The sequence below is a fragment of the Macaca nemestrina genome, chromosome 9 (genome assembly GCF_043159975.1).
Source record: "Macaca nemestrina isolate mMacNem1 chromosome 9, mMacNem.hap1, whole genome shotgun sequence".
In the NCBI taxonomy this organism is placed as follows: Eukaryota; Metazoa; Chordata; class Mammalia; order Primates; family Cercopithecidae; genus Macaca; species Macaca nemestrina.
In genome coordinates this window covers 68,679,838-69,099,726 of record NC_092133.1, presented here as the reverse complement: position 1 = coordinate 69,099,726, position 419,889 = coordinate 68,679,838, and the positions used below count along the sequence as shown (strand labels likewise).

Here is a 419,889-nt window from a genome sequence, read left to right as displayed (position 1 = left end):
AAGAAAGCATAAAAGGAATCTGCCCAGAGATCTAGGGGCTGCATTTCATTGCTTACTGATAATATGAATTATTATTCAAGTGAAATCAGCAGTATTTAACAGGAAAAGGTATACAAAGAGGAAAGCCAAAAGGAAAGGGTTTCGCCTTCCAATATTTATTACGAACCACAGCCTAGACCTGTTTGCTGGCTATGCTTTACTGTTTTTCCAGATGTTTTTATTCCCATTTCTCCTCGTATATCCACCTGCAGTCAACTCTTCATCACTACCACGCCTGTTCCCATGATTTCCTAGTTTCTGTGATGATTCCTGTCTTTTTTCTGTCAGCTCCTCTGGATCATAAATATTTCTAGTCAGCGTAGTTGAGAAGGTTTCTACTCTTAAACTGCAGGACATATCTTTTCCTGTCTATATCTATATCTATTCTCACTTCACACACACACACACACACACACACACACACACACACAACTTTTCCTTCCTCATTTTTGTTTCTCTTTTTTCTTCTTCCAACACTCCCATTTCTCATACTCTAATATAGATTTCAACCCTAGTCTAAATCAGAGATACCAGCCTGGGCAACATGGCAAGACCCTAGCTCTACAAAAAAATTAGCTACTGAGGAGGCTGAGGTGAGAGGATCCCTTAAACCCCGGAGTTAGAGGCTTCAGTAAGCTATGATAGGGCCACTGCACTCCAGCCTGGATGACAGAGTAAGACTCTGTCTCAAAAAAATGAATAAATAAAAATAATAAGTCAGAGATAGATTTATATAATCCCTGTAAAATGTTTTGTGTGGAAGGAGGCTCATGTCCTGGTCTCCAAAGGATGACAGACTCCACATTCATTTTATAACTTGTGGCCTTATAATCTAACATTCTTTTAGGTCAGGAACATCCAATCTGCAAGTTTTTCTGTTGAGAGCAGAACTCCAGGAAAGCACTGAGTTGGGAAGGGCAGGGCTTGTTCAAATAGGATTATCTTTGTTCATGTTTCTCGGAAATTGAGAGGTTGGCAGCAAACTTTAAAGCTGTCCTTTTTGTGTTCCATTGACATGTGGCCTCCTGTAATCTTCTGCTTACTAGACTTCTTGATATAGGAAGTCTTTTGTCTCTATCGGAAGTGATTCAAAGGGTGGGACACTAATTTTACACTTAAATAAACCACACCTCCTAAGTGCATAAGAATTCAGCTCACGTTCTTACGGAACCCAACACCATCCATTCCAGAGCATTCAAAAGTGCCAAAAGATCATAACTTTCTTTTTTTTTTTTTTTTTTTTTTTTTGAGACGGAGTCTCACTCTGTAGCCCAGGCTGGAGTGCAGTGGCCGGATCTCAGCTCACTGCAAGCTCCGCCTCCCGGGTTCACGCCATTCTCCGGCCTCAGCCTCCCGAGTAGCTGGGACTACAGGCGCCTGCCACCTCGCCCGGCTAGTTTTTTGTATTTCTTAGTAGAGACGGGGTTTCACCGTGTTAGCCAGGATGGTCTCGATCTCCTGACCTCGTGATCCGCCCGTCTCGGCCTCCCAAAGTGCTGGGATTACAGGCTTGAGCCACCGCGCCCGGCCAAGATCATAACTTTCTCTAATAGGGTTCAACTACAAAAAAAATCCCAAATTAGTAAAGCGACTCCTCTCTCAGCAATTCCCGGCCTGGATAACTTTTTTTTTTTTTTTTGCGGTGGAGTCACTCTATAGTCCAGGCTGGAGTACAGTGGCGCGATCCCGACTCACTGCAATCTCCGCCTCCTGGGTTCAAGTGATTCTCCTGCCTCAGCCTCCCAAGTAGCTGGTATTACAGGCATGTGCCACCACGCCCGGCTAATTTTGTATTTTTAGTAGAGACAGGGCTTCTCCATGTTGGCCAAGCTGGTCTTAAACTCCTGACCTCAGGTGATCCACCTGCCAGCCTCCCAAAGTGCTGGCATTATAGGCATGACCCACCACGCCCAGCCTCCTGCCCAGACATCTACTCTCCATACCCTGAATATGCCCTGACACTTCCAACCTCCACTCTTTGCTCCTACTCTCCCTGTAGCCACCTGTCCTACTGTTCTTTTGATTACCAGCTTGGTCTCATCTGAGGGTAAATGTCCCAGTAAAATTAAACTCTCCCTCTTGCATCTTCTCATAATTTGTTGTTTGACTTTCTATCTCAGTATCTTGGTCCTGGATCTGAGCTTATCTGACTGGGAGGTCTGTCATAGGCCTTGATTATCACATCTATTTAATTAGGCTATTTTGGTTGGTTGGGCCACAGTTCCCTTCTCCCACCATTCTATGTATATTTCATATCAAAATTGTTTATGTTACTATCTTTCTCCTACAGAGCTCTTCCAGGTTAGAGGTGCCAATCTGGTAAATTAATTGAAGCTAACTTTAGATGATATCAGTTACTCCTTAGATTGCCTCTTTTATACAACACTTATATTTATAGGAGTTTCAATGCTGATATCTAAAAGAATTTCACAAAGTGTGGCAAGTCTAAAAAAATTATTTTGGTCCCTTAAAAGTCTTCAAAAATTCATCAAATACTGAGCCATATTAGTCTGCCTTCTTCAAGGTCAGATACATCTTTATATCATGCTGGGTTTTGCCCAAATTTCAGCTCCTCTTAAACTAAACTAATGTATTGTCAAAATGCTATATTTGGGGCTGGATGCAGTGGATCACACCTGTAATCCCAGCATATTGGGAGGCTGAGCTGGGAGGATCACTTGAGCCCAGGAGTTTGAGACCAGCCTGGGAGCAACATAGTGAGACCCTCTCTCTACAAAAAAATTTTAAAATTCGCCTGGTGTGGTGGCACATGTCTGTAGTCCCAGCTGCTTGGGAGGCTGAAGTGGGAGAATCACTTGAATCCAGGAGGCTGAGGCTGTAGTGAGCCATGATCATACCACCGTATTCCAGCCTGGGCAACACAGGAAGACTCCATCCCTGAAAAACAAAAGAAAAAGAAAAGAAAAGAAAAAAGCTATATTCGTTCTCAATTTTGATATAATGTATATAATCTTCATCAGTACTTATTTACACATGAACACATAGAATCTAGGCTATGGGTTGTACTTGGTGGGAGGCAGGGCGTGGAAGAAACTGTAGGCGTGAGATTGGTCATTGCCGGTTAACAACAGGTGCAAACACTGCTCTTTAAATTTAGCCATGGCACTTGGCGTCTTGTCTCTCAGCCGTCACTTATGGCAACTGCTACTGATTTGGAAAGGATCAAGGAAAGGATGACAGAAAGGGTCACATTTATTAAAAGGCAGAGAGAAAAAAGTTTTGTTCTCTTTTATTTAATAAAAACTAACCTAAGGAATGAAAAATAGTAAAAGACTTAGAGGGTATAAAGACAGCTTAAAAGAATAGAAGAGGGAGGCCAGGCGTGGTGGCTCATTCCTGTAATCCCAGCACTTTGGGAGGCTGAGGCGGGTGGATCACCTGAGGTCAGGAGTTTGAGACCAGCCTGGCCAACATGGAGAAACCTCCTTTCTATTAAAAATACAAAAAATTAGTTGGCATGGTGGTGCACATCTATAATCCCAGCTACTCTGGAGACTGAGGCAGGAGAATTGCTTGAATCTGGGAGGTGGAGGTTGCAGTGAGCCAAGATCATACCATTGCACTCCAGCTTGGGCAACAGGAGCGAAACTCTTTCTAAAAAAAAAAAAAAAAAAAAAAAAATAGGAGAAGGAAATTATTAGGAAATTATTCAAAGATAATTATTAACAAATTGTTCTTAATTAGGGACTTTAAAAGCCATTCCAGCTGCCAAAACATGGGAGCAAAAGCATCTAAAAGCATTGGTTGAAGCTCAGAAAATAATTATTATTAATTCAGAGAAGGGGACAAGACCTGGATTAATATAATTTACTAATTCATTCATTGTCAGTCAGTCAAGAAAAATATATTGAATAGTAGGTGCGAGGCAATATATGTGAGGAGAAATTTTCCAAAATCTGCATTCCCTATATTGTGTATTTCTTTTTCTGAAATATTCATCTAACCACCATAACCCTGACCTTGAAATGGAATAAATCCTTCCCATAACTTTGTAGTCAAACATTTACATATCACTCCAAAGAATGAAAGATCCCTTGAGCAATCTCAGAGCATTAACATAATATGAATTTAAAACATACCACCAATGTAACAATCACCCCACTCAATGACTTTATTAAGAAAACATGAAAAGGCTGGGCATAGTGGCTCACACCTGTAATGCCAGCACTTTGGGAGGCCAAGGTGGGTGGATCATCTGAGGTCAGGAGTTCTAGACCAGTCTGACCAATATGGCGAAACCCCACCTCTACTAAAAATACAAAAATTAGCCAGGTGTGATGGCATGCTCCTGTAGTCCCAGTTACTCAGGAGGCTGAGACAGGAGAATTGTTTGAACCAAGGAGGCAGAGGTTACAGTGAGCCGAGATCCCGCCACTGCACTCCAGCCTGGGTGACAGAGCGAGACTCCGGAAAAAAAAAAAAAAAAAGAAGACATGAGGAATAGCCATGTGCAGTGGCACTCCTATAATCCCAGCCACTGGGGAAGCTGAAGCTGAGGCAGGAGGATCACTGGAGCCCAGAAGTTCGAGACTAGCCTGGGCATCATAGTGAGGCCCTGCCTCCATTAAAAAAAAAAAAAAAAAAAAAGACACTAAGAGATTGTAATTTTTTTCCTGTCAATGTGTAGTAGAGTACAATTCTATTTAAATGGTTTTAAACTACTTCATTGCCTAGGGTATAAACTAAATTTCAGTCTCAGAGAATTATAAGACAACATGGTATTACTTTCTTCATGCCTTGCTTTGCTAAGATATATATATTAGGCTGAAACAGGGCCCTTTGGGTTACTCACTATCAGGGGAAATAACTAAACTAATAAGCTTGTTAAAATTTAAGCTGAGTTTTCAGCACCTATAAATGCTACTACTTTAAGGCCCTGAAGCAATTATGCCTATTATCTGTTTGATCAAAACATTTTGTTTATTGCCAAGAGAAAATTTTCACATAATACCACTAGACGATTAACCCAAGATGGCGCGTGAAAGATTCTTACTCAGAATTTTGATTTAATTTGGAAATATCTTTATTATTACCTCCCACAATATGGATTTGATATCAAAGAGGATTTAATAAAGATTGTAAAGATTTAATGGTTCTTTTAAAATCCATCTTCGCTGCTTTGCTGCTTTCTTACCAATTTTGCCTTTTGGAAGGTGAAAAAATATGAAAAGACAAATAACTTCTTGTTTGCCAACCAGGTCCTTCTCCCAGAAATAGTCCTGGGACAGGCTAAGTGCAGTGGCTCATGCCTGTAATCCCAGCACTTTGGGAGGTTGAGGCGGGAAGACTGCTTGAGCTCAGGAGTTTGAGACCATCCTGGACAACACAATGAGACCAGCCTGGCCAAGATGATAAAACCCCGTCTCTACTAAAACTACAAAAATAAACAAAATTAGCCAGGCATGGTGGCACATGCTTGTGGTCCCAGCTACTCAGTAGGCTAAGGTGATAAGATCGCTTGAGCCCGGAAGGATAAGGCTGCAGTGAGCTGAGATCACATGCCTGCACTCCAGCCTTAGCAACAGAGCAAGACCCCATCTCTTAAAAAACAAAAGAATTGCTTGCCAGGTGTGGTGGTTCCCCGCCTCTACTAAAAAATACAAAAAATTAGCCAGGCATGGTGACACGCGCCTGTAGTCCCAGCTACTCGAGAGGCTAAGGCAGGAGAATCGCTTGAACCTGGGAGGTGGAGGTTGCAGTGAGTTGAGATCACGCCACTGCACTCCAGCCTGGTCGACTGAGCAAGACGCTGTCTCGAAAAAAAGAAAAAAGAAAAAAAAAAAAGTCCTGGGACATAAATGAATCTTTTAGAATTAAATTTTACATATAAGCTAATACTAAGCAGGCCAATTTTGAGAATTAAAACCCTAATCATTTCTAGAATGTATCCTTTAAGATGGAATTCTCAATTTTTGTTTCATCTTGACAGATACACTTTTAATACATGCTCATCACAAACAATAGTTCCTAAAAGCATCTGAATAAATAAGATGAACTTTGGCTTTATACTCTTCCAAATGTGTTAGCTGTAACTACACTGTGTCCAGACATCTCCCAGTTAAAAGGATCTGAAAGGCCGGGCGCGGTGGCTCAAGCCTGTAATCCCAGCACTTTGGGAGGCCAAGACGGGCGGATCACGAGGTCAGGAGATCGAGACCATCCTGGCTAACACGGTGAAACCCCGTCTCTGCTAAAAAGTATAAAAAACTAGCTGGGCGCGGTGGCGGGCGCCTGTAGTCCCAACTACTCGGGAGGCTGAGGCAGGAGAATGGTGTGAACCCGGGAGGCGGAGCTTGCAGTGAGCTGAGATCCGGCCACTGCACTCCAGCCTGGGCGGCAGAGCCAGACTCTGTCTCAAAAAAAAAAAAAAAAAAAAAAAAGGATCTGAAATACTTCTTAAATTTAATAAAACAAATTCTGCAACTGCAGTAATGGCTATCACTGAGGTTCAAGAAATTAACTCTTTATTTCAACAAATAATACTTGGTTAAGTTACTACAGCCAACAAAATGAAGGCTCTGGCCTAACAAAGCTTACCATATAATAAAAATAAGGAAAGCAGGGGAGGATTGTAGGAGGTCATTCACCCAGATTTGAGGATCTGAGAAGGCACTTCTAGGGAAGCAATATTGGGTGAGGTCTGAAAGATCAGTAGGAGTAAATGCCAGAGGGAGAGTAGCGACATTTGATATCAGAGAGGCAATAAGAGCAGGTGACAAAGTATCTCATGAAAAAGATTAAGGAATTCGTATTAAGAATTTTTATTGCCAGGCCTGGTGACTCACTCCTGTAATCCCAGCACTTTGGGAGGCCGAGGCGGGTAGATCATGAGGTCTAGAACTCAAGACCAGCCTGACCAAGATGGTAAAATCCCGTCTCTACTAAAATTACAAAAATTAGCTGGGCATGGTGGCAGGCGCCTATAATCCCAGCTACTTGGGAGGCTGAGGCAGGAGAATCACTTGAACCTGGGTGGCAAAGATTGTGGTGAGCTGAGATCGTGCCTGGGCAACAGAGTGAGACTCCATCTCAAAAAAAACAAAAAAAAAAGAATTTGTATTAAGGAATCTGTATTAAACAATTTAGTATTCCTCTTTTATAAATGAAGAAATTGAGGCTAAGAATTTGCCCAAATTCAGGCCGGGTACAGTGGCTCATGCCTGTAATCCCAGCACTTTGGGAGGCCAAGGTGAGCAGATCACTTGAGGTCAGGAGTTCAAGACCAGCCTGGCCAACATGGTGAAACCCCATCTCTACTAAAAATACAAAAATTAGCTGGACACCGTGGCTCACACCCGTAAATGCCAGCACTTTGGGAGCCTGAGGCAGGCGGATCACCTGAGGTCGGGAGTTCGAGACCAGCCTGACCAACATGGAGAAACCCTGTCTCTACTAAAGATACAAAATTACCCGGGCATGGTGGCACATGGCTGTAATCCCAGCTACTCGGGAGGCTGAGGCAGGAGAATCACTTGAACCTGGGAGGCCAAGGTTGAGGTGAGCCACGATTGTGCCATTGCACTCCAGCCTGGGCAACAAGAGTAACACTCTGTCTCAAAACAATAATAAAAATTTTTTTTAAAAAATTTTTTACTAGCCGGGCGTGGTGGCGGGCGCCTGTAGTCTCAGCTACTTGGGAGGCTGAGGCGGGAGAATGGCGTGAACCCGGGAGGCGGAGCTTGCAGTGAGCCGAGATCACGCCACTGCACTCCAGCCTGGGAGACACAGCGAGACTCCGTCTCAAAAAAAAAAAAAAAAAAAAAAAAAAAATTTTTTTGATACAAAAATTAGCCAGGCGAGGTGGTGGGCTCCTGTAATCCCAGCTGCTTAGGAGGCCAAGGCGGAAGAATTGCTTGAACCTAGGAGACAGAGGTTGCAGTGTGCTGAGATTGTGCCACTGTGCTCTGCAGTCTAGCCTGGGTGACAGAGCCAGAGCCCATCTCAAAAAAAAAAAAAAAAAAGAATTGGCTTAAATTCAGTTCCCAAATTCAGGAATGAGAATCGGCTTAAATTCAGTTCCCAAATTCAGGAATGAGGGACTCCAGCACCTATACTCTTAACTATTAATGTAATCTGCCTCTCCAGTAACCAGCACTCTTGATGTGCAGTCCAATATAGTTCTCTTAAAGCTATAATTCAGCATTGCTTTTATATCTCCCAGGCCATTCACTTTGCAATGGAAAAAAAAGCAGTATAGAAGGTTAGAGCTGAAAAAGACTTGAAAGGGTCTCTAATTCAGTCTCTTAGTCCACAATGGAGCCACTGAGGTCTAAGCATGTAACTGACTTTCCCAAAACCACAAAGCTATTTGGTGGTAAAGGCAAGATTATAATCCAAGTTTCCAAACTCTCAAAGCAGTTCTCTTTTCACTATACCACAAAATCTGCCCCTCCTACATTCTCTTCCTTTGGGGATAGGTATTAGTATAGGATCCAAAGTTCTTGTTGACTCTTTGAATGGACTGGCTGACACAGTTAGGAAGGATTGGCAATTACACCTTTGCAGCTTCTACTTCCTGGTCTATATGCAATGCCACCTTCAATTCTACACATTAGCAGAGTGAGCAGGTAGGATGTGCTGTGCGAAAAAAAAATCTTGTTTTCTTTTTTGTTGTTGTTTTTGAATCAGAGTCTTGCTCTGTCACCAGGCTGGAGTGCAGTGGCGTGATCTCGGTTCACTGCAACCTCTGCCTCCCGGTTCAAGCAATTCTGTCTCAGCCTCTGGAGTAGCTAGGACTACAGGTGCACACCACCATGCCCAGCTAATTTTTGTGTTTTTAGTAGAGACGGGGGTTTCACCATATTGGCCATGTTGGTCTTAAACTCCTGACCTCATGATCTGTGATCCGCTCCCCTTGGCCTCCCAAAGTGCTGGGATTACAGGTGCGAGCCACGGCGCCCAGCCAAAAAATTGTGCTTTCAAACTGCTTTGCTACATTAGCTTTGTCTTAATACCTCAAACCCTCACATTATTTGCTCCTTTGGGTTAGAGCACTGGACACCTCTGTGAAAATGCCAATGGACAGTATAACTAAAGAAAGATCTTGTCAACACCTTAGCTGAAATTTATTTATGCAATTAGCACTTGCCTCTTGGAAGAATCCTGAAGGAGTAGGACTCCGGAAAGATTAGGATTTTCGTGCAGAATCAAATGGTACAGGATGGCCTAATATGTATGAAGTAGGTTAGAGTGGGAACTGCAGTGAGGGGTCATGGCATATAAAGTCATTGAGCTCCTAGGGAAAGTGGGAAGGACATTGAGGCAGAAACAAGCATAGAGAATGGAGCACTTTTGTACAAATTAGAAAAAGAGGCCCTGGCCAGGCGCCGTGGCTCATGCCTGTAATCCCAGCACTTTGGGAGGCCAAGGTGGGTGGATCACCTGAGGTCAAGAGTTCAAGACCAGCCTGGCCAACATGGTGAAACCCCATCTCTACTGAAAAATATAAAAATTAGCCGGGCGTGGTGGCGCCTGCCTGTAATCCCAGACACTCGAGAGGCTGAGGCAGGAGAATCGCTTGAACCTGGGAGGCGGAGGTTGCAGTGAGCCAAGATCACGCCATTGCACTCCAGCCTGGGTGACAGAGCAACTCTGTCTCAAAAAAAAAAAAAAAAAAAAAAAAAAAAAAAAGACCCCTTTTGCACATCCTGGAACACAGACTGGATTTCCACCCACAGTGGTCCCCTTGTAGATTCTAGAATAACATTGTTTCACCCAATGTTGTTTTGTTACAATGTTGATAAGGGGGGTAAAAAAGGAATCAATTCCTGGCTGGGGCCACTGGCTGGGCAGAGTTTGCACATTCCCCCTGTCCCATGTCTGCATGGGCTTTCTCTAGGTAGTCCGGTTTCCTCCCGCATCCCAAAGATGTGTACATTAGGTTCATTGGCGTGTCTACATTGTCCTAGTCTGAGTGAGTGTGTGTGCATGTGTGTGCACATGTGCATATGTGTGCCCTATGATGGGATAGTGTCCTACCCAGGGCTGGTTCCCACCTTGTTCCCTAAGCTGTCAGGATAGGCTCTGGCCACTCAGGACCCTGAACTGGAATAAACAAGTCAGAAAATGAATGAATGAATATAAATTATTGTAAAATAAAAATTCATAAAGTAGATGATAATCAACCCTCACCACACAATAAACAATGAGGTATGAAAGCACTCGGGGAGCCTGCCTCGTTTACGCTGTGTGGTGAGGGGAGTTGCTCCTTAAAATTTTCACTCTGCACACATTTATTCCTTGGTTTCACCCACCACCAGTATGACCACTGTTACTCACTGATTCACCAAAAATACGTAAATAATTATCTTACTTGTTATCTTACTTGTTTTTATTAATTTCTTTTCTTTTCTTTTCTTTTTTTCTTTTTCTTATCTTTTTTTTTTTTTTTGAGGGAGGCCTTGGTCTGTCTCCCAGACTAGAATGCAATGGCATAATCTCAGCTCACTGCAACCTCCACCTCCCAGGTTCAAGTGATCCTTCCACCACCTCAGCCTCCTAAGTAGCTGGGACCACAGGTGCACACCACCATGCCCAGCTAATTTTTGTATTTTTTGTGTATCTACACACCTCGGCCTCCCAAAATGCTGGGATTATAGGCATGAGCTACCTCGCCTTGCCTAATCTTTCTTAAATGCATATATAGCTCACATTTATTTCAATATTTAATACTGGAAATGTTTTGAGTCTTTTTTTTTTTTTTTTTGAGACTGCATCTTGCTCTGGTGCCCAGGCTGGCATCTGCAGTGGCATGATCTCAGCTCACCACAACCTCCACCTCCTGGGTTCAAGTGATTGTCCTGCCTCTGCCTCAGCCTCCAGAGCGGCTGGGATTACAGGCACACATCACCACGCCCAGTTAATTTTTGTGTTTTTAGTAGAGACAGGGTTTCACTATGTTGGCCAGGCTGATCTTGAACTCCTGACCTCAGGTAATCTGCCCACCTTGGCCTCCCAAAGTGTTGGAATTACAGGCTTAAGCCACTACGCCCAGGCTGAGTCTTTATTAACAAGTTCGATGATGTTTTTGTGACCAGGAATATGCCATGGGAACTTAACTGTTGTTTATAACAATTAGCCTGTGATAAAATTGATTTTATAGTCAGTTCACCTAAAGTCATGGTTTCCAAGAATCTATCAACAGCATTAAGTGAAAACTTACTGTGCACTGAACAATTTGTGACCAACTTGTATCAAGCACATACATCATAATGTTGCTTAGGGCCTGCTCTGCCTGCACTCCCACTGTTGTTACTCTTTTCCCAAGATAGCGCTAGAAAATGAGAAAGGAACTAATATTCACAGTGCCTAGTTGCAGCCCTCACTGATCTACTGATCCCCTACTCTGTGCAGTTACTGTGATCACAAAAAACTCCGTGAATTGTATATTCTCATCCCAGTTTTACAGATGAGAAAAATAATGGTCCAAAGAGCTTAAGTAGTTTCCCTCAGGCACATAACTAAGAAATCATTCAAAGAGGTTAAGTATTATGTGCTGAGCTGAGTCAAATTGAGGTCTTCTGACTCATGCTTTTCTTGTCTCATTCTACCACGCCCTGTCACCAATAATTGCTTCCTTGAGTTTGTGCAGTTGCACATTCTCAGTTATGTGAACCCCATTTACTCCACCGCATTGACCTTCAATGGGCTGATTTATCACAGGTGAGCTGTTGACTTCTCATTTGTAAGTGGGCCATCTGGCAAGCAGCATATGGAAGCAGACCCTTTAACAAGGTCATAACAAGGTTAATTGACTCTAGATTTTAGACTATTTTTCTAAAATCTGAAAGAAAGAAATACTGTTTGATGTTGAGTACCAGCTGTTAGTGAGGTGTTGTGCTGGGTGCTGTATAGATATTACATTATAACTTCTTGTTTAATCCTCACAATATCCCCGTGAGGAAAATACTACACTAGCCTCCATTTTTCCAATGAAAAACAAATGTGACATTGAGAAGTAACTTGCTAAAGATCTCTTGAGCACAAGAATTTGAGGCCAGCCTAGGTAACATGGTAAGACTTCGTTTTTACAAAAAAATATTTTCAAAAAAATTAGTCAGGTGTGGTGGTAGCTCCCCTCTAGTCCCAGCTACTTGGGAGGCTGAGGTGGAAGGATTGCTTGAGCCCAAGAGGTTGAAGCTGCAGTGAGCTGAGAATCACACCACTGCACTCCAGCCTAGGCAACAGAACAAGACCCTGTCTCAAAAAAAAAAAAAAAAAAAAAAAAGGTTTGTAGCTCAGTTAATTCACTAGTGTCCTTCTCCAGCTTGTTTAGAAAGCATAGGAAATCATTTATAGCAAGTCAATTCACAGTTCTAACTTTAGGATTCTACCTGCAACTATCATGTTCAACTTATAGTACCCTTGGTAAAACCCTAAACAAATAGGCATATAGTACCCAGACACATTTAAAGAAATGCATTTCTACCTTATTGAAAAAAAAAAAAAAAAACAGACTCACAATCAATGTCTAATGGTCTAATATCTATACATTGCTAATACAATGAAAAAAAGATGCAGCCGGGTGCGGTGGCTCACGTCTGTAATCCCAACGCTTTGGGAGGCCAAGATGGGCGTATCACGAGGTCAGGAGATCGAGACCATCCTGGCTAACACAGTGAAACCTCGTCTCTACTAAAAATACAAAAAAAAAAAAAAATTAGCCGGGTGTGGTGGTGGGCGCCTGTAGTCCCAGCTACTTGGGAGGCTGAGGCAGGAGAATGGCGGGAACCTGGGAGGCGGAGCTTGCAGTGAACCGAGATCACGCCACTGCACTCCAGCCTGGGTGACAGAGCAAGACTCTGTCTCAACCAAAAAAAAAAAAAAAGAAAGAAAAGAAAAAAAAGATGCAAAATAAATATTTTTGCATCCATTTCTCAAAAAAACTATAGAGTAGCTTAAAGTTTATCTAGAAATCGCCTCAAGCAGAGTGCAGTGTCTCATGCCTTTAATCACAACACTTTGAGAGGCTGAGGCAGGAGGATGTCTTAAGCCCAGAAGTTGGAAACGAACTTGGGCAACATGGCGAAATCCTGTCTCTCCAAAAAGTACAAAAATTAGCTGCGCATGGTGGCATTCTTTCTCCTGTGGTCCCAGCTACTCAGGAGGCTGAGACGGGAGGATCACTTGTGCCCAGGAGTTCGAAGTTGCCATGAACCGTGATCATGATACTATACCCCCAGCCTGGATGACAGAGCAAGACCCTATCTAAACAAAAAAAAAAAAAAAAAGGAAAATAAATTGCCTCAAAGGTAAAAATCAAAATATTGCCAAAGCCTTTTAGGAAAAGATAGTAGAGACGGGCGGATCACAAGGTCAGGAGATCGAGACCATCCTGGCTAACACGGTGAAACCCGTCTCTACTAAAAAATACAAAAACCTAGCCGGGCGAGGTGGCGGGCGTCTGTAGTCCCAGCTACTCGGGAGGCTGAGGCAGGAGAATGGCGGGAACCCGGGAGGTGGAGCTTGCAGTGAGCTGAGATCCGGCCACTGCACTCCAGTCTGGGCGACAAAGCGAGACTCTGTCTCAACAACAACAACAACAACAAAAAAAAAAAAAAAAAAAAAAAAAAAGATAGTAGAAAGAATGTTGAAAGTGGTTTTGGAGACCTAGATTCTGCATCTAGATCTACTACCACGCAATCCGTGTGACCTTTGCCCAAACTGCTCCTCAATTTCTGCTTCCCAACCTGTAAAATGAGAATACTCAATTCTCTAGGTTGTTGTAAAGATGTAAAAGAGAGAAAAGAAAAAGAAAAAGATTACGTACATAAAGCTACATGACAGCCTAACAAATGTCAGTTTAATTAAAACCAGGAGTGTTACACTAAAGATGTTCTGCATCTTCTAATTTATTGTTTAAAAAAAACAAAAAAACAAAAAACTAAGAGAGAATTATGAAGAAATAACGTCTTTGTTCATTTGGCTCCTACCTTTCTGGAATTCTGATTTATATGAAAAGTTTCACTGTTGAGGAAGTCTATATGAGCTTTATATCTCTTTAAGCAGTGCAAATGCCTGTGCCCTTGAAAATACATGTATGTCTGAGGAGGGGACCAAGTGTCAGCTTATATAATGAGAACTCATCTCACTGGCCAGGCATGGTGGCTTATTCCTGTAATTCCAGCACTTTGGAAGGCCAATGTGGGAGGTATTACTCATAGCCAGGAGTTCGAGACTGGCCTGGGCAACAAAGCAAGACCCCATCTCTACCAAAAAAAATTTTTTTAGTTAAAAAAAAAAGAACTCATCTCACTGATTCTCTTATAATCTTTTTCAAATTAGGTAAAAAGCCTCATGATTTCTGACTGGTGTCATTTATCCATATGTGTAAGGTTAAGTAACAGATGTTTTAAATGTAGGACAAAAGCTGGCCCCCCTCCGTCTCTTCTATTTTCTCCTCTTCTTCCTTGGTCTATTCTCAGAGCTTGAAATGGACCACATTACCTTTCAGACTGACACAATAGACTAGCCAACGCACTGAAAAACTGAGCTCTCCAGCTTGCTGATTCACACCTTCTTTAAGCAAAGAGATGATTGTTTTTAACTCATAATGTCTTTATTATTTCCTGACTCCTAACAAGCTTCAGTCAACCGAGATCCTTTTGTATCACACAAGTAAATACTGAAATAGAAAAAAACAACAATGTCCAAAAAGAATTTCCATTTTAGATTTTTTTTCCCTTAGGTAAGCTAAAAAATGAATTATTCTGCTCATCTAAAATGAAAAATATTAATGCTGGTTAGCCCTTCATAGCGTTAGGGTAACACTTTTTGATGAAATTCAGTAATTTAGTCTTGCAGCTTAATGGCAGGATCAATGAGCAAGGAGTTAGAAGGCTTGGACTCTATTTTCAGTTCTCTCTCTGGCTCATTACCACCACTCTGCCCTGACCATCTCCTATTATTACTGGGAATCTCAATTATGTTAGCAATGAAATTCGGAAAAAACACTCTGTAAGCTAACAAATAAGAGGATGCCGCAATCTTATTTCTTCAGTTGATGTACCATTACGGTCTCAGGCAAGAATTTGGCCAATTTGGTACCCCAGTTTCTTTATCTATGAAAAAAAATGATAAAGCATTTGCTCATCTTCCTTCCGCCTCCTTCACACAAATGTAGTAATTACCAGGGAATTGGTATCAATGCTATAAAAATTCTTGGATCTCGCTAGAACATTTCTATATAAAGAGGAGTGTCCTTTCAATTATTTCCACTGGTATTTTTAGGTACTTAGTACTCTCTGAGTTTGAGCCAGATCAATTCTATTTGGAAAAGATTACTATTTATACTGTCCTTCTTTGCAGAACATTTGCAGAAATAGAATAGGTTACAGAGAACAGGCTTTAAGAAAACAAAATTATTCCACAAGATTGTTGGCAATTAAAAATTTTTCTGATTCACATTATTATCCCTAACCAAGAAGCAGCTTATTAATTCAGAGCTGTCTATAGCCATGTTGTCTAGGTAACAAATACCAGCTATCAAATGAGGATACTACTCAGTTGATCCTAGCTATTCTAGGATTTTTGCAAAGTGCTTCAGAAAGGTGTGTTGGTAGTGAGGGATCTTAGAATCTAACAATGGTTGACAGAGAGCTTAAAATCTGTTTAGTTTTGTGTATGTGTGTTAAACCTAGGAAACGTAAAGGGGTATTCACCAGTCTCATGTAAATATCAGAAGGGTGGACGATAATAAGTAATATCCTATGAGTAAAAGGATTATTATCCTTACAATATCCTTTTTAATTTTTGAAGATGGTGATGATTATGTATTTTGTTATACAATTACGTGGTCACATTAATGAGTACTACTAAATGCAAAGCTCAAATGGTGAAGGGAAATATTCTCGGATCAAGATGTGAAGCACTATTAATTAAAAGATGAGTCTGAAACAGAAAGATCAATTTATGGGGTAAAAGGAATAGAGGAATATAAGTACCAAAAAATCCCAACCAAATAAGACCCAAGATATAGGGTTAGGCTGGTAACTGACAGAGCTCTTTGTAGGCAGATCAGAAGGATAGATGCCCGGCAACTAGTATTGGAAATTAATCACTAGGAAACTGGAGTTAAAAGGTAGAAAATCCAGTAACTTTGCTTACAACAGGTACCCATAGAAAACCTATAAACTGGCCTGGTGCGGTCGCTCATACCTGTAACCCCAGTGCTTCGGGAGGTCAAGGCGGGTGGGTCACCTGAGGACAGGAATTTGAGACCAGCCTGGCCAACATGGTAAAACCCTGTCTCTACTAAAAATACAAAAATTAGCTGGGCGTGGTGGTGCACATCTGTACTTCAAGCTACTCGGGAGGCTGAGGCAGGAGAATCACTTGGACCCAAGAGGCGCAGGTGGCAGTGAGCCGAGATCGTGCCACTGCACTCCAGCCTGGGTGATAGAGCAAGACTCTGTCTCAAAACATAAATAAATAAATAACATTTAAAAAAAGAAAACCTATAAACTGCTTGAGGATGGCTCTTCATTCATTCACTTAATGAAGATATATTAAACACCTCTATATGCCAGACAATATTCTAGACCCTGGGGAATCAGCTGTGGTCAGCATCAACATGGGGAAGATTGTGGGAGCAAATAAAGGTCACCAATTTGCACCATTTATATTCAAGTTGGAGGGACAGACAATAAACAAATAAATAAGTAAAAGGTATAGTATGTCAGGAATAAAGTCTATGGAGAAAACTTAAGTGGGGAATGCTGGGGGTGAAAAATGGGGTTGCAATTTTATTTATTTATTTATTTATTTATTTATTTATTTATTTATTTATTTTGAGACAGAGTCTTGCTTTGTCGCCCAGGCTGAAATACAGTGACATGATCTCACCTCACTACAACCTCTGCCTCCTAGGTTCAAGATTCTTCTGCCTCAGCCTCCCAAGTAGCTGGGATTACAGGTGTGCACCACCATGCCCAGCTAACTTTTGTTGTTTTCAGTAGAGATGGGGTTTCGCCATGTTCGCCAGGCTGGTCTTGAACTCCTGACCTCAGGTAATCCACATGTCTTGGCCTCCCAAAGTGCTGGGATTACAGGCGTGAGCCATCATGCTCAGTGCAATTTTATTTTATTTTATTTTATGTTTTGCAGAAGGAGTTTCGCTCTTGTTGCCCAGGCTGAAGTGCCATGGCGCAATCTGGGCTCACTGCAACCTCTGCCTCCCGGGTTAAAGCAATTCTCCTGCCTCAGCCCCTGGAGTAGCTGGGATAACAGGTGCCCGCCACCACACTCAGCTAATTTTTTGTATTTTCAGTAGAGTCAGGGTTTCACTGTGTTGGCCAGGCTGGTCTCAAGGTCCTGACGTCAGGTGATCCACCCGCCTCAGCCTCCCAAAGTGCCGGGATTACAGGCGTGAGCCACTACACCTGGCCTGGGGTTGCAATTTTAAACAAGGTGGTTAGGGAAGGCTTATCTGAGAAGCAAAGACTTGAATGAGACAAGGAGGAGGGAGACAGTCATGAAGATATCTGGGGAAGAGTGTTCTAGGCAGAGAACACATCAGATGCAAAGACTTTGAGGCAAGATCTTGCTCAGCACTTCTGAAAAATAGTAAGAAAGCCAGATATTTGGGGCACAGTGCGGAAAGTGGAAGAGTAATAGATGATGTCAGAGAAGTAAGCAGACACGCCAATAATGTTGGGTCCTATAGACCATTTTAAGGACTCTGGCTATTACTTTTCAGTGAGAAGAGAAACTATCAGAGAGTATTGAATAGAGGAAAAGCAAAATATGACTTAGAGTTTAAAAGGATCAGTCTGATTTTTGGTTTGAGACTAGGCCATTTAGGATAGTATTCCAATAACCCACGTATGTAAGAATGGTAACACACAGACTGGTAGTGGTGGAAGAGTCAGAAGGGGCTGGGGCCAGCTCAATGGCTCACACTTGTAATCCCAGCACATTGGGAGGCTGAGACGGACAGATCACTTGAGCCCACAAATTCAAGACCAGCCTGGCCAACATGGCGAAACTTCATCTCTACTAAACATACAAAAATTAGCAGGGCGTGGTGGCTCACCCTGAAATGCCAGCTACTTGGGAGGCTGAGGCATGAGAACTGCTTGAACCCAGAAGGCAGAGTTTGCAGTGAACCAAGATTGTGCCACTACACTCCAGCCTGGGCGACAGAGAGATTCTTCTGAAGAGAGAGAGAGAGAGAAAGAGAGAAAGAAAGAAAGAGAGAAAGAAAGAAAGAAAGAAAGAGAGAGAGAAAGAAAGAAAGAAAGAGAGAAAGAAGAAAGAAAAAGAAAGAAAGAAAGAAAGAAAGAAAGAAAGAAAGAAAGAAAGAAAGAAAGAAAGAAAGAAGAAAGAAAGAAAGGAAGAAAAAGAAGAAAGAGAGAAAGTGAGCAGTGGCTGGAATCTGGAAATATTTTGAAGGTAGAGCCATCAGGATGAGCTAATAGACTTGAAACAGTATATGAGAGAAAAAGAGGAGTCAAGATGACACTAAGACTTTCGGCCTGAAAACCTGGAAAAATGGAGATGCTGTCTATTGACATGGGGAAGACTGTGGAAGGAATCCTAATTTGCATTCTTATAGGCTAGCACAATGCCAGACACATTGGAATGTTCAGTGAATACTGATAATCTTATCTGAATCTAGTTTCTGTATATGTGGGATCAGAGTTGCTCTAGATACAAGATTGACTTGTTAGAGTTACTAAACTAGGATTTCGTTCTAGATTCTGAGACAGGGTTAAAACCAGGGGTATGCTGGAGCTGACTCATGCAAGAGCCAAACTGCTAAATTTTCAGGATGTTGCAAGCCGAGTATTAAACACAACCTTTATTTCAAACTAAATTATAAGGTCAGTCGCAGTGGCTCACACCTGTAATCCCAGCACTTTGGGAGGCTGAGGCTGGCAGATCACGAGGTCAGGAGTTCGAGACCAGCCTAGCCAACATAGTGAAACCCTGTCTCTACTAAAAATACAACAATCAGCTGGGCGTGGTGGCACACGCCTGTAATCCCAGCTACTCGGGGGACTGAGGCAGGAGAATCACTTGAACCCAGGATGGGGAGGTTGCAGTGAGCCAAGATCACTGCACTCCAGCCACTGCACTCCAGCCTGGACAATAGAGCGAGACTCTGTCTCAAAACAAAACAAAACAAAAACTAAATTACATAGGTTTACAGCTGATACATTGTAAAAACAAAGATAAAAATACCTAAAACACCTTACTTCCTAATAATTTCACTATATTTTACTATTGTCTAGGTTTTTGAGATACCTATGTATATTGTATGGTATGGTAGAAATGCTATACAATGATGTGCTACCATGCCTCTCGTCTCAATTCTGTGTTCACTGATGTATCAGTAGCTTTAAATTGGCCATGGTGTGAATATTTACAATACAGAAATTGGCAAATGTTGGCAAATGTTGCTAATGAGGGCTTCCTATGCTGGTTAAGCTTGTAAATGGAAATTTAGTCGTCTCTGATTTGAAGGCAATGATAGGGGAGGAGCAAACTGTTACGTATTTCGTAAACATACATTTGTACAAGCACTGCACACACAGTATGATAGTATGGTTATAGAGGAGGTCTTCTCTGTTCAGATGAGGGAGGGTTGGGAGCTGGGGAAATAATAAGACAGAGGCCAGGCACCGTGGCTCACGCCTGTAATCCCAATACTTTGGGAGGCCAAAGGGGAAGGATCACTTGAGCTCAGCCTGGGCAATGTGGTGAGACCCCATCTCTAAAAAAATGGCCGGGTGCGGTGGCTCAGGCCTGTAATCCCAGCACTTTGGGAGGCCGAGGCAGGTGGATCACCTGAGGTCAGAAGTTTGAGACCAGCCTGACCAACATAATGAAGCCCTGTCTCTACTAAAAACACAAAATTAGCCGGGTGGTGCTGCATGCCTGTAATCCCAACTACTTGGGAGGCTGAGGCAGGAGAATTGCTTGAACTCAGAGGTAGAGATTGCATTGAGCTGAGATCGCGCCATTGCACCCCAGCCTGGGCAAGAAGAGCAAAATGCCATCTCAAAACAAACAACCAACAACAAAAGTGGCCAGGCGTGGTGGTCCTAGCTACTCCGGAGTGTGTGGTGGGAGGATCACTTGAGCCCAGGAGATTGTATTACTGCACTCTAGCCTTGGCAACAGAGTGAGACGCTGTTTGAAAAAGAAAAAAAGAACAAAGTAATAGTAGGAGAGAGACATACAAGGAATTCCATGCAGTAGAAGAGCAGTCTTAAATATTGACCAACCTAGAGATTGCTAAGAGAGATGAGTATCTACATTCAATCAATGACTTAATAGAATTAAACCTGTACCAAATTACAAGCTGTTAACAAGGGAGATTAGCAGCTTTGGACTGCTTATATGTATATTTGACATTGTAGGGGATGAGGAGAAAACAAGGACTAGTCAATATCATGAACAGTGACTGCATATTTGTGAGACTTTCCCGCTAGGCCTATTTAAAAAAGAAACATCAAAGATATTAAAGACACTGTCAAATTATTCCTGTGAGATAGTTAGTTAGAAAAACAGTACAATTTAGTTTTATTGTTTTTATCTTACCAAGAAGGAAGCTGGAATCCAAGAAATACTAATGAGTTGTTGAGGAAGACAGAATGAGTGAGTCAATGGTAGAATTGGTGGGGAGAAAGATCCTGGTCATTATAAGATGGACAACAGTGAAAAAGGACAGCAATTCAGTGATTTTTTTGTCAAGGGAAGCAGGGTTGAAAATATGGATATTAATTACAAACATGGCAACAAAAATTAAAAGTTGAAAATGATAAAGGACACTGAAACCACATTTGCAAAATTATGACTGAGACAGTGAAAGAGATCTAACTTAACTGACTCTGTCTTGCTTCTAACCTTCAAGCTGTCCTTGTTCATTCCTGAGCGTAGGCTGAACTAGCTTTGGGAGAAACTTAGTTGATAGTTAATAGTTTAAACAACTATCTTGATGAATCGGCTCTGTCTAGGCAGCAGGCAAGGTGAACCCCTTGGGTGGTTACAACGCTATGACAAAAAGTACATCTTTAGTTCCCAGTTTTCCCCAAATATCTCCACGTAACTGACTCTGAATGTTTCCAAAATTGCACTGTTTTTCTTTTTCTTAGTTGTATTCATTCTCCATCTCCCATCCTCCCTCACTGACTTTCTGTTTCAAAGCTTTAATGTTTCTTACGTACAATTTTTTCACAGTTGTTTTCTATAATTCCTAAAACCTCATATTTAGCAGAATCACTTGGTTTGAGCATTAGTTTTATTTCCCCAGACATATTTATGGATATGGGGATCTGGAATTACGGGGCCAATGGGCAGAGGTTTATCAAGACTCAAGCAATGCATGACAGAACCTGTTTATAATACCCTCGCTTGTTCGATATGATAGTTTAAAATATTTACTAAGTTCTTAAGTGAAAACTGATATATTATTATTTAGTTTGCATTTCCTTGGTTTCTAATGAAACGGAACATTTTTCTTATATGTTTTTACACTAATATTATGTCATTTGCCTATCCATTTCCTTGAGGCCTAGTGTAATTTTATCAATTCGTATGAACTCAAGATCTTGGCTCACTGCAAGCTCCGCCTCCCAGGCTCACGCCATTCTCCTGCCTCAGCCTCCCGAGTAGCTGGGACTACAGGCACCCGCCACTATGCCCGGCTAATTTTTTGTATTTTTAGTAGAGACGGGGTTTCACCATGTTAGCCAGGATGGTCTTGATCTCCTGACCTCATGATCCACCCGCCTTGGCCTCCCAAACTGCTAGGATTACAGGTGTGAGCCACCGTGCCCGGCCCGTATGAACTCTTTATATAAAGATATTAGCTATTTATGCTTAGTAGCTTTGCAGATATTTTCCCTTTCTGTTGTTGCCTATTCATTTTGGCTAATTTTTAAAACTCTGTTCATATTTTCTGTTGATTTTTTTACTTACTATTTTTTTTGTTTCTCCTCCTCCTCCTCCTTCCTCTTTTCTTCCCCTTCCCCCGTCCCCTCCCCTCCCCCCTCCCCCTCCCCTCCCCCTCCCCTCCCCCCTCCCCCTCCCCTCCCCCTCCCCCCTCCCCTCCCCTCCCCCTTCCCCTCCCCTCCCCCCTCCCCCTCCCCCCTCCCCCCCCTCCCCTCCCCCCTCCCCCTCCCCCTTCCCCTCCCCTCCCCCCTCCCCCTCCCCCTTCCCCTCCCCTCCCCCCTCCCCCTCCCCCCTCCCCCCCCTCCCCCTCCCCCCTCCCCCCCTCCCCTCCCCCTCCCCCCCCTCCCCTCCCCCTCCCCCCCTCCCCCCCTCCCCTCCCCCTCCCCTTCCCCTCCCCTCCCCCTCCCCTTCCCCTCTCCTCCCCCTCCCCTTCCCCTCTCCTCCCCCTCCCCTTCCCCTCCCCCTCCCCTTACTCTTCCCCTCCCCTCTCCCTTCCCCATCTCCCCCACTCCTCTATCTCCTCTCTCCCTCCCTCTCCCTGTCTCTCTCCTTCTTCTTCTTCTTCCTCTTTTAGAGATAGGGTCTCACTCTGTAACCCAGGCTGGAGTGCAGTGGCATGATCATAGTTCTCTGCAACCTCAAACTCCTAGGCTTAAGCAATCCTCCTGCCTCAGTATCCCAAGTACCGAGGATCACCATGCCTGGCTAATTATTGCTTCCAAATATATATATTTAAATATCATGCTCCAGAGGCTTATTACATATTCAGTGCTATTTTCTTCTGATTTTTTCCATTCAATATTTATACCTGCTTTTTAATTCATCTGGAATTTATTTTGATATATAATACGAAAGAATAATCTAAACATATTTTTCCAAATTTATAAGCATTTCAGAATGGTCCTTCCTTTGCTTACTATATGACACATTAAGTTCATATATAATGGAACTATTTCTGCACTATGCATTTTTAAACTTGTATTTCTTGGGTTTTTTTGTTTTTTTTTTTTTGCTTTTCTTTTTTTTTTTTGTTTTTTGAGACAGTCTCACTCTGTCACTCAAGCTGGAGTGCAGTGGCATGATCTTGGCTCACTGCAACCTCTGCCTCCCGGGTTCAAGTAATTCTCCCATCTCAGTCTCCCGACTAGGTGGGACTACAGGAGCCCACCACCATGCCTGGCTAATTTTTGTATTTTTAGTAAAGACAGGGTTTCACCATATTGGTCAGGCTGGTCTCGAACTCCTGATCCGCCTGCCTTGGTTTCCCAAAATGCTGGAATTACAGGCGTGAGCTGGCCTAAACTTGTATTTCTGTTTTAACGTAATAGTTTTGATATATTATCATATTCAATTGGTTTAGTTCTTTTTCATAATTAGAAAGCTTTTTCTCCCCTATTATTTATACTCTTATTCTCCCAGATCAAGTTTTAGAATCATTATAGATAGTACAAAGATTTTGATAGTAACAATGGTCCTTTGTTCTTCGATAGAACAATAGTTATTTCTCCAATACTACTAATTATATTAACAATTAACAACTAGGTTAACAATAAGAAAAGAAGTATATAAAGTTGATTGATTCATGCTATTGAATTCTTTTTTTTTGGAAACGGAGTTTTGCTCTTGTTGCCCAGGCTGGAGTGCAATGGCACGATCTTGGCTCACTGCAACCTCCGCCTTTCGGGTTCAAGCGATTCTCCTGCCTCAGTCTCCCAAGTAGCTGGGATTACAGGCATGCCACTATGCCTTGCTAATTTTTTGTATTTTTAGTAGAGACGGGGCTTCCCCATGTTGGCCAGGCTGGTCTCAAACTCCTGACCTCAGGTGATCCACCCACCTCGGCCTCCCAGACTGCTAGGATTACAGGCGTGAGCCACTGCGCCTGATCTTTTTTCTTTTCTTTTTTTTTTTTCTTTTTTTTTTTTTTGAGATGCAGTCTCACTCTGTCGACTAGGCTGGAGTGCAGTGGCACAATCTCGGCCCACTGCAACTTCTGCTTCCCAGGTTCAAGCTATTCTCCCACCTCAGCCTCCTGAGTAGCTGGGATTATAGGCACTAGCCATGATACCTGGCTAATTTTTGTGTTTTTGTAGAGATGGAATTTCACCATGTTGGCCAGGCTGGTTTTGAACTCCTGACCTCAGATGATCTGCCCACTTTGGCCTCCAAAAGTGCTGGGATTACAGGCGTGAGCTACTGTACCAGGCCTAGAGCCTCTTAAAGGTTAAAAAAAAAAAAAAAAAAGGTTTTCTTTCTCAAATTTATTTTTTCTTCAAAAACGATCAAATTCTTAGAGAACATATAGAAATTGAGAGCTTCTATAGTCTATGGCAAATATTTCTTAAACTTAAAAAAGTGAAAATAGACCAGGCACAGTGGCTCACACCTGTCATCCCAGTGCTTTGGGAGGCCAAGGTGAGGATTACTTGAGGTCAGGAATTTGAGACCAACCCGGGTAACATAGCCAGATCCCATCTCTAACAACAAAAAAATTAGTTGGATATGGTGGTGTACACTTATAGTCCTAGCTACTCAGGAGGCTGAGGTGAGACGATCATTTGAGCCCAGAAGTTTGAGGTTACAGAGAGCTATGATCATGCTACTGCACTCCAGCCTAGGTGTCAGAGCAAGACCCTATTTCAAAAAAGTAAGAGGAAGGAGAAGAAGAAGGAGGAGGAGAAGAGGAAGAAGAGACAACTAAGAAGCAGGAGAGATGAAGAAAGAAAGAGGAGGAGTAGGAGGAGGAGAAAGAGGAAATTAAATTCCATTGTCATGGAACAAATTACTAAATTTTTGGCCAGGCTTGGTGGCTCACACCTGTAATCCCAGCACTTTGGGAGGCCAAAGTGGGTGGATCACCTGAGGTCAGGAGTTCGAGAACAGTCATGGCCAACATGGTGAAACCTCATCTCTACTAAAAATACAAAAATTATCTGGTTGTGGTGGCAGGTGCCTGTAATCCCAGCTACTCCAGAGGCTGAGGCAGGAGAATAGCTTGAACCTGGGAGGCAGACATTGTAGTGACCAGAGACTGTGCCATTGGACTCCAGCCTGGGTGATACAATAAAATTCCATCTCAAAAAAAAAAAGGAAAAAAATTACTAAGCTTTCACACTTTTAGATGGGGCTCTACAGGGCCTCATTGCCATTTTCTCTTTAATACCTCAGATAAAAGGTCAGCAGAAATGTTCAATTTGAAGTATTTTCCTGTAATTCTATGGCAATGATTTAGAGTCTCATCTACAGTTGTTCCTAACAATGTCTTTACTCCTAACAAGTTTCCTTATTATGGGACAAAGTGTTAGCTCTCCAAAACTAACCAGGAAACAGGACAATAAAAAGAGAGCTGTTGCTTGTAAATGGGAAGCGTAAAGGGTGAGTGGCAACTCACAGAGAACAGCTTCCTGCTCCCTACATCTCTTTTTGAAAATGATTCTGTCAAAGATATTTCATTATAGTAATGTAATGGTTTCTATTATAATTGGCTCCCATTTCTTTTTTTTGGATTACAGGCACGAGCCACCGTGCCAGGCAATTGGCTCCCATTTCAAAAGAAGCCTACCACGTTGGAAAAGAATGTCAAGAGTATCCAAAAGTTATTCATTTATATGTTCTTGTTTGTAATTTATAAAGACTTTCAAGATATGATTTCATTTTACCATCTTGCTTTTATAACCTGTACTATAGTTTGAATATTTTTCCCCTTTAAAAATTCTATTGAAATTTAACCTTTGGGCCAGGCGTGGTGGCTCATGCCTGTAATCCCAGAACTTTAGGAGGTCAAGGCGGGTGGATCACATGAGTTCGAGACCAGCCTGGCCAACATGGTGAAACCCCTGTCTCTACTAAAAATACAAAAAGTTAGCTGGGCGTGGTGGCGGGTGCCTGTAATCCCAGCTACTCAGGAGGCTGAGGCAGGAGAATCGCTTGAACCCAGGAGGCAGAGTTTGCAGTGAGCCGGGATCGCACCATTGTACTCCAGCCTGGGCGACAAGAGAGAAACTCTGTCTCAAAAAAAAAAAAAGGAATATAATCTTCAATGTGGCAATATTAAGAGGTGGAGCCTTTAAGAGGTGAGTGGACCATGAAAATTCTGCCCTCATTAATGGATTAATACATTCATATATTGATAAACTAATGAGTTAATGGATAATGGGTCCTCAGGGGATGCAACTGGTGGCTTTAAAGAAGAGGAGGGGAAACCTGAGCTAGCATTCTCAACCCCTTGCCAATTTATGCTTGCACTGCCTATGGACTCTGTTAGAGAGTCCCCACCAGCAGGAAGGCTCTCACCAGATGTAACCCCTTGACTTTGGATTTCTCAGCCTCTATAACTACAAGAAGTAAATTCCTTTACTTTATAAAATACCCAATTTCAGGTATCCTCTTATAAGCAACAGAAAATGGACAACTGCCCTCTTACAGATAAAATGTCTATCTTCTGCTTTTGATTATGTTTCTTTAAACTAAATATACATTTTCTTTTTTTCTTTTCTTTTTTTTTTTTTTTTTTTGAGACAGGGTCTCACTGTGTCACCCAGGCTGGAATGCAGTGGTGTGGTCTGGGCTCACTATAACCTCCACCTCCCGGGTTCAAGCCTCAACCTCCTGAGTAGCTGGAATTTCAGGTGCCCACCACCATGCCCAGCTAATCTCTGTATTTTTAGTACAGATGGGGTTTCACCATGTTGGCCAGGCTGGTCTAAACTCCTGACCTCGAATGATCTGCCCCCCTTGGCCTCACAAAGTGCTGGGATTAAAGGCATGAGCCACCACACCCAGCAATTTATACATTTTCTAGATGTCTGTTATTGCTTCATTTCCTGTTGCTGAGCCTTGCTTTGTTATTTTAATAAAGCATAAATAATACCTCCAGTGGAACTGGGTTTACTCTTATGACTGATTAACCACACCCTCCTAATTAGAGATTTACTAGTCATTCAGAGAGTAGTATAGTCAGCATCAAAATATTGTGCCACAGGCATATATATAAACACTTTTTAAAATAAATCTACTTTAGGAGGCCAAGGCGGGTGGATCACAAGGTTAGGAGTTCGAGACCAGCCTGGCCAACATGGTGAAACCCTATCTCTACGAAAAATACAAAAAATTAGCCAGGCATTGTGGCACACACCTGTAGTCCCAGCTACTCAGGAGGCAGAGGCAGATGAATCGCTTAAACCTGGGAGGCGGAGGTTGCAGTGAGCCGAGATTGTGCCGCTATACTCTAGCCTGGGTGACAGAGTGAGACTCCATCTCAAAAAAAAAAAAAAAAAAAAAAAAAAAAAAATCTGAAAAAATAGCCAAGAAATTTACCAATCACGATGTCTACTTTTCATCTCTATGAGATTAATACACTTATTATTTAGTAAGAAAGTCCTCATAGTTACAAACGTACTATTTTCTGTTTTCACCAGCTCACAAAAGTCTTCTTCCTCCTCCCCTACCCAACCAATAACCTTCAAATATTCGAATTATGCAAGGAAAATTTAGAATGAAAGGATTCTCAGAGGAAAGATTTATTGTTTTTCAGAAAACAGTCAAGAGCTTTTAAGAGCCATCTGCAACAACAGGGATGGTTAAGTAAACTATAGTGAATATATCCAATGGAATACTATATAGTTTTTGTTTTATATTTTTTCTAGAATACTATATCATTTTTAAAAATAATGACATAGGGTGGGTGCAGTGGCTCATGCCTGTAATCCCAGGCATGGGATTTGGGAGGCTGAGGCGGGTGTATCACCTGAAGTCAGGAGTTTGAGACCAGCCTGGCCAATATAGTGAAACCCCGTCTCTACAAAAAATACAAAAATTAGCTGGGCATGGTGGCACCTGCCTGTAATCTCAGCTACTCGGGAGGCTGAGACCAGAGAATCTCTTGAACCCAGGAGGCGGAGGTTGCAGTAAGCTGAGATTGTGCCACTGCACTCCAACCTGGGCAACAGAACAAGATTCCGTCACAGAAGAAAAAAAAAAAAAAGACATAAATCTATCTTCACTGATGTGAAAAGATATTTATGATACATAAACTGATAAAAGGAGGTTATAAAAACATTTTTTGTTTAACATAAGAAAAAAAAAGGCTAGGTGCAGTGGCTCACGTCTGTAATCCCAGCACTCTGGGAGGCCGAGGTAGGTGGATCACAAGGTCAGGAGCTCAAGACCAGCCTGGCCAACATGGTGAAACCCCATCTCTATTCAAAATACAAAACTTAGCTAGGCGTGGTGGCGGGTGCCTGTAATCCCAGCTATTTGGGTGGCTGAGGCAGGAGAATGGCTTGAACCGGGGAGGTGGAGGTTGCGGTGAGCCGAGATTGTGCCACTGCACTCCAGCCTGGGTGATAGAGCGAGACTCTGTCTCAAAAGCATAATAAAAAATAAAAATATAAAATAAAATAAGAAAAGAAAGACAGCGTCTTGGTGTTGAACTCAAAATAACTAATTTTCTTCATTTTTAAAAATTTTGATATTTTAACAATTAGCATTTTTTATTTTCATAGACAAAACAAAAAGTATATTCCTATTTTTAAAAAATAAATATGAGTTGTTTGGTGATGAGAAAACAGTGTCCCTCTCTCTTTCTCTCCCTCCTTCCCTCTCTACCTTTCAATTCTTCTTGCTTCTGATTGGCTTGCTACTACATACAGGTTCTAACCCCAAGGTGGGAAAGATGGCTGCCCCCAGCTCCAGACTCCAAAAGTATACCCACAATTAACTGCAGCAGATAGAGATGATTTTCTTTATTAGCTCTAGCAGAAAAGTCACAGTGCAGACTATCTTGACTTGCATCAGGAACCAACAATGTGGTGGGAAGTGAGCAGGGGTAGCTAGGGAATGTAATTTTCTGATGGGACAAGTCTTGGTCACAAGGTATCTCCTATAGCCAGGGAGGAGAGGGAGTGAGTCCACACTGAGTTCCTTCCCAGTAGGACAGACTAGTTTTATCATCCTGAAGGAAAGAGGAAGGGTTGCTGAAAAGACTGAAAGAATAGATACATATTACAATATTTATTCTAGACTCTCATATTAATAATAAATTTTAAAAGGAGGCCGGGCGCGGTGGCTCAAGCCTGTAATCCCAGCACTTTGGGAGGCCGAGACGGGCGGATCACGAGGTCAGCAGATCGAGACCATGCTGGCTAACACGGTGAAACCCCATCTCTACTAAAAAAATACAAAAAACTAGCCGGCCGAGGTGGCCGGCGCCTGTAGTCCTCAGAAGGACTGAGGCAGGAGAATGGCGTAAACCTGGGAGGCGGAGCTTGCAGTGAGCTGAGATCCGGCCACTGCACTCCAGCCTGGGCGACAGAGCCAGACTCTGTCTCAAAACACAAAAAAACAAAACAAAACAAAAAAATTTTAAAAGGAATTTCACACTGGGTTTTTCAGTGTTTGAGAAGTGGAAGGCACCATTCAATATCAAAACCACAATACTTATTCATTCAATAAATATTCATCAAGTATCTACTATGTGCCCAGTAGCGTATATGCTACTGGGATGGGAAGTAAGCAAAAAGCAAACAAGTAAAATATCCCTACTCTCATGGATCATACATGTTCAGACATCAGCAACAACTCTGAAAAATGAGTCTGGAATTGTCCTCTGGCTGGAAATTTTATTGCAGTAGTTGAGATGAAAGAAAACGCACTTTGAGCCGGGCGCGGTGGCTCAAGCCTGTAATCCCAGCACTTTGGGAGGCCGAGACGGGCGGATCACGAGGTCAGGAGTTCGAGACCATCCTGGCTAACACGGTGAAACCCCGTCTCTACTAAAAAATACAAAAAACTAGCCGGGCGAGGTGGCGGGCGCCTGTAGTCCCGGCTACTCGGGAGGCTGAGGCAGGAGAATGGCGTAAAAACCCGGGAGGCAGAGCTTGCAGTGAGCTGAGATCCGGCCACTGCACTCCAGCCTGGGTGACACAGCGAGACTCCGTCTCAAAAAAAAAAAAAAAAAAAAAAAGAAAACGCACTTTGACTTTCATGTAATTATTTTTTCACTTGTCTGTGAATACCATAATAAGATTCTATTCTTAAAAGAAACTAAGCTAAGTCATGAGATTTACAGGCAAGTGAGAGGAGTACTGGCTTTTGTGCCTTGATATTAATGGAAAATTGCATTATCTAGACACACCCCAAGGTGTTCTGCAGCATTCTTGACTTTTAAACTTTGTTACTTAACCTGCCCTTACAGTGACACTGGGCAAACCAATCTTGGGTTGCATATTTAATTTCAAGCAAAAATTCTTTTTTTTTTTTTTCTTTTTGAGACGGAGTCTCACGCTGTTGCCCAGGCTGGAGTGCAGTGGCGCGATCTCGGCTCACTGCAAGCTCCGCCTCCCGGGTTCCCGCCATTCTCCTGCCTCAGCCTCCTGAGTAGCTGGGACTACAGGCGCCCGCCACCGCGCCCGGCTAATTTTTTGTATTTTTAGTAGAGACGGGGTTTCACTGTGGTCTCGATCTCCTGACCTTGTGATCCGCCCGTCTCGGCCTCCCAAAGTGCTGGGATTACAGGCTTGAGCCACCGCGCCCGGCCGCAAAAATTCTTTTACAGTTGACTCAGCAAAGAACAAAATTCTTTTTACAGGCCAGTAGGTTAAGGTACATGGATCAGAACAAGATATTCATCTTGTTTCTTGTTAGTGTTTACTCTTGGCATAGCGAACACCTAACACTGAGTTCAAAAAGCTTTGGAAGGAGAATCGAAAGCAAGTTTTAGCTAACATATTTTTATGCTTTAAAAAAAAAAAAGTGTTAAGAATGGCTGGGAACAGTGGCACATGCCTGTAATCCCAGCACTTTGGGAGGACGAGGCAGGTAGATCACGAGGTCAGGAGATTGAGACCATCTTGGCCAACATGGTGAAACCCTGTCTCTACTAAAATACAAATTAATTAGCTGAGCATGGTGGCATGTGCCTGTAATCCCAGCTACTTGGGAGGCTGAGGCAGGGGAATCGCTCGAACCAGGGAGGTGGAGGTTGCAGTGAGCTGAGATTGTGCCATTGCACTACAGCCTGGCGACAGAGCAAGACGCCATCTCAAAAAAAAAAAAAAAAACCTGTTAAGAACATAGCAATTGTAATTCCCTACCATAGTGACTCTCAACTTCAGCTACACGTAAGAATCACCTTTTGAAAACTACTGGAATAGGGGTGGAGCTGGGTGCCGTGGCTCACACCTGTAATCCCAACACTTTGGGAAGGGGAGGTGGGTGGATCACCTGAGGTCAGGAGTTCGAGACCAGCCTGGCCAACATGGAGAAACCCCGACTCTACTAAAAATGCAAAAAATTAGCTGGACATGGTGGTGCATGCCCGTAATCTCAGCTACTCTGGGGACTGAGACAGGAGAATCACTTGAACCTGGGAGGCAGAGGCTGCAGTAAGCCAAGATCCTGCCACCGCACTCCAGTCTGGGCAACAGAGCCATACTCTGTCTCAAAACAAACAAACAAGTAAATAAATAATTAAACTACTGGGATGGGGTTGAAGGGTGGGGATTAGACATTGATATCCTTTAAAAAGAGCAGTGTAGGCCGGGCATGGTGACTTATGCCTGTAATCCCAGCACTTTGGAAAGCCAAGATGGGCAGAGGTTAGGAGTTCAAGACCAGCCTGACCAAGATGGTGAAACCCTGTCTCTACTAAAAATACAAAAAATTAGACGGGAGTGGTGGTGCACGCCTGTAATCCCAACTACTCAGGAGGCTGAGGCAGGAAAATTGCTTGAACCTAGGAGGTGGAGGTTACAGTGAGCCGAGATTGTGCCATTACACTCCAACCGGGGCGACAGAGTGAGACTCCGTCTCAAAAAAAAAAAAAAAAGGAGCAGTGTAGGTGATTTTAATACGCAGCTACAGTTGAGAACTGCCTAAAGAATAAGACAGACCCAGGCTGGGAGCGGTGGCTCAAGCCTGTAATCCCAGCACTTTGGGAGGCTGAGATGGGCGGATCACGAGGTCAGGAGATCGAGACCATCCTGGCTAACATGGTGAAACCCCATCTCTACTAAAAAAAATACAAAAAAAACTAGCCGGGGGAGGTGGCGGGCGCCTGTAGTCCCAGCTACTCAGGAGGCTGAGGCAGGAGAATGGGGTAAACCTGGGAGGCGGACCTTGCAGTGAGCTGAGATCGCGCCACTGCACTCCAGCCTGGGCGACAGAGCGAGACTCCATCTCAAAAAAAAAAAAAAAAAAAAAGAATAAGACAAACTCAATAGAGGAGAGAAAATGGTGGACATTTTGAGTCTAGACACACCTTAGTTTCTTTAAAGAATAGGCTCTTTTTTTTTTTTTTTTTTTTTTTTTTTTTGAGACGGAGTCTCACGCTGTTGCCCAGGCTGGAGTGCAGTGGCGCGATCTCGGCTCACTGCAAGCGCCGCCTCCTGGGTTTACGCCATTCTCCTGCCTCAGCCTCCTGAGCAGCTGGGACTACAGGCGCCCGCCACCGCGCCCGGCTAATTTTTTGTATTTTTAGTAGAGACGGGGTTTCACTGTGGTCTCGATCTCCTGACCTTGTGATCCGCCCACCTCGGCCTCCCAAAGTGCTGGGATTACAGGCTTGAGCCACCGCGCCCGGCCTAAAGAATAGGCTCTTAAAAGACAGTGGAAAAATAATTACATGAAGGCCAAAAGTGCATTTTCTTTCATCTCCGCTACTGCAATAAAATTTCTAGCCAGAGAACAATTCCAGGCTCACTTTTTGGAGTTGTTTCTGATGTCTGAATATGTATGAGCCATGAGGATAGGGATATTTTGCTTGTTTGCTTTTTTTTTTTTTTTTTTTTTGAGGCAGAGTCTTGCCCTGTTGCCCAGGCTGGAGTGCAGTGGCACAATCTCGGCTGACTGCAATCTCTGCCTCCCCGGTTCAAGTGATTTTCGTGCCTCAGCCTCCCTAGTAACTGGGACTACAGGCGCCTGTCACCATCACGCCAAGCTAACTTTTGTATTTTTAGTAAAGACAGGGTATCTCCATGTTGGCCAGTCTGGTCTCGAATTCCTGGCCTCAAGCAATCCCCCCATGTCGGCCTCCCAAAGTGCTGGGATTACAGGTGTGAGCCCCTGCACCCAACCTGCTTTTTGATTACTGCCCACCCCAGATTCCATTGCTGGCCTGATTGTCATCAGTAGATCACTTTAACTCTTACCGTGTGTATACTTTCATTTTATTATTATTATTATTATTTTTGAGACAGAGTCTCCCTCTGTTGCCCAGGCTGGAGTGCAGTGGCATGATCTCGGCTTACTGCAACCTCTGCCTCCCAGGTTCAAGTGATTCCCCCGCCTCAGCCTCCTGAGTAGCTGGGACTACAGGTGCCCACCACCACGCCCAGCTAATTTTTGTATTTTTAGTAGAGATGGGGTTTCACTGTATTAGCCAGAATGGTCTCAATCTCCTGACCATGTGATCCGCCCACCTCGGTCTCCCAAAGTGCTGGGATTACAGGCATGAGCCACCATGCCTGGCCGCCTACTTTTAAAAGAAAGGTAAATAATTCTACATTCATTCATTCATCTTCTCTCCTTTCATTCTTTTTCTTTCTCCCTCTTTTCTTTCTTATCCATTAATTCAACCACTCATTCATTAAACAAGCATTTAATGAGGGCAAGTACTATCCTAAGTAATAAGGATACAGACATAGAATTCATACGTTCATTCAAGTATTACAGCATTAATAAGGTAGCACATATAAATTAGTCATCTGGAGATTTTCGAGTAAAGTTCAATTTTTAAAAAGATAGCTGCAAAAAAAATACACCAATTTTCCCTCTTTCTGTAAAAAATTGTGTTTAAGTTTGGGTTGTTGTATTAAGCAAACATCAATGTTCCTGACCTATTGTGCTGTTAATGAGTCACATAGTAAGTATCCGTCACAGTAATTTTTCATTTCTCATATATTGAATGCAAGAATGTAAACACCTATAATTCATTAGGTCTCACATAAGAAGAGATTCAAAGACACTACCTACTTTAATTAGGAGTTATCCAAAGTTAAGATTCTCCAGACGTCTTTGAGTATTTTGTCAAGTTCTGTTACTTCCGATATACTGAATCTCGCCCAGGGAGGCGAGCAGTATAGTTTGATCTTTAGCTACTATAAAATTCCCGAATCAGGTTACTGTGTAGGTAAAGGCAGAACAGAAGATGGCTTGAAAGTAAGCAGACACTTTACTCTTTTTTTTTTTTTTTAAAATGAGACTGGGTCTCGCTCTGTTACTCAGGAAATGGAGTGCATTGGCGCGATCATGACTCACTGCAGCCTTAACATCCTGGGCTCAAGCGATCCTCCCACCTCAACCTCCTGAGCAGCTGGGATTTTTTTTTTTTTTTTCTTTTTTGGTATAGATGGAGTTTTGCTATATTGCCCAGGCTGTTTTTCAAATTCCTGGGCTCAAGCGATCCTCCCACCTTGGTCTCCCAAAGTGCTGAGCCACCATGCCTGGCCAACATGTTCATGCTGTTTTCTCCCCTTTTTACGCTTCAGGTTGCAGCTTAGCAGCTGGTCAAAAACCTACTTCAACGACCAACTCCAAGACTATGGCTGTTAAATCCTCCTGGGGAGTTGGGCATTATCATAGCATAGAAGTAGTTATTGATAATTTTTTTTTTTTTTTAGACGGAGTCTGTCTCTGTCACCGAGGCTGGAGTGCAGTGGTGCAATCTCGGCTCACTGCAACCTCCGCTTCCCGGGTTCAAGCTATTCTCCTGTCTCAGCCTCCCAAGTAGCTGGGACTACAAGCGCCCGCCACCAGGCCCGGCTAAGTTTTGTATTTTTAGTAGAGACAGGGTTTCACCGTGTTAGTCAGGATGGTCTCGATCTCCTGACCTCGTGATCCCCCCACCTTGACCTCCCAAAGTGCTGGGATTACAGGCGCCCGGCCGTTATTGACAAATTTAAAGCTAAGAACAAACAGGCTCACCTCACCCACAGAAGCACCACAGTCATTTTTATGCAGTAGTGTATCCACCTAAAACCAGAGGACAAAAAAGAAATATTTTGAAGTAAAACCAACAACAGAAGGAAAACAGCAGGAGGGTAGGAAGAGAGAATAATCTTTCTGTTAAGAACAGATTCAAAGCTAACGGGTTCCAAGAGGGCAAGCCATTTCCATAGCATAAAGCTCCTGGCAACCAATAATTTTTATATTGCTATCACCACATAATTGTGTTTGTAATGAAGAGTGAGTTTGCTTACAAAAAGAAAAATACATTCGAAGGAGAATCAACATGAAGAGAATAAAGTATAGCAGGTTCTCAAATAATGTCATTTTGTTCAGTGTTGTTTCCTTAGAATGAGGACAGAAAAAATTTGATTCCCAGCCAGGGCCACCGACTGTGTGGAGTTTGCATATTCTCCACATGTCTGCATGGGTTTTTTCCAGGTATTTCAGTTTCTTCCCATGTCCCAAAGATGTGCACGTTAGGTTCAGTGGTGTGTCCACATCGGCTCAGTCTGATTGCTGGTGTATATGTGAGTGCACCCTGATGGAATGGCATTTTGTCCAGGGCTAGTTCCTGCCTTGCACCAGTGCTGCCCAGATAGATTCTGGCCACTCTAATTGGGAACATAATTATCTTACTTGGCCGAGTGTGGTGGCAGGCACCTGTGGTCCCAGCTACTTGGGAGGTTGAGGCAGGAGGATCACTTGGGCCTGGGAAGTTGAGGCTTCAGTGAGCTGACATCATACCACTGCACTCCAGCCTGGGCAACAGAGCAAGACCTTGTCTCAAAAAAAAAAAAAAAAACCAAAAAACCTCACAAAATTACTTGTTTTTATCAATCTTTCTTAAATGTATGTGTAGCTCACATTTATTTCAATGTTTAACATTGGAAGTGTTTTAATCTTTATAAGTTTGGTTGACATTGTTGTGACATCAATTAGCTTATGGTAAAATTGGTTTCATAGTATGTTGAAGTTTTCAAGAACCTGTTGATGATAAGTAAGGACTTACTGTAATTCTAGGTCTAGGGATGCTTATGGTCTGAATGTTTGTGTCCTCCCCAAATTCTTACGTTACTACTATATCTTCCCATTGTGATGGTATTAGGAGGTGGTGCATTTGGGAGGTAATTAAGGTAGATGAAGTTATGAGGATAGAGCCCTCATGAATGGGATTAGTGCCCTTGTAAGAGTCCTGGGAGGCCAGGTGAGGTGGTTCACACCTGTAATCCCAGCAGTTTGGGAGGCCGAGGCAGGTGGATCACCTGAGTTTGGGAGTTCAAGACCAGCCTGACCAACATGGAGAAACCTCATCTCTACTAAAAATACAAAATTAGCTTGGCGTGGTGGCACATGCCTGTAATCCAAGTTACTTGGGAGGCTGAGGCAGGAGAATTGCTTGAACCCGGAAGGTAGAGGTTTTGGTGAGCCGAGATCGTACCATTGCACTCCAGCCTGGGCAATGAGTGAGAAACTCCTTCTCAAAAAAAGAAATTCACCACCCATAACCTTGGGTCGAACATATTTCAATGATATTTAATTTCCATGCATATATTGAAAGGTTAAAAAAAAATCACTGAATCAGAAGGAGGAAAAGAATTTTTGATAATAAGCTTTAGGAGATACAAATATGCAGATATGTAATTTGCTCTGGTAACCTCCAGAAGTGTATATACACAGGCATTTCTAACAAATATAGACAAATTTTTTACTCACTGTTATGGGCTGCATACCCTGGAGTGGCCATGATGTCAGAAAATCCATGGTCATATCCCCAAAGTCGATATTGCTGCCTGGTTTCCCAGTTGTAGTTGCAGCATGGTGATACAGCAATATTACAGCTTAACAGAGGCCTCTAGCAACAGCAAGTGATCTGGTGCAGAGTTTCTCACACTTTATGGTACACAAGAACCATCTTATGTACACCACAAAGTGTGCATAAGATGGCTTTGGTGTGGTGGCTCATGCCTGTAATCCTAGCACTTTGGGAGGCTGAGGAGGGTGGATTGCTTGAGCCCCGGAGTTTAAGACCAGTCTGGACAACATAGTAAGACTCCCTCCATCTGTACTAAGAATACAAATTAGCTGGGCATGGTGGTGCACGTTTGTAGTCCTAGCTACTTGGGAGGCCGAGGTGGGAGGATCACTTGAGCTTGGGAAGTTGAGGCTATAGTGAGCCACGATCACGCCAAGACACCTTTTTTTTTTTTTTGAGACAGAGTTTTGCTCTTATTGCCCAGGCTGGAGTGCAGTGGCACAATCTCAGCTCACTGCAACCTCCGCCTTCCAGTTTCAAGCGATTCTCTTGCCTCAGTCTCCCAAGTCGCTGGGATTACAGGCTCCCGCCACTAAGCCCAGCTAATTTTGTTTTTGTATTTTTAGTAGAGATGGGGTTTCACCATGTTGGTCAGGCTGGTCTCGAACTGCTGACCTTGTGATCCACCCGCCTCGACCTCCCAAAGTGCTGGGATTACATGCGTGAGCCACTGTGCCCGGCCTTTTTTATTTTTATTTTTTTCAAGACAGAGCTCTGTCGGCTAGGCTGGAGTGCAGTGGCACGATCTTGGCTCACTGCAACTTCTGCCTCCCGGGCTCAAGCCTCAATTCTCCTGGCCCAGCCTCCCAAGTAGCTGGGATTACAGGCATGTGCCACCATGCTTGGCTAATTTTTGTATTTTTAGTAGAGCCGGGGTTTCACCATGTTGGCCAGGCTGGTCTCAAACTCCTGACCTCGTGATCTGCCTGCCTCGACCTCCCAAAGTGCTGGGATTACAGGCTTGAGCCACTGTGCCTGGCTTTTTTTTTTTTTTTTAGACTGAGCTTCCCTCTTTCACTCAGGCTGGAGTAAAGTGGTGCAATCTCATTTCACTGCAACCTCCGCCCCCCGGGTTCAAGCGATTCTCCTGCCTCAGCCTCTCGAGTAGCTGGGACTATAGGTGCCTGCCACCACGCCTAGCTAATTTTTGTATTTTTGGTAGAAATGGGGTTTCGCCATTGTGGCCAGGCTGGTCTCGAACTCCTGACCTCAGGTGATCTACCCACCTTGGCCTTCCAAAGTGCTAGGATTACAGGTGTGAGCCACTGCTCCCAGCCCCAACACACTTTGTTTTTGGTTTTTGGTTTTCTTTTTTTAGACAGAGTCTTACTCTGTCACCCAAGCTGGAGTACAGTGGTGTGATCTCAGCTTACTGGAAACTTCGCCTCCTGGGTTCAAGCAGTTCTCCTGCCTCAGCTTCCTAAGTAGCTGGGATTATAGGCGCGTACCACCACACCCAGCTAATTTTTGTATTTTTAGTACAGACAAGGTTTCACCATGTTGGTGAGGCTGATCTCGAACTCCTGACCTTGTGATCCGCCCGCCTCAGCCTCCCAAAGTGCTGGGATTACAGGCGTGAGCCACCATGCCCAGCTAAACCACACTTGGAGTAGCACTAAACTAAAAGTATTTGTAAATTTAAAGGCTCACAAATTCTGAACTTTTATCACATTCTTATCTGAGCCCATCTGATGGTTGCAGAAGATAAACTCTGGAGAAAATAGAAACTGGCAAAAGATACATATCCTGTGGCTAGATAGACCCATGATTCTTAGAATAGTGAAAATCGATAAATGTTCAATAGAGCTCCTCTTTGAAACAACTAAGTCTCATTCATTCTATGACGATGCTGGGATAATGTATACAGAAATTAATGGGAGTGTTTGATGAATGGGTTTACAGAAGTTAGAGAAATAATTCAGCTTGAAGCAAATATCGTAAGTCCTTCACAGTAGTAATTTGATGTCTCTAGACCAGTGGTTGCTAGACCAGCAGCATCAGCATCACCTAGCAACATGTTAGAACTGAAATCCTTGGGCCCTATCCCAGACCAACTGAATTAGAAATTATGGGGGTGAAGCCCAGCAACCTGTGTTTTAACAAGCCTTCCAGGTGATTATAATGCATGCTAATATTTGAGATCACTGCCAGACTAGTGGTTCTCAAATTTAGTATGCATCAAAATCAGAATTACCTGGGAGAATTAGTTTAGTTTAGTTTTGTGTTTTGAGATAGTTTCACTCTGTTGCCCGGGCTGGAGTGCAGTGGTGTGATCTTGGCTCACTGCAACCTCCACCTCCTGGGTCCAAGCAATTATCTTGCCTCAGCTTCCCGAGCAGCTGGGATTACAGGCGTGCACCACCGCACCCAGCTAATTTTTGTATTATTAGGAGAGATGGGGTTTCGCCATGTTGGCCAGGCTGGTCTCAATCTCCTGACCTCAAGTGATCTGCCCGCCTTGGCCTCCCAAAGTGCTGGGATTATAGGCATGAGCCACTGCACCGGCCGATAATTAGTTTAAAATACAAATTCCTGTTCCTTCCTCACCATAGGCCAAACTTTTAAATACTTTTGGGAATTCCAATGTAGGCAACATTTTGAGAAACACTACCTGAAACCAGAGGTCTTCGAACTTTTTTGACCAGGACCAACATTTTACATCAAGACTCACAAAATATAAACATATTTATAATTAAAACAAGAGTTTCACAAAACAATTGTTACTCATATACATGCAATGTACTCTGTTGTTTTCTGATCTATTTCATGTAAACAATGCTGGTGGCAGAACCACTAAATTGATTTCATGACCCACTAATGGGTTGCAACTGCAACTTGAAAAACACACCCCGGATCAGTGCTTCTCAAATTTTCCAACACATTTGAGTGACCTGGAGATCTTGTTACACTACAAATTCTAATTCAGTAAGACTGGGGTGGGGCTTGACATTCTGCATTTCTAAAGAGCTTCCAAGTGTTACTAATGCCATGTAGTACATATATTACACTTCTAATATTAATAGCAAGGCCTGGACCATAAAGAATGCAAAGAGGTGGCAGCAAATTTGATGTCTCTCTCTGTCATGAAACTACCTCCCTTTGTGATAGTGAGCTTTAGAAGAAACTGCAACTAGACTAGTGGCATTATTCTGCCCAGATGTAGTAGACCATGAGCTGTTCTTTAAGATCATTGCCACAGCCTGGCATGGCGGCTCATACCTGTAATCCCAGCACTTTGGGAGGCTTAAGGGGACAGGTTGCTTGAGTTCAGGAGTTCAAGACCAGCCTGGCCAACATGGTGAAACCCCATCTCTACAAAAAATTAGCCGGGTATGGTGGTTTGTGCCTATAGTCCCAGCTACTTCAGACGCTAATGGCTTGAGCCCAGGAGGCAAAGGTTGCAGTGTGGCCAGGCGCAGTGGCTCACACCTGTAATCCCAGCACTTTGGGCGGCCAAGGCGGGCAAATCACGAGGTCAGGAGATCAAGACCATCCTGGCTAACACGGTGAAACCCCGTCTCTACTAAAAATACAAAAAATTAGCCGGGCCTGGTGGTGGGTGCCTATAGTCCCAGCTACTTGGGAGGCTGAGGCAGGAGAATGGCATGAACCCAGGAGGCAGAGCTTGCAGTGAGCCAAGATCGCGCCACTGCACTCCAGCCTAGATGATAGAGCAAGACTCCGTCTCAAAAAAAAAAAAAAAAAAAAAAGTTACAGTGTGCTGAGATCATGCCATGCACTCTAACCTGGATGACAAAGCCAGACCCCATCTCAAAAAATAAATAAATAAATAAAAATGAAAAAAGATCATGGCTGCTATTTATGCAATTCTAACTCTCAATCTACATGGGTATAAGTAGATGGTGATTCTCAGCAGATCATGTCAGATTAGTGCATTCATGAGAACCCAAAACATTTTTGTCTTTATCATCTACCTAATTCAAACCCAGAGTAGGGCTGCCTTGCTCACTCTTGGTGAAATACCAGAATGGAAAAAAATAAAACTCTAGGATCATGTGGTTCTAGCACAATAATATGTGTGTCTTATGTCACATTATTAAAATATTCCTTCATATGTAGGTGAGAAAGGTCAAAGAAGATAGAGAGGTCAGGGTATTGCCAAATCAAAGTTGGCTGACTGACCTTGCAGGTGGGTGCTACTTGGGTGAATTCACAGGCTAAGATCTGGCCCTCAGTCTTGCAGGCTTGGAGGCTTCATATGTCACCCACAGAATGGTGCCAAGTCTCTCAGAGGGCTGACTGACATTAACCTAGCTCACAGACATTAATCTATAAATATGAATGCTGGATTGTTTACTTTACAATGAGAAATGTAACTGCCAAGAGGACTGACACTTGTGTCCTTACATTTGTGTCCTTCCTCTTCTTGTAGGAGGTTTGACATGGAAAGGCAAATTAAATGACAAGGTTGCTGGATGAGCATAGAATCAGGGAAAGAGAAGTTTGTTTAATATTTCAAAGGTTTATGTATCATCTCCATAATAGAGAATTTACCTGCTAAAGGGCACCTTTTCCCTTTAGATAGGCTCCAGCAGTGTCTGTCTCTGAGAGCATATTTTCTAGACTTCTGCAGCTGAGTGATCCGCATTCTGATTGAACCATATGAGTACATGTCAGTGCATTAAGGATTTTCGGCCAGGGGAGGTGACTCATGCCTGTAATCTCAGCACTGTGGGAGGCTGAAGTGGGAAGATTGTTGGACTCCAGGTGTTTGAGGCCAGCCTAGGCAAAAATAGGGAGACCCTACCCCACTCCCCTACCTGTCTCTACAAAAAATAAAAAAATTAGCTGAGGGTGGTAGCAGTACTGTAGTCCCAGCTACTAGGAAGCTGAAGTTGGAGGATCACTTGACCCCAGGAGGTGGAGGCTACAGTGTGCAGTGAGAGTGAGACTCTGTCTCAAAGCAAAAACAAATGAAAAAAAAGGATTTTGAGTTTTTGCATATCTCTGATCTAATTATGTGCTACCTGTGTGGTCTCTCAGAGGGCAATTTATTTATTTATTTATTTATTTTTATTATTTATTTATTTATTTTATTATACTTTAAGTTTAGGGTACATGCAATTTGTTTATTTTTATTTTTGAGATGATCTCACTCTGTCACCCAGGCTGGAGTACAGTGGCACCATCACTGCTCACTGCACACTGCAGCCTCGATCACACAGGGCTCAAGTGATCCTCCAGCCTCAGCCTCCTGAGTAGTTAGGACCACAGGCACACGCCACAATGCCCAGCTTAATTTTTAATTATTTTTGTAGAGACAGGGTCTCCCTATGTTGCCCAGGCTGTTCTCAAACTCGTAGGCTCAGGTGATCTACCCGTCATGGTCTCCCAAAGTGCTGGAATTATAGGCATGAGCCACCGCACCTGGCTGGCAATTTTTTTTTCTTTTTTTTTTTTTTTTGAGATGGAGTCTCACTCTGTCACCCAGGTTGTAGGGCAATGATGTGATCTCAGCTCACCGCAACCTCCGCCTCCCAGGTTCAAGCGATTATCCTGCCTTAGCCTCCTGAGTAGGTGGGATTACAGGCACCCACCACCACGCCTGGCTAATTTTTGTATTTTCAGTTAGAGACGGGGTTTTGCCATGTTAGCCAGGCTGGTCTCAAACTCCTGGCCTCAGGTGATCCGCCCACCTTGGCCTCCCAAAGTGTTGGGATTACAGGGGTGAGTCACCACGCCCAGCCAATTATTATCTTATTTGCCCCCTTTTATGGTATGAACTACTTAACTATGGGTTATTAGGGTTAAGGAAATATAATTACCTCCCTATTTCAGTCTAAATATTTTCCATTTTTTAAAAAATGTAATTTCTATTAAATATATACGTTAAATAGATTTTTTTTTTTTTTTTTTTTTTTTTTTTTGAGATGGAGTCTCACCCTGTTGCCCAAGCTGGAGTGCAGTGGCACAATCTCGGCTCACTGCAACCTCCGGCTCTCAGGTTCAAGTGATTCTTGTGCTTCAGCCTCCTGAGTAGCTGGGATTACAGGTGCATGCCACCACGCCTGGCTAATTTTTGTATTTTTAGTAGAGCCGGAGTTTCACCATGTTGGTCAGGATAGTCTCGAACTCCTGACCTAGTGATCTGCCCATCTCAGCCTCCCAAAGTGCTGGGATTACAGGCGTGAGCCACCATGCCCGGCCAATGCTAAAACATTGTAATAAAAAATATGCAATGCTGCTCCTTCTCTCCCAAACCTATCCCTGCAACCAGCTACCCAGAGGCAGCCATTTTCAGTATTTAAAAACTGTTTCTATTGGTGCTTACCTCTATCTGTGTTTCTAAAGAATATCTTTATGCTGTTATTTCTTTAGTTTTCCATTTTAGACATTATTTACTGACTTCCTTCTACAGAAAATAAAGAATTAGAAATCCTATCGTTTGCATCCACACATTTACTTGTCCTTCTAAACTGCCAATTTAATTGTAGCACAGCATTTTATTAGGTCAATAATTAGTGTTTACAGCATTAGGATTATATAAATATTATTCATTGCTTAGCCTTAAGGTATACTATGAGAGGATTCCCTTTTTTGCACAATTTATTGGTTTTCCTGGAGTTTATGATTGCCTTCCCCCATCCCAACTCCCAGTTAGCTTTTTTTTTTTAAGACGGAGTCTCACTCTGTCACCCAGGTTGGAGTGCAGTGATGCAATCTCAGCTCACTGCAACCTCCACCTCCTGGGTTCAAGCGATTCTCCTGCCTCAGCCTCCCAAGTAACTGGGATTACAGGCATGCGCCACCAAGTCCAGCTAATTTTTGTATTTTTAGTAGAGACGGGATTTCACCATGTTGGCCAAGCTGGCCTCGAACTCCTGACCTCAGGTGATCCACCCACCTTGGCCTCCCAAAGTGCTGGGATTACAGGCATGAGCCACCATGCCCAGCCAGCTCTTTTTAAAACACACACACAGCCGGGCGCAGTGGCTCAAGCCTGTAATCCCAGCACTTTGGGAGGCTGAGACGGTCGGATCACAAGGTCAGGAGATCGAGACCATCCTGGCTAACACGGTGAAACCCCGTCTCTACTAAAAAATACAAAAAATTAGCCGGGCGCGGTGGTGGGCGCCTGTAGTCCCAGCTACTCGGGAGGCTGAGGCAGGAGAATGGCGTGAACCCGGGAGGCGGAGCTTGCAGTGAGCTGAGATCCGGCCACTGCACTCCAGCCCGGGCGACAGAGCGAGACTCTGTCTCAAAAAAAAAAAAAAAAAAAAAACAAAAACCTAGCCGGGCGAGGTGGCGGGCGCCTGTGGTCCCAGCTACTCCGGAGGCTGAGGCAGGAGAATGGCGTAAACCCGGGAGGCGGAGCTTGCAGTGAGCTGAGATCCGGCCACTGCACTCCAGCCTGGGCGACAGAGCCAGACTCAGTCTCAAAAATAAATAAATAAATAAATAAAACACACACACACACACACACACACACACACACACACACACACGAAACAAAAAAAAAAAACACTTGAAACAGTTTTAGATTCACAGAAAAATTGTGAAAATAGTACAGAGAGTTCTCATACACGCCATGCCCAGTTTCTTCTATTATTAACATCTTGCACTGGTATGATACATTTGTTGTAATTAATGAACCAATATTGGTATGTTATTTTTCACAAAAGTTCATACTTTATTCAGATTTCCTTAGTTTTTACCTACTCTTCTTTTTTTCTTTTCTTTTCTTTTTTTTTTTTTTTTTTGAGATGGAATCTCGCTCTGTCGCCCAGCACCTAGGCTGGAGTGCAGTGTCACGATCTCAGCTCACTGCAACCTCTGACTCCCAGGTTCAAGCAATTCTCCTGCTTCAGCCTCCTGAGTAGCTGGGACACAGGCGCCACCACCAAGCATGGCTAATTTTTGTATTTTTAGTAGAAATGGGGTTTCACCATGTTGGACAGACTGGTCTCAAACTCCTGCCCTCAGGTGGTCCACTCGCCTCAGCCTCTCAAAGTGCTGGATTACAGGCATGAACCACCTCGCCTGGCCCTACTCTTCTTTTTTTTATTCCAGTATCCTCATCCACATTCTATTTAGTAGCCATGTCTTCTTAGTTTCCTCTTTGCTGTCAGACTTCCTCAGACTTCCCTATACGTTGATATTTTGAAGAGTGTGCGTTGGGTATTTTGTAGAATATCCCTCAATTGAGATTTGTCTAATATTCTTCTGATGATAGATTGGGGTTATATGTTTTTTTGGGGGAAGACCATGGAGATAAAGTGCTATTTTCATCGCCTTTCTATATGGTCACTGTATCTGTTTTTTTAAAAATTTCCCTCCTGGAGGCATTTCTTCTAGAGCCCTCTGCACTGCTTCAATTTGGATGTGATTTTTCTCTCCAGCCCTGCCAACTGTCATTCTGAGATTTGCCTTCACAATTTTCTTTAAGATTTTCTTTACCTACCTTCTGCATTAGATTTCCTATTTCCTGGATCTCTTTTCTTCTTTTTTGGTTTAGTTTTTCATTTGGGTGGAATATATCCTCCAGTAGACATCTGAGAAAGGGTATTTAGGAGATAAATTTTTTCAGTCCTTGTAGTCTGAAATGACATTATTCTGTTACATTTGATTGATAGTTTTGATGATTTTGTTGTCTTATTCGATAATTTCTTCCACTCCATTTTTTCTGTTCTCTCACAGTCATATGTTAGGCCTCCTGTATTGGTACTTTAATTTTTTTATCTTATCTGTGTTACCTTTTAGGAAATTCCCTTAAATACTTAATTTTATCATATGTTTAATTTACCAGAGTTATTATTCTTTATATGTTCTTTTAAAAAAAGATTTTATTTCTAGTTCATGAATGAAATATCTTCTTTTCTCTAAAGACACTAATGTTTAAAGGATGTGAAGCTGGGCATCGTGGCTTGCACCTGCAATGTAGCTTGCACATGTAGCTACCATGCCCAGCTTCACACCCTTTAAACATTAGTGTCTTTAGAGAGAAGACTACATGTACAAATAGTCCTAGCTACTCGGACAGCTGAGGCAGGAGGATTGCTTGAACCCAGAAGTTCAAGGCTGCAGTGAGCTACCATCATGCCACTGCACCGTAGCCTAGGTGAGAGAGCAAGACCTTGTCTCTAAAAAAAAAAAAATTTTTTTTTTTTAAAACAGAGTTTCACTCTTGTTACCCAGGTTGGAGTGCAATGGCGTGATCTCAGTTCACGCAACCTCCACCTCCCGGGTTCAAGCAATTCTCCTGCCTCAGCCTCCCAAGTAGCTGGGATTACAGGCATGCGCCATCATGGCTGGCTAATTTTTTGTACTTAATAGAGACAGAATTTCAACATGTTGGTCAGACTGGTCTCAAACTCCTGACCTCAGGTGATCCACCCACTTTGGCCTCCCAAAGTGCTGGGATTACAGGCATGAGACACGGTGCCCATCCTTTTCTGATGATTCTTTATTGTCCTTTCATAGTTATGAGTAAGGGTTGAAAAACCTGAATGCAAATTTATTGTGTATGGGTGAGGCTTGTTGCCTGGTGGGAATTCCTATAAAGGGAGAAGCTGGTGACAGGCTTCTACTTGGGGCCCATTTGATTGGCTGCCAACATTCTAGGAGCTAAATAAGAAACCATCAATGAGGGTGTCTTACTTCTTTTATGTTGCTCTAAAGAAATACCTGAGGCTGGGTAATTTGTAAAGGAAAGAGGTATCTTTGGCTCTTGGTTCTGTAGGCTATACAAGGAGCATGGCACCAACATTTGCTTCTGATGAGGGCCTCAAGCTGCTCGCACTCATGGAAGAAGGCAAAGAGAAGCCAGTGTGTGCAGAGATCACATGGTGAGAGAGGCAATGGCAGGGGTGGGGGTCAGGAGTTGGGGAGTGCCAGGCTATTTTTAACTATCAACTTTCATGGGAACGGCCGTGTGGGGTGGCTCACGCCTGTAATCCCATCACTTTGGGAGGTCAAGGTGGGCATATCACTTGAGGCCAAGAGTTCAAGACTAGCCTGGCCAACATAGTGAAACCCTGTCTCTACTAAAAATCAAAAAATTAGCCAGGCATGGTGGTGTGTGCCTGTAGTCCCAGTTACTGGGGAGGCTGAAGCACAAGAATCTCTTGAACTCGGGAGGCAGAGGTTGCAGCGAGCCAAGATCACACCACTGCACCCCAGTCTGGGCGACAGAGTAAAGCTCTGTCTCAGAAAACAAAACAAAACAACAATAACAACAACAAACTCTCATGGGAACCAAAAGAGCAAGAACTCGCTCATTGCTGCAAGGACAGCACCAAGCCATTCATGAGGGATCTGCCCCATGACCCAAACACCTCCCATTAGTCCCCGTCTCTGACATTTGGATCAAATTTCAACATGAAATTCACAGGGAAAAATCCAATCCTATACCAAGGGTCAGTTTCAGGATTGAGGAAACTTTCGGTTAATGCCCTTTTGACATTTTAAACCTTATCCTTGCCCTCTGCCTTGCCTAGCTTGAGTAGGAGAGAATCAGCCAGCAGAGTAGAGGGGATCTGTGGTTCTCACACTTTTTGTACATATCAACTATTAACATACTCACCTGTTTTCAGCTCACTCCACAGCTTCAGATGCACCTAATAGGATCTCCAGTTACCAAAATATTTTGGCTTCTGCAGCATTATCATCTTGCTTCTTGTGCTTCTTCTTTGGCAAGACAGATTTCAGTTGCTCTCTCTCTGTTTCACCAAGTTGACTACTCTTCCATCCATCTATTTGCATCAACTTCGTATCCTCCCTTTCCATCTTTATCCATATCTAATAGAGTATCAGAACCTTTTTTATTCCACCTCCTAAATATCAATGAAATTCACTCCCCCTTGGCCAGGCCCAGTGGCCCACGCCTGTAATCCCAGCACTTTGGGAGGCCGAGGCGGGTGAATCACCCGAGTTTGAGACCAGATTGGCCAACATGGTCAAACCCTGTCTCTACTAAAAATACAAAAATTAGCTGCACATGGTGGCGTGTGTCTGTAATCCCAGCTACTAGACAGACTGAGGCAGGAGAATTGCTTGAACCTGGGAACTGGAGGTTACAGTGAGCCGAGATCGCGCCATTGCACTCCAACCTGGGTGACAAAGGTGAGACTCCATCTTAAAAAAAAAAAAAAGGCCGAGCACGCTGGCTCACACCTGTTATCCCAGTATTTTGGGAGGCCGAGGCAGGTGTATCACCTGAGATAAGGAGTTTGAGACCACCACGGCTAACATGGTGAAACCCCATCTCTACTAAAAATACAAAAATTAGCTGGGCATGGTGGCACGTGCCTGTAATCCCAGCTACTCAGGAGGCTGAGGCAGGAGAATCACTTGAACCCAGGAGAACCCAGGAGGTTGCAGTGGGCCGAGATCGCTCCACTGCACTCCAGCCTGGCAACAGAGGGAGACTCTGTCTCCCAAAAAAAAAAAAAAAAATTCACTCCCCCTGCCCCATCATTCCCATTGTCATTTCTTTAGTTTAGGCTCTTATCATTTCTCCTCTACAAGTTTGCAACAAAAACCTACTACTTTCCTGTTTTAAATCTTTATCCATTTCCACTGCTTTACCCCCTCCATCTCCCAAAATTTTCTTTCTAAAACATAGTGTTAATTTTTTTCCACTTATGCTTAAAATTCTTTGAAGGGTTTCTTACTATTTAGTAGAATAAATTCCAAACTCTTCGTACGTGACCCCCCCCTTCAAAATCTGAATCCTGCCTGCCCTTTCCAGTCTCATTCCTTGCTACCATCTGCAATGTGGTACTCTAGTTACAAAGAAAATTAAACCACTTGTCATTTTCCAACATATTTTTTGGATATTTTGTAACTCCTTTCCTCTTCCTAAATGTCCTTTCCTTTTCCACTTTCTGGCAAAGTATTTTTCATCTGTCCAAGCTCAGGTCAAACATTACCTCCAATAAGCCTTTCCCAGTTCCCAAAATGAGTTAGTCATTCCCTCCTCTGTACTCCCATAGTCTTCTCACAAACATCTATCATAAACATTTTATATTTGTGCAGTGATTGTTTAAGAGTTTATTTCTCACAGAACTTGTTCTACTCATCATTGAACCCACCCTTTCTCTACCCGCCTCTTACCCCTCAGTATATAGTAGGATGCCTGGAACACAGTAACAGGCAGCTAACATCTATTGAGCACTCAGGCACTTAATAAATATTTGTTGAATAAATGAAGGCAACACATGAGAGATTTGAGAAAGTCTAAGGTTTCCTACCCTTAGAATTTCCTGAAATCCTAATTATAGGGATTTATATAAAACATTCTTGCAAGCATGGGTGTGCATCTCCTTTATTGTGTTTCATGACAAGAAAGGCATACAAACTTCAGACAGGCAAGGATATAACTACACAGACCTGTCTACAAGGCATTCTGAAACTGGCTATAATGTAGTCACCAGAAAGTGGGAACTTTTAAGTCTTTGGGTTTTGTTTGTTTGTTTGTTTTTAAGATGGAGTTTCCTTCTTGTCGCCCAGGCTGGAGTGCAACGGCATGATCTCGGGTCACCGCAATCTCCACTTTCTGGGTTCAAGCGATTCTTCCTGCCTCAGTCTCCCGAGTAGCTGGGATTACAGGCATGCGCCCCCACACCCAGCTAATTTTGTACTTTTAGTTGAGATGGGGTTTCTCCGTGTTGGTCAGGCTGGTCTCAAACTCCCGACCTCAGGTGATCCACCTGCCTTGGCCTCCCAAAGTGCTGGGATTACAGGCATGAGTCACCGTGCCTGGCCTGTCTTTGTTTACCATTGTATCCTCAGTACCTGGTACATAGTAAGTGCTTGCATTAGTCAGGGTACCAACAGGAGACAGATGACACACTCAAAATAGGATAATTTGAGGAGAGACCATTTAGAAAGGTATAGGTGGGGTGGAGACGTACCACAAATTATAGCAAAGTAACCTGGGACTTGTAATAGTAAAAAGCTGTTATCACCACCCTAGGTCTAAAGGGAGAGGTTATGTAGAGTGGGCTGCCCTGCCTTGAGAAGAACAATGACCATCAGTCAGACACTTGACTGCCAGGATAGACACTCCCATGAGGGTAACCTCAGTTCGAATTACAATGTTCAAAAAGATATAAGAAAACTCAGGCTTAAATTACTGACTTTATAATGTGTAAGGAATCTAATCTAGCATGGGGATCAAGCAGCAGCAGTCTCTAAGCAAAGGTTGGCAAATGTGTAGTATACATGCCTCCATTTATCCCTTCCACATTCCCCAACCTGGCCTCCAAGGCAGATTTTTTTTTTTTTTTTTTTTTTTTTGAAACAGGGTCTTGCTCTGCTCCCTGGGATGGAGTGCAGTGCCATAGTCATGGCTCACTGCAGACTTGAACTCCTGGGCTCAAGCAATTCTCCTGCCTCAGCCTCCTGAGTAGCTGGGACTAAGGGTGTGTACCACCATGCCTGGCTAATTTTTCATTGTCTTGTAGAGATGGGGTTTCACTAGGCATAGGAATCATGTCTTTTTTACTAATCACCTGATGGTACGGCTGAGCAGATGCTAATACAGCCCAGGCTGGTCTTGAACTCTTGGGCTCAAGTAATATACCTGCCTTGGCCTCCTGAAGTTCTGGGATCACAGATGTGAGCCACCACGCCCCACCTCCCCAAGGCAGACTTAAAAAAAAAAAAAATCGGATAGGGTCCTCTTTCCTAGTTCACCCAGAAAAGTCCTTACAATACTTCTCAAAACAGTGCTTCAACCAGTAGCTACAAGTAAACTACTGTTACCTGGTATAAAATCTATTTGCCAAACTGGTTCTAATCAAATAAGGATACTAATAGGGTTGCTAGGATCCTTCCAGTTTGAAGTAGGCCCCTAGGATCAGCTGGGGATACAAAGTTTGGGTCAGGTCCCATGGAGAAGGAACTGCCAAGTGCTAGATCGAGTGGATTTGTTTTAGACCCAAACAGCCAGGCTAGGGTTCAAGTTAGGATTCTGGGTCCAAGAAAGAAAATAAAAATGCAAATTAGCAATCAAAGTAAAAATTCTACAGAATTTACCAGTAAATTCTACAGTAATTTACCGGTAAAAATTCTGGTTAAAAAAAAAAAGAGAATTGAAGGAAAGGCATATAGGAGGCATATTGGATATGTTTAACAGAGCAAGATTGACTTAAGGCTCGTGCTGATGGAAATGATGTTTCTAATATACTATTAGACATGGTGTGGATTGCCTCAGAAATTTGGGGACTGAATTCACAAGTCAGATCTTACGTACCTGCAGCTAAGCAGAGCAAGACAGGAAAAGGAGTCATAAGCTGCTTTTCTTTTCTTTTTCTCCCGTTTATTTTGACTTCTAAATTAAGCCAAAAGGTTTTGCTGTGCATACTTAACTAAGATAATCATACACAATCATAATAACTACATTTACTCAGTATCTACTATGTATTATACTTTAGGTTTGTTCTCATTAATCTACATAATATCTCCATGAGGTAGTTATAATTATACTTTACAGATGAGGAAACAGAAGTTTAGAATAATAAAGCAAGTAAGTTGTAGCTCTAGGGTTTCAAGCCAAGCTTATTTGGCTCTAAAAGCTGTATTATTTCTTTTTTTTCTTTCTTTTTTTTTTTTTTGAGACTGAGTCTCACTCTGTCACCCAGGCTGGAGTGCAGTGGTGCGATCTGGGCTCACTGCAACCTCTGCCTTCTGGGTACAAGCGATTCTCCTGCCTCAGCCTCCCAAATAGCTGGGACTACAGGCGCATGCCACCATGCCCAGCTAATTTTTTTTTTTTTTTTTTTTTTTTTTTTTTGAGACAGTGTCTCACTCTGTTGCCTAGGCTGGAGTGCAATGGCATGATCTCGGCTCACTGCAATCTCTGCCTCCTGGATTCAAGCAGTTCTCCTGCCTCAGCCTCCTGAGTAAGCTGGGATTATGGGCATGCACCATCACGCCCAGCTAACTTTTGTATTTTTAGTAGAGAGGGGATTTCACCATGTTGGTCAGGCTGGTCTTGAACTCCTGACCTTGTGATCCACCTGCCTCGGCCTCCCAAAGTGCTGGGATTACAGGCGTGAGCCACTGCATCAGGCCTAGTTTTTGTGTTTTTCATAGAGATGGAGTTTTGCCATGTTGGCCAGGCTGGTCTCAAACTCCTGACCTCAAGTGATCTGCCCACCTCGGCCTCCCAAAGTGTTAGGACTACAGGTGTGAGCCACTGAAATCTGTATTATTTCTGAAACATTAACTGCCTATGCTATCCTGTTGAGATAATGATTTCATCCAAACTCAAGTTTTGTATTCTTCAGAGTCCTCATACATGATGACAACAAGCAACCTTAAGCAGTACTACCTTATTGCCTTACTGGGATTACAGGTGTGAGCCACCGTGCCTGGCCTGAAACATTGTGTGTTTTTTTTTTTTGAGACGGAGTCTTGGTCTGTCACCAGGCTGAAGTGTAATGGCGCGATCTCAGCTCACTGCAACCTCTGCTTCCCAGGTTCAAGCGATTCTCCTGCCTCAGCCTCTCGAGTAGCTGGGACTACAGGCACACACCACCACCCAGGGGTTAAGTTTTGCTTTTTTGTTTGTTTGTTTTTGTTTTTGTTTTTGCTAGAGACAGGGTTTCACCATGTTGCCCAGGTGGTCTTGAACTCCAGGGCTCAAGCAATCCACCTACCTAGGCCTCCAAAATGCTGGGATTACAGGTATGAGCCACCATGCCTAGCAAGCTGTGAGATTAAAAAAAAAAAAAAAGATTAAAAACATATAGCTGGGCACGGTGTCACACACCCGCAGTCCCAGCTATTCAGGCGGCTGAGGTGGGAGGATCTTGAGCCCCATGAGTTCAAGGCTATAGTGCACTGTGACCATGCCTGAGAATAGCCTGAGCTGGTACTCCAGCCTCAGCAACACAGTGAGATCTTGTCTCTTATAAAAGGGGGGATGAGGCTGGGCATGTGAGGCTGGCTCACATCTGTAATCCCAGCACTTTGGGACGCCAAGGTGGGTGGATCACCTGAGGTCAGGAGTTCGAGACCAGCCTGGCCAACATGTAGAAACCCCGTCTCTAGTAAAAATACAAAAATTAGCTGGGTGTGGTGGCGGGTGCCTGTAATCCCAGCTACTCAGGAGGCTAAGGCAGGAGAATCGCTTGAATCCAGGAGGCAGAGGTTGCAGTGAGTCTGGATCGCGTCATTGCTCTCTTGCCTAGGCAACAAGAGCAAAACTCTGTCTCGAAAAAAAGGGGGATGGTCCAAAGATAGTGAGTTATCTCAACTGATTGTTCACGTAAGTTACAGATCAAACTCCTTGTTCTGCCCTTTCCTCTCTTCTCACTACTGCCCTTGACTAGTCCAAAAAAAAAAAAAAAAGGATATAACTCAGGGTCCTAACAAGAAACAAATGGCATATGCAAACTAGGATAAATTGAGGAGGGTTTATCTACAAAGGAACTAACTACAAATGTGTGGGCAGGGTGTAGGAAAACCACAAAGATAGTGGAGGAAGGTGGTCTAGGCATCCTAGACTTTTAGGGAGGAGGCAAGGGAGAGGTTGGAAGGGGAACGCCATGTAGAGTGAGTTATCTTGAGAGGAGCAATGGCCTTCGGTTGAAGGATACAGCTGCTTAACATGACCTTCCAGGGAGTGAGCCAGGAGAATAAATATACTGACCTCATTCCATTGATATAATTCATACAGACCAGGCTTCCAGGAAAGCAAGCACTGTAGAAAAGGGCAAAGAGTGGATGTGTAGGGGTAGACTGAAGATATTCTGGGCATGGCAAAATAAAAAGAAATAAAACAATGAGTAGAAGGAGGACAATAGACGTGTGGAGAGGAAAAAAGATGCTTTGCAAGAGAAAGAGAACACGCTGCCTACAACAGAGATTGAAAGAGTAGCTCATTTCTAGAGTTGCCTCAGATCCTGATGACTTTCCAGTCTGAGATCCTGTTCCAGTTATGGTCTCAGTGTAGCTTTACAATAGACCCTCTGCTTTTAAAATAGTCTCTGAGTAATTCTGTTTCTTGCAACTCTAAAAGCCTAATAAAATGCTGGGTACAATGAGAATAATTTATTCCTCTTAAAAATCTTGCAAACAAGGCTGGGTGCGGTGGCTGACACCTGTAGCCCCAGCACTTTGGGAGGCCAAGACAGGTGGATCGCCTTAGGTCAGGAGTACGAAACCAGCCTGGCCAACAGGGTGAAACCTCATCTCCATTTAAAAAAAAAAAAAAAAAAAAAAAGTCCGGGCTGGTGGTTCATGCCTGTAATCCCAGCACTTTGGGAGGCCGAGGTGGGTGGATCACGAGGTCAGGAGATCGAGACCATCCTGGCTAACACAGTGAAACCTCATCTCTACTAAAAAATACAAAAAAATTAGCCGGGCGTGGTGGCAGGCGCCTGTAGTCCCAGCTACTCAGGAGGCTGAGGCAGGAGAATGGCGTGAACCCAGGAGGCGGAGCTTGCAGTGAGCCGAGACGGTGCCACTGCACTCCAGCCTGGTCGACAGAGCGAGACTCCGTCTCAAAAAAAAAAAAAAAAAAAATTCTGCAAACAAAGACATTTGAGACAGGTAAGCCTCTTACTGAGAAAGAATTATAACACTCTCCACAGCTTTTTGTAAAGTGTCCAAATTTAAAAATAAAGGTGCCAGTGTCATGAAAACCACCTACTGCCAAAATTCCAAAATTATAAAACTGACCTAATTAAATGGGCTCTCTTGGATTATGGAAAACACAGGTCACTCTTTGAAGAAATCACAGACTATTCTACAGGAAATTAAGACGACAGTGCATTTTTTTCTTTAATTGCCTTCTCCTCCCACCCCCCAGCTTTGATTTATTAACATACATATTTAATGTATGTGTACCTTTTGATCAGTTCTGACATATGTATCCATCACTACAATCAAAATAACATTTCCATCTGCTATAAAAGTTTATTCTTACCTTTGTAATCCCTGCCTCTGTCTACTCACATCCCCAGGCAACCACTAATCCACTTTTATCACTAGAGATTAGTTTAAATTTTCTAGAATTTTATATAAATGGATCAAACAGTATATATTCTTTTTTCTTTTCTTTTCTTTTTTTTTTAAGATGGAGTCTCGCTCTGTCACCCAGGCTGGAGTGTAGTGGCATGATCTGGGCTCACCGCAACCTCCGCCTTCTGGGTTCAAGCAATTCTCTTGCCTCAGCCTCCCAAGTAGCTGGGATTACAGATGTGCACCACCACACCTGGCTAATTTTTATATTTTTCGTAGAGACAGGGTTTCTACATGTTGGCCAGGCTGGTCTTGAACCCCGACCTAAGGTCATCTGCCCGCCTTGGCCTCCCAAAGCACTGGGATTACAGGAGTGAGCCACCGCACCTAGCCAAAGTATATATTCTTTTTTGCCTGTTTTTCACTCAGCATAATTTTTCCGAGATTAATCTATGATGTTGTGTATATACATAGTTCTCTTTTTTATTGTTGAGTACTATTCCTTGAACGAATTATCTCAGTTTGTTTGTTCATTCATATTTAATGGACTTTTGGGTTGTTTCTAGTTTTGTCTATTACTCAACTGTCAATTTTAAGGTAGGAAAAATATTTTTCTGGATGGCCAAAAGATGTTAGGAGTTGCTTCAGTACATAGAAATTCAAAGTACTACAGCTGGACTCAGAAGATCTGCATTGGTGTCATTTACTTGCTGTGGGACTGGGGCCAAAAACTGTAAACTTGTTCAGCCCAGACTCCTCATCTGAGTATTATTAATCAAGTATTATTGATCAAGAAGATCAATAATAATCAGTATTATTCATCAAGAAGATTAATAATACTTGCCTCCTAAAATTGTTGAGATGATTAAATAAGACAATTCATACATTTAACCTTTTATTCAAATGTTAGCTATTACCACTATGGAAGTAGAGGGGATAGAATAGGGAAGTTAGGAAAGAGCCTGTCTTAGGCAACTTGGGCTGCGATAACAAAATACCATTGACTGGGTGGCTTAAACAACAGAAAAGTATTTCTCACAGCTTTGGAGGCAAGTTCAAGAACAGAGTACAAACATGGTCAGGTTTTAGTGAGGGCTGTCTTCCTGGTTTGCAGATGGATGCCTTCTCACTGTATCCTCACATGGCAGGAAGAGGGATTTGCAACCTTGCTTTCTGGTGTTTCTTTTCCTCCTCCTCCTCCTCCCTCCCTTCCCTCCCCCGATTCTCCTGCCATCCTCCTCTTCCTCCTCCTCCTTATTTTATTTTATTTTATTTTTATTTATTTATTTTTGTTGAGATAGAGTCTCACTCTTGCTCAGCCTGGAGTGCAGTGGCACGATCTTGGCTCACTGCAACCTCTGCCTCCCCGGTTCAAGCAATTCTCCTGCCTCAGCCTCCCGAGTAGCTGGAATTACAGGTGTGCACCACCATGCCTGGCTAATTTTTGTATTTTTACTTGAGACAGGATTTCACCATGTTGGCCAGGCTGGTCTTGAACTCCTGACCTTAGGCAATTCACCAGTCTTGGCTTCCCAAAGTGCTGGGATTACAGGTGTGTACCACTGTGCCCGGCCCTTCTTCTTTTTGTTTTTTTGAGACAGGGTCTCACTCTGTAACCAAGGATGGAATGCAGTGGTGCCATCACAGCTCACTGCAACCTTGACCTCTTGGGCTCAAGCAATCCTGCTTCAGCCTCCCAGGTAGCTGGGACTACAGGAATGTACCACCATGCCTGGCTAAGTTTTGTATTTTTTATAGAGACAGGGTCTCACCGTGTTGCCCAGGCTGGTCTCAAACTCCCGAAATCAAGCAATCATCTTGCCTTGGTCTCCCAAAATGCTGGGATTACTGGCATAAACCACCATACCGGGCCTGGTGTCTAGTCTAATTTTTTTTTTTTTAATTTTTTTTTTGTTTTTTTTTTAGACCGAATCTTGCTCCGTCGCCCAGGCTGGATTGCAGTGGCGAGATCTCGGCTCACTGCAACCTCCGTCTCGTGGGTTCAAGCGATTCTCCTGCCTCAGCCTCCTGAATAGCTGGGACTATGGGGGCATGCCACCATGCCCAGCTAATTTTTTTGTATTTTTAATGGAGATGGGGTTTCACTATGTTGGCCAGGATGCTCTTGATCTCTTGACCTCATGATCTGCCTGCCTCAGCCTCCCAAAGTGCTGGGATTACAAGCATGAGCCACCACGCCCAGCCATTTTTTTTTTTTTTTAAGATGGAGTCTCACTCTGTTGCCCTTTTTGGAACGCAGTGGTGTGATCTCAGCTCACTACAATCTCTGCCTCACGGGTTCAAGTGATTCTCATGCCTCAGTCTCCCGAGTAGCTGGGACTACAGGAATGTGCCACCATGCCTTGCTAATTTTTGTATTTTTAGTAAGATGGGGTTTCACCACGTTGGCCAGGCTTGTCTTGAACTCCTGACCTCATGATCTGCCCACCTCAGCCTCCCAAAGTGCTGGGATTACAGGCGTGAGCCACTGTGCCCAGCTCCAGTGTCTCTTCTTATAACGGCACAAACCCCATCATGAGGGCCCCACCCTCAAGGCCTCACCTAAATCTCATTACCTCCCAAAAGCCTCACCTCCAAATACCATCTCACTGGGGGTTAGGGCTTCAACATATGGATGGTGGGTGGGGGGAAGGATCCAATCCATAGCTGAACTCTTAATTTGTCTAGGTCTCCTTACGGGCCTGTATAATGAGGCCCAAAAGACATTGTCAAATATCATGGCTATGAACAAAAAGATAAAAATATGTTAGTCAATGTCTCTTTATTTTGAGGGCAAGCTCCATTTCTTTTTCTCTCCTTTCACATTGTTTAATATATTATTCTTTTCTTTTTTTTTTTTTTTTTTGAGACGGAGTTTTGCTCTGTCGCCCAGGCTGGAGTGCAGTGGCCGGATCTCAGCTCACTGCAAGCTCCGCCTCCCGGGTTCACGCCATTCTCCTGCCTCAGCCTCCCGAGTAGCTGGGACTACAGGCGCCCGCCACCGCGCCCGGCTAGTTTTTTTGTATTTTTTAGTAGAGACGGGGGTTTCACCATGTTAGCCAGGATGGTCTCGATCTCCTGACCTCGTGAAATATGTTATTCTTATATCAGGAACCCTATGAATATTTATTAAGGTAATAATAAGTACTTGTATAGTACTCTATAGGTTACAATGTATTTTCAGATACCTTATCTCATTCTGATCCACAAAGTTCCCCAAGGAACTAGAGATAGCTGATAATATTAGCTTCATTATCACATGGGGGAAACTAAGGCTCGCAGAGGTTAAAAACTGAGAGAATAACCCAGCTCTTCAAATGCCAGCTCAGTCTCCTACTTTCGCACCCTGCCTACTATTATTCTTGACGGGATTCAAGTGAATGCTTTAGCCTCCAGTTAATGCTAATATATAGCATCTTTGCAGGATAAAAGACCAAATTTTATTCTTAGAGAACTAACAGTTTGTGGCACTTTGATACTTAGACTGCAATACATGCTTTTATTTTTAATTACTTTTTTTTTTTTTTTTTTTTGAGACAGGGTCTTGTTCTGTTGCCCAGGCTGGAACACAGTGACATAATCATAGCTTACTGCAGCCTGAAACTCCAGTTCTCGAGTGATCCTCTTGCCTCGACCTCCCAGAGTGCCGAGACTACAAGCATGAGCTGCCATGCCTGGCCAATATATGCTTTTACAGAAAACCACAAGAAATCTGAATTTTTCAGGATATAGTATTAGGACAGTAATTATTTGCAAAATGAAATATCTAGCCAGGCGTGGTGGCTTACGCCTGTAATCCCAGCACTTTGGGAGACCAAGGTGGGCCGATCATGAGGTCAGGAGTTCAAGACCAGCCTGGGCAGCATAGTGAAACCCCATCTCTACTAAAATTCAAAAATTAGCCGGCTGTGATGGCACATGCCTATAATCCCAGTTACTCAGGAGGCTGAGGCAGGAGAATTGCTTGAACCTTGGAGGCAGAGGCTGCAGTGAGCCAAGACTGTGCCATTGAACTCCAGCCTGGGCGACAGAGTGAGAATCCTCAAAAAAAAAAAAAAAGAAAAGAAACAAAGAAACAAAGAAATAGATAAAACTTTTACTTTCCTTCCTCCAAAATGCAATTCTGAGGAAAAAAATTAAATGCACTACAAATACTCTATACTAGTTACAAATAATTTCTTTATTACATATTGTTTCTGATTTAATCAGCACACTAAATATCACCAGTGGATTAATTATTTCCCACTTTTCTCTTTTTCTAATTTTACTTAAAACAGTTTTTGGACCTACTGTAAATGTGTAATGATAAACAGTACATAGTATACCTATTTTGCATTTTTATTGGTGTAGAAAGCTCTGGGTTTTTTTTGTTTTCTTTGTTTTCATTTTCTTTTGGGGTAATCTTCCCTTCCTTTGCTTCCTGCTGGAAGAGAAGACTTTTTTTCTGTAGATAAAAGAATAAGAAATAGCTGGTGACTCTTCTAGGATAATCACTCTTATTACAATTACTTGGTCTTAAATTAGATGTTATCTCATAGGATCTAAATTGGTACTTTTTATGGCTAGCGCATGACAAAGGGCTTAGCAAATGCTCCTGGATATGGGATAAGCTGCACTGTGTACTCTTCATAATTAAAGCTCTGGATATTATGATTACAAGTTCTGATTTTGAAAATATAACAGCTATTTATTTATAAATAGGAACTTTATCTGCATTATAATAATTCCAACTCCTCTGATAAAAATGAATTATTAAAGAAATCATTAGAAGGCCATAAAGATTTTGTTATTTTTCTATTTATTTTCATATAAATGAGATTTCATATTTCATGGAGTCTCATGAAATGGGACTTTGTAACAAGATTTGTAATATTTTAGGTTTTTCTGAAAATCTAGAAATGTTATAAACCTAAATGTTAATTTTTGAGTAGTTCAATACTAAATTTTTCATTAATTAAAGATTGCTAGGCCAGGTGCAGTGGCTCACGCCTGTAATCCCAGCACTTTGGGAGGCCGAGGCAGGTGGATCAACTGAGGTCAGGAGTTCGAGATCAGCCTGGCCAACATGGCTAAACCCTGTTTCTAATAAAAATACAAAAATTAGGCAGGCATGGTGGCATGTGCCTGTAATCCCAGCTACTAGAGGGGCTGAGGCAGGAGGATCGCTTGAACCTGGGAGGTAGAAGTTGCAATGAGCCCAGATCCTGCCACTGCACTCCAGCTTGGGCAACAGAACAAGACTCTGTCTCAAAAAAAAAAAAAAAAAGAATGCGAATAGTATTCAACTCCATAGAATTATGGTAGTATTTTAAATGCACTAAATAGTGCACCTGTCTTGTTCTACAGATTGATAACATTCCTGCGATAGTGTAGCCTGGTGACATTTAAAATGTATCAAGCTATAATTGGTAGATTAAGAGAGGCCCAAGTATATAATTAATCTAATTAAGTAATTAGTTTGAGATGGGGTCTTGTTCTGTTGCCCAAGCTATAGTGCAGTGGCATGATCATGGCTCACTACAGCCTTAACCTCCCAGGCCCAAGTGATTTCACCTCAGCCTCCCAAGTAGCTTGGACCACAGGCGAACATCACCACACTGGCTAGTTTATTTTATTTATTTATTTATTTATTTATTTATTTTGAGACAGAGTTTTGCTCTTTTTGCCCAGGCTGGAGTGCAATGGCACCATCTCGGCTCACTGCAACCTCCACCTCCTGGGTTCAAGTGATTCTCCTGACCTTGGCCTCCCAAGTATCTGGGATTACTGCCTCAGTCCTCCTAGTAGCTGGGATTACACGTGCCCGCCATCATGCCAGGCTAATTTTGTATTTTTAGTAGAGACCTGGTTTCACCATGTTGGCCAGGCTGGTTTTGAACTCCTCATCTTAGGTGATCCTCCCGCCTTGGCCTCCCAAAGTGCTGGGATTACAGGCATGAGCCACTGTGCCCAGCGCTATTTTTATTTTTTGTAGAAACAGGCTAAGTATATAATTTAAAGTTAACAAAGGTGACCACTAGAATAACAAAACAAGAAAAACTGAAGGGAAGAGGTGATAAGGAAAAGTGAGAAGTAATTTAAGAGTGCCAAGTGTCATATCTTTTACAAGTAGCTATCAATAATATTGTTGAAAGTTGATAAATTAAGAAATAGAGATACTTTATTTTATACCTTGTAATATTATTTTAAAATGTTAGCCATATGCATATATTTTTATATTAAAACTTAAAAAATTAAAACATATCATAGTACTGTAACATCTTAGCCTTATTGTTTTTAAATGAGATTTAGCTGGAGCAGGCGTTTTGAGCTCCAATTCTCCATCCTTTAACTGATTCAGGAGGCAGGAAGGCATCTTCCCAGGGGAGATGGCTGTACTTTAATTGCTACTGAGAATAAAGCATTATCCAGGCTGTGGAGTTATATTCATTACTCCTCACTGGGAAACTAGAGCAAGTGGACTCATCATGTCTTATGCTGGTAAGCAGAGGAACAAATGGAGGTGATTTGCCAGCCCCGGTCAAGTAGTCCTATTCTATTGGAAAATAAATATTTAATGCTCTCGTGAAGAAATAGGGCATGCAAGGGTTGGGATCTGTATGTGTATGTAGTTAGTATTGTAACTAAATCCTTTAGTATAGAAATAAACCAAGTTTTGAAGAGGCTAGAGCCCTAGTAAAATATTTTGCAGATAATGAGCACTTAGTAATTTTCTATTAAATTGAGAGGAATGCATAATAATACACAATGATACTGATACTAACCCAATGAATCCAAAATCATGTGAATTGAGAAGCCCAAAAATAAAAGGAGCAGAGGAGAAGCTACAAAACTAGCACCTAATGCTTGTTATTTCTTTTTATTTATTTATTTATTTATTTTATTTTTTCCCTCCAAACAGATGTATTGAATATAGCAAAATTCTATATACAAAGTGACCTGGACCTGCTGCTTCAAAACATGATCCTTTCTTACTAATATCTTGATAGTCGGTCCACAGAGTGTTAAAAAGCAATTTAAATAAATAGAAAAGTGTCCAATGCACATTAAATAAATGGCCTAACTACTGGAACTTTAGTAGTTGTATAAGGTAATTAACATAGGTAGGATTGAGTTCCTGTGATAGGCTGCTGAAGAACAGATACGAGATGTCAAGGGGCCATTTTGTGCACTGCCACTATGCCATCATGTTTCTGGATCATAATGTTCCCATTATCTGATTCTAGACATACCACAGGAATATCAGTGGGGTCAGAGGTTAGCTTAGCTGCTTGCTGGGGTAGAACAGATATCACTCTATTATGCTCATCTGACAGGGTCCCATGGCAACCCAGATTAAGTCCTTATGAATCTGTGCACAGGACTCCAACAATGGAGAGATTCTTCATTGTGTCTTCCAAGTGCTGCTCCAAGGTTACCTCCATCCCACCCACCGTCCACCCCGGCCCAGTTTCTTTTATTTTTAATAAAACTTCATTCTGATATGGTCTGACCAGCATTCCGGCTATCCTGTAAAGACATTTCCCAAACGTCTGAAAGGGAGCTCAAGACTCAAGACTAGTGAAGTATGACAGATCCATAAGCTGTGTCATAATACCATGTCCACCTTTGATCCTAGAGTTATTACTGTAACATCTTGTTGGTATGTGTTCTTATATGTAAATCTGAGGAGCCCATCATGATTAAACATCTCATACTTATGAATAAAGGGGTTGAGTTGAGGTGAGGATGCCCTACTACTTAATTGCCATCATTTGGGTTCCCCTATAAGCAAACCTGGAGACAAAGTTTGCTTTGCTTTCTTGTTTATCCAAGTTTGTTGAGTGAGATGCACAACCATTCAGTTTACCATCCTATATTTGATACTTGTTACTGTGCTAGACCATTTGTGATCCTGGATCACCTTTCAGGGTCATCCTACCATGGCAAGCAGATTTATGGGAAAATATTAGTGTGTGTGTTCTTTTTTAACTTTTGCTTTGGGCATTCCTTACTACTATTATTTTTTGCATGATAAAATATATCAAGTATACAGAAAATAATATAACTGACATCTAGATATTCACCATGTAGATTTTATTTGCTTTAGTATTTTTTAATAAATAAAAAGTTCTAGATAAATTAAAGTGCTGGCCCTTCATCCTTTTTCCTCTTTCTCGTTCTCATGATAATTTCTTTTTTTTTTTTTTTTTTTTTTTTGAGACGGAGTCTCGCTCTGCCGCCCAGGCTGGAGTGCAGTGGCCGGATCTCAGCTCATTGCAAGCTCCGCCTCCCGGGTTTACGCCATTCTCCGGCCTCAGCCTCCCGAGTAGCTGGGACTACAGGCACCCGCCACCACGCCCGGCTAGTTTTTTTTGTATTTTTGTAGAGACGGGGTTTCACTGTGTTAGCCAGGATGGTCTCGATCTCCTGACCTCGTGATCCGCCCGTCTCGGCCTCCCAAAGTGCTGGGATTACAGGCTTGAGCCACCGCGCCCGGCCCTCATGATAATTTCTAACTTCAAGCTGGTATGTATTCTTTCCACATTTGTTTTTCTACTTCTACTTTTTGTGTATCTATCAATAAAATAGTATATATTTTTTGTTTTTAAAGTTTATTTAACTGGCATAACATACATTTTGAAATTTACTTTTTAAAACACATGTTTTAGTAGAGACTTCTCTATATTGTTACATTTAGTGCTTTATAGATTTCTGTTGTATGAATAAATCACAGTCGCTGTATTCTACTGGTGCATCAGTTGTTCCCAATTTTTTTTTTTTTTTTTTTGAGACAAGATCTCATTCTGTCACCCAGGCTACAGTGCAGTGGCATGATCACTATAACCTCAACTTCCTGGGCTCAGGCAATCCTCCTACCTCAACCTCCCAAGTTCAGGTACACACCATCATGCTCAGTGAATTTTAAAATTTTTTTGTAGAGAAGGGGCCTTGCTTGTTGCCCAGGCTAGCCTCAAACTCCTGGCCTCAAGCAGTCCTCCTGCCTCAGCTTCCCAAAGCACTGGGATTACAGGCGTGAGTCATCATGTCTGGCCTTCAATTTTTGATATTATAAAAAGTGCTGCAATGCACATATGCTAAGTTTTCTCGAGGGTATTGTTTTAGTCCATTTTGTGTTGCATAACAAAAAATATCACAGGCTAGGCAATTTTTTTTTTTTTTTTTTTTTTTTAAGACAAAGTCTCACTGTCACCCAGGCTGAAGTGCAGTGGTGCCATTTAGGCTCACTGCAACCTCCGCCTCCTGAGCTCAGGAGATTCTTGTGCCTCAGCCTCCTGAGTAGCTAGGACTACAGGCGTGTGCCACCATGCCCAGCCAATTTTTTGTATTTTTAGTAGAGAAGGGGTTTCACCATGTTGGCCAGGCTGGTCTCAAACTCTTGGCTTCAAGTGATCTGCCTGCCTCAGCCTGTCAATTTATTAAAACAAAACAAAACAAAAAAAAATTTCTCACAGTTCTGGAGGCTGGAAAGTTCAATATAAAGGTGCCCGCATCTGGCCAGGGCCTTTTCACTGAGTGAATGCCGAGGTTCCACAAGCATCGCTCTAGAAACCTTGCCTCAGGGTCCTAGGATGCCTCTGAGGTCTGCAAAATACCTTTGGGATCATTCTCCCATTGTCTTGATGAATGGAAGTTTGTTTCCTTCTATCCATATTAATCTCTTTAGCAAAAGGTCACACCCCTTAGCACTCTCTCCCTAACACACTTTTCCATGCCAGGATGAAATTTTTCAAATTTTTAACTATTTATTCCCCTTTTAATTATAGATTCCATCTTTTTTTTTTTTTTTTTGAGACGGAGTCTCACTCTGTCACCCAGGCTGGAGTGCAGTAGCGCCATCTCGGCTCACTGCAAGCTCCCCCTCTTGGGTTCATGCCATTCTCCTGTCTCAGCCTCCCAAGTAGCTGGGACTACACGCACCCGCCGCCACGCCCGGCTAATTTTTGTATTTTTAGTAGAGACAGGTTTCACCATGTTAGCCAGGATGGTCTTGATCTCCTGACCTCATGATCTGCCCACCTCAGCCTCCCAAAGTGCTAGGATTATAGGCGTGAGCCATTGCACCCGGCCAGATTCCATCTTTAAATCATTTTTCTCTTCTCTCATTTTACTAGAAGCAGCCAAAAGAAGCTATGTGGCACTTTGACCGCTTTGCTGCTTAGATATGTCTTCTGCCAGATGTCCTAGTTCATTGCTCGTAAGTTCTGCTTTCCATGAAGTCCCAGGACGTGGACACCATTCTGCTAAATTCTTTGCAATTGTATATCAAAAATGACCTTTACTCCAGTTTTCAATACTTTTTTCTTCATTTCCATCTGAGACATCATCAAAATGGTCTTTATTGTCCATATTTCTACAAATATTTTGATCGTGATCACTTAAGTAACCTCTAAGAAGTTTCACACTTTCTCTACATTTCTTATTGTTCCCAGACCAAACTAAGGGTTGGGCTGCTATTTTTGTGGCCCAATAACAAGATGCAAATGAACTGGGAGGAAGAGAATTTTTATTTCTGTAACTGGGTACAGGGAGAAGACCTGGAAATGATCACCAGACCAACTCAAAATTACAAACTTTTTTTTTTTTTTTTTTTTTTTTTTGAGATGGAGTTTCACTCTTGTCACACAGGCTGGAATGCAACGGCGTGATCTCGGCTCACTGCAACCTCCACCTCCCGGGTTCAAGTGATTCTCCTGCCTCAGCCTCCCAGGTAGCTGGGATTACAGGCGCCCGCCACCATGCCCGGCCATTTTTTTTGTATTTTTAGTAGAGATGGGGTTTCGCCATGTTGGCCAGGTTGGTCTCCAACTCCTGGCCTCAAGTGATCCGCCCGCCTCAGCCTCCCAAAGTGCTAGGATTACAAGCATGAGAAACCACGCCCGGCCAAAATTACAAAGTTTTTTAGAGCTTATATAGAGCCTCTAAGCTATATTTCTATGCACAAGTGTGCATTCCTCTAAAAAGATAAGTAATTTATTTCTTTCTATGCATAAGTGTGCATTCATCTAAAAAGATAAGTAATTTCTTTCTTTTTCTTCTTTTTTTTTTGAGGCAGAGTTTCGCTATTGTTGTCCAGACTGGAGTGCAATGGCACAATTTTGCCTCACCGCAACCTCCGCCTCCCGGGTTCAACTGATTCTCCTGCCTCAGCCTCCCAAGCAGCTGGGATTACAGGCGCATGCTACCACACCTAGCTAATTTTGTATTTTTAGTACAGACGGGGTTTCGCCATGTTGGTCAGGCTGGTTTCGAATTCTTGACCTCAGGTGATTCACCCGCCTTGGCCTCCCAAAGTTCTGGGATTACAGGTGTAAGCCACTGTGCCTGGCCTAACAACTTCCTTTAATCTATAACTAAGATCTGAATCCTGAAGACCTTCTGGAGCCTCAGTAAATTTACTTAATCTAAATGGGTCTAGGTGCTGGGGTGATTACCCTTATCTTGTCTTCTGCTAAATTACGAAGGTTTGGGGAGTTCCATCAGACCTCCAATAAACTTGTTTGTGGCCAGGCATGGTGGCTCACGCCTGTAATCCCAATGCTTTGGGAGGTGGAGGCGGGCAGATCAGTTGAGGCCAGGAGTTTGAGACCATCCTGGCTAACATGGTGAAACCCCGTCTCTAGTAAAATCACAAAAAATTAGCTGGGCGTGGTAGCACGTGCCTGTAACCCCAGCTACTCAGGAGTCTGAGGCAGGAGAATTACTTGGACCCGGGAGCAGAGGTTGCAGTGAGCCCGAGATCGTGCCACTGCACTCCAGCCTGGGCAACAGAGTGACACTCCGTCTCAAAAAAAAAACCACAAACAAACAAACAAAAAACTTGTTTGTGGAGGCCTAGGGAGTTTCTTCAGATTCCTAATAAAACTTGTTTAATCCTAAATGGGTCCTGTTAAAAACTCCTTCATTATTTTGTCATGCTTTAAGGCCCAGGAAAAGCCTAGGCAAAACTCTTGGTGGGCTTTTGTTACATTCTAGCCTTTGTATAAGGGCACTAGCTTTTTTTTAGCTAAGGAAAGTGTTATGGAGGCCTGTGTTAGTGAGACCTGGCCTGCCACATTATTTTCTTGTGAGTCCTCACTAGAATTGCCCTTAACACTCCATTCACAGCAATCCAGGCTTTTTCTATTCTGGTTCTCCACCTTCTTCCAGCTTCTACCCATTATGTAGTTCCAAAGTCACTTCTATATTTTCAGGTATTTGTTACAGCCACAACTCCACTCTCAGTACCAATTTTCTAGTCCATTTCATGTTGCTATAACAATATGACAGACTGGGTAATTTATAAAGAAATTTATTGCTTGGCCGGGCACGGTGGCTCAAGCCTGTAATCCCAGCACTTTGGGAGGCCGAGACGGGCGGATCACGAGGTCAGGAGATCGAGACCAGCCTGGCTAACACGGTGAAACCCCGTCTCTACTAAAAATACAAAAAACTAGCCGGGCGAGGTGGCGGGCGCCTGTAGTCCCAGCTATTTGGGAGGCTGAGGCAGGAGAATGGTGTAAACCTGGGAGGCAGAGCTTGTAGTGAGCTGAGATCCGGCCACTGCACTCCAGCCTGGGTGACAGAGCGAGACTCTGTCTCAAAAAAAAAAAAAAAAAAAAAAAAAAAGAAATTTATTTCTCACAGTTCTGGAGACTGGGAAGTCCAATAACAAGGTGCCTATATCTGGTGAGGACCTTCTCACTGAGCTATTCCATGGTGGAAGGCAGAAGGGCAAGACAGCATACCCACGAGAGAGAGAGCAAGAGATCAAATTCAAAGCCTCAGGCCCATCTATTATTGGCATTAAGCCATCTGTGAGGATGGAGCCCTCATGACATAAACTCTTCCCATTAGGCCCTATTGCCCAACACTGTGGCATCAGGATTAAATTTCCAACATATGCTTTGTAGGAGACACATTCAAACCATAGCAAGTGTCTACATAGAAATGGTTTGTCCATTCGTGTAGTTTATTTTATTTTATTATTTTATTATTTTATTTTTTTGAGATGGAGTCTCACTCTGTCACCCAGGCTGGGGTGCAATGGCACAATCTTGGCTCACTGCAGCCTCCACCTCCCGGGTTCAAGCGATTCTCCTGACTCAGCCTCCCAAGTAGCTGGGATTACAGGTGTGCACCACACCGCCCGGCTAATTCTTTTTTAAATTTTTAATAGAGACAGGGTTTCACCATGTTGCCCAGGGTAATCTCAAACTCCTGACCTCAAGAGATCTATCTGCCTCGGCCTCCCAAAGTGCTGGGATTACAGGCGTGAGTCACTGTGCCCGGCTCATTCATGTAGTTTATAATAACTTCTTCAGGGTAGAAGTTTTTATTTATGTCTTTAACATATGTAGGATTTATTGTTGTGTATACTATGAGACAGGGGTCTAATTTTCTCTTTTTATGTATGGAAAAATATGAACAATTTCTTTTCTACTTTCAATACTTCAGATATGTGTCTAACCAATAAAGTCTTTTTAAAAACCATAACCATGGCTAGGCGTGCTGGCTCACGCCTGTAACCCCAACACTTTGGGAGGTCGAAGCAGGTGAACTCCCTGATGAGGTCAGGAGTTCGAGACCAGCCTGGCCAACATAGTGAAACCCTGTCTCTACTAAAAATACAAAAATTGGCTGGGCGTGGTGGTGTGCACCTGTAATCCCAGCTACTCAGGAGGCTGAGGCAGGAGAATCACTTGAACCTGGGAGGCAGAGGTTGCAGTGAGCCAAGATCACGCTACTGCACTCCAGGCTGAGCGACAGAGTGAGACTCTGTCTCAAACAAAAGAAAACAAATCAAAACAAAACAAAACCCACAATGGCATTATCACACCTAAAAATTAACATTAATTAATATTATTATTGTTTTTAGAGACAGGGTGTCACTCTGTTGTCCAGGCTAAAGTGCAGTGGCATAATCATAGCTCACTATGAGTTTGCATTCCTGGTCTCAAGTGATCCTCCTGCCTCAACCTCCCAAAGCATTGGAATTATAGGTATGAACCACCATGCCTAGCTCAATTCTTTTATATTATTTAATCCCTTGTCTGCGTTCTAACTTTCCCAGGTATCTTTTTGCAGTTTCTTTCTTTCTTCTTTAAAAACTATTTATTTCATAGAGATCAGGTCTTGCTATGTTGTCCAGGCTAGTCTTGAACTCCTGGGCTCAAGTGATCCTCCTCCTTGGCCTCCTAAAGTGCTTGGATTACAGGCATGAACCACTGCACTCAGCCCTGGTTGATTTCTTTAAATCAGGATTCAGGCAAGATTAACACATTGCATTAGATTGATACATCTCTTAAGCTCTTACAGCTCCTCTCCTCCTAATTTTTTCATGCCATTTATTTATTTAGGAGACTGGGTCATTTGTAAAACTCCTGCATTCTGGATTTGCTTAATTGCATTCTTGAGGTATTGTTGAACACAGTCATCTATCCACATTTCCTTTATTTATTTATTTATTTATTTTATTTATTTTGAGGCTGAGTTTCACTCTTGTCACCCAGGCTGGAGTGCAATGACTTGATCTCGGCTCACTGCAACCTCCGCCTCCTGGGTTCAAGGGATTCTCCTGACTTGACCTCCCGAGCAGCTGGGATTACAGGCGCCTGCCACCATACCCAAATTATTGTACTTTTAGTAGAGATGGGGTTTCTCCATGTTGGTCAGGCTGGTCTCGAAGTCCTGACCTCAGGTGATCCACCCTCCTCGGCCTCCCGAAGTGCTGGGATTACAGGTGTGAGCCACTGCGCCCGGCCCACATTTCCTTTAAACTAGTCATTTGATCTAGATGCTAGATTAGATTAAGGGTCAATCTTTTTGACAGGAATACTTTCTATGTGACTCTATGTGCTTCCTATTTCATTAGGAACATAATGTCTAGTTTTCTAACTTTTTTTAAATTAATATTTAATTTTTAGAGTAATTTTAGATTTACAGGAAAACTGAGTGGATAATACAGAATTCCTGTATTACCCTCCACCCCTACTCGATTATTAACATTTTGCATTAGTGTGCACATTTGTTATAATTAATGAACCAACAGTGATACATTATAATTAATTAAAGTCTACAGTTTATTCAGATTTCCTTCAATTTTACTTAATGTCCTTTTACTGTTCCAGGGTCTTAACTGGGATACCAGGACTGTCTTATTTCTAATGATGTTAGTTTTCAGTAGTGGGTTCAGGTGGATAGGTCCATTATAAAGTTCCCCATTCAGGGGCACAGCGGATGTGCCTATAATCACAGCTACCTGGGAGGCTGAGCTAGAAGGATTGCTTGAGTCTAGGAGTCCAAGGCCAGCCTGGACAACATAATGAGACCCTTGTCTCTAAAAAAAAAAAAAAAAAAAAAAAATCCATTCAAACTGTCTCTTAATGTTTTCAGCATTTATTGATAATCACTGTCTAGATCTATTATTTCATTAGGAGTTGCAAAATCATGATTTTAAAAATTCCATTATTTATTCAGCGATTATTAGCTAGAATTATTCTACAAAGAAGAACTTCGCCTTTTCAGCTATTTGGTTACTTTGATATATTGTACAATTTATCTTGCATATGTTTTAATGATTCTAATTGTTAATGATTATACTTATGTAGTGTCTGTGTGAAATTCTAATTACTTTTAGGTTTTGAAATTATTTTCACAATAGTATAAAGAAAATTAAGGCCCGGTGCAGTGGCTCATGCCTGTAATTCCAACACTTTGGGAGGCCGAAGTAGGTGGATCACTTGAGATCAGGGGTTCGACCTCAACTCTCTACTCTCCACAAAAAATACAAAAATTAGCTGGGAATGGTGGTGCATGCCTGTAGTCCCAGCTACTTGGGAGGCTGAGACAGGAGAATCACTTGAACCTGGAGGCAGAGGTTGCAGTGAGCTGAGATTCTGCCATTGCACTCAAGCCTGGGTGACAATGTATGACTTCGTCTCAAAAAAATAAAAAAAAAAAAAAAAGAAGAAGAAGAAGAAAGAAAATTTAAAAAAAAATTACCCAGTCTGGTCTGATTAAAACAATGTTTTATGTTGCTAGTCAAAAGTTGTGGCTTTCAGGCATGGTGGCATGTGCCTGCAGTCCCAGCTACTCAGGACCTGAGACATTAGAATCGCTTGAACTTGGGAGGCAGAGGTTGTGGTGAGCCAAAGTTGCGCCACTGCACTCCAGCCCAGGAGACAGAGCAAGATTTTGTCCCCACTGCCCCCCCCCCCAAAAAAAAAAGTTGTGGCTTTCATTTATTTCCCTCTAAGTGATTTCAGCCATTTATGCAGACTGCCCAAAGATACGTTGAAAGGCTATTTTTTCTTCTTTTTTTTTGAGACAGGGTATCGCTTTGTCACCCAGGCTAGAGTGCAGTGGTGCAAACACAATTCACTGTAGCCTCAACCTTCTGGGTTCAAGGAATCCTCTAGCCTCAGCCTCCTGAGTAGCTGAGTCTACAGGTGCATGCCACTATGCCTGGCTAATTTTTACATTCTCTGTAGAGACAAAGTCTTGCCATGTTACCCAGGCTGGTCTTGAACTTCTGGGTTCAAGGGATTCTCCTACTGCACCACCCCAAAGTGCTGGGATTAAAGGTGTGAGCCATGACACCTGGCCAAAGCTAACTGTTACATTCTTTTTTTTTTTTTTTTGGAGACAGAGTCTCCCTCTGTCACCCAGGTTGGAGTGCAGTGGAGCGATCTCAGCTCACTACCACCTCTACTGCCTGGGTTCAAGCGATTCTCCTGCCTCAGCTTCCCGAGCTGGGATTACAGGCACCTGTCACCACACCTGGCTAAATTTTGTATTTTTAGTAGAAACGGAGCAGTGGGGGGGTTTCTCCATGTTGTCCAGGCTGGTCTCGAACTCCTGACCTCAAGTGATCCTCCTGCCTCAGCCTCCCAAAGTGCTGGGATTACAGGGATTACACTGCACCCGGCCTTAACTGTTACATTCTTTACCAAAAAAAGCCTGTCCAGACGCAGTGGCATGTGCCTACAGAAAACAGAAAAACAAAAAAGGAAGATATTACACCATGTTTGCGTGAATCAAAAAATTCCAAGCACTCAACTGACATTAACAGTTAGTCCCTTCTGGGCACGGTGGCTCATGCCTATAAATCCCAGCACTTTGAGAGAACCAGGTGGGCAGATCACTTCAGTCCAGGAGTTTGAAACCAGCCTGGACAACATGGCGAGAGACCTTGTCTCTATAAATTAAACAAACAAACAAACAAACAAAAAAACAATTTGTCCTCATAGATTTTAAAAACTTAGTCACAATAAATAATATTTGTTTAATTTATGACATAATAGTTTGTAATTGTGTAATTAAGGAACTGAGATCCAGAAGTTGAAGTAAGTGGCCTGAGGGAACTCAGTAATTTAAATACACAGGCCTATTAAACAAAATTAGTAATAAGAATATAAGAACCCCTTTTACAAAAGTATGGCAAGTCAGTTGTTTCCCTTCTGAATACAATCGACTTGTGTAAAGCAGCTTAATTTCCTCTTTTTTAAACTTTTTTTTTTTTTTCCAGATGGAGTCTTGCTCTGTCACCCAGGCTGGAGTGCGGTGGCACGATCTCCGCTCACTGCAAGCTCCGTCGCCTCCCGGGTTCACGCCATTCTCCTGCCTCAGCCTCCTGAGAAGCTGGGACTACAGGCGCCTGCCACCACGCCCGGCTAATTTTTTTTTGGATTTTTAGTAGAGACGGGGTTTCACTGTGTTTGCCAGGATGGTCTCGATCTCCTGACCTCGTGATCTGCCCGCCTTGGCCTCCCAAAGTGCTGAGATTACAGGTGTGAGCCACCGCGCCTAGCCCTCTTTTTTAAATTTTATTTTATTTTATTTTTTATTTTTTGAGACAGCGTCTCACCCTGTTGCCCAGGCTGGAGTGCAATGGCTTGCTTTCGGCTCACTGCAACCTCCGCCTCCCAGGTTCAAGTGATTCTCCTGCCTCAGCCTCCCTAGTAGCTGGGATTTACAGGCGTGCATTATCACACCCAGCTAATTTTTGTACTTTTAGTAGAGATAGGGTTTCACCATGTTGGCCAGTCTGGAACTCCTGACCTCAGGGGATCTGCCCAACTCGGCCTCCCAAAGTACTGGGATTACAGGCATGAGTCACCGTGCCCAGCGAGCAGCTTAATTTTCTAATAGTGAAAAAATTTATTAGAACCATAGAAAAAAGTAAGTATCTAGTAATCAGTCAAAAATTCTTTCCAATACAGTAGCCTCTTAGGATCTAGTCAACAAAATATTCCCAGATTCACTATAGTCATTTTGCTCAAAAATATTAAAACCACAATTGTTTAGAAATTAAGAGAGCATGATCCAAAATTTTTAAATAGACATGTAAGATAAGGTCCTTGGCTAGTCCTAGTCCTGGAAGGAATATTTCACATTGTCTTCCTCATGGACATATTATTAGAAAGCATGTCCCTAATATTGGGGCACATACTCAGTTGAACATGCTAGACTTAATCTGATTCATGATGATGACTGGCAGAGGTAACAGCTGAGGGTGAGGGAAACTTGGAATGCATAGTGAAGGAGGGAAATGGTGAGTACCGGTTATTGCCTGAGACAAACTACAGTATTGGAAAGCTATAGTTCATCCCACTCTTCTCCAAGTTTCCCCTTAGGAAAAGGAGCCCACAGAAGCCATGAAAAAATCTGCTTCCAGAACATATGTGGGGACATTGATAAGTGCAGAAAGAAGAGGTGGACTGTGGAAGCCATCGAGGTGCCCTCCACTCAGATCCCCTTTTAGGATAACCCACTACTGGGAGCATAGCTTATTGACAATAGTTTCCGGTTTATTAGTATTTTTCTTCTTATGAGCAGTAATACTATAACGTTAGTGTGCTTTCTTTCTCTTGCAAGCAAAGATAAATGGAAACATCAAACCTTGGGTCTTGCCGAAGCCAACTGATAACTAGACCTAATTCAAATATCATTCTATACTAAGATGAGAAGGCTCTGGATTCCTTGAGTGGTTTTGTTTTGATTTTCTTTTCTTCTTTTCTTTTTTTTTTTTTTTTTCTGAGGGGGGTTCTCGCTCTGTCACCCAGGCTGGAGTGCAGTGGTGTGATCTTGGCTCACTGCAACCCCCGCCTCCCGGGTTTAAGTAATTCTCTGCCTCAGCCTCCTGAGTAGCTGGGATTACAGGCACGTGCCACCACACCCAGCTAATTTTTGTATTTTTAGTAGAGACGGGGTTTCACCATCTTGGCCAGGCTGGTCTTGAACTTCTGACCTCGTGATCCATCTGCCTCAGCCTCCCAAAGTGCTGGGATTATAGTCGTGAGCCACCATGCCCGTCCTGTTTTGATTTTCTAAAGGGAAAAGAGAGTCATTTTCACTGTGTTTTGAACAAAGAAAGTGGGATTTGGGAAAAAAGGAACAATATCATATTTTGGGGCATATTTTATCAAAAATAAAATCAGATCAAATTAAAAATTTAGGTTTACTGTGCATAAAAAAAGACAGTTTATGAATTTCAAACCAAAAGTGGTAAGAAGCTTGGCTCACAGCAATTACAGTACAGCTTATAAAGCATAAATGAGGGAGTGTGTTGATCTTTATTGTGAATGATTATTGACAAAGACTCTCTCCTTTGACCAAAACTTTAGTCAGGTTTCTGTGAGTCCTGTGCTTAATTCGGCCAGATCTTGAGTTTACCTCTCTGTCCTTGTAGAATCCAGTTTGAGCAAAAATCCTGCTAAGTCAGTTTAGGGAAAATTCTCCATGCTTGGTATCTGACTACCCTTGATATCTTATCACCCTGGCCTGCCTTCAGCAACAATCCTATCAAGTCAGATTAGCCAAAAATCCCTTATCCTTGATGTTTCCTCTGAATAATTTTCCATCCACTGGTTCCCACCCTGCTCCTTTATTTTATTTATTTATTTATTTACATATTGATTTAGTAGAGACAGGTTCTCTTTATGTTGCTCTGGCTGTGCTCAAGTGATCCTCCTCCCATCTCAGCCCCCCAGAGTGCTGGTATGACAGGCATGGGCCACTGTGCCCAGCCAGCTCCATGGTTTTACATCTCCACTTGTCATTGTTGGAGTTGGAGTTGAGTCCAATCTCTCTTCCCCCACTGTGAGACTCCACTGCAGTGGTCCCTATACATATCACCATGGCTCTCCTTGAATAAAGTCTGTCTTACCATCTTCAGCATGTGTTTAGGTAATTTTTCAGACATTATTATAAACTTTCATTCTTTTTATGGCAAGAAAAGCTGTATAAACTTGTTTGCCTGTAGCTGATTGGTTCTATTTTATTAAATCATGCTGACAAGAAAGAATGGCTTAAATTTCCTTTATGTTTAGAGCTGGCATTTCAAGGGAAATTGAATTTCTGTCATGTGGCTATGGGCTTAGGGGTATATCCAAACTGTAGCCTCCATTTGAATTTTCTTTAGTAATTCCCCCCTTTTGGTCATTCTTTCAGTTGGATTCAGAGTGAGGCCAGCTATTTAGGATTACTCTTGGTCACCCCATGTTGTTTTTCCTTCTATAGACATGTGTAGGTTGCAAACTAGAATGATTCCTCTGATGATTCTTGTTCATGTAGTTTTTGAGGTTCAGTCTTCATGAAGATCATCTGCTGAGTCAGGGGCTCAAGCATTTAAGACTCTTGGGAGAATATAAGTTCAAGGAATATTATGAATATGACTAATAGGAGGATAACACCTCCTACTTGAGTTTTGAAAAATATCCCAAAGCCAAACTCCCCAAGAGCCAAGATTTAACCAATTAAATGCATCAACTGATTGTGCCTCTCCAAAATGGTGTAATATTTGGGTCTGATCTAAAAAATCAAGATCTCCAAGATTTTGGGCTATAATTCCTGACTTATTCATGGAGAAACAACATTTTTTTTTCTCTCCGATAAGAGCACAAGCTCCTCCTTGAGCAGTTAGGGTATCACAGACTCCTATTCTAGAGTGCAGCTGAAGCTAAACTACTCACGGATTCCATCACTTGAAAGTAAATTAAGATATCATTAAAACTCTTTTTGAGAGTTATAGCAATATTGATAAGTGATTTTTCTAGTTCAGAGACTCCCAGTTGAAGGAAGAGTACTCTAACAAAAGGATGAAATCCAGATCTCATGTGTGTAACTGGATTTCAAGGCTCATAAAAATTTTTTTTAGTGGGAGGTTACTTTATGTACAAATGATCCCAAGTTAATTACTTGACTAGTATTTAAAAAGTCAGCCGGGCGCCGTGGCTCATGCCTGTAATCCCAGTGCTTTGGGAGGCCGAGGTGGGTGGATCACAAGGTCAGGAGTTTGAGATCAGGCTGGCCAATATGGTGAAACCCGGTCTCTACTAAAAAAATACAAAAATTAAATAGGATGGTCAAGGTAGACCTCATTGTGAAGTAACATTTAAGCCAAGACCTGAGGGAAGTTAGGCATTTAGTCATGTGGATATGTGGCAGAACTTTCTAGGAATAGGGAACTGCCAGTAAGGGCGAAGAAGTGTAAGAGGTAGAGATGCAGGAGCAAGAGAAACGAGGTACAGGGTAGGGGGGATATGTCAGATCCTGTGGGCCTTATAGATGACTGTAATAACTTGCTTTGCTTCTGAGGAAAATGGAGAGCTGTAATAGAAGTGAAACAATTAGCATACATTTTTACAAGGTTCACTCTTGCTTCCATTTGAGAATGGACTATTGGCAGACAAGGGTAGAAACAGAGATAATAAAGAAGCAACTGGATTGCCTAATAAGGAAGCAATTATCCCAATAATTCAGGCAAAAGATGTTGGTAGCACAGACTGCAGTGATACATCTGTTAAAGAGTTGAAGGAAGAATTAGTGATAGAGACAGAGAAAACTAAGCAAAGTAAGGAATCAATTATTAACTGTAGAGAAACCAGGAAGTGGCATAAAGAAAGGTAATTAGAGCAGTCCACATGAATCAGTTGTGAATAACATTTACCTAGTGCTATGGTTTGGATATGCTTTGTTTGTCCCTAGAAAACTCATATGGAAATTTAATCCCCAACTTGACAGTGCTGGGTGGTGGAGCCTGGTAGGAGGCATTTACATTGTGGGAGCAGATCCTTCATGAATGACTTGGTGCTATTCGGTCAGGCAGTGAATTTTTGCTCTTGAGAAACTGTATTAATTCTCTCAAGAATGGATTAATTCCTGAGAGAATGGGTTGTTATAAAGCCAGGATGCCCTCAGGTTTCCCCCTCTTCACATGCGTCTACTTCCCCTTTAACCGTCTCCACCATGTTGTGAGAAAACCCTTGACAAGGCCGGGAGTGGTGGCTCATGCCTGTAATTCCAGCACTTTGGGAGACCGAGGTGGGTGGATCACCTGAGGTCAGGGGTTCAAGGCCAGCCTGACCCACATGGTGAAACCCCGTCTCTACTAAAAATATAAAAATAGCCAAGCGTGGTGGCACCCACTTGTAGTCCCAGCGACTCGGGAGGCTGAGGCAGGAGAATCACTTGAACCCAGGAGGCAGAGGTTGCAGTGAGCTGAGACCGCATCATTGCACTCCAACCTGGCAACAAGAGTGAAACTCCATCTCAAAAAAAAAAAAAGGAAAATTAATACCTCATGGAGATGTCACATTTTTACCTAACCAGATTGGCAAATATACAGAATTTTTATAATACATTATATTGGGGAGGATAATGGGTAAACAGACATTCTCATACATTGCTTGTGGAGTATAACTTGTTATGTACTTGACTGGGCGCAGTGGCTCACGCCTGTAATCCCAGCACTTTGGGAGGCCGAGGCAGGATGATCACAACGTTAGGAGTTTGAGACCAGACTGGCCAATACGGTGAAGCCCCGTCTCTACTAAAAAAAAAACACAAAAATTAGCTGAGCGTGGTGGTGGGCACCTGTAGTGCCAGCTACTCTGGAGACTGAGGCAGGAGAATTGTTTGAACCCGGGAGGCAGAGGTTGCAGGGAGCCGAGATGGCGCCACTATACTCCAGCCTGGGCGACAGAGCAAGACTCCATCTCAAAATAAATAAATAAACAAACATAAATAAATAATAACTTGTCATGTCAATTTGGTAAAATCATAAAAATTACAAAATGTAGATACCCCTTTCCAGAAAGATCTTGTTGCCCCAGTTGCTAGGAATTCTGTCAGCAGTCAGTCTTCATTTGTCAGCCCCTTCAATTTTTGCCTCAGCAGCAAAGAGCTGTCTCACCCAAAGATATGCTTTTCTGTGGCAGCCCACATCCAATGACTGATATAAAGGCCTTGCCACTTCCGCCCAGTGCAGGATAACTCTGCTGAGTCATTTCAGCTCCACAGCTTTCCTATGGGGTTATCTTAGGCTGCATGAGTGCATCACAGGTCAGCTTCTGCTTCTGCCAAGTTCCTTCTTCCTTTTCCCTTTCATAGCTGTTGAACCCAGGGATACCTCCTAATAAATGTCTGGAACTCTAAATTTCTGTCCCAAAGTCTGCTTCTAAGAGAAATCAGTCTGTGAAACTCATGGCTCCACAACTTCATTTCCAGGAGTTCGCATAGAGTCACACATAGACAAAAATGGTGTATATTTAAGGTTATTGGCTGCAAAAAAATTTTTTTGACATAGGATCTTATTCTGTAGCCCAGGCAGAGTACAGTAGCATGATCATAACTCACTGCAGCCTCCAATTCTTGACTCCAGTGATCCTCCCACCTCAGCATCCCAAGTAGCTGGGACCAAAGGTGTGTGCCACTATGCTTGACTAATTTATTTTTATTTTTTGTAGAAATGGGGTCTCTCTGTTGCCCAGGCTGGTCTTGAACTCCTGGCCTCAAGCAATCCTCCTGCCTCAGCCTCCCAAAGCGCTGAGATTACAGGTGTGAGCCATGCACATGACTTATTGCAGATTATTTGTAACAGCAAAAATTGGAAATAAGTGTTTGATTACATAAATAAGGTGATTCAATAAAGGCATATGTATACAATGAAATATCATGTCACAATATAAAAAGCAGATAGCTGTTTATATAATGATAGGAAAAGATCTTCAAAGTGGAGCAGTGTGAAGAAGAGGCGAGAATGACCCCCAGTTGACCAAAGCCCATGCGCTCTGCATCCCTGCAACCAGTGCCGATGTCATGCCACCATGGTCACTAAGCCCAAGAGAAGGGTTGAAGGGGATGTTAAAGGAGATAAAGCCAAGGTGAAGGACAAACCTCAGAGAAGATCTGGAAGGTTGTCTGCTAAACCTGCTACTCCAAAGCCAGAGCCCAAGCCTAAAAATGCCGTGTAAAGAAGGGAGAGAAGGTACCCAAAGGGAAAAAGGGAAAGGCTGATGCTGGCAAGGAGAGGAATAACCCTGAAGAAAATGGAGATGCCCAAACAGACCAGGCACAGAAAGCTGAAGGCACTGGAGATGCCAAGTGAAGTGTCTGCAGTTTTTTTTTTTTGTTTGTTTGTTTTTTAAGACATAGTCTCACTCTGTCACCCAGTCTGGGATTCAGTGGTGTGATCTCGGCTCACTGCAACCTCCGCCTCTCAGGTTCAAGCGATTATCCTGCTTCAGCCTCCCAAGTGGCTGGGATTACAGGCACATGCCACCACGCCCAGCTAATTTTTGTATTTTTAGTAGAGAAGGGGTTTTACCATGTTGGCCAGGCTGGTCTTGAACTCATGGCCTCAGGTGATCCACCCAACTTTGGACTCACAAAGTGCCGGGATTACAGGAATGAGCGTTTGCCTCTGGCCTGCTTTTTTTTTTTTTGAGTCTCGCTCTGTAGTCCAGGCTGGAGTGCAGTGGCGCAATCATGGCTCACTGCAAGCTTCACCTCCCGGGTTCATGCCATTCTCCTGCCTCAGCCTCCCGAGTAGCCAGGACTACAGGCGCCCGCCACCATGCCCAGCTAATTTTTTTTTGTATTTTTTTTTTAGTAGAGACGGGGTTTCACCATGTTAGCCAGGATGGTCTTAATCTCCTGACCTCGTGATCCGCCCACCTCGGCCTCCCAAAGTGCTGGGATTACAGGCATGAGCCACCACGCCCGGCATGGCCTGCATTTTTTATAACTGTGTACTTCTGGTGGCTATACAGTTTGAAATACTATTTTTAAGGCCGGGTACGGTGGCTCAAGCCTATAATCCCAACACTTTGGGAGGCTGAGGTGGGAGAATCGCTTGAGCCCTGGAGTTCAAGACCAGCCAGGGCAACATGGTAAAACCCTGTCTCTACAAAAAAAACAAAAACAAAAACAAAAACATATATATATGCTGTGTGTGTCTGTGTGGTGGCACATGCCTGTACTCTCAGCTACTCAGAAGGCTGAGGGAGGAGGATTGCCTGAGCCCAGGAGTTTGAGGGTGCAGTAACCTGTGATTGCACAACTATACTTCAGCCTGGGCAACAGGGTGAGAGACCCCATCTCTTTTTTCTTTTTTTTTTTTTTGAGGTGGAGTCTTGCTTTGTCTCCCAGGCTGGAGTGCAGTGGCGCAATCTCGGCTGCAAGCTCCGCCCCCCGGGTTCACGCCATTCCCCAGCCTCAGCCTCCCAAGTAGCTGGGATTACAGACTTGAGCCACCACGCCCCGCTGATTTTTTGTATTTTTAGTAGAGACGGGGTTTCGTTAGCCAGGATGGTCTCGATCTCCTGACCTCGTGATCCGCCCGCCTCGGCCTCCCAAAGTGCTGGGATTACAAGCGTGAGCCACGGCGCTTGGCCGACCCCATCTCTTAAAAGAAAAAAAATTGTGCGTGTGTATATAAATGAAGGATGCATTAAAACCATAATTGGTTGCCTATGAGTAGATTTGGGTGTCTCAGGAACAAAGGTGCAAGGCCTGCCTGCCTGCCTGCCCGCCCACCCGCCCTCCTTCCTTCTCTTTTTTTTCTTGAAGTCTTGCTCTGTTGCCCAGGCTGGAGTGCAATGGTGTGATCTCCGCTCACTGCAACCTCTGCCTCCCAGGTTCAAGCGATTCTCTCTGCCTCAGCCTCCTAAGCAGCTGGGATTACAGGCGCCTGCCACCATGCCCAGCTAATTTTTGTATTTTTAGTAGAGACGGATTTTTGCCATGTTGGCCAGGCTAGTCTCGAACTCCTGACCTCAGGTGATCCGTCCGCCTCGGCCACCCAAAGTGCTAGGATTACAGGCATGAGCCCCCCGTGCCGTGCTGAGATTTTTCATAGTATACATATTTGCGGTTTTTTTCTGAATGTGTTACATAATCCTTAGAAAAAATTTTTGCTTGAATTATCTGACTTTTAAGACTACATATAAAAACTACGTATGCACAGCTTTGATAAAATATAAATGAAGTAAACAAAGACTTATCTGTTAAAAATTAAACAAAAGAACATATTGTAGACCAGGTATGGTGGCTCACACCTGTAATCCGAGTACTTTGGGAGGCAGAGGCTGGCAGGTCACCTGAGGTCAGGAGTTCAAGACCAGCCTGGTCAACATGGTGAAACTCTATCTCTACTAAAAATACAAAAATTAGCCAGGCATGGTGGTAGGTGCCTCTAATCCCAGCTACTCAGGAGGCTGAGGCAGGAGAATCGCTTGAACCTGGAAGGCGGAGGTTGCAGTGAGGCAAGATTGAGTCATTACACTCCAGTCTGGGCAACAACAGCGAGACTCCATCTCAAAAAAAAAGAACATATTGTATAGAATGAGGGTCAGGCATGGTAGCTCCCGCCTATAATCTCACACTTTGGGAGGCAGAGGCGGGAGGATTGCTTGAGGCCGGGAATTGAGACTAGCAACATAGTGAGACCGTATCTGTATATAAAAAAAAATTAGCCAGCCAGGTGTTATGGCATGTGCTACTTGGCAGGAGAATCGTTTGAGCCCAGGAGTTCAAGGCTGAAGTGAGCTATAATCTCACCACTGCACTCTCTAGCCTGGGCAGCGGAGTGAGACTCTATCTCTAAAATAAAAATAAAAATAATGAAAAAGAACCTATTGTACAGAAGTATTCCCATTTTTTAAAAAACTGTGTAAATAAACAAATACATACATTGATATAAGCACAAAGTTTAGAAGAATACAAAAACTTAATAGTAGTTATCTCTGTGGGTAACAGAGTGGAGAGGAGGGCTTACTTTTTATTTATAATGCTCCTTAATTTGTTTGAATTTAAGCGTCTGCATACCTTTGTAATAAAAAAAGTTTAAATTTTAAGAGACAAAATTTAAAAATAGGGGAAAAATCAATTTAGCAATTATTTTAGAGGAAATTTTAGACGATGCTTACAGGAAGCTAAAAACTAATTGCCTAAAATAAGAAAACTGGAACAAGTGTACTAACTTTGCTTTTTCTCCCTTGTTTAACCTTAATTATTCTGGGTAATTGGCTCAACTAATCACATTTCTTAAAACATCTAGAATTAAATTTTAGTTGCGAATAAGAAAAGTTCCCGTAAGAGGGATTGGGAAATGTTTTCGTCTTTTGTAAATTCAGCAGGTTTTCTTTTTTTTTTTTTTGAGGCGGAGTCTCGCTCTGTCACCCAGGCTGGAGTGCAGTGGCGTGATCTCGGCTCACTGCAAGCTCCGCCTCTCGGGTTCACGCCATTCTCCTGCCTCAACCTCCCAAGTAGCTGGGACTACAGGCGCCCGCCACCAAGCTGGGCTAATTTTTTTTTTTTTTTTTGAGATGTGAGTACCACTCTGTTTCCCAGGCTGGAGTGCAGTGGCACGATCTCAGCTCACTGCAACCTCTGCCTCCAGGGTTCCAGCGATTCTCCCACCTCAGCCTCCAGAGTAGCTAGGATTACAGGCGCTCCCCACCATGCCCAGCTAATTTTTTGTATTTTTAGTAGAGATGGGGTTTCACCATGTTATCCAGGCTGGTCTCGAACCTCTGATCTGAAGTGTTCCGCCCACCTCAGCCTCCCAAAGTGCCAGGATTACAGGTGTGAGCCCTGTATTTTGTATAGAATGAGGGTTAGGCATGGTATACATGCCTATACAAAAATTCTATACAATAATTTTTTTTTGTGTGTGTATTTTTAGTAGAGAAGGGGTTTCACTGTGTTAGCCAGGATGGTGATGGTCTCAATCTCCTGACCTCATGATCTGCCCATCACGGCCTCCCAAAGTGCTGGGATTACAGGCGTGAGCCACCGCACCGGGCCCAGGTTTTCTTCTTATTGGCAGTATATAATCAACTAAAATCATAAAAGATGACTACCACATGACTCTACTAATAAAAGTGGAAATAAAATAACTAAAGTCAATTAAAGAGTTGATGATGAATGTTCTGTCTCACTCTGGAATGATGTCTAAGAGAGCAATTATTTTAGAGGAAAGTTTACATGATGCTTACAGGAAGCTGGGGAGACGTTAACTTATTTATTTTTTTTTTTTCTGAGATGGAGTTTCGCTCTTGTTGCCTAGGCTGGAGTGCAATGGCGCAATCTTGGCTCACTGCAACCTCCGCCTCCCAGGTTCAAGTGATTCTCCTGCCTCAGCCTCCCGAGTAGCTGTGATTACAGGCACGCACCACCATGCCGGGCTAATTTTGCATTTTTATTAGAGACAGGTTTTCCCCATGTTGGTCAGGCTGGTCTCAAACTCCCAACCTCGGGTGATCTGCCTACCTAGGCCTGCCGAAGTGCTGGGATTATAGGTGTGAGCCACCGTGCCTGGCCTAACTTTTCTTTACAAAAACGATTTAAATTTATAGAAAAAAGTGCAATAGTAGAGAACTCCTGAATATCATTTCTTTACATTTACTAATTTTAAACATTTTCTTCCATTTGCTTAATCATTTTCTCCCTCTAGATATTTTGATTTTTTCTGACCCATTTGAGAATAGCTTGCTTACATCATGCCCCTTTCCTCTTCGTACTTTAGTGTATACTTACTAAGAAAAAATATATCCTTTTTAATAATCACCACAGTTGTCAAATGTAGGAACTACTTTTATCTAATCTGTGGTCCACATTCCAATTTTGTCAATTGTTCCAACAGATCTTTTATGGCATCTGCCCCCTCTGGTATAAGTTCCAATTTTGGTTCATGTATTGACTTTTTTTGGTCAAGTCTCCTTAGTCTCTTTTAATATGGAATAGTTCCTCTGCCTTTTTTTTCCTTTCATGATGGTTATTTCATAGAACGCTTCTCAATATGGGTTTTGTTGATATTTCCTCATGATTAGATTCAAGTAATATTGTGTCCTTCTCAGAGTATTATATCATAGGGATCAAAGTGTTGCATAGTTTCTTTATTATATAGTTACCATTTCCTTTTGTAAAAAATATACAATCTGTGGGGAGATGCTTTGAAATGTAAAAATACCCTGCTTCTCATAAAACTCCCTGCCCAACCCCTGCGTGATTTAATTGATAATATTTGCCCAAACCAATCTTTACCATGATAGTTGCAAAATGGTGGTTTTCCCAACTCCACCACCTTCTTTGGATTTATCAGCAAGAAGTCTACTTTAAGGAAAGCCACTGTCCCATTTCCCCATTTCTCTTTCTCTCAGTAATATAGATTCTTGGATTCTTATTTTATTCAGCGGCTATAACTTACTAGTGTTCTTTCTTTTCTTTTGAGATAGTCTCGCTCTGTTGCCAGGCTGGAGTGTAGTGGTGTGATCTCGGCTCACTGCAACCTCTGCCTCCTGGGTTCAAGCGGTTCTCCTGCCTCAGCCTCCCGAGTAGCTGGGACTACAGCTGCGCACCACCACGCTCAGCTAATTTTTGTATTTTTTTAGTAGAGGTGGGGTTTCGCCATGTTGGCCAGGACGGTCTCGATCTCTTAACCTTGTGATCTGCCCACCTCGGCCTCCCAAAGTGCTGGGATTAGAGGCGTGAGCCATCCTGCCCAGTCACTTGTTACTGTTCTTATGTTGGTACTCCAATTATCCCAGATTTGGCCAGTGAGGGGCCTTCAAGCTGGCTCCCTTTGATGTGTCCTCATTTCATTTTCTGAGTGCTTCCTTACTTTCAGACACAAGATGTTCCAGGTCATCTTGTACCTTCCTGCTGTAGCCCAGAAACCAGCCCTGTTTTCAAGAAGGCTTGGTTCCTTTTTGTGGAGAAACGTATTTCAGAAATCAAGATTTGGGCAGAGATTCTTTAATTTTGAAGTTAGTTTCAATCATAAAATCAAGGAGAATATGCTTCAATTTTTATAAATCATCATATTCATGCCATCCTCCCAGTTCTTTGTGGTAAAAAGTCAGGACACATTTAAGCTTTTTAAAAAAAGTTTTCATATTTACTTGAACATAATTAATTCTGGCTGTAATTATTAGAGAAGAATACTCACTGCAAGAACAACTGTGGGTCATAAGTTTCTTTTTTTTTTTTTTTTTTTTTTTTTTTGAGACGGAGTCTTGCTCTGTCGCCCGGGCTGGAGTGCAGTGGCCGAATCTCAGCTCACTGCAAGCTCCGCCTCCTGGGTTTACACCATTCTCCTGCCTCAGCCTCCCGAGTAGCTGGGACTACAGGCGCCCCACCTCGCCTGGCTAGTTTTTTGTATTTTTTAGTAGAGACGGGGTTTCACCGTGTTAGCCAGGATGTTCTCGATCTCCTGACCTCGTGATCCGCCCGTCTCGGCCTCCCAAAGTGCTGGGATTACAGGCTTGAGCCACCGCGCCCGGCCAGGTCATAAGTTTCTAGATAGCTACTCAAGTATAATATAACTTCAAAAAGGCTGGACGTGGTGGCTCACACCTGTAATCTTAGCACTCTGGGAGGCCGAGACCGGTGGATCTCTTGAGCCAAGGAGTTGGAGACCAGCCTGGGCAACATAGTGATAAGCTCTCTCTACAAAAAGTAAAAAAAATTAGCCAGGCATGGTGGTTCGCACCTGTAGTCTCAGCTACTCAGGAGGCTGAGGTGGGAAGATCACTTGAGCCTGGGAGGTTGAGGCTGCCGTGAGCTGAGACGGTGCACTGCATTCCAGCCTGGGTGACAGAGTAAGTCTCCAAGACTCTCCGTCTCTTTGTTTCTGTGTCTCTGTCTCTGATACACATCTCAAAAGGAGTTTGTGATGGAAGACTGCATAGGTTTTGAGATACCATAATCTATGGAACCCTGAAGATAAGTGTAATAAAACAAAGACCATCTCATTGAACTAATTTTAAAGAAACTGAATCAAAGCTTTAGAAAATAAACTTTTTGTAGTCTGATATTTGTTGCAAAAGATGTTTTGTTTTTTTACAGTGGTGTGATATGTTGGAGACTGCTGTGGTAACACATATTATTTTAATGTGATAAAAGTAGATGAACTATAAAATGTTTGACATAAGGACACCAATTTCTATTTTTAGTGAATGAAATTAAATACTGTCCCTTGGTAACACAGATCTTTCAACACAGCACACTTTTGAAATACTGAAGATGAAATAAACATTATATTATACATGTGATAGTATGATAGTACTGGGGGCAAAGATCAAATCTATTTATTTGTCAAGTATACAGGACTTAGTATTCATTCCCAATCCTACATTGCAGGGGAATCACCTGGGACTTTTAAAAAATCCAGATTCCAGAGCATCACCGGGGTTCACTGAAACAGTGTGTCTCATGATCCAAGAATCTGTATTTTAAAAATCTCCTCAGATAATTCCCAGGCATTTGATCACCGGACTGGTTTGGGAACTACCGAACTTGTTAAAAGATACATTTTTACAGTGGTGCAAGTCTCATTATAGATACAAGTTGCCCAAGGGCAGGAATCGAGCTTATATGTATTTTACAAGCCCAGCACTAGTTATGAGCATTACATATATTAATAGTGGACATTCAATATATGTCTGTGAAAGAATTTTGACTTCAAATTTGATTGGTTACCAGAGGAGTCTTATTATTAGTTTGTACAGGAGATATAAACCTTCATTAGTGATATCATACATTTATGTGACTAGGAACATGTTGCATAGCATCCTGAAAAACCATATTGAATTGATGGACAGATTTCTAATGTAGAATATAGCTGTGTTTGTGATGACCTTGAATTCTGCTAACTTACTCTATACTTGGAAATGAAGAAAGAGCTAGATGCGGTGGCTCACGCCTGTAATCCAAGCACTGTGGGAGGCTGAGGCGGGTGGATCACGAGGTCAGGAGTTCGAGACCAGCCTGGCCAAAATGGTGAAACCCTGTCTCTAAAAAAAAAAAAAATACAAAAATTAGCCGGGAGTGGTGGCAGGCACCTGTAATCCCAGCTACTCAGGAGGCTGAAGCAGGAGAATCACTTGAACCTGGGAGGTGGAGGTTGCAGTCAGCTGAGATTGTGCCACTGTACTCTAGCCTGGGTGACAGAGCGAGACTTCTTTTCCTGACCCCTTCCTTCTGAAGGCAGTTGGGAGCTATTCTTGTTTATGCCTCACTATTGGCAGAAAAGACCCCATTTAAAACCCAGAGAACACTGGAGGGGGATGCTCTAGTTGCTTCTGTGTCTATTTTCCTCTGTGCCAAAGACAGACAGACAGGCTGAGAGAAGCTGTTCCTGAATCAAAGCAATAGCCAGCTTTTGACACATACCTGGCTGTCTGAGGAGGAAGGCCTCCTGGAAACTGAGAGGTAAGGGCAAGGCCCTTCCCTTCAGAGGCTCCTGGGGGACTAGGGTATGGTGTCTGCCAAGCCAAGGGGTAGGGAGCTGAGAAATTGGTCCGCTGGCTCCTGGTTGCACTTTGGGGAACGAGAGGAAGTTTGGGGCTCCAGGTAGCTCCCTGTTGTGGGACTGCTCTTGGTCCCCTACCCCTACTGCAGAGATAGTACCACCGAGTTCCCTTCAGGCCTGGCAGACCGGCAGTGAGGAGGGGCCTCAGTTAACTCTCAAGGGTGCCTTCCCATCCTCCCACCCCAGACATACTGTCTGCCAAATTGAGAACCAGCAGTGCTAGTAACTACCTCATAGAGACCCAGAGGGCCTGTTTGAGCCTTCTTGCTCCACAGGAGAAGCTGGTGCCTCTAGGCAACCCCTTCCTCCCACCTCTCATCAGGGGTGGAGGTTCTCCTTTCTTTCCCCTGAAGTGTTTATGGGGAGATCCTAGTGGCTTTGCCATTCAAACCACTGGACTGTTTGCCTGTTTCTTGAAAACCAATAGAAGGGAAACAGTACAGCCTGTCACAGTAATTGCAGGAAAATTGAAGACAAATCCTCATCAATGCCAGGGGACATAAAAACCATTTCCCTTCCAAATACTCAATAATTTAGATGCAGAACATTTCTCTGTATTCAGACTTAGAGTAACACCAGCTGAAAACTTCAGTTTCTTTCCTTTGGATACATAAGGCTTCTCTATCCGGGTCTGGGACAGGGAGGAGGCCTCGTGTCTGAAGGGGGATTTAGGGGTGAGAGCCCCAACCCTGACCCTTGGTCCCGTACACCACTTTGGGGCACAGTCTGATGACGCCTTTGCTGGTGCCTTAGTATGGTTGACTTCGGATGGACAAAAGAAAAAAAAATTTTTTTCTTGAATGAAATAGCAGGAAGCTCCTCAGGAGCATGTGTTTTGATTAACCGCAGGTAATGGACGCTACGAGTATAAATGGATTAACTACCTCAATCCTTACAGTAAGATTGGAACTAAGGGCAGAGACTCGTGCATAAGGGTATGAATCCCAGCCAGGACAAGTGAGTTGAGGCTTGTGCCACAAAAGGTTTGTCCTTGGGGAACAGGCAGGCCTGCCAGGATCCCCTCCATATCAACTGGGCTGGGAGGGCTGGCCGTGAGGTCCCCACTTTCTGCCTTCTTTGCCCATGTATCACCCCTTTGGCCTCCAGCTTCTCCCTCTCTCACTTTCTATAGCTTTGTTGGACCAGATGGTGAGGAAGGGAATGGCCTCCTACCTTTTAGAGGGGGCTGGATGGAGTGAGACCTGGGGCTTGGCCTGGAACCCACCACACAGCCCCAAAATCAGGAAACATTTGTACGGTTTAAAACAGTGGTTCTCAAAGTGTGGTCGAAGACTACTGGGGGTTTCCTGAAACCCTTTCTAGTAATCTGTAAGGTCAAGACTGTTTTCTCACTAACACACTGTTATTTGCCTTATCACTCTAATTCTTTGTTAAGCATATAGTAGTGTTTGCCAGGGGCGACATAATGTGTAAGAGTGCAAATATTTAATGCAGAAAAGATACGAGAATCTGTCTTCTCTTAAGCCAGACATTAAAGCAATTTGCAGCCAGGCACAGTGGCTCATGCCTGTAATCCCAGCACTTTGGGAGGCAGAGGTGGACGGATCACAAGGTCAGGGGTTCAAGACCAGCCTGATCAATATGGTGAAACCCCGTTTCTACTAAAAATACAAAAAAATTAGCCAAGCGTAGTGGCACGCGCCTGTAATCCCAGATACTCAGGAGGCCAAGGCAGGAGAATTGCTTGAACCCAGAAAGCAGAGGTTGCAGTGAGCCAAGATCGTGCCACCGTACTCCAGCCTGGGCGACAAAGTGAGACTCTGTCTCAAAAAAAAAAAAAGGAGGGAAATTTGCAATAATGTAAAACCATGCTACTCCGTTTTTTTGAAGTTGTTTTTCGTTTTTCTTTTTTTTTTTTTTTTTTTGAGACCGAGTCTTGCTCTGTCACTTGCCTGGGCTGGAGTGCAGTGGCCGGATCTCAGCTCACTGCAAGCTCCGCCTCCCGGGTTTACGCCATTTTCTTAAGAATATATTTATGTCAACATATAATGGATCTATTATTTTTAAATGACTAAGTACATATTAAAATAATTTCAATTTTAATTTTCTTTCTTTTCTTTTTTTTTTTTTTTGAGACCGAGTCTTGCTCTGTCACTTAGGCCCAGGCTGGACTGCAGTGGTGCGATCCTGGTTCACTGCAACCTCTGTCTCCCAGATTCAGGCGATTCTTCTGCCTCAGCCTCCTGAGTAGCTGGGATTACAGGCTTGCGCCACCATGCCCAGCTAATTTTTGTATTTTTAGTAGAGACAGGGTTTCACCATATTTGCCAAGATAGTCTCGAACTCATGACCTCAGGTGATCTATCCGCCTCACCCTCCCAAAGTGCTGGGATTACAGGCGTGAGCCACTGTGCCCAGCCTCAATTTTAATTCCTCATATGCTAAATTAAAAAAAGTTTATAGAGACAGGTTCTTGCTCTGTTGTGCAGGCTGGAGTGCAGTGGCATGATCATAGCTCACTGTAGCCTCAAAGTCCTGGCCTCATGTGATCCTCCCATCTCAGCCTCTCAAAGTGCTGAGATTATAGGTATTAGCCTCTGCCTGGCTGAATATGGTAAATATCGATAGGTATAACACACATAAATAAAAGTTCTTTTGAGTCCTCAATAATTTTTAAGTGTATAGGGGTCCTAAGACCAAAAAGTTTGAGAAATATTGATTTATGTTTTTAAATGTTATTTAATAGTTTGACTGATTAGTTTTATATAGACAAATGTTGCCTAAAATTAGAATTGAATTTCAGCAAATCTTTTTTTTTTTTTTGAGACGGAGTTTCGCTCTGTCGCCCAGGCTGGAGTGCAGTGGCGCCATCTCAGCTCACTGCAAGCTACGCCTCCCGGGTTCACGCCATTCTCCTGCCTCAGTCTCCCGAGTAGCTGGGACTACAGGGGCCCACCACCACGCCTGGCTAATTTTTTGTATTTTGTTTAGTAGAGACAGGGTTTCACTGTATTAGCCAGGATGGTCTCGATCTCCTGACCTCGTGATCTGCCTGCCTCGGCCTCCCAAAGTGCTGGGATTACAGGCATGAGCCACCACGCCTAGCCCTTTTTTTTTTTTTTTTTTTGAGATGGAGTCTCGCTCTGTTTGCCCAAGCTGGAGTGCAGTGGCACAATCTTGGCTCACTGCAACCTCTGCCTCCCAGTTTCAAGCAAAGCGATCCTGCTGCCTCAGTCCTGGGATTACAGGGATGTGCCACCATGCCCGGCTAATTTTTGTATTTTTAGTAGAAACGGGGTTTCACCATGTTGGCCAGGTTGGTCTTGAACTCCTGACCTCAGGTGATTCACCTGCCTTGGCCTCCCAAAGTGCTGCGATTATAGGTGTGAGCCACAGCACCTGGCCTGAATTTCAGCAATTTTTTTTTTTTTTTTTTGATACGGAGTTTCGCTCTTGTTGCCCAGGCTGGAGTGCAATGGCATGATTTCAGCTCACCGCAACCTCTGCCTCCCGGGTTCAAGCGATTCTTCTGTCTCAGCCTCCCGAGTAGCTGGAATTACAGGCATGCGCCATCATGCCTGGTTAATTTTGTATTTTTAGTGGAGATGGGGTTTCCCCATGTGGGTCAGGCTGGTCTCGAACTCCCGACCTCAGGTGATCTGCCTGCCTCAGCCTACCAAAGTGCTGGGATTATAGGCATGAGCCACTGTGCCCCACCAGCAATTCTTAAAAATTGATTTTTGTTTAATGTGTATGGATGATTTAACTTTCCTTTTTCCTTGTTCTGAGAAACAGTTGACTTAGCTGCTATTCAAGCTCTATAGTATGAACCTCCAAAGTATCCATAGTAATTTATGACACAACTTGAAATTCTCATCATCAGAGATAATGGATATGCTGCTTGAGAAGGATATCAAGCTAAGTTCCTATTAATATTTAAGGAAGACTGGGCGCAGTAGCTCACACCTGTAATCTCAGCACTTTGGGAGCCTAAGGTGGGAAAATTGCGAACAACCTGGGCAATACAGCAAGACCCTATCTCTACAAAAATTTAAAAATTAGCCAGGCATGGTAGTGCCCACCTGTAGTGCCAGGAGGCTGAGGTGGGAGAATCGCTTGAACCCAGGAGGCAGAGGCTGCAGTGAGCTCAGATCACTCCACCTGCACTCCAGCCCGGGTGACAGAGACCTCGTTTCAAAAAAACAAAAAACATAAAACAAAAAAACGGGGGGCGGGGGGAATAATTTCTTTATCAGATTTCTCACTTAACAGAGAACAGTGTCTAAATGGGAAGAGACACGACAGAAAAGGTACATTTTGATAGCTTGGCAAGCAAATTAGCAATAATTCCTAACTCCTGTGGCAAGGCAGGTCAGAGGACAGTGGACTAAAGCACATTTTTTTTTTTTTTTTTTTTTGAGACAGAATCTTGCTCTGTCACCCAGGCTGGAGTGCAGTGGTACGATCTTGGCTCACTGCAACCTCGGTCTCCTGGGTTCAAGCGAGTCTCCTGCCTCAGTCTCCTGAGTAGCTAGGACTGCAGGCGCCCGCCACCACACCCGGCTTATTTTTTATATTTTTAGTAGAGACAGGGTTTCACCGTGTCAGCCAGGATGGTCTGGATCTCGTGACCTCGTGATCCATCCGCCTCCGCCTTCCAAAGTGCTGGGATTACAGGCGAGAGCCCCCGCACCGGGCCTGAATTACATCATTTAAGAGTGGAAGCCTCACAGGCCCTCAGGTCAGGTCTATGTCCTGCTACTGCATGTACTGCATTACCTAGGGGTGTCAGCTGGGTTCCCTACCTGCAAATGAATAAAACAGTATCCATCCTAGAGTGGTTGTAGACAAACACTGGGTTGTATGTAAAGCTCCAGCACAGCGCCATGAACACAATCATTTATTGTACTTTGGTTAGTTGGGTCTGAGAAGAAATGGAGAATAGAGTTGATACTGCTTACTTCACAATTTACCCCAGGGATGGTTTTGTTGGCTTTGTTTCTATAAATTGCCTTTTCCACAGCTCTGCTACGTTAATTCTTGGGAAAAAAAAATATTGTTTGAAAGTTCTCTGGGACTGGCGTGGTGGGCTCACACTGGTAATCCCAGCACTTTGGGAAGCCGAGACGCAAGGATCGCCTGAGGTCAGGAGTTCAAGACCAGCCTGGCCAATATGGTGAAACCCCGTCTCTACTAAAAATACAAAAATTAGCCGGGCGTGGCGGGGCGCGCCTGTAATCCCAGCTACTCGGGAGGCTGAGGCAGAAGAATCACTTGAACCTGGGAGGAGGAGGTTGCAGTGAGCTGAGATCGCATCACTGCACTCCAGCCTGGGCCACAGTGCAAGACTCCGTCTCAAAACAAACGAACAACCAACCAATCAACCCCCTACCCCCTCCCCCCAAAAAACACACACTCTCTGGTATTATAGTCCTATTTCCATTCTATTTCCACAGCAGGGGCGAGAATCCTTTCCCATCCCATTTTTCTGATAAAAACACCTTCTTCAGCCGGGCGCAGTGGCTCACGCCTGTAATCCTCGCACTTTGGGAGGCTGAGGTGGGCGGATCACCTGAGGTCGGGCGTTCGAGACCACCGTGACCAACATGGAGAAACCCCGTCTCTACTAAAAATACAAATTAGCTGGGCGTGGTGGCGCAAGCCTGTAATCCCAGCTACTCAGCAGGCTGAGGCAGGAGAATCACTTGAACCCGGGAGGCGGAGGCTGCGGTGAGCCGAGATCGCTCCATTGCACTCCAGCCTGGGCATCAAAAGTGAAACTCTATCTCAAAAACAAAAACAAAAACCTTCTTCAAGGGAAAACATGTTTTTTTAGTGGCTTAGAGACTATAAACTCTGCAGTAATATTAGTCTGCAAATAAAACACCTGAAAAACCCATCCAGCAGAGGAAGTGGTGAGGGTTTCTAAATCCAAAAAAGGCTCAAGGTTATGAAACAGGAACATTTAACTCTGATAAAATTTTATCTCTGATAAAACGAAACGGAGTTGGAAAGAAACAATTTCCAACTCACTGTGGTCCAGTTTTCTTTTCACGAACTCCTTTTTGCTTAGCCAACACGAAAACGGGTACCGAGGAGGTGTCATGAGCCACAATAAATTTCTCAACAGATTCCTATGACCCTTGTGGAGGGGAAAAAAACCAGAAGAAATGCCCGACAACTTCTGGGAGGTCTCCAGCTTTCCCGCCTAAACGCGAGACGGGTAAGGGGGAGTGACCGGGCTAGGGCGGGGTCCGAGGCTGGGGCGTGGTGCGTTGATTTCCCCGCCCCTCCCCATTCCTTTTCGTCTGTGCCCCTCCCACACGCCTGTCGCCAAGATCCCGACAGGCCCAGCGGCTAGGAGAGTCACGTGAGGGTGGGCGGAGGAGGTGGAGGTTTGTCTCCGCTGTTTCATCTCTATGGCTGTCAGAGGTGGGCGGCTTTGACCGAGGAGCTGCTGGAGCTCGTGCTTGGACGCGTGAGTCTCGGACTCTGGAGGGTATGAGGAGACAGCAATTTAGGGAAGGCGAAGGGGAAGGGGGTTGGCGAGACAGCCTTAGGGAACTGGGCTCCGAGGCTGGCCGTTTGTCCGTCCCGGGCATCCGGCTACTTCTCGGGTCTGGCGGGATACCTGTCTCTCCCTGATGCGCTCAGTTTTGGTGCTGAGAGGAGTCCGTAGTCATGCTTGCCTCCCGTCCTCCACTTTTCTTCACCCCAACCCGTCCCTTCTCCCGTCCCGGGATAACTTCTCCCAGTGCCGGCTTCCCAACTTGGCGCCGACGCCCCCCTCCTCACGGGCGAGTGGGACACTCTAGTAGCCTTGACCGGCTGTCTTGGAATTTGTGAATGTGGTTGGAAGTGGGTGCGGGAGTTCACAGATGGATTTCTAATACGGAGAAATATTAACCACTGAATCGAAGTAAGTGGAAAATCAGTGAGGACTCAAAGGAGCAATGCAAAGTGCAGGTTACTCGGACTGTTCAGTTTTTATCTTTTCCAGCGCCTTCCCATTTTCATTACGTTCTCCCTGTTTTCTTTTCACCGCCCCATTCTGGCCGGCCATAGGCTGTTTTGAGAAAGAGCTAGATTTTATTGACTCTATGTGAATGTTAGGAGAAGAGTTGAAAACAAACTGTTCTTTAAGTTGACTTCTCTGTAATCTTATGGTTGATGGTTTCTTTACCTTCTCTTTACCATGCCTTAAAAAATACAGTGGCCATTAGTAAATATAAATAGAATAAATATCTTATAGCTAAGGGACTAGAGTAAAATATTTTATTCTCCCTGTGGTACCTTAGAAACGCCAATTTTCTTCCTATTTATCAGTAAATGTTTCTGTCGCACTTGTTTGGGTGGCTTTTTTGATATGCCTTTGTTTATATTAAAACATCCCTTTTGGGCATGTGGGGAAGTGATCTAGTAGTATTAAGAAAGGAGTTTGCATTTCATTAGGTGAAACAAGTTCGGTGTTGATAGCTGTAGGAGAGTTTAGGTTTCATTGGACCATATGACAATAATAAACGTCAGCATCTTGAGACAAAGGTGTTGGCCAGAATGACCCACCTACTGTGTTTCTGGTGTGGACAAGGTAAGGAGCTTTTTGAATGTTGCCTTATCCTAAAAACTTTAGAACCCATTGCCACTTTTCTGTAAGAAGGTGGCTTTTGCCTCCAGCTACTCTTTGTCCCCACCGTTGGTATGTCTCTGATTGTCTCTTCTACTTAAGAGCATCACTCTGGCTACCTAATGTATCAAGCAAGTGTCCCTGACATCTTCTAAGTGTCCTTACTGAGAGTCGTAAAACATAATATTAACAAAAAGTGAATATTCTGGAGTGGCTTGTGTGCCTGGGGAGAAAGGGAAAGAATGATAGAAACTAATAAAAGCTAATAAATGGAAGAGAACAAAAGTGTTTATTGCTCTCTTCCTTTATATTTACTATATTCAGTAGATTGTTTACATTCCTAAGAAGTGAATCTCCAGACTAACTTTCCTGTATTTAAGAATAAAACAGGCTGGGTGTGGTGTCTCAGGCCCATAATCCCAGGACTTTGGGAGGCCACGTGGATCCCTTGAATCCAGGAGTTTGAGACTAGGCTGGGCAACATGGCAAGACCGTCTCTACAAAAAAATTAACTGGGTGCACTGTAGTCCTGGCTACTTGGGAGGCTGAGACAGGAGGATGACTTGAGTCCTCGAGGTTGAGGCTGCAGTGAGCAGTGATCGTACCATTGTATTCCAGCTTGGGCAACAGAGCGATACCCTGTCTCTCAAAACAGCAACAACAAAAGAATAAAACGATATGAAATTTCTCCATAATGCAGTATTATGCAAAATAATTATAATTGAAATATTTAACTGACCAACTCCTTCAGATCTTATGCTATTCAGAGTTATAGGACTAATATAATTGATAAAGCTTTTTTAAACCCAATTTTGCCACTTTCAATCTTTAAAGTTAGCTTTATCTCTTGAGCCATTTTTACAATGGCTGCAGCACGTGCTGAACATTAACCATTTTTTCCATATACAATTGTTAAATGTATCCCTTTTAAAATGATAACCAGTTTTTAATTAATTAATTAAATAGAGATGGGGTTCAGCCATTTTGCCAAGGCTGGTCCTTTTGTTGGGGAGTGGGAAAGAAGTCTCACACTGTTGCCCAGGCTGGAGTGCAGTGGTGTGATCTCGGCTCACTGCAACCTCCGCCTCCCGGGTTCAAGCAATTCTCCTGCCTCAGCCTCCCAAGTAGCTGGGACTGCAGGCGAGGCACCACATTTGGCTAATTTTTTGTATTTTTAGTAGAGATGGAGTTTTATATGATGGCCAGGCTAGTCTCGAACTCCTGACCTCAGGTGATCCACCTGCCTCGGCCTCCCAAACTGCTGGGATTACAGGCCTGAGCCACCACACCTGGCCTGCCCAGGCTAGTCTTGGACTCCCAGACTCAAGTGATCCTCCCGCCTTGGCCTCGCAAAGTGCTGGGATTATACGTACAAGCCACTATGCCTAGCCACAAGAACCAGTTTTTTAAAAAAAGGTTTACTCAAACTGTTTTTTCCACTCATATTTTCCTTTTCTTTTCTTTTCTTTTTTCCTTTTCTTTTCTTTCTTTTCTTTTTCTCCCTTCCTCCCTTCCCCTTCCCTTTTCTTTTCTTGTCTTTTTTTTTTTTGAGATGGAGTCTCGCTCTGTCTTTCTTGTCTTTTCTTTTTTTTGAGACGGAGTCTCTCTCTGTCGCCCAGGCTGGAGTGCAGTGGCCGGATCTCAGCTCACTGCAAGCTCCGTCTCCCAGGTTTACGCCATTCTCCTGCCTCAGCCTCCCGAGTCACTGGGACTACAGGCGCCTGCCACCTCGCCCGGCTAGTTTTTTTGTATTTTTTTTAGTAGAGATGGGGTTTCACCGTGTTAGCCAGGATGGTCTCGATCTCCTGACCTCGTGATCCTCCCGTCTCGGCCTCCCAAAGTACTGGGATTACAGGCTTGAGCCACCGCGCCCGGCCCTTTCTTGTCTTTTTGACAGAGTTTCACTCTTGTTGCCCAGGCTACAATGCAGTGGTGTGATTTTGGCTCACTGCAACCTCTGCCTCCTGGGTTCAAGCGATTCTCCTGCCTCAGCCTCCCGAGTAGCTGGGATTACAGGAGTGCACCACCACACCTGGTTCAGTTTTGTATTTTTAGTAGATGGGGTTTTACTATGTTGGCTAGGCTGATCTCGAACCCATGAACTCAAGTGATCCGCCTGCCTCAGCCTTGCCAAGTGCTGGGGTTAGAGGTGTGAGCCACTGTACCTGGCCTCCCACTCATAATTTAAAAATGAAAATATTGTAATAGCTTTATTTTGTGCCAGAAGAAGAAGGTGATTGTTTTTAGATAGATATTCTATGTGCTTTGGTAAGTTATGAGAAAATTGTTAATACTTTTGAGATATTGAAATATGAATATCTGAGCATATTTGAGAAGAAAACATGGACAATATTTTTAAATGTTTTAAATTTCCTATTATAAAAGTAATATGCTTATTTTTGAAAAATGGAAACATTATGGAAAATACAATATTGAAAGTCAAAGTCCTAATTTATCTTTTCTCTTACTACCAGGTAACCCCTAGTTCCCTTTGCATATTTGGGATTCAGTGTGGAAAAGTAATTAAGGTTCTGGAGTCTGATTCCCTGGGAAAGATTGTAATACCAGCACTAGGCTTACTTCCTTCAACCTCAGAAACCCAAGAAGAAAGAGAACTTCCCTTTCTCTGCAGTTCCAGCACACCACTGTATGGTAGTTTCATTGACCTGACTTGGGTCTTTGCCCATCTTAGAGAGGCAGTCCCTGTGGCCAGAGTGATGGAATGCTTTGTGTGGCTAGGCTTGGAATTTGTCCCTATCCTGGAGTGGGAAGGAGAGGGATATAAGTTTGAAACCATTTGAATTAAGGGTGGGTGACAGATCCTAAAGAAAAATTGAGGTGATACTTTCTGGAGAAGAGAGTTTGGTTGCTGGATAGGCAAAAACAACAGATGTTCACTAAAATAATTTTCGTGGGTTTTTTTTTTTTTTTTTAAATTAAGAGAACTTGGGGCCGGGCGCGGTGGCTCATTCCTGTAATCCCAGCACTTTGGGAGGCCGAGGTGGGCAGATCACGAGGTCAGGAGATCGAGACCGTCCTGACTAACATGGTGAAACCCCATCTCTACTAAAAAAAAAAAAAAAAAAAAAAATTCAAAAAATTTAGCTGGGCGTCATGGCGGGCGCCTGTAGTCCCAGCTACTCCAGGGAGGCTGAGGCAGGAGAATGGCCTGAACCCAGGAGGCGGAGCTTGCAGTGAGCAGAGATCATGCCACTGCACTCCAGCCTGGGCGACAGAGCAAGACTCTGGCTCAAAAAATAAATAAATAAATAAAGAGAACTTGGCTTCCTTTTGCAATATAAAAAATTGTATTTACAGTTTACGTGTTGATTTTTTTCTGTTTTTAATGCTTATTATTATAATAACTTGGCCGGGCGCGGTGGCTCAAGCCTGTAATCCCAGCACTTTGGGAGGCCGAGATGGGCGGATCACAAGGTCAGGAGATCGAGACCATCCTGGCTAACACAGTGAAACCCCGTCTCTACTAAAAAATACAAAAAGCTAGCCGGGCGAGGTGGCGGGCGCCTGTAGCCCCAGCTACTCAGGAGGCTGAGGCAGGAGAATGGCGTAAATCTGGGAGGCGGAGCTTGCAGTGAGCCGAGATCCGGCCACTGCACTCCAGCCTGGGCGACAGAGCGAGACTCCGCCTCAAAAAAAAAAAAAAAAAAAAAAAAAAACTTAAAGAATTTGAAAAAATTTAAACTCTTCCAGTGTGTGTATCTGTACTGTTATTACATGTTTAGTACCTTTGGTCTGGAATATTCAGGTTTTATAACTTTAAATATATTATGTATTGGCCAGCTTGTTAAAATAAATTCTTGATATTTTTATTTCTGTGGGTGGGTGAACTTGATTAGTAACTGCAGTTAATACATAGTAAATAAAAATGTTTTAAATATTTAAATACATGTTGTGGATATGATTAAATGCTTGGTTCTTTTCATTATTTTATGTTTAAACTGTTAGTATAGAAACCACTTAATTTTTAAAAAATTATTATTATTTTTTGAGGTGGAGTTTTACACTTGTCGCCTAGGCTGAAGTGCAATGGCGCGTTCTTGGCTCACTGCAACCTCTGCATCTTGGGTTCAAGCAATTCTCCTGCCTTAGCCTCCCGAGTAGCTGGGATTACAGGTGCCTGCCACCACAGCCGGCTATTCTTTTTTTTTGTATTTTAAGTAGAGATGGGGTTTCACCATATTGGCCAGGCTGGTCTGAAATTCCTGACCTCAGGTGATCTGCCAGCCAAAGTGCTGGGATTACAGGTGTGAGCCACTGCACCAATCCAAAACCACTTTATTTTGAACATGGTATGTAAAATAAATTACCATAATTATAACTAATTGCTGTTACTGGGTGTTAACTTTAAAACTACAGTTAACATTAGTTTTGTATCTTTATGCCTTATTCTGATGGTTCATCGTTAAAACAATTTTTTTCTGTAGAAACGGGGTCTCACTATGTTGCCCAGGCTGGTCTCAATCTCCTGGGCTCAAGCATTCCGCCTGCCTTGGCCTCCCAAAATATGGGGATTACAGACATGAGCCACCATACCTGGCCAGTCTTGCTTTAAGAGCACGATAGAGTGGATACCTGTAAATAAGATACCTGTGGGTAGGCCGGGCGCGGTGGCTCAAGCCTGTAATCCCAGCACTTTGGAAGGCCGAGGCGGGCGGATCACAAGGTCAGGAGATCGAGACCACAGTGAAACCCCGTCTCTACTAAAAATACAAAAAAATTAGCCGGGCGCGGTGGCGGGCGCCTGTAGTCCCAGCTACTCAGGAGGCTGAGGCAGGAGAATGGCGGGAACCCGGGAGGCGGAGCTTGCAGTGAGCCGAGATCGCGCCACTGCACTCCAGCCTGGGCAACAGCGTGAGACTCTGTCTCAAAAAAAAAAAAAAAAAAATAAGATACCTGTGGGTAAAACAGATAACAGAATGTTAGTTGAAAAAATAAAAAAAAAGGTAGCTGTGGAATTGTACAACCGTGAGAAGTGATTGACATTAAATATAATTAATAACCTGGCATTGAAAAGTTAAATATTGCCACATCGTGGGAGAGGTGTTTTAGTTCTGTTTATGAGGCAAGAAATGGCTAGAAGTAGACTCATCTTTTTTTCCTCAAACTAACAGGGCGATCAATTTTTTGCAGATCATAAATGTTTCCTAGACTAATATTAAGTTCAAGATGGGTTTTACTATGAGAAAATTGAAACTTTAGTGTAGTATTTGAGAAAGATATCACATCAGTTAAGTATACAAATAGTGCTTGCATTTCTCTTCAAAGTGATTTAATGTTGCTTATTTAAAACTTGAAATGCTTGGCCAGTAGCAGTGGCTCATGCCTGTAATCCCAGTACTTTGGGAGGCTGAGGCAGGAGAATAGCTTGAGGTCAGGAGTTCGAATCCAGCCTGAGCAACATGGGGAAACCTTGTCTCTACTAAAAATACAAAAAATTAGCCAGACGTGGTGGCACACTCCTGTAATCCCAGCTACTTGGGAGGCTGAGGCATGAGAATTGCCTGAACCCGGGAGGCAGAAGTTGCGGTGAGCCAAGATGGCACCACTGTATACCAGCCTGGGCGACAGAGTGAGACTCCATCTCAAAAACAACAAAATCTTAAAGTGCCTATTCTAATAACCTTGCTTGGACAGTTAATTTGGATTTGGTGTCTGTTATAAGCAAAAATTATAATTTATATTTTGCTTTTTAAAGTTTGTTCTTTGAGTATGGGAATTAGCAAGCTGTTTTTTTCCTTTTTTAAAAAAAAGTAAACATGAATACTTTGCCTACCATCCTAATAAGATTGAGTCAGCACTGTAATATGGCACAAAAGAGTATTAGAATCTAGCTCTAATTTATCCTCCTCCCCTTTCTACTCGTTTTCCCATGTTCTAGTCAGAATGAGACACTTTTTGCTCCCCCTGTTCGCCATGTCTTTTTGTGTCTTTATGCCTTTACATAGGCTATTTGTGGTACTTGGAATGCCTCTCCACCATTCTGCCATCTCCCAACTGGTGAGCTGCTGTTCATCGTTAAACTAGGTTAATGAATTATTGTTCAGTATGTAGAAACTCCCTCTACCCTCAGGTGGTTATTTTCCTTGTTGGTTCGCATAATTTACTTTATCTGTTTAAAGTAGTCTTCTTACTTTGTGGAGCAATTGTATGTATTGTCTATTACATTGAGTGATTCTTGATGCCAGAAACTGGGTCTTATTCATCATCGTATACCGAGTACACAACAGAGTCTTTGTCAAATGTATAAGCTCAGAGCATGTTTGGTGAATAAATGAGTAAATAAGATATATCATCTGTTTTATTTATTTATTGTTTCGAGACGGAGTCTTGCTCTGTTGCCCAGGCTGGAGTGCAGTGGCGCAATCTCGGCTCACTGCAAACTCCGCCTCCCGGGTTCACACCATTCTCCTGCCTCACCCTCCTGAGTAGCTGGGACTACAGGTGCCTGCGACCACGCCCGGCTAATTTTTTTGTATTTTTAGTAGAGACGGGGTTTCACCACGTTAGCCAGAATGGTCTCGATCTCCTGACCTTGTGATCTGCCTGCCTCAGCCTCCCAAAGAGCTGGGATTACAGGCATGAGCCACCGGGCCTGGCTGATATTTCATCTTTTTTAAAAGTCAGAATAGACAAAGGATATAATCCAACAAAGTAAGTCTGTACTTTGTAACCTTTATCAGTCTAATATATTTAGAGAATTTACCTGGACACATCTAGAAAATTCCATCCACATATTCTACAACATATCAACAAACAGATTTCTAATATGTATCGAGACATTGAAAGGAGAGATGAAAATATGTTCTGTTCTTCAAGGATCTTACAGCCTAGTGGGGAAAACGGACAGATGAACAGATAATTACAATTTAGATTTAAGCTCATTAAAAATAAAGAAAATAAAAAATTCAGTTTCTCTTAGTTTTACTAGACATATTTCAGATGCCCAGTACTCACATATGGCTAGTGGCTATTGTATTGAACAGCACAGATACAAAATATTTCTGTCATCGCAACCTGTTCTACTTGACAAGAGCTGTGGTAGCACATTATAATTAAACGAATCTGCATTCTCTAGTTAGAGATGATAGTTAATTTCATTTCAACCAAGTTTCTTGTGCTTTTTCAATTAAAATTCACTTTTAGATTTGAAAATTGTATTTTTTTAAATTTTAAGCAGATTTTATTGTAATATATTTCAAATAAAGTAGCATTATTTTTTTCAGGTCTTTGACCTGCAATAGCGTTTAAATTAAGCAATCTTAGAATTTGATTTTCAATGTAAGCATTGATGTTGTCTGATACTCTATGCTAATAAGTCCTGAGATGGTACTGAAGCATAATGGTTAAGTGCAATTCCATTGGGAGGCAGGGCAGTGGCACACACCTGTAATGTCAGCTATTCTGGAGGCTGAGGTGGGAGGATTGCTTGACCCCAGGAATTCAAGACCAGCCTGGGCCACATAATGAGACCTCATTTCAAAAAAATAATAAAGAGGCCGGGCGCGGTGGCTCAAGCCTGTAATCCCAGCACTTTGGGAGGCCGAGACGGGCGGATCACGAGGTCAGGAGATCGAGACCATCCTGGCTAACACGGAGAAACCCCGTCTCTACTAAAAAAAAATACAAAAAACTAGCCGGGCGAGGTGGCGAGCGCCTGTAGTCCCAGCTACTCGGGAGGCTGAGGCAGGAGAATGGCGCAAACCCGGGAGGCGGAGCTTGCAGTGAGCTGAGATCCAGCCACTGCACTCCAGCCTGGGCGACAGAGCCAGACTCCGTCTTAAAAAAAAAAAAAAAAAAAAAAAAAAATAATAATAATAATAATAAAGATACACAATTGTTTTTAGAAAATAGAGTGTTTGTGATCAGAGAAACCTGCCTTTGCCGTGCTATAACCTTAGGCAAACTGGTAGTTGTGTTTTTTTTTTTTGGAGACGGAGTCTGGCTCTGTTGACCAGGCTGGAGTGCAGTGGCGTGATCTCAGCTCACTGCAGCCTCCGTCTCCTGGACTCAAGCGATTCTCCTGCGTCAGCCTCCCTAGTAGCTGGGATTACAGACATGTGCCACCACTCCTGGCTAATTTTTGTATTTTTAGTAGAGACGGGGTTTTACCATGTTGGCCAGGCCGGTCTCTAACTCCTGACCTCAAGTGCTCTGCCTGCCCCGGCCTCTCAAAGTGCTAGGATTACAGGTGTGAGCCACTGCGGCCAGCCTTGGCAAACTTTTTAACAGCTTCGAGCTTTGCTGGTTTTTTGTTGTTTTGAGTTGGAGTCTCACGCTGTCACCCAGGCTGGAGTGTAGTGGTGTGACCACAGTTTACTGCATCTTCAAACTCCTGGGCTCAAGCAGTCCTTACACCTCAGCCTCCTGAGTAGCTAGGACTATAGGTAAGTGCCATCACACTTGGCTAATTTTTAACTTTTTTGTAGAGACTCGGTCTTAATATGTTGCACAGGCTGGTTTCAAACTCCTGGCCTTAAGTGACCCTGCTGCCTCGGCCTCCCAAAGTTCTGGGATTACAGGTGTCAGCCCCCATGCCCAGCAAGCTTTGGTGTTCTTATCAGTGAAATGGGAGTAATAATAATATTTACCCCAAAGGATTACTGAGGACTAAATAAGGTAATGGATATCAGGTACTTAGCATAGTACCCCTCACAGAGTAGTGTCTATTAAATGCTAGCATTAAAAAGAGTTTAAACTATCAGTTGTTCAATTTTTTTTTAATTGAGGAAATTGGAGTATGGACTGGTGTTAGGTCATACTTAGGAATGGTTAAATTGGTTGAGTATAACTGACATGATTATGTCAAAAATCCATATTTTTGGAGAGACATAAGAAAATGTATAGCAGTGAAATGATACAATATTTGAGTTGCCTTAAAATATCAGAGAAAGAGATGAATAAAAGGGACAAAAAAAATTGGTCTTCCGTTTCTGGTGAAGTAGTAGTAGTAACAGGGACTAGGCTTACCTTCCTGCCTGAAACAGCTAAAAAAGCAGACAAAAATGTGTAAAACAGTGGTTGTCTAGATTTTGAGCATTGTGCAGCTAAGGAGAGTGATCCCTGAAAGATAGGAAAGAAATGAGATGAGGTCTATGATTGCTGTGGCTTGCTGCCTAGACAGTTTTCCAGCTGCACAACAGGGACAGGGAACCCAGGCAGAGCACAATAGTTTCCCTTAATTGAGGGAGTCTGGGGAGGCCAAAGCATCTGGAGTTTGCAGGGCAGAAAACTGGAGATAGCTGCAGAGAGGGAGAACTTCAGAGAACTGCCGAGGATCCCTCTCGAGTATTCGGCTGAGAACTGATCAGTGGATATATGTGAGGAAACTTTCTGAGGCGAGGAAGGTAATCACTTGAAAAGATCAGATAAAACAATACTTGCTGAATTAGGAATAGTGGTTTTTTTTTTTTTTCCACCAACCAGAGTGGAAACCATCTTACAGATCATTGTGTAGACTCTCTTTTTTTTTTTTTTGAGATGGAGTTTCGCTCTTGTTGCCTAGGTTGGAGTGCAATAGCGCGATCTCGGCTCACCACAACCTCTGCCTCCCAGGTTCAAGTGATTCTCCTGCCTCAGCCTCCCAAGTAGCTGGGATTACACGTGTGCACCACCACGCCCGGCTAATTTTGTATTTTTAGTAGAGATGGGGTTTCTATGTAGAGTCTCTTAAGGGTTTTGCCCTAATAGTGGGTAGCCTTGAACTAAATACTTCTCCAGCCCAGCCTAACAAAGCTTAAAAGCAAGACCTGAAAGGGCCAAAACTGTTCCCTACTAATTTAATCATGACCCAGAATAAAGCTCAAAAATAGTATTATAGGGATATGAGAAAGCACACAAGGTAAAATTCACAATGTCTGGCATCCAGTTGGAAATTACTAGGCATGCAAAGAAGTAGGAAAATGTGACTCATACTGATGAGAAAAAAAATTAGAAACCAAAACAGAAGTGACACAGATGATAGAATTAGTAAAGAGGGATTTAAAACAGTTAGCATATTCCATATGCTCAGGAAACTAGACTAAAGATTGAACTTTTTTTTTTTTTTTTTTTTGACGGAGTCTTGCTCTCTCGCCCAGGCTGGAGTGCAGTGGCGCAGTCTCGGCTCATTGCAAGCTCCGCCTTCCGGGTTCATGCCATTCTTCTGCCTCAGCTTCCCAAGTAGCTGGGACTACAGGTGCATGCTACCACACCCAGCTAATTTTTTGTAGTTTTAGTAGAGACGGGGTTTCACCATGTTAGCCAGGATGGTCTTGATCTCCTGACCTCGTGATCCACCCGCCTCATCCTCCCAAAGTGCTGGGATTACAGACGTGAGCCACCACACCTGGCCAAGATTGAACGTGTTAAATAGAGACATGAAAGGTATAAAAAGACTCAAACGGAACTTTCGGAGATGGAAACTATAATGTCTGAGATGAAAAATACATTTAATGGGATTAATGACTGATTAGACATCAGAGAAAAAAGCCTTAAGTCAAGACTCATGAAATATACAAAATAATCTATGTAGAATTCTTGCAAAAAATACTTAATTTGTGATCTAACTTTTAGATGTAACTTTCTGTTTACAGGAAAAAAAAGGGAATAGAGAAAGATTTAATACCGCACCACAAGTGTGCTGTGGTGCTGTTGTTCACACCTGTAATCCCAGCACTTTGGGAGGCCAAGGCGTGAAGATTGCTTGAGTTTAGGAGTTCAAGACCAGCCAGGCCAAAGTGGTGAAACCCTGTCTCTACTAAAAATACAAAAATTAGCTGGGCATGGTGGCACATGCCTGTAATCCCAATTACTGGGGAAGCTGAGACACAAGTATCACTTGAGCCCAGGAGGCAGAGGTTGTAATGAGCCAAGATCATGCCACTGCATTCTAGCCTGGGCAACAGAGTGGGACTCCGTCTCAAAAAAACACAAAGAAACAAAACCACACCACAAGGAAGCCATCAGACAAATCCACAATGTGAAAAATGCTGCAATATATTTGCCCTTTTCTCTTCAGAAATTAGGGTTGTGCTGTGATTGTACAACATGGTGAGTGTATATGCTACTGAATTGTATGCTTAAAAGTGGTCAAAATGGTCAATTTTCTGTTATGTATATTTTAGCACAGCTTAAAGATTTGCCATTTTAATAATTTTTAAGTGTACAGTGGCATTAAGTACATTCACATTGTTATGCAACCATCACTAGCATTCATTTCCAAAACTATTTCCCAAACTGAAACTCCATACTCATGAAACGCTCATTCCTCATTTCCCTGTCCCTGAAACCTCTGGCATCCATCATTGTAGTTTCTGTCTCTATGATTTGACTATGCTAGGTGTTTCATGTAAGTGAAATCACGAAGTATTTGTCTTTTTTTTTTATTGGTTTGTTTCTCTTAGCATAGTATCCTTCAGGTTCATCTATGTTGTAGCATATGCTAGAATTTCCTTTTGAAGGTTAAATGACATGATGAAATCTTGCCATAATTAAGAAAAAAAAAGGCTGAATAATATTCCTTGTATGTATGTGTCACATTTTACTTATCCATTCGTCCATCGATGGACACTTGGGTTGCTTCCGCCATTTGGCTATTGTGCACAATGCTGCTTTGAGCATGGCTGTACAAATATCTATTCAGGTCCCTCCTTTCAATTCCTTTGGAAATATACCGAGAAGTGGAATTGCTGGATCATATGATAATTCTATGTTTAATTTTTTGAGGAGCTGCCATACTTTTTCTGTAGTGCCTGCACTATTTTATATTCCTATCAGCAGGGTACAAGGGTTTCAGTTTCTACACATCCTTGTCAACACTTGTTTTCTGTTTTTTTTTTTTTTAATTTAGATAATAGCCATTTGAATGAGTATGGGTAAATTTTATATTATGTGTTTTTTGTTGTTGTTGTTGTTGTTTTTTTTGGGACAGAGTTTTGCTCTTGTTGCCCAGGCTGGAGTGCAATGGCGCAATCTTGGGTCACTGCAACCTCTACCTCCTAGTTCAAGCGATTCTCCTGCCTCAGTCTCCCAAATAGCCGGGACAGGCGCCCGCCACCACGCCCGGCTACTTTTTTTGTATTTTTAGTTGAGACGGGGGTTTCGCCGTATTGGCCAGGCTGGTCTTGAACTCCTGACCTCAGGTGGATCCCCCCGCCTCAGCCAAAGTGCTGGGATTACAGGCGTGAACCACTGCGCCCAGCCTATTAGGTGTATTTTAACACAACAAAAACTAAAGTTGTTAGGGGAGAAAAGGGTTATGTGTGAGGAACTCTTCTAGATTAAGAGAGACTGTCTAGAGAAAACCAAAGATAATGTGTCATATTTGTATGGATCCTTGTTTGAAAAATCAGCTGTAAATTTTGGGGAAGTTTCTATGTGTTCTAGTATTGGAAGATATTAGGTAATTATCAATTTGAATAAATTTGATAATGTAGTTATGTAGCAGAAAATATTGTAGTTGTGTAGGAGAATATAGGGTACAGCCAGGTGTGGTGGCTCACGCTCATAATCCCAGAGCTTTAGGAAGCTGAGGTGGGAGGATCACTTGAGGCCGGGAGTTGGAGACCAGCCTGGACGACATAGTGGGTCCTCAGCTCTACAAAAAATAAAAAAAAAAATTATCCAGGCGTGTTGTCACATCCCTGTAGTTCCTAGCCACTTGGGAGGCTAAGGCAGGAGGACTACTTAAACCTAGGCTTTTGAGGCTGCAGTGTGCTATGAGCATGCCACTGCACTATAGCCTGAGTGACAGAGCAAAACCCTGTCTCTAAAAAAAAAATAAAAATAAAAAAAATTAGAGGTAAAATGTTTCTCCTAATGATGTCTGTAATTTACTTTGAAATGATTCAACATAAAAAATAGTTTGTTGAATAGCTATATAGATAAATGGATGAAGCAAGTATATCAAGATGTTAATTGTTGAATTTAAGTAATGCACATATGGTGTTCATAATAGTAGTCTTTGAAATTTCCTGCATGTTTGAAAGTTTTAAAATAAGCTATAAAGGTTTGATGTTAATATTTTTTTCTGAAAAACAGGTCATTTAAACAACTTGCTTTTATTTTTATAAATAATTACTTTCAATCTTTAATATTTCTAGTTTTTCTTTATATTATAGATTTTGTCTTATAGATACTGCATCTTTTCTCTCTCTCTTTTTTATTCTTTGTATGTAATTCGTATGCATTTTAGGAAGTGAATTTTGTGTCATCTTCACCAGTGGAGTATGCATTCTTCTTCATGTATATCCCAACTTTTTTTTTTGAGACAGAGTCTCACTCTGTCACCCAGGCTAAAGTACCATGGTGCAATCATAATTCACTGCAGCTTCAAACTCCTAGGCACAAAGAGTCCTCCTGCCTCAGCCTCCTGAGTAGCTATGACTACATGCATATGCCACCTTGCCTGGCTAATTTTTTTAAATTGTTTTTTGTGAGACAGGGTCTTGCTATCTTGCCCAGGGTGGTTAGGAACTCCTGGCCTCAAGTGATTCTTCTGCCTCAGCCACCAAAGCTCTGGGATTATAGGCATAAGCCACTAAACCTGGCTATATTCCACCCTTTTGAAAGAGTAATTCGACTGTCAAAGCCTTGGCATAACTCCCATTACTCTTAGCCTAGAGGTTTTAATTTCATGCTCTATAGGAAAATGGCTCCTAACTCATTAATAATTTCCTTTTCAACTGCATGTTTTCTTTAGGCTCAGATGAAAGTCTGGTCAGCTCCTGAAATACTTTGTGTACTGTGTGAAGATTCACGAAGAGTCTTTTTTTTTTTTTTTTGGTTAAGAAAATAGATGGCAGACTCTAGTGTTATTGTGGGAAATCTGGAGTTCTATAAATTAAACATTTTAGCCTTATGAGTCTGGGATTTTATTTAATTCTTTAAGCCTATTTACTAGTTGATTTTCCCAATATTAAGCACATACACAGATTTTTTTCTGTAGCATAGTTTGATAGACGATGAGGAAAGGAGTTACCAAATCTGGTTTCGGTTTCCAATTTCGCTGTTATCTAGCTTTGTGATTTTTTGTTTGTTTGTTTTTTGGTTGGTTGGTTTTTAAGAGATAAGGTTTCACTGTGTTGCTCAGGCAGGAGTGCAGTGGCTATTCACAGTCACTGTGTAGCACTGTAGCTTCAAACTCCTGGCCTCAAGTGATCCATCTGCCTCATTTTCCCAAGCAGCCGAGACTATAGGAACACACCGCAGTGCCCAGAGAGCTTTATGACAGTGATGGAGTTGCTTATCACCTCCCTGGACTGTTCCCTCTCATACTGAAATTTTGAAAAATGTTAAGGACTCTTTCAGCTCTAATATTCTAATATATCACTCCTTTAGTCTGTTATTTTCAGTGTTTGAGAGTATTGGGGTAGAACATATATCTCTCGTTAAAACTGGGTTTTTTTCTTTCTTTCTTTTCACTTTTATCTTATTTCTTTTTTTTTTTTTTTTTTTTTTTTGAGACGGAGTCTTGCTCTGTCACCCAGGCTGGAGTGCAGTGGCGCGATCTCGGCTCACTGCAAGCTCCGCCTCCCGGGTTCACGCCATTCTCCTGCCTCAGCCTCCCGAGTAGCTGGGACTACAGGCGCCCACAACCGCGCCCGGCTAATTTTTTGTATTTTTAGTAGAGACGGGGTTTCACCGTGGTCTCGATCTCCTGACCTTGTGATCCGCCCGCCTCGGCCTCCCAAAGTGCTGGGATTACAGGCGTGAGCCACCGTGCCCGGCCTTATCTTATTTCTTAACGCAGGGCTTTCTTTTTAGTTTTTTTTTTTTTTGAGATGGAGTCACTGCAATCTCTGCTGCCCAGGTTCAAGCAATTCTCCTGCCTCAGCCTCCCGAGTAGCTGTGGTTACAGGCACGCACCATCACACCCAGCTAATTTTTGGATTTTTAGTGGAGACGGGGTTTTGCCATGTTTGCCAGGGTGGTCTCGAACTCCTAATCTCAGGTGATCTGCCCACCTCAGCCTCCCAAAGTGCTGGGATTACAGGTGTGAGCAACCACACCTGGCCTGTTTTTTTTTAAACAACAAAAATCTTAGATTTTAATCCAGTTACTTGCCTACTTTTTTGTGGCAGCAGGAAGTTTTTCTTTGTACTGATAAGCATGTTTATTACAGTTTTTCCTTTGGCTAGTAAAATAGAAATATGAGGTAAAGTAATGTATCATGTTGTACTACATAGTCTCCATTTGTCCCTCTGTATTCACCTTCGCCACTCAGCTTTATGCTCTAAGAGGTTGCCTTTTATAAGCTACATCCATAAACTCTTTTCCTTTTGTTATCCAATAGGGTTTAGTGAAGACAGCAGGTGGGAGGACAGTGATGTCTGGGTGTGTATTTCCCTGGCTCCCTCCTTGTCAGTGGTAATAGTTGTATTCCTCTGCTGAAGGCCACACAGCTTCTGTCAGCTGTTTCCCAAAGCTGTAACTACAGTTGACTGAGTTCTGGTAATTCCAGTATTACCTTCCCTGGCCCACTAAGGCCTACTGTCTTTCCATTCTTTATGTTCAGAGTGCTTTACTATCTCTTGTTGGTTTTGGTTAACTCTGCTTGTGTCTTTGCAAACAGTCTTTTTAGTAAATTCTCTCTAATTACACCATCCTTGGCAGTTTTTGTTCTCTTAAAATTTTAAATATCGGATAAATGATGAATCAGTTGCCATATTCCACATAATTTGGACTAGATACATTTTTCTTTAAAAAAAGTGTCATAAAATATATATAACATAAAATTTACTTTTTTAACTGGTTTGTTTTTTTTTTTTGAGAGAGTATGTCACTCTGTTACTTATGCTGGAGTACAGTGGTGTGATCATAACTCACTGTAGTCTCAATCTCCTGGACTCAAGTGATCCCTCTGCCTCAGCTTCCTGAGTAGCTGGGACTATTATAGGTGTGTACCACCATGCCAAAGCAGTTTTAAAAATTTTTGTAGGGATGGAGTCTCACTGTGTTGCCTAAGCTGGTCTTAAACTCCTGACCTCCAGTGATCCCACGTTGACCTCCCAAAGCATGGGGATTATAGATGTGAGCCATCATGCCTGGCGTGACCACTTTTTAATGTATACTTCATTGTCATTAAATACATTCAACATGTCATGCAACCATTGCCACTATCCATTTTCAGAACTTTGTCATAATCTCTAAACAGAAACTCTGAACCCTTTAAACAATAACTTCCCATTTTCCCTCTTCCAAGCTCTTGGTAACCATTAATCTACCTTCTGTCTCTGAATTTTTACTATTTTAGGTACCTCATATAAGTCGAATCATAAGGTATTTGTTCTTTTGAGTCTATCCATATTGTACCATATGCCAGAATTTCCTTCCTTTTTAATGGCTGAATAATATTCCATTGTGTATACATACTGTTAAAACACTTTACACAAATTAAATTTAACAGCTTATTTGTGCAAAGAATGATTTGTGAATTGGCCAGCCCTCAAAACCAGAATAGATTCAGAGCAACTCTAGGGCTGCTTCATGGTCATATAACATTCATAGACAGAAAACAGGAGTGAGGTCCAGAAATGGCTGGATTGGTTACAGCTAGAGTTTGCCTTATTTGAACTTGGTTTGAACAGTTGGGTGCCTGTGATTGGCTGAGACTTGGGTACTTGCTATAAGAGTAGGTCTGTTTATACATCGTTAGGTTACAGCTAAGTATGGAGAAACATTTAGGCCAACCTTAAAATATGTACGAAGGCAGCTTTAGGCCAAACTTAATTCGACTAACAATGGCTGCATTATTTTACATTCCCACCTACAATGCACAAAGGTCCCAATTTCTCCACATTTTCTCTGAAAAATATTCTAGTTTTTTGATAATAGATACTCTGTTCTGGGTGTGAATAATACCTCATTATGGTTTTAATTTGCTTTTGCCTAATGATTGATGATGTTGAGCATCTTTTCATGTGTTTATTGACCATTTGTACATCTTTGGAGAAATGTCTATTCAAGTCCTTTCCTCATTTTTTGAAAAGGATTCAAATGGTATTTAGGTTAGACAAAAAGAAGCATTTTGGCCAGGAGAGGTGGCTCACGCCTGTAATCCCAGCACTTCGGGCTGCCGACATGGGTGGATCACTTGAGGCTAAGAGTTTGAGACCAGCTGGCCAACATGGCGAAACTTTGTCTCCACTAAAAAAACTACAAAAATTAGCTGGATGTGGTGGCACATGCCTGTAATCCTAGCTACTTGGGAGGCTGAAGCAGGAGAATTGCTTGAATCCAGGAGGTGGAGGTTGCAGTGAGCTGAGATCGCACCACTGCACTCCAGCTTGGGTGACAGGGTGAGACACCCTGTCTCAAAAAAAAAAAAAAAAAAAAAAAGCCTTTTCTTTGATTAGAACAGTATAAAGGAAAAAACAATCTGTATAAGAAAAACAAAATTTTCACCTCTCTTTACTCTCACTCATAACACGCAGTCACTCAGCACTTCACTGCCTACACGAGATGTGTGGATTATTTCCCACACTAACCAATATCTGATACTAGTTGATTGTCCTACAGTTCAGTTCAATTCTTGTACTAACTAGAGTTAGTGTAGACCCCCCACAGGTTAAGGATTGGGTCTCACTAAACTGTTCCCCCTTAGATGCTGATCACATGCAGTAGGCTCCCAAGTTACCCACTTCTGTCCAACCTCACTGTGAACTGGAGATTCCCAAAACCTCCTTCTTGGGTTTGGTCATTTGCTACAGCAGCTCACAGGACTCAAGAAAGCACTTTACTTACTATACCTTGCTTATCTTTTTTTTTGAGATGGAGTTTCGCTCTTGTTGCCCAGGCTGGAGTGCAGTGGTGCGATCTTGGCTCACCGCAACCTCTGCTTCCCAGAGTCAAGCGATTCCCCTGCCTCAGCCTCCGGAGTAGCTGAGACTACAGGTGCACCACCACGCCCGGATAATTTTTTGTATTTTAGTAGAGACGGGGTTTCACCAAGTTGGCCAGGATGGTCTCGATCTCCTGACCTCGTGATCCACCTGCCTTGGCCCCCCAAAGTGGTGGGATTACAGGCGTGAGCCACCACGCCCAACTCCTTTTTTTTTTTTTTTTTTTCCCTTTTGAAACAGTTTCACTCTTGTTGCCCAGGCTGGAGTGTAATGGCGCGATTTCGGCTCACTCCAACGTCTGCCTACCGGGTTCAAGCTATTTTCATGCCTCAGCCTCCCGAGTAGCTGCGATTATAGGCTTGTGCCACGATGCCTGGCTAATTTTTGTATTTTTAGAAGAGGCAGGGTTTCACCATGTTGGCCAGGCTGGTCTCGAACTCCTGACCTCCTCTCATCCGCCCACATTGACCTCCCAAACTATTGGGATTGTAGGCGTGAGCCACCGTGACCGGCCTATAACTTGCATATCTTAAAAGGATAAAACTAAGAAACAGCCAGATGTAAGAGTTGCATAGGGCAAGGTATAGGGGAAGGTTATATATGCCAGGCTCCTTATACCTTCATGAGTTCCCCAGCCTGGAAGCTGTTGGAATGGTCCTTTTAGGTTTTTATGGAGACCTCATTATGTAGGCAAGATTGATTAAGTCGTTGGCCAGGATAATGTGCTCAGTCTTCAGTCTCTCTCTTTTCCCTGGAGGCCAGGACTGAAATCCCACCCAGACTGAAAGTACCAACTTTCTAATCACATGGTTGGTTGCACAGAAAATCAGCCCTCCTCCTGGGACTATTTTGAAGCCCCCATCCCCACCATCAGTAATCTCATTAGGACAGAAAAAGACACATCACTTCAGAGATTTCAAAGGTTTTAGGTGCTGCCAGGAAATGGAATGAAGACCTACATATATGTATATTTCTTATTATAAATCACAGTATTACAAATAGCAAGGATAGGTAAGTTCATGATTAAGTCTTTTTTTTTTTTGAGACGGAGTCTGGCTCTGTCGCCCGGGCTGGAGTACAGTGGCCAGATCTCAGCTCACTGCAAGCTCCGCTTCCCGGGTTTACGCCATTCTCCCGCCTCAGCCTCCTGAGTAGCTGGGACTACAGGCGCCCACCACCTCGCCCGGCTAGTTTTTTGTATTTTTTTTTTTAGTAGAGACGGGGTTTCACCGTGTTAGCCAGGATGGTCTCGATCTCCTGACCTCGTGATCCGCCCGTCTCGGCCTCCCAAAGTGCTGGGATTACAGGCTTGAGCCACCGCGCCCGGCCCATGATTAAGTCTTACTTAAAAAAATTAGTTTTTGAGATGTCGTTTCACTCTTGTTGCCCAGGCTGGAGTGCAGTGGCGCGATCTCAGCAACCTCTGCCTCCCGGGTTCAAGAGATTCTCCTGCCTCAGCTTCCCGAGTAGCTGGAATTACAGACGTCCACCACCACGCCCAGCAAATTTTTTTGTATTTTCAGTAGAGATGGGGTTTCACTGTGTTGGCCAGGCTGGTCTTGAACTCCTGACCTCAGGTGATCCACCCACCTTGGCCTTCCAGAGTGCTGGGATTACAGGCATGAGCCACTGTGCCCGGCCTTACTTTTTAATTTTAATTAAATATTTGCATTAAAGGGAAGATATTTAGGTTTAAATAGTTATGTAACATTTTAGTGAAATTTCTTTCTTTTTTTTTTTTTTGAGATGGAGTCTCACTCTGTTGTCTAGGCTGGAGTGAGGTGGCGCAATCTTGGCTCACTGCAACCTCCACCTACCAGGTTCAAGCAATTCTCCTGCCTCAGCCTCCTGAGTAGTTGGGACTACAGGCATGCACCACCACGCCCAGCTAATTTTTAAATTTTTAGTAGAGACAGAGTTTCACCATGTTGACCAGGCTGGTCTTGAACTCCTGACCTCAGGTGATCCACCCACGTTGACCTCCTAAAGTTCTGGGATTACAGGTGTAAGTCACCATGCCCGACCAGTGAAAATTATATTACTTAAAATAATACAGTAGTTCCACGATATCTGTGAGGATTGGTTCCAGGACCCCCTCGGATACCAAAATCCACAGATGCTCAAGTCATTTAGATAAAATTGTGTAGTATTTGCATATAACCTGTGCACATCCTCCTATATACTTTAAATCATCTCTAAACTACTCATATATATTACAGTGTAACTGTTAGGTAAATAATTTAAATTATCATCACCATCAGCAGTATTCTCTTATATTACCTTTCAAACTATCACAGAGCAAACCCCACAGTTGGGATTCAGCCCAGGAGGCCATGTGGATTCTTGGCTTTGCCCAAGAAAGAATTCAAGAGCAAGCGTAGAGTAAAGTGAGCAAGTTTATTAAGAAAGTAAAGGGATAAATGAGTGACTACTTCATAGGCAGAGCAGCCCTCATGGGCTGCTGGCTGGTTTTATTCATGATTATTTCTTGATTATATGCTAACTATAGGGTGGATTATTTATGAGTTTTCTAGGGAACTGGGTGGGAAATTCCTGGAATTGAGAGTTCTTCCCCCTTTCTGGCCATATAGGGTAACTTCCAGACATTGCTGTGGCAGTCATAAACTGTCGTGATGCTGGTGGGAGTTCCTTTTAGCATGCTAATGTGTTATAATTGGCGTATAATGAGCAGTGAGGATGATGGTAGCTTATTTTCATTGTCATCTTGGTTTTGGTGGGGTTTGGCTGGTTCTTTACTGCATCCTGTTTTATTAGCGGGGTCTTTGTGATCTGTATCTTGTGAAACCAGTCCTGCCAAACTTCTCAAAACAAATATTTATTCATAATTTGCTGCATGTTAGGCATTGTACTCAGCATTTTACAAGTATTATTTCATTTAATTCTCATTATGGTCATTTGCGATAGTGTAATCATCTACACTATGGAAGCACAGAGTTGCCACGTCAGGAATAAAACATACTTCTGATTGACTGCAAAATTGATGGCCAATAAGAGGTCAAGTTGGTTATGATCTGGTATCTGGAAATGATTAGCTATATTACCTAGAGTAAGATACTTAACTTTCTGAGCCTCAGCTTATTGAAACAGAACAAAACAAAATCTAACAACAGCAGAACATATTTATGTATATGTTCAGTAGCACTTTCATTTGTGATCTTCTAATTTTGCTTTAAGTCCCAAAGTTTAAGACAGCATCTTCAAGTAAGCAAGGGAGATTCTTCTTAAAAAGTACTTGAGCAATTAGAAATTGAAATAAAGGTTTAAAAAAAAAAAAAGGCAGAAGACCGGGTGCGGTGGCTCACGCCTGTAATCCCAGCACTTTGGGAGGCCGAGGAGGGCGGATCACCTGAGGTCGGGAGTTCGAGACCAGCCTGGCCAACATGGAGAAACCTTGTCTCTACTAAAAATACAAAATTAGCCAGGCGTGATGGTGCGTACCTGTAATCCCAGCTACTCGGGAGGCTGAGGCAGGAGAATTGCTTGAACCCAGGAGGTGGAGGTTGCAGTGAGCTGAGATCGCACCATTGTACTCCAGCCTGGACAATAAGAGCAAAACTCCATCTCAGAAAACAAAACAAAACAAAACAAAACAAAGGCAGGAAAGTATCCTGTGAAATACTGTTGTCAAGCCATGAACCTAGGTTTGTTTCTAGAGAGAATATAAATATAGAGAGATTGTTATAAAATATTATCTATAAAGATGTTTGTTGCTTTGAATGCTAAAAAAGTTCTGTGGAATTTTTATGTATATAGGAAGAGATTTTCTTTAGCAGATGTATGTGTGTATATGTATGTGTGTATAAAATCCTTACAGATTGACCCATACTACTAATTAGTTATTTGCTATTAAATGAGACTATAATATGTCATCAACTCAGAGTGTTGAATTTCTGCCACAGAATTGTTGTTACACTTTAATACAGATGTCCTATTTTCCTTGATTGGAAATTGAGTATAGTGTGTAAACCAAAAATAAAATTCTAAGCACCCCCCAACCATCTGAATGGTCCTCTCCTCTTAGCCAAGGGCATTCCGAAGTTAACCTGAAAAAACAGTTCAAGCCATCTTGGGAAGCAGGGGTTGGACATGCCTTGTTATACCCTCCGCACTTTTGGAATTCAGGAAAAGCCAACCAGCCTTAACATCAAGACTCACCTTAAGTCTGTTAAGAAACATTTACAATCTATTCTCTCTTAAGCTTGCTACCTGGGGGCTTCATCAGCATGATAAAACTTGGTCTCCTTCCTAACCCAGACATTCCTTTCTATTGATTTCCAGGTCTATTTTTTTTTTTTTTTTTTTTTTTTTTTGAGAGGGAGTCTCACGCTGTTGCCCAGGCTGGAGTACAGTGGTGTGATCTTGGTTCACTGCAACCTCTGCCTCCTGGGTTCAAGCGATTCTCCTGCCTCAGCCTCCCAAGTAGCTGGGACTACAGGTGTGTGCCAACACACCTGGGTAATTGTTTTTTGTATTTTTAGTAGGGACAGGATTTCATCATGTTGGCTAGGCTGGTCTCAAACTCCTGACCTCAAGTGATCTGCCCACCTCAGCCCCTCAAAGTGCTGGGCTGAGCTACTGCACTCGGCCGATTTCCAGGTCTTTAGATGATAACTTAACTCTTTCAACCAACTGCCAATCAGAAAAACTTTAAATCTACCTGTAACCTGGAAGCCCCTGTTTTGAGTTGTCCTGCCTTTCCAGATCAAACCAGTGTACACCTTACAGGTGTTTTGTTTATTTGGTTGGTTGGTTTTGTTTTGTTTTTGAGACAGAGTTTCACTCTTATTGCCCAGACTGGAGTGCAATGGCACAATCTCAGCTCCCTACAACCTCCACCTCCCAGGTTCAAGTGGTTCTCCTGCCTCAGCCGCCCGAGTAGCTGGGATTACAGGTATGCACCACCACACCCAGCTAATTTTGTGTTTTTAGTAGAGATGGGGTTTCTCCATGTTGGTCAGGCTGGTCTCAAACTCCCAACCTCAGGTGATCCATCCACCTTGGCCTCCCAAAATACTAGGATTATAGGTGTGAGCTACCATGCCTGGCCAACTTACAGGTATTGATTGATGTATTATGTCTCCCTAAAAAGTATAAAAGCGAGCTGTACCCTGATTACCTTGGGCACATATCGTCCAGGCTGCATCCTTAACTTTGGCAAAATAAACTTACTTATTTGTTTGTTTGTTTATTTATTTATTTGAGGCAGAGTCTTGCTCTGTTGCCCAGGCTGGATTGCAGTGGCGTGATCTCGGCTCACTGCAACCTCCATCTCCCAGGTTCAGGCAATTCTCATGTCTCAGCCTCCCGAGTAGCTGGGATTACAGGTGTGCAACACCATGCCTGGCTAAGTTTTGTGTTTTTAGTAGAGCCGGGGTTTCACCATGTTGACCAGGCTGGTCTCGAACTCCTGACCTCAGGTGATCACCTGCCTCAGCCTCCCCAAAGTGCTGGGATTACAGGCGTGAGCCACTGTTCCTGGCTTGCAGAGCAAACTTTCTAAATTGATTGAGACCTGCTTAGATACTTTTGGGTTCACAAGTACAAAGAGAGGGTATTCATAGCAGCACCTGTAACATATAGAGTTCTCTTCAAATGCAAAGTGGTATTCTTTTTTCTTTTTTCTTTTTTTTGAGGCGGAGTCTCGCTCCGTCGCCCAGGCTGGAGTCAGTGGTGCGATCTCAGCTCACTGTAAGCTCAGCCTCCCTAGTAGCTGGGACTACAGGCACCCGCCACCACGCCGGCTAATTTTGTTTTTGTATTTTTAGTAGAGACGGGGTTTCACCATGTTAGCCAGGATGGTCTCCATCTCCTGACCTCATGATCCACCCGCCTCGGCCTCTCAAAGTGCTGGGATTACAGGTGTCAGCCACCATGCCTGGCTGCAAAGTGGCATTCTGAAGTATTGATTCTTTCATTCTGTCTTCATATTTTTATTTCTAAATTACAGTAGGATTTAGAGCTCTTATTTTAAAGATGAAGTCCATAAGGTATTCTGCATGTTCAGTGGTATTTATAATGTATTATTGTTGATCACTATTTTATATTTACCTTATTTTTTAAAGATTTACTCTTCTTAGAGTCAATCTCAGTCTTTGAAGAGCTTGGCTTAGTCGTAACTGTTTTTGCTGTACATTCCTAGATTAAAGCTTTATAGACAAAGCATATTGTATCCCAAACAGACATGATTAGCAAATCACAAATGAAGATATTTACATAGGCCATTTAGGTTTATGCGGTTGTATAATTTTTTTTTTTTTGAGACAGAATCTCACTTTATTGCCCAGGCTGGAGTACAGTGGTGTGATGTTGGCTCACTGCAATCTCCCCATCCTGGGTTCAAGCTTCAAGCAATTCTTCTGCCTCAGCCTCCGGAGTAGCTGGGATTACAGGCGTGCGCCACCACACTTGGCTAATTTTTGTATTTTTAGTAGAGATGGGGTTTCACTATATTGGCCAGGCTGGTCTTAAACTCCTGACCTGAAGTGATCCACCCACCTCAGCTTCCCAAATTGCTGGGATTTGGGAGAGAGCAACTGTGCCTGGCTTGTTGTATGATTAACTCATCCTAATAACAGCTTTTGCATGGTGGTGTGTCATTAAATAAATTTAAAGTATTATGCCAGGCGTGGTGGCTCAGGCCTGTAATCCTAGCACTTTGGGAGGCCACGGTGGGCAAATCACGAGGTCAGGAGTTTGAGACCAGCCTGGCCAATATGGTGAAACCCCATCTCTACCAAAAATACAAAAATTAGCCAGGTATGGTGGCAGTCTCCTGTAGTCCCATCTACACTGGAGGCTGAGGCAGAAGAATCACTTGAGCCTGGGAGGCGGAGGTTGCAGTGAGGTGAGGTCATGCCACTGCACTCCATCCTAGGCGACAGAGCGAGACTCTGTTTCAAAAAAAAAAAAAGAAAAAGAAAAAGAAATTTAAAATATTTTATATATTGCATACGATTATATTCCTTCTCAACTGTCTACTTTTCATCAAATCTGAGCATATTAATACACAAGCTTTCTTGTTTCTTCAGCTCCTCATTTCCTTATGAGGACTCCTGTGTCACAGAAAAATTACATTAAATAAATGTTTATGCTCTTTTATTGTTAATCTGTCTTTTGTTGTAGGGGCCTCAGCTGTGAACCTGGGATAGATGGGGAAAAGATAAATTTCTTTTCCTACACATACATAGGGAAGACTACATGAAACATATATGTACACTTTTTTCTTTCTTTTTTCATTCATTCTTTCTTTTCTTTCATTCTTTTTTTTTTTAAAGACAGGGTCTCATTTGCTCTGACTCCCAGGCTGGAGAGTAGTGATATGAACATGGTTCTCTGAAGCCTTGACCTCCTGGACTCAAGTGATCCTCCCACCTCAGCCTCTTGAGTAGCTGAGACCACAAGTGCGCACCACTGCACTTGGCTAATTTATTTTTAGTTTTTGTAGATGCAGGGTCTCCTTATTTTGCCCAGGCTGGTCTCGAACCCTGGACTCAAGCAATGTAACCACCCTGGCCTCTCAAAATGTTGGGATTACAGGCCTGAGCCACTGCACTCAGCCCGTATGTACATTTAAGGAATAATCATAAAAGTGAACTTTATAGATACCCATCATCCAGGTCCAAAAAGAGCATTTCCTTCACACTGGAAGTCCCCTGTGTACCCTTTCCTGATCACAGCCCTCTTCTTTCCCTGAGTAGATAAGTTACCATCCTGACTTTTGGTAATAATCATTATCTGTTATCAAGGCCCCAAACATAATTTAGTTTTGTGTGGGTTTTTTTTTTTTTTTTTTTTTTTTTTGAGACGGAGTCTTGCTCTGTTGCCCAGGCTGGGTGCAGTGGCGGGATCTCGGCTCACTGCAAGCTCTGCCTCCCGGGTTCACGCCATTCTCCTGCCTCAGCCTCCTGAGTAGCTGGGACTACAGGCGCCTGCCACCTCGCCCGGCTAGTTTTTTTGTGGTTTTTTTTTTTTAGTAGAGACGGGGTTTCACCGTGTTAGCCAGGATGGTCTCGATCTCCTGACCTCGTGATCCGCCCGTCTCGGCCTCCCAAAGTGCTGGGATTACAGGCTTGAGCCACCGCGCCCGGCCAGTTTTGTGTGTTTGTGAACTTGAATAGATGAAATTATACTGTTTACAGTAGCTCCCCCTTATCCACGGGGGGATATGTTCCAAGACCCTCAGTAAACATCAGATAGTACTGAATGTGATTGCTGTCAATGGAAACATGTTTCTGTTTATGTCTTCTACTCACAAATTTAATGCTTTTCATATTTTAACTAAGCACTTATCATGCATTGTGGCCATAACATTTGCAGTTTAAGGTGTTATAACAAAACTAGCATGAATTTCTTTTTTCTTTTTTTTTTTTGAGACAGAGTCTCACTCTGTCCCCCAGGCTGGAATGCAGTGGCATGATTTTGGCTCACTTGCAACTTCTGCCTCCTGGGTTCAAGCAATTCTCCTGCCTCAGCCTCCCAAGTAGCTGGGATTACAGATGTGCATCACCACGCCCAGCTAATTTTTGTGTTTTTAGTAGAGATGGGGTTTCACCATGTTGGCCAGACTGGTCTCAAACTCCCAGCCTCAAGTGATCCACCCACCTCGGCCTCCCAAAGTGCTGGGGTTACAGGTGTGAGGCACTGTGCCCGGCCATACATTTCTTTTTCTTACCTCACAATTCCACAGAAAGAAGATTCATTTTTATTGTAGATTTTTTTTTTTTTTTTTGAGACAGAGTTTCACTCTTGTCACCCAGGCTGGAGTGCAATGGCACAATGTTGACCCACTGCAATCTCTGCATCCCGGATTCAAGCAATTCTCCTGCCTCAGCCTCCAGAGTAGCTGGGACTTTAGGCGCCAGCCACCATGCCCCACAAATTTTTGTATTTTTTGGTAGAGACGGGGTTTCACCATGTTGACCAGACTGGTGTCGAACTCCTGACCTCAGGTGATCTACTGGCCTCATCCTCCCAAAGTGCTGGGATTACAGGCGTGAGCCAGCGTGCCTGGCCATGAATTTCTTTTTCTTTCCTCACAATTCCACAGAGAGAATATTCATTTTATTGCAGATCTTAGCAGCCTCAGCATATGATTCTTTTCTTATGAAGTCAAAAACTTTTATCTTTCCACTTAAAAGAAGCACTTTAATAAAGTCTAGTGAAGCCTACCAGGGCATTATCGCTTTGTTTGAGAGTGTGTGTTTGTGTGCATAGGTGGGCGATAAACTTGGAGAATGAATTTCATACATTAGTATTGTGGTACATAATAGAAGTTGCCAATGTAAATAAGAAAGAGAGAGAGAGGAAGGAAGGAAGGATGGAAGGAAGAAGGGAGGGAAGGATGGAGGTAGGTTTTGGGTAATGCTAGCTTTACTGTTTCTCTTTGAGAAATCTGAATTGCCAGCATCACTACTCTTGGACTTTAGGACCTTTATTAAATAAAATAATATAACAACTGTGATGCTGAACAGTTGATCTGATAACCCAGAGGGCTCCTAAGTGACTAAGGAGCGTGTAGTGTGTAGAGCATGGATATGCTGGATAAAGGGATGATTCATATTCCAGGTGGGATGGAGCTGCATGGTGCAGGGTTTCATCTTGCTACTCAGAACAGTGCCTGATTTTAAACTTAAAAATTGTTTATTTCTAGGAATTCACATTTAATATTTTAAATATTAAAATTTAAATGTTTGCATTTAATACTTTTTAAATTTTGCATTTACTAATTTGAATTTAAGACTTGTAAGTCCAATGTGCTTCATTGTTATAAACATTATTGCTCTCTTCTCTCTTTTGGTGTTTAGGAATGCTTTGTGTTAACACGAAGGCCAGGGTGAGAGCTGCAAGAAAGGGAAAGATGAACCGAGGCATTTAGATTACCATCTACATTGGCTTGCCAAACAGAAGCTCTGCCTGGGGATAAAGATGAGGATAAATATAAGGCATTTGGTGTTTCCTTTGTGTCCTGACTTAGAAATCTGACCATGGACAATGGAACAGGAAACTCACATTTAAGGGTGTATTAATAGCTCTCTTTAGTCTTGAGAAATATCAATGAGGCTGAAAGTGCCTTGGAATGACTTTGCAGGTTTAAGATATGAATAGGAAAAAAAGAAAAAGGGAAGAAAAGGAGTAAGGAGAAAAGAAAAGGAGGGATTAGGGTTATATTTCATGGGGCTGGTAGAATGCTCTGAAATAGTTTTTTCCAGACCCTAATATTTAGGAATAAATTTTAAGGTAATACTATTTTAATATTTTGTTTTGGGGGCTATTCCTGGTTTAGGATCTAGTAAAAATAATCCTGACCTTTTCCCATAACCATTATCAGGATTTCCTCTTGTAAGTGATTATATGCATCTCAGAAAAACATTAATGGTTATTCTCTTTTTATGGATATATTTGATTAAGCTAATCTGTAGGGGTTAGCAGAGACAAATTAAGAATATATTTTGAGGTCCGGCACGGTGGCTGACACCTGTAATCCTAGCACTTTGGGAGGCTGAGGCGGATGGATCACTTGAGGTCAGGAGTTCAAGACCAGCCTGGCCAACATGGTGAAACCCTGTTTCTACTAAAAATACAAAAATTAGCCGGGCGTGGTGGCAGGCGCCTGTAGTCCCAGCTACTTGGGAGGCTGAGGCAAGGGAATTGCTTGAATCTGGGAGGCAGAGGTTGCAGTGAGCCAAGATCATGCCACTGCACTCCCACCTGGGCCACAGAGCAAGGGTCCCATCTAAAAAAAAAAAAAAAAAATATATATATATATATATATATATATGCGCGCTGTGTATATATATATAAAAACATGAAGTTTAAGAAGCTCCTCTACCTCTCTTTTTTTTTTTTTCTTTTTTTTTTTTTTGAGCTAGAATCTCACTCTGTTGCCCAGGCTGGAGTGCAGTGACACGATCTCCGCTCACTGCAAGCTCTGCCTCCTGGGTTCACGCCATTCTCCTGCCTCAGCCTCTGGAGTAGGTAGGACTACAGGCGCCCGCCACCATGCTCGGCTAATTTTTTTGTATTTTTAGTAGAGACGGGGTTTCACTGTGTTCGCCAGGATGGTCTCGATCTCCTGACCTCGTGATCCGCCCGCCTCGGCCTCCCAAAGTGCTGGGATTACAGGCGTGAGCCATGGTGCCCGGCTGCTCCTCTACCTCTCTTATCCCGGTGATAGATATTTTATTTTTGTTTTGTTAATTCCTCTATTCTGTACACAAAATAGGGATGTGATGACTAACAGTGTTAGGTACTTTTAATGCTTTCAGTTCTGGTTAGTTTTTCATATCTCTAACAGTAATTCTCAAGTGGGGTTTCATGTCTGAACCACAGAATGCAGACAATTATTTCGGTGGTTATTTTCACAGTTCTCCTTGGATTGGTACATAACTGCAGATTGAGCATCCTTAATCCAAAAATTTGAAATCTGAAATGCTCCCAAATCTGAAACTTTTTGACCGCTGACATGATGCTACAAGTAGAAAATGCTACACCTAACCTCTTGTGACGGGCTGCAGTCACAGCGCAGGCGCACAACACACAGTTTATTCAGTGGCCCCAAGGGAAAGGAGACCATCCAGCCTCCTTCGGCTGCAATATATCTTTTGTGCACAATGTATGCAAACTTTGTTTCATGCAAAAATTACAAAAAATGTTGTATAAAATAACCTTCAGGCTATATGTATAAGGTATATATGAAGCATAAATGAATTTCATGTATAGACATGAAAATTTATCTGACTGTATACTTCTGAACCACACACTTAAAAATGATTAACACAATAAATTTAATGATATATATTTCATGTTCTATCCCTAAGATATCTCATTATGTATTTGCAAATATTCCAAAATGCAAAAAAATCTAAAAGTCCAAGACACTTATGGTCTCAAGCATTTCAGATGAGGGATACTCAGCCTGTATTACTATTCTAGATGCATAAGTCCAAGAATGCCTTAAGTCTTTCATGGAACCCCTGTTGAGAAAGGCTACAAGATGTCCATAGCCATGCTTTGCGGTTGACTCTCCACCATAGCTACATAGGGATAACACAGACTGAAACGGATGAAAGATATCAAGTAGGAAGGATTATGGGAATTTTTACCTATTTTGTACTGTTTTGGAGAATAGCAATTATAGATGTAATTGAGTATTCCTCAAGGAATATGAAATATGTATATTCATTGTGATAGAATGTGGGTAAATGATGTTTATAAATGGAAAATGCCATACAGTGTGAAATAAAATTTTTTTAAGTTAATAGACTTTTGGGGGAGCAGTTCTAGGTTTACAGAAAAAACTGAGCTAAAAGTACATACCCTTTCACCTTGCCCCACAATTTCCCCTATTTTTATCTTACATTAGTGTGATACATTTATTAAAATTGATGAGCCAATATTGAAATATTATTATTAACTAAAGTCCATAATTTACATCAGGGTTTGCTCTTTGTGTTGTTTGTTCTTCGTGTTGGTTTTTTTCTTTTCTTTTTTTTTTTTCTTTTTGAGACGGAGTCTTGCTCTGTCACCCAGGCTGGAGTGCAGTGGCGCCATCTTGGGTCATTGCAACTTCTGCCTCCTGGGTTCAAGCAATTCTCCTGCCTCAGCCTCCCGAGTAGCTGGGATTACAGGCACCCACCACCATGCCTGGCTAATTTTTGTATTTTTAGTAGAGACAGGGTTTCACCATGTTGGCCAGGCTGGTCTCAAACTCCTGACCTCAAGTTGGTCCACCCACCTCGGCCTTCCAAAGTGTTGGGGATTATAGGTGTGAGCCACTGCGCCTGGCCCTGTGTTAGATTTTTGTTTGATTTTGGATTCTTATTGTGATAAACATATAACATTAAATTTATTTGTCTTGTTTTTAAGTGTATGGTTCAGAAGTGTTGAGTATAGTCACATCTTTTTTTTTTTTTTTTTTTTTTTTTCTGGAGACGGAGTCTCGCTCTGTCGCCCAGGCTGGAGTGCAGTGGCCGGATCTCGGCTCACTGCAAGCTCCGTCTCCCGGGTTCACGCCATTCTCCTGCCTCAGCCTCCCGAGTAGCTGGGACTACAGGCGACCGCCACCTCGCCCGGCTAGTTTTTTGTATTTTTTAGTAGAGACGGGGTTTCACTGTGTTAGCCAGGATGGTCTCGATCTCCTGACCTCGTGATCCGCCTGTCTCGGCCTCCCAAAGTGCTGGGATTACAGGCTTGAGCCACCGCGCCCGGCCTTAGTCACATCTTACAGCAGATTTCTAGAACTTAAAAAAATCTTTTTTTGAGACAGGGTCTCTTTGTATTACTCAGGCTGGAGCACAGTGGCATGATCAGGAGTCCCTACGTAGCCTTGACCTCCTGGGCTCAAGCAATCCTCCTGTCTCAGCCTCCTGAGTAGCTGGGATTACAGGTATATACTACCATGCCTGGCTAATTAAAAATTTTTTTGGCTGGGCGTGGTGGCTCACACCTGTAATCCCAGCACTTTGGGAGTCCAAGGCGGGCAGATCATGAGGTCAGGAGTTCGAGATCAACACAGTGAAACCCCATCTCTACTAAAAATACAAAAATTAGCTGGGCGTGGTGGCAGGCGCCTGTAGTTGCAGCTACTCGGGAAGCTGAGACAGGAGAATTGCTTGAACCCGGGAGGCGGAGGTTGCAGCGAGCTGAGATTGTGCCACTGCACTCCAGCCTGGGCAACAGAGCAAGACTCCATCTCAAAAAAAAAAAAGAAAAAAGATTTTTTTAAATTGTGGACACAGAGTCTCACTGTGTTGCCCAGACTAGTCTTGAACAACTGGACTCAAGTGATCTTCCTCCTCAGCCTCCCCAAGTGTTGGGATTATAGGTGAGAGCCCCTGCACCTGGCCTGGAAGATTTTCATCTGGAATTTTTAAAAAAGCCTCTGTGGGAAAGGGAGCTAACCAGTAGTAGTGTGTGAGAAGATAATCTTTTCTTTTTTTCTTTTTTTTTTTTTTTTGAGATGGAGTCTCGCTGTGTCGCCCAGGCTGGAGTGCAGTGGCACAATCTCGGCTCACTGCAAGCTCCGCCTCCTAGGTTCACCCCATTCTCCTGCCTCAGCCTCCCAAATAGCTGGGACTACAGGCGCCCGCCACCTCGCCCGGCTAGTTTTTTGTATTTTTAGTAGAGACGGGGTTTCATCGTGGTCTTGATCTCCTGACCTTGTGATCTGCCTGCCTTGGCCTCCCAAAGTGCTAGCATTACAGGCTTGAGCCACCATGCCCGGCCGATAATCTTTTCTAGAAATTGAGATATCTTCCTTTAGCTCGTCCAGACCTTTGTGGCATACTTCACAGGTTTACTTAAAGATAGCAAAAAGTTATTGCCTACAATTAGCAGGACCAAGAGCTTTGTTTTTGTGAAGAAAGTAGTCAGAAGTGTGGAAGAAGTGGTTGTTTTGATTGTTTGATGAACGAAATAGCTATGTTAGCAATTTTTCCTGATTCTGCCTGTATTTCTGCTTATCATCTTGGCATTATTCCTCCAAATACTGCTCTTATCTTTGATGTATATGGCCTTTTTTTTTATTTTTTATTTTTATTTTTTATTTTTTTTGAGACAGTCTCTGTCGCCCAAGTTGGAGTGCAGTGGTGCGATCTTGGCTCATTGCAACCTCCGTCTCCCGAGTTCAAGCGGTTCTTCTGGTTCAGCCTCCAGAGTAGTTGGGACTTTAGGCATGTGCCACCATGCCCAGCTACTTTTTGTATTTTTAGTAGAGATGGAGTTTCTCCATGTTGGCCAGGCTGATCTCAAACTCCTAACCTCAAGTGATCTGCCCCCCTTGGCCTCCCAAAGTGCTGGGATTACAGGCATGAGCCACGGCACCCGACCTGTCTTCTGTTTTCTTACTTAACTTCTATGTGGTTGTTCTACCCATTATCGAGAGCAAGGTATTGCAGTCTTTACCTATTATTATAGAACTGGCCATTTCTACCTTCATTTCTGTCAGTTTTGCTTCATAGTTTGATGGCCTGTCATTAAGTGTGTAAATGTTTATAATTGTTATGTATTTTTGCTGTTTTGGACCTTTTATTGATATATAATGTGCTTTTTTGTCTCTTGTAAACTTTTTTGATTTAAAGTCTATTTGTTTGATATTAGTATAGCGACGCCTGCTCTCTTTTGGTTACCATTTGCATGGAATATGTTTTTCCATCTTTTTATGTTCAGCTTCCTGGTCTTTGGATCTAAAGTGAGTCTGTTGTAGACAGTACGTAGTTAAGTCATGTTTTTAAAAAATCTGTTTTGCCAGTATGCCTTTTGATTGGAGAGCTTGATCCATTTATATTTAAAGTAATTACTGATAAGGAGAGACTTATATGCTGATAGATTTTTTTTTTCTTTCTGACTGTATCTCACTGTGTTGCACAGGCTTGAATGAAGGGCTGTTCACAGGTGTTATAGTGTATTGCAACCTGAAACCCAAATACAGTGTGATAAACTAATAATTTTTGAAATGTATTAGTCTTTTAAATTGTGTAGAATAGGAAACAAAACATGGTGTTAATAAACCAAAATTACAAAAGTACTAGCTTTTAGTCTAATGATTGTTAAAAAATATTAGTTATTAAAAAAAAAACTATCTTTGCTCCTATGGTTTTATCATTTATCAAATTTCCTTATGTATTTGGGTCTATTTCTGGTCTTTCTATTTAGTGCCATTGTCCCATTTTTGTATTCATAAATATCATAGTTCCCTACTCTTAATTAGAAGGGCCTTATCATATGTTTTAATGTCTTAGAGGGCTATTCCCCACCCCCATTCTCTGAAGATTTTTTTTCCCTTCAGTATTTTTCTGGCTATTTTTCCATGTTTGTTTTTCCATATAAACTTGTTTAACTCCATAACAAGTAAAGCATATTGGTACTTTTATTGAGAGTACATTAAAATCTATACATTTGCTTAGCAAAAAGGGTTTATGATATTGAGTTACCTTCACTAAGTAAAATGTAGACTCCATTTGAGTCTTCAGGAGAAGCAGTTCCTCATTTAGAATTGTTTATTCCTATTTGGTCTTCTCTGTTGCTATTGTAACTGGAATTTCCACTACCATTATGTTCTTTTTTTTTTTTTTTTCCTAAGACGGAGTTTCACTCAGTCACTCAGACTAGAGTGCAGCGACACAATCTCGGCCCACTGCAACCTCCACCTCCCGGGTTCAAGCAATTCTTCTGCCTCAGCCTCCCGAGTAGCTGGGATTACAGGCGCCTGCCACTACGCCCAGCTAATTTTTTGTATTTTTAGTAGAGACGGGGTTTTACCATGTTGGCCAGGATGGTCTTGAACTCTTGACCTCGGGTGATCTGCCCTCCTCGGCCTCCCAAAGTGCTGAGATTACAGGCATGAGTCACTGCACCCAGCCCATTATGTCCTGTAACAGATTATTGTTTTTATACATGAAGGCTATTGATTTCTCTCTGTTAATTTCATGACTTGCCACCTTAGTGGAATTTTTTGTTGTTTGAGTTAGTTTTACAAGGAATTCTTTAAGGCATTGGCTCAACCTGGACTGATTTTTCCCCCAAGGGCAACTTGTTAATGTCTAAAGTCATTTTTGGTTGTTATAACGGGGTGGAGATGGTGCTGCTGGCATCTAGCATTTGAAAGCCAGAGGTGGTGCTAAACATCCTACAATGCATAGGACAGCCCCCCACAGCCAAGAATTATCTCGTCAAAAAGACAATAATGCCATGGTTTGGGAAACTGTGTTTTCCAGGTTTACTATCATATCATTTTCGAATAGAAATAGTTTTACTTCCTCTTTACCAATTCTTTTTTTTTTTTTTTTGAGACGGAGTCTTGCTCTGTCCCCCAGGCTGGAGTGCAGTGGCCACATCTCAGCTCACTGCAAGCTCCGCCTCCCGGGTCTACGCCATTCTCCTGCCTCAGCCTCCCGAGTAGCTGGGACTACAGGCACCCGCCACCTCGCCCGGCTAGTTTTTTGTATTTTTTAGTAGAGACGGGGTTTCACTGTGTTAGCCAGGATGGTCTCGATCTCCTGACCTCGTGATCCGCCCGTCTCGGCCTCCCAAAGTGCTGGGATTACAGGCTTGAGCCACCGCGCCCGGCCTCTTTACCAATTCTTATGTCTAATTGAGTTTTCTTGTCTAACTACGCTAACCAGTTCCTATTATACTATATTGAACAGTGGTGGAAATAGTGGCCATACTTGCATTGTTCCTATTCTTAGTGGAAATGCCTTTGGTTTTTCTTCATTAAAGAAGATACTGGCTTTAGAGCGAAAGTATGTGTAATTGGGGAGAAAATGTAAGTTGTTTTCTTTTGTTTCCCTCATAGATTCTTAGTTGAGACTCTCTCTCTGTTCATTCTTGCACTGCTATAAAAGAAAAAACAAACAAAAAAAAACCTCAGACTGGGTAATTTATGAAGAAAAGAGGTTTAATTGACTCACAGTTCTGCAGGCTGTACAGGTAGCATGGCTGGGGAGTTCTCGGGAAACTTTCAATTATGGCAGAAGGTAAAGGGGAAGCAGGCTCGTCTTCACATGGCCGGAGCAGGAGAGAGAGAAGCGGGGGAAGTACTACACACTTTTTTTTTTTTTTTTTTTTTTTTTTTTGAGACGGAGTCTCGCTCTGTCGCCCAGGCTGGAGTGCAGTGGCCGGATCTCAGCTCACTGCAAGCTCCGCCCCCCGGGTTTACGCCATTCTCCTGCCTCAGCCTCCCGAGTAGCTGGGACTACAGGCGCCCGCCACCTCGCCCGGCTAGTTTTTTGTATTTTTAGTAGAGACGGGGTTTCACCGTGTTAGCCAGGATGTTCTCGATCTCCTGACCTCGTGATCCGCCCGACTCGGCCTCCCAAAGTGCTGGGATTACAGGCTTGAGCCACCGCGCCCGGCCACTACACACTTTTAAACAGCCAGATCTCACGAGAACTCACTCACTGTCACAGAACAGCAAGGAAAAAATCTGCCCCCCATGATCCAGTCACCTCCCACAAGGTACCTCCTCCAACACTGGCAATTACAATTCAACGTGAGATTTGGGTGGGGACATAAATCCAAACCATGTCACTCTCCAAAACAAAAATCAGATTAACAAGAAAAAGACAGAAGTTTATTGACCCATGCTGTACCTATCACACAGGAGAAACCTCAGTTTAAAAGTGTTTTTCTCTCAAAGAAGTGGCTTAGGGACCTTGCTTAAATAGTGTTTTTTAAAATTAAAATTTAAAATTAATTAATTAATTAATTTATTTATTTATGAATGAATGATAGAGTTTCACTCTGTAGCCCAGGCTGGAGTGCAGTGGTACGATCTCATTCACTGCAACCTCCGCCTCCCAGACTCAAGCCATTCTCGTGCCTCAGCCACCCAAGTAGCTGGAATTACAGATGTGCACCACCATTCCCAGCTAATTTTTTTTTTAATTTTTTTTTTAGTAGAGACAGTGTTTCACCATGTTGCCCAGGCTGATCTTGAATCCCTGGCTTCAAGTGATCTGTGTGCCCTGGCCTTCCAAAGTGCTGTGATTACAGGTGTGAGCCACTGCGCCTGGCCTTTTTTTTGTTTTTTTGTTTTTTTAGACAGGCTGCCACTCTGTTGTCTAGGCTGGAGTGTAGTGGCATGATTCCTCACTGTAACCTCGAACTCCTGGGCTCACGATATCCTCTCACCTTAGCCTCCTGAGTAGCTAGGACTACAGGCACACACCACCATGCCTGGCTAATTTTTTATTTTTTGTAGACTGAGGTCTTGCTGTATTGGCTAGTCTTATACTCCTGGACTCAAGCATTCCTCTTACCTCAGCCTCCCAAGGCACTGGGATTACAGACACTTTTGATAAAAAGTATTTTCCGAGTTAATGTAGACTTACTTTTACTTGTGATACTTTTCTGTTAACCTTAGGCTCTATTGCTAGTTCTCTTCTTTATTATTCATGGCATTTTTCTCAGTCTGCCTTTGCTCAAAGAGCCTTGAGGTGAAAGATGTAGGGGAGGAGCATGAGAGGTCATGCCCTGAGATTTGGTGCTTTTTCTCTTACTGCTTAGTATTATTTTGAAGTTTAGGCATTCTGTCTTCAGAACATGCTAGGGTTGTGGTTTTCACGCAGTGTTATTTTCTTACTGTTTTTGCATTGTTTTTGGAGAAAATAATGGACGAGAGAGACATAGGCATGTGCCATAGTCTTCAACTATACCTGTTGTCTTTAAAACACACACATTTCATAGAAAAACCTCAACCAAACAAACTGATTTCATATTTTGGTTTGATGATTAAGATTTAAATTAATATTCCAGGAGCCTTTAGGTTTAGGAAATCCCAAGTGAATAATCAAATACAGTCAGCTATTCATATCTATGGATTCTTTTTTTTTTTGAGACAGAGTCTCGCTCTGTTGCCCAGGCTAAAGTACAGTGGCACAATCTTTGCTCCCTGCAACCTCCATCTCCTGAGTTCAAGCGATTCTCCTGCCTCAGCCTCCTGAGTAGCTAGCTGGGATTATAGGCGGGCACCACCATGCCCGGCTAAATTTTTGTATTTTTAGTAGAGATGGGGTTTCACCGTGTTGGTCAGGGTAGTCTTGAACTCCTGACCTCAGGTGATCCACCCGCCTTGGCCTCCCAAAGTGCTGGAATTACAGGTGTGAGCCACAGTGCCTGGCCTTTATCCATGGGTTCCTTATTCATGGATTCAACCAACCATGGATTAAAAATATTCGATGCTGGGCATGGTGGCTCACAACTGTAATTCCAGAACTTTGGGAGGCTGAAGTGGGAGTGTGACTTGAGCTCAGGAGTTCGAGACCAGCTTGGGCAACATAGCAAGACCTCATCTCTACTAAAAATAAAAATAAAAATTAGCTGGGTATGGTGGTGTGTACCTGTAGTCCAAGCTACTCGGAGGCTGAGGCAAGAGGACTGCTTGACCCTGGAAGAGAGAGGCTGCAGTGAGCTATGACTATGCCACTGCACTCCAGCCCAGGCAACAGAGCAATACCCTGTCTCAAAAAAAAAAAAAAAAAAAAAAAAAAAAATTGAAAAAAATAATTAAAAAACAATACAACAATGAAAAGTAATACAAATTAAAAATACAATGTATAACAACTATTTGCATAGCATTTACATTGTATTATGTATTATAAGTTATCTAGGGATGGTTTAGAGTATATGTCAGGATGTGCATAGTTTGAATGCAAATATTATACCATTTTACATAAGATATTTGAGCATCTGGGATTTTGGTGTCTGTGAGTATCCTGGAACCTATCCCTTGCAGATACTGAGGGATAACTGTACTGATTAACTGGTTAACAGCACCTTATTGGATTAACCCTATAGTAAGCATTGTTTAAACAGAAACATTTAAAATAATTTTTTTTTTTTTTTTTTGAGATGGAGTCTCGCTCTGTCGCTCAGGCTGGAGTACAGTGGTGTGATGTTGTCCAGACTGGAGTGCAGTGTCGCCTAGGCTGGAGTGCAGTGGTTCAAGTGATTCTCCTGCCTCAGCCTCCCGAGTAGACGGGATTGCAGGCACATGCCACCGTGCCTGGCTAATTTTTGTATTTTTAGTAGAGACAGGATTTCACCATGTTGGCTAGTCTGGTCTCGAACTCCTAGCCTCAGGTGATCCACCTGCCTCGGTCTCCCAAAGTGCTGGGATTACAGGCGTGAGCCATCACGCCTAGCCTAAAATGAAATTTTATGTTACATACTAAGATTCTGTCACTGCTGGTGTTGCTACAAGGTATATAAAGTGAGGATAAAATGTTTGAACTCTAAAACAGGGTTTAAAGTTGAAATGTGTCTTAGCTTTTGATAAAAAATGAACTTACTAAAAATACAAAAATTAGCTGGGCATGGTGGCGGGCACCTGTAGTCCCAGCTGTTCAGGAGGCTGAGGTGTGAGAATCGCTTGAACCGGGAGGGGGAGGTTGCAGTGAGTGAAGATTGCACCACTGCACTCTAGCCTGGGGGACACAAGGAGACTCTGTCTCAAAAAAAAAAAGAACCTAAAACCAAAGATGTTTGAGAGAGGTGGAGGTAAAACATGGTTTTCCACAAATGCTTTCTTCCAGACTATTCCTCTGTCCTTTTGCTTCTATGCACCCTGATCTTTTCTTTGTGCAAGTCAGTATTTTCTTGGTTCTAATTTCCTTTGGAGCAGCTTTTAAACTTTCCTTATTGATAGCTCATTTTTTTTTTTTCATCCTGTAGTTTTTTAATGGCTCTTAGGTACATTAAAAAGTATTTATTAGGTCCAGTGTGGTGGCTCACACCTATAATCCCAGCACTTTGGGAGGCTGACATAGGCAGATCACTTGAGCTCAGCAGCTCAAGACCAGCCTGGGCAACATGGGTGAGACCCCATCGCTGCAAAAAATGGTCAGGTGTGTGGCATGTGCCTGTAGTCCCAGCTACTCAGAGGCTGAAGTGGAAACATTGCTTGAGCCCAGGTGGTGGAGGCTGCAGTGAGCCATCATTGCACCACTGCACTCTAGTCTGGGCAACAGAGTGAGACCTTGTCTCCAAAAAAAAAAAAAAAAAAAAGTATGTATTAACTATTAAAGCTCTATAGCTACTTAATTTCCAAGACTTGGATTGAAAATTAAATTGGAGATGATATTTTATGGAAATTTTACATATTGAAACCTTATGTATGATCTGAACACATTTACACATTATAGAGGTTTTAGACGTCATTGTTTCTGTAATTACCTGAATGGTTGGTTTTTGCTTTAAATAAGTGTTTGTTTGGTTGATTTATTTTTTCTTTTTCTTTTCCACATTTTGTTTTTCTGTGCAGTTATTTGGAAGGGCAGATTTTCACCCTTTACTACTTCTTCCTTCACCAGACGTTAAGTTTCAGGTTTTATTGTTGCAGTAAAAAGGCTCTATGGTGTTTTAAGAAGGTGAACCATGGAGGTGCTTGGTGGATAAAGGACTGTTTCAGAGAGTATCAGAAGGTGAAGTACTGTGGAATGTTGACCTGCTTTTTGATAGCGTCTTTCTTTAACAAGAACTTGTGCAAAGCTTCTGTCTCAAACCTAACATTTCTATGAGATGATTCTTGTTTCTACAATTATCATTTTATACTGTAGAGATTGTGTAACTTAAATTAACTTTACATTCTCATCCAGATCATTTAAAATAGCTTTCTCTGCTATTGGATGATACTCACTTCTCAGAACAGCCTTAGCTGAAGTGTGAGCTTTTCTCATTTATTCTGTCACTGTCACTTTAAGCTATGAAATGTTTTCTGGACATGAATGTTAATCTCTACTGTATTTTGACAGTCATTCCGGTGTCTTCAATGAAGAACTGGCAATATTCATTTCATCTAAAAAAATCTATAGAGATGTTTTAAAAATGATTTGGCATAATTAAAATCTAATATAGTGTCGTGTTTTGAGCAGTATTATAGTTGTACAGTACATAGTGTATTTCTAGTAGCTTATCCCATTCCTTGAATAGTTTCATCTATGTATTATTATCTAGCAACAAAATGTTAGAGGACTGTAAGATAATGCATTCAGGCCAGGCGAGATGGCTCATGCCTGTAATCATGCCTTGGGAGGCCAAGGCAGACAGATCACCTGAGGTCAGAAGTTCAAGACCAGCCTGGCCAACATGGCGAAACCCCATCTCTACTAAAAATACAAAAATTAGCCAGGTGTGGTGGCACACACTTGTAGTCCCAGCTACTTGGGAGACTGAGGCAGGAGAATCACTTGAACCTGGGAGGCGGAAGTTGCAGTGAGGTAAGATGGCGCCACTGCACTCCAACCTGGGCAACAGAGGAAGACTCTGTCTCAAAAAAAAAAAAAAAAAAAAAAGGATAATCCATTCAGCCAAACTATTTTGTGAAGAATAGTTAGCTGTTTCCTACCCTAAATAATCTTCCTTGAAGCCTATGTTGAGCCCTTTCCACTTCCCAACCTAATGTAATTGAATCCCTGTTAATGTATTCTTGTAACCCTTGCTTTTTTTTTTTTTCTGCCTTGTATTATGGCTGTTTTTGTTTCTTCTTTTTTGTTAACAGACAGAGTCTCACTACATTGCCCAGCCTGGACTGCAGTGCTGTTCACAGGCCCAATCCCACTACTGATCAGCATGGGAGTTTTGGCCTGCTCTGTTTCTGACCTGGCCTGATTCACCCCTCCTTAGGCAACCTGTTGGTGTTACCATATTGATGCTGAACTTATTGCAGACACCTGATGGGCATGTAGCACACTATAGCCCAGAACTCCTGGGCTCAAATGATCTTCCTGCCTCAGCTTCCTGAGTAGCTGGGACTACAGGCACATGCCACAGTGCCTAGTGGTTCTTTTTTTTTGTTTTTTTTGTTTTTTTTTTTGAGACAAGGTCTTGCTCTGTCACCCAGGCTGGAGCATAGTGGCATGATCATGGCTCACTGTAGCCTTGACCTCCTGGGCACAAGTGATCTCCCACCTCAGACTCCTGACTAGTGGGGACTACAGGCTTGTGCCACCATGCCCAAGTAGTTTTTTTAAAATTTAATTTTGAAAAAACTAATTTTTTTGTAGAGACAAGGTTTTGCCATGTTGTCCAGGTTGGTCTTGAACTCTTGAGCTCAAGCAGTCCACCCACCTTGGCTTCCCAAAGTGCTGGGATTACAGGCATGAGCCATTGCTCCCAGCTGCTTTATGGTTATTTGAATAGTTTTATCTTCACTACTAAATTATAAGGTGTTGGTGGGCAAAGACTATGTCTTGTTCATCTTTGTGCCTCTTGCTGTGTCCTTGCAAAACTTTGCTCAATAAATAATGATCTGAATGAAATAATGATAATTGGACATTTTAGATTATGATTTGCTTAAATGGATGAGACTAATATAGGATACTGTCTCATTAAAAACCACTCAGGGCTGGGCATGGTGGCTTACACCTGTAATCCCAGCACTTTGGGAGGCTGAGGCAGGCAGGTCATCTGAGGTCAGTAGTTCGAGACCAGCCTGACCAACATGATGAAATCCCATCTCTACTAAAAATACAAAATTAATCAGGCGTGGTGGCACGTGCCTGTAATCCTAGTTACTAGGAAGGCTTAGGCAGGAGAATCACTTGAACCTCGCAGGCAGAGGTTGCAGTGAGCTGGGATCGCACCATTGCTCTCCAGCCTGGGCAACAAGAGTGAAACTCCATCTGAAAAACAAAAAACAAAAACAAAAACACTCAGGATGGCCTTGTTTCTCCAGAATGTACAAAGTACCTTTGTATTTTATTTTTCTGAAATGAACTCTTAAAACCAGAAAAGGACTTAGAAAGTCTTTTTCTAAGACAAAACAAAAAGATGCACCAGTGCCCTGCATCTTCCAGAATATAGTCTCAGTGAAGAAGGCTTTTACTGGTGACAGGGCTGGCTGGTAGTAGAACTAGAATAGAACCTAAGTTTTTTTTATATCTACTGTAGTGTAATTGAACAGTGACACTTGTTATTTCTGTTGGTAGTAAATTCAAATGCGTTAATTGGCACTGGGAATGCTAAGAAACCTAAAGTGAACTTTATATCTGGAGGTGTGCAGTCTCCTTTGGCAAGTTGGCAGGTATTTATAAAAATGGCTTAATAAGCACGGTACCATAATAGTGGTACAAAATGTTCTACAGAAATTCAGGGGAAGAAATCAACAGTGGTAATGACTTTATGTTTTTTAAGGATGAGGTGAGATATCAATTAAATCTTAAGAAGAACTGGTTCTAGGAATAGTATAGAAAAAGAATAGTGTTTGTCATGTTACGTGTCTAAGGCATGCACCTGGAAGCAGTGATAAAACCAAGCCAGAAACATGATTTTCAGTCCTCATTCCCAGTCCTGTAATCTATTTATAATATACTTATATTTAAAATTATTTAACACTATTAAACTTAGTATATTTCTATTTATTTTTTATTTTTATTTAAGAAGAATTTTTTTTGTGTGTAGAGATGGGGTCTTACTCTGTTGCCTGAACTAGTCTTGAATTCCTGGCCTCAAACAGTCTTCCCACCTCAGCCTCTCAAAGTGTCGGGATTACAAGCATGAACCAATGCACCCAGCCTGCATTTCTATTTAAGTCAGAAAACATTTGAATACCTTTAATGCCTAAAGTATTCTATTAGGCTTTTTACCTTTTACAGTACTCATGCTTCAGCTCTCATCAGATACTTAAGCCTAGTTCAGTGAGTTCTATAGATATATAAACTCTTGGGTATGAAATCAATTATGAAAATATGTCAATTACAATGATTCTTATTTATTTATTTATTTATTTGTTTATTTTTGAGATGGAGTCTCACTCTGTCGCCTAGGCTGGAGTACAATGGTGCAATCTCGGTTCACTGCAACCTCTGCCTCCTGGGTTCCAGCGATTCTCCTGCCTCAGCCTCCCAAGTAGCTGGGATTACAGGCACCTGCCATCATGCCCAGCTAATTTTTGTATTTTTATAGAGATGGGGTTTTACATGTTGGTCAGGCTGGTCTTGAACTCTTGACCTCAGGTGATCCACCCTCCTCGGCCTCCCAAAGTCCTGGGATTACAGGCTTGAGCCACTGCGCCCGGCAATTACAAGGATTCTTATAGGTTGCATATGGAATCTTGGCTGGTTAATTTGAAACTCCTTAAATCTGCTCTTATAAATCCCATTAAGTCTTTTTTTTTTTTTTGAGATGGAGTCTTGCTCTGTTGCCCAGGCTGGAGTGCAGTGGTGTGATCTCGGCTCACTGCAACCTCCACCTTCCAAGTTCAAGTGATTCTTCTGCCTCAGCCTCCCAAGTAGCTGGGATTACCAGCATGCACCACCATGCCCAGCTAATTTTTGTATTTTAGTAGAGATGGGGTTTTACCATGTTGGGCAGGCTGGTCTCAAACTCCTGACCTCAAGTGATCCGCCCTCCTTGGCCTCCCAAAGTGCTGGGATTACAGGTGTGAGCCACTGCGCCTGGCCTCATTAAGTCTTAAATACAGGCATAACAGATGCTAACTTTTTTCACTTTTCTCCTAGGTTCATGGAAGTTGTTCTCATAGATGACAAATGTTTTGCGATAACATACACCCTTTGCAAAGAAGCAGCATTGCGCATATCAGTGAAATAAATGCATTTGTTTATGTTTGCACTATTGCCTAGTGTGTATTTAATAAGTTGTTCTAGGTTGCAGTTTTAGTAAAATAGATTAAGAAAAAGTGCATCCGTCTGTGTTGTGGAGCACTAAGGTAATGATGTCACTATTCCTCAATTGAATTGGGCATACTGTAATTTTTAGTATGGAGTTTGGCATCTTGTTCGCCATTATAATTCATTTAGATTTTCAATTGTCTTTTTTTTTTCTGTTTTCAGAGGTAAATGTGGCAGAATAATAATTGTGTTTTCCAGTAATTTGTGAAGATGAAACTTCTGGAATATTTTTGAGAACCTTGTTGCTGTTTAGATTAAATCATTGTTTTGCATAATGAATGAAATGAATGGATAATTTATTCAAGTATTTTGAAAGTATAATCAGCCATTAGAAAGCAAAAGCTTGGCCTGGCACAGTGGCTCACGCCTGTAATCTCAGCACTTTGGGAGGCTGAGGTGGGTGGATCACCTGAGGTCAGAAGTTCAACAAGACCAGCCTGGCCAACATGGTGAAACCTCATCTCTACAAAAAATACAAAAGTTAGCCGGGTGTGGTGTGCACGCCTGTAGTCCCACCTACTCGGGAGGCTGAGATGGGAGAATCACTTGAACCCAGGAGATGGTGGTTGCGGTGAGTTGAGATTGTGCCATTGCACTCCAGCCTGGGTGACAGAGTAAGACTCCATCTCAAAAAAAAAAACACAAAAAAAAACCTTAGCAAAAGGTTGGATGAAAATCTTTCCAGTCAGTGGTAGTAGAGACCAGATTGAATTGGAAAAGTATTGAAATGGTTTAAGTTGAGAATGTTTTAACCTTTTTTGGGTGAGTAGCGTGGGATGGGGTTGTTTAATTAAAATAACATTCCACTAAAAAATAACATTGGATGGAATAGACATATTATTTTACATTGAAAACAATATCCCACTTTTTACAATGAAGAAAAGATGATGCCTCAGGGCTGGGAGTAGACTGGAACTAAGTAAAATAAATATAACAATATTCCAGTAGCTCTCACAGCAACAGTGATAAACTCTTGAAAAATAAAGATTATAAAATTCTCTTACTAAAGAGAATATACAAATTAATTTAGATGTCATTTTTAAAATCTATCATATAAATTGAGAAAATTGATGACACAGGTTGATTATCTTTTATTTGAAATGCTTGGGACCAGAAGCTTTTAGATTTTTTTTTTTTTTTTGAATATTTGAATGTACATAATGAGATGTCTTGGGGATGGGACCCAAGTCTAAACACAGAATTCATTTATGTTTCATATGCACCTTATATATATAGCCTGCAGGTAATTTTATACCATATTTTAAATAATTTTTTTGCATGAGACAAAGTTTATATACACTGAGCCATCAGAAGCATAGGTGTCACCTTGTTATCATGAGATTGCATCCACCCATGTGGACATTCTGTGTTTATTTGGCATAACCATTGTTGCTGACTCTGAATTTATACTCTACCAATTAGCAATCATCTTATGCTTATTCACACATATGTACTGAATGGTGAAAAAAAAGACATACCATTCATACAATGAAAAAAATGTGTCAGGTATGAAATTTTCTACTTGTAATATCGTGGCAGCACTCAGAAAGTTTTGGATTTTAGGGCATTTCAGATTTGTGGCTTAGGGTTGCTTAACTTGTATCTAATACAGGAACAGGAGTTCACTCATACACTGCTGGAAAATGTAAATTGGAATGTCGGTATTGAAAGGGATTAGTGCTCTTATAAAAGAGGTTGAAGGGCGCTACTTTGCCTCTCCCACCAAGTGAGGAAGCCATGAGAAGCCTGTGTCTATGGGGAAGAGGCTAGACACAGAATCTGCTGGTGCCTTGATCTTGGAATCCCCGGCCTCCAGAACTATAAGCAATAATTTTTTGTTGTTTATGAATTACCCAGTATAAGGTGTATTGTTACAGCAGCCAGAACAGACTAAGACAATGTACAATATTATTTATATGTAAATACATAGAAAAATTTCAGGAAAGATGCATATTAAACTGCTTTCTGAGGTTACTTTTAGGGAGAGTGATGGTATTTTAGGTATAGGTGTGCCTCATCACAGGTTTGGTTCCAGACCACTGCCATAAAGCTAATGTTGCAAAACAGCAAGTCATATGAATTTTTTGGTTTCCCAGTACATATAAATGTTATGTTTATACTATAGTGTAGTCTATGAAGTGTGCAGTAACATTATATCTAAAACACAGGCTGGGCACGGTGGCTCACACCTGTAATCCCAGCACTTTGGGAGGCCAAGGCGGGCGGATCACAAGGTCAGAAGTTCGAGACCAGCCTGGCCAATATGGTGAAACCCCGTCTCCACTAAAAATACAAAAATTAGCCATGTGTGGTGGCAGGTGCCTGTAGTCCCAGCTACTCAGGAGGCTGAGGCAGGAGAATCGCTTGAACCTGGGAGGTGCAGATTGTAGCCAAGATTGCACCACTGTACTCCAGCCTGGGTAACAAAGTGAGACTCTGTCTCAAAACAGCAACAACAACAGCAGCAAAAAAATGTGTACATGCCTCAATTAAAAGTACTTTATTGGGCCAGGAATGGTGACTGACATCTGTAATCTCAGCACTTTGGGAAGCCGAGGCAGGCAGATCACCTGAGGTCAGGAGTTTGAGACCAGTTTGGCCAACATGGTGAAGCCCTGTCTCTACTAAAAATACAAAAAAAAAAAAAAAAAAAAAAAAAAAGGCCAGGCATGGTGGTGCATGCCTGTAATCCCCGCTACTTGGGAGGCTGAGGCAGGAGAAATGCTTGAACCCCAGAGGCCGAGGTTGCAGTGAGCCAAGATCACACCATTGCACTCCAACTTGGGTGATGGAGTGAGACTCCATGTCAAAAATAAAAAATCTTTATTGCTAAAAAATGGTAACAATCATCTGAGCCTTTAGCAAGTGACAATCCTTTTGCTGATAGAGGGTCTTCCTTCCATGTTGATGGCTGCTGACTAATCAGGGGTAGTGGTTGCTGAAGACTGGGGTGGCTGTGGCAATTTCTTAAAATAAGACAACAATGACGTTTGCAGCATCAATAGACTTTTTCTTTCACAAAAGATTTCTCTGTAGCGTAGGATGTTGATTGATAGTGTTTTACACAAGTAATTTGTTTGAAAATTTTTTCAAAACTTGAGTCACTTCTCCCAAATCTTGCTGCTGCCTTATCAACAAAGTTTATGGAATATTGTAAATCCCTTATTGTCATTTCAGCAATGTTCACAGCATCTTCACTAGGAGTAGGTTTCATCTCAAGAAACCACTTTGTTTGTTCATCCAGAAGAACAGAGTTCATCCATGTTGATGGCTGCTGGATGAACATAGATGAACTCTTCATCCATTCAAGTTTTGCCACGAGATCACAGCAATCCAGTCACATCTTCAGGCTCTACTTTAAAAAAATTGAAATTTACAAAAATAATTTTTCTTTTTTTGACTCTAGCAGGACTCAAACTTGCAACTTTTGAATTAGAATTCCAGCGTGCTATTCAGGCTCCACTTCTAATTCTAGTTCTCTTGCTATTTCCTCCACATACGCAATAACTTCTTCCACTGATCAGACAAGATTGGGTGCGTTCAGGTGGTATGGCCGTAGACTTCCCCCCCCCGCCCGAGACCGAGTTTCACTCTGTCGCCCAGGCTGGAGTGCAATGGCTCACTCTCAGCTCACCGCAACCTCTGCCTCCTGGACTCAAGCGATTCTCCTGCCTCAGCCTCCTGAGTAGCTGGGATTACAGGCATGCGCCACCACACCTGGCTCATTTGGTATTATTAGTAGAGATGGGGTTTTTCCACGTTGGTCAGGCTCTCAAACTCCCGACCTCAGGTGATCCACCTGCCTTGGCCTCATGAAGTGCTGGGATTACAGGTGTGAGCCACGGCACCTGGCCTTCCACTGAAATATTGAAACCTTGAGAGTCATCCATGAGGGTTGGAGTCAACTTTTTCCAAACTCTTGTTAATGTTGATATTTTGACCTACTCCCATGAATCACAAATGTTCTTAATGGCATCTAGAATGATGAATCCTTTGCAGAAAGTTTTCAGCTTAGTTTGTCAAGATCCATCAGAGGAATCACTATGTATAGCAGTTAAAGGCTTATGAAATTTATATCCTTAATAATAAGACTTGAAACTTGAAATTCTTAGTCCGTGGGCTGCAGAATGGATGTTATGTTGGCAGGCATGAACGGCGTTGATCTCCTTGTACATCTCTCTCAGAGCTCTTAGGTTACCAAGTGCATTGTCATTGAACAGTGATATTTTGAAAGGAATCTTTTTTTTCTCTCTCTCTCTGAGCAGTAGGTCTCAACAGTGGGCTTAAGATACTCAGTATGCCATACTGTAAACAGATGTGTTGTCATCCAGGCTTTGTTGTTTCATTTATAGAGCATAGGCAGAGTAGATATAGCATAATTGCTTTTAAAAATTTTATTATGAATTTAATCTGTTTTATTTATTTTATTTCAATAGATTTTGGGGTAAAGGTGGTTTTCAGTTACATGGATAAATTCTTTTTTGTTTGTTTGTTTTTGAGATGGAATCTCGCCCTGTCACCCAGGCTGGAGTGCAGTGACACGATCTTGGCTCACTGCAACCTCTGCCTCCCGCGTTCAAGTGATTTTCCTGTCTCAACCTCCCAAGTAGCTGGGGCTACAGGCATGCACCACCATGCCCAGCTAATTTTTGTATTTTCAGTAGAGACAAGCCTTCACCATATTGGCCAGGCTGGTCTCGAACTTCTGACCTTGTGATCTGCCTGCCTCAGCCTCCCAAAGTGCTGGGATTACAGGCGTGAGCCACCATGCCTGGCCGAATAAATTCTTTAGTAGTGATTTCTGAGATTTTGGTGCACCTGTCACCTGAGCACTGTACACTGAACCCAATATATAGTCTTTTTTTTTTTTTTTTTTTTGAGCTGGAGTTTCACTCTTGTTGCCCAGGCTGGAGTGCAGTGACGCAATCTCGGCTCACTGCAACCTCTGCCTCCCGGGTTGAAGCGATTCTTCTGCCTCAGCCTTCTGCATAGCTGGGATTCCAGGCATGTGCCACCACGCCCAGCTAATTTTGTATTTTTAGTAGAGACGGAGTTTCTTCATGTTGGTCAGGCTGGTCTCAATCTTCCAACCTCAGGTGATCTGTATGCCTCTGCCTCCCAAAGTGCTGGGATTACAGGCATGAGGCACCATGCCTAGGCTTCAATATGTAGTCTTTTATCCCTCACTCCCCTTCCACCTGTCCCCCCAGAGTCCCCAAAGTCCATTATATCATTATTATGCCTTTGTGCCCTCATAGCTTAGCTCCCACTTATAAATGAGAACATACAATATTTGGTTTTCCATTCCAGAGATACTTCACTTAGAAGAATGGCCTCCAGCTCCATCCAAGTTGCTGCAAAAGCCATTATTTCATTCTGTTTTATGGCTAAGTAATATTCCATGGTGTATATGCACCACATTTTCTTTATCCACTTGTTGGTTGATGGGCATTTAGGTTGGTTCCATATTTTTTGCAATTGCAAATTGTGAGATATAGCATAATTCTTACGGGCCCTAAGGATTTTCAGAATGATGAATGAGCATTGCCTTCAACTTAAAGTCACTGGGTACGTTAGCCCTTCACAAGAGAGTCAGCCTGTCCTTTGAAGCTTGGAAGTCAGGCATTGACTTCTCTCTAGCTGTAAAAGTCCTAGGTGGCATCTTCTTCCTATGTAAAGCTATTTTGTCTACACCGAAAATCTCTTTAGTGTAGCCACCTTCATCAAATGATCTTAGCTAGATCTGGATAACTTGCTGCTTCACCTTGCACCTTTTGTGTTATGAGGACAACTGTTTCCTTAAACCTCATAAACCTATGCTAGCTTCAGACTTTCCTTCTGCAGCTTCCTCACTGCTTAGTTTTCATGTAATTGAAGAGAGTTAATCTTTCTCTGGATTAGGCCTTGGCTTAAGGGAATGTTGTGACTGGTTTGATCTTCTGTCCAGACCACTAAAACCTGCCTCACATCAACAGCAAGCCTGATTCACTCTTTTATTCTTGCGTTCAGTGGAGTAGCCCTTTTAATTTTTTTCAAGAACTTTTCGTCTGCATTTGCAGCTTGGCTAACTGCTGTTAAGAGGCCTAACTTTTGGCCTGTGTTGGCTTTTGGCTTTTGACATGCCTTCCTTATAAGCTTAATCATTCCTAGTTTTTGTTTTTTGTTTTTTTTTTTTTTTTTTTGGTGTTTTTTTGAGACAGAGTTTCACTCTTGTTGCCCAGGCTGGAGTGCAATGGCACAATCTCAGCTCACTGCAACCTCCGCCTCCCAGGTTCAAGAGATTCTCCTGTTTCAGCCTTCCAAATAGCTGGGATTACAGGCTCCCACCACCACGCCCAGCTAATTTTTGTGTTTTTAGTAGAGATGGGGTTTTGCCATGTTGGTCAGGCTGATCTCGAACTCCTGACCTCAGGTGATCCGCCCGCCTTAGCCTCCCAAAGTGCTGGGATTACAGGCGTGAGTCACTACGCCCAGCCCACTTCTAGCTTTTGATTGAAAGTGAGATATGTGCAATTTGTCCTTTCACTTGAATGTTGATTTAAAGGCCCTTGTAAGATTGGTTGTTTACTGGCCTAATTTTAATATTACTGTGTCTCAGGGAATAGGAAGGCTTGAGGAAAGGGAGAGAGACGGGGAAAGGACAGGTGGGTAAAGCAGAACACACACGCAGTTACCAATTACGTTTGCCGTCTTTGGGCATGGTTTGTGGTGCCTCAAAACAATTAAAATAGTAACACCAAAGGTCACTGATCCTAGATCACGATAACAAATACAGTAATAATGAAAAAGTTGGAAATATTGCAGGAATTACCAAGATGTGACACAGACACACAAAGTATGTGTATGCTGTTGGGAAAATGGGCTAATGGACTTGTTTGAAACAGGGTTGCCACATACCTTCAATTTGTGAAAAATGCAATATCCATGAAGTGTGTAATAAAGGGAAGCACAGTAGAATGAGGTATGCCTTTATTTGAAAAAGACTTACTCTTTTTATGTGCTTCTGTATAACATTTTCGACAATGAAAATTTATTTTTATATTATTTGTACAATTAAAGCTATTAAAAATGTAAAAACATACAAATACTTGTGAAAGTTACAGATATTAGGATGAATCACTTTTGTCAGATCCAAACAAAATAGGGCCAGGAAGGTCACAGACAGAGGAGGCTCCTGCTTACGTGTGTGAGATGAGTGTTTCCAAAGAGTTGGGCATGGTGGCTCACACCTGTAATCCCATGGACTTGGAATGCTGAGGCAGGATGGTCACTTGAGACAAGGAGTTCAAAACTAGCCTTGGCAATACAGCAAGACCTCATCTCCGTAAAAATTGAGAGAGAAAAGAAAGAACCATTTTCAGGAACTTTCTAAAAACCCTGCAAGAAACTCTTTGATGTCATCCGGGCATCTCCTATTTTGACAAGGTTTATTACTAGACATTCTTTACAACTAGTAATAAACCTAGTCCTTTTTGAGCGTACTTGCCTAGTGCTCTCAAAAGAACACTTGCCCAGTAATGGCATCTCCACCAGTGAACTGACAACAATGGCTTTGGGCCTCTGGAATGAGTGAACTCTGTTTCTAAGCAGCTTAAGTGAATCTCTGCCTTTTTCCTAATAAAGCTGCCCTTTATCCTTTCCTCACTGGATACACTGGTGACTTGCCATCCCATGCATTCCAGATTATAATTCTCATTTCTTATTCCCAAATAAACTCAACATATTTGGGGATAATTTTCCTTAGTGTCTTTTTTTTAGACTCACATACTCTTGCTTGTGCCACACAAAAACCTATATAATGTCCAACAAATCATTATTATCATTATTATCTCATTATTTCCCATCTTTATTTTTTATTTTATTTTATTTTTTTTGAGATGGAGCTTTGCTTTCTTTGCCCAGGCTGGAGTGCAATGGTGCAATCTCAGCTCACTGCAACCTCCGCCTCCTGGGTTCAAGAGATTCTCCTGGCTCAGCCTCCCAAGTAGCTGGGATTACAGGCACGTGCTACCATGTTTGTATTTTTAGTAGAGATGTTGGTCATGCTGGTCTTGAACTCTTGACCTCAGGTGATCCACCCACCTCAACCTCCCAAAGTACTGAGCTTACAGGCGTGAAAGCTTACAGCCACCACGCCTGGCTGACACTTTATTTAACTGAGTTCTCACTTTCATTGGTGGCCAGATTTTGGTAGATCTCAGATATGTTTCTTGGCCACAGAGTTAGCAGGTGCTGCTTTCAACAACAGTGTCGGGTAATAGTTAATAGTACAGGAGAGGTTTATTTAGGCCAGTACAAGGATTGGAAGCAGTCCTTCTCTAAATGTGCAGTTGTCAGGGGTCTGAAATATAAGGGGGTAAATCAAATATAAAAAAGGCAAGCAGAAATTTTAAGTCAGGATAAGGATATGGTCTGGAATTGTAATCGTTTGCTAATTTGTGTAAGAATGTGCCAATACTCAAAATAAAAGGATATAAGCTTGAATTGCATAAGGTTTATCTCACTAGGGAAGCTTGCCATAATGCGCCTTGATTGTTGAGACGTTATTGGGCCTGAGCTCAGTGGTGGGGCTGTTAAGTGACAGTTCTTGGCTGAGGGGAATGCAACAACTGCCTTCTGGGCCTGCTTTTATTTTTACTTAAATGAAAAAGTTTCAATAAAATCCCTAGGGGAGCATTAAATTTTATTTGCCTAATTTAAATTTTACTTGTAAATAAAAATTAACCATGTGATTATATAATTTACAAAGTTTGGCATGTGCATATTACCTTATAGTCTTCCTTTAAACTTAAATGAAAATGCTTAATACGAAATACTGTACATTTGTTTGCATGGATAAATACATAAATGTTTCAAATGAAATAGCATATCATAAAAATCTCTCGTACGTTATCTTACTTATTTCCCACTCCCACCAGCACCACTACTATTACTTTTTGTGAGCATGTTGTTACTTAATAAGTACATAAGCATTCTTATTTTCTCCTCTTTTTACATGAAAGGTGGCATACTGTATATGGTATTCCACATGTTGCCTTAGATTTTTTTTTTTTTTTTTGTAGTAATGGGGTTCTCACTGTGTTTCCCAGGCCGGTCTTGAACCCCTGGGCTCAAATGACCCTCCCATATTGGCCTTCCAAACTGCTGGGATCAGGCATGAGCTACTGTGGCTGGCCTATTGCTTTTAAAAAGATAACACTATTAACTCTTTTCATGTTTTTACTCTTCTCTTTATTGCTACGTAGTATTGCTTTATACAGATTTATCATACTTTAACCAATTTCTCTTGGTGAACATTGGGGTAGTTCTTAGTGTTTTGCTATTATAAACTATGATGTAAGAATTCTGCACCATATACATGTGCATAATTTCACAAGTGTGCAAGTACATCAGTAGGTTATATTATTAGAAATGGAATTTCTAGGCCAGTATATGCAGATTATATGAGTAATTTTAATGCAAATTACCAAATTGCCCTCCATAAATTGTACAGATTTGCATGTTCATCAGTAGTGCCATTTTGCAACGTTGTCAACAAATGTGTTTTCAAACTTTTTGATTTTTGTCCGTTTGATGGGTGAAAAGAAGTATCAAAGTTTAATTTGCGTTATCTTATTATGAGTGAGATTATCTTTTCACAGTTTTCAGAACCATTTTTATTTCTTTTCCAACTGTCTTTTTGTATCTTTACCCAACTTTCTGTTGGTTTGTGAAGTAATATTTCAATAATATTTTATGATTATCATTTTTAATATTTACATTCCATTCCATTATGTTATTATAGCATTGTTTTTTTTTCCGTAGTTGGGCATTTGATCTACTTTTTGAGTGTGGCTGTTACATTTTTTCTGCTGAGAACAGGTATTAAACAGGTTTTTCTCATTAAGATTATTTATTTGGGAGTCAAAAAATGCTAGGATCTGTTACAGGTTTTTGTACTAATTAGCTATGAGGAAACCACATAATTTGTCTGGGTCTGAGTTGGTAAAACTTGGAACTTTCGAAGTTTGAAATCCCCTAGAGCCACAGTATGTAGAAATGGATTGCCCAAATTAATAAATCTTGAATACTTAATATGATCTTAGTCTTTTCCCCTAAATGAAATTAATTAAATTTTGTTACAGTGTTTTCTACCAAAGATATGAGAGTGCTAAAGAAATAAAAGGAACCCTAAGCTCACCTAGGCAATTCTTTTATTTTACCAGTGGGTGAACTTTTTTCCCAAGGAGGAGGGATGAGCCTCTTTATTATACACAGCTAGCTGTTGAGTAGTACAGTTGAGACCAATCTTGGATCATTGGATTTCTACCATACTACTTAGTGTTTTTGGTTTTTGTTTTTTTTTGTTTTTTTTACCATACTACTTAGTGGTGGTGTTATTGTTTTAATTTTTTTCTCCTTTTTATCTTCCATATCTCCTGTGCAGTTAGATATTAATACATGTTTGATACCGATGTCTTTATCTTTTTTTTTTTTTTAAGAGGCGGGGTTTTACCATGTTGCCCATGCTGGACTTAAACTCCTGGGCTCAAGCTGTCCTCCCACCTCAGCCTCTTAAGTAGCTGACATGTGCCACCATGCCCAGCTACAGGCGTGTGCCACCATGCCCAACTACATTTTGTTTTTCTTTGGAAAGTTTTTGTTTGATTCTGTTTTTTATTTCTACACTTAATAATCTAGGCACTCAGCACCCAATACCTAGGTTATTAATGCCTTCTGGCTGTACTGATCACTTTCCTGTCAGCTCTGTCTGCCTTTGCTTCTTTGCAGTTTATTCAATGCACTGCTGATAGCTAGATTGATATGCTTTAACCCATGTTTTTACCATGACCTCTTCCTATTAAAGAACTTGAGTGGCTTCCTATTTTACATATGCTCTAAATTTCAAAGGTTCTTCTCAAGTGATTGTGGCTTACTTAGTTGATCATATGTCTAGCTGTCCTCTGCATCTGATCAGATGTTGTAAATTTATCTTCCAGGCTTATATACTCCTTGGCTGTTAGAACTTTTGGTTTTTTTGAGGTAGGGTCTTACTCCGTCACCTAAGCTGGAGTGCAGTCGCAATCTCGGCTCACTGCAACCTCCTTCTCCTGGGTTCAAGTGATTCTCTTGCCTCAGCCTCCTGAGTAGCCGGAATTACAGGCGCCTGCCACCATGCCCAGCTAATTTTTATATTTTTAGTAGAGACAGGGTTTCACCATGTTAGCCAGGCTGGTCTCGAACTCCTGGCCTCAAGTGATTTGCCCACCTTGGCCTCCCAAAGTGCTGGGATTACAGGTGTGAGCCACCGCACCCATCCTGTTCTAACTTTTGAATTGGCTATGTTATTTATTTTAAACATTGAAAACTTCCAAGTGTCTTTTCTTTCTGTTGTCAGTGATGAATAATGTTTCCTCCAGATATGCATGTTTTAGTTTAGTGCTCATTTTTGCTGTAGCGAAGAGCAATGCTATTTATGTGAATGTACATGTGGATTTGAGAAATGTTAATTTTGAAATGAACAACAACAAAAAAAAAATCAGAAGTTGCCAGACAGGAAGAAAATATAATGGACAGCCTCTTGGGTGCTGGATTTTGCTAGAGTATGTGCAATAAAATGAGATGATTTCTGGGATTAGGGAAGGACGTAAGAATTGTGTTACTAAAGCTTAGGTCGTGGAAAGTAGCAGAAAAGATGAACAGTTTTTCCATTTTGTCTATATGAGGGCAGGATTTAGGTCCAATTTTGAAGTTGGACCTAGATTGGATAAAGGGAGCTAGGAGCAAAGTTGACTTCAGAGACTATAGGTATAGGTCCCAGGAAAGAGTTAATAGTAACCAGCTCATTGATTTTAGGAGATGCCTGGGTAGTCTAACCTGACTTGAATCCAAATAATAGAAGACAGTTTTCTAAGTAAATTAGGAACTTTAGAGTATACTTAAATGTTAGGAGCAAGTACCTGTACAGTTTGTACACAGACATGTGAAAGTAAAATGGTTAGGTATTTAAGCACCAGTAATGTAACAAGTCCTGTGCTAGACTATGTGTTTACAACGTGAAAAAAAAAATAATTTGGGCCTTAGGGCAAAGGGAGAAAAATTTATGCTATAGGAAGATATGTACAAAGTGCAAGGTAGTTTAAATTAGGAATCAGTGGGCTGGACATGGTGGCTCACACCTGTAATCCCAGCACTTTGGGAAGCCAAGGCGGGCAGATCGCTTGAGGTCAGGAGTTTGAGACCAGCCTGGCCAATATGGTAAAACCCCATCTTTACTAAAAATACAAAATTAGCTGGGCATGGTAGCACACGTCTGTAATCCCAGCAACTTGGGAGGCTGAGGCAGGAGAATTGGTTGAACCCGGGAGGTGGAGGTTGCAGTGAGCTGAGATCATGCCACTGCACTCCAACCTTGGTGACAGAGCAAGACTCTATCTCAAAACACACACACAAAAAGTTAGGAATTAGTGAACTGTGCTTTGAGAAAAATCAAAGGGGGCATGGATACTTTGTATAATTTGAATGAATTACCCCTACAAAAAAGTGGAACCATAAAGAAATGCCTCTTCCTCCATCAGCCCATCTGGTGTATTAAAACAGTGAGGTACTATATTGAGCCCTGAAGGTGGTAATCTAGAGGGAAAAATTTACATTAATTTACATTAATTCTCTGGATGGAGGTGCCTGAAATGATCCTGTGGTTTTGGGGGTGTCCCTTAACATTTCTCTGACTTAATCAAAATTTTACACCATTCTGAGGCTTAAGACTAAACAAAAGCTTTTGCTGACTAACCCAGTCTCAACTTAATCTTTTTTATTTGTAGTTTTCTGTCATATCTCTCATAATATTTTTATGCTTCAGGATATAATTTTAGGCTGGGTGTATTGGCTCACGCTTGTAATCTCAGCACTTTGGGAGACCAAGGCAGGTGGATTACCTGAGGTCAGGAGTCTGGGACCAGCCTGACCAACATGGTGAAACCCCATCTTTGTTAAAAATACAAAAATTAGCCAGGCATCATAGCGTGCGCCTGTAGTCCCAGCTACTCAAGAGGCTGAGACAGGAGAATTGCTTGAATCCAGGAGGCAGAGGTTGCAGTGAGCTGGGATCATGCCACCACACTCCAGCTTGGCAATAGAACGAGACTCCATCTCAAAAAAAAAAAAATATATGATTTTAGAAATGTATTGTTTCAAAAGTGTTTTATATTTATCTTGTTTAATTAGAATGTAGATAGTTTTTAGCTTTCTGGGTCTCACATAGGGCTATATATACAATAAGAATTTAATAAATTTTTATTGAATAAGAACTTCCTAGCCGGGTGCAGTGGCTCATGTCTGTAATCCCGGCACTTTGGGAGGCCAAGGTGGGTGGATCACTTGAGGTCAAGAGTTCGAGACCAGCCTGGCCAACATGGTGAAACCCTGTCTCTACTAAAAAAACAAAAATTAGCCAGGTGTGGTGTCACGTGCCTGTAATCCCAGCTACCCGGGAGGCTGAGACAGGAGCATTGCTTGAACCCGGGAGGTGGAGGTTGCAGTAAGCTGAGATTGCACCACTGCACTCCAGCCTGGGTGATAGAGCAAGACTCAGTCTCAAAAAAAGAAAAAAGAATAAGAACTTCCCAGTAATTCTCTTGGATGCTGAATTAGTTGGCTTTTGATGGGGCAACAAACGGCACGCAAATCTTTGTAGCTTACAGTAACACACATTTATTTCTCACCAGCATTCTGCAGGTCAGCTGTGCTCAGCTGGCTCAGCTGGGCTTGCCAGTGGTTTATTCCAGGCTGAAGTTTGTTCATTATGGATGCCAGTTTGAAGGATCAGTGTCTCTTTGGGACATGGTCTTCTCTCGATGGAGTGCAGGAACACAAGAAGACTAACAGCAGCACCTCTTAAAAGCACTTCATGGAACTGGTCCACATTCCATTGGTTAGAGCAAGACATATGGCAAGACATACACCAAAAACTTAAAGAGTAGGAAATTTATGACCTGGCATTACTATGCAGAAGGAGAAGAAAAAAGTAGGAAAGTAATTTTGCCTAAGGGATGGGGGATGGGAGAGTATTTATTGAACAGTAATATGCACTAATACAGATGTTTCTGATTTAAAACAAAATATTAAAAATTTTTTTTAAGTGAAGTTTTAAGTATAGAGAATCTGGTAGAGAGGAGGGCCTCCAAGGACCTGGGCGTGAGAAAGATTTAATAAAAACTTCAAAGCAGTCTTCCCTCCTAGGTTGAAGTCTCCCCACCTAACTCCTGGGCGACATTGAAGTATGGAGTTAGTCCTCCCTAGGTTCAAATTCTAGATCCATCACTTCCTACCTGTGTACTCTTGAGCAAGTTATATTTTAGATCTGTAAAATGTGGGTACCAGTTATCTTTTTTCATTTCAGCTCTAAACGCATCTTTCATTGTCCTGTTTGTGATACTGGAAGTTTTTCCTTTGCCAGTTACTGTTAAACTTTGTCAGTAGAGAGACTAGAAGGACCCTGGAGGAAGGGTGTTTCTTGCTGATTCTAGTGTGCCCTTTGTGGCTTGATTCTATAGCATGCTGGAACTAGTGGGACATTCAATGGCACCCAACTCTTAAGGAGTTTTAGCAGCAACTCTCATATGCAATTTCCTAGTGAAACTGCCTCTCCATGGGTGACTTCCCCTGCCATTGCAAAGTTCAGCTTCCCAACAAATTCCACTGGCATGAGTTGTCCAGTGGATGACTTGTTCTGGCATCACAGAGAGTGATTTTCTAGTGCATTTTGCTGGCGTGGCACCTTAGTACGTTTCTCTGACGTACATAGCTGTGCCCTCTCCACACAGTCTGATCTCTGCCCTGTCAGTGAGAGTAGACCTTTTATAGACTGGTCATTTCTTGGTGCTCTGTGTCAGATCTCGAATAGTAACTGCTCCCTATATCTGCTATTTCTTTAACTTCTGAGTAGTAAATTTCCTGTTGTAACTAATAATTTTTTATTTTTTTTGTTTATTTTATTTAATTATTTTTTGAGACAGCATCTTGCTCTGTTGATCATAGCTCACTGTCGCCTCAACATCCTGGGCTTAAGTAGTCCTCTCACCTCAGCCCCCTGAATAGCTGGGACTACAGGTGCATGTCACCATGCTTGGCTGATTTTTTTTGGTAGAGATGGGGTCCTACTATGTTGTCTAGGCCGTTCTTCAACTTCTGGGCTCAAACAATCCTCTCTCCTTGGCCTCCCAGAGTGCTAAGATTACAGGCATGAGCCACATACCTGACCTTAATAATGTTTTATATTAAAAGTTTCTTATTCAATTTATCATGTGGTTTCTGTCTTCTAATTGTACTTTGACTAATATATCAGGTTTATAAGTAGTACTTTCTCATAAGATTATTCTGAGGATTGAATGGGATAATATAAGCAATTTATTTAGAATAGTGCCTGTCATAGAGCAATTACTTTAGTGTTTATTAGAAATATTGGTAGGATCATCATCATCATAACTACCACTAGCTAAGAGTGACATTTCTACTTATTGTCCACAGGATGTTTCGTCTGAACTCACTTTCTGCTTTGGCAGAACTGGCTGTGGGTTCTCGATGGTACCATGGAGGATCACAGCCCATCCAGATCCGGCGAAGACTAATGATGGTGGCTTTCCTGGGAGCATCTGCAGTAACTGCAAGTACTGGTCTTTTGTGGAAGAGGTGAGTGTTATCCAACCATCTTGTTCTTGCATATACTTTTATTCTTCCAGTCATCTCTCTTGTCAGAAAGGAGTTGATTTCTGGCTTAACTCTGTATCAAAATTTCTTGCCCAGATCATTTGGTATTATGAATATTCATCTATGAAATAAGATGTTTCAAAGAATTCAACATGCTAAGGCAATACATAGGAAACACTGTGCTTCAAGGTCTGCCTGTCTCCTCTGCTAAACATTTTAAATAACGTGGTAGGGATAGCAATAGCAGCTTTAGAAAATGAATGGTTTCCGGCCAGGCGCAGTGACTCACGCCTGTAATCCTAGCACTTTGGGAGCCCAAGGTGGTCAGATCACTTGAGGTCAGGAGTTTGAGACCAGCTTGGCCAACATGGCAAAAACCCATCTCTACAAAAATACAAAAAATAGCCAGACACAGTGACGTGAGCCTGTAGTCCCAGCAACTTGGGAGGCTGAGGCAGGAGAATTGTTTGAACCTGGGAGTCAGGTGGAGGTTGCAGTAAGCCAAGATTGTGCCACTGCATTCCAACCTGGGTGACAGAGCAAAACTGTCTCAGAAAAAAAGAAAAAAAAAAAAAAAAGAAAATGAATGCTTTCTGAGACTTCACAACTTGGCGACCCTGTGAAATTAACTAAGGAACCTTGGTACTTTAGTGTCCCTGATAGTTTTTTTCACTAGTTATGGAAACTTCCTTGGAGAGAAGAGAAAATGTAGCGAGCCACGGTCTTCTCTTTCTTAAAATACATAGGTACTGTTTTTCTGATTCTGTCACTCTGTTTTTTATTTTTGTTTGTTTGTTTTTTGAGATGGAGTCTTGCTCTGTCGCCCAGGCTGGAGTGTAGTGGCACAATCTCAGCTTATTGCAACCTCTGCCTCTGGGTTCAAGCAATTCTCAGCCTCCCATGTAGCTGGGATTACAGGTGTGTACCACCATGCCTGGCTAAGTTTTTTTTTTTTTTTTTTTTTTGGTATTTTTAGTAGAGATGGGGTTTCACCATGTTGGTTAGGCTGATCTCGAACTCCTGGGGTCAAGTGACATGACCACCTCAGCTTCCTAAAGTGTTGGGATTACAGGCATGAGCCACCATGCCCAGCCTCTAGGGCTAATTTAGCCCTATTAATATAGGATGATCTTTCTGGGATGTTATTAAATGCCTTAGGTGTTCCGTGAGGTTCCTCTAGTCTGACTTGGTAGAGCTTGATTGTTTTCTCTTGTGAACTCTGGAAATTGACTGGCCTGTGGCTCCTTGGCAATTATTTTGTGTAGTTTCATCCTAAAGAATGCACTGCTTAGTGTTGACTCAATACTCAAGAGTGTTCCATATACATTTTTAGAGCTCTTTCTCTGTGTGACTTTTTCCTCTTGAGTCCTCTGCCTCACCAATTCCAGGCACCTCAGGTTTTCTAAACTTTGATCTCTGTCACCTTAATTTAGCAAGATCACTATATTTGGCTTGGGATCCTCTTTGTGGTCTAGAAAATGTTTCCAGACAGAAATTCTGGGCAATTATAGGCCTCCATTTTTCTTTTTCTTTTTCTTTCCCTTTTTTTTTTTTTTTTTTTGTGAGATGGAGTTTCACTCTGTCACCTAGGCTGGAGCGCATTGGTGCAATCTTGGCTCACTACAACCTCTGCCCCCCAGGTTCAAGAGATTCTCTTGCCCCAGCTTCTCGACTAGCTGGGACCAGGCAAGCACCACCAAACCCGGTTAACTTTTGTATTTTTAGTAGAGATGCGGTTTTACCATGTAGGCCAGGCAGGTCTCGAACTCCTGACCTCAAGTGATCCACGCACCTCGGCCTCCCAAAGTGCTGGGATTACAGGTGTGAGCCACTGCTCCTGGCCAGGCCTCCATTTTCTTAGAGAATTGCATACTGTGCAGTGTCTGAAAGCAATCATTTGATATATTTTGTTCAATTTTCTGTATTTTTGCCCTGGTGGAAAGTCAAATCTATTACAGTTTGCTCCATTATGGCTGTAAGCAAAAGTCTTCTTTTTGTACATCATTGTATTTCATCAATTCTGTAATATTTAATTAATTTTAGTATTATATCATTACAGCAGTGGCTTCAACTACCAGAAATACTTGTATTATTTTTTTAAAAAGAAATACTTGTATTATTTTGAGCCCCTATTTCTTCTTTATTTTTTATTTATTTATTTTTTTTGAGACGGAGTCTCGCCCTGTCGCCCAGGCTGGAGTGCAGTGGCCGGATCTCAGCTCACTGCAAGCTCCGCCTCCCAGGTTTACGCCATTCTCCTGCCTCAGCCTCCCGAGTAGCTGGGACTACAGGCGCCCGCCACCTCGCCCGGCTAGTGTTTTGTATTTTTTTTTAGTAGAGGCGGGGTTTCACCGGGTTAGCCAGGATGGTCTCGATCTCCTGACCTCGTGATCTGCCCATCTCGGCCTCCCAAAGTGCTGGAATTACAGGCTTGAGCCACTGCGCCTGGCCTCTTCTTTATTTATGTTCCTTTTTATTGTAGTGAAAGAAGCATTTTTTTAAACCATTTTTTTTCTAAAGACCTTGATATTCCACCCTTTCAGTTACAGTTGGGACAAGGGGAGGATGAGAATGGGAAGAGTTGGAGTGAGATGAAGAACGAGGAGGGGCTCTATGGCTGGAAGTCTAGTCCATTTAGTTGTTGTGCTGGAAGGGCTCATTGTCTCTGGTTTCAGTGAGAAGATGTGTGGATGAGGGCTTCTGTCACATGTCTTCACCGTTTTAAAATATGCAATTCAGTAGTTTAAAGTGTATTCACATCATTGTGAAACAGATCTCCAGAATGTTTTCATCTTGCAAAACTGAAACTCTACTCATTCAAGAGCAACTTCCTTGCTTCCCCTTCCCTCAGCCCATGGTAACCCCCATTCTACTTTCTGTTTCTGTAAATTTAAATATTCCAGGTAACTCATGTAAGTGAAGTCATACAATATTTGTGGTTTTGTGACTGGTTTATTTCACTTAGCATAATGCCCTCAAGATTCATCCATGTTGTAGCTTGTGAGAGGATTTCTTTCCCTTTTAAGGCTGAAAAATATTCCATTATATGTATATACCACATTTCGTTTATTCATCTGCCAATGGACTTACGAGTTGTTTCCACCTTTCAACTATTGTGCATAGTGCTGCTGTGAACATGGATGTGCAGATATTTCTTTGAGACCCTTTCATTTCTTTGGGATATATACTCAGAGATCATGTGGAAGTTCTATTTAATATTTTTTGAGGAACTTCTTCATGTAGAATATTTGACAAATTTCGTTGCTGTTGCTCTGCTAAGCTGTATCTGTTTGCTTATTTGGCTAATATGATGGACATTCAGTATTAATCCAGATTTCTTTTTTGCATATCCAGGGCCCATGCAGAATCTCCACCATGTGTAGACAACCTAAAAAGTGACATTGGTGATAAAGGGAAGAATAAAGATGAAGGGGATGTTTGTAACCATGAAAAAAAGACTGCAGATCTTGCGCCTCATCCAGAAGAGAAAAAGAAGAAACGTTCTGGATTCAGAGACAGAAAAGTATGAAGCATAGTCTTACAAGTTGATCAGAAGTATATCCTAAAGTAGAATAACGCAGTTCAATCTTTTTAATCATATGTTTCAGATGGTTAATGTTCACTTTCAAGTTAACACTTCTTTGCTATTTTCCATCATGTTCTAAGCCAAAAGTACTCTTGGAATGTGAAGTTAAAGGAGGTAGTTAAAAGGGTCTAGGACCAATAACCGCGATTAGCATATTTTTTCTTAGTTCTTTCAGTTCAGCAGCCTAAGGTGATTCTTTGTTTCTGGATCTTCCTGATGCTAAGTGTTATATACGTTAAGTTGAGTCTTTGTGGTATTTCTGATACCAAGTTGTAGAGAGAGAATAAAATCTCTTTGGAAATATAACTTCTAGAAGACCAAGTAACTTTGAGGACAGCACAAACTTCAAATGACTATCAAGATTTTATGTAATTAGACCCTGCGCGGTGGCTCATACCTATAATCCCAGCACTCTGGGAGGGAGAGGCGGGCAGATCACCTGAGGTCAGAAGTTCAAGACCAACCTGGCCAATGTAATGAAACCCTGTCTCTACTGAAAATACAAAAAGTAGCCTGGCATGGTGGCATGCACCTGTAGTCCTAGCTACTCAGGAGGCTGAGGCAGGAGAATTGCTTGAACCTGGGAGGTGGAGGTTGCAGTGAGCTGAGATTGTGCCACTGCACTTCAGCCTGGGTGGCAAAGCAAGACTCAGTCGCAAAAAAAAAAAAAAAAAAAAAAATTTATGTAATGAACACAACCTGCTGTTATATATATAGCTTTGCCTCAGTGAAGTTTCAGTTCCACTACAGCAGTTCCTATGATATCAGGTATTTGATTTCCTCTAACATGAGCAATGAACAATGAAAAGGATAGATTTCTTAGACATTTTGTATGTCAAGGTTAAAATTCAGGGAATTGCCTTCCATTGCTAAACTATAGCTAATAATGCAACAAGATAATTTGAGTTATTTCTGTATTTTGTGTGTGTGTGTGGTTTGTGTATTTGCAAGAAGAGTTCTTCTTTGTAAAATCTGGATCTTCTGTCTGGTTTCATCTGTTAGAGGAAGTTATTTTTTTATTTTTGGAGACAGAGTCTCCCTCTGTTGCCCAGACTAGAGTGCAGTGGCACAATCTTGGCTCACTGTAACCTCTGCCTCCTGGGTTCAAGCAATTCTCCTGCCTCAGCCTCCCAATAGCTGGGATTACAGGCGTGTACCACCATGCCCAGCTAATTTTTGTGTTTTTAGTAGAGATGGAGTTTCACCATGTTGGCTAGGCTGGCCTTGAACTCCTGACTTCAGGTGATCCACCTGCCTCGGCCTCCCACAGTGCTGGGTTTATAGGCATGAGCCACTGTGCCCAGCCTAGATGAAAGTATTAAATGTGTTTTCTCTATACCCAAATTCATGTCTGATTGAGGTGAATTTGAACAAAAGTTATGCATCACAAGTCAATTATCAAGTTTTATCAATGATCCTTGTTTTTCTGGCAGGATACATTTATTTACTCTTTTGCCCTGAGTGAATTCAAAGAAAGCACAACTTGACTCTGTGCCAGTAGTTTCATCTGCAGGCCAGTCACACTTTCCATTTTGCAAAATACAGCTAAAATGTCCCAAATAAACATTTATTTTGAACCTACTTCCATTTTCTACTCCTACTGTCCACTCAGCAGATGAGCATGTCTCATACTTCATAGAAAAAATTAAAACTATCAGTGTGATTTACTCAAATTCCAACCCTTATAGTTACAAAACCTATCTAATCTGTATTTGAAGTAATTCTTATTTCTTTCACTAACGTTTCAGAGGAAGAGCTGTCTTTTCCCTGTTCAAGGATAATTGTTTTAATGTCTTTCTGTATCTCTAATAATCTATTTCATCACTTATTCTGTCTTCATTCTGTTTTTTCAGTCATTCTTTGAATATTCATTCCTTTACATGATCTATATAGATATGTTAAGAATTTCTCTATTTATAATTTAAGAAATAATAAACCACATTTTTATGCCATAAGTTTTGTTTTTTGTTTGTTTGTTTGTTTTGAGACGGAGTCTTGGTCTGTTGCCCAGGCTGGAGTGTAGTGGTGTGATCTAGGCTCACTGCAACTTCTGCCTCCCGGATTCAAATGATTCTGATGCCTCAGCCTCCTGAGTAGCTGGGATTACAGATGCCCACCACCATGTCTGGCTAACTTTTGCATTTTCAATAGAAATGGGGTTTCACCATGTTAGCCAGGCTGATCTCGAACTCCTGAGCTCAGGTGATCTGCCCACCTTGGCCTCCCAAAGTGCTGGGATTATAGGCATGAGCCACTGTGCCTGGTTTATGTCATAAGTTTATTAAAAACTTATCTATTATCCTATGTAAATTCAAGGGTTTGTTTTATTTTTCAGAGATTGCACCTCTTAAAATGCTCTTCATATCTGTTTCATGGATGAATTAAAACATCCTTGTTTCTTAAACAGTTGGTGTCTTGCTATAAATAAATGTGCATAAAATCCAGATCCAGAGTACAAAGTCATTATAATTAGTAACCACCACTTATTTTCTACTGAAAATAGCATGTTCTTCCCTGAGCCCTCTTTATAGTGCCTCGTGCCTCCTGTGGACCGCAGAGGTTGTGAACCTCTGGATGCCCTGTTCCAGCGTGGTGCTATTGGAAGTTCAGTGAGAGGTGCATAGACCAAAGGCAAGAGAGATGGCAGCACCACACCAAGTCCTCCTTAAACTGCGTTTTTTAATCCCTTTTTTCTTCTCCATTTTGATCATGTATTTTTCTCTTGCTACTTTCCCATTCATTTTTTTCCCTCTGGTCTGGTCCTGTGATGTCTACATCAGCGGTCCCCAATGTTTTTGGCACCAGGGACTGGTTTTGTGGAAGATAATTTTCCTGCAGACCAGAGTGGGAGGGGATGGTTTGAGGAGAAACTGTTCCACTGCAGATCATCAAGCATTAGATTCTCATAACGCACACAACCTAGATCTCTTGCATGTGCAGTTCACAGTCGGGTTCGTGCTCCTATGAGAATCTAATGTTGCCGCTGATCTGACAGGAGGCAGAGCTTAGTCAGTCATGTTCCACTGCTGCTCACCTCCTGCTATGCAGCCTGGTTCCTAACAAGCCCCGGACCAGTACCAGTCCTCGGCCCGGGGCTGGGAACCCCTGCTCTATATGTTGTCCTTCACATTCTCACTTTTCTTTTTCTTTTAACTTTTTTCTTTTTAAAATGTTTATTTTTAAAAAAATTTATTCATTGTGAAGACGAGGTCTCACTATGTTGCCCTTGCTGGTTTCAAACTTCTGAGCTCAAGTGATCCTCCCACCTTGGCCTCCCAAAGTGCTAGGACTACAGGCATGAGCCACTGTGCCCAGCCCTCTCATTTTTCATTTATACTTTTGTTCTTTTATGTTCTCTTAATTTTTATGTAATATTTCAAATATTCAGAGAAAAAAGAGAATAATGTTTTTTATATTTATAAAATTATAGTCTATAGTTTATAAAATTACATAAGTTTTATAATTTTATAAACAACCAACACTCACTTTTGTCAAGTTTTAATATTGTATTTCTTCAGATTGTTTTTTAAAAAATAAATGAGTATTTAAAAATACATTGCTTTTATACTCCCCTTCAGTCCCTTTCCTCCCCCATCATCTTCCATCTTCTTCAGAGGTAAACTGGTATCCTAAATTTGCTTTTTTGTTTTTTGTGGGTTTTTTATTTTATTTTTTGGAGAGAGGGTCTTGGTCTCTCACATAGGCTGGAGTGCAGTGGTGCAATCATAGCTCACTGCAGCCTCGCACTCATGGGTTTAAGTAATATTGCTGCCTCGGCCTCTGCAATAGAGAGGACTAGAGGTGTGTGCCAACATGCCCAGCTCATTTGAAAAAATAAAATTTGTAGAGTCAGAGTCTTGCTCTGTCACCCAGGCTGGAATGCAATGGCACGATGAAAGCTCACTGCAGCCTCGAACTTCTGGGCTCAGGTAATTATCCTGCCTCAGCCCTATTAGCCAGAACTACAGGCATGCATCTCCATAAGCAGCTAATTTTTTTAAATTTTTTTTATAGAATGGGGACTTGCCCAGGCTAGTCTCAAACTCCTGGCTTTAAGAGATCATCCCGCTGCTGCCCCTTTTTGTTTTCATTTGTTTGTTTTGCTTAATTTTTCCTATTTAGTGTTTCAGTGGCTGCTTTCTCTCACCTGCTAGGTTTTTTTGTTCAGAAGTAGACCTTATATTTATAGCCTGTGCTTCATTGTATTGAAGATCCAGACACTGAGCCCAACAACCGTTTGGCAAAGGTTCTGGGGCAAAGCCTACAACTTCATTTCTTCCTACCATAGTATGTTTCTATGTAGTCTCTGATCCACAGAGATGGTGTCTTGTTTTGAATTGGTTATACCTTTAAAATTTTTCTCATCTTTAAGTTTACCAATGATTTTTATATTTTTAGAGCACAGGCTCAAAAACCAGAATTTTTTTTTTTTTTTTTTTTGAGACGGAGTCTCGCTCTGTTGCCCAGGCTGGAGTGCAGTGGCCGGATCTCGGCTCACTGCAAGCTCCGCCTCCCGGGTTCACGCCATTCTCCTGCCTCAGCCTCCAGAGTAGCTGGGACTACAGGCGCCCGCCACCTCGCCTGGCTAGTTTTTTGTATCTTTTAGTAGAGACGGGGTTTCATCGTGTTAGCCAGGATGGTCTCGATCTCCTGACCTCGTGATCCGCCCGTCTCGGCCCCCCAAAGTGCTAAGATTACAGGCTTGAGCCACCGCGCCCGGCCAAAAACCAGAAAATTCTAAGTGTATTGAAATCCCACCGTCGTTTCTGTACTTTTCATATATAAAATTGTTCTTTGAATTGTGAGATCCGTTTACAGAAACTGTTGCTGCTTTTTAGACTCTTGCTCAGTAAAGATCTGGTTTATTATTTTTATATTTCTGATAGCTTTGCTGGCATTGTTTTTTCTGAGCTATTTGTTTGATTGAGACTATGTTTAGTGGCATCTTCATTTTAAAAGGCCAAATTATTTAGTTCAGTTTGTTGTAATTTTAAAGTGATAGGAAAATATGAATATTAAAAGATGTAAAATGTGCTATATATGCCAAACAAAATGCTAAAGAAAGTAGGCTGCTGCTGGACACTCAACTCAGTTTACAAACAACAGAATGAATAGAAAAATGGAAGGAAACTATTGAGCATTTTCTGTGTGCCATAGTATATATTTATATGCATGCATCTATATATGTATGTGTATATATTTGTGTGAGTATATATGTAGACATACACTTATATACACATATATAGTTTATTGTGTGGAGAAATTTAGTAGCTTGTCTAAAATCATACAACTGGTTACTCATAGAGGCAGGCATAAAATTATAAAATTTATGTCTGTCTAATGTCAAAACTCTTGCTCCTTATTCTGCATTCTTTTAACATTATGTCTTCTGGTCACAGGACTTTGTTCATGGTTTAACCTTGGTCAGTTATTGTCATGGCATTTCAGTGATCTTAGGATTTCTAAATGTGATCTTGAGCCTTGATTTTTCACTGTATCCACTGTGGTGGAGATTGCTGGTTGTCCACTGAATGGGAGTAATTTGAACCACGTCTAAGCCTGACTCCTGAGTGATGTGAGCCACTACTAGGCCTGGCTCCTAAAGCCCCCACAGGGTTTTTCAATGCACTTTCCCCTTTTCCTGAGAGCTGGAATGGTGATGAGCTGAACTGACCTTGGAAGCCATATGTTGGCTGCCTTGAGCTTGAGTACATGAAGGAACTTATCAATTCCTGCCAACCAGGAATGTGCACTGTGGGTTGTATCTTAGGGAGAAAGACAATTTCATTTTATTGGAGATATTGTATTTTGAGGTGTATTTGTAGTAGCATTTTAACCTACCCTAACTAATATGCTTGTTTTAAAAGAAAGGCCAAGAATCAAGGCCATAGAGATTTTTCTTTCTTTTTTTTTTTTTTTTTTAGTTGGAGTCTTGCTCTGTCACCCAGGCTGGAGTGCAGTGGCGTGATCTCTGCTCACTGCATCCTCCACCTCCTGGGTTCAAGTGATTTTCCCTGCCTCAGCCTCCCAAATAGGTGGAATTACAGACACCCGCCACCATGCCTAGCTAATTTTTATATTTTTAGTAGAGACTGAGTTTTGCCATGTTGGCCAGGCTGGTCTCGAACTCCTGATTTCAGGTGATCCACCTGCCTTGCCTCCCAAAGTGCTGGGATTACAGGCACGAGCCACCATTGACCCAGCCAGATTTTTTCAACATGGGCAAAATATGTTGGAGAAGAAATTTTTACAGACATGCTTTTATCATCAATAAGATACAACAAATGAAAAAATACGTTCTTTAGTAATTTGGGGACTTATTTTGACCGACAGTTAAGAACGTTAATATGGGGCTGGGTATGGTGGCTCACGCCTGTAATCCCAGCACTATGGGAGGCCGAGGTGGGTGGATCACCTAAGCTCAGGAGTTTGAGACCAGCCTGACCAACCTGGTGAAATCCCATCTCTACTAAAAATACAGAATTAGGGCCGGGCGCGGTGGCTCAAGCCTGTAATCCCAGCACTTTGGGAGGCCGAGACAGGTGGATCACGAGGTCAGGAGATCGAGACCATCCTGGCTAACCCGGTGAAACCCCGTCTCTACTAAAAAATACAAAAATCTAGCCGGGCGAGGTGGCAGGCGCCTGTAGTCCCAGCTACTTGGGAGGCTGAGGCAGGAGAATGGCATGAACCCGGGAGGCGGAGCTTGCAGTGAGCTGAGATCCGGCCACTGCACACCAGCCTGGGCGACAGAGTGAGACTCCGTCTCAAAAAAAAAAAAAAAAAAAAATACAGAATTAGCCGGGCATGGTAGCACATGCCTGTAATCCCAGCTACTTGGGTGGCTGAGGCATGAGAATCACTTGAACCTGGGAGGTGGAGGTTGCAGTGAGCTGAGATCGTACCATTACACTCCAGCCTGGGCAACAAGAGTGAAACTCGATCTCAAAAGAAAAAAAAAAAAAGAATGTTAATATTGGAACTTATGTATATTATTACTATTACTGCCAAAAATTAATTTACTTTATTAATTTACTTTATGAGACTAGTGTCATAGAACTTGGAATTGCATAGAACCTTAAGAGGTCATCCTATGACAGATGTTCATTATTATGGGTGGCCAAAAATTGACTAGCAAAAGAGAGGGAGTCTCGAAAATGGAGGACAACTGTTAAGTTACAGATTAAGTTATGTCACCTCTTGAGAGAAAGTGTGCCGGCCACATGATATATTTACAACACCTTCCTGCCTGCTACCTTTTCCAGGTGTGGCCTCAGTCTCCATCCCATGCCTATGCATTATTTCTGAAATCAGGGCCCACAGGGATTTACTGTTACTCGCATTAACTTGGGCTCAAGACATTATATCCATGGTTTTCCTTGGGCATTCTACCAAAATTAAGCCATAAAACTGGTATCAGGACCAAGGGAAAATATGTCCCTTTTTTTTTTTTTTTTGAGACGGAGTCTTGCTCTGTCACCCAGGCTGGAGTGCAGTGGCGCGATCTCCACTGACTGCAAGCTCCACCTCCTGGGTTCACACCATTCTCCTGCCTCAGCCTCCCGAGTAACTGGGACTACAGGCGCCCGCCACCTCACCCGGCTAGTTTTTTGTATTTTTTAGTAGAGACGGGGTTTCACCGTGTTAGCCAGGATGGTCTTGATCTCCTGACCTCGTGATCCACCCGCCTCGGCCTCCCAAAGTGCTGGGATTACAGGCTTGAGCCACCACGCCCAGCCAATATGTCCCTTTTAACAATAGAAAGAGCCCATTCTTCCCTTATCCTCTCCTCTTATTTAATTTGTAAGCCAACTGAAACAGACAATTAAATATAGGCCTTTGAAACAGAGGCCTGTGGTGGTGATATGGACTACCGTGCAAGTAGAGGCATCAATTGCTCATCTCATCTAATCTTCCATCCATGGTCAAAAGATAGCTGATCCTTTGCAGGAATGTGGTTGGTGATGGGAACAGTGTAACTCCTCTTGGACCATCTATTAACTGTATGTGGTGTCATTCAAGGAGCAAGCCCAGGAGTAGTTTTAAAGCGCTGTTTGAGTGAGTGAGATACTCATCACAGTCAGTACTACCAACTTGGGTAGACTCATTCTTTTTATATTCTTTCCCCCTTGCTTCTGCCATTAAAAATGGAGGAGTGGTGACATTCACCACTGGTCTATATCACTTAAAGTTGTCAAATCACAGAAAAAATTAACTTTTTTCTTCCTTAAGATTTTTTTGTATAGTTATAACAATGTACTTTTCCTTTCTAAAGCTCAAGTTTCCAGCTGGGGCTTACTTTTTATTGGTTGGTCTGCTTTTTTGTTTTGTTTTGTGAAGTTCAGTAACAGTAAACTAGAAGGTGACAGCATTTTGTAAGCACAAGATTTTAAAATGATCCTTAGAGCCGCTCTTTCTTAGGGGAAATAATTATAATGATCTTCATGTTCTTCATCTTCCCCTTGCTGGGGAATTTTTTACTTCATTTTGAAATACTCTTACTATTCAGAGTTCTTCCTCACGAGTCTGATTTTATTGTTCAGTATCACGAAGAATGTCTGTTTTTTTTTTTTATTATTTGTTTTGTTTTGAGATAGAGTCTCTCTCTGTCACCCAGGCTGGAGTGCAGTGGCACAATCTCAGCTCACTGCAACCTCTGCCTCCCAGGTTCGAGAGTCTCCTGCCTCAGCCTCGCCAGTAGCTGGGATTACAGGTGTGTACCACCACAACTACCTAATTTTTGTATTTTTAGTAGAGATGGGGTTTCACCAGGTTAGCCAGGCTGGTCTCGAACTCCTGACCTCAAGTGATCCACTCACCTTGGCCTCCCAAAGTGCTAGAATTACAGGCGTGAGCCACGGTGCCCAGCCAATGTCTGTATTTGAAAAAAATAATTGTTTTACTGTTGTTTTATACAGATATAGGAAACCTAAAATGATTTTTATAGTAACCATTTCTTTTTGTTCTTCATAGTTTTTTTACTCCAGTGTTTATTCCTAGACATATAGTTTAATCTTGCTTATTTTGTTTGATGATACATCTTTTTTTTTTTTTTTTTTTTTTTTTTTTTTGAGACGGAGTCTCACGCTGTTGCCCAGGCTGGAGTGCAGTGGCGCGATCTCGGCTCACTGCAAGCTCCGCCTCCTGGGTTCACGCCATTCTCCTGCCTCAGCCTCCTGAGTAGCTAGGACTACAGGCGCCCGCCATCGCGCCCGGCTAATTTTTTGTATTTTTAGTAGAGACGGGGTTTCACTGTGGTCTCGATCTCCTGACCTTGTGATCCGCCCGCCTCGGCCTCCCAAAGTGCTGGGATTACAGGCTTGAGCCACCGCGCCCGGCCGATGATACATCTTTAAAGCGTCTTAATCTACAGGTGACAGAATGCAGGCCATTTAGCCTATGAAGTTTCCTGGGCCTAGGTTTTACTGATGCTTATTCTCAGTGCAATTCAACGTGTTCCACTTTTCTCTGTATTACCTAAATATTGGCATCTGAATTCTGAGGCTTGATCAGACTCAGTTTTGATCCTTGCAGCCTAGTGGTGGTATTATGTTATTTTACCATAAGACACCTAATGTCTAGTTGCTTTTCTTTTTGCAGTATTGACAGCTATTGATGTTCATTGCCTATATCTGTTAATTCATTGAAGTTGCAAAATGATATTCTAATTTTATCAAATCTTTTTCATTTATTAATTGGAATATTTTATAAACAGACACTATCCCTCATCTACTATTTGATTATAAATTCTCTTTGGCTACTCTTTGATGCAGTTCATATAGGAAAAATAATGCCCAAATTTTGATCCAATTAAGTCTAGCAGTGTTATTGAAGACAAGTGTCTTAATAATGCTCAAGAAAGTCTTGTAAGTGATTGAATGAACGATCATAATTCTCTTAGTATATCTTTCCTCAGGCTAAACATCTCAAAATCCTTCAACAGTTTTCTCTATATCTCTGCTTCCAAGCCTTTGTTATCTTGGATGCTATATTCCGAACTATTTATATGATAGTTTGTTCTTCCTTTTAACCAGGCTAAGATACAATGCTAAGTGAAAAAAAGCAAAATATATACCATACAATAGGTCTATACTAAATTCTACCAATGTGGGAGTATACTAAGTCTGTTACTTTCCTTGACTTATTATTTCAAAAACGAATCTGATTTTGTCTTAAATTGTTGATTTTTAAGTTCTTATTTTTCTGCCTTTGTGTATATGATTGACTTAACATTTTAGTTCACGAAGTCCTCATTGGTAGTAATTGCTACTCATATGCCCCAAATATTCCAAATGATTTCTTTTTTGTTGTTGTTATTCAGAGGAATAACAAGAATACAGATGGCCTAAAGAAAGGTATTTCTGGCTGGGCACGGTGGCTCACGCTTGTAATCCCAGCACTTTGGGAGGCCGAGGTGAGCGGATCATGAGGTCTGGAGATCAAGACCATCCTGGCTAACACAGTGAAACCTCAACCTCTACTAAAAACACAAGAAATTAGCCGGGCGTGGTGGTGGGTGCCTGTAGTCCCAGCTACTCTGGAGGCTGAGGCAGGAGAATGGCGTGAACCCGGGAGGCAGAGCTTCCAGTGAGCCGAGATTGTGCACTCCAGCCTGGGTGACAGAGTGAGACTCCGTCTCAAAAAAAAAAAAAAAAGGTATTTCTGTAGCCATTATTTCCCAGCGGACAGTTGTTGTGTAATATAAAATGCCTTTAAAACTTGTAGCTATGTCTCAAGGCTGCTGAGAGGTTGCAAAACTCTTCAGTGTGTTCGCCATATGCTCAATCTTTTGATAAAGTCTCCTGTGAAATCTATTCAGATTGTATTACAAGTTAGCATTGAAAAAATTCCTGTCATATGTGGTTACAAGTCTGCAGTCTTTTCTCAGTTGCTAAAAGCACATGTGGTAGTGGAATTAAGAGCCTTGTTAAACAGCTGCTGCCAATGACCTCAAAGTGACATCTAGCCAGGACTGACAGTTATAGTAATTGCTATGTTAATGTGCAAATTTAAAACATCAATAAAGGCCTGGTGCGGTGGCTCACTCCTGTAATCCCCAGTACTTTGGGAGGCTGAGGCAGGTGGATCATTTGAAGTCAGGAGTTCGAGACCAGCCTGGCTAACATGGTGAAGCCGTCTCTAGTAAAAATACAAAAAATTATCCAGGTGTGGTGGCGGGCGCCCGTAATCCAAGCTACTTGGGAGGCTGAGGCAGGAGAATTGATTGAACCCAGAGACGAGGGTTGCAGTGAGCCAAGATCAAACCATTGCACTCCAGCCTGGGCAACAAGAACAAAACTCCATCTCAAAAAAATAACAATAATAAAATAAAATAAAACATCAATAAAGTTTTTCTTAACATTGGTAAATTACTTCATGACATGGAACTGATGAGATTATAGGTTTTATTGCCTTGACACATTTTCTAGCCAGTTATTTATAAGATATTATTTATTGTTGGCTATTTCAACATGTAAAATTCAGGTATGAGATACATTTTTTTCACTTAAATATTATGTGGCTGGCATAGTATTTTGTATGTTCCATGTACAGAATGGGGGCTTATATACCAGATAAGGGAATTAACTTTCATATTAATTTGACAGCCTTTTAGTTAAATATATGCCATACTTGATTTTGTTGCTATGCCAACATTTGCTTGTGTGATTCTCAACTTTGCTGCTTTCTAAATATGGCATATGTAAAGGATCTCTGGCAATTTGCTTAATTTTATAATCAAAAGTCTGTTGCTTCAGACCTGTTAATAATTGAATTTCCATCATATGTAATTTTATTTTTCTATGCCTTCATTTAATGTATTTTGTCTTTGAAGACCTACTAGCTTTTGAAACCTATGAAATCTAAAGTCTGTTTTGTTTCAGGAATTAGGAAATTGCATAGAAGTAGAAACTGTAAAATCAATCCCTTTGTAAAAACTTGGTATTTAGGCCAGGCACAATGGCTACTGCCTGTAATCCCAGTGCTTTGGGAGGCCATGACGGAAGGATCACTTGAGTCCAGAAGTTTGAGGCCAGCCTGGACAATGTGGCGAGATCTTCTCTCTATAAAAATAAAGATAATTTTTAAAAAAGAGAGTGTTAAAAAAATCTTCTGGGAAAAGGATTGTAAAAAATAGAAAAAAAGACTTGGTATTTAAGAACCTATAGGTTGGCATATATATGGCATTGTACCCTATTACTGAAATCTGAAATTTCTTACGACATTTAAAAATTTTGCAGGCCGGGCGCGGTGGCTCAAGCCTGTAATCCCAGCACTTTGGGAGGCCGAGACGGGCGGATCACGAGGTCAGGAGATCGAGACTATCCTGGCTAACTTGGTGAAACCCCGTCTCTACTAAAAAATACAAAAAACTAGCCGGGCGAGGTGGCGGGCGCCTGTAGTCCCAGCTACTCAGGAGGCTGAGGCAGGAGAATAGTGTAAACCCGGGAGGTGTAGCTTGCAGTGAGCTGAGATCCGGCCACTGCACTCCAGCCTGGGCGACAAAGAGAGACTCCGTCTCAAAAAAAAAAAAAAAAAAATTTTTGCTAGCCTTCAGTGATTTAAGACATTAGAGAATTCTTCAAAAAAAGTTTTAAACCAAAGTTACATGAGCATTGCCTCAACTGGAATATGAATGGTATATTGCAAGAAATAAAAAATTCCAATAATATTAAATATTTTTGATGTTCATTTGTAATTTAAAAAACTAAGTCTAGAAAAAAAGATAGCATTTCTTCCCAAAATAAGATGGAAAATATATGAGAATTGATGAGCAGTGATGATAAGAATGTATGAGCCTATGCGCATGGCTTAATATAGTAACACTTTCTAAATTTCTAACTTTAGGTGATGGAATATGAGAATAGGATTCGAGCCTACTCCACACCAGACAAAATCTTCCGATATTTTGCCACCTTGAAAGTCATCAATGAGCCTGGTGAAGCAGAAGTGTTTATGACGCCAGAAGATTTTGTGCGATCCATAACACCCAATGAAAAACAACCAGAGCGTAAGTTGCTAAAGTGAAATATAAGATTGTGATATTTATTTTTTATAAGCTACTTTGTCTCTTTCTACATAGTACTGAAATCTTCCAGGTCCTTGTAATAATGTTATGAACAGTATGCTTATTGAATATCAGGCACTGTGCTAGGCTTTAGGAGCACAAAAGAGAAGCCTGCAGTCTAATGTGGCAATCTGCAACCAGGGTAAGAGGTGAAGGAGATTGTGCCCCTCTGGTTGAGATTCATTGCCTGTAATTAGATTGTTCCTGAAGGCAATACATTACATATATAACTGCTATCAAGTCACTCTTTAGTGAGGAAAACTAGAAAACATATGGAGTATGAAATTAACACACTTTTAAACAACCAGTAGATCAAATACATAATCACAAAGGAAGTTAGAAAATGCTTTCAGTTGGATGAAAAGGAATACAGAACCTCCAAAAACTTATGCAGTACCACAAAAGCAGTGCTCAGAGGGAAATTTATAGTTATAAACACCTACATTTAAAAAGAAGAATGATCTAATCAATATTCTAACTTTCACACACATAAAACAAGGTTATATATTGATTGGTTGTGAAAATGTTGTGACCATAGGCTCAAAGGAGCTTAACCCTGAATTTCCCCAAGAGCAATAGGTTGATATTCACTAATTCATTGTCCACAGTGACCGTACAGAACATAACTACAAATAGCAAGAATTGATTGTACAGTCATGGGCCACTTAATGATGAGGATATGTTCTGAGTAATGTGTCCTTAGGTATTTCGTTATTGTGCAAACATCATGAAGTACTTAATACAAATCTAGATGGTATAACCTACTACACATCTAGACTATATGGTATAGCCTCTTGTTCCTAGGCTATAAACCTGTATGGCATGTTACGGTACTGAATACAGTAGGCAATTGTAACACAGTGGTAAGTAATTGTATATCCAAACATATCTAAACATATAAAAGATAGAAAATAGTGCACCTGTAGACTTTATAAGCGTTGTACACTTAGACTACACTAAATTTATTTTAAAAATAAAATAGTTGTACTATGACGTTACTATTGTTATAAAGTCACTAGGCAATAGGAATTTTTAGCTCAGTTATAATTTTATGGGACCACCACTGTAGATTAGTCCTTTGTTGACTAAAACATCGTTAAGCAGCACATGACTGTATATGGTATAGGAGTAGGATATAAAGAAACTAGTTCTTTTTTTTTTGAAATGGAGTTTCACTCTTGTCACCCAGGCTGGAATACAATGGCGCAATCTCAGCTCACTGCAATCTCCGCCTCCTGGGTTCAAGTGATTCTCCAGCCTTGATTCCTGAGTAGCTGGGATTACAGGCATGTGCCACCATGCCCAGCTAATTTTGTATTTTTTAGTAGAGGATGGGGTCTGGCCATGTTGGCCAGGCTGATCTCAAACCCCTGACCTCAGGTGATCCACCTGCCTCAGCCTCCCAAAGTGATGAGATGACAGGTGTGACCCACTGCACCCGGCTAAGAATCTAATTCTTTAGAGAGTATATAGGAAGACATCCTAAATGGAGTACTATTTGAGTTGGGTTTTGAAAAATGAATAATAGCTCATTATATATAGGAGAAAGAAAAGGCCGGGCGCAGTGGCTCAAGCCTGTAATCCCAGTACTTTGGGAGGCTGAGGCGGGCGGATCACAAGGTCAGGAGATCGAGACCACAGTGAAACCCCGTCTCTACTAAAAATACAAAAAATTAGCCGGGCGCGGTGGCGGGCGCCTGTAGTCCCAGCTACTCAGGAGGCTGAGGCAGGAGAATGGCGGGAACCCGGGAGGCGGAGCTTGCAGTGAGCCGAGATCGCGCCACTGCACTCCAGCCTGGGCAACAGCGTGAGACTCTGTCTCAAAAAAAAAAAAAAGAAAAAAAAGAAAAGACATCATTCAGAGTGAGTAAATTGTGTGGTCAAAAATACAGACAGATGGGCTAGGTGCTGTGGCTCATGCCTGTAATCCCAACCCTTTGGGAGGCTGACGCAGATGGATTATTTGAGCTCAGGAGTTGAAGACCAGCCTGGGCAACATGGCGAAACTCCATCTCTACGAAAAATAAAAACATTAGCTAGGCATGGTGGTGCGTGCCTGTAGTCCCAGCTACTTGGGAGGAAGAGGTGGGACGATGGCTTGAGCCTGGGAGGTGGGTGTTGCAGTGTGCCGAGATGACACCACTGCACCCAAGCCTGGGCAATAGAGCCAGACCCTGTCTCCAAAAAAAAAAAAAAAAAAAAAACCAGACACATGAAATAACGAAGTGAGCTTAGGGAACCAAAAACATTTATGTCATTTTCTAACCAGAAAATTCATAATATTTTGCCCACATTATTAATATTCACATATCTCTAGATCAAATAAAAAACTATGTAGAACCATCACCCCTCCAAAATGTATGAAATTTGCTATTTAAATTTTTTGGTTGTTGGCGGGGTGCAGTAGCTCATGTCTGTAATCCCAGCACTTTGGGAGGCTGAGGCAGGCAGATCTCTTGAGATTAGGCATTAGAGACCAGCCTGGCCAACATGGCACAACCCTGTCTCTAATAAAACTATAAAAATTAGCTGGGTATGGTGGTGCACACCTGTAATCCCAGCTACTCGGGAGGCTGAGGCAGGAGAATTGCTTGAACCCAGGAGGCGGAAGTTGCAGTGAGCCAAGACTATGCCATTGCACTCTAGCCTGGGTGACAGAGTGAGACGCTGTCTCAGAAGGAGAGAGAAAGAGAGAGAGAGAAAGAGGGAGATAGAAAGAGAGAGAAATAAAAATAAAATTTTTGGTTGTGGAAATTTTCAAACCTGAAAAGTAGAAAATGTAATCAACCCATGTGCACACATCACTTAGCTTCAACAATTATAACACATGGCCAATCTTGTTTCTTCTATAACCTCTCTTACTTCCTTTCCTCACCCCAGATTGTTTTAAAGCCAATTCAAGACATGTAGACAACCTGTAAATACTTTTGCATGTGTCTCTAAAGTATGAGAACTTTAAAAACAATAATACTTTTTAAATAAGTGCATTTAAAAACAGGCAGCAGTTATTCCTTAATAGCAAATATCCAGGCACTGTTCACATTTTCCTATCTAAAAAATAACTGTTAGAGTTGGTTTGTTTAAATTAACCTCTACACTGCATTTGATTGATATGTCTCTTCAGTCTTTTATCTACCATTTTTTTTCACTTTTGTGTTTTTTTATTGCCATTTATGTGAGACATATTTTATGCCTCGTCTCACATTTCTCAGCCCACCTTTTTGCTCAGGTTGCTGCTGCAGCAGTTAGTTGTACAGTGTTGCAGCCTGACAGGACAAAGCCTCAGCTATGTTGTGTATCTGTTGCTTTCTCCTATAGGGCATCTCTGCTGCTATAGCATGGGGCACCTGTAGGAGCATACTCAACCATGTTGGCACATGCACACATTTGGAGATACAAAAGCATTAACACTTACTGCTGAGAATTGGTGGATACCCTCTTCTCCATTGTCTTGGATGATCAATTCTGATATACAGACTATATGGTTTCTCAGATGGGCCAAGGGGAGTTGAGCTCTGGTTGTCTACAGTGGTAGTCAACTTAATAACATACCTTTGAATTGGCTTTTTCTGCTGACCTGTTTCACGTTTCTTAGTCCTTCCACACTGATACCTTGCTTTTAAGGAAACCAAACTAGACACCATTTATTTATGGAAGAATGTAGGTCATTTGTATTATAGAATTTCCCACATTCTGGATTTTACTGATTGCATCCATAAGGTGTTGTTTAACATGTTTCTCTATCCTTTGTGTTTCACCCATATATAAAATACATAGAAAGTAACTGAAGAATGAATATACCAAAGTGTTAACTCTGTGCATGTTGAAATTATCAGAAATTATTCTTCTTTGTATGTTTCTTTATTTTCTAATAGACTTTATATATATACGTGATTCATTCAACATGTATTGATTGATAGTGATGAGTTAGAGAACATTCTAGGTGCAGGAAATACAGTAATTAATAAAATGGACAAAAAGTCCTGCCCTCATAAATAATCTTTTATAATTAGAAAGAAATTAAAGGTATATAAAACTTCTCATTAATTGCATTGAGCTTTTAATTTAGAGCATTGGCTGGGCACTGTGGCTCAAGCCTGCAATCCTAGCACTTTGGGAGGCTATGGCAGGAGGATCACTTGAGACCAGGAGTTCAAGACCAGCTTGAGCAACACAGCAAGACCCTGTCTCTATAAAAATAAAAGTAAAAAAATTAGCCAAGCGTGGTGGCTTGTGCCTATAGTCTTAGCTACTTGGGAGGCTGAGGTGGAGGGATCACTTGAACCCAGGGTTTGAGGTTACAGTGGGCTATGATCATGCCTCTGTACTCCAGCCTGGGCGACAGTGTGAGACCCTGTCTCAATAATAATAATAATAATAATAAATTTAGATTCCTTTAAATTAGTTTCAGCACCTTGTTTTGTGATACTGAAGGAAGAAAGTAAATAAAGCTTGCATGGGCCAGGCGTGGTGGCTCATGCCTGTAATCCCAGCACTTTGGGAGGCCAAGACAGGCAGATCACAAGGTCAGGAGATCAAGACCGTCCTGGCTAACATGGTGAAACCCCATCTCCACTAAAAATACAAAAAAGAAAGCTTGCATGTAGATAAAAATCTTATTTGTGTTGAGAAAAACTTTAGATAAAATTTAACTGAGTTTAATTGAGCAAAGAACAATTGGCAAATCAGGCAGCCCCCAAACCAGAATAGGTTCAGAGAGCCTCCAGTGTAGCCACATGGTGGAAGATTTATGGACAGAAAAAGGAAAGTGACGGACAGAAGATGGAAGTAAGATACAGAAGCGGCCAGATTAGTTACAGCTTGGAGTGTCCCTTATTTGAACGTGGTTTGAATGATTGGCTGCAACTTGATGATTGGCACAAGAGTATGTTACACATATGCAGTGAGGTTACAGTTCACTATGTACAGAGGAAGCTTTAGGCTGAACTTAAAATATATAAGGAGGCAGCTTTAGTCTAAACTTAATTGAACAATTCCCCTCTTTTGGTCATCTCAATGGAGAGATTGACCGAAACTGTAGTCATTGATGTCACTCTGTCATCACTGTAAATGTACTGATTTGGTCTCAAATCTCACTGGGAGATAGCACGACATGGAATCTGTAAGTTGGGAACAGGACTTCAGGTTATTTTTTGTAAGTGTTAGAGTAGAGGGGACTTTCTTATGCTGGAATCTCCTATTTTCAGGAGTAAGACAAAAACTGGTCTGTTTTAGGACCCATTTGCTTCCTTAAATTTGTCGTATTTAGTGTGAGAGACTCCGTTTTGGTTTGGTTCGATCTGCTAGAGCCTAGTGTACAAGCTCAGTCCACGACCATGGCCTCCCATAATTTTGTTTTAAAATTCCCCCTTTTTAGTCAAGTTCTCACTTAAGTGAGAGTGTGTCCAAAACTTAAGGCCTTAGAGCCACTCTGTTACCATCATTTTGGGTTTCTAGTCTCAGCATGTAATTCATAGTTTTACAACATCCTCAGGGTCACACATTTCTTTGAGTGTTTGTCATTCCAGTCAAAGAGAAACCATTTGACATTCTAGAGATGGCTGGATGCATACCTTTAAGTGTTTGAGAGAGTACAGTGTACCAGTCATATGGTTTGGCTCTGCGTCCCGACCCAAATCTCATTGTGAATTGTAATCCCAACATGTTGCGGGAGGGGCATGATGGGAGGTGATTGAATCATGGGGGCGGACTTCCCACTTGCTGTTCTCATTATAGTGAGTGAGTTCTCATGAAAGCTGATGATTTTAAAGTGTGTGGCACCTTCCCCCTTTGCTGTCTTTCTCTTCTGTCACCATGTGAAGAAGGTCCTTGCTTCCCCTTCACCTTCCACCATGATTGTAAGTTTCCTGAGGCCTCCCAGTCATGCTTCCTGTTAAGCCTGTAGAACTATGTGTCAATTAAACCTCTTCATAAATTACCCAGTCTCAGGTAGTTCTTTATAGCAATGTGAGAATGAACTAATACAGCCAGGGAGACTACTATTATGACTCTCAGGAGGATAATACCAAGAGTTTGGTCCCCTTGATCAAATCAACTAAAATCAAATAGATCAAAGAATGAGCTAGATAAAGAATCTACTTGTTTCAGCCAAGCAGCCTGTTTATTAATCCCCTACAACTGAATATAATACCTGATATATTCTTCCATATGCAACCAGAAGTGTCAGCAACTGCACAGATATTTCTGTTTAGCTGGTAAGTAATCTATAGCAATTTTATTTTTTAGCACAACTTTAGCAAGAGAATTTAAAATCTGTTGTGTAACTTCAGCCTTTGCAGTAGAATCTGCTATAGAGCGTATTTTGAGGGATAAATTTCTAATAATTGCCTCTTTTACTCCAAACCATGGAAAAAGAGACCTGAGAAATGAAACCCATCCAGAAGAGTGAAGGCCTCCTGGCAATATTCTCTTTAGCCTATGCTGGTAATGTTCTCTTTAACCTATGATATAGATTAAGATAAATTGACCAGTGTTCTGTTTCTGAACAATTATGAAGCAACAGATGTTTTTTGCTCACATTGGCCATTTACCTTTTAATGCTTGTATTAGTCTGTTCTCACGCTGCTATGAAAAAATACCCGAGACTGGGTAATTTATAAAGAAAAGAGGTTTATTAGCCGGGCGAGGTGGCAGACACCTGTAACCCTAGGTACTCGGGAGGCTGAGGAAGGAGAAGCACTTGAACCTGGGAGATGGATGTTGCAGTGAGCCAGGATCACGCCACTGCACTCCAGCCTGGGTGACAGAGTGAGACTCTATTTCAGAAAAGAAGAAAAGAAAAGAGGTTTCATTGACTCAAAGTTCTGCATGGCTGGGGAGGCCTCAGAAAACTTATAATCATGACTGAAGGCACCTCTTCCCAGGGTGGCGGGAGACAGAATGAGTGCAAACAGGGGAAATGCCAGAAACTTATAAAAGCATCAGATCTCAGCCGGGTGTGGTGGCTCACACCTGTATTCCCAGCACTTTGGGAGGCTGAGGCAGGTGGATTGTCTGAGCTCAGGAGTTTGAGACCAGCCTGGGCAACATGGTGAAATCCCATCTCTACTAAGATACAAAAAATTAGCTGGGTGTGGTGGCATGCGCCTGTAATCCCAGCTACTCAGGAGGCTGAGACAGGAGAATCGCTTGAACTGAGGAGGTGGAGGTTGCAGTGAGCCAAGATCACGCCATTGTACTCCAGCCTGGTGACACAGCAAGACTCTATCTCAAAAAAAAAAAAAAAAAAAAAAGACCATCAGATCTCATGAGACTCACTCATTATCACGAGAACAGCATGAATCACCCTCATGATTCAGTTACCTCCACCTGGTCCCACCTTTGACACATGGAGATTATGAGGATTACAGTTCAACGTGAGATTTGGATAGGGACACAGAGCCAAACCATATCAATGCTGTTTTATCTGTGATAACCTTATTTAACAGTTTTACAACTTATCCAGTGAAATAAGTGCCTCTGTCATTAGAGACTTTTTCAGGAATATCCCATGAGGATAACACATTTCCTAATCACCTTTTAGCTGTTGTTATAACATCAGCCCTCTTACATGGAAAAGCTTTTATGCAATCAGAAAACATGCATGGATCTCATCTTAATGTGTTCCAGAAAAAAGAAAGAAAACATGCATTGAAAATGACAATTGAATGAAATTCCTTTATAAATGTTTAAATGGCCCATCAGGTAGCATAAATGAATATGAAGTTTTGATTGTCTTCCCAGGATTATGGGTGTAACAAACCAAACATTGGCATAAACCATTTAGCATTGTAGAACAGTTACCACACCAACATATATTTTTAATTTGGGTCATTTTATCTCTTCCATGATGAGTTATGAAAATGCAGAGCTTTTCATAATGAAAGCTTTAAGGACTCAGGAAGGACCAGGCAGCCGTTCAGGTTCTCCATGAGTCCACACTTAACGTTGGACTTAGGTTCTCTTAAATACCTAGGCACCTAAATTAGAGAAACAAAACTGGTATTTAAGTTTTGTTTTAAGATGAGTTATCATAGGTAATTTTACTTGGGGCATGGGGTTCATTCACATTGCCTATCTAAACAGTTTCAGTAACAGCTGATAAGCATGAAAATCTGGCAAAGTATTTTCTTGATATTCAATTATTTTTGTCCTGCTTTTGTTAGCAGTTTTATAAACCAGTCAATCTCTTCATTAGAGTTCTGGGAGTTCTTACCCAGTTCAAATAATATTATCCTAAAGTTATCAGAAAACCTGTATTTAAGGGTGCATGTCATGCCATCCTTTTGGTGAACCTCCTTGAAGATAACAATGCTCCAGGATTTTGCTTGCTTATCAATTTTTCAGAAACTGCATCAGCATTAAGAAACAACTTAAAATGGTCCTAGTTTAAAACATAGTTGACAAGGAAATTTGGTTATTTCTGTGGCCTACAGTAATTTAACATAACACCCATAATTATAACTGATGGTATATATCCAGACATATGAGAATTTTAGGAACCCTATACAGTTTTGGAACATATATTAATACCATTTATAAAAACACAAATAGAAGAAGGTTAAACCTCATTTCTTATTGACAGTGCTTATGTACTTTAACCTATCTAATAACCCTGTTTATCTTTCTTTTGGAAGCTTCAGGGGCCCTTTGTTGCATCCCAAAGTGAGAGGTCAACAAAAAAGACTTAATTTTGCAGTTGAAATTTGATTTTAGGAAGCCTGTCAAATATGTCAAAGGTTTAAAACACTTTACCAAAACAGGATCACAGGTCACTCTAAAATAATAATCATTCACTTTGCCAAAATGATAATTTTTTTTTTTTTTGAGATGGAGTTGTGCTCTCGTTGCACAGGCTTGAGTGTAATGGCATGATCTTGGCTCACCCCAACCTCCGCCTCCCAGGTTCAAGTGATTCTCCTACCTCAGCCTCCAGAGTAGCTGGGATTACAGGCATGCGCCACCACACCTGGCTATTTTTTTTGTATTTTTAGTAGAGACAGGGTTTCTCCATGTTGATCAGGTTAGTCTTGAACTCCCGACCTCAGAAGATCTGCCCACCTTGGCCTCCTAAAGTGCTGGATTACAGGCGTGAGCCACTGCGCCTGGCCAATAAAAATGTTTTTAAAAGCAAAAACTTCACTTCCAAGATGAGGTTAGAGGAAAAATAAAATAAAGTAAAATAAAATTGCAAAAACCTTTACTCTTTGGTAGAGAGGAGACTCTGGTTTCTGAACAATCAAAATACCTGAGAAAGACAGCAGAAGACAGAATCTGTCTCTCCTTCACTCTTTTTTGTTTTTTGCAATTTACTTAAAAAGGAACAGAAATATTTTAGTAACACTTATTAGTACTAGGATTTTTTGATCAAAAGAGAAAAACCAAATAATACTTTTGTATTAGTGTAATATCAATATTTAAGCTAACTTTAATAAAGCCTTATAAACTAATTTTAGTCAATTTTGACCACCATATTTCTACAGACCTTTTAAAATTTCTTATTATTCTTATTCTTTTTTTTTCAGCTTTCTGTATTTCAGTTTTATTTACATCTTTTTAATTCCTTCAGTTTGAAACAATTTTTACGTAACTTCAAACTAGACAATTTTTTAAACAAATACACATTTTCATGCCTTTATAACTTCCTCATCAAAAGCATATCTTGCTTTTTACACTCTCAATACAGAATTTTCTTATATTTAGTAGTTTTAATTACATATAGTAACTACATTAACTCTTAGCAACTCTAATTTCTAATGCAATCCCTAGGAAGTAATTTTGAACTGTTTTATATTAATATTTGTACAGGAAAACCATTTTATCACTTTTTGGAAAAATGTTTTCTCAAGTTATTGTTAGTTAATACATCTAAATATATTTAGCTTTTTTATACCATATAACATACCAAGGTATATACATTTAAACTTCTGTTTAATAATGAATGTTTTGGTATTTTAACTTACAAATGACTCAGATTTTTTGGCTATTATTTAATTTAACATAGCATAACTTTAAGACTTTTAATTACTGAAAGAATTGTGAAACTGTGACTGAGGTACCCTCCCTAATGTCCTCCCCAGTCATCTTGGGTCTCAAGTAGCCACCTGGTATCCATGATGGCTGTGAAGGGGACAGGACCTGTTTTGAATCCTGAATTCGAATACCAGCTGTAGAGCTCAGGTCAGAAGACTGAGCTGTGAAGACGATGCCAGGAGGATCCAGCCCCTCCCATAATAGCCAGGAGACAAAGCTGGGGCAAGAAAGGAGGGAACACATTGGGCTTGCCTCTAATTTGCAGATGCTGGCCTAGGCACTGAGGACATATCTCCAGATCTCACCACAGCCACTTATCAGGACCCTCCAAATCCGTAGGCTCAAAACCAGAAACATAAGCTCACAGTCAAACCAAGCAAGTGTTGAATTGTATTTAACTGACAATTTTGAACCCATTTCTATTTTACCAATAATTTAAAAACCAGCTTTATTTACCGAACATTATTGTATACACACAACACATATAGACCTAGAGACAGACTGATCTTACAGTGTTCATAAAGTTTTCTCCTTTGCTGGCTTTTAAATAGTTTTTCTTTTCCCCATTCAGACTATCACTCTTCCAATTACCTGTTTCATTGCCCTAAGCAATTGTTACCTAGGCAGTTCTAAATTAGCATGTCTAAAGGGATAACTCTTAAATGAAAAAAGAAAATTTATATTTCAGAAGCACAGAGCTAAGACTTTAATCCTAAATATACTATCATCATTTGCTCAAAGGAAAAAATGGTATAAGTAAAGTTCAGTTAAGACAAGAAAAGTGCACCAGCACTTCGGGAGGCCTAGGCGGCTGATTGAATGGACCCCTCCCCTTAGCCAAAGGGATTCCAAAGATAAATGAGAAACTGGTTCAGGCCATGATGAGAAGGGGTTGTTGGAACTCAGGCTTAACTGACTAGCACTAACATTAAAACAGGTATTTAAGACTGACAAAACAGACTCTTTGTAGCAATAAGATGCCACATTCCAGCCTGACTAGTATAGCATCACATGACAGATAGCAGGCCCTGAAAGAAATCAAAGTATTTTGCTGCAAAATATGTTTCTTTGACACATTTTGAAATGGCCCTGCAAAGCTGTCTCTTCTGGGGGAAATTTAACATTCTGTAGAGAATCACCTTCACTTTTTCTGGTCTTTGTCTGATCCTGAAGAGATTAGCTGAGAGCCTAGCACCTTTTAAAGGCTTGAGTGGGAAATATTTGCCATCTTTTGTCCCTAAGGGCGGCCACCTATGAGACTTTATTTACATAATAAAAACCTTGGTCTCCACAACCCCTATCTTAGCCCACTCCTTTCTATTGACTCCAGATCTTACATAATAATTTAACTCTTTTAACCAATTGCTAGTCAGAAAATCATTGAATCTGCCTGTAAGCCCTTCCCCTGCTTCAGATTGTCCTGCCTTTCTGGACCAAACCAGTGTATACCTTACTGTGTTAACTGATGTCTTATGTCTTCCTAAAATCGAACCACATTTGGCACATATTCTCTGGACCTGCTGAGGCCATGTCACTGGTTATGGTCCTCACATTTGGCTCAGAATAATCTCTTCAAATATTTTATAGAGTATGTTTTTTTTTTTTTTCATCAACAGTAATCATGAGGAAATTCTGATATATTGAAATGAGATTCAGTGGGAAATTTGGCTTCCGTTTTCATTTGCTCATGAACAGGAATTTCCAGAAATGTTGATGCGGCAGAAGTAAAAGATATATTATTCCTATATGGGTTGAGAAAAGGAAAAAAGTGAGGCTGTAGATTTTTTGAGGTTTGAATTTCTATCAGAAATGGCTGGACTCTAGCCAGTAGCTCATATTTCAACTTTATTTTGTTGTATTTTTCACACATACTGTATCCCAGGATACTCAACAGATCTAAATTTGTAAGTTTTACTTTTAGAACAGTTCAAAAATAATCATGAAGCAGAGACTACATTAAGCAGTTTTAAAATGAATAGGGAGCAGATGAATTTTAGAGTGCAAGATGAATAAGAATTCTTCTGTACCGAATGTCAAGAAAGTTTGGAGTAATCATAGTTGAGTAGGACAGACATTAAAAGGAAAAAATATTCTGTGTGATTTGAATATGTCCCATCTCCCTCTCTGTGAAGTCTGAATGTCATTGCCATCCCTAGATATAATGAGATAGATAGTTGCTTCAGGCTCTGGGCTTTGAGTGCTGCTTGCTATTGTAGTAACCAGCTCTGCATAGCTGGCCAATTATTTGAGGAAACAGTGGCATGGGGAGAATTTTTAAAATTCTATGTAGGAAAACTTGAGCTTTCTTTAGAGCAGAGCATAGCCTGTTGCAAAGAGGATCCCTATTTTCTTTCCACCATATCCAATTGGTTGACCTTATTATCTTGATGTGATTTCATCTTCATTGGAGATGAAAAGGGTGTAAAAGAGGGAATCACAGATCATATTGTGATTTACTTCTCCTGGACTCCATATTATCTCTATGATGACCCCTTGTAGCAGGACAAGCCGCAGACAAAACCCCTCAGACACCGAGTTAAAGAAGGAAGGGCTGTATTGGGCTGGGAGCTTTGGCAAGACTCACGTCTTCAAAAACCGAGCTCCCCGAGTGAGCAATTCCTGTCCCTTTTAAGGGCTTACAACTCTAAGGGGGTCTGTATGAGAAGTTCGTGATCGATTGAGCAAGCAGGGGGCACATGACTGGGGGCTGCATGCACTGGTAATCAGAAGGGAACAGAACAGGACAGGGATTTTCACAGTGATTTTTCATACAATGTCTGGAATCTATAGATAACATAACTGGTTAGGTCAAGGGTCAGTCTTTAACTATTAGGCCCAGGGTGTGGCACCGGGCTGTCTGCCTGTGGATTTCATTTCTGCCTTTTAGTTTTTCCTTCTTCTTTCTTTGGAGGCAGAAATTAGGTATAAGACAATATGAGGGGTGGTCTGCATAAGACAATATGAGGAGTGGTCTCCTCCCTTAACCTAAGTATTCTTTTTTTTTAAATTGAGACGGAGTCTCACTCTGTCTCCCAGGCTGGAGTGCTGTGGTGCGATCTCGGCTCACTGCAAGCTCCTCCTCCCGGGTTCATGCCATTCTCCTGCCTCAGCCTCCTAAGTAGCTGGGACTACAGGCTCCTGCCACCATGCCCAGCTAATTTTTTGTATTTTTAGTAGAGACGGGGTTTCACTGTGTTAGCCAGGATGGTCGCAATCTCTTGACCTCGTGGTCTGCCCACCTCGGCCTCTCAGAGTGCTGGGATTACAGGCGTGAGCCACTGCTCCTGGCCCTAAGTATCCTTAATAATAATCTTGCACACAGTATTTTATTGATTGACGGATTGATTGATTGATTGGTTGATTGAGATGGAGTCTCACTATGTTGCCCAGGCTGATCTGGAACTCCTGGGCTCACATGATCCTCCTTTCTGGGCCTCCCAAAGTGCCAGGATTATAGGTGTGAGCCTATAGGCCCTGTAGCCTATTATAGGTGTGAGCCATGCCCAGCCCCTTAGAACACTTCTAATTTGATTAATAATTTTTCACATGGTTATATACATGCAATATATTTTTAAAACGTTTTTGCACTAATTTTTTTTTCCAAACAAGATAAGTTCTTTCAGTAAAAAGTCCTCATGTTCTACCGATAGCAACAAGAGGCAGAAAAATTCTAGGCAGACAGGGGCAGGTCCCTGACAAAACCCCACCTTCAAGCCAAAAAGCCTGAAACCTGTGGCCTAAAGTGAGAACTTCTATTCCTGTGGCCTGCTCAAGTGTTGCCTTTCCTAAACTACCCATGGCCCACCCGCATCCTGTGCCTATAAAGACCCCAGACTCAGTCAGAGAAGTGGCTGAACATTGGAGAGAAGTGACTTGACTTCAAGGGACAGCTTGATGGCTTGACTTTTTGGTGAAGAGTCCAGCCTATACAGCCGGACTTGAGAGGAAGATTACCTGCTCATCCCATCCCCTTTCCAGCTCCCCTTCCTGCTGAGAGCCACTTTCATCATTCAGTAAAATCCTCTGCATTCACCATCCTTCAATTTGGTCATGCAACTTCAATTTTCCTGGATGCCAGACAGGAGCTTGGGAGCCAACAAGTGCAGATACCAAAAAAAGGCTGTCACACTGGCCCTCTCCCCTTGCTGGTGGAGGGCAGCTGTCCCACATGATGAGGCAGAGGGCCCACTGAGCTGTTAACACTTAAGCCATCTGTAGATGGCAGAGCTAAAGGAGCACTGTAACCACCCTCTGGGGCTTCAGGAATTGCAGGCACCCCCATCCAGATGCTGCTGCATGGCCTGTATGGTGTTTGCTCCTGCCGGCACCCAAAAGCAGTTGTCTGGTTCCTGCACTTGCTTGCTCTGGTTCCTGCACTTGTTCGCTTGCACACTCCCTCCTGCAATGGGTAGACAGGGGCAGGCTAAGCAAATGAGGCACCCCTGTGAGTCCTGTGAAAGGAAATATCTGGCTTCACTCATTTTGTTTTTAATCCTCTGCAGTGCTGCTTAGTACAGAGCAAGGATTGGCCATCTACAGCTAACTGCCTATTTCTGTATGGCCCATGAGCAGAGAATGGTTTTCACATTTTTTAAATGGGTGAAAAAAAAATCACAAGAAGCAGCTTTGTGAAACTTGAAAGTGACATGAAATTAAAATTTCGGTGTCCATGAAAAGAGTTATCTGCAATCTCATTTCACTCCCATTCTTATTAGAGATAACCACTGTTATTAATTTGGTGTTTATCATTTTTGTTGAAGACTATAACATCATGTATATTCGTTGTCCTTCCCTAGGGGATGATTATATTTATTACTGCAGCATGATTACTACATTTCCCTTACTTTTATGTAAGTTTTATAAGTTTCCCTTACTTTTATGTAAAGAACAGGTAGCTGTTCTTTTATTTTCACTGCTATAAGTTGTGGATATTGTATAAAATTATGCAAATATGCCAGTATATGATTTATTAGTTAGTTATTGCTATGTAACAACCAGAAAATGTCAGTGGCATACCTAGCATTTATTTGGCTCATGCCTCTGTGTAATTGCCTGACAAGTTCTTGTTGCCCACTGCACAGATAGAGCTGATTCACTGAGACGGCAGTATTGCAGTAAAGAGAGTTTAATTAACGCAAGGCCAGCCAAGTAGAAGGACAGGAGTTTATTATTCATGAAGTCAGCCTCCCTAAGGACTCAGAGGCCAGGGTTTTTATGGATAGTTTGGTGGGCAGGGGGCTGGGGAATAGGTGCTATAGATTGGTTAAGGATGAAATCACAGGGGTGTGGAAAACAGTCCTCATGCACTGAGGCTGCCTCTATGTTTGGGCCACAGGACGGGTTCAGTTATGAGTCATGGGTCTGGGTGGGGTCATTCAGTTGCCAGAATGCAAAAGTCTGAAAAATATATCAAAAGATGAATCTTAGATTCTACAATAGTGATGCTATTTATAGAAGTAGTTGGGGAAGTCACAAGTCTTGTGACCTCTGGGCACATGACACCTGAGTTGTAAGGGGTTAGAGAAACTATGCCTACATTTTAATGGAATTCAGGCCTCTTCCATAATCCTAATCTTGTGACCTTTTACTAGTTTTACAAATGTTGCTTTGGTCCCTGAGCAAGGAGTTTTAGGGAGGGACTATTACCATTCTTGCTTTCAAGTTAAACTATAGTCTAAATTCCTCTGATTCCCAGGCTTTTGCCCAGGAATGAGTAAGGACAGCTAGCCTATGAGGCTAGAAGCAAGATGGAGTCAGCCATGCTAGACTTCTCTTGCTGTCATAATCTTTGCAAAGGCACTTTCATCTGCAGATCCCATGAGGTGCGCTCTGCTGCTCTCTGTTGAGCTCTGTAGATAGGCTAGAGGTTGTCTAATTAAGCTGGGGTAGCTCTGCAAGTTTGTCAGCAGATTTGTCAGCCTGCTTCGTGTGTTTATCACTTTTTAGATCACTGGCCCATCCAGGATATATTTTTCTTATAGATGGCCAAGATCTAAGAAAGAAAGCCAACCTCAGAAGTCCATTTTAAGGATGCTTATGTCCCATCTGCTAATATCCCATTGGCTAAAACAAGTTACATAACAAAGACCAAAGTCAAGGACTTTTCCATAGAGGTCAAGGGGGAAGGAAGTAAATATTTGAGATCAGTAGTCTAATCTACCATGCCAGTTTTTTGTGTTGTTTTGTTTTAGAAACAGGGTCTTGCTCTGTTGCCCAGGCTGGAATACAGTGGCACATTCATAGGTTATGTAACCTTGAACTTCTGGGCTCAAGTTATGCCCTACTTTCGCTTCCTGAGTAGCTAGGACTACAGGTGTGTACCATCACACCCAGCTAATTAAAAAATTTTTTGCAGAGACAAGTGTCTCACTGTTGCCCAGGCTGCTCTCAAACTCTTGACCTCAAGTGATCTTCCCACCTCAGACTTCCAAAGTGCTGGGATTATAAGTGTGAGATACCACATCTGGCTCCGTGCCAGTTTTTTTAATCATTACAAACCATACTGCAGTGAATGTTCTCCTATATGTGCCCTGGTGCATATTTGCAATAAGTTATTTTCTTTCTTTTTTATTTTATTTTATTTTATTTTATTTTATTTTATTTTATTTTATTTTATTTTATTTTATTTTTGAGATGGAGTTTCACTCTGGTTGCCCAGGCTAGAGTGCAATGGCACAATCTTGGCTCACTGCAACCTCCATCTCCTGGGTTCAAGTGATTCGCCTGTCTCAGCCTCCCAAGTAGCTGGGATTATAGGCATGCACTACCATGCCTGGCTAATTTTGTATTTTTAGTAGAAACAGGGTCTTGCTCTGTTGCCCAGGTTTCACCCTGTTGGTCAGGTTGGTCTTGAACTCCTGACCTCAGGTGATTCCCCTAAAGTGAATGGGATTAGGTGAATCCTAAAGTGCTGGGATTACAGGCGTGAGCCACCACGCCTGGCCAAGAAGTTATTTTCAGCATATACCTGGAACTGGACTTGCTGGCCCATAGAATAGATTCCTCATTCCTCTTCACGTTTGCTAGACATTGCCAAGTTGATTTCCAGAGTAGATACAATAATTTACTTTCTCTCCAAGAATATATGAGTTTCTTCCTCTGCATTTCTGTCAACACTTGGTATTATCAGATTTAAATTTTAACAAACTTATGAAAGTAAATTATTGTCTCTTTGTGCTTTTTCTACTCTCTATTTTCTTTATTTCTGCTTTGATCTTTATTATTTCCTTCCGCCTACTAATATTTGGTTGAGTTTGTTCTTGTTTTTCTAGTTCCCTAAAGTGCAATATTAGGTTGTTTATTTAAGGGCTTTCTTCTTTTTCAATGTAGTGTTTATTGTTATCAACTTCCCTCTTAGAATTGTTTTTGGTATATTCCATAGCAAAAACATGTTGTGTTTCCATTTTTGTTTGTCTCAAGAAATTTTTTAAATTTTCTTTTTAATTTCTTCATTGACCCATTATTCAGGAGCATATTGTTTGATTTCCACATCTTTGTAAAGTTTCCAAGGTTCCTCCTGTTACTTATTTCTAGTTTTATATCATTGTGGTCAGAAAAGATACTTGATACAGTTTCAGTCTTCTTAAATTTGTTAAGACTTGTTTTGTGGCCTAACATATGATCTGTCCTGAAGAAGTGTGCATGTACAGGTGAGAAGAATGTGTATTCTGTAGCAGTTGGATGGAATGTTCGGTGTATCTCTCTTAAGTCCATTTTGTCCAGAGTACAGTTTAAATCTGATGTTTCTTTATTGATTTTCTATCTGGATGATCTGCCCATTAATGAAAGCGGGATGTGGAAGCCCCCTGCTATTATTGTATTGTGATCTCTCTCTCTTTTTAGATCTATTAATATTTGCTTTATATTTAGGTGCACTGAGATTGGGTTCATCTATATTTACAATTGTCATATCTTCTTAATGAATTGACTCCTTTATTACTAAATAATACCTTCCTTGTCTCTTTTTACAATTTTTGACTTATACTATATTTTATCTAGGTATAGGTACTCCTGCTCTCTTTTGGTTTCTATTTCCAAATATCTTTTTCCCTTTACTTACTTTCAGTCTGTTTGTGTCCTTACTGGTGAAATGAGTCTCTTATAGGCATCATATAGTTGGGTCTTTTAAAAAATTTATTCAGCCATTCTGTTTTTTAGTTGCAGAATTTAGACCATTTATAGTCTCTGTTATTATTGATATGTAAGGACTTTATTACAGTCATTTTGTTACTCATTTTCTGATTGTTTTGTAACCGCTCTCTTTCCTTTGTTGCTGTCTTCTTTGTCTTCCTTTGTGGTTATTTTCTCTGGTAGTGTATTTTAATTCCTTGCCTTTTATTTTTAGTGTATCTATTACAGGATTTTTCTTTGTGGCTACCATGAGGCTTACAAAAAACATAATTATAACATTATTTCAAGCTGATAACAGCTTAACTTTGATCACAGACACACACAAACTCTACACTTTAAAGTGTTTTAAATAATTTTCTGGTTTTATTTTGCATTTCACTAATGACAAGTGAGGCTTATCATCTCTGCATGTTATTGATTACTTACATTGCCTTTTCTATGAATTGCCTGTTTATAGTCTCTGCTCATTTTTCTATTTGATTTTCTTTTTTAGTAAAAATAGTTTATATATTCTCATTGAAATCTGTTACATACATTGCAGATCTCTTCTCCTAGTCTGGGGCCTTTTTATTTTGTTTGTAGTAATTTTTTTTTTCTTTTTTTTTTCTTTTTTTTTGAGACGGAGTCTTGCTCAGTCACCCAGGCTGGAGTGCGGTGGCGCGATCTCTGCTCACTGCAAGCTCCGCCTCCCGGGTTCACGCCATTCTCCTGCCTCAGCCTCCCGAATAGCTGGGACTACAGGCGCCAGCCACTATGCCCGGCTAATTTTTTTGTATTTTTAGTAGAGATGGGGTTTCATGATGTAAGCCAGGATGGTCTCGATCTCCTGACCTCGTGATCCGCCCGTCTCGGCCTCCCAAAGTGCTGGGATTACAGGCGTGAGCCACCGTGCCTGGCCTTTTTGTGGTGATTTTTAATGCACAGAAGTTGTCAATATTGATATTTTCAAATGTTTCAGTCTTCTCTTTGATAGTTTGTACTGTTATTTTTAACTGCTTTATTAAGATATAGTTAACAAAATAAATAGTACATATTTATAATGTGTTTGATGAGTTTTGACATACTATTCATATGTATCTTCTAGTGAAAGCATCAACACAATTAATATAATGACACGTTTATCACCTCATGAGTTTCTTCATTCCCATTTGTAATATTTCTTTACCTCTTTTTCCTGCCCTCAAAGTCCCAGGCAACCACTAATCTGCTGTCTGTTTTCCATATCCTAACTGATTTTCAGTCTATTTTCTCTATCAATTATTGAGAGAAGGGTGTTGATTTCTGATTTTAGTTTTGAATTTGTCTGTTCATACTTTCAGTTCTATCAGTTTGGTTTTTTGTTTGTTTGTTCATTTTAGAGATGGGGGGGGTCTCACTATGTTGCTTGGCTGGAATACAGTGGCTGTAAATAGACATGATCATAGTATACTGCCTGCTCGAACTCCTGGCTCCTGGCCTCAAGTGATCCTCCTAGTCTCAGCCTCCCAAGTAGCTGGGACTACAAGCACATGACCCTGTGCTTGGCTCTAGTTTTTGCTTCACATATTTTGAAACTCTCTTATTAGGTACCCACATTTTTAGGATTATTAATATTGTTTGGTGAATTGACCCTCTTATCATTACATAATTGATTCTCTTTATCCATGTGATTTTTTTTTTTTTTTGCTCTGAAGTCTACATAGCCTGATATTTATATAGCCACTCCAGTTTTCTTCTGATTTTTTTTTATGACTCTTTTTCTATCCTGTTACTTTTAACCTTCTTACATCATTATGTTTTAAATGGGGTTCCTTAGAACTTGAGGATAAATTCAAATAATAAAAAATAAATTAGGGTTCTTGTGGACAACATGTAGCTAGATCTTGTTTTTTATACAGTATGATAGCCTCTATCTTTTAATTACTACATTTATTGATATGCTTGGATTTAGGCCCACCATTTTATTTGTTTTTTTCTTATTTCTCCATCTTTTTATGTTCTTTTTATCCCCTTGCCTGCCTTCTTTTTGGATTATGGAAAATTTTTTAGTATAGTTTGAATTAATCTTTTGGGTTAATATTTCTTTGTATATCTTTATTCTACTTGTGTCTATAGGTATTGTAATATACATACTTAACTTTTTACAGTCTATTAAGAATTTATATTTTACCACTTTCAGTGGAATATAGATAGATATCTTTTCACCATGTAGGTCTCTCCTAACTTTATGTTGTCATGTCCTATGTGTTATATCTGTATACATAAAAAATTCTACTAGACATTGTCTTGATTTTTTTTAGTAACTATTATACATAAAGAACTTGCAAGGAGAAAATATTATATATGTCCAGATAGTAACTATGTCTGTTGCTCTTTTTAAATTTTTTTAAGTTCCTTTGGTATCATTTTCTTTCCCCTCTGAAGAATAAAATGTCCTTTGAAGCAGGTCTCTTGGTGACAAATTCTCTTGTTTTCCTTCATGTTAGAATTTTTTATTTTGTCTTCATTCATGAAAGCTATTTTCACTTAGATAAGTAATTCTGGGCTGAAATTATTTTCTTTCAGCAGTTTAAACTGGCTACTTCAAAGATTTTTAATTATCTTTTAAAAAAATATTAAAAGGTTTTTTAAATGAAATTGCTCAGGCAAACAGCATAAGTGAGGAGAGATGGGATCCAAGAATGAAATTCTAAGAAGTGTAAATATTTAAGGGGTAGGCAGAATAATCATCAAAGGAGTTTAAGAAGAAGCAGACAAGATTATATGAAGATGATTATGAGAAATTGGAAATACAGATATATGATCTTAGGCAAATTTTTTAACATCTCTAAATCTAATTTTCTCATTTGTAAAACTGAGATAATAGCAACTAACTTGTATGATTATGAAAATTAACTTATATGTATTATGTACCTACTTCTTCATGGCCTACTTCATGTCAGTATTTGCTTATAAAGTGACAAGAATTCTCAGTAAGTTCCAGGCTGTCCTCTCATGCCATGCCTCTTGCCCTGACTTTTTTTTTTTTTTAAACTATAATGAAGATACATAAAGCGTCTATTACAAGGCCCACAAAAATACTCAATAAATAACTCATTACAATGATTATTAACACAGATGATAAAACCAAGTAGCTTTAATGTCTCTCATATCTGATACGCTGGAACTATACTTTCTTTTGCTAGCTTATATTACCTTGCATTGCTGAAAAATATAAACATTTTAATACATTTTTAGGATAAATTTTAGTGCTAAACACATGTAGAATAATGAAACTGGATCTTCCATCTCTCATACAAAAATCAACTCAAGATGAATCAAAGACTTAAATATAAGATGTGAGATCGTCAAAATTCTATAGGATAACCTTGGAAAAACTCTTCTGGACATTGGCCTAGGCAAAGAATTCATGACCGAGACTCCAAAAGCAAATGCAACAAAAATAAAGAAATAGGACCTAATTAAACTAAAGAGCTTCTGCACAGCAAAAGAAATAATCGGAGTAAACAGACAGCCCATAGAATGGGAGAAAATATCTGCAAACTATGCATCTGACAAAGGACTAGTATTGAGAATCTGTAAGGAACTCAAATAAACCAGCAAGAAAAAAGCAAATAATCCCATCAAAAGGTAGAAAAGGATATGAATAGATATTTCTCAAAAGAAGATATACAAATGGCCAACAAAATTATGAAAAAATGCTCAGCATCACTAATCATCAGAGAAATGCAAATTAAAATCACAAAAAGATACCACATTACTCCTGCCAGTAATTAAAAGTCAAAAAACAATAGACGTTGGCGTGGATGTGGTGAAAAGGGAACGCTTTTATACTGCTGGTGGGAATGTAGATTGGTACAACCTCTATGGAAATCAGTATGGATATTCCTTAAAGAACTAAAAGTAGGCCGGGTACAGTGGCTCACAGCTGTAATCCTAGCACTTTGGGAGGCTGAGGTGGGCAGGTCATGAAATCAGGAGTTCGAGACCAGCCTGGCCAGCATAGTGAAACTCCTTCTTTACTAAAAATACAAAAATTAGCCGGGCATGGTGGCACACGCCTGTAGTCCCAGCTACTCAGGGCTGAAGCAGGAGAATCACTTGAACCCAGGAGATGGTGGTTGCAGTGAGCCAAGATTGTGCCACTGCACTCTAGCCTGGGCAACAGAGTGAGACTCTGTCTCAAAAAAAAAAAAAAAAACAAACTAAAAGTAGCAGATCTACCATTTGATCCAGCAGCCCCACTACTGGGTATCTGCCCAAATAAAAAGAAGTCATTATATGAAAAAGACTCATGCACATGCATGTTTATAGCAGCACAGTTCATAATTGCAAATATATGGGCCGGGCGTGGTGACTCATGCCTGTAATTCCAGCACTTTGGGAGGCCGAGGCAGGTGGATCACTTGAGGTCATTAATTACGGACCAGCCTGGCCAACATGGTGGAACCCCATCTTTACTAAAAACACAAAAATTAGCCAGGCGTGATGGCACGCACCTGTAATCCCAGATACTCAGGAGGCTGAGGCAGGAGTATTGCTTGAGGCCAGGAGGCAGAGGTTGCATTGAGCCAAAGTCACACCACTACACTCCAGCCTGGGCAACAGAGCAAGACTCTGTCTCAAAAAAAAAAAAAAAAAAAAACACCAAACAAACAAACAAAAAAACCACAAAGATATAGAACCAACATAAGTGCCCATCGACCAATGAGTGAATAAAGAAAATGTGGTATATATACACCATGGAATACTAGTCAGCCATCAAAAGGAACAAAATAATATCTTGTGCAGCAACTTGGATGGAGCTTGAGGCCATAATTCTTTTTTTTTTTTTATTTTTGAGATGAAGTCTCGTTCTGTCACCCAGGCTGGAGTGCAGTGGCGTGATCTCGGCTCACTGCAAGCTCTGCCTCCCGGGTTCACGCCATTCTCCTGCCTCAGCCTCCCTAGTAGCCGGGACTACAGGCGCCTGCCACTGCGCCCGGCTAATTTTTTTGTATTTTTTTAGTAGAGACGGAGTTTCACCTTGATCTCAATCTCCTGACCTCGTGATCCACCTGCCTCGGCCTCCCAAAGTGCTGAGATTACAGGCGTGAGCCACCGCACCCGGCCCCTAAAAGCCATAATTCTAAGTGAAGTTAACTCAGTTGTTGAAAACCAAATATCATGTGTTGTCACTTATAAGTGGGAGCCAAGCTATGAGGTTGTAAAGACACACAGAGTGACATAATGGACTTTGGGGACTTGGAGTTAGGGTTGGAGCGCGATGAGGGATTAAAGAGTACATATTGGGTACAGTGTACACTACTCGGATAATGGGTGTGCTAAAATCTCAGAATTCACCACCATAGAATTCATCAGTGTAACCAAAAACCACTTGTACTACAAAAGATATTGAAAAAAAATTAGTGTTAACAAAAAAAGAATCTCTAAATTTTGAGAGATAAAATTTAGACTTCTTAACTAAAATTATTCAGTTTCCATTTACCTAAATTCTAATTTATAGATCTTGAAATGACATATTTGATTCAGTTGCCCTTGTGTCTTTTGACAAAATGAGTTTGACAAAGTTAGTTGCCATTGTCTTTAAAACAAGTCTTTTAAATGCTCACTCTGACGCTTAAACTGAGACTATTCTTAACAGTATGTGTGTACGTTTACACATACTTTACTTTTACACACATATTATTTGGGTGTGGACTCAAGAAAAGAGGCAACTGCCATAATTAGAAGACTATTAGAGTTAAAATAAAAAAACAGCCCTTTAACCTTCTGAGCCTTGACTTTCTTATCAATAAAAAGGCAAAGGTAGTGTTTATATCACACTGTGAGCATTAAATTAAATGACTGAAAGTTCTTTGAATAAAAGTTTAAAAACCATAGGAAACACCTCAGTGAAAACAACATAGCTATAGTCTGGTGTTTCTAAGCTGGGACCAAAAGGTTTGGGTAGCAAACTGAAAGGGAAATCCTGTCATATGGAAGTCACCTAAGTATTATTTTTAAACTACACACGCTATTTTTTCACCTTTCATTCTCCATGCTCTCCCCGCCCCCAATAATTGGGCCTATTAGATTTTCTAGAGGAGTAGTTAGGGACAATAGCTTGAATTACTTCATCCATCCACATTCTCCACACTCCACTTCCAACCATTTTAAGAACTGATCTAATCCAACCATCTCTTTCATTTGGCAGATAAATAAATCAGAACATAACAAGGTGAAATAATCATTTCTTTCAACTTGAAATCATGAAACTCTTGGCCTACTTCATGTCAGTATTTGCTTATAAAATGACAATAATTCTCAGTGAGTACCAGGCTGTCCTCCCATGCCCCTTCCCCCTCACCTTTTTTTTTTTAGTATAATGAAGAGCATAAAATACGAAACATAAATCTGTTCCATCTTCTCCATCTCCACAGTTCATGTCACAGAAGTAACCACCTTTAAAATGTTAAGTTACATTTTGAGTTATTCTGGGTATTGCCCTGATAACCTAAAATCTGTGCTATCTAATACAGTAGCCAGTAGCCATATTTGGCTACCGAGCACTTGAAATGTGGCAAGTCTGAGTTGAGATGTATTATAATTACAAGATACACCCCTGATTTTGAAAATGTAGTATTAAAAAATGTAAAACATCTCATTAATATTTTGATTACTACTTAAAATGATACTATTTGGATATATTCAGTTAAATAAAGTATTGAAATTAATTTCACTTGTTTCTTTTTGTCTTTTTAAAAATTTAACGTTACTTTTGGCCGGGCACGCTGGCTCATGCCTGTTATCCCAGCACTTTGGGAGGCTGAGGCGGGCAGATCATGAGGTCAGGAAATCAAGACCATCCTGGCTAACACGGTGAAACCCTGTCTCTACTAAAAATACACACACACACAAAAATTAGCTGGGCATAGTGGCACGTGCCTGTAGTCCCAGCTACTTGGGAGTCTAAGGCAGGAGAATCGCTTGAACCCAGGAGGTAGAGGTTGCAGTGAGCCGAGATCATGCCACAGCGCTCTAACCTGGGTGACAGAGTGAGACTCCGTCTCAAAAAAAAAAAAAATTAATTAACCTTATTTTTAAATTGACATAATAATTGTACATATTTATGGGGTACATAGCACTGTTTTGATACATATAATGTATATAGTGATTAGATAAGGATAATTAGCATATCACCATCAAACATCATTTCTTTGTGTCGGTACCTTCCTTCTAGATATTTGAAACTGTGTAATATATTGTCATTAGCTCTACAATGCTATAGAACACTAGAACTTATTCTTCCTATCTAGGTGTAATTTTGTATCCTTTAACAAATCTTTTCTAGTCCCTCCCATTTCCCCTATCCTTCTCAGCCTCTGGTATACCCTGTTCTACTTTCTACTTCTATGAGATCAACTTCTTCTGGCTTCTACATAGGAATGAGAACATGCGGTGTTTAACTTGCTGTTCCTGGCTTATTTCATTTAACATAATGTCAACCAGTTCTATCCATGTTGCCTCAAATGACAGGATTTCTTCCTTTCTACCTTTTTAAAGATGGTTATTAGACAATTTTAAATTACACATGTGACTTGCATTTGTTATTCACACTATATTTCTGTTGGACAGTGCTGATGCAATTAGTAAGCATATATCTCCCTAGTTGATGTACCAGGTTTTACCTGTGAGACATCTGATTCTATTCTGATTCTCATGCCTGTGTAAGGAACCAGGAAGATTTTTGCCTGAAAATCGTTAGGATTTTTTTATCCTTGGTATTCTCAAATTTCACAAGCATACACTGAAGTGTGGGTACTGTTTTGTTCAATATGCTTAGAACACTTGGTAAGGTCTTTTAGTTTGTCTCTCTATAGTTCTGAGAAAGTTTCTGCTAGTATTTTTTTGGATTATTTTCTCCCTATTTCTGAAGGAGAAAGATCCTGTATCTAATTGGATACTAAACCTCTTGGATTGAGTCTCTGTTTTCTATAATTCTGTCTTATATTTTCTATTTTCTATCCTGCTGTCCTTTGGCAGCAGTTTGGGAGGTTACCTTATCCTCATCTTTTGAGAGCAAGACTCTGTTTCAAAAAAATAAATAAAATAAAAAATAGGGGAAGATAGGCAATCAAAGTTTTAATTGTCTAGAACTCTTTCTCTGTTCTTTTATCAGAAGCATGTTCTGATAAATATCAGCCTTTATGACTTACACTCTCCTAAATATCTGTCAGGTTGCAAATTAAAATTGTTTCTGACATTTCTTTCTGTGTCATGAATTATCTATTTCTTTTACAGTCAATGGGTCAGTTTGTTTAGGGCTGGCTTCTGGAAGATGAGGCACATTGCAGATAAGAAGAATGTATAACCAAATGTTTAAATTAGAAATGCAAAAAGGTTTTTCTGGGAGCAGTGATAATCTGATGATTGTAATAATGTGGGCAGAGTGAGGTAAAGGCCTGAACTAGTGGCAACTGAAAGAAAAGAACTGAATAATTATGCAAGAAAACAAGTGTAACCGAGTACTGATTTCTCCACTCTCAGAACTCCCACAGCACCCTTTTATTGAATTGATTGTATGCTCCCTTGTAATGTTAATTATTATATCCATATGTCTTTCTAACTAAATTGTGACTTTTCAAGGCAAGGACTGTATCTTATTCATTCATTCTTTTGCAGATATTTATTGATCAAGCACTGTTCGAAATGCTGGGGATAAAGCTGTGTGCAAAGACAAAACTATCCCTGCCCTCAGTGCCACCGAATATATTCACTTAATTTTTCACAGTGCATAGAATCCAGAGCTAGGCATTCCCAAGTAAATAGTTAACATTTAACCCAATTTAAAAATTTAATATTAAGATGGTCTGTTTGTGACTGTTTAGTTGTATTGCAGTAGTTTTTTTTTTTTTTTTTTTTTGTATTTATTTTATTTGGACTTGATACAAAAAAAATTATGCATTCAGATTAAACTAATATTCCTTACCTTAATTAAAAGTAATATAGCACCTTGATATAGTGAAAAGAGGACCACTTTGGGAGGAGTCCGGAGTTCTAATTGGACTCTACTGTTGAATAGGTTTGCACATTTTTACCTTCTTAGAGCCTTACTTTTCTGATATGTAAAATAAAAGGGTTGGTATCTGTTAGCACTCACACTTTGAATCTGAAAGTGGAGCAAAATATTCATTCCTGTGGCCTTTGAATAAATGGTTTGTACTTTTAATTGAATGGCCGGAAACAAAACCAAGAGCTGACAGCTCTTTATATGTTTCACTTGAGTTATAATCAGTAGCTAAATGTTTTTTCCTTTTCTTTTACAGACTTGGGTCTGGATCAATATATAATAAAACGCTTTGATGGAAAGGTGAGCAAACTATGACTCTTCTATACATATATCCTATTATTTACTGAGAAGATTTTTAAGTTCCTCTATAGTTATGTGTGAGAAATGACTGAATACCTGTTTATCTTATCAAAAGAGCATGCTTAGGTTAGGGGGTCTGTGCCTCCATGTGCCTCTACAGAAAGAGGCAGAAGGTTCTATATTTTTCCATGTAAGGTAACTCTTATGTATTGCCTGCTATTTATATTAAGGGCTAATTCAGTGTTTGTTGACTTTTGAATGTTAACTCAATAGTCATCATAAAGATTAATAAGCCCCCCAATATTGTATTGGCATTTCTTACAAAACGCTTCCCTGATTTGACCTTTCTCAGACTTTGTGATAGTGTCTAGCAATAATCTTAACTAGAAAATTACAAAGGTCCTTGTAGTGCTTTTGTAATAATTATGAAGACTATTCCAGATTTGCCTATAAGTTTGCACTATACTTATTTTTAGTTATTTATACCTGAATAAATAATATAACAAATTATTTTTAGGTATAGAAAATGAGACTTTCAGTTTTATTATCTCATAAAGCAGTCAAACATGTTTTTTCCTTTCAGGCCAGATTCTCCAAAAAGAAAATATTACACAGGGTCAGAAAGAAAAGTAAAGGGTCAATTTTACAGAGGAGGAAGAAAGCACTTCAGAAAGAAGAAAGAGCCAGGCATGGCTCTGCAGAGCACAATGAACAGGAAGTCAGAAGGAAAATCATGGAGTGGCTGGAAAAGGCAGGATCACAAAAAAGGGTCTAGATGGGAAGAGGTCAGGGTTAGTAGAAACTGATGACTTTTGCAGAAATGTGCCAATTCCTGCATTATTACATAAAACTCCATATCCTGGTAAGGTGGAGAGATAAGTGTCGAGCTCTTTTATACAAGTGAAAATAATGAATAGCTGCCTTAAGATTTGAGAGATCTCAGCTAAGGCTACCTGTGTAAAAATTACCTTTCCTATTAAGGTGGCACAGTGCCTAAAATGCCTCTATCTGTGAATATCGTCATTTTAAAGTCACATATTCTAAAAGAATGATCAGAAAGGAAGGGCACTGAACTAGATGTTAGGAGACCTAGGCTCAAGATCCTTCTCTTTTTTTTTTTTTTTTTTTTTTTTTGAGACGGAGTCTCGCTCTGTCGCCCAGGCTGGAGTGCAGTGGCCGATCTCAGCTCACTGCAAGCTCCACCTCCCGGGTTTACGCCATTCTCCTGCCTCAGCCTCCCGAGTAGCTGGGACTACAGGCGCCCGCCACCTCGCCCGGCTAGTTTTTTGCATTTTTTGGTAGAGACGGGGTTTCATCGTATTAGCCAGGATGGTCTTGATCTCCTGACCTCGTGATCCTCCCGTCTCGGCCTCCCAAAGTGCTGGGATTACAGGCTTGAGCCACCGCGCCCGGCCAGGCTCAAGATCCTAACTCTGCTTTGGGACAGTTTCATCTTTTCTCTGATCCTTGGTGTCTCTGCTTTATCTATAGTAAAGTACCGTATCCAACGTGAGGACTTACTGCAACACTTCTGATTTCAGAGTCTTTGGAGGGTCAGGTCCCTATCTTACCTGTTCTTGTGTCACTCAGAGTCCAGCGTGGGCCTGGCCCACAGGAGGCAAACAATAAATGTTTAATGACTTGCAAAAAATCAACTACAGTAGTCAATCACATATTCCTTGGTGGAGGTGGAGGTCTGACTCATAAAGTCAGTAATAACTTACAGCAAATTCATTTTAATAAATAACTTTTTTTTTTTTTGAGATGGAGTCTTGCTCTGTCACCCAGGCTGGAGTGCAGTGGAGCGATCTCGGCTCACTGCAAGCTCCACCTCCCGGGTTCACGCCATTCACCTACCTCAGCCTCCCAAGTAGCTGGGACTACAGGCGCCCGCCACCACACCCGGCTAATTTTTTTGTATTTTTAGTACAGACGGGATTTCACTGTGTTAGCCAGGATGGTTTCAATCTCCTGATCCACCCGCCTCTGCCTCCCAAAGCACTGGGATTACAGGCGTGAGCCACTGCGCCCGGCAATAAATGACTTATTTTGGTTATTTGGACAATCACTTGAACCCAGGAGGCAGAGGTTGCAGTGAGCCAAGATCATGCCATTGTGCTCCAGCCTGGGCAACAGAGCGAGAGTCTGTCTCAAAAAAAAAAAAAAAGAAAAGACTAAAAGAAAAAAAAAAAAAAACCTTATGTAATGAAGAGTGCCAGATTCATTTAGTGTTTGATCAGTTTAAAAGTTTTCCATGTTTTTTTTGTTACATATGAAGTCTTTCGCCTGGTAATTGTAACTGTCAGTACTTTCTCAATTGTCAGTCTTTTCATTTTTCTTTATTTATTTTTTTATTTTTATTTTTTTTGAGATGGAGCCTCGCTCTGTCGCCAGGCTGCAGTGCAGTGGCGCCATCTCAGCTCACTGCAACCTCTGATTCCCTGGTTCAAGCGATTATTCTGCCTCAGCCTCCTAAGTAGCTAGGATTACAGTCACGCACCACCACGCCCAGCTAATTTTTGTGTTTTTAGTAGAGATGGGGTTTCACCATGTTGGCCAGGATGGTCTTGATCTCCTGACCTCATCATCCACCCGCCTCAGCCTCCCAGAATGCTGGGATTACAGGTGTGAGCCACCATCATTTTTCTTTAGATCTTCATGACTTTTTTGTTCTCTCATTCAGAAAATCTTAATTCTTAAGTAGCTGCTTCTAGAATATATGAATTCTAAGACAATTTTCTGTTTAAAAAAACAATTTGTGTGATAATGATATTGTAGTAATTTTGTGCATTATGGCCAGAAATGTAGTTAGAAAGCTAAACACCTAAGAGGAATTTCTTTTTAGACTTGCTTTGATTTTTAAATGGATAATTTTTCCCTCTTCTTCTGTTTTTTTTTTTTTAATTTGTAAGGTAAACTAGCTATTAAATGCTTAGAGAAAGAATTATTTATTCCTATTGTCTTAGCCCCCATTATCTTAACTTTTAGCACACCATTTAACAAAGTCCAAAATTTGACCAGTAACAAACACTAGATTATTTTATTGCCTTCTAATTGAATTAAACTTCAGACTTTTTGTCATTGAAAGTAAGAACAAATATAAAAATATTTTCCTGGGATGTTTTAAATTTGTACCTGAGTAGTGGAACCTCCAGATGCAAAATAGGAAAGAGTGGCCCAACTGATATTGACAAATAATTGAGTAGTTAATTCTTGTTTTGCTAAAATCTCTTTCTCCTGATCCGTTTAATTAACTGGAAAGTTCCCTGTAAGAAGTAAATGAGACATTACTATTTCAACTGATAGTCAGTGAGAACTGAATTTAATTAAGCAGCTTTTGAATTTGTAGGTGAATCTTTTTCCAGAGCCCATTATTACTTTATGTTAATGGACACTAATACTTTTAGAATACTAGCAATTTCCCTTGTAGAAAAGTTATGAAATACATTATTATTGTCACTTGTATCTACTATCATAGGCCTTGTATAAAGAATGGTAACAGCTATGGTTACCATTGGTTTTAAGAATATGTTTCGTAGATAAGTGGTATTATTTTTAAAATATGAGACTAGGTTTAAAAGTTTAAAACTTTAAATCTTGAAAGAGTTCGGATTTTATCTTAGAAGCCATTTGAAAATTATTATAGCTTATTAGCATTATTATAGAGATGGTAATACAAAATATATTCTGACATTATTATTATTATTTTGAGACTGAGTTTCGCTCATGTCGCCCAGGCTGGAGTGCAATGGCATGATCTCAGCCCACTGCAACCTCTGCCTCCGGGGTTCTCAAGCGATTCTCCTGCCTCAGCCTTCCGAGTAGCTGGGATTACAGGCGTCCACCACCATGCCCGGCTAATTTTTTTTGTATTTTTAGTAGAGACGGGGTTTTACCATGTTGGCCAGGCTGGTCTTGAACTCCTGAACTCCTTGAATTACCTGACCTCAGGTAATCCATCCACCTCGCCCTCCCGAAGTGTTGGGATTACAGGTGTGAGCCACTAAGCCTGGCCGGCTTTTGTTTTAATGTAATATGTCGTAGATTCTTTCTAAATGCACCTTCCTGTGTTGAATCCTTCTTGTGAAAAAAAAGAACAAAAAAGCCCCTTCCCCTAGTATCCCTGTATTCTACTAACAATTTGTCAATACAGTGATTTCATGGATTTTGGATTATTTATTTAATGAAAACTAAATTTTTTTCTTTGTTTTGTTTATCGTCTTTTGTGATTTTACCATCTAGTTGACCTATAAAACAATTATTTCTAAGTAGAGCCTTTATTTTACATTACTGTTAAATATTCTTTTCATGTAATCATTTAGTTGCTCTCTTTTATTTGCATGATTTATTTCAAGTGGTTTGTAGCCTTCTTTATTTTCCCATTTTCTCTTACCCCTTTTTTCCCCTCAGCAAACCAAAGATAGAAATTATATTTTGTATTTCCTGTGTCTATTGCATATAATAGACAACTTTCTCCACATCAAATGTCACCATGTTTTCTTATAAAGTCACAGAATAAAATTGCATGGTATAGATAAAATTGTTTCTTAAGCAAGGAATACCAACTTCCACATTGTTGATGCAATCCCCTTATCTCTTCTAAAAACTATAAAGCTTATACCCTATTTTCAAGCAATAAAATTGTCTATTGAAACTAATTGTTCATTATCATCATACCACCATGTATTTCTTTTTTAGAGAACAGGTTTGTTCTTCTTTCCTACCTATTGATTCCCCTTTCCCCCAACCTCTCCCTGAACATTTCAGAAATACTGCCTCTGAATTGAGTTGTTTCCATTACTTGGAACTACAGTCCCCTCAGAACCTTGACAATCTCTCAGACTTGGAAGAAAAAAATGATATGTATTATATTTCCACCTCCTTTATATTATCTACAAGAATATTTGTTTACATGGAACAAAACATTTTACATCAAATAAAAAATGAAATATTATCCACATTTATCTGTAAAGAGATGAAAGTATAGTCAAAACCAAGAAAGGGAAGTATTGATTATAGTGTTTATAACAGATAATATGATTAGTAGAGGAACAGATGGAAGTCATAGTTGAAAATCAAAGCTTTGATATTACTACATTCTCTTTTACTAGGTGAAAGGTCTTTTTGAAAATATTAACAAATTAACTTTAAAATACCATTCCTTTTGGGGGAAATTGTTGGTTCTTCTAAAGAGAATATGAACACATTTTTTCCTATAATGTAATACTTCTTGGTGCTTTATTCAAGTTGTAATTATTTACTTTATTTCTCAGATAAAATAAGACCCTAGAATAAGGTCAAGTGTAGTTTTACTCCTTGACATATATAGTAAGTTGTTAAGGAATTTTCTGTCTTTTAAGAGTTAAATGTATTGAAGATTGAGGAAATGTAAATTAGAACATAGGGTACTAAAAGTCTCATGGGACAGGGTTTGATGAATATCCACATTTATTTGAACTACTCTAGTGAAATTTAGATAACAGGTTATAATGTGACATGTAATTCTGCATTGTTAATTAGCCACATCTTTCTTTCCCTCTCTCTCGGCTTCCAGAGACCTGAAATCAGTCAAGTGGAAATTCTTGGTTAATTAATATATTTATTCAGGTTTTTGGCTAAATGTGAATATGTAAATATAATTTTATTAGTCTTTCTTGTTATCTGTGTTTTCATTTGCCCTATCAATCCCATTTTTAAAGTAGGGTGTATCATTTATTTCTGTATTCTTTTTCTTTATGTAGGGAAATTCTTGCTTTAAAAACACTGTAACAGATGCCAAGAGAATATAAGTATTTCCTTGAAGCCAGAAGTTCCTCACAGATGTTTCAAAGTCACATGTTACTTTGGGCATGATGACTGGGCTCTTTTTTAAAACCCCATTTTCGCTCATTGGTTGTCAGTGGTTTATTTTTTTGGTTTAAAGTGAAATTTCTGAGCTGGTCCCGGAGACTCAGGCCTGTAATCCTAGCACTTTGGGAGGCCGAGGCAGGCGGATCACTTGAGGTTCGGAATTTGAGACCAGCCTGGCCAACATGGTAAAAATCCCATCTCCACTAAAAATCTAAAATAGCTGGGCATGGTGGTGCACACCTGTAATCCCAGCTACTTGGGAGGCTGAGACAGATCGCTTGAACCTGGGAGGCGGAGGTTGCAGTGAGCTGAGTTGGCACCACTGCACTCCAGCCGGGCAACAGAGCAAGACTCTGTCTCAAGAAAGAAAAAAAAGAAATGTGACATTTCTAAATGAAAAATGCTTGACTATATTTGTCTTGTGGGAATTATCGCCAATAATAAGAAGCTTTTTGAGTGCTTATTATGTTCCAGGCTTACACATAATTACTCATTTAGTGCACACAACCACTATCTTAGCTGTCTATTTTTATCATCATTTTACGGATTGAGAAAATAGGGGCTAGGCATGGTGGCTCACACCTGTAATCCCAGTGCTTTAGGAGACCGCTTGAGCTCGGGTTCCAGACCACCCTTCTCGACAAAAACTACAAAAAGTAGCCAGGTATGGTGACGCATGCCTCTAGTTTCAGTTAGGAGGATCAGGTGGGGGCACTGCTTGAGCCCAGCAGGTAGAGGCTGCAGATTGTGCTACTGCACTTCAGCCTGGGCAACAGAGTGAGACCCTGTCTCAAAAAAACAAACAAACAAAAAAACAAAACAAAGAAAAGAAAAGAAAGTACAGAAAAGATAAGAAACCAGCCTAAAATCATATAGCTAGGATTCCAAATTCTCTTGAACACTATGTGATACTACCTTCTGAATGTCTAATCCAGTTGTCTATATGACCTTTTTTTAAAAGTTTACTGCTTTAATACTATTCGCTCAAAAAACCTTGATGTTTCACTTTCTTTTTTGTAAGAGTTGAAGTTAATCTTTTCTGCTTTGATAAAGTACAACTAGAAATTCATACTAACCTCAGAAACCACATAACACTTCATTTTAAAGAAAGAAAATATGGGATATATACATTTTAATATCTGAATTTAAAAATCAGAATATAAATTTTACTGTTATTGGCTCCATTATCTTTTCATATACCATGGACACCACTTGGCATCTTGAGAAGTGCTCAGTCCTTTTTTTTTGAAGCCAAGATTGCGCCACTGCACTCTAGCCTGGTCAACAGAGTGAGACTCTGTCTCAAAAAAAAAAAAAGAATGTAATTAATTTACAAAAGTGAACTGAGGAACAAATTCAACATATCCTTTCACACCTGCTGGAATTTATTTTTATTTTTAGTTACAGATTTTGCCATCTTCCTTCTTTCCCATCCAAAGTTCTTTAAATTATTTTTAAAACATTTACTCAGTTGTCTCTCCTCTTACAAATTAGCAACTTTAGTTCTTTTTTACATACCACAACCCTAAAAAAAAAACATCTGGCTTTGGTATCTGAAATATTTTCCAAGGCATTTCCATTTTGAGTATCTCAGTACTCTGTTTGGCAGCTGTGTGTAAATGGTTAGTAGATGTTATAAAGTATGCTGAATTGGTATGAGAAACAATCTTGTGGATTGCTGAACTTCTTTATGTGTAATAGAGTGGTAAGAAAACAGTGGACTTTGGATATAGACAGTCATGTATTTAAATGGAGGCTTTCCCACATAGTTGATGGGTAACTTTGAGCAAGAGACCAGTTAACCTCTCTGTCAGTTACATTCTCAGTAATATTGGGACAATAGGTGAAGTATCTAGCTCTACAAATTATAGCTGTTTTGCATAACTTTGAGCCCTATACTCAGTTTATGAAAGGAGTTCTCTGCTGTCATATACATGATCTTCTTTCTTCGTTTGCGTGAAAAGCTGCAGACTAGTATACCCTCTGTGTAATTGTTCTCTCCACAGCCCTTTCCTTCCCAGTTCAATTAGCTGTAAAAGTCTCCTGTGCTATCTCTGTAATGAGCAACTAGCCCAGGTTAAATACCGAGTCCATTAACAAAGAGAGGCCTCTAGTTCGATTTCACATATCTGAGTTGTCCTGTGTTCACAGTGATTCACCTCATTCCTGTGCTGTAAAATCCCTTGGGCTCTGTCACATAAGTTCCAGCTGTAGGCTTGTAAATTGTTAATAGCATATATTTTTCAGTCAAGAAATTTTACAGTGCTACTCAGTGTGGTTAGAATAGGATGGTAAATATAGGTCAAATTTTATTTCATGGTCAGGATGACTTTATTTTTTTAATACTAATGTGGGTATCACTTTATTTAATGCAACATAATTTTGGAGACCTTTTTCTAAGGAGCCATTCTGTACTCTTTCTTAGAGTAGTTACTAATTATCTGAACTCATCCATATTTGATTGCCTATATTAATATGAGTGGCAAAGCAACTATTTTGCCATAAAGTTAAAAAAATTATGTAAATGAAATGGTATTGAGACATCGTTGTTTTGTTTTATTGTGCCTAGTACATAATATCTAAAACATTTCTATGTATTCCTCATTTGCTACTTCCAGGTGTTCAGTGATATTATTACAGGTTTTAACTGTTTCTTTGTGTATTTTGTTTTGTGATATGTATATTTGATTGGTTTGTTCATATAATCAAACAATGTCAATGTTTTTTCTTTTTCTCATCTTCTGATTAGGATTTCTGGCAGGTACTGATTCAGCAGCATGTGCTTTAAATTATTTAATGCTCCAAAATCCATAGTAATGCTTCAGGAACAAAAGTTCAGTGCATGATGCATATGTTCTTGCCCTGCTCCCTTCAGAATGATTTCGTTCCTGTCACTTTAAATTAACATACTTTATCTTTAATATGACAATCCAAGCACTGCACAAAGTCCTTGAGAATTTAATACCCAGCATGATTGAAAAGGAAGTTTTAACATTATATGTTACACAAAAGGTTAAGAAACGTTGTTTTAATCACTCTTATTAAGTATAAGAGGTACTTATTAATTGAGTCACTTAAATGGTCTTACTTGGAGGCCAGGTCTGGTGGCTCATGCCTGTAATCCCAACACTTTGAGAGGCAGGGGCAGGAGGATCGCTTGAGCCCAGGAGTTCGTGACCAGCCTGAGCAACATAGCAAGACCTCATCTCTATGAAAACATTTAAAAACAGTAGTAGTCCTAGCTACTCAGGAGGCTGATGTGGGAAGATCGCTTGACCCAGAAGTTGGAGGTTATAGTGAGCTATGATTGTGACACTACTCCAGCCTGGGTGACAGAGTGAGACCCTGTCTCTAAAACAAAAATAAAAGTCTTATTTGGGATATTATGTTCCTACTTGAACTGTAACTGATGAGACAACAGTAACTTCAAGTTAAAAATTATTTTTTTCTTTTGAAATTTCTTACATAATAAATACAAATAAGCAGTTGCTTGGTTGCACTTTGCGCAATAAAATAGCTTAAGGGGAGATAAATGGGACACCAAGAAAGACTATTATTTTGCTTTTCTGAGCTAATCAATGACTTTAACTTGGAAAAGCAACTAAATATTTGGAGAAAACCATGAAAAGAATATGTATAGGCTGGCAAAGGAGATCTTCAAGGACACTGCTAAAAGTACTTTTTAAATTGATCTTTGAAGGCTTGGGCTCTTTAATGATAATTTATAAATTATTAAAATTTATTCATTAAAAGATTACTCTCACATTTCTGGTGGTTGGCAGTCTTAAAAATATAAATGAAACTGAATTGTAGTAATTAAATATAAATTAAGCTGAATTATAAACATCATTTGGTTTAAAATAGCTAATGATATAACTAACGAAGACCACAGGGTGCCCTTTATTTGTATAGTACACTTTTTCTGTACTTCTTAATGGAGTGTATTTTTTTTTTTTTTGAGACGGAGTCTCGCTCTGTTGCCTAGGCTGGAGTGCAGTGGCGCGATCTGGGCTCACTGCAAGCTCCGCCTCCCGGGTTCATGCCATTCTCCTGCCTCAGCCTCCCGAGTAGCTGGGACTACAGGCGCCCGCCACCACACCCAGCTAATTTTTTTGTCTTTTTTAGTAGAGATGGGGTTTCACCGTGTTAGCCAGGATGGTCTCCTGACCTCATGATCCGCCCGCCTCGGCCTCCCAAAGTGCTGGGATTACAGGCATGAGCCACCGCGCCCGGCCTGGAGTGTATTTTTGGTAGTCCCCTTACCAGACCCTCAAATTAGGTATCCTATTATTGGTACAATAGATTATCTTCCTAAATACCTTTGCCTTTAACTGCATTCTGAACCAAACCGACAAATACATTAAAAATTATGTCAGAGTAATGTATGGATGATCCCATTATCAATGTTTCTAATCCTGGGAATTCTATTTTAGAGTACCGAGTAGATCAGGTAAGACACACCTGTGATTGAGGCCAGCCACTTCCGGTTTTCTAATTATGGTAGGACAGTTTGTAGAGGGTAGCTAAAAACTCTTCCTCTCCTTTAATAATTGTATGGCTTACGGCTGGAAGATTTAAAATGGCTGGACTTGGATAGGTGTCCTTACTAATTAGGAATAGATTCGAGAGGCAGCAGTTGGGAAGTGCTTAAAAGTCTCTGGAATCTGCAGCATTAAGTAGTCAACATTAGGTGACAAAAGAGCACCAGTCTTCTTTAAACTCTCACTATTTAAGGTAATGTCCTTGGTTGATCAGGGATTCAAAATCAAGCTTTTCTGTATTCTTAAGGCTATCTTATGAATAAACTTTTTATATTAAAGAATAATAAACCTTTTCTTAGGTAGTGGGAGAATTGTTTACCTATATTGGGTTCTATGAATATCACTCATTTTGGTGGCACTAGTATGAATCCTTTAAGCTTCCAAAGGTCAATGAACAGTTACTTTGTAGAAGAGGCATTTCTTGCTTGCTTCCTTGCAGTGACTTGTTCTTTGCATGCTAAGTTTCTATTGCCTGTGGAAAGTCTGGGATCATTTTGTTTTCCTGGTACCATAGAATGCTGTTCTTCAGATGCAGTTTATTAATGCTGTTAAATACTTAGACTGCTGTGAGGAGTATCCATAATGTCTCTTTCCAGTCTCTGAGTTCCACCACTACTAAAGTTTGTTAATCTAACCCATGTGTTTGATTATTTAAGTTGAGAAAATAAATAATAATATAATCATTAAGTGTGCCAAAGGAGGGTGTAGTTTACTTAGTTGTCTCAAATATTCAGACTCCTATTAAAATATCTTTAAATCCATTTTTATTTTAGATTATGTTGTGTTTGAATTTGGGGACAACGAACCCATTTGATTTATCATTGTTGGTTTGAAAACATAAACATGACTAACCATTGCATTTCTTACACCTTCATCTTTAGCTTTTTCATCATAAACCAAGATTCAAAATTCACTTTGCTATCAGACAATTTTCTTTAGTTCCAGGCTAACTTCTTTTTTCTTATATTTTAGCACATTCTAGCATGTTTTAAGGTCACACAATTAAAGTTCCATAAGAGGTATACTAAACAAGTTATTTCTCCTTCTATTCTGGTAAAACGAGTTCTCAACTTAGCCTGAACATCTATTTATGATCTTTGGTTGTAGAGAATGTGTGAGGATAGTCCTTTATTTGCATATTTGTTTTTGGCATGATGTATTTTTTAAAATTCTAAACTTGAATGAAAAACTTCACCAATTACAAATTAATCTAACATTTATTAATTAAAAATTAAAGAACATTACACTCTTGAAGTGATGCACATTTCAAAATGATCAAAATATGCATTTGAGTAAGTGAAAGCCTTAAAATAAAATGTACGCCTATATCATTGGCTTGGACTTTCTTTCCTCTTCAACTTCAAGTTAAGTTAGCAGATACAAACTAAGCCCCAAGGTCAATATTTTATGGTAGTGAAGTATTTCAAAAATATTCAGTCCTGGTTAACGTTTTCCAGAAATTGGGAACAATATAGATATCAGTGTGTTCCTGTGTAGTTGATACAATGTAACATAAAATGATTCATGACATGGGCTCTGGAGTCTCCTGCCACTTAATAGTATTGTCACCTTTGGCTATTTATGTAACTTCTCTAAACCTGAGTGTTCTTATCTGTAAAGTGCAGATAATAGTATGCAGTGAGGACTTAAAGAGATAATGCAAATATAAAGTACCTAGCACAGTGCCTGGCATTTACTAAAGAGAGTAAATCAAATGAGATGCTAACACCTGTAACTGAGGTCAGCCACTTCCAGTTCATATACTTCCAGAATATGCGAAGTATAATGCTTAAGTTCTTCATGGTCTTTAATGGTGTCTTTAATGGTCAGTGGTCCTTAAGGGATACTTATAAATGTTTGTTTGTTTTCAAAATTGATTTTAAAATCCTTCATCAAAACGGTTTCCTGGGAGGTGATAGTTACTAAAACAGTTTAGATCAAGGTTGTGAATGGTGATCCTCAGAGTGAAACTTTAAGTTTTGTTCTTATGATACATTTTTTTCTTATACAAATTTTTTCCAAGTGAAAGGAGGTGAAATCACTATATTGACTTAGTTTTCAAGATTTTTACTTGAGACTGGTTTTACATTAAGTGGTAGAGAAACCTTTTATAACCCAAGTGACTAAAACCAACACTGCTGCTCATCTCAGGACTGTTCTTTTTAGCAATGATCCATTTGAGTGGCCAAAGTTCAAAATTAAATTCTTAGATTTAGGTAGCAGATAATCAAGTCATAGAACACAGATTCCCCTGCTCAAAGCTGTTTTGAAGCTAGTATGCAGAAATAACATGGTAGAAAATAGTAGAGTTGTAGATTTTCTCCTTCCAGAGTTTTGATAATACCTCGTTCAGATGCCGAGTATTAAAACAATCCTTTTCAGTAAAGTTGTATCATTTCTTTAAAGTTAATGCCATTCCAGTAGACTTTTAAAATGTTTTATTACTGCTTTTTAATCAAATCATCTGCCACTGTTTTTTAAAAACATCTTCATTTGTATCATCTTCTCTGAAGCCATCTAGTTAATGAGATGAGAAAACCTTTGCATTCCAGGTATTTGGAATTGTTCTCACAGCTGAGGTGGTTAGAATTGGGACTGAAAAGAGAATTGCTTTCTGGCATAGTGAAGTTTACAGTATCTTAAGCATTCACCTTCCAGTTTGTTGCACAGTAATTTATGTGTGTTTGTCTTAAATGCAATATTACCTTTGAAAAGCTTAGAAGAAAATTTGACTCAGAAAGAGGAATCATAAACTACTTCAAATTAGAAGCATTTTGATTTCATTGTTATCTGACATATCCCCAAATTCTACCCTTCTGCAAGTTCAGAGATGGGGTGGGGAATAAGAGTAACGTATTTTAGCTGTGCAACATTTTTAATTTGATTGGAAATAGTGTGATTGTTTAAGATTGATGTTTTACCAAGGCTTTGGCATCAATCCATGCACCAACTAGATAATGAAGTGTGAGCATTAATTGCATGGGAAAATTGCTGAATTTTGTCTTTCTAGCACCCCACCACATACCTTGACCCCAACCTTAGGTAGAAATACTATTTATCATTTGGAAATGATATGCCAAATTGTATTTTCCAGAAGAAGCATATTATCATTAATTTGTTTTTGATGTACAACCTCAACTATTACTCAAGGGATTTAGATAGACTATGAAATGTATTTCAGCAATGTGGAGAAATATTAATACTAAAATAATCCAAAGATTTCAGTCCCATAAAGGATGACACTTTAATTTAAATAGTAAAGCTGTGTTCTTCATCAGATTTTCTATATGCCAAAGATGTTTTGAATTCTAGATGATATGTAAACATTGATTTTGCAGACATAGTCCATCAACTTCTATTAACTAGAAAAAGTTTTTTTGAACTTTATAACTTCAAATTAGATCTTAACTAGAAGAAATGAGAAAAAGTTTCTAGATGTGATTTCTGTCTTTGGTTTCATATACTTGAGTCCCAGAAGGCAAAATTATTAACCCTATTTTGATCAACCCTGTAACTAGTTAGGATTTACTGTTTGAGCACACTTAGCACTCATGAGTCTGGAAATCCCAGTCCCAGTGCCCCTCATGGCACCGGCAACTTTAACCATGTATTTTATAAGTTTATGTGATTGCTCAGAAACCAAAGTGTGGGTGCTTCAGCATAAAGTCATCTGGTACAACAATCTAGGTTTTTGACTCACTGTGAAGCGTACCATTTAGACATGTGTAGTGTATAATTTGCTATATAATAAGTTTACTTTCAAGTCTTTCTGCTTATCTAAAAAATGAAAATATTGAGGATATGGTACAGTTGAGATCAATATCAAAAACCTGTAATAATGTCCACTTGCCTTTACTTGAGATCAGTAATTTGAATGTGTTGGTGATACTGTACCTACAACTACATTTTAAATTTTGAAATAAATAAGATCTAAGACTAGTCATATCAGTGAATAGTAAAAGTTATATTTTGTTCATTTAAGTTAGTGAGCACATTGCTTTAAAACATTTTGCATAATTTTGTTCTCTGAAAGGAGTAACATTGGTCAGTAAATTGAATAGAACTACCTCTGGGGCAGTGAGAGGAAATGAACATTATTACCAGTCTGATAAGATTATGTTCTTCTTGGAATATGCCTCCTTATCACCCCTGAAGTGTATAAATGGTGTTTGCTTAGGGGAAAAAAATGACCTAAAATTTAGTAAAGGATTAAACACCATCCAAAAGATTAAATGAAGGATCATTTTACTTGACATTTTCTTTCTTTAAAAAAAAAAAATTATTTCCATAGGTTTTGGGGGAACAGGTGGTATTTGGTTACATGAGTAAGTTCTTTAGTGGTGATTTGTGAGATTTTGGTGCACCCATCACCCGAGCAGTGTACACTGTACCCAACTTGTAGACTTTTATCCCTCACCCCCTCACCCTTCCCCCAACCTCCGAGTCCCCAAAGTCCATTGTATCATTCTTATGCGTCTGCATCCTCATAGCTTAACTCCCACTTATGAATGAGAGCATACGATGTTTAGTTTTCCATTCTTGAGTTACTTCATTTAGAATAATAGTCTCCAGTCCTATCCAGGTTGCTGCGAATGCTATCAATTTGTTCCTTTTTATGGCTGAGTAGTATTTCATTGTGTACATATTCCACAGTTTCTTTATCGACTTGTTTACTGATGGGCATTTGGGCTTGTTTCACATATTTGCATTTGTGAATTGTGCTGCTATAAACATGCGTATGCAAGTATCTTTTTTGTATAATGACTTATTTTCCTTTGAGTAGATACCCAGTAGTGGGATTGCTGGATCAAATGGTAGACTCAGGTCTTTGATTTTAAAACACCAGCTAAGAAGCAGCCATAGGCACAGAATAATCTAAAAGTTTGTTTTTTAGTGACTCCCATTTCCTCCTAAATTTTGACATACTTATTTTATGTTCTTCCTAGCTTTGAATAACTTGAGAGATCAAATTTGATGGTTTTATGATAATTTTTGTGTCTGTAATTACTGTCATGAATTTTGTAAGAATCTTCCTCAGTTTTGGATACTCTATAAATTCACTTATAAATTCTTAAGAGTTAGTAAATAGATACATAATCCTAAATGTATCTGAACCACTCTTTAACAAGAGCATGCCTCTGAAAACATACAAGTAACTTCTCTCCCTCTCTACTTCTTTACCACCCCAGCTGCAAAAGCATGGAAGAACAGTGTAGAATTTTTTACTAAAGAATTAGAAACCGCACATCACAAAATGACATATAGACCAGTGGAACAGAACAGAGACCTCAGAAATAACACCACACATCTACAACCATCTGATCTTTGCAAAACCTGACAACAACAAGCAATGGGGAAAGGATTCCCTAACTAATAAATAGTGTTGGGAAAACTGGCTAGCCATATGGAGAAAACTGAAATTGGACCCCTTCCTTACACCTTATACAAAAATTAACTCGAGATGGATTTAAGACTTAAATATAAGACCTAAAAACATGAAAACCCTAGAAGGAAACCTAGGCAATACCATTCAGGACATAGGCGTGGGCAAAGACTTTGTGACTAAAACACCAGAAGCAATGGCAACAAAAGCCAAAATTGACAAATAAGATCCAATTAAACTAAAGAGCTTCTGCACAGCAAAAGAAACTATCATCAGAGTGAACAGGCAACCTACAGAATGGGAGAAAATGTTTGCAATCTACCCATCTGACAAAGGGCTAATAGCCAGAATCTAGAAGGAACTTAAATAAATTTACAAGAAAAAAACAACCCCATCAAAAAGTGGGTGAAGGATATGAACAGGCACTTCTCAAAAGAAGACATTTCTGCGGCCAAGAAACATGAAAAAACCTCATCATCACTGGTCATTAGAGAAATGCAAATCAAAATCACAATGAGACACCATCTCATGCCAGTTAGAATGGCGATCATTAAAACGTTAGGAAACAACAGATGCTGGAGAGGATGTAGAGAAACAGGAATGCTTTTACATTTATTATATACTTTAATTTTGTAATGATCAGAATAAAATACTACTCAGCAATAAAAATGAACTACTGATGATTACAGCGTTGATAAATCTTCCCCACATTATGCTGAGCCAAAGGAGCAGGACACCAAACTATATACTAGTGATACCATTTATATCAAGTTCTAGAACAGGCAAAACTCATCTATGGTGAAATGGTAGGAATTTATTATGGAGGGGCATAAAAGAACTTTCAGAAGTGATGGAAATGTTCTATATCTTGATAAAAATGTGTATTATACATTAGATTTTTGCATTTCAACATATGTAGATTTTCCTTAAAAGTAACAAATGTTGAACTCTAGATGATATGGATATGTTTGTTTTCTACAGAGATGGGATTAGCAGTTGTGAAACTACTTTTTGTGTATTCTAAGCTTGAGTAAATATATTGATGATAATGGGAACCAGGTTTCTCATTTTTGGAGAAGGTAGTAACAAGTGCATGAGGGATAAGACTAAATTGTGTCCTAGAAAGGAATTATAGTTATCAACATGAATTCATAGTTTGTGATAGATAGATGTGAATCTAATCACGAAGAAACATCAGCCTAATGCAGAATGAGGGATATTCTACAGTATAACTCACCTGTGCCCTTTAAGACTGTCAAGGTTAAGAAGTACAAAGAGATAAAAAAATGACAGAGCAGGGAACTCCAAAACTACATCCCTCCATTAAACCAAAAATTAAGCTGCCAAAAACTGTCAGTTAACTTGTTCAGATCTGTAAAATCTAATCAAAGACTTAAAACAACCAGGAGAATGCTTTAAAAGAAAGAAGCTGCTAAAATTTGTTCAGAAAACATTGTATTTTAGCTTACCTGGTGACCACCCCAACTCCCCAGTGCAGTGGCAGCCATAAGGATGGCGGCCCTTGTTCCTGACAGAACTTGCTGGTGTCAGAATGAGCAATGTGGATCATGTTCTTGGATGACTCTGGATATGGGCATCAACCTGTCTGGTGGCTCCCTAAGGAATCAGCTTTGAGGCTTGCCCTTGTTTCACCTGCTTCAGAGCTTTTAGGGGGTTGGGGCAGCAATTGTCAAAAAAATTTAATGGTAAATAATACTCACTGTAGCAGCCTGGGATAAGCAGCAGACAAACCAATTAGCCTGGGAAGGAAGAGTCTTTGTAAGGAGATACATGGGAGAACAAGTGATTTGAAATGCTTCACCATGTACAGGGGAGTCTAGAAGGCTTAGGGATGAATGAATGCTCAGAAGAAACCTTAAAAGATCCTGAGCTTTCATGTCTGGCTGACATTTAAGCCCCATGCAAGCAGGAATCTTAAGGTTAAGAGAGAGTTGTAAATGGTCTTGCTAAGTAAGCATTGAAGAAATGCCCAATGCAGAGCCAATCTGAAAAGATCCAGAGAGTATTTTTCCCCCTTTGGCTCCAGGCATTTAAGGAAGCCTGTCAAATCACTAGTTGCTCACTAAGGTGAACAGACTTGAGTGACAACATGTGACAAATAATATAATCTTTACAAGAAGAGTTTAATAAAGTCACTAAACAAACAAATATAACCCCCAGCAAGTAGCAACAACAAACCCCGAGGAAGGGGAAGAATGCGATTTCGAGAGTTACCACATTATAATATACAAAATGTCCAATTTAAGCAAGAAATTATGCATACATAGAAACAATCAATTACAGCCCAATCACAGAAAAAATAAAATAGGAAGTATCCTTGAGGAGGCACAGACATTATACGTACTACTCAAAGACTTTAGATCAACTGCCTAAAGTGTAGTTAAGTAGCTAAGAGGAGGATGATGTATGAACTAACAGAAAATTTCAATAGATACATATAAATTATTTAAAAGGTACCAAATAGAAGTTCTGGAAGTGAAAAGTACAAGAGCTGAGTGGAAAAATTGACTAGAGGGATTCAACCATCTAACTTGAGCAGGCTGAAGAAAGTATTAGTGAACTTCACGATATAGGTCAATTGATATTATCTAGTCTGAGGCAGAGAGGAAAAAGAATGAAAAAAATGCACAGAGCTGAAGAGACTTATGCTTTAAAATGTTTATAGTGGCAGATTTTGTTGTATGCATTTTATTGCAATTTTTTTAAAATTACAAAAATGTAAACGATTTGGTACTGGCATAAACACAGACAGTGGAAGAAAATTGAGAGTCCAGAAATAAACCCACACATCTGTGGTTAATTGATTTTCAACAAGCATGTCAAGACAGTGGTAAAAGGTCATACCATTTCAACAAATGGTATGAAGTCCACTAGATACTCACATACAAAAGAATGAAGGTGAACCCCGTACTTCACATTATATACAAAATTTAACTCAAAATGGATCAATAACCTAAAAAAAAAAAAAAAAAAAGCAAATGCTATAACCCTCAGTAGAAAACTAGGGGTAAATCTTCGTGACCTTGGATTGGTAATGAAATATTAAATATAGCATCAAAAGCACAAATAATAAAATAAACTGGACTTCACCAATATTTAAAACTTTTCTGCATCATAGGACATTATCAAGAGTGAAGAGGCAACACACAGAATAGGAGAAAATATTTGCAAATATATATATGATAAGGATCTAGTATCCAGAATATGTAAAGAACTTAGATTAGAACTCAACAACCAAATGAGAAATAACAAATTCAAAAATGAGCAAAGGATTTGGATAGACATTTCTCCAAAGAAGATATACAAATGGTTGACAAGCACATGAAAAGATGCTGAACATCATTAGGTATTAGGCGAATGTAAATAAAAATCACAATGAGATACCATGTCATATCCGTGAGGATGGCTATAATTTTTAACAAAAGAAGAAAAGGAGGAAGTACTGGTGAGGATGTGGAGAATGTGGAATCCTCTTACATTGCTTATGGGAATGTAAATGGTGCTGTATTCCCAGTACTTCGGAAGGCTGAGGTGGAAGGATTGCTTAGAGCCCAGTAGGTCAAGGATGCAGCCCTGATCTGTGATTGTGCCACTACATCTCATCCTGTGCGACAGAGCAACCTCCTCCTGTCTTAAACAAAAAACAACCAGCTGAGCGTGTTGGCGCATGCCTGTAACCCCAGCACTCTGGGAGACTGAGGCACGCATATCGCTTAACTCCAGGAGTTCAAGATGAGCCTGGGCAACATGACAAAACCCCATCTCTACAAAAAATAACAAAAATTGACCGAGCATGGTGACACGTACCTGTAGTCCTAGCTACTGGGGAGGCTGAGATGGGAGGATCACCTGAGCTGAGCCCCAGAGGGCAAGGCTGCAGTGATCCAAGATCATATCACTGCACTCCAGCCTGGGTGTCCGAGTGAGACACTGTCTCAAAACAAAACAAAATGAACACCAAAAATATAGAGCAGCCATATGACCCAGCAATTCCTGTCCTTAGTACATACCAAAAGAATTGACAACAGGGACTCAGATACTCGTACATGAATAACCAAAAGGTGGAAATAACCTAAATGTCTTTGAGCATATGAATAGATAAACAAACTGTGGTATATACATACAGTGGGGTTTGGATCATAATCTCAAAAGACACAATCCCAAAAGATCAAAATTCCTTGTTACTTTGTTATCTTTATTTGGGAGTTAAGTATGGCTTAAGGATCTGTGTATGGGGGCTGGGTGTGGTGGCTCACGCCTGTAATCCCAGCACTTTGGGAGGCCAAAGTGGGCAGATCACAAGTTCAGGAGATCGAGACCATCCTGGCCAATATGGTGAAACCCCATCTCTACTAAAATACAAAAAATCAGCCAGACATGGTGGCAGGCACCTGTAATCCCAGCTACTTGGGAGGCTGAGGCAGGGGAATCACTTGAACCCGGGAGGCAGAGATTGCAGTGAGCAGAGATTGTGCCACTGTATTCCAGCCTGGTGACAGAAAAAGACTCTGTCTCAAAAAAAAAAAAAAAAAAAGAAAAGAAAAAAACAAAGGAGCTGTGTATGGATGCCAGATTGACAAGGGGTTAACTTGTGGACTTAATTTTAGGTATCAGTAATTTTAAATGTCAACTTGACTAGATTAAGGAATACCTAGAAACTTGGTAAAGCATTATTTTGGGTGTTTCTGTTAGGGTGAGGAGATTAGTGTGTGAATCTGATTGGATTTAGATGGGGACAATACTGCCCTCAATGTTGGTGGGCACCATCCAATCAGCTAGGGGTCTGGTGACAACAAATGGGTCTCTGTGAGAGCTGGGGCAGACTTTTCTCCTGCTGCTTTGGATATCAGAAATTCGACTTCAGGAAAGTGTATTATCACAGGATTGATTGTGTGTAAGCATTGTGCGTTTATGTAAAAACGTTGAAACTTCCTCAATAAATGAAGAAATGACCTTTTTTTACCTCTGCATTTGTGAAAGATAAAATTTCTCAAGATCTCAGCTCTTTGGGCAACTGTGTATGCAATGATGACTCATTGTGGTTTTTAACTGATCTCATCAAAAGACTTAGGTTTGTTCTCAGGGTATTTCAGATGACTGCAGTTATAAAGCTGGGGCACATACAATTACTAACTATATTTATACATTTCCCCTTTGAGCCATTTCTTTATGAACATGGTTCTTCTGCTCAAAGTCGTCTGTCACATTTTTATGTTTCTCAAATCCCCTTTAAAAATGTAAGCAAATATTTTTAAAGAATTTTTATTTTTTCCAAAATCAGGATTTTAGACTTTAGGGATTTTGATCTTTGGGGATTTCAACATTTGGGATTATGGTGTTCAGTGTGTATTTTGGGGCGATTATGATCAGCACCCCATATAGTGGAATATTATTTGGCAATGAAAACGAATTAAATGTTGATTCATGCTACAACATGGTGAACCTAAAAATCATTATGTTCAGTGAAAGAAGCCAAACCTAAAAGGCCCACGTACTGTGTGGTTAAATGGTTAAAATGGTGAATTTATCACAATCAGAACCAATAAACCTCTACAGGAAAAAATAAAGAAGGACAAAGAAAGGCTGTTCCCTAATAATGGAGATGAAAAAACATAATAACTAAACGGAGTTTATGATTGTGGATTACATCCTTGATCAGGGTGAAAGTAGCTGTAAAGGAAATTATTGGGACAGTTTGCTAAATTCGAAAATGGACTGGATTTGGCCAGGCACAGTGGCTTACATCTGTAATCCCAGTACTTTGGGAGGCCAAGGTGGGTGGATTACCTGAGGCCAGGAGTTCATGACCAGCCTGGCCAACATGGCAAAACCCGTCTCTACTAAAAATACAAAAATTAGACGGGCGTGGTAGCGTGTGTCTGTAATCCCAGCTACTCGGGAGGCTGAGGCTTGAACCCAGGAGGCAGTGGTTGCAGTGAGCTGAGATCGCGCCACTGCACTCCAGCCTGGGTGACAGAGCGAGACTCCATCTAAAAAAAAAAAAGGACGGAATTAGATAATAGTATGTGTATCAATACTAAATTTCCTGGTTTTATTAAATGTATACTGTGCTATAAATTATGTATCAGAATTACATTTTGGTGATTTTAGGCTTTAGAAATTTTGATCTTTGGGGATTTCAACGTTTGGGATTGTGAACATTAGAGAATGTCTTTGTTCCTAGAAAATCTATGCTGAGGTACTTAAGTATAAAGGGACATGATGTCTTCAATTTACTTTCAAAGTGGCACACTGAAAAAATACAAGGCAAATTGTGTAATATGTAAACTGTTGGTGAATTGGTAAAAAATATATAATAGTACTTCATACTAATCTTCAACCTTTCTGTGGGTTTGAAGTTATATCAAACTTAAATTTTGTTACCAACAAAATTAGATTTGTCCTTGTGTTACCTTCTCAGCATCAGCATGGCCCAGATGATTGTTAGAAAAGTAATGTTAGGTATGCTTCTTTGGCTTAGCTTCCTCATTTCACTCTATCCTTAGACTTTTGTCTGTTTCTCAACCTGTGGCTTCCACTATGTTATTTATTTTAATTATAGCAATTTCCCCATAAGCTTATTACATCATTATTATTAAGTATTAGCTTCTATACACATATATTGTTATGGCTGGTAATGGTCAGCCTTTGGGGACCTATTCTCATTTCGTGTATTTTTTCCTGTTCACATATTTTACCTTTGCAGTACCTTGGGTAATGTAAAAAGTGCGACTATTTTTTTCTTTTATTTTGAGAAATTTAAATATTAACTTCCTGGTGGAAGACTTTGCTGTTCTAGTTCTCATCCAGTAGCTTTTTTTTGTCTGAAATTTCTGTTCAGTCTCTTGGTAGAAGATCAAGTGTGGTATGAGATCTGACCTTAATAAGAACACACTGGACTATGTTCATTTTTGTTGTCAACCAAAAGAAGTAATCTCTAAATGCTATCAAGCAGGACTATGCCTGCTGTCAGCCGCAAAAGAAGTCAGCAAAGTTCTCCTAAGTAGAAGCGCCATCAAAACCTAGTACTGGGTTATTGGTGTTCACCTATGGACTTTACCCTGTCCATAGCTACTGTTTCTTATGAACAAGTAAATCTAGTAGAGGCTATTTTGAATGCGTTTATTGAGAAGATCCTGCAAACTGACTTCATGATGATTCGTGTGGTACTTGCATTTTCAGTTGGTTAACCAGTTTTCTTTCCTTTGTGGTTTATGATGGGATCTCCACTAGACAGAGGTAACCCATTGGATAGTTGTGTAACTGGATGCTGGTGTGATGGTGCTTGTTGGTTTAGTTTTCATGATACTCCTCTTGAAGTTATGCCTGCAATGCTGCCTCTTACTTTATGCTTGCATGACATTATTACTTTGATTGTGCTTTATTGGTTTGGGTTTTTTTAATCTATTTTTTTATACTCAGAATAATTCCTTAAATATTTTTGGTGGTCTAGAACTTGTGGAAATTAGTTTCAAGTCTAACTTTTTGGTGGATCCTTTTCAGTTTTTGAAAATATATTCAATGTCACAACTAAGTTTATGCTTTGGCTAAGAATTCAGAAAACAGAGTAAGTTTGTTTAAACACCCAGGAAGAGACCACTTGCCAGGCAGACAGTTACCACGGCTGAGAACTAACTTTCTTTGTGAGATTTATAAAGAAAAGAAATATATATTTAGAGTAAAAACCAAGTTGTAGAAGACAGTTTCATCAAATAGCTGAAATTTAGGAGCCTCCATTAAAGTAACAGTAGGTATGATTAAATTGTGCCGAAAGTGTGCACAACTGATCTGGCATTGTATTTCAGAGACGCTGTTCACTCTGCATCCTGTTGTGTATTCTGAAGCTAAGATTCTTGGGGTTATAAAGTAAAATTTGTACTTCAGAAATTGGTTTTCTGAGCATTTGTATAGGCCTTGGAAATAGTTGCTCACTTCTTTCTTATCACTGTCAGTCTAGTTTTTCTTGGACAAAACTGATTTCCTTTTAGTTTTTTCATGTGTTTGTTTGTTTATTTGTTTACTCCACTTATACCTCTGTAGAAGAAGGTGGATTGTTTTTCAAACTAAGAAACAAAACCTGTTCTGAAGTGGGCCTGTATATGTGCAATGGCAGAGGCTTCTAACGTTGAAATTATTTTCTAATGTTCATATTGAACCAATGTTAAAATGAAAACATAATTTTTGTCTTGAAATTTTCATCATCTTGAAAACTGTAAAGGATCCATTGATTTTGAATGGCCATCAGAGAAATGCTTATGGTAAATAGCATAAAACTGTCAGATAAATGGTGATTCATCTCTCACTATTTATATTCTAATTCACTTATATATTTTTGTCTTTTGTTGGAACCCATACATTTTATAGAAAATTTCCCAGGAACGAGAAAAATTTGCTGATGAAGGCAGTATATTTTACACCCTTGGAGAATGTGGGCTCATATCCTTTTCAGACTACATTTTCCTTACAACTGTTCTTTCCAGTAAGTATAAATGTTTTCTTTTTCCATTTGGAGAGCAGATACAGGACTATAAACATAATTGTTTATATGTTTATAAAACAGGACATATTGGTAGAGTTAATGAATTATAAGTTACATAAAATTTCGTTTGTTTTTAATTTACTATAACTTGTGTATAGAACCACCTGAGAGAGTCAGAAAAAAGAAAAAAACGAAAGTATCAAAGTTAAAAACAAAACAAAACAAAACAAAATGACTGGGCACAGTGGCTCACACTTGTAATTCCAGGACTTTGGGAGGCCAAGGTGGGCAGATCACTTGAACTCAGAAGTTCAAGACCAGCCTGGGCAACATGGTGAAACCCCATCTCTACAAAAGTATACCTGTAGTCCTAGCTACTCAGGAAGCTGAGGTGGGAGGATAACCTGAGCCTGGGAGGCAGAGGTTGCAGTGAGCTGAGATCATGCCACCACACTCCAGCCTGGGTGACAGAGTGAGACCCTGTCTCAAAAACAACAGCAGCAAAAAAACTAAGAAGTGACATCTACCTTTAATTGTGTGTAACTCTGTATTCTGTCAAGGTGAGTCATGTATTGCCTACTACTATATCCTTCCTTAACTTACTGCTTCTCCAATAAAACATATTTTAATCTATCGTTTCCTCTACTAAAAAAGAAAATTGGCTTGGTTGATCTAATTGAGTTGAATATTCGTTTTTTAACCTTGGAGGAATACTTCTAAAGACACAAAACTCAATTTTGACTCACTTAGAGAACTGAGGAGTTCCTGATTTTTTAAAACTATCAATAGCTTTGTTGATTAGTATGCTACTCTAAGTGATTTTTAATTTTATTTCTTTTTGGTGTGACTTTTTTTAACCATTTGGAAAAACTAAACAAACTGTTGTGTTCATAGCTCTCCATGTGTAGTCTATTAAAATCTACCTAAGGTGAACCAGAGTTCAGATTTGTATGTTTGAAAGAAGTGATTTTCAATTTTTTTTTTTTTTTTGATCTGGGACATATCAAACAAAAATAACCATCTCTTTTTCACGTTCTCCAAGCCAGCCATCTGTAAACATAAAGCTACTAAAAGATAGTTTTTAATAAGTGGCATATACATGTCCTGCCATGACTGTGACCACTTTCGTTCTTACTCCTCTGTGCAAGGATTGACAAGTGTGTGTGTATGTGTGTGGGTATATATATATATGCCTTGCCACAGCTGACTTTGGGGCACCAAAATGTCTGAATAAATTCATATGGTGGAGCAGTACCCTGGCAATGAAAACACACACTGATTTGTTATGAAAATCCAAAATAACTCCAGCAACATACAACTTAAGATCATAATGTGCTTTCAAAAGCATCTCTAAGGCCGGGCGCGGTGGCTCACGCCTGTAATCCCAGCACTTTGGGAGGCCGAGATGGGCGGATCACGAGGTCAGGAGATCGAGACCATCCTGACTAACACGGTGAAACCCCGTCTCTACTAAAAAAATACAAAAATTAGCCGGGCGCGGTGGCGGGCGCTTGTAGTCCCAGCCGCACGGGAGGCTGAGGCAGGAGAATGGGGTGAACCCGGGAGGCGGAGCTTGCAGTGAGTGGAGATCGCGCCACCGCACTCCAGCCTGGGAGACAGAGCGAGACTCCGTCTCAAAAAAAAAAAAAAAAAAAAAAAAAAAAAAGAGATCTCCAAAAGCATCTCTAGTTCAGATCCTAGCCCCGCCATTTCTTAGCTTGTGATTTGGGGGAAGACAATTGATTTGTTCTTCTGTTTTGTCTGTAAAATGAAGAGGATAATAATATCAAACCCAAATTATTTGAGAATGATGACATCATGAATATAAAGTAGCTATTAATAGTTTAGTGCCTATTATTTAGTGGAAATCTGTCTTGGTTTTTATTTTTTTATTCTGTCAAAACATGTTACTTTGTGTCTGATTTTTAAAGATCCTTAAACCTTATCTTTTTTAAAAAAATAAATTGGTGAGAATCTTTAAAACATTTTTGTGACTTTGAACAGAATTTATTTTACAGCAAATAGGCATGATGTAGCAGAAAGACTACGGCATTAAATGAAGAGACCTGCATTGGTATATAATGTGTACTTGTAAGTAGTTCTAGCAAATATTTGTTGAACTGAAATAAGCTTTGAACTTGTATCCACTGCTTAGTCCTGTTACCTTCATATCTTTACAAATGTCAGAAGGAACACAGAACAAAACCTTCAGAGTACCTGGTACATCGTGTAGCTCCCTTAACCACTTAAAAGCATGTTTTTAAAAAGTCACAATGACCCTCGGGTTCAAGAAACCCCTCCAAGTAGCTCTGTCATTCCCAGCACATTTACTTCATGGTGCTCAATTCCTAGTTTGAATGTGGTGAGTGATTTACAATAAAGTACTTACTGTGTAAGTTACTTTCTATATTTGTCAGGAATGAAGAAAATAGAATCGGGTATGATTTTAAGACTCTCTGTATCACTTTTTTTTTTTTTTTTTTTTTTTTTTGCTTTTTTGTTTTTGTAATTTCAACTTTTATTTTAGATTCAGAGAGTACATGTGCAAGCTTGTTACATGATACTGGGTGATGCTGAGGTTTGGGTATGAATGATCTCATCTCCCAGATAGTGAGCATAGTACCCAATAGGTAGGTTTTCAGCCCTTGTCCCCCTCCCCCTCTACCCTCTGTAGTAGTCCCTAGTGTCAGTTGTTCCCATCTTTCTGTCCACACGTACCCAATGTTTAGCTCCCACTTATAAATGAGAGTGTGCGGTATTTGGTTTTCTGTTTCTGTGTTAATTCACTTAGGATAATGGCCTCTGGCTACATCCATGTTGCTGCAAAGGACATTATTTCATTCTGGTTCATGACTATGTAGTATTCCATAGTATTATGTACCACATTTTCTCTATCCAGTCCACCACTGATGGGCACCTAGGTTGATTCCTATTATAGGTTGAGACCTATAACAGATCTTTGCTATTATGAATAAATCTGTGATGAACGTATGAGTGCATGTGTCTTTTTGGTAGAATGATTTATTTTCCTTTGGATATATATCCAGTAATGGGATTGCTCAGTCGAATGGTAGTTCTGTTTTTAGTTCTTCGAGAAATTGCCAAACTGGTGTCCACAGTGGCTGAACTAATCTACATTCCCACCAACAGTGTATAAGGATTCCCTTTCTCTGGAACCTCATCAGCATCTCTTATCTTTCGTGTTTTTAATAATAGCCGTTCTGGGCCGGGCATGGTAGCTCACGCCTATAATCCCAGCACTTTGGGAGGCCAAGGTGGGCAGATCACTTGAGGTCGGGAGTTCAAGACCAGCCTGGCCAAAATGGTGAAACCCCATCTCTACTGAAAAAAAAATACAAAAATTAGCCAGGTGTGGTGGCGGGTGCCTGTAATCCCAGCTACTCAGGAGGCTAAGGCAGGAGAATCGCTTGAACCCAGGAGGTGGAGGTTGCAGTGAGCTGAGATTACACTCCACTGTACTCCAGCCTGGGAGACAGTGCAAGACTCCATCTCAATAATAATAATAATAATGGCCATTCTGACTGGTGTGAGATGGCATCTCATTGTAGTTTTGATTTACATTTCTCTGATGATTAGTGATATTGAGCATTTTTTCATGTTTGTTGGCTGCGTATGTCTTCTTTTGAGAAGGATCTATTCATGTATGTCCTTTGCCCACTTTTAATGGAGTTATTAGTTTTTTTGCTTGTTGAGTTATTTAAGCTCCTTATAGATTCTGGATATTAGACCATTGTCAGATGCATAGTTTGTGAATATTTTCCCCCATTCTGTAGTTTGTCTGTTTACTTTGTTGATGGTTTCTTTTGCTATGCAGAGACTCTTTCGTTTAGTTAGGTCTCACTTGTAAATTTTTGCCTTTGTTGAAATTGCTTTTGGGGAACAACTCATAAATTTTGATGTCTAGAATCATCGCTCTATCCCCCAGGCTGGAGTGCAGTGGCACAATCTCAGCTTACTGCAACCTTCGCCTCCCAGGTTTAAGCAATTTTCCTGCCTCAGCCCCCCGAGTAGCTGGGACTACAGGTCCAGAATTTCTTTGGAATGCTAAATATTATTTATTGACTTGGATCATTCTTACTAGTGCTAAGATTCACTAGGTAATGGTAATATAACTTAGAATTTGGCCCTTGGCCATTGATAATTATGAAATATTTTTGTGTGTTCTTTGTCTTCATATATGTCCGATCTAAAGTTATTAACCCTGTGGGCTAATAACATGAAAACAATTCTAGATAGCTTGATGGGGAGGCAATAATAAAACATTTATAATTGGGCACAGTGGCTCATGCTTGTAATCCCAGCACTTTGGGAGGCCGAGGTGGGAAGATCACTTGAGGTCAGGAATTGGAGACCAGCCTGGCCAACATGGTGAAACCTTGTCTCTATTAAAAATACAAAAATTACCTGGGTATCATGGTGAGTGCCTGTAATCCCAGCTATCTGGGAGCTGAGGAACAGGAATCGCTTGAACCTGGGAGGCAGAGGTTAGTGATCCGGCAGTGAGCTGAGATCACAACATTGCACCCCAGCCTGGGCAACAAAGCAAGACTCCGTCTCAAAAATAAAATAAAATAAAATAAAATATATATATATATATATGTAGGTATGTATACAATAGTTTATCATTTAGCAACTTCCTTACTGTTTACTATTAATCTTTGAAAACCTACCAGAAAAATCAAAGCTAAAATGTTTGGTACCCAGGGCTTTAAAGTTTGGAGGCAGATCTAATGAAAATCTGGCATAATTCATTGTATTCTCATTTGGATTATCTCTTTAGATTTCAGAGAATCAGTGGAGAAATTGAATTAAGTGTTTTCACAATAGCCAGATTTGATTTACTGAAAATTAAGCCACATCCTCATTATGATGCATCTTTCTCACAAATATACAAGCCTTTTGAGATATTACAATAGCATTCAAGTGAGGTTGTATAATATCTTATTTCTCTTGCCATGCTGAAGTCAAGAGCAGATCACAAAGTGTATGTGACTTGGAAAGTGTGGTGCTGATCAGTGCCATTCTATCTAATGAAAATGTTATAAAAGTTTTAGATGGAAAATAAGTTTTCCAGGTCAAGTGATGTATTGAAAAATATGGGCAAGGCCTAACAGCTGAGATGTATCAACAGGTATAAAGCAGTTATAAATCCTTCTTACTGGGACAACAGAGTTGGGGAAGTTACACAGAAGATTTGGTTTAGCTATTATCTTCATAATTTCTATGTCTGGAAATTATCTGCCATTGCTAAATTGATGTTATGAAGAATAAGATTAAGAAGGTGAAAGGCTAATCTTTTTCAGTGTTATTTTAGCCTGTGGAGGTGCTTAGAATTTCTGAAATGCTCATTTGCATGTTGTAAGGCCAAAAGTATTGCAATGTGTTATTTACCAATAACTTCCTTCTCTGGCATAACCTGTTTTTGTGGTTAATTCATTGATGTTATAATAATGCAGCTTCTGTCAAAACATTAAAATAATGCTTTGAAATATATCGTTTATAGATGATGTTGAATTCATTCAAGCAAGAAATAAATGGCAATTGTGTTTAATCTCTCAAATCTGCTTGTGACTATACTAGAATATTTAAATATTTTTTAATCTGAAAAAGGAAATTTATCCCTTGGGAATAATTGCTTGTGATTTGTTCAAGGCTAAGCAGAGAACAGAGAGGGCAAAGAAGCAAATTGTGGCTTATAAAAAAAATAAGATCTAAATGTATTTTGACTGTATCTTGAGGGAGATTTTATCATTTTTTACCCTTTGAGGTTCTCCTTATTAACCCTTCATACTTGTATTTTATTTGAATCAGCCCAGCCTCATTGTTTTGGAAATAATATTCTCATAATGTAATAAAATTCTAATATTCATTTAAAACGTTATGGAAATATGGTTAGGGACACGTGATCTCTGGAGCCCTACCTTTTAATACAAATAGTCAAGATGGGGCTATGCTCTAAAAAGAAAGGAGTATGGAACGAGGTGGTCAGGAGTATGCTATATGTGCTGATACTGCCACCAGAATTATGTCCGCATAAATTTTGTCCTCTCTTGAATAGCATATGTCGCCCTGTAAAGCTTTCTGTGACTTTTCCATGGAATCAATTCCTTGTGGTATCTGAGGATCAGATGGGAGATATAGAAGAGAGGAGGTTTGCCCTTGGTTCTCCTTCTGTGCTCCTTAGGCTCTCAGACAGGAAAGACTAACAGGAAAGCAGGGAGTAAATTCGAAGGCTACCTTCTTTCCTTCTTTCCTTCTTTCTTTTTTTTTTGATAGAGTCTTGTTCTGTCACCCAGGCTGGAGTGCAATGGCACTATCTCAGCTCACTGCATGCTCCGCCTCCCGGGTTCAAGCCATTCTCCTGCCTCAGCCTCCTGAGTAGCTGGGACTATAGGTGCACGTCACCACGCCCAGCTAATTTTTGTACTTTTAGTAGAGATGGGGTTTCACCATGTTGGCCAGACTGGTCTTAAACTCCTGACCTCAGATGATCCGCCCACCTCGGCCTCCCAAAGTGCTGGGATTACAGGTGTGAGCCACTGTTCCCGGCCCAGGCTTCCTTCTTTCTTAGGCCTCATTTATCAGTGGGAGAAAGTAGATGGTAGTAAATTCAAAACAGGCTGAATCCTCTGCCTTCTAGAAACTGACCTAACATGTAAACGTATTCCTTCTCCTCATCTGACTTGTTCAATCAAAATTATCCTTCTCCTAGGATATCTCAACTAGGATTTTATTTTTTGTCATAATTTAAAAGCAGTGTTCACATTAAATCATGAATGAATGATGGTGTCCCATAACAGCTACAGAAATATTTACATGAAAGTCCTTGTTAAGTCAAAAGAATCTCTAAGTAAGAAGAAAACTTAGGCAGTGGATAGGACATCACTAAATAGTATCTTGAAGTGGGAGCTATGTCATATGGCTTTGTATTTCCAGAGTACCTGATACTGTGTTTAGCTAGTAGTAATTCTAAAAATATTTGAATGAAAGCATATTTAAGATGTGGCTTCTCTGAGTTCCTTCTAGGTAGAAAGGAGACCCATGCACCCATCTATCACTATACCATTGATTACAGTGTCAAGTGGACCTCAGTGGGCCTTTCTGCCATAGTCTCCCCTAGAGCAAACTGTGGAGACTTGCCCTCATCCCAGTTCCTTAGAACTCTTCTCACTTATCCTATCTTCCTCAGCCTCTGCTCTGTCCTGTTTCTCTTCTACTGATGGTTGGGATGGCTCTAAAGAAATTTAGCACTCAATAATTGATGATGTTTAAAGATGATGTTTGCTTCTGGTCTGTGAGCCCCACTTTTTCACATTGTCTGCCTCTTAGAAGCGAGACTGGAATCAAATGTATTCATCCATCTGTATAGCTGGACCTTTCATTTAAACCCTCAGCTTAATAGTGTTTGATTATGCTTACATCTTATCATGGTGTTGCTTACCTGCTCCTGGAACAACTTACAAAGATGCTTATTTGGGCTGGGCATGGTGGCTCACGCCTGTGATGCCAGCACTTTGGGAGGCCGAGGTGGGTGGATCACGAGGTCAGGAGTTCAAGACCAGCCTGGCCAAGATGGTGAAACCCCGTCTCTACTAAATATGCAAAAATTAGCCGGGCGCAGTGGCATATGCCTGTAATCCCAGCTACTCAGGAGGCTGAGGCAGGAGAAGTCTTTGAACCCAGGAGGCAGAGGTAGCAGTGAGCCGAGATGGCGCCACTGCACTCCAACCTGGGCAACAGAGTGAGACTCCATCTCAAAAAATTAAAAAAAAAAAACAACCCCTTATTTGTTTTGTTGGGAAATTTAAAGGGTACACAAAGGGAATCAAGGCAGGAAATAGTGGTTGTCATTGAATGGTTTGCCTGATTACTGCCTATTTTGGAGAAGATATTGATAAACCACATTGTCTGGCATATAGTAAGAATTCCATATATATTTGTTGGCTAAATAAATATCTGAGAATTTTTCTGACCAGGCACAGTGGCTCACTCCTATAATCCCAGCACTTTGAGAGGCCAAAGCAGGTGAATCACTTGAACCCAAGAGATCGAGACCAGGCTTGGCAACATAGTGAAAGTCTGTCTTTTTTAAAAATACAAAAATTAGGCCAGGCATAATGGCTCACGCCTGTAATCCCAGCACTTTGGGAGGCCAGGGTGGGTGGATCACCTGAGGTCAAGAATTTAAGGCCAGCCTGGCTAACATGGTGAAACCCAGTCTCTACAAAAAATATAAAAATTAGCTGGGTGGTCAGGCATGGTGGCCCACGTCTGTAATCCCAGCACTTTGGGAGGCCAAGGCAGGCTGATCACTTGAGGTCAGGAGTTCAAGACCAGCCTGGCCAACATAATGAAACCCCGTCTCTACTAAAAATACAAAAATTAGCTGGTTATGGTGGTGTGTGCCTGTAATCCCAGCTACTCTGGAGGCTGAGGCAGGAGAATCACTTGAACCCAGGAGACAGAGGTTGCAGTGAGCCAAGATCGTGCCATTGTACTCCAGCCTTGGTGTCAGAATGAGACTCTGTCTCAAAAAAAAAAAAAAAGAAAAAAAAAAGGAATTAGCCAGGCGTGGTGGCACGTGCCTGGATAATCCCAGCTGCTCAGGAGGCTAAGGCCGAAGAATTGCTTGAACCCGGGAGGTGGCAGTTGCAGTGAACCGAGATCGTGCCACTGCACTCCAGCCTAGGCGACAGAGCAAAACTCCAACTCAAAAAATAATAATAAATAAATAAATAAATAAATAAGCCTGCTGTGGTGGCACGTGCCTGTGGTTCCAGCTAATTGTGAGGCTGAGGTGGGAGGATCGCTTGAGCCCAGGAGACAGAGGTTGCGGTGAGCTGAGATCACACCACTGCACTGTAACCTGGGTGACAGAGCAGGACCTTGTCTCAAAAAAAAAAAAAAAAAATTCCAAATGATGACTTAGTGTGAATACCATAATTTACCATAATTTTATATTGCTCCAGGCATTTTCAGCATCCTGCTTAGTATTTTTAAATGTCTTAAGGGACTAGTTATTCTCTATGTATGTATATGTGATAAAAGCTAGAAAATTAGACTATCTAAATTTTTCTGTTTGAACACTGAATTGAAAAACTGTTTTTTGGGTGAATGCCAAACTGACTCACACGTAAAGAGTGTCCTTCAAATTAGCATAGGTTAAGTAACAAAAATCTAATTTCTTTATTACAGTAGCTAGTTGTCTTTTTTTTTTTTTTGAGACAGTTTTACTCTTGTTGCCCAGGCTGGAGTACAATGGTGCAATAACCTCCACCTCCCAGGTTCAAGTGATTCTCCTGCCTCAGCTTCCAAGTAGCTGAAATTACAGGTGCCTGCCACCACTCTCAGCTAATTTTTGTACTTTTAGTAGAGACCGGGTTTCAGCATGTTGTCCATACTAGTCTCGAACTCCTGTCTTCAGGTGATCCACCTGCCTTGTGCTCCCAAAGTCCTGGGATTATAGGCATGAACCACTGTACCCAGCCTAAAGTAGCTAGTTCTAAGCATCTATGCAATAAATTGCATGTTGGCATAAGCCGTCACTTTGGCTGTTATTGAGCACATGGTATGGAATAAAAAACCACATGAAATGAAAATCAAGCAGATTTTTTTTTTTTTTTAAAGATTTCTGAAGTTAGGGATGGGGGTCTATTATGCAGACATATGTAATTTGGGCATAAAATAGTAACATGAATTTGAAGAAAGTATATTCCTAAAGTAGAAAAGCACTGGCTTGCCTTCTAGAATCTCTCACCCAGGAACTCTTGGGAAATCCAAGCTTTTTGACGTTGCTGGTATTGAATAATCTTTCTATAACACAATTGTCAAATAACAGTGTAAGGAAAACCAGTTTAAATAAAAGACTATTTCTGGCAGTTCTCTGAAAGTCATCTAATAATTGAGGCTGAGATAAAGCTCAAAGATAGGCTATATACTGTGAACTAGAAACATCAGCTATTTCTTTTCTTTAGATGTGAAATTATACATGGTTGTTTTTTTTTTTTTTTTTTTAGAATCAGGGCTGAAGTGTATTTTTTGGAAAAAATGTAAATGAAAGAAAAACAGTTGTTGGAAGGAATAAATGCCTGTACAGCTGGAGCCTTGGTGGAGGAATTCAAGAAAAGTCTCACAATCTTCTTATGAAATTTTAAAACCCTTTTGTTGTTGTTCTTTTTTTTATTATTTTATTTTTGGGTTCTTAACATGTAGTATTCCATATTATTTAGGAAAACCTGCCGATTGCCATTAAATAAACAGATCACACTGATAATGAATAAAGGGCTCTTTTTAGCCATTGCAGAGATAATATGTAACGATAATAAACTCACAGTAACCATCCCATGTAATTTCATTGTCTTAGGATTTTCAAACACTAGCAAGACTGAGTTCAGTATGAATTTTAAGTCTGTTTGGAGAGTATACATTTCTAAGTGTTTTTTCTTTATGTTCAGAATTTACTTGAGTAGAAACATGGGTCGCCTGACTAGATTGTCTGTGAAAGTCTGCCAGAAACGGCAGTTTAACTGTCTCCCTCCTATTTTAGTGGAGCCTGGCTACCCTTTGACTATGGACCAGAAGGTCCCAGGGCATGGGCTTGTCTAAGAGCTATGTGAAGTGCCAGCATTCTGGCTCTATCTTATGTCTTAGGTAGCTTTATCCCCAGGTTGGCCCTAAGGTTAAATTGTCCTAGAGTTGTGCACATTCCCCAAAACTATATGAGGTAAAGTCTTTCCTAAGCTTAGACCACTCCCAGAGGTCTAAAGAACTCCAAGAAACTGAAGTAAAGATTAGGGTTGATTACCTCTTTGAAGAGGCAGTTTTCCTCCTCTCATTTCACTACCAAATTCATAGTGTTCCCAAAACTATTTGCATGCCAGGATTAAGAATTGACCCTTGAATTTAATTGACTATATAGTATTGGTGAGAGCATAGATAATTTGCAAAACCTTTTCAGAGTCTTGACGGTGTTTACCAGACACTTTCAAATTTTGGTCCAGGAATTCCTTTTCTACATGTTTAAGCTAATAAAATAATCACATGTATAATGATGCTGATGGTCAAAAAATAAACTAGAAAGAACTCAGGCCAGGCATGGTGACTCACACCTGTAATCCTAGCACTTCAGGAGACGAAGGCACGCAGAACGCTTGAACTCAGTAGTTCAAGACCAGCCTGTGCAACACAGCGAAACCTTGTCTCTACAAAAAAATACACAAATTAGTCGGGCGTGGTGGTGGGCACCTGTAGTCCTAGCTACTCAGGAGGCTGAGGTGGGAGAATCACCTGAGCCCAGAAGGTCAAGGCTTTGATAAGCTGTGATTGTGCCACTGCACTCCAGCCTGGTGACAGAGTGATACCTTGTCTCAATAAAGTTATAATAAAATAAAGTAAAATAATTTTTAAAAAATACACACATTAAACTAGAAAGAACTCAAATATCAAACAATGGCTAAACCAGTTATAATAAATCTATACAATGACATTTTATATAGTTCTTAATATATGTAATGCAGAGATTTATTAGCATAGAAAAACATTCATAATATATTGATGACTCAAAACATACCTATTATTCTGTTTTGGAAAGTGGAGGAAAAAGTGTGTGTGTGTGTGTGTTTGTGTGTGTGTGTATACACATGTACATGCATACATATACATCTTATTTTATTATTTTTTGAAATGGAGTTTTGCTAATTACTGCTATTTCACAATACTAGTTAAGGATGTTTGGGGTTGGGGTAAGCAGGCTGGAGTGCAGTGGCACAATTTTGGCTCACTGCAACCTCTGCCTCCTGGGTTCAAATGATTCTCCTGCCTCAGCCTCCTAAGTAGCTGGGATTACAGGCATGCACCCCGATGCCCAGCTAATTTTTGTATTTTTAGTAGAGATGGGGTTTCACCATGTTGGCCAGACCAGTCTCGAACTCCTGACCTCAAGTGATATGCCCGCCTCAGCCTCCCAAAGTGTTGGGATTACAGGCGTGAGCTACCACGCCTGGCCCATATACATTTTCTTTCATTTTATTTTATTCTATTTTATTTTATTTTATTTTATTTATTTTGAGACAGAGTCTTGCCCTGTTGCCCAGGCTGGAGTGCAATGGTGTGATCTCTGCTCACTGCAGCCTCCGCCTCCCGGGTTCAAGCAATTCTCCTGCCTCAGCCTCCTGAGTAGGTGGGATTACAAGGATACGCCACCACACCCAGCTAATTTTTGTATTTTTATTAGAGACAGAGTTTCACCACGTTGGTCAGGCTGGTCTCAAACTCCTGACCTCAGGTGATCCATCCACCTCAGCCTCCCAAAGTGCTGGGATTACAGGCATGAACCACGGCGCCCAGCCCATATACATTTTAAAAATAATCTTAATAGTTGTATTTCTAATCTGTCAGCAAAATTGTCAATTCTACCATGAAGTAATCCCCACAATTTTTCACTACACTCACTACTACTACCATGTCCAAGACCTTCTTATATCTCTCTTGAATTATTTCAGTACTCCTGATTGGTTGCCACTTTTTCCCCCTTGCTTTTCTAGTCTACTTGCAATACAGCACCTAGAATGATCTTGTTAAATTTAAATAAGATCATTCCACTGCCCAAAAATCCCCTAAAGACCTCCAGTGTGTCTCAGAGTAAAGCCAAAGTCTTTATTTACAGTGGCCTACAAGGACCCATCTGCTAGTCTTACCACCATTCCTTTTAAGAAAAATCATATACTGGCGGGCACTGGAATTTACTATGCTGTTTTTCTTTTTTCACTTAAGCACAATGAAAAGAATAGCTACTCTAATTACTGCTCATTCACAATATTAGTTAAGGATATTTGGGGGTAGGGTAAGCATAGTTTATTAAGCTTCTCTAATGGTTTTTTAAACTTTATCTTTTTTTAACACCTCATAAAGTTAATTATTTTTTAGTGTTTGCAAAGCTTATCTTTTAGTCATGCCTGTGTTTATGGTACTGTAGAATTCCAAAAGTTCATTTTACTAGTATCTCAGTATGCAGAAATTTAAAAAAAGAAAGGAAAGAATATTGGATTCTTATAATGAAGAAACATAGCGATTTAGAGCTACACTTGTATGTATGTGTGTACCTAGAGTACCTCCATGGGCCAAATACTTTGGATGTCTAATCTGTTATATAGGACCAGATTAGTTACATTGACTCTCGAACTCCTGGCCTCAAGTGATCCACCTGTGTCAGCCTCCCAAAGTGCTGAAATTACAGGTGTGAGTGACCACACCTGACTCAAATTACATTAACTCTCTAAGGCCCCTAGACAATTACATAATTAATGTTAGTCTTTCTGTGCTCACTTGTCTGTCACAGAGTTGCTTTTAAGCTGGGTGAATATGAATCCATGCCAGAGAGTATTTTGAGTGCCTCCTTTTAAGAAAAACAATGGTCCCAAATCCAGATATATGAAGCAGGTAAATTAAAGGTAATTATTTTTCCACAGAAGGAGTCACTGCAATGTTTTCTTAAATAGTTTCTTTTCAACTCTAGGCTATGTGTAAAGTAATATTTAACTGTATTTTATTCTGATGAAAAGAAATTGGTTTACAGACTTAGGAGAATAACAAATTATCTATTGGGGCTTATTGCACAAGAGGTGAATCATCCAACTTGTCTCAGCACCCAGAGATGGAACTGTTTAAGGCATTGAGCATTGTTTTATCTTGACCACACTGGTCTCACAGACAGGGCCATCGGTCTTCTTGTTCTATGGTAAACGGACCAGGAAATCCTGTGGCCTTTTATGGGACTGTCCCGGTTCATAATTCTATTTGGTGCTTGGCTCCTTGGGGTTTCCAGTGGTGGAACGTCAGTGAAAAACACAGGCTTCCTTGGGGCTCTTCCCACTAATAGGAGGAAGCCCCGAGATCTGGACCAAGACAAATTGAGGGGAAAAAATGGGTCGTTGGTGAAATGTCAAAGGAGATTAAACTCACTGCCTCCTAGGCAATTCTTCATCCAACAAAATTACTTTTTCCCCTTTGTTGTGCAAAGGGCACACAGACACACATACCATTGGTAGTATACAGTGTAAACACAATCTAAAATAAGATCTAGAGGGGAACTCACAGGCAGAAAAGCAGCAAAATTGTCCAACCCCCATCCTCTTGCCATTGAGCAGAAAAGTGTGCTTAGTTGGGTCAGACAAGCTAGAACACATCCTGGAAAGGACCCCCATAACTCTGTAATTACAAGGACAGGAGGCAGGAAACATCCAGGAGTCTATGGAACAATGGGAACTTTGTGGGTGACAATGTGGTCTTGTTAGAAAGAGGGACCCTCCAAAGCTCCACCAGTGGTATCAGCCTCTTCTTCCATTGAGCTAATTCACATCTACAGCGCAAACTTTTTTGCTGAGGTAGCAAAGATACATCTGTATTTCTCTCTTCTCACTGTTCCTTCCTGATATTTTTCCTAGCATTATGCTCTACTTGACATCAAAATAATGTGTCTAAAGGGAATGTTTTGGAATAAAACTGATTTGTTTTTCCCTTGGTTCTTTCACCTACATCTTGTTCAGCAAGTAATATATGCATGCATACATATACATACATACATATACATGTATATATGTACAGCAGCTGCAGTCTAATGGAGGGGAGGAGGCATATAAAGTAATGATTGATGTATTTTAAAAGTGCATCTTAAGTCCTGTGTGTAAATGAGTATTGTCCTCCTCAAAGTAATTTCTTCCTTTTTCACTATTTGGTCCCTCCCTGCAAACGCAAGGCATTTAGTCAAGGACTAAAGGCAGCTTTGCATACTAAAAAATACCAACATTCTTCAACTTCCAAAACTGTCTGAACCAATCATTGGTTTCATGTGGTGTTTTTTGTTTCCAAGAAATTTCAGAAAGATGACTTCCCAGTTGTATTTACATACTCCAGATCTCCCAGATGTGGCTTCAGTTTCTCAGTGATTTATCTTCCTATTCTTCAGACTAATCATTTAAGTATATCTTTTGTGTTGATTGTAGCCATGGTAGTAATCATTTAATTTAATAAGTCCTGGCTTTTTTCTGTTGTTGAGGATTTCACATTTAATTCTGATTATTAGAAAAACATACAGGGTGGAGACCAAATGAAAAATGTACCTGAAAGCAGAACTAGAAATGAGGGATGGACTGATGGGTCTTAAATATAAAAATGAGTTTTATATTCAAGAGACTTAAGTTTGCAAAGTTGTAAACTCTCTAGCCTTATTGTGCCCTTTTGTAGCAAAGAATATCCCTTTCTAGTTAATTCAGCCTGTTATGTATGTGTTTCATCCTGAGAGCCACTCATCAGGGCTCTGGATTCCATACCACCAGGGTTCATATCCCAGCTCTACCATTTATTGGCCACATATATAAACCTCAGTTTCCTCATCTGTAATATTATTACAGCTATCTACCTTATAGAGTTGTTATGAGGATTAAATGGATTAAGATATATGTTACTTCCTTTCTTTTTTTTTTTTTTTTTTTGTGACAGAGTCTCGCTCCATCACCCAGGCTAGAGTGGTGCAGTGGCACCATCTCAGCTTACTACAACCTCTGCCTCCCAGGTTCAAGTGATTCTCATGCCTCAGCCTCCCAACTAGCTGGGATTACAGGCATGTGCCACCATGCCCAGCTAATTTTGTATTTTTTAGTAGAGATGGGGTTGGGGTTTTGCTATGTTGGCTAGGCTGGTCTTCAACTCCTGGCCTCAAGTGATCCACCCACCTCAGCCTCCCAAAGTGCTGGGATTACAGGCATGAGCCACAGTGCCCGGCCTTATAAGTTACATCTAAGTAACAGTGCCTGACCCATATGATGAGCCCTAAGTAATTGTTAGTTGTTATTTTTAAATTAATGTAATATTTCTATGAACCCTAAATGATTATTGCATGAGGAGAATAGATTTTTTTATCTGGTATAGACTTGGCATAGACTTGAACCCATTTCAAATCCTAATTCCTCTATACATTCTCAATAACTTCAGACTTACCTTGATCTTGCCTCAAAAAACATTTCATTTTATCAGTAGAAACTATAGGCCAAGAGGGAAGAGGAGTAATTAGGAAGATGCTAGTGCAGCTTGTTGAGTATTTTAGTTTCCCAGTTTAAAATCTGTTACATCTCCTTTGACTGGAGCAGTGGGGGGTAGGGGAAATCTGTTACATACGCATTTTATAACTGAACCTGTTACTGCTAGTAATAGTTCTGAAAGCTTTGGTTCATTTTCTTGAATTTTTTAGGAAAACATAGTATCTGCAAATAATGGTAATATAATATTTTTTTCTTTTCTAACATGTGTACTTCATTATATGTTGCTTTGGCTAGAACTTTCAATATAATAGCAGTAGCAATGACCATACTGACTTTGTGCATTGTGTTAAAATAAATGTGTCTGGCATTTTTCAATTAAGCATATGGTAAATCTTAGTTTCAGATAAATATTCTTTGCTGTATTACAGAAGTACTTTTTAAAAAAGTGCTCTTAAACTTTTTAATAAAAAGATATACAAGTAGGAACTTAAATATATTCAATTTTTTTTTCTTTTTTCTTTTTTTTTTTTTTTTTGAGATGGAGTTTTGCTCTTGTTGCCCAGGCTGGAGTGCAATGGCGCAATCTCAGCTCACTGCAACCTCTGCCTCCTGGGTTCAAGCAATTCTCCTGCCTCAGCCTCCCGAGTAGCTGGGATTACAGGCATGTGCCACCATGCCTGGCTAATTTTGTATTTTTAGTAGAGACGAGGTTTCTCCATGTTGGTCAGGCTGGTCTGAAACTCCTGACCTCATGTGATCCGCCTGCCTTGGCCTCCCAAAGTGCTGGGATTACAGGTGTGAGCCACCACATCCAGCCTTTTTTACATTATTAACTGAAGAAAAATGAATGCCCTTTACAGATTTTTTTTTAAGATTAAGAAGCAAAAAGAAGCAGAAGGAGTAGATCAGGACTGTACGGTGGATGTCTAATGACTTCACATTGAAACTCTCACAAAGTTGCCTTTGTTTTTTGAGGAATAAGCAGGACATTGTTGTGGTAGAGAAGAACTCTGGTGAAGCTTTCCAAAAGGGTATTTTTCTGCTAAAGCTTTGGCTTTCTCAAAACGTTCTCATAAGGAGATGTTTTTGTTCTCCTTCAGAAGAGGTAACATCTCCTTTGGCCCTTCAGAAAGTCAGCAAGCAAAATGCCTTGAGCATCGCAGAAACTCCTGCCATGACCTTTGCTCTTGACCAACCCACTGGTCTTGGGCTTGACCACTTCCACCTCTTGGTAACCATTGCTTTGTGCATTGTCATCAGGACACACTGGTAAAGCCATGTTTCATCTGTGGTTACAGTTATTTGAAGAAATGCTTTAGGAAATTGATCCTGCTTGTTTAACATTTCCATTGAAACCCTGCTCTTGTCTGTAGCTGATCTGGTTGCAATGGTTTGGCACCCATCAAATGGAAAGTTGGTCAACTTTAATTTTTCTGTCAGAATTGTATATGCTAAACCAATTGAGACGTCTGTGGTGTTGGCTGCTGTTTGTGCTGTTAATCATCATTCCTCTTCAATCAGGGCATAAACAAGATGAATTTTTTCCTTGCAAATTGATATGGATGGTCTGCCACTGTGGACTTCATCTTCAACATCGTGTCTCGTCCCTTCTTAAAACAAGTTTTCCCTTTGTAAACTGCTGATTTCCTTGGGGCATTGTCCCCATAAACTTTTCATAAAGCATCAGTGATTTCACCCAAGCTTCACGATAAATTTGATGTTTGTTCTTGCTTCAATTTTAGCAGAATTTATGTTGCTCTGATAGGGGCTTTTTTCTGGGATTACGGGCATGCGCCACCACGCCTGGCTAAGTTTGTGTTTTCAGTAGAGACGGGGTTTCTCCATGTTGGTCAGGCTGGTCTCAAACTTCTGACCTCATGTGATCCGTCTTACCCTTCTGATGTCTTACCCTTCTTAGTGCTTCAAATTAGATCCTGTTCAGACATGTTACAAGTTAGTATGAGATTATTTTGGTGCAAATTTGTTTTTTAAATTCGTGCATAGGTTTTTCATAATATGCATTTTCCATAAACTTTTTGAAGACCCTTTGTGCACATGTGTATATGTATATTAAAAATTAGGCCGTGTTCAGTGGCTCATGCCTGTAATCCCAGCACTTTGGGAGGCTGAGGCGGGCAGATCACTGAGATCAAGAGTTTGAGACCAGCCTGGCCAATATGGCAAAACCCCATCTCTATTAAAAATACGAAAATTAGCCAGATGTGGTGACTCACGCCTGCAATCTCGGCTACTTGAGAGACTGAGTTAGGAGAATCTCTTGAACCCAGGAGGCAGAGGTTTCACTGAGCCAAGATTGCGCCACTATACTCCAGCCTGGGAGACAGAATGAGACTCTGTCTCAAAACAAAACAAAATAAAACAAAAAAAACAAATTTAACTGTGGTCAGTATTTATAAACTCTCCATGGTCTCATTACATTTTCTACAAAATGGCCAGGTGCCGTGGCTCACACGTGTAATCCTAGCACTTTGGGAGGCTGAGGTGGGCGGATCACGAGGTCAGGAGATCGAGACCATCCTGGCTAACATGGTGAAACCCCGTCTCTACTAAAAATGCAAAAAATTATCCAGGCGTGGTGATAGGCACCTGTAGTCCCAGTTACTCGGGAGGCTGAGGCAGGAGAATGGCGTGAACCCGGGAGGTGGAGCTTGCAGTGAACTGAGGTCGCGCCACTGCACTCCAGCCTGGGTGAAAGTCTGAGACTCCGTCTCAAAAAAAAAAAAAATTCTACAAAATATGTCAAAAACTGGCCGGGTGCGGTGGCTCAAGCCTGTAATCCCAGCACTTTGGGAGGCCGAGACGGGCAGATCACTAGGTCAGGAGATCGAGACCATCCTGGCTAACACAGTGAAACCCCGTCTCTACTAAAAAATACAAAAAACTAGCCGGGCGAGGTGGCGGGTGCCTGTAGTCCCAGCTACTCAGGAGGCTGAGACAGGAGAATGGCCCGAACCCGGGAGGCGGAGCTTGCAGTGAGCTGAGATCCGGCCACTGCACTCCAGCCTGGGCGACAGAGCCAGACTCCGTCTCAAAAAAAAAAAAAAAAAAAAAAATGTCAAAAACTGAGATAGTAATGTTAGTCAGTTTGTCCTTTATATCTAACTAATATTTTGTTGCATATATTGATGTATCAATTGTCCTGGTCCTAAAGATACATATTTGTTCTTGCCATGTACCTATTGGCAACCAACAATACTGAAAATGGCCTCTGTTCTTATTTATCCTTATGCCTTTAGTTCATTTCCGCTTGATGCTTATATTACCACCCTGCTTTCTTTCTGTTTTAATTTTCTTGTATTTCCCTTATTATCTTCTTGCATTTTATTTTTGATATGTTTATTATAAATAACATAATTTGAGGAACTTAGTTTACTTAAATTTGGGGAGATTTATTTGGTCTTCTTTTACCTTATTTTGTGTTTTTTATGCTTTCTTGTCACTTTGTTTTTTAGGTCTTTGCATAATTTATTTACTGAATTTTTCTCCCTGGCAATTTCAACACTCTATTAATGGTGACCTTTGAATTAAATTCACACATAGGGGGGTGTGTGTGTGTGTATGTGTGTATGTATGTGTGTATGTGTGACTGACCTTTTTACCTCGGATGAAGCCATCCATATCTTTGGATGTCTCCTATTGGAAGTTGAAAATTTTAACTTTCACTTCTCCCCAGTTTTTACAATGTAACAATCTGGCATTTTTTTGTTCCAAGTTCTTTTTATTATTATTATTTTATATATATGTATATATAAAAATATAGAGAGAGAGAGAGATTTTTTTTTTTTTTGAGACGGAGTCTCGCGCTGTTGCCCAGGCTGGAGTACAGTGGCGTGATCTCGGCTCACTGCAAGCCCCACCTCCCGGGTTCATACCACTCTCCTGCCTCAGCCTTCTGAGTAGCTGGGACTACAGGCGCCCACCACCACGCCTGGCTAATTTTTTTTGTATTTTTAGTAGAGATGGGGTTTCACCGTGTTAACCAAGATGGTCTCGATCTCCTGACCTCATGATCTGCCCACCTTGGCCTCCCAAAGTGCTGGGATTACAGGTGTGAGCCACCGTGCCTGGCCTCTTTTTTTTTTTTTTTTGAGACGGAGTCTCACTCTGTCGCCCAGGCTGGAGTGCAGTGGCCGGATCTCAGCTCACTGCAAGCTCCGCCTCCCGGGTTCACGCCATTCTTCTGCCTCAGCCTCCCCAGTAGCTGGTACTACAGGTGCCCGCCACCACGCCCGGCTAGTTTTTTGTATTTTTTTGGAAGAGACAGGGTTTCACCGTGTTAGCCAGGATGGTCTCGATCTCCTGACCTCGTGATCCGCCAGTCTTGGCCTCCCGAAGTGCTGGGATTACAGGCTTGAGCCACCGCGCCCGGCCACCTCTTTAGTTTTAAATAATTTTCTGTTATATATGTTCACTTTTAAGAAGTATTTTCCATATTTTATTATTTTATAACCATTTTGGTGTAACAGCTAAGAGTGCCTGCTCTAGTGGACTATTTGGATTTGAATTCCAGCTCTGTGACCCTGGACATAATCTCTACTTTAGTCTTCTCTTTTTTTTTTTTTTTTAAACTGGAGACGGATATTAATAGTACCAATGTCACAGATTGGTTGGGAGGATTAAAGGTTATATATATAATCCTGGTTATATATAACAGGTTAATTATATAATCCTGATTTATAATAAGCATGTCAGAAATTTCAGGTGCCATTATTATTGTATTAATAATGGTTATTTGGCCAGGCAAGATGGCTCACACCTGCAATTCCAGCACTTTTGGTGGTCGAGGAGGGAGGATCACTTGAGCCTGGGAAATCAAGACCAGCCTGGGCAACATAGCAAGACCCTGTTTGAAATAAAACAAAACAAAGTGATTATTTAAATTTAAGACTGGTTTACTGATTTTATTTTATTACCTAATTTATTGCTCACATCTTAATTTACCTCATTTTCCTGTCTTTATTTCTTTATTTTGATTAATTTTTCTTCTTGTTTGCTGAAGAATTTTCTCAGTAGGATTGGCAGACTTTTTCTTAAAGGGCCAGATAGCAAATATTTTAGGCTTGTGGGTGATAATGTCTCTGTCACAACTACTCGATTCTGCCCTTGTAACTCAAAGGCAGCTATAGACAATACATACACAAATAGCTAGCCAGCAGGTTACCAACATAGTTTCCCAGCCCTTGTCCCAGACTTTTGTTACTGTTTCTTGTGGAATTTTTATTAGGAAGGTTATGTGGATCATATAATTTCAAAGTCCTTGCATGTCTAAGAATATCTGCTGTTGCTAATGTAGGTAAATGATGACTTCACTTTTGAGGAGGGGCCTAGAAGAGGGGAGGTAGACAGGGTCTCACTCTGTTGCCCAGGCCGGAGCACAGTGACATGATCACAGCTCACTGCAGCCTCAACCTCCCCAGGTTCAGGTGATCCTCTGACCTCCTGAGCTCAAGCAATCTGCTTGCCTCAGCCTCCCAAAGTGCTAAGATTGCAGGCATGAGCCACTGCACTGCACATAGCCTGACTTTGCTCTTATGGAATTCTTAGATTACAGTTGTCCCTCAAGACTCTTTGGAACTTGCTCTGTAGTTTTCAAGTGTTGTGGAGAATTATGATACAACCTAATACTTTCTTCTTCCTGATAACTAATTTCTTTTCCTCCTGAATGACTGAGGATTATTATTATTACTGTTTTTTGTCCTTGGCATTCATCATTTCACCAGGAGAATTTTTTTCAATTCTGCGTTAAAGGAGTAGGGCTAAGAAGAACTAGATTAATGCATTTATATATCATTAATTTTAGCTACTTCAGATTGCCTTATTGTCTTGTTCTCCCAGTAAGGAAATTTCTGGATATTGTATTCCGAAAGTTAGCCAAGAAAACTTCTTACCATTTTATCAAACGGCAGAATGCTGTTTGTACATTATGTTTGTACATTATGTACTACTACATTATGTAGTCTGGTCCCCCTGTAGTGCAGTTTAATGGGAGTATACAGCTGCACAACCACAGAAAACATATGTAGGAAATAGTCTAATTTACTCTTGTTTGAGCATGTTAAATCACTAAATGGTTTGAAACTAAAACTTATGGTACAATCAAAACATTGTTAACAGTGTTTTAAATTAAAATTCTAGCACAACCAGAAGAAAGAACATCGATTTTAATTTTATTGAATAACACAGTGTCCTTTGTAACCAATTTTAGTCTATGTGGGTTTTTTGTTTTTTGTTGTTTTTCTGAAGCAACAAATCCACAATAGGTGACTTCAGTACTGGGGCTGTGCACAGCAGGATGTGGGGCAGAAGCCCAGCAGTAGCCTAGCAGTAAGCCTCCCAGGGTGCTACTGTATCACTCCACCTCCGTGCAGTGGCCTTCTTTGCCTGAATATAGCTCTGCGGGTGACAACCACAGAATCACAATCCTCTGGGCAAGCGCATGACTGTCCCACCATGCCCATCCTCCTCCTAAGTTCCTGAACCAGCCCTTTCATGGCCTCCATGCTTCCTCCATGCTTGCTCAGTGGCTGGCTTACTAAGCAATATCAGAATTACCCAAAGTCCTGAATCATCATCTGGATAATGTAGTTGATCTCCTGTTCCAGCTGCTTTTCTGCCTCAGGGCTTGGAGAGCAAGCATCCAGCCATTGGGATGAAGCATTCTAGGTGCAGTTGACCTGCAGCCCCCAGACAGTGGCATTGGAGCCCAGCCATCCTCCCAGCACCACTGGCAACACAGACAGAAGGCACAGAAGCCACACATTGACCAAAAGCTGGATGACCAGGAGCCAGCCAAGCAAGACCCCCTCCAGCCATCTGCTTCTGGCTATTATGGTTATTGAGGCTATTGCTGGCCCCAGCTGGGGTCTCCTAGAAGTGGGGCAGTTTCACTGCCTTCATGGCTAAAAGGACCCGGTGGCTCCCCGAGATAACTGCCCTCTTTCTGTTTTACTTTAGAATTAGGGGAAAGGGGCCAGGCATGGTGATTCATGCCTGTAATCCCAGCACTGTGGGAGGCCAAGGTGGGCGGATCGCTTGAGGTCAGGAGCTTGAGACCAGCCTGGGCAACATAGTGAAACCCCGTCTCTACTAAAAATACAAAAATTAGCCAGGCATGGTGGCGCATGCCTATAATCCCAGCTACTCGAGAGGCGGAGGCAGGAGAATCGCTTGAACACGGGAGGTGGAGGTTGCAGTGAGCCAAAATCACGCCACTGCACTTCAACCCGTGCGACAGAGCAAGACTCTGTAAAAAATATATATATATATAAATTACATATAAAACATATGTATATATTTATATTATATATATAAATACAGTGTAAAGAGCATGAACTCTGTTCTGGATACAAGGAAATCTGAGGTGCTATTCAGGGAACCAAAGACTTCAACCAGCCTTTAAAGTCCCACAGGCACTGCAGAGTGACAGCAGTAGCTCTGCTTCTCTCCATCTCTGCCACCAAGAGAGCCCCAGCTGGCTGCTTCCAGGAGGGATGCTGCTCATGAGGAAGACTGTGGCCTTCATAATGCCTCAGATGAAGAACCATGTCTCAGGCTCAGGGAGGATGGTGCTGGGGCTGGCCAGGATTGGGTCACATGCCACCAGGGCAGGGGGCACACACCCAGATTGAGTCTCAATCTGAAGTGGACTGATTGATATCCTTTTTGCTGGCCTCAGCCCACAACCACCACAGTCTCTGGCTGCCTGGGCAACTACACCCTGAAGCCCAGGTTCTGTCTGGGCAGCCAGCTGGCTCCATATGAATTTTTTATTTTTTTGTCATTCCAGATCCTGCCATTTCAGGAATAAGTATTTGCCTAAGCTAGGCACAGTGGCTCATCCCTGTAATCCCAGTACTTTGGGAGGTCAAAGTGGGAAGATTGTTTGAGCCCAGGAGTTCGAGACCAGCCTGAGCAACATAGCTAGATCCCATCTCTATAAAAAATAAAGTTAAAAAATTGGCTGGACCTGGTGGCATATGCCTGTCATCCTAGCTACTTAAGAGATTTAGGCGGGAGAATTGCTTGAGCCCAGGAGCTCAAGGTTACAGTGAGCTATGGTTGTGCCACTGCACTTCAGCCTGGGTGACAGAGCAAGATCTTGTCTCCAAAAAAAAAAAAAAAGGTATTTGCCTGATTCCAGGGCAAAATGCCATAGTTACTCTCTTCATTGACCTCAGGTTTCAGGATTAATGATGGATGTTTTAGCCAATAGATAATTATGCAAAGGAAAAATGAGGGCAAGCCTGACTTTGGTGCTTGTGAGTTGCAGCAGGAAGGGTAACAGTTAAATTTATTAACTGCGGGTATTAGTCCCATTATGCCCTGTCTGACATAAATATGCCTCTGTGTGTGTGCGTGTGTGTGTGTGCATGTGTATGACGTATATATGTACATATTTGTGGTTTTTTTTTTATTTTATTAGAAACAGGGTCTCCCTGTGTTGCCCAGGCTGGTGTTGAACTCCAGGCCTCAAGTAATCCTCCCACCTTGGCCTCCCAAAGTGCTAGGATTATAAGCATGAGCCACCACGACCGGCCAAATATGCCTTTACTACACAGTTAACTGTGTGTAAAAATTAAATGTAAAACATGTAACTTTAGCCAGGCACAATGGTGGCAGGCACGTGTAGACCCAGCTACTTGGGAAGGTGAGGCAGGAGGAACATTTGAGGCCAGGAATTCAAGGCTGCAGTGTGCTACAAATGCACCTGTGAATAGCTACTGCACTCCAGCCTGGGCATCATAGTAAAACCCACCTCTTGGCCAGGCGCACTGGCTCACGCCTGTAATCCCAGCACTTTGGGAGGCCGAGGCGGGCAGATCAAAAAGTCAGGAGATAGAGGCCATCCTGGCTAACAGGGTGAAACCCCATCTCTACTAAAAACAAAAAATTAGCCGGGCGTGATGGCGGGTGCCTTTGGTCCCAGCTACTTGGGAGGCTGAAGCAGGAGAATGGTGTGAACCCGGGAGGCAGAGCTTGCAATGAGCTGAGATCGCGCCACTGCACTCCAGCCTGGGTGACAGAGCAAGACTCTGTCTCAAAAAAAAAAAAAAAGACCACCTCTTAATATAAGTACATTATATTATAAAAAGGAATATTCTCGACTTTGTGCATTTCTTTCATCATTCTGTTAGCTATAAGTGTTAACATGGCACTTACCATGAAACTTTAAAAATGCAGAAAAGGCTAACAGATTTTCAGAATACTGGTAAAATAGTTACTACCAGAAATGAAATCAGACTTCAACAAGCCAATTAGGTTTATAAAAAGAAAATTGGTCTGCTGTTGCTCAAGTGTGTTTAAGATGATAATATAATATTCGTTTTTTTGTTTTGTTTTGTTTTGAGACGTAGTCTTGCTCTGTCGCCCAGGCTGGAATGCAGTAGCACAATCTCGGCTCATTGCAACCTCCGCCTCATGAGTGCAAGCAATTTTCCTGCCTCAACCTCCTGAGTAGCTAGGATTACAGGCACACATCACCACGCACAGCTAATTTTTATATTTTTAGTAGAAATAGGGTATTGCCATGTTGGTCAGGCTGGTCTTGAACTCCTGACCTCGGAATCCACCCACCTCGGCCTCCCAAAGTGCTGGGATTACAGGCGTGAGCCACCACGCCTAGCCAATATTCTTAGTAATATAATAACATATCAATAATATAAAATAATCTTTTTTTTTTCTTTTCTGAAACTAAATCATCCCATGGAGATGCTATGCTACAGCTGCAACATATCATACCATGGAAACATTTTCCCATTCTGTGGGAGAGGCAGAAAGATTTCCTTCAGACTGTGCCTAGCCATCATACCTTGAAGTATTCAGAAGGATGGAGGGAGGGGCATTTTTTTGGGGGTGGGGGGAAATCTAATCTTACAAGGTTTTCTTCTCCGTTCTCCAACCCTAATGTTATATAGAAAGCCAGACACTAATACCTCATAATAATGCTAGTCCACTGGTTTGCAAAGAAACAGTCTTGCTATTTCTTTCTTTCTTTTTTTTTTTTTGTTTGAGATGAAGTCTCACTCTGTTGCCCAAGCTGGAGTGCAGGGGCTCGATCTTGGCTCACTGCAACCTCCACCTCCCAGGTTCAAGCAATTCTCCTGCCTCAGCCTCCCAAGTAGCTGAGACTACAGGCACACGCCACCATGCCCGGCTAATTTTTGTATTTTTAGTAGAGATGAGGTTTCACTATGTTGGCCAGGCTGATCTCGAACTCCTGACCTCGTGATCTGCCCACCTTGGCCTCCCAAAGTGCTGGGATTACAGGCGTGTGCCACTACACCCAGCCTCTGTGTGTGTGTGTGTGTGTGTGTGTGTGTGTGTGTGTGTGTGTGTGTGTGTTTGAGACAGAGTTTCACTCTTGTTTTCCAGGGTGGAGTACAATGGCGCAATCTCAGCTCACTGCAACCTCTGCCTCCCAGGTTCAAGCGATTCTGCTGCCTCAGCCTCCTGAGTAGCTGGGATTGCAGGTGCCCACCACCACACCCAGCTAATTGTTGTGTTTTTAGTAGAGACAGGGTTTCACCATGTTGGTCAGGCTTGTCAAACTCCTGACCTCAGGTCATCCGCCAGCCTCAGCCTACCAAAGTGCTGGAATTACAGGTGTGAGCCACCACGCCCGGCCCCGTCCTCCTATTTCTAGAAAAGATGTCATGTCCAAAATTAACTGTATTTAGGGTAGTGCATTTTTGGGGGGTATTGACCATTTAAAGTACTCCCCAGAAGAGGGCTATTATGATGTTGAAGTTTTAGAAGTAAGTTCTAAGAAGCCTTTGTAGAGACATGATAAAGTTTATATGTATTCAGAGGGCCATCACATAAATGAGGAAGCAGATATATTTCTTATTTCTCTAGAAGATTAAACTATGACAGTTTTTAGGAGCTACACAGAGTAGATTTGGACTGTGCATGAGGAAAAAAAAACCAGCTCATTTAATATGGTCAACAACATTTACACCTCAGAAGTGGTGACCTCCCCCTCAGAAATAATCAGAGGCTGTGTGATCATCCTTACAAATTCAGTGGAAAGTTCATCATTGAATAGAGGAACATATCCTGAAGTTTTTTTCAAAACTCAGATTTCCCTGGTATTGCATATCAGTTACCTCATTTATCCTCTAGCATTCTAAAACAGGAATGGGACAGATAGGAATTCTTTGATAGGAGAATCAAAACCAATAGAAAATAAGAAACTTGTTTAGAATCTAACCTATTCATTTTTTCGTCATTCCATCAGTACTACCAAAAAATAATGTAAGGCAGCAAATGACTCATTAGGTTATTGGAAAAGCCGGAATTAGAACTTTAGTTCAACCATTCCTACCTGTACCATTCCTTATGCATTTTCAATTAAAGAACAGTGAGAGAAAAAGCCATGAAATCAACCAATGAAAGTCTCAGGACAGCTAGTGTTTATCTGATTATGTGACTCATTACACCTAGAAAAAGATATTTTTTTCTCTTTACTAAAACAAAGTAGAAAAAATGTGCTTCAGGAAACAGTGTAGAGTTGTTATTATTATCATGATTGTCAATGGTGGAATAATATGGAAACAGACTTGTAACCAGAACAGACCTAATATAGCTCTGGATCCTAGTAGCAAAGATTGTTATGGAAACCTAAGTGAAACGTGTACAGTAATAAACTTTGTGTAGGGTCTTATTGTTCTAATCAGGTCCAACACTGGTTGAGACCATTTTGGAAATCGTGTAGAAAGTAAATTATGCTGTTTCAGCAGGGGGCAAAGCCTCACTCTTCACTCTAAGTAGCCTAGCATTCAAAAGAATTCCTCTTTCAGGCTGGTGCAGTGGCTCACACCTGTAATCCCAGCACTTTGGGAGGCCGAGGCGGGTGGATCACTTGAGGTCAGGAGTTCAAGACCAGCCTGGCCAACATGGTGAAACCCCGTCTCTACTAAAAATACAAAAATTAGCCGGGGGTGGTGATGTGCTCCTGTAATCCCAGCTACTTGGGAGACTGAGGCACGAGAATCACTTAAACCTGGGAGGTGAAGGCTGCAGTGAGCCAAGATCGTGCCATTGCACTCTAGCCTGGGCAATAGAGCGAGACTCAGTCTCAAAAAAACACAGAATTCATCTTTCAGAACCTTTCTATGGAAACAGGTTATGAGTTAGAATAAACGCAGGATGCCATAAAGCTTTCCAGAACAGCTAGTTTTTAAAGTTGCCCTGAAGCCTACATTTGAGAGGAGACAAATAAGTTTACAAGAGAATCACTTGACATCATATTCTGTGTAGCATGTTTCACTTAAAGCAAGCTTGTTTTTGACTAGTTTGTCCCGTATGCTTTGACATGATTGGCAGATGAAGATTGAACAAGCTGAGAGCTCTTTCTAGAAAGACGGGCCCTGGGAGTCTGGTAAGGCCTAAGTGAGCATGTCCAAGGCTGCAGCCCAGCTTGCCTCAGCAGTGGCCCGAGCACAGGTGCATGGCCTCTGTGGTGTCAGCGCATGTACTTTAACAAGCACTCTCAGTCACTCTGCAAAAAGCCAGTACTCTGAAAGTAACTATACCAGGATAAAAAGACAGAGAAACCTCAAGCATTACAGGGTATACTTTGTTTGGTACAATGTATTTAACCTTAGTTGTAGGAGGTGATATTAACCATAATTTGCTAGAATAACTCATTCAGTCATTTAAATGATCTGGGCACGTGCCTTCATGGAACTCACAGGACAGTAAGACTACAAGATCCTGATAAAGCTGAAGTTGTAAGCAGGTCTGTGTCAGCTCTGTAATTGTGGAGAGAGGGAATGGGGATACTGCTTTAATTCGTGTATGGGAGCATACTGACTTGACTCTTACCAAATGTTTTCCTATTTCTATTAATTTGGACTGTATTCCTCCTGATATTGTGATGCCGCTTCCTCCGTCACTGCCTCCTTTCCTTTTCGTTGCACTTTAAACATTGGCTTCCACCTGCACTCTACCCTTTTCTTGACCTCCTCACTCCTCAGTTCTGCATGGGCAACTTCATTTCACGTTCCTTGCAGCTAGCCACTTGTATGCCCATAAATCCCAGCTTAGACCTCTCTCTGCTGAGCTTTAGACCCATATTTCCAACTGTCTCCTGAACATCTTCATCTGCATAAGCTGAGACCCCTTGAATTTAGCAGATCCCATCCAAACTCATTTTATTTCTCAAACTTTTTACATCTATTTGCTCTCTTTCTTCATGCCATGCAAGCTACACAGTAGTCTGAGCCCGTCATGCTGTCATTTCTTTTCACTCTAAACTCATGACAGCTAACTAATCATTAAGTTCTATAATTTCTGCCTTCTTCAGGTATCTCAAATGTGTTCCCTCCTCTCCATTACCACTGCTATCACCGCAGTTCACATTTTCAGCATTTACAAGAGCTTCTGATCATCTCTGAAGCTGGCATTTGTTTTCCAACTCATTCTTCACACAGTAGCTGGAGAAGTCCTTTATAATTGCTTGATTGTGTCACTCTCCTGCTTAAAACCTTCAGTGGCTTCATATTTTCTGCCATTGTTACATTCTCAAGTATCTACAGGAATTAGGCAAATAACATATGAGTGAAGTGGGCCAAGTGTGACACAATAAAGAGAATAAGAGAGGACATTTCTGCTGAAGAGATTTATAATCAGAATTTTAAAAAAACCAGCTGGGTGCTGTGGCTCACACCTATAATCCTAGCACTTTGGGGGGCTGAGGCAGGAGGATCATTTGAGGCCAGGAGTTTAAGACCAGCCTGGGCAATGGTGAGACCACATCTCCACAAAACATAGAAAAATTATCCAGGCTTGGTGGCACGCACCTGTAGTCCTAGCTATTCCAGAGGCTGAGGCAGGATTGCTTGAGCCCAGAAGTTTGAGGTTGCATTGAGCTATGACTGGGCCACTGCATTCTAGCCTAGGTAATAGAACAAGACCCTGTCCCAAAAACCAAAAACCCATGACAAACCTATCTGAGAGTTTAATGTTGCCTGTGGATCTTCCATTTACTACAGTCAAGCCTAAACTCCTGAGCATAACACAGGCAGTGTTTCTGTGATATTGGTTATCTCCTTGAGATGATCAACTTGGAATGTTCAGCTTTTGCAGAGACTGACACAACCAGTGAGTGTCGTTTTGTTGCTTAGTTTTTAGGTCAAATCATGTCAGCATGAAGACTCTGTGTTTTTCATTCTAAGTACCTCTATGTTCAAATTAGAGGCCGTGGAACATAAAGAAAGTTTGTAGGCTTTGGAGTCAGTGGTGACTTAAGTTCAGTTCCCAGTTCTGCCAAAAAGGAGCTGTGTGATTTTTGAGCCAGCCATTTAACTGCTTTGAGCCCAAATATCCTCCTTTGTTTAAAAAATGAAGAAATGAAAATTTTTAAGATAGAGAGTATGAAGTCAAATAATAAACACCTCCAATTATCTAGCTCAATGCCTGGCACATAGTAACTCCTCAGTAAAATTTAACATTCAGGTAGCAAAAATTTGAGAAGTGATAATAAATATACAAAACTAATTCCCCCAGCTATATCCTTCCCAACAGTTGTAGGCTGGGCATGGTGGCTCACGCCTGTAATCCCAGGACTTTGAGAGGCCAAGGTGGGAGGATCACTTGCAGTCAGGAGTTCAAGACCAGCCTAGCTGACATGGTGAAACCCTGTCTGTATGTGGCCTAAAGGAAAGCAAACCTATTGGAAGTCAATGTCAAGTGGAGCAGACAATTGGAAGCTGACACACACATGATTCACCCAGGCAACTAAAAACCAGGAGTTTCCAGCCTAGCTGCCTAGCTCTCTGAAAATGGAATTTGAACCCAGAAAGTGTTGCTGTTGACAAATTCATGAGCAGGATGGGAATATGGCCTCTCTAACAATTATGCATAATATACAAAGTTCATTTTACTTTTTTCTCTGCATAAAATCTTTACTTTTTTCATGTAAATGATAGTAACTGAAATTTTAATTCAACAGTGTAAGGACACATAGAATATTTATTTTGGTTTATTCTCGAGAGCTCTATACATTTGAAGCACCAAAGGAAGGAAGTAAACAACTTAAGTTTTCTTTACCAGAACATTTAGTATGGGAAGGGAGGAGAGCTATTGAGTTTATGTTTTATTCCAATGCACAGAGTATATTAAAGATATTATGACTTATCTAGGAACACTAAAGAAGCCTTGAAGAGCTTTCATCATTAAGGGAAAGCTTTGTCAAGCTTTGTATTTTTTCATTTTGGTATTTAAACTTCAGCTTAATTTTACCATTTAAGTATACTTAGTAATTTGTATATGCGGCTGACATGATTGAAATAGGGGGCTGAGGCCAGACGCGGTGGCTCATACCTGTAACCCCAGCACTTTGGGGAGGCCAAGGCGAGTGGATCACTTGAGGTCAGGAGTTCAAGACCAGCCTGGTCAACATGGTGAAACCCCATCTCTGTTAAAAATACAAAAATTAGCCAGGACTGGTTGTGCACGCCTATAATCCTAGCTACTCAGATGGCTGAGGCATGAGAATCACTTGAACCCTGGAGGCAGAGGTTGCAGTGAACCAAGTTGGCACTACTGCACTCCAGCTTGGGCAAGATAATGAAACTGTGTCTCAAAAAAATAAAAAAGAAATAGGGGGCTGAGTACCTTACGGTACACTTTTCTGCCTTACCATAGAGCTGTAGTGATAATGAATAAACTAATAAAAGAAGCCAACTTGAAATTATCCATGTTGGCAGGGTGACATGCCCAGAACTCCTGACTATAATTACAATAAAGAGACTAGAAAGAACAAAGTAAAAAGCTGGCTTGTTGTGAGGGCAAGACTAAGAGGTAGTGTTTCAACTTCTTACTTTGCAGCAATATGTCTCACCCTAGACACACTTTCTTGTCCAGGTAAGTAATACCATATTCAAACAACATAACAACATTAATATTATACAGCTAAGAAGATGGTGTCTCTGAAAGCAAAGCTAAACCATTTAAGACAAAGAACGTTGAAACAAAAAGATAGACAAGTGCCATCTTTCTGGCCATAGTACTACTCTTCTTTGGTTTCAAGGAGTAAAAGGGTGATCTCAATAAATGCAGTATCATTTTCCATTTACTGAGACTTTGACTCAGTCACTTTTATGGTGACTTTGATACTACATTATAGTGCTTAGCCTTTTGTTTTTCTTTAAAAAGGGATTTATTTTCGGTCAATGCCATCTAAATATCTTTTTTATCTCCTCTGCAGCTCCTCAGAGAAATTTTGAAATTGCCTTCAAGATGTTTGATTTGAATGGAGATGGAGAAGTAGATATGGAGGAGTTTGAACAGGCAAGTTGTCCTGGAGAGTTCCTTTAAATATATTAATACTTAAAATATATGTTCATGTGCCTTGGAGTTACCTTAGCCCTGGTCAGTATACTCAGAGGCTATTCCAGTTTTTGAAGTACCTAAAATGTCATTTCTCAAAATTATTCTTTGAACAGGTGGGTTGGTTTTGTTTGTTTGTTTTCACTCTAAATGTAATGAATTATTTGAACATACCATTAAGGTCACGGTTGCTCTGATTCCCCAGCATAAATTAGGTGATAATGCCTCTAGCTGGGAAGCTAAATTATGGCAATTCAACATATACCAAAAAGCTGCTATGTGCTAGGCAGTTCCAGAATACAAGGACTACATATTTTCTTAAAGGAATTTTTTTTTTTTTTTTTTTTTTTTTTTTTTGAGATGGAGCCTTGCTCTGTCACCCAGGCTGGAGTGCAGTGGCCGGATCTCGGCTCACTGCAACCTCTCGGGTTTTACGCCATTCTCCTGCGTCAGCCTCCCGAGTAGCTGGGACTACAAGCGCCCACCACCTTGCCCGGCTAGTTTTTTGTATTTTTTTTAGTAGAGACGGGGTTTCACCGTGTTAGCCAGGTTGGTCTCGATATCCTGTCCTCGTGATCCGCCCGTCTCGGCCTCCCAAATTGCTGGGATTACAGGCTTGAGCCACCGCGCTCGGCCACAGGATTTCTATAAGAGAAGGAAAAATGGTACCATACCTTTGACTACAGTAGGTGACAATTTCTTCTAAATCCCAGGAATAGATTACATTTCCATAGAACTTCTGCCATTGAGGAGCCATGGTACTTCTCCAGATACAGTTGTTATGATTGCCAGATGTGGTTTCAAAACAGAAAAACTGTATGTATAGGAAAAAGCATTTTTTGTATTCTCAAAATGAGGAAGAGGGCAAATATTCCAGGAAGTGGGAGAAAGTATCAGGTACATTGTGTAAGGTAAGAAACTGGGCTGGGCATGATCACTTGTGCTTATAATCCCAGCACTTTGGAAGGTGGAGGTGGGGGGGACCACTTGAGGCTAGTTTGAAACCAACCTGGGCAACATAGTGAGACCTTCTCTCTACAGGGGAAAAAAAAAAATTAGCTGGGATTGGTGGTATGTGCGTATAGTCCTAGCTACTCTGGAGGCTGTGGTGGGAGGATCACCTGAGCGGAGGAATTTGAAGTTGCAGTGGGCTATGATTGTGCCATTGCACCCCAGCCTGTATGACAGAGCAAGACCGTCTTTTTTTTTCTTTCTTTCTTTCTTTTTTGAGATGGAGTCTTGCTCTGTCACCAAGGCTGGAGTGCAGGGGCGCAGTCTCAGCTCACTGCAATCTCCACCTCCCTGGTTCAAGTGATTCTCCTGCCTCAACCTCCTGAGTAGCTGGGATCATAGGCACCCCCACCACACCCGGCTACTTTTTGTGGTTTTAGTAGAGATGGGGTTTCACGATGTTGGCCAGGCTGGTCTCAAACTCCTGTCCTCAGGTGATCCACCCACCTCTGCCTCCCAAAGTGCTGGGATTGTAGGCGTGAGCCATTGCGCCCGGCCGTGAGAGAGTTTTTGAGTCTCAAAAACAAATGTTCATCCTTTTCCCAACAGAGATTTTCTAAGAGGATCCCAATTGTAAAGTTGTCAGGCTGCCTGTGTTAGAACCCTAATTCTACTACTTGCCAGCCATTTGACCTTGAGCAAGTTATTTAATTCTGTGTGCTTCAATCTTGTTTGTAAAACAAGGATAATAATAGGACCTATAAGATTATTGTAGGCTGGGTGCGGTGGCTCATGCCTGCAATCCCAGGACTTTGGGAGACCAAGGTGGGAGGATGACTTGAGGTCAGGAGTTCAAGACCAGCCTGGCCGACATGGTAAAACCCCGTCTCTATTAAAATACAAAAAATTAGCCAGGCATGATGGCGTGCACCTGTAGTCCCAGCTACTCAGGAAGCTGAGACACGAGAATTGCTTGAACCTGGGAGGTAGAGGTTGCAGTGAGCTAATTTCATACCACTGCACTCCAGCCTGGGTGACAGAGACTCTGTCTCAAAAAAAAAAAAAAAAAATTGTTGTAAGCATTAAAAGAGAGAATTATAATACAGAGTAGGCAAATAGTAAACAATAGTTATGATTCTTAGTTTTCTATGTTTATGTTTTTTCACTTCCTAATATTTTTCTGGATGTGGGTTTGATTCTGTATTAGGTTCAGAGCATCATTCGCTCCCAAACCAGTATGGGTATGCGCCACAGAGATCGTCCGACTACTGGCAACACCCTCAAGTCTGGCTTGTGTTCAGCCCTCACAACCTACTTTTTTGGAGCTGATCTGAAGGGAAAGCTGACAATCAAAAACTTCCTCGAATTTCAGCGTAAACTTCAGCATGATGTTCTGAAGCTCGAGGTAGGTCTTCCTTAGACTTAGCAGATCCACCACGCGTGGAGCTGATGGGCAGGAGGGCCTATGCTATAGACATTCTTTCCATTTCCCTCCAGCTGTGAGAACTGATTGGTTTGGAGCTTATCAGTGATTTATAAACTGACAGCAGGAAACAATACGTTCTGTGAAAATGTCATGAAGTGTTTCTTCGAAACACTTGGTTTTCAATCGGAAACCAAAAACCTCTAAATTGAAAATCTTAGCTGTCTTTGTATGCTCAGTTTGTGGAGAAAGAAACTCAGGGGTCACAGCAGTTCTCAATCTGAGCATATATTCCTGCTTTTTTGTTTATCACGTGGAAGACACCAGAAGATGGAGATGAAGAAGGATGGATAATTGCAAAGGTAGTAAGAGCTGGAAACACAAAATGTCAAAATAAAAATATGTGTGCTTAATATAAAATATATGTGCTTAACCAGGCACAGTGGCACACACCTGTAGTCCCAACTACCTGGGAGGCTAAGGTAGGAGAATCGCTTGAGCCCGGGAGTTTGAGAGCAGCCTGGGCAACACAGTGAGATCCTGTCTCTTTAATTATTTAAGGCAATGTTGCTGAGAGTTGCAAAGGTATCTTACTGTGTTTGGGGATTTACAAGTTTACTTTTCCGTTTAAAGTTTAGACCATCTTGCTATTCTGGATATTTGTTCCATTCAAAACATTCATCAAATGCCTTCTATATGTATTTTTTTGTCTAGAGACAAAAAATCTAGTCTCTAATTTCTTGACATTTAAAAAAATTCCCTTACACTGGTGTTTCCCAACCTCTTTTTCTTCTTCTTTCTTTTTCTTTTTTTTTTTTTTTTTTTTTTTTTTTGAGGCAGTCTTGCTTTGTCAGCTAGGGTGGAGTGCAGTGGCATGATATGATCTTGGCTCACTGCAACCTCCACATCCCAGGTTCAAGCAATTCTCCTGCCTCAGCCTCCCAAGTAGCTGGAATTACAGGCATGTGCCACCACACCTGGCTAATTTTGTATTTTTAGTAGAGATGCAGTTTCACCATGTTGGCCAGACTGGTCTTGAACTCCTGACCTCACATGATCCTCCTGCCTTGGCCTCCCATAGTGCTGGGATTACAAGTGTGAGCCACCACACCCAGCCTCTCTTTTTCTTTTAACACACGCCCTACCTTAATATTATATGGAATTTTGAAACATTAAATACTGTAACTAAAACAGGTGAAAATATTGGAGAAAGGTGCTATGTTGTTTTTAAACTATATATGTTACTTCAGTATCTGCTTTCCAATGTTTCCCCAAGGTTCTTATATATGATTTCAGCTTTTCCACCCACTTGTCTCAATTGTGTTGTTTCGTTCAATGTCGTTTTGTTGTAACATCGATGAATGGGAACAAATCGATTTCCCCCTAGAGCCTCTGTCTGTGCGGAGTTCCCTGTCTGCTTGAGTTTCCCTGAGTACTCCAGTTTCCTCTCATATCCCAAAGATGTACATGTTCAGTGCACTGGCGTGTCTAAATGGTCCCAGTCTAAGTGAGTGGGTGTGTGCCCTTAGATGGAACGGTATCTTGTCTGGGTTGGGTTCCTGCTTTGCACCCAGAGCAGCCAGGATAGTCTCTGATCATCCTCCATCCTGAGCTGGAATAAGCATGTTAGAAAATGAAAGAATGCGGGCCGGGCGCGGTGGCTCAAGCCTGTAATCCCAGCACTTTGGGAGGCCGAGACGGGCAGATCACGAGGTCGGGAGATCGAGACCATCCTGGCTAACACGGTGAAACCCCGTCTCTACTAAAAAAATACAAAAAACTAGCCGGTCGACGTGGCGGGCGCCTGTAGTCCCAGCTACTCGGGAGGCTGAGGCAGGAGAATGGCGTAAACCCGGGAGGCGGAGCTTGCAGTGAGCTGAGATCCGGCCACTGCACTCTAGCCTGGGCAGCAGAGTGAGACTCCGTCTCAAAAAAAAAAAAAAAAAAAAAAAAAAAGAAAATGAAAGAATGCAAATTATTGTGAAATAAAAACTCATAAAGTAGATGATAAACAATGCAGTTCAAAAGCTCTCAGTGAGCCTGCCATATTGGTTATTGTTTATGTTTGAACTTCATGGTAGGAGGAGGTACTTATTACAATTTTCACTTTGCAAACATTTATTTCTTGATTTAACCCACCACCACTATGACCACCGACATCTAATAATTCACTAAAAATTGGGTGAATGACTATCTTACTTGTTTTTATCAATCTTTCTTAGATCTATATATAGCTCACATTTATTTCAGTGTTTACTACTAGAAGTGTTTTGGGTCTTTATTTAGAATTTTGGTGATGCTTTTGTTTTTGTTTTGAGATGGAGTCTTGCTCTCTCTCCCAAGCTGGAGTGCAGTGGCACAATCTCCACTTACTGCAGCCTCCACCTCCCAGGTTCAAGCGATTCTCCTGCCTCAGCCTCCTGAGTAGCTGGGATCACAGGCGTGCCCCACCATGCCCAGCTAATTTTTGTATTTTTAGTACAGTCGGGGCTTTACCATGTTGGCCAGGCTGGACTTGAACTCTCAGCCTCAGGTGATCTGCCCACCTCGGCCTCCCAAAGTGCTGGGATTACAGGTGTGAGCCACCACGCCCAGCCATGGTGATGTTTTTGTGACCAGAAATATGCCATAGGAAATTAACTCTCATCTTTATCAATTAGCCTGTGGTAAAATTGGTTTTGTTATGCATTGTTTCACTTAAAGTCTAAGGTCAGTAAATGTTTGCCATGTTGAAAAGCTTTGCAGCTTCCCTATTCCTTTTTTTCTTTTTTGTTTTTCTTAAGTAAATATTGTATAGGATTTTCTTTTATTCAGTACCTTTACATGAACCAAACACAGCTTCCCTATTCTAACTTCCTTCGCACAGCTGGATAGATAGCTTTCTCTGTCTAGTGAAAAGCTCAAGGCTAAGTAAGTATCAGGAAAGGTTAAGTGCTTAGACTTTAAAGGGTTTTTTCTTCATTGCATGCAGAAGAATGTGACACATCAGCCTAGAAAATCACTTGAAAAGATTTCAACAATAATAGAAGCAAAAGACATTATCTGGTCAGCTCTCAGTAAACCAGAAAATTAGTCATAAATTAATTGTAATACCTCAGTTTCTAAATATTCTAGTTAGTGAAGTTTTCCTTTTGTCTAGTTGTACATAGAGGGCTCTATCTTCAGAATAACCACAGTACTGTTGTTTTTTGCCAGCTACCTTGCCACAGTAAACTGTAGCAGATCATGGAGTTCAAAATATAACTTCACAGAATGAAGAAAATGTATGTCCAATAGCATTTAAGTGTTATGCTTCCAGAGCTTTATTTGGAAATGGTAACATTACTATTTTTACCCTAGGGAAAATAGATACTTCTGAGGCAGTGAATTTTATTTTGTTCACTGATTTATATTGGGTATTTTTATATATAAAATATAGTAGATATGTTACAATATACACACACACACACACACAAAGGCATAGTGCTTACCTTTGTGAAGTTTACATTCTTATGAGAATATTCCAATATACTCCTCAGAGTATAGAAGAAAGAAGTAGACCTCATCTAACAATGTTTGTATAAGGGTTAGTATGTACTAGGGTTTGAGTCATATGCCTTGCCTCCCTAGTAGGCATATATACCCAGACTGGTCTTCATTGGGAGTATTTGTAACATAATCTGGGAATGTAAGTGATTTACCTTATTAATTATATAATTACAATTAAACAGAGTGTAGGGCCAAAAAATGTAGTTAAAGAAGCACAAGCTAGGGTAATACTTTTAGCAAAAACAAAGAGAAAAATAAATAAATAAAAACAAACAAAAAAACTTTTAGCAAAAACAATACAGGGTCAACCAGAGGGCTGAGCAGTTGCCAGCCTGACCACAATCTAAACCATCACTTATTCCTAGAAACACAAATGAGGGCCAGGCGCGGTGGCTCAAGCGTGTAATCCCAGCACTTTGGGAGGCCAAGACGGGTGGATCACGAGGTCAGGAGATCGAGACCATCCTGGCTAACATGGTGAAACCCCGTCTCTACTAAAAAATACAAAAAACTAGCCGGGCAAGGTGGCTGAGGCAGGAGAATGGCGTAAACCCGGGAGGCGGAGCTTGCAGTGAGCTGAGATCCGGCCACTGCACTCCAGCCTGGGTGACAGAGCAAGACTCCGTCTCAAAAAAAAAAAAAAAAAGAAACACAATTGAGACCCTAGAGAAACAGAGCGTAGGACTTTTGTCTTGCATACTGAAATGCTATAGAGTTGAAAGCCCACTAACATATTGCGTAGAAGGCTGGGCACGGGTGGCACATGCCTGTAATCCCAGCACTTTGGGAGGCCGAGGTGGGTGGATCATGAGGTCAGGAGATTGAGACCATCCTGGCCAACGTGGTGAAACCCCATCTCTACTAATAATACAAAAAACTAGCCGGGCATGGTGGTGCCTGCCTGTAGTCCCAGATACTCAGGAGGATGAGGCAGGGGAATCGTGAACCAACGAGGTGGAGGTTGCAGTAAGCCAAGATTGTGCCACTGCACTCCAGCCTGATGATAGAGCGAGATTCTGTCTCAAAAAAAAAAAAAAAAAAAAACCTTATTGCGTAGAATGTCCATGAGGGAAAATATTATAAAGCAGATTAGGAGTTTCATACATATGTTCCTACACATGGCCTACACCCAAATGCAGAAGAAAAGAGATGTAAAAGATAGTCGTATCTAAGATACTCTAGAAGGCTCTCTTTTGTTTGACATTGATGTGGGACTATTTGTAGACTTTGGGCCAAGATGTGCCAAGACTGTTCCTGTTTGCCAGTCAGCAGTTCCTCATGTGAGGAGACCAATAGACTCTTGTGAAAGAATGCCACCTAACATGTAGTAAGTGTTCTGTAAGTGGCTAGTAATACTGAATCCATTCTTTCCATATCATGGCATAAGTCTAGTGCTATGGTTTCATTATACACCACCCCAACCAAAGTTCATGTATTGGAAATTTAATTGCTGTTATATCACTGTTAAGAGGCAGGGCCTTTAAGAGGTGATTAGGTCATGAGGGCTCTGCTATCATAAATGCATTAATGTCATTATCATGAAAGTGGCTATTACTGTGGTAGTGGGCTCCTGGTAAAAGGATAAGTTTGGCCCCCATTTACCCTCTGTCTTACATGCTTGCTTGCCCATCCACCATGAAAGGACCCCTGCCAGATATTGGTGCCATGCTCTTGGACTTCCCAGCCTGCAAAACCAAGAGCCAAATAAACTTATTCTTTATCAATTATCCAATCTGTGGTATTCTTTTATACCAGCAGAAAATGGACCAAGACGTCCAGTAGAATAAGTACCTTCTTATTGATGACCTCCTTATGTAAAATTTCATCAGTCAGTACTGTGTCTTCCCAACTACATTTGTACTTCTTTGAGGAAGCGTGACTAGCAGCAAGAGTATAGGCTTTAGTGCTAATGAGGTCTTGGTTAAAATTGTGGTTCCACCACTTACTGGCTATGTGACATTTGACAGGTTATTTATTCTTTCAGAGCCTGGCTCCTCATTTGTAAAACAGGGCAATGGTTAAGTGAGATGATGTTTGTAATGGGCTGAATTGTATCCCCTCAAAATTCCAAAATTCCTATGTTGATGTCCCAACTCCCAGTATCTCAGAATATGACTTTACTTGGAGATAAGGTCTTTAAAGAGGTGATTGCATTAAATGAGGGGTGAGAGTGGGCCCTAATCCAACCTGATTGGTGTCCTTATAAGAAGAAGAAATTTGGGCACAACAAAAAGACCCAAGAGACAATCACGTGAAGAGGCAGGCAGAGGGCAGTCATCTGTATGCTAAGGAGAGAAGCCTCAGAGGAAACCAACCCTGCTGGCCCCCTGAACTTACACTCGTATAGCCTCCAGAACCTATGAGAAAAAGTCCCAGTCTGTAGTATTTTGCTATGGGAGCCTTAGCAAACTAATAAAATATTTCATACCTAACACCACCTGGCATGCACTGTGCCTTTAGTAAGTGTGTTCACCTTCCCATTGATACCCACTGCCACCTAGCACGGTGGCGGGCATATAAATAGGTCATCTCACTTGGGTGATGGAAAGGCCTTACTTTCATTTTGAAATTGTTTTCTGATAAAACATCTGGAAAATGGCAGCAATTTTTGTTTTTATGAAACACTTTTAATTTTACTTTTCTAAGGTTAGGTAATTTCTCCACTCATTGAGTATGAAATACAATCTCATCATCACAGCCAAGAGGAAAACAGAAATGATTCATAGTATCTTAATAACTTTTGTATGGGTTTTATAATTCCACCATTCTTTCTATCCATCTCTCACTAGTTTCATTTCATTACTTACCTACTTTAAAACTTCAGATGCAGGAGATTTATTGTTCCATTTAGTTATTTCTGTCTTTTTCTCATCACAGTAGCTTTGAAAGTGAAGAGAGTGCTATTTATCTGTCAAACTTAATTTCCAGAGGGGTCAGAGAAAAGGGATAAGTTCATGATCATTTATTGAGTACCTACTATGAGCCAGGCACTTTATATGCCTTCTTTATTTTAATTCTCAACAACCCTGTCAGGTTTAGTGATATTTTACCCATGTTCTGGATGTAGAAACTGAAACACAAAGAGGTAAAAGTCACAGGACTATTATATGGGAGAAGTAGGATTCCAACTCGGGTCTACTTCACACTGTCTTTCAGACTGAACTTTTTACACTATTTCTGTTCTTTGTCTGATTAAGTTATTAATTTTAGTCTGAAATGGCATTTCTGTGCCTGATTTATTTGGGACTCTAAAGAAAAATAAAATTTTCTGAATTTTAGAGACAGAAAAAGACCACATTTCTGGAATATGTACAGTCTACCTTCTTCAGAATCATCTTTTACCAGTTTCTTTGCCACTCAAATCTTATGACTGTGAAGAAATACACTGTTCTTTTGTACCTGCAAGATACTACCTAAACTAGCCATTTAATTATATTTAATCACAAGAATTATTAGCTGCTGGATTTTGTAGCTATTTTAATGCTTTTTTAATTTGGGTCTTTTTTTTTTTCTCATTCTACCCTTTTTTCTTTATTTGGGAACTCAAAAAACAGGCTTAAAAGTGACAAGAATATAGAGTTAGTTTTTAAAATTCTCTTTTAAGGTTATTAAAAATTTCATCTAAGGCTACTGAGAACTGTTGAGTTCCTTGGAGATAGGTGCCAAATCCAATTCCAGTTAATATATTCATTGATTTCTTAATGACTGTAGCAGGTAGGATGTCAGTCAAAACTGAAAGGTATTAGAAAATTATTTGAAAGATTATGGTTAATTTTAATTTGAGAGGGATAAGGGGGGAAAGGAGCTGTCATGTCAAAGCAAAAACTAATTTGTAGAAGAAAGAAGCAGCCAACTCCAGAATATAAGCCAAGGACACTGAAAAGGTATCATCTAATAGAATTCCAGTCTGTAGGATGATCTTGTGTATAAGTTGGGATTCACGTGCTTATCAAATAACCAATAAAATTGTTACATTTTGGCTGGGCACGATGGCTCACACCTGTAATCACACCACTTTGAGAGGCCAAGGCAGGCAGATCACCTGAGGTCAGGAGTTCGAGACCAGCCTGGTCAACATGGCAAAACCCTGTCTCTGCTAAAAATACAAAATTAGCCAGACGTGGAGGCACATGTCTGTAATTCCAGCTACTGGGGAGGCTGAGGCAGGAGAATCACTTGAACCCAGGAGGCAGAGGTTGCAGTGAGCTGAGATCATGCCATTGCACTCCAGTCTCATGCCATTACACTCCAGGGTGACAAGAGCGAAACTCCATCTCAAAAAAAAAAAAAAATTGTTACATTTTAAGAAGCCTGAGTGTCAATTATCTAAAGGTAAATTAGGTATGATTCAGAGGATAACAGTAACTGATTTAGGCCAGGCGCGGTGGCTCAAGCCTGTAATCCCAGCACTTTGGGAGGCCGAGACGGGTGGATCACGAGGTCAGGAGATCGAGACCATCCTGGCTAATATGGTGAAACCCCGTCTCTACTAAAAAATACAAAAAACTAGCCGGGCGAGGTGGCGGGCGCCTGTAGTCCCAGCTACTCGGGAGGCTGAGGCAGGAGAATGGCGTAAACCCGGGAGTCAGAGCTTGCAGTGAGCTGAGATCCGGCCACTGCACTCCAGCCTGGGCGACAGAGCGAGACTCCGTCTCAAAAAAAAAAAAAACAAAAAAAAAATACAGTAACTGATTTATATTTCAGTCACTGTTTATATTTCAGTCTTCAAGAAAAAAATATTGAGGTTAACTAGATTTGTTCAATCAGAAAGAAAAAGGGAAATATAAAGAACTATGATAATTATTCTCATCTGTCAGTAAGAATAGAGACAAGGCCAGGTGCAGTGGCTCACGTCTGTAATCTCAGCACTTTGGGAGGCTGAGGCAGGTGGATCACCTGAGGTCAGGAGTTCGAAACCAGCCTGGCCAACATGGCAAAACCCCATCTCTACTAAAAATACAGAAAATTAGGCCAAGCGCGGTGGCTCATGCCTGTAATCCCAGCACTTTGGGAGGCCGAGTGGGTGGATCACCTGAGGTCAGGAGTACAAGACTAGCCTGGCCAACATGGTGAAACCCCATTTCTACTAAAAATACAGAAATCAGCCAGGTGTGGTGGCACGTCCCTGTAATCCCAGCTACTTGGGAGGCTGAGGCATGAGAACTGCTTGAGCCCAGGAGGTGGAGGTTGCAGTGAGCCAAGATCGCACCATTGCACTCCAGTCTCGGCAACAGAGTGCGACTCTGTCTGAAAAAAAAACCAAAAACACAAAACAAAAAAACAGAAAATTAGTCGGGCGTGGTGGCATACACCTATAATCCCAGCTACTTGGGAGGCTGAGGCACAAGAATCACCTGAACCCAGGAGGCGGAGGTTGGAGTGAGCCACGATCACACTGCTGCACTCCAGCCTGGGTGACAGAGTGAGACTTCGTCTAAAAAACAAAACAAAACAAAAAGAGACAAAAAAAAAAAAAAAAGAAGAAGAAGGTATTAAGTTAAATATCAAGGAGTTTTTTTAAAAAATATATAACTAAACTAAATGATTAAAAGTACCTAAAGAGATTCTAGAGTCACCCACCCTTTAAATCATCAAGTTGACATCTTTCTACCCATCTTTTTAAAGCACTGAAGTAGAATGAAATCTGTCTGATGCAACAAAGAATTGTATCAAGGGACATGCCTCAGCTCCTTTCCTGGCCAAAATATTATAGAAAAGGAGACCAGAAGGCAAGAAGGCTTTCAAACACTTGCTGGAACTAGAACACTCATTGGCAAAGTAGGTTTCTTTTTGCACTGATAGCCCAGTTTTGTTTATTTTGTTTTCTGGGGAAGTGTAAACTAAATGATGAGGCTTGACTCTTGATTTAATTAAATCCAAGAAACAAAATGAGATGTTCAGTGACATTTCCTTTAGTTTTGTACTTCCACTTTGCCTCTACAAAGCAGAATGTGGATAGTTTCTTAGGGGTTTTCAGTTTGACTTTTCCAAAAATTGGAAGAGTTTGTAAAGAGTACAGTAGTCCTCCCTTATCTGCAATTTCTCTTTCTGAAGTTTCAGTTACCTGCAGTCAACTGTAGTTCAAAAATATTAAATGGAAAATTCCAGAAATAAACAGTTCATAAGTTTCAGATTGCATACCTTTCTGAGTAGCGTGATAAAATCTCCTGAGGTCCCACTTGCTCCACGGAGACACGAATGATCTCTTTGTCAGCATATAGAGGCTGTCTGCACTGCCCCCTCCGTAGTCACTTAGTAGTCATCTCTGTTACCAGATTGACTGTTGGAGTGCTTGTGTTTAAGTAACCTTTATTTTATTTACTAATGGCCCCAAAGCACAAGAGTAGTGATGCTGGCAATGTAGATGTGCCAAAGAGAAGCTGTAAAGTACTTCCTAAAAGGTTGAAAGTTCTCAACTTAATGTAAAGGAAAGGAAAAAATTGTATGCTGTGGTTGCTAATATCTATGGTAAGAATAAATCTCCTAGCTGGGAAATTATGAAGAAGGAAAAAAAATTATGCTAATTTTGCTGATATATCTCATTATAGCCACCGTGTGTGATAAGTGCTTAGTTAAGATGGAATAGGCTTTAAATATGTGAGTGAAAGACCTGAACAAAGGCCAGGCGTGGTGGCTCATGTCTGTAATCCCAGTACTTTAGGAGGCTGAGGCAGGAGGATCACCTGGGGTCAGGAGTTTGAGACCAGCCTGGCCAACGTGATGAAACCCTGTCTCTACTAAGAATACAAAAATTAGCCAGGTGTGGTGGCGGGTGCCTGTAATCCCAGCTACTAGGGAGGCTGAAACAGGAGAATCAATTGAACCCGGGATGCGGAGGTTGCAGTGAGCCAAGATCGTGCCACTGCACTCCAGCCTGGGTGACAGAGTGAGACTCCATTTCAAAAAAAAAAGAAAGACCTGAATAGAAACATGTTCCATGTGATGGCAAATAGGTTCAGTACTATTCTTGGTTACAGGCATCCACTGAGTATCTCAGAATGCATCTCCCAGGGATAAGAATGACTGCCATACTTGTTTCTTTTGGATATTTATAACTTCAATGAGTCAAGTATATGTTTAAAGGTTTTTAAAAAAAAAAAAAAAAACACTATGGGCTGGGCATGGTGGCTCATGCCTATAATCCCAGCACTTTTGGAGGCCAAGGTAGGAGGATCACTTGAGGCCAGGAGTTCAAGCCTGGCCAACATGGCAAAAATAGAAAAAAATTAGAAAAATAGAAAAAAATTAGCCAGGTGTAGTGATGCAAGCCTGTAATCCCAGCTACTTGGGAGGCTGAGGCCTGAGAATCATTTGAACCCAGGAGGTGGAGGGTGCAGTGAGCCAAGATCACACCACTGCACTCCAGCCTGGGTGACAGAGCAAGACTCCATCTCAAAAAGCATTTTTTTTCCTCAGGAGTTTTTATGTCAGTCACCCATGTCTTGATGTCAACATTCTTTGAAACTAATTCTGTTTTCTCTATGTATACACATCATGGGGTAGGTCCAGTATCTTGCCCTTATGAGATCCGGTTAGCTCTCAGGGTGAGCTAGTTTAACGAGAAAATGGATAAAATTCAAAGCCAAACTCTCATTTAATTTCTTGCAATTCCCTTTGTTCTCTACATCTCAAGTTTGCTATCATTTATGGCTTATAGGTTCTCTGGCGGTAAAGTCAAACTGATAATACTATATAGTTATGTATCACTTAATGATGAATTCTGAGAAATGCATTGTTAGATGATCTCGTCATTGTGCAAACATCATAGTGTGCATTTACACAAACCTGGATGTTATAGCTTACTATATACCTAGGCTATATGGGATAGCCTGTTGGTCCTACGCTACAAACCTATACAGCATGTTACTGTACTGAAATAATTACTGTATTTTGCTAGTACAGTATTTGTAGAAAAACATAAAGCATTTAGTCAACATGTACTGCCTTCTCCTTGTAAAAGTCTGGTGAGGAAATGCTACAGCAAGCATTATTTAACCTAATGTGTATACGTATGTGTGTATGTATACGTGTGTGTGCGTGCTCATGCACACGTGTATAAAAGAACTGTAACAATTCTTTTTTTTTTTTTTTTTTTTCTTTTGAGCCAGAGTCTTGCTCTGTCACCCTGGCTAGAGTGCAGTGGTGCAATCTCGGCTCACTGCAACCTCTGCCTCTTGGGTTCAAGTGATTCTCCTGCCTCAGCCTCCTGAGTAGCTGGGATTACAGGCATGTGCCACCACACCTGGCTAATTTTTGTATTTTCAGTAGAGACGAGGTTTCACTATGTTGGCCAGGCTAGTCTTGAACTCCTGACCTCAGATGATCCACCTGCCTCGGCCCCCCAAGGTGCTGGGATAACAGGCGTGAGCCACTGTGCCCGGCCAACAATTCTTTACAAAACAAGGCAATTGTAAAACAATGGTAAGTATTTGTGTAAGTAAACATATCTAAGCATAGAAAAAGCAGAGTAAAAATATGGTATAAAAGATTTTTTAAAATGGTACATCTGTAAAGGCACTTACCATGAATGAGGCTTGCAGGAGTTGGAAACTGGTTTGGTTGGGTCAGTGAATGAATGATGATGTGTGTGAAGGTCTAAGACATTGCTGTACCTTACCGCAGACTTTATATACACTGTACACTTAGAGTATACTAAATTTATAAAACAAAGTAACTGCATTACAACCTCACAACATCAGTAGGTGATAGGAATTTTTCAGTTCCATGATAATCTTATGGGAATGTCATTATATATACAGTCTGTCATTGACTGAAATGTCCTTATGCAGCACATGACTGTATATGGTAGAATCTCCATGGTTATGTAAATCTCCTTTGTAAATGCAACCTTGATAATATCTTGATAATTATTCCGTAAAAGTGTGCCAGAAAGTACTTTTTTGTTTCATGCTTTTTGGAGAATGGAGGAAAAGTTTTAAGAGTGACACTTTGTAGCTTAAATATATTATGTGGGCAAAAATTTTTAAAGGCGTTATCACTTCTGAATCTGACCTTTCAGATGGATCATTAAAAGTGAGGCTGCACGCGGTGGCTTACGCCTGTAATCCCAGCACTTTGGGAGGCCGAGGCAGGCAGATCACCTGAGGTTGGGAGTTCAAGACCAGCCTAACCAACATGGAGAAACCCCATATTTACTAAAAATACAAAATTTGCCGGGCGTGGTGGCACATGCCTGATATCCCAGCTACTCGGGAGGCTGAGGCAGGAGAGTCACTTGAACCTAGAAGGCAGAGGTTGTGGTGAGCCCAGATCATGCCATTGCACTCCAGCCTGGGCAACGAAAGCGAAACCCCATCTCAAAAAAAAAAAAAAAAGTGCAGAAGACTCCTAGAGATTGATATTTTTCTTTGATTTGCAGATAGCTTTGCAATTCCAAAGTCAATGATACTTTAGGGATGCCTTTGTAATATTTGTCAATTCCCAGGATTTTCCTGTTATCAGATATCTTTAATGTTACATTCTAAGTTCATTTTAAACTGGCCACAAGATAAAAGGAGCTCATAAATAAGTCATGAAGGTTTGATTTTTCTCCAGTGGAAGCTTTTCCTCAATCAGTCTTTCATACAGTCTTAGCAACATCTTTTTAGTAGAACCCAGGTGCCTCTCAACTTATGAATGAGCTCTATACCAGAGTATAAAAAGTTCTTAGGTCATTTATTTGGAATTCAGAATGCAGGAATAGTTAAATTTTTAGTCTCACAACAGAATATTCAAGGTACCACAGAAAGGTAATACAGTAAAATGAAAAGTAGTATAGAAGAAGGTGATTACAACTTTATAGTTCAGTGTTTCATCTATGTATAAGTCTGTCAGTCTCAAGCACATGTGTGGCATATATTCAAACAAAAGTTTGAGTACATACTACATAATAAAAATATTAGCTAGCATTTCCTGAGAGCTTACCATAAGTCAGACACTATTCTAAGTGCTTTATGTACAGATGCTCCTTGACTTATGATGATGTTTCAGTAAATCCGTCATAAGTCAGAAATGCACTTAACCAGCTGCTTGGGAGGCTAAGGTGGAAGTATTACCTGAGTCCGAGGAGGTCAAGGCTACAGTGAGCTGTGATTGCCCCACTGCACTCCAGCCTGGGTGACAGAGTGAGACCCTGGCTCAAAAAAAAACAGAAGAAAAGAAATACATTTAATACCCCAATAAACCCACCATAAAGTTGAAAAATTGTTAAGTGAGACCATTGTAAGTTGGGGGCTGTCTGTACATTGTTTCATTTGGTCTTCACAATGCTATGATGTTAGTATTTAACAAATGAGGACATTGAGGCACAAAGAGGCTAAATAACTTGGTCAAAGTCTCACACATGATAAAGGTGGAGCTGAGATTTGATTCCAGGCAGTCTGGCTCCAGAGTCTTTTTTTTTTTTGAGATGGAGTGTTTCACTCATGTTGCCCAGGCTGGAGTGCATGGCATGATCTCAGCTCACTACAACCTCTGCCTCCCTGGTTCAAGCGATTCTCCTGCCTCAGCCTCCCGAGTAACTTGGACTACAGGTGCCCACCACCACACCCGGCTAATTTTGTGTATTTTTAGTAGAGACGTGGTTTCACCATGTTGGCCAGGCTGGTCTCAAACTCCTGACCTCAGGTGATCCTCCTGCCGTGGCCTCCCAAAGTGCTGGGATTACAGGCGTGAGCCACTGTGCCCGGCTCAGATTCTTTTCTTAACTACTAATAATTTACACTAGTTTTCCAGGAACTGTGCTAAATGCTTAAGATACAAGGATGAGAAAAACATTGTTCTGCTTCCAAGAAGCTTATAAAGGTAGGATAAATGAAAGAAATGCTTGCACAGTGCATAGGTAAAGTACAGTTGTAGGGATATGTATATGGTACAATGAGAACATAAACTGGGACCTGTGAATCAGTCTGTGAAGTAAGAGAGTAGAGGACTGCTCAGTTTTCTCAGAGGTGGCATTATTTGAGTCAATTCTAACTCTGAAATTCATTCTATCTAAAGATCAGGTAGTGGATTTTCATTTGCTCTTTGTTACAGTTGGGGAATACCCAAGAAGAGGCATTAGAGCACTCGGTAAATTCTGGGGCTGGAGCCAAGAGACCGTGATAGAGAAATGACCTTTCTTATCAAGTTTGTCCCAAGCCAGGCTTAAATTGATATATCGTCTAGGTTTTCTCATGCTGGTAAAGAGACTCTGTGCCTCAGGGCCAGGTCTGCAAAGATCATTAAGAATCAGATTAAAATTAGGGAGCAAGACAAAATGAGAGAAAGTTTCTCTAGGTTCTCCCAGACCTCTCTGGGCCTATAGGCAGATCAAATTTGGCCTCTAGATCAGCTTGGACAAAATGATGTCCAGGGTATCTGAGTAGGTCTTTTCATTTTTATCCCTCTTATAGCCATCTTTACCTGCAGGTGCCTTTTTAGAGTTATGGTCTTTGGAACTTAGGGACTTTTTTTTTTTTTTTTTTTGAGATGGAGTCTGGCTGTGTTGCCAAGCTGGAGTGCTGTGGTGCAATTTCGGCTCACTGCAACCTCCGCCTCCCAGGTTCACGCCATTCTCCTGCCTCAGCCTCCCGAGTAGCTGGGACTACAGGCGCCCGCCACCTCGCCTGGCTAGTTTTTTGTATTTTTTAGTAGAGACAGGGTTTCACTCTGTTAGCCAGGATGGTCTCGATCTCCTGACCTCGTGATCCGCCCGTCTCGGCCTCCCAAAGTGCTGGGATTACAGGCTTGAGCCATTGCACCCGGCCAGGGACATTTTAAAATAAAGAATGATTGCTCATGATGACTGTGCTAATGAGTGGAAAGAAACTTGCTTTTTTTCCTTCTTTTAACCAACTTAGCCTCAGTTAACTAGTAGATGTAATTTTTTTTCTTTCTTAGAAGAAAAAGAGATTTAAAAAAAATAGATCTAGCCTCTGGCTTGCTACCCAGCCTTGGAGGAGTCTAGGAAGTCTCCTAGGAGCCAGTCCTAGCCAATGTCCTAGGAGCCAGAGCCAGCTCTACAGTCATTTGTGAATGAATTATGCATCATGTGCAGCCTTTTGAATTCATACTTTGAGCAAATACCACTTCAAAGGGTCATAAATTACATCAGGTTATTATCCTCTGAATTCATTTAACAGCACAGAAATGAATATTTGTCAAGTCTCTTTTATTTCTCATTATTTTTCCTATTATTGGATGCCTTTTCTCCCTCCCCACCCATAATCTCTTCATCTGTTTTGTATCAATCTGCTACACATTAACATGAATGTGTTTTTTTATTAAAGCCACATGACTAATGAAATATAAACTAGTTCTGTCATTTCTAAGCATGAGGCGGGGGGAGAGAGAGAGAGAGAGAGAGAGCTGTGCAAAATAAAAACAAAAGTACATTCTAGGTTACAAACTATCTTTTTAAAGAAGTAAAAGTGCATTCTAGGGAAACAGAGCACCAATACAAAGAAGGAAGGAAAAAGATGGTGCTTTTGGGAAACAAAAACAGAATGCAGTAGCCAGGCCATGAAATATTTTGAATGGTGCACTGTAGGTATTTGGACACTTTATCCTACAAGCTATAGGGAACCATTGAAAGGTATGAAGTGAGAAGTGGTATGATCAGATTTGGATTTTTAGAAAGATCACTCTAGCAACACTGTAAAATATGGATTAGCAAAGAGGGAAAATAGATAGTTATTGCAGTTGTTTAAGGAGAAAATCATAAGGTAGTCTTAGGAAAGGTGAGAGAGAAAAGGGAGTCAATTTGGCAGTTGGCAGTTTGGCAATTGGCATGAAAGAATAGAATTCAGGTAATCCCATTCACTGAGATAGAGAACATAGGAGGAGAAGTAGTTTTGCTTAAAGAAATGTTGAGTTCTCTCTTGGACATTTTGAGTTTGAAGTATTCATGAGACACCTCAATAGCTTTCTCTAGAGGCAATTGGATATATGTATTTGGCAATCAGTGATGTGGGTCCAATTAGAGATACGGTATTATTAGCATATAGGAGTCAGTCGATATATTGGGAATTAATGAACTCACTTAAGTACAATGTATAATTTACTTGAAGCAAAAAAGAAAGTGAGGGACAGAGTGCTATCCTTATATTTAAGTTGTACAGAACAAAGTAAATGGGCCAGGATGGGCCAGAGATCAGAAGGATGGGTCTCAGCCAGATCACTCTCATATCCAGCTAAGGATGTGACGCACAAGGGTAAAGAAACAGGAAATTACTGGTATTGGTGAGATAAGGTTGTAAAGAGACAGCTGTAAAAAATGTTTTCAGGAGTAAGTGCACAATAAGCATTTGTCAAAAAACTAATCAATATACAATAAGGTTATTTGGTTTTTTGGTTTTTTGGTTTTGGTTTTGGTTTTGTTTTTGAGATGGAGTCTCGCTCTGTGGCCCAGGCTGGAGTGCAGTGATGTGATCTCCACTCACTGCAACCTTCACCTCCCAGGTTCAAGCAATGCTCTAAAAGCTTGACTAGGCGGGGCGATCCTATTCTGAGCTCACTCACGTGGCTGTAGGCAGTAGGCTCCAGTTCCTCTCTTAGTGAACCTCTTCATAGGGCTCTCATGATCTGGCAGCTGGCTTCCCACAGCACAGCCAACGGAGAAGCCACACTGTCTTGTATAATCTGATCTCAGAAGTGGCATTCCATCACTTCTGCCTTATCCTTTTGGTTACAGATGGCTTCTGGTCCATTGTGGAAGGGGATTACACAAGGAGTAGGGGAACATTGGGAATATTCATATACAGGTTACCTCCTATACATACTCACTGCCTTCCTCAGATTATAGGATTGGCCTCAGAAGGGCTGTGTCAAAACCAGTTCCAGCATCAGAATATTAGACTCATTGCAAAGACCATGCCAGCAGTTTATCTTGCTACCGAGTGGTGATTTTATTTCAGACCTCATTGCCTTTCTCTACCCACTGGTGCTATTCAAAGTCACCACAATCCTCCCCCACATGATTCATTAGCCTTGAGTCTAGTGAATAGAGAGTTGCAGCCTCATGCCCTTCCTTCCCAGAAGACGCTTGCTTCCTAGTAGTATTCCAGCACTGTAGATCAGTAGTTTCTCCCTGTGTCACCAGCACCCACCTACATATCCTTATGATCCAGACTATCCAATGCCTGCTGTATTCCAGTCCCAGCCCCTTCTGTCTCCAGAGAAATGTGTCCTCCTCTGCAGCTTTTGAATTGATGAGGAAAGCTCATCAGGAGGCCAGGGTGGGAGGATCACTTGAGTCTAGGAGTTCGAGACCAGCCTGGGCAACATAGTGAGACCCATCTCTATTACCAAAAAAAAAAAAAAAAAAATTGACCAAGCACAGTGGCATACATACTCACCATCTTCCCCAGATTATCGGATTGGCCTCAGGAGGGCTGTTTCAAAACCAGTTCCAGCATCATAGTGTTAGACTCATTGCAAAGACCATGCCAGCAGTTTGTCTTGCTACCCAGTGGTGACTTTATTTCAGACCTTTTATTTTCAGGGTATAGAGGTTTATTTAGTCCCTAATGTGCTATGCACCATGGTTTATTGTTGCCATTAGTAGCAGAAGTATTGGACATTTTAAATAAATGTCATTTTATAGCCAGAAAGATATGTTTCATTTCCAGCTTTTAATTTGTTCCCTCAATTTGAGACAAATGTCTATTAATATCCCTTGGAAATTTAGTATCCATCATGGCAGTGTCTTGTAGCTTATTTTCTATGATACTTTATAATAAACTTGGGAAATTTCCACTGTGATACATTGATAGTGTCTAAAAAACTTAATAGATAACTTTTTACTCCAGATTCAAGGATTGTATTTTCATGATACATAGAACACATGATGACATATTAAAACACTTTTAATAAGTGAATAATGTGTCACTTAATGAGAGCCCTGTTGGTGTCTGAATTTTTTATTTCTTTGGTCTAATGAACTTTGATTTTTTTTCTTTTTTTTTTTTTTTGAGACAGAGTCTCGCTCTTATTGCCCAGGCTGGAGTGCAGTGGCACGATCTCGGCTCACTGCAACCTCCGCCTCCCGGGTTCAAGCTTTTCCTGCCTCAGCCTCCTGAGTAGCTGGGATTATAGGCGCCCCCCACCACGTCCTGCTAGTTTTTGTACTTTCAGTAGAAACAGGGTTTCGCCATGTTGGCCAGGCTGTTCTCCAACTCCTGACATCAGGTGATCCACCTAACTCGGCCTCCCAAAGTGCTGGGATTACTGGCATGAGTCACCGCACCTGGCCAAACTTTGATCTTTTAATCAGAAACTTGCTGCTGTTTGGTTATCTTCTTACCTAATTTCCAAGTATTCACTTAGGTGCAAACTCTGATCTTACTCATCTGTGATACTAACCAAAGTAATTGGAACAAACTCTGAGATCTATTAGGTATTCCCTTATCAGCTTATACTGAACTACATTTTTCCCAAAACTCCTAGCATTTCTCACTCAGTAGATGTATATCAACTTGAATTTGACTATGATTTTTTGTTTTTTTAAATGTTATTTATTTATTTTGAGATGGAGTCTCACTCTGTTGCCCAGGCTGGAGTGCAGTGGTATGATCTCAGCTCACTGCTACTTTCGCCTCCCAGGTTCAGGCAGTTCTCCTGCCTCACCCTCCTGGATAGCTGGGACTACAGGGGTGCACCACCACGCCTGGCTAATTTTTGTATTTTTAATAGAGACATGGTTTTGCCATGTTGGCCAGGCTAGTCTCAAACTCTTGACCTCAGGTGGTCCACCCGCCTCAGCCTCCCAAAGTGCTGGGATTACAGGCATGAGCCACTGTGCCTAGCCCATGACAACTTTTTTTTTTTTTTTTATGTGAGACGGAGTTTCACTCTTGTTGCCCAGACTGGAGTGCAGTGGCATGATCTCAGCTCACCACAACCTCCACCTCCCTGGTTCAAGCGATTCTCCTGCCTCAGCCTCCCAAGTAGCTGGAATTACAGGCGTGTGCCACTACACCAGGCTAATTTTGTATTTTTAGTAGAGACAGGGTTTCTCCATGTTGGTCAGGCTGGTCTCGAACTCCCGACCTCAGGTGATCCGCCCACCTCGGCCTCCCAAAATGCTGGGATTACAGGCGTGAGCCACTGTGCCCAGCCCACGATAACTTTTTTTTTTTTTTTTTTTTTTTTTTTTTAATGTGAGACAAAGTTTCACTCTTGTTGCCCCGGCTGGAGTGCAATGGCATGATCTCAGCTCACCACAACCTCCACCTCCCTTGTTCAAGCGATTCTCCTGCCTCAGCCTCCCGAGTAGCTGGGATTACAGGCATGTGCCACCACACCAGGCTAATTTTGTATTTTTAGTAGAGACAGGGTTTCTCCATGTTGGTCAGGCTGGTCTTGAACGCCCGACCTCAGGTGATCCACCCACTTCGGCCCCCCAAAGTGCTGGGATTACAGGCATGAGCCACCACACCTGGCCAGCACGACTACTTTTTAAATTTGAATCTAAAGTAATGTTGGGGCCGGGTACAGTAGCTCACGCCTGTAATCCAAGCATTTTGGGAAGCAGCAGCAGATCACCTGATGTCAGGAGTTTGATACCAGCCTGACCAACATGGCAAAACCCCATCTCTACAAAAAATACAAACATTAGCCAGGCGTGGTGGCACGCACCTTCAATCCCAGCTACTCAGGAGGCTGAGGCAGGAGAATTGCTTGAACCACGGAGGTGGAGGTTGCAGTGAGCCGAGATCTTGCCACTGCACTCCAGCCTGGGTGACAAGAACAAAACTCCATCTCAAAAAAGAATAAAAATAAAGTAGGCCGGGTGCGGTGGCTCATGCCTGTAAACCCAGCACTTTGGGAGGCCAAGGTGGGTGGATCACCTGAGGTCATGAGTTCGAGACCAGTCTGACCAACATGGTGAAACCCTGTCTCTACCAAAATTACAAAAAATTAGTTCAGCGTAGTGGTGCAAGCCTGTAATCCCAGCTACTTGGGAGGCTGAGGCAGGAGAATCACTTGAACCCGGGAGGCAGGGGTTGCAGTGAGCCAAGAATGTGCCATTGCACTCCAGCCTGGGTGACAAGAACAAAACTCCATCTCAAAAAAGAATAAAAATAAAGTAGGCCGGGTGCGGTGGCTCATGCCTGTAAACCCAGCACTTTGGGAGGCCAAGGTGGGTGGATCACCTGAGGTCATGAGTTCGAGACCAGTCTGACCAACATGGTGAAACCCTGTCTCTACCAAAATTACAAAAAATTAGTTCAGCGTAGTGGTGCAAGCCTGTAATCCCAGCTACTTGGGAGGCTGAGGCAGGAGAATCACTTGAACCCGGGAGGCAGGGGTTGCAGTGAGCCAAGAATGTGCCATTGCACTCCAGCCTGGGCAACAAGAACAAAACTTCATCTCAGAAATAAATAAATAAATAAGTAAAATAAAGTAATGTTGGGATTTTTTCAGTGCTCTGGAAATTGTACTGTGTGGTTTACTGATCTTGTCTTATACTGGCTTCAAAGAGCCCGTGAGTCTTTTTTCCTCCACCTGGAAAGGTTAATTAAAACTCTGCTAGTGTAATAGCTCCACCGCTTGTCATAAAGAATATTGTGGTATATTCTTGTGCTAACTGTGGATTTGAATTAAGTTTTATAGTTCACTTTTAATATATATCTATCATCCAACAGGGTTAGGATAACTGGGGGAACAATGTCTTTGGTTTTCCTCACTTGTGGATATGTATAACCTCAAATGTGAGGTTAATGTGGTTTTGCATTCAATTTCTGCCAAAGAAAAATAATAAATTGTGGAGTTGCTTGATGTGGTGAGTATACTAAGCCCATTTATTGGCACATGTAATCATTTATTCCCTAAAGCTAATCACATTTTACACACACTTGGTCAACTGGGCCCAGGAGCCTCCTCTGCCTAGTGAAACATAATTAATTTCAAACTGGCGTAATGGGACATACACCCTTCCAGTCTCCTCTAGATCTGCTTTATAGAGGTCATCCGAAAAAGACTCACCTTCCCACTCAGATTTTCAACAGTCACTAGGTCCATCTGTCAGAGGACTCGACGGGACAGATCCTGAGAGGGGAGTAACAGTTACATGATTTTAGTAAATGAATACTGCCAGGCTATAATTAGTATATGTCAAACCCTATTTGTGAGATAGCTTCGAATATAGTATGCATTGCCTAGCGATGGGGATACATTCTGAGAAATGCATTTTTAGGCGATTTCATTGTGCGAACATCATAGAGTGTGCTTACACAAACCTAGACTGCCTGTTGCTCCGAGGCTACAAACTTGTCAAGTATGTTACTGTGCTGAATACCGTCAGGGCAATTGCAACACAACAGCAGGTAATTGTGTATCTAAACATATACACCATCATCTGTGCAGTCTCGGTGATCAAAACATTGTTATGTGGCACATGACTGTATTTGAAATACCTGCCTCTCTCTGCTGGAATGTGACAGAAGAATGTGCCGTTTCCTCATTACGTTACCATGGTGGCATCATTTTTAGCGTATTCAGTTAGGTGGCTCTGATTTAATATACTGTTTAACTTCTCTGCCTCCAAACTGAAAACAATGTGACATATAATCTTGGCCTCATATTTATGTGGTAGTCTTCTCTGGTATGGCAAGGCCATAGATAGCATGTATCCTCCCTAGATGATTTGAGGCTTGTTATTGCCTCCCAGCTTCCTGACAGCTAGAGGAGGAAAAGTGAGAATTTGAATTGTAGTAAAGGGATGAAATTGAAAATAACTAACTGGCCTGGTGCAGTGGCTCATGCTGGTAATCCCAGCACTTTGGGAGGCCGAAGTGGGCAGATCACCTGAGGTCAGGAGTTCAAGACCAGCCTGGCCAACATGGCGAAACCCTGTCTCTACTAAAAATACAAAAATTAGCAAGTCATGGTGGCAGGCGCCTGTAATCCCAGCCACTCAGGAGGCTGAGGCACAACAGTGCTTGAACCCAGGAGGCAGAGGTTGCACTGAGCCTAGATTGCACCACTGCACTCCAGCCTGGGCGACAGAGCAAGACTCTGTCTCAAAAAAAAAAAAAAAAGAAAAAAAATTTTGTAAAGACAGGGTCTCACTATGTCGCCCAGGCTGGTCTTGACCTCCTAGGCTGAAGCAATCCTCCCACCTTGGCCTCCCAAAGTGTTGGGATTAAAGGCATGAGCCACTGCACCTGCTATGTTTCTTAGAGTACCACAGAGAGACCATTAAGTCAGGTTATGTTTTGGCCGGGCGCGGTGGCTCAAGCCTGTAATCCCAGCACTTTGGGAGGCCGAGACGGGCGGATCACGAGGTCAGGAGATCGAGACCATCCTGGCTAACACGGTGAAACCCCGTCTCTACTAAAAAATACAAAAAACTAGCTGGGCGAGGTGGCGGGCGCCTGTAGTCCCAGCTACTCGGGAGGCTGAGGCAGGAGAATGGCGTAAACCCGGGAGGCGGAGCTTGCAGTGAGCCGAGATCGCGCCACTGCACTCCAGCCTGGGTGACAGAGCCAGACTCCGTCTCAAAAAAAAAAAAAAAAAAGTCAGGTTATGTTTTAAATCCTGCAGCCCTAAAGTGTTTCTTTATCTTTATTTTTTTTTCTTTCTGATCATCAAGTTAATTAAGGTTTCTTAAAAAGCAACTTAAGAGACATAAATGATACTTCTCAATTTTCTGATACTTTTTCATTTTTAAAACAGCTAATGAGGAATGTTTCATGCTTAAGTATATTGGTCTGTCTCTACATCGAACCTCAAATTTACAAACATGGCTTTTAGGAGTTCCCACATATGTTTGGGAAGTGGAGTGGGCAAAATCCTGAAGAAGACGGAATTGTTGAAAGCGGGGCTGATACTCCAAAATGTGCCTAATATACTAGACCATAAGGTGCCACAGAGAGCTGGAGAGGGAGTGGGCATCAACATGTATGTGTACCTTTACCAGGCTTTCGTCCACATCTGGTATTTACTAATTCAACACTATTTCCTGAAAATCTGATTTGTGCTCTGTCTCTGCCAGGCACTAAGGAAATAATGGCGGGCCCAACACTCTCTCGTGAAAGTTCTCAGGGAGTGTTTGCAGAGAGACAGGTATTTAACAAACAGTTAAATGACTATGTCATTAAGTGATTTGGAAAAAAAAAAGTAGAGTCCTTTGGAAATGTGTAACAAAAATGTGATCTAATTAGGGGTGGAGAGGTGGTGAAGCAGGAAAAGCTTGTTTGATATGAGTGAGGTTTAAGTGAGCTCCAAGGGATAAAAACAAGGTAACTAGGTGAAGGAGAAGGAAGAGAGCTCCAGGGAAATCAATAGCCGTGCAAAGGCTCTTAGTTAAGAGTGATTGTGATGAATTATGCAGTTAGGTGGCAAGTGAAGTAGTCCCAGCAAAAGACGAGAATGGTGGTGGAGACGGAGAGAGGTGGTCAGATGAGATGATGTTTCTGACAGTGATTGTGGGAATAGAGGTGACTGAAGGTATCAGTGCCAAACAGGTTCTTTTCTGCTTCATACACATTCCGGGGAATGAAACTCTAACAACTTCCAAAGCCTGTGGTTGCATGGCTTTCTCACTGCTAATCTTAAACCTTTACTAAAAGAAAGTCAGATAATGCTTCGTTTCTGCCTTGCAGGTCTTTCTCTTGCTGGTGCTAGCAGAATATTCTTATGTTTGAAATTATACTTCCTTAAATCTTTATTTATTTATTTATTTATTTATTTATTTATTTATTTATTTATTTTGAGATGGAATCTCACTCTTTCACCCAGGCTGGAGTGCAATGGTGCTATCTTGGCTCACTGCAACCTCCACCTCTCGGGTTCAAGCGATTCTCCTGCCTCAGCCTCCCGAGTAGCTGGGATTACAGGCGTGCACCACCACATCCAGCTAATTTTTGTAGAGACGGGATTTCACCATGTTGGCCAGGTTGGTGTTGAACTCCTGACCTCAGGTGATCTGCCTGCCTTGGCCTCCCAAAGTGCTGGGATTACAGGCTTGAACTACCGTGCCCAGCCCCTTAAATCTCTCTCTCTCTTTTTTTTTTTTTTTTTTTTTTGAGCTGGAGTCTTGCACTGTCACCAGGCTGGAGTGCAGTGGCATGATCTCGGCTCACTGCAACCTCCACCTCTCTGGTTCAAGCGATTCTCCTGCCTCAGCCTCCCAAGTAGCTGGGATTACAGGCATACGCCACCATGCCCAGCCAATTCTTGTATTTTTAGTAGAGATGGGGTTTCACCATGTTTGCCAGGATGGTCTCGATCTCCTGACCTCATGATCTGCCCGTCTCAGCCTCCCAAAGTGCTGAGATTACAGGCGTGAGCCACCGTGCCCGGCCTAAATCTTTAAATTGTTTTTAATATCATCTCTTCTTGGGGTCCTAATAGGCTTGCAACAGCTGATGCTGTTGAACAGCCAATATAGAGGCAGTGGCAACTATTAAAGAAGCTGTTCCCAAAATCTCCCATAGCTCTCAAAGGCAGCAGAGATTTACTTTCAAGAGTATCAGATTTGAAGAACTAGATGTAACACAGAAGATGAAGATACTCTTTTTTGTTGTTTTTTAAGAGGCAGGGTCTCACTCTCATCCAGGCTGGAGTGCAGTGGTACCATCATAGCTCACTGCAGCCTTGAACTCCTGGGCTTAAGGGATCCTCCCACCTCAGCCTCCCGAGTAGTTGGGACTATAGGCACTTGCCACTGTACTCAGTTAATTTTCAAATTTTTTATGGAGACAGGGTCTCGCTTTGTTGCCCAGGCTGGTCTTAAACTCCTAGCTTCAAGGAATTCTCCTGCTTAGGCCTCTCAAAGTGCTGGGACTACAGACATGAGCCACTGTGCCTGTCTGAAGATATTAACATTAGTTAGTTATTTTCTCTCTCTCTCTCTCTTTTTTTTTTTGTATTTTTTTTTTGTATTTTTTTTTTTGTATATATTTTTTGTTTTTTTTTTTTTTTTTTTTGTCAGGAGTTTGAGACGCTGGTCTCAAACTGACCTCATGTGATCCGCTGGCCTCAGCCTCCCAAAGTGCTGGAATTTCAGGCATGAGTCACCGTGCCCAGACTAAAAAAATTTTTTAATTAGCTGGTCATGGTGGCAAAGGCCTGTAGTCCCAGCTACCCCGGAGGCTGAGGCAGGAAGATCACCTGAGCCCAAGAGGTTGCGGCCACAGTGAGCCATGATAGCACCACTGCATTCCAGCCTGGATGATGGAGTGAGACCCTGTCCCAAACAACCAAAACGAAATGAACAAACAAAGTTTAATTGTCTAGCAAGGGACAGCTAAACTTATAATTAACCAATAGGTTACAGCACTATAAAAGAAAGCTTGCAAATTTTCTTCCTGGCTTTTTTTTTACAATTATTATCATAAAAGGACTTCATGGTTTTCCTGTTCTTAGGGGGAAAAATATTTTCTTTTTTTTTTTCCTTTATGAAAGGAGAATGATAGTGATACAGTGTGGCCCATTAGATCCTTTGCCATTCACCTGCCTATGTTTGGACTATTCTCACCTTTTGTATTAAAGCTTCCTTAAGCTACATGTTTTTGAGCCTCAGTCACCCAATCTTTCTTGCATTTTTCCTAATGCTTGTGAGTCAACTTAATCTGAATTCTAATTTCTATATATTGTGTTCCAATCTCTAACTCTCCCTTTTCTAAAAAATGGGCACTTTCCAATGTAATGTTTAGTGTATTAAAAAATATTAACTTAGCCAGGTGCGGTGGCTCACGCCTGTAATTGCAGCACTTTGGCAGGCCAAGGTGGGCGGATCACTTGAAGTCAGGAATTCCAGAATAGCCTGGGCAACATGGTGAAACCCTGTCTGTACTAAAAATACAAAAATTAGCTGGGCTTGGTGGTGTGTGCCTGTAATCCTAGCTACTCAGGTGGCTGAGGCAGGAGAATCACTTGAACCAGGAGGTGGAGGTTGCAGTGAGCCTGGGCAACAGAGCAAGCCTTTGTCTCCAAAAAAAAATATATATATATACATATATATACACACACACACACACACACACACATACACACACATATATAAACTTTTTCCATGGTACCCAATGAGAACGAGCTTATCACCTATGCAATGGCTTTCTGAATGGTGAGAATTAAAATGGATAAGATTAAGCCAATCAAAGAAGGGGTGAGTCATCACAAAAAGTGAGATCAACTGGGATTTGAACTCTGGAGACTGAAGAATAATGTGTTACTAATTTTACAGATAGTGTCCTCAAAATGTAGGTTTTTAGTGTAGGCAGAAATTTAAGAATATGCAACTTTATAATTTAGCTCAGTTCATCCAGGTAAAGGCAGATATAACCTTAACTGTTTTATCGTTCTAATATAATAGACGTCTGTTAAACTCTCCAGCTTTTGTGGAGCATAGCAAGACTTTTCATGATGGATACATTGAACGTGGCCATTTTTCTAACTGATGCACAATTGATTTTTTGATATCTTTTTTTTTAACTTTTCTGCCTGTACACCAGTGATTTTTTCATATATTGCATCTGTGAAATTGTTCCTATAGAAAACTTCAAGTAGTAACTATTTTTAACAATATTGCCTCCTGTTTATAAACTAGCAGTTTAACATATAATTGCCTGCCTAGGTTTTCTTTTTCTTCTTTTTATTAGGAATATATATGTATACTTATAGTCAGTCTATAATCATGGACTCGTTAAGTCATTCATAGAAACAGTAATATACAATTTTGTCATGACTATAATCATGCCAATAATATACATCTGTATAGAGTAATTTTAAAACCCTGTAGCCTATGTTGTGATCTTGGTGTTGTCCTATTATCTCTTCAAATCCCAGGCCCTTCTAGGCAGTAGCTATTATGCCTACATCAAAGGTTATTATGAGACTCAAATGAGAGAGTGAATCGGAAGCGTTTTGTACAGTATTATCCCTCAACCTATTAATTTGTGTCCCATACATAGTAACTTCAGGCCTTATAGTTTATCCCTACTGCTCCTGTTTCCGTAAACCTTTGCAGAAATCTGGTTTTTACAGGGATAGACAGTTTATAATTCAACTTTCCATGCTCTAAGCATAGTTCCAGTCTTGCACATGTCTTTTATTTCTCTTATAAACATGCAAAATGTGCAGTGAAGCATAGAAAGGAGAGGATTAAGAGAATTACTTACAGTTTTTCTTTCCTTTCTCAATCTTATTTTTTATTGTCTTTGTAGAAAACAGAACGTTTATTTCTCTTTAAATAGAGCTGAAGTTAACAGAAGCAAGTGTGACCACAAACTTATTATTTGTAGCTTTTGTTCATTGTTCTTACTATCGTTATCAATAGCAGCCAACATTTACTGAGCTCTTGGTAAGTGCCAGGCATTCTACTGCCATATTTCATTGAATCTAAAAGAAACATGGGTTTGAGACACTATTATTTTATCAATCACTAAGAAAGAAAAAAATGCTGTTGAGCAAACCATGACAAAAATGCTTTACACTAAAAATGTTTAGTTAATATCTATTAAAGTACTCCCTTAGGACTGGGCATAGTGGTTCACACCTGTAATCTTGCCACTTTGGGAGGCCGAGGCAGGTGGATCGCTTGAGGTCAGGAGTTCAAGACCAGCCTAGCCCACAGGGTGAAACCCTGTCTCTAATAAAAACAAAAATTAGCCAGGCACGATAGCGGACACCTATAATCTCAGCTGCTTAGGGGGCTAAGGCAGGAGAATCACTGGAACCCGAGAGGCAGAGGTTGCAGTGAGCCGAGATCACGCCACTGCCCTCCAGCCTGCGGGGCGACAGAGTGAGTGACACTCCATCTCAAAAAAACAAAACAAAACAAAAATACTCCATTAGGCTTAGATTTTTATTTTATGGCATTCTTGTACATATAAACAAAATAAATAAATTGATCTAAAATTTCTTCATCCTCAGGGTCCAACTCCTCTGAATTTCCTTTGACTCTGAATCATGAAAGTCTATGTTTTTCCATACAATATTGTTCTCTGAGCCTTCAAGAGCATTGGTGGTGCAGCATTTCTGAAAAGAATAATCCATTTTTAGCTGAGATTTTCTTCCAAGCTACTGACACGCATTCTGCAAGCTCTGACATACTTGTACAGTCAGTGAAAGCAGTGCCAACTGCTCCATAGCCAATAGCAATTTTAAGAAGCATACAGATTTCAGAGATGCTAAAATGTGGAAGGGAAAAAAAAAGGAAATACGTCTCAAGAAAGATGAATTAGGACTACAATTAGTCCTTGGTTCTTATCTCCTAAAATTGGGGCTTTTATATGGTTTCACATCTGTTATCTAACTTTACCCTCAAAGTAATCCCAAGAGGGAGGTACTTCTTTTATACCGATTTTATAGATGAGGGAACCGAGGCTTAGAAAGGTTAAAAATTGCCCAGAGGTACACAGTTGGTATATAACCAAGGAAAAAAACCAACCCAAGTCTGCCTAACTGCAAATCTTATATTTTTGCCACTGTACTAGCTTCATTTATATTCCCCAAATAATGAACAGCTTTGATCTGGATGCAAGAAGAATCCCCTAATCTTTCCAGAGAGCCAAAACAGGGAATATATTGTTCTGCAAAAAGTATTTCCCAGAAGCTACCAAGCTAGAATTTTAGTGAGTGACGACTAAATGAAAGGACTCCTACAAATATCATCAGCTGAGTATGGATCCTTCAATTCACATTTCTAATTTAGATGAGTGGATCCCTCTGTGTTTTGATCAACATTCTTATTTTCATAATGGGCTAAAGTGTGACTATAATGATTTTCAGATGTCTTCCCTGATTTGAATTTTGTGAAAATTGAAGATACGGTAGAGTTTTCTAAAATCAAGTGACAGAAGAAGGGAAACCTTACTGATAAGATTTTTTGGTTTTCACTTGAATGAATAAATGTATCTGCCATTTTTACCTCATTTATCCTTCCAGCATAGTTTCAGACCCTGTGTACAAATTGTTTTGGCCTACAAAGTCTGACATTGCCTATCCTGCCTTTGTGCTTCTTGACTTACTTACCTGCTTTTTTTTGTTTTGTTTTGTTTTCAGTCTCTTAGATGTGACCTGAATATTATTGAGAACTTTATATATAAGTAGACTCAGGCAAAGGAGCAAATGGAGTTTTGTAACAGAGCCCACAGCCTATCATATCCTTGAAAGTTCAGGAGCAGCTTTAGGATTTTCTCCTCTGGAAATAATTATCAATTCTAATGAAGTATCACAGTCTCTCCGTAGGTATTTAAGAGTGTAGACTGGAAAGTGTGTCTTGTGCTCCTATTAGATGATTAATACAGAATGGGTAGGTGACTTTCTAAATGAGGCAGAGATTTAACCAGTCAACCACAATTATTTATTGAGCACACACAGTGTGGCCCAGCTCTGTGTGTGACACAGACACAGTAAACAATGCAAGGCTGCTGGGCACGGTGGCTCACACCTGTAGTCCCAACACTTTGGGAGGCCAAGGCAAGTGGATCACCTGAGCACAGGAGTTCAAGACCAGCCTGGCCAAAATGGCGAAACTCTGTCTCTACTAAAAATACAAAAATTAGCCAGGCATGGTGGCCCACACCTGTAATCCCTGCTACTGGGGAGGCTGAGACAGGAGAATCTCTTGAACCTGGGAGGTGGAGGTTGCAGTGAGCTGAGATTGCACCACTGCACTCCAGCCTGGGGGACAGAACAAGACCCTGACTCAAAAAAAAAAAAAAAAAAAAAAAGCGAAGACTGTAAGGTGAGATAGTAGTCTGTAAGGTGAGAAAGAGAAAACTATTTTCAAAAAATAAAGGACAGGCCAGGTGCTGTGGCTCATGCCTGTAATCCCAGCACTTCGGGAGGCTGAGGCAGGCATATCACCTGAGGTCAGAAGTTCTAGACCAGCTGGCCAACATGACAAAACCCCATCTCCACCAAAAATACAAAAATTAAATGAGTACGATAGCTCATGCCTGTAGTCCCAGCTACTCGGGAGGCTGAGACAGGAGGTCTCTTGGAGTTGGCTGGAGGTCCACTCCAGACCCTGTTTGCCTGGGTATCACCAGCGAAAGCTGCAGAACAGCAAATATTGCAGAACAGCAAATATTGCTGCCTCATCCTTCGTCTGGAAGCATCTGCCCCCAGAGGGGCAGCCACCTATATGAGGTGTCTGTCAGCCCCAACTGGGAGATGTCTCCCAGTTCGGCTACACAGGGGTCAGGGACCCACTTGAAGAGGCAGTCTGCCCATTCTCCGAGCTCAAATGCTGTGCTTGGAGAACCCACCGCTCTCTTCAGAGCTATCAGACAGGGACATTTAAGTCTGCAGAAGTTGTCTGCTGCCTTTTGTTCAGCTATGCCCTGCCCACAAAGGTGGAATCTAGAGGCAGTAGGCCTTGTTGAGCTGTGGTGGGCTTCACCCAGTTCAAGCTTCCCAGCCACTTTGTTTACCTATTCAAGCCTTAGCAATGGTGGATGCCCCTCCCCTAGCCAGGCTGCCGCCTCGCGGTTTGATCTCAGATTGCTGCGCTAGCAGTGAGCAAGGCTCTGTAGGCGTAGGACCCACTTAGCCAGGCACAGGAGAGAATCTCCTTGTCTGCCGGTTGATAAGACCTTGGGAAAAGCGCAGTATTTGGGTGGGAGTGTCCCGTTTTTCCAGGTAGTCTGTCACAGCTTCCCCTGGCTAAGAAAGGGAAATCCCCTGACCCCTTGCACTTCCCAGGTGAGGCAATGCCCTGCCCTGCTTCAGCTCGCCCTCCTTGGGGTGCACCCACTGTCCAACCAGTCCCAGTGAGATGAACCAGATACCTCAACTGGAAATGCAGACATCATTCGTCTCCTGCATTGATCGTGCTGGTAGCTGCAGACCGGAGCTGTTCCTATTCAGCCATCTTGGAATGTGCCCTGCTCCTTTTCTTTTTCTTTTTTTTTTTTTTTTTTTTAGACAGGGTCTCATTCTGGCCCAGGCTGGAGTGCAGTGGCATGATCATAGCTCACTGCAGCCTTGAACTGCTGGACTCAAGTGATCCTCTCACTTCAGCCTCCCAAGTAGCTGGGACTACAGGCACGTGCTACCATGCCCAGCTAATTTTTAAATGTTTGTAGAGTCAGGGTCTCACTGTGCTGCCCAGGCTGTTCTGGAACTCCTGGCCTCAAGCAGTATCCTCACCTTCCCTCCAAAAGTGCTGGGATCACAGGCATGAGTCACCATACCTGGCCTTTATTTCTTCATTTTTATTTTTTTTTATTCAGTTACTCACAATGATGAGGAGATAATCAACTATGGATTGCTAAGCCCAAAGTAAATCCTATATCTTAATTATTATCATTACTTCCTAACAGCTTTTCACATTCATTACTGCTTTTCACAATTTGCCACATCTTTAGGAAAAATCAGCATGTCAAACCTGGCATAGGGGTCTTTAGGTGTTGAGTATATGAACAAGCTAAATCTCCAACTCTCTTATGAATGCTGATAAGCTGTCAGCAATGCTAGGACAAAAGGAGTGTGGGAATGTGTTGTATTAATATTTTCTTTTTTTTTGAGACGGAGTCTCGCTCTGTCGCCCAGGCTGGAGTGCAGTGGCCGGATCTCGGCTCACTGCAAGCTCCGCCTCCCGGGTTTACGCCATTCTCCCGCCTCAGCCTCCCGAGTAGCTGGGACTACAGGCGCCCGCCACCTCGCCCGGCTAGTTTTTTGTACTTCTTTTTAGTAGAGACGGGGTTTCACCTTGTTAGCCAGGATGGTCTCGATCTCCTGACCTCGTGATCCGCCCGCCTCGGCCTCCCAAAGTGCTGGGATTACAGGCGTGAGCCACCGCGCCCGGCCGTATTAATATTTTCATCTAAGCAATAGATCCCAGAGTGTTCTTTGATGGAGTTAGAGAAAAGCAAACTGACACTCAGGTGACAGAAAATAGCAGTTTGCTTTCCTACTACAATTAGTCCTTGGTTCTTAACTCCTAAAATTGGAGCTGTTATATTTTGTTCTAACAGACGTCTCTCTGTTTCCAAAACTCTTAAAAAATCTCATATGAAAAGAAGAATGTCCTTGAACTCTGAATAATGTTGGGCCTTCTAAATCTCAGAGAAGTATGTAACACAAGACTAGGGTTTTTTGATGTTATTGAAAGCAGAAATTGGATATAATAAGAACTTCTGCTTGCTGAAGAGTCATCTAAAAGGGAAAATGTCGTGAAATTTTTAGCAATTTCATGTAGAAACATTAACTTCATAGATTGGTTGGAATATTAAATAGCAGTTAATTCTGCCAGAGTTTAAGGCTTGTTCATATTGATCAAGGTCTGAAGGAAAGATAACCAACAAGTTTTATGTAGTTTAAAATGCTCTCTGAGTTGATGGAAAGCACTTTGTATAGGCTCTGGAACATAACAAGTGCTATGTAAATGTTTGCCGTTATAAATGATAGAATATGGATTGTTCTTTAACCATCTAGAGAATTTTTCTAAGTAAGGAAAATGGCCCGTCTAGGCCTTCTTTGCTTTGGAACTGAATTATTATTTCCCACTTTCTCCATCTCTCCATACCTAATGACATACATTTAAACTAGTTTAAAAAAAAAAAAAGTAAATGGACTGGATTTACTCAAGATTATTCCCTCCACAAGGGGAATGTGATTAACTTAGAGGTAAATGCCCCCATTCTATTCCAAATTCCCAAGCATTCAGAAAAGTTAAAGTCAGGGTACTGGAGGACTTTTTAAAACAAACTGAGCCGATGATCTGCTGTTTTGTTCTAAGGATTTAATCATCATCATTGATTGATATTGAGGTGTTTCAATATTTTAAATTATGTTTCCTTGTTTAAAATGAAGAAACTGTAGGTCAGTATTTAATTACCTTCTTATCTAATGAGGAAAGATTCCCTAGAATATAAGCCAATGAAAGAAGTTGTAGTCTGGGCGTGGTGCCTCACACCTGTAATCCCAGCACTTTGGGAGGCTGAGGTGGGTGGATCACCTGATGTCAGGAGTTCGAGACCAGCATGACCAACATGGTGAAACCCTGTCTTTACTAAAAATACAAAAATTAGCCGGGCATGGTGGCATGCACCTGTAATCCCAGCTACTCGGGAGGCTGAGGCAGGAGAATCACTTGATCCCGGGAGATGGAGGTTGCAGTGATGAGCCGAGATTGCGCCACTGCACTCCAGCCTGGGCAACAGAGCGAGACTCTGTCTCAAAAAAAACAAGTTACGAAGAAAAAGATCCACAGGCCAGGCGCCAGTGGCTCACGCCTGTAATTGCAACACATTGGAAAGCCAAGGCAGGAGAATGACCTGAGGTCAGGAGTTCAAGACCAGTCTGGCCAACATAGTGAAACCTCATCTCTACTAAAAAATACAAAAATTAGCTGGGCATGGTAGCACAGACCTGTAATCCCAGCTACTCAGGAGGCTGAGGCAGGAGAATCACTTGAACACGGGAGGCAAAGGTTGCAGAAAGCCAAGATCACATCACTGCACTCCAGCCTGAGTGATTCTCCATCTCAAAAAAAAAAAAAGATCCACACATTTGACTACAATAAAGATTTCAAATTTCCACACATAAAACAGACCTAAACAAAATTAACAGATGGGCAAACTGAGTGATATGGTTTGGATATTCGTCCTCTACAAATCTCGTGTTGAAGTGTGACCCCCAATGTTGGAGGCTGGGCCTAGTGGGAGGTGTTTGGGTCCTGGGAGTGGATCCCTGATGAATGACTTGGTGCCGTCCCTGTAGTAATGAATGAGTTCTTGCTCTCGTAGTTCACATGAGAGCTGGTTTTTTAAAACAACTTGGAACCTTCCCCCTCTCTCTTCCGCACTCTCACCATGTGATATGCCTGCTCCCGCTTCAACTTCCACCACACCTGTAAGCTCCCTGAAGCCCTCACCAGAAGCAGAGGCTGGCACCATGCTTCCCCTACAGCCTGAAGAACCAAAATAAACCTCTTTTCTTTATGAATTACCCAGCTTCAGGTATTCCTTTATAGCAATGCAAATGGGCTAATACACTGGGCAAAAAAAATTGGCAGGCATGGTGGCTCACGCCTGTAATCCCAGCACATTGGGAGGCCAAAGTGGGAGGATCACTTGGGGCCAGGAGTTTGAGACTATCTTGGGCAACAGAGGAAAACCCCATCTCTACAAAATGAAAATTTAGTTTTTATATTTATTTGTATTAAAATTTTTAAAAACATACCTGGGCATGGTGGCACACGCCTGTAGTCCTAGCTACTCAGGGGGCTGAGGTGGGAGGATTGCTTGAGCCAAGGAAGTTGAGGCTGCAGTAAGCGTTGATCACACCACTATGCTGCAGCTTGGGTGACAGAGTGAGACCCTGTCTCAAATTAAAAAAAAAAAAAGGCCGGGCGCGGTGGCTCAAGCCTGTAATCCCAGCACTTTGGGAGGCCGAGACGGGCGGATCACGAGGTCAGGAGATCGAGACCATCCTGGCTAACACGATGAAACCCCGTCTCTACTAAAAAATACAAAAAACTAGCCGGGCGCGGTGGCGGGCGCCTGTAGTCCCAGCTACTCGGGAGGCTGAGGCAGGAGAATGGCGTGAACCCGGGAGGCGGAGCTTGCAGTGAGCTGAGATCCGGCCACTGCACTCCAGCCTGGGCGACAGAGCGAGACTCCGTCTCAAAAAAAAAAAAAAAAAAAGCAATACATTAACAAAAAACAAATATTTTTAATCTTAAGCTAATGAGACAAATATCAGCATTGCTATTTTTAAAAATAGACAAAGAACATAAATTCACACAGGAAGAAATATAAATGACCACTACATATGTTAGAAAAATGGTCAACCTAGTAATCAAAGAAATACTAATTAAAATGAGTTGTCACTTTTCCTGTAGCAAAAATTTTTTATTATGTTTGATTTTGTTAAGGATCCTAAGAAATGCATATTCTCATATATACTAGTGGGATTACAAATTGATACATCTTTCTGGAAATTAATTTGGCAAACTACATCGGAAGCATTAAATAGTTTATCTCTACCATTTGTAGACCCAGGAGACTGGCAAAAAATAAAAACTGACAATACTAAGTGCTGATGATGATGCAAAGCAGTGGGCATTCTTATACATAGCAGATAAAAAGTGTTGGTGTGATTATTTTGCAAAATGATTGGGCATTATCTTGAAAAGCCAGCAGTTCCATGTCCAGATATACACCCTAGTCTCAGAACTCTTGTTCTTCTTTCACCAGCGCACTTACCTAAGAATGTTCATAACAGCATTGTTCATAATAGCGAACAGCTGACAATAATGGAGACGTCCATTTGTAGGAAAACTGATACGTAAATAGTGGTAGAAGCTGGGCACAATGGCTTACACTCATAATCCCAGCACTTGGTGAGGCCAAGGTGGGAGGATCACTTGAGGCCAGGAATTTGAGACCAGCCTGGGCAAGATGGCGAAACCCCGTCTCTACTAAAAATGCAAAAATTAGCTGGCGTGGTGGTGCTCACCTGCAATCCCTGCTACTCAGGAGGCTGAGGCATGAGAATCACTTGAACCTGGGAGACAGAGGTTGCAGTGTGCCAAGATCACACCACAGCCCTCCAGCCTGGGTGACAGACCAAGACTCCATCTCAAAGAATAGATGGATGGATGGATGGATGGATGGATGGATGGATGGATGGATAGATAGATAGATAGAGGTATATTCAAAGCAGTAGAAATCTATAACAGTAAAAATGAAAGAAGCACAGCTAAATGTTATAACATGTAGGAATCCTTAAAATATAATGTGGATTAAAAAAAACAAATTGCAAAAGAATATATCCAGTGTGATACCATTTTATAAAGTTTGAAAGGAAGCAAAAGTAAACAGTATATTGTTTAGGAATACAAACTTCTGTTTTAAACTATTGAAAATAATAGGCCAGGCATGGTGGCTCACGCCTGTAATTCCAGCATTTTGGGAGGCTGAGGCAGGCGGATCACCTGAGGTCAGGAGTTCGTGACCAGCCTGCCAATGGAGTGAAACCCTGTCTCTACTAAAAATACAAAAATTAGCCAGGCGTGGTGGCACATGCCTGTAGTCCCAGCTACTGGGAGGCTGAGGCAGGAGAATTGCTTTTACCTGGAAGGTGGAGATTGCAGTGAGGCAAGATCATGCCATTGCACTCCAGCCTGAGCAACAGAGCGAGACTCTATCTAAAAATAATAATAATAATAGTACTAGAAAAGGGAGGCAGGGCGTGGGCTTCAAATGGAGTGCTGATGCTTCCTTTCTCAGGGTAAGTGGGAGGCTCGTGGTGTTTGTTTTATTATGCTTCATAACTTGTCTTATATGTATTATTATGTATATGTCAAATATTTCACAATAAAAATTTAAAGAGCCCATAATTTATATCTCAAAATTTTGTTTCTAGGGATTAATTGCTAAAATAATGATGAAAAATTAAGTTCAGAAAAAGTTTATCAAGTATTTATCACAGACAAAAAATGAAACAGCCTAGATGTCTAATACCATTTTTTAAAATCTTGCCTTTTTCAAGAAGGGATTTCAGAAAGTCATAAAAAGTACAGTCAGTGAGACAAAAGTAAAAACTTTCTGAAAAATTAAAGTTAAAAGAAAGAAGAAAGCAAAAGAAAGCCTAACTTTCTTTTAAGAAAAGTAAGGTTAGTATGAAAAGTGTAAGTCATAACGTCTCCTATTCTAGAAGAGGCCCACAAACTTGACTATAAGCTTTCCAGTAACCAGGATAAAAAGGAAAACATGATTCACATTGACTTTAAAATAAGAACATATCAACTGTTCTGATACTGAGACCAGAGAGAAATTTCTCTCCACATTAACTGTGTGGGCAAGTTATTTCACTTTTCTCTGTCTATGAAATAGAGTAATACTATTACCCGTTATATAGCATTGTGAGAATTATCAAAGGTTAGTTCCTAGGACAGTACCTGGCAAGTATAAGCACTCAGATATGTTACTGATTAGCCAAAATGAATGGCATTCTCAAGACTATCCTTATAGAAATCAGTATCATGGAATTAGATATTAAGAGATAAACGTAGAGATATTCCTTGCCTTAGATAGGAAACCTTCCCAACAATAGGACAGAAGTGTTGTGAATTTTCTGGTGTTTTGTCTGTGTTCATTCAATACATATTTATTGAGCTCTTCCTTTATGCCAGATTTTCTGTTTTATAATTACAGCAATGGTACAGGTTATTAAGTTGGTGTTCTGCTTTAAGCAACTCTAAGTAGTTTAATCTTGAAGTCATTCTAATGTGTTAAATAATAAATAAAATTAATTGCTACATTTATTGATTTTTTTTTTTTTTTTTTTTTTTTTTTTTTTTTTTTTTGAGGCAGAATCTTGCTCTGTCACCCAGGCTGGAGTGCCTGGTGGCACAATCTTCGCTCACTGCAACCTCCAACTCCCGGAATCAACTGATTCCCTTGCCTCAGCTTCCCGAGTAGCTGGGATTACAGGTGCATACCACCACATCCAGCTAATTTTTGTATTTTCAGTAGAGACAGGGTTTCACCATGTTGGCCAGGCTGGTCTCAAACTCCTGGCCTCAAGTGATCCTCCCACCTCGGCCTCCCAAAGTGCTGGGATTACAGGTGTGAGCCAGCATGCCTGGCCCATTTACTGAATGTTAACTGGGTGTCAAACTCTGTACTAATTTCTTTACATATATTATCCCGTTTAATCCTTACAAACAACACTTTGAGATCACAAATATTATCTTTATTTTTTGGTAAGAAGATTTGAACCCGCGGAATGGGTAAGCCGCTTCCTAGAAGTCACAGCCAGCAAGTATGGGTTCAGGTCAGAATTTGGATCCAGGCCTTCCTGATTGATTATAAAGTCCATATTCTTAGTCACTTCAGTATATTACTTTCTGTGGAATGAAACCAAAACATATCAAACCTTGAAACCTTTTGTTCCAAATCTAAAATATTTTTCCCTGGTACCCTCAGTCAAATATTTCTTGATTGTTATTATCTTGTAATAAATTCATGCGTTAATCTTATTATCTTCGTGGTTTGGGCTGTCAGGCTGGAGGGTTAACCTTTTCCTCGTCTGACTGTTCTGATTGGTACTCATCATTTAGTCAGTTGATTTGATCACCAACCTGAAATTTTTTCTTAAAAACCATTTTAAATGGAAGGAGGCCAGGTACAGTGGCTCACGCCTGTAATCCCAGCACTTTGGGAGGCCGAGGCGGGTGGATCACCTGAGGTCAGGAGTTCAAGACCAGCCTGGCCAACTTGGTGAAACCCCATCTCTACCAAAAATACAAAAAATTAGGCATGGTGGCGAGCGCCCGTAATCCCAGCCACTCAGGAAGCTCAGGCAGGAGAATTGCTTGAACCAGGAGGTGAAGGCTGCATTGTAGATCGTGCCATTGCACTCCATCCTGGGCAATAAGAGCAAAACTCCATTTCAAAAATAAAATAAAAATAAAATAAAACGGATGGAATGTTTAGATTGGAAGTAGAAAACTCTAGCAGTTGAGTTTGGTAATCTATAATCTTATGGGCCAAGACACTAATGACTTGTTTTGGCCCCTGCTGAGGGCACTAAACTGTGTTGCCTCTGTTCTAGATTGTGAACCTTCTTCCTCAGTTTGCGAGCTAGTCAAAAGACAACCTTGTTAGTGCTTGCAATAAAGCTGCCTCTTTAAAAATCAAGAAAATTCAGGCTCCTGGCAGTCTGACCTTGGCTCTTGAGTGTCCCTTGTCAATTGCAGTAATATAGATTTCCATTCAAACTATGAAATGTGTATGTCATGCTCACTGGGTAGGTTTACAGTCAAGAACTTTGCCTGTAATCATTTTCCTTTAGGTGGGCATAACACAGTTATTCTGAGACTCCTGATAGTAGCCGCAGTGGCATGATTAGGACCTCAAAAGCTACATACTATCAGATTCAAAAACACAGATGTGTTCAGCTCAGCAGCTTGAGATCACTATGCAATCTTGCACTGCACAGTTCAGAAGCCTATCAAGAAATTTATCATTCTTTTTAATATATAAATATATATTATATATTTTATATTTATATTTCTATATTTATATATATATTTTAGAGATTGGGTCTATGATGCTGAAGCTGGTCTTGAACTCTTGGGCTGAAGCGATCCACCCATGTCAGCCTCCCAAAGTGCTGGGATTACAGGCATGAGCCACTATACCTGGTGCCCAAAATTTATCATTCTGAAAACTTGTATGAGGATAGGATTTACTCTGGGGAATGGACAGAGTCCCTTGAAAGATAACTGTATGAAAGAGAAGAAGGCTGTTTACATTTGTTGGATACGTTAACCTCAAAAGTCTTCAATAAATGAAGACCCACTTGCAGATAATGATTTCTTTTTCCTTTTACTATGCTTCTAACCTTACTTTTGGCCTTTGTTCATAACACATGTTTTCTTCCTTTCCTGGCTTTCCATTCTTAAGTAATTTCATCTAGATACGTGTAGACCATCTGTCCTTCCAAAACGACAAGGGACAGGGGTGCGAACAAGAGGCGCAGTGTGAACAGAAAGCCAGGAAAAACCTTGCAGTTTTTTGGCTCCTCTTTGCCTACCCTGCAGCCCCCTGGGGAATAACAGGGAAACAACAGCTTGTATCCATTTGAGAAAGTGGCAATGGCTGCGGAAGGGGAAATGTGAGGCAATTAAGCTCTCTTCCTAGACGCGGAAAAACAATGCAGATGGTGGGTAGTGTGCTGGAGTGCACACATGCTGTGCCTTAGAATCAAACACAGTGGAGGCTTTTAATTTTCATTGAAGTAGAACATCAGAGGTTCCAACATTAGTGGAAAATAGGTTGGGTGAAGTAAAATATAAGCCAGTAATTTGAATTGCTTCCACATATGCAATTAGAACTTTTCTACATTATGATAATTTTGTAATAACCTGTGTCTTTCCTCAAAAGATCCTCCCACGACCTTGGGGATTGATTACATGCATATGGCACTCCAGGAGTGCACCCACAGGATTGTCCCAGCTTAAGATAGCGGTTGAGTATCCCTTATCCAAAATGCTTGGGACCAGCAGTGTTTCAGATTTTGGAACATTTGTGTTACACTTACTGGTTGAGCATCACTAATCCAAAAATCCAAAATTCAGGCCGGGTACTGTGGCTCACGCCTGTAATTGCAGCACTGTGGGAGGCCTTAGGTGGGCAGATAGCTTGAGCTCAAGGGTTCAAGAACAGCCCAGGCAACATAGGATACCCCCATCTCTACAAAAGATACAAAAATTAGCCAGGCGTGGTAGTGCACGCCTATAGTCCCGGCTACTCAGAAGGCTAAGATGGGAAGATCACTTGAGCCCAGGAGGTTGAGGCTGCAGTGAACCATGATTGTGCCACTGCACTTCAGCCTGGGTGACAGTTCAAGACCCTGTCTGAAAAAAAAAAAATCCAGAATGCGCCAATAAATATTTCCCTTTTGCATGATCTTTGTGCATCGTGTTGGTGCTCAAGAAATTTTGGATTTGGGGCCAGGTGCAGTGGCTCACGCCTGTAATCTCAGCACTTTGGGAGGCCAAGGCAGGTGGATCACCTGAGGTCAGGAGTCTGAGACCAGCCTGGACAATATATACTGAAACCTTGTCTCTACTAAAACTACAAAAATTATCTGGGCATGGTGGCACATGCCTGTAGTCCCAGCTACTTGGGAAGCTGAGGCAGGAGAATCACTTGAACCCAGGAGGTGGAAGTTGTAGGGAGCCAAGATCATGCCACTGCACTCCAGCCTGGGCAACAGAGCAAGACTCTGTCGCTCAACAACAAAAAAAAAGTTTTGGATTTTGAAGCATTTCAGATTTGGGGTTTTTGGATTAGCAGTGTTTCACCCTGCATACACTTGACCCCTGCAGCCACATGATGTCTAGCTATTGCCCTTGAAAATTTAACCCTAATGAAGGTCCTTGAGATATACCTTCAGACTTCCCCAGCCTTAGCATAGTAGGTCTTCAGTTAATAAATTTTGAACAAATAAGACATTAGTTCAAGTCTGTTTCCATTAGCAGTTTTGCGTGTAAAGGAAAACAGATCTCCATGGCTCCCTCCAGCCATGTTTAAGACCTCAGAAATAAGGGGGGTCCTGCCTCAGAAGAGCCTAAAAACCTGAAAGGAGAGGTGCTGCCCAAAATCAAATTGCAAAGCTGAAGTAGTAAGCTTCGAAGCAGCCATACAACTTGGACAAGCGGAAGTTGATTGTTTTTAAGCCCTTTCAGATTCCAGTCACTTAAAAATAATCATAATAGAGCCCATTACCAAAAGACGAGTCTGAGTTTTCAAAGAACATTAGTAAAAATGGTAATCTGAGCATTGGAATTGTTGCTTGGGCGTCTCCGCTGGAAATTGACCTTACTATCTGAAACAAAACAGAGGCGAGGCCTTGTGCCCCTATGGAGCACAGAAAATAAAGGCCTTTTGTAAGCCTTGAGCAAGCTGCAGCTGCTGCCAGTGTCACAAACAAGAAACTTTTCAACCATGAATCTATCTGGTGAGATAAAGCTGAAAATTCATCTAATTCCAACACATGGGATTTCCCCACAGCTGTGAAACCTTCCACATAAGGGTAGAATGAACACTCTAAATCATTAAAGTCTGTCCTGGAGAGCAGGGAGCACAGCCTTGTTTCACATGCATTGAAGAAGCCCATAGGTGAACTTTTACCCAGGTTTCAGTGAAATCTGATTTAAACATTGCAGAAAGTATGCCCATTTAGAAAATGTTGTCAGTCCTCCACTTTGTTTCAGGATAGTAAATTGAGTCATAAGTCACACTTAAATTGAATCCTGAAAACTTTTGGTATTGTCAAAAATTAATCAGCTCTATAGAATGATGGTGTGACAAACATCAAATATTGAGTGGCAGTGCTGAAAAAGAGGCTTTCACCTAATAATTGATGATGTTGATTTCTTTGGACATAGTTTTGTGTCTCATTTAAATGTGACTAAGCCCCATGGCTGTATAAGTTTATCCAAAACAACACAGTGCTATTCTACAGGAAGCGAATATACTCAGAAGTAGGAAATGGTGTGGTGTTGAGAGATAGTCTTTGGACCCATATAGGGCTGAATTCAAACCCCAGCTCTGTCACATGTAGCTGCATGTTACCTCAGTTTTCTCATCTGCAGAGTGGAGCTAACAATAGCTGCTCCAGAGGCTGTTATAGTGACTATAAGCACAGTGACTCACACCTGTGTCCCAGCACTTTAGGAGGCCAAGGCAGGCAGATTGCTTAAGCCAAGAAGTTCAAGACCAGTCTGGCAACATAACGAGAACCCCATCTCTGTTTACAAAAAAAATTTTTAAAGTCATTAAAAAAAAAGAACATATGGGTGAAATACCTGGACCGTAGTACATGCTCAGTAAATGGTCGCTGTTAGGCCAGGCATGGTGGTTCATGCCTGTAATCCCAGCACTTTGGGAAGCCGAGGCCAGTGGATCACCTGAGGTCAGGAGTTCAAGACCAGCCTGGCCAACATGGTGAAACCCTATCTCTCCTAAAAATACAAAAATTAGCCAGGCGTGGTGGTGCATGCCTGAAATCCCAGCTACTCGGGAGGCTGAGACAGGAGAATCTCTTGAACCTGGGAGGTGGAGGTTGCAGTGAGCCAAGATTGCACCATTGCACTCTAACCTGGGTAATGAGTGAAACTCCGTCTTAAAATAAAAGGGTGGGGGGGCGGGGGGGGAAATGGTCACTGTCACAGGTTTATACAAAAGTAATTGTATTAAAATACAGTACTATGTCTTGCTCATTGACACAGTCTCACCACTGAGGAAACAAATTTAGGTCTCTATCAACTTACCGAGCTAACTGAAGAAATGAGAGCTGAAAGAGAAATTCACTCTCAACTTTCTTATTTCGCGTCTCATATGTAAGTCCTGTCTCTATCAATGTCCTAACATTTTATTGGTATTTTGGGGAAACTTGAAAATATATTACTCTTCTTTAAAATTATACTCTCAGACCTTTATGAATTTTTTAGAAGAGTAATCAATATTATTATCTTTAAAACAAAATTAGGAATGCTTCTGTTCACAAGATATCAGGATGTCAGGACATTGCTGAGTCTGGGTCTGTTCAGTAAACGTTATCAATCTGTTCCATTAACCATAGACATCTAGAGGCTAGGAATACCTAACTTCCTGGGAATGCAGCCCAGCAAGTCCCAGCCTCATTTTTCCTAGCCCTTACTCAAGATGCTCAAGATGCTGTTGCTCTGGTTTGACTGTCTCTGACAATAGTAAGTGGCAGATCTGGGATAAGAACCTAGAGCTTCTGTTTCTTAGTTTCTGCAGATCTTACTGAGAATTGTAGCTCAAAAATATAATCCCAGTCATCAGCTATTTTCTGCCATCAAACACAGCTGATCATTCCATGTTCCATGTCAAAATACTTTCCATTGACCCAGGAACACTCTTTCTGTTTCCCTCCCAGTTTGAACGCCATGACCCTGTGGATGGAAGAATTACTGAGAGGCAGTTTGGTGGCATGCTACTTGCCTACAGTGGGGTGCAGTCCAAGAAGCTGACCGCCATGCAGAGGCAGCTCAAGAAGCACTTCAAAGAAGGAAAGGTAGGTAGCTTTGGCTGGAGGAAGAAAAGAAACTATGGGAATGTATGCTTATTATTTAATATGAAGGTACTAACATAATGATGAGAGTATTTCATGAACCAATGATTACACCTAATTCATTTCTGGTACCTAAGGTCCAAAGGGAGAAAAGAAATAAGCAGTGGGTGAGGAAGAGGAGAGCGTCCAGAATCACCCCAAGTTTCTTGTTTAGGAAAGGGTGGCACCAACTGGAATTGAGAATTTTAAAAGAGAGACTGGTTTAGATGGGAAAATAAAGAGTTCAGTCATGGACATCTTAAATTTAAGATGCCTGTGGACTGTCCAAGCAGAGATGGTCAGCAGGCGGCTGCATATTCACGTTACCGTAGAGATCTGAGATAGGTTTGGGAATCACAACACATGTTAGCATTACAACCATAAGAACAGATGAGATTGCCCAAGGAGGGTATTTTACAGAAAAGAACTGTGGGCCAAGGACGGAAGCCAGTGGGACACAAACATTCAAGCAGCTCAGGAAGCAAATCTAGAAGAAATGGTTAGAGAATACCTAAAGAAGCCGGGTGCCGTGGCTTACACCTGTAATCCCAGCACTGTGGGAGGCCAAGGCAGGTGGATCACTTGAGGTCAGGAGTTCAAGACCAGCCTGGCCAACATGGTGAAACCCCATCTCTACTAAAAATACAAAAATTAGGTGGACATGGTGGCACACGTATATAATCCCAGCTACTCAGAGGCTGAGGCGCAAGAATCACTTGAAACCAAGCGACAGAGGTTGCAGTGAGCCAAGATTGTGCCATTGCACTCCAGCCTGGGCAACAGAGTTAGACTCCATCTCAAAAAAAAAAAAAAAAAAGAAGAAGAGAATACCTGAAGAACCTAAAGAGAGTAGTGAAATCAAAGCCAAGGAAGTAGAGGGTTCAAGAACTGAGGGGTCTACCATGTCACATATAGCAGCAAGGATCCAGTAAGGTAAAGGTGGTAACATCCATTGGTTTTGGCGAAATGGCAATAATTGGTGACCTTTGAGAGGGCTGTTTCATTAGAGTGGTCTAGTTGGAAGGCATATTCGGTGAAAATTACAGAAGCAGAGAAAGGAGAGAGGTGGAAAAGGAGGCTCTGGAAAGTGGGACATCACATAGGCAAATTCCAAGACACTGTATTAGCCTACTTGGGCTACTGTAACAACATACCACAGACTGGGTGGCTTTAACAAGAGAAAGTTATTTTCTCACATTCCTGGAGGCTAGAAGCCTGTGATCAAGGTGCCAGCTGATTTAGTTTCTGATAAGAGCTCTTTTCCTGCCTTGCAGGTAGCTGCCTTTTCAATGTGTCCTCACACGGTCTTTCCTCAGTATGTGTGCATGAAGAGAGAAAGAAATCTCTTTGTGTTTTTTCTTATAAGAACACTAATCCTAGCAGATTAGGGCTCCACCCTTGTGACCTCATTTAGCCTTGTTATTTTCTCTAGGGCCCCATCTCCAAATACAACCACATTGGGCACACTGGGGGTTAGGGAGGGCTTCAACATATGAATGGGGTGGGGGGTGGGGTCAGTCCATAACAAGCAGGAAAAACAAACCTGGCATGTGTGAAGAACTGAAAGGGGACTAGTTTATATAGAAGGTTCTGAGCAAAAAGGAGAATGGCCTGAGCTGAGCTCAGAGAGGGATATGAGGGACAGAACATGCAAGACTTCATAGGAATGGAAGGAGTTTGGAGTTTACTCACAGTACAGTAGAACGCCATTAAAGAGTTGTGAGTAGTGAAATGACCTGTTATATCTACGTTTAAAGAGACAGCTCTGGGTGTTTTATGGAAGATAGTTTGGAGAAGAGCAAGCATAGAAACAGAAAAGACTGATAATAAGGCTATTAGAATTCAGGAGATGAGTTAGAGTTTGTTGAACAGCCTTGAGGTTGGAGACCATGGGTTTGTGGAACACTCTAGCAATGCTGTTCTCTGGTACCCTTCAACACCAGCTGCACCTGGTACAAGGAAAGAAAAGGTGGTGGCTGTGCACAGTGGCTCATGCCTGTAATCCTAACACTTTGGGAGGTCAAGACACGCAGATTACTTGAGGTCAGGAGTTCAAGACCACCCTGGCCAACATGGCAAAACCCCGTCTCTACTAAAAATACAAAAATTAGCCAGGCGTGGTGGTGGGCACCTATAATCCCAGCTACTTGGGAGGTTGAGGCAGGAAAATCGCTTGGACCCGGGGAAGGGGGGTTGCAGAGGAAGGGTGGAGGTTGCAGTGAACCAAGATCACACCACTTCACTCCAGCGTGGGAGAAAGAATGAAACTCCATCTCAAAAAAAAGAAAAAGAAAAAAAAAAGAAAAGATGATAGGACTGAGTCAGCATCTGAGAGTGAGATGAACAAATAGAAGCAGAGACCAGTTAAAAGGTCAGGCCTCATTGGGCACCGTGGCTCATGCCTGTAATCCCAGCACTTTGGGAGGCTGAGGCGGGAGAATCAAAGTTGAAGACTTGCCACAATGTAAGATGTGTCTTTTATTTTTATATTTTTTTTCTTTTTATTTATTTATTTTTTTTGAGACAGAGTTTCACCGTTGTTGCCCAGGCTGGAATGCAATGGCGCGATCTCGGCTCATTGCAACCTCCACCTCCTGGGTTCGAGTGATTCTCCTGCCTAGAAGTTCTCCTGCCCAGAAGTTCAAGACCAGCTTGGGCAAAGTGGCGAAACCTTGTCTCCACAAAAAGTACAAAAACTAGCCAGGCATGGTGGCATGTGCCTGTAGTCCCACCTACTCAGGAGACTGAGGTGGGAGGATCACCTGAGCTTGGGGAGGTTGAAGCTGCAGTTAGCTATAATCATGCTACTGCACTCCAGCCTGGGTGACAGAATGAGACCTTGCCTTAAAAAAATAAATAAAAATCGAGGCCTCTAAGAGAACACACACGCACAAACACACAAAGCAGTGCTAAGGCTAGAACCCAGATCTTCTCATTCCCAGCCCAGTACTCTTCCCACTGGACAATGGCTACCATCTGACCATGACCAAGAATCTAACCTGGCACTAAAAATATTCCATGAGAGATTGCCAAGTGTATTAGTCCATTCTCTTGCTGCTAATAAGGACATACCGAGACTGGGTAATGTATAAAGGAAAGAGGTTTGATTTCATAGTTCCACATGGCTGGGGAGGCCTCACAATCATGGCGGAAGGCAAAGGAGAAGAAAAGACATGTCTTATGGCTGGGTGCAGTGGCTCACGCCTGTAATCCCAGCACTTTGGGAGGCCAAAGCCGGCGAATCACCTGAGGTCAGGAGTTGGAGACCAGCCTGAACAACATGGAGAAACCCGTCACTACTAAAAATCCAAAAAATTAGCCCGGCATGGTGGCGCATGCCTGTAATCCCAGCTACTCAGGAGGCTGAGGCAGGAGAATCACTTGAACCCAGGAGGCGGAGGTTGCTGTGAGCTGAGTTCGCGCCATCGCACTCCAGCTTCAGCAGTAAGAGCAAAACTCCGTCTCAAAAAAAATAAAAAGAAACAAAATGAAAAGACACATCTTACATTGAGGCAGGCAAGAAAGAAAGCATGTGCAGGGGAACTCCTTTTTGAAACCATCAGATCTTGTGAGACTTATTCACTATCGCAAGAACAGCACAGGGAAGATCTACCCTCATGATTCAGTTACCTTCCACCAGGTCCCTTCCACAACACATGGGCATTATGGGAGCTACAATTCGAGATTTGGGTGGGGACACAGCCAAACCATATGACCAAGGTAGTGTAGCATGGTAGGCATGAAGATGGAAAACTTGAGATCAACTTCTGCCTCAGAGGTTTCCATAGTCATTAGACAAATCACTTAACCTTATTGGCCTCATGAATTGAGAGGCTTATCCTAGATGCTTGCTGTAAGGGCCCTTCTAGCTTTAAAGATTCAATAATTGAAAATAAGATAGAGGATTGCTAGTGCTTGTCCCAGTTTTCCTAGTTAGTCTTTGTGCAAGAAATCTTGTATGCATAGCATTGCCCCAACTTGGTGGAAAGCCCTTCTTATCAGCCAGACTTTTTCCTCCTTGTCTTGGATGTTGAAAAGTTGAAAGGACCTCTGAACCAGGCTGTGGGCTGCAAATGAGGGCAGGCTGGACTCTGAGAGGAAGTGTCAGCTTCTGTGAACTCAGTGCAGCCTTTTCCCACAGCAGGTGTTTTCTTGGCTGTGGGGAAAACTCATCATTAATGGAAAGTGACAGAGAAAAAACATTTATCTCCCATAGAGCACTTCTACACTACCCAGTACTTAGCTCATGTCTGTTGGAAATCGTAATTTCAAAAAACTGATTACGAATGTATAGGTGGATTTTTTAGCCCCTATGCTGGAAATATAGTGTTTGCATTCAGACATGCTCCTTTATTTTGACCAGGCTTATTTTTAAAGGTTGGTCCAGATATTGATTTTACTTTAATTATCTATCATGATAGATGAATTCATATTTCATTATGAATTTATACTTAAAAGCAATAAATTGGGCATTGGAGACATCTCCCTTGAAGGAACAGAGTATTTGAGCATTGACAGGAGTTAATTTAGGATCCGAAGACCTTGCAAAAGAGCTCTAAAATGAAAGGACAAATTTTGTCAGATGATGAAACTCTGCAGTGTTAAATTACTTTTGGCCCAGAATTTCTAGCCTGTGTTAGCAACGAGATTAAGATTGATTGTCCTCTCATGTTGATTAAATAGTTTGTGAACACAGCAATTAACTAAAGTGAGTGTCAATGAAGGGCCTTTGCTCCTAAGGTTACGAGTCCATCTCTCTAGGACCATTTCCTATAAAAGGGGAATTGCCATCTGCTTTCTAATTGCTTCTTTTATTCCACTTTGGATTTGTTAACATGAAAATCTAAGTTTTCATTTGGCTGACATTAATCAATTTCTGTGTGAGGTTCTGTATCAAGATATCAAACAAGACCTAAGAGGTTGAAGGTCCTCAATGGTGGTGTTAAATTTTTGCTTATAAATTAATGACCATGAAATGTTTCACAGCCATTTTTCTCTTTCTTTCTAGCAGCCTTGTTAGATACTGTGCTTTTGAGAATATAGAGACAGAAAGAGAAGTTAATAACCCATTCAGAGTCTGGTCTAAAATCCAAGGCTTCCTATTCCAGATCTTGTCTTTTCCATAAGAAAGTGCTTTTCTCCTAATCATACTGTTCCTCTAAAGCAGTGCTTCTCTACAATGGGATCACTTGAGGAATTTTTAAGGAGTGTGGTTGTTTGGGCCCTCTTCAAATCAATTAAATCAGAGGCTCAGTAGGTGAGTCCGGGCATCAGTGGTTTGGGGTTTTCTTAACCCTCTGCATGAGAAATTCCAGAAGTGTTTCTTAAAGGGTGATATGGTTTGGCTGTGTCCCCACCCAGATCTCATGTTGAATTGTAGTTCCCATCATCCCCATATGTCCTGGGAGGGAACAGGTAGAGCTAATTGAATCATGGGGCAGTTTCCCCCAGCCTGTTCTCATGACAGTGAGTTAGTTCTCATGAGATCTCATGGTTTTATAAAAGGCTTCCCCCTTCACCAGGTACTCATTCTTCTTCCTGCTGCCATGTGAAGAAGGATATGTTTGCTTCCCCTTCTACCATGACTGTAAGTTTCCTGAGGTATCCCTAGCCCTGCAAAACTGTGAGTCAATTAAACCTTTCCTTTATAAATTACCCAGTCTCAGGTATGTCTTTATGAACAGCAAAGAACGGACTAATACAAAGGGTTCCTAGGTAAATCTAATGTGCAGCTAGGCTTGTGAGTCACTGCCCTGGAGATACAATGCTCCATCAGTGTCCCTAGCTGTTTTATCCCTAAGTAATAGTTTGAAGAACTGGGGAACCTGCCATGCTTGATAAAAATTACTCTATTGATTCTCTGAACAACCACTATGTTTTTATTTAACAAAGAGTTTTCTGAGACTTCATAAATGTAATTCACAGTGGTGATCCTCTATGAGTGCAGAAGCTACTAATAACTACTTAAGGATGAAATTGAAAATTATAACTCAGTTCAATGGCAGATATTGCTGTGTATAAGACACTAAGCCAGATGCTGTGAAAAAGACCATCCGTTATCCTTACAACTATATATATTTCTTTTCTTTTTCTTTTTTTTTTTTTTTTTTTGAGATGGAGTCTCTCTCTGTTACCCAGGCTGGAGTGCAGTGGCCTGATCTCGGCTCACTGCAAGCTCCACCTCCCAGGTTCACGCCATTCTTCTGCCTCAGCCTCCCGAGTAGCTGGGACTACAGGTGCCCACTGCCACGCCCAGCTAATTTTTTTGTATTTTTAGTAGAGACGGGGTTTCACTGTGTTAGCCAAGATGGTCTCAATCTCCTGACCTTGTGATCCGCCCGCCTTGGCCTCCCAAAATGCTGGGATTACAGGTGTGAGCCACTGCACCCGGCGCAACTGTATCTATTTCTTAAGTCTGTAATAGTCTAGTAAGAGAAAAATATGTATGCAAAGAACTCTGTAATTCTATATTCACATTTATATTCAATATTTATTGAGCACCTACTATGTGCCAAGCACTCTTCTAAATACTGGGAATGCAGTAGTGAGCACACCAGTGTCTGCCTGAGAGAACTTAGCATTCCTACTGGAATGAAACAGATTTTAAACAAATGTAAAGCAAGGCAACTCACTTAGCTTTGAGCTTCTTGAAAGCCGTGCCTTACTCATCTTTGCATGTCCTCCGTATGGTGGTAAGTGCTTGTCAAATGCAATGATAAATGTGTTGAGTACTCTATTAAAGGTATGAGATCTTTTTGAAGCACTAAGGAGGAAGATTAGAACCAGCGGAAGAGACCGAGTAAGATTTCTTGCAGGAAGTACAATTCGAGTTTGGTCTTAAATGTGGAGTAGAATTTTGACAAGCAGAAGCTTATAAAGACATTTGCTTTTGCTAAGTGTTTCCTGTCATAACCCTATCCCCAACAGCCTTCTGTGTATATGATTGCTTATTAATTCTGCTACTAGCCATTAAGCAGTTAGTACTTATCAAACAGTTCTAATAAAACTATTAGATGATTAAGTTTTCATATCATCTGTGGATAATATATGTGAGCTCACCTTTTTCACTTATTCTCAGATATTTGATCCACGTTAGTCATCTGTAGAATATCAGATTCTAGAAATTGCTAGCATACCCCTTGAAAACTCATTAACTCCAAATATTACGTGCCTGCCAGTTACTATGTAGTATAGCATGTGAGATGTGGCCATAAAACTAAAAAGTCTAGAACTCTACCTTTTTTTTTTTTTTTTTTTTTTTTTTTTTTTTTTTTACTAATTAGCTTTGAAACCTGCACTTCCCCCAAAGGAGTACTAAGCTATGAATTACTGTAGGAGATTTAGTTTTATGAGTTTTCCCTCTATTACTTTCCTGACAATGAATTTCATTTACATCAACTTTTCCTCTATTCCCTATCCCTCAAGATCCTACATATTCTAGCATTCCAGAGAAGACAGCCTACTTCAGAGCTTAGTAGAATAAATGCATTATCACTAGTTCTGTAGTAATTAGCCTGCCAAATTACTAAGCACTCATACCTACCACTTACGGAGTACTTTCTGTGTATTAGACATTTTACATACCTTATCTATCTACCTGCTTGGTAGATATTAGATAGAATTATCATTTTTCAGGTGAGAAATAGTCCTCTGAGCCTTAGTTATTAACCTGAGATCACACACTGTCTTAGGAAGGTGGCACCAGGGTTCAAAGCTTTATTCTTATTCCAGAGTCCATAATCTTCTTACTAATCATCCTGTTTGTTGCCACTCCTTATTCTCCATGGTTTAAATAAGCACAAGTTTTTAGGGAAACAAAACCAGTGTTGCCAGATTCCAGCCTAAGATTCTTAGGAAGATAGCTAGAAAGGTAAGTTATGGAAGCAGATGGTGGAGGACTGTAAATCCCAGGCTAAAGAAGTTTGGGGGTTTATCCAGTTGATAGTAGGAAATCATGGACATGTTGTGAGTGGAAGAGATGAAGATATGAAGAAAGTGATGTTTCAGAAAGATTAGATACTTGTAGAAATATAAGTAACAGAAATGGTATGATTTTCCCTGCTCCCAGGCAACAGTTGAAGAAAAGTCTGGGGTTTGCAATAGGAAGATGCTTTATTAGAGCAAGACAGGCATAGTAATACCTCTGAAAGGTACCCAAGAAATAAGTAACATGGGCCACATGTAGGACAGCGTTCAGAAAGAATTGCTTTGTACCTGGTATAAAAATATTAATTAAAATTGTTTTAAAACTAGGCAGGAGAGGCCGGGCGCAGTGGCTCACGCCTGTAATCCCAGCACTTTGGGAGGCCAACATAGGTGGATCACCTGAGGTCAGGAGTTCAAGACCAGCCTGGCCAACATGACGAAAGCACATCTCTACTAAAAATACAAAAAATTAACCAGCCATAGTGGCAGGTGCCTGTATTCCCAGCTACTTGGGAGGCTAAGGCAGGAGAATTGCTTGAACCTGGGAGGCGAAGGTTGCAGTGAACCAAGATTGCTCCATTGCACTCCAGCCTAGACAACAGAGTGAGACTCTGTCTCAAAAAAAAAAAAAAAGCTAAGCAGGAGATTGAGCAGAGGATACATGACAAGATTGTTGAGAGGCATGGGGTATAAGGAAGGAAGGAGACTGTTTTCTTCAGTGGGCCACAGGCAGAACTTGGGCAATTAGATTGGCTCCTGGTAGATGGATTTGCTATGACTGATTAAAAGGCAGGATGAGGGAATCATCCATTACAGTGTGTTTGCACTCATGGCCTGTCAGCACTAGATATCTCGCTTTACAGCTGACTCCAAAGGAAGCTACATTTTCCTTTTCTCATCTACACTGACTGCTTTGTATTTTTTAACAACTTTTTTCGAGGTATAATTTATATACCATAAGTTATCCATTTTAACTGTACAATTCAGTGATTTTTTAGTAATTTTAGTGATTATTAGTAAATTTGCAGTTATGCAATTATCACTGCCATTCAGTTTTAGAACATTTCCATCACACCAAAAAGATCCCCCTTGCTAGCTTTCAGTCATTTCTGCCTAGCCCCAGGCAATTACTCATTTCTACCCTAGCCCCAGACAACTATAAAACGGCTTTCAGTCTCTATAGACTTGCATTTACTGGACATTTCATATAAATGCAATAATATAATAAGATAGTCTTTTGTGTCTGGCTTCTTTTACTTAGCACAATATTTTTAAAGTTTATGTTGATGCTTATATTAATAGTTTATTATTTTATATTGCAGAAGAGTAAATGGCATTTTATTGCTTAGATAAATTTTATTTATCCATTCACATTTGGATTGTTTCCAGTTTTTGGCTATTAGGAATAATGCTGCTGTGAACATTGCATAGAAGTCATCCTGCAGACCTGTGTTTTCATTTTTGTTGAAGATTCCTAGGAGTGAAGTAGCTGGGTTATATGGTAAATTTAATTTTTTGAGAAACTGCTAAACCGTTTTCCAAAGTGGCGGAACCATTTTACATTTCCACGTGAATGTACAAGAGTTCCAGTTTCTCCACACCCTCATCAACACCTGTTATTGTCTGTCTGCTTTCTTACAGTCATTCTGATAGGTGTGTAGTGGTATATCATTGTGATTTTATTTTGTATTTTCCTAATGGTGCTAAGCATTGTTTCATGTACTTATTAGCCTTTCACTTGTCTTGTTTGGTAAACTGTCTATTCACATCTTTTTAAAATCAGGTTGTTGGACTTCCCGTATATTGAGTTATAATAGTTGTTTATATAATTCTGGATACAAGTCCTTTTTTTTTTTTATTTTTTTGAGACAGGATCTCCCTCTGTCGCCCAGGCTAGAGTGCAGTGGTGCAATCTTAGCTCACTTGAACCTCTGCCTCCCAGGTTCGAGCAGTTCACCTGCCTCAGCCTCCTGAGTCACTGGGATTACCAGGCGCCCCCCACTACACCCTGGCTAATTTTTGTATTTTTAGTAGAGACGGGATTTCACCGTATTGGTTAGGCTGGTCTCGAACACCCTACCTCAGGTGATCCACCTGCTTTGGTGTCCCAAAGTGCTGGGATTACAGGTGTGAGCCACCGTGCCTGACCTGGATTCAAGTCCTTTATCAAATATATGATATTCAAGTATTTTCTCCTAGCTTGTGATTTTTCTGTTTTCTCATTATTTTGAAGCCCAAATTTTTTAAATTTTGATGAAGTCTAACCAATCAGTTTTTTTTCCTTTATGGATTGTGCTTTGGGTGTCATCTAAGAACTCTTGCCTTAGTCAGGGTCATGAAGATTTTCTCCTGTGTGTGGTTTTTTGTTTTTTTTTTTTTTTTTTTTTTGAGACGGAGTCTCGCTCTGTCGCCCAGGCTGGAGTGCAGTGGCCAGATCGCAGCTCACTGCAAGCTCTGCCTCCCGGGTTTACGCCATTCTCCTGCCTCAGCCTCCCGAGTAGCTGGGACTACAGGCGCCCGCCACCTCGCCCGGCTAGTTTTTTGTAATTTTTAGTAGAGATGGGGTTTCACCATGTTAGCCAGGATGGTCTTGATCTCCTGACCTCGTGATCCGCCTGTCTCGGCCTCCCAAAGTGCTGGGATTATCCTATGTGTTTTTTTGTTTTTGTTTTTGTTTTTGTTTTGAGACAGAGTTTCACTGTTGCCCAGGCTGGAATGCAGTGGCATGATCTTGGCTCACTACAACCTCCACCTCCTGGGTTCACGCAATTCTCATTCCTCTGCCTCCTGAGTAGCTGGGACTACAGGCGCATACCACCATGGCTGGCTAATTTTTGTATTTTTAGTAGAGACAGGGTTTTGCCATGTTGGCCAGCTGATCTCAAACTTCTGGGCTCAAGTGATCTGCCCACCTTGGCCTCCCAAAGTGCTGGGATTACAGGCCAGCACTTTGGGCTGAGCCACTGTGCTCAGCATCTCCTGTGTTTTCTTCTAAAAGTTTTATCCACTGCTTTTTTTTTTTTTTGGAGACAGAGTTTTGCTCATGTCACCCGGGCTGGAGTACAATGGCGCGATCTTGGCTCACTCCTACCTTTGCCTCCCAGGTTCAAGCAATTCCCCTGCCTCAGCCTCCTGAATAGCTGGGATTACAGGCGTGCACCACCATGCCCAGATAATTTTGTATTTTTAGTAGAGACAGGGTTTCACCATGTTTGGCCAGGCTGGTCCCGAACTCCTGACCTCAGGTGATCCACCTGCCTCGACCTCCCAAAGTGCTGGGATTACAGGCGTGAGCCACCACACCCGGCCCTGCTTTTAGTTTTGAGAGACAATTCTATTTACTTGCTTAATGACTTCCTAATGTTAAATTAATTTTTAAACATCCTAAAGAAATATATCTATTGTCTACAAACTATTATTAATCTTATCTTCTTTTTATAGTCACCTAGAGCCCGGTTTTATATAAGTCCATCTTTCCAAAGGTAAATAGATAACCAGTTTGTTGAACAGTTAGTCACAGTAACTCCTCTAAGAGACAATTCCTTTTGACTATTATGTCTGCAGTTCTAGTCACCTGCCAATAGATTGTTTCATAAGCTGTAGCCTTCGTGTCCAAACAACTCAATTTGCAATAAGCATATCCTTTCACTTTCCATCTTACCAGCCATAAAGCTCATGTTATAGTCTTACTGTAGCTTTTTTCTAATAGCCCTCTGGATTTTTACTATAGTAGTTACCAAAAAAATAAGAATTTTGTGACTGACATCATCTTTTCTTTAAGGAGGTCTATCTAAATAGTAAGCTCCGTAAAATCAAGGCCTGTGTCCAGTGCAGTTTCCCTCACTGTTCTTGGCATAATGCTAAGTGATTAGTAAGTGCTCAATAAAATTTTTTATTATATCTTTATGATAAAAGTATAGTGTTGTATATTTAGATTTAATAGTTATATAATGAGATTTGCAGCCCACTCTTTTTCTAAATCACCAAATGAATAGCCATTCAGTTTAGGTTGTTGTCTCTCTCTCTCTCTCTCTCTCTCTCTCTCTCTCTGTCCTCATAGAATTCACAGCATAAGCACTCCAGTCTTGAGCTGTAGTATTTGAGGTTTCACAGGGTTTGTTAGAAACTAACAAACAGGCCGGGCGCGGTGGCTCACGCCTGTAATCCCAGCACTTTGGGAGGCTGAGACAGGCGGATCACAAGGTCAGGAGATCGAGACCATCCTGGCTAACATGGTGAAACCCTGTCTCTACTAAAAATACAAAAAACTAGCCGGGCAAGGTGGCGGGCGCCTGTAGTCCCAGCTACTTGGGAGGCTGAGGCAGGAGAATGGCGTGAACCCGGGAGGCGGAGCTTGCAGTGAGCGGAGATCACGCCACTGCACTCCAGCCTGGGTGACTGAGCGAGACTCTGTCTCAAAAAAAAAAAAAAGAAACTAACAAACATTAGAGGTTGTTGATCATCAGAGTGGGAGACATTTCTTCTACCATGCCCTAACTGTTTTAGGACTTTTATGTTAACCTTTTAGCCTCAAATACCCTTTCAATAACTTAGTCCCATAACTCTCCAACTCCTACAGGATTTTATACCTTAATAAGAAAAGTAAAAGAGCTTTAGCATGTTGTGTATGAATGTGTGTTGTGTGTGGTAAAATACACATCTATTTCCGGAACCCGTTCATCTTCCCAAACCAGAACTCCTTACCATTGAATAATTAAATAATAGCTCCTCATTCTCCCTCTCCCAGCTGCTTACAACCACCATCTTTGACTACTCTCAGTACCTCGTATTAGTGTAGTCACATAGTACTATCTTTTGTCCTTTGTGGCTAGTGTATTTCACTTGGCATAATGTTTTCAAGGCCCATCATCCTGTAGCTTGTGTCAGAATCTTCTTCCTTTTAAAGGCTAGACAATATTCCATTGTGCGTATGCGCCGCGTTGTTTATCCATTCATCCGTCGGTAGACTTTTGGGTTGCTTCCACCTTTATGTGTCTTTTGATGGAAGGGAAAGGAAGATTATCAATGTGTCTATCCACAAGCAATGATATTGTACAACCTGTACTTCTAATCCTATGGAATTGTCCTCTAAATTTGATTCTACCTAGTGCCTGCATTAAATAGCATACTATGGCATCCATAATGAGACCTAACTCTGGGTGCTCTAAGGCAAAGCCAAGAGAGTGACCTCAAATTAGGGAAAAAGCATATAATATAGGCCTTCTAGCCCACTACCAAAAATTACAGCACTTGGTACATAGTAGGTACTCTATAAATGTTTGTTTTTTGTTTTTTCGTTGTTTTGTTTTGTTTTGAGATGGAGTTTCACTCTTGTTGCCCAGGGTGGAGTGCAATGGCACAGTCTCGACTCACCGCAGCCTCCATCTCCCATGCTCACCTCTCCTGCCTCAGCCTCCCAAGTAGCTGGGATTGCAGGCATGTACCACCACACCCAGCTAATTTTTTTGTATTTTTAGTAGAGATAGGATTTCTCCATGTTAGTCAGGCTGATCTCGAACTCCCAACCTCAGGTGATCTGCCCGCCTCGGCCTCCCAAAGTGCTGGGATTACAGGTTTGAGCCACCACACCCGGCCGGTACTCTATAAATGTTTGAATAAATGCTAAGTACAGATAAACCACTGTTCATAATTGCCAAAAATTGGAAACAGCCCAAATAGAATGAATAAACAAATCGTGGTATATTCACACAATGAAATACTTTATATCAATAAAAATTGATGAACTACAGATACACACAAAAACATGAACAAATCTTAAAGAGAGAAGCATATATAACAGAATGCCTACTCCATGATTCCATTTCTGCTGTTCCACAGTAGATAAAATTAAGCAATGGTTTTTGTAAATATGCTATTTACTTATAAAAATGCTATTTTTAAAAAAGCAAGGAAATGAATTCCCTAAAAGTCAGAATAGTGGTTATTGTCAGTAGGGGTTGGGCAGGGGCTGGAGTTTATGATTAGGAAGGGGCATGTTGTGGGGAGAGAGGAGGCTTCTGAGATGCTGATAATAGTCTGTTCCTTGACCTAAATGAAGGTTCTATGGGTGTTCACTTTCATCAGTTTGATAAGTTGTACATTTATGTTTTATGTGCCTTTCTATATAGTCATCATATTCCACAATAAAGTTTTTTAAGTTCTGTGATTCTAAGGGAAAAAAGAAACATAAAAGATCATGTGACATAATCATACAGTCTTTTTTATTGTGTTTTGTTTTTGAGACAGCGTCTAGCCCTGTCACCCAGGCTGGAGTGCTGTGGCATGATCTCAGCTCCCTGCAACCTCTGCCTCCCAGGCTCAAGCGATCCTCCCACCTCAGCCTCCCAAATAGCTGGTCCTACAGGCACACGACACCACACTCACTAACTTTTTTTGTATTTTTTGTAAAGATGAGGTTTCGCCATGTTGCCCAGGCTGGTCACTGAGCTCAAGCGATTCTCCTGCCTTGGCCTCCCAAAGTGCTGGAATTACAGGCATGAATCATGCACCCAGCCTCATACAGTCTTTTAGCTTTCAGTTTGATGAGATGAGAAACATACAATTGACCCAGTTTGGAGAGTACCAGGAAAGAACTGTAGATTGTATTAAGATTTGCTTATTACTGAGTTCCTGATGTGAGTTCCTGGGCTCTGCAGTTTGGGAAAATGAAAATTGCAAGAGGAGCAGCACTAAGTAGAAGCCAGTCTACATCTGCAGCCCTTTAAGGACCTGATGCTTCATTAAAAGGCATTAACATCAGTGTCTGGGACATCTAGGACATTTCCCAGTGTTTTCCTTTCTTAGAAACTGCATTTATTTCTATCACAGCATGATGCCTGGGAAGCGGGGAAAAGGCAAATAGGACGAATCTTCCTCCCAATAAAAGAATTCCCAGTAGCCCCTATTTCTATAACTACTTTTCCTCGATCCATCATATAAAGTAGAATTAGAGATCAGCAAGTCTTTGAACAGCTTTTGAAAAAAAGTCTTCATTCACAGAATATCATTAGATTAAAGTTAAGTGGCAAATTACTTTGTGAGTAGCTTTTAATTTGAGATAATGAACAGCTTCCCCATTACTTGGGTTTTGCTAAATACCAACACCCTTCCCCTGCGTATCACTGACTTTGGTGATTCTTTAATTAGCTTAAGCCTCAAAAAGCTTAGCTGGCCTGTGAGCAGACTATTAAACTGGAAGTCCTGACTCTGATTTTACTTCTTAAGATGTATAACAGGTCAAGTAGCTATAGCCCAATTAGGAAGTGTCATAATTGATAGTGTGTCTAATTGGAGAGCATAGTTAGAAATATTTTCATTAGGCCAGGTGCAGTGGCTCAGACCTGTAATCTCAGCACTTTGGGAGGCTGAGGTGGGTGAATCACCTGAGGTCAGGAGTTCAAGGCCAGTCTGGCCAACATGATGAAACCCTGTTTCTACTAAAAATATAAAAATTAACTGGGCATGGTGGTGCGCACCTGTAATCCTAGCTACTCGGGAGGCTGAGGTAGAAGAATTGCTTCAACCTGGGAGGCAGAGGTTGCAGTGAGCCGAGATCATGCCATTGCCCTCCAGCCTGGGCGACAGAGCAAAACTCTGTCTCAAAAAAAGAAAAAAAGAAATATTTTCATTAAGATACTCAGCCATCGGCTGGGCGCGGTGGCTCAAGCCTGTAATCCCAGCACTTTGGGAGGCCGAGATGGGTGGATCACGAGGTCAGGAGATCGAGACCATCCTGGCTAACACAGTGAAACCCCATCTCTACTAAAAATACAAAAACTTAGCCGGGCGAGGTGGCAGGCGCCTGTAGTCCCAGCTACTCGGGAGGCTGAGGCAGGAGAATGGCGTGAACCCGGGAGGCGGAGCTTGCAGTGAGCTGAGATCCGGCCACTGCACTCCAGCCTGGGTGACAGAGCGAGACTCCGTCTCAAAAAAAAAAAAAAGATACTCAGCCATCACTGTAAGCAGCTTTGTCAGATTTTACGTGTGAAAGGGAAGCAGCTAGCCAGTTTGCCTTTCTCAGGGTAGAATTCAAGAGGTTTGTTCCCCTGCTATTTAAAAGTTTGACATTCCTTGACTAATTTATTCCATTTCTGTTCCAGACATGAGCATAAAGTTCTGATTTGCAGACGTGAATCACACCTGTGCATATTGTGCTGCTTTTTGTTATAGGTCCTGCCTTACCTTGCTGTCTTTCCTCTTTCAGGGTCTGACATTTCAGGAGGTGGAGAACTTCTTTACTTTCCTAAAGAACATTAATGATGTGGACACTGCACTGAGTTTTTACCATATGGCTGGAGCATCTCTTGATAAAGGTAATGAAACTCAAAAGGTGTTTTTTGGAAGGTATGAACATTGGATCTGTAATCTCTTAGGTGACTGCCCCTCCTGAACAGTATAAGGTAAGTTTTTCTTGGCATCCTTGAAATGTGCTTTGATTTGTTGACATTGTATGAGCTTTGCATTTCACCCTGAGATGCCAAGTTCAGTGAATATATTTTCTTGTGCTAAGGCTGTAGTCTGGGCAGGTGCCCATCTTTAAATGACTAACCTTGAAAATAAGCATCTAAGCTAAGGCACAGGGCATAAAGCTGCAGAACTTCCCCCATCTGAGCCAGAGTCATTATATATACAGTGTGAAGCTAAAGTCACTATACAATTTAAGTTACGTCTTTGATGAGAAGGAATGCTTTAGTTTATTTCTTATATTAAGACTTTTTTTTAAGATAATATGACTCTGAGAATAGCACCCCCGCTCCTTTGGCTTACTTCATAGAAATTCAGTTACAGTTTGTACAGGCAACGTGAGAGCACAGAGGAATTGAAAGCACAATTTTTCCCCCAACGTTTCATTATGAAAATTTTTAAACATTCAGAACAGTTGAAATAATTATTTAAATAACATCCACATATTCAGCTCAGTTGACATTTTGCTATATTTGCTTGATCGGATGACTCTGCATATTTTCATCTCTCTAAGTAATCATCGATCTTATTTGACATGTTCAAAGTAAGTTGCAGACGTAAGTATACTTCACTCCCAATTACTTCAGTATGAATATTAACTAAAGTTCAAGATTCATTTAAAGTTCTTTCAGGCCCCTTCAGTTTTTGCCCCCACTCACCAAGAGGCAACCTTTGTACTGTATAGTTCTCCACCGTAGATTAGCTTTGCGTTTTCTAGAACTCCATACAATGGAATTATATAAATGTACACTCCTTCTAAGGTTTCACTCAATGTTTTTGAGATCCATCTCCGTCGTGTGTCAGTAGTTTAATCCTTTCTTATGATGAGTAGTAACCCACTGTATGAATATGGTCAGGTGTGGTGGTTCATGCCTGTAATCCGAGCACTTTGGGAGGCCAAGGCAGGCGGATCACCTGAGGTCAGGAGTTCGAGACCAGCCTGGTCAACATGGCAAAACTCCGTCTCTACTGAAAATACAAAAATTAGCCAGGCATGCTGGCGTACGCCTATATCCTGGCTAACACGGTGAAACCCCGTCTCTACTAAAAAACACAAAAAACTAGCTGGGCGAGGTGGTGGGTGCCTGTAGTCCCAGCTACTCGGGAGGCTAAGGCAGGAGAATGGCATGAACCCGGGAGGCGGAGCTTACAGTGAGCTGAGATCTGGCCACTGCACTCCAGCCTGGGCGACAGAGCGAGACTCCGTCTCAAAAAAAAAAAAAAAAAATACAAAAAATTAGCTGGGCATGGTGGCAGGTGCCTGTAATCCCAGCTACTCAGGAGGCTGAGGCAGGAGAATCACTTGAACCTGGGAGGTGGAGGTTGCAGTGAGCTGAGGTCGCGCCATTGCACTCCATTCTGGGCGACAAGGGCAAAACTCTGTCTCTAAATAAATTAATTAATTTAATTAAATAGGCCAGGCATGGTGGCTCATGCCTGTAATATCAACACTTTAGGAGGCCAAGACGGGAAGCTCACCTGAGGTCAGGAGTTCAAGACCAGCCTGGCCAACATGGTGAAACCCCATCTGTAACTAAAAATACAAAAAGTAGCCAGATGTGGTGGCACACGCCTGTAGTCCCAGCTACTCGGGAGGCTGAGGCAGGAGAATCACTTGAACCCGGTAGATGGAGGTTGCAGAGAGCTGAGATCATGCCACTGTACTCCAGACTGAGCAACAGAGCAAGACTCTATCTCAAAAATAAGAATTAAATAAGTAAATAAATAAAATGAGTTAGGGAGTTTTTCTTTCTCTCTTTTCAGAAGTTTCTGTAAGATGAGTGTTGTTTCTTTCTGAGTTGTATTTGACAGAATTCATCAGTGAAACTATCTGGACCTGCCAATTTCTTTCTGAAAAGGTTTTGATAATTTGATTTTTTAAGTAAATATGTAAGGTTTGTGTTTTATGTGAATTTTTTTTTTTTTTTTGAGACAGAGTTTCGCTCTTTTTGCCCAGGCTAGAGTGCAATGGTGCGATCTCGGCTCACCACAACCTTTGCCTCCCAGGTTCAAGCGATTCTCCTGCCTCAGCCTCCCGAGTAGCTGGGATTACAGGCATGCGCCACCATGCCTGGCTAATTTTGTATTTTTAGTAGAGACAGGGTGTCTCCGTGTTGGTCAGGCTGGTCTTGAACTCCCGACCTCGGGTGATCTAACTGCCTTGGCCTCCCAAAGTGCTGGGATTACAGGCGTGAGCCACTGCACCAGGCTATATGAATTTTAAGTTATATTTTTGAAGAATTTGCCCATGTCATCTACATTATTGAATTTATTGACATGAAGTTTTTCATAATATTCCATTATTATCCCTTTGATGTCTGTAGAATCTGAAATCCCCTTTTACTCCTACTGTTGGCAAATTATGACTTCTCTTTCTTTTTTAAAAAACTATTTCTTACTCAGTCTACCTAGGGGTTTAGCAATTTTGTTAATCTTTTCAAAGAACCAATTTTCAACTTTGTTAATTTTCTCTATGGTTTGTTGCCTACTGAGTTGATTTCTGCTCATACCTTTTTTACTTATTCGTTCTACTTATTTTCAGTATATGTTATTTTATTTTTCTTTTTCTATGCTTTTTAAGACGGAACCTTAGTTACCTTTTCTAAGATAAGCTTGTGAAGCTATACATTTCCCTATAAGCACTGCTTTAGTCTGGGCGTGGTGGCTCACACCTGCAATTCCATCACTTTGTAAGGTGGCTGGATCACTTGAGGCCAGGAGTTCGAGACCAGCCTGGCCAACAGGGTGAAACTGCATCTCTACTAAAAATACAAAAACTAGCCAGGCATGGTGGCACGCACCTGTAATCCCAGCTACTGGGGAGGCTGAGGCAGGAGAATTGCTAGAACCCAGGAGGCAGAGGTTACAGTGAGCTGAAATCTCACCACTGTACTCCATCTTGGGAGACAGAGGAAGGCTCTGTCTCCAAAAAAACAACAAAAAAAACACATAACCAAAAAATAAAAAACACACACACTGCTTTGTCTACTTTTCACAGTTTTGGTATGTGGTATTTTTTACATCATCCTGTTCAAAATATCTTCGATTTATTAGGTAAACTCATGGACTATTTAAAAGTATGTTTTTTAACTTACAAATATTTTGGGTTTGGCTGCATGTGGTGGCTCACACCTATAATCCCAACACTTTGGTAGGTCAAAGCAGGAGGATCACTTGAGGCCAGGAGTTCAAAGCCAGCCTGGGCAACATAGCAAGACCTTGTCGCTAAAAAAAATTAAACATTAATTCAAAGTAACTTTTTGTTTGCTTTTGAGACAGAGTTTCACTTTGTCACCCAGGCTGGAGTGCAGTGGCCTGATCTCGGCTCACTGCAACCTCCGCCTCCTGGATTCAAGCAGTTCTCTGCCTCAGCCTCCCAAAAGCTGGGATTACAGGCGCCCACCATCACACCCAGCTAATTTATTTTTAGTAGAGACAGGGTTTCACCATCTTGGCCAGGGTGGTCTTGAACTCCTGACCTCATGATCCACCCACCACGGCCTCCCAAAGTGCTGGGATTACAGGTGTGAGCCACCACTCCTGGCTGCAGCTCAAGTTTTTATGTAGTATCACTTACCATCAATCTAAAAAACTTTTTCTTTCTTTCTTTCTTTCTTTCTTTCTTTCTTTCTTTCTTTCTTTCTTTCTTTCTTTCTTTCTTTCTTTCTTTCTTTCTTTCTTTCTCTCTTTCTCTCTTTCTCTCTTTCTCTCTTTCTTTCTCTCTTTCTCTCTTTCTCTCTTTCACAGGCACCTTGGCTCAAAGTGGTGCCATCTTGGCTCACTGCAGCCTCCATATCCCAGGCTCAAGCAGTCCTCCCACATCAGCTCCTGGTTAGCTGGGACCACAGGCACATGCCACCACACCTAGCAAATTTTTTTTTTATTTTTTGTAGATAGTTTCACCATGTTGCCCAGGTTGGTCTCGAACTCCTGGGCTCAAGCAGTCTGTCTATCAGCCTCCCACAGTGGCTAGGATTACAGGCATGAGCCACCATGCCCAGCCAAACTTCCTTTATCATTTCCTGTAGTGCAGATCTGCTAGCAATGAATTATTTTAGTTTTTGGGTTGTCTAAAAATGTGTTTATTTCACTGTTGATGACCACAATGTTTGATTTTTCAGTCTCTCCAAAGCACTAAGATTTTATCCATAGTCTTTTTTAGTATACCTAGAGTTCATTTGGGTCAAGTTTGAAGACTACAATCCAGTAGCATAGATTTAAGTTGCCCTGAATAAACACTCCAATTAGCAGCAGTTACAAGTGGGTTTTTTAGGAAGAGATAGTTTCTAATTTGTTTACTAAGAATTTACATTAAAATAACATAAGCTATTGATTGTGTATACATTGTTCTTTGTATCACAGATTCCAGGAACATGAAACGAACAGGTAAGGCAGCTAGTCAGGAACAAAATGCCTTTAAACAATTGTACCTGGCCATGGAATCGGGGACAGGGTTGTGACTGAAGTCCCATACTCCTGTCTCTGGGCTTGATAAATTGTGCACACCTCACATACCTGAGGCTGTTCTGAGTATGTTTCTTTTCCCATTCCCCCACTTTTTTTTTTTTTTTTTTATCAGAAATCTTCCCATGGAAGCACTGATCAATCTCCGCTTAGATGAGACTGATACACATTCTTCATCCCTGGCACTGGGAAGGCTCATTCCCAGATGGTCTTGTCCTGCTTGGTACTGGGAAAATATAGAACAATCTTGCTTGTTCAACTTTTTTTTTAGCAGATTCCTTAAGATTTTCTAATACAAGATCATGGTTCTCACTTATATATGGAATCTAAATAAAGTTGAACTCATACAAGCAGAAAGTAGAATGCTAGTCCCCAGGGGCTACAGGAGTCAGGGAAATGGGGAGTTATTTTGTTCAAAGGGTGCAAAGTTTCAGTTATGCAGGATGAAATAGTTCTAGAGAGTTAGTTTACACTATGGTGACTATAATTAGTAATCCTATTGTACACTTGAAATTTGCTAAGATCTTAAGAGTTTCTTATAATATACATACACAAAAAGGTAACTATGTGAAGTGATGGAATTGTTTTGTTTTTGTTTTTGTTTTTTTGAGACAGGGTCTCATTCTGTTGCCCAGGCTGGAGTGCAGTGGTACAGTCTCTGCTCACTGCAACCTTCACCTTCCAGGTTCAAACGATTCTCCTGCCCCAGCCTCCCATGTAGCTGGGACTACAGTCGCACACCACCACACCTGGCTAATGTTTGTATTTTTAGTAGGATGGGGTTTCGCCATGTTGGCCAGGCTGGTCTCAAACTCCTGACCCCAAGTGATCTGCCCAACTCAGCCTCCCAAAGTACTGGGATTACAGGCGTGAGCCACCGCACCTGGCCTGAAGTGATGGAAGTGTTAATTAGCTTGATTGTGGTAATTATTTCACAGTATATACATATGTCAACACATCACGTTGGATACTTTAAATATATACAATTTGTATTTGTCAATTACACCTCAGTAAAGCCAGGAAAAAATATAAGATCATTCCATCTGCAGATAGAGATTATTTACTTCCTCCTTTCTCCTCTGAATGCCTTTTATTTCATTTTATTGATCCACATAACTTCTTAAAATAGCATCTGTTTGTTTAAATTAGTACTTCCAAGCTGGGCTCAGTGGCACACACCTATAGTCCCAGCTACTCAGGAGGCTGAGGCAGGAGGATCTCTTGAGCCCAGGAGTGGTTTAAGGCCAGTCTGGGCGACCTAGCAAGACCTCATCTCTAATAATAATAATAATAGCATTTCCACTGATCTTTGAAGAATCTTTTGAAAAACAAGTTAATGATATCATGTAGGGGGGGTGTGTGTGTGTGTGTGTGTGTGTGTGTGTGTGTGTGTGTGTGTCTGTGTGTCTGTGTGTGTGTGTGTCTGTGTGTGTCTGTGTGTGTGTGTGTGTCTGTGTGTGTGTGTCTGTGTGTGTGTGTGTGTGTGTGTGTGTAGCACTGCCTGATCATTTCTCCAGAATAGCTTTGGTTTTACTGCTGTTTCACAAAACAAGATTTGACAGCATCTGCAAATCTAAAGATACAAGATTTGAAGTCTTTATTATTTTTTGAGATGGAGTTTCACTCTTGTTGCCCAGACTGTAGTGCAATGGCAGACTTTGCTCATTGCAACCTCCACCTCCCAGGTTCAAGCGATTCTCCTGCCTCAGCCTCCCGAGTAGCTGGGATTACAGGCGCCCGCCACCATGCCCAGCTGATTTTTGTATTTTTAGTAGAGATGGGGTTTCACTATATTGGCCAGGCTGGTCTCTAACTCCTGACCTCAGGCAATCCACCCGCCTCAGCCTCCCAAAGTGCTGGGATTACAGGCACCGCGCCTGGCTGCTTCACTTGTTTCTTTTATCTGTTTAACTTTGGATTCCCCAAGTGTATGGTAATAGATATCTAGGAGAAGTTAGCTTAGAATCCTACCAAGTAAACTGGGCGCGGTGGCTCACGCCTGTAATCCCAGCACTTTGGGAGGCCAAGGCGGGCGGATCACAAGGTCAGGAGATTGAGACCATCCTGGCTAATACAGTGAAACCTTGTCTCTACTAAAAATACAAAAAATTAGCCAGGCGTGGTGGCAGGCGCCATAATCCCAGATACTCGGGAGGCTGAGGCAGAGGAATTGCTTGAACCCAGGAGGCAGAGCTTGCAGTGAGCCAAGATCGCACCAGTGCAATCCAGCCTGAGCAACAGAGTGAGACTCCATCTCAATCAATCAATTGATAATTGAAGAGCTTGCAGTGAGCCAAGATCACGCCACTGCACTCCAGCCTGGTGTATGGTAGTTCTGTTTTTAATTTTTTGAGACTCCATCTCAAAAATAAAAAAAAAAAAAAAGAATCGTGCCAAGTAACAGGGAGAAGCCACATGTGTTTGTTTCCCAGGGCTGCCATTACAAATTACCATAAACTTGGTGATTTAAAACAGCAGAAATGGCCAGGTGGAGTGGCTCATGCCTGTAATCCCAGCACTTTGGGAGGCCAAGGTGGGTGGATCACCTGAGGTCAAGAGTTCGAAACCAGCCTGGCCAACATGGTGAAACCCCATCTCTATTAAAAATACAAAAATTGCCGGGCGCGGTGGCTCAAGCCTGTAATCCCAGCACTTTGGGAGGCCGAGGCGGGCGGATCCCGAGGTCAGGAGATCGAGACCATCCTGGCTAACACAATGAAACCCCGTCTCCACTAAAAAAATACAAAAAAATTAGCCGGGCGTGGTGGCGGCGCCTGTAGTCCCAGCTACTCGGGAGGCTGAGGCAGGAGAATGGCAGGAACCCGGGAGGCGGAGCTTGCAGTGAGCCGAGATCGCGCCACTGCACTCCAGCCTGGGCGACAGAGCGAGACTCCGCCTCAAAAAAAAAAAAACAAAAAAAAAACAAAAATTAGCCGGGTGTGGTGGCGGACACCCGTAATCCCAGCTACTCAGGAGACTGAGGCAGGAGAATCCCTTGAACCCAGGAGGCAGAGGTTTCAGTGAGCCGAGATCAAGCCATTGCACTCCAGCCTGGGCAACAGAGTGAGACTCCATCTCGAACAATCAATCAATCAACAGAAATATATTCTCTCACAATTCTAAAGGCCCAAAATCAGAAATTAAGATGTTGGCAGGGCCACCACCCTCCACAGACTCTAGAGAAGATGCCTTCCTTGCCTCTGCCAGCTTCTGGTGTCTCTAGGTGTTCCTTGGCTTGTGGCTGCATGACTCCAGTCTGTGCCTCTGTCTTCATGTGGCCATCACCTCCTTCTCACTGTGTCCTTCTTTCTTCTGTCATTGGACTTAGAGCCCAGCTGGATAATCTAGGATGATCTCATCTCAAGGACCTTAATTATATCTGCAAAGAGCCTGTTTCCAACAAGGTCACATTCATAGGTTCTGAGGACTAAGATGTAGACATATCTTTTTGGGGGCCACCACTTAACCCACTAGAGCAACCAAGAATTAAAAATTACCCATATGAGGCTGGGCCCCTGTAATCCCAGCACTTTGGGAGGCCAAGGCAGGTGGATCACTTGAGGTCAGGAGTTCAAAACCAGCCTGGCCAACATGGTGAAACCCTGTCTTTCCTAAAAATAGAAAACTTAGCCAGGTATCATAGCACATACCTGTAATCCCAGCTACTCAGGAGGCTGGGGCAGGAGAATCACTGGAACTCAGGAGGCAGAGGTTGCAGTGAGCTGAGATCACACTACTGCACTCCAGTCTAGGTGACAGAGCAAGACTCTTTCTCAAAAAAAAAAAAATCACCCATATGTAATCTACAAAAATAAAAGCAAACAAAAAATGTGAATTTAACTGTGACAGTACCAACCACTATAATCCTAGCACTTTGGGAGGCCAAGGCAGGAGGATCCCCTGAGACCAGGAGCTCAAGACCAGCGTGGTCAACAGTGAGACCCCATCTCTGTTTTTTAAAATAAACAATAAATGTAAAAAAGAAAAAGAAAATGTATCTATCTGTTTAACAGCCTAATTTTTTTTTCTTTTAGAAACCTAACTATCTGGCCGGGGGTGGTGGCTCATGGCTGTAATCCCAGCACCTTGGGAGGCTGAGGCGGGTGAATCACAAGGTCAGGAGTTCAAGACCATCCTGGCTAATTCGGTGAAACCCCATGTCTACTAAAAATACAAAAAATTAGCCGGGTGTGGTGGCAGGTGCTTGTAGTCCCAGCTACTTGGGAGGCTGAGTCAGGAGAATGGCATGAACTCGGGAGGCGGAGCTTGCAGTGAGCCGAGATTGCGCCACTGCACTCCAGCCTGGGCGACAGAGTGAGACTCCGTCTCAAAAAATAAAAATAAAAAAGAAAGAAACCTAACTATCATCTTTACCTGAGTAACGTCAGTTGATCTTTCAAGGGGAAGATTCAAGTGTTACTTCCTCAGAGAGGCCTTACCTGACTACTCAGTATAAATTATAAACAACTATATTGCCTACAGCTTTTTTTTTTTTTTTTTGAGTCATATGTCTGTCTACAACTTTTACAATTTAAAAAAAAAGAAAGGAGTTAACCTAAAACCTTCTGCATTTCACTATTGTAATCAGTTCTTAACTGCACATAATTGGGCATGAGCTTGAATTTCCACAAATACGGCTAGTCATATGGGGCAGAGACTACTGACTACAACATTTGGTACATAGATGAGACGTCCTCAGTGAATGTTTTTTGGGATTTTTTTTTTTTTTTTTTTTTTTTTTTGAGACGGAGTCTCGTTGTGTCACCCAGGCTGGAGTACAGGGGCGTGATCTCAGCTCACTGCAATCTCCACTTCCTGGGTTTAAGCGATTTTCCCACCTCAGCCTACTGAGTAGCTGGGATTACAGGTGCCCGCCACCACACCCGGCTGATTTTTGTATTTTTAGTAGAGACGGGGTTTCATCATGTTAGCCAGGCTGGTCTCAAACTCCTGACCTCAGGTGATCCACCTGCCTCGGCCTCCCAAAGTGCTGGGATTACAGGTGGGAGCCACCATGCCCAGCCAATAGATGTTTATTAATTGAATTATTCTTCAAATATTCAGGAGCTCAAAAAAATAGGCACTATTGACTGGGCACTTTGGCTCACACCTGTAATCCCAGCACTTTGGGAGGCCAAGGTGGGCACATCTTGAAGTCAGGGGATTGAGACCATCCTGGCCAACATGGTGAAACCCTGTCTCTACTAAAAATACAAAAATTATCTGGACGTGGTGGCAGGTGCCTGTAGTCCCAGCTACTCGGGAGGCTGAGGCGGGAGAATCGCTTGAACCAGGGAGTCGGAGATTGCAGTGAGCCGAGATCATGCCACTGCACTCCAGCCTGGTGACAGAGCAAGACTCCATCTCAAAACAAACAACAAAAAAATAGGTACTTTCCTTGATTCCTTACTCTCACTCACACATTTATTTCTTCAATAAATCCTTGACTTTACCTCCAAAACATACCCTGCATCCGCATCCTTTCCTCCCTCTCTCCTACCACAGCCCTCGCCTCTTTACTGGCTGTGGCTTACATAGGGCTGCCTATGCCATGGGCCTTGTATACTCTCTGAGTTCATAAAATATCATTTTCTTCCCAGTTCACTCCACTCCACATTGATCTTTTTACATTCCAACTACACTAAACTCACTTAAGGCCTTAGCTATTGGAGTTAGTTAAGGCCTTTGTAGTGGTTCTTTCTACCTCAAGTGCTCTTGCCTGGGATCTCCATGTATTTATTTAGCTCCTTGTAACTCAGGTCTGATATAAATCATTTCCTCGGGAAGACCTTTTCATTCTAAAGTAGTTCCATCATCCTGTATCATATTATCTTTTTTTTATATGGCATTTATCACTCCCTGATATTGTCTCAGGTTTATGTGTTTGCTTATTATCTGTTGCACGTTACTAGAACGCTTATTTGTCTTGCTCATGGATGTATTCCATGTGCCTAGAACAACACCTGGGATAGAGGAGGAACTCAATTATATGATCAACAAATGAATGAGTGAATGAACATACTGATATATCTGAACAAGGCATAAACCTCTACCCTTCTACCCTTCCCAGCAACCCAGCGAACAAACTCCTCATGTTCTGTAACCCCCATCCTTGGACTTGACATATGCTTAACCTTCTTCCGTGTTGTAATTTTTAACTGTTCATGTGTTGAGGTGCGCACAGAAGACTAGCATGCGCTCAGCTAGCCTTTCCAAGTCCTTCCATGCTCCCAGATGTCCCTGTCTCTTACAGGCTCTCCTTGGGCTCTGCCCAGGCCTTTGCTTTTAAACCTCCTTTCTCCTGACCTGGACTAGTGATTTTTTCCATTGGTTTGAGTTCTACATGAATTACAGGCCTCTCCTCCTTGCTCCACAGAACCAAGGAATTTTACTGCTGAGATGAATCTTAGAAAAGAGGAAGAAATGTATAGTGGTTAAGAGCAGAGGCTCTGAAGTCAGACTGCCTGGATTTGAATGTCTCCATCATTTACTAGCTGGGTAGCTTTGAGCAGTTTCTGAACTTAATTTCTGTGTTTATTTTATTTTTATATATTTTTTTATTTTTTTGAGACAGGGTCTCGCTCTGTCACCCAGACTGGAGTGCAGTGGTACGATCTTGGCTCACCGCAACCTCCACTTTCCAGGGTCAAGAGATTCTCCTGCCTCAGCCTCCTGAGTAGCTGGGATTACAGGCACATGCCACCACACCTGGCTAATTTTTGTATTTTTAATAGAGATGGGGTTTCACTATGTTGGCCAGGCTGGTCTTGAACTCCTGACCTCAAATGATCACCCACCTCAGCTTCCCAAAGTGCTGAGATTACAGGCGTGAGCCACCGTGCCAGGCCCTCTGTGTTTTTTTAAATATAGATAAAAATAGTTATCCCTTGGTATCCTCAGGGGTTTGGCTCCAGGACCGCCCACCCCCCCCCCCACACACACACACAGTTACAAAATCTTTGGGTGCTGAAGTCCCATATATGAAATGGTGGCATAGTATTTTTGTATATAACCTATATATATCTTTCCACATACTTTATTTCTTTATTTTTAAATCATCATCAAAATATGGAACACTTCATGAATTTATGTGTCGTCCTTGCACAAGGGCCACGCTAATCTTCTCCAGATCATTCCGGTTTGAGTATATGTGCTGCCGGATGAGCGCTAGATGCGGGTGACCCTTGAACAGCACGGGATTAGCTGTTTTCACCCCACACAGTTGAAAATCCTAGGATAACTTTGGACTCCCCAAAAACTTAACTACTAATAGCCCACTGTTGACCAAAAGCATTACTGATACCATATAGTCAATTAACACATAAACTAGCATCTATATATTTTTTATGAATTCACTACATACCTTTTTCCTAATTTTTTTTTTTTTTTTTGGTACTTCTATGTTGTGTGGTCCATCTATGAGGTTTTCCAAATTGTCATAAGTCTCCAAAAAGTTTTCCAATGTAATTTATTGAAAAAAAAATCTGCTTGTAAGTGGACCTATGCAGTTCAAGCCTGTGTTGTTCCAGGGTCAACTGTACTTTAAATTATCTCAAGATTACGTATAATACCCAATACTATGTAAATGCTATGTAAATAGTTGTTATGCTGTATTTTTTAATTTGTAATAGTTTATTGCTGCGTTGTTACTTTCTACTGGTTTTATTTTCTTAAATTTTATTTTATTCATTTGTTTTTTTTTTTTTTTTTGAGATGGAGTTTCGCTCTGTTGACCAGGCTGGGCTGGAGTACAGTGGCGTGATCTTGACTCACTGAGACCCCCGCTTCCCAGATTCAAGCGATCCTCCTGCCTCAGCCTCCCAAGTAGCTGAGATTTCAGGTGCCCACCACCATGCCCAACTAATTTTTGTATTTTTAGTAGAGACAGGGTTTCGCCACGTTGGCCAGGCTGGTCTTGAACTCCTGGCCTCAGGTGATCCACCCGCCTTGGCCTCCCAAAGTGCTGGGATTACAGGCGTGGCCACTGCACCCAACATTTTCTTAAATATTTTTGATCTGCAGTTGGTTGAATCCATGGCTATGGAACCTACACATATGAAGGACCAACTGGACCCACCTCATAGGGTTGTGAGATTAAATCTACATAAAACACTTACGTTTGTGGCTGTCATGTGGTGAACGATTAGTCAATGTCAGCTGCTTCTGTTATGAAGTTGATAATTTAAACAAAATTTAGTGTGGCTCAAGTATTTATTCAGCCAAAAGCAATAGGTACTGTGCTGGGCACCGGGTTCCACCCTCAAGAAGCTCAGAGTCTAATAGGGGAGAAAGGTAAGTGTAGAAGCAGTTCCAGTTGGGTATGATAAGTGCTGATTAGAGTAAGAGGATCTAGGAGCTTAAAAGTGGGGGCCCTAATTCATACCAGTGGTTGGGAAAGAGTGAGGCCAGAGTAGAGACAGCAGTACTTTTTGTCGGGCTTCTGCTGTGAGTCTCAGCTGTCTTTATTTTTTCCCAAAAGGTTAGACACCTTCAGAAATTGGAACCTTCTAGGCCATGGCACTGTCTCTTCCTTGGCTATTTTAGAGGTTACAAACCAGTCTTTAGGCATAATTTAGCACAGAATTTCCCAAACAGCACTGTGAAGAACACTGTATACTGCAATATGATGATGGTTCTGTGGATTTAAAAAAAAAAAAAAAGGTATTCCATGGTTGAAATAAGTTTGGAAAATGCCAGAATTATATAGAATTTCTTCCTGCAGCACTCCTCCTGCCAACTTTTTAATATGTGAATGTGCATTATTAATCTCCAGAAGAGGGATATAGTTCCCAAATTTGATTTACCCCAGACTATCTTTTAATAACTTACAGAGTTAATGTTCCTTGGAATAATTTGAAAGATCCAGGCAGGTGGCCACTGCAGATTTACCATATTAGAATGTAGTCCAGTTCCTCCAGAGTAAAAAATGTCATATTTCTTTTTTTCTTTTTTCTTTTTTTTTTTTTCATTTTTGTTTGCCCTTCCTACCATTTGAAAAAAAAAATCAAATTTAATTGAGGCTGTTTCTTTAGTTCTGCATGACCCATGTGAGAATAACAACCATCAGAAAATAATGAAGTGTTTTCAATGAGTTCTGACCATTTGAAGAAAGAACCTTTCTCCATGAAATACTGCATGTCTCCACTATCAGGCATCTCTTTGTTTAGCACTTAAGAAGAAATGGTTCTATAGCTCATTCGTACACACACTGGGCATAAAATTAGATCTATGACCTCTCAGTGGCTGGCTGATTGATTTAAGTGGTCTGCTGAAGAAGGTAATGGAAAATTGAACATGACTCCTTTCCCAATGGCTTCCTATGATGAAAACATTAGAAATTATTTGAGCTGGAGCTCTAGAGTGAGCTTCGGCCTGTATAACTCAGAATATTCCAATTTCTGCCAGGAGAATAAAAGGTTTCTAGGTACAATAAAGCTCCACTGTAAAGCACCTCAGGATAGTACAGATGCAGTAAACCTGTGGGTTCAGTTACGTCCTCAGTGTACTTTGAACTATAAAATCAGAAAATAATCACACAAATACAGTCCCTGGTCTTTACTATTCATGCCCCTGCACAATTCTGCTTAGACTGAAAATCATAATTTATGGCATAGTTGGCCTTGATTCTTTGTAGTTATTCTATATGTGCAGTTTACCTTATTATCTGATGAGTCAAGAAAATAAATAATAAAATCTATGGCATAACTCCCACAGGAGCTTTCTGCAACCCCAAGTATTTTTTCTGAAGTTTTAGTCACATCATCAAGTGGTCTCAGTTTCTTTTGTCTCTGGAGGGACAAGGATGGCAGAGATGACCTCTGAGAACCTTTGTGGCTTTCAAATTCTTTGAGTCTAATAATTGGAATGAGTAAGGGAGCCTCAAGTATTTTGTCATTTAGGCTCTGACTGGATTGTTGGGGAAGTCAGAAATTACTGATGGAGTCAGCAATTTCTAGCACACGACAAATTCTTATATTCTGAACAGCTGTCTTTGACAGCCAAGCTGCTACCCTCTCCTGAACTTTAACAGTCCGGTAGTGCTGTCCTATCGAGGACTGTGAGGCCATCGCACATCTGGAGCACTAATAGCAACTCTCATTTCATAGCAGTTTCTCTGTGCCAGGCACAACGCTTAGTGCTTTATGCCTGTTATCGCTTTTAATCTTTAAAACCTGAATTATCCTCATTCATCTTCATTTTATGGATGAGGAAAATACCAAATGAAACCACTTGATCGTGGTTACCCAGCTAAGAGGTGGAAGAGCCAGGATTCAACCTCAGTTCTCTCTAATTCCACGTCTGTGTTCTTTCCACACCATCATGTTGCCTCTCAGGATACTCCACAATTCTGTTAGAGTCTGAAAATCTTTGCTGAAGCACAATCCAAGGGGCACTGTGGCTTTACCATTTCAAACCATGCTTCACAGTAGCACTCGGAAGACAAGACTCTGGGCTATTTTTTCCCAGTTGCTTTTGGCTAAGAGTTGATCATTCTTAGGGTGAGAATAAAGTCCTTTTGATAAACTATGATGTTTTGGAGATAGTGCCTTTCTCTTGAATATGAAATGTGACCTTTTTTTCCCCCTACAGTTGTCATAGGAACGCCTTAGTAGACACATTCATGATCTTTACCTTTGGAACCATATTACTTTTCACTGAGGAAACCAATACACAAAAGCCTAAAGTCATTTAAATAAAGTCATGTAGCGGGAAAGTTGATTTCCCTTTAAGGGATACCACAGACCAGAAAAAGGCGTGTATGCTAAGCTGCGCTTTTCTCAACATCAAAATACGGGATATAGATACACCTTCTAATGACCAAGGTGTTCCTCACCACCTCCACTCATTGATATACCAGTGCTCTGTTGCACTTTTAGACACTCTTCTAACATCTAGCATTTATTGAGAGTTAACTATATGCAAGAAATTGTGCTGAACATACATTTTGGTTTTAAGTTCAAACCTGAGTTTGAGTCCCTGCTATTCACTAGTTTTGTGACCTTGAACAAATTCCTTAAGTTCTCAAAGCCTTGGTTTCCAGATCTGTAGAATGCTGATAGTAGAATACTTGTTTCAGGGTTATCATGAAAATAAAAAGATAATACTATATTAATATACTAGGTTGACATTAAAATTATACCAAACTGCCTGTTCTGGTTTTCAGCCCATAGGTGCTGGCTTGCTTCTGCCTGTTTATCTTATTAGGGGGCTGGAAACAACTGATACCAACATGGCAACATCATAAAAAGGTTTTTTTTTGTTTGTTTTAAATCACCCTTAAAAAAAAAAAAAGCACCAGCCGGGCACAGTAACTCAAGCCTGTAATCCTAGCACTTTGGGAGGCCAAGACAGGCGGATCACGAAGTCAGGAGATCGAGACCATCCTGGCTAACACGGTGAAACCCCGTCTCTACTAAAAAATACAAAAAACTAGCTGGGCATGGTGGCGGGCGCCTGTAGTCCCAGCTACTCGGGAGGCTGAGGCAGGAGAATGGCGTAAACCCGGGAGGCAGAGCTTGCAGTGAGCTGAGATCCGGGCACTGCACTCCAGCCTGGGCAACAGAGCGAGACTCTGTCTCAAAAAAAAAAAAAAAAAAAGCACTAGATAAGGCTTACTCTTTGTTCTCTGAGAAAGTGCAATCTACTGCTTTTTTAAGTCACTTTTGACATTTTTATTAGCTTAGAAGTTCTAAGTTGCTTATACTTATTAATGAGGATTGAAGCTTCTATCTTCTCCTAAGTTTCATCATTCATCCAAAAATTATTGGTATCTCTGCCTTCAGAAGCCTTTATTAAGTGAGTTCTCTGTTCCTAGGAATATCTAACCCCTATTGATATGTCTGGTATCTTCAGCATTGAAGTGAGATTCATTAGACTGTAAAGTCCCAAAGACTTGAACCATGTTTTCTACATCTTTGTGTCCTATTCAGAGCCTAGAACAATTCTTCATATAAACAGATGTTCGTTTATGTTATGTAAATGAATTAATTCTGTACCTTTCCAGGTCCTGCAAAGGATGACGAAATACTCTAGTAAGAGCATAGAGTGAAGGGAAGAGTGTTAGGACTGTAGCACCTTCCCATGTCATTAATTTCCTTTGACTCCTTGAGCAGGTCACTTCTCTGACCCTCAGATTGGAGTTCTGAGTATCTCTAAGAGTTCATGCAGATTTGAAATTGTATGATTATAACTAAACCAGCTTTTTACTGAATGAAGTAATGTTTCAAGTGACATGTCATAGCCTAAAATTATATTCAAATCTATGGCCTCACAGAGACTGTTAACCCAACTTGTCTATGTGAAATCTTTGTGAAAGTGAACTGACTTATAATTGTCAGGTACATTTGAAGTAAGTGCAAGACTTGAATTCCCAAAAGAAGTGTGGCAGTTTTAATTTATTTCCTTGTTAGGAAATGTAAAACTTAATTAGACCTTGGCTAGTTTCCCTGTAAGATCTAATTTATGGAGTTTGGTATAGTAGGTAAAACAGAATGATGGTTCTGTAAAATGCACTGTATCAAAAAATGAGTGCAGGCTGGGCACAGTGGCACAACCCTGTAATCCCAGCACTTTGGGAGGCCAAAGCAGGTGGATCAGGAGGTCAGGAGTTTGAGAACAGCCTGGTCAACATGGTGAAACTCTGTCTCTACTAAAAAAAAAAATACAAAAATTAGCCAGTCATGGTGGCACCCACCTGTAATCCCAGCTACTTGGGAGGCTGAAACAGGAGAATTGCTTGAACCCAGGAGGCAGAGGTTGCAGTGAGCCAAGACTGCGCCACTGCACTCCAGCCTGGGCAACAGAGCGAGACTCTATCTCAGGGAAGAAAAAAAATGAATGAGTGCAGGCTGGGGGCAGTGGCACAACCCTGTAATCCCAGCACTTTGGGAGGCTGAGGAGTTCCAGACCAGGTTGGGACTCTGTCTCTACAAAAAATACTTTAAAATTAGTCAGGCATCGTGTCACACACCTCTAGTCCCAACTACTCAAGAGGCTGAGGCACGAGGATCAATTGAGTCCCGGAGGTTGAGGCTACAGTGAGCTATGATCATGCCACTGCACTCCAGCCTGGGTGACAGAATGAGAAGCTGTATCAAAAAAAAAAAAAAAAGGTGGCGGGGGATGAGGGATGAGTGCAGCTCTATGTAAAGTAGCAGTTGAGGAACTTCAAAAAGACATTGCCTTGTCCGGGCACAGTGGCTCACACCTGTAATCCCAGCACTTTAGGAGGCTGAAGCAGGCAGATCACCTGAAGTCAGGAGTTCAAGACCAGCCTGGCCAACATGGGGAAACCCTGTCTCTGCTAAATATACAAAAATTAGCCTGGTGTGGTGGCAGGCACCTGTAATCCCAGCTACTCAGAAGGCTGAGGTGGGAGAATTGCTTGAACCCGGAGGCAGAGGTTGTAGTGAGCCAAGATCACGCGACTGTACTCCAGCCGGGGCGACAGAGCGAGACTCCGTCCCCCACCAAAAAAAAAAAAAAAAAAAGACATTCCAAATCATAAATGCCTTCCGCACTGGCCAGTTTATGTGATTCAGAGTGTGAACACAGCATAGCTGGGTTCTCTGCTCAAGATCTTAACAAGGATGAAATCACAGTGTTGACGGTGGGGGCTTCATTTTCATCCGGAGTTCAGGGTCCTCTTCAAAGTTCTTTCCTGCTGTTGGCAGAATTCAAGTCCTTTCAGTTGTAGGACCAAGGATTCCTTTTCCTTGCTGGCTATTGGCCAGTCATTGCTCTCAGCAGATGACTACAGCTCCTTGCCACCAGTCCCCTCACAGCATGGCAACTCACTTCAGAACCAGCAACGGAATCTCTCGCCTTAGTCTGCTAAGATGGATTCTTACATAACGTAGTTCTAGGACTGACTAGCCCTTCACCTTTCTCATATACAGTAACCTCATCACAGGATTATCGTAGTCACAGGTTCTGCCCACTTGAGGAGAGGGGATTACACAGGATATGTGGACCAGAAGGTGGGAATACTGGGCAGGGGGCACCTCAGAATTCTGCTCAGCACACCAGCCATCATTATAGAAACCTACACCTTTGGTGTTCTTATTCGAGAGCTTCTGAAGATAGGGACATTTTAACTGATTTAAATTTTAGGCCTGGAAGATAACTTAGAAATCATTTTGTTTAAACCCTTACTTTATTGTTTGGTTTTTTGTTTGGTTGGTTGGTTTTTTTGAGACAGAGTCTTGCTCTGTCGCCCAGGCTAGAGTGTGTGGCATAATCTCAGCTCACTACAACCTCCGCCTCCTGGGTTCTAGCGATTCTTCTGTCTCAGCCTCCCAGGTAGCTGGGATTACAGGCACGTGCTATCACGCCCAGCTAGTTTTTATATTTTTAGTAGAGACAGGGTTTTACCATGTTGGCCAGGCTGGTCTTGAACTCCTGACTTCGGGTGATCTGCCCAGCTCGGCCTCCCAAAGTATTGGGATTACAGACGTGCCCAGCCTACTTTATTGTTTTTAACATTCATGAAGGGAAATGACTTGCTGAAATCACAGACCAGAAGTTCAGGTTCAGCAACTTCCACACCAGGGTTCTCATTAGTACCCTAGCACCTACTGCTGCTAGAAGGACCTAGAGAATTACATCAAGGACTCAATGCTTTTATGTGATGGCAGAAGGTTGGGCAAATTCACAGCAAGAATGTAGGGGAGAGCATCCCCCAGACAGCAAAGACATGGCAGGAAGGCAAGAGTGTCACAAAGACATGTAAGGAAGAGATTCCAACAGGAAAAAAGCTCCTATTTTATAAATTCTTTTAAAATTTGTGGGAGGCAAGCTCTTGCACTTCATTTCATCATTACATTTGATAAAAACATTTATATGTGAAGAGGAGTGTTGGCCAGGATTCCATTCATTTAAGACAGAGTCATCAATTTTTAAAGTAAAATTATTCATGATGTAGGCAAGGAAGCTCAAATTCTGAAATAAATGTTTGCTTTATGAGGCATTTTCTCTGCAGAAACCTGGTTTATTTTCCCAAATTTAAAGTCACTTAGCAATTCTAAAGATTGATTCTGGCTTATGATCACTTTGAATATATTGTGATTTAGTAAAATTAGGTAAGTGCCCTAAGGAGGAGGAGAGCTGCTTTGGGGATTCATGATTACCATCACAAAGAGAAGAGATGGGGGTAGGATAAACTGTTAAAGCATCCACATAAATAGATAAGGAAAGACAAAATCAGCCAACATTACATCCCACTGAGAAAAAGATCAGAAAAAGAATGGTTACTAGAATTACATCAATATTGGGAAAGTATAGAGAGGAATATTTATTATAAGCATTGCTTCTTTGGGGGTTTACTACCTTAAGAGGTTTACTACCTTGAGAAGCCCTGGGAAGGTTTAATAAGACATTGTGGCCGGGCCCATTGGCTCATAGCCTGTAATCCCAGAATTTTGGGAGGCCAAGGTGGGTGGTTCGCTTGAGCCCAGGCGTTCAAGACCAGCCTGGGCAACATGGTGAAACCCCATCTCTACAAAAAATACAAAAATTAGCCAGGCATGGTGGTGCGAGCCTGTAGTCCTAGCTACTTTGGAGGCTGAAGAGGGAGGATCATTTGAGCCCAGGATGTTGAGGCTGCAGTGAGCCGTGCCCTCACTACTGCACTCCAGCCTGAGCAACAGACCAAGACCCTGTCTTAATTAAAACAAAAAAAAATTTAAAATAAAATTTTTTAAAAATGCAAAAACTAGCCAGGTGTGGTATAATCCACACTTATAGTCCCAGTTACCAGGGAGGCTGAGGCAGGAGGATCAGGAGCCCAGGAGGCAGAAGTTGCAATGAACCATGATCTTGCCACAGCACTCTAGCCTGAGCAACAGAACCAAGGCCCTGTCTCAAAAAAACAAACAAAAAAGACACTGGTAAAGGTGACTATTTAGTCTTTAATTTCAACAAACCGAATTTAAATATATCAGTTGCTCTCAGTTTAGCCATCAGAGACTCAGACTCTGTTGTAGCTGACCCCCATAGAGCACCAAGGAAATAATTTCTTAAAGAGAAGGGGAAAAGGTACCTTCTTCTCAAGACTGAGATAAGAGTAAATAAGGAACTGGTTAAATAAATAAGTAAATTATGATCCATCCTGTCAGTGGAATACTATGCAGCTGTTGAAGGAAGCTGCTCATGTCCACCTGGAATTATTTCTAAGATACGTTGTTAGAGTAAAGCAAAACAATATTTAGTACACCACCATTTTGTGGGAAAAGGGAAGAAGCAAAGAGTAAATGTTTGATTTTATGTGGACAGAATATTTCTGGGGAAACTGGTGATATTGATTGTCTCTGAACGACTGGGTGACTGGGGTATAAGGCTGGGGGAGAGACTTCACCCCTTTTGTTCCATTCAGATTTTGAAGCAGATTAATATATTAGCTAATCAAAAACATCTTTTGTTTGTTTTTTGAGACAGAGTCTTGATCTGTCGACTCACTGCAGACTTGAACTCCTGGGCTCAGGTAATCCTCCCGCCTCAGTTGCCCAAGTAGCTAGGACTGCGGGAGCACACCACCATGCCCAACTAATGTTTTTTAAAATTTTTCGTAGCAATGGGGTCTTCCTCTATTGCCCAGGCTGGTCTCAAATTCTTGGCCTCCCAAACCACTAGGATTATAAGCGTGAGCCACCGCACCTGTCCTAAGTAAAAACAACTTTTTAAAATAAAGCTAAGAGAATGAATATTTAAACAGTGTGAAAGGGAAAAGCAAGTTAATATTGGACAGAGTCTTGCTCTGTTGCCCAGGCTGGAGTGCAGTGGCGCCATCTCAGCTCACTGCAACCTCTGCCTCCTGGGCTCAAGTGAATCTCTTGCCTCAGCCTCCTGAGTAGCTGGGATTACAGGCGTGTGCCACCAGGCCTGGCTAATTTTGTATTTTTAGTAGAGATGTGGTTTCGCCATGTTGGCCAGTCTGGTCTCGAACTCCTGCGCTCAAGTAATCTGCCTGCCTTGGCCTTCCAAAGTGCTGGGATTACAGGCATGAGCCACCACGCTTGGCCTGTTTTAAAGGCTTTCTTTCAAGGAGACTTCACTAGTCCTCTGTAAGATTTCTTCTAATGTACTTGCCCTGCACCTTCTGTTCTAACTCTCTAATGAGGCCTTAGCACTCCTTCCTGCTTTTAATACTGTGTTCAAACAGAAACTCCCACCCCACATCACCCACTACCATACATGTGCAGTTGGTCTCTTTTCCCCTTTAGAATTCAGATACAGGCCGGGCATGGTGGCTCACGCCTGTAATCCCAGCACTTTGGGAGGTCGAGGTGGGCAGATCACCTGAGGTCAGGAGTTTGAGACCAGCCTGGCCAACATGACGAAACCCTCTCTCTACTGAAAAAAACAAAAAATTAGCCAGGCGTGGTGGCGGGCCCCTGTAATCCCAGCTACTAGGGAGACTGAGGCAGGAGAATCACTTAAACCCGGGAGGCAAGGTTGCAATGAGCTGAGATTGCACCACTGCACTCCAGCCTGGGCAACAGAGCGAGACTCCGTCTCAAAAAAAAAAAAAAAAAAGAATTCAGATCCAAAATGTAACTCCTACCAAATAAATACATACTATTCCATTATATCCCATATGTGTGTATTAATATATCTGATATCTCTTCTACGTGTTTCTTCATCTTAATGTGTGTGTGTGTATGTGTGTGTATAGGTGGATATATACACAGTCTTCTCCACTAAACTGTGATTGTCCCATGGGTGTGTCAGCTGAAATCATTGACTACCTAATGGTGCTTGCAGAAATGCTAGCCCTTTGTGGACAAGATGTGATGGGGATTTTTAATAAACCCAGACACAATACTAGACAATGGCAATGAATGTTACTGCCAAGTCAGTTTGTACCAAATAAAGCATGTAAGCCCATTGAAGCCATCATCTGGGAGGATGCTCTGAGGCTCAGAAAACAGATCTTCTCTGTGGTGTGTCCTGGAAGTTAGGAGCTAGGACTAGCAGCATCACGACAGTCAGGCAGCCTGAGTACACAGGGGGTCAAAGGGCATAGGGCCTAAGAACACCGTGTAGAACAAGGAATTGTTATAATTTCCGTTACTCGTAGACTGCATTGCTCTTGGCTCCTTAAATTGTTAGTTCTCCTAAATGTTGTCCTTTCCCCTCCCCTCACCCCAGAACTAGGTTAAAATGTGTGTTTGCATTAACAAAAGATCATGGAAGAAGATACAAAAGACAGGACACATGCTCTTCAAGGAAATATCCTCCCCCTTGTTCCACCCAAAGCCATCTAGGGATGGACTTAAGAAAACAAGACGGCCGGGTGCGGTGGCTCAAGCCTGTAATCCCAGCACTTTGGGAGGCCGAGACAGGTGGATCACGAGGTCAGGAGATGAAGACCATCCTGGCTAACATGGTGAAACCCTGTCTCTACTAAAAAATACAAAAAACTAGCCGGGCGAGGTGGCGGGCGCCTGTAGTCCCAGCTACTTGGGAGGCTGAGGCAAGAGAATGGCATGAACCCGGGAGGCGGAGCTTGCAGTGAGCCAAGATTGAGCCACTGCACTGCAGCCTGGGCAACAGAGCAAGACTCCATCTCAAAAAAAAAAAAAGAAAACAAGACATCTCTGTCAGCATTTCCAGGGCTGAAGCAGAACCATCTCCCCTCACTTAACCTTGGCCATCACCAGCCAGTTTTTTTTTTTTCTCCACTGCAGTCCGGTAAGGCAGGAATAGTACATGGCCACACAGCTTAGAGACTGTCAGCCCAACTTGTCTCACCACCTTTCCAAATACCTTTGCATTAGGAAGAGGTGGGTAGCTCCTAACTGGGTCATGCTGCCTGAAGCTGTATCTGTGCATCAGAGGCGGCTGTGGAGAAAAACTCCCAGGGCCACGTTTGTTACATGTGCTTTTCATTGGATTGCTGTTGAATACACTTTTTAAGTTGTCCCTAAAATTGTCGGTATGAGTTCCTAGGGAATACTCAGTGTCTTCCACTGTAGGGGGTAGTCAGATCCACGGCCAACCTATAATTAATGCTGGCGCCTCACAACTCCCAGTTACTCAATTATTCATCCCTCACCAAAAGGACTTGAGTATTTCTCAGGTGACTTTTATTTAATCTAAACCCTTTCTCCTTAGGATGACAGATTCATGGAGGAATTGATATTGTCCATATATGGAAGGGATCATGTAGACCCAGTGTGTATAGAGAAAGAGCATCAGCCAAAATTCGAGACCCAGCTCTGTTACCATCTAGCATTGTGACCCTGGGCAAATTATTTCACTTCACATTTCCTCTGAAGTATCTTCCAGTTCTAAGATTCTCTGGTTCCATGTGGACATTTGGGCTCACATCACTCCAGAGCTCTTCTGTTTAACTATTGTGGTGAATAGATTTATGTATGTAGTTTCTGATATTATGTCACACAAACTCAGGGTTTCTTTCTGCTGTTGAAATGGCTAGTCATGAATCATGCCAGAGAGTAAATTGGGGACCTGACACAACTCAGATTCTGCCTGGACTTTGCAAAAAGCCAGATGGTGCCAGATTTTTGAGTACCAGTTGAGCCCACTTCTACAAATTCTCTCCCATCCCAATCTAATAGGAATCACCCAATCGCGCTTAAACCCATTGTTCAGGCAGCTGAGCCAGATTTGTACAAAAATACATGGTATTTAGAAAGCTAGGCCTTCACTGGGGTGCCTTCATGCTCCCTGTAGCCATCTTTCAGATCGGGAACTGGAATCCCAACCATCAATCAGTTAGCGTCATCAAATAGGGAGGCCAGAATTCCAGTACCAATAACTGGTCTGCATAGAAAAGTCAAGACGTGGGAGGAAAACTTGTTCTGCTTGCTGTGGTTTATGGCTTTGGATTCAGAGATATTGGAAGCAAATATGAATGAACCAACTCTCAGGACCAGCTGTCAAGCACTTGGCTTGTAATCTGCTGTCATCCCACTCATCCCAGGTGCTCCTAGTTTGACAGCTCACCAGCTAGTTAAATGTTGGCTTCCTTCACGACTCTGATTCATACCCCAGGGGCCTATAATGAGGATCTTGTACCATGAAAGGGGACCCCAGCTAGGCTGTTTGCTGGCTAACATCCCAGTGGTTTGGGCTACAATAATTTAGCAGCCCTAGTTCTTCTTCCTATGGTAGGAAGGACACCAGAGCCCTCTCCATGTGAGATGGAACATAATCTATAACTTTCTGTGAAGAGACGGCATCTCTAATGAGGCATTCTTGCTGGAGGACTCCAGAAGTCCCTGTTCTACAGCCACTTAATACCAGTTTAATGAGCCTCTCACTAGAAATTGTCAAGAGCTCTCACTGACATCCTTGAGTATTATTTAATTAATGGTTTATTTACAGGAAAGGGCACCATCTTCATGGGGAGAAGATGAGTACTTGAAATATCAAGACAATTGCAGAAGGCTGTGCCCTGAGAGAATGGAAGAACTGGGAAAGAGAAAAGGAAGTTAGAAGCTTAAGGTTGATACGAAATGCAGAAAAAAGAATGGTTAACAGAAAGTGTTCATGTGTATCTAATACAGAACAGGTTCTGATCCCCTTCTCAGGACACATTTCTGTGGTGGCGAAGAGGAGAGCTGTAGGCAATCACAGTTTGATCGCTTCCAGTTCCTTCTGATCTCATTCTGTTTTCGCTGAGTAATCTTTTGAGGTTAATCTTCTGAGGTGAATGGAGTTTCCTTAGTAGCTTTCCTACTGAGAAGTATAATGACCAGCTGTCATCATTGTAGTTCTCTTAACAGTTACTATTCTCATTGCAAATTGGCCTGATTTCTGTTCCTTCTGTGGACAGTGTAGTTAGCAGGAATAAGTTCTTCCTGAGTCAAATCAAGTATCTAGATTTGTGAGGCTAAATTTCTAAACTCTAGAGCTCTACAGTCTTATAGATTTCCCAACACATATCTCATGAATATCCACCACAGTATCTGATACTTCAGTCTTTTAGTACCAAGGAATGTTAGTTTCTTCTTCACCCTAACTCAGATCCTCGGAGAAAAGATGGTATATTTCCACCCCATCGCCACCCTCAGATTCTAGATGACACCAATAAACTCTTCTTTGTGCTAGTAAGCTCCCTCAGCAGTTGTCTGGTGCATCCCTCCACTTGAACATGAGAAAATTAAATCTAAAGAGATCAAGTGACTCCATCCGGGTCACATAGCACATTGGTGGTGGGGCCAGAACTGGAGCCCAGGTCCCGTTACTCCAAACGTTGTTTTCTAGCGCGTCACCTTGCTCCTCTGCATTGCTCCGGTATTTGCATCTGCTGATGTTGGGGGCACTGTGGTGATATATTAATTAATTCTTGCATTGCTATAAAGAACTACCTGAGACTGGGTAATTTATAAAGAAAAGAGGCTTAATTGGCTCACAGTTCCACAGGCTGTACAGGAAGCATGGCTGAGGAGGCCTCAGGAAACTTATAATCCTGGTGGAAAGTGAAGAGGAAGGAGGCACGTCTCACATGGCCAGAGCAGGAGGAAGAGAGACAGGTGGGAGGTGCCACACACTTAAACAACGAGATCTCATGAGAACTCGCTCACTATCATGAGAACAGCAAGGGGGAAATCTGCCCCAATGATCCAGTCACCTCCCACCAGGCCCCTCCTCCAACACTGGGGATTACCATTTGTTTTTGTTTTTTTGGGGTTTGTTTTGTTTTGTTTTTGTTTTTGTTTTGTTTTTATGAGACCAAGTCTTGCTCTGTAACGGAGGCTGGAGAGCAGTGGCACAATCTTGGCTCACTGCAACCTCCGCCTCCCAGGTTCAAGCAATTCTCCTGCCTCAGCCTCCTGAGTAGCTCGGACTATAGGGGCGCACCACCATGCACAGCTAATTTTTGTATTTATTTTAGTAGAGGCAGGGTTTCACCATGTTGGCCAGGCTGGTCTCAAACTCCTGACCTCAGGTGATCCACCTGCCTCAGCCTCCCAAAGTGCTGGGATTACAGGTGTGAGCCACCACGCCTGGCCTGGGAATTACAATTTGACATAAGATTTGGGTGGGGACACAAATCTAAACCATATCAGGTGTTGAATATGTGGAGGTTATAGAGGCAAAGTGAAAGATCAAATGTGAATAAAAATGACAAGATGGGCTGATAACAGGAACTGAAATCATAGGAATGCAATAAACAAGGCACTCTGGTTCTAGTTTAAGTTCACTTGGCTTCTGGATGAATCTAATGTGATGATTATAGAGAGCTCTTCATTACCAGCATAAATGGAAATTAATCCTTTTCTTTCCCTCATTTTACCTCACTTAAGACTGTGTCCAGATGCAATAACATGATTTATAGGTGTAGCTAGACCAGGTTTGAGGATAAATAAGAGAGAAGGTGGTGGAAATTGCCTGGTCCTTCCTGTCTTGTCTTTCATGAGAACCCAATTCTAACATAATTGCTAGTGTTTGACAGTAAATGTCAGGGAAAGAGAAAACGGCAAGAAAAAAGTGATTTTTTGCTGAGGTCTAAAAATATATATATTTTTAAAGAAAGATAGGCATCCTGAACTATTGGCCAGGCATGCTGGGCGCAGTGGCTCACGCCTGTAATCCCAGCACTTTGAGAGGCTGAGGTGGGCAGATCACCTGAGGTCAGGAGTTCGAGACCACTCTGGCCAATATGGTGAAACTCCGTCTCTACTAAAAATATAAAAATTAGCCAGGCATGGTGGTGGGCACCAGTAGTCCCAGCTACTCAGGAGGCTGAAGCAGGAGAATCGCTTGAACCTGGAAGGCAGCAGTTGCAGTGAGCTGAGATCGCGCCACTGCACTCCAGTCTGGTGGACAGAGTAAGACTCTGTCTCAAAACAAAAAGAAAGATATGCATCCTGAACTATTAAGACAAGGGCCAGTGCATATCCCAATGGACTCAGTTGGAAGAAGTCTGGTGCAAAACCAGTAGGGAAGAGGGACAGAGCTGGGCAAGGAGGGCTCACTGTGCAGGCACTTAGCTGTCAATCAGCCACCGAGGCGTGAAGCCTTAGTGTACTCACACCACAGACAAGCCTCCTTGTTCTCACCCCCATTTATATATTTCTATAAATATATATATAAAATATATAAAAATATATATGGCATAAAATGTGCCATTATAACCATTTTTAAATATACAAGTCAGTGGAATTACATTAATTACATTCACAATGTTGTACAACCATCATCACTATTTTCAAAATGTTTCCATCACCCCAGACAGAAATTCTGTATACATAAAGCACTAACTCCCCACTCCCCTCAGCCCATGATAGTCTCTAATCTATTTTCTGTCTATAAATTGAATATCAGGCACTTTTTATTTTTTGAGACAGTGTCTCTGTTGCACAGGCTGGAGTACAGTGGCGCCATCTCAGGTCACTGAAACCTCTGCCTCTTGGGCTCAAGCTATCCTCCCACTTCAGCCTCCCAAGTAGCTGGTGTGCGCCACCATGCTGGGCTAATTTTTTGCATTTTTGGTAGAGACAGGGTTTCGCCATGTTGCTCATGCTCGTCTCGAACTCGTGAGCTCAAGCAATCTGCTCCCCCCAGCCTCCCAAAGTGCTGGGATTATAAGGATGAACCACTGCAACCTCTGCCTCCTATGTTCATGTGATTCTCCTGCCTCGGCCTCCTGAGTAGTTGGGATTACAGGCGCCCACCACCATGCCCAGCTAATTTTTTGTATCTTTGGTAGAGACGGGGTTTCACCATGTTGGCCAGACTGGTCTCGAACTCTGATCTCAGGTGATCCACCTGCCTCAGCCTCCCAAAGTGCTGGGATTACAGGTGTGAGCCACTGCGCCTGGCCAGCCTAGGCATTCTTAATTAACTATATATACCTCCTAAAGTGTAGCAGCAGTAGAAAAGAACAGAACCTGAGGTGAAAAGGAGGGAGGTTATGGAGGTTATGAATAAAAACTCAATTATCATTTTCTTTTTCTTTTTTTTTTGAAACGGAGTCTCGCTCTCCCAGGCTGGAGAGCAGTGGCATGATCTCGGCTCACTGCAGCCTCCACCTCTCGGGTTCAAGCAATTCTCTGCCTCAGGCTCCCAAGTAGCTGGGACTACAGGCGCCTGCTACCATGCCCGGCTAATTGTTTGTATTTTTAGTAGAGACAGGGTTTCACCATCTTGGCCAGGCTGGTCTTGAGCTCCTGGCCTCAGGCGATCCACCCTCCTCGGCCTCCCAAAGTGCTGGAATTACAGGCGTGAGCCACTGTGGCCGGCCTAGCTTACCATTTTCTGAAATGTGACTTAAATGCAGTTGAAAACTTGTATTATGACTGAGTTGTTTTATCCCCTGAATCAGAGAAAGCAAAATGAAAGTCCCTCTGCTGTGCTAATGCTCCTCTTTCTTTTTTCAGTGACCATGCAGCAGGTGGCCAGGACAGTGGCTAAAGTGGAGCTCTCAGACCACGTGTGTGATGTGGTGTTTGCGCTCTTTGACTGTGATGGTGAGTGGGGCCCTCTGGAGTCGGGAGGGGAAACAACCTAGCTGCCCTTAGAGGCCCCGTGTATAATGGAGCCTTGCAGACAGCATCAGTCTACCAGCCCATCCTCTTCAAGCTACCCACCTTTCCCACATCAGCAGCTCAGCCTGCGGCATGATGATACTGAGAAATCGAACCCCTGGCCCTGACTTCTGTTTTCCATTTCTTCTTCTTGTAATTCCAATATGCCTATAGGCCTAAATTAATTTATGACCATAAGCATCTTAAAAATGTCAGACTCAACTTGCTGCTTAGTAGATACAGAGCACTCAAGTATCTGAATGTCTTTAGAAAGAAGACAGCACTGATCTCTCCACCTCCCAGCACACATTCCAGCCAGTCGCATTCCATCTCCATAGCATTCCAGCTCCACACAGTGGTCTGTTGTGTCTGTGGCCACTCTGCTCTGTCGTGTAGCCCATTCAAGAGATCTGGTTCTGGTTTGACCTTGGCATTATTTTTTAGGTATGGTAGCTGATATACTAATAACAACAATAACAGTGGATGCTTACATTTTTTCAATGCTTACTATGAGCCAGAAAGTTAATCTGCTCATTTAATCTTCTGACCTAGGTATTGTTATTGACCACTTTTTACTGATGAGAAAGCTGAGACTCAGAGAGAGTAAATTTAAATTTAAATTTAAGTAAATTTCGTAAGATCACCAAGATAATAGTATTTGGGAGACTGAGGCAGGCAGATCACCTGAGGTCAGAAGTTCAAGACCAGCCTGGCCAACATGGTGAAACCCTATCTCTATTAAAAATACAAAAATTAGCCAGGCACAGTGGTGGAGGCTTGAGGCAAGAGAATCACTTGAACCCAGGAGGCAGCGGGGAGCAGAGACCGTGCCACAGCACTCCAGCCTGAGCGACAGAGTGAGACTGTATCTCAAAAAAAGTAAATAAATAGTAGATGGCAAAACCAGGATTTAAACTAAAACTGTACTGCCCCCTGTGTTCTGTTTAATGTATTACCACCCTCTCTTACCCCACAGCCAGTATTTGTTGTTTGTCATCCTCCAGAAAGCTGGGCTAATGGAATTCAAGTGCCTCCTCAGAAGCTCCAGCCTATGGAGCTTCCCTTTCGGTCCCAGCATAATGAATCACATCTGGGCTTTTTTATTCCTTAACTTGGTTCCCTGAGCTTTTTAAGGGTAGTTGCAAGTCGTTTTCACCTTCCTCCTCACATAGGACCTTGGATAGTACTTCTCACATAATAGGTGTTCATTAACTTGAATTATTTGTGTTATTAAGTTGAACTTGAGTTATTTAAATCTCTAGCCTTGGCCTGGCGTGGTGGCTCATACCTGTAATCCCAGCACTTTAAGAGGCTAAGGCAGGAAGATTGTTTGAGCCCGGGAGTTTGAGACCAGCCTGGGCAATATAGTGAGACCTCGTCTCTACAAAAAATTTTAAAAATTAGCCAGGCATGGTGGCACATGTGTGCCTGTAGTCCCAGCTACTCAGGAGGTTGAAGTGAGAAGATTGCTTGAAGCTGGGAGGTCAAGGCCGCAGTGAGCCATGAGCGCACCACTGCACTCCAGCCTGGGTGACAGAGTGAGACCCTGTCTCAAAAAATACAATTAAATAAAAAAAATAAATATCCAGCCTGTACCCACAAAACCAAGGTTGAACTCAAAGGAAGCCCTAGGGAAGGAGAGGGCCTCACTCTCACGTAGGGGTGGGTTTATTCTCTAGAGCTGCCCTGCCCACAGTATGATACCCCCAAGGCACATGTGGCTATTAGCTACATTTAAATTTTTTTTTTAATACCTTAAGTTTTAGGGTACATGTGCACAACATGCAGGTTTGTTACATATGTATACATGTGCCATGTTGGTGTGCTGCACCCATTAACTCGTCATTTACATTGGGTATATCTCTCAATGCCGTCCCTCCCCCTTCCCCGCTCCCTACAATAGGACCCGGTGTGTGATGTTCCCCTTCCTGTGTCCAAGTGATCTTATTGTTCAATTCCCACCTATGAGTGAGAACATGCGGTATTTGGTTTTCTGTTCTTGAAATAGTTTGCTGAGAATGATGGTTTCCAGCTGCATCCATGTCCCTACAAAGGCTACGTTTAAATTTAAACTAGCTAGTGGCTACTGTACTGAAATATAAAACATTTCCCACATCGCAGGGAGTTCTAATGCACAGCACTGCTGTAGACATATATTCACTTTCTCCAGATTTTTGTTTTCACTCCAATCACTTCTAGGTGGTTTAAAATTTTTCCAAATAAAATATATTTTTATTATTTTTATAATTTTTGAAGCCAATATCCAAGAGCTGGTCTGTGAAGTAAATATGGGAATAAATGCGACTAACTTCTCAAGTCCCCCCTTTTCCCTAGAAGTCCTGGGAAATGTTTGATTTTCTAGCTTTTTAGAAAGAGGCTCTGTCAATATCTACTTAAATCACCTTTGGAAAATTATTTAACATCCCTGAGTTTTATTAATCTAGAAAGAAAAAAGTATACTTAATTTAAAAGCCATTGTTACTTTTACCACTGCAAGATCTTAGGTCAAAATGCCAAAGGAAAGCCTGTAGAATGGCTCACAACTGTCATCCCAGCAACCTGGGAGGCTGAGATGGGAGGATCGCTTGAGGCCGGGAGTTCAAGACCAGCTTAGGCAACATAGCGAGATCCCATCTCTACAAAAAATAAGTTTAGCCAGGGTGTGGGAGTGTGTGCCTGTAGTTGTAGCTACTGGAAAGCTGAGGTGGGAGCATCACTTGAGCCCAGGAGTTTGCGACTGTAGTGAGGTATGATCCTAGCACTGCACTCCAGCTTGGGCAACAGAGCAAGACCTCATCTCAAAAAAATAAAATAAATAAACAAAATAAAGTGCCAGGGGATGGAGAATTCGATTTTCAAATAGACTTCTTCATCACAGATTTTAGAATTGAACTCACAAATCACGCATGCATGCCAGTAACATACAGTTATAGACCTGGTTCACAGTAACAAAATCCACTCATAGTGGTCATGTGGTCATCTCTGTCCTTATGGAAGCAGAAGGCAAACCCATAGTAGTTTGAGTGAAGTGACTTCATATTTTTTCATTTTCAAGCTTCTTCTTTTTTTTTTTTTTTTTTTTCTGAGGCTCCCTCTTGTTGCCCAGGCTGAAGTGCAACAGCAACAGCACAGTCTTGGTTCACTGCAACCTCTGCCTCCTGGGGTCAAGTTCTTGTTGCCCAGGCTGGAGTGCAGTGGCACGATCTCGACTCACTGCAACCTCCGCCTCCCAGTTTCAAGCGATTCTCCTGCCTCAGCCTCTCGAGTAGCTGGGATTACAGGCACCCACCACCACACCCAGCTAACTTTTTTTGTATTTTTAGTAGAGACAGGGTTTTACCCTGTTGACCAGGCTGGTCTTGAATTCCTGACCTCAGGTGATCCACCTGCCTCAGCCTCCAAAAGTGCTGGGATTACAGGCGTGAGCCACCGCACCCAGCCTCAAGCTTCTTTTTCTTTTTTTTTTTTTTTTTTTTGAGGCGGAGTCTCGCTCTGTTGCCCAGGCTGGAGTGCAGTGGCCGGATCTCAGCTCACTGCAAGCTCCGCCTCCCGGGTTTACACCATTCTCCTGCCTCAGCCTCCCGTGTAGCTGGGACTACAGGCGCTCGCCACCGTGCCCGGCTAGTTTTTTGTATTTTTTAGTAGAGACGGGGTTTCACCGGGTTAGCCAGGATGGTCTCGATCTCCTGACCTCGTGATCCACCCGTGTTGAGAACTTTCTGTTCTCTTAATTACATTTTTTTTATTTGTTTTTGTTTTTTTTTAGAGAGAGGTCTCACTGTGTTTTCTAGGCTGGCCTCAAACTCCTGACTCAAGTAGTCCTCCCTTCTTGGCCTCCCAAAATGGTGGGATTACAGGCATGAGCCACTGCACCTGCTCTGTCACCAGGCAGGAATGTGGTGATGAGATCATAGCTCACTGTAACCTCAAACTCCTGAGTTCAAGTGATCCCCTCACCTCAGCCTCTCGAGTAGCTTTGGAGGCACATGCCACCACACCCAGCTAGTTTTTTTTTTTTTTTTTTAATTTTTTGTAGAGAAGGGGTCTTGCTATGTTGCCCAAGCTCGTCTCAAACTTCTGGCCTAAAGCTGTCCTCTTGCTTTGGTCTCCTGAGTTGCTGAGATTACAAGCATGAGCCACCACACCTGGCGTACATTTCTTTTTTTTTTTTTTTTCGAGATAGCATCTTGCTCTGTTGCCAGGCTGGAGTGCGGGGGCACAATGTTGGCTCACCACAACCCCCTCCTTTCAGACTCAAGCAATTCTCCCACTTCAGCCTCCCAAGTAGCTGGGATTACAGGCAGGCACCACCATGCTCAGCTTATTTTTTAACTTTTTGTAGAGACAAGGTCTCACTATATTGCTCATGCTGGTCTTGAACTCCTGAGCTCAAATGATCCACCTCAACCTCCCAAAGTGCTGAGATTACAGGTGTGAGCCACCATGCCTCAGCCTACATTCCTTTTCTTTTTTTTTTTTTTCTTTTTGAGATGGAGTTTCACTCTTATTGCCCAGGCTGGAGTGCAGTGGCACAGCCATGGTTCACTGCAACCTCTGCCTCCTGGGGTCAAGCAATTCTCCTGCTTCAGCCTCCCAAGTAGCTGGGATTACAGGTGCCCGCCACCACGCCCGGCTAATTTTTTGTATTTTTAGTAGAGACAGGGTTTCACCACGTTGGCCAGGCTGGTCTCGAACTTCTGACCTCAGGTTCTCCACCCGCCTCAGCCTCCCAAAGTGCTGGGATTACAGGCGTGAGGCACTGTGCTTGGCCTCAGCCTACATTCTTGATAAGCCAAATTATTCATTATTTTTCAGCCAAGCAAGGCCCTTTTTTTTTTTTTTTTTTTTTTTTTTTTTGACAAAGAGTCTCACCCAGGCTGGAGTGCAGTGGCGCGATCTCAGTTCCCTGCAAGCTCTGCCTCCCAGGTTCACACCATTCTCCTGCCTCAGCCTCCTGAGTACCCGGGACTACAGGCACCCGCCACCACACCCAGCTAATTTTTTTGTATTTTTAGTAGAGACGGGGTTTCACCATGTTAGCCAGGATGGTCTTGATCTCCTGACCTCGTGATCCGCCCATCTCGGCCTCCCAAAGTGCTGGGATTATAGGCGTGAGCCACCGCACCCAGCCCAAGCAAGGCTATTTTTTAACTTTTTATTATATTGCAATATAATACACATATGGAAAAGTACAATTTTTTTTTTTTTTGAGACAGAGTCTTACTCTGTCACCCAGGCTGGAGTGCAGTGATGCCATCTCTGCTCACTGCAACCTCCACCTCCCAAATTGAAATGATTCTCATGCCTCAACCTCCCAAGTAGCTGGGATTATAGGCGCCCACCACCATGCCCAGCTAATTTTTTGTATTTTTAGTAGAGACGAGGTTTTATCATGCTGACTAGGCTGGTCTCGAACTCCTGGTCTTAAGCCATCTGCCCGCCTCGGCCTCCCAAAGTGCTGTGATTACAAGCGTGACCCACTGTGCCCAGCCTGAAGTACAAATATCTTAAGCATACAGCTTGGTGAATTTTTAAAAAGCTGAACACACTTGTATAACCAGCATTATTTAGAAACATCACATTACCAGGACTACAGAGCCCCACTTGGTACCTCCAGTCACTTCCTTCCCCAAGAGTCACCACTTTTCTGACTTCTAGTAACACAGTTTTACCTTTGTACTTTATGTAAATAAGCCAAAGGTTTTTTTGTTTTGGTTTTGGGTTTTGTCTTGCTGTGGGGGTTTCCTGTCTCTGAGGATGCCCATACTCTCTTCAGCCAGAAAACATGAGCCAGTTTAGGTTTTGGGTACTCTGCAGAAGTAAACCATTTATTCCTTCCTTCCACACTCCTCCCAGACCAATCATGAGTAGAGGTAGGTTTGTGGGTTTCCTGCTGTCTTACCACCACCAGTAATGGGTGTCATTCTTTTAATCAACAGGCTCCTGGGTGTCTTGCAAGGGGTGACTGTATGTCTGCTATCACGGTGGTTACTGTTCCGCGTGGCTTGGGTGATTTCTAGTTAAAACAGATGCTCTCGGCCAGGCTCTGTGGCTCACGCCTATAATCCCAGCACTTTGGGAGGCCGAGGCGGGCGGATCACGAGGTCAGGAGATCGATAGCATCCTGGCTAACACGATGAAACCTGTCTCTACTAAAAATACAAAAAAATTAGCCAGTCATGATGGCAGACACCTGTGGTCTCAGCTACTCAGGAGGCTGAGGCGGGAGAATGGCATGAACCTGGGAGGCGGAGCTTGCAGTGTGCCGAGATCGCGCCACTACACTCCAGCCTGGGTGACAGCGAGACTCCATCTCAAAAAAAATAAATAAATAAACACATACTCTCCGGCGGGCGCGGTGGCTCACACCTGTAATCCCAGCACTTTGGGAGGCCGAGGCAGGTGGATCATAAGGTCAGGAGTTTGAGACCAGCCAGGCCAACATAGTGAAACCCCATCTTTACTAAAAATGCAAAAACATTAGGGCCAGGTGCGGTGGCTCATGCCTATAATCCCAGCACTTTGGGGGGCCAAGATGGGCGGATCATGAGGTCAGGAGTTGGAGACCAGCCTGGCCAACATAGTGAAACCCCATCTCTATTAAAAATACAAAAATTAGCCAGGTGTGGTGGCACGTGCCTGTAGTCCCAGCTACTCAGGAGGCTGAGGCAGGAGAATCTCTTGAACCCAGCAGGTGGAGGTTGCAGTGAGCCAAGATCTTGCCACTGCACTCCAGCCTGAGCAACAGAGAGAGACTCCAGTCTGGGTGACAGAGCAAGACTCCATCTCAAAAGAAAAAAAATTACAAAAATTAGCCGGGCATGGTGGCACGTGCCTCTAGTCCCAGCTACTCGGGAGGCTGAGGCAGGAGAATCTCTTGAACCTGGGAGGCGGAGGTTGCGTGAGCTGAGATCACGCCACTGCACTACAGCCTGGGCGACAGAGCAAGGCTCCGTCTCAAAACAAGCAAACAAACAAACAAAACAGATGCTCTCCAAAGTTTCTTCCAGCCCTGAGATTCTGATGCTGAAGAGGGTGGATTGGGAAACCATGAGAAAATAGGCTGGATCCAAAGCTGAAGTTTGATTTTGGTTTTCCCCATGAAACCCTTCACCATCTCTCCACTGCAGCAGAGATGCTATTGCAGCAGTCTCCTAACTGACCCCATATTCCAGGTGTGCTGCCTTCCAATTCATCCTCACACAGCCAGCCAGAAAAATCTGTCCACAGGTGGAAATCTGCCTACTTCTTACTCCCCTGCTTCCAGTTTTTTCTGCTGTTCCATTGCCTGGAAGAGAAAGTGCCAGCCCTTTAGGAGCAATACACACCCTGGGGTACCTGTCTCCTGCCCACCTCTTTTTTTTTCCCCCTAGAGACATGGTCTCACTGTGTCACCCAGGCTGGAGTGCAGCGGCCATCATAGCACACTGCAGCCTTGGCTCCTGGCGATTGCTGCAATCACTGGGTGGTAATCAAACGATCATCCTGCCTTAGCCTCCCAAGTAGCTGGGACTACAAGTGTCCACCACTATGCCCAGTTAATTTGAAAAAAATTTTTAGAGACAGGGTCACACTATGTTGTCTAGGCTGGTCTTAAACTCTTGACCTCAAGAGATCCTCCTGCCTCAGCCTCCCAAGTAGCTAGGATAACAAGCACAAGTCACCACACTCGGCTCCCTGCCTTCCTCCTTAGTTTACTTCCCAAACACCTGCCTCTTTAGTGTCCAGCAATACCTAACTGCCTATTTGTAGTTCCCTAGCAACCACACTGCGTCCTGCCTGTACCCTTGCCTATGCTACTTCTCCTCCTGGAATGCCTCCCCCACCTGCCCTTCACTTGGCCAATTGCTGCTAATCCTGTGAGATTCTACTCAGGAGTCACTTCCAGGAAGCCTTTACTGTCTGTCCTTGCATCACCCTCAGTCAGGGTGGGAGATTCTTCCTCTGTGCCCCCATAGCATCCTCTGTTTACCCCACACTGTGGTAATAATGTGTCTCTCTTACAACTCGGGAGTATTTCAAGGGACAAAGCTCAAAGCTCATTTATCTCCTTGTTCTAAACAGTTGGCACAAGACCTGGCATATACTGTATTTTCATTCAACTTTTGTCACACTACACTGAACTGTCACTGAGTTGCAGTCGGTAATATCAAGGAAGGAATAAACTAATGAATTCTAAGATAAGAGAATTGAGTTTGGCTGTGAGAATGTCTGGGCTTTGGAATCCACTTTGTGTGGACAATGGAATTTTCTCAGTGGTATTGTTCCTAGGCCAACATTTATCCCTGTTGTGTTTGCCTCTTCCTCTAGGCAATGGTGAGCTGAGCAATAAAGAATTTGTTTCCATCATGAAGCAACGGCTGATGAGAGGCCTGGAAAAGCCTAAAGACATGGGTTTCACTCGCCTCATGCAGGCCATGTGGAAATGTGCACAGGAAACTGCTTGGGACTTCGCTTTACCCAAACAGTAACCCCACACTGCAAGAGGGGACCTCTCCACCCCCAGTACCCCGGATCCCCTCCGCAGAGTCTCGGCAGAGCCCTTTGTGCTGCTACTTCTGGAAGTAGTGTCCCTTCCTCCCGGGGATGACCTCAGGACTCTGTCGGTTTCCCCTTTACCCTTCCTCGTCCCCGTGTTCTGCTGGGCTCTGATTCTGCCCGATGATTATCCCCATAGGTTCTCAAAAACATGAACAAGTCTGAAAAGCTCAGACATTTGGCAGCCTAAACAGCACTACCCATTCAAGCACCCGGTGGATAAAGAATGCAGGGAACCATCCACACAGCTGCCAACCCTGGGAAGCATCCAGTTCTCAAATCGTTTTTGCTATGGATTTATATTAACGAGAACATTCCTTGCTTTCCCTCCTGCTGGTATTTTAAAGCCACAAGTAGGGAAGATATCTGGCAGGCAGAAAGAAGTCTGTGATGATAAATGAGAATGAGGATGACCTAGGCACCCTACGCTAGCGTGAGAAGACTGCACCCCAGGAAGGATCTGTGTTAGTCCCTGGGATGGCTCCAAGGTCTGCTCTAGGAAGGCAGCATGCTCAGTGGGAACACAGCAAGATTCAGAATTTAAAGTAGTTGCTTCATGGCTCTCTGCACTCCCTTTTCTTCCTCGCAGCCTCCCTAAGATGACTCCAGTGTGACTCTGTGCTTAGTGAGCAATAGTGATTGAGCTCATGTTCCCTGCAAGTGCCGCTTCCCCTCCAGGATGGGCCTCTAAAGCTGAGGCCTGGCTGGGAGCCTGTTTGCCCTCTGTCTTAAACAAACACTTGTAAAATACCACTTTAATTATAACCGTTTGCAATAAGCATCCCCAAAGTTCCCTGTCTCCTTTATTTTAGGGTCCTCTAGGCCCTTTTCATTCTATGTCCCCACAGGGTTTAAGATTTTGCTGGAAGCAGACGTGTTTTCTTTCTACCAGAGTCTGGTTCTTTCTGATGAAGAGCAACTTTAGGCACAGACAAAAAGTGAGGGCTTTTGGAGGTTAATGGTGGCATTGTCCCTGCACAGTTTGGTTAGCATTTCATTCTGGGCCAACGTGCACAGTCCCTGCTTATTCATGCCCCACAGTAAGGAACTAAGATGGGGAGTATGTGAGGAATCATCTAGTATGGTGGACCTAAGTTTTGTGGGGTTTTTTGTTTTTGCTTTTGTTTTGAGACAGGGTCTCGTTCTGCAACCCAAGCTGGAATGCAGTGGCACAATCCCAGCTCACCATAACCTCCGCCTCCCAGGCTCAAGCCATCCTCCCACCCAGGCCTCCTGAGTAGCTGGGAGTATAGGTGCATGCCACCACAACTGGCTAATTTTTGTATTTTTTATAGAGACAGAGTTTTGCCACGTTGCCCTAAGACTTTCACCATGAGGACGTAAGTTTTAAGAACCATAACAACCAGCCGGGCACGGTGGCTCACACCTGTAATCCCAGCACTTTGGGAGGCTGAGGCTGGCAGATCATGAGGTCAGGAGTTCGAGACCAGCCTGACCAACATGGTGAAACCCTGTCTTTACCGAAAATACAAAAATTAGCCGGGCGCGGTGGCAAGTGCCTGTAGTCCCAGCTACTCAGGAGGCTGAGGCAGGAGAATCACTTGGACCTGAGAGGCAGGAGGTTGCAGTGAGCTGAGATCGTGCCTTTGCACTCCAGCCTGGGTGACAGAGTGAGACTCCGTCTCAAAAAAAAAAAAAAAAAAAGAACCATAACAACCAGTGTGGTGGACCCAGTGTTGCCGCTAACTCAGTGTGCTCTTGAGCAAGCCATTTCCCGCCTGTTTCCGCGTCTATAGAATGACAGCTAGGGATGGGCTAAAGGAGCCTTGAGGTTTCTTCTAGGTCGCAAAGCCTCTGCTTCAGCTCTCCTCCAGAACGCCTGCAGTCCCCAGAACCTCCAGGTAATGCTTCCTGGCATGTCTCGTTGGCATGGCCAACATCATAGAACCACCACACCGAAAACTCAGCACTTCTGTGAGGTGGCTGCTCTGAATGTGTTAGTAGGGAGTGCTTGTCAGCCAGAGAAGAACAGAGGCCTGGCTCTGCACCTGTGGCTTCACTGGGAAGGTACTAACCCTAGAATTTACAGAGCAGTTTAAGAACCTCCTTTTTTTTCTTCTTCTTCTTTTTTGAGACAGAGTCTTGCTCACTCTGTTACCAAGACCGGAGTGCAGTGGCATGATCTCAGCTCACTCACTGCAACCTCTGCCTCCTAAATTCTAGTGATTCTCCTGCCACAGCCTCCTGAGTAGCCAGGATTACAGGTGTACGCCACCACACCCAGCTAACTTTTGTATTTTTAGGAGAGATGGGGTTTCACCATGTTGGCCAAGCTGGTCTCAAACTTCTGACCTCAAGTGTTCCACCCACCTTGGACTCCCAAAGTGATGGGTTTGCAGGTGTGAGCCACCACGCCAAACTACAACCTCACTTTTAACATCCTTTCTGGGATATTAGATTATCTCTCAAAGGAGCTGGCCACTCTCCTACCTCATCTGTCTGTCAACTTTCCCCTCTTGGGGTGTCCCTCATATCAAAGTAAAGGCTTTGCTCTGCTCATTGCACCAGGCCTGGGGCATAAGCAAAACGTGAGCTTTTCTTAAAGTTGTCCCAGAATCCTAAAATCACTCTTTCCTTTGACCCTCCTTTCTTCAGCCTGAAAGAGGAGTCTCATTCCCAGTCTTTGTGGGACATTCATTTCCCTACAAGAGATCTGCTGATTGGCCTGGGTTCACTAAAGCTGAAAGCTGGAGCATGGCAGGAGAGGGTTAGGATCTCACGTGCAACATCTTGAAACCGAGGGTCAAGGGTACATATCACAGGTACATGGAATTCCAAATGAACTCCACCAGCTCCTAGGAGTGCCTGAGGAAGCAGAGGGTGGTGCAGGTGCTCAAGAAGACATGACAGCCGCACTTTGGCACAATAGGTTAAATGTGCAGGTGAGAGGTACAAGCTAAGTCACCCAGAAGAGACCAAGGTCCCCAAGGAAAAAGTCAAGGTGACGTGAGCAGCCAGAGAGGATTTTAGTAGGCAGAGTTTTTGATAAGCTGGGGAACATATGGGAACACACAGGGCTGATTTCTGCTTTGCTTTTTATTCAAATTGTTTCTTCTAGATAGAATAAGCCTCCGCTCCTCCAAGACTCAGCTAATCCAGCATGGTGGCTCACATCTGTAATCCCAGCACTATAGGAGGCCAAGGTGGGAGGATCGCTTGGGCCCAGGAGTTTGAGCCCAGGAGTTCAAGGCGACACAGCAAAACCCCACCTCTACAAAAAATTACAAAAATTAGCCGGGTGTGGTGGCACACACCTGTAATCCCAGCTAATCCGGAGGCTGAAGTGGGAGGATCACTTGAGCCTGGAGGCAGAAGTTGCGGTGAGCCGAAATCACACGACTGCACTCCAGCCTGGGCAACAGAGTGAGACCCTGTCTCAAAAACAGAATGTGCATACATGATCTTTAAGTACCCCACCTAGTTTTAGTTCTGGCTAGAGCATATGCTCTTTAACCCTGTTGGACTCTAAGGCAAAGGAGAGGTCCAGGCAATGACTGCACCCAGGCAAGGAAGCAGGCACCGCAGCATGGGAGCCAGGAGCCAGGCTCCTTGGCGAGGGTATCCAACTGCAAGCCTTAGCACAGCCCAAGCAGGGTTATGTGCCCTCTCAAGAAACAGAACAGGAAGGAGGAGGAGACAGAGTCTGGTTTAGCTTTCAGGCTTCAAGTGCCACCTGCTGGCAAGAAGGCTCAGTGCAGGGACTCATTGGCCTAGAGTCAGGGAAGGGGAGGCTGTTGAGTCCAGCCTAGACCCAACCCTACTCCAGAGAATAGGCCTCCCCAGGGACCTGAGTCACGTGGAGTGGGGTGAAACTAACAGCCACAGATGGATCGTAATCATAAAGAGTGACACTATTGGGAGGCCGAGGCAGGCGAATCACAAGGTCAGGAGATCGAGACCGTCCTGGCTAGCACAGGCTCTACTAAACTCTACTAAAAATACAACAAAAATTTGCCGGGCGTGGTGGCACGTGCCTGTAATCCCAGCTACTTGGGAGGCTGAAGCAGGAGAATCGCTTGAACCCAGGAGGCCGAAGTTGCAATGAACCAAGATCGCGCCACTGCACTCTAGCCTGGCGATAGAGCAAAGACTCCATCTTAAAAAAAAAAAAAAGGGCCGGGCACGGTGGCTCACGCCTGTAATCCCAGCACTTTGGGAGGCCGAGGCGGGCGGATCACGAGGTCAGGAGATCGAGACCATCCTGGCTAACACGGTGAAACCCCGTCTCTACTAAAAATGCAAAATATTAGCCGGGCGAGGCGGCGGGCGCCTGTAGTCCCAGCTACTCGGGAGGCTGAGGCAGGAGAATGGCGTGAACCCGGGAGGCGGAGCTTGCAGTGAGCCGAGATCGCGCCATTGCACTCCAGCCTGGGCGACTAAGCGAGACTCTGTCTCAAAAAAAAAAAAAAAAAAAAAGAATGACACTAGGGATCTGAATGTAATTGTGCAGAGGAAAAAAGCTATTTATGCCCATGTATTGTGTGTTCTCTGTGTCCTAAGGATGGGAATTGTTCCTAGGAATTAAGAAGGTATAATTCCCTCTCTTCGTTCTGCAGCTCTACTGATCGCCTACCACGGACCCGAGCACTAAGCAGGACTTTCCAGGAGTTTGCATTCTAGTGAGGAAAACAGAAAAGCAGCCATAAAGTTAAGTACAGGCTGCTACAAGAGCACTTAGAAGAGCAGGAGCCAGGCACAGTGGCTCACACCTGTAACTCCAGCACTTTGGGAGGCCAAGGCGGGCAGATCACCTGAGGTCAGAAGTTCAAGACCAGCCTGGGCAACACAGTGAGACCTCTCTCTCTAAAAAAAAAAAAAAAAAAAAAATTAGCCAGGCATAGTGGTACATGCCTGTAGTCCCAGCTACTCAGGAGGCTAAGGCAGGAAGATTGCTTGAGCCAAGGAGGTTGAGGCTGCAGTGAGCCAAGATTACACCACTGCACACCAGCCAGAGTGACAGAGCAAGACCCTGTCTCAAAGGCCATTTAATGCAGACTTGGGAGTTCAAGGCAGGCTTGCAGAGGAAGTGGCTTGGTTTGTTTATTTTAAAAAGCACTGAGATGTAGGAGTTACAAAGTGGTCTAGGGGAGTATCCAGGCAGAGGCCAGTGTACAAAGATCCAGAGGCCAGAAAAGCATGTTTCATTCTGGGAAACAGAGAGTATTCAGTATACATTGAGAAGTGATTTTGTGACCCAAGAATTAATTAAGATGGTGGTCATCGACAAAAACAGATTAAAAATCCAGTTGGGCATACACATATATAAATAACAAAAAATAATAATGGAAATTTTAAAAATGCTTAGAACTGGCTGGGCACTGTGGCTCACACCTGTAATCTCAGCACTTTGGGAGGTTGAAGCAAACAGATCACCTGAGGTCAGGAGTTTGAGACCAGCCAGGCCAACATAGTGAAACCCCATCTCTACTAAAATTATAAAAATTAGCTGGGTGTGGTGGTACACACCTGTAATCCCAGCTACTCGGGTAGCTGAGGCACAAGAATCGCTTGAACCCAGGAGGTGGAATTTGCAGTGAGCCATGATCGCACCACTGCACACAAGCCAGGGTGACAGAGTGAGACTCTGTCTCAAAAAAAAAAAAAAAAAAGCTTAGAACTAAATATAATGAAAATGAAACATTTTAAAACTTGTAGGACACAGCTAAGGGAAACTTAAAAACTTTTTAACAAACTTCCACACTTATTTACAGAAAATAGCTGACAATAAGCTAAGCATCTACTTTGAGAAGTTGGAAAAAGAATGGAACAAATCACCTGAGGTCAGGCGTTCGAAACCAGCCTGACCAAAATAGTGAAACCCCATCTCTACTAAAACTACAAAAATTAGCCAGTCATAGTGGCTCACGCACCTGTAGTCCCAGCTACTCAGGAGGCTGAGGCAGGAGAATCACTTGAACTCAGGAGGTGGAGGTTGCAGTGAGCCAAGATCACGCCACTGCACTCCAGCCTGAGTGACAGATACTGCATCAGTTTAAAAAGTAATAAACAGCAGGGCGCAGTGGCTCACACCTGTAATCCCAGCGCTTTGGGAGGCTGAGGTGGGCAGGTCACAAGATCAAGAGATTGAGACCATCCTGGCCAACATGATGAAACCCTGTCTCTACTAAAAATACAAAAATTAGCCAGACGTGGTGGTGCGTGCCTGTAATCCCAGCTACTCAGGAGGCTGAGGCAGGAAAATTGCTTGAACCCAGGAGGCAGAGGTTGCAGTGAGCCAAGATTGTGCCACTGCACTCCAGCCTGGCGACAGAGTGAGACTCCATCTCAAAAAAAAAAAAAAAAAAAAAAAAAGGAATAATACTATGAACTTTATACCAATAAATTTGAAATGAATTATTTCCTAGAAAATATAATTTACCAGGCCAGGCGCAGTGGCTCACGCCTGTAATCCCAGCACTTTGGCAGGCCGAGGCGGGTGGATCACGAGGTCAGGAGATCAAGACCGTCCTGTCTAACATGGTGAAACCCCCTCTCTACTAAAAACACAAAAAATTAGCTGGGCGTGGTGGCGGGCGCCTGTAGTCCCAGCCACTCGGGAGGCTGAGGCAGGAGAACGGCGTGAACCCGGGAGGAGGAGCTTGCAACGAGCCGAGATCGCACCACTGCACTCCAGCCTGGGCGACAGAGCGAGACTCCGTCTCAAAGAAAAATAAAAATAAAAATAAAATATATATATATATAAATTTACCCGAAAAACGCAAGGAAACAAAATCTAAACGGACTATACTAAATTGAATCAGTAGTTAGAAATCTACTTAACAAGGCCGGGCGCGGTGGCTCAAGCCTGTAATCCCAGCACTTTGGGAGGCCGAGACGGGCGGATCAGGAGGTCAGGAGATCGAGACCATCCTGGCTAACACGGTGAAACCCCGTCTCTACTAAAAAATACAAAAAACTAGCCGGGCGAGGTGGCGGTCGCCTGTAGTCCCAGCTACTCGGGAGGCTGAGGCAGGAGAATGGCGGGAACCCGGGAGGCGGAGCTTGCAGTGAGCTGAGATCCGGCCACTGCACTCCAGCCTGGGCGACAGCGAGACTCTGTCTCAAAAAAAAAAAAAAAAAGAAATCTACTTAACAACAGAAAGTATACCAAATCCAGGTGGCTTTATATGAGGGAGAAAAAAAAAAAAAAACGAATCAGATTCTGTAGGGCCCTGTAATCCCAAATGAGGAGTTTGGACTTTTATCTTAATGATAATTAGAAGCCACCGAAGGGCTTTAAGCAGGAAAATGACATAATGAGCTGTGATTTTTTTTTTTTTTTTTTTTTTTTTTTTTTTTTTTTTTTTTTTTGAGACGGAGTCTCGCTCTGTAGCTCAGGCTAGAGTGTAGTGGCGCCATCTCGGCTCACTGCAAGCTCCGCCGCCCGGGTTCACGCCATTCTCCTGCCTCAGCAGGGGTAGCTGGGACTACAGGCCCCCGCCACCACGCCTGGCTAATTTTTTTGTATTTTTTAGTAGAGACAGGGTTTCACCGTGTTAGCCAGGATGGTCTAAATCTCCTGACCTCGTGATCCGCCCACCTCAGCCTCCCAAAGTGCTGGGATTACAGACTGAGCTTTGATTTTTAAAATGATGGCTTTGCCTGCATCCAGGTTGGAATGTGATCCAGGCTGGAGATTTATAATCAGTTTTAAAATGTAGAAAGCAGCTAGGTTTGGTGGCTTACGTCTGTAATCCCAGCACTTTGGGAGGCCATGGCAGGTGGATCACCTGAGGTCAGGAGTTCAAAACCAGACTGCCAACATGGTGAAACCCCGTCTCTACTAAAAATACAAAAATTAGCCAGGCATGGTGGCGGGCGCATGTAATCCCAGCTACTTGGGAAGCTGAGACAGAAGAATCGCTTGAATTTGTAAGACAGAGGTTGCAGTAAGCTGAGATCGTGTCACTGCACTCCAGCCTGGGTAATGGAGGAAGACTCCATCTCAAAAATAAAATAAAATACTAAAATGTTCATGAAAGCCTTGATTAGGGGAATGCCTGCAGAGCTGGAGGAAAGGATTTAGGAGTTGTTTAGGTCTGAGTGATTTGGGCTGAGGGGTAAGCATGAGGGTAATAAATTGGAGGATGATGAAGGGAGAATGAATAATTTAGGATGAAACCTGGGTTTCTGTTTGGGTAACTACATGTATGGTGGTGCTCTTCAGTGGGACTGGGAAATTGGGAGGAGAGCCAAGTTTCAGTAGAAGATGATGAGGCCATTTTTGGCTTGTTGCGGTGCCAAGAGACATCCAGTGGAATTATCTGATAGGCAGACAGGAGGGTCTGGGCCCAGGAAAGAGGTCTGGAGGGAGATATGGTTTGGGAATCTCCTATAAAACCTGGGTTTTGGCCGGGCACGGTGGCTCACGCTTGTAATCCCAGCACTTTGGGAGGCCGAGGTGGGTGGACCACCTGAGATCAGGAGTTCGAGACCAGCCTGACCAACATAGTGAAACCCTGTCTCTACTAAAAATACAAAACTTAGCTTGGGTGGTTTCAGGTGCCTGTAGTCCCAGCTACTCAGGAGGCTGAGACAGGAGAATCACTTGAACCCGGGAGGTGGAGGTTGCAGTGAGCTGAGATTGCACCACTGCACTCCAGCCTGGGTGACACAGCGAGACTCCATCTCAAAAAGAAATCCCAAAACCTGGGTTCCTGCAATTTCAAGGTCAACTGACCATGAATACATGAAATCTCCAGATCATTTTCCCAACTGAAAATATTAATACCAGCTCCATCTCTTCCCCTAAGGGAAACTGGAAATAGAAATCATCAAAGTGCAAGGACTTTAACCAAAAAGCCTGTACTTGGTGGGATATCCAGGAGACAGACCAGGTTCGGTACAGAGGGCTGTGGTTGGCCTGTGCCCTTATCACTCCAGTGTCCAGCCTCTGGCTCTCCCTAGGTATAGAAGTCTTCTTCTCCTGGGAGGAGGAGACAGCAAGGGGCTAAAATGGGGGTCCAGAGGTGCTGTGGGGGAATATTCACGTGTTCATTCAACAAATAATTTATTGAAGCTCAAAGTGAAAATCCAGTTACCTATCAGTTATTCACAGTCTTGCGTGAATTCTTTTCATCATCTTCAATGTGAGGCTTAGCTTGGTTGTTTGTTTACAGTTTTTAAACAGGTAAACATCCACATAGTTCCAGAATCAAATACTGGGAATCCACTGGTATTTGATTCCAGAATCATCCACAGCGTGCAGAGGCTCATGTCTGTAATCCCAGCACTTCGGGAGGATCGCTTCAGCTCACGAGTTCAAGACCACCCTGGGCAACATGACAAAACCCCATCTCTACTAAAAATACGAAAAAATAACTGGGCGTGGTAGCATGTGCCTGTGATCCCAGCTACTTGGGAGGCTGAGGTGGGAGGATCGCTTGAACCTGGGGAGGTTGAGGCTTTAGTGAGCCTTGATTGTGCTACTGCACTCCAGCCTGGACAACAGAGTGAGACCTGTCTCAAAAAAAAGGTGTCTACATTGAGGTCTCATTCTCAGCCATCCCCACAGCTGCCTGGTATTCCATTATATACCATAGCTTAGTCAAAAGGGTAGTTTATTGAGGGAGAGATTTTGGAGCCTGGAGTTTTTTTTGAAAAAGAGGCCTTGCGGGGTCACATTTGGAGGCAGAAGGAGACACTGGGCAGCCAGGGAGTAAAAGAGCAAAGGCCATGAAGTGGGGCATATTCCACTGACTTGGCCATTCTTCCTGAAGCCTTAGGAAGGAATCTAGCCCCCTGACTTGCTCAGGGAAGCTCTGGATAAAATATGTGAGGAGAGAAAAACCTGCCTCTGGGATTCACTTATTCTGTTCATTTAACAAATATGTATGAGCCTCTATTAGGTATCAGGCCCTGTGCTCAGACCATGGGCAACACGGGGGCAAGATCTCCATCTTGCTTTAGCTGGAGACAGAATGTAAATAAACTCACAAGCAAAGGCAGTGAAAGTGGGAGTCCATGGAGGGTCTGGGCTTAATAAGTGCTATGGGAATTCAAAGCAGGGGGAGTTCCTGCAGAAGCCCCTTTCTCAGCCTCAGACCCTGGCTCAGATGTCATCTCCCACAGGAGACCTTCCCAGTGCTACACACATAACTGACAATTCTGTCTTCTGAGCCGCTGGAATTTACACAGTCCCACTGTCCTTACCACAGTACCTGTCATTCTTTTCAATCTGTCTCCCTTACTAGACTGTGACTTTTCAATCTGACTCCCTTACTAGACTCCCTGATGGCAGGTTCTGTCCTTATTCATGGTGCATCTCTGAATCCCTAAATCTCTGCACAGTACCTGGCTTTCAGTATAGACATATGACTATTAAATTCTCTCTCACACAGAGGAGACAGGGTTTAAGCCGAGCCCTGAGAATAAATTAGATTTGGACAGATGGGAAAGAATTAAAGCAAACAGGCATATAGATAGGAGTGAAGTGAGACATTCGCTCAGTAAAGATGGGGAAGGTACAATGGGAAATAAAAGCATGTTAAAGGCAGATTGTGAATTCTTAGTATCCCCAGAAGAGAGAAATCTAGAGGCTGATAATCACCCAATACAAAGGTGGTTTCAGGTCTAGGAGCAAAATGAGGAGATGCCGAGATTCACTGGTAGATTCCTTTTTTCAGTAATTTCTGGATATCTGTGAAGGCGGCAATGAAAGGTTTAGGTTTGGTTTTTTGGTTTTTTTTCTTTTTCCTTTTTTTTTAGAAACTGTCTCCTCCCTCTGTTGCTGAGGCTGGAATGCAGTGATACGACCTCGGCTCAAAGCAACCTCCACCTCCCAGGTTCAAGTAATTCTTGTGCCTCAGTCTCCCAAGTAGCTGGGATTACAGGCGCCTGCCACCACACCCAGCTAATTTTTGTATTTTTAGTAGAGATAGTGTTTCACCATGTTGGCCAGGCTGGTCTTGAACTCCTGACCTCAAGTGATTTACCCACCTTTGCCTCCCAAAGTCCAAAGATTACAGGCATGAGCCATGGCGCCCGGCCTTTGTCTCTCCTTTTTTTTTTTTTTTTTTTTTTTTTTTTTTTTTTTTGAGACGGAGTCTGGCTCTGCCGCCCAGGCTGGAGTGCAGTGGCCGGATCTCAGCTCACTGCAAGCTCCGCCTCCCGGGTTTACGCCATTCTCCGGCCTCAGCCTCCCGAGTAGCTGGGACTACAGGCACCCGCCACCACGCCCGGCTAGTTTTTTTTGTATTTTTAGTAGAGACGGGGTTTCACTGTGTTAGCCAGGATGGTCTCGATCTCCTGACCTCGTGATCCGCCCGTCTCGGCCTCCCAAAGTGCTGGGATTACAGGCTTGAGCCACCGCGCCCGGCCTGTCTCTCCTTTTAAGCTTCATCCACCTACGGATACCATGATTCCAGCTAGTTAGAATGGATGTTTCCAGTTTTTTCCCTTAGATCAAAATCATGACATCTTGATTTCAAAGATCATCAAGGAGAGAGTGTAATTTCAAGTCATCCCTGGCATACCAGCTCCAAGACCAGGGATTATAATGTTTGACATGAACTGAGTTGGGGTGTGTCTCTCTTTCCTGGCCTTTGGACTAAGAGGGACCGACAAAAAGTCAAATTAGCCTCACGACCAAAAACAAGACACCCAGCGTGACTTAGATTTGTAAGAAAGGCATGGGCTCCTTAGACCAGCCTTCAAGGTCAGTTCATAATCCCTTCTGAAACAGTTTAAGGAGGCCCTGTGTGGTGGCTCACGCCTATAATCCCAGCACTTTGGGAGGCTGAGGTGGGCGTATCACTGGAAGTTAGGAGTTCGAGACCAGCCTGGCCAACATGGTGAAGCCCCCACTTTTTGCATTTTGTTTATCTCTACTTTTTGTATTTTGTGAAAATACAAAAATTAGCCAGGCATGGAGATGCACGCCTGTAATCCGAGCTACTCAGGAGGCTGAGGCACGAGAATCACTTGAACCTGGGATGCAGAGGTTGCAGTGAGCTGAGATCGTGCCACTGCACTTCAACCTGGGCAACAGAGTGAGACTCCATCTTAAAAAAAAGGAAACAGCAGCCAGCCACAGTGGCTTATGCTTGTAATCTCAGCACTTTGGGAGGCTGAGGCGGGTGGATCACCTGAGGTCAGGAGTTCCAGACCAGCCTAACCAACAAGGTGAAACCCCGTCTCTACTAAAAATACAAAAATTAGCTGGGCGTGTTGGCACACGCTGTAGTCCCAGCTACTCAGGAGGCTGAGACAGGAGAATTGCTTGAACCTGGGAGGCGGAGGTTGCAGTGAGCCGAGATTGCACCACTGCACTCCAGCCTGGGCAATGGAGCAAGACTTTCTCTCAAAAAAAGAAAGAAACGGCTTAGGGACCAAGCTGAGCAGCAGAGGGGGGCAAGGAGAAGAATGCAAAAATAAGGCATAAGCGGCCCCTACCACAAGCAGCCCACTTCTCCACATCCTTACTGATCTGGACCCTGCCAATCAAGCCAAAGCACTGACCCACAATTTAAATAGGACTTTGTCATTTTATATGAATGGTAGGAAAAGAGGAGGGCTCACCCGCCAGTAGTTGGCCAATCACGATCCAGTTCCTTAACACAAGAAAATGATAGACTTTCTTTTCCACTTGGGTGCTTTCTTCACAGAGTGAAGTACAGTCATGCACCGCATCATAACATTTTGGTCAACTACAGATGGCATATATGACAACAGTCCCATAAGATTATAATGGAGCTGAAAAATTCCTATTGCCTAGTGACATTCATAGCCATCATAAGGTCATAGCACAATGCTTTTCTATGTTTAGATACACAACTACTTCCCATCGTATTCGGTACAGTAATTTTCTGTACAGGTTTGTAACCTAGAAGCAACAGGCCATACCTTAAACCTTAGGTGTGTAGTAGGCTATGCCATCTTAGGTTTGTATAAGGACTCTATGATGTCCGCACAGTGATGAAATCACCTAACAACACTTTTCTCAGAACATATCCCTGTCATTAAGTGATACATGACTGTATCTTGTAGTCAGCAGGAGAAGACAGGCCTCATGATAGGAAATGGAAGAGGAGACTTCATGATGCTTAGCGGGAGACAGGAAGATGGAAATTGTCGTGCTAGGTCAACAAACCTCAGAGAGGCTGTTTGAAAAGGATCCTGGCATTTATCCATGAACACATTAGGGGCCTATCAATTTGTAGATAACTATTTCTCCAAGTGTAGGCCTGTCTTATCAAGGCGGGTCTGTAACAGGCCAGCATGAAGTCATAAGGGTTTGCATTGGAAAGGGAAAAATGGGAATGCAAAGGAAGGTTGGATGTGAAAGAATTTTCCAAGGAGCATATATAGCTGAGGAGACTGCGGCCTTGCTTCATTCTTATGTGTGTATTTATTTATTGAGATAGCGTCTGATTCTGTGCCCAGGCTGGAGTGCAGTGGGGCAACCATGGCTCCCTGCAGCCTCGACCTCCCAGGCTCATAATCCTCCTGGTAGCTGGGACTACAGGCGCATGCCACCACACCTGGCTAATTTTTGTATTTTTTTAGTAGAGACAGGGTTTCACCATGTTGGCCAGGCTGGTCTTGAATTCCTGACCTCAGGTGAACCACCCACCTCAGCCTCCCAAAGTGCTGAGATTACAGGCGTGAGCCACTGCGCCCAGTCACCTTTACTCTCTTGAATCCATTCCTGTTGGGTTTTCACCCCTACCACACACTAAAAGCAATTTTATGGCCAGGCACAGTGGCTCACACCCAGCACTTTGGGAGGCTGAGGTGAGAGGATCACTTGAGCCCAGAAGTTTGGGACCAGCCTAGGCAACATAGTGAGACTCCATCTTTAAAAAAAAACTTAAAAAATAAAAATAAAAATAAAAAATAGCCAGGTGTGGTGGAGCACTCCTGTAGTCCCAGCTATTCAGGAGGCTGAGGTGGGAGGATTGCTTGAGCCCAGAAAGTTGAGGCTGCAGTGAGCCATAACCGTGCCACTACACTCCAGTCTGGGTAACAGAGTGAGACTCTGTCTCAAAAAATAAAATGAAATAGATAAAAGCAATTTTGTCAAAGTCCACACTGCCCTCCACACTGCCAGATCTATTGGTCATTTCTCAGTCCTCACATTGCTTGGCCTCTCCACAGGATATGACAAGTTTGACCCCCCTCCCTCTCTCTTTCCCTAAAAAAACTTATTGTAGAGACGGGGTCTCATTATGTTGACCGGGCTGGTCTTGAACTGCTAGGCTAAAGTGAGCCTCCCACCTCAGCCTCCCCAAGTGCTGGAATTACAGGCATGAGCCACCACACCTGGCTTACTCATTTCCTTACAACCTGCTTCTTCACATTCTCCTTTCCTGGATTTTCCTCCTCTTCCAGATCTTTAAATGTTGGGATTTTGTGAGGCTCAGTAATCAGACTTCTGCTCTTCTCCATCTACACTCACTTCCTTGGTGCATATATATATATATCTATCTCACAGCTCACTGTAGCCTTGACCTCCCGTGCTCAAGCAATCCTCCCACCTCAACCTCCTGAGTAGCTGGGACTACAGGCATGTACTACCACACCCAACTAATTATTTATTTTTTTGTAGTGATGGGATCTCACTCTGTTGCGCAGGCGGGTCTCAAACTCCTTGCCTCAAGTGATCCTCCCACCCCTGGCCTCCCGAAATGTTACAGGAGTGAGCCACTGTGCCTGGCCCCAAAATTATATTTCCAGCTCCTTTTTGCCTAAACCCTACAAATGTACAACACCCTAGTCTATATCTCTGCTTGATTCTAAAAAGCATCATAAACTGAATCAAACACTTAATATTCCCCCACCAAACTGCTCCTTTTATAGTCTTTTCCATTTCCTTATTTTAGTAAATAGAAATTATCTTCTTCCAGTTGTCAAGCCAAAAACATTGGAATCATCCTTGAATCCTCTTTCTCTCACAGCCCACATCCATTGCGTCATTCTATCTTCAAAATGTATCCAGAATTTTACTACTACTCACCACCTCTGCCATCACCCGTATGCAAGTTACCATTAATTTTCACCTGTATTATAATAGTAGCTTCCTGACTCTCATCCGGATTACTGTAGTAGCCTCTTACCAAATCCTGCCTGAAAGGCCAAGCAATGTTAAGGGCTGACAGATGACTAGGGGATTTGGCAATGTGGAGGTAACTGGCAACCTTCACAAGATTGCTTTCACTGGAGTGGTAGCCCTCGAAGAACGGGATAATGATAGAACTGGATTACACTCTGTAGTAGAATCGTTTTCTTTCTTCTTCTTTTTTTTTTTTTTTAGATGGACTTTCACTCTTGTTGCCCAGGCTGGAGTGCAATGGCGCGATCTTGGCTCACCACAACCTCCTCCTCCCGGGTTCAAGTGATTCTCCTGCTTCAGCCTCCCGAGTAGCTGGGATTACAGGCATATGCCACCATGCCCGGCTAATTTTGCATTTTTAGTAGAGATGGGGTTTCTCCATGTTGGTCAGGCTGGTCTCGAACTCCCGACCTCAAGTTATCCACCCGCCTCGGCCTCCCAAAGTGTGGATTACAGGCGTAAGCCACCGCGCCCGGCCTATAGTAGAATCTTTATGCTCCCTAGAGTGTATTCGCCTTCTTCATCCTGTTATAACTCACCAAGAAAATTCCCTTTTCAGAGCCTTTGCACTTGCTGTTCCTTCGGCCTGACCGCCCTTCTTCCTGTCACATCTACTTGTTACCATTCCTGAATTCTGGTACCTGTTAATGACAGTTTCTGAGAGGTTTCTTTTATCGCACTATTTAAAATAGTACCTCCCACTCTCTATCCTTGTGTTTTCCATAATTTTTCTTCATCGCTTTTATCACTTTCTGAATATATCTGCAGAGCTCCCCTAACCCTACACACAGTGGAATGTAAGCTCCATGAGAGCAGGGGCTTTGTTTTGTTCACCCCTGTATGCCATAAAACCATAAAACCATGCCTGACAAACAGTGGGCACTCAATATCTGTTCAGTGAATAAATAAATAACCTTCGTCTGAAACGTATATAGTTACGTTACGTATATAGACCATCACCTAGTAAACCGTCTGGGAATAACAGGCACTCCGAAGGCCCCAGTCTCAGCCGGACGGCTACCACGTGACCTTCCTGAGCTTGGGTTTTCTCCTCGGAAAGATTAGAGGGTTGGTGCATACTCAACTCTAAGACCTCCGGAAGATGGAATCTGGGCATGCACCATTATTGACACCTAAGCCAGCCGTCCCTTTCTTAGAAAACATACGGTAGCGCCTCCACCCTCGCTCAAATCTCGGGAAAGGAGGGGCGGAGGGTGAATGTCATCACTCCGCGCCCGCCTGCCCGCGACGCGCCGGCGGGTGGCGCAGCCCTTCGCTCGCCCGGCCTCCCCCTCCCTGGTTCCGCGCTCTGGTTCCGCCATGGAATCCAACAAGGATGAAGCTGAGCGCTGTATCAGCATCGCCCTCAAGGCCATCCAGAGCAACCAGCCCGACCGGGCGCTCCGCTTCCTGGAGAAGGCACAGCGGCTGTACCCGACGCCGCGAGTTCGCGGTGAGTGTGAGGTGTCGGAGAGACTGGGGACATTAGAACTGATGGGGGGAACACGGGAACGGACCGACTGGAGCAGTTGGAGGAGGGGGAGGGGTGGCGAGGCGCGGCTACGCTTGCGCACTGTGGCGCGCGGTGGCTGCTGGGAGGCGTAGTTTTTCCCTCGCGCTCCTCTGCGGGATGCGAGCCATCTGGAGACTCGGGCGCCCGGGACTTCAGCTTTAGATGTGCTCGCGGAATCCGCTGGGATTTGAGGTCTCCGAGAATGAAACGCGCGGGCAGCCAGGACGAAGGGAACTCACCTAGAAGTGAACTCGAACTACTTTTCCCAAGGGGCCGTTCGGTGGCCCAGGCCAGTAGCCGGCCTGGGAAGTATCATAGTTCAGGAAAATAAACATAACTCCTTTGAGGGAGAGAATGGGCGCTAGACGGGGAGAGACTTCCGTCCTTCGAGCGCAAGGGAAAGGCGCTTCCGTATCTTCACTGCCTTTCACGTCTCGGGCTGAGGGTCAGGGACCACCCTCCCAAAATGCTAGCCGGCCTTTACACCCACCCCAGTCCGCCGCTTCCTACGGTCTGTCCTGAGGCCGGTTGCCTCACTCCTCCTGATGATGAGATTCGGAGTGTGTGGCCTGGTGGGAGGTGTTGGTCTCAGCCACCCCAGCCCTCCATCGCCCGCAAGAGTCCAGCGGCAGCCGGCTATGTGGACGCCGAGGCTGCTGAGTGACCCTGGACAGGAGGCTCCTGAGCCAGGCAGGGAAGAGTGAGGCTGGCTTTACAACTCATCACCTCGCTTCACCCGGGAACCCTTTCTTTTTCCTTTAACCTAAGTTTTCCAAGGAGTTTTTCTTAATCCAAGCTAGAGGGGAGAAAGACACCGGGTGGTGCTTGTGATCACCACTTAGTAAACCGTCAGGGAATAACAGGCACTCCGAAGGCCCCAGTCTCATCCTGACGGCTACCACGTGACCTTCCTGAGCTTGGGTTTCCTCCTCGGGAAGATTAGAGGGTTGGCGCAGATAATGTGATTGGCAATAATACCCATAGGGCTTTGCAGTTTAGGAAGCTCCTTCGCCTGTGCCTTCTTACTTGAGCCTGCCAGTCAGGGAGGCAGAGCAAAGATCATTATCTGTATTCTATGGGTGAGGAAAATCTCTGAGGTAAGGGATGCCCAAGATGACACAGCTAGAAAGTGGAAAGTTCTGTGACTCTGTAAATGTTTATGAAAGAAAAGAAATGAAATTGAGGAACAGCAGTCAGCCTCCTAACCGGCCCTGCCCTCCTGTTGAGACTGAGAAGCGGGAGGCTGGTGGAAGAGGTAGCCTGGACTGCTGAACTTTCCTCCCTCCAGACTCTTGCAGGTTGATCTTTGGCCTGTTTGCCTCCCCTTGGAGAGGGTTTTGGGCTGTATTTGTCAGGACACCTGAGGTAACCTGCTCGAGGAGCCTCCCTATGAATTAATTGGTATTCTGTGGTGGGGCGTGGTCCCTCCAGCTGTCAGAATTCTGCCTGACACTGATGCTGCTGCGGGCTCAGGACCTGGCAGCCAAGAAAGAATGGGCCACAGGGCCTGTGGGGATCTTTCTGTCAGCAGGCCCCCTACACCAGTTCAGGAGCTTGAAGGAGTGTCCTCTCTCGGGCTCGGGCTCTGGAATTTGCTGAGACAGAAGAATCACCTGCCTGCATATTTGTCATATTTGTGCTTTTCTTCAAAGACTATGAGACTATACGCCTTATGCATCTGTGTAAACTCTACCATCTGCAGCCCTCCACTGAGCTGACAAGGACCTGGGATTAGTTTAGGTCTGGGACAGGGAAAGATCTTACTTCAAAAATAGAGGGCAGGGCTACCCATTGGGCTCCCTGCCTCCCCAGGGGGAGTAATACAGATACATTAGGTGGCAGTCTATTGCTTTGGGTTTAGGCTTATCCCAGATGCTCATTCAATGCAGCAGACTTTTGTTGAAGATCATTTATGTTTTGTTTTGTTTGCAAAGTCCTCTGCTTGGTGCTGGCAAGATTGGTAAAATGTGATCCCTCACCTCAAAAGAGCTTATAATCTAGTGAAAGAGACAAACTTACAGAAATAAATATTACAAGGCAGAACTGTGATTAAACAAAAAATAAGCCCAGGGTTTGATGCCAAGGGCTTAAGGACAGGCGTGAAAAAATCAGTCCCCATCATCCATGGGTTCACAGTCTGATGGTGGGGAGGAAGTGTGGAGGACAATCTCCTGAACATTAAATTATAAGCAGTGTAGTGAGTGCTGTAGCAAGTGCATAAAAATAATGTTATCTCACGGCGAGGGAATGTTTTGGGGATGACAGGAGTTAGCATTTGAACTGTGCTTTGGAGGAAGGTGTGAGACTTGAGTAAAGGCATCTTGGGAGAAGTCAGGGGAGCTGAAAGTTGTAAGATTCGGGGGAAGAGATCAAAGTGTAGCAAGATTTAGAGGCAGTGGAGATGGTAGTTTGTATACAGAGAGGATTAAGCTTAGAAAATAAAATGGGGCCAGATCATAAAAATCCTTTTCTACCAGACCAAGATATTTTTACCTTATTCTGTAGTTACTGAGGAAATCGTTGAGGTTTTTGATAGCAGGAATAAGGTAAGGGCGCTGTTGTTAAAAGAGAACAGCATGAAGGGATAATGAGAGGTAAGAGAGACTCAAGGTAGGAAGCCAATGAGAGAGAATTGCCTTGAGCAGGTTGGCTATTCTGAGGGCCTGGGACAAGGCAGTATGGATAAGGCTAAGGTCCCTGGAAAAGAGGCACCAGGCCTGTGTGAGAGAGGGTTGCAGAGGAGAATCAGATGGGATGCTGGGGGATCAGAATTGAAGCCCCTGTGACCAGGAAGAAACCAGGGTGAAGAACTGGGATGGGAAGAGATGAGCAGAGTGGGAGATGCCAGTGGGACAGGCCAAAGGAGCTGTCAGCTTGGAACTCAGGAGAGCACTCTAGGTTACAGGTGAAAGTGTGGTATCGTCTATTCCCTGGAGCTCACTGGAGTTGTGCATGGCTGAGGTCACTGTGGGAAAGTGTAGACCATGGAGAGAAAATTGCTGCAGGCACAATGGCAAGCCCACAGGCAAAGGCAGAGGAAGCAACAGAGTGAGATGGAGCAACAAGAAGAGGCAGTCCCCGGAGAGGGCAGCAGCCAGGTAGCCGTGGAGAGGTATGGCAGCAGGTGGCGAGCAGCCTTGTGTGATGCCGCAGGCATGTTGGCCTTTGCAGCAAAAAGGATGTGAGGGGACTTGAAACTCCTGCTGCAGGAGGTGGGACGAGGAGGCACTGAGTTAAACTGCAGAGCAGTAGCCCTAAGCTGGGAGGTCACAGATTAGAGATGGTGGAGCCAGTCAGTCAGTCCCTTTCTGGGAGTTTTATCCAGCAGCTGGCAGCCTGGTAGCCACTGGCTTTGACTAAGGCTTTGTAACAAATGTGGAAGGTGCCAGGTTTCCCAGGGAGCTCATGAGAGCATTTGTAGGCCTCAGTTTCCCCAGCATACAAAGAGAGGATTGGCTGCAATGATCCTGAGGTTCCTTGCAGCTCAGGCTACCAGACGTTCTGTGAAATGGCTGGCTCTGGGCTAAGTCAGGAAGGCCAAGCTGGGAAAGCCAGCCCACAGGAAAAGGAGATGGGTTGCTGAGGGATTCTGCATTCAGAGTCCAGGAGTGAGAGAGATTCTGGTGCTGGTAAGGTCCAGGGTGGGGTTGTTCCCTTCAAGTCAGTCAACCTTCATGAGCCCCACCGTGCACTCAGCCCTCTTCCATTCCCTGTATTTCACAGAATCGTATTTACCCCTCAGAGCACTCCTATGAGAGTAGGGATCTTCTCTCCACTGAGGACCCAGATAACCTGGCAAGGCCACATGGCTAGCCAACAAAGACCCAGAACTGTCCATCTCCAATCCCAGGCCCTTTTCTGACTCACTATAAGCACCATAGGTACATAGAGCCCAGAAACTCAGCTACTCACCTACTAACAAAGTCACAGTCGGAGACAACACTGTATATTTGCTGGGCATTGGGCTGAGTTTTTTGCCGGCATTCACTCATTTCCTCTTTTAGCCTGTATGATGGAGATGGAGTTTTGCACAGATAAGCTAAGTTACCTTGTCCAAGATGACTCTTCTAGCATGTGGCAGAGCTGGGTTTGAACCTGTTGGGGAGTCTTAACTTTTTTTTTTTTTTGAGACAGGGTCTCACTTTGTTGCCCAGGCTGGAATGCAGTGGCGCAATCACAGCTCACTGCAGCCTCAACCTTCTGAGCCCAAGTGATCCTCGCACCTTAGCCTCCCAAATAGTTAGGACCACAGGCATGTGCCACCACACCTGGCTAATTGTTTTATTTTTATAGAAACAGGGTCTTCCTGTGTTGCCCAGGCTGGTCTCGAACTCTTGGGCTCAATCCATCTTCCTGCCTTGGCCTCCCAAGGTGCTGAGATGACAGGTGTGAACCATCGCCCGGCCAAGTCAACTCTCTAGTCTGGGTTCAGTGGCTTTGGCTATAGGAATCCTCTCAGCTCCACCTCAGGTGCCTCTCCACCCCAGCTCTGTTCTCTTTTACCGAGTTCCCTTCCTTTTCTAGGTCTGCCAGCTTTACTGAGAAGAGACAGAACCAAGGTAACATTAAGCTGTTCTGTCTCCTTTTGTGACATTGCTTGTCAGCCTCTGTGCCATGAGGGATGTAAGCATGAAGCTGTCACATCCCCCAGGCCAGAAGAGAGACCCTACTTGCCAGCAACCAGAAATCTTTAATTTCCAACTCAAGCAGAAGGCTTCCATGTGACCCAGGGCACCCCCATTCTCCTTTGGGCTCTCTCTGTACTGTAGGGAAATTAGAGTGGCTGATTCCCTGTAATTGCCCTGAAAAGCTTCCAGAATCTTCTCTGAGAGGTACGAGAGAGAGCCTGTCCTGTCTCCTGGCTAGTGCTCCTGCTCATCTCTGGCAGTTGAATAACTGGTTATTTTGCCCTTAGGATCTGCCAGGCTCAGCCTGGGCCACTGGAGCTTCCAGAGGAACTGAAATAAAGAGCTTCTTGAAAAGCTCTAGGAAACAGCCTATTGCCTCCTCCTCCTGCCCTGTCCTGACCAGTATCTCTTCATCTTTTGGTTTCTCTTGCCATTCCCTTGGTAGCTGGCACGGACCTGGTATCTAGGATGGCCTGAAATCTCATGGTTACTACTGGGTCCAGAGCCTGCTGAGCACTGAGCCTTTGCCTTCCTGAGCCTCAGAACTCCCCCGCTACCCAGCCCTCCTCCTCCCAACCCCCCACCACAGGTCCCCTCACCTCCCTGGCCAGCCCACTTCCATGGCCAGACACTTCATCAGCCTTGAACCTTACTCTCTGTCAGACTCTGCACCAGGTGCTCACACACATTATCTCATTTCATTCACCACGACGGTGAGGAAACCGGGTTCAGAGAGATGTCACAGATCAGCCAGGGTCACACTGCTAGGAATGGCAGAGCTGAGATTTGAATCTGGGCCTTTCTGAATTTAATGTCTCTTCTTTGCTTTTGCTTGGATCTCTGTCCCCGATCCCCACCCCCACCCCCACCCCATCAGACATGTGCGGCCCAGGATAGCAGCATAGTTAAGAGCATGCGGCCGGGCGCGGTGGCTCAAGCCTGTAATCCCAGCACTTTGGGAGGCCGAGACGGGCGGATCACGAGGTCAGGAGATCGAGACCATCCTGGCTAACCCGATGAAACCCCGTCTCTACTAAAAAAATACAAAAAACTAGCCGGGTGAGGTGGCTGGCGCCTGTAGTCCCAGCTACTCAGGAGGCGGAGCTTGCAGTGAGCTGAGATTCGGCCACTGCACTCCAGCCTGGGCGACAAAGCGAGACTCCGTCTCAAAAAAAAAAAAAAAAAGAGCATGGATCCTGGAGCTGGACATCCTGGGGTTCAAAGGCCCCTCTGGACGTCCTGGGGTTCAAAGCCCTCTCTGCCTCCTAACCAGCTGTGTGGTCATGGCAGCAGTCTGCCACAGTGCCCTCTTCCTACAGTGGAGGCTGCTGTGGCAGTTAAATGAACTAATACATGCAGATCACTGTGAAGGTACCCACCTGACACACATCACTGGGTAAGAAAAATAATTGTTGCTATTACTCCTCCCCAGGCACGCTCTCAGGGTTTGCTGCAGGAGCCTACCTCCCTTATTCAGAGCAACCCCGGCTGTGAGCTCCTGTGTTTGGATTTCCCAATTGAAGACTCAGCACGATCACACAAGCTCGCAAGTGTGGCAGCAGCAGCCCAGGGCAGCAGTGCTCCACTGGAGCCCCATACTCTGTTCCCAGTGAGACTGGCTCTCAGCCCCTTGGGTCAGACCTCAGTGCATTGCACTGGTGGGTGTGGCACCCAGCATGGTGTCTTCAGGCCAGCAGGCACCTGGCGTGTTTGAAGGAAGCAGAGGACCGTTCTGGGATGTGCTGCTGTCCCTCCTCAGCACAGAGGGATGCTGGATCCCTGCAGTGATCCAGATGCCTGTTTTCCCAGCTGGTCAGCTTGTCAGAGGCTTTAGGATTTTACTACCCAGGGCACAGGGGCCCAGGCCTGACGGGTTTCTGAGAGTTGGTTTTGTGCCTGGAATAAATGGACATAGGGACCTGCTGCCAGAGACTTGGGCCCTTCCTCATTTAATCTGCAGGAACCACAGGCTTATTTTTGCTTGTTTTTGTTTTTTTGAGACAGAGTCTCGCTCTGTTGTCCAGGCTGGAGTGCAGTGGCATGATCTCAGCTCACTGCAACCTCTGCCTCCCAGGTTCAAGCAATTCTCCTGCCTCAGCCTCCCAAGTAGTTGGGATTACAGGCGCCTGCCACCACGCTGGCTAATTTTTGTATTTTTAGTAGAGACAGGGTTTCACCATGCTGGCCAAGCTGGTCTCGAACTCTTGACCTCAGGCGATCCACCCGCCTCAGCCTCCCAAAGTGCGGGGATTATAGGTGTGAGCCACCACGCCCAGCGGACTTGGTTTTTTTCGTTTTTATTTTTGATTTTTTGAGATGGAGTCTTGTTGTTGCCCAGGCTGGAGTGCAAGGGCATGATTTCAGCTTACTGCAACCTCCGCCTCCCAGGTTCAAGCAATCCTGCCTCAGCCTCCCAAGTAGCTGGGATTACAGGCGCCCACCACCACGCTCGGCTAATTTTTGTATTTTAGTAGAGATGAGGTTTCACCATGTTGGCCAGGCTGGTCTTGAACTCCTGACCTTGTGATCCACCTGCCTCGGCCTCCCAAAGGGCTGGGATTACAGGTCTGAGCCACTGCGCCTGGCCGGGCTTGGTTTTCAATAACCATGATGCTGCCGAGGGTGATAGTTAACGTCCTGTATAGACTCCAGACATTGAAGAGGCCATTTGACATGCCCAACCATTTGAAAAATGTGAAAAATAGCAAGTAATGAGCACAGCAGATATTTCTTTTGGTCTCATACCATCCCTGTCCCCCTTGGGCAAACTCATTTCCCCCATTCCTCTTTACAGCTAAGCAAAGGCCTCCAGGAAGCCTTCTTGACTGATCCCACCTGAAACAGATGGTCCTGCTAAGCGGGGTCCCCTTTGCAGGGTACTTTGCCCATCTTGGCACTCAACATGCCAAGTCTGTTAAACTCACTACTTTGAGATCTTAAAAATCTGGGCCAGGCGCAGTGGCTCAAGCCTGTAATCCCAGTACTTTGGGAGGCCAAGACGGGTGGATCACGAGGTCAGGAGATCGAGACCATCCTGGCTAACCTGATGAAACCCCGTCTCTACTAAAAAATACAAAAAAAGTAGCCGGGCGACGTGGCGGGCGCCTGTAGTCCCAGCTACTCGGGAGGCTGAGGCAGGAGAATGGCGTGAACCTGGGAGGCGGAGTTTGCAGTGAGCTGAGATCTGGCCACTGCACTCCAGCCTGGGAGACAGAGCGAGACTCCGTCTCAAAAAAAAAAAAAAAAAAAAAAAAAAAAACTGAAGGGTTGACTGGGTGCAGTGGCTCACGCCTGTAATCCCAGCACTTTGGGAGGCCGAGGCGGGTGGATCACATGAGATCGGGAGCTCGAAACCAGCCTCGCCAACATGGTGAAACCTTGTCTCTACTAAAAATGCAATTAGCCAGCGTGGTGGTGTGCACCTGTAATTCCAGCTACTTGGGAGGCTGAGGCAGGAGAATTGCTTGAACCCAGGAGGCGGAGGTTGCAGTGAGCCGAGATCATGCCATTGCACTCCAGCCTGGGCAACAGAGTAAGACTCCATCTGAAAATGTTAAAAATAGGGCATAGTGCTGTGGACTGAATATTTTACTTATTCAAAATGTGATGCAATGCAAACATATTTGCAGATTTGAATGAGTTCAGTAGAAAAAAAATGGATTCATAAGTTAGATTCATAAAAGCAAAAAGCAGAGTAAAACCAAATACATTGAAAGAAATGGCAATTAAAGCAGTATTAAATGAACTCTAGCAGGGCACAGTGGCTTATGCCTGTAATCCCAGCATTTTGGGAAGCCGAGGGGGAGCAGATCACTTGAGGTCAGGAGTTTGAGACCAGCCTGGCCAACATGGTGAAACCCCATCTCTACTAAAAATACAAAAATTAGGCCATGCATGGTGGCTCACGTCTGTAATCCCAGCACTTCGGGAGGCCGAGATGGGTGGATTACTTGAGGTGAGGAGTTCAAGACCAGCCTGGCCAACATGGTGATAACCCATCTCTACTAAAATACAAAAATTAGCTGGACATGGTACTGGGAGCCTGTTATCCCAGCTACTAGGGAGGCCGAGGCAGGAGAATTGCTTGAACCTAGGAGGCGGAGGTTGCAGTAAGCTAAGATCATGCCACTGCACTCCAGCCTGGGCAACAGAGCAAGACTCCGTGTCAAAAAAAAAAAAAAAAAATTAACCAGGCATGGTGGCATGTGCCTATAGTACCAGCTACTCAGGAGGCTGAGGGGCTGAGGTATGAGAATCGCTTGAACCTGGGAGGCAGAGGTTGCAGTGAGCTGAGATCGCACCACTGCATTCCAGCCTGGGCAACAGAGTGAGACTGTATCTCAAACAAGCAAACAAACACAAAAATAACTCTAAATAAAGTACTATAGGGTTTATTAATAAAACCAAGTGTGCTTCTAGAAGACTATCAGAATATCAGAATTCTGCCTAAATTTATTAAGAAAAGAAATATATATGTAAGTATACTATCTGGAAAATAAGGCAATTACTACAGATTTATCCACGAATTATGTAGATTTTCTGTCAAGTTTTATTAACATAATTTTGTTCATGTAAAAAGAAAAAGACCTCTATCCTGCCTACTTTTTTTTTTTTTTTGAGACAGAGCCTTGCTCTGTTGCCCAGACTGGAGTGCAGTGGCACAATCTTGCTAACTACGACCTCCACCTCCTGGGTTCAAGAAATTATGCCTCAGCCTCTCGAGTCTCTTGAACAGCTGGGATTACAGGCGCCCACCACTATCTTCAGCTAAATGCTTTTTGGTTTTTGGGGGGTTTTTTTGTTTTGTTTTGTTTTTAGTAGAGATGGAATTTCACCATGTTGGCCAGACTGGTCTCCTGACCTCAGGTGATCTGCCTGCCTCAGCCTCCCAAAGTGCTGCGATTATAGGCGTGAACCACTGCGCCCGGATTTTTTTTTTTTTTTGCAGACAGGGTCTCACTCTGTCACCCAGGCTGGACTGCAGTGGCGACATCTTGGCTCACTGCAACCACTGCCTTCCTAGTAGCTGGGATTACAGGCACCCGCCATCACATCTAGCTAATTTTTGTTTTTTTTTGTTTTTTTTTTTTGAGATGGAGTCTTGCTCTGTCGCCCAGGCTGGAGTGCAGTGGCGCGATCTGGGCTCACTGCAAGCTCCGTCTCCTGGGTTCACGCCATACTCCTGCCCCAGCCTCCCGAGTAGCTGGGACTACAGGCGCCCGCCACTACGCCCGGCTAACTTTTTGTATTTTTAGTAGAGACAGGGTTTCACTGTGTTAGCAAGGATGGTCTCGATCTCCTGACCTCGTGATCCACCCGCCTCGGCCTCCCAAAGTGCTGGAATTACAGGCGTGAGCCACTGCGCCCAACCTAAGTTTTGTTATTTTTAATGCAGATGGGATTTCACCACATTGGTGAGGCTGGTCTCAAACTCCTGACCTCAGGTGATCTGCCCGCCTCAGCCTCCCAAAATGCTGGGATCACAGGCATGAACCACCGCGTCCAGCCTATCCTGCCTACTCTTAAGGACTGTGGCTTTCAAGAGAGTAGATGACTGCCCCCCCCCCCAGCACCCACAGGCCTAATCAGGGCAGGAGCTGGTGGCTTTGCTGGGAGGGGAAGCAAGTGGGAAGCAGCAGGCCTCTCGGCGAGGCACGCAGCCTGCTGGAACAGGAGCCCTGAATAGTTTCCTTGCCTTGCACAGCCCTGATCGAGTCCCTCAACCAGAAACCACAGACTGCCGGTGACCAACCCCCACCCACAGACACAACCCATGCCACCCACAGGAAAGCAGGTGGGACCAGTGCCCCCTCGGCCAACGGTGAAGCTGGAGGAGAGAGCACCAAAGGCTACACTGCAGAACAGGTTGCAGCTGTGAAAAGGTAGACGGGTGGGCAGGGACCAGAGCCTGGGGAGATTGGGGACATCTAGAGGCTTCCTGGAGCATGTCCTCCACCTCCCATCTGCCTGTGGGCTGCACAGGGCCCTGGGAGGGGCTTGGTGGATGGAGAAGGTCCAAGTGTCCAGGTTCACCAGGACCTCTCCTTATTTCCCTCAAGGCCCAGGAATACAGTGTGGGAAATGGGGCTTCACCACCCCTCCTGCCAAGATGACCCACAGCAGAGGCTGGAAAAGCTGACTCTGCCGGCTTCCTCTGCCACTGGCCAGGCAGGCCCCAGGCGTCTTTACACAGCTCTGTTTGTCAACAGAGATGGAGCCTTGTCTCCCCCTCCAGATTCTACCCCAACCCACAGCCCAGCACCCAACAAAAACCCTTTTAGATCAGAGCCTGTGTGGGGTAGAATGGAGACCAGAGGCAGAGTTATTGCCCCGTGACTGTGAGCAGGCCCCGTGCAGAGCAGCTGGCTACCAGGCCAGCGACCACCCAGCCAAGGCTCCTCAGGCTTAGACGTTCCCAGCTCCCATTTCTCCCCAGGTCTCCCAGCAGCTGGCCTTGGGAATCCCCCAGGGTCATGCCCACAGCTCCTGGCAAGCTTCAGGACCGAGGCCGCCTGTGTGAGACAGAGCATGACTGCTGTTATAAAAGTGTAGGCCAGATCTGTACTTCACTGACTCGGCAAGGTCCGTTGTAGGCTATAGAAACTGATGTATGAGGGATTGGGAAGGCCTAGAAATGGGCCAAGAACCAGGAGGTCTCCAGGGGCGCAGAGAGGAAGAATTGGTGAAAGAGAACTAGGGTCTCTTTAGGCCCTGTGCTTGGGGTGAACAGTCACCTGCCACCTCTGGCCTTCATGTTACCCACTCAAGACTCAGATTGGGCTGGGCATGGTGGCTCATGCCTGTCATCCTAGCACTTTGGGGGCTGAGGCAGGAGGATCCCTTGAGCCCAGGTGTTTGAGACCAGCTTGGGCAATTAGAAGACCCTGTCTCTATCTTTAAATATTTAAAATTTTAAAAACTTTTAAAAGTTAAAAAAAAAAAAGACTCAGATTGCCAGGAGAGTCGGTTGGCTGAGCTTGGGACACCACCCTGGGTGATGGACACCAACAGTCCTCCTGAGCTCCTCCCATGGGGAAACTGTCAGCAGAACAGGGGGAGATAGATATTGGCCTGGCGAACCCTGCAGCTGCCCTCCTAAATCCAAGAATCCAGACAGTGTTCTTCTGTTTCCCGTGGTCCTGCCCAGCTCTGCATCACATTTGGCGTCCACTGTGGCTCCCTTGTCCCTGATGTCACACAACTGACCCAAGGAGCTGTCAGCCTTGCCCTGTTGGTCCCCCGCAGCCTGCCTAGAGCTGTGCGCCCCACACGGCCTGTTCCTCGCCCCACTCACACAGACCCATGTAGAGCACCCCCTACCACACTCTCCTCCCTCCCCAGGGTCAAGCAATGTAAAGATTACTATGAGATCCTGGGGGTGAGCAGAGGGGCCTCGGATGAGGACCTGAAGAAGGCCTACCGCAAACTGGCCCTCAAATTCCACCCAGACAAGAACCACGCGCCTGGGGCCACTGAAGCTTTCAAAGGTAAGCCGGCCCTGCTTTCCTAGCATTTCGGTGTGTTCCTCTCCTGTCCGTGGCAGGGAATAAGGGACCAAGACAGCTTTCCCAGGAAGTGGGGTGCAGAAGGAAGTGGCCTTAGGCCCAAGTTGCCCAGGCTTGGGAGCTGCTTCCTGGGAAAAAGGTTCTAGTAGCCACCTCCAGCTATGTAGAGTTTGTCAGAGCTCAAATATAAGCATTCCTGCCCCTGCTTCCTCTGCATTTCCTGGGGTTACAGTAGTAGAACTGAGGCAAGAAAGTTCTAGTAGCTTCTCCAAGGATTCTCAGTGATTGAGCGACTCACCGTGTGTGTTCCCCTGTCTTGGAGTCTCATAGCTGCCCACTGGGGTAACTGTTTCCCTGCTGAGGGGCAGGGTAGCCCCAGGTCAGGGGCCTCAGGCCTGGTGGCCGCCTCAATACCAGCAGCCACAGCCAGCTCCCCTGCCATACCTATACACCTGGGGCCTGCAGTGGGGACATGGCAGTCTCTGGCTTCAGGGCCCACTGGCTCAGGGGTGGGTGCTTCATTTCTGGCTGAAATCGTAAGCTGCCCTTTATTCATTACATTTTCTTTTAACCTGTCAGGCGCTCATGTACTGACTCTGTGCACTGCAATTTCTCATTGCCCCAAACATCACTGCCTTCTCTCATTCCCACCATGTCCTCCTTCCTTCTCTCATTCTCGCTTCATCCACCTCCTTGGGAAACAGCATGGTGATTAGCCCCCACTGGCCTGGGCGGGGTGCGTGCTGTGCTGCACCCACAACCATAGCCAGCTGGAGAGCCTGTGGCAGAGTAGACTCCGAGACCTGGTGTGCAGTGTCCCAGGAGCCCCGGAGGAGAAGGAGAGTGGGAGTGGAGGGAGGCAAGGTAGCCCTGTTGAATGTTTCTCCAGCCCCAGCCTCTGCCTGCAACCTGCTCCGACTGTACTGAGAGGCCAGCTCTGGCCTTGAGGCCTGGTCAGAATTGGTAGAGGAGAAGATTTGCCCTCCTTATTCCCAGGGGTTTCAGGATGGGAATCAGATGCGACTTGGAACCACTCCTCGGAGACAGTGGCAGCTTGAGGAGAGAGAGTGGGAGACTGAGAAGCTCAGAGCTGGGATCCTTCAGGGCATAGCCGTCCTGGCCAGGGGGCCCTGGTGGGAGGCTCCAGGCCCAGGTAGGAAATACTGGTTGGGGCCTGGACCCCCAAGAGTGGGGGACTCACCCTGGCCACATCACCAGGAGTGGAGGAGTCTCCATAGAGCCCTGAGATTTGGCCCTTCCCCACAGCTCCTGCTGCCTTCCAGTTCACAGTAAGGATATTGTGTGTCTGTCTGGCCTGCGTGTCAGACTATGACTTCAGATTTACAGAACCTCCAGAAAGGGACGCCCATCTCGTTGGGCACCTCAAGAGAAAATGAGGAAAGAGGTTTTTGGTGGTTTTCATAAAGTCGGAGAGAGAACTTGCAGCAAGAGACACCTGCTTTTGTTTGACTCCCAGCTCTGTAACATGTTAAAGCTGTGTGAGCTTAGGCAGTCACTTCTCTGAGCCTCAGTTTTCTCTTTGGTGAAATGGAGATAGGGTTGTTCTTAGAGGTAAATGAGTTGACCTAGTGTGGTGGCTTATGTCTGTAATCCCAGCACTTTGGGAGGCCAAGGGTGGGAGGATCCCTCGAGCCCAGGAGTTTGAGACCAGCCTGGGCAACTTGGCAAGACCTCATCTCTACAAAAAATACAAAAAATTAGCTGGGTGTGGTGGTGCACGCCTGTAGTCCCAGCTACTCAGGAGGCTGAGGTGGGAGGATCGCTTGAGCAAAGGAAGATGAGACTGCAGTGAACCATGATTGCCCCACTGCACTCAGCTTGGGTGACAGAGTGAGGACCTGCCTCAAAAAATAGAATAAACAGAAAAAGAAGCAAATGAGGCGACGCTCCTAGGGGGCCTGGCACATCGACAAAGCTTGACCATTGTCTTGAAGAGAGCAAGGAGCCTGTATTACCCTCCACCCAGCCAGGCTGCCCAGATCCACTGAGGGGTCTTCCTGCATGCCCCCTTCCCACACTGGCCCAGCTTCCTGCCCGCCCCAAGGACGTCTGCTTCCTAAAGCACTGCTTGAGTACCTGAGAAAAGTGAGCACTCGGCTGCCATTGGAACCTCCCCTGCACCCCAGGATCCTCAGGCCTGACCTTTCCTCCTCCCCTCCAGCCATTGGCACAGCATATGCGGTACTCAGCAACCCGGAGAAGAGGAAGCAGTATGACCAGTTTGGCGATGACAAGAGCCAGGCGGCCCGGCACGGCCATGGGCACGGGGATTTCCACCGCGGCTTTGAGGCCGACATCTCCCCTGAAGACCTCTTCAACATGTTCTTTGGCGGCGGCTTCCCTTCTAGTAAGTTCCCCATAGCCAGGTATCCCTGGGGTGATGGTGGGGATGGCATGCCAGCCTCTCCCTTTCCCAACAGCCCCAGCTCCTGACTCAGCCCCTCTGACCCCCAGGTAACGTCCACGTCTACAGCAACGGCCGCATGCGCTATACCTACCAGCAAAGGCAGGACCGCAGGGACAACCAGGGTGACGTGAGTGAGGAAGGCGCCGGGAACAGCGTGGGGAGGGCACCAGATCCATCCCAGGGAGGGGGCCTGGAGGAGGGAGTTCCCTCCCATACTGTCCATTCTGGGACCAGCAGAGTCCCCACAACTCTCAGCCAAGGAGTCCTCTGGGCCTCCCTTGCATTCTGCTGAGTGACAGCAGAGGGCGCTACATGAGGGAGCCGTGCTCCACTTTGCCAGCGGGAGCGCGGCTTTGCTGGTCTGGCTGGGGAGCGGAATGCAGAAACCCCACCCGCAGCCAGGCTTGAGGGTCATGCGAGGCTTCCATGCAGGCCGCTCGCTGGTAAGGCCAAAGTGACATCCTCTAAGCAATGGAAAGTTACACTCTGTGAGAGAATTTTATTTTCTTTTTCTTTTTTTTCTTTTTTTTCCCATGGGTCTCAGCTATTTTCTCTCAAGTTTTTGAGAGAATTTTTTTTTTTTTTTTTAAATTGAGACGAAGTCTTGCTGTCTTGCCCAGGCTGGAGTGCAGCGGCTCGATCTGGGCTCACTGCAACCTCCGCCTGCCTAGTTCAAGCGATTCTCCTGCCTCAGCCTCCCTACTAACTGGGATTACAGGCGCCCGCCATCACGCCCAGCTAATTTTGTATCTTTAGTAGAGACGTGGTTTCACCATGTTGGCCAGGCTGGTCTTGAACGCCTGACCTCTGGTGATTCACCCGCCTCGGCCTCCCAAAGTGCTGGGATTATAGGCGTGAGCCACTGTGCTCCGCCAGTGAGAGAATTTTAAAGGATGACAACATAGGTGCCGACTCTTCTTGCTAAAAAGCCAAAAGATACTTTAAAAAACATATTTACAAAAATTTGGGAAGCTGAGGTGGGCAGATCACCTAAGGTTAGGAATTTGAGACCAGCCTGGCTAACATGGTGAAACCCCGTCTCTACTAAAAATAAAAAAATTAGCCAGACGTAGTGGCAGGTGCCTTTAATCCCTACTCAGGAGGCTGAGGCAGGAGAATCACTTGAACCCGGGAGGCGGAGGTTGCAGTGAGCCGAGATCATGCCACTGCACTCCAGCTTGGGCAAGAGAGCAAGACTCCGTCTTAAAAAACAAACAAACAAAAATTTAATAAAAATTATAACTAGCCAATGCTCCAAACACATTTTGTATGCCACAGATCAAAGAACAGCTAGCTGGCTAAAATTAAAATATTGTGGACAATTGCAGCACATTTTAAATTCTGGCAAGGCAGAAGGGGTTTCCTTTTGCTCTGACAATATTTATTCAAAAATTTTTTTTTTTTTTAATTTTTTTGAGATAGAGTCTCGGTCTGTCGCCCAGGCCAGAGTGCAATGGCACAGTCTTGGCTCACTGCAACCTCTGCCTCCCAGGTTCAAGCGATTCCCCTGCCTCAGGCTCCTGAGTAGCTGGGACTACAGGTGCCCACCACCACGCCCGGCTAATTTTTGTATTTTTAGTAGACAGGGTTTCACCAGATTGACCAGGCTGGTCTTGAACTCCTGACCTCGTGATCCACCTGCCTCTTCCTCCCAAAGTGCTGGGATTACAGGCATGAGCCACCATGCCAGCCTTTTCTTTTCTTTTTCTTTTTTTTTTCTTTTTGATACAGGGTCTCGCTTTGTCACCCTGACTGGAGTGCAGGAGCCTCCCCTCCCAGGCAAAGCTCCCACCTCAGGCTCCTCAGTAGCTGGGACCACATGCCCACCCCACCACACCTAGCTGATTCTTTGTAGAGATAGGATCTGACTTTGTTGTTTGAGCCCAGGCTGCTTTCAAACTCTTGGGCTCACGTGGTCCTCCTGCCTCAGCCTCCCACAGTGCTGGGATTACAGGCATGAGCCACTGCCCCGATCAAAGATTTTTTATTTTGTATCTAACAACAGAAGAGTTTTTAACATCATAGATTATCACACAGTGAATAAATTTGTTAGTTTTTGTTTCTAATTCTTATTTTTTTGTTTGTTTGCTTTTTCTGCAACCTAGGACCAGTGCTATTTCTAATTTTAATTGGTAATTTTTATTTTATTTTAATTATTATTTTTTGTAGAAATAGGGGTGTATGTTGGCCAGACTGGTCTTGAACTCTTGGCCTCACATGGTTCTCCCGTGTTGGTCTCCCAAAGTGTTGGGATTACAGGCATGAGCCACCACACTGGCCATAATGTTTACATTGGTAATATATTTGTGTGGTTCAAATTTCAAAAAGTTGTATATACCGCATGTCTCTTTCCAGCCCTGCCTTCCATTCTCCTGGAGGAAGCAAGTTTTGCTGCTTTTTTTTTTTGACATGCTCTCAAAAGTAAATGCAGACATCTCACTTCCTCCTGTGTTTCACACCAGTTGCTGCTTTGTTTTTATCTGGGAAAGCTGTCAGGTGAAGGAGCATCTGTATTTTGGAGCCTCGTGGAGGGAATGGCAGAGTGGTGTCATGTCTCCCCAGGGTCCACTGTTCTAGGGGAGCTGGTGGTGATTATGGCTGATGCCACACCCCACCCAGGTCCAGCAGAGTGACATTGGCTCTTCCCTCCAGGGCGGGCTAGGGGTGTTTGTGCAGCTAATGCCTATCCTCATCCTGATCCTCGTGTCAGCTCTCAGCCAGCTCATGGTCTCCAGTCCACCCTACAGTCTGAGCCCAAGACCGTGAGTACATGGGTGAGGCTGGGCCATGGGCAGACAAGGGGCTTTAGATTCTCAGCCCCGTTAGGGGCCTTCTTTCGCATCCTGATCCAGCCAGTGCATGATCATAATGCAGAAACCTGGCTTCGAATCAATAAAATATACTTTCTCTATTCAACTAGGACTCTTAAGCTTTTTAGGATTATGGTCCCCTAAGAAAATGCAGCGAGAGCTACAGAACTTTTCCCTAGAACTATGCACACATGCGCACACACACATACACACACGATACACATGCACACATACACACACAATACATGCACACATGCACGCACACACTTCCACACAGAGTTTTGCATATAATTTCAGCGGCTTTGTGACTCCTTCCTGGCCATCTCCCCTGCCAACCCTGACGAAGAACCTCTGCTCCTCGGTTCTGGTTGGGCTTCCTGGGGCTATGGAAAGAACAGGGCACTAGAGTCAGACACGGCAAGCATGGCTTAGAATCCCAGCTTCTCCACTAAGAAGCTGTGTGACCCTAAACAAGTTACGTAACCTTGGTTTCCTCATCTATAAAATGAGAATTATAACATCTACCTGCTGTGGAAATTAATGAATAATGCATATAACATGTCTGGTCCATTAGAAATGCTCAACAATATTTGTTTAATGAATGCTTGGTCTCAACTGCCAGGAGTGAACTTGAGGATGTTTTGTGACCCATTAGGGTGTCAGCTCCCCTCACTGATGTCCAACATCTGGCCCAGGGTCAGCTACACAGGGTGCTCAGCTTCAGTGGCTGGATCCCCCTCTCCCCAAAAGTGGCCCCCTCCGGCTGGGAGCTGGAATGACCCTTCTCAACCAGCAGGGGGCAGAGTCGGTCCACTGGACCCTGGCCGCTGGCTCAGGCTCCCTGTGGCCAGATGCCAGCCCTTTTCTCTGCAACTGGAGACACGTGAGGAGCAGAGGACTAGGGCAGGGACTGTTGTCCCCAGAGCACTGGTCCTGTCTGGGTGTCAAGGCTCTTCCCACAGCTGACAGAGCTTGTGATTGGAGCTGGGAGGATACGGCTCCCTGGAGCTTTTCCTGTCATTTTGTCCCTAAGCCTCTTAACTCGACACTGGGAACTCCTAGATAGGCAGGCAAGCCCTCAGTAACAATTGGCTTAGGGGATGAATGGGGAAATGGAGGCACAGAGGTGGAGCCCAGGTTCCCTCCCAGGTCCCCAGTTCCCCAGGGTGGGCCTCTCCCCAAAGGCCCCAGGTCAGCAGTGTGGTAAGCAAGGAGTCTAAAGGCAGGGCGTCCTGTAGTCTGGGCCACGTGTGTGGGAGGACGCTGCCTTTTCCTCAGACCCTCCTTTCAGGGAGTGTGCGAGTCCCTGCTCTGGTTTGAGAAGGAACCAACTACTTGTGTGGTCTGTGCGGCACCTCCTGTCATGGGGCCCATCACCCCTAGAGTGCCCTGGGCATGGGAACCCGCACCCACTTTGAACCTGGTATTTCTGGCCAGGTCCGTGGGCCACATCCACAGGCGAGTCACTGACCACCTGGGTGTCGTCTACTATGTGGGAGACACTTTCTCCGAGGAGTACACAGGCTCCAGCCTCAAAACAGTCGAGCGGAATGTGGAGGATGATTATATCGCCAACCTCCGGAACAACTGCTGGAAGGAGAAGCAGCAGAGTGAGTGTGGGGGGAAGATGGGGGCTGTATTTGGGAGGTGACAGGGGATGAAGCTGGAAAGCAGGAGAAGGAGAGAGCTCTGCTCACCCTGTGCTCTGAGGGGCTGGCCCCTGGCACTGCCCTGCACCAAGCCACCTCCCAGCCAAGAGCTGGTCTCCACTCCTGTGTTTCCCTGGGGCTGGAAGCCAGGGGCCACCTGTGGTTTCCTCAGGTTCCCGTAAATCACTGCCATCAGCCTGGCGTGTTGGCTGCCAGAGGTGAGTGTGTAGAGACAGACTGGAGTGGATAGATCCCTGGCCGCCCTGACTGTGCTCCTGGATCCATCTGTGGGACCCTGGGGAGGCCTGACCAGGATGACAGAGTCTCACCTTGGCTGGCCTCACTGCATTCTAGAGAAAGGCACCTCTGTCAGTCTCTCCCACGTAAGGACTGTAGTCTCTGCTCCTCCAGGGTCTTCCTAATGGGAGGCCAGCCCTGCCCAAGCCCCGGGCGTGTGTCAGCCTTCCTCCGCTCTCCAGTCCCTGCAGGCTTCAGGAGGTACTGGGTGTGTGCTAACCCTGTCCCATTGCTTTGCAGAGGAAGGCTTGCTGTACCGGGCCCGTTACTTTGGCGACACAGATATGTACCACAAAGCACAGAAGATGAGCACCCCCAGCTGCAGCCGACTGTCAGAGGTGCAGGCCTCCCTGCATGGATAGTCCTGGGCCAGCCACACCACCAAGGTCCAAGTATGAGCCAGGGCTGCCTCCACCCTGCAACTCCTGGCAGCTTTGGCCCTGGTCATGAGGCAGAGGAGGGAGGGGGAGAAAGGGAGGAAGCCTGGTGATTGTGGCAAAGACTCCTGTCCCCAGCCTGACCTCCAGCCTCCAGAGACTGGGCAGCTGTGGGGCCTGCTAGAAACCAAGGTCGGTTTCCGCCCTCTAGCGATGCTCTCCACCCCCACTCCTGCAGTCTCGCTCCCTGGCTCCGGGGGTGTGGGGGACCCCAGAGCCAGGCAGAGTGGGAACTCGAAACTGTTGCTGAGGGCCACCTGGGGCTTCTTGGTCCACTCCAGCCATCAGTCAGCACAGCCCTTTCTCCAGCACAGCAGACTATTGTCCATGCCCTGGTATTCAGGCCATCACATATTGTGGGGCCCAAGAGAGCCCCACACGCACACTGCCTGCCTGATACCAGGAAGAACCATGTGGGAACAGGTGGGCCAAGAGCCCTCCTCTTCCTCCATCCCTCCAGCGAGGAGGAAATGGAGCAAGATGAACAGGCAGCCGCGAGGTGGGTGGGAGCTGGCAGGCTTGGCGGCGGGAGGGGCCGCGGGCCCTGACCACCCCCTTCTGGTGGGATCTGAGGCACTCTCTCTAATGCCGCCACACCTGGCAGCGTGGAAACCACAGGCATCCGGCCCTGCCCAGGCATCTCGCCTGCGGTCTGAGGAAGGGAACAGAAGGTCATGAGTTCAGGGTCAGATGCAGCCGCTCAGCACAGGAGGGGTGGAGGGGAAATGAGAGTTGCTCGTAGCAGGCTCCCTCCTACAGCCCGGCGAATGGGGGTGCTGGGCTCTGCTCCCAGCGTTTGCCAGAGATGGCCACTGCGGCCAAGCCCGGAGAAGTGTGGGCAGAAGCAGTGAAGGTTCTCTGTGCGGGTGCCCTGTCCACCCCCTCCTTTGCCTGTGTCCTCCCAGCCTGGATCCACAGCTGACTCTGCCTAGAGGCCATTTGTGTCTGCCTCTGTGCCGCCGCAGGAGGGCAGACCGCAGGTGGGGTTGGTGGGGGTCGAGCAGGCAGCACGGTGCAGTGGTGCAGTGGCACAGTAGCAAGGGGGGCTACTTGTATGGCGTAAGCTAGAGGAGCCGGTGCCGCCTGACTGCCGAGCTAACTGTTGCCACTCTCCTCCCCAGACTATGAAATCCCTGGAGAATTTTTGGTGACACGCACTGAGCCAAGGTGATGGACTGTATATTTGAGGAAAGACATACAAAGAAACAAAATTAAAATGGAATTGGAGGCCGAATGCTGCACAGCTGCCCTCTCTCTCACCCAGTAAATGCAGAAAGCTCTTAGGACAGACAGAAAACCTGCCATGGGGCTGCTTCCCTCCCTCCCAGGGCTGGCGGAGGCTCCGCACCGGCTCTCTCCTAGGATACAGAAACCATGGCAACGAAAGTAGAATGTAAAACTCCCAGCAGATATCAGTGGGAAGGGCTGGGGGAGGGGGCACCCAGCTGCCTTTCCTCCCTCACAGGAGCCACCACCAGCCACCTCTCAGGAGAAGCCAAAGGCGCTGGCCAAGGATAGAGAGGAGGAAGAAAGAACTCTCCATAGAATGTAATTTATAGATGCGTGTATATGTATATATATCTATTTATATGTAAATAGGCATATATGAAGATATATATATATAGTCTACTTTTTAAACTCTGCAGGGATTTGGTTAAGTTGTTGAGCTGATTTCTTCCATGTTTTAGAAAATGAGGCCTGTTTGGGGAAGGCACCCTGGTGATGTTTTTGCTAGACATTAGCTAAAGCTGACAGCGTCAGGAGAGTCACGCCAGAGCTTTTCACGGCCCCCCGAAACCCCAACCTGGTTTTGATGGCAGCAGGAATCATGATAGTGTGAACCCGTGAAGGCCTCAGGATAACGGTTAACCTGAAGAGGAGCAGGCCGTGGAGGCAGGTACCAGGTCAGTATTGAGTCACAGGAGAGGCACGACAAGGACCTGCTTGGGTGAGACCACCCCTTCCCTCTGAGCAGCACTAGTGGGCTCTTTGTCCTGGTGCCCAGGAGCCCTCCAGCCCCCTGCCCACAGAAGGGAAGGCCTGCAGAGGGGGCCAGGATCTGCCTAACCACTTCCCCATCCCTAAGCCCCTCAGTGGGCTTTGCCTTATAGGTGCCACAGGGCACAGCTCCATCATTGCCACTGGTTTTTCCTAAGTCCTGCACCAAGGATTTCAGAAGGTTCTTCCTCCGAGTCAGCCAGTGGTGCCGGGACCCCAGGGCAGCCTCCTCAACTCCTGAAGAAAAGTCAGTGCCCATGGGTGCCTCTCTTCACCCGCTGTGGATGTGACCACCAGGCCTCCTCTTGTACCTTGGACAAGGGATACACCTGAACCAGAATAGTTTTCTTACCCTCACCTTCAAATGAGGATTTTGCTCAAAACAGCACTTGCTGCCAGGGGGAGGAGGGAGGTTTCTTTATTCCCACAGTTTCTACTGGGCCTTCTGGAATGACCGTGTTTTCCTGTGGCGGTGTGTCGTTGAGCCCACCGTCTTCCAAAGCCTTACTTCCCCAAGCTGCCAGCCAGGAGGTGATAGCCACCCTCCCAGAGTTTCTCTCGGCTCTTTTTTTAAAAGTCCCCCAACAAATAGGATTCTTGCTGGGAAAGGAAGTTTGCTAAGGAAATGTCAAATCTGATTTTTAAACAAGGTCCCACCCTGCAATGAAGCGGCCACCTCAGCCCAGAGAGATGATAAGAACTGATGTGGCCAGAGTGCCTCCCCACGGTGGCCCCGGTGCTCTGCCCTCACACCCCGACCATCCGGTCTTGGTAGATGTCCCTAGATGGGCTGAGCCATGTGCAATAAGAACATCGATCCTAAAGGATTCCCCGGAAGCTGTATTTCTTCAATTAGAATTCTCAAATTGTACATCTGTAAATATATGTTTATTATGTGACTGGCCGTGGTGGGTCTGCGTTGAGCAGGGAGGCTTAAGGGAGGGGGCTGGGGGCACAAGCCCCTGCTGCTGCTGACACTGTCCAGCCTGTGCCACAAGGAGTTCTAGATGATGAGCCTGAATTTGCCCCAACCCCTGACCCAGGCCAACAGCCACTTAGGTCTGCTGTTCCAGAACTAACTCCATCCAGGCAGAGCGGTGCTCAGATGGCTGGGGGGCTGCAAGACTTGAGCAGGCTGGGTCCCTGCGGTCCCCAACGCCAGTCCTGGGTGGGCATCTGGGCCACGACCATCACCTTCTGCTTTTCCCTCTCCCACATCGTCCCCACACCCTAATGTGCCATGTGCCTGCAGAGTATTCAGAATTCCCGGCCCCAGCCTGGAGCTCGATCCCACTCGGGAACCAGAGCCTGGGAAAAGAGTTTGTTTCCATCGTCCTTCCCACCAACCGCCCCCACAGCCCGCCCTCCTCTCCAGGAGGTTGAAAAAGTTAAAAATGTGGCAGCCCGAGTCAGGTCAGGCTGTTGTGAATGGAGCGGCAGATCTGCCCAGGCCTCCCAGAGACAGGGCCCGGCAGCCCTGACTGGCGGACCCAGGCCCCTCCCGCGGCTGCGCCAGCCAAAGACAGGCGGGCTGCCCGGTGGTGCCACCACGGCCCCGGAGCTCATTGGCTGCCCCTACCCGGGGTCACCACAGCCTGCCCTGGTGTGCAAGCCGCCACTTGTTAGCTACGGTTGGCAGAGGTGTTGCAAGCACCCCCATTCACCCACCTCATCCCCCTGCCCTCCCTGCGTGGCTCGGCTGTGAGCCAGAAAAGGTGGGATGCACGCTCTGACTGCAGCAAAAAAGGCTTTGACAAGTGTCCCCCACCCACTGTCAGGTGGCAGAATGCCGCACCACTACATCCCAGCTCCCCGGCTCCGCCAGCTTATTGCCTTGTCCCTTGCTGCCCCCAGGTCCAGAGAAAAAAAACCGCTCCAGAGACAAGGAGCACACACCCGACCTGCCTGTAACCTCATCCCCACCCCACGTTGCTCAGACAAAGTCACCTGGCGTCTGGAGCAGGCACACAGCAGTGCCAAGAATCAGGTTAAACAGACTGTTGACATGGTTCAGAAGCCGCCCAGCGTCCCTACCAGACATCACGCCACGTGACATGAGCAAGTCAGCTCACTTCCCAGAGCAGGAAACAGGCTTGGGGGAGGAAAGTGGTGCCCAGGGTCTTGAAGAAACCGTGCCTGTCTCGGGTCCCTGTAGCAAAGTGGTCATTCTACAAACAGTTGCTCAGCCCAAATTTGCTGCACTCAGGGAAATCAAACCCACTGGTGTCAGGTAGAATGGGCAGAAGACCCGAGTCCAGGAGGATGGAAAAGATGAAAAGGCCACACTGAGGATGGTGGCACTTCATCTGATGGGCTTGGCCTAGGGAGCAGCTGCCCATTTGAGTAGGTGTCTCCTGGCAGTGACACAGGCATCCATCTGGCTGCACCAGGAAACGTCATCCTCAGGAGGCAGCGTCACAGCCCCCATGGGGGCTGGGGCTGGATCTTTGCTCTGCCATTTACTGACTGAGTGACCTTGGGTGTCGCTGAAGGAGTTCAGGAAATGCCACCCCAAAATCTGCCATTTTGGTGTGCTGGTTACTTCAAACTGGGGGCGCCTGAGCAACAACAAGTATAGAAAGGGCTTTCTCTGAAGTTCCCTCATCTGCCTAAGTTGTCCTGAACCCCCTCCCAGAAATCTTATCTACCAGGGAAGATTGACTCATTGACACCAACTACCTAGTATTCTTGGGGCTGCTCAGACAACTGTTAACGAACTGAGAGACTGACTTTGACTTTTTGGGTTGTTTTTTTTTTGGTTTTTTTTTTTTGAGACGGAGTCTCGCTCTGTTGCCCAGGCTGGAGTCACTGCAAGCTCTGCCTCCCGGGTTCACGCCATTCTCCTGCCTCAGCCTCCCAAGTAGCTGGGACTACAGGCACCCGCCACCTTGCCCAGCTAACTTTTTTGTATTTTTAGTAGAGATGGGGTTTCACTGTGTTAGCCAGGATGGTCTCGATCTCCTGACCTCATGATCCGCTTCCCTCGACCTCCCAAAGTGCTGGGATTGCAGGCGTGAGCCACCACGCCCAGCCGAGACTGACTTTTTATCTGCATACTGAGACAACTTTTGCTCACCATAGAGTTCTTCCCCTCACCCTCCCAAACTTGCGTTGCCATCACCCACCAGAAGCTCCCAGCCCCTGTTTTCTTTTTCTTTTTTTTTTAAGGTACAAAGGTTATCCTGGACCCCACCCTGCCCCCCCCCCAGTTCCTTTTCTATAGCTCAAGATGTGATCCTTCTTGGAATCTCATATTTCATGGGGCTCCCATGCCTACGTACGTAATTAAATATGGTTTTTCTCCTGTTAACCAGTTTATCTGTCCATGTAATTCCTAGCACAGCCAAAGACCCTAGAAGGGTGGAGGGAGCCAGTTTTTGCTCTCCTGTGTCATTTGACCGCCCTTTGCCTCCCTGTGTCATCTGCAAAATGGGAGTGACACGAACACCTACTTCATAGGGTGGTTGTGAGGAGTAAACAAGTTACCGCATATAAAGCACTTAGAACAGTGCCTAGTACATGGTGTCATTTGGGTGTTTCTTGTTTGTCCGTAGTGGACAAAGATTAGCTGAGCACTGACTGGGTGTCAAGTCCCTTCCAAGCAGTGAAAGCTTTAAGGTGACTGAGACGAGGACTGCCCTTGAGTAGAAACCCTGGGAGCAGAGCCGGTGTGAGGGCTCTAGCCAGGGACGCTTGATAGAGGAACTGGCGTTTGTGAAGGAGGTGAGTGCGGGCAGCACTGGGGTGGGGGTGGACTGGGTGCTCCAGCATGAGCAGAGGCAGGGAGACCAGAGTGCAGAAGTGAGCATGTTTGGGAGCAAGGCCCAGGCCAGGCCCCTAGTCGATACCTGTCATCATGCCAGGCCCACCCAGTGGCCTTGGGCAGAGAACTTTCCCAGGCATGAATGAGAGACCCTGAGCTTCTCCACTCCTCGCTGCACCCTGTCCACTCAGCAATTCACTCAGCAAGTACTTCTGCACCTTTCTTGGTGGCCTGCCTGCCCTCAGGGAGGCTGCAACTAACTCTGTAAGCTGAGAAGGCCATGCAGTGGAGGGGCTAACACGGCAGACAGGACTGTCACTCCCGCCCCAGACCCTTATAAGGAGATGTTTCCCCAGGGACAGGGCCCAGACCTCCTGTCACTCTCACAGCCACTTGGGCATGAAATAAAGGTCCAGGTCTCAGGCAGGACAAGGGGCAGGAGGGCAAGCGCTCTCTAGGACCCCACGGCCAGTCTGCCCAGAGCCCAGGAGTTGGGGCTTTGCTTGGGGAGGGGGAGGGCAGGGCCTGCCACATCTTGTCCACCTTCCCCACCCTCCTACCAATTTGGTCTAAACAAAGTCCCTAGGGAGGGAGGGCAGGGCTGCTCCCAGACTGGCTGGATTTTTCCTTGAGGAGACAGGGTGCAGCTCCCCACTGAAGCCCGTGATAGTCAGAGCAGGGTTCAGGCCAGGGCCGCAGGGTCCCCGGCTGGCAGTCCCACTACCTAGACTGAATTATTCTCATTTTTCAGATGGACTCAGATGTGGAGGCCCGAGAGACAGGTACCTGGCAGCACAGGAGGATACAGTGGGCTCCTTCAGATGGGGAAGTTGGGGCCAGAGGGAGGGAGTGGGGCTTACCAGGCCCGGCCTCATTACCTCACACCGACAGCCCAAAACCTCCCCTGCACTCCTCCTGGCCCCAGGTACCCTGCAGGGCCCTCTCACCCTGACTGCAGCCTGTGGAGCCCCCTCCCTCCACTGTGGAGCCCTGCTGCCCTGGTTCCCTTCTGCCTGAGGCTCTTCTCACCCCTCAGGGCCCAACCTCCTGCCACCTCCTCAGGGAGGTCTGGCCTGGCCCTTTAGGGCCTCTCACATCCTCTTCTGGAGGTATTTGTGTAGTTCTTAGGCAAAGACTTCCCTGGAGAAGAGGTTCAGGGCCGCGGCCCCAGGGCCTGGGCACCACACTCTGGGGTCTCCATGGGAGGCTGAGGGAAGGAAGGAGCCCGTCAGCACTGAGGCACTGTCCCCCTGCAGCATTCCCAGCCTCGCCTACTCCTCTGCCCAGGGTCACCCTAGGGGGCTACTTTGCAGCCATAAACTCGTGCCCTGGCTGGGAGACACTTCTCCCAGATCTTAGAGGGCTCAGACCCAGGGCCGTCAGGCACGGTGTGCGTCCAGCTGGACGGTGGGTGGAGAAAGCAGTCTCTCAGGGGACGGGCACTGGGTGGGGGCTTCTTCCTTTTCCCACCTCCTGGTGGAAGCAGAGTCCTGCTGAAAAGGCCCCACGTCTCCTCTCCCGGCATGAGGACAAATGTGCCAGGGGCCAAAGTGAGAATCACAAACAGTGGTCATCGAGGGGAGCGTGGACTGCTGTACGAAGAGGTCACCACCCCAAGAGGTAGAGGAGGCGGCTCTCTCCAGCACTCAGGCCTGTGCCAGATGGCACCAGTCACTCCTGGAGTCAGACCCAACTCTGTCCCCGGCCGCCCCAGTGCTGCCCTCGCCACAAGCCCTGGAATCACCTCTGGCAGGCTCTGCCATCTGCTGGGTGCCAGCCCATGGCCTGCATGCAGGAGGTGGCATCATGGGCCCTAATTTTGCTTCCAGCCACACGTCAAACAAGCCAGCTACCACCACTGCAGGTGCCACACGGGTGCAAGTGTGTCCACGGTGTTCAGGCTGTGAGTGACAGGCCTTGCGAAGCCACCGCAGGTGCTCAGAGCTTCTTCTCTGTGGATGTCTTTAGTCCTCAGTCTCTCTCTGGTCCCACCTTGGCATGGAAGCACTGAGCACAAAGCCCAAAGATTGGAGTTCCAGCCTCAGCCATGGACGTGCTAGGCCAGGAGGCACTTTTCATCTGTATTATTTACTTATGAAATCTTATTATAGTCTGGGTGCAGTGGCTCACGCCTGTAGTCCCAGCACTTTGCAAGGCCGAGGCGGGTGGATCAAGAGGTTGAGAGATCGAGACCAGCCTGGCCAACATGGTGAAACCCTGTCTCTACTAATAATACAAAAATTAGCTGGGTGTGGTGGCACGCGCCTGTAGTCCCAGCTTACTCAGGATGCTGAGGCAGGAGAATAGCTTGAACCCAGGAGGTGGAAGTTGCAGTGAGCCGAGATTGTGCCACTGCACTCCAGCCTGGCAACAGAGTGAGACTCTGTCTCAAAAAAAAAAAAAAAGGCTGGGCGCGGTGGCTCACGCCTGTAATCCCAGCACTTTGGGAGGCCGAGGCGGGCGGATCACAAGGTCAGGAGATCGAGACCACGGTGAAACCCCGTCTCTACTAAAAATACAAAAAATTAGCCGGGCGCGGTTGTGGGCGCCTGTAGTCCCAGCTACTGAGGAGGCTGAGGCAGGAGAATGGCGTGAACCCGGGAGGCGGAGCTTGCAGTGAGCTGAGATCCGGCCACTGCACTCCAGCCTGGGCGACAGAGCGAGACTCCGTCTCAAAAAAAAAAAAAAAAAAAAAAAAAAAAATCTTATAGGCCAGATATGGTGGCTCACGTCTATAATCCCAGCACTTTGGGAGGCTGAGGCAGGTGGATCACCTAAGGTCAAGAGTTCAAGACCACCCTGACCAACACAGTGAAACCTGCCTCTACTAAAAATACAAAATTACCGGGTATGGTGGCGCATGCCTGTAATCCCAGCTACTCGGGAGGCTGAGGCAAGAGAATCACTTGAACCTGGGAGGCAGAGGTTGCAGTGAGCCCCTGCCATTGCACCCAAGCCTGGGCAACAAGATCGAGACTCCATCTCAAAAAAAAAATCTTCTTATAATTATCATCCCACAGACGTCACCAGTTCAGTCACTAAGGATGTCAGCCTCTGTCAGCCACTGAGTTTATAGGTGTCAGCCCTGTTAGCCTGACCCATATCAACTTTGTACAAACGCCCTACCAGGGGGCCAGGGTCCCTCATGGGGGCTGGGGTCCCTCCCGGACCCAGCCTCACCCCAGGATCCTAAGTCCAGGCCTCTGCTTTCAGGACCCTGGGCCCAACATCCGCCCACTCCCTGCCAGCCTGGCCACAGTGGGGTGGGATTGGAGCCTGGAGGATCGAGTTTCACGTCCTACAGCTGCCCATATTATTAGCTCTGGAGGGGCAGCCTGGGCTGTAACACAATTCAAGGAACTGTTGACTTGGCTCGAGTTTCCAGCCCAGCAGCTGGGAGGGATGCATGGAGTGGGGAGCAGGGCCTCTGACTCCTCCCACCCCCCAGTGCCTGTTGTGAGAGCTAGAGAAGACTGCTAGACGACCAACTGAGTCCCTCCAGGCGCCACTGATGTCCATGCGGGCACTGGGGACTCTCACGGCCTTTGGGCAACCCCAGCCAGCTGCCTGACTGCTGGCCTCCTCCCATACCTGTTTGTGCAATCTCAGCCTCCTGCTCCTCCCACTGCCCCTGGCTGGAAGGTGATGGGGAAATGGGTAGCCCTACTCCTCAGCCTGGAAAAGGACGCTCCAGACCCCCAACAGGAGAAGGAAAGTCCCCCTCCGCTCCGCCTCCCTCATCGACTCCTGCCTCTTTCTGTTGCTGGTGTCTGCAGGTGCCAGCACCCCCGGAGTAAGCCAGGGAAAACCTGGGCCTGGGCCAGGGCCCCAGACTGTGGCTCCAGGAAAGGACCTGGGCTCCTGGCCAGGCACCCAGCCCTGCATTCACAGAGGTATCAGGAACCAGCCTCCTAAGACCCCTGAACCCCTCCCTTGTCGGCCATTGGGAGTCACACCTTCCCGCATGCTGTTGGGGACTGAGAGAAGCTATGTGGATATCCTACACACGCCTGGAAGTGCCCCACGGGGTTGGCTGTTGCATAGAAGGTTTTGGCCCTGTCCCTTCCCTAAGAAGGGACAAGGGACCTGTGGCCCCACTGAACTCTGCATAACAGACCTCACTGTCAGCAGAAACCAGCGATTAAGAATTTGAGGATTTTGGCTGGGCTTGGTGACTCACACCTGTAATCCCAGCACTTTGGGAGGCCGAGGCGGGTGGATCGCCTGAGGTCAGGAGTTCAAGACCAGGCTGGCCAACATGGCGAAACCCCATCTCTACTAAAAATCCAAAAAAAAAAAAAAAGTCAGGTGTCGGGGCCGGCGCCTGTAATCTCAGTTACTCGGGAGGCTGAGGCAGGAGAATCACTTGAACCCAGGAGGCGGAGGTTGCAGTGAGCCAAGATTGTGCCACTGCACTCCAGCCTGGGTGACAGAGCGAGACTCTGTCTCAAAAAATAACGAAAGAAAAGAAAAGAGGGAGGGAAGAAGGGAAGGGGAGGGGAGGGGAGGGGAGGGGCGGGGCGGGGCGGGGTGGGGCGGGGCGGGGAGGGGAGGGGAGGAAGAAAAAAGAAAGAAAAAAAAGAAAGAGAAAGGAAGGAGAATAAAGAAGAGAAAGAAAAAAGAAAGAAAGAAAGAAAAAGAAAGAAAGAAAGCAAGAAAGCAAGAAAGCAAGAAAGCAAGAAAGCAAGAAAGCAAGAAAGCAAGAAAGCAAGAAAGCAAGAAAGCAAGAAAGAAAGAAAGAAAGAAAGAAAGAGAGAAAGAGAGAAAGAGAAAGAGAAAAAGAATCTGAAGATCTCAGCACTGAATGGACAGTAGCAGAACATGCTGGGCTTGGGGTCTAATTACTGGGCTGCCTGGAGAAGGCAACAAGGACAACATCCTTGTCCTGAAGGCATAAATCACAGAGTGTCAGAGGCTGTGAAGACGGTTCTCAAACTGTATCCCCAGAGCCCTGGGCCCCCAGGGCTGTGGGGTGAGAGTGGGAGGGTGCCCGGGGCTCTAGCCCACCTGTCTCAGTCACCCACTGTTACCTCTTCTGTTTAGTATAGGTGGAATTGTGACTGAAGAAGGGATTCCATGGCCAAAATAAATATTTAAAAACCAGACACATAATCTACCCCCATGATTTTACCACTGAGGAAATCAAGGTCTGGAAAAGAGAAGTGTAAAATGACTGTAAAACGGCTACACAGTCTAAGGTACCTTGGTCTAAGGCCAAGGTTGCCCAGCTCAGTGGTGTTGGAGTTGCTGCCTGGGACACAGACCATCCCCCTGCCCCAACCCTGGGCTGTGGAAAAATAGCCAACACCGTGGATGAGGAGGGCAAAGGTGGTCCGGGGGTGGGGTTTGTCCCCAGCAAGGTCTGGGCCTCAGCCACGGCTCCCCTGACCTAACCCCCTAGGGTTAGAAGCCGGGCTGTCCCTGAAGGCAGCCCCAAACCCTGATCCAGGAGGGCAGCGGAGTCCCCTGTCCACTCCTCTGAGCAGCTGAGAGCTCTGCAGGTTGTCACCCTGGCAAGGCCTCTCCAAGTAACCAAAAGCCCCGCCAGCCTGCCAGTTAGCCATCGCCACACTCCCTCCCATTCCTCCTTGCAAGTACCCGACAGTCTGCAGACCTGGGGCCAAGCTTACCTGAGGCCCATCCTGGGCTCCTGTCATTATTTCCTGCTGTTCCTGGGTGCCGTCCCCAACCCTGCCCTATATGGGTAGGTGCCCTTCCTCCCCCAGTCCCAGCCTCTGCTAACCTGTCCACCCTACCCATGTTGACAGGCCCCTATCCTCCCTGGCTGAAGTGGCTCACAGGTCTTCCAGTCAGCCCGGGGCTCTGGATTCTCACACAGCCCAGCCCAGTCTCTCTCCAGTTGAGGTGGACAAGGTGACGCCCTGACCTCAGACAGCGAGCCGGCCAGGGGCTGGGTCCTGCGGCCCTGACTAGGTGAGACTCCGTCAGGAAACCGAAACAAGCTCCCTACACCTGCCCTCTCACTAGGATACACCTTGCAATGCTGCACCAGGGTGGCCAACCGTCCTGACTTGCCTAGGACTCTCCTGGTGAGCACTGAAAGTCCCGAGTCCCCAGAAACCCCTCAGATCTGGGCATACTGGGACAACTGGTCACTCCACTGGGACACACATCCCAAGGGTCATCACACCTTTCCTGTCCCCAGTGAACCAGGTATTTTTTCTTTCCATAACCCTGGTCTCTCACAAAGACAGGGTGGGGCCACAGGCAGTCCCCTCTGCCCATCTGGCTCCCTCAGACTGGGCTGAGGCTGGCCACAGGCCCATAGTGTTGTCCGAGGCCTGCTGAGTTCTGCTGAGGAGCTGAGAAGAGGCTCCACAGCCCATCAGAGGCCCAGGCCTGTTTAGGCCCTGTGAGATGGAGGATGGAGGAACCCAAGAAAGGCGCTGGGCTCCATCCCAGCCCTGAGTTGTCCCCAGGCTGGGGCAGGCCATTCTGAGGTGATCCCAGGAAGGCAACCCCAGCACGGGAACCAGGCCTACCCGGGGCCCACTGAGGCTGCCTCTACCTGTCTGGGCTTGAGGTGAGTCACTTCCTCCCTCAGCTGGTATGTGATAGGGAGGAGAGGGTTGGGGAGGGGGCAGCACATCTAAAAATAGCAGGGCCTAGACTGGTGGAAGATGCCCCAAGAGCTTCCCCTTGGACCAGGGAGGACCCGGCTTCCCATGGAACCGACAACAGCCATGGCCCCCACCAGGCCCCGCGTTAGGCCAGGGAGAGAGATGGCCAAGACCTCCCCCACCCCCGCTTCCCAGGCTCAGACTCCCCTTGAAGGCTGAGATACAGGAGCAGCGCTGGATGGGGTAGGAGCTTGGAGAGAAGGAGGCCTCCGGCAGACAGTACTTGTTCATTCCCCGCCCTGTGCACACACAGAGATGCACGCACACAGACACAGGCACGCTCCCTCGCCCAGCCCGGCTTCATGAGTCATGTCCCTCATGCCGGGACTCATCTCCCTGGTCAGCAGGGTGGACTGAGGACCCACTGTGTGCTTGAGCCACACCCTGGAAGACAAGGAAGCCATGCTTATGACCGTCCCTGGCCTCGGGGACTCCATATCATAAGAGGCCACTCAGGAAAGAGGAGAATATCCAGGGCAAAAGCAAGAGGCAGGCAGGGGGTGTGTGGTGGATGAGCTGGAGTCCGGAAGACCTGGTTTCAAATCCTGACACTCACCCTTTCTAGCCATGTGACCACAGACAAGCTGTATGACCTCTCCTGCCTCCACTTCCATCTATATAATGGATGCCATGTACAGCCCTTGTCATATGTCAGATACAATCATGCATATAAAGTCCCCAAGCAATCAGAGCTCTTGCCATCAAAGCTTATGGTATCAGGCTAGAAACCTTGGGGGCGGGGGTACTTTGAAGATGTCGGTAGACCTTTCTATCCCATGGACTTACTGTGACATTCCACCTGGCCCCACCTGTGATAGGGAAAGGGGGAGGCAAGCTGGGGGAGAGGAGCTGCCGCTCACAACAGCGCCGGCCACTACTGTGAACACTTGATATCATTCTCATTTTCCCTCAGCCTCACAACAGCTTTACAAAGTAGGCATCACTGTCCCCATTTCACATGTGGAAAAATGGAGGCCAAGAGACATTCAATCACCTGCCCAAGGTCATGTAGCTGGCCTGGGGCAGAAGCCAGATTGGGGCCCAGATCTGAGTGTGATCTCCCTGTGCATTGTGGGATGAGGCGGGGTCTGTCATGCCTGGGGCTGGCTGAGGGTGCAGAGGTCTCTGACCTTTTCAGGAGGAGCCCCTAGAATCCCCTGCCTGAGGTGACTATGGAATATGCGGAGCCTTTGGCTGGGACTGCCTTCCTCCTGTCTGGTCCCACCTCCCCAGTGCGGACCCCCCTGCCAGCCCTCAGACCCCTCCCAGAAACAGGGAAGGGCTCCACTCCCTCTGGAAGTAACCACCTTCACTTCCAACTTCAGCTTGGTGAGGGAGGTACCGCGACCCCCGAGTGACAGAAAAGGGAGCCAGATCAGAGGGGTCAGGAACCTGCTGTCATGCTCGCAGAGCTGGGGAAGCAGAGCCTGGACGGAGCCCCAGCTGCTCAGACTCCTAAGCTGCCAGTCTGGATCCCACACCCCAGCTGTTGGGTGGGGCAGGGACTTCTCTGCTCCCCCTGCTCCTCACGATTCCCGGAGCCATCCCTGTTTGTACAGGCTGGGGTTACACGCAAAGTGCAAGCCTTGCATCAGCCAGACAGGCCCCGCTCTAGTAAGAGCTGCTTTCTGCCTCTCTGGGCCTTCCCCACCGTTATCTGACTCATCCCCTGACAGTCCCAGGAGACTAGAGAGAGGCCAGGTCTCTTATCCCTATTGCACAGATGAAGGGACTGAGAGAGGAAGTGACTTACTCCAGTGACTCAGGGCCAGACCTGGCAGCAACCCAGGCTGAGGAGGCCACAGGTGTAGCTGATGTGGCCTGGGGAACGTTCCCGGGTGCCACACAGCCAGAGAAGCAGTTTTTAATGCCTCACAGCAGGCACAAATATCAACCGATGTGTGTCAAATAAATGAATGAATGTTGCAGGCCCTGGGTGAAAGATGAGGGATGATATTGAGGAAAAAATAAATAGGATACAGGGAAGGAAAAAAAAGCCGGAAACCCAGACATGCCCCAGTTGCGGCCTCTGAGCCCAGCTGGCTCCCTCCTCTGTAAGAACCTTCATGGCTATCACTTACTGGGTGAGTGCTAGTGACTCTGATATAACGCTTTGTAGCCTTTTTTTTTTTTTTTTTAATCGGGTCTCACTCTGTTGCCCAGGCAGGAATACAGTGGCATGATCTTGGCTCACTGCAGCCTTGACTTCCTGGGCTCAAGGGATCCTCCCACCTCGGCCTCCCAAAGTGCTGGTATTGCAGGAGTGAGCCACCACACCCGCCCCTATAGCCTCTATCTTATTTCATCCTGACAACCCAGTGATGCTATCATCCTCCCCATTTAACAGATGAGTTATCTGAGGCTCAGAGAGGTTACTCAGTTCTTGCTCCAACTGGCACGGGACCACACTCCAGGGACTGACTTGCAACTGCTCTCCAAACCCAGCAGGGCAGATGTGCCCCTGCGCGTGCGGTACCCACGTGGGGCTGCCTAGGAGTGTCTGCGGGTTGGCACCAGCTCCTGTCAGAGCAGTGCAGGGGTGGTGCGACAGGAGCGGAACCCAACGCCAGTGGCCGGGGCGGGGTGGGGGCGGATAATGAGCCAGGGCGCCTGGGCTGCAGTGGGGCTTGGGCACGCCGGCCCACCCGTGTGCGCAAGCCCTGGGCGCCCCCAGCCCCGGGCGCCCTCCCCAAAACCCAGCCACAACTGGGGGACTGGGGGCGGGGCTAATGCTGGAGGCAGGGCCCGCCGGCGCCCGCTGACTGCCCGCTGTGCGTTGCCAGCGATTGCCCCATCAGGCCGCATCCGCTTTCGCAGTCCTGCACGTTGCGCACACAGCGCGCCTGCCTGGGCGGAGCTGCTTGTCCCGGGCCCCCGGCCCCCCGCCCGCGGCCCCGCCCGGCTGCCTTCTCCCCCGGCTGAGACCCGGGCCAGACTGAGTCCCTAGCGGCCCATTACCCCTCCGGGCTCGTCCCAGACACCTTTGATGGCTGCCCTTTGCCCCGTCTGGTCTGAGCGGACAAACGAGGGAAATTGAGTAAGCCAGCTCAGCAAGACAGGAAGCTCCTGGCCGCTTTGTTACTCATGATTTTCAGCAACTTGGGGAGTTGGGGGCAGGGGAGGGAAGTCCTAGGGAAATTTCTGGAGTTCAAGAAGTCTGGGGACTCCAGGACTGGGAGCACCCTCGGGGTGTAGTTGGCCCTAGTAAGTAAGTGCTCCACAAATTCGTGTTAACATGCATTTTCAAGAATGCAGTTTATTTAATTTTCAAGTCTTCAGTCCCAGCTACACGGTAGGCTGAGGCGGGAGGACCCCCTTAGCCCAGGAGGTCAAGGCTGCAGTGAGCTACAATCTTGCCCCTGCACTCCAGCCTGGGTGACATAGCTAGACTGGTCTCAAAAAAAAAAAAAAAAAAAAAAAAAAAAGGCATTTTCTCACTTACCTGCTTTGAGTGCCTGCAAGAAAGAATCTCCAGGTGAAAGGGGACAGGTTGAGGGCTGGAGCTGAAGGCTGGCATTTGGGGCTTGAAGTTCTGCACTTGGCATTGGTTTGCTGTTTCACTTGGGCAAATCTCTTGGCCGCTCTGGGCTGCGTTTCGTTGGGGAATCAGTAATAAGGCAACCTGTCTGGCTCTAAGGCTCAGAGGCACGAGGCAGCCTTTAAATTTCCAGCAAGCAGGAGAAAGAGCCTTTGATTTGAAGCAGAGATTTCCTCGTGAATGTTAATATTCTGGGCTTTTCCAGGCTGGAGCCTTAGAACTGCTGTTTTTAAACTCAGTGACATGAGTAGTCCCCTGTTGCTTACAGAATTTCTTGGCTTAGCATTTGGGGTTTTCTCATGTTGATTCTACCCTGCCTGTATGGCTTCACCCCCAACTACACCCCTACACTGTAATTAGGAAGAGCCTCAGACTTCCCCACACACCCCACACAATGTTCAGACTTCTGTGCCCGCACTCATGCTGCTCCTTCTCCCGGGAATGCTTTCCCCTACGCTCTTCAAATGATTGGCTCTTTCTCATCTTGATCCCCACATAAATGTTACTTGAGTAGAGATCCTGTTATTAACTCTCAGAGCTTCCTGTTTTCTCTCTTTAGCTCTTACTGCAGTTCAGAATTCGAAGTTTCTTTCTCCGCCAGGCTGAAATGTCGATAAGGGAGATATCATGTCTGTTTTCCTCATCTCCACATGCCCGGCACTTACCAAGGTGCCTGGCACACACTAAGAGATCAATAAATATACATGGAAAGGGGCCGGGCGCGGTGGCTCACGCCTGTAATCTCAGCACTTAGGGAGGTGGAGGCAGGCAGATCACCTGAGGTCAGGAGTTGGAGACCAGCCTGGCTAACACAGTGAAACCCTGTCTCTACTAAAAATACAAAAATTAGCCTTTTGTGGTGACACATGCCTACACTCCTAGCTACTTGGGAGGCTAAGGCAGGAGAATAGCTTGAATCCGGGAGGCAGAGGTTGCGGTGAGCCGAGATCATGCCATTGCACTCCAGTGTGGGTGACGAGCAAAACTCCGTCTCAAAAAATAATAATAAAGGCCGGGCACAGTGGCTCACACCTGTAATCCCAGCACTTTGGGAGGCCAAGGAGGGCGGATCACGAGATCAGGAGATTGAGACCATTCTGGCCAACGTGATGAAATCCTGTCTCTACTAAAAACACAAAAATTAGCCAGGTGTGGTGGTGCATGCCTGCAGTCCCTCCCAGCTACTCAGGAGGCTGAGGCAGGAGAATCTCTTGAACCCAGGAGGCAGAGGTTACTGCGAGCCAAGATCACATCATTGCGCTCCAGCCCAGGCAACAGAGTGAGACTCTGTCTCAAATAATAATAATAATAATAACAACAATAAACAATTATGGAAAGGAAGAATGAATGATTAGCAAAAGCATGGAAACATTTTCTAAAAAGATGGGGGGGCATGCATGTATGTAAATAAAGACATAGATATGTCAGTAAACATAAGAAAAAGTCAAGACAGTATACTACAACCTAATTCCCCCCAGGGAGTAAGATGAAGATTTCTGATAGTTTATTGTATATTCAAGTCTTGCTTAAAGATCAGGTCTCTGGTCCTGCCTGCGTGCTGGGCTATATCTGAGCATGCTGCCAGGCACCCTGAAGCCAGGCCTGATGCTGCCTCCTGAGTCCAGTCCTAATGATCCTGCTGAGGCCAGGCAGAGGGACAGATGGCAGCAGCCCCTCACGTGCCTGACTTTGTCCACTGGTGCAGGTGAAAGCAGAGCTGGTAAGGACAATGACAGTGTGGGACTGACAACAGGCTGCCCATCTCCACCCAGCAGGTGCCATCGCTATCAGCAGAGCTTCAATGTGACAGGAAGCCTGGCCTCCTGCAAGGCTGGGCCCAGCTGGCTCACTTCCAGGTTCAGGACAGAGCCTAGGCTGTGGGAGGCACACCAGGCAGCTTTTCACTGCTCTCGGGATGCCTAGGTCAGGGGCAACCTTTTTTTCTTTTCTTTTCTTTTTTTTCATTTTTTTTTTTTTTTTTTGAGATGGAGTCTCATTCTGTCACCCAGGCTAGAGTACAGTGGCACAATCTCGGTTCACTGCAGCCTTCACCTTCCAGGTTTAAGCAGTTCTCCTACCTCAGCCTCCCAAGTAGCTGGGATTACAGGCATGCACCACCACGCCCAGCTAATTTTTGTATTTTTAGTGGAGACAGGGTTTCACCAGGTTAGCCAGATTGGTTTTGAACTCCTGACAGGTGATCTGCCTGCTTTGGCCTCCCAAAGTGCTGGGATTATAGGGGTGAGCCACTGCACCTGGCCCCCCAGGAACAACCTTGTGTGAACAAAAGGACTCTCGCCCATTCTGTGTCTCACAGAAGCTCCTGTGAGACCGGGAACAACAGGGTTGAGACCAACTGGGCCAGAGGAGAGGAAGGAAGAGTGGCAGAGGGCCCAGGGTAGGATGTCTGAGCTTCTGTTCCCATGGGCACCTCTCATTATGCTTGTCAGGAAGCAGAAGAGAGTGCAAACTTTGACCTCATCTGAACTAACCCATCTCACCCTGGTTTTTCTTCCCCTGACTATCTCCGAACCTGTTACCCCACTTGGAAAATCGAGGGATAGTTCAGGGGTGAACCCTCCATTCTGGAATCACCCAGCTTCCAGCGGTTTCAGGTCCACACCCACCAGTTGTGTGACACTGGATAACTGGCTTTGCTCCTGCTCTGCCTCAGTTTCCCCAGAAAATTCGTTAATGCATGGAAAGTGTTTAGAAGAGATCCTCATAGACAGTAAGTGTGTCTGTTCCCTGTAGTGTCAGCTACTAACTATGGCTAGGAAAATAGCAGTAACTTCCTCATCAGCTGTACTGAGGATTCCATCAGATCAAATATGTAAAGTGCTTGGTGTAAGCACACTTAGTGTTCACTGTTTACTTGTCTTACTAAAGATCACACAATGGGGCTACAGATCTTGGTCCCTGAAATGCTGGGGCATGAGCACGGTGGCTGCTGGGGGCTTCCTGGGAATGCAGCACAGGCCTTCCATGTCCCCGGGAGCCACATTAGTCTGATGGTGTTACCGACTGTTGTGTTGCTGAACTGTCTGCTTAGTCACCTGCCTGCTACCTCAAACACATTTAAACCAGCTCCTTCTGGACTGGCTTTCCCAATATACTATCCTGGCACTGTCACAGGCCTAGAGCACTGGGCAAAGTGTCAGACCTGCTGCAAAATACAACTGGCACTTTATCTGACCCTTGACTCCTGTTCCAAGCAGAAATACATTGGCAGGAACTTGCAGCAAAGCTGAAGCAAGCCTGGGAGCTGGAGTAGGAAGGTGGCCTGGGATGGCCAACCACATACGTCCCCCAAGCCCTCCATCCTTGTTGGCCCCCCTTTTTATTTATGCAGTGTTACTAATTAATGTCATTCCTAGTTATGAAGCAGTTTTACAAACCTAGGCTTAATTGTGAGCCCTGGATTTGTAGAGAAGGGATGGAAAGAGGGGAAAGAGAACCATTCCCCCAAAACTCAGGGAAGTACACTGCAGAGATTTCCTCTTTCTTCCCTCAGTGTCATTTGGAGCCAACTTTCTGGAGGCCAGGACAATCTTTTGCACAGTGGTGCTGTCCGGAACTCCCCAGAAAGAGCCCATGACAATGGCAGCAGGGACAGCCATGCCAGATTGGAACTTGGCCAGCTATGGAGGGGAGAAGTTCTCAGCCTGGGTGTCTCCACCCCAAACGAAGGCCAAGGGCAAGGGCAAACCTCTCTTCCCTCCGGGTTCCATTTGGCAACTCCTGCAGGGAGGTCCCGGGCAAGTCTAGGAGGTCCCAGGCCAGTCTTAACAGGTCTTCCTGCAGGTACTCCTGGAAGGCCATTGTCTTAGAATAAAAGGAATTCCAGAGAAACCTCACCCCAAGCACACATCTGAGCATTCAAAAGAGCTCAAGCTCCTGAGTGAAAGGAAATGAAGGCAAAGAAACAAAGTGGCATGACCAGAAAGAGTTTTACATGTTAAGTTGCATCTTTCTTTCTTTCTTTCTTTCTTTCTTTCTTTCTTTCTTTCTTTCTTTCTTTCTTTCTTTCTTTCTTTCTTTCTTTCTTTCTTTCTTTCTTTCTTTCTTTCTTTCTTTCTTTCTTTCTTTCTTTCTTTCTTTCTTTCTTTCTTTCTTTCTCTTTCTCTCTCTCTCTCTTTCTTTCTTTCTCTTTCTTTCTGATGGAATTTTGCTCTTGTTGCCGAGGTTGGAGTGCAGTGGCATGATCTGTGCTCACTGCAACCTCCCCCTTCCAAGTTCAAGTGATTCTCCTGCCTGAGCCTCCCAAGTAGCTGGGATTACAGGCGCCCACCACCACACCTGGCTAATTTTTGTATTTTTGGCAGAGCTGAGGTTTCACCATGTTGGCCAGGCTGGTTTCAAACTCCTGACCTCAGGTGATCCACCCGCTTCAGCCTCCTAAAATGTTGGGATTACAGGCGTGAGCCACTGCGCCTGGCCAAATTGCATTTTCTTTTTTCCTTTTTTCTTAGAGACAGAGTCTCACTGTGTTACCAGGCTGGAGTACAGTGGTGCAATCAGAGCTCACTGCAGCCTTGATCTCTCAAGCTTAAGTGATCCTCCTGCCTCAGCCTCCGTAGTAGCTGGGACTACAGGCATGTGCCACCATGCTCAGCTTATTGACTGATTGATTGATTGATTGATTGATTGAGACAGGGTCTTATTCTGTCGCCCAGGCTGGAGTGCAGTGGCACAGTCTCACTCACTGCAACTTCCTCTTCTTGGGTTCAAGTGATCCTCCCACTTCAGCCCCCCAAGTAGATGGGACTACAGGCACTCACCACCATGCTCAGTTAATTTTTAAATCTTTTGTAGAGACGAGGTCTCCCTGTATTGCCCAGGGTGGTCTCAAACTCCTGAGCTCAAGTGATTCTCCTGCCTTGGCCTCCCCAAGTTCTGGGATTATAGATGTGAGCCACTGTGCCTGGCCCTAAATTGCATTTTTTGAAGCTCCAGAATTCCCATAGCACAGGTAATATTGTCAAAACCTTAAGGCTGGGCAAGGTTGAGGCTCAGGCCTGTAATCCCAGCAATTTGGGAGGCCGAGGCAGGTGAATCATGAGGTCAGGAGATGGAGACCATCCTGGCGACATGGTTAAACTCCATCTCTACCAAAATTCAAAAAATTAGCCAGGTATGGTGGCGGGCGCCTGTAGTCCCAGCTACTCAGAAGGCTCCAGGCAGGAGAATCACTTGAACCGGGGAAGGGGAGGTTGCAGTAGGCCAAGATCGTGCCACTGCACTCTAGCCTGGGCGACAGAGTGAGACTCCTTCTCAGGAAAAAAAAAAAACCTTAAGCTTTACAGATTTGGAATTCATTAGATTCAGAATGTTTAAAAAATCAGCCTGGTCAAATTTCAGTATAAACTGAATATGAGATGATATTATGGAACCATTGTTAGTTTTCTCCCATGTGAGAATGGCAATGTGATTATGGACAGCAGCCTATTCCCAGGAAATTCGTGCCCAAGTGTGTGACTTCTCAAATGGCTCACCAGGAAAATTTTACAGATCAAGCAAATGTGGCAAAAACTTAACCAGGCCAGGGCATGGTGGCTCATGCCTGTAATCCCAGCACTTTGGGAGGCCGAGGCAGGCGGATCATGTGAGGTTGGGAGTTCAAGACCAGCCTGACCAACATGGAGAAACCCCATCTCTACTAAAAATACAAAATTAGCCGGGCGTGGTGGCACATGCCTGTAGTCCCAGCTACTTGGGAGGCTGAGGCAGAAGAATCGCTTGAATGGGCTGGCAGAGGTTGCAGTGAGCCGAGATCTTGCCACTGCACTCCAGCCTGGGTAACAAGAGAGAAACTCCATCTCAAAAAAAAACAAAAAAAACCAAAAAAACAACCTTACATGGAGAGTGTCTATTTTTACAAAGTTTATTAAGTACTTGTCTGGAAATAACGCTGATCATTGAAAAATCCTTTAGTTCATGGCCGGGAGAGGACTCATCTTGGAAACTGGGAGATTTCTACCCTTTTAACTGCTTGGTATCAGATTTTTTTTTTTTTTTTTTTTGAGACGGAGTCTCACTCTGTCCCCCAGGCTGGAGTGCAGTGGCGCGATCTCCACTCACTGCAAGCTCTGCCTCCCAGGTTCACTCCATTCTCCTGCCTGAGCCTCCCGAGTAACTGGGACTACAGGCGCCCGCCACCACGCCCAGCTAATTTTTTATATTTTTAGTAGAGACAGTGTTTCACCATGTCAGCCAGGATGGTCTCGATCTCCTGACTTCATGATCCACCCACCTTGGCCTCCCAAAGTGCTGGGATTACAGGCGTGAGCCACCGTGCCCGGCGGTATCAGATTTAAACACAAATTAAGAAACACATTTTGAAGACCTACTATGAGCACAGCTACTATGAGCAAAGCCCTGAAACCACAAAATGTGTTTTCCCCATGTCTATAATCTGGTAGCAAGTACAAGGTAGACACATTTTTTTTTTCACTGTGGTTGCTACAAGTTGAATAGTGTTCCCTCAGAACTCTTATGTTGAAGTCCTAATCTCCAGTACCTCAGAACATGACCTGATTTGGAAATATTTAGATAGTGTCATCACAGATGTCATTAAGTTAAAATGAAGTCATTAGGGTAGACCCTAACCCAGTGTAACCAGTGTCCTTAAAAAAAAAAGTGGGGGGGTCTGGGGGGCTGGCCGCGGTGGCTCATGCCTAGAATCCCAGCACTTTGGGAGGCCAAGGCGGGGGATCACGAGGTCAGGAGTTCAAGACCAGCCTGACCAAGATGGTAAAACCCCATCTTTACTAAAAATACAAAAATTGGCTGGCCGCAGTAGCAGATGCCTGCAATCCCAGCTACTCAAGAGGTTGAGGCAGGAGAATCGCTTGAACCTGGAGGCAGAGGTTGCAGTGAGCCAAGATCACGCCACTGCATTCCAGCCTGGGTGACAGAGTGAGACTCCATCTCAATAATAATAATAATAATAAATAAAAGGAGGAACTTTAGACAGAGAGACAGACACACACACAAGGAGAGGGCCATGTGAAGATAAAGGTAGAGGCTGGGTGATGCTTCCACCAGCCAAGTCATGCCAACAATGGCCAGGAAACCTCCAGAGCCAGAACAAAGACGTGGAACACCTTCTCCCTCCCAGCCTTTGGAAGGAACCAATCCTTCTGACACCTTGATCTTGGACTTCTGGCCTCCAGAGGTACAAGACAATACATTTCTTCTGGTGAAGCCCCCTACTTTGCAGTAATTTGTTACAGCAGCCCTAGCAAATCAATACAATGGTATAATAACATACACATAAAATGTACATTTTAACCATTCTTAAAGTGTAGCATTCACATTGTTGTGCCATTCATTTTTTTTTTTTTTTTTTCCTTTTTCACTGGAGCAAAATCCAGGACTTTGGGAAGCTTGGAAGCCCTATTTCCAGATCTGCTTCTGCTGAGCGGAATGACCTATTTCACATGTGCAAAGAGGAGACAGGGCGACGACTTCCTGCGTCGAGGCAGTCACTGCCCATGTTTGGAGAACTTGTAATAGCAATCATAGCTCTCAACTTAACGAGTGAATCTTGTGTTCCAGGACCATGCTAAGGGCTTTTACGTGGCTTATCTCTTTGAGTAACCACAGTAACTTTATCCGGGAGGTACTACTAGTCCCATTTTACAGATGGGGAAATTGAGCCTCAAAGAGGTTGTAATTGATTTGCTCACTTTTGGCAGGGATTTGAATGCAGGCCTTTTTTTTTTTTTTTTTTTTTTTTGAGACAGAGTCTTGCTCTGTCGCCCAGGCTGGAGTGCAGTGGCATGATCTCGGCTCATTGCAAGCGCCATTCTCCTGGCTCAGCCTCCGGAGTAGCTGGGACTACAGGCCCCGGCCACCGCGTCCGGCTAATTTTTTGTACTTTTAGTAGAGACGGGGTTTCACCGTGTTAGCCAGGATGGTCTCGATCTCCCGACCTCGTGATCCACCCGCCTCGGCCTCCCAAAGTGCTGGGATTACAGGCGTGAGCCACTGCACCCGGCCTTGAATGCAGGTCTTCATTAAGCTGCTCAACTGCCTTCTGGGTCTTTTGGCCACACGGGCCTAGGACAAAATAAAAAGCATAAAGTATTGATCAGATTGAAGCAGTTTGTGTTTGCACCCAATGAGCCAACTGCCTTAAAGCCCCACTGCACACATCGCACGACCAGGCCCCTCTGTCCCTTGCCCCAGAGTTCCAGAGAGGAACTCTGAAGAGTCCCAAGAATTCCAGATTCAAACCTGGCTTTCCAGGTTTTTCTGAAATTCAAAAGAGAGATAGAAGATAAAACTGATTTTATATGACAGCTGATTAAGCTTGGTGTACAAATTTTGAATATGTACACACTTGGTGTGGGTTCTGTGTTTGTACTCTTGCCTGGGATCCCAATGATTGGGGGCAACCCATTTACCATGGTGCTCCGGAGCCAGCAGCTCTCCAGTGGCTCCCAGCAGTGGGCAGAACTTAAAAGTCTCTGCATGTAGGAGAAGGGGAAAGCCACAGCTGCTCAGCACAGACCAGGCCAGGATCTGCCCGCCAGCCATCTCACAGATTTCCACCAACAGCAGGAAGTCCGGTGGTGCTGCTTAGGGCGATATCACCCCAGGCACTGGGTCTCCAGCATGGCCTGACTCGGCGCTCCACACCGGCACCTACAGCCAGGGTGCTCTCCCGCTCAGCCCAGACTTTTCTCAATCCTCAAATCACATTTGTGTTCTTTCCCTTCTGCATCCCTCTCTGTGTTTCCCAGGACAGAAAAGACTGGGGCAGGTTTGCTGGCCAAGAAGGAGAGACCGAGTTGAAGAGGCAAGACAGAGAAGGGCTGCTGATGGCACGGGGAGGACGGGGGAGGGCGAGCAAGGGGCAGAGCAGGAGGGGACCCGTCGTTCGGCGCATTTCACTGGTGAGACGTGAGAAGCAGACAGGTGACATCCCGGGATCAGGGTCTGGCAGCCAGGATGCTGTGAACATGAGGTGAGGCTGACAGCTGGCCTGGGAGAGGAAAACCACGGGCCAGATTCCAGAAAGGCTCCAACAATACTTACCCCACTCGCAAGGGTCCTGCTGATTCAGCACTTTCTGGGTGCCTGCTCTCTGTCCTAACCACAGACCCTATGGAAAAGCCCATATGGAATCTAGAAAGCCCTTAGAGAGGCTATGGATAATTATCTTCGATAGGTCATCATTATCCCCATTCTACAATGAGGCTTCTGTTGCCCAGAGAGGTGAAGTCAATTGCCCAGGGTCACACAGTAGCAAGTGGTAGATCCCCAGCCCAGGTAGGAGGGAAGAGTGTGCGCTGGTCTGGTTCACAAGTGTATGCCTCCACCATGAGCACACATGTACATTGAGAAAAACCCACAGAGAACATGTGTGTCGTGCGGGATGAAGGGCCTGGTTCCTGGCAGCCGGAACAGCTGTGCTGGCAGGAGCGGGTGAGAATGTGTGTGTGAGCAGGGCTTTGACAGCGGCAAACAGCGCGTGGGAGTGTGTTGACGGCAGGGTGTGGGTAGCAGTGCCATCACCATGTGTGTTTCTGCTGGCAGCAGAACGTTCTGGTCTGTGTTGATAAACAACAGTTTGGGCAAGAGAGAGGCTGGAGCAGGGATGGAAGGGAAGCAGAAGGGAAGCGGGAGGCACTGGGGGCGTTGAAGGTGGGGGTGGGGGTGTGTGCCCAGGGGTGACTGTGGCCCCAGCCTGTAGCTCCCAGAATGAGGGGGCAGCAGGGTGGTGGGCAGGCTTTGTTTTCTCAGCCGACCTCACTGGGCACACACGTCTGGGTGTGGAGCACTCTGCAAACCACCCGATGCCGTAAACATGAAAACAGAAGAGGGGACACCCTGTGAGGAAGAAAGTGTTCCTCCTGGATGCTGGCAGCGTGGATGAGGGTGTAATCAACAGCCGAGGCCAGTGCAAACATGGTGTGATTCCCGTGGCCAGGCGGATTCCTCAAAAGTCAGCTTCTTGGAAAAGGTGGCAGCTGGGAGCCCATGACGGGTCTGGACTGTAATCAGAGCCCCGGTGTCTCGCACTCGCCTCCTGGCAGACACAGTACAAGCCTGCAAGGGCATCTGGACCTGGAAGTCACCCCATGTGAGATTTCCTGGGACTCGGTCCCCAAACTTCATTCTCCTAGCAGAATCTCCCACCAGAATGCCCCTTCCTGCTGCTTCCTCTCCATTAACTGAACTCTATGCTACCTCCAAGACTCTGTATTTCTCACCTTCTCCCGTGGAAGCCCTCCGGACCACCTTGGAAGAGCTTCAAAACTGTGTTGTTCAGAACTCTGGCTGCTCTTGCTGTCAGGACCCCTCACAGAAACCTCACTGTGTGGATGTTGCCGAAACATCTGCTCTGTGCACCGAATCAGACACAACAGGGAGATATGAAGACCCCTAGAGACCCAGGAACTGCTCTCAAAGACTTGGGGTCTTGGTTGGGGTCCATGGAGGGCAAAAACACAAATGAGTGTGTGCTAAGGGTGGAGTGAGGGCTACATCAATGTGGTGGGATGTCAGCGAGGAAGGGGATCACTCCTGGTGTGGAAGGAGGGATCCAGTTAATACAGGAGCGAAAGGATGCCCCACCCAGTTAGTTTAAGCTCCTTGAGTTCAAGGTCCTTCTGAAGCCCATATGGAATCTAGAAAGCACACAGTATCTGCTAAGCCAATGACTATGGTTCATGACTCAGAGTCTCCTGACCACCCTCTGAAACCTTTGTTCGGGACCAGGAGACTCTCCTTGGCCTCCCTTCCCTCCGTGCAGCTGGAGGAAGCAAAGCTTGCCTGAGCCAGGCTGATGGAGGAGGCTGGCCTCGCTCTTTCCTGTCTGCTGGCAGCAGCTCCTGCCTTCCTGTCAAGGGCCTGTTCCTCCCCAGGCTGGTTATCCGCTCCTGGCCCGCTGCCATGTCCTGGCCCTTTTTGTCCACCAGAGTTTGCAGCTCCTGCTCAACCCAAAGGCCAAGGCCAGAGAGAAACACCTTAGATTGAGGATCCCGCCAGGAAAATCACAGACACCTCCCCGGGGAAGGGCCAGGGGCTCGCTCTCATCTTCCTTAGTTAAGAGACAGATCTCTTGGAGAAGTTTAGCAAAACCGTGCCCCTTGCTTCTCCTCTTGAGGTCCTGTCAGAAGACAGACTGGCCTTCCCTCATCCTTGGCCTTCATACATACATACATACACATACATATATATATACACACATACACATATATATACACACACACATACATATATATACACACACATACATACACACATACACACACACACATATATATATTAAAAAAGTGGTCTGCCTGCCTCGGCCTCCCAAAGTGCTAGGATTACAGGTGTGAGCTACCACACACAGCCTGGCCTTCGTATTTTATTTTTATTTTCTGGGACAGGGTCTCATTCTGTCACCCAGGTTGAAGTGCAGTGGCGTGATCACGGCGCTCTGCAGCCTTAACCTCCCAGGCTCAAGCAATCCTCCCACCTCAGTCTTCCAAGTAGCTGGAACTACAGGCACATGCCACCACACCTGGCTAATTTTTGTATTTTTTGTAGAGGTGGGGTTTCACCATGTTGTCCAGGCTGGTCTCCAACTCCTGGCCTCAATTGATCTGCCTGCCTTGGCCTCCCAAAGTGCTGGGATTACAAGCTGAGCCACCGTGCCTGGCCAGCCTTCCTGTTTTAACAGGACCAACCTTACCGCCTCACACAGTGGCTGGCTACCTCTGTGTTTTCATCTGAACAACGTCAGACAGGCCCTTACCCCAAAACATTTTAGCCACCAGTCCGTCAAGGCGTCTGAAGTTGCACTAGTAGCCCTAGCTTCATGAGGCATTTATAAAAATAGAATTTGTACACACTTAAAAATCATTAAAATCATCAATTTTATGCTATGTATATTTTACCACAAAAACATTTTTTGGGGGCCAGATGCAGTGGCTCACACCTGTAATCCTAGCACTTTGGGAGGCTGAGGCA

General features: G+C 43.1%; 2 protein-coding genes, 1 long non-coding RNA gene, 1 other non-coding gene and 1 pseudogene across 13 annotated transcripts; 2 read left to right on the top strand and 3 right to left on the bottom strand.

Moving 5' to 3' along the window:
• Positions 1-58,832: 58,832 nt before the first annotated feature.
• On the bottom strand, positions 58,833-93,499 carry LOC139356014 (uncharacterized). 3 transcript variants are annotated; one of them, XR_011607361.1, is made up of 3 exons: positions 93,222-93,499; positions 91,994-92,112; positions 58,833-59,093 (listed from the first exon to the last, which is right to left on the bottom strand). It is a non-coding gene; the product is annotated as an uncharacterized lncRNA (long non-coding RNA). The 3 variants fall into 3 exon arrangements; XR_011607362.1 differs by lacking the exon at positions 58,833-59,093 and adding an exon at positions 72,839-73,959; XR_011607363.1 differs by lacking the exon at positions 58,833-59,093 and adding an exon at positions 86,334-86,709.
• LOC139356068 (ragulator complex protein LAMTOR5 pseudogene) lies at positions 61,699-62,073 on the bottom strand (annotated as a pseudogene).
• Positions 93,500-93,536: 37 nt separating the features above from the next.
• On the top strand, positions 93,537-356,422 carry LOC105466042 (mitochondrial calcium uptake 1). Of its 3 annotated transcripts, none has more exons than XM_011714868.2 (13): positions 93,537-93,666; positions 154,307-154,468; positions 157,841-158,009; positions 170,919-171,081; positions 198,588-198,631; positions 199,215-199,382; positions 222,791-222,905; positions 255,192-255,274; positions 257,472-257,669; positions 301,578-301,715; positions 317,881-317,989; positions 346,955-347,044; positions 355,412-356,422. In XM_011714868.2, exons 2-13 carry the CDS (start codon positions 154,308-154,310, stop codon positions 355,570-355,572), a joined length of 1,599 nt encoding a protein of 532 aa, XP_011713170.1. In that variant the 5' UTR covers positions 93,537-93,666; position 154,307; the 3' UTR covers positions 355,573-356,422. The 3 variants fall into 3 exon arrangements, with proteins under 3 accessions (XP_011713170.1, XP_011713175.1, XP_011713171.1); XM_011714869.3 differs by having other exon boundaries at positions 93,551-93,687; XM_011714873.2 differs by lacking the exon at positions 199,215-199,382.
• Positions 329,667-329,772, bottom strand: LOC112423913 (U6 spliceosomal RNA). The gene has a single exon (XR_003014519.2). It is a non-coding gene; the product is annotated as a U6 spliceosomal RNA (small nuclear RNA).
• A 15,532-nt stretch (positions 356,423-371,954) lies between the features above and the next one.
• Positions 371,955-394,876, top strand: LOC105466043 (DnaJ heat shock protein family (Hsp40) member B12). 6 transcript variants are annotated; one of them, XR_011607838.1, is made up of 10 exons: positions 371,958-372,165; positions 382,558-382,735; positions 384,195-384,340; positions 386,541-386,726; positions 386,834-386,913; positions 389,439-389,548; positions 391,034-391,206; positions 391,783-391,880; positions 393,101-393,527; positions 393,668-394,876. XR_011607838.1 is itself a non-coding variant. In XM_011714875.2 (9 exons), the coding sequence occupies exons 1-9, from the start codon at positions 372,033-372,035 to the stop codon at positions 393,128-393,130; spliced, it is 1,134 nt and encodes a 377-aa protein (XP_011713177.2). In that variant the 5' UTR covers positions 371,958-372,032; the 3' UTR covers positions 393,131-394,876. The 6 variants fall into 6 exon arrangements, 4 of the variants coding, with proteins under 4 accessions (XP_070925826.1, XP_011713177.2, XP_011713179.2 ...); XR_977925.2 differs by having other exon boundaries at positions 393,101-393,883; positions 394,628-394,876; XM_011714875.2 differs by having other exon boundaries at positions 393,101-394,876.
• Positions 394,877-419,889: the final 25,013 nt, after the last annotated feature.

Bases quoted from the DNA above. Each gene is read 5' to 3' on its own strand.
- LOC105466042 (XM_011714868.2), top strand. From the start codon at position 154,308: ATGTTTCGTCTGAACTCACTTTCTGCTTTGGCAGAACTGGCTGTGGGT. The intron at 171,082-198,587 runs GTAAGTTGCTAA...TTTCTTTTACAG, and splicing joins CAATGAAAAACAACCAGAGC to ACTTGGGTCTGGATCAATAT. The intron at 301,716-317,880 runs GTAGGTAGCTTT...TTCCTCTTTCAG, and splicing joins AGCACTTCAAAGAAGGAAAG to GGTCTGACATTTCAGGAGGT.
- LOC105466043 (XM_011714875.2), top strand. From the start codon at position 372,033: ATGGAATCCAACAAGGATGAAGCTGAGCGCTGTATCAGCATCGCCCTC. The intron at 386,914-389,438 runs GTGAGTGAGGAA...TCTTCCCTCCAG, and splicing joins GCAGGGACAACCAGGGTGAC to GGCGGGCTAGGGGTGTTTGT. The intron at 391,207-391,782 runs GTGAGTGTGGGG...ATTGCTTTGCAG, and splicing joins CTGGAAGGAGAAGCAGCAGA to AGGAAGGCTTGCTGTACCGG.